A 502459-nucleotide genomic window follows, 5' to 3' on the forward strand; every position below is an offset into this window, starting at 1 on the left:
AGGCTGGAGTATCTGTACATAGGACGCCAATAAGCTGTACGCTCCATAGAGTTGGGCTTTATGGCAGAGTGGCCAGAAAAAAGCCATTACTTTCAGCTAAAAACAAAAAGGCATGTTGTGAGTTTGCGAAAAGGCATGTGGGAGACTCCCAAAATGTATGGGGGAAGGTGCTGTGGTCTGATGAGACTAAAATTTTTGGCCATTAAAGAAAATGCTATGTCTGGCGCAAACCCAACACATCACATAAAAGGTTTAAGGGGAAACATGTAAATGTGTTTGAATGGCCTAGTCAAAGCCCAGATCTCAATCCAATCGAAAATCTGTGGTCAGACTGAAAGATTGCTGTTCACAAGCGCAAACCATCCAACTTGAAGGAGCTGGAGCAGTTTGGCAAGGAGGAATGGGCAAAAATCCCAGTGGTAAGAAGCACTTAGAGTCTGATCAAAATCCTCAAACAATCTATGTTAATTCCAGCTTGTGAAGCACCAAAATACGGAAAAAGTCAAGGGGGATGAATACTTTTGCAAGGCACTGTATTTTTTTTATTTTTTTAATGGGAAAAGGGGGTGATTCAAACTTTTATTCAGGAAGGGGTTAAATCACATTTATTCACTTTTTATACATTTTTTAAGTTTTATTTTTAGCCCTCATGGTGGACTATTACATGCAATCCTTTGATTGCATGCACTCAACAATGCTATGTCATAGCATAGCATTGATCAGTGTAATCTGTGCTCGATTGCTCCAGCCTGGATCTCAGGCTAGGAACAATGGAGCAATGGTCAGACAGCAAGTAGCAAGGTAAGACACTTCCCACTGTCCTCTCAACTGTTCAGGATGCCGCAATTTCACCGTGGCGGTCGCAAACAACTCTGCTGAGCTAACTGGCAACTTATTGCGGTGTCTAAAGGGTTCATACTGGACATCAGCCCGATTGGGCAACCGGGATCCAGCAGGTACAAGGTGCGCAGCTCCTGACCATGCTTAACATAATGGGAACCGGCCACGGTCCATGGTCCTTAAGTGGTTAAAGATATAGAAATAGTCATAACCTGTACATTCTATTTCACTTCTCCTAAGAAAGTTCCTCATTTTGACAACATGTTTGTCATGAACTTACTTATTTGCAGTAAATATGAAGATACTGAGAAGTCAATGTCTAACCTTAAAGTGTACCTGTTCTTTGCAAAAACCTTTTATATAACATAGATAATACCATTATTTGTATATCTATAATATACATTGGTTAAAAAAACTTTGTATATTATATGGGTGAAAAAATGCTGTCTCTGCAGCTATTGCTCGAGGAGACCAAATACAGGAAGTGTGGACAGGACAAGCAGGGCTCTGTGCAGTGAGGACAAGCAGGGCTTTGTGCAGTGAGGACAAGCAGGGCTCTGTGTACCGAGGACAAGCAGGGCTCTATACACAGAGGACAAGCAGGACTCTGTACACAGAGGACAAGCAGGGCTCTGTACTCTGAGGACAAGCAGGGCTCTGTGCACTGAGGACAAGCAGGGCTCTGTGCATTGAGGACAAGCAGGGCTTTGTGCACTGAGGACAATCAGGGCTCTGTGCACTGAGGACAAGCAGGGCTCTGTGCACTGAGGACAAGCAGGTCTCTGTGCACTGAGGACAAGCAGGGCTCTGTGCACTGAGGACAAGCAGGGCTCTGTGCACTGAGGACAAGCAGGGCTCTGTGCACTGAGGACAAGCAGGGCTCTGTGGATTGAGGACAAGAAGGGCTCTGTGCATTGAGGACAACCAGGGCTCTGTGCAGTGAGGACAACCAGGGCTCTGTGCACTGAGGACAAGCAGGGATCTGTGCACTGAGGACAAGCAGGGCTCTGTGTGCTGAGGACAAGCAGGGCTCTGTACACTGAGGACAAGCAGGGCTCTGTGTACCGAGGACAAGCAGGGCTCTATACACAGAGGACAAGCAGGACTCTATACACAGAGGACAAGCAGGGCTCTGTACTCTGAGGACAAGCAGGGCTCTGTGCACTGAGGACAAGCAGGGCTCTGTGGATTGAGGACAAGCAGGGCTTTGTGCACTGAGGACAAGCAGGGCTCTGTACACTGAGGACAAGCAGGGCTCTGTGCATTGAGGACAAGCAGGGCTCTGTGCAGTGAGGACCAGCAGGGCTCTGTGCACTGAGGACAAGCAGGGCTCTGTGCACTGAGGACAAGCAGGACTCTCTGCATTGAGGACAAGCAGGGCTCTGTGCACTGAGGACAAGCAGGGCTCTGTGCACTGAGGACAAGCAGGGCTCTGTACACTGAGGACAAGCAGGGCTCTGTGCACTGAGGGCAAGCAGGGCTCTGTGCACTGAGGACAAGCAGGGCTCTGTGCACTGAGGACAAGCAGGGCTCTGTACACTGAGGACAAGCAGGGCTCTGTGCATTGAGGACAACTAGGGCTCTGTGCAGTGAGGACCAGCAGGGCTCTGTGCACTGAGGACAAGCAGGGCTCTGTGCACTGAGGACAAGCAGGGCTCTGTGCACTGAGGACAAGCAGTGCTCTGTACACTGAGGACAAGCAGGGCTATGTGCAGTGAGGACAACCAGGGCTCTGTGCAGTGAGGACCAGCAGGGCTCTGTGCACTGAGGACAAGCAGGGCTCTGTGCACTGAGGACAAGCAGGGCTCTGTGAACTGAGGACAACCAGGGCTCTGTGCACTGAGGACAACCAGGGCTCTGTGCACTGAGGACAAGCAGGGCTCTGTGCACTGAGGACAAGCAGGGCTCTGTGCACTGAGGACAAGCAGGGCTCTGTACACTGAAGACAAGCAGGGCTCTGTGCAGTGAGGACCAGCAGGGCTCTGTGCACTGAGGACAAGCAGGGCTCTGTGCACTGAGGACAAGCAGGGCTCTGTGAACTGAGGACAACCAGGGCTCTGTGCACTGAGGACAACCAGGGCTCTGTGCACTGAGGACAAGCAGGGCTCTGTGCACTGAGGACAAGCAGGGCTCTGTGCACTGAGGACAAGCAGGGCTCTGTGCACTGAGGACAAGCAGGGCTCTGTGAACTGAGGACAACCAGGGCTCTGTGCACTGAGGACCAGCAGGGCTCTGTGCACTGAGAACAAGCAGGGCTCTGTGCACTGAGGACAAGCAGGGCTCTGTGCACTGAGGACAAGCAGTGCTCTTTACACTGAGGACAAGCAGGGCTCTGTGCACTGAGGACAAGCAGGGCTCTGTGCACTGAGGACAAGCAGGGCTCTGTGCATTGTGGACAACCAGGGCTCTGAGCAGTGAGGACCAGCAGGGCTCTGTGCACTGAGGACAAGCAGGGATCTGTGCACTGAGGACAAGCAGGGCTCTGTGCACTGAGGACCAGCAGGGCTCTGTGCACTGAGGACAAGCAGGGCTCTGTGCACTGAGGACAAGCAGGGCTCTGTGAACTGAGGACAACCAGGGCTCTGTGCACTGAGGACAACCAGGGCTCTGTGCACTGAGGACAAGCAGGGCTCTGTGCACTGAGGACAAGCAGGGCTCTGTGCACTGAGGACAAGCAGGGCTCTGTACACTGAAGACAAGCAGGGCTCTGTGCATTGAGGACAACCAGGGCTCTGTGCAGTGAGGACCAGCAGGGCTCTGTGCACTAAGAACAAGTAGGGCTCTGTGCACTGAGGACAAGCAGGGCTCTGTGCACTGAGGACAAGCAGTGCTCTTTACACTGAGGACAAGCAGGGCTCTGTGCACTGAGGTCAAGCAGGGCTCTGTGCACTGAGGACAAGCAGGGCTCTGTGCATTGTGGACAACCAGGGCTCTGAGCAGTGAGGACCAGCAGGGCTCTGTGCACTGAGGACAAGCAGGGCTCTGTGCACTGAGGACAAGCAGGGCTCTGTGCACTGAGGACAAGCAGTGCTCTGTACACTCAGTACAAGCAGGGCTCTGTGCACTGAGGACAAGCTGGGCTCTGTGCACTGAGGACAAGCAGGGCTCTGTGCATTGAGGACAACCAGGGCTCTGTGCATTGAGGACAACCAGGGCTCTGTGCAGTGAGGACAACCGGGGCTCTGTGCACTGAGGACAAGCAGGGCTCTGTGCAGTGAGGACAACCAGGGCTCTGTGCAGTGAGGACCAGCAGGGCTCTGTGCACTGAGGACAAGCAGGGCTCTGTGCACTGAGGACAAGCAGGGCTCTGTGAACTGAGGACAACTAGGGCTCTGTGCACTGAGGACAACCAGGGCTCTGTGCACTGAGGACAAGCAGGGCTCTGTGAACTGAGGACAAGCAGGGCTCTGTGCACTGAGGACAAGCAGGGCTCTGTACACTGAAGACAAGCATGGCTCTGTGCATTGAGGACAACCAGGGCTCTGTGCAGTGAGGACCAGCAGGGCTCTGAGCAGTGAGGACCAGCAGGGCTCTGTGCACTGAGGACAAGCAGGGCTCTGTGCACTGAGGACAAGCAGGGCTCTGTGCACTGAGGACAAGCAGTGCTCTGTACACTCAGGACAAGCAGGGCTCTGTGCACTGAGGACAAGCTAGGCTCTGTGCACTGAGGACAAGCAGGGTTCTGTGCACTGAGGACAAGCAGGGCTCTGTGCATTGAGGACAACCAGGGCTCTGTGCATTGAGGACAACCAGGGCTCTGTGCAGTGAGGACAACCGGGGCTCTGTGCACTGAGGACAAGCAGGGCTCTGTGCACTGAGGACAAGCAGGGCTCTGTGCACTGAGGACAAGCAGGGCTCTGTACACTGAGGACAAGCAGGGCTCTGTGCATTGAGGACAACCAGGGCTCTGTGCAGTGAGGACCAGCAGGGCTCTGTGCACTGAGGACAAGCAGGGCTCTGTGCACTGAGGACAAGCAGGGCTCTGTGCACTGAGGACAAGCAGGGCTCTGTGCATTGAGGACAAGCAGGGCTCTGTGCACTGAGGACAAGCAGGGCTCTGTGCACTGAGGACAAGCAGGGCTCTGTGCACTGAGGACAAGCAGGGCTCTGTGCACTGATGACCAGCAGGGCTCTGTGCACTGAGGACAAGCAGGGCTCTGTGCACTGAGGACAAGCAGGGCTCTGTGCACTGAGGACAAGCAGGGCTCTGTGCATTGAGGACAAGCAGGGCTCTGTGCACTGAGGACAAGCAGGGCTCTGTGCACTGAGGACAAGCAGGGCTCTGTGCACTGAGGACAAGCAGGGCTCTGTGCATTGAGGACAACCAGGGCTCTGTGTATTGAGGCCAATCAGGGCTCTGTGCACTGAGGAAAAGCAGGGCTCTGTGAACTGAGGACAAGCAGGGCTCTGTGCACTGAGGACAAGCAGGGCTCTGTACACTGAGGACAAGCAGGGCTCTGTGCAGTGAGGACCAGCAGGGCTCTGTGCACTGAGGACCAGCAGGGCTCTGTGCACTGAGGACAAGCAGGGCTCTGTGCACTGAGGACAAGCAGTGCTCTGTGCACTGAGGACAAGCAGCGCTATGTGCAGTGAGGACAAGCAGGGCTCTGTACACTGAGGACAAGCAGGGCTCTGTACACTGAGGACAAGCAGGGCTCTGTACACTGAGGACAAGCAGGGCTCTGTACACTGAGGACAAACAGGGCTCTGTATACTAAGGACAAGCAGGGCTCTGTACACTGAGGACAAACAGGGCTCTGTATACTGAGGACAAGCAGGGCTCTGTGCAGTGAGGATCTGTGAAACTCTCCCAACTCACACGCCAGGAGCCTACACAGAACCCTGCTTGTCCCGCCCACACTTCCTGTATTTTGTCTCCACACAGAGACAAACGTACAATAGCTGCAGAGACAGCATATTTTCACCCAAAAAATTACACATTTTTTAACGAACTTATATTATAAATGTACATATAATGGTACACTATCAACATTAGATAAAACATTTTTGCAAATGACAGGTATACTTAAATCACTATAAGCCTTTTTTTTTCTTTTTATGTTTTCCACCTTAAAAATGGAAGAAAAATCGCCAGAAATACATGCTCCTGCTTTTTGCTATGTCTTTTTGTTATTTTCTGGTGTTTTTTTTTTTTTTTTTTTTGTGGAAACAACAATTTTGTACCTTGTTGCAGTTTTTTTTTACTGCCTTCAGGGTTCCACTCTGTGGCTTCAAAGCCCTGTCTGTCCCTCCTTAAACTCCGTGGGTGCCTGGCCACTCTTTTGTCAATGTACAGTACAGCAGCGATCTCTATAGTAACCACTTGCTATGCTCTCTGTGCTAGTCATACAGGAAAAGGGTTGACTAGCACTAGTAGGGCTTGTCCAGTGTATACAATTTTTTTTTAACAGTAATGTTCCCAGTGATGTTCCTTCGCTCCTTCGTAGCCTCCAACATGAGGACTCCCTGTCTCCAGCTGGTCTCTGCTGACAGTCTGCTTCACGGAGTGGGCTGGAGCTGAAGATGCGACACAACAGCGCCATTGATTGACAAGTGACATTACCAGTTTTACACTGTTTATGCTGCATGCCCTACACTGTGCAGCTTCTAGGGAACCAGTGTCACCGGCTGCGGACAGAACCCCCTGTTACTGGAGGGAGTGAGGGAAGGTGAGATACTGGACAACCCCCCTTTAACTGCTTAGGGCTATACAGTATACGGCAATCCATATAGAGAGCGATCAGCTCAGCAAGGGATTACAGTAAACCAATGATTTATAGAGACAATGATTTTTTTCCAGATACAAGTCATCTGAATCAATGTTTAACCCCTTAAGGACCAGGGGCTTTTCCGTTTTAGCACTTTCGTTTTTTCCTCCTTACCTTTAAAAAATCATAACCCTTTCAATTGTGCATCTAAAAATCCACATGATGGCTTATTTTTTGCGACACCAATTCTACTTTGTAATGACATCAGTCATTTTACCCCAAAATCTACGGCGAAACGGAAAAAAAAATCATTGTGAGACAAAATTGGAAAAAAAACACGCCATTTTGTAACTTTTGGGGGCTTCTGTTTCTACGCATTAAATTTTTTGGTAACAATGACACCTTATCTTTATTCTGTAGGTCCATACGATTAAAATGATACCCTACTTATATAAGTTTGATTTTGTCGTACTTCTGAAAAAAATCATAACTACATGCAGGAAAATTTATACATTTAAAATTGTCATCTTCTGACCCTATACCTTTTTTATTTTTCCGTGTATGGGGCGGTATGAGGGCTCATTTTTTGCGCCGTGATCTGAAGTTTTTAGCGGCACCCTTTTTGTATTGATCGGACTTGTTGATCACTTTTTATTCATTTTTTCATGATATAAAAAGTGAAAAAAAATACACTATTTTGGACTTTGGAATTTTTTTGCGCGTACGCCATTGACCGTGCGGCTTAATTAACTATATCTTTTTATAATTCTGACATTTCCACACGCGGCGATACCACATATCTTTATTTTTATTTACACAGTTTTTTTTTAAATGGGAAAAGGGGGGTGATTCAAACTTTTATTAGGGGAGGTGTTAAATGATCTTTATTCACTTTTTCTTTCCACTTTTTTTTTGCAGTGTTATAGCTCCCATAGGGACATATAACACTGCACACACTGATCTTTCACATTGATCACTGGTTTCTCATAGGAAAGCATTGATCAATGATTCTGCCGCTTGACTGCTCATGCCTGGATCTCAGGCACTGAGCAGTCATTCGGCGATCGGACACCCGGAGGCAAGGTAGGAGACCCTCCTCGTGCCTAACAGCTGTTCGGGACGCCGCGATTTCGCTGCGGCGATCCCGAACAGCTCCCTGAGCTAACCGGCATGGTTTCAATTTCACTTTAGATGCAGCGTTCAACTTTGAACGCAGTGTCTAAAGGGTTAATAGCGTGCGGCACCGCGATCACTGCCGTTGTTAGAGGCCGGGCCCGACCTGCGTCGTGGCCCCGCGTTATAGAAAGGGAAAGGACTCAGGACGTACCGGTATGTCCTTGGTCCTTAAGGGGTTAACATGTTATGTTTTTTTTTTTCTTTTCTGCAGGAAGAGATTGGAGGTCTATGGAGTAAAATTACACAAACTGTAAAAAGAAGACACACATGCTGTGTTTTTGAAAAACTGTCACTGACCCAGAAAAGAATGGCACAAGTAAAAAGCGCTGTAGGTATAATGCTTTATTTTTCCCTGTTGACTTCCAGCTAACATGTTTTTTCACCAAAATTTGCCCTGTGTTTTTGTATTTGGTTTGGCAAATAGTACTGTAAATATTAATGCAATTATTAACATAAAATACAGTGCTATATACTATATTTGCCATTTTTGGGTTTACCTCAGTCAGTTGACACTAATGTCTATTAATAGACTTGATGATATTGGATTGGTGGAAATAACTTCTTAACTCCGCACAAATTCCATCTTGCTAAATGGAAACCTTAGATAAAGCAGTCACAAGTGGAATAATGGGATCATTTTCTTTCTGCAAAATCCCCATGAGCCAGAACTCATCTTCTCAATAATATTTTCTTCAATTTGACATTAAAGTCTCCAAGGACCCACTAGTAAAATTCTATGAAAATAAGCGACTTGGACATGCAATAAAACACAGTCAACTCATGTTTTTAAGCAACTCATTCCTCTTTCACATTTTCCTAACGTCTCTAGCATTTTTTATGTTTTGTTCTTGAAAGACAATTCAGCTAGTGTCTACATGGAGGCCTATGCAGCTTTAGAGATTATCCTGATAATTGTAAGTAATGGCTATGCTTATTACTAGGTAATGGCTATGATTATTAGACTGCTATTAGCAATTTCTCTACCCTAATCCTAATTCCTCTAATGCTACATTCACCTGCTGCAAAAAAAAACAAAAAAAAAAGTCCTAGGTCTTTATTAGTGTTGCTCGCGAATATTCGCAATACGAATTTTATTCGCGAATATCGCATATTCGCGAATTCGCGAATATTCGCGAATATAGCGCTATATATTCGTAATTACGAATATTCGTTTTTTTTTTTTTTTTCTTTTTTTCTTCACAGTACACATCACAGTGATCATCCCTCTCTGCTTCCAGCTTGTGTGGTGTAAGAAGGCTCTAATACTACTGTGTGAGACTGGGGTGCGAATTTTCGCATATGCAAAAATTAGCATATGCGAATTTTCGCATATGTAAAAATTAGTATATGCGAATGTTCGCATATGCGAAATTAGCATATACTAATGTTCGCATATGCGAATTTGTACATATGCTAATTTTGAATATGTTAATTTTCGCATATGCGAATGTTCGCTTATACGAAAATAAACTGCAAATATTACGAATATGCAAATATTCGCGAATATATGACGGATATTCGTCCATATATTCGCGAATATTCGCGAATTCGAATATAGCCTATGCCGCTCAACACTAGTCTTTATGTTTTAGCCTGCAATTTCAAATGTGAATTTCACCATTTGAGATCTACGAAGAGTCCCTTAAAACAAATTTGGTACCGAAAAACTACAGATCACAGCGCAAAACTAAGGAGATTACTTTCATACTACCTGTCCTCGTATAATCTTCTATAGAGCAATCCTTCACAGAAGAAGAGCTAAATTTGGCATCTCCCTCCTTCCTGCAGGGAAAAGTCCAGGATCGGACAGTTATTCCACTAAACCATTCTCCATACTTCTCGTTCTCCTAGGACCCAGGTTCCACAAAATATTTGGGCATTCATGTTTTCTCTAAATTATCGGAAAGATTGCACTAATCTTTCCACACGATTAGTTCTGACTTATTCAAAGTGGGAAAAAAAAGATTTCTCATGGATGGGATAAATTAATATTGTCAAAGTTAATATATTTTCTTGACTTTATTTTATCTCTTTCAAACTTTTCCTATCTTTATACTTTTCTTTACTACACTGAAGGTTTCTTTTTCCTTATTTGTTTGGTCCCAAGGGCCGCTTCAAATAGATAGGTCTACCAAACTGCTTTTCATACTACCTTGCATTTATGTTATCATGTGTGTTAGATGGCTTCCATGCAGCCAACCCAAAAGCTTGGATCCTATTGGAATCTCAGGTTCTAAAGTTTTCTTTTACGGCCTTCCCCTGTTTGCCTTTGTCAGCATTGCCTGTCACCATGCCTACCCTTTCACCTGTCTTAAGCTCTTTGAAGGCAGATTTGTAAAACATATCTTCCTAAGTCCTGCCTCTTTACCAAAGATGGCCCTCTGACACCGATTGTTGGTAATTGAATGTTCTCATGGGGTTTGGGAACGTCATTGTTCCTGTCTCACTCTACTCTTTTTCATTTGTTATCTATCATGACATGTCGGACTCTTCTCTTAAGTCTTTAGGGAAACTAGTACCCGCAGAATCAAGTACAAGTAGGAGTGTACTGGAATACATCTAACTGCAAAATCTTGTGGCTTCTCAGAAGAACAAACTGTCCATCACTAGGAATTTGACCCATATTGAGTCACTCTGTATGTTATTCTAACCTCCTGTTAAAAGAGTACTCCGCCCATAGAAATCTTATGCCCTATCATAGCGGACAGACACCCCGGTATTCTGAACATTTATGTTCAGAACGCCAGCTTCAAGAGGCCGTGGTCGTACCATCATACCAATGTCCCCTACATTCTTGTCTATGGGAGGGGGCATGACGGCTGTGGTCAAGTGGGTGTCGGCCCGGAGATCATGGCAGGTCAGACGCAATCAGACTTTTTATCACCTATACTTAAGATAGGGGATAAAATGTCTATGGTCGGAGTACCCCTTTAAGTCAATTTCATTAATCTATAACCTCCTCCTTGGTTCGTATATGGTCCAAAAACTCCCTTTTATGGTAGGGTGTGAAAGAGAATTGGATCAAGATTTCATGGGAAAAAACTGGTCCGAGTCCTTTTCTCTAAGCCACAAAATCTCGCTTTCAGGGAAGATACAGGAGACTAATCATAAAATTGCATCCTCATAGTATAGGGTCCCAGCTCTGTTACATTGGATATACCCCCAAACCTCTGACCAGGGCCGTTTGAAGGAATTTGGGGGCCCCAAGCAAAATGGACATGGAGGGCCCCCCCCCTTGATGTTCACGCACGTCACGCTCTAGGGCCGGCGTCAGGACGTAGTAACGCCGGCCCTTGAATGCTGGGAGCGCGACGTGAGCGAACGTCTATACGAGGCCCCCACATTAGGTGCAGCACAGTTCCCCCACGTTAGGTGCGGCACAGTCCCCCCCCCCACGTTAGGTGCGGCACAGTTCCCCCCACGTTAGGTGTGGCACAGTTCCCCCACGTTAGGTGTGGCACAGTTACCCCCACGTTAGGTGCGGCAGAGTTCCCCCCACGTTAGGTGCAGCAGAGTTCCCCCTACATTAGGTGCAGCAGAGTTCTCCCCACATTAGGCTAGCAGTGTTCCCCCACATTAGGCAGTATAGTTCCCCACATTAGGTGCAGTATAGTTCTCCCCACATTAGGTGCAGTATAGTTCCCCCACATTACATGCAGTATAGGTCCCCACATTAGGTGCAGTATAGTTCCCCACATTAGATGCAGTATAGTTCTCCACATTAGTATAGTCCCCCACATTAGGTGCAGTATAATTCTCCACATTAGGTGCAGTATAGTTCTCCACATTAGGTTGGCAGTATAGTTTACCCCACATTAGGTGCAGTATAGTTATCCACATTAGGTTGGCAGTATAGTTTACCCCACATTAGGTGCAGTATAGTCCCCCCACATTAGGTGTAGTATGTTCCCCCACAGACATACAGCCTCCAGCCATACAGTGTATGGCTGGAGGCTGTATGCCTGCTTACTGCCCTACTTCAGTGTTCTGACCACTGCTCCTTTTCTCCACCATAGCAGTAGGTCCCGAGACTGGAGGAGCGGTGGTCGGAGCACTGAAGCTGATGTGCCGCTGGTCACTTACCATGCTGGCCAGCGCATGTCCTGTTCGCTGCTCCGCTCCACCGTGTTGCTTTCCAATGGGCGCACGCATGGGATGGGGCAATTGCCCCCCCCCAGGTCTGCCACTGCATGCATTATATACACACACACAACACACTGTATACATTACATACTGTACATGCACCATACACACACATACTGTACACATTACATACTGTACATGCATCATACACACAGATACTGTACACATTACATACTGTACATGCATCATACACACACACACTGTACACATTACATACTGTACATGCATCATACACACACATACACACACACACTGTGCACATTATATACTGTACATGCATCATACACACACAGATAGAATAGATCAGTGTTTCCCAACCAGGATGCCTACAGAGGTTGCAAAACTACAACTCCCAGCATGCCCAGACAGCCTTTGGCTGTCTGGGCATGCTGGGAGTTGTAGTTTTGCAACAACTTCAGGCACCCTGGTTGGGAAACACTGGTGTAGATACACATATGCACTTTACATATAGTCATCCACAGTAGTAGCACACACACAGGCGCAGTACATAGACATGCACATATGTACACATATATATATATATATATATATATATATATATATACACACACACACACGCTTATACACAAATACATGCAGGGACACCTACATTTGTCAGGCCCCATGTTGAACAGCCTCTGCGGTCTCCTTTCCTCACAGCTCTGTGCTCTCTTCTCCCCCCTCCCCTCCCTCCTGCTCAGACGGCTGAAGGCTGAGAGAAGAGTCCGGGCTGAGGGAAGATACCAAGTGCAGCGGGGGTGGGGGGAGCATGATTGTGGTGAGGTGAGAAGAACTCCAAAGCTGCAAATTAGTTTATTTTAACCCCTTAAGGACAATGGACGTACTCCTACGCCCCCGTTTCCGAGTCCTTAAGGACCGAGGACGTAGGAGTACGTCCTGTCCATTCCTGGCCCCCCGCCGCTAGCCGGAGGGGAGCCGGTGCCCGATGCCTGCTGAAATCGTTCAGCAAGCATCGCGGCATATCGCCCAGGGGGGTCATGATGACCCCCCATGCCGGCGATGGCCGCAGATCGCTGGACAATTCAGCCCAGCGATCTGCGGCGATTCCGGGTCAATCGGGTCTCCAGTGACCCGGTGACCCGGAATTACTGGCTGATCGGGGCCTTCTCTGACGGCCCCGAACAGCCATAGCCAGCAGGGGTGAGGTGGCACTGGTGCCACCTCACGATCGCCCTGATTCGTTGGCCGATTTACCGGCCGACCAATCAGGGCACCTGCTGCGTGTGTCACTCCCGCAACCCGCTCTGCCCCTCTTCCGGAGGACGTGAGCGGGTGCCGGAAGAAGACCCCGGGAGCTGGGGACCCTGATCCCCGACATCCCTGTTGGGATCGGGCCCCAGGAGCGACGGCGGCGAGGGACTGACCTGTGTCCCGGAGCAGCAGTAGGAGGTGAGTGACAGCCTCCTGCTGTTGCTTAGCAACAGCTCCCAGCATGCAAAAGGGCATGCTGGGAGCTGTAGTTATGCAACAGCAGGAGGCAGACCACCACAACTCCCAGCATTCCCTTATGGGCATGCTGGGACTTATAGTTTTGCAACAGCTGGGGGTACATTTTTTCTATGGAAAAGTGTACCTTCAGCTGTTGTATAACTACAACTCCCAGCTTGCACAATCAGCTAAAGTGCATGCTGTGAGTTGTAGTGATGCATCTGCTGGTTGCATAACTACAACTCCCAGCATGCCTGTTGGCTGTCGGTGACTGCTGAGAGTTGTAGTTTTGCAACAGCTGAAGGCACACTGGTTGTGAAACACTGAGTTAAGTAGAAAACCAGTGTTTCTCCAGCTGTTGCATAACTACAATCCCCAGCATCCCCAGCCAAAGTAGTAAGCCTCCAGCTGTTGCATAACTACAAGACCCAGCATGCCCTTCCGCTGTCTGTATATGCTGGGGGTTGTAGCTTTTGCAACAGCTGAAGGCACACTGGTTGCAAAACACTGAGTTTGTTACCAAACTCGGTGTTTCACAACCAGTGTGCCTCCAGCTGTTGCAAAATTACAACTCCCATTATGCACTGATAGACCGTACATGCTGGGAGTTGTAGTTTTGCAACAGCTGGATGTTTCTCCCCCCCAATGTGAATGTACAGGGTACACTCACATGGGCGGAGGTTTACAGTAAGTATCCGGCTGCAAGTTTGAGCTGCGGCAAATTTTCTGCCAGCGAGAAACTACTGTGAACCCCCGCCCGTGCGACTGTACCCTAAAAACACTACACTACACTAACACAAAATAAAAATAAAAAAACATTACATATACACATACCCCTACCCAGCCCCCCTACCCTCCGCAATAAAAATGAAAAACGTCTGGTACGCCACTGTTTCCAAAACGGAGCCTCCAACTGTTGCAAAACAACTACTACCAGTATTGCCAGATAGCCACTGACTGTCCAGGCATGCTGGGAGTTTTACAACAGCTGGAAGCACCCTGTTTGGGAATCACTGTATGTCCACCCCTATGCAAGTCCCTAATTTAGGCCTCAAATGCGCATGGCGCTCTTTCGCTTTGGAGCACTGTCGTATTTCAAGGCAACAGTTTATGGTTACATATGGGGTATCGCCGTACTCGGGAGAAATTGTGTTACAAATTTTGGGGGGTATTTTCTGCTATTACCCTTTTTAAAAATGTAAAGTTTTTGGGAAACCAAGCATTTTAGGTGAAAAAAAAATATTTTTTTTACATGTGCAAAAGTCGTGAAACACCTGTGGGGTATAAAGGTTCACATTACCCCTTGTTACGTTCCCCGAGGGGTCTAGTTTCCAAAATGGTATGCCATGTGTTTTTTTTTTTTGCTGTACTGGCACCATAGGGGCTTCCTAAATGCAGCATGCCACCAGAGCAAAATTTGCTTTCAAAAAGCCAAATGTGACTCCTTCTCTTCTGAGACCTGTAGTGCGCCAGCACAGCACTTTTCACCCCTACATAGGGTGTTTTCTGAATTGGGAGAAATTGGGCTTCACATTTTGGGGGGTATTTTCTGCTATTACCCTTTTTAAAAATGTAAAAATTTTGGGAAACCAAGCATTTTAGGTAAAAAAATTTTTTTTTTACATATGCAAAAGTCGTGAAACACCTGTAGGGTATTAAGGTTCACATTACCCCTTGTTATGTTCCCCGAGGGGTCTAGTTTCCAAAATGGTATGCCATGTGTTTTCTTTTCTTTTTGCTGTCCTGGCACCATAGGGGCTTCCTAAAGGTGACATGCCCCCCAAAAACCATTTGTCGCTCCTTCCCTTCTGAGCCCTCTACTGCGCCCGCTGAACAATTAACATAGAGAGAAATTGAGTTTCAAATACAAGTAAAAATTTTCTCCATTTTACCCCTTGCAAAAATTAAAAAATTGGGTCTACAAGAACATGCTAGTGTAAAAAATGAAGATTTTGAATTTTCTCCTTCACTTTGCTGCTATTCCTGTGAAACACCTAAAGGGTTAAAACACTTACTGAATGTCATTTTGAATACTTTGGGGGTGCAGTTTTTATAATGGGGTAATTTGTGGGCTATTTCTAAGATGAAGACCCTTCAAATCCACTTCAAAACTGAACTGGTCACTGAAAAATAGTGAGTTTGAAAATTTTGTGAAAAATTTCAAAATTGCTGCTGAACTTTGAAGCCCTCTGGGCTTTCAAGCAGAGAGCTTCAAAGTTAGAAAAATGCAAAATGTTAATTTTTTTCATCAAATTTGGAGATTTTACACCAAGAAAGGATGCAAGTTACCATAAAATTTTACCACTATGTTAAAGTAGAATATGTCACGAAAAACAATCTCGGAATCAGAATGATAAGTAAAAGCATTCCAGAGTTATTAATGTTTAAATGGTCAGTGGTCAGATTTGCAAAAAACACTCTGGTCCTTAAGGTGTAAAATGGCCTGGTCCTTAAGGGGTTAAAAACATGTCAGACATTCGGGGGCCCTCTTGTTTGGGTGCCTGGGGCCCGGAGCACAATCTCCAAGAGCAGGATTGTTAATCGCTACAGGACGGGCAAGCACTGGCTGTGCTCGGGGGCCCCCAGCCAGCTCGGGGCCCCAAGCAATTGCTTGGTTTGCCTGTCCTGTAGCGACAGGCCTGCCTCTGACCAATGCTGGCAGTGCAACCAAATGGTGGGCTTAATGGCCTTGGACCTTTATTCCGCATAAAATTACTGGAATAGCTTTTTGGAGCGATCCAGCCCCTTTGCTACTATAAATATTTTCTAGTGAATAAAATGGCAGAGCTTCTAGTTGCAGACACTTTAAAATCAGTCGGGCAACTTTGGGGCTTCTCTGCTCTATATACTTTGGCATATATTTCGGATGAGGGAGATTAGCACCTTTTTTCCACAATTTATTGTTGCTGTTGTGAAATCTAGACCTGGGAACTCTCCAGGGTTACTTTCCATGTTTTTTTTTGTTTGTTTTTTGCACTTTTGTTTTTCTCTCTTGGTCTTCTAAAAGCCATGATGCTTTCAATTTTCCACTAACAGAACCATATAACGGCTTGTTTTTTGTAATGACATCACTAATTTTACCACCAAATCTACAACGAAAAATATTTGTGTGAAGAAATTGAAAGTAACAAAAAAGCAATTTTTGGGGGCTTCCGTTTCTACACAGTGCAATTTTTGGTACAAATGATTCTATTCTGTAGATCCATATGATTAGAACGATACCCAACTTATATAGATTTTGTTTTATTTTACTACTTTAAAAAAATTATAAAATTTTGTATGAAAATTAGTATGCTTAACCCCTTAACGACGCAGGACGTATATTTACGTCCTGCGCCGGCTCCCGCGATATGAAGCGGGATCGCACCGCGATCCTGCATCATATCGTGTCGGTCCCGGCGCTCATCAACGGCCGGGACCCGCGGCTAATACCACACATCGCCGATCGCGGCGATGTGCGGTATTAACCCTTTAGAAGCGGCGGTCAAAGCTGACCGCCGCTTCTAAAGTGAAACTGAAAGTGACCCGGCTGCTCAGTTGGGCTGTTCGGGACCGCCGCGGTGAAATCGCGGCGTCCCGAACAGCTGATCGGACACCAGAAGGGCCCTTACCTGCCTCCTCGGTGTCCGATCGACGAATGACTGCTCCGTGCCTGAGATCCAGGCAGGAGCAGTCAAGCGCCGATAATGCTGATCACAGGCGTGTTAACACACGCCAGTGATCAGCATAGGAGATCGGTGTGTGCAGTGTTATAGGTCCCTATGGGACCTATAACACTGCAAAAAAAAATGTAAAAAAAAGTGTTAATAAAGGTCATTTAACCCCTTCCCTAATAAAAGTTTGAATCACCCCCCTTTTCCCATAAAAAAAATAAAACAGTGTAAAAAAAAAAAAAATAAACATATGTGGTATCGCCGCGTGCGTAAATGTCCGAACTATAAAAATATATCATTAATTAAACCGCACGGTCAATGGCGTACGCGCAAAAAAATTCCAAAGTCCAAAAAAGCGTATTTTGGTCACTTTTTATACCATTAAAAAAATTTATAAAAAGTGATCAAAAAGTCCGATCAAAACAAAAATCATACCAATAAAAACTTCAGATCACGGCGCAAAAAATGAGTCCTCATATCGCCCTGTAAATGGAAAAATAAAAAAGTTATAGGGGTCAGAAGATGACAATTTTAAACGTATACATTTTCCTGCATGTAGTTATGATTTTTTCCAGAAGTGCGACAAAATCAAACCTATATAGGTAGGGTATCATTTTAACCGTATGGACCTACAGAATAATGATAAGGTGTAATTTTTACCGAAATATGCACTGCGTAGAAACGGAAGCCCCCAAAAGTTACAAAATTGCGTTTTTTTTTCGATTTTGTCGCACAATGATTTTTTTTTCCTTTTCGTTGTGCATTTTTGGGTAAAATGACTAATGTCACTGCAAAGTAGAATTGGCGACGCAAAAAATAAGCCATAATATGGATTTTTAGGTGGAAAATTGAAAGGGTTATGATTTTTAAAAGGTAAGGAGGAAAAAACGAAAGTGCAAAAACGGAAAAACCCTGAGTCCTTAAGGGGTTAAAATTGTCCTCTTCTAACTCCTATAACTTTTTTATTTTTGAGTATACAGGGACTTATGAGGGCTAATTTTTTGTACCATGGTCTTAAATTTTTATCAATACCATTTTTGTTTTGATGTGACTTTTTGATCGCTTTTTATAATTTTTTTTCTGGTATAAGAACCAACCAAAAATATGCAATTCTTGACTTTGGTAATTTTTTTTATGTTTATGCCATTGACCGTGTGGTTAAAAAAACATTATATTTTAATAGTTCAGACATTTACGCATGCGACGATACCATATATGTTTATATTCATTTTTATTTACATAATTTTATTTTATAAATGGCAAAATGGGGTGCTTCAAACTTTTATTAGAGAAGGGGTTAAAGGGGTATTCCAGGATTTTTTTTATTTGACTATGCTACAGGGACTGTAAAGTTAGTGTAATTCATAATATAGTGTCTGTACCTGTGTGTGACAGTGGTCTTCCTATTCTTCTGTGATTATCGCCCCAATATTTATTTTTAACACCATACAAAATGACTAGGGTCTTGGGTTTTCCCAGGTTGTAGTGCGTCGAGATGTGACATCACTAGTCACTTGTGCAAAAGGAGCCAGTCCTGCTTCAATGGGTGGAGCGACCGCTGGGTTGGAGGGAAATCATTTTGCAACAGCTGTAGGCACCCTGGTTAGAAAACACTGGATGCCGCTCATATGTGCTGCAGTGGGTGGGTGGCTGATGTGTGAGAGGGAGGAATGTAACTTCACACTTACAAACATGGAACTATGGGGTGTGTAGTTTAACCCCTTCCCGCAGAATGTCATATATAAACGCCGGGTTGTGCAGTGCGTTCGCGCATCCCGGCGTTTATAAATGACATGCAGTTAACCCGGCGATGCGCAGCATCGCACGGGTTAACTGGCAGAAGTCCCGCTGTTTACAGCAGGGGACAACTTCTGCTTCACCCCCAGGACCGTCAATTGATGGTCCTGGTCAGCGATCACTGTGATTGGTCCCTGTGGACCAATCACAGTGATCGGGGGTGAAAGTTCAGATCCCCCGCACTGCCCGCCCCTGGAAGTCGGGCAGAACGGGGGACGAAGGCTGCAGGGGCTCGCGGGGACCTGCGGCACACGGGGGGAACACGTGGGGACCGGCGGACTTACCTGGAGCAGCGGCGGGACCGAGGAGCAGCGGCAGGACCGGCCACGTGGACGAGCAGCGACGGGACCAGCAGGTAAGTATGTAGTCCTCAGAGGCAGCAGTGAAGATCTTCACTGCTGCTTCTAGGAGTCTGAAAACTACAACTCCCAGCATGCCTAGACAGCCTTTGGCTGTCTGGGCATGCTGGGAGTTGTAGTTTTGCAACATCTGGAGGGCCCCAGTTTGGCGACCATTGTATAATGGTCTCCAATCTGTGCTCTTCCAGCTGTTGCAAAACTACAACTCCCAGCATGCACTGACTGTCCAGGCATGCTGGGAGTTTTAGTTAAGCAACATCTGGCCCTTCAGATGTTGCCGAACTACAACTCCCAGCATGCCCTTCAGCTGTCTGGGCATGCTGGGAGTTGTAGTTTTGCAACAGCTGGAGACACACTGGTTGGGAAACATTGTTTCTAACTCAGTGTTTCCTAACCTGTGTGCCTCCAGCTGTTGAAAAACTATAACTCCCAGCATGCACTAAAAGACCATGCATGCTGGGAGTTGTAGTTTTGCAACATCTGGAGGGCCCCAGTTTGGAGACCATTGTATAATGGTCTCCAATCTGTGCTCTTCCAGCTGTTGCAAAACTACAACTCCCAGTATGCACTGACTGTCCAGGCATGCTGGGAGTTTTAGTTCAGCAACATCTGGCCCTTCAGATGTTGCCGAACTACAACTCCCAGCATGCCCTTCAGCTGTCTGGGCATGCTGGGAGTTGTAGTTTTGCAACAACTGGAGGCACACTGGTTGGGAAACATTGTCTGTTTCTAACTCAGTGTTTCCTAACCTGTGTGCCTCCAGCTGTTGCAAAACTATGACTCCCAGCATGCACTAACAGACCATGCATGCTGGGAGTTGTGGTTTTGCAACAGCTGATGCAAGCCCCCCCCCGCCCCGCCACCCCCGTGAATGTACATTCACATGGGCGAGGCTTTTACAGTGGGTTTCTCGCATCTTGAGATGCAGCAAATTTTGCGCTGGGAAACTCGCTGTAATCCCCCGTCCATGTGACTGTACCCTAAAAACACTACACTACACTAACACAAAATAAAATAAAAAGTTAAAAACACTACATATACACATACCCTTACACAGCCCCCCTCCCCCACTAAGAACGTCCGGTACACCACTGTTTCCAAAGCAGAGCCTCCAGCTGTTGAAAAACAACAACTCCCAGTATTGTCGGACAGCCGTTGACTGTCCAGGCATTCTGGGAGTTTTGCAACAGCTGGAGGCACCCTGTTTGGGAATCACTGGCGTAGAATACCCCTATGTCCACCCCTATGCAAATCCCTAATTTAGGCCTCAAATGCACATGGCGCTCTCACTTTGGAGCCCTGTCATATTTCAGGGCAACAGGTTAGGGCGACATATGGGGTATCGCTGTACTCGGGAGAAATTGCGTTACAAGGTTTGGGGGGCTTTTTCTTCTTTAACCCTTCATCAAAAGGAAATGTTGGGGTCTACACCAGAATGTTAGTGTAAAAATGTTTTATTTTTTACACTAACATGCTGATATTGCCCTATACTTTACATTTTCACAAGAGGTAAAAGGGAAAAAAGCCCCCCAAAATTTGTAACGCAATTTCTCCCGACTACAGAGATACCCCATATGTGAGCGCAAAGTGCTCTGGGGGCGCACAACAAAGCCCAGAAGGGAGAGCGCACCATGTACATTTGAGGTGATTTGCACAGGGGTGGCTGATTGTTACAGCGGTTTTGACAAACGCAAAAAAAACAAAACCCCACATGTGACCCCATTTCGGAAACGACACCCCTCACGGAATGTAATGAGGGGTGCAGTGAGAATTTACCCCCCACAGGTGTCTGACGGATCTTTGGAACAGTGGTCCATGAAAATGAAAACTTGTACAGCCCACTGTTCCAAAGATCTGTCAGACACCAGTGGGGGGCAAATGCTTACTGTACCCCTTGTTATGTTCCTCAAGGGGTCTAGTTTCCAAAATGGTATGCCATGTGTGTTTTTTTTTGCTGTTCTGGCACCTTAGGGGCTTCCTAAATGCAACATGCTCCCCGAGCAAAATTTGCTCTCAAAAAGCCAAATATGACTCCTTCTCTTCTGAGCATTGTAGTTCGCCCATAGTGCACTTCAGGTCAACTTATGGGGTACCTCCATACTCAGAAGAGAAGGGGTTACAAATTTTGGGGGGTATTTTCTGCTATTAACCCTTGCAAAAAGGTGAAATTAGGGGGGAAACACACATTTTAGTGGACATTTTTTTTTTTTTTTTACATATGCAAAAGTCGTGAAACACCTGTGGGGTAATAAGGCTCACTTTATTCCTTATTACATTCCTCAAGGGGTCTAGTTTCCAAAATGGTATGCCATGTGTTTTTTTTTTTGCTGTTCTGGCACCATAGGGGCTTCCTAAATGTGACATGCCCCCCGAGCAAAATTTGCTCTCAAAAAGCCAAATATGACTCCTTCTCTTCGCAGCATTGTAGTTTGCCCATAGTGCACTTCAGGTCAACTTATGGGGTACCTCCATACTCAGAAGAGAAGGGGTTACAAATATTGGGGGGTATTTCCTGCTATTAACCCTTGGAAAAATGTGAAATTTGGGGGGAAACACACATTTTAGTGAAAAAAAAAATTTTTTTTACATATGCAAAAGTCGTGAAACACCTGTGGGGTATTAAGGCTCACTTTATTCCTTGTTATGTTCCTCAAGGGGTCTAGTTTCCAAAATGGTATGCCATGTGAGGGTTTTTTGCTGTTCTGGCACCATAAGGGCTTCCTAAATGCAACATGCCCCCCAAAAACCATTTCAGAAAAACGTACTCTCCAAAATCCCCTCATCGCTCTTTCCCTTCTGAGCCCTCTACTGCGCCCGCCGAACACTTTACATAGACATATGAGGTATGTGCTTACTCAAGAGAAATCAGGCTACAAATATAAGTATACATTTTCTCCTTTTACCCCTTGTAAAAATTTAAAAATTGGGTCTACAAGAACATGCGAGTGTAAAAAATGAAGATTGTGAATTTTCTCCTTCACTTTGCTTCTATTCCTGTGAAACACCTAAAGGGTTAAAATCATGACTGAATGTCATTTTGAATACTTTGGGGGGTGCAGTTTTTATAATGGGGTCTTTTGTGGGGTATTTCTAATAAGAAGACCCTTCAAATCCACTTCAAACCTGAACTGGTCCCTGAAAAATAGTGAGTTTGAAAATTTTGTGAAAAATTGGAAAATTGCTGCTGAACTTTGAAGCCCTCTGGTGTCTTCCAAAAGTAAAAACTCGTCACTTTTATGATGCAGACATAAAGTAGACATATTGTATATGTGAATAAAAATTTTTTTTATTTGTAATATACATTTTCCTTACAAGCAGAGAGCTTCAAAGTTAGAAAAATGCAAAATTTTCAAATTTTTCATCAAATTTTAGGATTTTTCACAAGGAAAGGATGCAAGTTACCACAAAAATTTACCACCATGTTAAAGTAGAATATGTCACGAAAAAACAGTCTCGGAATCAGAATGATAACTAAAAGCATTCCAGAGTTATAAATTTTTAAAGTGTCAGTGGTCAGATGTGCAAAAAACGCTCTGGTCCTTAAGGCCAAAATGGGCTTGGTCCTGAAGGGGTTAAGAGACCAAACTCAAACAGGAAATACCCAGTTCACAAAAGGATAGGCTGGCAGGTGTGACGGATCCATCTGCTGGTTAACCTCTTGGCCCATATTAGAACGTTGTGGTTAACAGCAGACACCTCTCCATTCCATTCGTACGCGTGGTCGTCGTTTGCCGACCACAAGGCGGCGGCCATTTTTGGGACCCGAGGAAAAATTAGCAGTGTTCGGTACAAATCCTATGAAACTAAAAACGGACCCTTTATCTACCAAACACTGCTGGAAGCTGCCGCCCGTCTTCTATTTCATCATTTATATGTTTCAATGTGTTTTCTTGTTGTGTTCTGGGTTGGCGATTGTCTCTGTCCTGGGAGATAATTTGATTTCTTCGTCCTGGGAGATAATTGGATTTCTTCCCAGTTGTCTGGGGGATAGAGAGGAGGGAGGTATGGGTAAAGTGGGAAGGGCTTATGTTGAAGCCATTGCGATTGGCTACTGTCCACTATGTTTTACAGTCTTCCATCAGGTCCATTAGGGGAGTGTCCACCTGGTGGAGACCTGCATAAATACCGGGCAAGTAGCCCCATTAAAGTCATTCCTGTTTGACCCTCAAGACGGAGCTGGTCTCGTTTGTGGGGGGAATTACTATTGGGACAGCTCTTTTGTTATTTCTAGCTATGGAAGGAGTTCAACTGATTTGCTGATCGGGAGCGGCCGCGTTCGTATCCTCCGGTCGGGAGTTGGACGGTCGGCTGGAACCCACTTGCGTTCCTGGAGAAGGGGATCATTCCAAGCAGCGGCTTCCTCTACCTGTCGGGGAGTGTCATAACAGCAGGTATGTACCAAAATCACCTTATGGTGGATAACTCCTTTAATTCATATCTATTCATATCATGTCCTCGGTGTACATAGCTCTGCTTGTCCTCAGTGTACAGAGCCCTGCTTGTCCTCAGTGCACAGAGCCCTGCTTGTCCTCAGTGTACAGAGCCCTGCTTGTCCTCAGTGCACAGAGCCCTGCTTGTCCTCAGTGCACAGAGCCCTGCTTGTCCTCACTACACAGAGCCCTGCTTGTCCTCAGTGCACAGAGCCCTGCTTGTCCTCGGTGTACAGAGCCCTGCTTGTCCTCGGTGTACACAGCCCTGCTTGTCCTCAGTGTACAGAGCCCTGCTTGTCCTCACTGCACAGAGCCCTTCTTGTCCTCACTGCACAGAGCCCTGCTTGTCCTCACTGCACAGAGCCCTGCTTGTCCACTCACACTTCCTGTATTTACTCTCCTCACAAAGACACACAGGCAATACCTGCAGAGAAAAAATATACGTACACATTTTGAACCAATGGGTATTACAAATATACATATAATGTAATTTTCTTTAAGGACTCATTTACACTTGTATCTTATACTTGCTGTACTAGACCAATTGTCTATCTCCGATCAACACAGAGTGCCCAATTGTTACCTTTCGTGTTTATTTAGTTTTTCTTATAATCATAAATGACATATTGTCATTTGTTAGACAACACTAGTAGCATGTGTTATCAAGATTGCTTGTCATTTTTATTCGGATTTCTCCCCCTTACTGTTTTTTTGTTTCAGTTCCCTTTTCTTATTTTGAAAATCAATAAAACGTTTTTATTAGAAAAATCTAAATTTCTGTTTTCATTTTCACTGAGGTTTTGAGTGCAGATTGATGAGGAAAACTTATTTTTCTCAACATAACAAAATGTGAAAAAAGTGAAAGGGTCTGAAGACTTTCCTAATGCATTGTATATGTACCCTGCTTTATTACTGAGATATAAGTGCAAGCAAGCATTCTTAGATAGAGCAAGCTCTTACTCGTGTCAGTTATTTCTTATACAATTGAATATCTCTCTTTGAGTGCCTATAGTGAGTATACAACATGGTGCTTTAGCATATATCAGCATAGATTAAGTATTGATCCTAATATATATAAATGCCCAATACATAAGTGTAAACAAGCATTTTACGATGGAGCTAGCTCTCACATGTATCAGCCACAGCTCTTAGTTTGTTTTTCTGCTGCCTAGTGACAAAATAAACTGTAACATAGATCATACTTTACAAGTGAGTGCCAGACACGCATTTATTATTGAAAATATAGAGGTAATAAAAACAAATAATTACAAAGACAGCACAGTTTATTTTAACCACAAAGCAATGTTTTACCTATCTAAATATTAACACACTTCCTTTTCTCTTCTTGTCCTGTTTCCCAAGGTCATTGTAAAAGAGTAAAAAGGCAAAGGTTGCAACAAGTTTATGATTATGTAAATTCGGGTAGAAAAAGTTTATGATAATGCATGTGAACAATAAAGAGAACAATAAAGTTAGTGCATCTAACTTAATATGTTAGTTCTGAAAGGCACCTGTACATAAACTGCAGGGGATCAGTTTGTTAGTAGTAGGGGTTTGCCCCCTCCTCCTTTCCAAGTTTTTTTTTCTATTACATTGGCTGGGTCCATGATCTTTAATTTGTAACAGTACTGAACAGAGCCCTGCTTGTCCTCACTGCACATATCCCTGCTTTTCCTCAGTGCACAGAGCCCTGCTTGTCCTCACTGTACAGAGCCCTGCTTGTCCTCAGTGTACCTAGCCCTTCTTGTCCTCACTGCACAGAGCCCTGCTTGTCCTCAGTGCACAGAGCCCTGCTTGTCCTCAGTGCACAGAGCCCTGCTTGTCCTCAGTGCACAGAGCCCTGCTTGTCCTCAGTGCACAGAGCCCTGCTTGTCCTCGGTGTACATAGCCCTGCTTGTCCTCAGTGTACAGGGCTCTGCTTGTCCTCACTGCTCAGAGCCCTGCTTGTTCTCACTGCTCAGAGCCCTGCTTGTCCTCACTGCTCAGAGCCCTGCTTGTCCTCAGTGCACAGAGCCCAGCTTGTCCTCAGTGTACAGAGTCCAGATTGTCCTCAGTGTACAGAGCCCAGCTTGTCCTCAGTGTACAGAGCCCTGCTTGTCCTCACTGCACAAGGCCTGCTTGTCCTCACTGCGCAGAACCCTGCTTGTCCTCATTGCACAGAGCCCTGCTTGTCCCCACTGCACAGAGCCCTGCCTGTTCACACTGCACAGAGCCCTGCTTGTCCTCACTGCACAGAGCCCTGCTTGTCCTCAGTGCACAGAGCCCTGGTTATCCTCAGTGTACAGAGCCCTGCCTGTCCTCAGTGCAGAGAGGCCTGCTTGTCCTCAGTACACAGAGGCCTGCTTGTCCTCAGTGCACAGAGCCGTGCTTGTCCTCTCTGCACAGAGCCCTGCTTGTCCTCAGTGCACATAGCCGTGCTTGTCCTCTCTGCACAGAGCCCTGCTTGTCCTCAGTGCTCAGAGCCCTGCTTGTCCTCAGTGCACAGAGCCCTGCTTGTCCTCAGTGCACAGAGCCCTGCTTGTCCTCACTGTACAGAGCCCTGCTTGTCCTCGTTGTACATAGCCCTGCTTGTCCTCACTGCACAGAGCCCTGCTTGTCCTCAGTGCACAGAGCCCTGCTTGTCCTCAGTGCACAGAGCCCTGCTTGTCCTCAGTGCACAGAGCCCTGCTTGTCCTCAGCGCACAGAGCCTTGCTTGTCCTCAGTGCACAGAGCCCTGCTTGTCCTCAGTGCACAGAGCCCTGGTTGTCCTCAGTGCACAGAGCCCTGCTTGTCCTCAGTGTACAGAGCCCTGCTTGTCCTCAGTGCACAGAGCCCTGCTTGTCCTCACTATACAGAGCCCTGCTTGTCCTCAGTGCACAGAGCCCTGCTTGTCCTCAGTGTACAAAGCCCTGCTTGTCCTCACTGCAAAGAGCCCTGCGTGTTCTCAGTGTACAGAGCCCTGCTTGTCCTCAGTGCATCGATCCCTGCTGGTCCTCAGTGCACAGAGCCCTGCTTTTCCTCAGTACACAGAGCCCTGCTTGTCCTCAGTGCACAGAGCCCTGCTTGTCCTCCGTGCACAGAGTCCTGCTTGTCCTCAGTGCACAGAGCTCTGCTTGTCCTCACTGCACAGAGCCCTGCTTGTCCTCAGTGCACAGAGCCCTGCTTGTCCTCAGTGCACAGAGCCCTGCTTGTCCTCAGTGTACAAAGCCCTGCTTGTCCTCACTGCAACGAGCCCTGCTTGTCCTCAGTGTACAGAGCCCTGCTTGTCCTCAGTGCACAGATCCCTGCTTGTCCTCAGTGCACAGAGCCCTGCTTGTCCTCAGTACACAGAGCCCTGCTTGTCCTCAGTGCACAGAGCCCTGCTTGTCCTCAGTGCACAGAGCCCTGCTTGTCCTCAGTGCACAGAGCTCTGCTTGTCCTCACTGCACATAGCCCTGCTTGTCCTCAGTGCACAGAGCCCAGCTTGTCTTCGGTGTACAGAGCTCTGCTTGTCCTCGGTGTACAGAGCCATGCTTATCCTCGGTGCACAGAGTCCTGCTTGTCCTCACTGCACAGAGCCCTGCTTGGCCTCACTGCACAGAGCCCTGCTTGTCCACTCACTCTTCCTGTATTTACTCTCCTCACAAAGACACACAGGCAATACCTGCAGAGACAAAATATACGTTCACATTTTTAACCAATGGGTATTACAAATATACATATCATGTAATTTTCTTTAAGGACTCATTTACACTTGTATCTTATACTTGCTGTACTAGACCAATTGTCTATCTCCGATCTACACAGAGTGCCCAATTGTTACTTTTCGTGTTTATTTAGTTTTTCTTATAATCATAAATGACATATTGTCATTTGTTAGACAACACTAGTAGCATGTGTTATCAAGATTGCTTGTCATTTTTATTCGGATTTCTCCCCCTTACTGTTTTTTTTTTCAGTTCCCTGTTCTTATTATGAAAATCAATAAAACGTTTTTATTAGAAAAATCTAAATTTCTGTTTTCATTTACACTGAGGTTTTGAGTGCAGATTGATGAGGAAAACTTATTTTTCTCAACATAACAAAATGTGAAAAAAGTGAAAGGGTCTGAAGACTTTCCTAATGCATTGTATATGTACCCTGCTTTATTACTGAGCTATAACTGCAAGCAAGCATTCTAAGATAGAGCAAGCTCTTACTCGTGTCAGTTATTTCTTATACAATTGAATATCTCTCTTTGAGTGCCTATAGTGAGTATACAACATGGTGCTTTAGCATATATCAGCATAGATTAAGTATTGATCCTAATATATATAAAATGCCCAAGACATAAGTGTAAACTAGCATTTTACGATGGAGCTAGCTCTCACATGTATCAGCCACAGCTCTTAGTTTGTTTTTCTGCTGCCTAGTGACAAAATAAACTGTAACATAGATCATACTTTACAAGTGAGTGCCAGACACGGTTTTATTATTGAAAATATAGAGGTAATAACAACAAATAATTACAAAGACAGCACAGTTTATTTTAACCACAAAGCAATGTTTTACATATCTAAATATTAACACACTTCCTTTTCTCTTCTTGTCCTGTTTCCCAAGGTCATTGTAAAAGAGTAAAAAGGCAAAGGTTGCAACAAGTTTATGATAATGCATGTGAACAATAAAGAGAACAATAAAGTTAGTGCATCTAACTAAATATGTTAGTTCTGAAAGGCACCTGTACATAATCTGCAGGGGATCAGTTTGTTAGTAGTAGGGGTTTGCCCCCTCCTCCCTTCCAAGTTTTTTTTTCTATTACATTGGCTGGGTCCATGATCTTTAATTTGTAACAGTACAATTTTTGTTTTGATGGGACTTTTTAATCCCTTTTTTTAAATTATTTTTCTGCTATATGAAGTGACCAAAAATGTGCAATTCTGGACTTTTGTATTTTTTCACATTTACGCCATTGACCATCACGCTCCCCTCCCATAGGCTTGCTTTGAGGGGGCAGGACATGACGTCACAAGGGGGCAGAATCATGACGTCATCTTACTCCGGCCCCGTGGTCGTGATGCTTCAGACACACAGCGGTCATCGCTTTGTGCAGCTGAGACAGGTGGGTGCTGCATGAGAGATTGCGGGCATCCTTTGGATAGGGGATAAGACGTCTTACGGCCAGAGAAATTCTCTTTTAGCTGGTTTATGTCTGGATAGCTTTTTTTTTTTTTTTTTTTTTGATAGTTGATAAAGTGCGCTGTGCTGAAAGTAAATAAATAGATAAATAAATATTGAGTTGTAAACATTAATAATGTATAGTGCATTCATCTGCAATGGTGAGTAGTGGGTGAGTAGTGGGTATAGAGTTATCGGTGAACTGCAAATGCTGCATTCTGGATAAGGGGCACTGTGCTGTAATTGGAAGAAAGTATAGTTAAATATGTGCAACGTTCTGCTGAGAATATATATGAATATATGTATCTCTCTGTGCACCTTTTTGTCTCTGGCTGGTTGCACTGTTAAGTAGACAATGTACATTCTCTCCAAGTGGAGAAATATGGTTATATCTGAGTATATCTGAGTTTGAGCAGAAAGAAAAGTCAATTGGATTAGAATATCCTAGGGAGCAATGTTCTGCATGCGTTACTGCAAGGTACCTGTAAATCCTTTTCGCGTTATTTCCGATACGTATGCTGGTGTGTCGGGGGTCCCCAGTCCAACAAAAGAAGTATGAAAGTGTAGATTATGGGATAAGAACGAGAGACAGCCCCGGCCGGTGGCGTCTCAATCGTTCCGAAATCCTCCATATCAGTAAAAGATACTCAAATGGAACATAGGGAGATTAGAGTACCCACACAAAATAGATTTAGTGCCTTGAACGAAAATTCCCCCTATATTCATATTAAGGATCGAGGTGAAAAAGATCAAGGGTTTTTTCAGGAATAGAACGAATAAAGCCAAAACACACCAACAAAACACACAAAGAAGAGACCGAGGTGCTATACCTAAAAAGACAGTGAAACATAATTTTTTTTCGGAGGAGAGAAAACATAGCCACAAACGAGGCTGTAGGGGTGGGAAACGCACCCAAAAAAAAGAGAAGAGAAAAGGAAAAACAAAAATCGCTAATGAATAATCCCAAGACAGAACAACAACAAAAAAAAAGAAAAGAAAATGAGGAAAAACTCTTACAAAAAGGTTTGAAATTTGCACCTACCAGTATCTTGAATAGGTTTGACGTTTATAGGGGTAAAAACGTTTATGAGAAATCTAAGTTTGAAAAAATATTTCTTGAAAAATCCTTTAAGTATACAAACACAAAATTAATCCCCAGATTCGGGTTTTAATCATACCACCCTCAAAAAACGCTCCTCCTTTTTTCCCCAAAATGAATATCCGGATGCATTCTATGCATTCAAAAAGATGGTGACTAGAGGCATACGGAATTTAGATACTCTAGTCATCAAATCATTACAAACTAATAACAATATAATAATAAGGCCCGCAGACAAAGGGGGCAGTATTGTTATACAAAACCTCGAGGAGTACCATGCAGAATCATTATGCCTCCTAGGGAATGCTTGTACAAACAAAAAACTAAAGAGCAAACCCAGAGAGGTATATAGAAAAAAATTAAACCCACTAATTCAAAAAGGGGTAGCACTCTGGATTTTAAATAAATAAAAATTAGAAAGAATTTGTTATGGTCAGGAATCCAAAAACACAGTTTTTTTTAATCATATTCCCAAGGTGCACAAGACACTTAATAACCCTCCAGTCAGGCCTATAGTGTCGGGCATTGACTGCCTGACAGCTAATTTGTCTAGGTACATAGATTTACAACTACAAAAATGTGTGGTTCGCTTGCCGGCGTATTTGAAAGATACCACACACACTCTACAGTTACTACAGGAGATTAAGTGGAAACAGGGATACATTATCGGTACTCTAGATGTCACCTCCCTATATACAATTATAGAACACAACAAGGGGAGGATAGCATCAGAACACTTTTTACAGCAATATACCGATACCCCTCAGGAACAGATAGATTTTATAGGAGAATGTATTTTATTCATTTTAAATCATAATTATTTTAAATATGATGACAGTTTTTTTGTGCAGAGGTGGGGGACTGCGATGGGGACCAAATTCGCACCCACTTATTCAAACCTATATGTGGGACATTGGGAAGAAAACAACATCTATAAGGAAGGTAAACTGGCTGCGGGTCTGGTCCTATGGAAAAGATTTATTGATGCTGTCATTTTTATATGGGAGGGAAGTGAATCCAGTTTGCAGCAATTTTAAACGAATATTAATAAAAAAGATTTTTACTTAGATTTTACAGCCACGTACAGTGAGATTGGAATTCACTTTTTAGATCTAAATATTCAAATAAATCACAATGAACTCATTACTACCACATATACAAAACCTACTGATAGTAATAGTTATATTGAAAGAGCCAGTTGTCATTTACCACAGTGGCTGGACAATATTCCTAAGAGTCAGTTTTTACGCCTAAGAAGAAATTGCACTATGTTGGAAGATTATGAAAATGAAGCAAACACCTTGAAATCCAAATTTCTGAGCAAAGGATATAGGGAGGAATTACTGGTTAATGCAATGGATAAAGTAAGTGCAATGGAACGTAGCACTTTACTAACAGGAAAAAATACACTTATACAAACGGAAGGAGACATAGAAAATGGAGAAATACAAAATCTTAATATACCAATCATAACAATTTCTCCTCACAAAGTTTCCTGGTAAAAAAGATTATTAAAAAACATTGGAATTTTTACACAATGATAAAATCATTGGGGAACTATTGCCAAAAGAACCATCCTTCGTGTTCAGGAAGAATAAAAATATAGGAAATAATATAGCCCCAACTGTAAAAAAAAAAAACAATGGAAAACAAACAGTGAAAAATAAAAAGAACCCCATCAGTTCCATTTGTACCCCCAAACATTGCTTTTTTTCCCGTGCCGGAGTTGCCAACCCTGTTTGGTAATGAAAAATAAAACCCCTGTGTTCTCAGTCCGTGATAGAGAAAATAAAATACAAAAAAGTATTAATAGCCACATAGATTGTAAAGCACAAGGAATAATCTATGGACTGCGCTGCCCATGTAATAAAATCTACATTTGCCGGACTAAAAGAACACTTTCTAAAAGAATAAAAGAACATGTATATAATATCAATATGGGTTTTGAGGGACATCCCCTATCTAAACATTATAAAGATAAACATCACTCATCCAGGGAGGGATCTACATTTTTTGTATTAGAAAAAATCCTTCCTCATTGGAGAGGGCGGGATTATATAGTGCATATGTCGCGAGCTGAAAGCCGATGGATTTTTTTAAATGAACGCACTGGTTCCACACGGCCTGAACATGGATATGGAAATATTCGGCTTTTACTAAACAGTCCCACATTAGAAAAATCTAATTATAATATCTGTACCTTTCGGAGAATCAGTCAGGACATCACAGGTTTTTTCTGCAAAACATCGTGATCCGAACCCATATAACGGCAAGAGGAGACAGAATGCACCATCCCAGACGAAGGAAGACGTTTACTTCCGAAACGTGTTGGATTTTTGATCTCTCTTGCCATCCGTAGTGACATATATTTTAGTTTTTATACAATTTGTATGCTTTCTGAATTTGAATGTTTTATGAAATACCTTATGTTGTAAGTACTGCATCCAGATATATAATGATGGACTATCATTTAGACAAAAAAAATTTTTGTAAACAAAATGCAGAAATACTAATGAAATATGTATGCAATACGGCTAAAATATGAATCCCTTTCATAGACTTTAATGGGTGTATTCCATAGTTTTTAAAATATCTGCATATTTTCTATGGTCTTGTGGAGTCAGGTGAATAGTCCCAAAGATTGCTATTAGCTCCGTTTAGCAATCTGCAGAAAAAGTCTAATAAGTCAAGATGAAGGTCAAAGGTCTCCATACCTGCCTTCTGCAGCTCTGCTGCAATATTTTCCTCTCGTCTGCCTTCTGGCAGACCAGAGAAGTAGATCGCTGATAGTATGATCATTTCTATGCCTATGCATAGCACTGAACAGTATTAGCAATCAAGTGATAGCAATTGTGACACTCATGCAGGTTTGTTTGTGGAAGGCAGGTATATTTCTCCCAGGTTCCTTTCCTATGTGAGGTAACTCCAGAGCCTCTCACCTGCCAGGTGATTGATTAAGGTGAATGAGAGGGTGGATATAAAAGAGAAGCCAGGAGGTCAGATCTCTCTCTCTGGCTGAGGACACAGAACGCCTGTCTGTGGAGAGACTCATGTGAGTAAGGTTGCTGAAAGTATTTTTGTTAGCTGGCAGAGAGAAGCTCTCCAGCTGGTAGTGAGGGTCATCACTTGTGTAGTTAATGCCGGACAGGCAAGGTTTTTCTTTTGTTCCTGTATTGTTATTTTTATTTGGCTTGCAACCTTTCTAATAAACCTGACCAAGAGTCAGATTGCATGAACTTGCTGCTGTTTGCCTGATTTGGATAAAGATAGACACGTGTCCCTTTCCTCATCAAAGGGCGATCCCTGACACTTCTCACACAATAAATAGTCTCCTTTGGGGACATAAAATGAAAAAAAAGTGTTTTTCAATAGGAAAAAGGCTTTTCCCCCAAAAAATGCAAAAGAAGTGTAAAAAAAATTAAAACAAACATATATTAGGCACTGCCGCGTCTGTAAATATCTGAACTATAAAAATATATAGTGTTAATGATCCCGTACACATGACATCCCTAAATAATAGACTAAAAATCTATCAAAAAGTCACATATGTGCAAGTGGCACCAATAAAAACTACAGATCACAGCTCAAAAAATGAGCCCTCATACAGCCCCCTATACAAACACATTAGAAAGTTATAGGGATCAGTATAGGGTGAGTATAGTACAATAATAGTAAAGCATGCAACCATGGGTGTCATTTTAATCATATTGACCCACAGAATAAAGAAAACATGTCAGTTTTACTGTAAAGTGCACGTAAAAACAAAACCCTGCAAAATTAGCTAATTATTTTTTTTCTCTGCCCCATACATTTTATGGTAAAATTAAACATGTCAATACAAAGCACAATTAGTCATGCAAACAAAACAAGCCCTTATATGGGTCTGTGGATGGAAAAAGAATTATGGTTGTAAGAACGGGAGGAGAAAAAAACGGAAAAGGAGTTAAGAATGAAAAAGTACAATACATTTGTATCTACGGTAGATTGCTACAAAAGATTCATATCTATGTTGCAGATCTCTTTTGTATTGTAAATTCTTCAGTACTGCACAATGGGTAGCATTTGTCATGCTATGTCAACAGACTGACGTTTTGCTTATACAAACTTCAAACTGTCACGTCATTTTGTGACCTGCACTAAATTTATTAAACTAAAGTAATGGGTCAGAGCGCTATTGTATCACTAAGTTGAAGTACAGAAATGGGTATTGCTCAATATAATACATTATTAAGTGGGATTGGAAAAGAACTGAAATATTCCCTACAGTCGCAAAACAGGGCCTCTTAACTATAAAATATTATTTATAGTACTGGTTCCAATCTTCTCAAATAGGACAGGCTCCACATCCACTGCATTCACTATGGTTTTACCCCTGACTGTGCTCTTTTAGTACTATTAACCCTTAAAGGAACTGCCTATTGCTGACTTTAAAGGGGTTCTCCCTTGTTTATACAGTTTTTTGTTATTATGTTTGTGTGTTATGTGTGTATAGGTATGTGTTTTTTTTATGTGTGTTGTGATTATGTATATGTATTTTCTTACCTTTTGTGAAGATCCGGAAGCTGGCCCCTTTTTCTTCCAGCGGCTTGCTGTGTAACCTCGGCCTCCGCCATGTTGTGTTCGGTAAGTGGGATGTCGGGGGGTGTGTTCTTGCTTCTGTCCTTCCTATCTTCTGACGTCCGAGGCAAATCTTTTCTTCCTGTTTCTTCCGTGGCTCAGCGACGAATCTGCGACCTCTTCCGGCGCATGCGCAGGTATTTTTTTCTTTTCTTTTACCAATAAAGTTTTTTTTGTCTAATTGACAAACTGTCTGCGCTTGCACGAAGCTACGCTATTAACGTAGACCTAACGTATGCTACGCTGTTAGCGTAGCACTTGCGTACTCGCGCATGCGCAGGCAGTTTGTCAGTTAGACAAAAAAAAACATTATTGGTAAAAAAAAATAAAAAAATACCTGTGCATGCGCCGGAAGAGGACGCAGATTCGTCGCTGAGCCACGGAAGATACAGGAAGAAAAGATTTGCCTCGGACATCAGAAGATAGGAAGGACAGAAGCAAGAACACACCCCCCAACATCCCACTTACCGAACACAACATGGCGGAGGCCGAGGTTACACAGCAAGCCGCTGGAAGAAAAAGGGGCCAGCTTCCGGATCTTCACAATAGGTAAGAAAATACATATATACATAATCACAACACACATAAAAAAACACATACTTATACACACATAACACACAAACATAATAACAAAAAACAGTATAAACAAGGGAGAACCCTTTAAAGACAAAGCAATGTTCGGCTCATTCCATGAGCGAAAATCTTAAAATTTTTGGATTGATATAAATGGACTATGATGTGGCAACAAGCATACTGTTCAGTAGTCTATGATATATTGTCCGTGTACAACCAGATTCTAAAAGCACCTCCCAGTTTTAATACCCCTAGGGCATATACTGAATTTAGATCAGTAGTATAGATGCATAGCTTTACATTTATTCAATCTAAGCCTCTGGGTTTGTACAATAAAATTACTTGAGTTTGTACATTTAATAATAACACTTTGGTTTTAATACACATGTCACTGTATGTCACTGATCATCTAAGCATAGGCCGAGTTAAGGCTTGAAACGGCTGTTGCCCTGCTCTGTCTCTTCACCAACCCCCCCCCCCCCCTCCAAACAAAACAAAAAAATTACTCACAGAACATACTTACTGGTTACTGATAAAAGGGCAGGTTAGACACCCATTTACCACCATCATATGCAGATCAGCCACAATGCTATATAAGGGGAGATCGCACAGTTGCAAAATACTGATGAACAACCACTCACATGCCTACTATTAATGAGGGGAGCTGTGTGGCATTATAGTTGCACACAGATAAGGCATACACAAGATGCCAGTAACATGATAATGTGTAGTGCACCATGTTGGCTTACAACCTATTATTGACACTCATACTATTCGATTAGGCAGGCTTTCCAGCATCTTATGTGTGCACCCTTAGGATAACGTGTAAGTTTGACCACACAGTGAACAGAGTAAATAATATCTATATAGTTGTGGTTGGTTTAGAGAGAAAAAAAAAATTCCAAATTGTGTTTATTTATTTATTTGTTTTCAATTTCTCTTCACAATTTTTTTTTGTTTCGGAGTATTATGTTATGTTTGAATGGTGTAATTACAAAGTACAATTGATCCCTCAAAAAACAAGCCCTTATATGGGTGTATAGATAAAACATTTATGGCTAATAAAGTAGAGTTAAAAATGTGCAAAAACAAAAATTGGCCCTGTCCTTGGGGGGGTTAATATTAATAAATATGTTAAATGATAGCCTCCTGCTCAAGAGTACATTAGGTTAAAACCAACTACAACTATTTGGATATGATCATTGAGGCTGTTTTTCATTTAATTCAATATAATAATAATAATTATTATTAAAACTCTTTATTTATATAGCACACACAGATTCCGCAGCGCTGTACACTCAAATTGGTCCCTGTCCCCACTGGGGCTCACTATCTAAACCTATCAGTATGTTTTGTACTTTAAATTTCAACCGATAAAGCATATTTTACCTAAAGGGTGTCAACTAGGGACAATGTCAAACACATTTGCACAATTTCAAAAATATATCCACAGACAACCCTCTGTTTAGGCTTTTACCCACTTCATAAAAACATATTAGAAGTAGAAATGGATAGGGGGACCTATAAAGGTGCTGCCTGAGACCTAAATATACCTAGCAGGTTAACTATTGTAGGCATGGGTCAAATGGAGTTAACCCAGTGCTTCTCAAATAGTGAGGCTCCGTAAAGGGGGGCTCGTTTGACCTCGGCAAATACTCACTCGCAAACGGCGTCCCACACGGCGTCGGTTGCCTAGCAAGTCTACGGCTGGAGAGAAGGAGCAGCGCGGCGCGGTCACTGGAGATTGTCCCAGCGCAGCCCCAGTTGCAGCCCAACGCGGAGGATCACATGACCGCCAACGCACGTGACACATGCAGAAGACCCGTGGAGACATACAGAAATCAATACGCCGGTTCCTAGTGCCACTCACAGAGGGGAAAGAGCAGGACGTCGGCAAGGCAGAGTCGCATAGATACATCCGCAGCATCACCAGGTGGGAAAACAAGAGCTGAAGCACAGAAAGAACATAAAGAGCAGGGGTCAAGGAGAGGAGGTAGGACGAACACAAAATCTGATAATAAAACTGAAAAGGGGAAAATAAATAGTAACCAGGGGATGGAGGAGGAAAAAGTATACGAACTAGAATACAGTACCCTGGATCAAAAGGAGGAGGGGGAAGGTGCAAAAAGACGCTCTACAGGTAAAGTTACTAAGCCCTGAAGGTAAGTTAGATAAAAAAAAGGGCATAATAGCAGGAATGCAGAAGTGGAAGGGGTACAAAGCACACCGCAGGAGGATACCAATAATAAGGGTCAATATCCATTACAGAAGCCGCAAGTAGATACGACCCCCCCCCCCCCATACAATAGACCACCCCCAGGTTAAGCTAAGCTGCCTGTTCTCAAGATCAAGGTAGGTCCCAACATTCAGACCCAAGGCAATCAGACACTTATCCACTATCGTGAGAGTTCTATGGAGACGAAAGGAAAAAGAAAAAAAAAAACAGTTGACCGGCACAAAGCAGCATAGTTAGGAAACAGCTAGTCACATTCTTGTTGCTAAAGCATAAAACATAATGCATTTCAGGGATAAAACCCCTTCCTTAGATGTGGTGTGGAAATAGTATCTGTCCTGGGGGTTGGAATACTCCATTAAAAATAACAAAAGGATTAAAGCACAGAGGTTCAGTGGTTATCACTATTTCCTTGCACATTTATTTGGTCTACAGTAGGATCAAATCCAGTTGAGGACAAAACTAGCGAGAAGTTGAGATTTTTTTCCTTGAGTTTACCTGACTTTTCCTCAGACTGAAAAATCTGGGCCAGAAAGATAACAGTTACAAAACAGCACATAAGAGGTATTACCACTTTATTACCCTAATCAACTGAGACACAAGTTCAGATTAACCCAACAGAATAAAGGTCGACCCTACAGCCATTCATCTTAGGTTAACTCAGCGCTTCTCAATTATTTTCTGTCATGCCCCCCCCCCCCCCAGGAAGAAGAAAAAATGTTGCGCCCCCCGCGCGACTGTAAATAGTATCATTTGTCTATAAAATTGTTATAAGTACACCTCTGCATAACACTGTATCCTTATTAACGTAAATGAGAATAAAAAAAGAAAGAAATGTGGATCAATTTACAACAAAGAATAGCTTTATTAGTCTTACCTCGGAATGTCAGCAAGTTGAACATATATATATATATATATATATATATATATATATATATATATAGTATTTTCCTGGATAACCCCTTTAAGCATTAATGACTACAGGATGCTTTTACTTATGAATGTGACTCTGAGATAGTTTTTTTTTTGTGACATATACTTTAACATAATGGTAAATTTTTGTTGATACTTGCATCATTTGTTGGCTAAAAATTCAAAAATTTCATGAACATTTTTAACATTTTGCATTTTTCTAACATTGAAGCTCTCTGCTTGTAAGGAAAATAAACATTCCAAATAAATTATATATTGATTCGCATATACAATATGTCTACTTTATATTTGCATCATAAAGTTGACATGTTTTTACTTTTGGAAGACATCAGAGGGCTTCAAATTTCAGCAGCAATTTTCACATTTTTCAGGAAGTTTTCAAAATCGGAACTTTTTCAGGGACCAGTTAAGTATTGAAGTGGATTAGAAGGGCCTTCATATTAGAAATACCCCATAAATTACCACATTATAGAAATTGCACCCCCCAAAGTATTCAAAATGACATTCAGAAAGTTTGTTAACCCTTTAGGTGTTTCACAAGAATTGCAGCAAAATGAAGTAGAAAATTCAAAATCTTCTTTTTAGACTCGCATGTTCTTGTAGACCCAGTTTTTTTTACATTTTTTACAAGGGGTAATAGGAGAAAAAGCCCCCAAAATTTGTAACCCCATTTTTCTTGAGTAAGGAAATACCTATGCGTATGTAAAATGTTCAGCGGGCGCAGTAGAGGGCTCAGAAGGGAAGGAGTGACAATGGGATTTTGGAGAGTGAATTTTGCTGAAATGGTTGTTTGGGGGCATGGTGCCATAACAGCATGAGCCTTAACACCCCACAGGTGTTTGACGACTTTTTGTTAAAGTCGGATGTGTAAATTACATTTTTTTTTCACTAAAGTGCAGTTTTTTTCCCCAAATTTACAATTTTTACAAAGGGTAATGGGGGAAACTGCTACCCAAAATTTGTAACCCCATCTCTTCTGAGTATGGAAATACCCCATGTTAAGATGTAAAATGCTCTGAGGGCATACTACAATGCTCAGAAGAGAAGGAGTCACATTTGGCTTTTGGAAAGCAAGTTTTGCTGAAATGGTTTTTGGAGGGCATGTCACATTTATGAAGCCCCTATGGTGCCAGAACAGCAAAAAAAATAAAAAAAATAAAAAAAAACACGTGGCATACTATTTTGGAAACTACACCCCTCAAGGAATGTAACAAGGGGTAAAGTGAGCCTTAACACCCCACAGGTGTTTGACGACTTTTTTGTTCAAGTTGGATGTTTAATTGAAAATATTATTTTGTCACTAAAATGCAGTTTTTCCCCCAAATTTTTCATTTTTACAAGGAGTAATAGGAGAGAATGCCTCCCCCCCAATATTTGTAACCCCATTTCTTCTGAGTATGGAAATACCCCACATGTGGATGTAAAGTGCTCTGCAGGCGAACCACAATGCTCAGAAGAGGAGGAGCTCCATTGGGCTTTTGGAGAGAGAATTTGTTTGGAATGGAAGTCAGGGGCCATGTGGTGCCAGAACAGTGGACCCTCCCCCACATGTGACTCCATTTTGGAAACTACACCCCTCATAGAATTTATATATTAATATGGGGTGCAGTGAGCATTTACACCCCACTGGCGTTTGACAGATATTTGGAACAGTGGGCTGTGCAAATGAAACATTTTATTTTTCATTTTCACGGACCACTGTTCCAAAATCTGTCAGACACCTGTGGGGTGTAAATGCTCACTGCACCCCTTATTACATTCCGTGAGGGGTGTGGTTTCCAAAATGGGGTCACATGTGGGGGGGGGGTGCAATGTTCTGGCACTATGGGGGCTTTGTAAACACACATGGCCTTCAATTCTCTCTCCAAAAGTCCAATGGTGCTCCTCCTCTTCTGAGCATTGTAGTTTGCCCGCAGAGCACTTTATGTCCACATATGGGGTATGTTCTTACTCAGAAGAAATGGGGCTACAAATTTTGAGGGGCTATTTCTTATTTTCCCTTGTGAAAATGAAAAATTTTGTGTAACACCAGCATTTTAGTAAAACATATTTTTTTTTCATTTTCCCATCCAACTTTAACAAAAATTCGTCAATCGCCTGTGGGGTGTTAAGGCTCACTATACCCCTTATTACGTTCCATGAGGGGTGTAGTTTCCAAAATGGGGTCACTTGTGGGTATTTATTTATTTGCATTTATTTCAGAACCACTGTAAAATCAGCCCCCACTGTGCAAATCACCAATTTTGGCCTCAAATGTACATAGTGCGCTCTCACTCCTGAGCCATGTTTTTGCGCATGCAGAGCATTTTACAGTCCGTACTCAGGAGAAATTGTGTTACAAATTTTTTTTTTCTCCTTTTACCACTTGTGAAAATAAAAAGTATGGGGCAACACCAGCATGTTAGTGTAAACATTTTTTTTTTTTTTACACTAACAGGCTGGTGTAGACCCCAAATTTTCCTTTTCATAAGGGGTAAAAGGAGAAAAAGCCCCCCAAAATTTGTAGTGCTCCGAAGTGAGAGAGCACCATGCGCATTTGAGGACTAAATTAGGGATTGCATAGGGGTGGAAATAGGGGTATTCTACATTAGTGATTCCCAAACAGGGTGCCTCCAGCTGTTGCTAAACTCCCTGCATGCCCGGACACTCAGTGGCTGTCTGGAAATACTGGGAGTTGTTGTTTTGCTGGAGGCTAAGTTTTGGAAACCCTGCTGTACGATCGTTTTTTAATTTTTATTGGGGGGGGGGGGGGGGGGCAATGTAAGGGGGTATATGTGTAGTGTTTTACCCTTTATTTTATGTTCGTGTAGTGTAATGCTTTTAGCGTACATTTGCACTGGCGGGGGTTTATGGTGAGTTTCCCGCTAGGAATTTTTTGCTGGAAATTTGCCGCAGCTCAAATTGAAGCAGGAAACTCACCCTGTACATTCAAATGGGGGGGGGGGGGGGGGGGGAACCTCCAGCTGTTTCAAGACTACAACTGACAGACCCTGCATGCTGGTAGTTGTACTTTTACAACAGCTGGAGGTACGATGGTTTGAAAACCTTCTAACGTTTGCACGGGGTGCCTGCTGAATTATTTCAGCAGGCATCCTGGTCCGGTCCCCGCCCGGTGAGTGACAGGGACTGGAATTCCCAGGGAGCCAGGGCATATCCTGGTCCATAAGTGGTTAAAGGAGTACTCCGGTGGAAAACTTTTTTTTTTTTTTTTTTTATCAATTGATAAGAAAGTTAAACAGATTTGTAAATTACTACTATTAAAAAATCTTAATCCTTCCAGTACTTATTAGCGGCTGTATACTACAGAGGAAATTCTTTTCTTTTTGGATTTCTTTTCTGTCACGACCACAGTGCTCTCTGTTGACACCTATGTCCATGTCAGGTACTGTCCAGAGCAGGAGAAAATCCCCATAGCAAACATATGCTGCTCTGGACAGTTCCTAAAATGGACAGAGGTGTCAGCAGAGAACATTGTGGTCGTGACAGAAAAGAAATCAAAAAAGAAAAGAACTTCCTCTGTAGTATACAGACTCTAATAAATACAAATAAGAGAAATTTGCTTTTTAAAATGAAATGTTTCTGCCCTTCCTAAATGTCTTTGTTTTATACTTTTTACGCCGACAGTAACTATATTGTGGTCACTATTACTTGGGTTTTCACTGACAGTTACATTCCTAACCAGCTCTGCATTGTTAGAAAAGACATTAGGAAACAAATGGAGTCATTTGTGAAAAAATATTAGATATACTTTATTAGAAAATCCTAATGTCTGAAAAGACAAAAATACAGGTATATGATGTATATAGAGGAATATAGCAGGTGAACCCCGATAACATGTATGATAATAAATGATTACTGATAGCAACAGAGTAGTATTACACATGTAATAATAATTATAATAGTGCAGTATATCCCCAGAAGTCCAATATTATACTGTGTATATCCATAATAGGATGGCTGGCAACACTACACCCTATACAGACCAATGAATAAATAAGTTACCTACAGCAGTAAAAAGTGGGGGCACCCTCACTCCAACGTCCATTTTGGCACAAACGCCTTCTTCTGGGAGTGGCATAAACTTTGTTTAAAACTTCCTTTATATATACCACTGTCCAATAAGGATACATCGCATAATGAACATTGAATGTCCCACCTGTTTCCTTAAATATACATGTGGCCGAATGTAATGGCACATGTACGTCGACTTCAACTACTGCCGCGGTCCCCGCTGGGGATGCCGGGGCAGAGGGGAGTCTGTTTTTGACAATTTTCCTTCATACACATTTTTTACAAACAATCTATCACAACCAAGGGAAAGGTTATTCTATTTAATACTTTTGGTGGCGCCACAAGTTAATAGAATTCATGTTTATTATGAAAGAAGAACCATTCGGAAGAATAAGAACTAGCTCATGCTTCAATGGTAGCTCAAGTGTAGATTGTGTATGTTTAAATACAGTGTCATATTAGAAAGTTAGGAAGAAGTAGTGTCCTTCTCAATGGACTTAAAGGGGTACTCCTGTGGGAACCTTTTTGTTTAAGTCAACTGGTGCAAGAAAGTTAAACAGATTTGTAAATCACTTGTAAATCTTAATCCTTTCAGTACTTTTTAGGGGCTGTATACTAAAAAGAAATCCAAAAAAGAAATGCATTTCCTGTGATGCCCTGACCACAGTGCTGTCTACTGACCTCTGCTGTCCATTTTAGGAACTGTCCAGAGCAGTAGAAAATCCCCATAGCAAACATATGCTGCGCTGAACAGTTCCTAAAATGGACAGCAGAGGTCAGCAGAGAGCACTGTGGTCAGGACATCACAGGAAATGCATTTCTTTTTTGTATTTCTCTTTAGTATACAGCCCCTAAAAAGTACTGGAAGGATTAAGATTTTTTAATAGAAGTGATTTACAAATCTGTTTAACTTTCTGGCACCAGTTGATTTAAAAAAAAAAAAATAAGTTCTCCATGGGAATATCCCTTTAATTATCAATAGTCCTGTGTTAAAAGAACAGGGTATCATGACCGTATGTAAAACAATGTGATCATAATCATTAGTAAGAGTTCTATGACAGGTTATAGTGTTGACCAGTGACTGAAGCCAGGCCAAAACAGGAGACAAGTTTTCAATCTTATTAACCCCCTGGCGACCGAGCCCATTATTTGCATCCTTTTTTGGTGAAAAGTCCCGAAATTTCATGAAAATCTTGAAAATTGTGCCATTTTCTAACTTTTAAACTCTCTGCTTGTAAGGAAAATACATATTCAAAATAAATTATTTATTGATTCACAAATACGATATGTCTACTTTATGTTAACATGTTTTTACTTTTTGAAGACATTATAGGGCTATAATTTCAAAATCTGAATTTTTCAGGGACCAGTTAAGTTTGAAGTGGATTTGAGGGGCCTTTCTGTGAGAAATACCACATAAATGACCCCATTATAGAAACTACACCCCTCAAAGTATTCAAAATAACATTCAGAAAGTTTGTTAACCCTTTAGGTGTTTCAAAAGAATAGCAGCAAAATGGAGGAGAAAAATCAAAATCTGCCTTTTTTACACTAACATGTTCTTGTAGACCCATATTTTTCATTTTCACAAGGGGTAATAGGTGAAAATGTCCCCCAAAATTTGAAACCCCATTTCTCTTGAGTAAGGAAATACCTAATATGTGAATGTAAAGTGATCTGCGGGCGCAGTAGAGCGATCAGAAGGGAAGGAGCGACAATGGGCTTTTGGAAAGCGAATTTTGCTGAAATGGTTTTTGCGGAGCATGTCTAATTTAGGAAGCCCCCATAGTGCCAGAATAGCAAAAAACACTCCACATGGCCTACTATTTTGAAAACTACAACCCTCAAGGAACATAACAAGGGGTACAGTGAGCATTTACACTCCACTAGCATTTGACAGATCTTTCTAACAGTGAGCTGTGCAAATGAAAAATTAGATTCTTCATTTTCACGGATCACTGTTCCAAAAATCTGTCAGACACCTGTGGGGTGTAAATGCTCACTGTACCCCTTGTTACATTCTGTGATGGGGGCATTTTCCGAAATGGGGTCACATGTGGGTGTTTTCTTTTTTTGCGTTTATGTCAGAACCGCTTTAACCAGCAGCCACCCCTGTGCAAATCAGCAGTTTAGGCCACAAATGTACATAGTGCACTCTCACTCCTGAGTCTTGTTATGCATCCGCAGATCATTCTACGTCCACATATGGGGTATTTCCGTACTTAGGAGAAAGTGTGTTACAAATTTTGGGGGTCTTTTTTTCCATTTACCTCTTATGAAAAGGAAAAGTATGGGGCAACACCAGCATGTTGGTGTAAAAAATGAAACATTTTTACACTAACATGCTGGTGTAGACCCCAACTTTACATTTTCATAAGGGGTAAATGGAGAAAAAGCCACTAAAAATTTGTAGCGCAATTTCTCCCGAGTACGGCGATACCCTGTATGTGACCCTAAACTGTTTCCTTGAAATACGACAGGGCTCCGAAGTGAGAGAGTGCCATGTGCATTTGAAGCCTAAATTGGGGATTTTCATTGGGGTGTAACCGGATGCAAGTGTTACACTTGCCTCCACCACCAAAAATACTGTACGTCAGTTTTCCCCAAACAGGGTGCCTCCAGCTGTTGCAAAACTCCTAACATTCCTGGACAATCAATGGCTGTCCGGCAATACTGGGAGTTGTTATTTTGCAACAGCTGGAGGCTCCGTTTTGGAAAAACTGACGTACAAGACATTTTTTATTTATTGGGGGGGGGGGGGGGGGCCACAGTGTAAGGGTGTAGTGTATATGTAGTGTTTTACTCTTTATTTAGGGTTAGTGTAGTGTAGTGTAGTGTTTTTAGGGTACATTCACACGGGCGGAGGTTAACAGCGTGTTTTTCCGCTGCAGCAGAAAATTTGCCGCATCTCAAACTTGAAGCAGAAAACTTGCTGTAAACCCCCACCCATGTGAATGTATCCTGTACATTCACGTGGGGGGGGGGGGGGGGGCAAACTACAACTCCCAGCATGCACTGACAGACAGTGCATGCTGGGAGTTGAAGTTATGCAACAGCATACAATGGAGGTAAAGTGTTGCCGATACTTGCATCATTTGTTGGTCAAAAATTCCAAAATGTAATTAATTTTATTTTTTTACTTTGAAGCTCTCTGCTTATAAGGAAAATTAATATCCCAAACAAATTATATATTGATTCACATATGCAATATGTCTACTTTATGTTTCCATCATAAAGTTGACATGTTTTTACTTTTGGAAGACATCAGAGGGCTTCAAAGTATAGCAGCAATTTTCAAATTTTTCACAAAATTTTCAAAATCGAAATTTTTCAGGGACCAGTTCTGGTTTGAAGTGGATTTGAAGGGCCTTCTTATTAGAAATACCCCACAAATGACCCCATTATAAAAACTGCACCCCTCAAAGTATTCAAAATGACATTCAAAAGGTTTGTTAAACCTTTAGGTGTTTCACAGGAATAGCAGCAAATTGAAGGAGAAAATTCTAAATCTTCATTTTTACACTGGCATGTTCTTTTAGACCCAGTTATTTTTACAAGGGGTAAAAGGAGAGAAATCTTACTAAAATGTGTAACCCAATTCCTCTCGAGTAAGAAAATACCTCATATGTGTATGTCAAGTGTTCGGCGGGCACAGTAGAGGGCTCAAAAGGGACAGTGGGATTTTGGAGAGTGAGTTTTTCTGAAATGGTTTTTGGGGGGCATGTCACATTTCGGAAGCCCCTATGGTGCCAAAACAGCAAATAAAAAAACCACATGGCATACTATTTTGGAAACTACACCCCTCAAGGCACGTAACAAGGGGTCCAGTGAGCCTTAACACCCCACAGGTGTTTAACGACTTTTCGTTAAAGTTGGACGTGAAAATTATTTTTTTTTCACTAAAACGCTAATTTTCCCTCAAATTAAATTTTTTTTTTTACAAGGGATAATAGGACAAAATGACCCCCAAAATTTGTAACCCCATCTCTTCTGAGTATGGAAATACCCCATGTTAGGACGTAAAATGCTTTGCGGGCAAACTACAATGCTCAGAAGAGAAGGAGTCACATTTAGCTTTTGAAAAGCAAAATTTGCTGAAATGGTTTTTTGGGGGCTATGTCCCATTTAGGAAGCCACTATGGTTCCAGGACAGCAAAAAAAAAACACATGGCAAACTATTTTGGAAACTACACCCCTCAAAGCACGTAACAAGGGGTCCAGTGAGCCTTAACACCCCACAGGTGTTTGACGACTTAACGTGAAAGTTGGATGTGACAGAGGAATGGCTGTGGATATAGTGTTTCTGGATTTTGCTAAAGCATTTGATACTGTCCCTCATAGACGTCTGACAGGTAAGTTAAGGTCTTTGGGTTTGGAAATTTTAGTTTGTAACTGTATTGAACACTGGCTCATGGATCGTACCCAGAGAGTGGTGGTCAATGATTCGTACTCTGATTGGTCCCCGGTAATTAGTGGTGTACCCCAAGGTTCAGTACTGGGCCGCTGTTGTTTAATTTATTTATCAATGATATAGAGGATGGTATTAACAGCTCTGTTTCTATCTTTGCAGATGACACCAAGCTTTGTAGCACGGTACAGTCTATAGAGGATGTGCATAAGTTACAAGATGACTTGGATAGACTAAGTGTCTGGGCATCCACTTGGCAAATGAGGTTCAATGTGGATAAATGTAAAGTTATGCATCTGGGTACTAATAACCTTCATGCGTCGTATGTCTTAGGGGGGATTAAACTGGCAGAGTCACTGGTAGAGAAGGATCTGGGTGTACTTGTAGATCAGACTACAGAATAGCATGCAATGTCAGGCTGCTGCTTCCAAAGCCGGCAGGATATTGTCATGTATCAAAAGAGGCATGGACTCAAGGGACAGGGACATAATACTCCCCCTTTATAAAGCATTGGTACGGCCTCACCTGGAATATGCTGTTCAGTTTTGGTCGCCTGTACATAAAAGGGACACTGCGGAGCTGGAAAGGGTGCAGAGACGCGCGACTAAACTAATATGGGGCATGGAACATCTTAGCTATGAGGAGCGATTAAAGGAGTTACAATTGTTTAGTCTTGAGAAGAGACATTTAAGGGGGGATATGATAAACGTATATAAGTATATTAATGGCCCATACAAAAAATATGGAGAAAAACTGTTCCAGGTTAAACCCCCCCAAAGGACGAGGGGGCACTCCCTCCGTCTGGAGAAGAAAAAGTTTAGTCTCAAGGGGCGACACGCCTTCTTTACCATGAGAACTGTGAACTTATGGAACAGTCTACCTCAGGAACTGGTCACAGGAGGAAAAAATTAACAGCTTTAAAACAGGATTAGATACATTCCGGGAACAAAATAACATTAATGCTTATGAAGAAATATAAAATCCCATCCCTTCCCCAATATCTCGCCACACCCCTACCCCTTAATTCCCTGGTTGAACTTGATGGACATATGTCTTTTTTCGACCGTACTAACTATGTAACTATGTAACTATGTAAATAATTATTTTTGTTTTTCACTAAAATGCTAGTTTTCCCTCAAATGTAAAATTTTTACAAGGGGTAATAGGACAAAATGCCCCCCAAAATTTGAAACCCCATCTCTTCTGAGTATGGAAATACCCCATGTGTGGACGTCAAGGGCTGTGCTGGCGCACTACAATGCTCAGAAGAGAAGGAGCGGCATTGAGCTTTTGGGGAAAAAATTGTTTGGAATGGAAGTCAGGGGCGATGTGTGTTTACAAAGCCCCCTGTGGTGCCAGAACAGTGGACCCCCCCCCCCCACATGTGACCCTATTTTGGAAACTACACCCTTCACAGAATTTAATAAGGGGTGCAGTGAGTATTTACACCCCACTGGCGTTTGACAGATCTTTGGAACAGTGGGCTATGCAAATTAAAAATTACATTTTTCATTTTCACGGACCACTGTTCCAAAAATCTGCCAGACACCTGTGGGGTGTAAATGCTCACTGTACCCCTTATTACATTACATGAGGGGTGTAGTTTCCAAAATGGGGTCACATATCGGTATTTATTTTTTTGCGTTTATGTCAGAACCGCTGTAAAATCGGCCACCCCTGTGCAAATCACCAATTTAGGCCTCAAATGTACATGGTGCGCTCTCACTCCTAAGCCATGTTGTGTGCCCGCAGAGCATTTTACGCACACATATGGGGTAGTTCCGTACTCAGGAGAAATTGCGTTACAAATGTTGGGGGTCTTTTTTTCCTTTTAATGCTTGTGAAAATAAAAAGCATGGGGCAACACCAGCATTTTAGTGTAAAATTTTTTATTTTTTTACACTAACAAGCTGGTGTAGCCCCCAACTTTTCCTTTTCATAAGAGGTAAAGAGAAAAAGCCCCCCAAAATTTGTAGTGCAATTTCTCCTGAGTACGGAGATACCCCATATGTGGCCCTAAACTGTTTCCTTGAAATACGACAGGGCTCTGAAGTGAGAGAGCTCCATGCGCATTTGAGGACTAAATTAGGGATCGCATAGGTGGGGACATAGGGGTATTCTACGCCAGTGATTCCCGAACAGGGTGCCTCCAGCTGTTGCTAAATTTCCAGCATGCCTGGAAAGTCAGTGGCTGTCCGGAAATGCTGGGAGTTTTTGTTTTGCAACAGCTGGAGGCTCCGTTTTGGAAACACTGCCATACAATACGTTTTTCATTTTTATTGGGAGGGGGGGGCAGTGTTAGGGGGTGTATATGCAGTGTTTCTTTATTATGTGTTAGTGTAGTGTTTTTATGGTACATTCGCACTGGCGTGTTACGGTGAGTTTCCCGCTGGGAGTTTGCGCTGCGTTGAGAAATTTGCCGCAGCCCAAACTTGAAGCAGGAAACTTACTGTAAACCTGCCCGTGTGAATGTACCCTGTACGTTCACATGGGGGAGGGGGGGCAAACTTCCAGCTGTTTAAAAACTACAACTCCTAGCATGTACTGACAGACCTTGCATGCTGGGAGTTGTACTTTTGCAACAGCTGGAGGCACACTGGGTGGAAAACCTTCAGTTAGGTTCTGTTACCTAACTCAGTATTTTCCAACCTGTCTGCCTCCAGCTGTTGCAAAACTGCAACTCCCAGCATGCACTGATCGCCGAAGGGCATGCTGGGAGATGTAGTTATGCAATAGCTGGAGGTACACAACTACAACTCCCAGCATGCCGAGACAGCTGTTTGCAGTTTTGCAACATCTGGAGGGCTTCAGTTTTAGAGAACACTGTTAAGTGATCTCCAAACTGTGGTCCTCCAGTTGTTGCAAAACTACAAATCCCAGCTTGCCCAGACAGCAAACAGTTGTTTGGGCATGCTAGGAGTTGTAGTTTTGCAAGATCTGGAGGGCTACAGTTTAGGGACCACTATATAGTGGTCTCAAACTGTAGCCCTCCAGCTGTTGCAAAACTACATATTCCAGCATGCCCAACCAGCTGTCTGGGCATGCTGGGAGTTGTAGTTTTGAAACATCTGGAGGGCTACAGGTTAGAGACCAATGTATAATGGTCTCAAACTGTACCCTCCAGAGGCTACTCACCGGCAACTCACCGGCTTCTGTCGGATTGTGCCGCACGTCATCGCCGCCCGCCGATCTCCGTCGCCCGCAGCCTCCGTCTCCCGCCCGGATCGGTAAGTGGATCTTCGACGCCGGTCTCCTTTCGTTCCCCGTTCTGCCCCGCCTAATGTGGGTGGGCAGGACGTGGAAAACGAAAGTTAACCCCCCGCCCCCGATCTGCTATTGGTGGTTGCCTCTAGATCACCAATAGCAGGGATAGGAAGGGTGGCACCCCTGCCACCTCACTCCTATGCCTTCAGGGGGATCGTGGGTGTCTTAGACAACCGCGATCCCCCTTATATCATGGGTCACCGGGTCACTATAGACCCGTAATGACCCGGAATCGCGCAAATCACAAGTGTGAATTCACTTGCGATTTGCTGCGATCGCCGACATGGGGGGGCATTTGCACGGGATGCCTGCTGAACGATTTCAGCAGGCATCCCGGTCCAATCCCCGCCCGGTGCGCGGCAGGGGCCGGAATTCTCCATGAAGAACCAGGTTGTCATGACGTACGCGTACGTCAAGGGTCCTTAAGGTGTTAAGGACCAGGCCCATTTTGGCCTTAAAGGGGTATTTTTTTTTATATCAACTGGCTCGGTAACTGCACAGAATAGAAGAGGTTTGCTATGGGGATTTGATTCTAAACTGGGCAGTTCCTGTGTCATCAGAGAGCACTTAGACAGAAAAGAACAACTCAACTTCATCAGCTCATAAGTACTGAAAGGATTAAGAATTTACAAATCTGTTTAACTTTCTGGAGCCAGTTGATATATAAAAAAAAAAATTTTCATGGATAACCCCTTTGAGGACCAGACCAATTTTATTTTTGCATTTTCGTTCGTGCGCCGGGTCTCTCAGATTTAAAGGGCCAGTGCACCATTAATTGGTGCCTGGTCCAATCAGTTCCAATCACTCCTTACACATATAAATCCACTTCCCCTTCCTGTCCTTGCCGGTGCAGTGCCGTAGATTGTGATTTGCCATAGATTGTGATGGAGTGACTCAGCAGTTTTCCCTGCTCGAGCGCTCCGCCTCCATTACATTCTATAGGCTGACACTCGCACACCACCCCCCAACCATTGGTTACTGTGGGGGCTGGGGGGGGGTGCGAATGTCACGTGACATATTTAATCATCAGGCATCGCAGCTCACGGCAGTCTCACTTGGGCTATCACAGGGAGAGGATCTCTCCCTGTGATAGCCCGAAGCTGCACGGAGCTCTCATGGCCTCTGTGGTACGATTCCAAGAGCGGAATGGACCCACAGAAGTCCATCGATTTACTGTGTCCTCCCCGCTGCGCCTGTCAGCTTGTGTGCCCCTCGCACAAGCTGACAGTCAGTGTCACCCGCCAGCGCGATCACTATTCACCGCTAACGGGACCCCTGTGCCCGATAGCAGTGTTATGTGTGTCCCCACCAGCCAGGGCCGGATTAACGTAGGGGCGGATGGAGCGGCAGCTCCAGGCCCCTGCGTTAAAATAGGCCCGGCGGCCCGCACAAACGGCCCGCACAGACCGACCGGCGTATAACTTGTATTGCCCGACGCCCAGACATGCAGGCATTTAGCGCTTCAGGCGAGTAGCGCTAAATGCTGGAAGACGTCACTTACCCCGCCCTCCTCCGCGTCTCCGGTTGGCCGGCCTGAGTCTGATGAGGGACGTTGCGCATGTTACGTCCCTCCGCAGACCCGCGCAGGACGTCAGTGACGTCACTCGTCAGGCCGCCGCTGTAGAGGAGAAGCACAGCGCAGGACAGGTAATGTGTCTATGTGTGTGTGTCTGTCAGAGGCGGCCACCGCCTAAGGCCTCGCACTGGTGGGGGCCTCGCTCTGGCCCCCACCCTTTCACTGATGGTGATTGTCCAGGAGTAAGGAGGAAGAAGAACTGGGGGAGTAGATGGCCTCTGTGTGAGGTAACTAGGAGAGTGAATGGGGGGCATGTAGTGGCACTGCCTACATTGTCAGTGCTTTTTGGCTGCCCAGCCTGGCACATAGATTGTAGGAATCACAGCAGTACTTATCTTATTATGCTGCACATGCTCTACAAGCGCCGTCCTGCTGACGGGTCCTAAAGCAGGGGAAGGATCCTCAGAGCACAGCCTGCTAGCATGAAACATGAGAGCAAAGTAGGAGGAGAACTGTCTGTGCCCCTCCTCCACATGACGTAATCCTGAGGTCAGGGGTCTTGACTCCTGACCCCCCCCCCCCCCCCCCCCCAGCACTGGAAGCCATATATGAGGATCCTGTCAGCATCTCAGAAAGTTATGGTATGTGCACTTATAGTTAGTGTATGTACACTTATAGTTAGTGTATGTACATTTATAGTTATGGTATGTGCACTTATAGTTAGTGTATGTACATTTATAGTTAGGGTATGTGCACTTATAGTTAGTGTATGTACATTTATATTTATGGTATGTGCACTTATAGTTAGTGTATGTACATTTATAGTTAGGGTATGTGCACTTATAGTTAGTGTATGTACATTTATATTTATGGTATGTGCACTTATAGTTAGTGTATGTACATTTATAGTTAGGTTATATGCACTTATAGTTAGGGTATGTGCACTTATAGTTATGGTATGTGCACTTATAGTTAGGGTATGTGCACTTACAGTTAGGGTATGTGCACTTATAGTTAGGGTATGTGCACTTATAGTTAGGGTATGTACATTTATAGTTATGGTATGTGCACTTATAGTTAGTGTATGTACATTTATAGTTAGGGTATGTGCACTTATAGTTAGTGTATGTACATTTATAGTTATGATATGTGCACTTATAGTTAGTGTATGTGCATTTATAGTTAGGGTATGTGCACTTATAGTTAGGGTATGTGCACTTATAGTTATGGTATGTGCACTTATTGTTAGGGTATGTGCACTTATGGTTAGGGTATGTGCACTTATAGTTAGGGTATGTACACTTGTGTATAGGTGTGTGTATCTATATACATATGGATGGATGTGTGTGTGTGTGTATTTGTCTTTTTAGGCATCCATGGTACTGTAATTACCAGGCTGGGTATACTCTTGCATTGCGGCCTCCATCACAGCACACAGAGCTATTTTGTCTAGTAATATTCCAGGCACCTTGCCAGAAACCTGCAGAGCCTGTGTAGACCTGGGGGTCACCATTATATGGACCAGTGTTTTCCAACCAGGGTGCCTCAAGCTGGTGCAAAACTACAAATTGCTGTCTGGGCATGCTGGGAGTTGTAGTTTTGCAACAGCTGTAGGCACACTGCTTGGGAAACACCAATATGGGATCTAAATGTGGGATATTGGTCTGTATTTAGTATTATCCTGTCACTATATAGTGGTAATGGGAGTGGTCATAGTGTGGCTGAAATATTTGTAATAGTGGTGATATTGGTGATCCTAATCTGTGTACAGTGGTTATTGTTATTTTTTTAATGATGTAGTAATATGTCATCCTGATATGGAGGTGTTAATTTGCTAGTAAACCCCAATCCTTGAGAAAATCCCTCTGCATCCTCCCTTGTGAGTGGCGATACATACACTGAGGGAGATTTATCAAAACCTGTCCAGAGGAAAATTTGCCCAGTTGCCCATAGCAACCAATCAGCTCGCTTCTTTCATTTTTAACAAGACCTCTGGAAAATGAAAGAAGCCATCTGATTGGTTGCTATGGGCAACTGGGCAACTTTTCCGCTACACAGGTTTTGATAAATCTCCCCCACTGTGCGTATCACTGTTGTCTTACATTCACCTTGGGGGTGGGGGTGGACTGGGTGCTGCCCACCCATGCAACGCCATAACAGTTCATCAGCAAGGGCCTCATGTTTAAGCCACCTCGGATTTGGATTTAACTAAAATACAAAAACTTGTGAATGCTATGCCCTATTATCCCCCATATACACACCTTGTACTGTGACATCACTGTGTATATTATCCCTGTACTGTGACACTACTGTGTATATTATCCCTGTACTGTGACATCACTGTGTATATTATCCCTGTACTGTGATATCACTGTGTATATTATCCCTGTACTGTGACATCACTGTGTATTATCCCTGTACTGTGACATCACTATGTATTATCCCTGTACTGTGACATCACTGTGTATTATCCCTGTACTGTGACATCACTGTGTATTATCCCTGTACTGTGACATCACTATGTATTATCCCTGTACTGTGACATCACTGTGTATTATCCCTGTACTGTGACATCACTGTGTATTATCCCTGTACTGTGACATCACTATGTATATTATCCCTGTACTGTGACATCACTGTGTATTATCCCTGTACTGTGACATCACTGTGTATATTATCCCTTTACTGTGACATCACTATGTATTATCCCTGTACTGTGACATCACTGTGTATATTATCCCTGTACTGTGACATCACTATGTATTATCCCTGTACTGTGACATCACTATGTATATTATCCCTGTACTGTGACATCACTGTGTATTATCCCTGTACTGTGACATCACTGTGTATATTATCCCTGTACTGTGACATCACTATGTATTATCCCTGTACTGTGACATCACTGTGTATATTATCCCTGTACTGTGACATCACTATGTATTATCCCTGTACTGTGACATCACTGTGTATATTATCCCTGTACTGTGACAGCACTGTGTATATTATGCCTGTACTGTGACATCACTATGTATTATCCCTGTACTGTGACATCACTGTGTATATTATCCCTGTACTGTGACATCACTGTGTATATTATCCCTGTACTGTGATATCACTGTGTATATTATCCCTGTACTGTGACATCACTGTGTATTATCCCTGTACTGTGACATCACTATGTATTATCCCTGTACTGTGACATCACTGTGTATTATCCCTGTACTGTGACATCACTGTGTATTATCCCTGTACTGTGACATCACTATGTATTATCCCTGTACTGTGACATCACTGTGTATTATCCCTGTACTGTGACATCACTGTGTATTATCCCTGTACTGTGACATCACTATGTATATTATCCCTGTACTGTGACATCACTGTGTATTATCCCTGTACTGTGACATCACTGTGTATATTATCCCTTTACTGTGACATCACTATGTATTATCCCTGTACTGTGACATCACTGTGTATATTATCCCTGTACTGTGACATCACTATGTATTATCCCTGTACTGTGACATCACTATGTATATTATCCCTGTACTGTGACATCACTGTGTATTATCCCTGTACTGTGACATCACTGTGTATATTATCCCTGTACTGTGACATCACTATGTATTATCCCTGTACTGTGACATCACTGTGTATATTATCCCTGTACTGTGACATCACTATGTATTATCCCTGTACTGTGACATCACTGTGTATATTATCCCTGTACTGTGACAGCACTGTGTATATTATCCCTGTACTGTGACATCACTATGTATTATCCCTGTACTGTGACATCACTGTGTATATTATCCCTGTACTGTGACATCACTGTGTATATTATCCCTGTACTGTGACATTACTGTGTATATTATCCCTGTACTGTGACATCACTGTGTATATTATCCCTGTACTGTGATATCACTGTGTATATTATCCCTGTACTGTGACATCACTGTGTATTATCCCTGTACTGTGACATCACTATGTATTATCCCTGTACTGTGACATCACTGTGTATTATCCCTGTACTGTGACATCACTGTGTATTATCCCTGTACTGTGACATCACTATGTATTATCCCTGTACTGTGACATCACTGTGTATTATCCCTGTACTGTGACATCACTGTGTATTATCCCTGTACTGTGACATCACTATGTATATTATCCCTGTACTGTGACATCACTGTGTATTATCCCTGTACTGTGACATCACTGTGTATATTATCCCTGTACTGTGACATCACTATGTATTATCCCTGTACTGTGACATCACTGTGTATATTATCCCTGTACTGTGACATCACTATGTATTATCCCTGTACTGTGACATCACTGTGTATATTATCCCTGTACTGTGACATCACTGTGTATTATCCCTGTACTGTGACATCACTGTGTATTATCCATGTACTGTGACATCACTATGTATTATCCCTGTACTGTGACATCACTGTGTATATTATCCCTGTACTGTGACAGCACTGTGTATATTATCCCTGTACTGTGACATGACTATGTATTATCCCTGTACTGTGACATCACTGTGTATATTATCCCTGTACTGTGACATCACTGTGTATATTATCCCTGTACTGTGACATCTCTATGTATTATCCCTGTACTGTGACATCACTGTGTATATTATCCCTGTACTGTGACATCACTATGTATTATCCCTGTACTGTGACATTACTGTGTATATTATCCCTGTACTGTGACATCACTGTGTATATTATCCCTGTACTGTGACATCACTGTGTATATTATCCCTGTACTGTGATATCACTGTGTATATTATCCCTGTACTGTGACATCACTGTGTATTATCCCTGTACTGTGACATCACTATGTATTATCCCTGTACTGTGACATCACTGTGTATTATCCCTGTACTGTGACATCACTGTGTATTATCCCTGTACTGTGACATCACTATGTATTATCCCTGTACTGTGACATCACTGTGTATTATCCCTGTACTGTGACATCACTGTGTATTATCCCTGTACTGTGACATGACTATGTATATTATCCCTGTACTGTGACATCACTGTGTATTATACCTGTACTGTGACATCACTGCGTGTATTATCCCTGTACTGTGACATCACTGTGTATTATCCCTGTACTGTGACATCACTGTGTATATTATCCCTTTACTGTGACATCACTATGTATTATCCCTGTACTGTGACATCACTGTGTATATTATCCCTGTACTGTGACATCACTATGTATTATCCCTGTACTGTGACATCACTATGTATATTATCCCTGTACTGTGACATCACTGTGTATTATCCCTGTACTGTGACATCACTGTGTATATTATCCCTTTACTGTGACATCACTATGTATTATCCCTGTACTGTGACATCACTATGTATATTATCCCTGTACTGTGACATCACTGTGTATTATCCCTGTACTGTGACATCACTGTGTATATTATCCCTGTACTGTGACATCACTATGTATTATCCCTGTACTGTGACATCACTGTGTATATTATCCCTGTACTGTGACATGACTATGTATTATCCCTGTACTGTGACATCACTGTGTATATTATCCCTGTACTGTGACATCACTGTGTATATTATCCCTGTACTGTGACATCTCTATGTATTATCCCTGTACTGTGACATCACTGTGTATATTATCCCTGTACTGTGACATCACTATGTATTATCCCTGTACTGTGACATTACTGTGTATATTATCCCTGTACTGTGACATCACTGTGTATATTATCCCTGTACTGTGACATCACTGTGTATATTATCCCTGTACTGTGATATCACTGTGTATATTATCCCTGTACTGTGACATCACTGTGTATTATCCCTGTACTGTGACATCACTATGTATTATCCCTGTACTGTGACATCACTGTGTATTATCCCTGTACTGTGACATCACTGTGTATTATCCCTGTACTGTGACATCACTATGTATTATCCCTGTACTGTGACATCACTGTGTATTATCCCTGTACTGTGACATCACTGTGTATTATCCCTGTACTGTGACATCACTATGTATATTATCCCTGTACTGTGACATCACTGTGTATTATCCCTGTACTATGACATCACTGTGTATATTATCCCTGTACTGTGACATCACTATGTATTATCCCTGTACTGTGACATCACTGTGTATATTATCCCTGTACTGTGACATCACTATGTATTATCCCTGTACTGTGACATCACTGTGTATATTATCCCTGTACTGTGACATCACTGTGTATTATCCCTGTACTGTGACATCACTGTGTATTATCCATGTACTGTGACATCACTATGTATTATCCCTGTACTGTGACATCACTGTGTATATTATCCCTGTACTGTGACAGCACTGTGTATATTATCCCTGTACTGTGACATCACTATGTATTATCCCTGTACTGTGACATCACTGTGTATATTATCCCTGTACTGTGACATCACTGTGTATATTATCCCTGTACTGTGACATCTCTATGTATTATCCCTGTACTGTGACATCACTGTGTATATTATCCCTGTACTGTGACATCACTATGTATTATCCCTGTACTGTGACATCACTGTGTATATTATCCCTGTACTGTGACTTCACTGTGTATTATCCCTGTACTGTGACATCACTGTGTATTATCCCTGTACTGTGACATCACGATGTATTATCCCTGTACTGTGACATCACTGTGTATATTATCCCTGTACTGTGACATCACTGTGTATTATCCCTGTACTGTGACATCACTGTGTATATTATCCCTGTACTGTGACATCACTGTGTGTATTATCCCTGTACTGTGACATCACTATGTATTATCCCTGTACTGTGACATCACTGTGTATATTATCCCTGTACTGTGACATCACTGTGTATATTATCCCTGTACTGTGACATCACTGTGTATATTATCCCTGTACTGTGACATCACTGTGTATATTATCCCTGTACTGTGACATCACTGTGTATTATACCTGTACTGTGACATCACTGTGTGTATTATCCCTGTACTTTGACATCACTGTGTATATTATCCCTGTACTGTGACATCACTGTTTGTATTATCCCTGTACTGTGACATCACTGTGTATTATCCCTGTACTGTGACACCACTGTGTGTATTATCCCTGTACTGTGACATCACTGTGTGTATTATCCCTGTACTGTGACATCACTGTGTGTATTATCCCTGTACTGTGACATCACTGTATATTATCCCTGTACTGTGACATCACTGTGTATATTATCCCTGTACTGTGACATCACTGTGTATATTATCCCTGTACTGTGACATCACTGTGTGTATTATCACTGTACTGTGACATCACTGTGTGTATTATCACTGTACTGTGACATCACTGTGTGTATTATCCCTGTACTGTGACATCACTGTGTATATTATCCCTGTACTGTGACATCACTGTGTGTATTATCCCTGTACTGTGACATCACTGTGTATTATCCCTGTACTGTGACATCACTGTGTGTATTATCACTGTACCCTGACAGCACTGTGTGCACATTAACCCTCTAGTGTGACATCACTGTTCATATGCATATTAAACCTGTACTGTGATGTCACTTTGAATAATAACCCTGTTCTTTGAGTGAGTACAGGGTTGATGCACAATGATGTCACAGTACAGGGATAATACACAGTGATGTCACAGTACAGGGATAATATACACAGTGATGTCACAGTACAGGGATAATATACACAGTGATGTCACAGTACAGGGATAATATACACAGTGATGTCACAGTACAGGGATAATACACAGTGATGTCACAGTACAGGGATAATACACACAGTGATGTCACAGTACAGGGATAATACACACAGTGATGTCACAGTACAGGGATAATACACACAGTGATGTCACAGTACAGGGATAATATACACAGTGATGTCACAGTACAGGGATAATATACACAGTGATGTCACAGTACAGGGATAATATACACAGTGATGTCACAGTACAGGGATAATATACACAGTGATGTCACAGTACAGGGATGATATACACAGTGATGTAACAGTACAGGGATAATACACAGTGATGTCACAGTACAGGGATAATATACACAGTGATGTCACAGTACAGAGATAATACACACAGTGATGTCACAGTACAGGGATAATACACGCAGTGATGTCACAGTACAGGTATAATACACAGTGAAGTCACAGTACAGAGATAATACACGCAGTGATGTCACAGTACAGAGATAATACACACAGTGATGTGGGGAACCTGCTACTACCTAATGTGGGGAACCTGCTACTACCTAATATGGCGAGCCTGCTACTGCCTAATGTGGGGAGCCTGCTACTACCTAATGTGGGGAGCCTGCTACTGCCTAATGTGGGGAGCCTGCTACTGCCTAATGTGGGGAGCCTGCTACTGCCTAATGTGGGGAGCCTGCTACTTACCTAATGTGGGGAACCTGCTACTACCTAATGTGGGGAACCTGCTACTACCTAATGTGGGGTACCTGCTACTGCCTAATGTGGGCAGCCTGCTACTGCCTAATGTGGGGAGCCTGCTACTGCCTAATGTGGGGAGCCTGCTACTGCCTAATGTGGGGAGCCTGCTACTGCCTAATGTGGGGAGCCTGCTATTTACCTAATGTGGGGAACCTGCTACTACCTAATGTGGGGAACCTGCTACTGCCTAATGTGGGGAGCCTGCTACTGCCTAATGTGGGGAGCCTGCTACTGCCTAATATGGTGAGCCTGCTACTGCCTAATGTGGGGAGCCTGCTACTGCCTAATGTGGGGAACCTGCTTCTACCTAATGTGGGGAAACTGCTACCTACCTAATGTGGGGAACATGCTACCTACCTAATGTGGGGAACATGCTACCTACCTAATGTGGTGAACATGCTACCTACCTAATGTGGTGAACATGCTACCTACCTAATGTGGGGAACATGCTACCTATCCTGGTAATTTAATGTGCATAAAACGTGACAAAATTGCTTTGTGTTGCGTTTTCATTTTATATACTTTGATAAAAAGGCCCATCACAATTTTCAGCACCAGGCCCATGATGCTCTTAATCTGGCCCTGCCACCAGCGCAATGTTCACTGCTAACGGGACCCCTGTGCCCGCTAGCAGTGTAATGTGTCCCCACCAGCGCAATGTTCACTGCTAACGGGACCCCTGTGCCCGCTAGCAGTGTTATGTGTCCCCACCTGCGCAATGTTCACTGCTAACTGGACCCCTGTGCCCGCTAGCAGTGTTATGTGTCCCTGCCTGCGCGAGCCATCCACCCTGCTAACGGGACCCCTGTGCCCGCTAGCAGTGTTATGTGTCCCTGCTTGCGCGAGCCATCCACCCCGCCCGTGGCTCTGTTCCCCGCTCCCTGTTAGCTCAGGGAATGGGAAACAGATTTAAAGGGCTTCGGGCGCAGCGAGTACTGCGCATGCCTAGGTAGGTAGCATAGATTTACTTTTAGTGTAGCGTAGTTTAGGATAAGTTTGAAAGAGACTACAACTCTCAGCATGCCCGGGCATGCTGGGAGTTGTAGTGCAGGGAAGGGCCCACAACTCGCAGCATGCCCAGACAGCTGAAGGCTGCCTGGGCATGCTGGAAGTTGTAGTTTAGCTGATGGGACCACAACTCCCAGCATGCCCAGGCAGCTGAAGGCATCCCGAGCATGCTGGGAGTTGTAGTACAGTGAAGGGCCCACAACTCCCAGCATGCCCAGACAGCTGAAGGCTGCGCGGTGAAGCTGGGAGTTGTAGTGCAGTGAAGGCACCACAACTCCCAGCATGCCCAGACAGCCGACGGCTGCCCGGGCATGCTGGGAGTTGTAGTGTAGGGGAGGGCCCACAACTCCCAGCATGCCCAGACAGCTGAAGGCTGCCCGGGCATGCTGGGAGTTGTAGTGCAGGGAAGGGCCCACAACTCCCAGCATGCCCAGACAGCTGAAGGCTGCCCGGGCATGCTGGGAGTTGTAGTGCAGGGAAGAGCCCACAACTCCCAGCATGCCCAGACAGCTGAAGGCTGCGCGGTGATGCTGGTAGTTGTAGTTTAGCTGATGGGACCATAACTCCCAGCATGCCCAGACAGCTGAAGGCTGCGCGGTGATGCTGGGAGTTGTAGTGCAGTGAAAGGACCACAACTCCCAGCATGCCTAGACAGCTAAAGGCTGCCCAGGCATGCTGGGAGTTGTAGTTTTACACAGGTATAAAGTAGTGTTAGCACGATTTAAGCGTAGTTAGCATAGCGTAGTGTTCAATTTTAGCATAGCTTTAGTTTAGTGTTAGCGCAGTTTTACATTTTTAGCGTAGCGTACATTTAGCGTAGTGTAGTGTTAGTGCACTTTTAGTGTAATGTAGTGTTAGTGTATTTTTTGTGTATTTAGCGTAGTGTGGTGTTAGCATAGTTTTAGTGTAGCTTAGTGTTAGCGCAGTTTTAGCGTATTTAGTGTAGTGTAATGTTAGCGCAGTTTTAGCGTTTTTAGCGTACCTTAGTTTTACCGCAGTTTTAGTGTATTTAGCGTAGTTTAGTGTTGGCGTAGTTTTAGTGTATTTAGCGTAGTGTTGTGTTAGCGCAATTTTAGCGTATTTAGCGTAGCTTAGTTTAAGTGCAGTTTTAGTGTATTTAGCGTAGTGTAGTGTTAGCGTAGTTTTAGCGTAGCTTAGTGTTAGCGCAGTTTTAGTGTATTTAGCGTAGCTTAGTTTTAGAAAAGACGGGGAACCCCATCTTTTCATTTTCAGCCAGATACCAACCAAACAGCAACAGCCTGACGTTACCAGGGTGGGCGAGGACCATCGTTAATAGCGCCAGCCTGTTACCGCCTAAGCCATATTTGGCACTCTGGGCCTGTTGGTATCGGCTCTTCCCGGTACCCCTGTGGCGGTGGGTACCGGGGTTATAATTGGGGGTTAGAGCTAGCTGTATTTGGGGCTAACGCTAAGCCCCGACTTAGTAATGGACTCCGTCTACAAGACGGCTTCCACTACGAAGCCTGCAAAGTAATTTAAAAAAAAGCAAACGCAAGTTAAAACATTTTTGTTAGTAAAAACACTCCCCCACAGCCCTCGTTAACCATTTTATTAAAAGAAAAGAAAAAATGTAGGTCATCGTCGTAGTCCACCGATTCCGATGTAGTCCTCCGCATTCACGTATCTGAAATGAAAAGAAAACACATGGATTAGTACCTGGAGAGCGTAACGTACCACCCCCGTTCCAGCTCCGTCATCTTCCTGCGTTGCTACACGTCCAGTGACGGAGCAGGAACGGAGGTGGGTAAGTGGCCTTGTGATCACCATATACAGCCATCTATACAGATGGCTGTATACTGCATTAACGTAGCAGAGCGCAACTGCCTCTGCTACTTTAGCAAAACTACAACTTCCCTCCTGCCTGGATGGCCTTTGACTGTCTGGGCATGCTGGGAGTTGTAGCCACTTTACTTTATTACTAAGCTAAGCTACACCCCACGCTAAACTATCTAAACTACGCTTTATCTGCCTGTAAAACTAAGTTAGCTACACTACACCCGTGTACAACTACGGCAACTATGCTAGAACTGAACTAACACTACTCTGCGCTAACTACTCTAAGACTACGCTGCGCTCACTACTATAAGACTATGCTAACATTACGCTATGCTAAATACGCTAAAACTGTGCTAACGCTACACTACACTAAATACATTAACCCCTTCCCGCTATTGGACGTATGCATACGTCCAGGCGAATTACACGTTCGCGCAAATGGACTTATGCATACGTCCAAGCGATCTCCTGCTCTGCCACGGGCAGCGCAGGAGATCGCGGGTGGGACTCAGCTGTCAATCACAGCCGGAGTCCCACCGCAGCTGCCGGGGCCGCGATCGCGCCCGTCCCGGCAGCATTAACCCCATAGATGCCGTGATCGGTTCTGATCACGGCATCTACGGTGTTTGCAGGGGGAGCGCTCTCCCCCTGCCCATCAATCGCGGCGCCGCGATAAAATAAGGGGGATCGGGGGGGTCCAAGACACCCTCGATCCCCCTTGAAGAGATAGGAGTGAGGTGGCAGGGATGCCACCCCTCCTATCCCTGCTATTGATCGGCGGAGCGGCCGACCAATAGCAGACTGGGGGCGGGGGGGTTAAAGTTCGGTTCCCCCCGCTATGCCCACCCATCGGTGTCCGGGCACAGCGGGGGGAACCGTGTAATAGCGGCGGCGGCGGCAGCGGCGGTCACTTACCCGGCGGCGGCGGCTGTGATTACGGCGGCGGTGGAGGTAAGTATGACGCCGCGTGTCCAGAGTCTGTTGCCTAGCAACATCTGCAGGGCGACAGTTTAGAGAGTGGTCTCTAAACTGTCGCCCTCCAGATGTTGCAAAACTACAACTCCCACCATGCCTTGACAGCTGTTTGCTGTGTTGGCATGCTGGGAGTTGTAGTTTTGCAAGATTTAGAGGGATTCAGGCTGGAGATCACTGACAGTGGTCTCTAAACTGTAGCCCTCCAGATATTACAAAACTACAACTTCCAGCATGCCCAGACAGCAGTTTGCTGTCTTAGCATGCTGAGATTTGTAGTTTTGCAACATCTGGAGGGCCACAGTTTAGAGACCACTGTCAGTGATCTCCAGTCTGAACCCCTCTAAATCTTGCAAAACTACAACTCCCAGCATTCAGGAACAGCAAATGGCTGTCTCGGCATGCTGGGAGTTGTACTTGCGTGCCTCCAGCTGTTGCATAACTACATCTCCCAGCATTCCCTTTGGCAATCAGTACATGCTGAGAGTTGTAGTTCTGCAACAGCTGGAGGCACACTGGTTGGGAAATACCGAGTTAGGTAATAGGTTCTATTACCTAACTCAGTATTTTCCAACCAGTGTGCCTCCAGCTGTTGCAAAACTACAACTCCCAGCATGCACGTTCTGTCAGTGTATGCTGGGAGTTGTAGTTCCCCCCCCCTCCCATGTGAATGTACAGGTTACATTCACACTGGCGACGGATTACAGTGAGTTCCCTGCTTCAAGTTTGAGCTGCAGCCGCAGCTCAAACTCCTAGCGGGAGACTCAGTGTAATCCGCCGTCAGTGTGAATGTAACCTAAAAACACTACACTACACTAACATAAAATAAAGAGTAAAACACTACATATACACACGTACACTGCCCCCCCCCCCCACCACCACCCCTTCCACCCCAATAAAAATGAAAACGTATCCTACAGCAGTGTTTCCAAAACGGAGCCTCCAGCTGTTGCAAAACAAAAACTCCCAGCATTTCCGGACAGCCATTGACTGTCCAAGCATGCTGGGAGTTTAGCAACAGCTGGAGGCACCCTGTTTGAGAATCACTGGTGTAGAATACCCCTATGTCCACCCCTATGCAAATCCCTAATTTAGGCCTCAAATGCACATGGCGCTCTCACTTCGGAGCCCTGGCGTATTTCAAGGCAACAGTTTAGGGCCACATATGGGGTATTTCCATACTCGGGAGAAATTGCCTAACAAATTTTGGGGGGCTTTTTCTCCTTTTACCCCTTATGAAAAGGTAAAGTTGGGGTCTACACCAGCATGTTAGTGTAAAAAAAAAACATTTTTGTACACTAACATACTGGTGTTGCCCCATACTTTAAAATTTCACAAGCGGTAAAAGAAAAAAAGCCTCCAAAATTTGTAACACAATTTCTCCTGAGGACGGAGATACCCCATATGTGGGCGCAAAGTGTTCTGGGGGCGCACAACAAGACTCAGAAGGGAGAGTGCACCATGTAAATTTGAGGTCTAAATTGGTGATTTGCACAGGGGTGGCTGATTTTACAGCGGTTCTGACATAAGTGCAAAACAATAAATACCCACATGTGACCCCATTTTTAAAACTACACCCCTCACGGAATGTAACAAGGGGTACAGTGAGCATTTACACCCCACAGGTGTCTGACAGATCTTTGAAACAGGGGTCTGTGAAAATGAAAAATAAAAGTTCCGTCAAATGCCAGTGGGGTGTAAATTCTCCCTGCACCCCTTATTACCTTCCGTGAGGGGTGTAGTTTTAAAAATGGGGTCACATGTGGGGGGTCCACTGTTCTGGCACCATGGGGGGGCTTTGGAAATGCACATGGCCAAATTCTCTCTCCAAAAGCTCAATGATGCTCCTTCTCTTCTGAGCATTGTAGTTCGCCCCCAGTGCACTTCACGTCCACTTATTGGGTATTTCCATACTCAGAAGAGATGGGGTTACAAATTTTGGGGGGTATTTTCTGCTATTATCCCTTGTAAAAATGTAAAATTTGGGGGAAAACAAGCATTTTAGTGTAAAAAAAATTTTTTTTTTTTACATATGCAAAAGTCGTAAAACACCTGTGGGGTATTAAGGTTCACTTTACCCCTTGTTACGTTCCCCAAGGGGTCTAGTTTCCAAAATGGTATGCCATGTGGTTTTTTTTTCTGTCCTGGCACCATAGGTGCTTCCTAAATGCGGCATGCCCCCAGAGCAAAATTTGCTTCCAAAAAGCCAAATGTGACTCCTTCTCTTCTGAGACCTGTAGTGCGCCAGCAGAGCACTTTTCATCCCCATATTGGGTGTTTTCTGAATCGGGAGAAATTGGGCTTCAAATTTTGGTGGGTATTTTCTGCTATTACCTTTTTTAAAAATGTAAAATTTTTGCTAAACCAAGCATTTTTGGTAAAAAAAAAATTTTTTTTTTACATATGCAAAAGTCGTGAAACACCTGTGGGGTATTAAGGTTCACTTTATCCCTTGTTACGTTCCTCAAGGAGTCTAGTTTCCAAAATGGTATGCCATGTCGTTTTTTTTTTGCTGTCCTGGCACCATAGGGGCTTCCTAAATGCGACATGCCCCCCGAGCAAAATTTGCTCTCAAAAAGCCAAATATGACTCCTTCTCTTCTGAGCATTGTAGTTCGCCCGTAATGCACTTCAGGTCAACTTATGGGGTACCTCCATACTCAGAAGAGATGGGGTTACAAATTTTGGGGGGTATTTTCTGCTATTAACCCTTGCAAAAATGTGAAATTTTGGGGGAAACACACATTTTAGTGAAATTTTTTTTTTTTTTTTACATATGCAAAAGTCATGAAACACCTGTGGGGTATTAAGGCTCACTTAATTCCTTGTTACGTTCCTCAAGGGGTCTAGTTTCCAAAATGGTATGCCATGTTTTTTTGTTTTTTGCTGTTTTGGCACCATAGGGGCTTCCTAAATGCCACATGCCCCCAAAAAACCATTTCAGAAAAACGTACTCTCCAAAATCCCCTTGTCGCTCCTTCGCTTCTGAGCCCTCTACTGCGCCCGCCGAACAATTTACATAGACATATGAGGTATGTGCTTACTCGAGAGAAATTGGGCTACAAATTCAAGTATAAATTTTATACTTTTACCCCTTGTAAAAATTCAAAAATTGGGTCTACAAGAACATGCAAGTGTAAAAAATGAAGATTTTGAATTTCTCCTTCACTTTGCTGCTTTTCCTGTGAAACACCTAAAGGGTTAAAACGCTTACTGAATGTCATTTTGAATACTTTGTGGGGTGTAGTTTTTATAATGGGGTCTTTTATGGGGTATTTCTAATATGAAGACCCTTCAAATCCACTTCAAACCTGAACTGGTCCATGAAAAATAGCGAGTTAGAAAATTTTGTGAAAAATTGTAAAATTGCTGCTGAACTTTGAAGCCCTCTGGTGTCTTCCAAAAGTAAAAACTCATAAATTTTATGATGAAAATATAAAGTAGACATATTGTATATGTGAATCCAAAAAAAAAATATTTGGAATATCCATTTTCCTTACAAACAGAGAGCTTCAAAGTTAGAAAAATGCAAAATTTTCAATTTTTTCATCAAATTTGGGGATTTTTCACCAAGAAAGGATGCAAGTTACCACAAAAATTTACCACTATGTTAAAGTAGAATATGTCACGAAAAAACAATCTCGGAATCAGATTGATAAGTAAAAGCATTCCAGAGTTATTAATGTTTAAAGTGACAGTGGTCAGATGTGCAAAAAAGGGCTGCGTCCTAGAGGTGAAAATGGGCTGTGTCCTTAAGGGGTTAAAACTGCGCTAACACTACACTAAATACACTAAAGCTGTGCTAAAACTAAGCTGCGCTAAATACACTAAAACTGTGCGAACACTAAACTACGCTAACACTACACTACGCTAAATACACAAAAACTGCGCTTAAACTAAGCTACGCTAAATACGCTAAAACTGCGCTAACACTACATTACGCTAAATATACTAAAACTGCACTAACACTACACTACGCTAAATACACTAAAACTGCGGTAATACTAAGGTACGCTAAATACGCTAAAACTAAGGTACGCTAAATATGCTAAAACTGCGCTAACACTACACTACACTAAATACGCTAAAACTGCACTAACACTAAGCTACACTAAAACTACGCTAAAACTACACTACGCTAAATACACTAAAACTACGCTAACACTACATTACACTAAAAGTGCGCTAAAACTACACTACGCTAAATGTACGCTACGCTAAAAATTTTAAACTGCGGTAACACTAAACTAAAGCTACGCTAAAATTGAGCTAACACTACGCTACGCTAACTACGCTTAAATCGCGCTAACACTACTTTATACCTGTGTAAAACTACAACTCCCAGCATACCTGGGCAGCCTTTAGCTGTCTAGGCATGCTGGGAGTTGTGATCCTTTCACTGCACTACAACTCCCAGCATCACCGCGCAGCCTTCAGCTGTCTGGGCATGCTGGGAGTTGTGGTCCCATCAGCTAAACTACAACTCCCAGCATGCCCGGACAGGCTTCAGCTGTCTGGGCATGCTGGGAGTTGTTGTGCCTTCACTGCACTACAACTCCCAGCATCACTGCGTAGTCTTCAGCTTTCTGGGCATGCTGGGAGTTGTGGGCCCTTCCCTACACGACAACTCCCAGCATGCCCGGGCAGCCTTCAGCTGTCTGGGTATGCTGGGAGTTGTGGGCCCTTCACTGCACTACAACTCCCAGCATGCTCGGGCAGCCTTCAGCTTCAGACTAAAATACAGGTATATGATGTATATAGAGGAATATAGCAGCAAGATAAAGAAGTAGGGTGAACCCCAATAACATGTATGATAATAAATGATTACTGATAGCAACAGAGTAGTATTGCACATGTAATAATAATTATAATAGTGCAGTATATCCCCAGAAGGCCTATATTATACTGTGTATATCCATAATAGGATGGCTGGCAACACCACACCCTATACAGACCAATGAATAAATAAGTTACCTACAGCAGTAAAAAGCGGGGGGCACCCTCACTCCAACGTCCATTTCGGCACAAACGCCTTCTTCTGGGAGTGGCCTAACCCCAAACTTCCTATCTATCTATCTACAAACAAAGAATAAGTTGGCCAGCACTTTTGATTCCAAACTATTATATGGACCTGGCTTACAGGTGCAGTCTGCTGGGCTAAATATACAGCAACAGGAGAATACAGCAGCACACTGCTGGCACAAAGATATAGATAAAACATGAGTATATAGATACAACATGAGAAGCTATTCAGCTATGGTGCAGTAATGAAATAGTGAGATACTTAGCTTGCAATTTTACAGCCAAATAGCTTGGACCGTCCCACCACGGTAAGGTGATCTCATTGGGACGGACCCTACACTATGAATATGCCTCTGTGTGAATAGATCAGCAGGCATTGCATGATCTGGAACATACAAATCACCTTATATACACCTGATAGAGGTGGGTGGGGTGCAAGAACCAACATGGAGGTAGCCACTCCCCCATATGTGTAATACAAACAAAGAATAAGTTGGCCAGCACTATTGATTCCAAACTATTATACGGACCTGGCTTACAGGTGCAGGCTGCTGGGCTAAATATACAGCAACGGTCCAAGCTATTTGGCCGCCAAATTGCAAGCTAAGTATCTCACTATTTAATTACTGCACCCTAGCTGAATAGCTTCTCATGTTGTATCTATATATTCATGTTTTATCTATATCTTTGTGCTAGCAGTGTGCTGCTGTATTCTCCTGTTGCTGCTATCTATCTATCTATCTATCTATCTATATATATATATATATATATATATATATATATATACCACTGTCCAATAAGGATACATTGCATAATGAACATTGAATGTCCATCCTGTCTCCTTGTGGCCGAATGTAATGGGCGGGCGCATGTAAGTCGACTCCAACTACTGCCGCGGTCCCCAGAAGATATCGCGTACTGTACGCTTCAAAAATTATTTGAGTAAAGCACGTGGCCGCGGGGGATGTCGGGCCAGAGGGAGTCAGCGCATGCGCACATAGTGACATGGTCAGTGAAGGAAAATCTCCTGCACTAAATGAGACAGTGACACCTAGTGGTTGGTAAGAATAAAAACCTACATTACAATTGTGAATAGGATCCTATAATAGAGCATATCAATAAAATACAGCAACTGGCCATATATATACAATCATACCTACAATGACAATTAAAAAGGCATACACATATACAAGTGCCATAAAGATACTACATATAATATGACAGATGGGACCAAATTTTTAGGTGCCATCTAACAACACTATCTATAATAGGATGCACAGAAATGAGGAAAACTCACAAGTATAATACATTTAAAGCAAAAAACAGTGCATGTATATATACATGTATATTGAAGACAATAATATAGGATCCCACAAAGTAATATATACTAAATGTGTGACAGATCAGTAATAATAATAAAGGTAGTAAATAATACCACCAATATGCACATTCATGTTATGTGAAGAAGTGTATGTACTAATTTAACAAATTTTTCATTTTATATCGTTTTATGTGTACAAGAAAATATATACAATACAATAAAGTGCCAGTGTGTGTGTGTGTATATATATATATAGAAAAAACTATAATGATCCAAAGGATGTAGGTCTCCCAACTCGTATATGTCACGATGCCGGCTGGCAGGTAGTGGATCCTCTGTGCCAGAGAGGGATTGGCGTGGACCGTGCTAGTGGATCGGTTCTAAGTCACTACTGGTTTTCACCAGAGCCCGCCGCAAAGCGGGATGGTCTTGCTGCGGCGGTAGTGACCAGGTCGTATCCACTAGCAACGGCTCAACCTCTCTGGCTGCTGAAGATAGGCGCGGTACAAGGGAGTAGACAGAAGCAAGGTCGGACGTAGCAGAAGGTCGAGGCAGGCAGCAAGGATCGTAGTCAGGGGCAACGGCAGGAGGTCTGGAACACAGGCTAGGAACACACAAGGAAACGCTTTCACTGGCACGATGGCAACAAGATCCGGCAAGGAAGTGCAGGGGAAGTGAGGTGATATAGGGAAGTGCACAGGTGATAACACTAATTGGAACCACTGCGCCAATCAGCGGCGCAGTGGCCCTTTAAATCGCAAAGACCCGGCGCGCGCGCGCCCTAGGGAGCGGGGCCGCGCGCGCCGGGACAGGACTGACGGAGAGCGAGTCAGGTACGGGAGCCGGGGTGCGCATCGCGAGCGGGCGCTACCCGCATCGCGAATCGCATCCCGGCTGGAGGCGGTATCGCAGCGCCCCGGGTCAGTGGATCTGACCGGAGCGCTGCAGTGAGGAGAGTGTAGCGAGCGCTCCGGGGAGGAGCGGGGACCCGGAGCGCTCGGCGTAACAGTACTCCCCCCCTTGGGTCTCCCCCTCTTCTTAGAGCCTGAGAACCTGAGGAGCAGACTTTTGTCTAGGATATTGTCCTCAGGTTCCCAGGATCTCTCTTCTGGACCACAACCCTCCCAATCCACTAAAAAAAAGGTTTTCCCTCTGACCTTTTTGGATGCCAGAATCTCTTTGACGGAGAAGATGTCCGAGGAGCCGGAAACAGGAGTGGGAGGAACAGATTTGGGAGAGAAACGGTTAATGATAAGTGGTTTAAGAAGAGAAACGTGAAAGGCATTAGGAATACGAAGAGAAGGAGGAAGAAGAAGTTTGTAAGAGACAGGATTAATCTGGCACAAAATTTTGAAAGGACCAAGATAGCGTGGTCCCAACTTATAGCTAGGGACACGGAAGCGGACATATTTAGCGGAGAGCCATACCTTGTCTCCAGGGGAAAAAATGGGAGGAGCTCTTCTTTTCTTATCCGCGAACTTCTTCATGCGTGATGAAGCCTGTAAGAGAGAATTTTGGGTCTCTCTCCATATGATGGAAAGATCACGAGAAATTTCATCCACAGCGGGCAGACCAGAGGGCAAGGGGGTAGGGAGGGGGGGAAGAGGGTGACGGCCGTACACCACGAAAAATGGGGATTTGGAGGAAGATTCAGAGACTCTGAAGTTATACGAGAATTCGGCCCATGGTAGAAGATCTGCCCAGTCATCCTGGCGGGAGGAATGATGTGTTGCGGAGAGAGTTCAACTTCAGAAGCATCCGAGGAACGAGAGAGAGCATCGGCCCTAATGTTCTTATCGGCAGGCCGAAAGTGAATTTCAAAATTAAATCGGGCAAAGAACAGAGACCACCTGGCCTGGCGAGGATTCAGCCGTTGGGCAGACTGGAGGTAGGAGAGGTTCTTGTGATCGGTGTAAATAATAACTGGAAATCTTGATCCCTCCAGCAGATGCCTCCATTCCTCAAGTGCTAATTTAATGGCTAGAAGCTCTCGATCCCCGATGGAGTAGTTCCTCTCCGCCGGAGAGAAGGTCCTAGAAAAAAAACCACAAGTAACAGCATGCCCGGAAGAATTTTTTTGTAGAAGGACAGCTCCAGCTCCCACAGAGGAGGCATCAACCTCCAATAGGAAGGGTTTAGATGGGTCAGGTCTGGAGAGCACGGGAGCCGAAGAAAAGGCAGACTTGAGCCGTTTAAAGGCGTCTTCCGCTTGAGGAGGCCAAGACTTGGGATCGGCATTTTTTTTGGTTAAAGCCACAATAGGAGCCACAACGGTAGAAAAATGTGGAATAAATTGCCTGTAATAATTGGCGAACCCCAAAAAACGTTGGATAGCACGGAGTCCGGAGGGGCGTGGCCAATCTAAGACGGCAGAGAGTTTGTCTGGATCCATTTGTAGTCCCTGGCCAGAGACCAAGTATCCTAGGAAAGGAAGAGATTGGCATTCAAACAGACATTTCTCTATTTTGGCATAGAGTTGATTGTCACGAAGTCTCTGAAGAACCATACGGACATGCTGGCGGTGTTCTTCTAGATTGGCAGAAAAAATCAGGATATCGTCCAGATATACAACAACACAGGAGTATAAGAGATCACGAAAAATTTCATTAACAATGTCTTGGAAGACGGCAGGGGCGTTGCACAGGCCAAAGGGCATGACCAGATACTCAAAGTGTCCATCTCTGGTGTTAAATGCCGTTTTCCATTCATCCCCCTCTCTGATGCGGATGAGATTATAAGCACCTCTTAAGTCCAGTTTGGTAAAGATGTGGGCACCTTGGAGGCGATCAAAGAGTTCAGAGATGAGGGGTAGGGGGTAGCGGTTCTTAACCGTGATTTTATTAAGACCGCGGTAGTCAATGCAAGGACGTAGAGAGCCATCTTTTTTGGACACAAAGAAAAATCCGGCTCCGGCAGGAGAGGAGGATTTACGGATAAAGCCCTTTTTTAAATTTTCCTGGACGTATTCAGACATGGCAAGAGTCTCTGGGGCGGACAGAGGATAAATTCTGCCCCGGGGTGGAGTAGTGCCCGGGAGGAGGTCGATAGGACAATCATAAGGCCTGTGAGGAGGTAGAGTCTCAGCTTGTTTTTTGCAAAAAACATCCGCAAAGTCCATATAGGCCTTAGGGAGACCGGTTACAGGAGGAACCACAGAGTCACGGCAAGGGTTACTGGGAACCGGTTTTAGGCAGTCCTTGGAACAAGAGGGCCCCCAACTCTTGATCTCCCCAGTGGACCAATCCAGGGTTGGGGAATGAAGTTGAAGCCAGGGAAGTCCAAGGAGAATTTCAGAAGTGCAATTGGGGAGGACCAAAAGTTCAATCCTCTCGTGATGAGGTCCGATGCACATTAGAAGGGGCTCCGTGCGGAAACGTATGGTACAGTCCAATCTTTCATTGTTTACACAATTGATGTAGAGGGGTCTGGCGAGACTGGTCACCGGGATGTTGAACCTGTTGACGAGAGAGGCCAAAATAAAATTTCCTGCAGATCCGGAGTCCAAGAAGGCCACAGCAGAGAAGGAGAAGGCAGAGGCAGACATCCGCACAGGCACAGTAAGACGTGGAGAAGCAGAGTAGACATCAAGGACTGTCTCACCTTTGTGCGGAGTCAGCGTACGTCTTTCCAGGCGGGGAGGACGGATAGGACAATCCTTCAGGAAGTGTTCGGTACTAGCACAGTACAGGCAGAGATTCTCCATGCGGCGTCGTGTCCTCTCTTGAGGTGTCAGGCGAGACCGGTCGACCTGCATAGCCTCCACGGCGGGAGGCACAGGAACAGATTGCAGGGGACCAGAGGAGAGAGGAGCCGGGGAGAAGAAACGCCTCGTGCGAACAAAGTCCATATCCTGGCGGAGCTCCTGACACCTTTCGGAAAAACGCATGTCAATGCGAGTGGCTAGGTGAATGAGTTCATGTAGATTAGCAGGGATTTCTCGTGCGGCCAGAACATCTTTAATGTTGCTGGATAGGCCTTTTTTAAAGGTCGCGCAGAGGGCCTCATTATTCCAGGATAATTCTGAAGCAAGAGTACGGAATTGTACGGCATACTCGCCAACGGAAGAATTACCCTGGACCAGGTTCAACAGGGCAGTCTCAGCAGAAGAGGCTCGGGCAGGTTCCTCAAAGACACTTCGAATTTCCGAGAAGAAGGAGTGTACAGAGGCAGTGACGGGGTCATTGCGGTCCCAGAGCGGTGTGGCCCAAGACAGGGCTTTTCCAGACAGAAGGCTGACTACGAAAGCCACCTTAGACCTTTCAGTGGGAAACTGGTCCGACATCATCTCCAAGTGCAGGGAACATTGGGAAAGAAAGCCACGGCAAAACTTAGAGTCCCCATCAAATTTATCCGGCAAGGATAGTCGTAGACCAGAAGCGGCCACTCGCTGCGGAGGAGGTGCAGGAGCTGGCGGAGGAGATGATTGCTGAAGCTGTGGTAGTAACTGCTGAAGCATAACGGTCAGTTGAGACAGCTGTTGGCCTTGTTGCGCTATCTGTTGTGACTGCTGGGCGACCACCGTGGTGAGGTCAGCGACAACTGGCAGAGGAACTTCAGCGGGATCCATGGCCGGATCTACTGTCACGATGCCGGCTGGCAGGTAGTGGATCCTCTGTGCCAGAGAGGGATTGGCGTGGACCGTGCTAGTGGATCGGTTCTAAGTCACTACTGGTTTTCACCAGAGCCCGCCGCAAAGCGGGATGGTCTTGCTGCGTCGGTAGTGACCAGGTCGTATCCACTAGCAATGGCTCAACCTCTCTGGCTGCTGAAGATAGGCGCGGTACAAGGGAGTAGACAGAAGCAAGATCGGACGTAGCAGAAGGTCGAGGCAGGCAGCAAGGATCGTAGTCAGGGGCAACGGCAGGAGGTCTGGAACACAGGCTAGGAACACACAAGGAAACGCTTTCACTGGCACGATGGCAACAAGATCCGGCAAGGAAGTGCAGGGGAAGTGAGGTGATATAGGCAAGTGCACAGGTGATAACACTAATTGGAACCACTGCGCCAATCAGCGGCGCAGTGGCCCTTTAAATCGCAAAGACCCGGCGCGCGCGCGCCCTAGGGAGCGGGGCCGCGCGCGCCGGGACAGGACTGACGGAGAGCGAGTCAGGTACGGGAGCCGGGGTGCGCATCGCGAGCGGGCGCTACCCGCATCGCGAATCGCATCCCGGCTGGAGGCGGTATCGCAGCGCCCCGGGTCAGTGGATCTGACCGGAGCGCTGCAGTGAGGAGAGTGTAGCGAGCGCTCCGGGGAGGAGCGGGGACCCGGAGCGCTCGGCGTAACAGTATAAATATATCAAAAATGAAAAAATAGGGAACCTTTAAAATGTTAATATTTATTGTATCCATTAAAATATGAAAAAACTTTTTGGAAAAAATCACACCACGTGAAAAAACTAAGAATGTATTGCCACCGCCATATGTTGGTATCTTTCTTGGTGCTGACCTCTCCACATTAATTCATACAGATGAGAGCCCCAACATTGTATTCTTATATTCTTATATTAACGCCACAGTCTTTTGATCACTGTTCACACTTCTAGTAACGACACAGTCTTTTGATCACTATTCACACTTGGTTTTTAGAGCCAAGCGAAAATAATCATGCAAATTTCGCAATTGGAATCCATAAAACTGTTAGTAATTTACTGCATCCAGTGCCATATACTTTAGATCACTGTTCACACTTCTAGTAACGACACAGTCTTTTAGTAACTACACAGTCTTTTGATCACTGTTCACACTTGGTTTGTAGAGCCAAGAACAAATATTCATGCAAATTCCGCAATTTGAATCCGTAAAGCTGTTAGTGATTTACTGCATCCAGTGCCATATGTTTGAAATGGATGATTTACTACATGCACTGTTCCTTTTGATGTTATGGGAACACGCTTCAGTGATTGTCCGTAATATTTATTATATATGAATGTCTGCGTTTTTACAGATATTTAGCACCAAGCTCAATCCTCCGCACACAACAAATTGGTACAGACTGGAAATGTCTAATATAGATGTTGCACCAGACTATTCATCCATAAAAATCGCATCAATGTGAACAAGGTGAAGGCGTTTTATATAACTTTTTGTGCAAAAAGCTTCCTTGTCCCATGGGTATTTGTACAAAGTCCAATAGGTCCACTATCTGCATGTGTATCAGCGCCTTATTGGATATTGCACAGTTCCTCTTAAATGAACTTCACTTAATCCCAGATATATTTAAATCAGTATTTTTACATTTGCAAACGTGTTACTAGTTTAGTTATTTTTGTTAATAGACATGTTTAAGCTTCATATATTATTGCACTATCCCTTTAGAATACTAAGATGATTTCATTTCATATATTCACACACATGGTGGCAAATAGAAAGAGGACGTGAGAAAAAAACCTGATGTCTTCTCCTTGTGTTCGTTCACACTGCTCCTCTGTAAGATTTCGGTTCAACGCGTTTCCTTCAGCCTTTAATTCATCAGGAACCGTACTTAGGCTTTGTTATTCCAGCATCTCCTTTCTTTTTGTTGTTTGTTTGTGGAGTGAGCTTGTGCATAACTCTGATGGCGGTCGCACCTTATATATATATATATTATATATATTATATATATATATATATATATATAATGAGATATATAATGTGCAATCAAGTGCCAGTAACCACAAACTATACTCATAGATATGCATAGGAGTAGACGGAAGAATTGCACTCACCACCTCTGGATGTAGTAGTCTTTTTCTTTATTGCTGGTGCTTTACAAAGTGATGGAGTGCAGCGTATAGCATGATTTGCAGCGGGCAAAGACGCCGGGATGCTCCGAGGACTGATATCAGTGCCGGGTGCGTCCCGGGGTATTTGCACGCTGCAGACCATGCTATCATTCACCTGCTGGACAAAATCGAGTACAGTGCCAGACATACTGACTTTTCCTGCTACACGGCTTATTGCATACTCATATATATGCCACAGTACTGTGGACTGTGTGATGTAATATAATATAAGGAACATGGCAAATATAATTGGCAGGTAAGTGGAAAAGTGACCAAACGTGCTCATATATGCCACAATAATGTGGACTATATGATATAATAAACGTGCCAAATATAATTGGCAAGTAGATAGAAAATTGACCAAACGTGTTCATGACCCAAGAATATATGGCCATGTATAATCTGAACAAGATCCACTACAAAGCAAAATATAATAGAAATGTGCAGAACCAACAATTTCGTTTTTTTTGTTTTGTTCGTTTTTGTTTTTTAAAAATTTTCAGTTCTGTGAATATTCGGAATGCTGTGCATTCGTCATATTCGGTTTTCGGATGCATCCACAAATTTTTTGTTTTTGTTTTCGGATGCATTCGTTAATAACATCGAATGCATTCGTTAATTCGAATCTTTCGTTATATCTGTAAAATTCGTTAAATTTAGCATTCTTTACTAACCGAAATGCACACTAGTTTCACTTGCTGATCCTCTTTTGTTATAAATAGCAGGTGTTACCTTAGGATTCCTGTTGTTTTCACCTTTTTTTGCAGTTTTCTCTGTGTAGGAAGGCAAGTTTTCCTCAGGTAAACCCAATGAAAAAAATCGAATTCATTCCTTGCATTCGGTTTACTGATAACGAATGCATTCTTTATTCATTAACATGCATTATTCGTTATGCGTTACTTAACGAATGCATTCGTTAACTGTATATTCGTATTCTTTTTCGGAAATATTCGATCTTTTTTTCGTTCATTCGGATTGTAACGAACACCCGAAAACGGGAAAATTCGTTAAGTTTAGTATTCGTTCCGAAACGAATTGCACATGTCTAAAATATAATAATAATCATTGTATTAAAATGATCATCATACTATATGTACTAAACTATCCATACCACAAAAGGGAAATGTGCAACCAAAAGTAAGAATGCATCCAGTTATCCAGTAAGGATGTAAAATAGGCAGTTGCATCCTAATGTATATAATATAATGTAAATAATAACATCCCCAAATTAACAAGACCAATAATTAGTGCACCACCATTCCCCAACCCAGACATGTTGAGACCATACAACCAACTCGAGAATATAACCAAGAACAGAACACGGCTAAGAATTAGATGGTACTATATTTCTGCAACAAAGTATGTCACATATACCAAAATTGTTCTATAAAGGACAGAGGCGGAGCAGACAAAGGTGTAGAAAAGGGACAAGGGAATGGAATGAGAGAGCTGGACAGATCACTATGGCCAGATGCTAATGTCTTCACTCATTTTGAATATGATGAATGTCCAAGCAAAGAAGATACACACCAGGCAAGAAGGTATCCTATGTAAGAGACATATACGAAAATAAAATTAGTTAAGATATATAAAAATACTAAAAACAGAACCTCAAAGAAAGGAATTACACACTAGGTTCAATGATCAGAGAAATGGTGCAAAGCTAAGTACCTTGTTCATGCCCCAGGGTTGAGTGGACTTCAACCGCCAAATTCATTGTCACTGAGCCAACCGTTTTCCAAGGTCCCCACCACGTATTCTGGGACAGATGCAATCAATACCTCGAATCATCACTACCCTTGGATCACATCCATGTTGTAGTTTAAAGTGGCGTGGTATCGGTTTTAGATCACCCATCTCAACTGCCATATTGACTAATTTTATGTCCCGAACATGCTCACAAACCCGTATTTTTAATGGGCATGTGGTAAGTCCCATGAAGATCTTAGAACAGAGACATGTGGCATAATATACTACATATCAAGCTATTCCTGTCAGATCGTGGGGATGTCGCGACTGACCGTGTCCTTTTTTGGCACGGTACATTGATGACATCCTCATGATCTGGCAGGGTGATTCTGTTCAGTTGTCCCAATTTATTTCTTCCCTCAATCACAACAATTACAATATTAAGGTAACTTATACTCACCATGTGAATCAAATAGAATTTTTGGTTGTTATTTTACAGCGGGACCAATATGGTTACATTCAAATGGATGTCTTCAGAAAATCAACCTCAGTTAATTCCTATCTACATGCTACATCTTCACACACACCATCAAGGCCATTCCCTATGGTCAATATCTCCAGATGAGACGTATTTGTTCCTCTGAGGATACGTTTAAACAACAGGCAGATGATCTGCGATTGAGATTTTGTAAGAGGGGATACAGCAATCGTATTTTAAAACGGGCCTATAACAAAGCTAGAAGAATCAGCTAGAAGAGTCAGACGGACAATGACAAAGTACGGCTTGTGACGACATATCATTCACATTGGAATCTTTTGAGATCATGCTTTGAGAAATATTGGCCAATTCTCACCACTGATCCTATTTTAAAACATTATGTGCCATCATGACTATCTCTTACTGCCAGATGAGCCAAAACTAGGGTGATCTTTTGGTAAAAAGGGAATACCATACCTCAAGTCCTACCAGAAATTATTTTGGATCAAGCAGTTTAAAAAATGGTTGTGTACCTTGTGGACAATGTGTAGCATGCCCTAACATACAGAGAGCAAAGGATTTTGTAGACTCACAGGGGTTGACAACTTACCTGATCAAACATCACATCTCCTGCTCTACTCAATATGTAGTATATTATGCCACATGTCCCTGTCCTAAGATCTACATGAGACTTACTACACACCCGTTGAAAATACGGGTTCGTGAGCATGGAAAATTAACCAATATGGCAGTTGAGATGGGTGATCTAAAACCAATACCACGCCACTTTAAACTACAACATGGATGTGATCCAAGGGTACTGATGATTCAAGGAATTGATTGCATTTGTCCCAGAATACGTGGTGGGGACCTTGGAAAAGGGTTGGCTCAGCGAGAATGCCAATGGATTTGGCGGTTGTAGTCCACTGAACCCTGGGGCCTGAACGAGGTACTTAGCTTTGCACCATTTCTCTGATCATTGAACCTAGTGTGTAATTCCTTTCTTCCGGGTTCTGTTTTTAGTATTTTTATATATTTTAACTAATTTTATTTCCATTTATGTCTCTTCCTTAGGATATCATCTTGCCTGGTGTGTATCTACTTTGCTTGGACATTCATCATATTCAAAATGAGTGAAGACATCAGCATCTGGCCATAGTGATCTGTCCAGCTCTCTCATTCCATTCCCTTGTCCCTTTTCTACACCTTTGTTCGCTCCGGCTCCATCCTGTATAGAACAATTTTGGTATATGCGACATACTTTGCTACAAAAATATAGTACCATCTAATTCTTAGCTGTTTTCTGTTCTTGGTTATATTCTCGAGTTGGTTGTATGGTCTCGACATGTCTGGGTTGGGTAGTGGTGGTGCACTAATTATTGGTCTTCTTAATTTGGGGATGGGGTGTTTGAGCCCTTCTGTTATTATTTACATTATATTATACACATTAGGATGCAATTGCCTATTCTACATGCTTATTGGATAACTGGATGCATTCTTTCTTTTGGTTGCACATTTCCCTTTTGTGGTATGGATAGTTTAGTACACATAGTATGATGATCATTTTAATACAATGATTATTATTATATTTTGGTTTGTAGTGGATCTTGTTCACATTATACATGGCCATATATTCTTGGGTCATGAACACGTATGGTCACTTTTCTACCTCCTGGAGGAGGTAGGAGATTTTGCCCCCCGTAATTCCACAGGTACAATTGATGAGTTTTCTTCTGATAATGTCGCTAGCTCGATAATACCTTTAAATTATGCTAATGTTATAAATTTGACACCTATATCTTTATTTGAGGACTGTATGTCAGTTCTAGCAAAGGGTTTAAACTATTGCATGGTATCTGTGTTTGATTTCCCTAAATTTGCTATTGATATGCAAAGGGTTGCCCGTAAAATGAATTTACATTGTTTTTTCTCTGGAAAAAATATCAATACAGACCTAAAAACGAAGGAAGGTGAACAACCGATTAAGATAGGACCTTTGGGTTTTTGTCTTAATGTTGAGTATACTGAGACTGATAAACAGATATTACAACTGCTATTAGATTGTCCTGTGGATGAAAATGTTTGCATTGAGGGTGAAGCTGTTCCTTTTATGGGGGGGTACCTTCTACTTTTAACCCTCCCTTACTGGCAGGATCTAGTATAGGCACCTTCATGGAATGTGTACAGAGGGATGTTAAATCTCTCTTGTATCCGAAAGGATGTCAAAATTGAACCATGAAAGAAAAATCAGCCTTGAATTTGCTGACTAAACAGAAGGATATAATCATGCGTCCTGCTGATAAGGGAGGGAATATAGTTTTATTGACAAAGGAATATTATTTAAAGGAGGCCGAAAGACAGTTAAGTAGAGCTGATACGTACAGAAGATTACACAAAGATCCTACCAGTCACCTTCAGGAACAAGTGAGGTCCATGTTATGCAAAGGCGTTCAATTAGGCATTTTTTCTACAAGGTTTGCCGAGAAATTATTATTACTAGCCCTCTTAAACCACATTGGCATTGGATCCCGAAGATCCATAAAAATGAACAATTGCCCCCAGGCCGACCAATTGTTGCAGGGAGGAGTTCTGTCACCGAACCCCACTCGCAATGCTTGGATTGGATCTTAAGACCATTACTAGAAATGATTCCATCTTATTTACAGGACACACAACATCTGTTAAAAATTTTACATGAATTTGGTTGGCAGAAAGAGTTTTGTTTGAGGAGTATTGACGTTGAGAGCCTGCGAAAGTCGAGGCAAAAGTACTCACCTGCTGCTGTTCTCGAAAAATACTGTTTTACGCGTAGTGAAGCGTACAGTACTCCCCTCACTGCACTAAGTATGTCAGGCAGAGAAGTGCCAGGACTTGCACAGAGGATTTGCAGAGGCCTAAATTCATCAGGCAGAGGTTGCAGCAGACTAGGGGCAAGTGGCAGCAGGAGTTACAGCGAGAGGCCTGAGCACCCGGTATCAGCTAGCGCTCGTGTTTCGACCAGCAACCCATCTGCCGTCATCGATTGGTTAACACGGTCATCCACTTCATCACAAGTGACATCTTATACCCCCGTCAACAGTCAGGGGGTTCCTCAGACACAACCCTCAGTTGGCATGGCCCGGGAGCAATCCCTGTCCTCCTATTGCCTCTGTCCTATGCTGTTCCCTCCCCTAAAGAAGCATCTTGTGCTGTGGGTTCAGCTCCACTATTCACTGAGGATGATCTAATAGATGACAGTCAGCAGCTACTGCCCAGCCAACAAGTGGAGGAGACATCCACCGCTTCCTCCACTAGACGGACAAGTAGTGATGAGGAGAGTGACGTGGGAGGCAGTGTTGCCAGAGTTCAGGGTGCTGAAGCAGACACTGTTGTGGAACCTGAGGAGGACATCAGTGATGTGCAGACACTTGTTGAATATGATGAAGCTGATTGCAATTGGGAGCCGGGTGCAGAAGGAGCTTCATCATCATCAGGAGAAGAGAGTTGCAGGTTGCCCGTGAGGCAGCAGCTGAACCAACAAGGTGGTAGCATGGTTGCCAGTCAGCATGGTTTGGCAATTCTGGAGCCAAACGTGCCGGGAGGAGACCACTTGCTTCGCAGCAACCTACCTTCCCGGGAGGTAGTGGAACAGGTTTTCCTGGAGAGGGCGGCAGTAGCAGTCAAGTGGTGCAGACTGTTGGTGGGAAAATCAGCTACTCGGCAGTGTGGCAGTTTTTTTTTATCAAGCATCCGGAGGAGGTTCACATAGCCACATGCAAGATATGTCTGCAGAAGGTGAAGCGTGGCCAGGGTCCCAATGTTGGCACCACAGCCCTGCCTTAACATATGCTTCACTACAACACAAAAAATGATGGGCACTGCCAATATGTATATTGTGGGTGCAAACACAGTTGTCAAAATTCGTCAATATAAACACAAAAGAAAAAAGCTGACAACCTAAGTGGATGCACACCAACTACTGTATATATATATATATATATATATATATATATATATATATATATATATAAAATGAATAAAACATTTTTTTATTGAAAAACACACATAAGCGGTGTCATGCTGTTCTTCACATGGCTTGCCTTAGCTAATGGAGTCACACAGGGGAGGAACTGCTAAAAGTAATTTGTAAAGAAATCGGAGCATGGCTTACTCCACGAAAACTGGAACTGGGAACCATGGTGACTGACAACGGGAAGAACATCTTGTCTACGCTGCGAATGGGAAGGCTAAGCCATGCGCCCTGCATGGCACACATGTTCAATCTGGTTGTGAAGCCGTTCCTTAAGTGTTCCCCCCGTTTGCAAGACATCCTAACAATGGGAAGGAAACTTTGCATGCACTTCAGCCACTTGTACACTGCAAAGCACCCCCTCCTTTAGCTGCAGCGTCAGAACTGTATCCCCCAACATTGTCTGATTTGTGACGTTGCTACACGTTGGAATTCCACCCTCCATATGTTGGACCAACTGTCCAAACAGAGAAAAGCCATCACCGATTTCTTGATGATCCAAGAGGACAGGGTACTCCCCCATGTAACTTTAATGTGAACCAGTGGCAGCTCATACGTGAAACCTGACGTTTGCTCAGGCCCTTTGAGGAAGCCACATTATTAGTAAGTCATTAGGATTGTGGGATGAACAACATCTTTCCACTGCTTCATTTATTACAACACGTGTGGAAACGATGGCTGGTCAGGGCACTGGAGACTTGGCGCCTACATCTCACAGCCACATGAGCCCTTTGGGGGCTGAACTGAAGGAGGGGGAGGGGCACAGTGGAGCACAGTTTAGGTTTCGCCAAATGGGCAGATTTTCTAGCAATCTGACAGGAGAGGAGGAGCAGGAGCAGCCAGAGGAGCTAGAGGGTTATGAGGAAGGCAAGACAGAGGACCCAGACACACCGTGGCAGTATGCAGTGGAGATGGAGGCAGGGAGTCCCCCTGAGTGACTTGCACAAATGGCACGATGCATGCTCACTTGCTTGCATAGTGACAGCCGAATTGTCACCATTCGGCAGCAGGATGACTTCTTGATCTCCTCCTTATTGGACCTTCGCTACCGCCACAAAATAGGGGCCTTTTTTACACCCACTGAGAGGGACGATAAAGTGAGCTACTACAGAGGCATCCTATGTAGTCAGTTGGCTGATGCCTATCGGCACCATCGTCCATCCTCTCGCAGGTCTGAATAGGGGGGCCCTCTGCGCTCACCTTCCACTGCCATGGCTGCTGGGGAGGGGTGGGGTTGCAAGAGCAATACCAGCTCCATCAGCAGAAGCCTGAGTTGCTGATGAGTAGCTTTCTTCACCCACATAGTAAAGCAACTCATCAGCAGCAGGTACACCTGGAGCAGTACCTGAACCAGCAGGTGGTGACATACCTTGACATGCCTATGCCAACACACCTTGAAGATCCGCTGGACTTCTGGGCAGCCAAACTTGATTTGTGGCTGCAACTAGCAGAGTTTGCCCTGGAAAAGCTGTCCTGCCCGGCCAGTAGTGTGCCATCAGAGCAGGTGTTTAGTGCGGCGGGGGCCATAGTCACCCCAAGGAGAACTCGTCTGTCCACGAGAGGCTGTGGAGAGGCTGACTTTTGTGAAGATGAATCAGGCATGGATCAGCCAGGATTTCCACCCACCAATGCCTGATGCATGAGAGTAGATTGACCATGGTGCCACACCAACACTTCACATATATGGATAGTGCCAAACAGATTTAAGGCACTGCTCCCCAGTTACAAACATTTCTCCGCATTAGACCATTTTTCACCCACCTTCGTCACCGGGTACTGGTATTGCCACCTATCGCACCACTCTGTCACTTTCAGGACTCCTGATGCTGCTGCCTCCAGGCTGTCTCATTCAGCCACTATATGGTCTCTTCTCATGCTTCAGCCACCTCCGTGCTGTGCCATTCATCCAATATATGGTTTACTGATGCTTCAGCCAGCTCCAGTCTATGTCATTCAGCAACTACATGCTTTAATGATGCTGCTGGGCCTAGGACATTACCTATATATGTTTATGGTAGCACTAGGTACCATACATCTTCAATGGAAATTTCAAAATTCATCTTTTATTCTTAGAGATTGTGAGGCCCTATTATCTTCTCATCTGCCGCCAACTCCAGGCTATGCCATTCAGACACTATATGGTCTCTTCACACTGCCACAAACTCCAGGCTGTGCCATTCAGCCACTATATGGTCTCCTTATGTTTCAGCCACCTCCAGGCTGTGCCATTAAGACACTATATGGTCTCCCCATGCTGTCAGAAACTCCTGGCAGCCATTCAGCCACTATATGGTCTCCTCATACTGATTTCACCTCCAGGCTGTCTCATTCAGCCACTATATGGTCTCTTCTCATGCTTCAGCCAACTCCAGGCTGTACTGTTCAGCCAGTATATGTTCTCCTCATACTGATGCCACCTCAAGGCTCTGTCATTGTGCTGCCATGTGACATGTGACTCCTTGTTAGATTTGGTCCTTCGTACCCACACGCCGGGGCACGGGACCCTAAATTTCATAATCCTCAATTTCAAATTTTTATTTAAAAATCTTACATTTCAATGGTCTCCTCATGATTCTGCCAACTCCATGCTGTGCCATTCAGCCACTATGGGGTCTCCTCATGCTTCAGTCAACTCCAGGCTATGCCATTCAGACACTGTATTGTCTCCTCATGCTTCAGCCAACTCCAGGCTGTGTCATTCAGCCAATATATGGTTTACTGATGCTGCTGGGCCGAGGCCTAAAAAAAAAAAAATGTTTAAATTGTGAAGCCCTAGTATCTCCTCATGCTGCTGCCAACTACAGGCTGTGCCATTCAGACACTATATGGTCTCCTCATGCTTCAGCCACATCCAAGCTGTGTCATTCAGCCACTAAATGGTCTCCTCATGCTGCCAACACCTCCACACTGTGTCATTCAGCCACTACATGGTCTCCTCATGCTGCCAACATCTCCGTGCTATGACATTCAACCACTATATGGTCTCCTCATGCTTCAGCCACATCCAAGCTTTTTCATTCAGCCACTATATGGTCTCCTTATGCTCAAGCCACCTCCAGGCTGTGCCATTCAGCCACTATATGGTCTCCCCATGCTGCCAGAAACTCCAGGCAGTCATTCATCCACTATATGGTCTCCTCATACTGATACCACCTCCAGGCTGTCTCATTCAGCCACTATATGGTCTCCTCATGCTGCCAACACCTCCACGCTTTGTCATTCAACCACTATATGGTCTCCCCATGCTCCAGAAACTCCAGGCAGTCCTTCAGCCACTATATGGTCTCCTCATACTGATGCCACCTCCACGCTGTCTCATTCAGCCACTATATGGTCTCCTCATGCTGCCAACACCTCCACGCTGTGTCATTCAACCACTATATGGTCTCCTCATGCTTCAGCCACATCCAAGCTTTTTCATTCAGCCACTATATGGTCTCCTCATGCTGCAAACACCTCCACACTGTGTCATTTAGCCACTGCATGGTCTCCTCATGCTGCCAACACCTCCAGGCTTTTTCATTCAGCCACTATATGGTTAATCGGCCAAATCGAATATTTCAAAAGTTCGCTCATCTCTATTACATCCACAGTGGTTGGTTTTTTATATACATATACCCTTTCTTTTTTGCTTGTTGGCTTCATTGGTGGAAATGACCAGACCCAACAGAGCTTCTTGTGGGGGCCTCCACAAACTGGCCTATAAAGATATCCTGCAATAAATTTAGAAATGTGTTTTCTCTATTTGTCTATGCAGCTGACCATCTTCTCAGTGATGTTATGGTGTTCTATAGAGTACACCAAAAATATTTTTTTCAGAAGTTTACATATCTTTGTAATTCTACCCGTATACAAGAGTGTGACGTATACATGTGAGTGTAAGTATAAGAGTGAGAGGGACTTAAAATTTAAGCAAATTTAAATTCATGGAGTTTAATTGAAATATTTGATTTTTTTTTTTTTTACTGTTAATACTTGCAATCCCCAAATCTAGTATGACCTCCATGTTGGAAAATGCAGTCCAGTGCACAACTTGCGCAATGTATGCAATCCTTGAACAGCAGTTTGAGGGTGCATATTGTTGTGCGAGTTTTTCATTTGGAAGCCCAGATCCTGAATCTAGAAGAGCGACTGGCAACACTGGGAAGCATTGACAACTTAGAGAGGAGTCTCCTGCTCACTGATCAAGTACTCTTCGGGGTAGAGGTGGGGGAGGATAGTGGGACGGAGGGGCAGGACAGTCAGGCAGCTAGCTGGGTAACAGTTAGAAAATGGGGTAGAGGGAAAAGTTTGCTTGGCTGGCCGATGAAGGGGATGCCATTTCAGGGCTAGCAGTACTGCAGCAGGACTCTGCCTCTGACCGCCAGGGGGGTGTCTGCTCCAGTAAGGAGGGATGGAGGAGTGCAGGGCAGGCCAGACAGGTACTGGTAGTGGGGGACTCTATTATTAGGCAGCCAGACAGGGCGATCTGTCACAAAGACTGGGATGGCCGAACAGTTTGTTTTCTTCCTGGCGCTCGAGTTCGGCACATCGCGGATCGGGTTGAGAGGTTGCTGGGTGGGGCTGGAGAGGACCGAGCAGTCATGGTACATATTGGCACCAATGACAAAGTAAGAGGTAGGTGGAGTGTCCTTAACCCCTCAAGGACCCAGCCCAAATATACCTTAAGGACCCGGCAATTTAAGGACCCAGCCCAAATATACCTTAAGGACCCGGCAATTTTTTGAACATCTGACCACTGTCACTTCAAGCATTAATAACTCTGGGATGCTTTTACCTTTCATTCTGATTCCAAGATTGTTTTTTCGTGACATATTCTACTTTATGTTAGTGGTAAAATTTTGTCGATACTTGCATCATTTCTTGGTGAAAAATTCCAAAATTTGATGAAAAAATTGAAAATTTTGCATTTTTTTTTAACTTTGAAGCTCACTGCTTGTAAGGAAAATGGATATTCCAAATAAATTATACATTGATTCACATATACAATATGTCTACTTTATGTTTGCATCATAAAGTTGACATGTTTTTACTTTTGGAAGACATCAGAGGGCTTCAAAGTTCAGCAGCAATTTTCCAATTTTTCCCAAAATTTTCAAAATCAGAATTTTTCAGGGACCAGTTCAGGTTTGAAGTGGATTTGAAGGGCCTTCATATTAGAAATACCCCACAAATGACCCCATTATAAAAACTGCACCCCTCAAAGCATTCAAAATGACATTCAGTAAGTGTGTTAACCCTTTAGGTGTTTCACAGGAATAGCAGCAAAGTGAAGGAGAAAATTCAAAATCTTAATTTTTTTACACTCGCATGTTCTTGTAGACCCAGTTTTTAAATTTTTACAAGGGGTAATAGATGTAACCCAATTTCTATCGAGTAAGGAAATACCTCATATGTGTATGTCAAGTGTTCGGCGGGTGCACTAGAGGGCTCAGAAGGGAAGGAGCGACAATGGGATTTTGGAGAGGGAATTTTGCTGAAATGGTTTTTGGGGGGCATGTCACATTTAGGAAGCCCCTATGGTGCCAGAACAGCAGAAAACCCCAACATGGCATACCATTTTGGAAACTAGACCCCTCAAGGCACGTAACAAGGGGTCCAGTGAGCCTTAACACCCCACAGGTGTTTGACGACTTTTCGTTAAAGTCGGATGTGTAAATTAAAAAAAAAATTTCACTAAAGTTTTTCTCCCAAATTTACCATTTTCACAAAGGGTAATGGGAGAAAATGCCCCCCCAAATTTGTAACCCCATCTCTTCTGAGTATGGAAATACGCCATGTTAGGACGTAAAATGCTTTGCGGGCGAACTACAATGCTCAGAAGAGAAGGAGTCACATTTGGCTTTTTGAAAGCAACTTTTGCTGAAATGGTTTTTTGGGGGCATGTCGCATTTAGGAAGCCCCTGTGGTACCAGAACAGCAAAAAATACCCACATGGCATACTATTTTGGAAACTACACCCCTCAAGGAACGTAACAAGGGGTCCGCTGAGCCTTATCACCCCACAGGTGTTTGACGACTTTTCGTTAAAGTTTGATGTGTAAATGAATTTTTTTTTTTTTTTTTACTAAAATGCAGTTTTTCTCCAAAATTTTAAATTTTTACAAGGGGTTATAGGAGAAAATGACCCCCACAATTTGTAACCCCATTTCTTCTGAGTATGGAAATACCCCATGTTAGGATGTAAAATGCTCTGCTGGCGAACTACAATGCTCAGAAGAGGAGGAGCGCCATTGAGCTTTTGGAAAAATAATTAGTTTGGAATGGTAGTCAGGGGCCATGTGCGTTTACAAAGCCCCCCGTGGTGCCAGAACAGTGGACCCCCCCCACATGTGACCCCATTTTGGAAACTACACCCCTCACAGAATTTAATAAGGGGTGCAGTGAGTATTTATACCCCACAGATCTTTGGAACAGTGGGCTGTGCAAATGAAAAATTTAATTTTTCGTTTTTACGGACCACTGTTCCAAAAATCTTTGGACCCCTTATTACATTATGTGAGGGGTGTAGTTTCCAAAATGGGGTCACATGTGTCGGGGGTCCATTGTTCTGGCACTATGGGGGCTTTGTAAACACATGTGACCTTCAATTCCGGACAAATTTTCTCTACAAAATCCCAATGGCACTCCTTCTCTTCTGAGCATTGTAGTTTGCCCGCAGAGCACTTTAAATTCACATATGGGGTATGTTCTTACTCAGAAAAGATGGGGTTATAAATTTGGGGGGCTTTTTCCTATTTTCCCTTGTGAAAATGAAAAATTTAGGGTAACACCAGCATTTTAGTGAAAAAATATAATTTTTTTAATTTTCCCATCCAACTTTAATGAAAATTCGTCAAACACCTGTGGGGTGTTCAGGCTCAGTATACCCCTTGTCACGTTCGGTGAGGGGTGTAGTTTCCAAAATGGGGTCACATGTGTTTTTTTTTTTTTTTTTTTTGCGTTTGTCAGAACCGCTGTAAAATCAGCCACCCCTGTGCAAATCACCAATTTAGGCCTCAAATGTACATGGTGCGCTCTCACTCCTGAGCCTTGTTGTGCGCCCGCAGAGCATTTTACGCCCACATCTGGGGTATTTCCGTACTCAGGAGAAATTGCGTTACAAATTTTGGGGGACTTTTTTTCCTTTTACCGCTTGTGGAAATAAAAAGTATGGGGCAACACCAGCATGTTAGTGTAAATTTTTTTTATTTTTTTACACTAACAGGCTGGTGTAGCCCCCAACTTTTCCTTTTCACAAGTGGTAAAAGGAAAAAAAGACCCCCAAAATTTGTAGAGCAATTTCTCCCGAGTACAGCGATACCCCATATATGGCCCTAAACTGTTTCCTTGAAATACGACAGGGCTCCGAAGTAAGAGAGCACCATGCGCATTTGAGGACTAAATTAGGGATTGCATAGGGGTGGACATAGGGGTATTCTACGCCAGTGATTCCAAAACAGGGTGCCTCCAGCTGTTGCTAAACTCCCAGCATGCCTGGACAGTCCGTGGCTGTCCAGAAATGCTGGGAGTTGTTGTTTTGCAACAGCTGGAGGCTCCGTTTTGGAAACCCTGCCGTACAAGACGTTTTAAATTGTTTATTGGGGGGGGGCAGTGTAAGGGGGTATATATGTAGTGTTTTACCCCTTATTAGGTGTTAGTGTAGTGTTTTTAGGGTACATTCACACTGGCGGGTGACGGTGAATTTCCCGCTAGGAGTTTGCGCTGCGGCGAAAAATTTGCCGCAGCCCAAACTTGGAGCAGGAAATTACTGTAAACCCGCCTATGTGAATGTACCCTGTACGTTCACATGGGGGGGCAAACCTCCAGCTGTTTCAAAACTACAACTCCCAGCATGTACTGACAGATCGTGCATGCTGGGAGTTGTACTTTTGCAACAGCTGGAGGCACACTGGTTGGAAAACCTTCAGTTAGGTTCTGTTACCTAACTCAATATTTTCCAACCAGTGTGCCTCCAGCTGTTGCAAAACTACAACTCCCAGCATGTACTAATCACCGAAGGGCATGCTGGGAGATGTAGTCATGCAACAGCTGGAGGTACCCAACTACAACTCCCAGCATGCCGAGACAGCTGTTTGCTTTCTGGGCATGCTGGGAATTGCAGTTTTGCAACATCTGGAGAGCTACAGTTTTTAGACCACTGCACAGTGATCTCCAAACTGTGGACCTCCAGATGTTGCAAAACTACAACTCCCAGCATGCCCAGACAACAAACAGCTATGTGGGCATGCTAGGAGTTGTAGTTTTGCAACATCTGGAGGGATATAGTTTAGAGACCACTGTATAGTGGTCTCAAACTGCAGCCCTCCAGCTGTTGCAAAACTACATATTCCAGCATGCCCAAACAGCTGTCTGGGCATGCTGGGAGTTGTAGTTTTGCAACATCTGGAGGGCTACAGTTAGAGACCCCGGTCTCAGACTGTAGCCCTCCAGATCTACTTACCGGCTTCCGTAGGATCCCGGCAGCCGTCCTCTTCAGACGCACGTGACGCCGCCCGACGATCAACGTCGCCGCAGCCTCCGGACGGGTATGTGGACGTTGGCGCCTGGTCCCCTTCGGTTCCCCTGTTCTGCCCCACCTATTGTTGGTGGGCAGGACGGGGAAAACGAAAGTTAACCCCCCCGCCCCCGGTCTGCTATTGGTCGTCACCTCTGACGATCAATAGCAGACCAATAGCAGGGATAGGAGGGATGGCAACCCTGCCACCTCACTCCTATGCCTACAGGGGGATCGTGGGTGTCTTAGACAACCGCGATCCCCCTTCTATTCCGGGTCACCGGGTCACAATAGACCCGTATGACCCGGAATCAGCGCATATCGCAAGTGTGAACTCACTTGCGATTTGCGCCGATCGCCGATGGGGGGGGGGCGTAGTCTGATGACCCCCCTGGGCATTTGCACGGGGTGCCTGCTGATCGATATCAGCAGTCACCCCTGCCCGGTCCCCGCCCGGCGCGGGGACCGAAATTCCCACGGGCGTATGGAGTATCCATACGCCCTTGGTCCTTAAGTTTCAGGGACTTGGGCTGCAAGCTTAAGGCAAGGACCTCCAAGGTAATATTTTCTGAAATATTACCTGTACCATGAGCCACACCAGAGAGGCAGCGGGAGATCAGGGAGATAAACGCGGTTTTTGTTGTTGTTTAAAAATTTATACTTGGAGATGTGTAGTCCGTTGCTAGGGGCGATCCCCAGCATAAAAATGCATACAATGGAGGATGCCTGCAGCGGACTACAAGTGCCACAATAGAATCCTACACCAGATAAACAGTGTGGATGTGTAACAATTAGAATAATACAATACAGAAATTTAGGGGCACTACTGTGGTAGATGTATACAATGACATTGGCTATCCCTCAATTCATTAAACCATGTCTCAGTAACAGCCACTAAATCTACATTCTCAGATGCCATTATTGACCCAAGTTCATTGATTTTTATTACCTAGAATGCGGGCATTTGTAGACAGGACTCTGAGCTTGTCATTTCTTAACCTCTGGGCTACTGACATGTTCTGGCATTGTTTCGGGGGGCAATTGGACTCATGGATTTTCACTCTTTTGCCCCCCCCCCCTTCCTAGTTTAAATACTCCTTAGCAAATTCTTGGAATTGTTCACTGAGTGTATTTGTTCCTTTGAGAGAAAGATGCAAACCATCTTTTTTGTACAGTTCCTTTCTATTCCAAGTAGAGCTATCATGAGACACAAAGCCAAATCCTTGCTCTTGACACCATTTACTAAGCCATAAGTTGAACTCTTTAATGTGCCTCTGCCTATCATGCTGAACGTTATGCACAGGCAGAACTTCAGAAAATGAAACAGTGGATGCTAAATCCTGTACATCATTACCAAGTGTGATAAAAGATTCCTTCACCTCTGAAACTTCATTGCAAGCCAGGTCATTTGTCCCTAGATGGACAGTGTCGGGCGGCTGCTGCCAAGGCAAATAAAATCATGGGGTGCATCACTAGGGGCATAGATGCCCACAACAAGGAAGTAATTCTACCACTGTACAAATCATTAGTCAGACCACACAAAGAATACTATGTACAGTACTGGGCATCAGTGTACAGGCCAGATATAGTGGAGCTGGAGAGGGTTCAAAGACGGGCAACCAGAGTAATACGGGAAATGGGAGGACTACAGTACCCAGAAAGATTATCAGAATTGGGGTTAATAGTTTAGAAAAAAGGAGGCTTAGGGGAGACCTAATAACTATGTATAAAAATAACAGGGGGCTGTACAGAGATCCCTCCCATAATCTATTTATACCAAGGACTGTATCTATAACAAGGTGGCATCCTCTACGTTTAGAGGAAAGAAGGTTTCTACACCAGCACAGACGGGGGTTCTGTACTGTAAGAGCAGTGAGACTGTATAATTCTCTCTCATGGTGAACTCTGTAAAAGAATTTAAAAGGGGTCTGGATGCATTTTTGGAGTATAATAACATTGATGGTTTCTGTCTCTACCTGGGGAAGTAAGGTGTTAATTAGGGGCATATGGACCATTTATAGTTACATTTAGAACTGGACTTGAAAGGTTTTTGCCCAAATCAAAAGTTGTATATCTATGGTATATGCTTGTGTTGTGACTTTAAAAAAAAATAAAAAATTTAAGTATAATCTATGGAACCATTGAGATCAGGGGTTCTACTATAAGTTGTTTCTTGTTAATAAGAACTAAAACCACTGTGAATATATATGTTATAAGGATATTTCAGGATTGGTTGGGGGCAAGAAATATAAATTGGATATTGCCCTAAGGAAAGGGTAACAATTATAGGTGCGTGCATAATTTATTTAAATTAAGGAGTAAGAATTTAACTACAGATTAAGGTATTATTACTAACTGATAAAACACTGGTAAAGCAACGATGGGGCGAAGGTATGTTGGGAAAGATGGAAAGGAGGACAGTGCTAGGAGATCAGGTGTAGGAATTAAAACCAAGGTAAAGGAGAAGGGGGAGGGAGCGGTTGGAGGAAGTATGGAGAATTTTCTGTCTCCAGCAGGGAAAAAGAAGCAACAGGAGGATAAGGTAGAGATAGAAGAGGAGGGAGATTATGTGAGCCCAAGGAGGGAATCCTCAGAAATATTGAATAAGATATGAGAAGGAGTACAAAGGTCTAATGAATCCCTAACCGAGGTGCAGGAGAACCTAGGAGAAGTAAAGGTGGATATATCCTTTATTAGAGAAGATATGAAAAAAATGAGAGAGAGAGTGGGAGAAGTAGAACAGAAGATAGGCAAAGTTGAGGAGGTGGTAAGGAAATCAGAAGAGGAGATTATAGTGCTTAAAAAAACCTGCCAACAGATGCTATCATCTGTTGGCAGGTTTTTTTAAGCCATATAATCTCCTCTTCTGATTTCCTTACCACCTCCTCAACTTTGCCTATCTTCTGTTCTACTTCTCCCACTCTCTCTCTCATTTTTTTCACTCTAATTTTTTTCACTCTTTCTCTTAACCATTTCTCCATAAATTTCCCACAGTCCTCCCCTTCCATTTTTTCTGGGATTCCAACCACTCTAATGTTTGCCCGTCTACTCCTGTCCTCTAAATCCCTCACCTTATCTATATAAGGGAGATTATTGGAGACAATGGTGATAGAGAAAGCACATAGAGTTCCTTTTCATCCCCGGGCCCCGGGCTATGCTGATAAAATGTTTGTCTTCTGCAGATAGGGACTATATAATAAGAATGGTGGGAAGAAATGTAGAGACAGTGATGGAAGGTAGTAAGGTGGGAATATTTCCAGATTTTTCAAAAGAAACACAGATAGCAAGGATAGCAAGTAAAAAAAAGATTAAGGGCGGCAGAAATAAAATATTCTTTGATATTTCCAGCCAAACTGAGAATAGAATATAAAAATCAGACTCTTTTTTTCATGACTCCAGTAGAAGCATCAGAATGGCTGGACAGTGAAGCGATTAAATAAACGTTCCTCTACTGTAGGTTATTATTGTAGTAAATTTTAAATGGTGTGGTTAGGCGGAAGTTAGGCTTAGTATAGAGGAACGCAACCCGAGAGGGAAGAGCATACTAAGAGGGGGAGGGGAAATAGCACTGGTGGAGGGTTATGTTTTTTATTTATTTATTTGTTTACATTTTTTTTGTTTTGTTTTGTTTATAGATGGTGAATATATTAGTTTGGAACGTTAGGGGACTATCCGAAAGAATAAAGAGAGCTGCAGTGTTCAAAGTAATAGTTAAACATCTACCTGGGGTGGTCTGCCTTCTGGAAACTCATTTAAACAAGGAAAAGATAGGGATGTTGAATCGTAAGTGGATATCTATGTCATATCACTCAATCTACTCGAATTATGCAAGAGGAGTAAGCGTAGTGATACATAAGGGTGTACAACTGGAAATATTGGAAAATAGAATTGATAGAGAAGGAAGGTATATATTTTTGTTGGTAGAATGGGAAGGGAAAAAGATGATCTGGGCCTTCGTGTATATTCCACCCCCCTTTAATTTTGAAGTTTTGCTGAAATTGTGTAAATTTACGAATGATATGGGGAATGTCCCCATGTTAATCATGGGAGATTACAATGCAGTTATTTAGGAGGAGGTAGATAGATGGAGAAAGAATGAAAATAAGGGAAGAATACACAATTTGGGATTGGGGAAATTTTTGGATGAAATGGGGTGGTGGGATATATGGAGGGCCCAGAATCCAGCCAAAAAGATGTATTCATGTTTTAATAAATGTAAACAAACTTTATCTAGAATAGATATGGTGATTGGATCACAAGATATGATCAAGGAGGTGAAAGAAGTTAGGTATGAGCCAAGAAGAATCTCAGACCATTCACCAATGCTGATAAAGATGTATGGTAATAGAAGAAAACAGCAAAGAAGGCTTTGTGTTAGCCCATACTGGTTGGAGATATGGGGGGAGGAAAGATGGTGGGAAGGATTTCAGAATTTTTTCGGATAAATGAAGGAACGGCCTCAGTTAACATGGTCTGGGATGCAGCGAAGGCCTATATAAGGGGACTGATGATAGAAAGAATGGCAAGAGTAAGAAAGAAAGGAAAGGAAGAAGAGGAGGATATGAAAAGGCGGATAGAACTAGCGGAAATCCAATATAGGAATACAAGATCAATAGAGGACAAAGATAAGTGGGTAAAGGAGGTGAAGGAATATCAAAATAGGATTGAGAACCAGGCTATTAAAACAATGAATAGTGTATATAGACAGAGATATTTTGAAGGAGGTAGACCAGGAAAGTTTCTGGCTAAAATGGTCGAGGACAATGCATCAAAAACAGAAATAAAGGCAATAAGAGATAAGCAAGGGAGAATAAAGAATTAACAAAAGGAAATTATAGAGGTTTTTCTAGAGTATTAGAGCAAATTATATAAAACACAAGGAGAAATAGATTGTTCAGAAGTGGGGGGATATATATCGGAGTGGGATCTCCCAAAAATAACAAATACAATGAGGGAAGGATTAGGAGTAGAAATTAGTGAAGAAGAGATAAAAACAGTAATAAAACAAGCCCCAAAAGCCAAAGCAGTAGTCCCAGATGGGCTTCCATATGAGCTTTATAAAATATTTGGAAAGGTATTAATTCCGATATTAGTGGTGCTATTTAATGAAGTTTTTAGAAGTGGGCAATTGCCTGAGTCCATGAATAAAGCAATAATTATTCTGATCTTAAAACCAGGAAAAGACGCAGCGGATCCGGTGTCATACAGGCCAATTTCTTTGTTGAATGCAGATACAAAAATTTTGGCCAAAGTGCTGGCTTATAGATTGGACGGTGTGACCTCGGATCTGATAGGAAAAGATCAGTGTAGATTCAGGCAAGGGTTTAGTACGGCAGATAACATAAGGAGGCTGTTTGCAAATATACAAGAGGTAAAGGAGGGCCACTCCATCCTGTCCCTTGACGCAGTCAAGGCTTTCGACAGAGTGAAGTGGCCCTATTTATGGAAGGTATTAGAAGACTTTGGATTAGGAGAGAAATTTATAAGATGGATACAAATTTTATATAAAAATCCAATGGCGGGGGTGGTGGTAAATGGTGAAGAGACAGAGGGATTTCCTCTTACTAGAGGAACGAGGCAGGGTTGTCCTCTCTCCCCTACATTTTCTCCCTGTATATAGAACCACTTGCAATCAAGATCAGGAAAATGAAGGAGATGGAGGGGTTTGGGTGTCGGGGGAGAGAGGACAAGATCTCATTGTTTGCGGATGAAATTCTGATGTATGTCTCCAACACAAATGATACAATAGACAAAATAATAACAACAGTGGAAAGTTTTGGTAACCTATCAGGTCTTCAGGTAAATTGGGAAAAAACAGTGCTGCCTCTGTTGGAAGGCAGAATAGAGTACAGTAAGGTTAGGGTTCTAAAAGAACAGGAATCCTTTCGATATTTGGGTATTATGATCTCGAAAGATGTCAAAGATTATATAAAATTAAACATAGATCCAGTGCTGCAAAAAATAAGGGCTACATTTAAGATTTGGTGTGGACTCCCACTGAATATGGCGGACAGAATTAGTCTAATAAAAATGATAACCTTACCACAATTGCAATATGTTCTATTAAAGGGGTACTCCGCCCCTAGACATCTTATCCCCTATCCAAAGGATAGGGCATAAGATGTCAGATCGCCGGGGTCCCGCTGCTGGGGACCCCGGGGATCACTGTTGCAGCACCCCGCTATCATTACTGCGCAGAGCGAGATCGTTCTGCACGTAATGACGGGCAATACAAGGGCCGGAGCATCGTTACCTCACGGCTCCGCCCCTCGTGACGTCACGGCCCGCCCCCGTCAATACAATGGAGGGGAGGTTTTTTTTTCTTTTTTATATATATATATTTTTTCCCTACTTCTTCCTTCTCTCCTTTGTTGTTAAATTGGGAGAAAGCAGTGTGAAATGAAGAAATAAATAACCTCATAAACCTCAACACCTGAAATGCCTCGCTACCCCGGCAGACCATGGTGAGTAAAATACCACCTTGGGAGGTTGGGGGATAGTCGTCCAGAGAATGCGACCCAAAAAGTTGCAGCCTAGGGGCGGCAAGTCGGGGGAGAGAAGGGGAAAAATAAAAAGAGGTAAGGTAAGAGGAAAGGAAAAGAGAAAGAAAAGATAACAAAAGAGGAAGGTTGTATGCTGTGGTGTGTGGTTTTTTTTCCCTTTCTTTCTTTCTTTCTCTCCCCCTTCTCTCTCTCTTCTCTTTTGCGTTCTCCCCTCCCCCCCCCCCCCCCCCCTTGATCGGGTACCCCTTGGGAGGAGATGGTGTTGTTAAAATCCGCTTGTTGTTGAATTAATTAAGTTTCCTCTACTGATGTTAACATTTAGAAATAAGGGAGGGAGGGGTTAATGAAAAGGTACATATAGAAGTCACGAATGGGAGTGAGGAGGGGGGGTGGGTGGAGGAGAGGGAGGTGATGGGAGGGACTGCAGGCCTCAAGTAGTAAGGAAAAAGGAAGATGATGTAATGGGAAGGAGTAAAAAGATAACTAATGGATATGATTTGATGAATTGTCGAACGAAACTCTCGGTGGAGAGTTGGTTTTATGCAAAATTGTAAAATGAAATGTTAATAAAAGTGTTTAAAAATAAAAAAAAAAATAACATTGATGGTTATAGATACTAGATATTTAGGGACAGCATGTTGATCCAGAGATTTATTCTGACTGCCATATTTGGAGTCGGGAAGGAATTTCTACCTCTAGTATGAGTTTTTTTTTTGCCTTCCCCTGGATCAACTCAGTAGGGATATAGGTTTAACTAGATGGACTCTGGTCAACCTTACAGTATGAACTATGTTACTATGTTACCCACAAGGTTTCCATAATCTCACAATCATCACCTACTGTTGCATCTTCCAAACTCACTTTCATAGCACTTTCTAACATAAAGACATACTTCTCTACTTTTCCTGTTCACTTTATCCTTCAAAATAGTGTTAGAATGACAGCCCAGTCACATGAGTAGTCTTGCCATGTCTCTGTGCAACCAACTACACCTTCCATTCTTCTCATTAATAAGATTGAAAACTTGTCTCCTGTTTTGGCCTGGCTTCAGTCACTGGTCAACACTATAACCTGTCATAGAACTCTTACTAATAATTACACATTGTTTTACATACGGTCATGATACCCTGTTCTTTTTACACTGGACTATTGATAATTAAGTCCATTAGAAGGACACTACTTCTTCCTAATTCTCTAATATGATACTGTATTTAAACATACACAATCTACACTTGACCTAAAATTGAAGCATGAGCTAGTTCTTATTCTTCCGAATGGTTCTTCTTTCATAATAAACATGAATTCCATTAACTTGCGGCGCCACCAAAAGTATTAAATAGAATAACCTTTCCCTTGGTTGCGATAGATTGTTTGTAAAGAATGTGTATGAAGGAAAATTGTCAAAAACTGCAAACCACAGCTCAGCTTTCATTAGAACAGGGCTCAATAAGATATGAAAACTGAGCTGTGTGTTACGTTATGTGCTCTGGCTGCACACCCTGGCCGTGAGCTCATGATCCCGTTATCTGCTGCTGCTGGCGGGGCTGGGACTCGCATTCGCATGCGAGCCCTTGTCCGTCACTCACCTGAGGCTTCTCCTGCCCCTGCCTTTGCCTCTTTGCTCCGACATATGTGTCTCTGTCCCCTAGGGCGTGTGCGTGCTGGAACTTTAAGTTTTAAAGGGCCAGTGCGCTTATTAATGTAATTCACCTGTGGCTCAATGATAAATTCCTCCACCCTCCTCATTTCCCTGCCGGATCTTTGTTGCCTTGTGCCTGTGAGAAAGCATTCCTGAGAGTTACCTTGCCGTGTATCTGATCATTTGCTCTGTGACTTGACCTTGCTTCTTGCTCCTCCTGCTGTGCCGCCTGCCTTGACCTTCTGCTATCCTGACTACAAGCTGCCTTCTCCCTCCTGTGCCTCCCATCTCCTCAGCCTCCTGTGTTGTCCAGCCATGCTAGGGGTAGCGACCTGGGTGCCGCCTGCAGCAAGTCCATCCCGCTTTGCGGTGGGCTCTGGTGAAAACCAGTGGCACCTTAGACTCTGCTCTCTGGTACAGTCTGAGTCATCTGCCACACCGGTCCAGCCGATCCAAATCCACCTGAGTTTCTGTCTTCTGAAACATGAGTGTTACACTGTGATTGGTTGTTATGGGCAAATTGGACAGTTTTTGTCTACGTTTTCAGTTATTTTATTACATAATTAAAATTTTAAGCATGCCCTAAGATTTGTAATGATTTATGTTTTCTATATTGTATCAATGAGGTTTTGTAATACATAATTCTAATTACCAGTTTGATACTGAAGTTATTTTACAGTGGAACCTACAGTTTTTCCCTTACAAAAAATAAAAGGGTTATTCTTACCTATATATTTATGCTATATCCACATAATATGCCATAAATATCTTGAAGATACAGCTACCACCTCTTGGAGCTGCACCTATCTTAAGATCAAGGTCCCCCTTTGGCTTGCTTGCAGTGACTGGTTATGGTCAGGAAGCCAAAAACAGCCAAGCTGGCTGTTTTACACATTTTGTTTTGAATTAAATGGGAGTTGCATAAACAGTAAAGCACCACAAGATAATCTGTTTACATAACTAGGGCTTATATTTTATTGTTTTATTGTTTTCCTTCCTATTGTTATTATCTTGCTCTCAAATTTCAATTAAGGTCCCTTTGGACCTAATAGATCCTTTGTGAATATGCGTAAAACTGTTTGGATGAACGATTATGCTCCACCAGTCAAGGTTATTATGCATGTTCATATGTACACTCTGACACATCTGATGTCATAATATGTTATAGGTTACATTTCTTATGTTTATAAAATTCAATAAAAACATTGTGAAACAAAACTTGGGCTTATACACTGTTTATGCAATTCCCATTAAAAGTCTTTTTCCAGTACTTTTTTTTTTTATTGATGGCTTATCCTCAGGATAGGCTACCAATATGTCATTGTGGGGTCCAACACCTATCACCCATAACAATCAACTGTTTGCCCGAGCCATACAGACAACAGAACTAAAAGCACTTTGTACATTGTGTAGGGGCCATGCAGCATACCAGCATGGCCACCATATAATGTCTGCTTCCGGCTCTATTCTCTGTATCTGTGGATGCAACATCACTGGCAACAGCTGATCAGCAATGGAGCTAGGTATTAGATCTCCACCGATCATATATTCATGGTCTATACTGAGAATAGCCCATCAATTACATAACGTTCTGGAAAACCTCTTAATAGCCAGCTGGATGTACACAAATACATAAAAACAGCATGCTGTTTTGGCTTTCCGACAGCAATAAGCAGTCTAGAGGAGACAAGGGAACCTTTGATCTTGGGATAGGCATCTATCAAACATTTATGGCATATCCTGTGGATATACTATAAACATTAAAATGGGATTACCCTTTTAAAAATATTATGAATTTTAGTGCCTTCAGTAAACATATTAAAAACAAAGAAGAATTGCTGTCTGCCTCTCTACCACCCCCTTCAAATTAATTTAGAGTAAAATTGATTTAATAAGACTAGCAAAGTGTTAGCACAAAACTTTTTTTTTTACAAAACAGATTATTTCAAAATTATTTTAGAAAAAGTTTTCTTTGTGAAAAATTGTCCATAGGTAGTATTTATCACTGACACCAACCATAATTATGGCAATATTATGGTTGGTAGGTTAATTATACTCCAATGCCTGTAAGTGCATTATGTCTGCCCCTGGTGGATACAGTGTAATTTAATTCACAATGACTTAACTTTACAGTGACTGATAGGGGGGAATTTATCAAGGGTGGAGTAGGTGAACCATTTTTTCTACCTTTAATTTGTGTGGTGGCAATGTGTACATGCACCAAATGTATTAAAAGTTTACATTCCACATAATATATATGATGCTAGTACATTTTTTTTAAATGCTCTGCACAGCCAGTTTTGTAAGCAAGGTCTAGGCTGGTGCAAATTTGCAACAAATTAAGGCCTTTGCGATAAATTCCTGATCACTGCAAAAAGTTAACCAGACTGACATAACTACACAGTTATAGAAAAAGCATCTATAGTAAAAGTCGTAATGAAAAGTCTCTAAACAGGAACTGAGCCAAATTGTGGGACAAAACAATAATACCACAAAACAGGGTTAAACAATGATACATTTCTTCCATAGTTATTTATCAAAGCCCTGGTATGGCTTTCTTTAGACCAAGAGAATATTGATAAATACATAAGAGCATTCTTATTCTATGACCTTACTGTAGAACAATTGTAGTAAAATTTTCATCCTGTCAACAAACCATATACAAATAGTGATGATTTACATGGAAGTAGTTAAAGCATAACGTCAGGAAATGCAGGTCCAGAGAGTATAGTTACATAATGGGAGATATGGAGGGCACCATAATCTTGTGGCAAGCGAAGGGGATTCATTCGATCAAGGCACAAAGTGGGGCACAATGGGCATTTACCTTTTGCATGGGCACAAAGAGGGCATTATCACTTTATGGTGGGAACAGTGGAGGGATCATTTCTGTGGGAAGGGCACAAACAGGTACACTACTACTTTGTGGGAGAAACCTAAATAGTCAATGTTTTTAAACTTTAGCACAGAGTATTCTTACGCATTATTGTCCATGCATCTGGTATACGTATGACCCTTGAGTGTGTGCACCAGCCCAGATTCTTCTATATCTTACACTTTAATTTAGAACTTTTTCATTTAGAATTAATTTTATTATACTATATTAAGAAGAGTTAGGTTTCATTTTCAAAACCACACCCAAAGCCTAGATGTTTGTAATAATAATGACTTTCAGGAAATCTTTTGTCATACTCTTCTCACAGTGTTGTATTACACTAAGTGTATGCATGTTACCAATATGTTTCTCACCTTGTTAGTATCTGACTTGCCACTTATATTTCCTTATCTTAAAGGTCTTTTGGTTGAAAAAAAAAAAGTAAGAACACATCAGATACTCCACCACAAAGCCAACAAGACAAGTTAATTCCAATTAAATAACATAATAAATAGGAGACAACCTGATATATATTGTCCCAAAGGACCTGGTTCTGAGATAAACACTCATTACGAGTGTTGTAATTCATGCTGACCACTGAAGGCTTTAAGGGTAAATAGAGGTTTATTATTTACTGTTGAATCTATTAGGCAGGGATAGACAGCAGAGGGTTGTAGTCAATAAAGCATATTCAGAGCAAGGTCTTGTTACCAGTGGGGTACCTAAAGGACCTTTTTTACTTTTAATATTGATTTTCAAATAATTTTCAATAAAACAACAATGATCACAATATAACAGTTATCATTGACAAACAGAAAGGGACATTTGAAAAGAAAGTGCATTCCGCATGAGCAGTAGGCACAAAGACAGATCGAGAAAATTAAGCATCTAGAATAAAGCCCAGCTAACACCATCTAACCTGCATCAAATCAGCCTGGAAATGTAGTGGTCCAAATGTGTTACTGAGCACTACCAAATATTACCACTCAGTGTGGCGGAATGGCAACACAATAGCTTAAATTTGTGTTTTAGAATAGTGAGCAACCAAGAAGGACGCCACTTAGCAAAAAATGTTTTTACATTTTGCTCCCTGTGCCCGTATCCAGTCTGCCCACTTCCAAAAGGGTCTTAATTTTTTCCATCATATCCACTAAGGCTGGCATGGTAGGCTTAATGCACTCTGTCAGCAAGGCACGTGAACCAATAAGACAACGTGAATGAAGTGAGGTACGCCTTGCAAGCTAACTTTGCCTGCAATGGATAGGTCGACAGACTGGAACAGAAGAACACATCAAGGGAACACTTACTGCACCCTATCCCTAAACTCCTGGGTCTTCAGATAACTCTAAATCCTATGACAAAAATTCATACCTGTTCTGTTACATTTTGGGCAAAAGGTTATCCTATCAGGGTAAATCGGAAGAGGTCGCGTCCTGGCCCTGGGGGAATTCAGGGTGGGACCCAGAACAGCAGTTGAGGCTTCCGAACAGCAGAAATGAAAAGCCCATTTACCCTAAAAACTGCTTTTCTGGTCAAAATAGTATCTCTAATCACCAGGGAGTGCTTCATATGGGGATGAAGTCAAGGAATGCGAGAGTGGAGGCAGGAAGAGAGCCTCCAAGGGAAGACTAAATCAGCCTCCATCCTAAAATTAGAGTGGTTGCTGGACTCATGCAGCCAGTCCAAGATGCGACGGAATATGCAGGAAAGGTTATATCCTTGAATGTTGGGGAACCTTACCCGCCATCAGCTCTGTGAAGCATTAGTCTTTGTGGAGTAATTCGCGTCCCCTTCCCGGCCAACATAAAGCATGTCAATGCAGTGTTGAGTGCATTTACACATTTATGTTGGGGTAAAGAGGGATAGTTTGAAGGTGCTGCAAAAGCCTAAGAAAGATGAACATTTTAATGAAATGGCATTTTCAAGAAAGGAGATAGGTAGATAAAAACCAGTGATGGAGCTTCTCGTGGATTTGCCAAAACAGAGACAGGAAATTCAATGTTTGAATAATTCCTAAGTAAGTAATGTACGGCTTAATCGAATCGGTGTGCACGGCAATAGACTACAAAAAGCTTGCCGATTTGTTGTGGCCAAGGGATAAGGTCTTGCACGTTAGCTGGTTAACCTTATACACTGAAAAGGGGCCAAAATGAGAAAGGGTGGGCATTAAGGAAGAATAGTGATTGCAGGGGTCTTCCACAAAAATCAGGATGTCATCCGTAAATAAGGTCAATTTGGCATTTGTTCACTAGATAGCAATCATCCCTACACAAATCTGAGTCTTCTAAAAAAAAAAAAATCGAGCCAGATTTACATCTTCATCATTTAGAATTCATTGTAATATACTATATAAAGAAGAGTTAAGTTTAGTTTTCAAAAACCACACCCAAAACTGTTTGTAATAATAATAATAATTCAGGAAATCTTTCATCATATTCTTCTCACAGTGTTGTGTTACACTAAGTGTATGTTAACTATACGTTTCTCACCTTGTTAGTATCTGACTCATCCCACCGCTTATATTTCCCTGAAAATAGGTCTTTTAAAAAATAAAAAATAAATAGGGTATGTGAAAAGAGAGCACACTCCAACATTATGTAGGTTAATTAGGTAAAATTTTGCTGTAAAAACATGACATATTCCACAACAAAGCCAACAAGACAAGTTAAAACCAATAAAAAAAAAAAAAATAATTGTTCCAAAGGATCTGGCTCTGAAATAAATAGCTCTTTACTAGGGTTGTAATTTTTGGTAACCGCTGAAGGCTTTAAAGGGGTATTCCGGGATTTTTTTTTATTTGACTATGCTACAGGGGCTGTAAAGTTAGTGTAGTTCATAATATAGTGTTTGTACCTGTGTGTGACTGTTTTCTCACAATTCTTCTGTGATTTCACCCCACTATTTATTTTATTATCAGCATACAAAATGACCGTTGTCTCAGATTTTTCCCAGCTTGCAATGCGGCTGAGACCTGACTCACTAGTCAGCTGATGACAGGGAGCCTGTCTGCTTCAATGGGTGGAGGGATCAATCTGCAACTAATGCAACAGCTGGAGGCACCCTGATTGAAAACCACAGGTCTGCAGCTCATTTATGTTTCAATAGGTGGGGTGGCTGATGTGTGGGAGGGAGGAAAATGGAATTGTGGTATTTGTAGTAAAAAAAAAGAAAACTCAAAACAGGAAATACCAGTTCACAAAAAGCTAGCCACAGTATTATGGTAATCTCACAACATAGCCATTTAGCCCCAAGACAAACGCAGATCCTTCCTAAGCATATCCGTTACTGTCTGCCAGGTATGTACTAAAATTACCTTATGGTGGAAAACCCCTTTAAAGGGCAACTAGAGGTTTATTTATTGTTGAATGGATTAGGTATTGGCAGTGACAGACAATAGAGGGTTGTAGTCAATGGAGTATATTCAGAGCAAGATCTTGTTACCAGTGGGGTACCTCAGAGATCTGTACTTGGACCCATTTTATTTTATATATGTATTTATAATATTGCAGAAGGTCTTAATGGTAAGGTATGTCTTATTTGCTGATGACTAGAGTTGAGCAGGGCTATGACATCACAAGCTGGCGGCTCCAGCGTTCGGAACAGTTTGTTCCAAACGCTGAGCAGCGGAGTACCCCTTTAAGCCTCAAAATACAAGTATAACATAATCCAAGAGCTCTAAAGCCCTGAATAAAACTGTTAATGTCACCTAGGAACGCTAAGTTAATGTCAAAGTTATAGCGATATGCGGTGACCCATGGTAACTAACAGCTTGTTTAAAAATTCACTGTGCTAGCAGATTTTGTATGCTTATTAACACTAAAAAAGATACATGAAGTATCTCTTTTTGTTGGAAGATGCCTGTTTTTTTTTAAATGCACACTGAGATATCAGAATGTGCAATGGCTTTTTCCATGCATTCCAAAAATTCCCTTTTGGGAGTTGCAACAGGATTGGTGTTCCAAGATAGTGAAAAATAAATAGGTTTTGTATGAAAAGCCCCAAAAAATTATCCCTTTTTTGGGAGCCAGGGATTGTGTATGTGTACGCCTGGCTGGTGGTCAAGGGTGTTTGTGGACTGGTAGTAGTTGTAGCCAGCATACAGCAGGCAGTGGTCGACTGGTGGGAGTTGTAGTAGTCATTGGACAGCAGGCAGTGGTGGACTGGTGGTATTTGTAATAGCTAGCAGACAGCATGCAGTGGTGGGCTGGTACAAGGTGTAGTAGCCAGTGGACAGAACAACAGGCAGTGGTGGAACAACAGCCAGCAGACAGCAGGGGTGGTGCAAGTACTGTCTAATCATTGGCATCTGGCACTGGAGTTTGAAATTCCTTACTGATCCATGCATGATTTCTTTTAACAAACATGACTTTTTCAACGTTGCTTGCAAACAATCATGTTTGATCAGGCATGTTGATGATGCCTGCCACGCTGAACACTCTTTTTGATGTTAGAATGGAGGGTGGACAAGTCAAGTGCCCTTCTTGTGAGGTGATCAAAATCCCCCCATTCTGGCTTTACACAGAGAGTCTAAGAGTGCAGTTATCCAGTCCAGTACTCATCTCTTTTCTTTATGTGGCAATATACCTGTCACTGCTGAAGCTAGAAAGAATACAGCTCACCATTCTTGCCAGCTTTTTTGAGGTCCTGTCTTTTTCTGCCTCTATCCCATACTGCAAAGGTTGATCACCATCACTGTCCCCTTTGTAGTTTCCCTGTTCCCTATCCCTTCGACAGATTCCATCTCCAAATCTTCCTACTCAGGTCCCACTTTTTCATCCCCCTCATCCAACTCATGAAAAACATCCAAACTGCTGCCAGACAAATGTGAACCCTCTTCCATCCCTCCTTCCTTTCCTCTAATCATCACCATGAGCATTTGGTCCAGATGGAATATCAGCCCCATAACATCACTAATTCTACTGTTGTCCTTGCTGACAAATGTTGTTGCCTCTTCAAAAGGCCTGAGCGAGCAACAATTGTCTCTGATTAACTGCCAATGCCTGAGCTGAAAGCTACATTGGCTCCAAAAATTATCAGTCTGTTGCATTAGGAAGTCTATCACTGCTTTGTGCTACTGGTTCAGGCAGTGAAACATGTAATTTTGAGTTCCGTCGGGTTCGAACATTGGCAAATGAGGCAAATATTGTTGTCTGTATGACAGATTCCCCAATAGATAACTCTCACGCCCCCTCCCATAGGCTTGCATTGAGGAGCGAAGCGTGACGTCACACGGGGGCGGAGGAGTGACATCACACGCCGTCGGCCCTGTGGTCGCCGGTAATCAGACCCGGAGTGAACACGCTCCGGGGACTGATTACAAACGGGGTGCTGCGTGCAAGATCACGGGGGTCCCCAGCGGCGGGACTCCCGCGATCAGGCATCTTATCCCCTATCCTTTGGATAGTGGATAAGATGTCTAAGCACCGGAGAATCCCTTTAACATGTATGGCTTGGAAGAAAGAAGAGACAGAGGGGATATGATAGGGACTTTTAAATACATAAAGGGAATCAACACGGTAAAGGAGGAGAGTATATTTAAAAGAAGAACAACTACCACAAAATTACATTTTTATATTAGAGGGCGAATTCACACATGAGAGATGGTCCGGCACCGCACACCTGACCTTACATCCTACTCACTGGAGAGGCAGAGACACATGTGTAGGATCCTGCATGGGGTGCTATTCAAAAATGCAGACAAAGTCACTCAAAATGTGGCAGTACGTGAGAAAGTAAAATGAATGCACTCACCCGTATAGAAAACTTGCTTGAAGAACTCTATTCTTAAAAAGCAGTGGTAGTACAGCAGGTAGAATCAGAGGAGCAACCAAGCGCACTTCCTCGTGCCGCTGATCTACGTCACTGGTACCAGGTGTGTATTAAATAGGTATTCATAGATCACTATGGAAACATATAAACAAATATGTCATAGGAAGTGCGTTTGGGCACAGGAACAGTCTGTTGCAGTGAGGTTGCTCCTCTGATTCTACCTGCTGTACTACCACTGCTTTTTAAGAAAAAAGTTCTTCAAGCAAGTTTTCTATACTGGTAAGTGCATTCATTTCACTTTCTCACGTACTGCCAGTGACTTTATATTAGAGGGGCAAAGATTTATGCAGTAATATGAAGTAGTTTTTCTTTACTGAGAGAGTAGTGGATGCATGGAATAGCCTTCCTGTAGAAGTGGTCCCTGCAAATGTAGTAAAGTACTTAACCCCTTAAGGACTCAGCCCATTTTGGCCTTAAGGACTCAGACAATTTAATTTTTACGTTTTCATTTTTTCCTCCTCGCCTTCTAAAAATCATAACTCTTTTATATTTTCATCCACAGACTAGTGTGAGGGCTTATTTTTTGCGTGACCAGTTGTCCTTTGTAATGACATAACTCATTATATCATAAAATGTATGGCGCAACCAAAAAACACTATTTTTGTGGGGAAATTAAAACGAAAAACGCAATTTTGCTAATTTTGGAAGATTTTGTTTTCACGCCGTAAAATTTATGGTAAAAATGACGTGTGTTCTTTATTCTTAGGGTCAATACGATTAAAATGATACCCATTATTATATACTTTTATATTATTGTTGCGCTTAAAAAAAATCACAAACTTTTTAACCAAATTAATACGTTTATAATCCCTTTATTTTGATGACCTCTAACTTTTTTATTTTTCCGTATAAGCGGCGGTATGGGGGCTCATTTTTTGCGCCATGATCTGTACTTTTTTTTTATACAACATTTGCATATAAAAAACTTTTAATACACTTTTTATAATTTTTTTTTAAATAAAATGTATAAAAAAAGTAGGAATTTTGGACTTTTTTTATTTTTTTTCGTTCACGCCGTTCACCGTACGGGATCATTAACATTTTATTTTAATAGTTCGGACATTAACGCACGTGGCGATACCAAATATGTCTATAAAAAATGTTTTTTACGCTTTTTGGGGGTAAAATAGGAAAAAACGGACGTTTTACTTTTTTATTGGGGGAGGGGATTTTTCACTTTTTTTTTACTTTTACTTTTACATTTTTTTAAATTTTTTTTTACACTTGAATAGCCCCCATAGGGGACTATTCATAGCAATACCATGATTGCTAATACTGATCTGTTCTATGTATAGGACATAGAACAGATCAGTATTATCGGTCATCTCCTGCTCTGGTCTGCTCGATCACAGACCAGAGCAGGAGATGCCGGGAGCCGCACGGAGGAAGGAGAGGGGACCTCCGTGCGGCGTTATGAATGATCAGATCCCCGCAGCAGCGCTGCGGGCGATCCGATCGTTCATTTAAATCGCGAACTCCCGCAGATGCCGGGATCTGTATTGATCCCGGCACCTGAGGGGTTAATGGCGGACGCCCGCGAGATCGCGGGCGTCGGCCATTGCCGGCGGGTCCCTGGCTGCGATCAGCAGCCGGGATCAGCCGCGCATGACACGGGCATCGCTCCGATGCCCGCGGTTATGCTTAGGACGTAAATGTACGTCCTGGTGCGGTAAGTACCACCTCACCAGGACGTACATTTACGTCCTGCGTCCTTAAGGGGTTAAAGCATGCTTGGGATAGGCATAAGACTATCCTTTATACACTGCTCAAAAAAATTAAGGGAACACTAAGATAACACATCCTAGATCTGAATGAATGAAGTAATTGTATGAAATACTTTTGTCTTTATATAGCTGAATGTGCTGAAAACAAAATCACACAAAAATTATCAATGGAAATCAAATTTATCAACCCATGGAGGTCTGGATATGGAGTCACACTCAAAATCAAAGTGGAAAACCACACTACAGGCTGATCCAACTTTGATGTAATGTCCATAAAACAAGTCAAAATGAGGCTCATTAGTGTGTGTGGCCTCCACATGCCCTTATGACCTCCCTACAATGCCTGGGCATGCTCCTGATGAGTTGGCAGATGGTCTCCTGAGGGATGTCCTCCCAGAACTGGACTAAAGCATCCGCCAACTCCTGGACAGTCTATGGTGCAACGTGGCATTTGTGGATGGAGCGAGACATGATGTCCCAGATGTGCTCAATCAGATTCAGGTCTGGGGCCAGTCCATAGCATTAATGCCTTCCTCTTGCATTAGGAGGAAACAAGGCCAACCGCACCAGCATATGGTCTCACAAGGGGTCTGAGGACTACATCTCGGTACCTAATGACAGTCAGGCTACCTCTGGCAAACACATGGAGGGCTGTGCGCCCAAAGAAATGCCACCCTACACCATAACTGACCTACCGCCAAACCGTTCATACTGGAGGATGTTGCAAGCAGCAGAACATTCTCCACGGTGTCTCCAGACTCTGTCACATCTGTCACATGTGCTCGGTGTGAGCCTGGTTTGATCTGTGAAGAGCACAGGGCGCCAGTGGCGAATTTGCATCTTGGTGTTCTCTGGCATATGCCAAACGTCCTGCACGGTGTTGGGCTGTAAGTACAACCCCCGCCTGTGAAAGTTGGGCCCTCATACCACCCTCATGGAGTCTGTATCTGACCGTTTAAGTGAACACATGCACATTTGTGGCCTGCTGGAGGTCATATTGCAAGGCTCTGGCAGTGCTCCTCCTGCTCCTCCTTGCACAAAGGTGGAGGTAGCGGTCCTGCTGCTGCATTGTTGCCCTCCTACGGCCTCCTCCACATCTCCTGATGTACTGGCCTGTCTCCTGGTAGCGCCTCCCTGCCAGGACACTGTGCTAACAGACACAGCAAACCATCTTGCCACAGCTCACATTGATGTGCCATCCTGGATGAGCTGCACTACCTGAGCCACTTCCGTGGGTTGTAGACTCCGTCTCATGCTACCACTAGAGTGAAAGCACCGCCAGCATTCAAAAGTGACCAAAACATCAGCTAGGAAGCATATGAACTGAGAAGTGGTCTGTGGCCACCACTTGCAGAACCACTCCTTTATTGGGGGTGTCTTGCTAATTGCCTATAATTTCCACCTGTTGTCTGTTCCATTTGCACAACAGCATGTGAAATTGATTGTCAATGAGTGTTGCTTCCTGAGTGGACAGTGGGATTTCACAGAGGTGTGGTTGACTTGGAGGTACATTGTGTTGTTTAAGTGTTCCCTATATTTTTTGAGCAGTGTATAAGATAGGGCCAGGGTCTATTCATAGTACTCAGAGTATTGGCGCGACTAAATGGGCCAAATGGCTCTTATCTGCTGACACATCTTATGTTTCTATTGTTTTAATTTTAGTTTAAAGAGTAAGTAATCATACAGGTTTCTGATATACCGTACATGCATTTAAACTGCTGCTTATATATCTTTTTTTTATTTCAGTGCAGTTGACCCCTGTCTGCCTATGGATCAATCATGTATAATACCTGCACAGGCTAACTGAATAGGATGACATATATTGTCAATCAGACTATGGGTATGTTTGCATGAAATATATTTTATGTATATTTTCCTTTCAGCACCGGCCTCCCCTAGGATTTACGGCCACAATTCCGGCTAAACATTGTGTTCATGTGAACCCAGCTTAGCATTAAACAGGTCTGCAAAATGATCATCCTTCTATCAAGAGACAAAACATTTTAAAATTGATATGTCATTGGCTTGTTTATTGCGGAGCAACTTATCTATGACCCAGACACTGCAAGCTTCATAACACAGCTGGCAATTATTTCCAATGGTGAGAGCTCATATTGCCATATTATTCCGGAACATACATCAAGGAGTTAGTGATATGATGCTGAAAAACTGCTGTGCATAGACTGACTGGCATAGTGCGGGGAGGATGACGTATATAGACTGACTGGCATAGTGCGGGGAGGATGACGTATATAGACTGACTGGCATAGTGCGGGGAGGATGACGTATATAGGCTGACTGGCATAGTGCAGGGATGATGCATATAGACTGACTGGCATAGTGCAGGGATGATGATGTATATAGACTGACTGGCAAAGTGCAGGGATGATGATGTATATAGACTGACTGTCATAGAAAAGACATGATGCTGAATTGCTGCAGTATACAGATTTACAAACATGATCCTAAGATCTAGCAGAATGTAAGGAAGGTAGCCACATATAATGCTGGTGTATGGTAATGCAGTGCCGCTGTACAGGTGGCTAGGGAACCAGTGCTGGATCCAGAAATGGTTACTGAACCCTAGCAAGCTTCCATATCATTATATTTGTGCCCACAGAATAAGTTTCAATGATGATACTTTTGTCCTCATGAGTGATCACTTTGTCGGCGCCATCTTGCTGCAGTAGACAGATGCTATAGTAAGTGTATGGACCCCGTCTCATGCAGTGAGCAGTTACACAGGGAGGACAGCAAGATGGAGAAATATGCAATTGGCCCTGTGTTTCTTCCAGCTCCTTCTAGGAATTGGTGGGGGAGCCGACCTATCAAGACGTTTTACATGTGTCTATGACAAGTCAAAATCTTTTGTGACAGGGACACTTTAAATATATCAAAGCAGGCATACGATTCTACCAAATATGAAATAAGACACTAAACCATGTTTTTTTTCTCAAGGACATCTCTTTAATAAAACATTGACAAGGAATTACTCAGCATTGATACCATAGGAAAGCACCTACAACCATAACATGACACTAAGGTGATGAGCACATGTGGCATGTTATGAACACTGGTTACACTCATACTGAGAATTAGAAACAGTATTTTATATTCTACTATGGAAAGGTAAGGAGTCACAGCCGTCAGCACTCCAGCCCTGCGCAGCAGTCTTCCTTTCCACATGCGCATCAACAGTGGTAAGTATACAATACGTTGAATGATCCGGGGTGCGTACCGGCAATAAATAGCACAGTTCCATAATGTAATAAATAGCAAGAAAGCAGGATCTGAGGAAGTGTGTTAAGTGCACGCACAACAGCTTTTTTGAGAGCCACGTCTATATCTGTGTGAAGCACCATGCACCTTATATTTTGCATCATCACGCTTATATGGTGAGTGCGATCCAGCATTCTTGCTATTTATTTTATATTCTACTATGTTGACCACTTTTTTTGTGATATGGTACTACTGCAACATATAATTCATAATGGAAACAAAATATTTAAAGGGGTACTCTGCCCCTAGACATCTTATCCCCTATCCAAAGGATAGGGGATAAGATGTCTGATCGCCGGGGTCCTGCTGCTGGGGACCCCCGGGATCTCGGCTGCAGCACCCCGCTATCATTACTGCACAGCGCTAACTTGCTCCGTGCCTAATGACGGGCGATACAGGGGTCAGAGCATCGTGACATCACGGCTCCGCCCCTCATGATGTCACGGTCCACCCCCTTAATGCAATTCTATGGGAGGGGGCGTGACGTCACAAAGCTCCGGCCCCTGTATTGCCCATCATTACGCACAGAGCAAGTTTGTTCTGTGCAGTGATGACAGTGGGGTGCTGCAGCCGAGATCCCAGTGATCCCCAGCGGTGACCCCCCGCGATCAGACATCTTATCCCCTATACTTTGTATAGGGGATAAGTTGTCTAGGGGCCTAGGTACCCCGTTTACTTGGATTAATGAGACTAAATAAAAAAAAACAGTTTTTTAAAATGCAAGCCTGGAGCTGCTCTTCCACACCTTTCTACCGAGGCAACTGTACAACGCCCAGCGTTGAGCTTTAGTCATGTGTATTGTCGTCAGTATTCTGCATCAATATTTGAAAGCCAAAGTCAAGAGTGGCGCTCCAAGGTCAAGAGTGGAGCGTGGAGTGGAGTGGAGTGTATTTTAGAAATCTCTATATAGCCTCTAGCTTTGGCTTAAAAATACTGAAGCAAAATAGCAACGTGTGATTGATTGCCTGAGCCTTTATACACACAGTGTAGCCATTTGCACGTATCTGGATGGCAGTACCCTCCCTATGGTTCGCCATTACAGATCATTAGGCCCACAGTGTGCCGCCACATGGTGTAATATAGATATTCAACCCTAGAAGTGACTACTCTAGGGGAATGGCAACAAAAAAAAATTCTATACAAATTCAGAGGCATACAGACACTGTAGGTCCATAGAGTTCTGTGGGTGCCATATGAGGGCTATGTACAACCTAAAAAGTTGTAATGAACTGTGATACACTTGTGTACATGAGCCCCGCATGTGACTTTAACATTATTTTAAATAATGTATAGTTATGTTGCTGACTCTGTAGTAAAAGCTGCAAAGATTCCAGGGATCTGAGCCCACGCCTCCAGTGCTAAATATCCACTCCAAAGTAAAATGGCCCCACTGAGAAACTGAACACTGGGTAAATAAGGAAACAAAGGGTGGAAATTTTTCAAAGTTTATGCATGGTAGAGAGCTGCAAAAATGTAGCCACTTATTTGCATGCTGAATTTATTATAATTTACATATGCTAACAGGCTACATGCCAGCGCCTTGCTGGATTTCTAAAGCTTCCGCATGAGCAGTCACAGATGCACCAGAGGTGTACACTATACAATACAGTGGTCCCTCAACATGCGATGGTATTCCGTTCCAAACGGACCATCGTTTGTGGAAACCATCGTATGTTGAGGGATCCGTGCAATGTAAAGTATAGGACAGTGGTCTACAACCTGCGGACCTCCAGATGTTGCAAAACTACAACAACCAGCATGCCCGGACAGCCAACGGCTGTCCGGGCATGCTGGGAGTTGTAGTTTTGCCACATCTGGAGGTCCGCAGGTTGAAGACCACTGGTAGAGGAAGTTGTACTCACCTGTCCCCACTGCTCTGGACCGTCACCGCTCGTCACCGGATGTCGCCTTCCATCGCTGATGCCGCGTCCCCGTGGTGTCCCCAACGCTCTGGCAAGGCCTCTGCTTTCCCGGCATCCTCGCTCTGCGTCGCTGCTCTCCGTTGCCACCATCACGTCGCTACGCACGCCGCTCCTATTGGATGATGGGACGGCGTGCGCAGCAACATGATGACGAGGATGAAGAGCGCCGACGATGCAGGGGATCCTGAAGAGGATGCGCCGGAGCCAAGAGGACAGGTAAGTGATCGTCAGCGGACCACACAGGACACCGTAAACGGCTATCCGGTGGCAGCTGAAGAAGTCTGCGCTGTCGGATAGCTGATTATGCGATGTTCCCGTCATTTTCCCAAAAGCCCAACATATTTACTAAGGTTTCCACAGAAAATGTGGTGGATTTCAGCTGAGGAAAAAGCCTACAGATCAGAACATGTGTAAAAAAGCAAAGTGTAGGGAAAGTGGAAAATGTAAGGAAACCTTAGTAAATACCGTGGAAAAAAAAATTGTAGGGAATTAAAATGCACAAAGAAACCTACACAACACTCTTAGTAAATCAGGGCAATTGGCTCAGATTTACTAAGATTGGAGTGTAGTTTTCTTTGTGTTTTTTTTCCCCCAAAAGATATTTTTTCCCCATAATATTTATTAAGGTTTTCCTACATTTTGCACTAAGTTTTGCTTTTTTTTTTACACAACATATGGCTTGACAGATGTATCAACTACATGAAACCAATCAATATATTCTATTTTATTTTTATTTTATACTTTTAACAGAAAATCACATGTTTATGGTATTAGGTCAGCTCAGACTTTAATTCCGTTTTAATACAATATATTGTTATATGTCACTTTTAATATTGTTAAATATTACATAGCATTGCACATAATGGCCCAGATTTTCTAAGGTGAAAAGCAACACTTTTTGTACTTTTTTTGTTTTGTTTTGTTTTTTGCATTTTTAGGGTTTTCAGAACTTTCTAGATTCATCAAAAAACAACCAGATACACTAAACAGCAAGCAGGCTGTTAGTAAATCTGCTTAATATGAAAACAAATCTTAGTAAATCTGTGTCTGTATTTTTATATGCAGTACAATTTTTTGGGGACAAAAAGTCTATAATAGAAAAAATAAACTCTACATTCTTATTAATACTAAATATGAATATTGTTAAACACTGTAGACGAAATTAAGAATAATTATATAATTAGAACATAGGATAGTTTTTTTGCCACATTTACTGCACTTTTATTCTTTAGATTTTTAGTAAGAGGTAGGTGGAATGTCCTTAAAAATGATTTCAGGGACTTAGGCCGCAAGGACCTCCAAGGTAATATTTTCTGAAATATTACCTGTACCACGAGCCACACCAGAGAGGCAGCGGGAGATTAGGGAGATAAACAAGTGGCTCAGAAGCTGGTGTAGGAAGGAGGGGTTTGGGTTCATGGAGAACTGGGCCGGCTCCGCTGTCGGATAATGGCTCTACCGTATGGATGGGCTGCACCTCAATGGGGAGGGTGCAGCTGTGCTTGGGGAGAAGATGGCTAGAAGGGTGGAGGAGTGTTTAAAATAGCGACTGGGGGGGGAGGGAACCTACAACGTAGAGGGGAAAGATACTGTAGATAGAGAGGGGGGACTTATTAATGTACCTGGGGGTGGAGCAGAGGGAGGGGTTTGAGCAGAGGGAGGGGTTAGAATAGATAATAGGGATAGGCTTAATAGGGATAGGATACATATTTGAATTGCATGTTGACTAATGCCAGAAGTCTGTCCAATAAAACAGAGGAACTAGAGTGGTTGATGTCTGAGGAGGATTATGACATAGTGGGTATAACAGAGACTTGGTTGGACGATAGCTGTGACTGGGCGGTCAACATACAGGGTTATAGTCTATTCAGGAAGGATCAGACAAAACAGAAAGGGGGAGGAGTTTGTCTTTATGTGAAATCGAGTCTGAAGGCCGCACTGCGGGAGAATATAACGGAGAGAAAAGATAATGTGGAGTCCTTATGGGTAGAAATATATGGAGATAAAAAGAAAAAAATTCTGATAGGGGTTTGCTATAAGCCACCAAACATAATGGAAGAGCCAGAAGATCAATTATTGAGGCAAATAAACAAGGCAGCAAATCAAAATGACCTGATAATAATGGGGGACTTTAACTATCCTGATATAAACTGGGAGACTGAGTCCTGTGAATCTCATAAAGGAAACAGGTTTCTGACTATAACTAAAGACAATTATCTGTCCAAAATGGTGCAGGGTCCGACCAGAGGGGGCGCCCTACTTGACTTAATATTAAACAACAGACCTGACAGAGTAACTAATGTGCAAGTAGAAGGACACCTAGGAAATAGTGATCATAATATAATACATTATAACTTGTTCTTCAACAAGGGAATCTCTCGAGGGGCCACAAAAACAATGAACTTTAGGAAGGCAAAGTTTGATCAATTCACTCCCCTGGTGCCTCCAGTAACCCGCTCTGGTCTCCGCTGCAATCCTCTTCTTGGTTGCCGGTATTCGGCGAGTCATACTGCGCTCAGCCAATCACCGGCCGCAGCGAAGTCCCGACTCGGCCGGCGATAGGCTGAGTGGCAGTGGCTGAGTTGACGTTTTCGGCCCGGGCAGCAGGTGCCATCGAGGAAACTGTCACACTGCTGCTCGGCCTATCGCTGGCCGAGTTGGGACTTCGCTGCGGCTGGTGGTTGGCTGAGTGCAGTATGACTCGCCGACCACCTGCAACCAGGAAGAGGATCGCGGCGGAAACCGGAGCGGGTTACTGGAGGCACCGAGGGAGCGAAGGAAGGTATGTACATCTTTATTTTTTTATTGCTGGCAGTATGGAGTACAATTTTCCTACTCTGGAGTACTCCTTTAACAATATAAATTGGGATAATGTCCTCAAAAACAAGAATACTGACACTACATGGGAGACTTTTAAAAATATCATGAATTTTCACTGTAAGATGTATACCTTAAGGGAATAAAATGATCAGAAATAAAAGAAAACCAATGTGGATGAATAAAAATGTTAAGGTGGTTAAGCATTTAAACTACTAAAACAGGCCGCAGTGAAGAAGCATTAAAAAGCTATAGGGAAAAATTTAAAATATTGAAAAAAAAAAAAAAACAGATAAAAGCCACAAAAAATAGAGACAGAAAGACTCATTGCTAAAGAGAGTAAAACTAACCCCAAAATGTTCTTTAATTATATAAATAGCAAAAAGGTTAAAAATGAAAGTGTAGGCACTTTAAAAAAAATGATGAGGAAGAAATTATAAACGGGGATCAGGAAAAAGCTAATATATTAAACAAATTCTTCTCCACTGTATTCACCAAGGAAAATGACATGCCAGGTAAAATACAGCGAGATAAGGTAAACTCCCCAGTACAGGTCACCTGTCTAACCCAGGAAGAAGTACAGTGCCGCCTACAAAAAAATCTAAATAGATAAATTGCCAGGCCCAGATGGCATTCACCCCCATGTTCTAAAGGAATTAAGTAATGTAATAGACAGACCCCTATTTTTAATATTCAGGGACTCTATAGTAACAGGGACTTTTCCCCAGGACTGGCGCTTGGCAAATGTGGTGCCACTATGCAAAAAGGGGTCAAAAGGTGACCCCAGGAATTATAAGCCTGTTAGTTTAACCTCTGTTATATGTAAGTTTTCTAAGGGATGCTATTTTGAAATATCTTGATAAAAATAAATGTATGACCCCATATCAGCATGGCTTTATGAGGGATCGGTCCTGTCAAACTAACCTGATCAGCTTTTATGAGGAGGTGAGCTGCAGACTGGACCAGGGGCAATCGCCAGATGTCGTATCTGTTGATTTTTCCATAACATTTGATACAGTGCCGCATTAAAGGTTAGTACATAAAATGAGACGATTGGGCTGGGGGAAAATGTGTGCAAGTTGGTAAGTAACTGGCTCAGTGATAGGAAACAGAGGGTGGTTATTAATGGTACTTATTCTGATTGGGTAACTGTTACTAGTGGGGTACCACAGAGGTCCGTCTTGGGTCTTGTTCTATTTAATATATTTATTAATAACCTTGTAGAGGGGTTGAATAGTAAAGTAACAATCTTTGCAGATGATACTAAACTCTGTAAAGCGGTAAACACTTTAGAGGACAGTGCACTGTTACAAATGGATCTGGATAGGTTGGAGGTTTGGGCTGAGAAGTGGCAGATGAGGTTCATCACTGATAAATGTAAGGTAATGCACATGGGGAAGAATAATCCGGGCTGGGAATATGTATTAAATGGGAGACCACTTAGGACGACTGACGTGAAAAAGGACTTGGGAGTCTTAGTTAACAGTAAATTTAGCTGTAGTGACCAATGTCAGGCAGCTGCTGCCAAGGCAAATAAAATCATGGGGTGCATCAATAGGGGCATAGATGCCAACGACAAGGAAATAATTCTACCCCTGTACAAATCACTAGTCAGACCACACATGGAATACTGTGTACAGTACTGGGCACCAGTGTACAAGAAAGATATAGTGAAGCTGGAGGGGGTTCAAAGATGGGCAACCAGAGTAATATGGGGAATGGGAGGACAACAGTACCCAGAAAGATTATCAGAATTGGGTTTATTTAGTTTAGAAAAAAGAAGGCTTAGGGGTGACCTAATAACTATGTTTTAATATATCAGGGGACAGTACAGAGATCTCTCCCATAATCTATTTATACCCAGGACTGTATCTATAACAAGGGGGAATCCTCTATGTCTAGAGGAAAGAAGGTTTCTACACCAGCACAGACGGGGCTTCTTTACTGTAAGAGCAGTGAGACTGTGGAATTCTCTGCCTGAGGAGGTGGTCATGGTGAACTCTGGAAAATAATTTAAAATGGGTCTGGATGCATTTTTGGAAAATAATAACATTACAGGTTATGGATTCTAGATCTATAGGGACAGAAGGTTGATCTAGGGATCTATTCTCATTGCCATATTTGAAGTCGGGAAGGAATTTTTACCTCGAGTATAAGAGTTCTTTTGCCTTCCTTTGATAGGTTTATAGGTTGAACTTGATGGACTCTGGTCTTTTTTTCAACCTTATGAACTATGTTACTATATATCTTTTATAGATTTTTACCAGAATTTAACATTCAACCTAGCAAAATTAAAAATGGTAATATAAGAAGAACACAACTGCCTTCTTCCAAATATTGTGCCTCTCATCTAAATGTTACTTAGCTGAGTTCACACATTGTAAGCAGTTTCTGCCTTAAAGGGGTACTCCGGTGAAAACCTTTTTTCTTTTAAATCAACTGGTGGCAGAAAGTTAAACATATTTGTAAATTACTTCTATTAAAAAATCGTAATCCTTCCTGTACTTATTAGCTGCTGAATACTACAGAGGAAATTCTTTTCTTTTTGGAATGCTCTCTGATGACATCACGAGCACAGTTCTCTCTGCTGACGTTATTATAATAATAATTATTGTTGTCCTTAGTGGGATTTGAACCCAAGTCCCCAGCACTGCAAGGCAGCAGTGCTAACCACTGAGCCACCATGCTGCCCTTACCATACATCTGCTATGCATACATCTGCTATGCATACATCTGCTATGCATCTGCTAGGCATGGTTGCTAAAATGGACAGAGATGTCAGCAGAGAGCACTGTGCTCGTGATGTCATCAGTGTTCCAAAAAGAAAGGAATTTCCTCTGTAGCATTCAGCAGCTAATAAGTACTGGAAGGATTAAGATTTTTTTATAGAAGTAATTTACAAATATGTTTAACTTTCTGCCACCAGTTGATTAAAAAGAAAAAAGGTTTTCACCAGAGTAGCCCTTTAAGTTTACATTGTCTCAGACATTTACAATGCATTCAGAATGTTTTCAGGCCCTGTAACAGTTTTCACATTCTGTTATGTTGCGGCCTTGTGCTAAACTAAATTAAAAATATCCGCCCCTACTCAATCTGCACTCAACACCCCAGAATGAGAATGTGAACAAATAATTTAGAACTTTTTGCAAATTTATTAAAAATAAAAACCTAAGATTTTGCATGGACATAAATATTCAGACTCTTTGCTACGATGACAGTTGAATTTTAGCTTTGGGTCGTCCTATTTCGTTTTATCATCTCTGAGATGTTTCCACACCTTGATTAGAGTCACCTGATAGGACTTAGCTGATTGGACAAGATTTGGAAAGACAGAGCCATGGTGGAGTCAACACCATTTTTTTTTAGGCAGCTGGGACAGGGAGACTAGTCAAGATTGGGAGACAGCTGAATAGAGTAAAGTACAGAGATATTCTTTTAAAAAAAAACTGATCCAGAGTGCTCTGGACCTCGGACTGGGCTGGACATCCACCTTCCAACAAGAAAATTACCTTAAAACACACAACCAACACGGCAGTAGCTTAGGATGCCTCTCTGAATGTCCTTGAGTAGTCCAGTCAGAGCCCTGACTTGAACCCAATCTGTTATTTGGGATTAGAAAAACAGGTGATTTCTTCCAAAAACAGCACCACACATGTCCATGGGTTATATGTGGTATTTCATTGAGGTAAATGAAGCCAAATATTGTTATCACACACATTCTGAGGACAATTGTGATGCATTTATTTACAAGAAATCAGCTCTGTTTTTCTATTCCTTAACCCCTTAACGACGCAGGACGTATACTTACGTCCTGCGTCTGCTCCCGCGATATGAAGCGGGATCGCGCCGCGATCCCGCATCATATCGCGTCGGTCCTGGCACTCATCAACAGCCGGGACCCGCAGCTAATACCACACATCGCCGATCACGGCAATGTGCGGTATTAACCCTTTAGAAGCGGCGGTCAAAGCTGACTGCCGCTTCTAAAGTGAAAGTGACCCGGCTGCTCAGTCTGGGGCTGTTCGGGACCGCCGCGGTGAAATCGCGGCGTCCCGAACAGCTTACAGGACACCCGGAGGGCCCTTACCTGCCTCCTCGGTGTCCGATCGACGAATGACTGCTCCATGCCTGAGATCCAGGCAGGAGCAATCAAGCGCCGATAACACTGATCACAGGCATGTTAATACACGCCAGTGATCTGTGCAAGAGATCAGTGTGTGCAGTGTTTTACACTGCAAAAAAAAAGTGTAAATAAAGGTCATTTAACCCCTTCCCTAATAAAAGTTTGAATCACCCCCCCCCTTTTCCCATAAAAAAAATAAAACAGTGTAAAAAAAATAAAAATAAACATATGTGGTATCGCCGCGTGCGTAAATGTCCGAACTATAAAAATATATCATTAATTAAACTGCACGGTCAATGGCGTAAAAAATTCCAAAGTCAAAAAACGCGTACATCTTTATTTTTTTATTGCTGGCAGTATGGAGTACAATTTTCCTACTCTGGAGTACTCCTTTAACAATATAAATTGGGATAATGTCCTCAAAAACAAGAATACTGACACTACATGGGAGACTTTTAAAAATATCATGAATTTTCACTGTAAGATGTATACCTTAAGGGAATAAAATGATCAGAAATAAAAGAAAACCAATGTGGATGAATAAAAATGTTAAGGTGGTTAAGCATTTAAACTACTAAAACAGGCCGCAGTGAAGAAGCATTAAAAAGCTATAGGGAAAAATTTAAAATATGTAAAAAAAAAAAAAAAACAGATAAAAGCCACAAAAAATAGAGACAGAAAGACTCATTGCTAAAGAGAGTAAAACTAACCCCAAAATGTTCTTTAATTATATAAATAGCAAAAAGGTTAAAAATGAAAGTGTAGGCACTTTAAAAAAAATGATGAGGAAGAAATTATAAACGGGGATCAGGAAAAAGCTAATATATTAAACAAATTCTTCTCCACTGTATTCACCAAGGAAAATGACATGCCAGGTAAAATACAGCGAGATAAGGTAAACTCCCCAGTACAGGTCACCTGTCTAACCCAGGAAGAAGTACAGTGCCGCCTACAAAAAAATCTAAATAGATAAATTGCCAGGCCCAGATGGCATTCACCCCCATGTTCTAAAGGAATTAAGTAATGTAATAGACAGACCCCTATTTTTAATATTCAGGGACTCTATAGTAACAGGGACTGTTCCCCAGGACTGGCGCTTGGCAAATGTGGTGCCACTATGCAAAAAGGGGTCAAAAGGTGACCCCAGGAATTATAAGCCTGTTAGTTTAACCTCTGTTATATGTAAGTTTTCTAAGGGATGCTATTTTGAAATATCTTGATAAAAATAAATGTATGACCCCATATCAGCATGGCTTTATGTGGGATCGGTCCTGTCAAACTAACCTGATCAGCTTTTATGAGGAGGTGAGCTGCAGACTGGACCAGGGGCAATCGCCAGATGTCGTATCTGTTGATTTTTCCATAACATTTGATACAGTGCCGCATTAAAGGTTAGTACATAAAATGAGACGATTGGGCTGGGGGAAAATGTGTGCAAGTTGGTAAGTAACTGGCTCAGTGATAGGAAACAGAGGGTGGTTATTAATGGTACTTATTCTGATTGGGTAACTGTTACTAGTGGGGTACCACAGAGGTCCGTCTTGGGTCTTGTTCTATTTAATATATTTATTAATAACCTTGTAGAGGGGTTGAATAGTAAAGTAACAATCTTTGCAGATGATACTAAACTCTGTAAAGCGGTAAACACTTTAGAGGACAGTGCACTGTTACAAATGGATCTGGATAGGTTGGAGGTTTGGGCTGAGAAGTGGCAGATGAGGTTCATCACTGATAAATGTAAGGTAATGCACATGGGGAAGAATAATCCGGGCTGGGAATATGTATTAAATGGGAGACCACTTAGGACGACTGACGTGAAAAAGGACTTGGGAGTCTTAGTTAACAGTAAATTTAGCTGTAGTGACCAATGTCAGGCAGCTGCTGCCAAGGCAAATAAAATCATGGGGTGCATCAATAGGGGCATAGATGCCAACGACAAGGAAATAATTCTACCCCTGTACAAATCACTAGTCAGACCACACATGGAATACTGTGTACAGTACTGGGCACCAGTGTACAAGAAAGATATAGTGAAGCTGGAGGGGGTTCAAAGATGGGCAACCAGAGTAATATGGGGAATGGGAGGACAACAGTACCCAGAAAGATTATCAGAATTGGGTTTATTTAGTTTAGAAAAAAGAAGGCTTAGGGGTGACCTAATAACTATGTTTTAATATATCAGGGGACAGTACAGAGATCTCTCCCATAATCTATTTATACCCAGGACTGTATCTATAACAAGGGGGAATCCTCTATGTCTAGAGGAAAGAAGGTTTCTACACCAGCACAGACGGGGCTTCTTTACTGTAAGAGCAGTGAGACTGTGGAATTCTCTGCCTGAGGAGGTGGTCATGGTGAACTCTGGAAAATAATTTAAAATGGGTCTGGATGCATTTTTGGAAAATAATAACATTACAGGTTATGGATTCTAGATCTATAGGGACAGAAGGTTGATCTAGGGATCTATTCTCATTGCCATATTTGAAGTCGGGAAGGAATTTTTACCTCGAGTATAAGAGTTCTTTTGCCTTCCTTTGATAGGTTTATAGGTTGAACTTGATGGACTCTGGTCTTTTTTTCAACCTTATGAACTATGTTACTATATATCTTTTATAGATTTTTACCAGAATTTAACATTCAACCTAGCAAAATTAAAAATGGTAATATAAGAAGAACACAACTGCCTTCTTCCAAATATTGTGCCTCTCATCTAAATGTTACTTAGCTGAGTTCACACATTGTAAGCAGTTTCTGCCTTAAAGGGGTACTCCGGTGAAAACCTTTTTTCTTTTAAATCAACTGGTGGCAGAAAGTTAAACATATTTGTAAATTACTTCTATTAAAAAATCGTAATCCTTCCTGTACTTATTAGCTGCTGAATACTACAGAGGAAATTCTTTTCTTTTTGGAATGCTCTCTGATGACATCACGAGCACAGTTCTCTCTGCTGACGTTATTATAATAATAATTATTGTTGTCCTTAGTGGGATTTGAACCCAAGTCCCCAGCACTGCAAGGCAGCAGTGCTAACCACTGAGCCACCATGCTGCCCTTACCATACATCTGCTATGCATACATCTGCTATGCATACATCTGCTATGCATCTGCTAGGCATGGTTGCTAAAATGGACAGAGATGTCAGCAGAGAGCACTGTGCTCGTGATGTCATCAGTGTTCCAAAAAGAAAGGAATTTCCTCTGTAGCATTCAGCAGCTAATAAGTACTGGAAGGATTAAGATTTTTTAATAGAAGTAATTTACAAATATGTTTAACTTTCTGCCACCAGTTGATTAAAAAGAAAAAAGGTTTTCACCAGAGTAGTCCTTTAAGTTTACATTGTCTCAGACATTTACAATGCATTCAGAATGTTTTCAGGCCCTGTAACAGTTTTCACATTCTGTTATGTTGCGGCCTTGTGCTAAACTAAATTAAAAATATCCGCCCCTACTCAATCTGCACTCAACACCCCAGAATGAGAATGTGAAAAAATAATTTAGAACTTTTTGCAAATTTATTAAAAATAAAAACCTAAGATTTTGCATGGACATAAATATTCAGACTCTTTGCTACGATGACAGTTGAATTTTAGCTTTGGGTCCTCCTATTTCTTTTTATCATCTCTGAGATGTTTCCACACCTTGATTAGAGTCACCTGATAGGACTTAGCTGATTGGACAAGATTTGGAAAGACAGAGCCATGGTGGAGTCAACACCATTTTTTTTTAGGCAGCTGGGACAGGGAGACTAGTCAAGATTGGGAGACAGCTGAATAGAGTAAAGTACAGAGATATTCTTTTAAAAAAAACTGATCCAGAGTGCTCTGGACCTCGGACTGGGCTGGACATCCACCTTCCAACAAGAAAATTACCTTAAAACACACAACCAACACGGCAGTAGCTTAGGATGCCTCTCTGAATGTCCTTGAGTAGTCCAGTCAGAGCCCTGACTTGAACCCAATCTGTTATTTGGGATTAGAAAAACAGGTGATTTCTTCCAAAAACAGCACCACACATGTCCATGGGTTATATGTGGTATTTCATTGAGGTAAATGAAGCCAAATATTGTTATCACACACATTCTGAGGACAATTGTGATGCATTTATTTACAAGAAATCAGCTCTGTTTTTCTATTCCTTAACCCCTTAACGACGCAGGACGTATACTTACGTCCTGCGTCTGCTCCCGCGATATGAAGCGGGATCGCGCCGCGATCCCGCATCATATCGCGTCGGTCCTGGCACTCATCAACAGCCGGGACCCGCAGCTAATACCACACATCGCCGATCACGGCGATGTGCGGTATTAACCCTTTAGAAGCGGCGGTCAAAGCTGACTGCCGCTTCTAAAGTGAAAGTGACCCGGCTGCTCAGTCTGGGGCTGTTCGGGACCGCCGCGGTGAAATCGCGGCGTCCCGAACAGCTTACAGGACACCCGGAGGGCCCTTACCTGCCTCCTCGGTGTCCGATCGACGAATGACTGCTCCATGCCTGAGATCCAGGCAGGAGCAGTCAAGCGCCGATAACACTGATCACAGGCATGTTAATACACGCCAGTGATCTGTGCAAGAGATCAGTGTGTGCAGTGTTTTACACTGCAAAAAAAAAGTGTAAATAAAGGTCATTTAACCCCTTCCCTAATAAAAGTTTGAATCACCCCCCCCCCTTTTCCCATAAAAAAAATAAAACAGTGTAAAAAAAATAAAAATAAACATATGTGGTATCGCCGCGTGCGTAAATGTCCGAACTATAAAAATATATCATTAATTAAACTGCACGGTCAATGGCGTAAAAAATTCCAAAGTCAAAAAACGCGTACATCTTTATTTTTTTATTGCTGGCAGTATGGAGTACAATTTTCCTACTCTGGAGTACTCCTTTAACAATATAAATTGGGATAATGTCCTCAAAAACAAGAATACTGACACTACATGGGAGACTTTTAAAAATATCATGAATTTTCACTGTAAGATGTATACCTTAAGGGAATAAAATGATCAGAAATAAAAGAAAACCAATGTGGATGAATAAAAATGTTAAGGTGGTTAAGCATTTAAACTACTAAAACAGGCCGCAGTGAAGAAGCATTAAAAAGCTATAGGGAAAAATTTAAAATATGTAAAAAAAAAAAAAAAAAGATAAAAGCCACAAAAAATAGAGACAGAAAGACTCATTGCTAAAGAGAGTAAAACTAACCCCAAAATGTTCTTTAATTATATAAATAGCAAAAAGGTTAAAAATGAAAGTGTAGGCACTTTAAAAAAAATGATGAGGAAGAAATTATAAACGGGGATCAGGAAAAAGCTAATATATTAAACAAATTCTTCTCCACTGTATTCACCAAGGAAAATGACATGCCAGGTAAAATACAGCGAGATAAGGTAAACTCCCCAGTACAGGTCACCTGTCTAACCCAGGAAGAAGTACAGTGCCGCCTACAAAAAAATCTAAATAGATAAATTGCCAGGCCCAGATGGCATTCACCCCCATGTTCTAAAGGAATTAAGTAATGTAATAGACAGACCCCTATTTTTAATATTCAGGGACTCTATAGTAACAGGGACTGTTCCCCAGGACTGGCGCTTGGCAAATGTGGTGCCACTATGCAAAAAGGGGTCAAAAGGTGACCCCAGGAATTATAAGCCTGTTAGTTTAACCTCTGTTATATGTAAGTTTTCTAAGGGATGCTATTTTGAAATATCTTGATAAAAATAAATGTATGACCCCATATCAGCATGGCTTTATGTGGGATCGGTCCTGTCAAACTAACCTGATCAGCTTTTATGAGGAGGTGAGCTGCAGACTGGACCAGGGGCAATCGCCAGATGTCGTATCTGTTGATTTTTCCATAACATTTGATACAGTGCCGCATTAAAGGTTAGTACATAAAATGAGACGATTGGGCTGGGGGAAAATGTGTGCAAGTTGGTAAGTAACTGGCTCAGTGATAGGAAACAGAGGGTGGTTATTAATGGTACTTATTCTGATTGGGTAACTGTTACTAGTGGGGTACCACAGAGGTCCGTCTTGGGTCTTGTTCTATTTAATATATTTATTAATAACCTTGTAGAGGGGTTGAATAGTAAAGTAACAATCTTTGCAGATGATACTAAACTCTGTAAAGCGGTAAACACTTTAGAGGACAGTGCACTGTTACAAATGGATCTGGATAGGTTGGAGGTTTGGGCTGAGAAGTGGCAGATGAGGTTCATCACTGATAAATGTAAGGTAATGCACATGGGGAAGAATAATCCGGGCTGGGAATATGTATTAAATGGGAGACCACTTAGGACGACTGACGTGAAAAAGGACTTGGGAGTCTTAGTTAACAGTAAATTTAGCTGTAGTGACCAATGTCAGGCAGCTGCTGCCAAGGCAAATAAAATCATGGGGTGCATCAATAGGGGCATAGATGCCAACGACAAGGAAATAATTCTACCCCTGTACAAATCACTAGTCAGACCACACATGGAATACTGTGTACAGTACTGGGCACCAGTGTACAAGAAAGATATAGTGAAGCTGGAGGGGGTTCAAAGATGGGCAACCAGAGTAATATGGGGAATGGGAGGACAACAGTACCCAGAAAGATTATCAGAATTGGGTTTATTTAGTTTAGAAAAAAGAAGGCTTAGGGGTGACCTAATAACTATGTTTTAATATATCAGGGGACAGTACAGAGATCTCTCCCATAATCTATTTATACCCAGGACTGTATCTATAACAAGGGGGAATCCTCTATGTCTAGAGGAAAGAAGGTTTCTACACCAGCACAGACGGGGCTTCTTTACTGTAAGAGCAGTGAGACTGTGGAATTCTCTGCCTGAGGAGGTGGTCATGGTGAACTCTGGAAAATAATTTAAAATGGGTCTGGATGCATTTTTGGAAAATAATAACATTACAGGTTATGGATTCTAGATCTATAGGGACAGAAGGTTGATCTAGGGATCTATTCTCATTGCCATATTTGAAGTCGGGAAGGAATTTTTACCTCGAGTATAAGAGTTCTTTTGCCTTCCTTTGATAGGTTTATAGGTTGAACTTGATGGACTCTGGTCTTTTTTTCAACCTTATGAACTATGTTACTATATATCTTTTATAGATTTTTACCAGAATTTAACATTCAACCTAGCAAAATTAAAAATGGTAATATAAGAAGAACACAACTGCCTTCTTCCAAATATTGTGCCTCTCATCTAAATGTTACTTAGCTGAGTTCACACATTGTAAGCAGTTTCTGCCTTAAAGGGGTACTCCGGTGAAAACCTTTTTTCTTTTAAATCAACTGGTGGCAGAAAGTTAAACATATTTGTAAATTACTTCTATTAAAAAATCGTAATCCTTCCTGTACTTATTAGCTGCTGAATACTACAGAGGAAATTCTTTTCTTTTTGGAATGCTCTCTGATGACATCACGAGCACAGTTCTCTCTGCTGACGTTATTATAATAATAATTATTGTTGTCCTTAGTGGGATTTGAACCCAAGTCCCCAGCACTGCAAGGCAGCAGTGCTAACCACTGAGCCACCATGCTGCCCTTACCATACATCTGCTATGCATACATCTGCTATGCATACATCTGCTATGCATCTGCTAGGCATGGTTGCTAAAATGGACAGAGATGTCAGCAGAGAGCACTGTGCTCGTGATGTCATCAGTGTTCCAAAAAGAAAGGAATTTCCTCTGTAGCATTCAGCAGCTAATAAGTACTGGAAGGATTAAGATTTTTTAATAGAAGTAATTTACAAATATGTTTAACTTTCTGCCACCAGTTGATTAAAAAGAAAAAAGGTTTTCACCAGAGTAGTCCTTTAAGTTTACATTGTCTCAGACATTTACAATGCATTCAGAATGTTTTCAGGCCCTGTAACAGTTTTCACATTCTGTTATGTTGCGGCCTTGTGCTAAACTAAATTAAAAATATCCGCCCCTACTCAATCTGCACTCAACACCCCAGAATGAGAATGTGAAAAAATAATTTAGAACTTTTTGCAAATTTATTAAAAATAAAAACCTAAGATTTTGCATGGACATAAATATTCAGACTCTTTGCTACGATGACAGTTGAATTTTAGCTTTGGGTCCTCCTATTTCTTTTTATCATCTCTGAGATGTTTCCACACCTTGATTAGAGTCACCTGATAGGACTTAGCTGATTGGACAAGATTTGGAAAGACAGAGCCATGGTGGAGTCAACACCATTTTTTTTTAGGCAGCTGGGACAGGGAGACTAGTCAAGATTGGGAGACAGCTGAATAGAGTAAAGTACAGAGATATTCTTTTAAAAAAAAACTGATCCAGAGTGCTCTGGACCTCGGACTGGGCTGGACATCCACCTTCCAACAAGAAAATTACCTTAAAACACACAACCAACACGGCAGTAGCTTAGGATGCCTCTCTGAATGTCCTTGAGTAGTCCAGTCAGAGCCCTGACTTGAACCCAATCTGTTATTTGGGATTAGAAAAACAGGTGATTTCTTCCAAAAACAGCACCACACATGTCCATGGGTTATATGTGGTATTTCATTGAGGTAAATGAAGCCAAATATTGTTATCACACACATTCTGAGGACAATTGTGATGCATTTATTTACAAGAAATCAGCTCTGTTTTTCTATTCCTTAACCCCTTAACGACGCAGGACGTATACTTACGTCCTGCGTCTGCTCCCGCGATATGAAGCGGGATCGCGCCGCGATCCCGCATCATATCGCGTCGGTCCTGGCACTCATCAACAGCCGGGACCCGCAGCTAATACCACACATCGCCGATCACGGCGATGTGCGGTATTAACCCTTTAGAAGCGGCGGTCAAAGCTGACTGCCGCTTCTAAAGTGAAAGTGACCCGGCTGCTCAGTCTGGGGCTGTTCGGGACCGCCGCGGTGAAATCGCGGCGTCCCGAACAGCTTACAGGACACCCGGAGGGCCCTTACCTGCCTCCTCGGTGTCCGATCGACGAATGACTGCTCCATGCCTGAGATCCAGGCAGGAGCAGTCAAGCGCCGATAACACTGATCACAGGCATGTTAATACACGCCAGTGATCTGTGCAAGAGATCAGTGTGTGCAGTGTTTTACACTGCAAAAAAAAAGTGTAAATAAAGGTCATTTAACCCCTTCCCTAATAAAAGTTTGAATCACCCCCCCCCCCTTTTCCCATAAAAAAAATAAAACAGTGTAAAAAAAATAAAAATAAACATATGTGGTATCGCCGCGTGCGTAAATGTCCGAACTATAAAAATATATCATTAATTAAACTGCACGGTCAATGGCGTAAAAAATTCCAAAGTCAAAAAACGCGTTTTTTTGGTCACTTTTTATACCATTAAAATTAAAATGAATAAAAAGTGATCAAAAAGTCCGATCAAAACAAAAATCATACCAATAAAAACTTCAAATCACGGCGCAAAAAATGAGTCCTCATACCGCCCTGTACATGGAAAAATAAAAAAGTTATAGGGGTCAGAAGATGACATTTTTAAACGTATAAATTTTCCTGCATGTAGTTATGATTTTTTCCAGAAGTGCGACAAAATCAAACCTATATAAGTAGGGTATCATTTTAACCGTATGGACCTACAGAATTATGATAAGGTGTAATTTTTACCGAAATATGCACTGCGTAGAAACGGAAGCCCCTAAAATTACAAAATGGCGTTTTTTCTTCGATTTTGTTGCACAATGATTTTTTTTTCTGTTTCGCCGTGAATTTTTGGGTAAAATGACTAATTTTACTGCAAATTAGAATTTGTGACGCATAAAATAAGCAATAATATGGATTTTTATGTGGAAAATTGAAAGGGTTATGATTTTTAAAAGGTAAGGAGGAAAAAACGAAAGTGCAAAAACTGAAAAACCCTGAGTCCTTAAGGGGTTAATACCCCTTTAAGGCTTAGCTGCAATTCTGCAAATAGCCCATGATCTAGAGTGGCACTGTTTCTGGACGAAAGCAGTAATGTGTCTAGCATTGCACATCTGACCACTGTCATTTTAAGCATTAATAACTCTGGGATACTTTTACCTTTCATTCTGATTCCGAGATTGTTTTTTTGTGACATATTCTACTTTATGTTTGTGGTAAAATTTCATCGATACTTGCATCATTTCTTGGTGAAAAATTCCAAAATTTGATGAAAAATTTTTTAATTTTGGATTTTTTTTAACTTTGAAGTAGTCTGCTTGTAAGGAAAATGGATATTCAAAATAAATTATATATTTATTCACATATACAATATATCTACTTTATGTTTGCATCATAGAATTGACATGTTTTTACTTTTGGAAGACATCAGAGGGCTTCAAAGTTCAGCAGCAATTTTCCAATTTTTCACAAATTTTCTAAATCAAAATTTTTCAGGGACAAGTTCAGTTTTGAAGTGTATTTGAAGGGTCTTCATATTAGAAATGCCCCATAAATTACCCCATTATAAAAACTACACCCCTCAAAGTATTCAAAATGGCATTCAGTAAGTGTGTTAACCCTTTAGGTGTTTCACAGGAATAGCAGCAAATTTAAGGAGAAAATTCAAAATCTTCATTTTTTACACTGGCATGTTCTGGTAGACCCAGTTTAGGGGTAAAAGGAGAGAAATCTTCCTAAAATGTGTAACCCAATTTCTCTCGAGTAAGGAAATACTTCATATGTATATGTCAAGTGTTCTGTGGGTGCACTAGGGGGCTCAGAAGGGAAAGAGCGACAGTGGGATTTTGGAGAGTGAGTTTTTCTGAAATGGTTTTTGGGGGGCATGTCACATTTAAGAAGCCCCTATGGTGCTAGAACAGCAAAAAAAAAAAAAAAACACATGGCATACTATTTTGGAAACTACAACCCTCAAGGCACGTAACAAGGGGTTCAGTGAGCCTTAATACCCCACAGGTGTTTGAAGACTTTTCGTTAAAGTTGGATGTTTTCACCCAAATTTAAAATTTTTACAAGTGGTAATAGAATTAAAATAAGTGGTAATAGAATTAAAATAAAATTTCTAACCCCATCTCTTCTTAGTATGGAAATACCCCATGTGTTGACGTCAAGTGCTCTGCTGGCGCACTACAATGCTCAGAAGAGGAGTCACATTTGGCTTTTGGAAAGCAAATTTAGCTGAAATGGTTTTTGGGGGGCATGTCGCATTTAGGAAGCCCCCATGGTGCCAGAACAGCAAAAAAAAAAAAAACACATGGCATACTATTTTGGAAACTACACCCCTCAAGAAACATAGCAAGGGGTAGAGTGAGCCTTAACACCCCACAGGTGTTTGACAAATTTCCTCTAAATCTGGACGTGAAAATGAAAAATTAGATTTTTTTTCACTAAAATGCTGGTGTTACCCCAAATTTTTCATTTTCACAAGGCCTATTTCGTGGATTTGCATCCGCCACAAAAATACCCTACGGCAGTGTTTCCTAAACAGGGTGTCTCTAGCTGTTGCAAAACTCCCAGCATGCCTTGACAGTCAGTGGCTGTCCAGCAATACTGGGAGTTGTTGTTTTTCAACAGCTGGAGGCACCGAAAGGGCGCAAACCTCCAGCTTTTGCAAAACTACAACTCCCAGAATGCACAGACAGACCATACATACTGGGAGTTGTAGTTATGCAACAACTGGAGGCACATTGTTGCATTGTCACTTAACTCAGTGTTTTGCAACCAGTGTGCCTCCAGCTGTTGCTAAACTGGAACTCCCAGCATGTACAGTCTCTCAGTGCATGCTGGGAGTTGTATTTTTGACACAGCTGGAGGCACACTGGTACAACTCCCAGCATGCCCTTTGGTAGTCTGTGCATGTTGGGAGTTGTAGTTATGCAACAGCTGGATGCACATTTTTTCATAGAAAAAATGTGCCTCCAGCTGTTGCATAACTACAACCCCCACCATGCACAGACTACCAAAGGGCATGCTGGGAGTTGTAGTTGGAACTCCAGCTGTTGCAAAACTACAACTCCAGCATGCCCTTTGGCTGTGCATGCTGAGAATTGTTGCTAAGCAACATGAGAAGGTGAACAGGCCTCACCTCCTGCTGTATCCTGCACCGCCGGGATCACTGCCGCTGCTGCCACCGCTCCTGCCGCTGGGATCGCTGCCGCCGCTCCTGGGGGGAGCCCCGCAGGACCAGGGAAAGGTAGGAGACCCACGCCGTCCCCGATTTCCTCCACCTCCATCGCCGCCCCGATCCCCGCCCAGCAGGACAGTGATTGATCGGTGATTAATAATATTAATAGTAATTAATTAATAGTGATTACTCCTGCTGGGTTAGGGTGAATGGGGCTGTCTTGGACCCGGAATCGCCGCAAATCGCCGGTCTGAATTGACCCCCCCTGTGCATTTGCACGGGATGCCTGCTGATAGATATAGTACAGGTATGCCCTGGATCCTTATGTACCAGGAAGCCAGGGTGTACTCATATGCCCTAGATATATTACATACATAAATTGATCCTAAGATCCTACCACACAAATTCTGATAAAGGTTTACTCCTCTGGCATACAGAGTTTGTTCACTTTGTTCACTTTGATGTAGAGCATATTGAGAGCAAGAGGAACCTCTAAGTATGAGGGATATGTACATAATGCTCGTTCTATCATATCTTATGTACACAGCCTTCGGCTCCTGTAATCACCTTTTATTGGCTATATTACATGATAAGAACACCTGTCCTATACTCTATTTAAGAACTTTTATTTTTGCACGCCAAGGAAATGTCTTCAACCCCTTAAAGGGGTACTCCACTGGAAAACATTTTTTTTAATCAACTGGTGCCAGAAAGTTAAACAGATTTGTAAATTACTTCTATTAAAAATTCTTAACCCTTCCAGTACTTATAAGCTTCTGTATGCTCCACAGGAAGTTCTTTTATTTTTGAATTTCCTTTCTGTCTGACCACAGTGCTATCTGTTGACACTTCTGTCCATTTTAAGAACAGTACAGAGTAGGAGCAAATCCCCACAGCAAACCTCTCCTGCTCTGGACAGTTCCTGACAGGGACAGAGGTGTCAGCAGAGAGCACTCTGGTCAGACAGAAAGGAAATTAAAAAAGAAAAGAACTTCCTGTGAAGCATATAGCAGCTGATATACTGGAAGGATTAAGATTTTTAAATAGAAGTAATTTACAAATCTATTTAACTTCCTATGATCAGTTGCAGTGGAGTACCCCTTTAACTACTCTCCTAGCTTAAGCTTTAAGATTTTTTTTTTTCTTTCTCTCATTTTTTTTATCCTCCCTTTCCAAGAGCCATGACATTTTTATTTGTCTATTGATATAGCTGTATGAGGGCTTAATTATTATTATTATTTTTAACGGGACCAATCATATTTTTTCAATTGCGCCATTTTACCTATAATTTGATGATTATCTTCAATTATTGGAGACGGTTGGGAGGGAACAAAAAAAAAAAAACAATTCCACAGTTTTTGGGATTTTCTGTATTTTGTATTTTCATTATTTACCGCTCATAATAAATAACATGTCAATGTTATTATGTAGGTCAGTATAATCATGGTGAAATTAAGTTTACATTTTCTTTTATATTTTACTATTTTTGCAAAAATCCCTTAAAAATAGCATTTTTGTCATCATATACCAAGAGTCATACCTTTTTTTTTCTTCAAATTTAGCTATAAAAGGGATTGTCTTTTACAGGAGGTAATTTTCATTAGTACCATTGAAGGTTACTTACTTTTCTATTTTTTATTGGGGGTAAAAAAAAAAAAAAAAGCATTTTACCGTATTTTTTTTAGTTTGTTTTGTTATGGTTCACCACGATGATGTCAATTATGTATAGATTGTTTACAGTGTCTACATTTTAAAAAAATAAATTAAAGGATATGGTAAGAGAAAAGATCATTTTTGTTTGTTAAAACCTTTTTTTTTTTTTTTTTTTATCCCACTAGGAGACTATCTCCTGATTACCAGTATAATATACTGCAAACAGAGGCATAACTTGTAGCTTCTGGGCCCCAATGCAAAATATGCAACAGGCCCCATGTGCCAATTATATTGCTGGTCTCTTAATGGGCAGATGTGCTTTGGGGCCCCCTTAGACACCAGGGTCCCAATGCGACTGCCACCTCTGCACCCCTATAGCTATGCCCCTGACTGCAAGTGTAAAACTGATAGACCTATTAGGCCTAATAGGGTAAGATGGCAGGTTGCGGGGCCATTGTTATTGGAGGTCATGGGTTGGAACCCCTCTATGAACCATGGCATCAAAGGGACTAAAAAAAATAAACAATATAGCAACTCTCTGGCCACTGATATCATTGGCGAATTGACAGCACTTTCAGAATCTATATGATAAAAATGTCATGGAGCATGAACAGACATGAACAGCAAGGACATTTTTGTCAGAGGTTAATTAATGGTAATAAAAATGACTGATTCTTTAATGTCAGCAGTGAAAAAAGTGTTGACATAAATCCTTTAGCTTGTAATGTTTAAACAGGGCCATTCAACTGTTAACATAAACCATTATAGCACAAAGGTCCAAAGATTATTAATATGTTGGAGGCAGATATATGATGTCCATAAGATTATTTGATGTGCCAACATACTGAAAATTCAGTCTGGTGTAAGTCCTAAGAATTAATAGGTTTGCAGCTTAGCACCAGACCTCATTTTTGAATTATACAGCTGGATAGAATTGATGCTCCAAAAGGTTGTAAACAGTGGTTTGTCTGAGGTAATGGATAAAAGAGTTGGCCCATCGGTCATAGATTTGTCATAAACTTAAACATAAACAACTCATCTTACTCACCCACATATGTAAATGTCATATTTTGTTATTGGAGAAAATTTATTTTTAAAAAAGTATTCACAAAAAAATCCAGCGAGACAGATGTTTACTTACTCATGTGCAGCTGGTAACATTTGACAACGTAGATCTGGCAGTAAAGATCCATGCACGCAGGACTATTTTTTTTTTACTAGTCTGTAATATATATAATAATATATATAACAGTAGGCACTCCATGAAATGCTACATTGTACAGGGTGTCCCACTCGCGGGAAGCCCAGAAAATGAGCTAATTCCAAGACAATGACTCCAATGAAATTTGGTTAAAATATACCTTACTCAATGAGAATAAGGATTAGGGAACAACTGGTCTTAGTGGCTAGCCTAGCTGCATCACTTGGCACACCATGACACCCCAACCGACCAGTTTTGCTTCAGTCATATAGTAAATAGGGGTAGGTGCTGCCCATGTATCACACTATATATGCAAGACTGTGTGTTTATTGTGGGCACCTATTGTTTACTTAGGGATTTGATTCCTGATTCTTATCCAGAAAAGTATGCTTTGAAAAATTTCGTTCAAATTATTTTTTCATGCCTTCGGCGAGTGGGAAATTGCACATTTCTCTAAAAGCAAGACGTCCAAAAAATACTGCTGTAATATGAAATGTGCTAAGATATGCCCAACCAAAACATTCTTCCAGGTTTAAGAGGCGTGCACCTCTCTTCATCCCAAATATTTAATCCCAAAATCTTAATATTGCCTATGTCACATTATTTCCTTATCTGTACTGACTCAGGAGCACTTAATAATAGGTTGGTTCCAGTTTTATAGAAATGGGCCACTGTTAGTACCTTATACTCAAAAGTGTGCATAAGAAAAGTTCTTAATGCTTTGTGGCTTACAGGTGAAAAAAAAAAAAGCCAGATATCAAGGCTTTTTAAAAATGTCTTTATTTGGACCACACATTTCAAGAGCATAACACTTTATTTCTCAGGTCCACATTATAAGATCAACGTTATAAATAGATAGATAAAAATGTATGTGTCTCTTTATACTCAATACAGCTACTGAGAGATACAATCATAGCTTTTGTGTAGTGTAAAAGTGTTCTGGGAACATTTGTTTAAGAAGATTATTATGACTCTTAAAAACACGTGAGTGCTCAGTAGGCACAGGCGCTAACATGACCAGTGACAACAAATATTCAAATTCAGCTGGCAGGCCCACCTCCTGCATGCAATTTAGTGCCACTTTTTACTTTTATTATTTCTTCTTTGGACTATGTGCTGTTCCCTGGCATTGAACACCACAAAAGTATAAGTTAATATTTCGTCTATCACCTGTCTCTTTGGTGTTGCAAGCCTCCGTATATGTGTGCATCGTTGGTCTGTAAAAAAATTTCTCATTTGCTATTGGTGTATATCCAACAAAAATGCATTATATGTTACAGCTACCAGAGGAAAAAAATAGTTTTTACTAGCTCAATATCAAAGTCTCCTTCTAGATTTATACATTTTAGTGCCTTATTCTCAAATCTAGATCTCTTCATTGACCATACTTCAAGCCTTTTTGAGACTCATCCCTAGGTACAGATCATCTAGGTAACAGTGGCACCATATCACAACACACAACCATCAATATTTCCAATTACACAATCTTTTTTTACATTCCTCAATTATTGCTACTTTTTGGGACCTTCTATTTTCCATTGACATGGACCACCAAGGCAATAGTAATACTATTTTGTACCTTGCTCAAAGATAAAATATTTTCTCTTTAAGGGTCTCTTTATATGTGTAGACCCATGCCTGATACTTGTTTACTTAGTCTTTTACTTGTCTCAATCATTCTGTGGCAATAAGCCAATGGCATTATTATCGTCCGTACACCCCCTGTTTATGCAGCAGGCCAACAATGATTTTTAGGCAAACACAATCCCAGTGATCAGCCAATGAAGGGGCAATAATTGGCCTATTGAGCAAAAAGTCATACACTGTAAAAGGCTCTTTCCCTGTTAAGCGGTTTGTCTTTACACTTACTTGGTAAGCTCAGAATACACAATAGCTAGGAATTTTACTGTATCACTCAGGAATTGTATTGTCTATAAACTTGATATTGATTTTGTTAATGAAATACTTTCATGTATCCACAAATAGTTTTTCTTATAAATGTATGTGAATATATCTATTTGTTTACTAACTTTGATCAATTTTTTATTAATTTTCTTTTTCAAAGAAAAATGATGTGATTGGTTAGTATTCATTTTCTACCTATGATCTCTTGCTTTGGAGTTTGATGATTCCTGTTTTTTTATCGTTTGTATGTGGATTTGTATGTGGATGTGGAAATGTTATAATGTGGACTTGAGGAAAAAAGATTTGCACTTGGTATCTGGCATCTTCTTTCCTTGTCAAAATAGGTTTTGCCCATATCATTGCTAGGCCAAGTAGAACTAAAATTCACTTAACCAGAAAGGAAAAGCCCATGGACCTGTTGCAAAAGCCTTCCAATATGTGGTGCCTATAGTTCCGCATCACCAAAAGGTGAAGCTTTGTCTACTAAGTCCAAGTAGACTATAAACAATAAACATACCCTATGCTGCCATAACTAAATGACTAACATAAAAATGGAAGGTGACAGTTTCTCTTTTAACATTTTCCTGACAAACTGCTCATGTTTACAGTGTTGCACGTCTCCAGCAAATGTTTCTCAGTATAGTGAATAAAATAATTATTGAGCAATTATAAACAAAGCAATGCAATGTATACATTTATTCTTTATGCATATATGATAATCTGAGACTATTAGCATGCAGAGTGTGCTTTATGGTTTTGTATGTGCACAAGCATACAACATGTTACAGGTAAAGTGTCACTAGCTTGTTACAAAACAAAGAGCTATATGTATGTATTTTGCACTGCTTACAGGTTTCTTTAAGTACATGTTTAGAAAGATTCAATAGTTACTATGGTGCATAGGGCTGGATATACAGGTATACGCTTGTGTGATTGCACATGATGCATTTACTGCCCCAGCTGAAGGGGGCACCACTAATGGCTTGACATCGGAAGCTTGCAACACCCACAAATCTTAATATTCTTTGAAATACAGAATAATTTACACATCATATCACACTGCCATTAAATTATGTGTGCAGCTGTTAACTGCTCTGTGTATGCATATAAGCAGTATGTGATGGTAGCTTTTGTTAAGGCATTGTGTGGCACTGCTACTTAGGCACAGTAGAGTATATTATCTCTGTAGTGTATAGTGTTGGCTGCACTGTATTGCATTATTATTTAGACAACTGTAGGTAATGTTAGTGACTGTTTATGTTTGGCCAAGGCATGGCACTGTTATTTGGGCATATAGGCCCACATTTATCATTGTAGGTGTAAGTGAAGCATTTTTTTACACCCTTTTTTTGTGTGCTGCTAATGTGTAGGAGCACTAAATTTATTAAATGGTCAAAGAGCATTTGATACATTTTATGCAGGTCACATTTTCTGAAATTTCTCTCTTCACATACACCAAAAAGCTACACCATGTCTGGGCTGGTGTCGTTTTAGAGACTTTTCAGTGGCTTTGCGCCTTTTTTTGCTCCTTTTCACAAAAAGGCGCAGTTGTTAAAACCCTTCTATATCATGTGTATTGCCAAAATCAGTGGATTACAACAAAAAATCTGCAGAAATGTGTAAACAAAAAGGCTCAAAAAACCCTGCTTGCTCCCTTTTTTGCCCCTTTTTAGACTCTAAAAACTGTCTAAAGACAATGATAAATGTGGGCCATAGTGTGGTGTATGACATCTAGTGTAAAGACGGTCCTGATGGTGCATACAAGTTTTGGTGGCTAGAGAGGTCGTGAATTTTTGTGTATGTTGAAATCTGTTCATTGCTTGGTAAACTTTCTTTGTTGATTCTTTCTACTTTAGTTTTACTAAAAATATAGTACAAGGGTCTAATGTTGCTTCACAAATCCCCTACCAGAAAAACAAAACAGGATATTTTACCACCAAAAGTAAGTGTTTCACCATAGCAAATATTGAATCAGACATTTTGTTTTTTTTCTGAGCTGCAAGTCTCATGAAATACAACACATTCCTTCTAAGCAGAATGACTCAACTGGTCATTTTAGATTAAAGAGACTAAGGATACTTTGTTCTATTATTAAATTACACTTTGAAAAAATAAAGTACATAAGATATCTTGGCATATACATCCACAAAATAAAACAAGAATTCTCCATGATGATTCTCAGCTCTTGTGTTCCAAAGTGTTATACATTGTCTTCACTCTTCTTCTCGAATCTTAAAGAAAACAAAAAATGCCATTGTGAAGAGTACTATCTCACGTGTATAATATATACATGTAATACAATACACCAATGCATGCAAGGTCATGGTGGTTACACGGACAACAACATGCATACAGGTGCAGAAAAGCCGGGCTTGTCATTTGCCACAAATAGTTGTATTATTGGACTATGTTATCTGTGGTTGTCCATTTGAGTGTACTGAATAAGGATAAGTGAGTTCTGCTGCTTCTTCATGTGAAAGGTAAATATATTTATCTATTACTTTATGTGCTGTTCATGGTAGGGAAGTCATCTTATTCATATCTGGGTATTAGGTAATCCTTGAACAGTATTCCTGTGCACCTTAGGTGGTCACATTGGGGGAGATTTATCAAAACCTGTCCAGAGGAAAAGTTGCTGAGTTGCCCATAGCAACCAATCAAATTGTTTCTTTCATTTTTTTTAAAGGCCTCTGAAAAAGGAAAGAAACGATATGATTGGTTGCTATGGGCAACTCAGCAACTTTTCCTCTGGACAGGTTGTGATAAATAAATATAATAGCAAAAAACAGTCCTATAGATATATAAATTCTAAAAAATGTACAAGATATGACCAGTAAATCAGTGGATTAATTAATTTCTAACGATAAAATGACATAACATAGGTGTACCGACAGGGCCCTTGCCGGAAACACAACATAAAGATAGTATAAAATATATTACATATATATTTTTACATATATTTTATACTATCTTTATGTTGTGTTTCCGGCAAGGGCCCTGTCGGTACACCTATGTTATGTCATTTTATCGTTTGAAATAAATTAATTTACTGATTTACTAGTCATATCTTGTACATGTTTTAGAATTTATATACCTAGAGGACTGTTTTTTGCTATTATATTTATACATTTTTGGCATGACGGGTTCATGCACCACAGGCTACCTCAGTATATAATTATTAGTGGTGTGAGTCTCTCAATATCTTTTCTTTTCTACTGCAGGTTTTGATAAATCTCCCCCATTGTGTGTATCACAATTGGAACCTAATAAAGTCAGTACACTTTTATGTTCTACTGTTAAGTGTGGCTGGAGTCATTGGCAGACATGGCTGAATAATCATGTAGTCTGACCCTTAGTTAAAAAGCCTATTACAAGGCTCAATTACCATGCAGGGAGGACTGTATGGAAGATCCCTGGATCGTTCATGCAGCCCTTTGCTTTATTGTTTAGTCGACCGCACATCCCCTATCACATGGGGAGATGTTCAGACCACAAACAATGATCAGAAGCAAGTCAGGATTAAGCAATCAGCCACAAAATGAGTGTTTGCTCGTTTGTCAGATGTTCACTGGCCCTTTGACACAGGGTGATATTGTCCTTAATTCCCATCCTCCTTATAGGGGACCCTGTCAAATTTCTTCTTGCCTTGAGGAATTCCTAAACTATCCCATGCCTTGTGTAAAAAGTGAGAAATCTTACTGCTAAAGTCCTGTGGGAAACTGGGTACCATAAAAATACATCCCTAAACAATACTTGACAGCAAATGCTGCAATAGGCAGCTTAAGACATTGCAGCACCTCCTCCTCATCTTACTCTAAGGCCTCGTTCATACTACTTACCAATGGAGGAGGGTAATTGTTGCAGGCTTCCAGGCACTCTGACCCAGCATCTACCCTCGTGCAGTGAACAGCTACAGAGGCTGCCCGATCCAGATGTGGAATTCAAATCTCTTGCTGCTTGACATTGCCGCAGGATTCAGCATACAATGGTGGTGGTAGTGCATGCTGAGGGCAGCTCCTGGCATGGATCGGAACTGCCCCACAGAGGATCAGTGGCTCTGATTGGCATGGGGGCAGTCTCTGTAGCTGTTCCCCAGATGGTACTCTTCAATTCCGCATTGGGAGGTCCACTACAAAACTCCCATAGTGTGATTTTTGCAGCAGAATCCCACTGAGCTCAATAGGAGTCTGTCTGCTGCAAGCTGCAGAATTTCCATGGCAAAACCCAGTAGTGTGAACAGGGCTAAACATTCTCACAAGGCTCAAGATTTCATCTATGTCTATTATTACACTATTTGTGCTGATTTATAAGGTACTAGAGAAGAAGTCGGCACGACATGTGCTGCTTCTCTAAAGCCTGTAGAACACTAATGTAATTATAATGACAGTATTGTTTGTATATTTAAAAATAACGAATTTAGAAAGAATACAGTTATAGTAGTAGTTCATACTTTTCCCTAGCAGCTTTTTCCAACCATTTATATAAGGTAATACGTCTTTCCTGTGCCTGTACCCAAAGCATCCTATTCAACATCTACCTGAAATAATAGTCTTTGTTTATATGTCATGCCTCTCATGTTATATGGACTTTGCTGCATTCATTTAGACTATCTTATATTGAGAGATGGGGTGTCTGCAGTAGAATAATGCATTTCTCTGCATTGAAAGACATGTATGACTAGACCTGAAAAGAATCTTACTCCTGATCCAGAGAAGACATTTCCGGCTCCATGGGCAAACATCCAGCTCTGGTTGCAATAAAACAGAATAGGTGGCAAGGTATGTCATTCACTTGAAATAGGTATTTATGGAAATTATATTTATGCATTCTTTTTTGTAAGAAAAAAAAAAAAGCACACAACCCGCCACAGCAGAGAGGAAACATAAGGTGGTGGTGAATGATCTAGTACATGACATTTATACTGATATAATATGCCAGGATAAGCATGTAGAAGAGATAGGAAACACCTAGTTATACTGTAATTATACTGTAATACAGAAAGAAACTGTACAGTTATGAGATACATAAAGCAGTTGTTTACAGGCAGGATGTGAAGGGTGAACACATATCATATGGTTTAATGATCTTTTCGGCCAAGTTATGTTTGTCTTGTAATAGGATAATTGGTTTAAAATCCTACATATGCTACAGAGCACTGAAAAGTACCCATATGAGTCACATTAGAACTACTAACCAAAATATTGACACTGTTAGATAGCTGATAATACAAGGAGACTCGTGATATCTTCATATATCTGTTTGTGCTTCCATAATGTAGGGAAATGCTTTTATTCTCTGGTGCCAAGTGTCAAAGAGGCGTTCCCAAGCCCCTAAAGTGCTGAGGGCTGGAGCACCTATTCCCTTCCCCTTCCATCCATATCCCTGTGTAACCCTATTTCCAAATTTAATTCATGCGCTGTGCATACAAATTGTGCGCAGGTACGAAATTTGGAAGTAGGGCTCGGCTTCCAGCTGTCAATCAATCAATAACAGGAATGGCAGAAGAAGTGAGGAGGCTTTCCAGCCCTCAGCTGTCCTAACAGCGATCAGTGCAAGCCGTTTGGAACATGAATTGAAGCTGACAGATTCAAAACATAAGACAAAGGAACTTGTGTTAACACAACTGAGTGTTTGGATTTTAGTTATTACCGATTAATTGAACATAACTATATAAAGAGAACCCGTCAGGTCCCTAGTACCCCACAAACTCTGTACAGTGCACAACTGTACCCCATAGCTGTAGTAAACAACGTTCTGTTGCATGATGTGTGATGCTCTTAGGCCAAGTTCACATGGAAAAAAAATGCACCCAAAAAATTACGGTTTCCAGCTTCTACTGACTTCAACAGGGAACGTATAAGAAAATATGTGGTTTTCAAAAAAAATTATGCTGAAAGAAGATGCGACAAGTCGCTTTTTCAAGTTCCACTTGGAAGCTTACATTGAGGGTTTTAATTACCCCAGTGGGGGAAAAAAAATGTCGTAGCAACTGGCTCCCTATAGAGATTTGTAAATTACTTCTATTAAAAGTCTTAATCCTTCCAGTACTTATCAGCTGCTGTATACTACAGAGGAAGTTGAGTGTTTTTTTCCAGTCTGACCACAGTGCTCTCTGCTGAAACCTCTGTGTCAGGAACTATCTAGAGTAGGAGAAGTTTGCTATGGGGATTTGCTTCTACTTTGGACAGTTCCTGACATGGACAGCAGAGAGCACTGTGGCCAAACAGAAAAGAACAACTTCCTCTGGAGCATATAGTAGCTGATAAGTACTTGAAGGAATAGGATTTTTTAATAGAAGGAATTTTAAAATCTGTTTGACTTTCTGGGGCCAGTTGATATGAAAAAAAATATTTTTAAATAGTTTTCCACCGGAGTACCCTTTTAAGGCTATGTTCACACACTGTTTTTTGAGCCTCATTTTTAACCTTATTTCAGTCTTTGTGCTTAAACACAGTTTATTTTCTTTTGGTCCTTTTCTTTAAGCTATTTACGGCTCAAAATGAGAATCAACACAAGTATGTTAACACAGCCTAAAAGCCACATGAAAAACTATATCATAAGCAGCATCAATAACAGCATAGAAAATTCCATGATGACTTTGGCGTTTTTCTTTTTTATTATTTTATGTCTCTATTGTGAAATGTAAACACTTTCAGCCAACTATAATGGAATCTATGTAGTCATTACCACAGACAGCTAGGCAATCTCCCAGTTATTTTATTTATGCCACTTTTGAAAAGCAATGGTTTCCGCCTCAATATTTTCCCATGAACATTGTTATCCAGCTCTTTTATGTGAAGTTATGAATGCTTATTTTAGCTGAAGCTAGATGTTTTGTTTTTTTTAGTTATCTGGACATCAGTTGGGGATTTCTGTGATTTCTTGGATGAGTTGTTACTGTCAGGCTGACCACAATGAAAGATTCTACACTATTTCAGTATATTCAGTTATTACGGTATATTCAGTATATTCAGTTATTATAGAATAAGGCCTCAATATAACAAAATGTGAAAACGTGAAAGGGACTTTCCAAATGCAGTGTGTATATAGGTGCATTAGTTTCACTAAGTATATTCTAAAATAAAATGTTACTATTATTACAAATATGGTTGAAAACAAATCAACAAAAATAATGATCAAAACACTGCAACACAAAGACAACAGTGTTGGCAATATATCCTAACCAATTCTACAGTACAGGGGAGTGTATTATCCAATGTGTCCTCAAGGTATATATAGAGGATTATACGGATTATCTGTAGATAATGGTACAAAACAAGGCATAACAGTGAGAACACAATAATGCCGACAACGCCCATGAAATTGCTGTGGGGATTCAGAGTTTCTTAAAAAAGCTAAATCATTGCAAGATTTGAGGATAGGGGATACCTGGGTAAGGACTTTAATCAAGCCTTTAGGGTTGCATACAAAACCCCCCCAGAAATAGTTTATTAATACCCAAAATATGGGAGACGAGTGATGGTAAAGCCAGGATCATTGCTACATATAATTCCACTGCAACTAAAATCAAAGGCATTATTGCCTAACATTGGGATATCTTTGAACTTGATCTGGACCTCACCAACATCATTGCACTGATTTCCCTTATAACATATCGCAGAGGACGAAATTAGTAGACAGCCATTATTGACCACCGCAAACAATGCTGTCTCCCTAGAATGAGTAGGGGCACCTTGAAATGCAGAAGGTGCTATTGTCAATTTATAGCATCAGGGTCAGAATATCATCATTTAGTTTTGAGTAAAACTTTGGTGTCACAATAGGTGTTGTATATATCTGTGTCTGCTCCTGTGGTACCCATTGTGTAGGTAAGACCATACAGGAATTCAAAAAGAGAATTTTGGAATGTGTTGGTGACATCACTAACGCAAGATATAAACCTATATCTCTTCATGTCACACACATATATAATGGTGACCCCAAAGTGCTAAAGTTTAGAGTGTTAGTAGTGGTTAAAACGGAAATATAGAGGGGAGATGTGAACAAAGTATTCACTCAAAAAGAGACCCGATGGATTTTCTGTTTGAACACGGTCTATCCAAACAGGTTCAACAAACAGCTCAACTTCTCCAGCTTTTTCTCATTTTATAACTTTAAAAGTATTATTTATGGAGACGCCATGTTAATATCTGGCTACATGACATCTCGTGTATTACAAGCTTGGAGAGGGAGATCCTTTCCTTTTGTCTTGAGCCTACATGCATTATCTCATTTACATATGTGTTCTACCATACCTAATCATTGTTCTATATATTGTATATATTATCAGCATTTTTTAACAATATTCTGTTACAAACATAAAGGGTTAAACTTTCTACATATTTCCCTTCCACCATTCTATTTTGTTGACGGCCCAAGGTGTATCATGGATGCTGGAAGGCGTGCTGAATTCCTGTGTATGACGCATGCTTGTATGCGCTTTATCTGGGAGCTTAACCAGCTCCTTGTATGACGGGCACTAAGTCCTGTGTACCTCTGAGGTGCATGTGCCAATGTGCTCCATTTTGAAACGTAGCTGCCCCTTCTCATGGCACACTTACAGTTTAGGTCGGCGAGCGGAAGTGCCTCTTGATGGGACACACACTTAATGGACATTGTGGAGAAGACTCTTAATTGCTAAGAACACATATTAATAACATGCTTTTCACTCCTTTACTTTGCACTAGACTGGATACACCACTATCAGTGTGCTACCAGTATTACTGACGGTGATGCAATGTATTATGGGAGCTCTAGATCCTATACTCGAGACATGCATATATCCTCGTTGGGGAACATGGTCAAAGGACAGTGACTTCTATTTCTTACATGCAATTGTTGTTGAGGGTGGCAAAATTGTGCATAGGGTTTTACTTGTTTTATAACTTGCCACATGGGGCCATTCTCCCCTGTCTCTCTAAAAGTAGAGTATGACATCTGTACATTGTACATGTATTACATCCATTGATACATCGCCGAAACAACCCCCCCCCCCCAACCCCATATGAGACTGGGCTGGGTGCTGTATATATTATTATATAGCACCTATTTACAGTTCGTATATTTTGATTGCTTAATATATTGTAGCTTCTTCATCCTCTAAACTACAATTATCCGACTTCTGTACTGCATTGTCTGGTATATATGAATTAGATATATATTTTGACATTGGTATTATTTTTTTATCATGTTTTTAATTGATCATAACTTCGTTCTGGTGTGCAACGCCACAGATTACACTTGGCATACTTTCTGTGCTAAGGATGTAGGGTGGAACATCTGTTTTAGTTTCACTTTCTGAAAGCCCGCTAGTGTAGTTGTTGCCTTAACAGATAGTAGAGGAACTTTGTGACATTTCAGTACACACTAGCATGTGGCTCAATGACTATAATCTTATGTGTAGCTTTGCATATATGCCATTGGTGTATTGCTTTTTTTTTGTTAATACTTTTTTGTTGCTTTATTTTGTGTTACTTTGGTGTGCTTATCATCCAATTACCAGAGTTTCCACAATTTAGGGTAACCGATGAGGTACGAATGCGGGATTGCTCGTTAGGGAGTGGTAGGCAGGGTATTAGTAAATTAGGAAGTGTGAAACAGGGCCAGCCAACATTGAGTTAATTTCCTCCCATCTTTCCACGTCATTATGTGGCAACATTTGAGATAATAACCTTCCCCGTACTGTAGAATTAGTTAGGATTTATTGCTAACACTAATGTCTGCTATACTGACTGTGGAGCCTATTTTTTAGGAAAGACCCTCTATTTAATACATCTTTGTGTTGCAGTGTTTTGATCATTATTTTTGCTGATTTGGGCTGTTTTTTTTTTAAACTATATTTGTAATAAAAGTCAATTTTTATTTTAGACATTGAGGTGCTCTCAAAATTTTCTAGAAATGTTTCCCAAATCTATATATTATCAAACCTAGTTACTGGTATATCAGTTGCATCAATTTTGGAGTTCAATATGTATGTTCAACAGTAAAGTGTTTTCTCTAACTGGAATTACCCTTTAGGGTCTATTCAAACGTACAGTATTCTGTGCAGATTTGACGCGCAGATTTGACGCGCAGATTTGACGCGCAGGATTTTCTGCTGCAGATTTTAATGTAAACTGAACACATCCTGCACATCAAATCTGCACAGAATACTGTGAATAGACCCTTAGGGTACATTCACACGTAAGCAGATTTGATGCACAGGATTTGATGCACAGGATTTTCTCCTGCAGAATTCAATGTAAACTAAATGAGCACAGCTTCCAATCTGTAGTTACAAATCTTGCACATTAAATCTGCACAGGATCCTGTATGTGTGAACGTACCATTAAAGTGTATCTATCGATTCAGATGATTAGTTTTCCCATCTGCAGGAAATTTTCAGTTTTGTATGAGATCAGCTCCACAGTGGGTGGACACTAGCTGCTATGGTGTCACCCAGACACAATAATCACTTAAAGTGAATTAACTGAGGCATTTAGGAAGACACACTGAAAAGTTTTCCTATAAAGGATATATTTTCTTACTGAATTTGTGGTGTGGATTTCCAATTCTGCAGCATGTCATTTATTTTGCAGATTTTACCAATTGAAATTAATAGAGAATTAAAAGGTGTACTTCGGGGAACTTAACTTAGCCCCTAGTATCCACAGGTTAGGGGATCAGTGTATGATCACAGGGGAGGGGGTCTGACTGCTGGGAGCTTACTAAATATATACTATAAATATTTTCCTTCCCTATACTAAAGAACAATATCACATGAAAAGCATAAGCTTAACAAACATATGAATGGTCATTCCGATAATTTAAAACTAGTGGAAAACGTGTGTCTAACTGCAGGATCCAAAATGCTTACCATGTACATAGAGCCGGTGTGAGGTGCAGAACTGTGCCCCATGCAATTTTGCATTGGCCCCTCCCCTCAGCTCTCCGGAGATTTCCAAACATACAGCGAGGGGAGCGGCAAGGCAGAGCATGGCAGGAAGCAGTTCTGCTCCTGGACGTAGATTTTGACAGCTGTGAAAATCTACGTCCAGAGGTCTGTGCAAGCGACGCTGTGGGAATCCCTCTCCTCCTGAGGGAGTTGCATGAAATTTACATCCAGGAGCGGGGCTGTGAGAATCCCTCTCCTCCTGAGGGAGGTGCACAGCCCCGCTCACCCAGCCCCCTGGACGTAGATTTTCACAATGGCTCTGTAAGTCACACAACCACAAGTAGATTTTTACTGCCCCCTGGGCGTAGATTTTCCCAGCTCTGAAAGTCTACGTCCAGGAGCAGGGCTGTGAAAATCTACGTCCAGGAGCAGGTCTGTGAAAATCTACGTACAGGAGCAGGTCTGTGAAAATCTACGTCCAGGAGCAGGGCTGTGAAAATCTACGTACAGGAGCAGGTCTGTGAAAATCTACGTCCAGGAGCAGGGCTGTGAAAATCTACGTCCAGGAGCAGGTCTGTGAAAATCTACGTACAGGAGCAGGTCTGTGAAAATCTACGTCCAGGAGCAGGGCTGTGAAAATCTACGTCCAGGAGCAGGGCTGTGAAAATCTACGTACTCCTGAGGGAGGTGCAGAGTTGCATCCTGCACAGCTCTGCCTTCCCCCTCCCCTCGCACTATGTTTGGAAATCTCCGGACAGCTGAGGGGAGGGGCGGATGCAAACTTGCATAGGACGCAAGTCTGCGCCTCACACCGGCAATCTGGTAAGACTAGACACATCGCCTGCATGCTTTTAAAAAAAAAAAGGTTTTGTGAGACTCCACATGGATCTAAAAGATATTGTATCATGTGGCATATTAAAATTTTCTAGAATGTGGGTTTTAAGTTTCCTTGTGGTGCAACCAATGTATTGTAAATTACACGTCTTGCTTAATGCTGAGTAAACAATAATTGTTGAATACCGTGGGTCGAGATGGAAGACATTGAGTGTCATATTGAAAACTCTTCACATCAAAAATTTTGCACACTTTACCAGTTTTGCAAAAGTGGGCGTGGCTATGTAAACTTCACGTTTTACATGATATTTTCAACGGGGTGAGAGTCCATTTTACATAAAAAAAAATTAACACCAGCTTTTTGCTAGTGTACAAATCACAGAAATGGTTGTAGTTTTTTTTCCTTTAGTTTTTTGGGGGGAAATGTGATATTTAATCAATTATTGAAAAATAAATTATTATTATTATTATTAGAAAATGTTATTAACAAAAGTTTTTTTTCTTTTCATGGTCACTGCACCTGAATTCACATTTAAGCCCTAGAAATAAAAGTTTTTGATGCTGAGAGTGCATATTAAAAAATTGCATTCTAGAGCATTTATATGTGCAACATGATTATAAAATATCTTCTAGAGCCAAGTCGGGTCTCACAAAACCTTTATCTTAAAAGCATGCAGCCGATGTCTATTTCCAGGGTTGAACAGGTACGCCCTCCATATTGTTGGGGAGACTGGACTAAGGCTGTAATCACACGAGAGGCATTTATTGTAATCACCTTTCATATATTTATTAAAGGAGTACTCCGGTGGAAAACTTTTTTTTTTTTTTTTTTAAATAAACTGGTGCCAGAATGTTAAACAGATTTTGTAAATTACTTCGATTTAAAAATCGTAATCCTTTCAGTACTCATTAGCAACTGTATGCTACAGAGGACATTTTTTTATCTTTTAATTTCTTTTTTTGTCTTTTCCACAGTGCTCTCTGCTGACACCTCTGTCTGTGTCCGGAGCTGTTCAGAGCAGCATAGGTTTGCTATGGGGATTTTCCTTCTCTGGACAGTTCCTGATATGGGCATCAGGTGTCAGCAGAGAACACTGTGGACAAGACAAAAAAGAAATAAAAAAAGAATTGCCTCTGTAGCATACAGCTGCTAAAAAATACTGGAAGGGTAAAGATTTTTTAATAGAAGTAATTTACAAATCTGTTTAACTTTCTGGCACGAGTTGATTTAAAAAAAAAATGTTTTCCACCAGAGTTCCCCTTTAAGCTTATGCTATTTCTGTGATATTGGTCTTTAGTATAGGGTCCCTATATTGGTAAACATTTAAAGGGGTACTCCGCCCCTAGACATCTTATCCCCTATCCAAAGGATAGGGGATAAGATGTCAGATCGCCGCGGTGCCGCTGCTGGGGATCCCCGGGATCCCCGCTGTGGCACTGCGCTATTATTACAGCACAGAGCGAGTTCGCTCTACACGTAATGACGCGCAATACAGGGGCCGGAGCATCGTTACATCACGGCTCCGCCCCTCATGACGTCATGGCCCGCCCCTTTCAATACAAGTCTATGGGAGGGGGCGCGGCGGTCGTCACTCCCCCTGCCATAGACTTGCATTAAGGGGACGGGCCGTAATGTCACGAGGGGCGAAGCCATGACGTCACGCGGCTCCGTCCCCTGTATCGCCCGTCATTACGCACAGAGCGAACTCGCTCTGTGCTGTAATGATAGCGCAGTGCCGCAGCGGGGATCCCGGGGATCCCCAGCAGAGGGACCGCGGCGATCTGACATCTTATCCCCTATCCTTTGGATAGGGGATAAGATGTCTAGGGGCGGAGTACCCCTTTAATTCTTTAGCCATTGTACCTTTAACATTGGTGTTTGTTCCCTGACGCCAGTCTGCCTTTTGCTCTATAGGTAGGGTTAAAATATAAACACTTTCATGTCCACAGTGAAAATAATATATTGAGGGAAAACATTACTTTCAATGGAAAACGGTTATCCTGTTCACCCACACTAAACCAAATAAACTGGGTTACAGTGTGGGTGATCAGGAGACCGATGAGGGGTCAATGAGTTAAATACGTACCTTTAGACTGGAGCTGTGTCCCTCCGAAGATCCTCTTCTATTCCCGCTGATTTGCACACAGAAGGCGGGCTCACCGCATGAATTCTAATATTCACTGGCGCTGGTCATGCGAGTGCTCAGTAGGCTCAAGCGCTCATTTAACCAGCACCAATGAATATTCAAATTCACCCGGTGGACCGCCTCCTGTGTGCAAATCAGCGGGGATAGAGAAGGATCTTCAGAGGGACACAGCTCCGGTCTACAGGTACGTATTTAACTCATTGACCCCTCATCGGTCTCCTGATCACCCACACTGTAACCTAGTGTATTGGGTTTAGTGTAGGTGAACATGATGACCGCTTTCCTTTTAAGCTTTATGTCCAAGAAATGTCTAGTTCTCCATGTATAAAAAATAGCAATGAAGCAGCCCTGGCTGGGTTTCCTCTGTCTTGTGTCGGTTTGTCTGGTCTTCCTCTCTTGTGCTTCCCACCCATTCCCCTTTCTCTCTATTTGTCTCCCCCTTGTTCTTTTCGTGTTTTGTCTTGTCTTTCTCTGTTCTATTTTACTAGGTATTTCAGGTCTATTATATTTAGCCTAAGTACCTCCCTTTCTCTCATTCTTTGCTGCCTAGTCCATTCTTGCCCTTGCTTGCTCTGATCCCTTTTCTCCACTATTTTTTAACTTTGGTCTAGGCACTGGAAGTTTCTCTCTTGTATATTTATCCCAACCTGATTGCTCTTATGGTATATTGGTTATTGTTTTGTACCTTAGTGTTCTATTTTCCATATTTTACCCTTTTATTGCGGCCTACCAGGCCAATGCCTTTTGTGATGTTCTTTTATCCTTGTACTTGTAAACTTTTGCTTTACTCAATAAGACCATTCTTGAATTTGAAAAAAAAAAATAGCAGTGAATTTATCATAAGTAAATACTGTGATGTATGCATCATTAGAAAAATACATGTTACCTAAATCAGGTTTTATTGTTCATTTTTGTTAGTTATTGTTACTTGGCTATCAATATTAAATTATTCCTTTTCTTAATCAGACACAATAGGCTAACATTTACTTTTCTATGATGCTCACTTGTCAGCATTGCTGTGTAGACTTAAAGGTGTACTCTGTTTAAACATCTTATCCCCTATCTGCTGGGGACCCCCATGATCTCCTGGCTGGCAGTGGCACCATCCGGAACATGGAAGCTTGCAGCTTCCGTGTTCGTGAGGTCATGCCAGCCCCCTCCATTCATGTCTATGGAGGAGGCATGGAGGCTGGTACATTGCCATCACACCTCCTCTCATAGATGTGAATGGAGGGCCAGTCATCGGGCAAGGAATGGAGTTTGTTCCATGCACCGAATTACAGGGGTGCTGCGCCGGAGATCATGGGGGTCCCTAGCGGTGGTCCTTTGGATAGGGGATAACATGTTTCCAGTGGAGTGCCCCTTTAACCCCTTAAGGACTGAGCCCTTTTTCACCTTAAGGACTCAGCCCTTTTTTGCAATTCTGACCACTGTCACTTTAACCCCTTAAGGACGCAGGACGTAAATGTACGTCCTGGTGCGGTGGTACTTAACGCACCAGGACGTACATTTACGTCCTGTGCATAACCTGCTGCGGGGATCCGATCATTCAGAATGCCGCATGGAGGTCCCTCACCTTCCTCCTTCCGCCTCCCGGCTTCTTCTGCTCTGGTCTGAGATCGAGCAGACCAGAGCAGAAGATCACCGATAATACTGATCTGTTCTATGTCCTATACATAGAACAGATCAGTATTAGCAATCATGGTATTGCTATGAATAGTCCCCTATGGGGACTATTCAAGTGTAAAAAAAAAATGTAAAAAAAAATGTAAAAGTAGAAGTAAAAAAAAAAGTGAAAAATCCCCTCCCCCAATAAAAAAGTAAAACGTCAGTTTTTTCCTATTTTACCCCCAAAAAGCGTAAAAAAACATTTTATAGACATATTTGGTATCGCCACGTGCGTAAATGTCCAAACTATTAAAATAAAATGTTAATGATCCCGTATGGTGAACGGCGTGAACGAGAAAAAAAAAGTCCAAAATTGCTATTTTTTTTATACATTTTATTAAAAAAAATTATAAAAAATGTATTAAAAGTGTTTTATATGCAAATGTGGTATCAAAAAAAAGTACAGATCATGGTGCAAAAAATGAGCCCTCATACCGCCGCTTATACGGAAAAATAAAATAGTTAGAGGTCATCAAAATAAAGGGATTATAAACGTACTAACTTGGTTAAAAAGTTTGTGATTTTTTTTAAGCACAACAGTAATAGAAAAGTATGTAATAATGGGTATCATTTTAATAGTATTGACCCTCAGAATAAAGAGTTAAGTCATTTTTACCATAAATGGTACGGCGTGAAAACGAAACCTTCCAAAATTAGCAAAATTGCGTTTTTCTTTTTAATTTCCCCACAAAAATAGTGTTTTTTGGTTGCGCCATACATTTTATGATACAATGAGTGATGTCATTACAAAGGACAACTGGTCGCGCAAAAAACAAGCCCTCATACTAGTCTGTGGATGAAAATATAAGAGTTATGATTTTTAGAAGGCGAGGAGGAAAAAATGAAAACGTTAAAATTTTATTGTCTGAGTCCTTAAGGCCAAAATGAGTCCTTAAGGGGTTAAGCATTAATAACTCTGGGATGCTTTTACCGATTATTCTGATTCCGAGATTGTTTTTTCATGACATATTCTACTTTATGGTAGTGGTAAATTTTCATCGTTACTTGCATCCTTTCTTGGTGAAAAATCCCCAGATTTCATGAAAATGTAGAAAATTTTGCATTTTTCTAACTTTGAAACTCTCTGCTTGTAAGGAAAATGGATATTGCAAATAACTTATATATTGATTTACATATACAACATGTCTACTTTATATTTTCATCATAAAGTTGACATGTTTTTACTTTTGGAAGACATCAGAGGGCTTCAAAGTTCAGCAGCAATTTTCCAATTTTCCACAAAATTTTTCGGAATTTTTCAGGGACCAGTTCAGTTTTGAAGTGGATTTGAGGGGTCTTCTTATTAGATATACCCCATAAATTACCCCATTATAAAAACTGCAGCCCTCAAAATGACATTCAGAAAGTGTGTTAACCCTTTAGGCGTTTCACAGAAATAGCAGCAAGGTAAAGGAGAAAATTAAAATTTTTCATTTTTTACACTCGCATGTTCTTGTAGACCCAGTTTTTGAAATTTTAAAAGGGGTAAAAGGTAAAAAAGCCCCCCAAAATTTGTAACCCAATTTCTCTCGAGTAAGGAAATACCTCATATGTGGATGTCAAGTGCTCTGTGGGTGCACTACAAGGCTCAGAAGGGAAGGAGCGACAATGGGATTTTGGAGAGTGAGTTTTTCTGAAATAGTTTTTGGGGGGCATGTCACATTTAGGAAGCCTCTATGGTGCCAGAACAGCAGAAACCCCCCCACATGGCATTCCATTTTGGAAACTACACCCCCCAAGGAACGTAACAAGGGGTCCGCTGAGCCTTAACACCCCACAAGTGTTTGACAACTTTTCGTTAAAGTCGGATGTGTAAATTAATTTTTTTTTCACTAAAATGCTGGTTTTCCCCCAAATTTTACATTTTTACAAGGTGTTATAGGAGAAAATGCCCCCCAAAATGTGTAACACCATCTCTTCTGTGTAGTTTCCAAAATGGGGTCACATGGGGGGGTCCATTGTTCTGGCACTATGGGGGCTTTGTAAACACGCATGGCCTTCAATTTCAGACATCTTCTCTTGCCAAAGTCCCAATTGCGCTCCTTCTGTTCTGAGCATTGTAGTGCACCAGCAGAGCACTTTACATCCACATATGGGATATGTTCTTACTCAGAAGAAATGGGGTTACAAATTTTGGGGGGGGGCTTTTTTCCTATTTTCCCTTGTGAAAATGAAAAATGTAGGGTAACACCAGCATTTTAGTGAATTTTTTTTTTTCACATCCAACTTTAACGAAAATTTGTCAAACACCTGTGAGGTGTTAAGGCTCACTATACCCCTTGTTACATTCCGTGAGGGGTGTAGTTTCCAAAATTGGGTCACATGTGGGTATTTATTGCTTTGTGTTTATGTCAGAACCGCTGTAAAATCAGCCACCCCTGTGCAAATCACCAATTTAGGCCTCAAATGTTCATAGTGCGCTCTCACTTCTGAGCCTTGTTGTGCACCCACAGAGCACTTTACACCCACATATGGGGTATTTCCATACTCAGGAGAAATTGCGTTACAATTTTTGTTTCCCTTTTACCGCTTGTGAAAATTAAAAGTATGGGGCAACGCCAGCATGTTAGTGTAAATTTTTTTTTTACACTAACATGCTGGTGTAGACCCCAACTTTTCCTTTTCATAAGGGGTAAAAGGAGAAAAAGCCCCCCAAAATTTGTAACGCAATTTCTCCTGAGTACGAAGATACCCCATATGTGGCCCTAAACTGTTTCCTTGAAATACGACACGGCTCTAAAGTGAGAGAGTGCCATGCGCATTTGAGGACTAAATTGGGGATTTGAATCCACCACAAAAATACCCTACGGCAGTGTTTCCCAAACAGGGTGTCTCCAGCTGTTGCAAAACTCCCAGCATGCCTTGACAGTCAGCGGCTGTCCGGCAATACTGTGAGTTGTTGTTTTTCAACAGCTGGCGGCTCCGTTTTGGAAACAGTGCAGAACAAGATTTTATTTTTTTTATTGGGGGGGGGGGGGGGACTGTGTAGGGGTATGTTTATATGTAGTGTTTTACTTTTTATTTTGTATAGTGTAGTGTTTTTGGGATACATTCACACGGGCGGAGGTTTACAGTGAGTTTCTTTGTTGGGAGTTTGAGCTGCGGCGGAAAATTTGCTGCATCTCAAACTTGCAGCAGAACTGCTGTTAATCCGCCCGTGTGTATGATATTGGGGACAACATGTCTAAGTATTCAGTGAAAATCAATGTGTAACCTACCCATGTGGGATAGCGAACTCTGCGACCGACCCCTACGATCGTTTCGGTTTCCCTTTTTCAAGAGGTACTTTTTGAGTACCTCTTGAAAAAGGGAAACCGAAACGATCGTAGGGGTCGGTCGCAGAGTTCGCTATCCCACATGGGTAGGTTACACATTGATTTTCACTGAATACTTAGACATGTTGTCCCCAATATCATTGTATTTCACTATGCACTCTCAGACCTGGCTATATACCAGTTCTGGGCTATATTACTAGCTAATCTTGATACATTATTATGCAGCATTTGTATGGATAGCCCACAGTGGCTAAACTGTATTATTCCATAGATTGCTATATATAGGGTGTGGACAATTTCTATGTACTCATTTGCATGTATTATTCTTACTCTGCGCCAGATATCTTTGTGTTGGATTTCCATTGCAATACTTCACTTTTTTGCATCTATATGTTTTTTATGTAAAACATTTTCAATAAAGATTTATATGTTTATACTTAAGGTGGTGTTATAACTCCAATTTCTCTGTATACATTCATTTATGGAGTTCCCCTGTCCTTGACAGGATTAGTACACACTCCCCTATGGGTGCCATTGGGGCACATGGGAGTGTATGGTGTATTTTTTTAGGACTTTGGTATTCAAAACTGCAACAAGCAGCATGCATTGACAGCCGAAGAGCATGCTGAGAGTTGTAGTTTTGCAACAGCTGGAGGCACACTGCTACAACTCCCAGCATACCCTTTGGTAGTCTGTGCATGCTGGGAGTTGTAGTTATGCAACAGCTGGCTGCACACTTTTTCATAGAAAAAAAGTGCCTCAAGCTGTTGCATAACTACAACCCCCAGCATGCACAGACTAGCAAAGGGCATGCTGGGAGTTGTAGTTGGAACTAAACTACAACTCCCAGCATGCTCTTTGGCTTTTGCATGCCAAGAATTGTTGCTAAGCAACAGCAGGAAGTAAAGAGGTCTTACCTCCTGCTGTGTATCCTGCCCCGGGATGCCGCCACTGCTGCAGCCGTTCCTGCTGCTCCTGTCGCCGCCACCGCACCAGAAGGGACCCCCACCGGACCAGGGTAAGGTAGGAGACCCCCTCCGGCGCCGATCTCCGCTCCGATCGCCGTCTCCAGCAGGTCCATGACTGATTGGTCGTTCCGACTGATCAATCACGTGATCGCAAGGCGGCACCCGTGCCACCTCACTCCTGCTGAGTAAGGGTGAATGGGGCTGTCTCGGACAGCCCCATTCACCCTTTTTTTACGGGTCACCGGGTCCCCAGAGACCCGTTTGACCTGGAATAACCGCAAATCGCACGTCTGAATTGCCGATATGGGGGGGGGGGCCTCAGGACCCCCCTGGGCAATATGCTGGGATGCCTGCTGAATGACATCAGTAGGCATCCCAGTCCGGTCACTGCCCGGTGAGCGGCGGGGATCGGAAGAATGCAGGGCGTATCCATATGCCCTGAGTCCTTAAGGACTTGGAAACGGGGGCGTATGCATATGCCCTGCATCCTTAAGGGGTTAAACATAGTTATCATAGTACTGTAATGCCATTGGGTTAGGGGATCTAATAAAAGATGATATTTCTCTTGTACTGATATGAGGGAGATTCATCAAAACCTGTCAGAATAAATCCCTGGACCAACAACCCTTGTCCAGTGACATTGGAGGATATTTATTAAAATCTGTGCGGAGAAAAAGTTGACCAGTTGCCTATAGCAACCAATCAGATTGCTTCTATCATTTTTAAAGATGCCTCTAAAAATTGAAAGACACAATCCGATTGGTTGCTATGGGCAAGTGGTCCACTTTTTCCCTGCACAGGTTTTAATAAATCTTCCCCTATAACCTGTAATATTATTTCAGTCTAGAAACATGTCTAGACCCCTTTTGAGCTCTTTTATTGAGTTCCCCATGACCACTTCCTCTGGCAGAGAATTCCACAGTCTCACTGCTCTCACAGTAAAGAACCCCCGTCTGTGCTGGTGCAGAAACCACATAGCAACTCTAGACGTAGAGGATGCCCCCTTTTTACAGATACAGTTCTAGGTATAAATAGATCATGGGAGAGATTTCTGTAAGGTCCCCTGATAAATTTATACATAGTTATAAGGTCCCCCCTAGGCCGTCTAGGAATAACACTAATTTTGATCATCTTTTTGTAACTGTAGTCCTCTCATTCCATTTTTTTACTCTGATTGCCCTTCTTTGAACCCTCTTTAGTTCCACTATGACATTCTTGTACACTGGTGTCCAAACCATTACACAGCATTCCATGTGTAGTCTGACTAGTGATTTGTACAGTGGTAGAATGATTTCTTGTGCCTCTATGCACTTTTTGATGCACTACACAATTTTATTTGCCTTTGAAGCACCTGCCTGACACTTGTTGCTACTGTTAAAGTTAACTAAACTAAACTAAAATGTCTTCAAACATGAAGAGGTTAGTTTCATCTGCAAAAATCTATACTTTACTGTGCAATCCCTCTACAAAGTCATTGATAAATATATAAAGGAGAATACGGCCCAAAACTGACCCCTGTGGTAGCCCACTAGTAACAGTCACTAAATCATAGTATGTACCTTTAATAACCACCCTCTGTTATTTACCTACTGTAACATCTGCGCTCCAGCCAGACACTCTGGCCGCGAGCGCTCTCTTGTCATGTCCCAGATGCGCCCGCATGCGAATCCCAGCCCATCACTCAACTCCCTGGTCTTCCTATACTCGCTGCCCTGGCGTGCATGCCCCCGCCTCCTAGGGCGCAGGTGCGCTGGAGCTCTTACATTTAAAGGGCCAGTACTCATTTAATTAAGTGTCTACACCTGCACCCTGTCTTTAAGTATGAGCTCCTCCCTTTGTTCCCTGCCAGATCTTTGTTGCCTTGTGCCCTAGTGAAAGCATGCTGTGTTCCTGTGTTCCTGATATCCGTGTTCCTGATCTTTGTTCTGTTACCTGACCCTGCACCTGTGCCACCTGCCCTGACCTACTGCTACCTTGACTTCGTCTTGCCAGTTTCCTTTTGTACCATGCCACATCCCAGCAACCTATGTGGATGAGTCGTGCCAGTGGTAGCGACATGGGTGCCGCCTGCCGCAGCAAGACCATCCTGCTTTGCAGTGGGCTTTGGTGAAAACCAGCGGCACCTGACCTGACCTACTGCTACCTTGACTTCGTCTTGCCGGTTTTCTTTTGTACCATGCCACATCCCAGCAACCTGTGTGGATGAGTCGTTGAGGGGCAACGGGGCAATTCCCCCCCCCCAGATTAATTTCCTCCATCAGTATTAAGGACATCCCTGTGTCCTGAAAGATCTTTTCGGGACAGAAGGATGCCCCGGTTAACTCTCTGCGGCCCCGCGTTAACTTTAAAAACACAGGGGCCTCCCCGTGCATGTGCCCATAGGAGCGGAGGAACAGAGCATCGATCAGGAAGGAGGACGCGCACTGGCCAGCATGGTAAGTTACCAGCATCGGTGCTCTGTCCGACGCTCCTCCGGTCCCGGCATCGGCTGGAGGAGCAGTGGTCGGAGTAGTGGGGATGGGCAGTACACAGACATATAGCCTCCAGCCATACACTGTATACTATATGTCTGTGGGGGCCACTGCCTACTGGGGGAACTATACTGCCAACCTAATGTGGGGGGAACTATACTGCCAAACTAATGTGGGGGGAACTATACTGCCAAACGAATGTGGGGGGAACTATACTGCCAAATGAATGTGGGGGGAACTATACTGCCAAACTAATGTGGGTGGGGGGGAACTATACTGCCAACCTAATGTGGGGGGAACTATACTGCCAACCTAATGTGGGGGAAATATACTGCCAACCTAATGTGGGGGGGGGGGGGAACTATACTGCCCCTCTATTGTTGAGGGAACTATACTGCCAAACTAATGTCGGGGGAACTATACTGCCAAACTAATGTGGGGGGAACTATACTGCCAACCTAATGTGGGGGGAACTATACTGCCAAACTAATGTGGGGGAACTATACTGCCAACCTAATGTGGGGGAGCTATACTTCCAACCTAATGTGGGGGGAACTATACTGCCAACCTAATGTGGGGGGAACTATACTGCCAACCTAATGTGGAGGGAACTATACTGCCAACCTAATGTGGGGGGAACTACACTGCCAACCTGATGCACCACCAAAAAAATTGCAAAAAAATTGCAAAAAGAATTATGCACAGATAAATAACTAAACAATAGATAAGAGAAAATTGACAAAATCTTTATTAGAGTATATCATTAATTAAAAGACAATAGCATAAATACAACATAAAAACAAGGCACCAGAGAATACTGCAGATGGGTAGGTAAGGACTGGAGCTAGGTATAGAGATGTATTAATGATGGATATAAATACTAGGTCATAGGGCAAAAAGAGTATGAGTCAAACAGGGAACGCACCAGATGGCTGCTAAACGCAAGCACAGGGGCAGGGAAAGAGTAGACACAAAGGATCAAACCCAGGGACCAGAGAGAACAAGTATGCCAGACCTTACCTACCAACCCCAACCTGATGTGGAGGGGGGGACTATACTGCCAACCTAATGTGGGGGAACTATACTGCCAACCTAATGTGGGAGGAACTATACTGCCAACCTAATGTGGGGGGAACTATACTGTCAACCTAATGTGGAGGGAACTATACTGTCAACCTAATGTGGGGGGAACTATGCTGCCGACCTAATGTGGGGGGGGACTATGCTGCCAACCCTAATGTGGGGGGGACTATGCTGCCAACCTAATGTAGGGGAACTATGCTGCCAACCTAATGTGGGAGGGAAGAACTATGCTGCCAACCTAATGTGGGGGGAGAACTATGCTGCCAACCTAATGTGGGGGGGGGGGAACTATGCTGCCAACCTAATGTGGGGGGGGGGGAACTATGCTGCCAACCTAATGTGGGGGAAAACTATGCTGCCAACCTAATGTGGGATGGAACTATGCTGCCAACCTAATGTGGGGGGGGGGGGGACTATGCTGCCAACCTAATGTGGGGGGAACTAAGCTGCCAACCTAATGTGGGGGAGGAAACTATGCTGCCAACCTAATGTGGGGGGGGGGGGGGAACTATGCCACATACTTAAAGGGCCTGCCTCAGCGTTCTGAAAATTTTGTTCCGTATGCTGGGTGCGGGCTGCGGGGGTCGACACACCCCCTCCCATAGATTTGCATTGAGAAGGTGTGGTGTGACATCAAGAGGGGCATGAATGTGATGTCACACCATGCCCCCTCAATGCAAGTCTATGGGAGTGGGACTGTCAACCACCTCACGATACTCTGATTGTGCCCCTCCCGAGACTAGACTCTGGATCCGCCCCTGGTTCTACTGTACCTCTTTCTGTGTTAGACAGGTGACATGTAAAGGAGAGTTTATCCTGCTGTATTTCACCTGTAAATACATTGGAGAATAATATGTTCACTATACTCGCCCTCTATGGTTTCTCCCTCATTACTTTTAGTGACCATATAGTCTACGCCCTTTGTCTTATTTTTCATCATAAACATCGCTGGACACATTATACAGTATTTAAAGGCTATGGGGAACTTTGCACTAATTTTCTTCTCTTTTTGTTTCCTGAATGCAAATTTTCCTAAAGCATTTCTACATAGTCTTCAACAAAATGTCCTACCAATTAGCTGCTACTCAGAGAATTATAAGATAAATCCATCAGACAGACTTTCTGCTCCCTCAGAGTTTGAGATAGCAGCAGGAAGAGTGCTGCACGCCAGTTCAAAGAGAGTACAGTTGGGGGAGAAACTTTGGAAGACAGCTTAAACAGACTGGAGAAAAAGAGAAGAGCAGACAAAAGGCAGTTTTCAAGGAAGACTCATATATATATATATATATATATATATATATATATATCAGACTAGACATGTCTTTGGCATAAAGTTAACTAATGCTGAGGTATGATTTTCTCTCAACATAAATATTTCACTGTGGACATTAAAGTATTTATATTTTTATCATTTCTATTACTTCTGTCTGTTTAAACATATTTTAAAAGGACCTGTGACCAAACGCCGTAAAGTGTGTGTGTGTGTGTGGGGGGGGGGGGGGGGGGGGGGCTGTTTGGGTTATCTCATAATTCAGGGAATCGCATGGGCATTAACTTTATTTTCTTAATGGGGGTAAAAATCAGGGCAAGATTATACAGTTAGGGGGTGTGTATTAGGCATACACATCCTTCAATGTAAAATATGCACACATTACTGACTGTATAATCCCGCCTATCACCTGTTTGTCACTCCCATTATTAAAATTAAAATTATGCCCATCTGACTGATTCCCTGAATTGTCATACAAACTATAAGCCCACAATTCTTGGGAATAGAAGGGTGTAAAAAGGTGTGTGATCAGGGCACCCGAGCTATTCAGTGACAGTACCACAGGTAATCATTAATATCTCACCACCAAATTATTTTTTTCTTGCTATTTATGAAAAGTCCTCCAGTTATAGCCACTTTAAGTTTTACTCTGTCACAACATAATGGGAGAGAGTGGTCTAGCAAACTGCTATTCACTTGGGTGGTCTTTTCCTATAACAGGAATGGTATAATCAATGGCTATACGGAAGGCATGATAAATGGGGCCAGAATAAGGAAAGCTATGTATAATATTCTCTTGCTCTGACTAAACCATTGCACAGAATAATGAAGCTATTGTTACTGGCAATGGTGACTATTTTTTAGTTTCCTACTTAACACATATGACATAATTCTGGAAAAATAGAGTACAGTATAGAGCATGTGTAGTGTCTGAATACAGACTATGTGGATTACTGACAATTAAATGGCTTGGAACGAGCACCAGCAGGGTGGAGAAGGGACTAGTCATCCACTAGACAGGGAGTGTTACTGTACAATGTGTTAGTGGCTTCAGTTACAAATGCCAAATGACTTGCCCATGGTGGTTAAGAGGTTAGTTTCTGGCACTGAGAAGTGTTATGAAAGCCAAAGAGTTTCTCATGCTGTTGTGAATAAAGTTTTTTTTTATTATTAATTTTTTTTACCTTTTTCTTCAACATATAATTCTATATGCATAAGCTTTTTAAGGAAAAAAGAAAATACAACAGGTACAGACAGACAGATATTACTAACTATATTAGATACAGAATAATGATTACAAGATATTCAGCCATTTGTGACTAACGGTAAAAATAGAAAGAAGTAGCACTCAAAGGGCTATTCACATATAATGTATTTATACTGAATCAGGCCTCTAATATGCAGCTACATGCTGGTTCCTCTCTTATGACCTCCAATATAGACAGCCTACTAGAATACACACATGTGTAAACTATGTCTACAGCTCCCTCAAGAGTGATCATAAAGAATTACTGTTTTCTGTGCCACAGGGGCTACTGTAATAAATTCTGGTCACTGCAGTCAAGAGGCCTCAGGGAACATGGCCTCTGGTTAACATAACCTATTTACAGACAAATGTTAGCTTAACGTTCAATGACACAAGAAACATTGTTTTATTTTACAAAAAAAACTTTCTATCCATTGTTAACACTGCTTATTGCTGATGCGAATGGAGAATAATGACATAAGATGCGTATAAACCCTTCGATAAACAATTAGAATAATATTAAAATCCACGGAAAACAGATGACTTAAAGAAATTTTTAATAATGCATAGTAACGCTGGTAGTTGCAAGCCGGTGACTTACTATACCTCCACCTGTACACACATAAGGTTATTTACAAGTATGCAAAAATGTGCTTTATGTACTGTAGTACTTCATTTACCTTCAGTGACAGCATAGTACTGCCGGTAAAAGGCACATAGCTTAAGATAATGTTAATATTTAATGATTTACTTAAAGGGGTACTCCGGTGGAAATCTTTTTATTTTATTTTATTTTTTTAAATGAACTGGTGCCAAAAAGTGAAACAGATTTGTAAATTACTTCTATTAAAAAATCTTTATCCTTCCAGTACTTTTTAGCAGCTGTATGCTACAGAGGAAATTCTTTGCTTTTTGAATTTATTTTTTTGTCTTGTCCACAGTGCCCTCTACTGACACCTCTGTCCATGTCAGGAACTGTTCAGAGCAGCATAGGTTTGCTATGAGGATTTTTTTCTTGCTCTGGACAGTTCCTGATACCGGCATCAGGTGTCAGCAGAGAGCACTGTGGACAAGACAAAAAGAAATTCAAAAAGAAAAGAATTTCCTCTGTGGCATAAAGCTGCTAAAAAGTACTGGAAGGACAACGATTTTTTAATAGAAGTAATTTACAAATCTGTTTAACTTTCTGACACCAGTTAATTTAAAAAAAAATGTTTTCCACCGGAGTACCCCTTTAAGGGTGATTTTGTATACATTAGCGCACATTAAGCATTTAATGTATATATAGAGCATATGTCATTACAGTTTTGGACCAACTATTTTAAAATAATGTAATACATATGTTTTGCATTAGGAGACTGTGATTTTCATTTGAGATCTTAAATAGTGATTGCTATAATTTTGTAATCAAAACAGCTACTCATAGTGGTCCCACCTATGTCTAGCCCTCGGAGAACACATATTTAAAGGGAATTAAACCCAAATGTGATGTTCATATATAAAGATCATATTGGTGGAGTAAGTGATGACTAGTCTCCATTCTGGAAGTTAGTGATTATAGATCTTTTGATCACTGCTGAACTAGGATGAATGTGATTGGTCAATGAACAAGTTTACTCCCAATGACATTCACCATCTTTTACACTTGCTCACATCTCAAAATAGCATAATGTAACATAAAAAAGTCAAGGCAACTGTGAAATGTTACTATTATGAGAAGGTTTTACTCTAATATTGGTAAATGCTCTTTAAAGATGGTTTCAATTACTAAAAAACTGTTTTAGGCATTCTATTTTATACTTAACCATTTTATGGGTTTCTACATATATGTATGCGTTAAAATTGCCATTTTTGCCTCTTGCAAATGACCTTTCATTACATGCCAGCACCAATAAGAAAACACAAATGCATACTGTTCCTGAAATAACCCCATTGTCATGAAGGCAAGCAATATCTTACTTTGCTGCTTCAGATTCCTTCAGTTCTTCATCCAGTCTGCATCAGTTATTTATGAGGTAATATAAGAAAAAACAAAAGAAAAGAAAAAAGGGAAGAAGCAAGCATAACATAAGCAAAGCAAAGCCAGATTTTTGGGCAGTCATAACTATTTTTCCAGTTGCACAGTTCAGTTCAGATTGTACTGTGCTGTAGGGAATTAAGATACATAATCTAGGTACTGTTACATCCAGTACAGTCTTAACATGCATCTTCTGAGTTCTTCACTTATCTATGGAAAAAGGCTTATCACTCCAGACAATTATAAACATAACTTGTTTATTTTATTTCTTGAACACATCTTATTGGGGGCCATTATAAATCAATTCATGATCTAGCATTCTAAGATTGAGTTAAATTAAACCACATAACCCTTTTTATTTCATTTAGAACTCTAAAAGGTTAATTCAGCCAACAGTTATATGTCCTCTTTATTTCATGCACATAACATTTGGCTTTGCCAAACATTCATGTGTTGTGAATGAGGAGAGATACGGTAAGGCATGACAGCAATGGCAGCAGCTTATCCTCCAGAAACAATAATCAGAGTCAGGCAGTTAAAATTCAATATGCCGTACCCTCTCTTTCCCAACATCATCTGTCAGGGGAGGGTTGAGAGGCTCCCATTCACATTAGAGTTTCGGCCGGTAGAATGAAACTGGCAGGGCTGGACAACTTCCACTAAAGTGTATGGTCACCTTAAATTTAAACATACAATGTAGCTCATTCCTAATAACTAATGGAAACAAAAATCAACTAATCACATTAAGACAACAAAAACAAAGCCCTCAGCGTTTTCCTATAAAATCTGAATGCTTTATGAAGGATGGATAAAATACAGGCAGATAGTAACTTCAGGTCAGAAGGTAAACTGATGCATTTCCAGCATAAGATATTCTCACTTATAGTCTGGACCATGAGTAACAGCATCTAACGCTGGAAACGCGTCTGAGGACCTTGCTTTTGCTATCCGTGTTATATGTGTTTGAGCCAACACCCTGACACAGCAATCCCAGACACCAGTGAAGTAATAGAAGATCTAGGTGAGCTATGTTTTTACTTGTTCTTTATTAAATTAAGCTCTAGTCTTAATTCCCAGTGTTTTGACAACAAGAACAGCCCAATATACAGCACTCCAAGAGAGACCTGGTGAATCCTAGTAAGTCAATGATATCTGTTAGTAGGGGCGGATTGATAGGTCCTGAGTGGGGGCCCGCGGGCCCGGTCCTAAGAGGGTTTTTTAATCCTAAATCCCCCCCTGCATTATGCAGGTCCTGGTTGGGCAGTCACTGAGAAGCAGCGATCTCCACACACAACATAGCAGCAGTGACTGCCCGACCAGAACCTGCTCTGTACCTTCTGAATGCTGGAAAAAGTTAAGGACCTGTGATCATGTGACAATCATGTGACCTGTGGGGGCGGAGTTGAAGGTCCAGTCGAGCGGAGCAGCCCGGTGCCTGGGTGAGTTCTTCCTGCAGTCTGCTGATGTAAAGTCACTGTATACAGAAGTGTTTCCAAATCAGGGTGCCTCCAGCTGTTGCAATACTACAACTCCCAGTTGTGCTGGAGGCACCCTTGTTGGAAAACACTGATATACAGTACATACATTACTTATACTGTACTGATCCTGAGTTATATCCTGTATTATATTATACTCCAGAGCTGCATTCACTATTTTGCTGGTGGTGTCATTGTGTCACAGTGAGGATCAACAGTGGGGATCAAAAGTTTGGGCACCCCTGGTAAAAATGTGCATTAATGTGCATAAAGAAGCCAAGGAAAGATGGAAAAATCTCCAAAAGGCATCAAATTACAGATTAGACATTCTTATAATATGTCAACAAAAGTTAGATTTTATTTCCATCATTTACACTTTCAAAATAACAGAAAACAAAAAAATGGCGTCTGCAAAAGTTTGGGCACCCTGCAGAGTTAATATCTTGTACTGCTCCCTTTGGCAAGTATAACATCTTTTAAACGCTTTTTGTAGCCAGGCAAGAGTCTTTCAATTCTTGTTTGAGGCATCTTTGCCCATTCTTCCTTACAAAAGTCTTCCAGTTCTTTGAGATTTCTGGGCTTTCTGTCACGCACTGCTCTTTTAAGGTCTATCCATAGATTTTCAATTATGTTGAGGTCAGGAGATTGTGAAGGCCATGGAAAAACCTTCAGTTTACTCCTCTTAATGTAATCCCCCGTGGATTTCGAGGTGTGTTTAGGATCATTATCCATTTGTAGAAGCCATCCTCTCTTTAACTTCAGCTTTTTCACAGATGGCATCAAGTTAGAATTCAAAGTTTGCAGAAATTTTATTGAATTAATTTTTCCTTCTACTCGTGAGATGTTCCTTGTGCCACTGGCTGCAATACAACCCCAAAGCATGATTGATCCACCCCCATGCTTAACAGTTGGACAGAGGTTCTTTTCATTAAATTCTGTTCCCCTTCTTCTCCAAACGTACCTTTGCTCATTCCGGCCAAAGAGTTCAATTTTAACCACATCGGTCCACAAAACTTATTTCCAAAATGCATCAGGCTTGTCTATATGTTCATTTGCAAAGTTCAAACGCTGATTTTTGTGGTGAGGACGTAGAAGAGGTTTTCTTCTGATGACTCTTCCATAATGACCATATTTGTACAAGTATCTCTTTATAGTGGAATAGTGCACCACAACTCCAGTGTCTGCCAGATCTTTCTGGAGGGATTGTGCAGTCAAACGTGGGTTTGGAATAGTTTTTCTCACAATCCTGCGAGCTGTTCTGTCTGATATTTTTCTTGGTCTTCCAAATCTTGCTTTAACTTCCACTGTTCCTGATGACTGCCCTTTCTTAATTATATTGCGAACAGAGGATATTGACACCTGAAAACGTTTTGCTATCTTCTTATAGCCTTCTCCAGCTTTGTGAGCGTCAACTATTTTCAGTTTCAGATTTCTAGACAACTGCTTAGAAGAACCCATGGTGCTGATTGTTGGGGCAAGGTCAGATGAGTCTGGGCATTTAAAACCTTTGAGACTGACATCACCTGGTCTTTCCAGATGATGATTGAGAACAATCCATGACACTGGCAGGTCTCAGCTTTGCAAAGGGGGCAGTGCATGCTATAAATTCTGCAGGGTGCCCAAACGTTTGCAGATGACATTTTTGTGTAAATGATGGAAATAAAATCTAACTTTTGTTGACATATTATAATAATGTCTAATCTGTAATTTGAATCCTTTTGGAGATTTTTTCCATCTTTCCTTGGCTTCTTTATGCACATTAATACAAATTTTTACCTGGGGTGCCCAAACTTTTGATCCCCACTGTACATTACATTACTTATCCTATACTGATCCTGAGTTGTATCATGTATTATACTCCAGAGCTGTAATCAATATTCTGCTGGTGGGGTCACTGTGTACATACATTACATTACTTATCCTGTACTAATCCTGAGTTATATCCTGTATTGTACTCCAGAGCTGTACTCACTATTCTGCTGGTGGGGTCACTGTGTACATATATTAATTGTTGGGAGGGTTGATGTCAGCAGTGATGTCAGGGAGCACTCAGTGGTGAGTAAAAAAAAAAATACTAAAGTCCAGAATTACTGATTTTTTGTCACATTTTACTAATTATATAAAAATTAAATTAAAAATTAAAAAGCGATCAAAAAGTTCCATCTAAACAAAAATGGTACTGATAAAATCTACAGATCATGGTACAGAAAAGGACCCTCCTACAGCCCCGTATATGTAAAAATAAAAGTGTTATAGGGATAGGACCATTTTATGCATGTAAATTTTCTTACAAAAACTTTTTAAAAAAGTAGTAAAATAAAACAAAACTTACATAAATTGGGCATTGTTGTAATCATATTGACCAACAGAATAAACATGTGTAAGTTTAACCATAAAATATACTACGTAGAAACAAACACCCCAGACAATTGCAAAATTTTACAAACATTTTTTTCTATATTTTCTTTATGTATTGAAATACACTGCTCGAAAAAATAAATGGAACACTAAGATAACACATCCTGGATCTGAATGAATGAACTAATCATATGAAATACTTTTCTGTTTACATAGTTGAATGTCCTGACAACAAAATCACACAAAAATTATTAATGGAATCAAATTTATCAAACCATGGAGGTCTGGATATGGAATCACACAGAAAGTCAAAATGAAAAACCACACTACAGGCTGATCCAACTTTGATGTAATGTCCTTAAAACAAGTCAAAATGAGGCTCAGTAGTGTGTGTGGTCTCCACGTGACCATATGATCTCCCTACAATGCCTGGGCATGCTCTTGATGAGGTGGTGGATGGTCTCCTGAGGGATGTCCTCCCAGACCTGGACTAAAGTATCCACCAACTCCTGGACAGTCTGTGGTGCAACGTGGCGTTGGTGGATGGAGCGAGACATGATGTCCCAGATGTGCTCAATCGGATTCAGGTCTGGGGAACGGCCGGGCCAGTCCATAGCACAAGTGCCTTCCTCTTGCAGGAACTGCTGACACACTCCAACCACATTAGGTCTAGCACTGTCTTGCATTAGGAGGAACCCAGGGCCAACAGCACCAGCATATTGTCTCACAAGGGGTCTGAGGATCTCATCTTGGTACCTAATGACAGTCAGGCTACCTCTGGCAAGCACATGGAGGGCTGTGCTCCCCCCCCAAAGAAATGCCACCCCACACCATTACTGACCCACTGCCAAATCGGCTATGCTGGAGGATGTTGTAGGCAGCAGAACGTTCTCCACGGCATGTGAACCTGCTTTCATCTGTGAAGAGCACAGGGTGCCAGTGGCGAATTTTCCAATCTTGGTGTTCTCTGGCAAATGTCAAACGTCCTGCAAGGTGTTGGGCTGTAAACACAACCCCCACCTGTGGATGTTGGGCCCTCATACCACCCTCATGGAGTCTGTTTCTGACCATTTGAGTGGACACATGCACATTTGTGGTCTGCTGGAGGTCATTATGCAGAGCTCTGGCAGTGCTCCTCCTGCTTCTCCTTGCACAAAGGCGGAGGTAGCGGTCCTGCTGCTGGGTTGTTGCCCTCCTACGACCTCCTCCACATCTCCTGATGTACTGGCCTGTCTCCTGGTAGTGCCTCCATGCTCTGGACACTACGCTGACAGACACAGCAAACCTTGCCACAGCTCACATTGATGTGCCATCCTGGATGAGCTGCACTACTTGAGCCACTTGTGTGGGTTGTAGACTCTGTCTCATGCTACCACTAGAGTGAAATCACCGCCAGCATTCAAAAGTGACCAAAAAATCTACAGGAAGCATAGGAAATGAGAATTGGTCTGTGGTCACCACCTACAGAACAACTCCTTTATTTTGGGTGTCTTGCTAATTGCCTATAATTTCCACCTGTTTTCTGTTCCATGTGCACAACAGCATGTAAAATTGATTGTCAATCAGTGTTGCTTGACTTGGAGTTACATTGTGTTGTTTAAGTGTTCCCTTTATTTTTTGAGCAGTGTATTTATTGTATGTGAGTGGGGCATCTAAATGGGTGTGGCTTACACATGGTTGGGCGCATTGGGGGACCCCATGATCCTCTATTGCCCGGGGGCCCCATTAGGTCACAGTCCACCCGTTTGTTAGCATTCATTTGGAATCCATTTTAAGTCATGGTTAAATAAAGAATGGAACTAGTGTTCAAAGACAGGTTTTGTGGTTGCCTTTTAGTTAGTACTTGTAAAAACAGGATAATTATTAGTTAATATGGACAATCCCTTGAATTTTCTTTGATAGATATTTGAACCCTGAGTCACTGAATGAACGAGAGCAGGTGGAGAGATCAGTGAACATTGCAAAATTACGAGTTTGAGATTGAGCAACTAACATTTCCCAGATTGTTTTCATGCCCAATTTCAGAGGCCTTTCTGGATGGTGCATAAAGGAGACAGCACATGACTATTCGCCATATGTTGTACTTTGAATTATAATACTTTTAGCAAGTAGCATCTTTTACGAAACAATGGCAAAGCAAATATGACAAGAACCTGTACATTAGGGGTAGAGTCTTTTTTAGTGAACTATCATTAGTAGTATGAAATAGCACAGACAACAACTTCATTGTGTACTCTTACTGTAAGAAATATTAGGCAGGGAAACTGCAGGGTATTTTAATTTATATAAATCTTTCTGGGAAGTACCAGATATAAAATGGTCCACAAAAGCCTGTGTCTACATAAAAGGGATGTATTTGCAAAGACCTTGATCTGAAATGTGCAATAAGATCTTCACTCCCCAAGCCTGGATAAGGAGGAGGGACCAAGCACACACGCAGCAGAGGAATAGAAAACATGCTAACTGCATAGAATGCAACATATCATGCTATCATAAAGCAAGCTGCAGCCAAAAAGGAGTACGTTCGTTGAGGTTGTTTTAGTTATTATCACCGAATGCAAACCTTAGAATGTGTACCTTGCAGTGCCTACGTACACATGCAGGCATACTGTAGGTAGGCATACTTACTGCAGTGAGCACAAGCAAAAAAAGCAATGCACATTCTTGACTTTGTTAGTATTAGGAGTATGGGCTGTTTGATAAATTTACCTCACATTCCTTGGAAAACACCTTGTTTCTTCATACCTTCCAAGAGAAAAGTCATTGAGTTGGGTGTATTAAGGAATGGGATTTGGAGACAGTGGGTGAAAAGAAAATGCTGGTCTTCAGCTTGATATATTCAGATATGCTGCAGGACAGTGGACTCCAAACTGTGGACCTTCAGGTGGTGCAAAACAGTTTGGAGACCACTACTGTAGGATATCTATAGATTTCAACATTTCACTCACCTACTTGTTGGCACAGGGGTTCCAGTGTGGGTGAAACTGATGAAAATCATACTTACCGACTTGTCAGTGGCTCCGTTCTTCTTTAATCCCTGGTCTTATTGATATGGTAATGAGAGGTTTGGGAACACCCTCCATGCATAGTGATGTCTGATGTTCTTAAAATCTGTTCTTGCTTGCTTCTTCATTGTCATGCCTCCTCTCCCTGGATGAGCCTGCTATGTTGCACAATGGAGTTCCACTCTGCAGCATAAAAACTTTCCTCCATATACACAATAGCAGCGGCCACAGCCGTGATGCTGCAGAATGGAGCTCCATTCTGCAACATAGCATGCTCATCACGGGGGGAGGAAGCATGACAATGAAGAAGCCAGCTAACACAGATCTTAAGAACACCGGACGTCACCATGCATGGGGGGGCATTGCCAAGACCCTCATTACCATATCCAGAAGACCAGGGATTGGGGAAGAATGGAGCCACAGATAGGATGGTAAGTATGATTTTCATCACCTGCACTATAACCCTGTACCAACAGGTTAAAGGGGTTCTCCGGTGCTTACACATCTTTTCCCCTATCCAAAGGATAGGGGAAAAGATGCCTGATCGCGGGAGTCCCGCAGCTGGGGACCCCCGGGATCATGCACGCGTCACTCCGTTTGTAATCAGTCCCCGGAGCGTGTTCACAGCTATCACGCCCCCTCCCGTAGGCTTGCATTGAGGGGCGGAGCGTGACGTCACACGGGGGCGGAGGCGTGACGTCACACGCCGCCGGCACGGTGGTCGCCTGTAATCAGTCCCGGAGCGAACACGCTCCAGGGACTGATTACAAACGGGGTGCCGCGTGCATGATCCCGGGAGTCCCCAGTGGCGGGACTCCCGCGATCAGGCACCTTATCCCCTATGCTTTGGATAGGGGAAAAGATGTGTAAGCACCGGAGAACCCCTTTAAAGTGGGTGATACTGAAGACATGCATGAATCAGTAGCTATGGCTACGGTAAAAATGCAGGTGCGGTGACGCGCTCTCCTCAGGATGGCTGAGGTCAGCTGCTTGATCAGATTAAATGGAGGAAAGCACCTCACCACACCTGCATTTCTACCATAGCCACGGCTACTGATTCCTGCATGTTATGAGACCATCCAGGAGGCTTCCAGGATGGGGAAGTGCCGGTAGCACTCTTGGAACTTCTACTACAGCTTTGGCCATGAGCGCTACATGGTGTTGTGCTCAAAGTACAACACCCAAAGGTGAGCAAGACCATTCTCTGAGACCAGTCACATTGTTGCTAGGAGTAACGGCACAATGCTGCACTTTATATTTACGTTTCCTTTTTTTCATGTTCTGCATATATGATACTGATGACAGATTTTCTTTAAGTAATAAGCTGGACAGACTATGAAGATACATATGCAGTAGACGGTAACTTAAAGGGGTTTTCCAGAGATCGAAAAAATTTGCAAATTTCTTAAAAAAACAGCACCATGCCTGTCCCTATTTGTGTGTGGTATTACAACTTGGCTTCATTCACTTCAATGGAACTGAGCTGCAGAACCACCCCCAGACAGGAGACAGACAGAAAGCATTTTTTGGAAGAAATTAGCTCTGTTTTTCTATTCCTAGATAACCCTTTAACTTTTTCAGCAGCCTCTTTCACACTACTGTTTAAGGCCCCTTTCACACTACTGTTATGCTCCTGTAAAAACCCCAATCAAAAAGTCCATAAAACGGCCGTAAAAAAAAACCCATTCATGTCAATGGGATTTTTTGACCATCCTTTAGCATCAGTTATGTCCTGTTGTGACATCCGTTATTACGGTTGAATAACAGACGTTAACATTTTAACATTGAAGTCTATGGCTGACAGATGTTCACAAAGAACATCCATTAGTGCCTATTATTTTCACCTTACCATATGATCCGTTATTGCTACTGAGCATGCTCAGTACAGCATCACAACCAGAAGGGGTTAAAACGGACATAAAATAATGGACTATAAGGGTACATGACAGATGAAATAACGGGTGATAACGAATGGAACATGTCCATTATTTTGACAGCATGACTGTTAAAATAACAGACATTGGTTATCCATTAGCATTCATTTTTAGAGATGAGCAAATTTTAGAAAAATACGATTTGGCCAATTCGCAGAATTTTCCAAAAAATTTGGTTCAGTCCGAATTTATTCTGCGCAAATTGCTATTAAAAACAGCTATTTCTGGCCTCAATAGGAAAGCCTCAATATGAGTGTGGAACACTTTGCCTTGCTGTAACACGCATAGGATGTATGCTGGGTTAGTGAAATAATACTGTTATTCAGCTTGACATGCCGATTACTGGCATGTCTATTAGATTTACTGCCGCAGAGGGTCTGGATGTGGCAGCAGGGAGGCCATATGGCATCAAAATTGAATCGAATAAAGAGATTTTTTATGTAATTTTTCTTTAATTTTAATTTATTTTAATTTTTTGAGTACCCATTCTGGTGAGCATCGAGCTGGCTGTCCTCTGCCAGGCAAGATACCACCTGTTCCAGCCCCTGCCTCTCAGCACTGACTGTGAAAGTGTGAATGGTTATTTAATCAGTTATGGTTCATTGTTATCGCTCCAAGCTGTCCCATTGGATTCATATGATAATTCCACAGGTAATATGACGGCGACGACCATAGGGCCTCAGTCTTGAAAAGATTACATTCATTTTTTATATTTAAGATTTATATTAGATTCCCAAGTTTAATGCCCTGTCATTTACTTTGAACTAATACTGTATGACCACAAAACCCAATCAAACAAGGAGTCACATGGCGGCACAATGACAGAACCTAGAGATGGCAGCAGCCTGACGAGGCCATATGGCCTCACAATAGAAAAGAATAAAGATATTTAGTAAAATTTAAATTGAAGATTTTAGATACATGAACATTTTTAAAATTTAATCTAAGGTGCCAACAGCATGAGAAGAACATATGGTGGAACAATGACACAGCCTGGGGGTGGCAGCAGCATGAGGAGACCATAGGGCCTCACAATTCCAAAGATTAAAAGATACATTTTCAAATTTTAATTGAAGATTTTTGGTAGCTAGTGTTACCATAACATTTTTTAGGTAATGTCCTAGCAGCATGATGAGACCATAGGGCCTCACAATCCCAAAGATTAAAAGATAATTTTTCAAATTTCAATTGAAGATTTATGGTAGCTAGTGCTGCCATAAAATTTTTTAGGTAATGTCCCAGCAGCATGAGGAGACCATATTGTGGCTGAATGAAACAGCAAGGAGGTGGCGGCAGCATGAGGAGACCATATAGTGCCTGAATAACATAGCGTGGAGTTGGTGGAAGCGTATCTTGGCTGAATGACACAGCCTGGAGGTGGCGGCAGCATGAGGAGACCATATAATGCCTGAATGACACAGTGTGAAGTTGGTGGCAGCATGAGGAGAACATATAGTGCCTGAATGACACAGCATGGAGGTAGCAGCAGCATGAGGAGACCATATAGCACCTGAATCACACAGAGTGGAGTTGGCGGCAGCATATAGTGGCTGAATGACACAGCCTGGAATTGGCTGCAGCATGAGGAGAACATATAGTGGCTGAATGACACAGCCTGGAGGTGGCGGAAGCATGAGGAGACCATATAGTGGCTGAATGACACAGACTGGAGTTGGCAGCAGCATGAGGAGACCATATAGTGGATTAATGACACAGCCTGGAGTTGGCGGCAGCATGAGGAGGACATTTGGTGGCATAATGAGACAGCCTGGAGCTGGCATCAGCATGAGGAGAACATATGGTGGCAGAATGAGACAGCCTGGAGGTGGCATCAGCATGAGGAGAACATATGGTGGCAGAATGAGACTGCCTGGAGGTGGCAGCAGTAGCATCATGAGTCCCGAAAGTGACCCGGTGAGTGGTGCGGTGGGTGGCAATACCAGTACCCGGTGATAAAGGTGGGCATAAAAAGGAGAACTTGGCAATAGATGTGTTGCATCATGCAGGTGGCAGGATCAGAATAGTAGCTGAGGCAGGTGAGCAGAAGAAAATGATCTCTTTTGTAATAGTGTTAGTGTGCACAAGTAAGTATTGAGGATATGCATTACATAAAACTTAACTTTTAATAATATGCTTAGGTTAAAATATATGGGCCCAAATTTTTTTTTTAAATCAAACAAAAGGAAAGGTGTGCAAAAAACAACATGTGCCACCTACAGACAAGAAGTTCTTCCCATTGTTGGTCACCATGGTTCCCATTTCCAGTTTTCGTGGACTAAGCCATAATTCAATGTCTTTATGATTTCTTTATGAATGACTTTTAGCAGTTTCTCCCCTGTGTGACTCCGTTCGCCAAGGCAAACCATGTGAAGAACAGCGTGACACCGCTATGCCCTGCACACATGGTATGCTGGTGTGGCACTGAGACTTGTCCGTGCAGTGGAGGCTGAGGAGACAGTGGAGGATGAGGAGGCAGAGTCGCACACTGTCACAGGGCCAATGGCCTGAGAGCAGGAACCACATTCACCTAGTGGGCCGTAAAGGACATGTATTGTCCCTGACCATAGTTACAGCTCCACACATCGGCGCTGCCGTGCACTTTGGTACACACCGACAGGCTCAAGGACTGACCCACCTTCTGTTCCACAAACTGCCTTCTTCGCAAAGAAATGAAGGCTTGGCACTCTCCACCTCGGCTGGGCACAAGCCATCAGTTCTCGGAAAGGTCAACAACTTGGACAGGAGCACATTCAGCTTCTGCGCTGTTGGATGAGTGGGCACATACTTTTGTCTCTTGTACATGGCTTGGCCAATGGATTGCTGGCGGAATGACTGACTCGAAGTAGGAGGAGCAAGAGCATCTGGAGCGACAGAAGATGGGTATGACACACAGCTCTCTTCGGCTGAGGTGGTGAAGCCTTGGCTGGCTGAAACAGGGAGCGGCATGCTACTTTAGGGTGATGCAGCAGGCTCGACCACCACATTGGAGCCACGGTTCTCCCAGGCCGCTTTATGGTGGCGCTGCACATGTTGACGCAGGGCCGTGATGCCAAAATTGGGACCCTGGCCACGCTTCCCCTTCTGCCGACAGATCTTGCATGTGGCCATGTTAACCTCCTCCGGATGCTTGATGAAAAACTGCCACACCGCTGAGTAGCTGATTTTCCCACCAACAGTCCACACTGATTGACTGCTACTGCCACCGACTCCAGGAACCTCTATCCCACTACTCTCAGAAAGGTAGGCTGCCGTGAAGCAGATGGTCTACCCTGGGTACCTTTGGCTCCAGACTTTCCACTTTTGCCACTATGCTGACTGCCAACCATGCTACCACCTTGCTTGCTCAGCTGCTGCCTCACGTGCAACCTGCAACCCTCTTCTCCTGATGATGATGAAGCCCCTACTGCACCCAACTCCCAAGTGCAATCGTCTTCATCATAATCAAGTTGTGTCTGCACATCACTGATGTCCTCCTCAGGTTCCTCAACAGTGTCTGCTTCAGGAGCCTGAACGCTCACAACACCACCTCCCACGCTACTCTCCTCATCACTACTTGCCCGCCTAGCAGAGGAAGTGGCAGATGTGTCCTCCACTTCTTGGATGGGCAGTAGCTGCTGACTGTCCTCTATTAGATCTTCCTCAGTAAGTAGTGGAGCTGAACCCACAGCATAAGATACTTCTGTGAGAGAGGGAACAGCTTAGGACAGAGGCAATGGGAGGACAGGGACCGCTCCCGGGCCATGCCAACTGAGGGTTGTGTCTGAGGAAGCCACCGACTGTGCACTGGGGGTATCAGATGTCACTTGTGATGAAGTGGCTGACCGTGTTAACCAATCGATGATGGCAGATGGGTTGCTGGTCGAGACACGTCCACTAGCTGATACCGAGAGCTCAGGCCTCTTGCTGTGACTCCTGCTGCCACTCGCCCCAAGTCTGCTGCGACCTCTGCCTGATGAATTTAGGCCTCTGCCACTCCTCTGTGCATGTCCTGGCACTTCTCTGCCTGACATACTTAGTGCGTATATAAGGGGAGTAAAATGCACTCAATTACGCTTAAAACAGTATTTGTCTACAACACCAGCAGCTGTGTGCTTTTGCCTGGCCTTTCACAGTATCTACATGAAAAAGAAGTGGTCGGCACTGTAGGGAGTCCGGTGCTCGTGGATAAAGTAATGTATAGAAAATGAAGAAATCCCGGCACTCGTAGATGAATGAAGAAAATCTTGTCTTTTTATTTATGCATACGGCAAATATACACCAGTGCAGCACGAGTTCCGGCTTATGCCTTTATCAACTGCATATCAAAACTGAACAAAAGGACTTATTATATACACGTCAGAGGTACCTAATTAATACGTCATTAGTAACCATGACAATCTAATAAACAAAAACAACAATACACGTGGTTGTCTTGCAGCAGGAAAACAAGGGTATATCTGAGCATCAGGTTGGTCTCTAAAATGGAAAGATATAAAACAAAAACATTTTTTCGATGTTATATAACATAAAAAGTTTTTTGCAACATCCCATAAAATTATAACAACTGGTTAATCTCATATTCGCGATTCAAACCCCTAGGTTCTAGAGTATCTAAGGTATGAATCCAGAAGGCTTCCTTTTTTTTAAAATAATTTTTTCAAATCACCTCCTCGTCTCGGGGGAAACACCTGGTCAATCACCTGATAAAGTAATTGGGAAATGTTATGACCTTTATTCTTAAAATGGTGCGGTATGGGGAACAATAGATTGTTACAACGAATGGAGGACTTATGTCTGTTAATGCGGTCTCCTACACGCTGGGAAGTCTCTCCAACGTATAGGAGACCGCAAGGACACTTGATAAGATAAACCACATTTTTCGATTGACATGTAAAATACCCTCTGATCGTTATGGATCACCCTGTATGGGGGTGTGTAATTTGATCACCCCGAATAGAAATCCTGTATACCCTTTGTGAGAATGTATCATCGCTTGAGTTATAAAGTGGATGACATTGTTCATCGTCATTGGTTTATTTTGGGACAAGCATATCCACAGGCAGAATTTCAGGATCCACCGTTAATCTGTAATAAAAGTTTGCCCAACTTAAGGGATCATTTAGTGAGGGCGGATTTAGGCTCTAATAAGAAGACACGTCAAGCACTATTGAGTACTAAAAAGTGTGGAACATTCCCTTGTTTAAGCTGTTCTCAATGTACTAACATTATTCGGGGTGATCAAATTACACACCCCCATACAGGGAGATCCATACCGATCAGAGGGTATTTTACATGTCAAACGAAAAATGTGGTTTATCTTATCAAGTGTCCTTGCGGTCTCCTATACGTTGGAGAGACTTCCCAGCGTGTAGGAGACCGCATTAACAGACATACGTCCTCCATTCGTTGTAACAATCTATTGTTCCCCATACCACACCATTTTAAGAATAAAGGTCATAACATTTCCCAATTATGTTATCAGGTGATTGACCAGGTGTTTCCCCCGAGACGAGGAGGTGATATGAAAAAATTATTATTAAAAAAGGAAGCCTTCTGGATTCATACCTTAGATACTCTACAACCTAGGGGTTTGAATCGCGAAAATGAGATTAACCAGTTGTTATAATTTTATGTTGCAAAAAACTTTTTATGTTAAATAACATTGAAAAATGTTTTTGTTTTATATCTTTCCATTTTAGAGACCAACCTGATGCTCAGATATACCCTTGCTTTCCTGCTGCAAGACAACCACGTGTATTGTTGTTTTGGTTTATTAGATTGTCATGGTTACTAATGACGTATTAATTGGGTACATGTATATAATGAGTTATTTTGTTCAGTTTTGATGTGCAGTTGATAAAGACATAAGCCGGAACGCGTTCTGCGCTGGTGTATATTTGCCATATGCATAAATAAAAAGACAAGATTTTCTTCATTCATCTACGAGTGCCGGGATTTCTTCATTTTCTTTCACAGTATCTAGACCCTTGAGACTTTAACAGGAACAAAATAGTACACCACTTAGATGTACGTATGTGGTATGCACTTATGAGGGGAGGACAATGCGCTACAGTAAGCTTAAAAAGTATTTGTGTACAACACCAGCCGGTGAGTACTTTTGCCTGGCCTTTCACAGTATCTAGGCCCTTAAGACTTTAACAAGAACAAAAAAGTACACCACTTAGATGTACACATGTGGTATGCAGTACTTATGAGGGGAGGACAATGCGCTCCAGTACACTTAAAAAAGTGATAAAAATAGGATATTAGTCCTCAGCTCAATACCAAAAAAGATTAATGGGGGATGTCTGGTATCAATGATAGAGAAAAAGAGAAACACAATTGGTATATAAATGATATTAAATAGATATTAAATCATGCGTTCCCGCAGGGCCCTACGGTGGCGCACAATTGGTTAAAAGGTAATAAATATAAAAAATGCAACAAGTTATTACACTACAGAGCGAAAGGTATTCCTAATAACAAATGTATCTATTATGGCTGACAGCCGTATAATGATACACTGGGTGATGATGTGACATACAGTGTTACTCTGATCAGAATGGTAGTAAATTCAATGTGCACAAAAAATAAAAATAAAAGTAAATATAAAACGTTCCTCCTGGAAAGAAAATGACTTGATAGAAAAAATAATAATAAAAAATGCAAAAAGTCCTGTAAATGAAAAGGGACAGTCCTATAGATGATGGAGTTATGTCCTGTAGGGTAGATCCTACAATTGGCCTGAAACAATGTCCTGCAAAAAGATCGTATGCTGTATATGATTATAACATATGAATTTTTTGTATAGTGGGTATTAGAATCGGATCGCTGTTGCCGGTTTCTCCACTCCACAGCCAAATGGCCTGCAAATAGAAATAAAATCACTGGCACGATTGTGCCACTCACCGCACCGCTGGTGGACAGATGGACGATGGACAAATGCGCTCTAGCCGGGGCGGTGTGATGGTCACAGGATATACAGCCGTTCTCACCGGCGAGCTGTCCCTTGGCGAGCTATCCCTCTGCAGAGCCCTCCATCATTGGATTAATATTTCCATCTGCATGCTTCATTGTTATCCAACGTCATCTAGTATCAACTAACCTCCCGCACAAGGTCAGCTGACCTGCCATCAGCTGACCTGCTACGTCAGACGCCAAGAGTTAACTCGCCGGTGAGAGCGGCTGGATATTCTGCGACCAACATTCCGCCCCGGCTAGAGTACACCTGACGCCAAGGGACAGCTCGCCGGTGAGAACGGCTGTATATCCTGTGACCATCACGCCGCCCCGGCTAGAGCGCATTTGTCCATCGTCCATCTGTCCACCAGCGGTGCGGTGAGTGGCACAATCGTGCCAGTGATTTTATTTCTATTTGCAGGCCATTTGGCTGTGGAGTGGAGAAACCGGCAACAGCGATCCGATTCTAATACCCACTATACAAAAAATTCATATGTTATAATCATATACAGCATACGATCTTTTTGCAGGACATTGTTTCAGGCCAATTGTAGGATCTACCCTACAGGACATAACTCCATCATCTATAGGACTGTCACTTTTCATTTACAGGACTTTTTGCATTTTTTATTATTATTTTTTCTATCAAGTCATTTTCTTTCCAGGAGGAACGTTTTATATTTACTTTTATTTTTATTTTTTGTGCACATTGAATTTACTACCATTCTGATCAGAGTAACACTGTATGTCACATCATCACCCAGTGTATCATTATACGGCTGTCAGCCATAATAGATACATTTGTTATTAGGAGTACCTTTCGCTCTGTAGTGTAATAACTTGTTGCATTTTTTATATTTATTACTTTTTAACCAATTGTGCGCCACCGTAGGGCCCTGCGGGAACGCATGATTTAATATCTATTAAATATCATTTATATACCAATTGTGTTTCTCTTTTTCTCTATCATTGATACCAGACATCCCCCATTAATCTTTTTTGGTATTGAGCTGAGGACTAATATCCTATTTTTATCATTTTTCTATATCTCTCGGTGGGGGAGAGCTTTTAGTTAACCTCGCCCATTTTTTGTGGTTGAGCTACACATATCTACATTTCCCTACACTTAAAAAAGTATTTGTGTACAGCACCAGCAGTACACACCTGTGCTGCAGCACACAGTAACTGTGTGCTACACTAAAGATTGTACTCTCTCTCAATCTCACTCCCTTCCCTATCAGTACTTCTAGGCAGGATTTGTGCTTGAGCTGAATCGCTGCTGTTCTGTGCAACACACTGAGCAACACACTGCTCTCTGTCCCTCTGTGTAATAGAACGCTGTAGTGACTGGGAGGTGAATCGCTGCAGTAAGAATGCTTTTCTGTGTAACACACACTGCTCTCTGTCTCTCTGTGCAACAGAACACTGATGTGACTAGGAGGTGAATCGCTGCTGGAAAAAATCTTTTCTGGCCAACACACAGCGCTGTCTGTCCCTATCTATCTTTCTGCAATGAAAGGCTGAAGTGACTGGCCGCAATATGGCTGCTGATTATATAGGGCTGTGACATCATGGGGGTGACTGGCTGCTGATAGGCTGCATGCGATTCAGGGTCATCCTACCTACCCTTGTTTCCGAATTCCCAGTATTCCTTGCCCCATGTCCTCACATGTGGATCCGCCATTTTAGATGCCCTGAAGCCTGGACCGTACTAAATGGAGTTGAATGAAGCGATTTGTGCAATCAAATCATGCCGATATTAGCATTTCTTGTGAATCGAATCTTTCCTGAAATTCGTAACGAATTTGGATTGGTCAGATTCAGTTAGCTCATCCCTATTCATTATGTTCAGTTATTTTGTCTACTTTTTCATGACCTCTTTCAGCAAAAAGACCACTGTCAAAATGCAGGAACATGACGGACTAGTGAAAGAAGCCTAAAGTTTGCTAGATTTGTATGACAAAGGAGGATTAGATTTAAAAAAAATAACACTGAGAAGTGCTGGGGCACTGAACTGAATGTACAGAACATTTTGTACATTTTAAGTAGAGTTACAATGTCTGTATATTTTACCAGAAACAATTCTACAGGCTAAATCTGTTCTTACAACCATGTCCGATTCAACTGAAAGGAGTTGAGCTATAATGCCAGACATAAGAGTGGTGCTTTTCATTTTTTTTTTTTTGGTGAAAAACTTATCTCCAACAGCCCCTTTAAGCTTTAAAGGGTAGCTCCCACCATCCTATTTTTTTTTCTGTCCCTGTCTATTGCACATCTATCCCTAACCCCCTCCCTGCTTTAAATTTTTATTTTTACTATATTAAAAATGCTTTTTGTCTGCCTGGCAGTGTGCTCACTACCAGGCAGGTTTCCCCAGCAGGCACCACGTCACTGATGCCTGCTGGGGGGGACTTCCGCCCTTAGTTCATCTACACAGGGTGCCTCCAGCTGTTTCATCACTACAACTCCCAGCTTGCCCTGACATCTATTGGCTGTCAGGGCACGCTGGGAGTTGTAGTATTGAAACAGCTGGAGGCACCCTGTGTAGATAAACTATTAGTTACATGCGGCGCTAGCCCGTCCCCTCCGTCTCCCCCCCCCCCCCCCGCCATGCCCCGTTCCCTCCATCACAACACCACCCCCAATTACACTTACTGCAGAGTCCGGCAGCGGGAGCGGGCGTACAGGGACAGCGGCGGCGGTGACGAGGCGGCGGTGAGGGAGGGGACCTGCCATGGAGATTTACGTCCTCAGGGAGGGGAGATGAGGGAGGGGACCTGCCGTGGCGATCTATGTCCTCAGGGAGGGGACGTGCTGTAAAGCTCCAGCCGAGCTCAGGGAGGGGAGATGAGGGAGCGGGCGTAAACCTCCTCCCTCCCCTTGCTCTGCCCTCCCCCAGCTCTAGCTTCGGAAATCTTCGGAGAGCTGGGGGAGGAGCGGACGCATGGATCTACGGGGGCGCAAAAAACCACCTCACAGCGGCGGCGGCGATGAGCGGGAGGAGTGGCCTCCCAGCCAGTGGCCGGGGAGCCAATGCGCTCGCTCCCTGCCTGTCTGATTGACAGGCAGGGAGCAAGTGCAGGCTGAATGAAGAAGGACCGATGCCCGGCCGCATCGGTCCTTTTTCAGGCATGACGTCACGCCAGGCTGCAGCCGGCCACTAGGAGGGAGACCCCTAGTGGCCGGTTTTCAAATGTAAATTAAATTATTTTAATTTAAAAAAAAATTATAAAAGTATATTAGAGATATGTTGTAGTACATAAGTACTACAACATATCAAAAAATAAAGTTGGTGACAGTGCCCATTTAACATAATATCATGAATCCATACTGGAAGCTAAGCAATTAAAATCCAATTAGTCCCATTTGCATAGATTGCATCATATACATCTGTAGTCAGATGATTTAGGCTTCCTGCTGCCTGAGGCTGAGATAGAACATAGGGCTGGGTACATGTGTCTCAGCAGGTTTTTTCACAGGTTAGTCAGCTTATGTTGATCCTTCATGTCACTAAGCTATAGTCATGGCCGGAAATGTTGGCACCCCTGACATTTTTCAAGAAAATGAAGTATATCTCACAGAAAAGGATTGCAGTAACACATGTTTTGCTATACACATGTTTACTCCCTTTATGTGTATTGGGACTAAACCACAAAAGGGAGGAAAAAAAGCTAATTGGACATGATGTCACACCAAATTCCAAAAATGGGTTGGACAAAATTATTGGCACCCTTTCAAAATTGTGGAAAAATAAGATAGTTTCAAGCATGTGATGCTCCTTTAAACTCACCTGGGGTAAGTAACAGGTGTGGGCAATATAAAAATCATACCTGAAAGGAGATAAAAAGGAGAGAAGTTCACTTATTCTTTGAATTGTGTGCCACACTAAGCATGGACCACAGAAAGAGAAGAGAACTGTCTGAGGACTTGAGAACCATAATTGTGGAAAAATATCAGCAATCTCAAGGTTACAAGTCCATCTCCAGAGATCTACATTTGCCTTTGTCCACAGTGTGCAACATTATCAAGAAGTTTGCAACCCATGGCACTGTAGCTAATCTCCCTGGGCGTGGACGGAAGAGAAAAATTTATGAAAGGTGTTTACGCAGGATAGTTCGGATGGTGCATAAGCAGCCCCAAACAAGTTCCAAAGATATTCAAGCTGTCCTGCAGGCTCAGGGAGCATCAGTGTCAGCACGAACTATCGACATTTAAATGAAATGAAACACTATGGCAGGAGACCCAGGAGGGTCCCAATGCTGACACAGAGAAATAAAAAAGCAAGACTACATTTTGCCAAAATAAACTTGAGTAAGCCAAAATCCTTCTGGGAAAACATCTTGTGGACATATGAGACCAAGATAGAGCATTTTGGAAAAGCACATCATTCTACTGTTTACCGAAAATGGAATGAGGCCTATGAAGAAAAGAACACAGTACCTACAGTAAAATATGGTGGAGGTTCAATGATGTTTTGGGGTTGTTTTGCTGCCTCTGGCACTGGGTGCCTTGAATTTGTGCAAGGCATCATGAAATCTGAGGATTGCCAATGGACTTTGGGTCGCACTATACAGCCCAGTGTCAGAAAGCTGGGTTTGCGTCTGAGATCCAGCAGGACAATGACTGCAAACATACGCAAAAAGCACCCCCGCACCATAGCGGGTCGGGCCCGGCCTCTAACAACGGCCGAGACCCGTGGCTAATAGCGGCATCCCGAACAGCTGAGGACACGAGGAGGGTGCCCTACCTTACTCCTGTATGTCCGATCACTGAATGACTGCTCTGTGCCTGAGATCCAGGCATGAGGAGTCAAACGGCAGAATCATTGATCAATGTTATCCTATGGGATAACTATTGTCAATATAAGAGATCAGTGTGTACAGTGTTATAGCCCCCTATAAAAAGTAATCAAAAACTCCAATCAATACAAACTTCAGATCACAGCGCAAAAAATGAGCCCTCATACCACCCCGTATGCGAAAAAATAAAAAAGTTATAGGGGTCAGAAGATGACAATTTTAAACGTAAAAATTTTCCTGCATGTAGTTATGATTTTTTCCAGAAGTCCGACAAAATCAAACCAATATAAGTAGGGTATAATTTTAATCGTATGGACCTACAAAATAAAGAGAAGGTGTCACTTTTACTGAAAAATGTACTGCGTAGAAACGGAAGCCCCCAAAATTTACAAAAAGGTGTTTTTTCTTCAATTTTGTCGCACAATGATTTTCTTTTCCATTTCGCCGTAGACTTTTGGGTAAAATGACTAATGTCATTACAAAGTAGATTTGGTTGGACAAAAAATAAGCCCTTAAATGGATTTTTAGGTGCAAATTGAAAGAATTGATTTTTTATGATTAAAAGTTAGGATTTTTTAAAGGTAAGGGGAAAAAACGAAGGTGCAAAATGGAAAAACTACAGGTCCTTAAGGGGTTAAAGGGGTACTCCGGCGCTAAGACATCTTATCCCCTATCAAAATGCCGAAAAAAAAGAGGTTCAGCTGATTCTACTTGAAAAACTACGTACAATGGCCATATTAAAATTTTTTAGCATGCGATGTGACCAAACAGCAGCAATTTAACACAGTGCTCTCTGCTGCCATCTCTGTCCGTATCAGGAACTGTCCAGAGCAGGAGAGGTATGCTATGAAGATATGCTTCTACTTTGACACAGAGGTGTCAGCAGAGAGCACTGTATTCAGACTGAAAAGAACAACTGAACTTCCTCTGTAGCATACAGCAGCTGTTAAGTACTGGAAGGTTTAAGATTTTAGTAGAAGCTTTTTAACTTTCTGGCTCCAGTTGATTTGAAAAAAAGATAATTTCTCTGGATTACCCCTTTGAAGAAACTGGTTTGCCTGGAAAAGTGTATAGGTATGTATCACTTATTTCTGAATATTTCTGTATGCATGCACCCAAGATCAAGTGCTTAAGATTGGCTGGTGACACTTTTTTAATCACTGTTTGTAAATCTTTATATTTAGTAACATTGCTCTACATTTTAACCCTAAAACTAATAGTAAAGAAATTGGGGCTCAGGGTCATGAATACTGGATCAAAACAATTTTATTTGGATACAATGATAGAATAAAATTACATAAATTAGTCTTCCGTGACTCACAGGGCCCTTGTGGGTCTGTAGGGACACAAGATAAAACAGTGATATAATATAATAGATAATATGGCAATAAAACCTCTTAAAAATTATATGGTTTAAAGGAAAAAATACAATAATGCATAAAAGTAGCCACACTTCTCTGGGTAATCCAGCCTAAAAAAGGTGTATATAAATCCAGGTGAGTGATGTACCAATAATGTATAATAAACAGGGTACAGTGGTTGGTTATAAAGTGAGCTGTGCTGGGATAGTTTGTGTCAGTTAGTTACGATAAGTATCTTTGTATACTCCCGATATTGTAGTTAAAGTCCCGGCTCTCTCTAGCATAAGCTAAGCTGCTGAGGAAAAGTCCTATGGAGGACTTGAAACGCGTCCAGCTATAATCCAAGTGCCACACCATCCAGCCCAACACCTTGGCACCAACAGGTCTTGTCTTGCCCATGTTGTTACAGAAAAAAAAAGTTTTATTTCAGATTTGAAAATCGCCAATATTATATTTTGTTATGGCTGACACCCAACAGTATAACCTTAAAAAACTTTGATCAGTGTTGATTTATTAAACAATTGTCCTGACACAATGACTTACTTGATAATACTTTCTGGAATCTGTACATATTCCATTGGAATCATCTCTTTGAGCTCAGCTAAACTGGAGACATACTTTATCTTGCTGCTGAACTTGGAGCTGAGAGACAAAATACATTTGTTTAGGTTTCACAATATGAGTCAATGTAATCTTATCCTAATGTGAAAGAAAGAAATAACAATAAGTAATACTAAAGGAAATTAAATAGATAGATAGACAAACAATCATGAAGAGAACTCAACTGTCTACAAGTACTGTTTTCAATGGAATCTTATGTCTGTTAACAGACTGCTTTAGTCAATGTACAGAACTCGTAGGGGGGATTTATCAAAACCTGTCTAGAGGAAAACTAGCAACCAATCAGATTGTTTCTTTCATTTTGCACAGGCCATTTATTTTTATTTTTTTTTAATGAAAGAAGAGATCTGATTGGTTGCTATGGGCAACTCAGCCACTTTTCCTTTGGACAGATTTTGATAAATCTCCCCATAGTGCAGCCAATGTGGCTTCTATTCTGCTAATAACTTGTGCAAACACCATATTCTAGTTCTCCCAGTCCTTTTCGCCTGTTATAGCAATATTTCATTAAACTAGATGTATAATGCTACAATTGTCCTATAGCTTGGACACCTCAGAATCTCCCATAGAATGTCATAGGAATAATAGGGCATGCACTTTACTTTTTTACACCCGGGACACCTATACATTAGGTTAGTGGTGGCATGAAAGGATAGGATATCACACAAGCTGTGATCAGTTCAAAAGATTATAATTATATACGTATTTACCTTATGAAAGGACGTGTCACGGCTAATATAGTTCTGATAAACCAAGATGGATGAACGATTATGAATGACTTCAGGTTCTTCCTTAGCCTGTGATAAGACATGAAGCAGTTAATGTATGTGTTAACCATCCAATATTTACACAATTTGCTAACATAGAAATATTGTTGTCAGTTAGCCCTTGCAGCTATGTAACCTGGAAAAAATCAGCTACAAATTGTAACACCTTGCAAAGAGCATATTGATAACAAAAAAAGAGTATGGACAAAATAGTCTACTGGTCCTCACCGTCTATCTATCATTTGGTAACACTTCTTCATCCAGCCGAGTCCTGGCATTTTTCTTCTTGGTGTGGCTCCATTCAAATAGACAATCATATAGTCCTCTGCTACCATGAGTTCCAAAGTGCTTATTACATATCTAAAATAAAAAAGGATATAAATATACTATATTTGAACATACCTCATAGAGTTGCAGTACATCTGACTTCTGAAACCCACATTAATAACAGATGTTTGGAAGTTAAGACCAGCCAACAATTTCCCATAGACAAGATGGGTTCACCAGAAGGAAAGCTTATTTTTTTTAAGTGCTCCCTTCCCTGTATATTAGAAGGGGCCTATTTTCATGATGTTCATGTGCCTTTTAGAGCATTTGGAAAGGGGTTGGTATTGTGAGACAACCCCTTAAGGCCATTGTTCACAGGTTTTTGTATTAAATATTTTTTAATGAAATATCGGTTATACAGTTATAAATGTAAGATAGCAGTAACATGTTATCAATCATAAAAAATGTCAGTTTTACGCAATCAACAACTTAAAGTAAAAAAAGAACACTCAAATGATTCAAATTGAAGCTAAATTGTATTGTCCTTCTGTATTTCACACAACATAAAATAGGCAAACATGGCATGAAAATGTGATGTGCCATAAAAGGGTCACAGGGAAGAACTGGAACTGGAAGGGGATAAGGTAGGAGAAACCCAAGAGAGGACAAGTATGTCTAAGATTGACCTGTCAATCGAAACGTATCACTCTGTTACCTGTGCCATATGAATCAGTGTCTATGTGTCAATAAAGCAAGACATCCGACCGAGAGCTGCTGTTTTGGACATTTTATTCACTTACATTGCTTAATACTTCACTTGTGGTCTGCACGGGTCCGGAACACAGCACGACGAGGGGTGAGCTGGATGCTACACTTCTATTTGCATTATTTTGCTTATTAGGCAGGATAAACCTAGGAACAGAGCCTCTTTAAAGGAACAACAAAAATAAATTCTGTGAACCAGTGCTGGGATGATGTGGTTGTCCTATAGGACCACCTTATTGGGATACCACTGTTATTAGGATGAAATGTTGCTGTGGCCATCTTTTTATATTTGGTAGCCCCATTAAGGTGGCAATAGTGTTGCCCCTGATCAGAGATTAATGCAAAACAATATTGCTCTGGCAGTAATATTCAGTGATCAATTTTGCTGCAAACTGATAAAAGGTTTTTAAACCAAACAACTATTAACATTTCTGCTCCTAGGAAACAAAATATAATAGGTAAATAATAGTATAGGCACAATAGAGAATTATAGATGCTTAGTACATCATAGTATGTTATTTTTCCTACAAACAAGCAAACAAAACAAAAAATGCACCATGCAAATTATTATCTATTACAATGTGCCTAGCTAAATGGATACCTAAGTTTCCTTACACTGGAAAATTGTCCTTTTAGTCATGTGAAGCTCTGGTTCACTACACTAGAGGCATGCAACCTTGTAACAAATAAGAAGTAAATTGCTACTGCAGTATGCTGCACTTTGTCCTCTACAGAAACTGATCCTTACTATCTGTTAATTTCACATCTATTCCTCCTACACATGTGGCTCTGGCCTTTCATGCCACCTGAGTATGCCAGAATAGAAAGGGCAGCTTTGTATGTCTATGAATCCTAAGAAGAGTTATTTTCAGTGTTTTTCCAGGTGACTGAGCTAATCTGGAAACTGCATTGTGATTTTTTTTTCTTATATTAGACAATAGATATGCAGCGGTAAGATTGCTGTATCCACAGTCCTGTGGATTTAAGATGTGTGTGCGCGAGAATAGAGCCCCCCTGCCATGTCCTTTGCCAGTAAGCATGTTGGTGTCTGGTGGTAGTAGTAGCAGCAGCAGACAAAAGTTGTCCATGTCTTCCAGGGGGTTGTGTTGTTTCGGAGGATAAATTGATTCCTTATTGTGTACAGTTATAAGGTGCACAGCAAGTGGCCTTTCTAGACCATCTGTTCCATCATCTCTGTCTTTGCTTCCCTCCACTAGTGCTAAGCAAAAGGATAGCTACAAGGAGGAGTTGTGTGAGGACAGTCAGTCAGAAGTGTGTCATAGAGATGGTGGAGGTGGAAGCAGCGGCCGAGCACAGCACTAGTGGGACTGGTGGTGCTAGGTGTGGTGGGGGATACTGTAAGGCATCATGGGGGATATGCTGAGGGGGAGACAGGAGGAGTGAAGGGGATGATTCAGAGGAGTTTGAGAATGACAATGTAGTGTTGGACAGGACATGAAACATGAGGGGGGTAGTGGTACTGTCAGCGAAGAAGGGTGGAGCCAAGGTAGGGCTAGAATATCTGTGAAAGTACTAGTGATGAGCGGCGTTGCCCATATTCAAATTCACAATATTTCATGAATATATAGATGAATATTTGTCCTATATTCGCATATTCGCGTATTTGAGGAAGAAAACAGTGAGGGGGTGGGCAACTTTACTATTGGTTGCTAAGGATGTTGTTGATAACCTCTGACAAGTGTATTTGCATCATTCTAATTGGCCCACAAGTGAAAAGAAGGAATATGAGAATATTCACATATGCGAATCTGTGCATATGCAGAAAAAAGTGAATATTCGTAATTTTGAATTCGCGAATTTGCGATATTCACGATAAAATTCTAAATACGAATATTCTCGCCCAACACTAGAAAGTACCACACATAGGCCTGTTGATCTGATCAACACAGGGATGGAGAAAAGCTCTGCAAGCTGAACTTTTGAAAAGCTCACTTAACTCCACTAAGCAGTTACTATATACTAATATATATATATATATATATATATATATATATATTTGTTAAAGTATTGCAGTCAGACATAATAAAGGTTTATAGGTATAAATAAACTTAGACCTGTGCATATAAACTTTCCTCCAGGATAACTTTATTTTGCAACAAAGATATCTTACAACTTCTTCATCAACCATTTGTATATTCAGGGTCATTTGTATTAATACAAGCATAGAAATAGTGATGTTATGAAACAAGAATATCCATTCTCTTTGGTTTGTCCCTCCAGTAACTCTTACATTTAAACACAATGGCCCAGACTTATCAATCTGCGTGAAATGAAAAACCTGTTTTGTTTTTTCACTAACCACCAATCACTGCTCAGGTTTCACTTCACCAGAGCTGGTTAAGATATGAAAGCTGAGCTGTTATTGGTTGTTATGGAGAAAATCAGACAGTTTTGGTGTCAAGCTGATTGAAAAATCTGTATCTATTCGACAAAAAATAAAAAGGAAAAAAGTATAAGGCATACAAGATAGTCTTTTTTTCCAGCTGACAACCTTCTAAGTTTTTATGTCCTGATAGGTAAGTCTTATTGGCCACCTCTTCACTGCCCACTTTATCCATCGCTGTGCGTTTATAGAAAAATGGGCAGGAGGGACATACATTTCCATTACGGATTGCCAGCTGTCACAATTTGTACCTTACCCACATGTCTGTAACCTTGAATTACTCTCAAAATCCACAGCCAAAACTGGTCTTGGCAATTCTTTCACATGTCATAAATTAACACTAGATGATACTAAGATGTTGACATATTCTTTGAAATTTAGGAGTCTAGTATGTTTTTTGTAGAAGAAATATTTAAAGTATAAAATTCCTGTTTTCTATGCACATGTGATTATTCTCCTTCTACCCTTTAGCAAAAACTGATCTGTTCTTTGTCCAAACAAACTGAAACCATATGTTTTGATATGAACGATGCCAAAATGTTGCAGACTGTGTCACAATATAGAGTATGGCCATGTTTATGCAAAGTACTCACAGGAAAAGATTTTCCATTACATAACTGTAGTCAGCACGACTGCTGTCGGGAAGAAAACAGGCAGCAAACACAATGATGGCATTTACACCCTCACCATAGTAACCTGAGAAGAAAACAACGATTTATTACTAAAGCATCATCTACAGACAAAACATTAAAATAATGATAAGAAAACTATTCTGAGCCATTTCAAATGATATTGTACATAGGCAGTGAATATGATAGGTAGTGTTGCTCTCGAATATTCACAATGCAAATTTTATTCGCGAATATCGCACTATATATTCGTAACTATGCATATTCGTTTTTTTATTTTATTTTTTATTTTATTTTTTTTTTCACAGTACACATCGCAGTGATCACCCCTCTCTGCTTCCAGCTTGTGTTGTGTAAAGAAGGCTCTAATACTACTGTACATGCTAATTTTTGTATATGCTAATTTTCGCATCTGCTAATTTTCGCATACGCGAATTTTCGCATATGCGAAAATAAAATGCAAATATTACAAATATGCGAATTTAGCGAATATATGACGAATATTCGTCCATATATTCGCGAAATATCGCGAATTCGAATATGGCCTATGCCGCTCAACACTAATGAAAGGCAGTGTTATTACGGTATAGTACATGTCCCCACACATTATGAGCTAGTGCGGCTCATAATACTATTCCCTCTCTCAGACATGCATTTGTTATGTAATGTTCAGACGTGACAGATTTTTTTTATAACAGAGCAATGCTAGTAAGATGGGGTTTTCAAATCCCTACTTACATGGATTTTGCCAAATACAGTGAATTTTTACATCCACAATATACCTATTAGTTTTTTTTATAGTAAAATCCCCATCTGATACTATTTTAAGGGACAATTTTATAGCATGATCAATTAATTGGCTTAATTTGAAGACGTGTAAATAAAATGTCCCTACTATGCTTTTATCATAACAATCTCTCTTGGTATAAGTGAGAGAATTTTGTTAATAAAGTTATTCAGGCAATGGATTTTTACATATTGTGAACTGGAGTTTTTGGGTAGAATTCTTTATTAGGCAATGTCTTCTCTTTTTTTAATCTTTAATCAGATCAAATTATATTGAATAAAGCCGGAGGCAGGTAACTGTGGGATCTCGCTATAATCCCCATGAGCCTTGAGCTTTGAACAGCGGTTATAATTATGATTCACTCTATCCCCTCTTGAGCACACTTAATCTCTCTTGCTCCACAAGTAACCATTAAATACTCTTCACCTTTAAAGGTTCTGCCATGTCATCTGGTATTACCCAGTAAACTTTATGCTTGCAATTCTAGCAGTTACATCTTTGAAAAAAAGTATTATAATACTTCACATGAAAATTCCCAAGTCCTGCTGTGAAAACCTTGTGGCATCATACCCAAGAAGACTGAAGACTGTAATCGCTTTAAAGATGCTTTAACTAAGTACTGAGTAAAGGGTCTGAATACTTATGTCAATGCAATATGTTAGTTTTTAATTTTCAATAAATTAGCAAAAAAATTCTATCGTTCTGTTTTCACTTTTTCATTATGGGGTATTAAGAAGAATGATAGGTTGTGGGAAAAAAGGTTCAGAAAACTTTCCAAATGCACTGTATATATAATTTTGTTTAGCTACTGAAATGAAAGAAGAAGCAGATTAGTGTAAGATAGCTGTCAAACTTGTTTTAACAAATACTCATTTCTGGATTTAACTGACAAAGGCAAATTTAGGGGCACAGTGGGGGCATAATTAATGAATGGGAGCACAGTTGTGGCATTATTAGTGAGGAAATGTATTACCATATGGTATTCTAATGGAGGCATCATCTCTTATATGAGCTGCAGGGCCTGTGCCATACTAGTTATCTACAATTGTATGGTCAGTGTATGGGGAAATATTGATTATATTGATCGTTTGCAGTAAATACAATGGCCCTTGTAAAGTGTTGCTAGTAGGTGCAGGACTGTTTTATACTATGATAAGGTAAAGTGTTTCATAGTGATTTTATACTCAAAAAAATATAACACGCTTGCACACACACACACACACACATATATATATATATATATATATATATATATGTATATATACATATATATATACATATATATATATATATATATATATATATATGTGTACTTTTTTTGTGTGTGTGTGTGGGGGGGGGGGGGGGGGGGGGTTAGGCTCCAGCTTTCAGATGCACTAATGTATGATTTTTTAAATATTCTGATCTCTGTAAAACATTGATGTTAAACTGTCAGCACAATAATGAAAGTAGTGTGAACACAATTTAGAGAGTGAACAAAATTCAAATACAATGCGATAGAATAGAGCCTATGGACTCAGAGAGTGTTTTTAATCATTTATTTGTGGTGAATTTGCACAGGCAATATATGTATTTCTTTAAAAAGATAAGGAAATAAAGTTTACTGTTGTTTCAATGGTGTTGAGTAGTCAGTATATGCCCTTAGATTGTGTATTTAAACCCCTCCATAGACCCCATTGTTATATTCTGGTGGATGAAGCCTGTAACTGTCTAGTGTAAATATAAACTGTCCAAGAATTAGGGTACATTCACATGTCCAGCATCAGATGTGGGTATATGCATGTATATACAAGTAGGATGTGCATGCGTGTATTCCCAGTACCATCTGACCGGATAATTCAGTCAGATGTGTATAGTAATGGCATTAATATACATATATGAACGAATATGATGATGTGACAAAGATTGGCTTGTGGCATACTAAAAAGAAATGGTGACATGATGTGATTTATGTTGTGGTTAGCGGCGTTTACCATTCCGTAATGGAGACTACTACTTACCAGTTCTAGGATATGTGAAATACAGTCGCAAATAACTATATTGTATGATTAAACTAAATACTACGGACGTATTTCGTGTGCTGGGATTATAATACGTTGCCACTGTGCTGTAAAATGGAATTAGTAAACAGCGGAGAGCAGTCCACCATAGGCGTCATAAAAGGGGGCATGCTCAGGTGGTGATGTGGCCCAGTCAGCGAATATGACGCCAGACGCCGGCATCTCTGGCAGTGCTGCTGGCTCCTAGACACTGGGATCATCTCTATACGAGTACTGCAAATGAGCAGACACTTTTTCTCTTTATAGGGTGATATTAATCTAGTGGACTAAGTGGAACTATTATCTTCCTTTGTAGGTGCTCTGGCTGGGGGTCATGTAAATTTGGACTAATACATAACACGGTATTTAAGCATAATGCACACAGGCTGGGAGCTATAATGTTTCTCTTTTTCTGTTGCATTTTATTTTATGTGGGATATATTTGCATATACAGTATATAGACTACATATAGTGGACAATAAGGGAGATCTATCAAAACCTGTCCAGAGGAAAAGTTGCCCAGTTGCCCATAACAACCAATCAGATTGCTTCTTTCATTTTTCACAGGTCTCTTTAAAAATGAAATACATTTGATAGGTGTCCATGGGCCACTGCACCACTCTTCCTCTGCACAGTTTTTGATAAATATCCCCCACTGTGTATATGGTTGTGCCCTCTGGGCAGATTGTTGTCGCCCATGCTAATAATCTCCCCTGATGACATCACTCCTACTTATCCTCATAGCAAACCTCTTCTAAACTGGGCGTTTCCCGAGACAGGTGTCATCAGAGAGCACTTAGACAGAAAAGAACAACCTTAACTTCAGAAGCTCATAAGTACTGAAAGGATTAAGATTTTTTAATAGAAGTAATTTACAAATCTGTTTAACTTTCTGGAGCCAGTTGATATATATATATAAAAAAGTTTTTTCCTGGAATACCCCATTAAGTGTCTGTATTTTAGCACATATACATACCTCCGTGTGATATCACTTTCTGGTATGGTTCAATGACTCTCATGTCAATTCGTTGCTCTTGATCACCGATGATGACAGTCCTCCATAGCTTATTATCAGCTCTTTCTTCTTCTACTGTGTATTCTTGTATAGATTCAAAATTTCCTTGCAGCGAGTGACCAAGAGCAGGACGATCATCTAAGATGAATTATACATGAATTATTTAACCAATCAATGAGATTCATATTGTACATTTGAGAACTATAGAGCATTTTAATCTCGGTCATCCTACCTAAACCATGTGGGAGAGGAAAAGCAACAATGATGTTCTCGTCCTCATTTCCCGTTCTCATATCCCGACCTCATATCCCATGGTTATGCCGTCGCCTGCACAAACTATGCTCTGCATCTGCCTACTGGACAGTCAGCAGGGTGTGTAAAATTCCTGAGCAATCTCTGTGGTCGGACAGTAATGTTATCAGGAGATGTATCGGAAGTCCAATAGACTTGCATGGGACTTCAGATTAAAAAAAAACACCCTTTGCAAATGGGGGTAGGTTATTGTTAATTTAACTCTATTATATATTTATTGTTGACATATAAATAATATGTGTACCAAGTTTCATCAAAATATCTCCAGCCATTTAGAAGTTATGCTGAAACATACACACACACACATTGGGGGAGCTTTATCGAAACCTGTGGACAGGAACAGTTGCGCATAGCAACCAATCAGATTGCTTCTTTTATTTTTAAAAAGGCCTCTAAAAAATAAAAGAAGTGATCTGATTGGTTGCTATGGAAAACCGGTCAGCTTTTACTCTGCAAAAGTTTTGATAAATCTCCTCTATTGAGTTTAAAATATATTAATTACAGCTGTCTGTAAATGTGTAAAGTTATTAGCATTAACAACCAAAGAATGTTATATGCTTGAAATCACATGGGGGGACATTTATCAAGCATTAAGTAGTTTTTTTTTTGCTTAAAATTGTCACAAAATTGTCGCATGTGCACCTACGCTCTTTTTTTCTGCGACTTTTTGCTTGTGCAGTGCCCTAAGCAAAAAATAAAAATCTTGCTTACCAAAGCAAAAAGTGATTTTTGACTTGCAGTGGTCAGAGATTTATCAAGTGTGAAAGTCGCAAAAAAAAGTCGCATCGCATGAAGAAAACTACTAAATTTACTCCAGCTCAGACATGGAGCAGAAAAAGCCACTACCAAAGCAAAAAAAAAGAAAAATTGCTTACGTGAAAGAAATTTTTCAACAGGCTGAAAGCAGTTGATAAATAAGTCGCAGATAAGCAAAAACATTTTAAGAAAAAAATTACTAAAAAAAGGAATACATAAGCAAACATTGATAAATGTCCCCCATGGTGCTTGTGTGAAAGTTGCGCAGAAAAACCATCTTGGAGCACAGGTAGGTGCAGAGAGGCTACTGCTCTATTTCCATGTGGTTTTTCCTTTCAAGGATCTATAACTTGTAAAGTTTAAAAAGACAGAAAGGGATAAAAAGACTATGGCCCAGATTTATCAAACTGTGTGAGAGAAAATATAGAGAGATTTTCCCACAGCAGCCAATCACAGCTCAGGTTTCACTTTACCTCAGCTTGTTAGCTGAGCTGTGATTGGCTGCTGTGGGAAAATCTCTCTATATTTTCTCTCACACAGTTTGATAAATCTGGGCCTGTGAGTTTCTCATTTGTCTAAGCTAACCTTGACTTTTAGTCTTATCACGTTACCCTATGTGTGTTACAAAAGACTGTTAGTTGGAGCCAAATGAAGCTCTAAAAAATAGTGTGCGGATTATATTGTGGCAATTACCTATGACAGGAATCATGACCGAAGAATCCCATTAACACCCACCCATAGAAATCTATTGGCAGCTTACTGTATAATCACTACATCTCCATTTTTTGTGGATTTAATCCTGTGTGAGCAAACATCCTTAAGTCCAAATTGGTACATTTTACCTTAAACATTGATGCATCTTTAGATTATGTAGTCTAAGTTTGCATCACTCATTTTATGACTTACTTTACACCATCATTGCGTGCCAACATCTTGGCACAGTTTTTAGCAGTCTGAGTTGTACACAAGCCATGCCTCCTAGACCAAGGACCAATCAGCTTGCTTCTTTCATTTTTAAAGAGGCCTGTGAAAAATGAAAGAGGCGATCTGATTGGTTGCTATGGGCAACTGGAGAACTTTTCCTCTAGACAGGCTTTGATAAATCTTCCCCCAAGTGTATAAAAAGTGTCCAAAACACATAAGAAATGGAGAGCAGGCCGTATGAGCTAGTCTTTTGGTGAAAATTTGCAATAGTAAATATACCCTATCATATAATGGACAATTGCAGAGTTTTGCTTTAAACAGCAATTAAAGGGGTATTCTGATATATAAAACTTGTCAAAAGTATGTGATACCAAGAAAAAAAATCCTTAACATATCAGTAAGTAAATCTTTTCACTAGTTTTCTGTATAATGACTCCCAATTTACTGGCCCAAAATCCTAGTTACCGTAGGGTTACGATGACATGGAGTTCTGCTTTGCTTTCTGGTCAAGAATGTTAGTTTTAGTGATAGGTGTTATAGGAATGGGGAACTAATCTGAGAGGCTCAGGATTATACTGATCTGTGGGTAATGGCCATGAAGCTTTTTTCATGTTTTTTTCTTTTTTAATCCAAACTATGTAAGGCTAAGTTTCCACTTGGTTTTTTTCTGGCAGTTTTTGGTATACTGCCACTGCAGTTTTTGAGCCAAAGTCAGAAGTGTATTCAAAAGGAATAGGACATATAAAGGAAGGACTTACACTTCTCCTTTAGGCTAGGTTTCCACTTGTTTTTTTTCCTGGCAGTTTTTGGAAAACTGCCACTGCAGTTTTTGAGCCAAAGTGAGAAGTGGATCCATAAGGGAGGAGAAGTGTAAGTCCTTCCTTTATATTTCCCATTCCTTTTGAATACACTTCCGGCTTTGGCTCAAAAACTGCAGTGGCAGTATACCAAAAACTGCCAGAAAAAAAACAAGTGGAAACCTAGCCTTATGGATCCACTTCTGACTTTGGCTCAAGAACTGCAGTGGGAGTATTCCAAAAACTGCCAGAAAAAAACAAGTGGAAACTTAGCCTACTATTGCTTAAGCTTTATTTACATAAACATGTAATGCCCATTAAGGGTCAATTCACACATACAGTATCTTGCACATATTTCATGTGAAAAATTTGAAGCTGCTGATTTGATGCTGTATTTAGTCATTTAGTTTACATTGAACTATAAAATCTGCAGCTTCAAATCTAGCACATAAAATATGGATACTCTACGTGTGAATACACCCTTAATGTTTATGAACAGCTTTTGTTAAAAAGGGATTGAGATCCATCACTATAATAAGTAAGGCATTGTCTTTCTGGTTATAGTTATTTCTTTTCACATCCTTAAAGGGGTACTCCAGTGGAAAACATATATTTTTTTTTTCAAATCAACTGGTGCCAGAAAGTTAAACAGATTTTAAATTGCTTCTATTTAAAACTCTTAATCCTTCCAGTACTTATCAGCTACTGTATACTACAGCGGAAGTTGTATTTGTTTCTGAGTACTTTTTTGTCTGACCACAGTGCTCTCTGCTGACACCTCTGTCCTTATCAGAAACTGTCCGGAGCAGTAAAGGTTTGCTATGGGGATTTGCTTGTACTCTGGACAGTTTCTGATACGGACAGAGAAGTCAGCAGAGAGTACTGAGGTCAGACTGAAAAAAACTCCAGAAAGAAATACAACTTCCTCTGTAATATACAGCAGCTGATAAGTATTGGAAGGATTAAGATTTTTAAATAGAAGTAATTTACAAATCTGCTTAACTTTCTGGAACCAGGTGATTAAAAAAAATTCCCACCGGAGTACCCCTTTAATGTTGTTTTGTACCAGTTAAATCACAAAGATTGAAATCTGGGAACTATGACATTCACTGACACCCATATCAAAATCCATTGTTACTGCTAAGTGTGAACAAATAAAACAAAGTTTCTGTTGACCAATTCCATTTCTAAAGCTGCCATGTCACAATCGCTCCATGTTCTGTATTTACATGTCTGGTGACCCAGGGTTGTGGGGTAACCATGGGGCGTGAAGGGTGTAGGTGGATGGGGCAGATGTTGTTAACCCAAGGTGCAAGATATTACTAACCCCTAATGTTCGTGATGCCAGAGTGGTTTTTGGGAACCGGTAACCTCCCAAACGATATCTCCGCTATCCGAAGGTAAGGCAGGGCAAGAAGAGTACACGAACAGGTTATGGTTAACGGAGGCTTTACTGAGGTCAGACAGTTGTTAAAGTCTTTACAGCTAGGCCAGATTCCCAGACAGTTGGCCAGTAACATGGAAAGGGCCCTGCAGCTTGCTTGGGGTTGCAAAACTTTTGGATCAGACTTCCATGCAGCCATTCTGACTATAATTGACTTGACTGGTAACTTGACTTGGTTGTAGGTAGAGACAGTAGACATAGCTGGCTGGACTTACTGACATATGTAGGCTGGATTTGACGTCTGTGCTTGCTGTGCCTCAGCAAAGGTCTAGTGTAAAAGCAAAAGAGGCAGATTGCAGCACCTTCCTTCCTTATAAAGGGGGGCTGAACTAGAAGCCCATTAGTGTTGAGCGGCATAGGCCATATTCGAATTCGCAATATTTCCCGAATATATGGACGAATATTTGCCATATATATTCGCTAAATTCGCATATTCGTAATATTCGCTTTTAATTTTCGCATATGTGAAAATTCGCATATGCTAAAATTAGCATATGTGAAAACTAGCATATGCAACAATTTGCATATACAAAAATTTGCATAAGCGAAAATTTGCATATGCGAAAACTAGCACGCCAGTCTCACACAGTAGTATTAGAGCCTTCTTTACACCACACAAGCTGGAAGCAGAGAGGGATGATCACTGTGATGTGTACTGTGGAAAAAAATGAATATTCGTAATTGCGAATATATAGTGCTATATTCGCGAATATTCGTGAGCAACACTGAAGCCCATAGGTCAAGCTGCAGGTCATGTGTTTTACTGGTGCTCTCTAGGTAACATGTGATAGCATAACATGTGATAACTCCAAAGGTCCTTTAGACATTTACATTGGTCCTCCAAAGGTCCTTTACACTTTATATACCGTATATTCCAGTGCATAAGACAACTTTTTAACCCCGACTTTTTTTGGGAAAAGTCGGGGGTCATCTTATACGCCGGGTATTGGGGTCGAGATAGGAAAACTTATGACTATCTGCCCGGGCCGGCTCCCGTGTGCGGGGGCCGGCCAGAGCAGATAAAAATGAATTACTGATACTAAAAACCAGGGTGTCTCCAGCTGTTGTGAAACTACAACTCCCAGCATGCCCGGACAGCCTTTGCCGGTCCGGGCATGCTGGTAGTTGCAGTTACACAACAGCTGGAGGCACCTTGGTTTTTAGTATCACTTGAGCAGATAATCATAGCTTTTCCTATGCCGGACATCCCTGTGTCCCGAAAGATCTTTTCGGGACATAGGATGTCTGCCGGTCACTCACCATTCCCCAACCGGTACGCGGCCTCCTGCGGTTCTCCTCCACTTTTCCGCCTCTATGGTTGTACGCACGGGACGTCAGTGACGTCCTCCTGCGACCATAGAGACGCAGGAGGACCGCAGGACAATGGCAGGAGGACGCACGTCATCTTCTTCAGTGATCCGGTCACCGCTCCTACAGGCCCGGGACTGCTGCTATGGTCCATAGCAGTAGATGGTGACCCCGGGCCGGAGGAGCGGTAATCAGAACACTGTGGGGGCAGTACAGACATACAGCCTCCAGCCATACATTGTATATGGCTGGAGGCTGTAGGTCTGTGAGGGGAGGGGGGGGGGACTGTCTACTAATGTAAGGGAGCTGCCTACTAATGTGGTGTAACTCCCGACCTAATGTGGGGTAACTCCCGACCTAATGTGGGGGAAGCTGCCTACTATTGTGGGGGAACTGTCGACCTAATGTGGGGGAACTGCTGACCTAATGTGGGGGGAGCTGCCTACTATTGTGGGGGAACTGCTGACCTAATGTGGGGGGGGAACTGCTGACCTAATGTGGGGGGAACTGCCTAATATTGTTGGGGAACTGCTGACCTAAAGTGGGGGAGCTGCCTACTATTGTGGGGGAACTGCCGACCTAATGTGGGGAAACTACAACCTAATGTGGGGGAAATGCAACCTAATGTGGGGGAACTGCCTACTAATGTGAGGGAGTTGGCAACCTAATGTGGGGGAACTGCCAACCTAATGTGGGGGAACTGTCAACCTAATATGGGGGAACTGCAACCTAATGTGGGGGAACATGCTGCCTACCTAATGTGGGGGGAACTATACTGCCTACCTGATGTGGGGGGAACTACAAGGTACTGTACATCACGGTAGAAGGGGTAGTCTTATACGGCGAGTATATCCCAAACTCTATATTTTAACTGTAAAAGTTGGGGGTCGTCTTATACGCCCAGTCATCGTATACGCCGGCATATATGGTACACATAATACATAATCTTGTATTGGCTAGACATAGTAACACTAGCTTTATTATGTGGGAGACAATGCAGGAGAGCCCCAAGGACACTGAGGGACTCAACCTGACAGGGCCTAAGTGTAGCACAGAATCATGTTCTGTACTGGGACATTACACATGTAAAATTAGCAACCTTCTCCTAGTTACCATACGCTTATTAAAGCTAATGTGCTCGACTGCTTCTTAGAAAGAGGTCAAATAATAGCAAACAAAGGAGTAATTGTAAGCACAGAAGGAGAGGAATTGGCCAATTAGAAGGCTCTCTGTTTTATCTGTGCTTCATAGTTAGTCTTCCAAATATTGAAATAGGCCTTTGTTCTCAACTTCAGCATTCCTTGGCATGCTTCATAATCTAGTTGACAAGCGCTAGCAGGTTATATTGCTATGTTTTATACAAGAGATGCAAGACAGACAGGATTAAAAACTTCTCAATCCTTCAATTCCAAAATGAACTTTTAACCCATGAGTAACCCACATATCCTAGAGATACCTAAACAAATTTTACTGCCTGCATATGTGATAAACTGTCTTCAATCATAATCCTTGTTATTGTGATTCTGTGTACTGGACAGACATCTCAGCATGCTATTAAAATATCTTTGATGTGTCCCAGACAACGGTCCTTTATTTCTCCTCTTCTGAGAATAGGCCATCATAGTTTACGAGTACTGAGTTGTCTTTAGAGTCTCTTTTTAGAAGAGAAAATATCATTTACTTCATGACTAAGCTGACCTGACATTCCCAAGAACTGTTAAAAATGATAAAGAAACATTTCTTAAAAAGTCCTCAGTAGTTGGCACCTTTTAATGACATTCAAGACCTCCTAGGTTTCTTCAAACCTATAAGAATTGTGATAGAAAGGATAATGGTTGTCACTTACTTTTGATATTTTACTGAAATAGTTGGACAGAGGCTTTAACAACTTGATAGAATAGGACAACACAAAGTCTTTTATTCACTGGTTATTCTTTTATAATTTTCAAAGATGAATGGAGTAAATGCATGTCAAGACAAGTTTACCCAAATGAGTCCTTAAAGGGGTACTCCGCCCCTAGACATCTTATCCCCTATCCAAAGGATAGGGGATAAGATGTCAGATCGCCGCGGTCCCGCTGCTGGGGAGCCCTGGTATCCCCATTGCGGCACCCCGCTCTCATTACAGCACAGCGCAAGTTCGCTCTTTGCGTAATGACGGGCAATACAGGGGATGGAGCAGGTTGACGTCATGGTTCCGCCCCTTAATGCAAGTCTATGGGAGGGGGCGTGGTGACCGCCGTGCCCCCTCCCATAGACTTGTATTGAAAGGGGCGGGCTGTGATGTCACGAGGGGCGGTGCCATGACATAACGATGCTCCGGCCCCTGTACTGCCCGTCTTTACGTGCAGAGGGAACTCGCTCTGTGCTTTAATGAGAGCGCGGTGTCACAGCGGGGATCCCAGGGCTCCCCAGCAGCGGGACCGCAGCGATCTGACATCTTATCCCCTATCCTTTGTAGTTACATCCAGTGACTCTTCTGGTTATGTCTTCTGCTATAGAACTAGAAACCCCCTAGGGGATTTTTTGCACACGTCTTCTGTAATAGGACTTGCTCACTTGTCCCAAACATTATTAGTGGACAATTTGTGTGGCTGGCAAAGCAGCAATTGAGCTGAGAAACGCAATGCATTGTGGTAATTAAAAAAAGTCTCCTTAATTTTCCCTTGGGGTAGTTCAGTCAGCACCAATATCATGCTGCCATTTCCTAAGAAGTATCCTTTTCCATCTGCTATTATTGTTCCAGGCTAGGAATATACAGTGTGCGCAATTCTAAGAGTGCTCTCTTTTTACATTTTAACCAATATAGTTTTAGGCCACTTCTGTAGGCCCTTTACACTTTCCTCATATAGTAGTAGGTCCCCATACTGTCCCATACAATATTAAGCCCTTTCTGTGTCCTCATATAGTATTATGCCCCCTCTGTCCCCATAAAGTAGTAGGCCCCTCACACTTGCCCCATACTATAGGACAAAAAATAAAATGACTCTCCTCTTCATCATTCTCCTGCAGAACTCTGCTCCCTGTGGCTGCTCCTCTCTAAGCTCTTGATCAGACAGAATCATACGTATATATGGTGCCTGCATTAGAAGCTCCAGCTCAGGTGATATGATATGCACACATAGTTCAAACCCATGCTCATCTGCTGATCTGGGACATGTTTCCTGAGTTCCCAGACAGGTCCCCTTTCCCCTGTGGGCCTGGACAGATTTGCACCCCGTGTGACCATGATCCCTACAGCCCTGTTGGTAGACAAAACAGAGTATGCTGGAGAAATTAGATCATCAAGATAATTTCTTGGCAGATTTATACAGCTGGCACCATTTATACATTTATCATATTATTTATTTTTCTATGCCAGCTTCTAATATGAAAGTTATGTTTCTCACTGGTGATTCTCTAGCCAGTCTAGCATCAGATGCTGCTTAGTTTGGTTTGCGGAGTCTTAAAAAAAAAAGTTCCCGTTGTTTTATCCTTCAAGTGTATCTGTCATTTGCAAAAACTTAATATAATGTAGATAACAACATTAAATGTATATTTGTAATATACATTGGTTAAAAAATATGTATGTTTTTGGGAGACAAAATGCTGTATTGTCCCTGCAGCTATTGCCTGTATGTCTCTGTGCAGAGACAAAATACAGGAAGAGTGGGAAGAACAAGCAAGGCTCTGTGCACCGATTCTCTGTGACATGCCCCCGGCTCACACAGCAGGCTAAGTGACAAGCCAGGAACATGAACAGAGCCCTGATTGTCCCGCCCACACTTCCTGTATTTTGTCTCCGCACAGAGACACATAGGCAATAGCTGCAGGGACAGCATTTTTTTCACTGAGAAATATACATTTTTTGTAACCAATGTATATTACAAATATAAATAAAAAGTTATTTTCTACATTATGTAAAAAGGTTTTGCAAATGACAAGTACACTTTAAAGAGGTTATGCCATCTTTTTAGTTAAGATGATAACTAGCTGATCTTGTGGCATCTAACCACTGGGTAACCCATGACATTTCCTATTATTTCTTAAACAAACTAGAAGTATGCAAGAATATAAGCACAGACAATGATTAATATTTGCATATTATCCGAATTGTAAAAAATAATTCTGAAAATCAGGGTATATTATAGGGGTTACTCCATGAACAACACGTATCGCCTATTTACAGTCAAATAATCAATGATTAGCCCCATATACTATTGCATGTACATTCTAGCGTACAACTCCCATCAGTACAATACAGGTGTGTAGCAACGATAAGTACTGTAATCATTATCACAAGGGGGAAAAACATGCTTAAAGGGGTTGTCCCAAGATTAAATGTTGTCACTTATCCACAGGGTGACTGAAAACTAGCTGACAAGGGAAGGCCCCCATCAATTCTGTGGATAGGTGATAACCACTATAAGTAGTCCCTTACTACCTCCTGTATTAATGTATACCCAAAATTCTCCTGAGGGAAAAATAGATTGCTTCCACCAGAGGTTTCATGAAGGGGTTTGAATTAAATGAACTGTCCAGCACCAATGATGCAGCTAGATCATTTTTTTTACTATTAAACAACCCCTTTCATTTTGCCTGTTGTGATTCAAGATCCTTATGATGATCTCTTTATGAGGAGGCAAAGTCAAGCACAGCAAATCACAAATGTGCACAGCCAACCCATATATACTCAATAGTAATAATTGCTTTCCTTTTTCCTTAAAGGGGTACTCCGCCCCTAGACATCTTATCCCCTATGCAAAGGACAGGAGATAAGATGTCTGATCGCGGGGGTCCAGCCGCTGCGGACCCCCGCAATCTCTCCTGCAGCCCTCCCCCTATCATCCGGCGGTCATCACGCCCCCTCCTATAGGCTTGCTTAGAGGGGGTGGGGCGTGATGTCACGAGGGGCGGGGCAGTGACGTAACCATCCTCTGGCCCCTGTATTGTGAGTCATCAGGCACGAGCGAACTTCTCACCAGGCATCTGGATGACACGGGGGCTGCAGGAGAGATTGCAGGGGTCCCCAGCGGCGGGACCCCCGCAATCAGACATCTTATCCCCTATCCTTTGGATAGGGGATAAGATGTCTAGGGGCAGAGTACCCCTTTAACTCCAATAGTTTATAACACTCCTTTAACATGCATCCTGTCAGACTATGGTCTTACCATTTCCAGTATAGTCAAAGGAATCAGCTTCATCTGGAGTATCAAGATCATCTACATTAATATCAAGTTCATCTGGAGTATCAAGATTGTCATCAGAAAGAATAGAACCTTCACTGTGGTCCAAGGAAAGGTTAATGTTGGGAGCTGTGAGCTTTATTTTCCTGGCATGGGAACCATTTAGATCCAATGAATTTGGAGGTTCTAGGATAAACAAATTGAAAATGTTTACTTTTCACAATGAATGCTTGGTGCTATGACCATGAAATAACCATAACCATAACCATATAATGTCAGAAGTACAATGAATATAAAATGATTATACAGTAACGCTGGAGCCAGAAGAAGCGAGACAAGTGCAAAACAAATGTTGCATCGAGATAGCTACTGCTGCTCTGTATGTTCCTCATAAGCCCTACCTATTAAAAGCAGAAGAATAATCCTGGTGAGTTGACGCTTGTTTCGTTCTTGAGTACCATATTTTTTAAATCAACTTTGCCAATTTACTCATCTTGTAATAACACAGAGTTATAGAATTTCCTGTTTTTCATTTGCATAGATAAAGTTATTTAGAATTTGGTTGGTTTCCTGTTGTCAGAGAACAGTGTATTTTGAAAGCTCAGATGACTGTCACATATTATGTCTGTGACATCTGGTTACATCTAACACTATACTTTAAAATAACTTTTTAACTTTTTGTATTACTTACCCTTCCTCGTTCTCGGCAGTATTCAGGGGGTGGGATGGGCAGATATGTCAGCGGGACACATAATTTAAATAGGCATTGCCATTTGAACAAACTTTGCATAGATCAATAGTGCAAACTAGTTTGAGAAACAGTGTAATATATCTTATTAGATAAAAATGCAAATATATTTCAGAGACAACGCTCACGCTGGGCGGTCAGGTTGCCTAGGCAACTGTATGACACCCAGCGAGTTCTGTCAATGAGCTCAATTCATTGGGTGTCGGTGAATTGATCTGTGTTTCTCTATGTTGAACTTTGGACAGCATGTAGAGCCGAAAAGTTCAGGAGTAACATTGTTGCAGCAAGACACTGCCTTTGACAGCCAGGGGGTGTCTGCTTCAGTAAAGAAAGGAGTAGAAGTGCAGGGCAGGCAAAAGAGGGCAATCTGTCACAAAGACCAGGATCGTCAAACAGTATGTTGTCTTCGGGTTGGGTTGACAGGTTACTTGGAGGGGCTGCACATTGGCACCAATGACAAACTTAGAGGTAGGTGAGAGGTCCTTAAAAATGATTTCAGGGACTTAGGTAGCAAGCCTAAATAGCCAATGTCATTTGAACAAACTTTGCATAGATCAATAAGGTAAGATGCTTTCGAAAGTAGAAAAAGGGGAAACAACATGCAATGTGTGCATATTACATTTATAATAAATTTTGCAACAGTGATAAAAAATGTACATACTTATTGATAACTGGATAACCCATTTAGGGCAAATCTCTCTAAGGTAATATTAGGGGGAGATTAGAGAGGTAAACAAGTGGCTATAGAACTGGTGTAGGAAGGAGGGGTTTGGGTTTATGGAGAAAAACTGGGCCAACTTCTCTATTGGCTACAGGCTCTATGGTAGGGACGGGCTGCACCTGAATAGGGAGAGTGCATCTGTGCTTTGGGAGAAGATTGAGGGGCGGAGCCATGACGTCACGCTGCTCCGGCCCCTGTATCGCCCGTCATTACGCACAGAGCGAACTCGCTCTGTGCAGTAATGATGGCGGGGTGCCGCAGCGGCGATCCCCGGGGTCCCCAGCAGCCGGACTGCGGCAATCTAACATCTTATCCCCTATCCTTTGGATAGGGGATAAGATGCCAGGGGCCGAGTACCCCTTTAAAAATGTGCACTGTAAGCTAAGCTTACCAAGAGGTTTAGAGTGTGCAGCTTAATACAGCATTTTTAAGCCTGTCCCAATGCATCTGCCATTACTCTCCCTTTTGCTTACATCAGTTACAGACCCAAATAAATCTAATTGGCACTAATTGGGAAGTCAATAAACTATATCCTAAACCCACTAGTGTATATGTTGTGGTTTTGATTTTGAGTATTTTATGCTAAATTACATTTTACTTTACTGTAATAAGTAAAAATATTTGATACTCTTCTGAAAACATTATGTAAGCACAAGGGCTTGGACAGAAATAACAACCTAGTACTTTTTCTGTACGTGTAAGTCCACTTCTACTTATTGTGCAATTTTGCAGGTTTTCATGGTATTTTTAGGGTCTGTTCACACGTACAGTATCCTGCGCAGATTTTCATGCTTTACATGCAGCTTTTCTTTGGATCATACCCCGATATACAGAAAAGGGTAAAATCAATCACAAATCCACAGGTGCCTAATAGCAAATACAGTCCTATATGTCTGGTTATTTTTGTTTGCTAAAGCAGAGGAAACAGATGTTTGGTAACAGCCAGTAAAAAGAATAAGGCTAAGTTCACATCAGCTTTGTGCTACATTCCGGTTAATGTTGATACCGTCGGGTCCAGAGGGGTCCTATTGACTTTAAATGGGGTCTGTTGGGTTTCCGTCAGGTGTCAGTTGTTTTAGGGGAGAAAAATTACTGCTCAAGTCCAGTAATTTAGACAGACTTAGTGACGGAACATTTTGATCTGAGCACTATAATATAACCTATAAGTTATAAGCAATTAAATAACTACTTAGTTTTGTTAAATCAACACATTGGCCCAGATTTACTAAAACAGTTTAATTGTCAGACAGTGTAAATTTAGGCTAGACAGTTTAAGAATGCACCAGTTTTATCAGGCTATTGAATCAATCTGGTTTATATTTAGACTGTCTAGTATGAGTTTATACCAACCATTAGTGGGCTTAAACTGCACCAGAATCTTGCTCCAGAATTCTGGCACATTCTCGGCACTAAATTTGCTTTGCCTCATGCACCAGAATTTTGGCTCCACATGCACCAAAATTACGTCACACAGCAATTGAGGCACATTTACTATGTATGCTGTGTGTGCTAAAAAGAACAGGAACATGTGTCTTGCCTGACAAAAGGGCGTGACCTATAGGGAAAGGGAAGTGTCATGTGAAAGGAACGTGGCCTAATATTCTGTGCTATGTGCCAAAATCTTAAGACTATTAATAGTTGGTATAACCAAAACTGGACAGTGCAAACTTTGACTAGACAGTCCACAAATGTGACAAATGTATCAATCATTTTAAGCCACTGTGATAAACCTGATACATTTGAAGTCTGTCCATCTACGTTTGTCATAGAATTAGTCACACTCCATTTTAGAGTCCAAAAAAAATGTCTGAGACTCAAAAATAATGTGGCAAATGTCATGTAAAACATCTAATGGCACAAACTGCACCAGAATTTAGGAGTTCCAATGGTAAAACTGGGCAAATAACTGGAATAGCAAAGCATCAGGCCTCTTCTCTGCAAGCTAATTAAAAATCTGGATTTTTTTTAACCCCTTAAGGACTCAGAGTTTTTCAGTTTTTGTACTTTCGTTTTTTCCTCCTTACCTTTTAAAAATCATAACCCTTTCAATTTTCCACCTAAAAATCCATATTATGGCTTATTTTTTGTGTCACCAATTCTACTTTGCAGTGACATTAGTCATTTTACCCAAAAATTCACGACGAAACGGAAAAAAAAATCATTGTGCGACAAAATCGAAGAAAAAACGCCATTTTGTAACTTTTGGGGGCTTCCGTTTCTACACAGTGCATATTTCGGTAAAAATGACACCTTATCATTATTCTGTAGGTCCATTCGGTTAAAATGATACCCTACTTATATAGGTTTGATTTTGTCGTACTTCTGGAAAAAATCATAACTGCATGCAGGAAAATTTATACGTTTAAAAATGTCATCTTCTGACTCCTATAACTTTTTTATTTTTCCACGTACAGGACAGTATGAGGACTCATTTTTTGCACCGTTATCTGAAGATTTTATTGGTAAGATTTTTGTTTTGATCGGACTTTTTGATCGCTTATTATAAATTTTTTAATGATATAAAAAGTGACCAAAAAGACGCTTTTTTGGACTTTGGAATTTTTTTGCGTGTACGCCATTGACCGTGCGGTTTGATAAATGATATATTTTTATAGTTCAGACATTTACGCACGTGGCGATGCCACATATGTTTATTTTATTTTTTTATGGGAAAAGGGGGGTGATTCAAACTTATTAGGGAAGGGGTTAATTGACCTTTATTAACACTTTTTAAACTTTTTTTTGCAGTGTTATAGGACCCATAGGGACCTATAACACTGCACACACTGATCTCCTATGCTGATCACTGGCGTGTATTAACACGCCTGTGATCAGTGTTATCGGTGCTTGACTGCTCCTGCCTGGATCTCAGGCACGGAGCAGTCATTCGTCGATCGGACACCGAGGAGGCAGGTAAGGGCCCTCCCGGTGTCCTGTAAGCTGTTCGGGACGCCGCGATTTCACCGCGGCGGTCCCCAACAGCCCTACTGACTAGCCGGGATAGTTTCACTTTCACTTTAGAAGTGGCGGCTTCTAAAGGGTTAATACCGCACATTGCCGCAATCGGCGATGTGTGGTATTAGCCGCGGGTCCCGGCCGTTGATGAGCGCCGGGACTGACGCGGTGTGATGCGGGGTCGCAGCGCGACCCCGCTTCATATCGCGGGAGTCGGCGCAGGACGTAAATATACGTCCTGCGTCATTAAGGGGTTAAACAAGTAAAGTTGAGTAGATTCACTCGCTAAGTCTATAAATAACTAGACCACTTGTTACCAATCTAGGTGTGACTTTACCCATGACTTACTGAATAATTTAACACCAGAAGAGATATTCACAAGAAAAACAAATGCTGTAAGATTTTCCTACCCGGCCTGATTTCTGCTGCATCAAATGGGATGTCCATTCCCACATCATCCAATACAATTGATCTGAAAGAGAAGAACTGTATAAGTTGATCTGTTTTGGCCTTAATGATTTAACAATAAACTGATGGAAATATGTAATGTATATTAAAAACATTGCAGCAATCAGAATTGTGTACTATCATTACCAAGCAAATTTTCTGAATTAACCAATCTCTAATCATATACTGAAATGTGCTTGGTAAAATTTGTCATAATTTGAAACTTGAAAAAACTGTTATATATAGCCAACAGAGCAAAGTGGGGGAGAGTGAGAGTGTAGACAGTGTGACGGTATGTAGAGGGTAAAGCAATCAAGCTTAGAAATCATAGGTGTGGAAGGTCCCTGGTATGTGTAAAACACCGCTATACTGAATGTGGATAGTGTTCCCAGATGGAGGAAATAGTACCTGATATCAATGTGTCATCAGTTGAAGTAATTGTATCCAACGTTGATGCAGCAGTCCTCAGTCCTCCATTCGGGCAGCATGCTTTGTGTGGCAGACAGCCCTTGCCGGTGGAGTCTCAACAAAGCAGTGCTGTTAAAAAATCGTTCTCCGGTTTGTGATGCCAATGTTGAAGCATACGAGGGTAAAAATTAATCCAATGGGTTTCAGAAACAAAACAGTTTCCTTGATCAGGGAGGTAGAAGTCCATTTCAGGCCTGAATCCAATGAGCCTGAATTGGACTTCTACCTCCCTGATGAAGAAAATTGGCTTGCTTCTAAAACGCATTGAAATTATTTTGACCCTTGTATGCTTCTACAATGACATAAAAAATCGGAGTGCAATTCTGTAGTAGCACTGCTTGGTTGTGATGCCACCGGCCGAGGCTGTCTCCCACACAAGGCATGCTGCCCGAATGGAGGACTTAGGACTGATGTATCAATGTTGGATCCCATTTCTTCAACTAAAGAAACATTGATAGAAGGTACTATTTCCTCCATCTGGGAACACAATCCACAAGAGACCTGAGTGTCCCTCCTCTTTGCTCCAGTCTTTGCTCTGGTATATGAGTAACGTCATCATCCACTGGAGCAGAGATCAGAGGAGAGAAGAGCAGAAGAGAAGACATGCTAAGTGGGATCCTGGTGAGGGGGCCACTGCTATTACTATCTAATGAGGGTCACTAAGGAGACTGCTATTACTACCTAAAGAGGGCTACTAAAGTGGCTTGCTTTTACTACTTAATGTGAGGGGGGCCTCTACTACAGCTACCTAAAGGGGTCTGTCACCTAAATGTGACTGCTATTACTACCTAAAGAGGTGAATACAAGGGACTGCTATTATTACCTGAAGGGCGTCACTAAAAAGGAACTGCTATTACTACTTAAAGTGGTCACTAAAGGGGGTTACTAAGGGGACTATTATTACCTTAAAGATTTACTTAAGGGTACTGCTGTTACTACCTAAAGGGGGGTCACTAAAGGGACTGCTATTACTACCAAAATGAGGTCCCTAAAGGGGACTAATATTACTACATAAAGGGGGTCACTAAAGGGGAGTGCTATTATTATATAAAGGGGCTGCAGTTGCTATCTAAAGGGCTTTATTAGAAAGGACCTTAAAGGGGTGCTCGGGCCCTAATACATCTTATCCCCTATGGAAAGGATAGAGGATAAGATGTATGATCACGGGGGTCCTGCCGCTGGGGACCCCCGCAGTTTGTCATTCTGCACCCACCTTTGTGAGCTCTCCGCAGTGCTGGAGGCTCCGTCACGCCCCCTCCCATAGACTTGCTTTTTTTTTAAGGCTGGATAAGACATTAAATACACCTTTTTGCAACAGTTATTAAGGAGAGGTGTCTACATACAGCGTTTTACTGGCCATAAAATATACCTACTTTAATAGTACCCGTGAATATAATGTGTATAGTGCGGTAAAAATTCCATACATAGCCCTATAAATCCATATTCCTTTCATATTCTGGAATACTGGGACACATTTTGGCAGGGACTATTCTGTACAATCAGTATTCCCATAAAAAAAAAAAATAACATTGTTTTACCGTAACATTATCTTGGTGCCTACAACCCTACAGGATAGAAAATGATCTATAAGTCAATAAAGGGATTTCACAATGTGCAAATAATGTTTGAAAGAAACTAGCTTAACAGCCAGCTGGTTCCTATGAATAGAACCTCAGCAATATAATTAGTCACTTCCTGGCAAATGGATATGCTCAATACCTGATGTTAGTATTGTATAGATAAGAAAGGTCAACTCTGAAATCGGACCTGCATTTGTAACATGATTACTTTCCATTGCTGAAAGTACATTTATGAGTGGTTTCTCTCATTCATGTACCATGTTACTTTACTTTCATATGTATAAAATTGCAAGTTAACTGCGACATGTGAATAAACCTATAAAGTAACAGCGCATCGCATAGCACTGTACACAGATAATGTATTTCTCAGTATCTTACTTACCAAAATCTAAGACAACCAAAACATACGGGTGGGATTTGCATAAACCAGAACTGGTCAGACTTGCTGGATTATCTTTATTAAATCATAACGGTTTTCAACTATAAGATTATTATGATTTGGCTGCCTACAAAAGTGGTTACAATCTCATCTACCTATTGTGGTTTGTTATCTTTAAAAGGAATCTGTCAGATCTATTTGTTGCTATGATCTGCAGACACTGTTGAATAGCTGTTCAGGTATAAAAACAAACTGTACCTTTCCTGGAGGTAATGGTCATTGTCACCTTTTTATTCATCAGCCAAGTGTCAAGAAGGCGGAACCTAGCTGCTCTAGGATGCTTACTAATTTGCCCTCACTTCGCAGACCCACCCTGACTAATGTACAGGGCTCTGTATGTCAATCAAGGAGGGGCTAGGAAATTAGGGCAAGACCATCAACAGCTCATATTGACAGTCTACAGAACAACTGTGATCAATCTGATGCATTGAAAGTTTCTCCTCTAAAGAGGAGTATAGGAGCATAGTCGGACCTGCCGTGCTGCGCTTCTGCCGAGACCCGGGACCAATCAATAAAAAAAAATGGTGGGTTTTTGTAAAAATAATAAGTAATTTAGGAAAATGCCCCAGTGTTCCCCAGAGTGCCCCAGTATACCCCAGTGTTCCCCAGTATACTCCAGTGTTCCCCATTATGTCTGATTGATAGGCAGAGAGTGGAGCTGTGCTTATTAGTGTCCTGGCTGCACTGTCAGAGTTCAGACTCATGCCAAGCCAGCATGAATCTGAACTCTATGGGAGGCCAGTGGCCTGGACATCTAGGGAGACCCCTAGTGGTCATTTCAAAGAAAGCTAAAAAAACATTTTTTAACAGCACTGCTATTTTAAAGTTGTTTATTATAATTTAATGAACAACATATGAAAAATTTTTTGGGTGACAGGTACTCTTTAATTTATGTCATTCAGTAAACTCTCAATGTGTTACTCCGTGATAGGGAAATAGTTTTTAGTTTATTATTATGGGGAAAGAGTTATATATATATATATATATATATATATATATATATATATATATATATGAACAAAGTGGTGAATTTCAGCACAGGATGGCTTCAGTGCGGCGCAGAGTATCCACCAGTGTGCCACACTGGATCCACATAAGGACTTCCTCCTCAAGGAAACAGCACTCGACACGAAGTCCAGGTATAGTGCAAGCTATATGGGCTTTATTGGCATCAGAGCATAAAATGAGACGTTTCGGCTAGCAAGCCTTTTTCAAGCATAGTAAGAACATACAAACAACCATCTTAAATAGGTAACAAAGTGACATGATTGGGGGAAATACAAGTGCAAGTGATATAGTAATCAACATTTAGCCAACCTCTTATCTCTCATTGGTTGGAAAAGTGGCCATGTGCTGTATCAGCTGTCATACATGTAAACATATATCAGATGACATAGATCCCTCAAAAAAGTGTTAAACAAAACAGGATGGCACAATGTGGGGGAATCTGTGTCACTAATAGTCACATCTGATGCTTTATCACTCACCGCCGATGCCATGATCACCGGGAGGTCCCTGTTCCTTGTCAGTGTTTGTAAACACTGTTACTATGGCTGCGTGGTCCAACCCCGCGTGGACACGTGCGTCTCGCTGCTAATAGGTTTGTAAGCGCACACCCTACAACTCTGTGCGCTGTGCGGCCCGTTCACAGCATGATCTTGTAGTGACAGGACCTCCTGCACATGCGCATCATTGACGCGCAAAGCGCAGCTGTTCCGTTCTGAATGCAAGGGGACGGCTGATTAAATTATCCGCAGAGACCTATAACGCTTCTATCGGGATACAGAAAACTGGATCCTATGATCACCATAATGTGAACAGGCATCAAAAAATAAGGGAAAAAAAGAAGAAAAAAAGATGGTGAAAATTTTCTGATATAGTGATCTTCTATGGAGTGCCCCCATCCTGTGTTCATCTGGGTGGTTTCAAATAGTGTATACACAAAGTGATCTAGAAAAATATAAAAAATACAATTCAAATCAACATCCCACGTCAATATTGAAGGTGATACCTCCATGTTATCTATGTATTCTGAACTCAAGGAAAAGGAAAGAAGGGACTAAGAAAAGAACAGAAGAAAAAGGAAAGAAAAAAAAAGAGTAAAAAATGATAAATAGTTAAAAATAAATTATAAATAAATAAAAAATAAATAGTAAAAAATGTAAAAAATATATATAAATAAATATAAAAAAATATAAAAAAATTATAAGAAAAACAAATAAAAAAATAATAATAATATAATAAAATAATAAATAAATATAAATTGAAAAAATACACACAAAGGAAAAAAAGAGAAAAAAGAAGGGGAAAAAAGGAAAGATAGGGAGAGAAAAAGAGGAGGAAGGGAAAGGAAAACAATGGAGTGGGGGGAAGGGGGGGGGGAAGAGATGTAGATATAGAAATGAAAGTACTGGAAAAGGGACTGTCATACTGCCAAACTACTGATGTGGACTGGTTTACTCTTGACATTGATTTAGAATTTTTCTTTCGTAGATTACGGTTAAAAAATTATTTTACTGTACATGATGTGGAACACTCAAGTGAATCCGATGCTGTAGGTAAACAGGCGGACCTCACTTTAAAAGAGGTGGGCCTGTTTAACAAGAGTAACTTCAAACCCCCAAAGGATCATAATGGTATTGAAGCCATCAAGGGTTTGGAACAAAATAGGGCCATCACCATCAAATCGGCAGATAAAGGGGGGGCATCGTTATCATGGACACCCCCCTTTATCTAGCCGAAATCAATAGAAAACTAGAGGATGGGGACGTTTATACTAAGGTTAATTCAGACCCACTACATAATATTCAGGAGAGGATTGACAATATTCTAGTCCATGCCAGAAAAAATGGAGTTATTGATGAGGATTTACATAAATTCCTCATCAAGGAACACCCTCGGACACCAGTATTTTATACACTGCCAAAGATTCATAAAAATCTGCGGAATCCCCCCGGAAGACCTATTGTCTCCGGGTGGGATTCCGTATTTTCTCCCATAGCGATATATATCTTGATTGGATCCTCTGTAACTTTGCAAAACAGGCAGTCTCTTATGTACAGGACACGACACACTTTCTCCAGAAGATCATGGCCCTTGAGTGCCCTAACCACACTATACTTGTCTCTTTTGACGGGGTAAATCTATATACCTCAATAGATCATGATTGCGATATACAGGCAGTAGCCAACTGCTTAAGCAAATCTGACATGACAGAAGGCGCCCGTTCCCTTGTTCTGGGGTGTTCTGGGGGTCATCCTCAAACAGAACTATTTTCTGTTTGGGGATGACCTCTATGTGCAGAACAGGGGAACGGCCATGGGCTATAACGTGGTGTCAAGTTACACGAACATTTATATGCCGGATGTGGAAGTCACATATATCTATTCTTCGCCCCTGTTCAGACATGTACAAATGTGGCTACGTTATATAAATGACACGTTCGTGGTCTGGACGGGTACGGAGAATGAATTAAAACACTTTTTGGATGAACTCAACAACATCTATCCTGAATAAAAATTCACCATGGTATATTCACTTGATTCCTTACAGTTTTTGGATACTATCGTTTTCCTTCGGGATGGTAGACTTTCTACCAACTTGTTCACAAAGGAAACCGACAGAAATAACCTCCTGGCCTATGATAGCTTTCACCCCAGGTAAATGAGCCAATCCTTGCCCTGGAGTCAGCTATTGAGGGTCAAGCAAATTGTTTCACCCTCTGAGAATGTAGAAGGCAGACTAAATGAGATGTGTAATAAATACAGCCAAAGAGGATATCCACAAAAATTGTTAAAACAACATAGGTCTAACTTAGGGAAGAAAAAACGAACTGAGTTATTAAAGGCTACCACTAGGGACAAGAATGAAAAGATCCCTTTTGTGTCCACCTACACCACACTTAGTGGTTAAATTGCTAAAATAATCAAACAAAATTGGAGTATAATATAGTGTACTACGAGATTAACAGGTAATCCAGTCCTTGCTTATCGCAGAGGCCAGAATTACAAGGACCTTTTGGCAAAATCGGATATAGGAAGCAAGAGACCAATTATGACAGATAAAAACATGTGGCTGGGCCCCAGGAAAGGGAATTTTCACTGCCTGGGGTGCAGCCACTGTAATAGCATCATTAAAGGTGATTCCTTTTTGCATCACCAAACAGGGCAAATTTACAAAATATGAGAAAGATATGCGTGCAGGTTGTCATAATTTGTATATTTATTATAATGTCCTTGCAGACTATATTATGTGGGCGAGACAATTAATGAGTGTCGTATACGTCTGAACGGGCACAAGTCATCAATTAGGACAGGGAAGATCGAACACCCCATTCCCAAACATTTTTTGGAGATGGGACATAACATCAGTCAACTTCATTTTAGGATTATCGATCATGTCCCTCCTCTAAGAGTGCATTAACACCACGTTTTGGACATACGGGTGCCGGATCCGGCGGGGGGAGGGGCAAACCGGGCGCTCCCGTACCCTGGCCGGATCAGCCCATGACTCCGTTTACTTTCATGACCCGACGGGAGTCAAACGGTGACTCCGGTCTGCTCAGTTTTGACCCGTCTGCGGTTTCCTGACCGGACCTAAAACCGTAGTTTACTACGGTTTTAGTTCCGGTCCAAAACCGCATACGGGTCAAAACTGAGCCGACCGGAGTCACCGTTGGACTCCGGTTGGGTCATTAAAGTAAATGGATCTGGGCTGATCCGTATGTACAAAACGGGGTGTGAATGCACCCTTAGACGAGGAAGTGACAGAGAGAGGATCCTAAAACAGAAGGAACTTCGTTGGATACACAAATTAAATATGCTATATCCATTTGGACTGAACATTGATTACAACCTTAAACCTTATATGTAACTATATTTTTATTACTCAGTCAACTTGTTGCATCACATGATTCTTCTTAATTCTCTCTTTTTCCCCTTATTTCTTGCTTTTCCCTTTCTTGCCCCTGCCCCCTTTTCTTTTTCCCCTTCCCCCTTCTCCCCCCCCTTCCCCCACTCCATTGTTTTCCTTTCCCTTCCTCCCCTTTTTCTCTTCCTTTCTTTCTTTTTTCCCCCTTCTTTTTTTCCCTTTTTTTCCTTTGTGTGTATTTTTTCAATTTAGATTTATTTATTATTTTATTATATTATTTTATTATAATTTTTTTATTTCTTTGTTTTTCTTATTTTATATATATTGTGACAAGGTGGCAAGGAAAAGGTGTATTTCCTTGACTCACCCTGCAGAAGCTCTCACCTGCTTCTTAACTAATGAGGCAGCAGGGAAGGGAGGTGTATATGAGATGGAGACTCAGTCTAATGTGTGCTCTCCCTGGTAAACAGTATGCTGGCTGTTAGAGGGGGAGACACACGGACCCTGTTTAGGTAACACGCAGAAGGCGCTGCGAGTGGTCCAAGAATGGTGTGAACTGTGAGTAACAGGTTGCAGGAGACACATGTTTAACTGGCTGAGGGTAGCTCACCAGTTCGTAGTCAGGGCATGCTGATAGGTGTAGTCAGTGACCTGACGGTCTAGGACTTTATTTTGTTCTTATTTATGTTTTGTTTTACCTGCAACCTGTGGAAATAAAGCTGGCGAGGAGCCAGACTTGTATGCGGAACTGTGGTCAGTGGTGTTATTGTGAGGAACGTGTCCGATGGCAAGTGACCAGGACGATCCCAGAGCTAATCCCCAAGACGGTTCGTTACATTTTGGTGGAGGATGCGGGCACGCCGTTGCTAAGGGCAACCCATTGCCAAGGGCAACCAATGGGCAAGTTGGAGAGGAGCCGTTGCTAGATTGCAAGTCGGAGGAGCCCAGCAGAGGAGTTCAAGCACAGGATGGTGTCTGTGAAGGAGCGTTGCTAGGGGCAACGGATTGAGATTTTTTTCCTGGAAAAAGGACATCGGCAGGCCGTTGCTGGGGGCAACCGACGTGGGCCACAACCGGTGGTCGCCAGGATGAAGCCGAGGTCCCGTGAGTTGTTGGTGGGCGGAATTCCAATGTGGGTGGACTTGGATTGTTGCCAGACTGTATCTCGGATTATGCCAGAAATAATTCCATTTGTGAAGTCCCGCCCGGAGCCCGGTAAGACTGTTCAAATTACCTTTGATACATGTTTTGGGACAGTAAGCCATATGATGGAGGTATGTGCGGAACTTACAGTTGAAATTGTACTGGGCTGAGACTTTCCATATTTCTGGCAGCTGTGGGATGCTGAGAGTGCACCTGAGAGTTCGCATCCAAAGGTAGTAGTGAGGACTGGGGGGTCTCTACTGGACTGTGTGAATGGTGCTGTATATTGTGAACCAATACAGGCTGATAATGTTTTTCTTGAAACACTTATGTTAATGTGTTCTGATGTAAAGAGTACTGTTGCCACCTCTCGCAGGACAAAAGAAAACCTGTGTGAGCTGGAAATGGAAGGTAAAAAGATGATGGTTTTGTTAGATCCAAAATGTTTAATAAGTCTGGTAAAGACCAGATGCAGAAAGCCAGACCCTGCTGTAATGTCTATACAAGCCGGTATTTGGGGTTATAAAACAGTTAATGTGTGTATTTCTACTCCCTATGGTACCATAAGTCACAAGGTTGCAATGGAGCCGACCTTAGAGTATGAAGTAGTACTTGGGAAGGATTTTCCATTTTTTCAACAGTTGTGGGAAGATAGTCAGGTGACTAGAGCAGGAACACCTGATAGGCTCACAACATTTGAATTACACCACATAGCAGGGGACAGTAACTCAGCAGAGGATGAGGACGGGGAGTGTCAGCAGACCCTAGGTATATCTGAGGTGGGAGTGTGCCAGACCACTAGGGGAGCTGAAGAACAGTCCGCGAGTCAAGTTAAAGAGGGGACTGGAAAAGAAGCTACAGAGATGGCTGTGGAAAAACCAAAACTCTGGAAAAGAGTACCAGTGGAGCTGGGGGCTGCCCTTACGGTCACAGACAGAGTCCTAAGTGAAGGAGATGTGGCGTCTGGACCCGAGAGGGGTTGTAACCAGGAAGGTCGAACCACTGGACCAGATATTGTTGCAGACCCAGGAGCCTTAGTCGTTTTTGCCAGGCCGTGGAGAGACTGTGACAAGACAAAACAAAAGTCTGTCAAGGAACTGAGAGACAGTTCAGAGGAACTGTTCGGGAATCACCCTGACTTGCTGGTGCCAAGAGCCATTGAAGTTGTTGCTAGGGGCAACGAACTTACCGCCAAGGCATTGCCGGTCCGACGGCAGTGTTTAGCAAGAGTCTCCAGAGTTGCCAACGTGGTGGGAGACGAAGAGTGCCAGGTGTCAGTGGCACCTGTTGTTGATGATAATAATAAGGCACAAGTAGCCGCAACCCCGAAAAAGGGGGAGACTTCATTTAGAGATGGAGAAGAGCTGGGTCGAGTGTCTGACAGAGGACCAGAGGATGTCTCAAGGTCTAACAGCGAGAGTGAGGAGACCGCTGTGAGTAAAAGGTCTCGGAAAAGACGAGCTAGCCTTGGAAAAAAACTGGAGCAGATCCAGAATCTGGAAGAAACCCTGCAGATGGTCTCTGTGAAGTTGATGGAGAAAGAAAAAGAGGTACATCGCTTGACAGAGGAGAGGGACAAATCGCTTGCTGACTTTAAGAAAGAGTAAGAAGCGAGTGAGTTCGTGGCTCTGCAGGATGAACTGCCCCGCTCCCAGGGTCTTGTGACCAGCAAGGAGAGTGAAGTGGAGAGCCTGGCCAAGCGGATGTCATTCCAAGAGGAAGAAGTGAGTCTTCTACATGGTGCACATCAGGCTCTGTGGAGAGATCACACGGCTAGGCTGGTAGCCATGGAAAAAATTGAAAAAGAGAAGAATGAAATGAAGATGAAAGTTGATGATCTTGCCAGCAATCTGGAGAGTGTCTCTAAAGCTAAGAGGAGGAAGTCAAGGCGAAGAATGCCCTTGCACATGCTCTTCAATCTGCTCGTCATGACAATGACTTGCTCCGTAAGCAGTATGAGGAGGCCCTGGAACAAGTTGAGACTCTGTAACATGAAAACAAGAATTTGCAACAGGAGATCTCAGATCTATCTGAACAGATTGGTGAGAGTGGAAAATCTATCAATGAGTTAGAGAAGACCAAGAAACCGTTGCTGGACAGTGAGAAGATCTCCGCAAAGCTCAAGAGTGAGCAGCTGAGATATATAAAGCTGGAAGATGATCTTAAAAGAGAGCCTGGAAGCGCAGAACGAAATGTGCAGAAAGTCCCACGTAGCTGCCTTGGTTTTGCTGGGAGCGCAACTCTACGAGCAGATGGCTGTGCTGGTGGACAATGAACAGTTGAGGAAACAATTGCTGTCTTCAGAAGATACTGTCAGGGACTTGACAGAGTTACTTGACAGTGAGAGGATGAGGTCAGCTAAGCTCCAGTATAAGCAGCGGAAATATGAAAAAAAGAAAGAGGACCAGGAAGTCCTAAAAGAGAGCAGAGACCAAGATATGGTGGAATTGGCTCAAGAAAGGCTTCTGGGGCCAAAGTTACAGGATACAGGGATGCTTTCTCTGAATATCAAAAAGTCCTCTAAAGCTAAGATTGAGGTGAAGCCCTGTAAGAAGTCCCCTGAAGCTAGGACTGAGCTGAAACCTGGTGGGAAATCCTCTGAAGTGGAGACTAAGGAGAAGTCAGGCGGGAAATCCTCTGAACCTGAGCGGACCAAAAATTCTGAAGGTAATGCTAAGGCAGAGAAATCCTCTGAAGCAGAAGCTAAACCAGAGTCAACCTTAAAAGCTATGAATAAAAAAAATGGCACAACTGAAGCTACAGGTGAACAGAAGAGGAAGCCTGAAGAAGCTGCAGAGAAGAGCCAAACAGTAGTAGAAGCTGATTCTACACAAGAATCTGAAGGAGCCAAAGACTCTGAAGCCAAACCTGAGGAAGCTGGTGCCCCTGAAGAGAAAGCTGGAAGGGATGAGGTGAAACCATGCGTGAAATCCACTGAAGTCAAGACTGAGGTGAAACCAGGTGGGAAGTTCTCTAAAGTTGAAACTGAGATAGACCCGTGTCGGAGGTCCTCTGAAGCTACAGAGAACAAGACAGTGGGTGGTGAAGCCACTGAGGCCGAAAGATTCTCTGAAGCAGAGGCAGAGGTCCGGCAAGCCAGAAGAAGACAAAGGTTAGAAGCATCGGTCCTCTCGGTCCTTAATTTCAAGAACCCTGTCCACACCAGGGTGAAGAACCTGGTACTGGAGAGGTGTGACCGAGAGACTTGCCATTAGTGGCTGGTAAAAGTCCGGAAGAAAAAAGTCAAGGAATTCAGAGACTGTGGGAAAAAAGTTGTCCAAGAGAAAGGAAAGGCAGATGGTTTCTGCCTTTCAAACATATGTGCTCCTTCCTGGTGGTCTGAGCAAAGGGGGGGGGGGGATATGTGACAAGGTGGCATGGAAAGGGTGTATTTCCTTGGCTCACCTTGCAGAAGCTCTCATCTGCTTCTTAAGTAATGAGGCAGCAGGGAAGGGAGGTTTATATGAGATGGAGACTCAGTCTAATGTGTGCTCTCCCTGGGAAACAGTATGCTGGCTGTTAGAGGGGGAGACACACGGGCCCTGTTTAGTTAACACGCAGAAGGCGCTGCGAGTGGTCCAAGAAGTGGTGTGAACTGTGAGTAACAGGTTGCAGGAGACACATGTTTAACTGGCTGAGGGAAGCTCACCAGTTCGTAGTCAGGGCATGCTGATATGTGTAGTCAGTGACCAGACAGTCTAGGACTTTATTTTGTTCCTGTTTATGTTTTGTTTTACCTGCAACCTGTGGAAATAAAGCTGGTGAGGAACGTGTCCCGTGGCAAGTGACCAGGACGATCCCAGAGCTAATCCCCAAGACGGTTCGTTACAATATATATATATATATATATATATATATATATATATATATATATATATATATTTTTTTTTTTTTTTTTTTTACTATTATTTTATTATTTATTATTATTTTTTCTTTTATCCTTTATCTTCTGTTCTTTTCTTCTTCTTTTTCTCCTTCTTTTTCTTTTCTTATTCTTTTCTTAGTCCCTTCTTTCCTTTTTCTTGAGTTCAGAATACATAGATAACATGGAGGTATCAACTTCATTATTGACGTGGGATGTTGATTTGAATTGTATTTTTTATATTTTTCTAGATCACTTTGTGTATACACTATTTGAAACCAACCGGATGAACACAGGATTGGGGACTCCATAGAAGATCACTATATCAGAACATTGTCACCGTCTTTTTTTCCCTTTTTTTTTTTTGATGCCTGTTCACATTATGGTGATCATAGGATCTGGTTTTCTGTATCCCGATAGAAGCATTATAGGTCTTGGCGGATAATTTAATCAGCCATTCCCTTGTATTCAGAGCGGGACAGCTGCGCTGTGCATATCAATGTTGCGCATGCGCAGGAGGTCCTGTCACTACGAGATGATGCTGTGAACGGGCCGCACAGCACACAGAGTTGTAGCGCATGCGCATACAAACCTATTAGTAGTGAGACGCACGTGACCACGCGGGGTTGGACCACTCAGCCATACTAACAGTGTTTACAAACACTGACAAGGACATGGCGTCGGCGGTAAGTGATAAAGCATAAGATGTGACTATTAGTGACACAGAGTCCCCCACATTGTGCCATCCTGTTTTGTTTAACACTTTTTTGAGGGATCTATGTCATCTGATATATGTTTACATGTTTGGCAGCTGATACAGCACATGGCCACTTTTCCAACCAATGAGAGATAAGAGGTTGGCTAAATGTTGATTACTATATCACTTGCAATTGTATTTCCCCCAATCATGTCACTTTGTTACCTATTTAAGATGGTTGTTTGTATGTTCTTACTATGCTTGAAAAAGGCTTGCTAGCCGAAACGTCGCATTTTATGCTCTGATGCCAATAAAGACCATATAGCTTGCACTATACCTGGACTTCGTGTCGAGTGCTGTTTCCTTGAGGAGGAAGTTATATATATATATATATATATATATATATATATATATATATATATATACAGTACAGACCAAAAGTTTGGACACACCTCATTCAAAGAGTTTTCTTTATTTTCATGACTATGAATATTATAGATTCACACTGAAGGCATCAAAACTATAAATTAACACATGTGGAGCTATAGACATAACAAAAAAGTGTGAAACAACTGAAAATATGTCATATTCTAGGTGGAAAGTGTCCCCAAGTGCAGTCACAAAAACCATCAAGAGCTACAAAGAAACTGGCTCACATGCGGACCGCCCCAGGAAAGGAAGACCAAGAGTCACCTCTGCTGCGGAGGATAAGTTCATCCGAGTCACCAGCCTCAGAAATCGCAGGTTAACAGCAGCTCAGATTAGAGACCAGGTCAATGCCACACGGAGTTCTAGCCTCAGACACATCTCTAGAACAACTGTTAAGAGGAGACTGTGTGAATCAGGCCTTCATGGTAGAATATCTGCTAGGAAACCACTGCTAAGGACAGGCAACAAGCAGAAGAGACTTTTTTTGTGATAAAGAACAAGGAATGGACATTAGACTAGTGGAAATCTGTGCTTTGGTCTAATGAGTTCAAATTTGAGATCTTTGGTTCCAACCACCATGTCTTCGTGCGACGCAGAAAAGGTGAACGGATGGATAGTGTTGAGCGGCATAGGCCATATTCGAATTCGCGAATATTCGCGAATATATGACCGAATATTTGTCATATATTCGCGAATATTCGCATATTCGTAATATTCTCGTCTTATTTTCGCATACGCGAACATTCGCGTATGCCAAAATGAACATATGCGAAAATTTGCATATACAAAAATTAGCATAGGCGGAAATTCGCCTATGCGAAAATTAGCATATGCTAATTTTCGCATATGCGAAAGTGCGCACACCGGTCTCACACAGTAGTATTAGAGCCTTCTTTACACCACACAAACTGGAAGCAGAAAGGGATGATCACTGTGATGTGTACTGTGAAAAAAAAAAAAAAAAGAATATTCATCATTACGAATATATAGTGCTATATTCGCGAATATTCGCGAATTCGCGAATAAAATTCGCATTGCGAATATTCTTGAGCAACACTACGGATGGACTCTACATGCCTGGTTCCCACCGTGAAGCATGGAGGAGGATGTGTGATGGTGTGGGGTTGCTTTGCTGGTGACACTGTTGGGGATTTATTCAAAATTGAAGGCATACTGAACCAGCATGGTTACCACAGCATCTTGCAGTGGCATGCTATTCCATCCAGTTTGCATTTAGTTGGACCATCATTTATTTTTCAACAGGACAATTACCCCAAACACACCTCCAGGCTGTGTAAGTGCAATTTGACCAAGAAGGAGAGTAATGGGGTGCTGCACCAGATGACCTGGCCTCCACAGTCACCAGACCTGAACCCAATGAAGGCAAAAGGGCCAACAAATGCTAAGCATCTCTGGGAACTCCTTCAAGACTGTTGGAAGACCATTTCAGGTGACTACCTCTTGAAGCTAATCAAGAGAATGCCAAGAGTGTGCAAAGCAGTAATCAAAGCAAAAGGTGGCTTATTCCCTCCCCTTTTTTTCAATTCCCTTCTTTATTCTTACAAAAGTTTTTCGTTTTGTATGCCCAATAGCGGTGCCAGTTAGAAGCTCCTGATCTTTTCCTCAACACCATTTCCCAATATTCCCCTTTTATCCTTGTCGGATTTTCCATTGCATCAGGGTGACCTCTTGGAGTTTTATGTATCTTCAAATATATAATAGGTTGGAATAGTACCTCCATTATATACACTAAAATATGCTTTTAGCTAATTACAGTTCTAATCCTGTATAACCAGGGTTATGAATTGCCGTTGTATATATCCTTTCTAAGTTATACGTTGTTCCTGCACACTCTTCCCATATGAGCCAGCCTTTAGTAATTTGATAATGGTTGTAACCAGCGCTCCCCGTCAGTAATCGGTAATGTCCGGAGCCTCTCGGCTCCGGGAACAGAGCCACGCCCATGTACAGCGTCACATGGGTGGTGCTCATGTGACGGGTCCCGGAAGCGCTGGTCTACAAAAGGACGCCGGCGCGCATACAGGGCGCGTGTATCCCGGCAGACGGTCGGGTCCCCTGCCACTGCAGGACGTGCGCGATTGTTCGCCTTCTTCACTGTAAGTACAAGTCCTCCTTGGGATGCCTTACTTATCTAAATGTATGAGGACTCGGTGTATGTATGTTTTTCTTAACTAAGATGTACCCTGGTCTGTTTCTAGGCAGCTCAGGTCTGGTCTCCTATAGTTCATTGTGAGTACAACCATCATTAACTGTCTTGATGAAGATAGGGTAAGCCCTCTTCTCTTTTTTATTATATATATTTAGTATCTGTATTTGATCTTTTTTCAGGTTATCTGGTACATCTATTTACAGTACAGTGGACCTGGAATTATTCATATAGGAGGCATTTTTGAGACATTCCCGCACTATCATTGGTATCATTCCAGAGTGGGTTTATCGTTACCTAGAGGGGAGGTGTCTTGCATTGGATGAACAAATCCTTAATATAATCTAATGTTTGCTCCACCTGGAGCGGTCTAGAGCTGCAGTGTTGCACTTTAATAAATGTGGTCATTAAAGGCTGTGACCAGTCATATTACTCTCTATATAGGATTATTAACCCTTTTGAGTGTTTAATTAACCCTTTGTGTGTTGTGTTACCCCTGAGGAAGCCTGGTTATATATGTGATAATGAGTAAACTTAACCAGGCAGAAACGCGTCGGGTGTACTTGGGGTTATCTTTACGCATACTTAATGCAATCAGATATGTATTGTGAATGGTTCGCTTAAACATACCAGGCGATCATCATAAATAGGATACATACATTAATTATCTATAATTATTATTTGGTGATAGTATTATTACATTGCACTAATATTTTGGTGAATTTTATCTAGCTATACAATTAAATGCTAAGTTTTACGGCACCTTTATAAATATTTTTCTTTAGTTTTTGATCCGCAAGGTGTAGTCGCTAAGGCAGACGTGAGGCCCTACTACTTACGTACTATAATTGTTATTTAAGCTGGCATGGCAGGATTCATTGCAGGAACTGTTAACTTGGACGAATGGCTTTCAGAAGCAAGGGATATTTTCTCTGAAAAAACTCTTGCACAAACTAAACCGACTCCATCTCTAAAATCAGCATTTAGAGAACTAACTAACTGTCATAAACAGTTCACAGCATCCTTTTGGGAGGTGCAATCTTTTGAAAATTATCTTAAACACAAAATAGTGCCTAGGGGACTAAGGGTACCTACCCTACCAGCACTCAGACTGCGTACATCCCCAGTACTTAAAAAGTGGGAGGAAACTGCTACAGACTGCTCAATAAAATTTATTAACATATTGCTGGAGGAGGAGAAAGTCAATCTTGAGCTCCTGGGTAATAGACTCAAAGAACAAAAAGAGCTTGTGCTGCGGTTCAAGACTGACCCTGAATTTACATCTAAGGAAACTCAACTAAAGGTCTCCATAGAGCGCTTCCAATATAATTTAAAAGAGAGGAAGCATTCTCAATTTGTGCGGGACCTCCAAGAATTCCGAGAAAGTCGAGCTTATTCAGTCTTGACCCGCAATACAACACAGAGAGAACCTGATACGGACCTGTCAACCTCTGACACTGACCTGTCGGACGTGGACAGATCTACACGTACCAACAATAGGGGTAGAGGCTATTCCAGACCCAGGAGACCAAGGGGACCAAGGAATTATTCAAACAGACACCCTCCCCCTCCTTCTCAACAACATTACTATCCATCTAACCCTCAACCATGGGGCAATCGTGGGGATACAAGTGCTCCCCAAAACTATACGTCCACATCTTCCTCTTCATCTCAGTCTTTTTTAGACAGCCAACAGGGCCAATATCAACTGCGATATCGCCCAGAAAGAGGTCGATATCCGGCCTAAATCCTGAGGATAAGGGTCAAGTTATTAATCTCTCGTCACATAATCTTACACTATCCCAGTTAGAACTTCTAAAGAAAGGGCTCTCATTTATTCCTACCATGCAATTTGATCTTTTCACCTGGACTAAGGATATACATCTTTATGCTAGAAAATTAAGGTGGCACAAGTTCCACAAGTTGCGTGAAAGGAGAGAAGCTAGAGAGAATGGTATGACTGTACAAGATTTGCAGACTACACGACAACTTATGTCTCTCTTGGAGGATAACGAGAGGATAGTTGGCGAGGGCCCTTACACTAACTGTAAATTACCTAATCGCTCTTTTCCACCTGTTGGCGATATTTCATGTATCGATGTTTTTGTGGACTTGGTGACAAGGGAATTTATGTCTATATCTGGCTCGATTCCCTTTAGGGAGAATAATCTTAGTCGCCAAGAAAAGGCGGCCCTAAGGGAGCTAGAGATGAGGGATAATCTTGTCATCAAGTCCTCAGATAAAGGAGGAAATGTGGTTCTTCTGGATAGAAGTCTGTATGTCAGCATGTGTAGACGACTCTTAGATGATGAACACACTTATGAAAAACTATCTAATAACCCTACGCAGGGCTACCTTTGTGAATTGAAAGAACTACTTGGTCAAGCAAAATCCAATAGGCTCATCTCTGATGAAGAATATGAATTTTTGTTGCCCGAGACTCCCGTTACGCCCACCTTTTATGCACTCCCCAAAATACATAAAGGTATTTCACCATTGAAGGGTCGTCCCATTGTGGCAGGTATTGGGAGTCTCGGGCAAAATATAGGTATCTACGTGGATAAAGTTCTTAGAGAATTTGTTCACTCATTACCGTCCTATACACGGGACACTTTGGACCTCCTGAACAAACTAGAGGGTCTCACCATTGAAGAAGGTACCTGGTTGGCCTCGATAGACGTGGAGGCCCTGTATTCCTCGATTCCGCATGAAGTTGGCATTCATGCGGTCTCTCACTTTCTCACATCTAGGGGTATCTATCATCATGCCCACAATAAGTTTGTACTGGATCTTTTGTCATTTATTTTGACCCATAATTTTTTTCTCTTCGAGGGGCGGTACTTCCACCAGCTCAGGGGGACGGCGATGGGGAGCCCATGCGCCCCATCGTATGCCAACCTCACCCTGGGCTGGTGGGAGGCCACCACCGCCTTCTCAGACGAGCGGGAACATCTTTCTATTAGCGCGACCTTTTGGTCGCGCTATATAGATGACATTTTCATTTTATGGACTGGCTCCAGGCCAGAATTTGAGGAGTACCTTCGGGTACTGAACAACAACGACTTGGGGCTCTCCTTTACATTTGAGATTCAGCAAGAGGGGCTGGCATTCCTGGATGTCTATGTCTGTAAAGACAGTGCTGGTGGACTGCAGACATCGGTATATAGGAAGGACACTGCAACCAATTGTCTCCTGAGATGGGAGAGCTGCCACCCGGTCCCCCTTAAACGGGGGATACCGAGGGGGCAGTATCTCCGTCTCAGGAGGAACTGCTCAGATAGGGCTGAATTTAAGAGACAGGCAAAGGATCTCCGCACCAGATTTTTGACAAGAGGTTATCCAGACTATACCTTAAGATCGGCTTATCGTTTTGCCCTTGAACAAGACAGAGCACAATTGCTCGTACCGAGGGCAAAAACTGACACTAAACAACCGCTCAGAATTATTGGTACCTTTGATGTTCAATCCAAACGTGTGAGAGAAGTAATTGGTCAGTACTGGAACATCCTACAGTTAGACCCAGATTTATCTGAGGTAGTGGGTGAACGCCCTGAGATAACCTTCCGGAGAGGGAAAAGCCTAGGGGACAATCTGGTGCATTCCCATCTACCAGTACAATCCAACCAGACTTGGCTAGACAGATATTCCTCTCCCAGGTGTTATCGCTGTGGGCATTGTAAAGCCTGCCCGAGTATACAAAAAACTAAGGTTGTATTGTATGGTGATACTGGTTTGAGGTATGAGATCAGGAGCTTTATAAATTGCAGTACTAAGGCAATAGTGTATGTAGCCCTCTGTCAATGTGGGGCCAAATATGTCGGCAAGACCCTGCGGGAATTTAGACGCAGGGTCCTGGAACACTTGGGTGATATACGGCACAAGAGGGACACCCCAATTTCCACCCATATTAACATAATACACCAAGGGGATTATAAATGTTTATCCTTCGTGGGTCTGGAACAAATTAAACCATCACCAAGAGGGGGGAATTTGGACAAAGTCCTCTTGCAAAGGGAAACAAGGTGGATTTTTAAGTTCAAATCTATGTCCCCAGGAGGATTGAATGAGCAGTTGTCTTTTGCTCCATTTTTATAACCTATATCTTTACTTATTACATCCTCGACTTCTTTAGATATTTTACTTTATGACATTACGGACCTCTTCCCTTGATTGGGTGGAATGATAGGTAGACAGGGACGGTTGTAGCTGACCGATATGTCTAGTACCACCCATACCTAGGGCATAATAGGTATCTGTAGGAGGTTCCAGAATACGGTACCGCCCTTATTAGGGCGTCCATGCCGTCTAGGTTTAGGGACGTTTTCTAGGGACTCTTAGGGTTTGGTAGACCCATAGGGCCCAGCTATCTTTCCCCTCCCTTCCCCCTTCCCCCCGTTATCTTATTTTCATGTCAGGTAGAGGTCCGTGTGCATATAGGATTAATAGTGTGTTCATATCATATGCAAGTTACCTACGGTTGGCTAATGGTTTAATATGGCTACGTATTAAACTTGTCTAGATTGATAAATGGAGTATTTCTGCCAGGTCTAATAGAGAGAGGAGACCTACAAATATATTTTTATTCCCTCCCCTTTTTTTCAATTCCCTTCTTTATTCTTACAAAAGTTTTTCATTTTGTATGCCCAATAGCGGTGCCAGTTAGAAGCTCCTGATCTTTTCCTCAACACCATTTCCCAATATTCCCCTTTTATCCTTGTCGGATTTTCCATTGCATCAGGGTGACCTCTTGGAGTCTTATGTATCTTCAAATATATAATAGGTTGGAATAGTACCTCCATTATATACACTAAAATATGCTTTTAGCTAATTACAGTTCTAATCCTGTATAACCAGGGTTATGAATTGCCGTTGTATATATCCTTTCTAAGTTATACGTTGTTCCTGCACACTCTTCCCATATGAGCCAGCCTTTAGTAATTTGATAATGGTTGTAACCAGCGCTCCCCGTCAGTAATCGGTAATGTCCGGAGCCTCTCGGCTCCGGGAACAGAGCCACGCCCATGTACAGCGTCACATGGGTGGTGCTCATGTGACGGGTCCCGGAAGTGCTGGTCTACAAAAGGACGCCGGCGCGCATACAGGGCGCGTGTATCCCGGCAGACGGTCGGGTCCCCTGCCACTGCAGGACGTGCGCGATTGTTCGCCTTCTTCACTGTAAGTACAAGTCCTCCTTGGGATGCCTTACTTATCTAAATGTATGAGGACTCGGTGTATGTATGTTTTTCTTAACTAAGATGTACCCTGGTCTGTTTCTAGGCAGCTCAGGTCTGGTCTCCTATAGTTCATTGTGAGTACAACCATCATTAACTGTCTTGATGAAGATAGGGTAAGCCCTCTTCTCTTTTTTATTATATATATTTAGTATCAGTATTTGATCTTTTTTCAGGTTATCTGGTACATCTATTTACAGTACAGTGGACCTGGAATTATTCATATAGGAGGCATTTTTGAGACATTCCCGCACTATCATTGGTATCATTCCAGAGTGGGTTTATCGTTACCTAGAGGGGAGGTGTCTTGCATTGGATGAACAAATCCTTAATATAATCTAATGTTTGCTCCACCTGGAGCGGTCTAGAGCTGCAGTGTTGCACTTTAATAAATGTGGTCATTAAAGGCTGTGACCATTCATATTACTCTCTATATAGGATTATTAACCCTTTTGAGTGTTTAATTAACCCTTTGTGTGTTGTGTTACCCCTGAGGAAGCCTGGTTATATATGTGATAATGAGTAAACTTAACCAGGCAGAAACGCGTCGGGTGTACTTGGGGTTATCTTTACGCATACTTAATGCAATCAGATATGTATTGTGAATGGTTCGCTTAAACATACCAGGCGATCATCATAAATAGGATACATACATTAATTATCTATAATTATTATTTGGTGATAGTATTATTACATTGCACTAATATTTTGGTGAATTTTATCTAGCTATACAATTAAATGCTAAGTTTTACGGCACCTTTATAAATATTTTTCTTTAGTTTTTGATCCGCAAGGTGTAGTCGCTAAGGCAGACGTGAGGCCCTACTACTTACGTACTATAACTACTTTGAAGAACCTAGAATATGTTAGACATAACAATTTTTGTTATGTCTATAGTTCCACATAGTCATAGTCATGAAAATAAAGAAAACCCCTTTAATGAGACGGTGTTTCCAAACTTTTGGTCTGTACTATATATATATATATATATATATATATATATATATATATATACAGTGCTCAAATAAATAAAGGGAACACTAAGATAACACATCCTAGAGCTGTATGAATGAACTAATCATTGAAATACTTTTGTCTTTACATAATTGCATGTGCTGACAACAAAATCACACAAAAATTATCAATGGAAATCAAATTTATCAACCCATGGAGGTCTGGATATGGAGTCACACTCACAATCAAAGTGGAAAACCACACTACAGGCTGATCCAACTTTGATGTAACGTCCTTAAAACAAGTCAAAATGAGGCTCAGTAGTGTGTGTGGCCTCCACATGCCTGTATGACCTCCCTACAACACCTGGGCATGCTCCTGATGAGGTGGTGGATGGTCTCCTGAGGGATGTCCTCCCAGACCTGGACTAAAGCATCTGCCAACTCCTGGACAGTCTGTGGTCGAACGTGGCGTTGGTGGATGGAACGAGACATGATGTCCCAGATGTGCTCAATCGGATTCCGGTCTGTGGAAAGGCTGGCCAGTACATAGCATCAATGCCTTCCTCTTGCAGGAACTGCTGACACACTCCAGCCACATGAGGTTTAGCATTGTCTTGCATTAAGAGGAACCCAGGGCAAACCGCACCAGCATATGGTCTCACAAGGGGTCTGAGGATCTCATCTTGGTACCTAATGGCAGTCAGGCTACCTCTGGTAAGCACATGGAGGGCTGTGCGGCCCCCAAAGAAATTCCACTCCACACCATCACTGACCCACTGCCAAATTTGTCATGGTGGAGGATGTTGTAGGCAGCAGAACGTTCTCCACGGTGTCTCCAGACTCTGTTACATCTGTCACATGTGCTCAGTGGGAACCTGCTTTTATCTGTGAAGAGCACAGGTTGCCAGTGGCAAATTTTCCAATCTTGGTGTTCTCTGGCAAATGCCAAATGTCCTGCACGGTGTTGGGCAGTAACCACAACCCCCACCTGTGGATGTCAAGCCCTCAAACCACCCTCATGGAGTCTGTTTCTGACCGTTTGAGTAGAAACATGCACATTTGTGGCCTGCTGGAGGTCATTTTGCAGGGCTCTGGCAGTGTTTCTCCTGTTCCTCCTTGCACAAAGGTGGAGGTAGCGGTCACGCTGCTCAGTTGTTGCCCTCCTATGGCCTCCTCCACATCTCCTGATGTACTGGCCTGTCTCCTGATAGCGCCTTCATGCTCTGGACACTATGCTGACAGACAAAGCAAACCTTCTTGCCACAGCTCACACTGATGTGCCATCCTGGATGAGCTACACTGCCTGAGCCACTTGTTTGGGTTGCAGACTCTGTCTCATGCTACCACTAGAGTGAAAGCACCGCCAGCATTCAAAAGTGACCAAAACATCAGCCAGGAAGCATAGGAACTGATAAGTGGTCTGTGGTCACCACCTGCAGAACCACTCCTTTATTGGGGGTGTCTTGCTAATTGCCTATAATTTCCAACTGTTGTCTGTTCCATTTGCACAACAGCATGTAACATTGATTGTCAATCAGTGTTGCTTCCTGAGTGGACAGTGTGATTTCACAGAAGTGTGATTGACTTGGAGTTACATTGTGTTCTTTGTGTTCCCTTAATTTTTTTGAGCAGTGTACTAAGCTTCCCAGGAATGCTCAATTTATTATAGGCAAATGTAAAGTACAGCCCTTCCTTTTTGAAGAACTATCTAAACACCAAGGCACCACACCTGCACAATAAAAATGAGTCAGACATTCCGTACATCATACATCAATACACAAAATGTACCATGTACCCAGCTAAATCAACAGTCATGAAATTCTTGGAGTTAGCTAAATGTATAGTTGTAGGATGTTGAGATTTGGTATTGGATGTGCATCAGTAGATGTACAGCATTAACATATGTGCCACATAATATATTTGGGATCTAACACCCACACATGGCTATTTAAAGGAGAACTTACCACCACCACCCCTCCCGTGCAGGAGATCTCGGGGGGTTTGGATAGGGGATAAGTTGTTCTGCACAATAATTGTCCTTTAGCTCCTTGGGGACGGAGGGCGTATGCATACGCCCTCGCGTCCCGTGACTTAAGGACGGAGGGAGTATCCATACGCCCTCCGTATTTCCGATCACTGCCGCTCGCCGGGCGGTGATCGTACTGGGATGCCTGCTGATATCTATCAGCAGGCATCCCGTGGCAATGCCTAGGGGGGTCCTGAGACCCCCCCCATATCGGCGATCGCAGCAAATCGCATGTCAATTCAGACCTGCGATTTGCCGCGATCCGGGCAAATCGGGTCACTGGTGACCCGATCTCCCGGAAAATAAGACTGATCGGAGCTGTCAGAGACAGCTCCGACCAGCCTAAAGCATAGGAGCGAGGTGGCAATGTTGCCACCCCCTTCTAATCCCTGCCATTGGTCGGTCAGGCTGACCACCAATGGCAGGAGGGGGCGGGGGGTTACAGTTAATTTCCCCCCGCTCTGCGCACCGATCGAAGTCGGTACAGAGCGGGGGGAACATGGCCCGGCTTACCCGGAAAGCATCGGCGGCGGCATCCCGGAGCAGCGGCGGCAGGAACAAGCGGCGGCAGGAGGAAGAGCGGCAGCCGGAAAGTGCGGCTGAGAAGGGTGCAGTGAAGATCGCGATAAGTGATCTTCACTGTGGCCTTCTAAATGCTGCAAAACTACAACTCCCAGCATGCCCACACAGCCAAAGGCTGTCTGGGCATGCTGGGAGTTGTAGTTTTGCAACATCTGTAGAGTCACAGTTTGGAGACCACTGTGTAGTGGTCTCTAAACTGTGGTCCTCCAGATGTTGCAAAACTACAACTTCCAGCATGCACTGACTGTCTGGGCATGCTGGGAGTTGTAGTTTTGCAACATCTGAAGTGGCACAGTTTGGAGACCACTTTATGGTGGTCTCCAAACTGTAGCCCTCCGGATGTTGCAAAACTACAACTCCCAGCATGCCCAGACAGTCAGGGATGCTGGGTGTGTAGTTCTGCAATATCTGGCCCTTCAGATGTTGCAGAACTACAACTCCCAGCATGCCTGGACAGTCTGGGCATGCTTGGAGTTGTAGTTTTGCAACATCTGGAGGGCTACAGTTTGGAGGCCACTGTTCTTCCCCAGTTGTTGCATAATTACAACTCCTAGCATGCCCAGACTGCCCAGGCATGCTGGGAGTTGTAGTTCTGCAACATCTGAAGGGCCAGATATTGCAGAACTACACGCCCAGCATCCCTGATTGTCTGGCCGTGCAGGGAATTGTAGTTTTGCAACAGCTGTAGGCACACTGGTTGGGAAACACTGAGCTAGAGTCTGTTTCCTAACTCAGTGATTCCAACCCGTGTGCCTCCAGCTGTTGCAAAACTACAACTCCCAGAGTGCACTGACAGACCGTACATGCTGGGAATTGTAGTTTTGCAACAGCTGGAGGCACATGGGTTGGAATCACTGAGCTAGAGTCTGTTTTCTAACTCAGTGGTTCCCCACCAGTGTACCTACAGCTGTTGTAAAACTACGACTCCCAGCATGTACGGTCTGTCAGTGCATTCTGGGAGTTGTCATTCTGGGAATTGCGTTACAAAGTTTGGGGGGATTTTTCTCCCATTACCCTTTGTACAAATGTTAAATTTGGGGAAAAAACCTGCACTTTAGTGAAAAAATTTTTTTTTCATTTACACATTCGAATATAACGAAAAGTCGTCTAACACCTGTGGGGTGTTAAGGCTCACCGGACCCCTTATTACGTGCCTTGAGGGGTGTAGTTTCCAAAATAGTATGACATGTGTTGTTTTTTTGCTGTTCTGGCACCATAGGGGCTTCCTAAATGCGACATGCCCCCAAAAACCATTTCAGCAAAACTCACTCTCCAAAATCCCATTGTCGCTCCTTCCCTTCTGAGCCCTCTACTGTGCCCACCGAACACTTGACATACACACATGAGGTATTTCCATACTCGAGAAAAATTGGGTTACAAATTTTGGGGGGCTTTTTCTCCTTTTACCCCTTGTAAAATTTCAATGTTTATCTTCCTTACAATCAGAGAGCTTCAAAGTTAGAAAAATGCAACATTTTCAATTTTTTCATCAAATTTTGGAATTTTTCACCAAGAAACGATGCAAGTATCGACAAAAATTTACCACTAACATAAAGTAGTATATGTCATGAAAAAACAGTCTCGGAATCAGAATGAAAGGTAAAAGCATCCCAGAGTTATTAATGCTTAAAGTGACAGTGATCAGAATTGCAAAAAATGCTCCCATCCTTAGGGTTATAATGGTCTCCGTCCCCAAGGAGTTAAAGGGGTACTCCAGTGGAGTTTTTTTTTTTTTTTAAAATTAATCAACTGGTGCCAGAAAGTTAAAAAGATTAATAAATTACTTCTATTAAAAAATCTTAATCTGTCCAGTACTTATTAGCTGCTGTATACCTCTGTCCATTTTAGGAACTGTCCAGAGTATGTATACTATGGGGATTTTCTCCAGCTCTGGACAGTTCCTGACATGGACAGAGGTGTCAGCAGAGAGCACTGTGGGTCGTGACAGAAAAGAAATCCAAAAAGAAAACAATTTCCTCTGTAGTATACAGCCGCTAATAAGTAATGGAAGGATTAAGATTTTTTTTATAGAAGTAATTTACAAATCCGTTTAACTTTCTGGCATCAGTTGATTTTTCCACCGGAGTACCCCTTTAATTAATTAAGCTTTGTGTTTATTCACATGCTGCTATCATATTGCTGGGTCGGCGAAAAATGCAAATGACTGCTCAGTTGTGTGAAACGGAAGTTTACTTCCCCCTTGCTATAAGTGTCGCCTTTTTATGTTTATTATTTTATTTACAAACCTAACATGACTTTTTTCTAGACGTATAAGCCCTTTATCAGAGCGATGCAGCTAATAAAGAAAACAAAGGTGCGCTCCTAGTGTAGAGGTCTCAGATAAGCGGGTGCCCCCAAACAATATGTAGTAAGCTTACCAGAGTGTCACGATGCCGGCTGGCAGGTAGTGGATCCTCTGTGCCAGAGAGGGATTGGCGTGGACCGTGCTAGAGGATCGGTTCTAAGTCACTACTGGTTTTCACCAGAGCCCGCCGCAAAGCGGGATGGTCTTGCTGCGGCGGTAGTGACCAGGTCGTATCCCCTAGCAACGGCTCAACCTCTCTGGCTGCTGAAGATAGGCGCGGTACAAGGGAGTAGACAGAAGCAAGGTCGGACGTAGCAGAAGGTCGGGGCAGGCAGCAAGGATCGTAGTCAGGGGCAACGGCAGGAGGTCTGGAACACAGGCTAGGAACACACAAGGAAACGCTTTCACTGGCACTAAGGCAACAAGATCCGGCGAGGGAGTGAAGGGGAAGTGAGGTAATATAGGGAAGTGCACAGGTGTAAACACTAATTGGAACCACTGCGCCAATCAGCGGCGCAGTGGCCCTTTAAATCGCAAAGACCCGGCGCGCGCGCGCCCTAGGGAGCGGGGCCGCGCGCGCCGGGACAGAACTGACGGAGAGCGAGTCAGGTACGGGAGCCGGGGTGCGCATCGCGAGCGGGCGCTACCCGCATCGCGAATCGCATCCCGGCCAGAGGCGGTATCGCAGCGCCCCGGGTCCGTGGAACCGACCGGAGCGCTGCAGTGAGAGGAGTGTAGCGAGCGCTCCGGGGAGGAGCGGGGACCCGGAGCGCTCGGCGTAACAGTACCCCCCCCCTTGGGTCTCCCCCTCTTCTTGGAGCCTGAGAACCTGAGGACCAGACTTTTGTCCAGGATATTGTCCTCAGGTTCCCAGGACCTCTCTTCAGGACCACAACCCTCCCAATCCACTAGAAAGAAGGTTTTCCCTCTGACCTTTTTAGATGCTAAAATTTCTTTGACGGAGAAGATGTCCGAGGAGCCGGAGACAGGAGTGGGGGGAACAGATTTGGGAGAGAAACGGTTAATGATAAGTGGTTTAAGAAGAGAAACATGAAAGGCATTAGGAATACGAAGAGAAGGAGGAAGAAGAAGTTTGTAAGAGACAGGATTAATCTGGCGCAAAATCTTGAAAGGACCAAGATAGCGTGGTCCCAACTTATAGCTAGGGACACGGAAGCGGACATATTTGGCGGAGAGCCATACCTTGTCTCCAGGGGAAAAAATGGGAGGAGCTCTTCTTTTCTTATCCGCGAATCTCTTCATGCGTGAAGAAGCCTGTAAGAGAGAATTTTGGGTCTCTCTCCATATGATGGAAAGATCACGAGAAATTTCATCCACAGCGGGCAGACCAGAGGGCAAGGGGGTAGGGAGGGGGGGAAGAGGGTGACGGCCGTACACCACGAAAAACGGGGATTTGGAGGAAGATTCAGAGATTCTGAAATTATACGAGAATTCGGCCCAAGGTAGAAGATCTGCCCAGTCATCCTGGCGGGAGGAAACAAAATGTCGTAAATAGTCACCCAAGATCTGGTTAATTCTTTCTACTTGTCCATTGGATTGAGGATGGTATGCAGAAGAAAAATTTAATTTAATCTTGAGTTGTTTACAGAGAGCCCTCCAGAATTTAGACACAAATTGGACGCCTCTATCCGAGACGATCTGCGTAGGCAACCCGTGAAGACGAAAAATGTGTACAAAAAATTGTTTAGCCAACTGAGGCGCTGAAGGAAGACCAGGAAGAGGGATGAAATGTGCCATTTTGGAGAATCGATCAACGACCACCCAAATAACAGTGTTGCCATGGGATGGGGGTAAGTCAGTAATAAAATCCATACCAATCAGAGACCAAGGTTGTTCGGGAACAGGCAGAGGAAGAAGAAAACCAGCGGGCTTCTGGCGAGGAGTCTTATCCCGGGCACAGATAGTGCAGGCTCGCACAAAGTCCACCACATCAGTCTCTAGAGTCGGCCACCAATAGAAGCGAGAGATGAGTTGCACAGATTTCTTGATGCCCGCATGACCTGCGAGATGGGAGGAGTGACCCCATTTGAGGATTCCGAGGCGTTGGCGTGGAGAAACAAAGGTCTTTCCTGGAGGAGTTTGCCTGATGGAGGCTGGAGAAGTGGAAATCAGGCAGTCAGGAGGAATGATGTGTTGAGGGGAGAGTTCAATTTCAGAAGCATCTGAGGAACGAGAGAGAGCATCGGCCCTAATGTTCTTATCAGCAGGCCGAAAGTGAATTTCAAAATTAAATCGGGCAAAGAACAGAGACCACCTGGCCTGACGAGGATTCAGCCGTTGGGCAGACTCGAGGTATGAGAGGTTCTTGTGATCGGTGTAAATAATAACTGGAAATCTTGATCCCTCCAGCAGATGCCTCCATTCCTCAAGTGCTAATTTAATGGCTAGAAGCTCTCGATCCCCGATGGAGTAGTTCCTCTCCGCCGGAGAGAAGGTCCTAGAAAAAAACCCACAAGTAACAGCATGCCCGGAAGAGTTTTTTTGTAGAAGGACAGCTCCAGCTCCCACTGAGGAGGCATCAACCTCCAATAGGAAGGGTTTAGATGGGTCAGGTCTGGAGAGCACGGGAGCCGAAGAGAAGGCAGACTTGAGTCGTTTAAAGGCGTCTTCCGCTTGAGGAGGCCAAGACTTGGGATCGGCATTTTTTTTGGTTAAAGCCACAATAGGAGCCACAATGGTAGAAAACTGTGGAATAAATTGCCTGTAATAATTGGCGAACCCCAAAAAACGTTGGATGGCACGGAGTCCGGAGGGGCGTGGCCAATCTAAGACGGCAGAGAGTTTATCTGGATCCATTTGTAGTCCCTGGCCAGAGACCAAGTATCCTAGAAAAGGAAGAGATTGGCATTCAAACAGACATTTCTCAATTTTAGCATAGAGTTGATTGTCACGAAGTCTCTGAAGAACCATACGGACATGCTGGCGGTGTTCTTCTAGATTGGCCGAAAAAATTAGGATATCATCAAGATATACAACAACACAGGAGTATAACAGATCACGAAAAATTTCATTAACAAAGTCTTGGAAGACAGCAGGGGCGTTGCACAGGCCAAAGGGCATGACCAGATACTCAAAGTGTCCATCTCTGGTGTTAAATGCTGTTTTCCACTCATCCCCCTCTCTGATGCGGATGAGGTTATAGGCGCCTCTTAAGTCCAATTTAGTAAAGATGTGGGCACCTTGGAGGCGATCAAAGAGTTCAGAGATGAGGGGTAAGGGGTAGCGGTTCTTAACCGTGATTTTATTAAGTCCGCGGTAGTCAATGCAAGGACGTAGAGAGCCATCTTTTTTGGACACAAAGAAAAATCCGGCTCCGGCAGGAGAGGAGGATTTACGGATAAAGCCCTTTTTTAGATTCTCCTGGACGTATTCAGACATGGCAAGAGTCTCTGGGGCAGAGAGAGGATAAATTCTGCCCCGGGGTGGAGTAGTGCCCGGGAGGAGGTCGATAGGACAATCATAAGGCCTGTGAGGAGGTAGAGTCTCCGCTTGTTTTTTGCAGAAAACATCCGCGAAGTCCATATAGGCCTTAGGGAGACCGGTTACTGGAGGAAGCAGAGAGTTACGGCAAGGGTTACTGGGAACCGGTTTTAGACAGTCCTTGGAACAAGAGGGCCCCCAACTCTTGATCTCCCCAGTGGACCAATCCAGGGTTGGGGAATGAAGTTGAAGCCAGGGAAGTCCAAGGAGAATTTCCGAGGTGCAATTGGGGAGGACCAAAAGTTCAATCCTCTCGTGATGAGATCCGATGCTCATTAGAAGGGGCTCCGTGCGGAAACGTATGGAACAGTCCAATCTTTCATTGTTTATACAATTGATGTAAAGGGGTCTGGTGAGACTGGTCACTGGGATGTTGAACCTGTTGACGAGAGAGGCCAAAATAAAATTTCCTGCAGATCCAGAGTCCAAGAAGGCCACAGAAGAGAAGGAGAAGGCAGAGGCAGACATCTGCACAGGCACAGTAAGACGTGGAGAAGCAGAGTGGACATCAAGGATTGTCTCACCTTTGTGCGGAGTCAGGGTACGTCTTTCCAGGCGGGGAGGGCGGATAGGACAATCCCTCAGGAAGTGTTCGGTACTAGCACAGTACAGGCAGAGGTTCTCCATGCGGCGTCGTGTCCTCTCTTGAGATGTCAGGCGAGACCGGTCGACCTGCATAGCCTCCACGGCGGGAGGCACAGGAACAGATTGCAGGGAACCAGAGGAGAGAGGAGCCGAGGAGAAGAAACGCCTCGTGCGAACAGAGTCCATATCTTGGCGGAGCTCCTGACGCCTTTCGGAAAAACGCATGTCAATGCGAGTGGCTAGGTGAATAAGTTCATGAAGATTAGCAGGCATTTCTCGTGCGGCCAGAACATCTTTAATGTTGCTGGATAGGCCTTTTTTAAAGGTCGCGCAGAGGGCCTCATTGTTCCAGGATAATTCAGAAGCAAGAGTACGGAATTGTACGGCATACTCGCCAACGGAAGAATTACCCTGGACCAGGTTCAACAGGGCAGTCTCAGCAGAAGAGGCTCGGGCAGGTTCCTCAAAGACACTTCGAATTTCCGAGAAGAAGGAGTGTACAGAGGCAGTGACGGGGTCATTGCGGTCCCAGAGCGGTGTGGCCCAAGCCAGGGCTTTTCCAGACAGCAGGCTGACTACGAAAGCCACCTTAGACCTTTCAGTGGGGAACTGGTCCGACATCATCTCCAAGTGTAATGAACATTGGGAAAGGAAGCCACGGCAAAACTTAGAGTCCCCATCAAATTTATCCGGCAAGGATAGTCGTAGTCCAGAAGCGGCCACTCGCTGCGGGGGAGGTACAGGAGCTGGCGGAGGAGATGGTTGCTGGAGCTGTGGTAGTAACTGTTGTAGCATAACAGTCAGTTGAGACAGCTGTTGGCCTTGTTGCGCAATCTGTTGTGACTGCTGGGCGACCACCGTGGTGAGGTCAGCGACAACTGGCAGAGGAACTTCAGCGGGATCCATGGCCGGATCTACTGTCACGATGCCGGCTGGCAGGTAGTGGATCCTCTGTGCCAGAGAGGGATTGGCGTGGACCGTGCTAGAGGATCGGTTCTAAGTCACTACTGGTTTTCACCAGAGCCCGCCGCAAAGCGGGATGGTCTTGCTGCGGCGGTAGTGACCAGGTCGTATCCCCTAGCAACGGCTCAACCTCTCTGGCTGCTGAAGATAGGCGCGGTACAAGGGAGTAGACAGAAGCAAGGTCGGACGTAGCAGAAGGTCGGGGCAGGCAGCAAGGATCGTAGTCAGGGGCAACGGCAGGAGGTCTGGAACACAGGCTAGGAACACACAAGGAAACGCTTTCACTGGCACTAAGGCAACAAGATCCGGCGAGGGAGTGAAGGGGAAGTGAGGTAATATAGGGAAGTGCACAGGTGTAAACACTAATTGGAACCACTGCGCCAATCAGCGGCGCAGTGGCCCTTTAAATCGCAAAGACCCGGCGCGCGCGCGCCCTAGGGAGCGGGGCCGCGCGCGCCGGGACAGAACTGACGGAGAGCGAGTCAGGTACGGGAGCCGGGGTGCGCATCGCGAGCGGGCGCTACCCGCATCGCGAATCGCATCCCGGCCAGAGGCGGTATCGCAGCGCCCCGGGTCCGTGGAACCGACCGGAGCGCTGCAGTGAGAGGAGTGTAGCGAGCGCTCCGGGGAGGAGCGGGGACCCGGAGCGCTCGGCGTAACACAGAGGTTGTTGTGCTACGGGCACAACGCTGTGGATTGCATGTAGAATCGCAATGAAGACAGAGGTCAGCTAGCCGTAGCGTCCTTCTCAAGTGGCTCTGGGTCACTTCAGTGTTGGATAGGCATCAAGTGGATATAGATCCGGAAAACAGGACTTTATCGGGCGCTTCTCCTCAAAGGAATGACACCCCTAACCCCACTTGCTGGATTCAGGGGCAGTCAAATTTATTAGGTGCAACAAAGTTTCGAGTCCGAGCAGGACTCTTCGTCAGGCATAATGATTTCAGACATGGACAATGTTTATATAAGCCCCTGAGGTAATCACTACCGGGTCAAAGGGTCATGACATTACATAACAGTAAAAAACAGCAGGGCTAGGCAAACTTAAAATAATCACATAAAAACTGTGATAAAAATGCCTAAAAGATAGGCATCTATCTATAAAACAATAAAATACAGTACAGTAACATTGTATGCAATATGTGTGACTTTTCAACATAGTAGTGGTTTATGAATGAAACCCAGAATGAGGCTGGTGAGTAACTGTCAGGCTGATGTGTGTGGATATCAGCGCTGTGCAAAGCAGACGTCAGAGCTCTGCTAACCAGAACGCCCGTGTCTCTACAGCGCACGAAACAGGAGAGCTGTCAAACTTTACAGCTCGCTCCTGTAATGAAAGTGGGGAGCGCTGATGCAATCAGTGAGTCCGCTGGCAAGGGAGGGATGACGTGTGGTTATAAGGTAAACAGTGTGCAGAACCGATGCGCACACACGGGGGCAGAGTATAGTAACATGTGGCCACAATGTAAACAATGCGCAGAAGTCATGCGCACGCGGAGTGCAGATCGGGGCTGGAGTGGTCAGTGTTTTAATGTGTCTCCAGCGCTGCAAAGTGCCCTATAATGTATATCTAGCACTGCAGAATGACATGTATCTCTCAGGGGTTAATTAATAACCCAAACTAAAGGGACTGTGTTCATGTAAATATAGAAATACTTGTAAAAATAATTATAAATATAAAAATGGCTAAAAGGGTAATATTTAGCTGTGTGGAAGATAATGCAGCCCTATAGGTGAGTGTAGGTACTGCAGCCATGTGGCTCTATTGGATTGGGCACCGTTGTTACACAGAGAGAGTGACCAGAATATTAGAAGCAATATGAGGTACATATACATAATATATAATATACTTAAAAAAAAACATGAGTAAAACATGAATACTTATAAATAGCCATACAAAAGGTGAGGGGGTGAATTATGGGAAGTATAGAGGGAATATTATCCGAATCTTACAAGGAAAAAAAAAGGATTGTGCGCCCAACATATTTTAGTTCACAGATACATTTCAATAGATAAATTGCATAGGATGACTGGCAAGTGAGTCTAAATTTCATATGAAATTTTTCGCCGGTGCTATTAGACTGATACTTCGTTACTCCATTTTTTATTTCATTGCAGCATAGGCATTGTGTATTCTTACATCTATATCATCCGGCTGGAAGGCCGCAATGTTTGTTTTGCGTATTATGTTTGATAATACTGGGGACCAAGATGTTCTTGAGAGAGGGGGTCCGGCGGTAGGTGATCCTTGGTTGGTGTGGCAATTCTTCTTTTAGGAGATTGTCATTCTGGAGGATATGCCAATGCTTATGTAGGATTTGCTTTATTTCCTTTGCATGGTCACAGAAAGTGGTGATGAAATTAATGTTTTGGGTGCTCCCTTTCTCTATATCTGATGGAGCCCCTACCTTGATGGTATCTGATTGAAGGCATTCCTGTTGGGTTCTTGTTTTGACTTTATTATAAGCATAATTAATGATAGATTTCGGATAGTTCTTTTCATGGAACCTGGTTGCCAAAATTCTGGCCTGTATTTTGAAGGTGTCATCATTCGTACAGTTTTTATGTACACGTTTATACTGCCCACAGGGCACATTTCTTAGCCAGGGTTTTTAATTGGCGCTGCAAGAGAAATGCAAGAGAAATGTATTTCTTATATTCTGTCTATGTTTATTTAGACGATTTCGTAAGGGTTGGATTGTGCGCCCAACATATTGTAGTTCACAGATACATTCCAATAGATAAATTACATAGGATGACTGGCAAGTGAGTCTAAATTTCATATGAAATTTTTTGCCGGTGCTATTAGACTGATACTCCGTTATGCCATTTTTTATTTCATTGCAGCATGGGCATCGTGTATTCTTACATCTATATCATCCGGCTGGAAGGCCGCAATTTTTGTTTTGCTTATTATGTTTGATAATACTGGGGACCAAGATGTTCTTGAGAGAGGGGGCCCGGCGGTAGGTGATCCTTGGTTGGTGTGGCAATTCTTCTTTTAGGAGATCGTCATTCTGGAGGATATGCCAATGCTTATGTAGGATTTGCTTTATTTCCTTTGCATGGTCACAGAAAGTGGTGATGAAATTAATGTTTTGGGTGCTCCCTTTCTCTATATCTGATGGAGGTGTCTTTTGAAGGTGTCATCATTCGTACAGTTTTCACGTACACGTTTATACTGCCCATAGGGCACATTTCTTAGCCAGGGATTATAATGGGCGCTGTTGTATTCTAAATAGCTATTTACATCCACTATTTTAAAGAAAGTGGATGTAATAAACTTGAAGCCATCATGTGAGATGTTAAGATCTAAAAAATTGACCTGTTCTTCGTTCATATCTAGAGTGAACCCCAATTATTTGCGTTGAGCTTCTCGTTAAATAGGATAATGGATTCCTTTGACCCCCTTCAGAGGAAGAACAGGTCATCAATATATCGAAAGGATGATGTGTGCTGTAGAATTGGGGTCGTTGTCTATGTGATCTCGTTCGAAGATCCCCATGAACAGGTTTGCATAAGATGGTGCCACTTTGCACCCCATAGCGGTCCCTTTTTGTTGGTGGTAGATGTTCTTATAATATGTGAAATAATTGTTTTCCAATATGAATCTAAGACCTTTAAGCAAAAAATCTCTCTGGGATTCTGCAAGATTGGCATCCTTCGTCAGAAAATCCTTAACACATTTGATCCCAATTTCATGCTTGATGTTTGTATATAATGCGGTCAAATCGCATGTAATCAAATACAGACCTTTTTCGAATTTGCATGTGAGTAGCTGTTCTATGAGCTGTGTGGAGTCCCTACAGTTACTTGGTAGACCTATGACATATTCCTGCAAGTATAGGTCGATGTAATGGGGCAAGTTGCTTGTTAAGCAGTTGGTGTTGGAAATGATGGGGCGGTCAGGTGGGTGACTGATGGATTTATGTATTTTGGGAAGAAAATAAAAGTACGGTTTATTGCTGTGGTTGATAAGTAAGAACTTCTCCTCATTTTTATCCAGTATCCCATCTGTTGATCATGCTGTGACCAGGGCTTGATATTTTTCATGAATCATCTTAAGCGGGTCTTCCAGAATTCGTTTATAGAATTCTTTGTTTGACAGGATATGGTCTGCCTCTTCCTCATAGTATTCGTGGTCCAGTATCACGACTCGCCCATCTTTGTCTGCAGGTCGAATAACTATGTTCTGGCTGTCCTTTAGACTCTTAAGGGTGGTTTTCTCTTTTTGAGTTATATTGTTCACCTGTTTTCCTCGTTTGATCTTATTCAATTGTTTGAATTCTTAATTTACCAGTTCATAGAAGACCTGTATGTGTGGTCCTTGTGTATGAATAGGGTAGAATGTGGATACCGGTTTAACAGGTTGGTGCCTCATATTATCCGTAACATGCTCCAAGGTACATGTGCTGTTGCTACCAGTTCTAGTGTGAAAGAACCTCTTAAGAGTAAGCTTACGTATGAACTTGTTAAAGTCAAGAAATAGTTGAAACTCGTCTCCTTGAGATGGGCAGAAGGATAGGCCCTTTTGGAGTAGTGATATTTCGTATGGATTTAGGTCCTGTTTGGAGAGGTTGAATATTTTCATACCTGGTGTACTATTGGTTTCAGTCAGATCTGGTCCATATGGGGACACATTAGTCTTTCTCTTTTTAATTTTTCCTCCTCTTTTCCCTCGACCTCTCCAATATTTCTTTTGCTCCTTTGTGGGAGGAACATTTCCGGGATCCTGGAGGGTTTCCTGGGGACAGACCCCCAAAAATCCCTCTGCGATAGGCTAGCTGCAGTGGCTGCGGTGTCATTTAGAGTGGTTATCTCGGTGTCCTGGCCCGGATGTTCAAAAAGATTGACACAGTTGATGTTCGAATGGATCCGATGGAATTTCTTCACCCTGTATGGTCCGGGAGTCTTCATGGTCTTGGGTACCATGTCCACTGTGACTCAGGAAAGGGACAAGACAACCTGTGTTTTTAGTGTTATCAATGATAACTAAGTTTTCCTGGATGGTACTTCAGTCTTGGTGGTCCCTGGGTGGTGTTATGGCCTCATGGATTGAGAGATTCAGATCTATAAGTTGGGTAAGAGGTCCCTTTTCTAGTGTACATGGGATCACATCAGATAGTGGTTTTCTTCCCTCGAATCCTCCCCTACATTTTTGGTTTAAGGCTCTGTAAGCCCCCGACTTGCCTGAAGGAATAGGGAGTTGGGAGTATTCCTAAATTTTGTGTTGTCCAGTTTCTTTGTAGTTTTCTCTGGAGTTTTGGGAGTGTTTCTCATTATGGTGTTACCAGGTTCATTTGCTGTTTGTTTGTAACCACACGTCATCCCTCCCTTGCCAGCGGACTCACTGATCGCGTCAGCACTCCCCGCTTTCATTACAGGAGCGAGCTGTAAAGTTTCTCCTGTTTCATGTGCTGTAGAGACACGGGCGTTCTGGTTAGCAGAGCTCTGACGTCTGCAGTGCACAGAGCTGATATCCACACACATCAGCCTGACAGTTACTCACTAGCCTCATTTCGGGTTTCATTCATAAACCACTACTACGTTGACAAGTCACACATATTGCATAAAATGTTGCTGTGCTGTATTCTATTGTATTATAGATAGATGCCTATCTTTTAGGCATTTTTATCACAGTTTTTATGTGATTATTTTAAGTTTGCCTAGCCCTGCTGTTTTTTACTGTCATGTAATGTCATGACCCTTTGACCCGGTAGTGATTACCTCAGGGCCTTATATAAACATTGTCTATGTCTGAAATCATTATGCCTGACTAAGAGTCCTGCTCAGACTCGAAACTCTGTTGCACCTAATAAATTTGACTGTCCCTGAATCCAGCAAGTGTGGTTTGGGGTGTCATTCCTTTGAGGAGAAGCGCCTGGTAAAGTCCTGTTTTCTGGATCTATATCCACTTGATTCCTATGCAGCTGATAAAGGGGGTGTCATGAATGGTTTATGAATAAAGCACAGTCAAAAGTGTCCCTTTGGGTCCAGACACAAAAGTTTGTGACTCAGACACAGGGTTATTTTTCACTTTGCTGCATCTTCTGACCATGTTGATTTTCTATGGACACCTGTGGTGGCTGCGCTCTGAGATACCAAATTCACAGTTCACAGTTATGGCTTTCACATTACTGACCAAGGTGAGCAGTACTCTAAAAGGGCCTTATATGCCAATGTAAACTACCTGTACTTATTCCTAAAAATATCACCCTAGGAGGGGCTCTGCTTTACATTTTTTATATAGCTGTATTGCATTAACATTGTTGCAGACCAAGTACAACCCTTCATAGCATTGGTTTTCTTTAATGGCAGTGGACACCTTCAGGCAGCCACTTGGGTAAAAGGGGTTGTCCAGGAATAGAATACAAGAGCTAATTTCTTCTCAAAACAGCCCCACCCCTGTTCTTAGTTTGTTTGTGGTAACTTGGCTCCAGCCACTTCAATGGAACTGAGTTGCAATACTACGCACAACCTGAGGACATGGGTTGTGCTGTTTTTGGAAGAAATTAGCTGTGAGTATCTATTCCTGGACATCCCCTTTAGGGAACAAAAAGAGGGAGATTGGTCAAAACCTTGCAGAGGAAAACTTGCCCAGTTGCCCATAGCAACAAGATCGCTTCTTTAATTTTCGAAAGGGGCCTCTGAGAACTGAAAGAAGCAATCAGATTGGTTGCTATGAGCAACTGGTAAACTTTTCCTCTGCACAGGTTTTGATAAATCTCCCCCAAAGAGTTTAAGGTGTTCACTTGACCACCAAATTCTACAGATATCAATCTAATTGAGGATCTGTGGGATGTGCTGGATAAACCAGACTAATGCATGGAGACCCTACCTCACAACTACAGGGAAAGGATCTGCAGCTAAAATCTTTTCCATCACTATATAAGATACAAATAACCCTTTACAGGGGGTAATCTCATAAACCAGTGAAGTGACCAGCTAATCATCAGGGGTCCTGCTTCTGTCATCTCCAGCAGTCAGCTATTATCACCAGATTCCTGGTGGAAGCCATGTGCAGTCAGATGTTTCCCATAAAGCTGTGGTAAAGCATATACTGGTATGCAAGAGCGAAACTTCCCTCATTATTATTTTCATATTTTCTTATATGACCTTTGGACAGGTACAGATGTTTTAAATAGCAGTTCCCTAATATGTATATCTCTGCCCCCCACTAATGATAGCAGAAGGCAGCCTGAAAAGTAATACAATTTATGGTTGTATGAAGAATGAGTATTTAAGGCTCTGTGTAACAATTGCCTCAACCATTATGAAGGTATCTTTTAAAATAATTTGTACAGAATGTCTTTAATACCTTTCATCAATTTTTTTAAATATTTTATAGATTAAAGTTATTCTGAACAATTTTCCAATTGCATGTGTTTAAAAAATATCTTGCTTTCTATTTCTATTTGTACATTGAAAAGATGACCACTAGGGGTCCTGGCAGCAAGGGGTCCTAGCAGCAAAAGATGACCACTAGCTGTCCTGGCAGCAAGTCTTTTATAGATTTCGGACTCATGCCAGTCTGGCATGAGTCTGAAATCTCCTAGTGCAGCCAGGACACGTGACGAGCACAGAAGGGAGGGAGCACTGTGCTCGTAGCACAGCAAGGCAAGCTCCCGACTTGTAAGGCCAGTTGTATCATCAGTCCCGGCCCCCTTAGGAGAGCCCCTTAGGAGAGCCTACGCGTGCTGGCCAAGTCAGTGTAGCACTACGCTCTGCATAGAGGAAGAATGGCAGATATGAGCCCAGGAAGGCTTCACATGACGTTGTGCCTGCCGGGTCCCTCCCCCTTCCTCCCTCACTCTTGGCTGGCAGAATGAGCAATAAGGAAGATATGAAAATAGGTAGAAGTAGGGTTTTTTAAAACACAATAAGCGCAGGGATAGTGTCAGTGAAACTCAGGGACAGGTGGAGGGGCGATTAGAGACAGTTTAGTTTGTGATAGGCATTCTTTTAGAAGGACCTATCAAATCCCTATCACCTTTCGGGAAACCTGATAAATTAACAGAAGACTAAAATGTAAAAATTATCTGAAATATATAATTAAAAAAACTACAGCATTTCCTTTCCAAATTACCAATAAAGTGCTGGCCCATTTAGTGAGCCTCCACATGACTTGAATGATCGATTGCAGGCTGAGCTGCGTGCTCCTAAACATTGTTGGTTACACATCACAGGGCAATGTTAGCCAATGGATTAGCATATTCTTATTTGTTGGTTAACTGCTGGTCCTTTTACATGGGCCAATTATAAATAATAAATGTTCCTATGAATGCATATTTGCCTGATAATCAGCCTGTGTAAAATGGCCTTAAGTTCAAAGAGTCCATGATGGGGAGGTGGTAGATTTTAAACACAGGAGACAACTATTCTGCTATTTTACTTCATGCTGGATGGTATTATATTAGCAGCAAAATAAAAAAGGATTCATGTGAAAGGAGCAGAAGGAGAAGGCTACAAGCAGCAAGGACAGAGGGAAAACCTCAAAATCACAGCTTTCAGTATGGTGTGGCTACTGTAGGTGGGCTATGCTTATGTAGTAAGATACTCAGGTCAACTCTTTACAAGCAGCTAAGGCCCTCTCTAGCATTTTAACTCTTTATGAGCAGCTGTGTCTTCCTCTTCCCCTTACAAACAGCTGAACTGAGTAGCACACTTGGAAATTTCATATAAAGTAAAGTTTAAGCCCATGGCAGGAAGTGAGGAAAATTATCACCTTATTTGAATTTCACTAATTTGCTGCCCATTGGGATCCGCAGCAAAATAATTCACCAAGTTTGTATCTTGCTTCTGGTATTCGTATTAGAAAAATAGATGCAAAAAGAAAGGAGAAGCTGGATGGCTCTCTGATCCTGACAAAACAATGTGGAGACCGAGCAGCTAGTGAGACACTAAACTGTAAGTGTAAAAGTAAAATGGTAAGAAACTAGCACTCAAAGTCTATAAATATAAGGCACACGTAATAATTAAACAAGATGAAATTTATTAGTATATGTATAAAAATGCATATGCTATCTCAACTGACAGGACCCTTGTCAGAGAGTGAAATAAAAATGCAGTGATCAAATATTCAAAAAATTTCCATGTGTAAAATAAAATAAAATCTGAACTTCCTCAGTAAAATTATAAAAAAAATAATAATAACAGTAATAAGTCACTACAGCACGTAGTATAGTAAGATGATATCGGTCACCCGATCCTACGCAGGTCCCCTGGTTCTTGCTGCCGGCTGTGTTGAGAACAGCGCGCTGGAGCAGACCTAATACTCACAGTGACACGGAGCACTGCAGCGCTGGTAACACTGTTCTTCTCCTGTGTTTCTGCAAACCTCCTGGTTCTTGTACGTGGATCCTAGGTGCGGTGCAGACCGACCTAGATGTTTTTGGAGGTAGCAGTGGTGATGGATAACAGTGATGAATAGCAGAGGTGGTGGTAGTGGTGATGAATAGCGGGGTTCCTGCTGACCTTGCATCCGGGTGGCTTGTGGAAAATGTGGGTAAAATGAAAAGGAATTTGGCTGGCGTCCTTGTGGTATTATGGCTGATAGCAAACGCGTTTAAGTCCCGCCTTAGGGACCTTCCTCAGGGAAGTTAAAGAATAGTATATGTCATTAATCCATCTCAGTGTATTTATCAGCTCCAAACCTTAGCAGGTTCTAAACATTAGCAATTACCTTTCGAAGAGTGATGTCACAGAGAGCAGGTAGCAACAAAAAGGTGGATAACGAATTCAAAACTGGAAAGTTTGAGAATATGGGTTGTATTGGGCTATATAAAGACAAATAAATATAGTAGACTAAAATAAGGAATATAAGAATGTTGGAATAAATAGGATATGTATGTTGGCTGTGAATGTTGGCACCCTTGACATTTCTCAAAAAAATGAAGTATTTCACACAGAATAGGATTTCAGTAACACATGTTTTGCTATACACATGTTTATTCCCTTTGTGTGTATTGGAACTAAACCAAAAAAGGGAGGAAAAAAAGCTAATTGAACATAATGTCACACCAAACTCCAAAAATGGCGTGGACAAAATTATTGATACCCTTTGCGAAATTGTGGAAAAATAATATTGTTTCAAGAATGTGATGCTCCTTTAAACTCACCTGGGGCAAGTAACAGGTGTGGGCAATATAAAAATCACACCTGAAAGCAGATAGAAAGGAGAGCAGTTCACTTAGTCTTTGCAGTGTGTGTCTGTGTGTGCCACACTAAGCATGGACAACAGAAAGAGGAGAAGAGAACTGTCTGACGAATTAAGAACCAAAATTGTGGAAAAATATCAACAATCTCAAGGTTACAAGTCCATCTCCAGAGATCTAGATTTGCCTTTGTCCACAGTGCGCTACATTATAAAGAAGTTTGCAACCCATGGCACTGTAGCTAATCTCCCTGGGCATGGACGGAAGAGAAAAATTGATGAAAGGTGTCAACACAGGATAGTCCGGATGGTGGATAAGCAGCCCCAAACAAGTTCCAAAGATATTCAAGCTGTCCAGCAGGCTCAGGGAGCATCGGTGTCAGCGCGAACTATTCGTCAAAATTTTAATGAAATGAAGCATTATGGCAGGAGACCCAGGAGGATCCTACTGCTGACACAGAAACATAAAAAAGCAAGACTACATTTTGCCAAAATGAACTTGAGTAAGCCAAAATCCTTCTGGGAAAATGTCTTGTGGATAGATGAGACCAAGATTGAGCTTTTTGGTAAAGCACATCATTCTACTGTTTACCGAAAACGGAATGAGGAAAGAACACAATACCTACAGTGAAATATGGTGGAGGTTCAATGATGTTTTGGGATTGTTTTGCTACCTCTGGCACTGGGTGCCTTGAATGTGTGCAAGGCATCATGAAATCTGAGGATTACCAATGGATTTTGGGTCGCACTGTAAAGCCCTGTGTCAGAAAGCTGGGTTTGCATCCGTGATCTTGGGTCTTCCAGAAGGATAATGACCCCAAAGAAATGTCGAAAAGCACCCAGAAATGGATGGCAACAAAGTGCTGGAGAGTTCTGAAGTGGCCAGCAATGAGTCCAGATCTAAATCCCATTGAACACCTGTGGAGAGATCTTAAAATTGCTGTTGGGAAAAGGCGCCCTTCCAATAAGAGAGACCTGGAGCAGTTTGCAAAGGAAGAGTGGTCCAACATTCTGGCTGAAATTCTCCCACTATGTTCCATAGATCAATGACTGGATTAAATGCAAAACAGGGGATTTGATTTGCTAACCCTGAATCCTGGCCGGAACCTGAGCACAAGGCTTTACTTTGCCATTGAGATACAATAAAGAATCATCTCTCTTTCCAGAGAAGAAGAATATCCCCAGATTTTTACCTTTCTCTGCTAAAATGAACATAAACTTATTTCTCCTCTGTAAAGCAGAATACCTTTGGTTCTCTCCATTTGATTTTTGAGCTTTGTCTTTGTTTTAGGAAGTTATTTGTCCGCTCTTATCTCCCTGTCGAGATCTTTTTACCTATCTCTACCTTGCGCTGGGACTGGCTGCATTGTTTTATTCTTCCTCTTCTCATTCCATGGATATCACACATTTGTTACCTACTGTGTATGTCTTACCCTTGCCCCATCCCTCCCTGCTTTTTTTTTCTGTACCCCTTCCCGTTATATTTTGTACGCTAATAAAGTTTGAAATATGAAAAAAACACATATTTTTTCGTAATACTAAATGAAATATTTGATTTACAAATTAAATTTACAAATTAAATGGATTAAATGCAAAACAGGGGATTTGATTTGCTAACCCTGAATCCTGGCCGGAACCTGAGCACAAGGCTTTACTTTGCCATTGAGATACAGAAGATAAAGAAGTGGGGAATTTATCATTGGTTTTACAGTTTTGTTGGTGGTAAATTTTAGCATTTTGCATAATGGGTAAAAAAGTCGCAAACTTTTTGTGTAACTCATTTAGACTCATTTAAGTAAACAACTTGAATGTAGTGTGGTATGGTAAGCTTTTGCAGTGGTTGGTGATTTATCAAATGCAGTTTTTTTTAAATTTAGCTACATTTTTGCGCAATCTCACGTCAGCCTGTACCACAATTAAAAATTTGTCTACATCTAAGATACTTTGCTATATATATATATATATATATATAGAACGCGCACCTCTTTGAAACTTCTGGGAAGTACAGATGATTTATGCCCAGACAAGGGATAAAAAATAACTTGATTTACGCATGATAAACACTCCCCATCAACTCTTACCATTTAAAATCCATTTTGATCTGCCCTTCCACAATTCACCAAACAAGTTTCAAACGCTGCTTCCTGTGTGCTATAGCACTAGTCACCCAATTTCTCTGGTAATGTATTCTGATATATCTGGGCAGGATTTTGTAACCGGAGAGAAAATGTAAGCAGATTGTTTAATCCTTACCCCCCTGGCAACATGTGACATGCACAGCACTGCCGACTGGTATTTGGTGCCCAGCTGCGTACATGTACGTTTCATTGTGCGGTAAGTCTATGAAGCGAGCACATGAGCTTGATAGACCATGAGTGACTCACAGCTGAAGACTGACATCAGCGATCACACTAATGAGAGCCATTAACACCTTAAATGCTGCAACATTTCTCTGTGACATGTCAAAATTTTTTTTATTTTCAGTAACAGAAACACTTTACATTTATTCTGCAGGAAAGTACAGTAACAATTTATATAATTTTTACTATGTTTTACATTACAAAAAAAAATATACTTGCTTTGGAGGAAATTGCTTTGCATTGCCACATTCTGACCTACATAACTTTTTATCTTTCTGTTTACAAATGGGTCTTTTTTGTGGGGTGAGCTGTAGATTTTATTGGTAGAATTTTGAGGTGCATGTGATTTTTTTAATTACTTTTAATCCATGATTTTTGATAGGCAGAGTGAGCAAAAAAATCCACAATAATATTAATACATTTTCAGTCCTCTTAGGGAACCTGACTAAGCAATTACTAGTTCCCTTTACAAATTTCAATGTATTATAGTGAACTATAATTTTTAAGATCTCCTCTCACACGCCACCTACAGCAGGGTAGAATCCCATAATGGCAACTGGATTCTATGACAACCGTTCAGAACACCGTGTTTGCGTTGCTTGAGTACTGATTGGGGATGAGACCAGCATCTGGCATCTAATCACCTCGATGGCATCTTTGCTATTGATTGAGAATCTAGGGAGTAATACTTTTAGGATCAGAGCGGCCTCTGCTAACAGCAGCCAGGGCAAATGTCTGCCGTAATGTGCAGCTCAGCTCCCGAGCCCACTCCATGTTACCCACCACACCTCTGATGTAACTGTATGATGGAACATGGGAAGGAATTAAACAAATGACACATTTCCAAATCTGTGTCCACATCCTTGAAGCAAGTACGCACAACAATACTTACATCCTGGCTGTCGTGGCAGTGTTTCAATGAAAGGTTTAAGACTACTTTTGCCAACTAGATAAATTACAACACACAAAAGCAATCTTCTTTAAGTATAGGTGAATCACTGATAACCTCCAGTTTTATCTTCCTACGTTATAGAACATTCATTGCAGGTAAAGTACATTTGGCAGAAATATTCCAGCTGCTAGTGTACACAAACCTTGACATCAGAAGCCCATTTACTAAGGTACAAGACAAATACTTGCATTACTTAGTGCCTGTTCCGTATTTACCAGGTTAATGGTCTACATCTTTATTAAACCCTTGGTGACCAAACCAATTTGGGCCTTATTGCCCAAACAGTTTTCGCCATATTTCTATTGTTGTATTCTAAGAGTTATAGTTTTTTTTTTACTTTTTTTGTCAACATAGCTAGATTTTTGCAAAACAAGTTGTACTTTTTAATGGCGCCAGTTAATAGCAAAATTACAGCAAAATTTACAGTATCTCACATAAGTGAGTACACCTCTCACATTTCTGTGAATATTTTATCTTTTCATGTGGCGACCCTAAAGAAATGACACACTGCTAAAAGGCTAAATATTGAGTGTGCAGCCTGTACAACAGTGTTTAATGTTGTGTCCTATCAAAATAACTCAATACACAGCCATTAATGTCTAAATCTTGGTAACAAAAGTGAATACACCCCTAAGTAGAAGTGTCCAAATTGAGCCCAATTAGCCATTTTCCCTCCCCAGTGTCATGAGGTTTGCTAGTGTTAAAAGTCTCAGGTGTGAGGCGTACCTGGGGGGGGGGGGGCGCGGGGGGCGGCCCGTCCCAGGTGCCACTCTCAAGGGGGGTTCCAGGGGCGGACTGACCCGCCACCGCAAAATAAATTTTTTTTTTAACACTTTGCCGCCGCCCGTGCTCTGTGTCCGCCCGCAAACCCCCCCCCTCCCCCCCTTTCCTTACCTCCCAGGCAGCCTGCGGCCCTACAGAGCCGCTGTGGCTGCCTAGGAGAAGCGTCATCACGTCAGTGATGACGCGTGAGACGCGGTGCCGGCAGAGAGGAGCGCGCTGGAGATGAGCGTGCGCCCTCCAGCAGAATGTTGCAGCGCCAGGCCTCCCTCTACTGTGGCCGTACAGGTAACCAGCTCCCCACCTGCATGGCCTCCCTTCCATCACCCACCACCATATAGGTAACCCCCCCACCTGCCTGCCCCCCTTCTACCTCCCCCCTTCAACCCCTTTGGCTGTCCGGGCATGCTGTGAGTTGTAGTTTTGCAACAGCTGGAGGCACCCAGATTGGCAAACACTGCCTTAGGGCCTAAGCCAGTGTTTCCCAACCAGGGTACCTCCAGCTGTTGAAAAACTACAACTGCCAGCATGCCCGGACAGCCGAAGGCTCTCCGTGCATGCTGGCAGTTGTAGTTTTGCAACAGCTGGAGGCGCCGGGGTTGGCAAACACTGCCTTAAGGCCTAACCCAGTGTTTCCCAACCAGGGAGCCTCCAGCTGTTGCAAAAGTACAACTGCCAGCATGCCCGGAGAGCCTTTGGCTGTCTAGGCATGCTGGGAGTTGTAGTTTTAAATAGCTGGAGGCGCCTGGGTTGGCAAACACTGCCTTAGGACCCAGAGTATTGTATTATACTCTAGAGCTGTACTCACTATTCTGCTGGTGAGATCACTGTGAAACAGAACCACTTTTTTTTACATTTATTATTTTATTATTATATAGATGTATAGAGGATGGGGTGTAGCTCTGTATAGGTATATGCAGAGCTACACCCCCCCCCCCCTCTTTCCCATATGTATATGCAGAGCTACACTCCCCCTTCCCCATATAGTGTAACTCTGCATATACCTATAGTAAAGAGGGGGGAGGGTAGCTCTGCATATACCTATAGGAAAGAGGGGGGGGAGTGTAACTCTGCATATATCTATGGGAAAGAGGGGGGGGGTGTAACTTTGCATTTACCTATGGGAAAGAGGGGGTTTCCTGGCTACCTACCTGCCCTTTTACTGTGCAGGACACCAAGGAGGGCATATTATAGTTTGTGGGCCTATAGATGGGAAGATTGTAGAGGATGGGAGGGCACTGAATATATGCAGAGTCTGACATGTTTTCCCTGCAGATGTCTTATCCGGACAGAGAAGAAAAGGAAAGAGGACGCCACTGATCAGAAAAGACGTAATTGTGAGTCCCAAAATGTAACTGTAATCACTTATATGGTATACACATCCTGTGTACAGCTGATATCTACCGCCATATGGTCCTGTATATAATCACTTATATTGTATACAGATTCCTTATAGTATACTGGTCTGTATATAGTGGTTTTATTCAGTACATTATGGCGGTATTATCCAGTTATTGAGTGGTGGTATATATTTACTCCTTGTATACCAGTATTATTGGTCATGGAAATTTACCTACGTTAAAGTGTTTCTTACATATGTACATTTTTATTTATTGTGTGTGGGATTTGGGTGGAATAGGAGCGTGGCAGGAGATTGACGAGCTGCAGAGCCAAGCAGGGGCCCTTGCCTTTATTTTTGGTCCGTTGTCCAGTGTTGTCAGTCCGCACCTGGGGGGAGGGGAGGGAGGGGGTGTAATTAAGGGGGGTGCGTGTGTGTGGTGGGCGGGGGGTGCCAAACAAAGGGTCCGCCCCGGGTGCCAAATTCTCTAGGTATGCCCCTGGGTGTGAATGGGGTTCAGGTGTCTTGAATGGGGTGTTATCGCTCTCATCCTCTCTAATAATGATCACTGGAAGTTCAACATGCACCTCATGGCAAAGAACTGAGGATCTAAAAAAATTATTTTTGCTTTACATAAAGATGCTATAAGGCTATAAGAGGATTGCCAAGATCCTGAAACTGAGCTGCAGAACAGTGGGAAAGACCATACAGAGGTTTCACAGGACAGGCTCCACTCACAAAAAAATGAATGCACAAATAAACAGACATATGAGTGCTGACAGCATTGCTACAGAAGTTAAAGTTGTGGGAGGGATTAGGCCTGTCAGTGCTCAGACCATACGCCTCACACTGCATGAAATTGGTCTACATGCCTGTTCTAAAGATGAAGAACAAGAAAGCCTGCAAACCGTTTGCCGAAGACAAGCAGACTAAGGACATGGATTACTGAAACCATGTCCTGTGGTGCAATAAGACCAAAATAAACTTATTTGACTCAGATGGTGTCAAGCTTGTGTGGGGGGCAACCAGGTGAGGAGTACAAAGACAAGTTTGTCTTGCCTACAGTTAACCATCATAGATGGAATGCCATGAGTGCTGCTGCCACTGGGGAGCTACAATTCATTGAGGGAACCATGAATGCCAACATGTACTGTGACATATTGAAGAAGATTTATGGAGACTGGGCTGCAGGGCAGTTTTCTAACATAATAAAAACTCTAAACACACCTCCAAGACCACCACAGCCTGGCTAAAAAAGCTGAGGGTAAAGGTGGTGGACTGACCAAGCATGTCTCCAGACCTGAATCCTATTGAAAATCCAATGATTTTTAATTTAATGTAGATATTTGGGTAAAATGACTGATGTCATTACAAAGTAGAATTGGTGGCTCAAAAAATAATCCATCATATGGATTTTTAGGTGCAAAATGTAAAGGGTTATGGTTTTTAAAAGGTAAAGCAGAAACAACGAAAGTGCAAAATCGGAAAAAAAGCTCGGTCCTTAAGGGATTAAAAGGGTACTCCACTTGGTAACAACACAGGACGTAAATGTACATGCTGGTGCGGAAGTACTTCGCGCACCAGGATGTACATTTATGTCCTGTGCATGACCGCGAGCATTGTAGTGGTGCTCACATCATACACGACAGGGCCTGGCTGCTATCAGCAGCCGGGGACCCACCGGTAATGGCGGACATTAATTATCGCGCTGATGTCTGCCATTAACCCCTCAGATGCTGTGATGAATACAGATCATAACATCTGCGGCAGTGAGGCACTTGAAATCTCTGAATTGATCGCCCGCGGCGCTGCCACAGGGATCAGATCATCTAAGGTGGCGGATGGTGGTTCCTTCACATGCCTCCACCGCCTTCCCGGGGTCTTCTGCACTGATCTGCCTTCCAGCAGTGCTCAGGGCCTGTGCAAGGATTTCTGCCTACACAAGTGAAGCTCCATTTTGATGCCACCCCTCCCCCCAACAGCCTCAGTATTCTGTATACTGACCAATATTACCAATAATACCAGTATACAAGGAGAAATGTTATAACCATATATACAGTATTACCATCATACTGTTACTGGACAAATCCTGTATACTGAGACCAATATAACCAATAATACCAGTATACAAGGAGGAACACTATCACCATATATATTACCATCATACTGTTTAGTCAGTGCCGTCAATGTATAGCAGCAATGTCCTGAGCGTCACACTATTCTACAACAAAGTTACAGTTCTAACAGATCTAATAGTGGTACCTCTAAATCTTTGCTCGTGGCAGTCTCTATCACCTTCCTTGTTATGTCAGTGGCAGCTCTGCCAGCCAAAGTTCAGTGGAGCAGATTGTAACAGCACAGCAGACCACAGTTTAGCACATGTACCCAGTGGCTTCTCCAGCAGAATAGCGAGTGCAGCTCTGGAGTATAATACATGATATACCTCTGAATCAGTACAAGATATGTAATGTAATGTACACAATGATCCCACCAGCAGAATAGTGAGTACAGCTCTGGAGTATAATATAGGATATAACTCAGGATCAGTACGGGATAAGTAATGTAATGTATGTACACAGAGACCTCACCAGCAGAATAGTGAGTACAGCTCTGGAGTAAAACACATGATATAACTCTGGGTCAGTACAGGATAAGTAATGTAATGTATATACACAGTGACCTCACCAGCAGAATAGTGAGTACAGATCTGGAGTATAACACATGATATAACTCTGGGCCAGTACAGGATAAGTAATGTAATGTATGTACACAGTGACCTCACCAGCAGAATAGTGAGTACATCTCTGGAGTATAACACATGATATACCTCTGGGTCAGTACAGGATAAGTAATGTAATATATGTACACAGTGACCTCATTTTCCCATGTGAACATACCCTCACTGTGTACTTACATTACATTATCTATCCTGTACTGATCCGGAGTTATATTATGTATTATACTCCAGAACTGTACTCACTATTCTGCTGGTGAGATCACTGTGAACATACATTACATTACTTATCCTGCCATTATCTATGTAGAGACCAGCCAGACTCATATTAATGTAAGGGTTTAGCAAGGGAGGCTTAATATTGGCAATCCTGGAGATTTTGCTCAAGGCCCCGTACGACCAAATGAACAAGGCCCAGCCCCTCTCACATTAGGGCTGCAGCCACCAGCAGTCACTTTTAGACAGCTCTGCCACTTTATGAGCATGTGGTACGTCCTCTGACATGCCCCAGAGCGGGAGAGAGTGTGCACTGGGCCGCCATTCATTTTAAGTGATCCACCATCTACAGTATCAGTCGGCCGCCCACTTGCCAGAGCTACCCGGCCGACCGCCACTTATGGGGAAATAGATGCCTGGGGGTCAGGTAAAAAATTTCTGTGGCCACATGCAGGGAGCATTAAATTTAGAGACATATATTATATACCTATGCACACCATGCATGTGGCCAGGCCAGCTTTAGCTTGATTTTTCCTGTCTGCTGAACACATATGGAGAGAGCAGGTACGCTGCAGCCTGTATATAGTGCAGTATATAACTGTTTACCAAACGGGGAGCCTCCAGCTGTTGCAAAACTAAAACTCCCAGCATGTCCAGACAGTCAAAGGCTGTAAAAGCATGCTGTGATTTGTATTTTTCCAACAGCTAAAGACTCCCTTAATGGGAAACACTGGTATATACTATATACAGCCTGTAGCCAACCTGTTCCCTCCATATGTGTTCTACAGACAGGAAAAATGTAATAAATAAACCTTCCTGATAAGAACAGAGCAGCCAGAAATGAAATCTTGTCCTGGGCCATGATGATTTTACCTCACAGCTCTGTGGATTACAAGAGCCTCCTCCTCCATGAAGAGAAAAATATAAGATTAGGAAAGGAGATAGTAACTCACATCCCTGCTCTGCGGCCTCCTCAGCGGCTGTGTCTTCCCTCTGTCTATGTGTTAACTGTCCATGTGTCCGCTGGGGCCCCCGTGATCTCCTGTACGGGGCCACGGCTCGCTGGCCAGATAGCGCTCCGGCTCTGCCACAGAGTTGTATTGAGGGGTGTGTCAGCCGCCGCTTCATGTGGTGGTCAACACGCCCCCTTTCTGCAGGCTGCCGGGGCCCTGTACAGGAGGTCGCGAGGGGCCCCACTGGTTGGGCCCCCCGGGATATGAAACTTATCCCCTATACTTAGGATAGGGGATACGTTTTTCAGCATTGGATATCTCCTTTAAGGCAGCAGCCTCAGGCTGTGGCTCCAGAGTATTTTAGTAAGGCAGGGAGACAGCCTGGTCTACTGACGGCCTGGCCCTGCTTGCTGTGCAGTCCTCCAGAGTTCAGGCAGAGCGGCATCGGCAGGTAATTTAATTGACTTGTGTCCTCTCCAGCTTCACTCCCACAGTCTTCTCCCACTGTCAAAGGCATCTTATGATGTGCAGTGCTGCCGCCCGGCCCCCTGACACATCTGTGTTGCCTACCATGTCCTCTGTGGTGTCCCGCCTCCTGCTTATGATGCGCAGCGCTGCCGCCCGCCACCACGGCACCAGCAGTCTTCCAGCCTTCACTAGAGACAGAATTCTCTATGAGGGTGCTTAAACACTGAGGAATTCAAGAGGAATAATTTTGGTCAGAAAATTGTTACCTTCTGTCATTATATCCATCAAGTGGAATTCAAGCAGAATTTCAATGCAAAAATGAAGAGGAATGAAGGAGGAGGCTATTTAATTCTACTTTTTTTTTATTCCGTTTGAATTACGCTTGGGAATCATGTTGGGCAGAATTTTTTTTTTACCATTAACTTCTATTGGATTCTGCTTGCGCATTCCACTTGAAGAATGAACATGCTCTTTCTTCAAGCAGAAAGGAATTCAGTGTCGGAATTCCGCCAGCAGAATTTCCGCAGTGTGAACAGGACAGTTAATTACTCAGTGTGAACAGACCCTAAGAGAGCGAAGCAGTACCCATTTTTCCACCCCCCTCGACTGAGCAGTCTGTGCACCCTAAAGTGGCCACTTGTCCTGCCTTATCATGGCGCCAGGCCTGTCAGTGCTATGCATATGCATAGCACTGAACAATATTGGTAATCTGATATCTGATGATTGCCATGAATAGTCTTCTGTGGGGACATAATAAGTAAAAAAAAAAAAAGGAAAAAAAGGAAAAAAAAATTTGAAAAATCTTCCCCCAATAAAAATTTTAATTATCTCTTTTCCCATTTTTCCCCTAAAAAGTGTAAAAACAATAATTAAACATATTTGATATCGCCACATGCGTAAATGTCTTATATATCAAAATATAATGTTAATGATCCCATAGAGTGAACGGCGTAAACATTAAAAAAAAGTACAAAATTGCAGCTTTTTAGTCACATCACATTCACAAAAAAATTTATAAAAAGCGATCAAAAGGTCACATATACACAATGATGTACTAAAAAAAACTACAGGTCATGGCGCAAATCCCCATTTACCGAAAAATGGAAAAAGTTATAAGTGGTAAAAATAGGGCGTTTTTAAACATACTGATTTTGTAAAAAAAAAGTTTGATATTTTTTAAAAAGCTGTACAATAATAGAAAAGTATGTAAAGATGGGTATCATTTTAATTGTATTGACCCACAGAATAAAGAAAACATGCAATTTTTACCGTAAAGTGCACAGTGTAAAAACAAAACCCTCCAAAATTAGCAAAATTTTTATTTTCATTTAAATTTCCTCACTGAAAAAAGAATTTTTTGGGTTCGTCATACATTTTATGGTAAAATGAGAGGTGTCATTACAAAGTATAATTGGTCATGCAAAAAAAAGCCCTCACATGGGCCTGTTGATGGAAATACAAAAGCGTGTAGGAAGGAGGGGTTTGGGTTCAAGGAGAACTGGGCCGACTTCGCTGTCGGATACCGGCTCTACCGTATGGATGGGCTGCACCTCAATGGGGAGGGTGCAGCTGTGCTTGGGGAGAAGATGGCTAGAAGGGTGGAGGAGTGTTTAAACAAGGGACTGGGGGGGGAGGGAACCTGCAATATAGAGTGGGAAGATAGTGTAGACAGAGGGGAGGGGACTTAATAATGTACCTGGGGGTGGAGCGGAGGGAGGGGTTAGAATAGTTAATAGGGATAGGCATCATAGGAAAAAAAAAAAACATACACCATCGAATTGCATGTTGACTAATGCCAGAAGTCTGTCCAATAAAACTGACGAACTGGAGTTGAACATTTCTGAGGAGGATTATGACATAGTGGGTAGAACAGAGACTTGGTTGGACGATAGCTGTGACTGGGTGGTCCACATACAGGGTTATAGTCTATTCAGGAAGAATCGGACAAAACAGAAAGGGGGAGGAGTTTGTCTGTATGTAAAGTCCAGTCTGAAAGTTGCCGTGCGGAAGGATATACGGGAGGGAAACGATAATGTGGAGTCACTATTGGTAGAAATAATGATGCTGATAGGGGTTTGCTATTAGCCACCAAACATAATGGAAGAGGCAGAAGATCAATTATTGAGGCAAATAAACAAGGTAGCAAATCAAAATGATGTGATAATAATGGGGCACTTTAACTATCTTGATATAAACTGGGAAACTGAGATCTGTGAATCTCATAAAGGAAACAGGTTTCTGACTATAGCTAAAGACAATTATCTGTCCCAAATGGTGCAGGGCTCGACCAGAGGGGGTGCCCTACTAGACTTAATATTAACCAACGTACCTGAGAGAGTAATTAATGTTCAAGTAGAAGGACACCTAGGAAATAGTGATCATAATAAACATTATAAATTGTTCTTCAATAAGGGAATCTCTCGAGGGGCCAAAAAAACAATCAACTTTAGGAAGGCAAAGTTTGATCAACTCAGATAAGCCCTTAACAATATAAAATGGGATAATGTCCTCAAAAAGAAAAATACTGACACTAAATGGGAGACTTTTAAAAATATCTTAAATTCTCACTGTAAGATGTATATACCTTATGGGAATAAAAGGGTCAGAAATAAAAGAAAACCAATATGGATGAATAGAAATGTTAGGGGGGCAATAAATGACAAAAATAAAGCATTTCAACTTCTAAAACAGGACAACAGTGAAGAAGCATTAAAAAGCTATAGAGAAAAATTTAAAATATATAAAAAAAAACTGATAAAAACCGCAAAAATAGAGACAGAAAGACTTATTGCCAAAGAAAGTAAAACTAACTCCAATATGTTCTTTAACTATATAAATAGCAAAAAAAAGTCAAAAATTAAAGTAAAAAAATGATGAGGAAGAAATTATAAACGGGTATCAGGAAAAAGCAAATATATTAAACAAATTCTTCTCCACTGTATTCACAGAGGAAAATGAAATGCCAGGTGAAATACAGCGAGATAAGGTAAACACCCCAGTACAGGTCACCTGTCTAACCCAGGAAGAAGTACTGTGCCGCCAACAAAAAATCAAAATAGACAAATCACCTGGTCCAGATGGCATTCACCCCCGTGTTCTAAAGGAATTACGTAATGTAATAGACAGACCCCTATTTTTAATATTCAGGGACTCTATAGTGACAGCGACTGTTCCCCAGGACTGGCGCATGGCAAATGTGGTGCCAATATTTAAAAAGGGGTTAAAAGGTGACCCCGGGAATTATAGACCTTTTAGTTTAACCTCCGTTGTATGTAAACTTTTCGAGGGTTTTCTAAGAGATGCTATTTTGGAGTATCTTGATAAAAATATATGTATGATCCCATATCAGCATGGCTTTATGAGGGATCGGTCCTGTCAAACTAACCTGATCAGCTTTTATGAGGAGGTGAGCTCCAGACAGGACCTGGGACAATCGCTGGATGTGGTATATCTGGATTTTTCCAAAGCATTTGCTACGGTTCCACATAAAAGGTTGGTGCAGAAAATTAGAGGGATTGGGCTGGGGGAAAATGTGCAAGTGGGTAAGTAACTGGCTCAGTCATAGGAAACAGAGGGTGGTTATTGATGGTACTTATTCTGATTGGGTGACTCTTACTAGTGGGGGTACCACAGGGGTCAGTCTTGGGTCCTGTTCTATTTAATATATTTATTAATGGCCTTGTAGAGGAGTTGAATAGTAAAGTAGCAATCTTTGCAGAAGATACTAAACTCTGTAAAGCGGTAAACACTATAGAGAACAGTGCACTGTTACAAATGGATCTGGATAGTTGGAAGTTTGGGCTGGGAAGTGGCAGATGAGGTTCAACACTGATAAATGTAAGGTAATGCATATGGGGAAGAAAAATTCGGGCTGGGACTATGTATTAAATGGGAGAACACTTGGGACGACTGACATGGAAAACGACTTAGGAGTCTTAGTTAACAGTAAATTTAGCTGTAGTGTCAGTGTCAGGCAGCTGCTGCCAAGGCAAATAAAATCATGGGGTGCATCAATAGGGGCATAGATGCCCACGACAAGGAAATAATTCTACCTCTGTACAATTCACTAGTCAGACCACACATGGAATACTGGTTGCAGCACTGGGCACCAGTGTACAAGAAAGATATAGTGGAGCTGGAGAGGGTTCAAAGAAAGGCTACCAGAGGACTACAGTAATCGGCTAATCGGAGGACTACAGTACCCAGAAAGATTATCAGAATTAGGGTTATTAACCCCTTAAGGACCGGAGGTTTTTCCGTTTTTGCATTTTCGTTTTTTGCTCCTTGCCTTTAAAAAATCATAACTCTTTCAAATTTACACCTAAAAATCCATATGATGGCTTATTTTTTGCGCCACCAATTCTACTTTGTAATGACGTCAGTCATTTTGCCCAAAAATCTATGGTGAAGCGGGAAAAAAAATCATTGTGCGACAAAATTGAAAAAAAAACGCTGTTTTGTAACTTTTGGGGGCTTCCGTTTCTACGTAGTACATTTTTCGGTAAAAATGACACCTGATATGTATTCTGTAGGTCCATACGATTAAAATGATACCCTACTTATATAGGTTTGATTTTGTCGGACTTCTGGAAAAAATCATAACTACATGCAGGAAAATTAATACGTTTAAAATTGTCATCTTCTGACCCCTATAACTTTTTTATTTTTCCGTGTATGGGGCGGTATGAGGGCTCATTTTTTGCGCCGTGATCTGAAGTTTTTAACGGTACCATTTTTGCATTGATAGGACTTATTGATCACTTTTTATTCATTTTTAAATGATATAAAAAGTGACCAAAAATGCACTATTTTGGACTTTGGAATTTTTTTGCGCGCACGCCATTGACCGAGCGGTTTAATTAATGATATATTTTTATAATTCGGACATTTCCGCACGCGGTGATACCACATATGTTTATTTTTATTTTTATTTACACTGTGTTTTTTTTTTTATTGGAAAAGGGGGGTGATTCAAACTTTTAATAGGGGAGGAGTTAAATGATCTTTATTCACTTTTTTTTTCACTTTTTTTTTGCAGTGTTATAGGTCCCATAGGGACCTATAACACTGCACACACTGATCTTCTATGTTGATCACTGGTTTCTCATAAGAAACCAGTGATCAACGATTCTGCCGCATGACTGCTCATGCCTGGATCTCAGGCACTGAGCAGTCATTCGGCGATCGGACAGCGAGGAGGCAGGAAGGGGCCCTCCCGCTGTCCTGTCAGCTGTTCGGGATGCCGCGATTAGCCGCGGCTATCCCGAACAGCCCGACTGAGCTAGCCGGGAACTTTCACTTTCACTTTTAGCCGCGCGGCTCAGCTTTGAGCGCGCGGCTAAAGGGTTAATATCGCGCGGCGCCGCGATCGGCGCTGCGCGCTATTAGAGGCGGGTCCCGGCTTCACTATGACGCCGGGCCCGCCATGATATGACGCGGGGTTACTGTGTAACCCCGCGTTATATCGGAAGAGCAGGACCAAGGACGTACCGGTACGTCCTTGGTCCTTAAGGGGTTAAGTTTAGAAAAAATAATGTTTGGGGCGACCTAATATCTATGTATAAATATATCAGGGGACAGTACAGAGATCTCTCCCATGATCTATTGATGCCCAGGACTGTATCTATAACAAAGGGGCATCCTCTACGTCTTGAGGAAAGAAGGTTTCTACACCAGCACAGACAGGGGTTCTTTACTGTAAGAGCAGTGAGACTGTGGAATTCTCTGCCAGAGGAGGTGGTCATGGTGAACTCTGTAAAAGGGTTGAAAAAGGGTCTGGATGCATATTTGGAGAATAATAACATCTCTGGTTATGTATACTAGATTTATAGGGACAGAACGTTGATCCAGGGATTTATTCTGACTGCCATATTTGTAGTCAGGAAGGAATTTTTACCTCTAGTATGAGGGTTTTTTGCCTTTCTCTGGATCAACTCAACTCAGTAGGGACCTATTAGGGATATAGGTTGAACTTGATGGACTCTGGTCATTTTTCAACCTTATGAACTATGTTACTATGTTATGGATTTTTAGAAGGCAAGAAGGAAAAAAAACAAAAACACACAAAAAAAATTGTCCTGGTCCTTAAATGACATCTGTACTGCATGAATTTGTCAGCGTATCGCCGCAGCTATGTCCTGCCTTGGCTGGTGATAGGCTGAGCACACTGTCATGTAAGGAGCTCTGGCCGGCTATCACCGGCCGAGGTGGGACATCACTGCAGCCGATGATACGCTGACGGCTCTGTGACGTTCCCGTCCCCAGGAAGCAGCAAGAGGATCGCAGAGGAGGACTGTGAGGCCGATACCAGAGCAACGGGGTAACGTAGGAAGGTGAGTTAAAGTTTGTTTTGTTTATTTTTACTGCCCAGGCACAGGAATATGTAAAATTCATGCAGTACAGATGTCCTTTCAGGTCAAAATGGGCTTGGTCCTAAGGGGTTAAACACTGTTATACAGTCTGTGCACTGACTACTTTACATTGTAGCAGAGTGTCATTTCTTCAGTGTTGTCATATGAAAATATATACCGTATTTATCGACGTAGAACACGCACTTTTTAGGCTAAAATTTTTAGCCTAAAGTCTATGTGCGTGTTATACGCCGATACACCCCCAGGAAAGGCAGGGGGAGAGATGCCGTCACTGCCCGCTTCTCTCCCCCTGCCTTTCCTGGGGTCTAGAGCCCTGCTGCCGGCCCTTCTCTCCCCCTGGATATCGGCGCCGCTGCCCGTTCTGTCCCCCTGACTATCGGTACCGGCGTCCCATTGCCGGCGCCGATAGCCAGGGGGAGAGAAGCGGCGCCGACAGCCAGGGGGAGAGAAGGGGCAGCGGCACCCATTGCCGGCGCCGCTGCCCCGTTGCTTCCCCCCATCCCCGGTGGCATAATTACCTGGGTCTGGTATGCGCTGCTGCAGGCCTCCGGCGTGCGTCCCCTTCGTCGTTGCTATGTGCTGCATGGCGCATGACGTCAGTGCGCCGTGCATAGCAACGACGCAGGGGACGCACACCGGAGGCCTGCAGCAGCGCGGACCCGACCCAGGTAATTATGCCACAGGGGATGGGGGGAGGCAACGGGGCAGCGGCACTAGCAATGGGTGCCGCTGCCCCTTCTCTCCCCCTGGCTGTCGGCGCCGCTTCTCTCCCCCTGGCTATCGGCGCCGGCAATGGGGTGCCGGTACCGATAGTCAGGGGGACAGAACGGGCAGCGGCGCCGATATCCAGGGGGAGAGAAGGGCCGGCAGCAGGGCTCTAGATCCCAGGAAAGGCAGGGGGAGAGAAGCGGGCAGCGACGGCCTCTCTCCCCCTGCCTTTCCTGGGGATGTATCTGGGTATACACGCGCACACACGCACCCGCATTTTACCATGGATATTTGGGTAAAAAACTTTTTTTACCCAAATATCCTTGGTAAAATGAGGGTGCGTGTTATAGGCTGGTGCGTGGTATACCCCGATAAATACGGTAATAAAATATTTGCAAAAATGTGAAAAGTGTACTAAATTATGTGAGATACTGTATATAGGGTTTGTTTTTTGTTTTTTGAGTTTTAGTAGTTTGGCACAAAAAAACACTTTTTTTTTCTTTACTCTTTAACTAGTCCCATATGAGGGCATTCACTAGCGATCATCTAATCACTCTTATACACTGCGCTACTAGTGCAGTGCAGTGTATTATGCCTTGTCAGTATCATATGCCGGTCAGCTGTATACCAGCTCATACATGGCAGGCCTGAGGGCCTTCAGAAGACCCCATGCTGCAAAGAAAACCCATCAGCACCTAGCGATAATGTAGAGAAACTGTCAGTAGAGAAGCTATCAACAGAGAAGCTGTGTGAAGAGAAGTGGTCAGTAGAGAAGCTATCAACAGAGAAGCTGTGTGCAGAGAAGTGGTGGGCAGAGGAGCCATCAGGAGATAAGCTATGTGCAGAGAAGTGGTCAGTAAAGAAGCTATCAGCAAAGGAGTTATGTGCAGAGAAGTGGTCAGTAGAGAAGCTATCAGCAGAGGTGCTATATGCAGAGAACCTTCAGTAGAGAAGCTATCAGCAGAGGAGTTATGTGCAGAGAAGCTATCAGCAGAGGAGTTATGTGCAGAGAAGCTATCAGCAGAGGAGTTATGTGCAGAGAACCTGTCAGTATAGAAAATACCAGCAGAGAAGCTGTGTGCAGAGAAGCTTTTAGTAGAGAAGCTATCAGCAGAGAAGTTGTTTACAAAGAAGACATAAGCAGAGAAGCTGTGTGCATAGAAGCCAGCCAGAGACCCCTGAATAGAACTAGAGCCAGAGCTGAAGAGTTGACGTTCACCAGACCGCACCACGATGATGTTTCAAGCAAAGCAGTGGCTGCATCACAGAAGGTTCAAAAACAGACACTGATACACACAGATCACCTAGTGTCCAGAGTATAGAGCAGCCCTCCGCCTATATTGGGGGCCCAAAGGCTTCCTTTTGGGCTATTCTGATGTTATCTTCATTTCAATTGAAGGAAACTGTTCTTAAATTCCGCTCAGATGTTTAATTGCCGACATTCCGCCACGGAAAATATGGATACGAGACTACTTTGAAAGAATGAATATGTTTATTCTTTTAGCGGAACCTGCTCTAAAATCATTGCCTTCTATTGAGATGTCACATTTCCAAGCTGTCCTAGTACCGGCTTGTTTTCCCAGTGCCCACAACAGATGCAATCTTCCCCTGGAATAAATCCAGGCGGAGATTTTGTACCTTGAAAGAGCCCTAATTCACTAAATCTTGTACCTATGCAAGATCTTTCCTTTGTTAACTTACCCTAACTGTCATAATAAAGTGTTACTCTTACAAATGACTCTTTTAATATTCATTTTGCTGCACTCTCCCTAGTGGAATATGGAGAAATTGATGACTCTCATCCTTGAATAAAACTTATGTACTGGTGGGATGATGCAGCCTTAGCAGAAGGCTCATGACTGCCTGGACACAATCTAGTAAAGTGTATGAAAGGAAGAAAGAAAAGCTAACAACTATATAACAATGATGCACACCAAATAAACTGTATTGTGAATAGGAAAAATGCGTTTTATTTGACACAAAAAGAAACGCACAAACATTCAAAATCGCTTAAAAATGTTTATGAAAACAAATGGAGAAGTGTAGTCCTCAAACACTAGACCTGTACCATGGCTACAATAGCCCGAAAGGAGGGTCCCAACAAGGTAATATATGAATAATAGCTGCCTATTCAACCTGCAGACAAAAAATCTATAAGGTAATATATCAACAAATGTCAAGTGCAATACAATAAAGTGCACAGTGCACAATTTGTTACTCTATACACACAATCACAAAGTGCATCGTACCATAGATATCCCCTATAGATGCCATATCAAACCCTCAATATGTGGGATGTGAGCTGGATGTCTGTGAGGTATGGGAAACTAGCTGTATATCCTACATATAGTGGAACCGGGACACCATCACCTGGGTATGTGGAAAAAGCAGACTCCACGCGTTCTGCCACCGGCTTCCTCAGAAGTGAAATCATGTTCCCAGTGTTATGGACACTGGGACCATACATTCACTCCTGAGGAAGCCACCTTTGCTGGTGGCGGAAAGCGTGGAGTCTTTTTTCCCCCCATACCCAGGTGATGGTGTCCCGGTTCCACTATATGTAGGATATACAGCTAGTTTCCCATACCTCACAGACATCCAGCTCACATCCCACATATTGAGGGTTTGATATGGCATCTATAGGGGATATCTATGGTACGATGCACTTTGTGATTGTGTGTATAGAGTAACAAATTGTGCACTGTGCACTTTATTGTATTGCACTTGACATTTGTTGATATATTACCTTATTGATTTTTTGTCTGGAGGTTGAATAGGCAGCTATTATTCATATATTACCTTGTTGGGAACCTCCCTTTAGGCCATGGTAGCCATGGTACGGGACTAGTGTTTGAGGACTACATGCCTCCATTTGTTTTCATATACATTTTTAAGTGATTTTAAATGTTTGTGCATTTCTGTTTGTGTCCAATAAAACGCATTTTTCTTATTCACAATACAGTTTATTTGGTGTGCATCATTGTTATATAGTTGTTAGCTTTTCTTTCTTCCTGTCATACATGTTCAAAATGATTGACAACTTGTTGCACCCAGTTTGAGTGATTTATGTATGCTGTGCCCATCATTTGTCTTTCTGTCTTTTCTTTGTAATACCATCTATTATTTCACCACAAAATATACAGCAAAACAAAACAAATATATATATATATATATATATATATATATATATATATATATATATATATATTTGTGGGGTGAAATTGAAAAAGAAAAATGTCATTTTGTAACTTTTGGGGGCTTTCGTTTCTACTTAGTGCACTTTTTTGGTAAAAATTACACCTTCGTCCATACAGTTACAAACCCAAGTAATGGGACCAGGGCGTACAGGTATGCCCTCGGTCCTTAAGTACCAGGACTCAGGGGCATACCCATATGCCCTTTGTCCTGGGACAACATAATTCAAAAACATCATCTACGGCTAATTTTACACTGCCATTGTGCCCGGTCCTTAAACGGCCATTAGGCTCTTTTGTTTTAGTTTTTTTGTTTCTTTTCAGCCTTTAACAGCCGTTTTTGGAACAGGGCACAATGGGCAATAACGGGTCCTGATGGATCCCATTTACTATAATGGGGTCCTTCGGGCGCTGTTATTTTGTAGCGGGACTAGAAGGAGAAAAAGGGGCACAAGCAGTCATTTTTCTCCTGCTATTCCTCCGAGCTCCCCCGATGACCGGTACACTGCCGTATGCTAATGGCAGTGTGAAAGAAGCATATGCAGTATATAAATAATAATATCCACATTTTAAGATGGCACAAAGAAATAAAATAATGAGTGTTACTAAGTTACTGTAGCAAAAACATCAACAAGGTTGCAGAAAAAGATGAGAAATGATCCAAACTGCTTAAGGGAGAAACATTTTCCAAAACTCTGTTCAAGGATTGAAGTGCCAAGTAAATAACAGTATGGTCTCTCAAATGAAAACAAGTCATTTTTTTTCCAGGCGATTGTACAATGCCAAAAGCTGTAATAGCAGACTAGAAAATATTGTGCATTTGGGGTCTCTGCAGCATTTTCACAATGTATCACATATCATTACATTGTCTGTTAAATTGGCAACATAGAAACATCAATTGTTTTGAAGAGAAACAATGTAAGAAAGCTAAGGAACAAAATCATATGTTGTATGTGCAGAATGGACATTGAGAGGAGGGAGGACAGAGTATTGGTAGACATCTTTATATTCTGGTTAGTATTGTGCATTACAAACACTACACCGACAGGATAATTACCGTATTTATCGGCGTATAACACGCACTTTTTAGGCAAAAATTTTTAGCCTAAAGTCTGTGTGCGTGTTATACGCCGATACACCCCCAGGAAAGGCAGGGGGAGAGAGGCCATCGCTGCCCGCTTCTCTCCCCCTGCCTTTCCTGGGGTCTAGAGCGCTGCTGCCGGCCCTTCTCACCCCCTGGGGGAGAGAAGGGGCAGCGGCATCCATTGCCGGCGCCGCTGCCCCGTTGCCTCCCCCCATCCCCGGTGGCATAATTACCTGAGTCGGGTCCGCGCTGCTCCAGGCCTCCGTCGTGCGTCCCCAGCGTCGTTGCTATGCACGGCGCGGTGCTCTGACGTCATGCACCGCGCCGTTCAGCGCATAGCAACGACGCTGGGGACGCACGACGGAGGCCTGCAGCAGTGCGGACCCGACTCAGGTAATTATGCCACCGGGGATGGGGGGAGGCAACGGGGCAGCGGCGCCGGCAATGGGTGCCGCTGCCCCTTCTCTCCCCCTGGCTGTCGGCGCCGCTTCTCTCCCCCTGGCCAGGGGGTGAAAAGGGCCGGCAGCAGGGCTCTAGACCCCAGGAAAGGCAGGGGGAGAGAAGCGGGCAGCGACGGCCTCTCTCCCCCTGCCTTTCCTGGGGGTATATCGGGGTATACACGCGCACACACGCATCCTCATTTTACCATGGATATTTGGGTAAAAAACTTTTTTTACCGAAATATCCTTGGTAAAATGAGGGTGCGTGTTATAGGCCGGTGCGTGGTATACCCCGATAAATACGGTACATCTATTGTAACTCATCTTTTCTAAATTAAACTATATTTAGTATTTATTACAGGAATGTATTATAACAAAACAATTAAGCCTAGTTTTAATGCAAAAAATGTCTTTTCTATATGTATATAGGGGGTATTTATCAACGGATTTATGTGTCTTTTATTGCGTATGTTTGCAAATTTTTTGGGCGCAGTGTCTTTCTGCGCCAAAGTTTGGTGCATTCTCTCCACTGTCATTTTGTAAACTTGATAGGATGTTGATGGTCCTGTGTATGTTTTTTGAAGTGGTCAGTAATTTATCATTTGTACCAATTGTATTTTGGTGCTAATTTGCCTCTTTTGACGCATGTTTAGCTCAAATCACCTCCAACAATATTCTGACATAGAAAATGGTAGAATATGGTATATGCTTAAGTTACTAAAGGACAGGCGCCAAATTATAAATTTGGCGCACGTCCGTAAAAACCAAAGTAAAATAAAAAACGGGTAAAAAGAAGCTGACAACAGGTTAAAATGATAAATATCCCCTATAGTGATTATTTCATTGTATTCTATAAATGCTGACAAACATTTTCAATCTTTTCATAAGTAAAACTTGTACTCAAGACAAGCACTTATCTCAAGAAAACATAGGAGCCCCGGCAGTAGCATCCTCAGATGTTTCAGTGACTTCCATAAACTACAATGGAGAGTGTCAACATATGCACAGCCAGCTCTCCACTTTATCTATTCCTCTATGAAGTTCTTGATGGTCACTTTGGATTGGATTGTCAAACGGTAGTCAAATCAATATACTATAGATGCCTGTGGTCAGGCTATCTCTTTAAGAAGCAAGGGGTACTCTGCCCCATGACATCTTATCCCCTGGGGAACCATGCGATCTCCATGCTGCACCCGGCGTTTGTTTAGAGAGTTGGGTGCAGTGCCAGAGGCCCTGCATTGCCAGTCATCCGGCATAGAACAAAGTTCGCTCAGTGCACGGGATGTCTGAGGTGCCGCAGCCAAGATCCCGGGGGTCCTTTGGATAGGAGATAAGATGTCTAGGGGCGGAGTATTCCTTTAAATGGGCACTCTCATTAAAACTAATTTTTACTATTGCACTCCTTACGGTAAATGAAAAATATTTCTAATTTACTTTGTTTAAAAAAAATGAAGTGTTCTATGTTTTATTTGTGCTTAAAAAAGCTCAAGAGCACATTTTCCCCCCACACATTTTGTGTGAGAGGAGCTATGATTGGATGAAGCTGGACCCCCCCCCCCCCCCCCCCTTAGCTAGCACTCCAGGCGGCACTTCCTGTTTGGACTTTGGTCCAAAGTCTGGGTATGAGTTGGGGGAAAATGTGCTCTTGAGTTTTTTTAAGCACAAATAAAACATAGAAAACTTCATTTTTTTTAAACAAAGTATAGTAGAAATATTTTCCATTTACCATAAGGAGTGCAATAGCAAAAATTAGTTTTAATGAGAGTGACCCTTTAAGGCCAAAGGCACAAGTGGATCCAAACTGCAGAATATCAAGGTGACTGCCATAACAAATAATTTTCCTGTACAGCCATCCATCACTGCTTCAACACAACTAGGTACTACACCCTCTCTTTTGATACCCTCCCCTTCTTATTTTATGTCTTGTCTTGTCCTGTCTTATGTTCTCAAGCTAGGTCCGCTCTGCTTGTGATTTCTTGTACTGTCTGAAGGGTCTGGCTTTCGGCTCCTTCCAGTGGATGTGTCATCCCTCTCATGGGTTGGAGGAAATTCAACAAGGATTTTATCTCCTTACTCAGGGTTGAATTAGGTCAGTACTGCTGTCTTGCAGTGCTGCTAAGATCCTGGGCTCAAATCCCACCAAAAACACAATGATATGTCAAGTTGGAGTTGAAATTGTGAGCCTCAGTATAGCATTGCAGAATAAGTTGGTGCTGTATGAATAAAGGAATTATTATTATTTTAGTGAATATATTTACAGTAACATGGCAGTACATGTAGTGTACTGCAAATTATCACTCTATCTACTGCTATCAGGGACCTAACTATAGGGAGTTCATAGGTAGCAATCACTAAGGGGGCCCCAAGGCCCATCTGCCCCATAAGAGACCAGTATTATAAATAGTACATGGGGCCCTGTTACAGATTTTGCACTGGGGCCCAGAAGCTACAAGTTGTGCCGCTGAATGCTTTCAATTTACTGCTAAGGTAAACTTGCGATAGAATCTCAGGTCATTTCAGCCCCTCTTGGGGCAGCTGATATCGTGCCCACTTGTGGGATGCCCCTGCCCCTTTTACAACTTTGGCTGAGGTCAGTAATGCTTGGCTGTACAGTGATCTCAATTGTGTGCATCAGAATTACATGTTACCTATCATCTATAGTGTATATGTATTCCTGGAGTACAACTTCTAGCATGAACACGGTGAGGGCATGTAGTTCTACAACAGCTATAAGATGCAGTATTTAGTACTACAGTGCATAGTGAAAGTATTCGTCCCCCTTGAACTTTTCGACCTTTTGCCACATTTCAGACTTCAAACATAAAGATTTAAAACTGTAATTTTTTTTTGTGAAGAATCAACAACAAGTGGGACAGAATCATGAAGGGGAATGAAATTTATTGGATATTTCAAACTTTTTTTAACAAATGAATAACTGAAAAATTGGGCGTGCAAAATTATTCAGCCCCCTTAAGTTAATACTTTGTAGCGCCAACTTTTGCTGCGATTACAGCTGTAAGTCGCTTGAGGTATGTCTCTATCAGTTTTGCACATCGAGAGACTGAAATTTTTGTCCATTCCTCCTTATAAAACAGCTGGAGCTCAGTGAGGTTGGATGGAGAGCGTTTGTGAATAGCAGTTTTCAGTTCTTTCCACAGATTCTCGATTGGATTCAGGTCTGGACTTTGACTTGGCCATTCTAACAACTGGATATGTTTATTTGTGAACCATTCCATTGTCGATTTTGCTTTATGTTTTGGATCATTGTCTTGTTGGAAGACAAATCTCCGTCCCAGTCTCAGGTCTTTTGCAGACTCCATCAGGTTTTCTTCCAGAATGGTCCTGTATTTGGCTCCATCCCTCTACCCATCAATTTTAACCATCTTCCCTGTCCCTGCTGAAGAAAAGCAGGCCCAAACCATGATGCTGCCACCACCATGTTTGACAGTGGGGATGGTGTGTTCAGGGTGATGAGCTGTGTTGCTTTTACGCCAAACATAAAGTTTTCCATTGTTGCCAAAAAGTTCGATTTTGGTTTCATCTGACCAGAGCACCTTCTTCCACATGTTTGGTGTGTCTCCCAGGTGGCTTGTGGCAAACTTTAAACAACACTTTTTATGGATATTTTTAAGAAATGGCTTTCTTCTTGCCTCTCTTCCATAAAGGCCAGATTTGTGCAGTATACGACTGATTGTTGTCCTATGGACAGAGTCTCCCACCTCAGCTGTAGATCTCTGCAGTTCATCCAGAGTGGTCATGGGCCTCTTGGCTGCATCTCTGATCAGTCTTCTCCTTGTATGAGCTGAAAGTTTAGAGGGACGGCAAGGTCTTCGTAGATTTGCAGTGGTCTGATACTCCTTCCATTTCAATATCATCGCTTGCACAGTGCTCCTTGGGATGTTTAAAGCTTGGGAAATCTTTTTGTATTCAAATTTGGCTTTAAACTTCTCCACAACAGTATCTCGGACCTGCCTGGTGTGTTCCTTGTTCTTCATGATGCTCTTTGCGCTTTTAATGGACCTCTGAGACTATCACAGTGCAGGTGCATGTATACGGAGACTTGATTACACACAGGTGGATTCCATTTATCATCATTAGTCATTTAGGTCAACATTGGATCATTCAGAGATCCTCACTGAACTTCTGGAGAGAGTTTGCTGCACTGAAAGTAAAGGGGCTGAATAATTTTGCTCTCCCAATTTTTCAGTTTTTTATTTGTTAAAAAAGTTTAAAATTTCCAATTAATTTCGTTCCACTTCATGATTGTGTCCCACTTGTTGTTGATTCTTCACAAAAAATTACAGTTTTTTATCTTTATGTTTGAAGCCTGGAATGTGGCAAAAGGTCGAAAAGTTCAAGGGGGCCGAATACTTTCACTATGCACTGTATATATAAATATATAAACATACAAACATCTTGTTGCCCTTGATATGATTTGAGCTCAGAACCCCAGTGCTGCAAGGCAACAGTGATAGCTGATAACAGTGATAACAGTGAGCTGGTGTGAGAGTTGCCAGGCAGAGGTCTCTATAGGTTATGAAAGGTATACTGGGGGGTCTAGGACAAGGAGAGTGACAGGCCAGTACTTGGAGGATCTCAGAGTGGACACTCGAGCCTAGCCTTTAGGCATGCTGGGTATGATGGGAAAGAAGGCAGGAAAAGGAAGTGACACATGTAAGCATACAGGGCAGAGCTGCACATACCAAGTGACACAAATCAATGATATCATTGCAGTGTTTATTTTCTTGGAAATTTACAGGGCAGTTTATAATGTGTACTGTAAATTGTGTTCCTTTTTTCACAGTGCTGCCAAGCTGTACCACATTCTGTTTTTAAAAGTGTAATGCCATGTTCACACGGAGTAAAATGTGTGGAATGTTTATATGGAAAACACATACGGACGTTCTGCATATTTGTCAGATCCGGCAGGTGCTAGGTCCGCTGGGAAATGCGCAGAATCATAGACGACAATGCATTTCTGAGCAAAATCCGCAGAAAGAATAGAATATTCTTTCTGCGGACACTGGAATCAGGATTTCTACGGCAAAAACATTTGTGTGGAAATTCCGCCGTGTGCACAGTGCAGCAGAATCTCATTGAAATCAACAGAATTCTGCTGCAGTGGAATGTCCATGAGGAATTTTCTGGAGGAATTCTGCATAGACATTCTGTCATGTGAACATACCGTAAAGGTAAAGGACTAAATATACCATACAAACACCATTACATCCCCCAATGTCTAAGTTTAGGTTCACATATATCCGGCGTCCAGCTCAGTGAACCCAGCCTAAACTCACTGAAACTGGTGCTACAACTGGTGACAAAAGTGCATAAGTTGTTTAGGATCCAGTGTTCATTACTTGTGCATTCCGGACAGGGGAACGCAGCAAGATTCGTTCTCCGCCGGACAACACACATGTGTGAAGGGGGCTAAACATCAATATAGAAGGGTATTCTTTACTGTAAGAGCAGGGAGAATATGGAACTTTCTGCCACAGAGGCAACCTATTTTTGTAACAAATAGGGATCTTCTTCTAGAGGAAAGAAAGTTTTTACAACAACATAGAAAGGGATTCTTTACTGTAACAGCAGAGATAACAAGGAACTCTCTGCCTGAGTGACATCCTGACATCCTGCTTTTATAACAAGGAGGCATAATCTATGTCTAGTAAAAAGAAGGTTTCTACACCAACAGAAAATGGGATTTTTTTTTTTTTTTTGCTGTATGGTCACTTGAGGAAGAAAGCTGGACTCTTGAAATGCATTGTATTGTTGTATTAATTTTATTTTGATTTATTTTGTTATTAATAAAAGCTTTGAGCCTCAAAATATGATCCACTGTCACCTTAAGATACTTCTAATTGCGGTCATCTGACCAGTAAGGCCTCCTTTACATATTTGTTTGGTGTCTGGCATCTTTTCCCTCCGGCACTGTAGAAAATGTGCAGGAGGGAAACTGATGCTAGAACTGATCCCATTCATTTGAATGGGGCACCTGATGATTGGACACGCCGGATTGGCACCAAACAGGGGAACACATCTTGCTGCGTTCTCCTGTCAGGCGTACAGAATCACCGGATGCCAGATGCTAAACATTTAGGTTGGGCTTACGTATGCCGGACACTGAACATATGTAATCCTAGCCTTACAGTCAGCACCGGTCAAAAGCCTCCATATTACGAACCCTGAGCGAGGAAAGGTCATTTAACTTTCCCAGGCTCTTAAAAGCAATGGCAGGGCATTGCATGGACAGGAGGGTTGGACCAGATTATTTTATAACATAGAAACATAAAAGATTGAAATGATCTATCCAGTCTGCACTTGTATTATTTCATTTTTATTTTAGGATGGATAGATTAGATAGATAGATAGATAGACAGATAGGAGATGGGTGGATGGATGGATAGATAGATAGATAGATAGATAGAGTTAGCTCTTTATGTCTTTCCTGATAAGTTTTAAGCTTGAGGCCTTTCATCATTTTTATAGACAATCTATAGACCTATTTTTTGAAGGTTAGGTCTCCAGAACTGAACACAGTATTCCAGATTTGTTCTCACTAGAGCTCCATACAGTTGGATCACAATCTTTTCCTTGTTATACCTTTACCTGTGCAGGGAGGCACTCAATTTGCTTTCCCTATAGCCTGGTTGCACTATTACTTGTTTTGAAGGACTTAGAAATCACTAAGCCTTAGCACATGAATTAAAAACAGAATAAACAAGTATACACAGCAGCAGTATTGTTTGTACAAGTAATGGTTAATTATTTTAAGACAGCAAGTGATATTTACCAACCCCCTCCCTCCTTGAATCTGCCTGTTTCCATTTTGGGACTATTTGGTCATATTATATAAAAAAAAAATAAAAAAAAAAAAAAATATATATATATATATATATATATATATATATATCCATGTTTTAGTTCTGTTATTTAAATGTGGTACTAATATGATTGATTTTCACATACAAATAATAGACAACAAAGTGCAAAAAAGGTGTAAATAGCTATAGGTAGAAATCCCTAGGCCCGGTGAAATGCTACATATATAGGCTATGCATATGCCTTTAGCCACTGTAAACTACACGGTACATAGTAGATTATGTCAGTGGAATACAAAATATTGAACTCATTTTGATGCAGGTGAAAAACAACATCTACACAGAGTAAAAGGGAATATATGAGATTAAACATGCTTCATTACTAAGATTCATTTATCGCATGAAGTATAAAGAGATGATATATCTGCAGAAGTAAACAGCCGCCTCGATGCGAGAGGAAGCAAAGCCTGGGAGCATCTTATTCAGCCAGCCCTGTTCCATTCTCCGGGCTGCTTCTTTTGTGTAAAGGAAACAAAGGCCTGTATAAGCATGGGTTAACAATTGCAGTCATTCTCCGTAAACACAAATTTACCTTGCAAAGGCTTCAGATGAGTCCCCTCCGGCTGAGACTTGGAGAACGGGATTATTGTATTTTCAGCATCCCTCTTTGTTTTGTATGGAATACAGCGTTCCACCATGTTCTGATCACATGATCGCTGGAACATCTAAATGGAGATGATCACCTGCTCTCTGGCAGCCGGCAAGATGCAGTGGAAAGCATAAGCAGACGCAGCTGTCTGAAGGGCAGCTCGAGCGGGGAGGACTCCATAAAACTGACATTGCAGAGTCACAGAGGCTGTCAATGATCCCAGTCCATTCAATAATGTATGCATTATTTACAGAGTGAGGTCTGGCTCTCGTCCTTTATCTCACTCTGCTCTATTGATAGTATATATATATATATTTCTCTATGCAGCAGATCTTACATTCTAATATCCCGACATAATTAAATGAATGCGGTTATGGTGATGCCATTATACCATTACATAGGCCCAGATTTATCAAACTGTGAAAGAAAAAAAATTAGTGATTTCCTCACAGCAACCAATCACAGTTCAGGTATTACTTTACCAGAGCTTGTTACCTGAGCTGTGATTGGTTGCTGTGGCAAAATCCCTCCATTTTCCCTTGTATACGGTTTGATAAATCTCCCACATAGAGATTTCACATTAGAGAATTTTTGATGAGCAATGCAAGTCTGGTGTACATAGTTTATATATATATATATATATATATATATATATATATACACACAGTATATATACTAGTACCCATGGAGGGGCAATGGGGAGCACTTGGGTTAGCTCTTGCCCTCCACATGCAGCTTGCCTCCTTTAAAAATTCTATCTTTGGTATCAAGACAGCCTATAGGGTATGGCACTGATGGCAGTATGTAATGTTGGCACTGGGCATGGGCAGTGGCAGATGAGAAAGAAAACTGCAGCATCAACATTACACACACCGTCTGTGGTCACCACTGCAAATCTGCTTGCAGCCAGCTGCCGCTGCCAGTAACTGTAGAGTAGCTAAGCAGTCAGGCCTGCAGGTATGTTAATGCACTCAGACTAAAAAAGTCAAAAGTAACTAAATGGACTCAGACTTAAAAGTGCAGAACTGGATGCACTCAGATTTAAATGTAGATAAATGGATACACTCAGACTTAAAAGTACATGTCAATATGCGCTCAGACTCAAGCATACATAATTGGATGCATTCATACTCAAACATACATAACTGGATGCACTCATACTCAAACATACATAACTGGATGCACTCAGACTCAAACATACATAACTGGATGCACTCAGACTCAAACAAACATAATTAGATGCACTCAGACTCAAACATACATAACTGGATGCACTCGGACTCAAACCAACATAATTAGATGCACTCGGACTCAAACATACATAACTGGATGCACTCAGACTCAAACATACATAACTGGATGCACTCAGACTCAAACATACATAACTGGATGCACTCAGACTCAAACATACATAACTGGATGCACTCATACTCAAACAAACATAATTAGATGCACTCGGACTCAAACATACATAACTGGATGCACTCGGACTCAAACAAACATAATTAGATGCACTCAGACTCAAACATACATAACTGGATGCACTCAGACTCAAACATACATAACTGGATGCACTCAGACTCAAACATACATAACTGGATGCACTCAGACTCAAACATACATAACTAGATGCACTCAGACTCAAACATACATAACTGGATGCACTCAGACTCAAACATACATAACTGGATGCACTCAGACTCAAACATACATAACTAGATGCACTCAGACTCAAACATACATAACTGGATGCACTCAGACTCAAACATACATAACTAGATGCACTCAGACTCAAACATACATAACTAGATGCACTCAGACTCAAACATACATAACTGGATGGATTATTATAATGGATCATTGTGTCAAAATTATGCCAGCTGAAACCCAGATATGTTTATGTGCTCAGTCTTACAATTAGTCTCATACATCATCTCTATCTTCATGTTGTGGGAGTTCGGTAAGCTCCTCTGAGCTACCACAGATTTTTACTTTTATTTAGACGCCGTGATCAGCATTGATCATGGTATCTAAAGGGTTAAATGATGGGCAGCAGCGGGATCGCTGCTGCCTGCCGTAAGCAGTGAGTCGCTTCAAAGCCACTTCAGGCATCCTTAACCTCTTGGGGACCAAGGTCGTACCTGTACGCCCTTGTCCCACTCCCCTTCTATGATGCAGGGTCAGGAGCTATAAGCCGCCAGTACCTGTGTCTAATGCTGGACATCACTGATTGCGGTGATGCCCAGCATTAACCACTTAGTCGCCGGATTCAAAGTTGATTGCGGCGTCTAAAATTTAAAAATAACTGTCCGGGCAACCGATCTGTGCCTCGATGTTCCAGGAAGCCTCAGTAGCCTGGAGCAATCGAGCACAGATAACACTGATCAATGCTATGCTATGGAATAGCATTGAACAGTGTATGCAATCAAAGGATTTGCATGTTTTAGTTCCCCATGGGAAATAAAAATGGTGTAAAAAGTTAATAAATGTAATTTAACCCCTTCCCCCAATAAAAGTTTGAATCCCCACCCCTTTCCCATGTAAAAAAAATATGTAAACAAAAATAAACATAAAGATATGTGGCATCGCTGTGTGTGTAAATGTCCGAACTATAAACATAAAATGTTAATTAAGCCGCACAGTCAATGGTGTACACGTAAAAATATGTCCAAAATTGCGGATTTTTGGTCACTTTGTATACCCTAATTTTTTTTTATAAAAAGCAATCAAAAAGTACCATCAAACCAAAAAATGGTACCGATAAAAACTTCAGATCACAGTGCAAAAAATAAGCCCTAATATAGTCCTGTATGTGGAAAAATTAAAAAAGTTATAAGGGCCAGAAGAGGACATTTTTAAACATGCTAATTTTAATACATATAGTTATAATTTTTTTAAAGAAGTAAAACTAAATATAACTTTATGGCAGAGCCGGAGCACTGCCTTTGGCAATCTCCGTCTCTGCCATAGCACTGTATTAAGGGGGCGTGGGGGGGGGGGGGCGGGGGCGTTTCCTTGGCTGATTTAGGCTAGCGTCGGCCCTGCACCACTGCTGGGGGCCCCCTTACCCAGACGGGGCCCCCCGCACCTTAGGACCTGGATTGGTGTCTGGAAGATAGATGTTGAAAATGTTTTCGAAAATTATAAAAACTGCTTAATTTATAAGCCTTCTACCAATAATAAAAAAAAATGTTAAAAGCTAACACCACTGTAAATATGACATATGGGCCAGTTTTATCAAAACTGTCTGAGGCAAAAACTGTTTGTCCATAACAACCAATCACAGCTCACCTTATATTTTACCAAAGCAATTAGAGAGAGGAAAAAACCTGAGCAAACTGGGCAAATCAGTTTGATAACTCTGACAGATGACATACGTTTAAGAGGTTTGCTCACCTCAATATTTCAGCATCCTGCATCCCTCCATCCCCCTCCACTTCCTGGTTTGGGCGGGGGGCTGGACATTCAATTTACATGCACAGTTCACTAAGCAGTGTTGAAGCAATGCAGTGAGCTATGTCGGGCGTGCACTCCCCGTCTGACCACCTTCTAGGTGTGACACTCCAGCTTAGTACACTCAGAAGGTGGCCAGGCAGGGGAGCGCAATCTCGAGATCCTGCTATGCAGAGTGGGCGTGATGTCAGCATCTCTGATCGGTAACCTAGGCAACAAGCCGTAAACAATGGGAACAGAGTATGTGCATAACATAAAAAGTAGACAATTTTCTAGTAACATCTATTTGCAGAAATTGCTTACTTTTGCATTATCAAAATGGACGTTGATGTAAGAGATGGTAAAACCCCCTCTAATTATATACTCTTTGGTGTGATATATGTTTCAACAGCAGAAAGTTGAAACTGTTAAAAACATCCCATTTTTTGATGTTTTGGCATTCTTTCACAAACATGCAGAAATCCTACCTTTGATCAGAAACATTAGAAGTGGAGTCAATTGCCACCTCCTTAGCAAGTGTGCCACCTTCAGAAGGAAGCTTTAACGGTAGCCCCGTTTCTTGTGATTTTAACAGATGATCTATTTCTGTCTGTGCTTTGGTGCTGCTCTCATCTAGTTTGCACAGTTCAAAGCTTTCCTCAAGGTCTATATAATCCCCTTCTCTTATTGATGTCCGATATCCACCCTGTCTTTCAGATTCCATATATAAAAACTCTCCCAAGTCTTTATCACAGTCTGCAGTTTCTGCTCTGCTAAATATGTCCTCAGGTGAAGTATCAGAGGCCTCTGTCTGGCTTAGTATTATACTCCAGCTGTGCTCATGTTCTGAGATTTCTTCAGATTTCTTTTTACTCTCTCTTCTTTGAGGTAGAGTAGAAGAATTTTTTTCTTCTAAATAAAAGGATTGGAATCCAGATCCGGGGGTCATTTGGTTTTCACTTCCATTTGTCATGGAGATTGACTGAAATGTATCTGGAGAAGCCACTGAATAAGCTGTATCGGACTCTGTTTGAAGAGGCTCCACACTGATGTCTCTGAATGGGAAAATGTTTAATTTACTTTTAGATGCTAACACAAAAGGAGAGCTGGTTTCCAAGCTGCTGCTATTTGTTACATCTGGTTTAGCGGTATCTTTATCATCCGGCACATTGTTGTCTTCTGCTGCCACATTTACATCTATGTCATGTTTCCACACTTGTATTGGTCCACTGGATTCTAAAAATAAAAATAAAATTCATAGTCAAATGCAATGCCATTTCTGTACAAAGACCTACTCCTGGAAGGTCTTTGTACTGAAACAGTGTTAGAGTGTTATCATCCTAGTTCTAAAAGTATTTTATTCTCGCTTACCTAAGTGCTCTTCCATGTACTTTGCATTAGAGGTACTTGGCACTATATATGTGGTCTAATTACTATGCACTCAGCCTCAGAACCCTTGACAAAGCTGGTACGCAGGTGAAACGCCGGGGAAGCTGTCAGTGATAATAATGCAGTTATCACTCGTGGTTGTAAAGAAACTCTTAACACACATAATAACACAAGTGCTGGAGACTGATTTTAGTCCCAATCCATACTAGGAACAGGGGGACCAGTATTAAATGTGAGAGCTCCATTAATGGGGGTCATTAACTCCACCTAGTGGTGAGAGAGACCCTTTTTTTTTTTTTTTTTTTAAAGGGACTAGGAGTGAGCCGCTGGAATTTTAGCATTTCATTTGGTATATACTGGGGAAAATCACCCTTTAAAGAATTACAATTAAAGTATTTTTAATGGGTGTGGTTTTCTGTAGGCTTTCCCTGCAGAGGGGAGACCCCTTAAAGGCGTACTCCGCTGGAAACATCTTATCTCTATCCAAAGGAGGTTAGATCTCCAGTGCGGCACCCTTGTCATTTGGTACACGAAGCAAACTTCACTCCGTGCCAGATGACTGACGATTCGGGCTGCCACACCCCCTCCATTCACGTCTAAGGGAGAAGGCGTGACGGCTATGTACCAGCCATCACACCCTCTCCCATTGACATGAATGGAGGGGGCGTGACATGATGTCACTAACGCGGAAGCTACAAGCTTATGTGTTCCAGATGCTGCCGGCCCAGATCGCAGGAGTCCCCAACGGCGGATAGAGCATAAGATGTTTCAAACGGAGTACTCCTTTAAGGTTGTGGTTTGTTGACTATGCACATTGCATTTGCACTTACATGCATGATTTTTGTATACATGTGATGTTGTTATTGTCACGATGCCGGCTGGCAGGTAGTGGATCCTCTGTGCCAGAGAGGGATTGGCGTGGACCGTGCTAGTGGATCGGTTCTAAGTCACTACTGGTTTTCACCAGAGCCCGCCGCAAAGCGGGATGGTCTTGCTGCGGCGGTAGTGACCAGGTCGTATCCACTAGCAACGGCTCAACCTCTCTGGCTGCTGAAGATAGGCGTGGTACAAGGGAGTAGACAGAAGCAAAGTCGGACGTAGCAGAAGGTCGGGGCAGGCAGCAAGGATCGTAGTCAGGGGCAACGGCAGGAGGTCTGGAACACAGGCTAGGAACACACAAGGAAACGCTTTCACTGGCACGATGGCAACAAGATCCGGCAAGGAAGTGCAGGGGAAGTGAGGTGATATAGGGAAGTGCACAGGTGATCAGACTAATTGGAACCACTGCGCCAATCAGCGGCGCAGTGGCCCTTTAAATCGCAAAGACCCGGCGCGCGCGCGCCCTAGGGAGCGGGGCCGCGCGCGCCGGGACAGGACCGACGGAGAGCGAGTCAGGTACGGGAGCCGGGGTGCGCATCGCGAGCGGGCGCTACCCGCATCGCGAATCGCATCCCGGCTGGAGGCGGTATCGCAGCGCCCCGGGTCAGAGGATCTGACCGGAGCGCTGCAGTGAGGAGAGTGTAGCGAGCGCTCCGGGGAGGAGCGGGGACCCGGAGCGCTCGGCGTAACAGTACCCCCCCCCTTGGGTCTCCCCCTCTTCTTAGAGCCTGAGAACCTGAGGAGCAGACTTTTGTCTAGGATATTGTCCTCAGGTTCCCAGGATCTCTCTTCTGGACCACAACCCTCCCAATCCACTAAAAAAAAGGTTTTCCCTCTGACCTTTTTGGATGCCAGAATCTCTTTGACGGAGAAGATGTCCGAGGAGCCGGAAACAGGAGTGGGAGGAACAGATTTGGGAGAGAAACGGTTGATGATAAGTGGTTTAAGAAGAGAAACGTGAAAGGCATTAGGAATACGAAGAGAAGGAGGAAGAAGAAGTTTGTAAGAGACAGGATTAATCTGGCACAAAATTTTGAAAGGACCAAGATAGCGTGGTCCCAACTTGTAGCTAGGGACACGGAAGCGGACATATTTAGCGGAGAGCCATACCTTGTCTCCAGGGGAAAAAATGGGAGGAGCTCTTCTTTTCTTATCCGCAAACTTCTTCATGCGTGATGAAGCCTGTAAGAGAGAATTTTGGGTCTCTCTCCATATGATGGAAAGGTCACGAGAAATTTCATCCACAGCGGGCAGACCAGAGGGCAAGGGGGTAGGGAGGGGGGGAAGAGGGTGACGGCCGTACACCACGAAAAATGGGGATTTGGAGGAAGATTCAGAGACTCTGAAGTTATACGAGAATTCGGCCCATGGTAGAAGATCTGTCCAGTCATCCTGGCGGGAGGAAACAAAATGTCGTAAATAATCACCCAAGACCTGGTTAATTCTTTCTACTTGTCCATTGGATTGAGGATGATATGCAGAAGAAAAATTTAATTTAATCTTGAGTTGTTTACAGAGAGCCCTCCAGAATTTAGACACGAATTGGACGCCTCTATCCGAGACGATCTGCGTAGGCAACCCGTGAAGACGAAAAATGTGTACAAAAAATTGTTTAGCCAACTGAGGCGCTGAAGGAAGACCAGGAAGAGGAATGAAATGTGCCATTTTGGAGAATCGATCAACGACCACCCAAATAACAGTGTTGCCACGGGAAGGGGGTAAGTCAGTAATAAAATCCATACCAATCAGAGACCAAGGCTGTTCGGGGACAGGCAGAGGATGAAGAAAACCAGCGGGCTTCTGGCGAGGAGTCTTATCCCGGGCACAGATAGTGCAGGCTCGCACAAAGTCCACAACATCCGTCTCCAGAGTCGGCCACCAATAGAAGCGAGAGATGAGTTGCACAGATTTCTTGATGCCCGCATGACCTGCGAGATGGGAGGAGTGACCCCATTTGAGGATTCCGAGGCGTTGGCGTGGAGAAACAAAGGTCTTTCCTGGAGGAGTTTGCCTGATGGAGGCTGGAGAAGTGGAAATCAGGCAGTCAGGAGGAATGATGTGTTGCGGAGAGAGTTCAATTTCAGAAGCATCCGAGGAACGAGAGAGAGCATCGGCCCTAATGTTCTTATCAGCAGGCCGAAAGTGAATTTCAAAATTAAATCGGGCAAAGAACAGAGACCACCTGGCCTGGCGAGGATTCAGCCGTTGGGCAGACTGGAGGTAGGAGAGGTTCTTGTGATCGGTGTAAATAATAACTGGAAACCTTGAACCCTCCAGCAGATGCCTCCATTCCTCAAGTGCTAATTTAATGGCTAGAAGCTCTCGATCCCCGATGGAGTAGTTCCTCTCCGCCGGAGAGAAGGTCCTAGAAAAAAAACCACAAGTAACAGCATGCCCGGAAGAATTTTTTTGTAGAAGGACAGCTCCAGCTCCCACTGAAGAGGCATCAACCTCCAATAGGAAGGGTTTGGATGGGTCAGGTCTGGAGAGCACGGGAGCCGAAGAAAAGGCAGACTTGAGTCGTTTAAAGGCATCTTCCGCTTGAGGAGGCCAAGACTTGGGATCGGCATTTTTTTTGGTTAAAGCCACGATAGGAGCCACAACGGTAGAAAAATGTGGAATAAATTGCCTGTAATAATTGGCGAACCCCAAAAAACGTTGGATAGCACGGAGTCCGGAGGGGCGTGGCCAATCTAAGACGGCAGAGAGTTTGTCTGGATCCATTTGTAGTCCCTGGCCAGAGACCTAGTATCCTAGGAAAGGAAGAGATTGGCATTCAAACAGACATTTCTCTATTTTGGCATAGAGTTGATTGTCACGAAGTCTCTGAAGAACCATACGGACATGCTGGCGGTGTTCTTCTAGATTGGCAGAAAAAATCAGGATATCGTCCAGATATACAACAACACAGGAGTATAAGAGATCACGAAAAATTTCATTAACAAAGTCTTGGAAGACGGCAGGGGCGTTGCACAGGCCAAAGGGCATGACCAGATACTCAAAGTGTCCATCTCTGGTGTTAAATGCCGTTTTCCATTCATCCCCCTCTCTGATGCGGATGAGATTATAAGCACCTCTTAAGTCCAGTTTGGTAAAGATGTGGGCACCTTGGAGGCGATCAAAGAGTTCAGAGATGAGGGGTAGGGGGTAGCGGTTCTTAACCGTGATTTTATTAAGACCGCGGTAGTCAATACAAGGACGTAGGGAGCCATCTTTTTTGGAGACAAAGAAAAATCCGGCTCCGGCAGGAGAGGAGGATTTACGGATAAAGCCCTTTTTTAAATTTTCCTGGACGTATTCCGACATGGCAAGAGTCTCTGGGGCGGACAGAGGATAAATTCTGCCCTGGGGTGGAGTAGTGCCCGGGAGGAGGTCGATAGGACAATCATAAGGCCTGTGAGGAGGTAGAGTCTCAGCTTGTTTTTTGCAAAAAACATCCGCAAAGTCCATATAGGCCTTAGGGAGGCCGGTTACAGGTGGAACCACAGAGTCACGGCAAGGGTTACTGGGAACCGGTTTTAGGCAGTCCTTGGAACAAGAGGGCCCCCAACTCTTGATTTCCCCAGTGGACCAATCCAGGGTAGGGGAATGAAGTTGAAGCCAAGGAAGTCCAAGGAGAATTTCAGAAGTGCAATTGGGGAGGACCAAAAGTTCAATCCTCTCTTGATGAGATCCGATGCACATTAGAAGGGGCTCCGTGCGGAAACGTATGGTACAGTCCAATCTTTCATTGTTTACACAATTGATGTAGAGGGGTCTGGCGAGACTGGTCACTGGGATGTTGAACCTGTTGACGAGAGAGGCCAAAATAAAATTTCCTGCAGATCCGGAGTCCACGAAGGCCATAAGTAGAGAAGGAGAAGGCAGAGGCAGATATCCGCACAGGCACAGTAAGACGAGGAGAAGCAGAGTAGACATCAAGGACTGTCTCACCTTTGTGCGGAGTCAGCGTACGTCTTTCCAGGCGGGGAGGACGGATAGGACAATCCTTCAGGAAGTGTTCGGTACTAGCACAGTACAGGCAGAGATTCTCCATGCGGCGTCGTGTCCTCTCTTGAGGTGTCAGGCGAGACCGGTCGACCTGCATAGCCTCCACGGCGGGAGGCACAGGAACAGATTGCAGGGGACCAGAGGAGAGAGGAGCCGGGGAGAAGAAACGCCTCGTGCGAACAGAGTCCATATCCTGGCGGAGCTCCTGACGCCTTTCGGAAAAACGCATGTCAATGCGAGTGGCTAGGTGAATGAGTTCATGTAGATTAGCAGGGATTTCTCGTGCGGCCAGAACATCTTTAATGTTGCTGGATAGGCCTTTTTTAAAGGTCGCGCAGAGGGCCTCATTATTCCAGGATAATTCTGAAGCAAGAGTACGGAATTGTACGGCATACTCGCCAACGGAAGAATTACCCTGGACCAGGTTCAACAGGGCAGTCTCAGCAGAAGAGGCTCGGGCAGGTTCCTCAAAGACACTTCGGATTTCCGAGAAGAAGGAGTGTACAGAGGCAGTGACGGGGTCATTGCGGTCCCAGAGCGGTGTGGCCCAAGACAGGGCTTTTCCAGACAGAAGGCTGACTACCAAAGCCACCTTAGACCTTTCAGTGGGAAAGTGGTCTGACATCAACTCCAAGTGCAGGGAACATTGGGTAAGAAAGCCACGGCAAAACTTAGAGTCCCCATCAAATTTATCCGGCAAGGATAGGCGTAGACCAGAAGCGGCCACTCGCTGCGGAGGAGGTGCAGGAGCTGGCGGAGGAGATGATTGCTGAAGCTGTGGTAGTAACTGCTGTAGCATGACGGTCAGTTGAGACAGCTGTTGGCCTTGTTGCGCTATCTGTTGTGACTGCTGGGCGACCACCGTGGTGAGGTCAGCGACAACTGGCAGAGGAACTTCAGCGGGATCCATGGCCGGATCTACTGTCACGATGCCGGCTGGCAGGTAGTGGATCCTCTGTGCCAGAGAGGGATTGGCGTGGACCGTGCTAGTGGATCGGTTCTAAGTCACTACTGGTTTTCACCAGAGCCCGCCGCAAAGCGGGATGGTCTTGCTGCGGCGGTAGTGACCAGGTCGTATCCACTAGCAACGGCTCAACCTCTCTGGCTGCTGAAGATAGGCGCGGTACAAGGGAGTAGACAGAAGCAAAGTCGGACGTAGCAGAAGGTCGGGGCAGGCAGCAAGGATCGTAGTTAGGGGCAACGGCAGGAGGTCTGGAACACAGGCTAGGAACACACAAGGAAACGCTTTCACTGGCACGATGGCAACAAGATCCGGCAAGGAAGTGCAGGGGAAGTGAGGTGATATAGGGAAGTGCACAGGTGATCAGACTAATTGGAACCACTGCGCCAATCAGCGGCGCAGTGGCCCTTTAAATCGCAAAGACCCGGCGCGCGCGCGCCCTAGGGAGCGGGGCCGCGCGCGCCGGGACAGGACCGACGGAGAGCGAGTCAGGTACGGGAGCCGGGGTGCGCATCGCGAGCGGGCGCTACCCGCATCGCGAATCGCATCCCGGCTGGAGGCGGTATCGCAGCGCCCCGGGTCAGAGGATCTGACCGGAGCGCTGCAGTGAGGAGAGTGTAGCGAGCGCTCCGGGGAGGAGCGGGGACCCGGAGCGCTCGGCGTAACAGTTATTTCTTATATCCTTCTTTGAGATCGTGGTAATGCCAATTTTTCATGTTTTGATTTCTCTTTTTAATAATTTTATTATGTATCTTATCATGTCTTGTCTATTTAATGTAATGAAATATCTAAAAATTTATCTTAAGCTACTTTCTTTTCTCTTGTTTGTTAGTTCTTGGTTTTGGAGCCAATTTACACTGTGCTCTTTTACAGCAGGGACCACAGTGTGTTTCATTTATTTTTCCAGTTTTTTTGCTGCTTTAGGTTTAGTTTTTTTATGTAGGCTTCATGTAGAGTAAAATGAACTGAGTAGATTACTATTCAGTTATGTAGAAAATTATTCAGCATGGTGTGTTATGTTATTCATTTACATCAGACAGGATAGAGCACAGAGTAGTGCTAGCCCACCCTCACTTATTGGACTTTGTCCATGCCTGTGCTTCAGCTTGGACAAAGCCATGATTTTATAAGCCTTAATTTCTATATTAACCCCTTAAAGGGGTATTCCAGGAAAAAACTTTTTTTATGTATATATCAACTGGCTCCAGAAAGTTAAACAGATTTGTAAATTACTTCTATTAAAAAAATCTTAATCCTTTCAGTACGTGACCTTCTGAATTAAGGTTGTTCTTTTCTGTCTAAGTCCTCTCTGATGACACCTGTCTTGGGAAACGCCCAGTTTAGAAGAGGTTTGCTATGGGGATTTGCTTCTAAACTGGGTGTTTACGGAGACATGTGTCATAAGAGAGGACTTAGACAGAAAAGAACAACCTTAACTTCAGAAGGTCATAAGTACTGAAAAGATTAAGATTTTTTAATAGAAGTAATTTACAAATCTGTTTAACTTTCTGGAGCCAGTTGATATATAAAAAAAAGATTTTTTCCTGGAATACCCCTTTAAGGACCAAGCATATTTTGTCCTTGAAGGGGTACTCCGGCCCTAAGACATCTTATCCCCTATTCTAAGGATAGGGGATAAGATGTCTGATCACGGGGGTCCCGCCGCTCGTGACCCCCGCAATCTCTCATGCAGACACCCATCGTCACTCTCCCTCCCATAGACTTTCATTGAGGATGTGACGTCACAAGGGGCGGAGTTGTGATGTCATGATTTGCAGTTGAGTTGGGACTCCAGCCCTGTAGTTGTGACCCTTCAGACACTGAGCGAACATCGCTCTGTGCAGCTGCCACAGGTGGGTGTCTGCATGAGAGATTGCGGGGGTCCCCAGCGACGGGACCCCTGCAATCAGACATCTTATCCCCTATCCAAAGGACCGGAGTACCACTTAAAGGACCAGGCCAATTACATTTTTGCATGAGGGCTTATTTTTTGCGTCGTGATCTGTACTTTTTATTGATACCACATTTGCGTATATAAAACATTTAATACATTTTTTATAAACATTTTTTCAAATATGATGTGACAAAAAAAGCAGCAATTTTGGAATTTTTTCTTTTTTTTTGCGCCGTTCACCATACAGGATAATTAACATTATATTTTGATAGGATTCGGACATTTGAGCATGTGGTGATACCAAATATGTTTATACATTTTTTTCTGCTTTTTGGGGGTAAATGGGAAAAACTGGCATTTTACCTTTATATTGGGGGAGGGAATTTTTCACTTTTTTCACATTTTTTGACTTATTAAGCTTATTGTCACCATTATTACAGACTTATTATTTTCGGAATGTTGAAGGCGTTCTTACCGGTAGAAAGTTGTAATGGACTAGTGTTGCCATCTGCTGGAAAAATGTGTTTGTGCCACCCTCCTTTGTCTGTAAACTGTGTTTCTGTCTCTGCCGGTGTCTTTCCAAGTAGAGATTCCAATTCCTCTTCTATAGAATTATCAGCTGTTTTCTGAGAAATATCTTGCTCGAGTCTTTGCTTATGATCGCTGCCCATGATAGAAACTGAGCATCCTGAGAGTATTATGTTGGATGTTTTTGACTGTATAAAATATTCATGTTCCTTGATTAATGTGTTTTGGCCTTTGTGGATGCTACAGATCAAGTCATTATTTAAAGAAAGAGGTGAATTAACAGAACTATCACTATTAAGTTCACACTCCATGTCACCTGCCTCACCAGTATCTGTAGGGTAGGCTGCTGGATCAAATTTTTCCACAATGTTTAAAGACTGTAATGTATGGCTATCACATGCAAGTAAAGGTAGAGAATTAGATATTTTTGTGTCTTCAACATAAGTAATATCTTGTTTTTCTTTTGTACTTTCAGATAGAGCTCTTATTCTAGGAATATTGCTTGTGCTCACATGGTGCTGGTATATTTGACTGTATTCATATTCTCGACACAGATCTGGGCTATCAGAAGCCTGAGAACTGTTTTCACAGCTGTATAGTACAGCAGGACTGTCACTCAGTGACATTTTTGTATATGCTTTCTCTGACATATTCCATTGGTCTGGTTCTACAAAAAAGAATGGAGAGGATTGTTGAGTGTAGTCATCTAGAAAGTCTGGAATATAGTCACTTTGGTTAGGACTTTCTATGGTTAATGCTTCACAGCATTCAAAGCTTCTTTCCATATCATTGTGTTGATCCAGATCATCGCAAGAAAAATCAACCTCATTGACTAGATGGGATTCTTTATTAGTGCCCAGAATGTCTGATGTTTTTTTTTTAGAATCCACATTACCAGAATCAATGCATGTGCTTTCTCGGTTAGTGTCCTCACTATTTCCTGAAAACTCTGGTTTGCATGACAGACCAAGTTTTACATTGCTTGGGCTATAAATATTAGCATGTGAGCCACTAAATTGATGAGGTTCAATGTTTGACTGGAAGTATGTTTGGGTTGGTGTATCTTGTTCCAAGCAATCTAATATGTACAATGTTTTTTCATCTTTATTTTGACCTCTAGTTTCAGTTGGGTCTACAAGTTGGTTATCTTCCTTACACCCAACATCAATCAGGTGCAAATTGTTTGGAACCTGTGAGAATTGTTCCTGTTCATCTGAAAAAGTATTCAGACTTCCTGTCTTGGAATTTATTCTATTATACGCCACTGAAGGATGATCATGAAAACAATCAAGCTGATCCTCCAAACTTTCTTCTTCTGTGCCGGGAGTAGTGGAACTGGAAAGAGTATCATTAAAAAATAAAGATGTTGTTTCCAGATCCAGCACCTTTTCCTGGAAACAGTTTTTAACATTTCTATCCACAGGGCTGGGATGATCTAGAACATTGTTTGACTCCGGACTTGACGAAGATTCAGAATCCACACAAATTTGTGTGTTCCAAATATCCAGATTCATAGGAACTTTACTGATCATACTTGATGATGTGTTTGCAGGGTTAATTCTGTCGGGATCCTTTGTAACAGTTTGATAGGCGCTATTCTTTGACACTGATGGATGTTCTATATTATTTCTATACAAAATGCCATCATGTAGCGCACCCAAACTTTCAGCTAACTCTGGGCTTGGTGAACTGGAATAGGAAGAGTCACTTAGGACATTTAACTTATGACAAGGGTCTATTTTCCTAACATTTGATATATCTAAATCAACAGAGGTATTTAAGGCACTTCCACATACAACAGCATCATTGGCATCAATATTTGTAGGGTTTATGTGAGGTCTGCCATTGATATTTTTGTATAATATATTTTCTTTTATTTCAATGTTCCTATTAGGAGATTGCTGAGTAGTATAGAATTTTTTTTCATAAATATGGGGCTCATGGGTGTTGTTTACCTCTAGACTCAATGAACCTGAGTTATTTGATAAACATTTCCTGTTTTCATTGTTGACCTGATATTGGGAGTCATTGACTGGAGACAAGTTGATGACAGAGTTTATATTTTTGTCACAGTCATCACATGCTTCCCTTAAATCCAACACTGGAGATTTATTTGATAAATTGACATTCTGTAAAGTATCTAAATCATCAGGAGTATTCAAAGAGGAGGATTCTGTATCATACTGCAGATCTGTTTCCCAAATGGCTTCTTCCGTTTCATGTGTCACTTCTTCATGGCGTTTGCTATTTGCTTCAAACTGATGTTCGTTGCAAACATTTACTACCTTATTCAGAATATCGGGAGATTGAGGTTGGATTTTTGGTAACTTAACATAGGAATGATCATCAGAAGAATTTGATCTGACTTTTACATCTGAATTGGCTTTTACATATGGCTCATGATTTTTAAGGAGAACATCATCTGGTAATTTACTCGGTGAAGAACTTTGATGATCACGCTGAAAAAAATGACTTTCATTGTTTGCTAAGGGGAACTGAAGCATGTTATCAGCAAATGGACTGAGTAAATTTTCATCACTGGGTAAATCTCTGCTACTTTCAGGCAAATTTTCCTCTTCTGTGCTCTTATGGCTAAAGTCTTGCCATGAAAAGGGTCTTAGATTGTTCATATCGTCACTTTTTTCTATCATGAAGTTTACTTCATTGTCAGATGTTCTAGATTGCAATTCAGAAGGATTATTAATGCTCTCTATATTGGATGTGCTAGTGTCATCCAATGTCAACTCACTATTTTTACTATTAACAACCACTGGCTGATCATGAACTAATTCAGTTTTTGGTTCTTCCCATGTCTTTTTAGGTTCCTTCATATCATCTTCATACAGAGGAGAAGATATTGAGTCTGACGTTGAGTAATTTGTATCTGGAGGAGAAACAATACACTCATTGCTGGTGCCAGGGTTTGTAAAGTCCAGACATCTATAAGACAAAAAGGGGTCTTCCCAATCAATTTCTGATTTAAGAATATTTGACTCTTTATTACTTTGACCAAAATCCCAAACACAGAGATTTCTTTGTATGTGTCTTAAATCATTTGATGACTCTTGATCAGAATCAAAGCATTGTAATCGTCCATTTGGAGAGTCATGTTTTCTTTTTATATGCTGCTCTTCTTCCAGTATTTCTTGGTCCAGTTTGTCACTACCATTATTCATATCATGAGTATATTCTGAAGAATGGTCACTTGATACGTCACCTATTTCATTTGATTTGGAAAAGTATTTCTTATAGTTAGAATGATGAGACATATCCCACGTATCGAAGGGCTGATTTGCAGATTGTCCAAAGCTATCTGGGGAGCCACACCAAGGATCTGAGGTTGATTGAATAGGATGGTTTGATCTCCATAAATCTGAAAATGTTCTGTTTTCCTGCCTGGTGTTATTATCATGATTATCCCTGTTATGACAGTTAGGTACTTTCATATCAAATGAGCCAGCCATGTGCGCAGCTTCATGATTGTCTTTTTGGTTTTGGCCTTTCCATGAATCAGGGCTATTGCATACCTGCTCACTTGAACTCCACATGTCAGCATTCAACAAGGCCTCTTGTGTTAAGTTTGGTTCACCTCCATTCCACCAATAGGAATATTTAACCTGAGGTATGTCAGCAGCTTCTATTTCATTAATTTTATCTATTACGTCCTCTGGAAAAAAAGTTGGGGGTCCATTATCTAGAGGTGAACTTTCCACAAGACTATTCATTGGTGTAGGAGGAATTGTTACCTCTGCATGACCATTAGCATCAGAAGATAAAGGAGAGCTGAATTCAACAAGATCACTTACACTGGGATGTTTATCACAAAGATCCTCATGATTTTCAGGACTATGCATGAAATTGTCATCAAACTCTACTAAACTAACATTTTCTACTTCTAACAATGTAGCCTTTCCAGATTTGGAATTTAGCAGTTTTGATGAATGGTTAACTATATCATCTCTGTAGAAATGGTGCTGGATGTGTTCTTTTTGAGCAGTAGCTTGCTGTCCCTCTGAGGAATCACTCTGAAAAAAGAAGTCATCAGCCATAGAGTAGTCTGCAGAATGTGATGAAGATTCAGAGTGAATATTAGGGGTCAGATGAAAGCTGAAGAGATCAAGATTATCACTGTTATTCCTTGTTGACGGGGTTTCCTCCTCAACAATGACAGATTCTGGGATAGGACTATAAGAATCAATTCCAGGAACAAAACTGTGATGAGGACCAGCAACTTCTGCAACTGGGCTGTCATCACTGAGAAAAACAGAACTCTCTTTAGAAGACCTGCTACTTCTTATTGTTGCAAGGCCACTATCTGGGCTCACAAGATCGACATTGACATCCACTTGGGCCTGAACTGATCCATTAATATCTTGCTGATTATCTGAGAAGTTCGATGGATTTGGCTGTGGGTCTACATCAGAACCATATAGCTCCATGATACCAGATGATCCCTGTGAGAGAGGTGCGCTACCAGCAACAGCTTCTGTTGAGGAGGTCCGGCTGTTGGGTACCATACCGATACGTCTTCTGTTGATGGCTTCTTTGATGATTGCTGCCACTTGCTCACAAGTTACCAAAGGACTATCTTGCTGATAAACAAAAAAACGATCACACCCATAATCTGATGGCTCAAGATCGAGGAAAGGATTTGGGCATTCTTCCAATTCACAGCACACCTATGAAATGGAAAGACATAATTAAATTGAAGTGCTATTGGACATGTATTTTATAGCTGTGTAAAGGAATATGTAATTATTGTAACTGTATGTCATTATTAAAAAGGTGAAGTACAGTATTATTAAAAAAAAAAAAAAAATACAACACATATGGACTTGTCTAGAGGCCAGAACTTCTTAAGTCCAGATCATTAAAATTTACCAGTAAATATTAAAATCAACAGCTTCCTACAGATGACATGTCAACTATCTGTCTACGTATTGACTGGTATATGTCTAGGTTATGACTGGTATTTGTAACCATGTATATCACACATCATATACTATATCATATTAAGACACAAGTATTTTAAATCCCATATTTAGATCTCAAACTATGCTAACTACAGTACACTCCAATAAGGCAATGATATATGATAAAATCCAAATTACTTTATTGATATTCCAATAGCAAAAGAAAATACCACTAAAGAATATATCAACATAAAATGCAAAGGCTAAAAAAAAGGGGCTAAATAAAAAAGAGGTCCCATGTACACAATTAAAAAGTACAGAAAAAGAACCTGCTGTAAAATTACATTGATGGCATAAAAATCAAGTTTTCAAGTCTATGCATAAAAATACCGTATGCAGTACCACCTAAGCGGTTGTCTATGGCACATCTATATGCTTCGTGAACAACACATATGGCATGGCAAAAATGCATGCTGTAAATATCAAGTATATTTTATCTGTGAAAACTATGCAGTCAATAGCCATATGACAAAATCCTTGCAATTCACAGTATGACACTTGCTATTTTGCTATTCAGTATGGAGATGAATTAGGCAATACCCTCTAAGTCAATATGCCCTCATGTGGCATACAGAAAGGGGTTATTGTTGTAAAAAAATTATACTTAAACTATGAAATAATGCAGAAAATTGTAACAAAAATATAAATACACCAATATAAAATCAAAATAATTACATTGGGAATTAAATCAGTTCTTACTTGATTACACAATTCTGGGTTCTCCGAATAGACAGCTATTTGTTGTCTTGTTGCCTGATCCCCTGATGTGTAGCTGGCCATAATAATAAGTATGTCAAACTCGTATTTATCAAGAAATATTTTCAGATCACCAATGATGTTCCTGTAGCTCATTAAGTCCTGGTAGCAATGGAAAGAAAATAATACACTGAGATGTATGTAACACATGAACAGAAGAATGCTCTATAACCAGGATATATGATGATCTTCTAATACATGAATAGGTATTAGCAGGAGGGTGACAATTCCGTAATCTATTAGCATTTACTCTATTTATCATTGTTTTGAAAGAAAGGTAAAAAAAATTATTCACAAATGCCAATGGTGCACCACCTTCACAGCATCAGTGTCAGAGGGTCCTGTAAACTGTTTAAATAATGTAAATAACCATTAATTCAGTGTTGAAAAAATTATAACATGTTTATCCATTTACTCTTGTACTATGCTAGTGCCTTGTAAGCACAGAGCATTACTAATGTTGTTCTATGGACAGGCTTTCATGAACATTACAAAAAAGCTAGAAATATACACTGAAGGGAAGACTTAAACAACACAATGTAACTCCAAGTCAATCACACTTCTGTGAAATCACACTGTCCACTCAGGAAGCAACACTGATTGACAATCAATTTCCCATGCTGTTGTGCAAATGGAACAGACAACAGGTGGAAATTATAGGCAATTAGCAAGACACCCCCAATAAAAGAGGGGTTCTGCAGGTGGTGACCATAGACCACTTCGCAGTTCCTATGCTTCCTGGCTGATGTTTTGGTCACTTTTTAATGCTGGTGGTGTTTTCATTCTAGTGGTAGCATGAGACGGACTCTAAAGATGAGCAATCTTTTGAAAAATTCAATTTGGGTGAATTGCCAAATTTTTCAAAAAAATTAGGTTTGATCCAAATTTATTTGTGGCGAATCTGTATTAAAAACGGCTATTTCTGGACTACACAGAGCCTCAATAGGGGTGTAAAACACTTTGCTTTGTTCTAACACGCAACTGGAGTATGCTAGGGTTGTGAAATAATACTGTTATTCAGAATGACATGCAGACATGCTTTTAGAATCACTGCAGCAGAGCGACACAATGAAAGAGCCTGGAGGTGGCATCAGTATGAGGAGACCATATGGTGGCTGAATGACACAGCATGGAGGTGTTGGCAGCATGAGGAGACCATACAGTGGCTAAATGACACAGCATGGAGGTGTTGGCAGCATGAGGAGACCATATAGTGGCTGAATGACACAGCTTGGCTGTGGCTGAAGCATAAAGAGACCATATAGTTGCTGAATGTCATAGTGGAACTTGAAAAGATTTGGACGAGTTTGATGGCGCCAGATCCCAGAAAACCAATGTGCCAAAGGAAAAAACAATTTGGTTTTATTGGTAAATGGTAAAAGGGTGCAACACATAGGTTTCGAACCCGGGCCGGGATCTTCGTCAGGCAAGGGGTATTACAGGTACACGTTTACACTGATTTAAAAACATACAGGTACATGCCCGGTTACAAATCACTTCCGGGTCAAAAGGTCATCAGTACACTGGAACACTTCATTAGCATAATGATACTAACATTTATTTCTGTGGGTCAAAACTGAATGGTAAAATGACAATGTGATGCATGTTGTGTAAAAAGGATATTGCGGCGGAGATGGTTACGTTTTGAATCCTTACTATTGCGCCAACATGATTGTGGTTATGGGTTATAACAGTGCAGTCGTACACTGTGATAGACGCTGTAGGATTATGAGAAGCACCGGTGCTCTAGTTATTCAACATAATTGTTGCTATGGGTTATCACAGGGTAATCGTATGCTGTGATAGATGATGGACTATGAGCAGCACCGGTGTGCTAGTTTTTCAATAGTCCCGATTCCGGATTACTAGACGGTGACCTGAATGTTGTGCTGCAGGTCCCGTTTGATCAGCGGCCGATGTCGGCACCATAAGTTGGGGGGGGGGCCCTGGTTATCTGGGTATTTGTAGCACTGTAGACCTCTGTGTAGCGCCCACTATGAGATCCTTGGTGTGTGGCAGTAAGCGATCGTGCATTGTACTCTGTAGTAATTGCTACTCATCCAGATGCCGAATAACTAGATGGTGGTCTGGGGTTCCGTGTGTTACATACGGGCCCGGTAAGTGCCTGGGTAGATGTGTGGCCGTTGTCGGCACTGTTGGTCACACAGCGCAGGTGGGAGTGCCCTGGTGTTGCGGGCACTTACAGCGCTGAAGACCTCCGTCCAGCGCCCACAGTGAGGTCCTCTGTAAGTATCGGGGAGTGAACAAGCACTAATCCTTGTGACTTGTAGCTGAGATGCAGAGGTATTGAGTGGCATAAGGGAGACTGTAGTGGATGAGTTACCTCTGCGCTATTGCCTAGATGTTCAAAGGGGTGGTTGTAACCAAGTTGCTTTATTGTGGTCTGGTGCGGTGTCAATTGTAGTAGCTGGGATCGCTACATATGGAGACTTTATTATAGCGCTATAGGTCCCTTTGCATAAGACCACTGGGAGTGTGTTGTGGGTATAAACATTTTAGGGGCGGCAATAGAATCCCAGTGAGCTGGTGCCGGATTAGCAGGTGGCGATGCCGAATTAACAGGTAGTGATTTTTATTATATATCTATTGACATTAAATAATGGTTTCTACCATTTCATTTAAACCTCGGGGATTGACAGTGCCAAGTTTGAATATCCAGTAGACCTCCCGCTTCTTTAGGAGTTCACATCTATTGGAGTTATGATCCAGAATGTGATCAATTGGAGTAATCCTGATCTGATGATGTAGTTGCTGAATGACACAGCGTGGAGGTGTTGGCAGCATGAGGAGACCATATAGTGGCTGAATGACACAGCGTCGATGTGGCTGAAGCATGAGGAGACCATTGAAATTTAAGATTTTTAAATAGAAATTTAAGATTTTCCAATTGAAATTGAGGATTTTCCAATTGAAATTGAGGATTTTGAAATTGAAATTGAGGATTTTGAAATTGAAATTGAGGATTTTGAAATTGAAATTGAGGATTTTGAAATTGAAATTGAGGATTTTGAAATTGAAATTTTAACTCCCAAGTTTTAGTGTCCCGAGCCGCGGCGTGTGGGTACAACGGACCAATGATAGAGCCTGGAGGTGGCATCAGTATGAGGAGACCATATAGTGGCTTAATAGCACAGCCCGTGTTGACTGAAGCATGAGAAGAGACCATATAGTGGCTGAATGAGACAGCCTGAAGGTGGCATCAGTATGAGGAGACCATATAGGGCCTGAATGACTGCCTGGAGTTTGTGGCAGCATGGGGAGACCATATAGTGTCTGAATGGCTCAGCCTAGAAGTGGCTGAAGCATGAGGAGACCATATAGTGGCTGAATGGCACAGCCTGGAGTTTGTGGCAGCATGAAGAGACCATATAGTGTCTGAATGGCACAGCCTGGAGTTGGCAGCAGATGAGGAGGCAATAAGGCCTCTCAATCTCTAAGAATAAGAGATGAATTTTGAAATTTCCATTGAAAATGTATGGTACCTAGTTCTACCATAAACATTTATAGGTAATGTCCTAGGCCCAGCAGCATCACTAAACCATGTAGTTGCTGAATGACACAAAATGGAGCTGGCTGAAGCATCAGTAAACCATATATTGGATGAATGGCATACCTGGAGGTGGCTGAAGCATGAGGAGACCATATAGTGGCTGAATGACGCAGACTGGAGTTGGCTGAAGCATGAGAAGAGACCATATAGTGGCTGAATGAGTCAGCCTGGAGGTGGCAGCAGCAGCATCATCAGGAGTCCTGAAAGTGACCCGGTGACAGAGTGGTGCGGTGGGTGGCAATACCAGTACCCAGTGGTGAAGGTGGGTGAAAAAAGGTCTGATGCGGAGAAATGTTTGTAACTGGAGAGCAGCGCCTTAAATCTGTTTGGCACTATCCATATTTGTGAAGTTGGTGTGGCACCATAGTCAATCTACTGTCATGCATCAGGCATTGGTGGTTGGAAATCCTGGCTGATCCATGCCTGATTCATCTTCACAAAGGTCATTCTCTGCAAATTTTTTGTGGACAGACAAGTTCTCCTTGGGGTAACTATGGTTCCCGCCGCACTAAAGACCCGCTCTGATGGCACACTACTGTCAGGGCATGACAGCTTTTCCAGGGCAAACTCTGCTAGTTGTGGCTACAAATCAAGATTGGCTGCCCAGAAGTCCAGCGGATCTTCAAGGTGTGTTGGCATTGGCATGTCAAGGTATGCCACCACCTGCTGGTTTAGGTCCTGCTTCAGGTGTACCTGCTGCTGATGAGTTGCTTCACTATGCGGGTGAAGAAAGCTACTCATCAGCCACTGTAGACTCAGGCTGCTGCTCATGGAGCTGGTACTGCTCCTCCCCAGCAGTGATGGCAGTTGAAGCTGAGCACAGGTGCCCCCCCCCCCCGATTCAGACCTGTGAGAGGATGGACCATGGCACCTATAGGCATCGGCCAACTGACTACATAGGATGCCTCTGTAGTAGGTCACTTTGTCCTCCCTCTCAGTGGGTGTAAAAAAGGCCCTATTTTGTGGCGGTAGCGAGGGTCCAATAAGGTGGAGATCCAGAAGTCATACCACTGCCGGATGGTGACAATTCGGCTGTCAATACGCAAGCTAGTGAGCATGCATCATGCGATTTGTGCAAGTGACTTGGAGGAACTCCCTGCCTCCATCTCTACTGCATACTGCCACGGTGTGTCTGGGACCTCTGTCTCGCCTTCCTCATAACCCTCTAGCTCCTCTGGCTGCTCCTGCTCCTGTCAAATTACTAGAAAAACCGCCCATTTGGCGAAACCTAAACTGTGCTCCACTGTGCCCCTCTCCTCCTCCTCCTCCAGTTCAGCCCACCACAGGGCTCATGTGGCCTTGAAATGTAGGCGCCAAGTCTCCAGTGCCCTAACCAGCCATCGTTTCCAACACGTGTTGAAAGTAATGAAGCAGTGGAAGGATGTTGTTCATCCTGTAATCCTGGTGACTTACTAATAATGTGGCTTTCTCAAAGGGCTTGAGCAAACGGAAGGTGTCACGTATGAGCATCCACTGGTTCACACTGAAGTTACACAGGGGAGTACCCCTATCCGCTTGGATCATCAAGAAATCGTGATGGCTTTTCTCTGTTCGTACAGTCAGCCAACATATGGAAGGTGGAATTTCAATGTAAACAACATCACAAATCAGACTATGTTGGGGGATACCGTTCTGACCCTGCAGCTCAAGGAGGGTGTGCTTTGCGGTGTACGAGTGGCTGAAGTGCATGCAAAGTTTCCTTCCCATTGCTAGGATGTCTTGCAAATGGGGGGAACACTTCAGGAACTGCTTCACAATCAGATTGAACACGTGTTCCATGCAGGGCACATGGCTCAGCCTTTCCAGCTGCAGCAAATGCAAGATGTTCTTCCTGTTGTCAGTCACCATGGTTCCCATTTCCAGTAAGTAAGCCATGCTCCGATTTCTTTACAAATGGCTTTTAGCAGTTCCTCTCCTGTGTGACTCTTTTCGCCAAGGCAAACCATGTGAAGAACAGCGAGACACCGTTGTGCCAGCACACATGGTATGCTGAAGGGCCACTGAGACTTGTCTGGGCAGTGGAGGATGAGGAGTCGAAGTCTCACACTGTCACAGGACCAACAGCCTGAGAGCATGGAGGAGGAAGTGGTGTGATCTGTCCAAGTTGGTGTTGTTGCTGTGCAGGAACCACATTCACCCAGTGAGCCGTAAAGGACATGTATTGTCCCTGACCATATTACAGCTCCAGACATCAGTGCTGCCGTGCACTTTGGTACACACCGACAGGCTCAAGGACTGGACTACCTTCTCTTCCACAAAATTGTGCAGGGCTGGTACGGCCTTCTTTGCAAAAAAAATTACGGCTTGGCCCTCTCCACCCCGGCTCGGCACAAGCCATCAGTTCTCTGAAAGGTGCAGAGTCCACCACTTGAAAAGGGAGGGACTGCAGCACCAGCAACTTGGACAGGAGCACATTCAGCTTCTTCACCATTGAATGAGTGGGTGCATACTGTTGTCTCTTGGACATGGCTTCGCCGATGGATTGTTGGTGGAATGGCTGACTAAAAGTAGGAGGAGCAGGAGCATCTGGATTGACAGAAGGAGGGTATGACACACAGCTCCCTTTGGCTGAGGCGGTGGAGCATTGGCTGGCTGTAACAGGGAGCGGCATGCCACCGGGTGATGCAGCAGGCTGGACCACTACATCGGAGCCACGGTTCTCCCAGGCCGCTTTATGGTGGTGAAGCATATGTTGACATAGGGCTGTGGTGCCAACATTGGGACCCTGGATACGCTTCACCTTCTGCCGACATATCTTGCATGTGGCTATGTAAACCTCCAGATGCTTGATGAAAAGCTGCCACACCGCTGAGTAGTTGATTTTCCCACCAACAGTCCGCACTACTTGACTGCTACTGCTGCCATTTCCAGTAACCCCTGTTACACTACCTCTGGGGAAGGTAGGCTGCCACGAAGCAGGCGGTCTCCCCTCCCGGCATGTTTGCTTCCAGAATTTCCACTTCTGCCACCATGCTGACTGCCAACCATGCTATCACCTTGGTGGCCCAGCTGCTGCCTCACGGCCAACCTGCAGCTCTCTTCTCCTGATGATGATGAAGCCCCTTCTGTACCCGGCTCCCAATTGTGATCGGCTTCATCATCATCAACAAGTGTCTGCACGTCACTGATGTCCTCCTCAGGTTCCTCAACAGTGTCTGCTTCAGGACCCTGAACCCTGGCAACACCGCCTCCCACGTCACTCTCCTCATCAATACTTGCCCGCCAAGCGGAGGAAGCGGCAGATGTCTCCTCCACTTCTTGGCTGGGCAGTTGCTGCTGACTGTCCTCTATTAGATCGTCCTCAGTGAATAGTGGAGCTGAACCCACAGCATAGGATATTTCTGTAGAGGAGGGAACAGCATAGGACCGAGGCAATGGGAGGACAGGGACTGCAACCGGGCCATGCTAACTGAGGGTTGTGTCTGAGGAACCCTACGACTGTTGACTGGGCGTATCAGTTGTCACTTGTGATGTCAAGTGGATGACCGTGTTAACCAATCGATGATGGCAGATGGGTTGCTGGTCGAGACATGACCACTAGCTGATACCGGGAGCTAAGGCCTCTTGCGGCGACTCCTGCTGCCACTCTCGCCCCTAGTCTGCTGCGACCTCTGGCTGATGAATTTGAGCCTCTGCCACTCCTCTGTGTACATCCTGGCACTTCTCTGCCTGACATACTTAGTGACATCACAGGGGTGACTGGCTGCTGATAGGCTGCATCCTGCATGTGATTCAGAGTTATCCCACCTACTTCCCTTCCTGCCTTGCCTTCCCGTCTTCCCAGCGTGCCTTGCCCCATGTACTGACATGTGAACCCGCCATTTTAGATGCCCTGGAGCCTGGACCGCAGTAAATGGAGTTTAATGAAGCAAGTTGCGCAATGATTTCGCGTTGATAATCGCATTCCTTGCAAATCAAATATTTCATGAAATTCCTAACGAATTTGGGTTTGACAGCTTCGATTCGCTCATCTCTAACGGAGTCTACAACCCACACAAGTGGCTCAGGTAGGGCAGCTCATCCAGGATGGCACATCAATGAGAGCTGTGTCAAGAAGATTTGCTATGTCTGTCAGCGTAGTGTCCAGAGCATTGAGGCGCTACCAGGAGACAGGCCAGTGTCTGACTCCATGAGGGTGGCATGAGGGCCCAACATCCACAGGTTGGGGATGTGCTTACAGCCCAACACCGCGCAGGACGTTTGGCATTTGCCAGAGAACACCAAGATTGGCAAATTCGCCTCTGGCGCCCTGTGCTCTTCACAGATGAAAGCAGGTTCACACTGAGCATATGTGACAGGCGTGACAGAGTCTGGAGACGCTGTGGAGAACATTCTGCTGCCTGCAACATCCTCCAGCATGACCGGTTTGGCGGTGGGTCAGTAATGGTATGCGGTGGCATTTCTTTGGTGGGCCGCACAGCCCTCCATGTGCTTGCCAGAGGTAGAATGACTGCCATTAGGTACCGAGATGAGATCCTCAGACCCCTTGTGAGACAATATGCTGGTGCGGTTGGCCCTGGGTTCCTCCTAATGCAAGATCAATGCTAGACCTCATGTTCCTGGAGTGTGTCAGCAGTTCTTGCAAGAGGAAGGCATTGGTGGACTGGCCCGCCCGTTCCCCAGACCTGAATCCGATTGAGCACATCTAGGACATCATGTCTCGCTCCATCCACCAACGCCACGTTTCACCAAAGACTGTCCAGGAGTTGGCGGATGCTTTAGTCCAGGTCTGGGAGGACATCCCTCAGGAGACCATCTGCCACCTACGGGCACGTGGAGGCCACACACACTACTGAGCCTCATTTTGACTTGTTTTAAGGACATTTCATCAAAGTTGGATCAGCCTGTAGTGTGGTTTTCCACTTTGATTTTGAGTGTGACTCCATATCCAGACCTCCATGGGTTAATAAATTTGATTCCTTGGATACTTTTTGTGTGATTTTGTTGTCAGCACATTCAGCTATGTAAAGATGAAAGTATTTCATACGATTAGTTCATTCATTCAGATCTAGGATGTGTTATCTTAGTGTTCCCTTTATTTTTTTGAGCAGTGTATATAGTGTTCACCACGCCTGGCTTGACCTAAGGTCTTGTCTGATTGTTTGTTTTTTACATGCATTGCCTTTCAGTTGGTGATGCTTTTTTTTACTAATGTTCTCAACCAGTGTGCCTCCTTCTGTTGCAAAACTACAACTCCCAGCATGACCATAAAGTGCAGCCCAGGCATACTGGAATATGTAGTTTTGCAACAGCTGGAGGCATACTGGTTTGTTATAGACTAAATAAATAATTCCAGTGCACTTTTAGTTTTGACCACTAGAGGTCGGAAAATCATTGTTGTATCTTAGGTTGCCTACAGTTACTGATTTAGTATGTGGATATATGGTATATGCAAGTATTTCTTATATTTACATGAATGAAAGGTATGCTTTAATGAACTGATACTGATGCTCATAAAATATACATTTTACTTAACAATAACAATCATACCACATAGAACTATTATTTTATTTCCAATTTAATGGTTGTATCTGAGTAATTCACACAAAAAAAAATTGATAAATGAATTAACATTTCAATTTAGGCTATATATACATTGTAATAAAATATATTGAAGGGCAGGGTCACACGTGAAGTATTTGCTGCTGCGGATTTGCTGCTGAATATTTTCCTACCCATTAAAGTTAATGGTTAGCAAAATACAGCACACGTGACCCTACCCTAAGGCTAGGTTCCCCTCCAAAAACTGCTGTGCAGTGGGAAATATGCTGCATATTTTTCTATGAGTAGACACACAGGGCTAGCTAGCAGCATCCCTGTGTGTGCAGCATGGTTTATAAGCGAGGTCAGCACACGCGGGCCCGCCTCCAAGCCTCTCAGCACACACAGGGCTGCTGTGGGAAGATACACAGCGTATTTCCCGTAGCGCAGCAGATTTTGCACAACGTAAAATATGCTGCGAATACACTATGTGGGCTCATACCCTTAAGGTACATTCTATTGCCCTATTGTTTAACAACACTACTGTACTGCCATATTAATAAGAACAAATCTTAACACTGGGGGAGATTTCTCAATAACTGTCCAGAGGAAAAGTTGTTGAGTTGGCCATAGCAACCAATCAGATCGCTTCTTTCATTTTTGAAAAGCCTTTGGAAAATAAATGGAAGCGATCTGATTATGCTATGTTGCTATGAGCAACTTTTCCTCTGGACAGGTTTTCGCAGTATGGAACCGTATACATGTGCGTTTCCCATTGACTTCCATGTTAAAAAAAAAGGTATGCGGTTGCAATACGGTTTTTAACCCAGAGTCAAAACCGTGGTTGAACACGGTTTGGAGTACTGTTAAAAACTGTATTGCAAGCAAACCGTACGCGACCGTATGCATCAGGGTGTATACGGTTTGCAATGCTTTGCCTATGTATACCGTTTTCAATACCGTTCCATACGTTTTCACTAATGAAAATGTATGCGGGAATTGTAGTTGAAAAACATGACGTGAACCCAGCCTTACTGTACTATTAAACCTTAATATACTGTATAACTTTATGCCTTGTAAATGGACTATTTGCTGCTTATGCACTATAGCACTTTTTGTGTGCCTTGCTGACCCCTAGTGGTCACTGCCATTTCTGCATGTAGTTCCTTCATTCTATGAATTTTTATTTAATTATCAATATCATGAATTTTTCTCATAAAATGAACTGTGACCCATCTAAACCCCTTATGTACACCGGGAATTTCCATTTTTTACGCTTTAGTTTTTTTCTCTTCCCAATAGCCAATTTGTGGTCACTTTCAGTACCCTAAAAAAATTATAGAAAGTGATCAGAAAGTTCCATCAAAACAAAAATGGTACCGTTAAAAACTTCAGATCACAGCACAAAAAATGAGCCCTCATACATCCCCGTATGCATAAAAATAAAAAAGTAATAGGGGTCAGAAGTGGACAATTTTATACATACTGACTTTGGTGCATGTAGTTATAATTTTTTTAAAGTAGTAAAATAAAATAAAACCTATATAAATAAGGTATCCTTGTAACCGTATGGACCTACAGAATAAAGATATGGTGTAATTTTTACAGAAAATGCACTGCTTAGAAACAGAAGCCCCCAAAAGTAATAAAATGTCATTTTTTTCCAATTTTGCCCCACAAATATTTTTTTCTGGTTTCGCCGTAAATTTTGTGGTGAAATGATTGATGAAAGTACAATTGGTGGCACAATAAATAAGCCCTCATATGGGTCTGTAGGTGCAAAATTGGAAGCGTTCTGATTTTTAGAAGGTGAGGTGGAAAATACGAAAGTGCAAAAATGAAAAAACCTGTGGTCCTTAAAGGAAATCTGTCACCAGTGCCACCTGCACTAACCTGTCGGTACTGACAGATAGTGCAGGTGACACTGATGACAACGGTACTCACCTTGTCCTGTTCCGTGGCAGGGATCTTAGGTAATCTCATCCATTAGCTCCGCTCCGGGCACCAGGCTTGGGGCACGGGTGGAGCTTACATCGCTGTTGTTCTCTCACAGCGGGACCCAGCAGGGAGCAGCGGTGACGTCACTGAGCTCTGCCCATGTCCCAAGCCTCTGCTGCACTCTGTATCGTATTGTTGCAGCAGTGACGTCAGCAAGCTCCGCCTATGCCCCAAGCCGGCTGCCGAGACTGGAGCTAATGGAGGAAATTACCGAAGATCCCCGCCACGGAACGGGACAAGGTGAATACCGTTGTCATCAGAGTCACCTGCACTATCTGTTGGTACCGACAGGTTAGTGCAGGTCACACTGGTGACAGATTTCCTTTAACCCCTTGGGGACGGAGCCCATTATGACCCTAAGGACGGGAGCATTTTTTGCAAATCTGACCACTGTCACTTTAAGCATTAATAACTCTGGGATGCTTTTACTTATAAATTTGATTCCGAGATTGTCTTTTCATGACATATTCTACTTTATGGTTGTGGTAAATTTTCGTCGATACTTGCATCATTTCTTGGTGAAAAATTCAAAAATTTGATAAAAAATTAGAAAATTTAGCATTTTTCTAACTTTGAAACTCTCTGCTTGTAAGGAAAATAGACATTACAAATAAATTATATATTGATTCACATATACAATATGTCTACTTTATATTTGCATCATAAAGTTGACATGTTTTTACTTTTGGAAGACATCAGAGGGCTTCAAAGTTCAGTACCAATTTTCAAATTTTTCACAAAATTTTAAAAATCAGAATTTTTCAGGGACCAGTTAAATTTTGAAGTGGATTTGAAGGGCCTTCACATTAGAAATACCCCATATATGACCCAATTATAAAAACTGCACCCCTCAAAGTATGCAAAATGGCATTCAGTAAGTTTGTTAACCCTTTAGGTGTTTCACAGGAATAGCAGCAAAGTGAAGGAGAAAATTCAAAACCTTCATTTTTTTACACTCGCATGTACTTGTAGACCCAGTTTTTGAATTTTTACAAGTAGTAATAGGAGAAAAAGCCCTCCAAAATTTGTAACCCAATTTCTCTCGATTAAGGAAATACCTCATATGTGTATGTCAAGTGTTCGGCGGGCGCAGTAGAGGGCTCAGAAGGGAAGGAGCAACAATGGGATTTTGGAGAGTGAATTTTGCTGAAATGGTTTTCGGGGGGCATGTCAAATTTAGAAAGCCCCTGTGGTGCCAGAACAGCAGAAAACCCCACATGGCATACCATTTTGGAAACTATACCCCTCAAGGCACGTAACAAGGGGTCCAGTGAGGCTTCACACTCCGCAGGTGTTTGACGACTTTTCGTTAAAATCGGATGTGTAAATGAAAAAAAAAATTTTTTAGCTAAAGTGCAGTTTCCCCCCAAAATTTTATATTTTTACAAAGGGTAATGGGAGAAAATGCCCTCCAAAATTTGTAACCCCATCACTTCTGAGTATGGAAATACCCCATGTTAGGACGTAAAATCCTCTTCGTTCAAACTACAATGCTCAGAAGAGAAGGAGCGCCATTGAGCTTTGGAATAAGAATTCGTTTGGAATGGTAGTCAGGGGCCATGTGCGTTTACAAAGCCCCCCGTGGTGCCAGAACAGTGGACCCCCCACATGTGACCCCATTTTGGAAACTACACCCCTCACAGAATTGAATAAGGGGTGCAGTGAGTATTTACACCCCACTGGCGTTTGACAGATCTTTGGAACCATGGGCTGTGCAAATGAAAAATTATATTTTTCATTTTCACGGACCACTGTTCCAAAAATCTTTCAGACCCTTGTGGGGTGTAAATGCTCACTGCACCCCTTAATACATTACATGAGGGGTGTAGTTTCCAAAATGGTGTCACATGTGGGGGGTCCATTGTTCTGGCACTATGGGGGCTTTGTAAACACACGTGGCCTTCAATTCTGGACAAATTTTCTCAAAATCCCAATGGCACTCCTTCTCTTCTGAGCATTGTAGTGCGCCAGCAGAGCACTTTACATTCACATATGGTGTATGTTCTTACTCAGAAGAAATGGGGTTACACATTTTGGGGGGCTTTTTTCTTATTTTCCCTTGTGAAAATGAAACATTTTGGGTAACACAAGCATTTTTGTGAAAATATTTTTTTTTTCATTTTTCCATCCAAATTTAATGAAAATTTGTCAAACAACTGTGGGGTGTTAAGGCTCACTATACCCCTTGTCATGTTCCGTGAGGGGTGTAGGTTCCAAAATGGGGTCACATGTGGGTATTTATGTTTTTGCGTTTATGTCAGAACCGCTGTAAAATCAGCCACCCCTGTGCAAATCACCAATTTAGGCCTCAAATGTACATGGTGCGCTCTCACTCTTGAGCCTTGTTGTGCGCCCGCAGAGCATTTTACGCCCACATATGGGGTATTTCCGTACTTAGGAGAAATTGCGTTCCAAATTTAGATTTGACCTTTTACTGCTTGAGAAAATAAAAAGTATGGGGCAACACCAGCATTTTAGCATTAATTTTTTTATTTTTTTACACTAACAGGCTGGTGTAACCCCCAACTTTTATTTTTCATAAGGGGTAAAAGGAGAAAAAGCCCCCTAAAATTTGTAGTGCAATTTCGCCTACATATGGGGTACGGAAATACCCCATATGTGTCCCTAAACTGTTTCCTTGAAATACGACAGGGCTCCAAAATGAGAGAGCGCCATGCGCATTTGAGGACTAAATTAGGGATTGCATAGGGGTGGACATAGGGGTATTCTACACCAGTGATTCCCAAACAGGGTGCCTCCAGCTGTTGCTAAACTCTCAGCATGCCTGGACAGTCAGTGGCTGTCCAAAAATGCTGGGAGTTGTTGTTTTGCAACAGCTGAAGGCTCCGTTTTGGAAACACTGCCGTACAATATGTTATTCATTTTTATTGGGGGGGGGGAGGGACAGTGTAAGGGGGTGTATATGTAGTGCTTTACCCTTTATTATGTGTTAGTGTTAGTGTAGTGTAGTGTTTTTAGGGTACATTCGCACTGGCGTGTTACGGTGAGTTTTTCCGCTAGGAGTTTGCGCTGTGGCGAAAAATTTGCTGCACCCCAAACTTGAAGCAGGAAACTTACTGTAAACCCGCCAGTGTGAATGTACCCTGTACATTCACATGGGGGGGGGCAAACCTCCAGCTGTTTCAAAACTGCAATTCCCAGCATGTACTGACGGACCGTGCATCCTGGGAGTTGTACTTTTTCAACAGCTGGAGGCACACTGGTTGGAAAACCTTCAGTTAGGTTCTGTTACCTAACTCAGTATTTTCAAACCAGTGTGCCTCCAGCTGTTGCAAAACTACAACTCCCAGCATGTACTGATCGCCGAAGGGCATGCTGGGAGATGTAGTTATGCAACAGCTGGAGGTACGCAACTACAACTCCCAGCATGCTGAGACAGCTGTTTGCTGTTTGGGTATGCTGGGATTTTCAGTTTTGCAACATCTGAAGGGTTACAGTTTATAGACCACTGCACAGTGATCTCCAAACTGTGACCCTTCAGATGTTGCAAAGCTACAAATCCCAGCATGCCCAGACAGTAAAGTGATGTTTGGGCATGCTAGGAGTTGTAGTTTTGCAAGATCTGAAGGGATACAGTTTAGAGACCACTGTATAGTGGTCTCAAACTGTAACCCTCCAGCTGTTGCAAAACTTCATATTCCAGCATGCATGTAAATGCACGTAAATGTACGTCCTGATGCCCTGGTACTTAATGCACCAGGACGTATATTTACGTCCTATACATGACGGAACGGTGCCCGCATTGCCGCAGGGGTTAATGGTGGACATCAGCGCGATCGCTGATGTCCGCCATTACCAGCGGGTCCCTGGCTGCTGATAGCAGCCAGGACCTGCCATGCATGATGCGAGCACCGCTGCTCGCGTCATGTATAGGACCGCTGCTCGCATCATGTATAGGACGTAAATGTACGTCCTGGTGCATTAAGTACCAGGGCACCAGGACGTACATTTACGTCATGTGTTGTTAAGGGGTTAATCCCTTTAATTTTTAACAACTATTTTGCATATTTTGTATGTCTATTTCTGTAATTCTTCTGTAATGAAGTACTGTAACCTTTGTACATTAAAGTCAAAAGGGGAGATGTATTAAAATCTGCTTAGAGGAGAAGTTGACAAGTTGCCTATAGCAACTTGGTGAAATGTGGTGCAGATGCCCATAGAACCAATCAGATTGCTTCAATTTTTAAATTAAAGAGGTAATTTGGTTGCTATGGGCAACTGCACCCATTTTCCTCTGCACGGGTTTTCATTCAAAGACCCCTTCCCTCTAGGTCTTTTACAATGACAGAATTTGCTATGCTAACTGCTTTTGTTAAGATCCTGATCAAAGGTCAATTATTTATAAAGTTTAAATCATAAATTGGTGGGCACAATTTGCCCAGGAATTAGCCCAATTCAATGTGGAGTATATATATAAGATTTTATTATATATTTTTATATATTTTTTATAGTTAGGGTATGTACACTTGTGTATAGGTGTGTGTATCTATATACATATGGATGGATGTGTGTGTGTGTATTTGTCTTTTTAGGCATCCATGGTACTGTAATTACCAGGCTGGGTATACTCTTGCATTGCGGCCTCCATCACAGCACACAGAGCTATTTTGTCTAGTAATATTCCAGGCATTTTGCCAGGAACCTGCAGAGCCTGTGTAGACCTGGGGGTCACCATTATATGGACCATTGTTTTCCAAACAGGGTGCCTCAAGCTGGTGCAAAACTACAACTTGCTGTCCGGGCATGCTGGGAGTTGTAGTTTTGCAACAGCTGGAGGCACCCTGCTTGGGAAACACCAATATGGGATCTAAATGTGGGATATTGGTCTGTATTTAGTATTATCTTGTCACTATATAGTGGTAATTGTAGTGGTCATAGTGTGGCTCAAATATTTGTAATAGTGGTGATATTGGTGATCCTAATCTGTGTACAGTGGTTATTGTTATTTTTTTAATGATGTAGTAATATGTCATCCTGATATGGAGGTGTTAATTTGCTAGTAAATCCTTGAGAAAATCCCTCTGCATCCTCCCTGGTGAGTGGCGATACATACACTGTGCGTATCACTGTTGTCTTACATTCACCTTGGGGGTGGGGTGGGGGTGGACTGGGTTCTGCCCACCCATGCAACGCCATAGCAGTTCATCAGCAAGGGCCTCATGTTTAAGGCACCTCAGATTTGGATTTCACTAAAATACAAAAGCTTGCGAATGCTATACCCTATTATACCCCATATGCACAGTGGCATCACAGTACTAGTACACGCTGTACTGTGACATCACTTTGCACGTTATCCATGTACTATGAAATCACTGTGTGTATTATCCCTGTACTGTGACATCACTGTGTGTATTATCCCTGTACTGTGATATCACTGTGTATATTAACCCTGTTCTGTGACATCACTATATCTATTATGCCTGTACTGTGACATCACTGTGTATATTATCCCTCTACTGTGACATCACTGTGTGTATTATCCCTGTACTGTGAGTTCACTGTGTGTATTATCCCTGTACTGTGAGATCACTGTGTGTATTATCCCTGTACTGTGACATCACTGTGTGTATTATCCCTGTACTGTGACATCACTGTGTGTATTATCCCTGTACTGTGACATAACTGTGTATTATCCCTGTAATGTGACATCACTGTGTGTATCCCGGTACTGTGACATCACTGTGTGTATTATTCCTGTACTGTGACATCACTGTGTGTATTATCCCTGTACTGTGAGTTCACTGTGTGTATTATCCCTGTACTGTGAGATCACTGTGTGTATTATCCCTGTACTGTGACATCACTGTGTATATTATTCCTGTACTGTGACATCAATGTATTATCCTATACTGTGACATGACATCACTGTGTGTATTATCCCTGTACTGTGACATCACTGTGTGTATTATCCCTGTACTGTGACATCACTGTGTGTATTATCCCTGTAATGTGACATCAATGTATTATCCTATACTGTGACATGACATCACTGTGTGTATTATCCCTGTACTGTGACATCACTGTGTGTATTATCCCTGTACTGTGACATTACTGTGTGTATTATCACTGTACCGTGACATCACTGTGTATATTATCCCTGTACTGTGACATCACTGTGTACATTATCTGTGTACTGTGACATCACTGTGTATTATCCCTATACTGTAACATCACTGTGTATATTATCTCTGTACTGTGACATCACTGTGTATATTATGCCTGTACTGTGACTTCACTGTGTATTATCCCTATACTATGACATCACTGTGTATATTATCCCTGTACTGTGACATCCCTGTGTATATTATCTCTGTACTGTGACATCACTGTGTATTATCCCTATACTGTGACATCACTGTGTGTATTATCCCTGTACTGTGAAATCACTGGATATTACCCCTGTACTGTGACATCACTGTATATTATCCCTGTACGATGTCACTGTGCACATTAACACTACTATGAAATAACTGTGTGTATTATCCCTGTACTTTGAGGCCACTGTGTATATTAACCCTGTTCTGTGACATCACTATATCTATTATCTCCGTACTAAGACATCACTGTATTATTCCTGTACTGTGACATCACTGTGTGTATTTTCCCTGTACTGTGACATCACTGTGTGTATTATCACTGTACCGTGACGGCACAGTAAAGGGATAATACACACAGTGATGTCACAGTGCAGGGATAATACACACAGTGATGTCACAATACAGGGATAATACACACAGTGATGTCACAGTACAGGGATAATACACACAGTCATGTTACAGTGCAGGGATAATACACACAGTGATTTCACAATACAGGGATAATACACACAGTGATGTCCCAGTACAGGGATAATACACACAGTGATGTCCCAGTACAGAGATAATACACACAGTGATGTCACAGTACAGAGATAATACACAGTGTCACTGTACAGGGATAATACATATAGTGATGTCACAGTACACAGATAATACATACAGTGATGTCACAGTACAGAGATAACACTGTAATGTCACAGTACAGAGATAATATACACAGTGATGTCACAGTACAGGGATAATACACACAGTGATGTCACAGTACAGGGATAATATACACAGTGTTGTCACAGTACAGATATGATATACACAGTCATGTCGCAGTACAGAGATAATACACAGAGTTATGTCACAGTACAGGGATGTCACCGTACAGGGATAATGCACACAGTGATGTCACAGTACATGAATAATACACACAGGGATGTCACAGTACATGAATAATACACAGTAATGTCATAGTACAAGGGTAATGTGCACAGTGACATCACAGTGCTAAGGATACTATATGAATTGTGTTTTGTATATAATTCATTTTATTATCGCGTGCTTATGTTGTGTTCGTGGGGGCCTCATGCTCAAGTTTCGCCTAAGGCCTCACAAAGTCTAGAACCGCCTCTGGGGAACTGTACTGCACCTAATGTGGGGAGAACTATACTGCACCTAATGTGGGGAGAACTATACTGCACCTAATGGGGGGAACTATACTGCACTTAATGGGGCTAACTATACTGCACATTATGTGGGGGAACTGTACTGCATCTTATGTGGGGGAACTGTACTGCACCTTTTGTGTGGGAACTATACTGCCAACCTAATGTGGGGGAACTATACTGCCAACCTAATGTGGGGGAACTGTACTGCACCTAATGTTGGGGAACTGTACTGCACCTAATGTGGGGGAACTGTACTGCACCTCATGTGGGGGAACTATACTGAAACCTAATGTGGGGGAACTGTCGGGGGGGGGGCTGGGGGGCCCCAACATAATGAAGTGCTCTGTCTTCCAGGCAGCCTTAATCTGGCCCTGATTCTTATTGTTTATTAAGATTGACATTTAGGGGAAAGTATTTTTAGATTGGTTAGAATAGAGCATATATCTTTATCAGCTAAGCTCTCTTCAGTGTGGAATATATGAAGCTCTGTCATTGTTAAAAATGGCAGAACAATTTTGTTTGGAAGAAGAGATGTTTCTGGCCTCTCTATACCCTTGCCTGACTTGCACCCCTGTGTAATATATATAACTATATAACTGTGGTGACCCACGGGTGTATGGCGGGACCACGGGTGTAGCGGTGTGAGTGGTGGGATCAGATGGTATTAACCCCAGGGGCAAGATGTTGTTAACCCCTAGTGTTCGTGACGCCAGTGTGGTTTTAGGGTTTCCGAAACACCACACACCCGGTTCCTCCGCTATCCCAGTTGCTAGCAGTGAAATGAGAATCCACAACCAGTTATGGTCAAATGGAGGCATTACTGAGTATAAGACAGATGGAATTATCTTCACAGCTAAGGCCAGATTCCCCAGAGAGGTGGCCAGGACCCAGAAGGACCTTGCAGCTTGCTGGACAAATATACTTGTAATTAACCTGACTCGAGATTGGACTTGACTTGACTATATGCAGGACTTGACTAGTTTCAGTGACAGTAGACATAGACTTGAGACTTACTGGAATGACTGTAGCTTTGGGGTCTTCCAGATGCTGATCACTTGCACTGAGATCGTTGGTAGTTGCTGTGCTCAGTCAGGTAGCAGGTGGTAAGAGCTAAGAGAGAGCATTGTAATGTCCGCCGCTTTATATAATGGGGGGCTGGCCTAAAGCCCATTGGTCAAGGTGCGGGTCATAGGTTAAGCTGGTGCTCTCTGGGAGAACATGTGACAACAAATCATGTGACTGCATAACATAACATGTGGCAGATTTACACAAGTCCTTTAGACCTCCCACAGGTCCTTTGTACTCAGTCCAAAAAAGTATAGGTAAAGGTTCAGCTCACCATAAGCAGCATGCAGACCCAGATCACAATGAACTCAGCACACCTTCCAGCGGAAGCTACGGAATGAGCAAGGGCCGTGTTCCCAGGTACAAAGGATGAAGCAAAAATGAGGAAAAATCCGGCTCCCAGGACTGGATAAAAATAATAGCTTTAATGAATCATATTAAAATCCAAAATAGAAAAAAAGAATAGGGTAAAAGCACAAACGAAACGCGTTTCGTTTGTGCTTTTACCCTATTCTTTTTTTCTATTTTGGATTTTAATATGATTCATTAAAGCTATTATTTTTATCCAGTCCTGGGAGCCGGATTTTTCCTCATTTTTGCTAGGTCCTTTGTACTACCTATACATTAGGAGACTGTCTAGGCATTAAAGCAATACACACAACACTTTTGATACAACAGGGGGAGACCTTGCAGGGCCCCAGGTCACTGAGGGTCTCAACCTGACAGGGCCTAAGGGTAGTAAAGGACCATGTCCTGTACTCGGACATAACATAAGAAAATAATAATACATTATGAAGGAATAATATATGTATGGAATAGGGGATACAGCTGGCCTCTCTATGTATCTGTCCGCCCTAATGGGCTGAAACACAGCTAGACCCAATTCACAGTAACTCTATCCACAGCAGTCAAGTTGTTCTATTCACTGACAGTTTTCTTTTCCACAGGTTGACATTGAATAGAACAACTAATGATCGGGACTAACAGCAAAAATTCTCTCACTCCCGCCAGTGTAGAGGCCAGTATAGGCTTTTCTCAGGCGTGTAATACATCACTATGGGGGAGATTTATATTTATCAAAACCTGTGCAAAGGAAAAGTTGCCCAGTTGCCCTTAGTAACCAATCAGCGTGCTTTTTTAATTTTGCAGAGGCCTTGTTAAAAATGAAATAAGCGATCTGATTGGTTGCTATGGGCAACTGAGCAACTTTTCCCCTGCATTGGTTTTGATAAATCTCCCCTTATAAGGCTAGGATTCCACTGAGGTTTTTTGCCCACCAGCAAAAACGCCAGGAAAAACTTCCAGAAAAACTGCCACAGCTTTTTCCTGCATTTTGTCAGTTTTTCTAGCATTTTTATGCTACAAATAGCATTTTTACCTCTTTTGGAAGTTTCCCTGCAGGCGTTCTTTCGTTGGATACCACAAAAACAAAAAAAGATGCAGGAATGATGCAGTAGGGATGTCTGAATGTGTACGGAATTATTTTATATGTTTTAAAACAAAATTCTTTCTTTTAAAAAAAATTTTATTTAATTTTGCTATTTGTAATGTTCGATCTTCCTTTTTTTTTTTTTTTTTGGTGGCTTTATAATTTTTTAAACACCTAATAATGGAGTCTACATTTTATTCTATTCTGCCAGAGCACAGAAAATCATTAACTAGACCACAGTAGCTGCAAAGGTCACAGGTTAAATTTGTGGTTAACCACAATTAATTTGCATAATAATTAGGTCAATTGACTGTGCTCTTGTGATTTACCACATATTTAACTTGTGACCTTTGTTTAATGATAATAATTATTTCTAGAGATGAGCGAACTTTTGAAAAATTGGATTCGGCTGATTCGCAGAATTATCAGAAAAAATTTGGTTTGATCCGAATTTATCTGCGGCAAATCTATATTAAAAACGTCTATTTCTGGCCAACAGAGAGCCTCAATAGGGGTGTAGAATACTTTGATTTGTTCTATCAAGCATATGGAGTGTGCTGGGGTAGTGAAATAATACTGTTCTTCAGTATGACATGCAAATTACAGGCATCGCTTTTAGAATCACTGCCGCAGAGTGTAACAATGACAGAGACTGGAGGTTAGAATATAGAAAAAAACAGGAGCGCTTCCATGTGAAGGTTCTCAAGATGAGTGTTAGAAAGTGACCAATACGGACCGTGCTCACCTGGTGGGGTTGTGCGGTCTGCAGGCACAACACTGACAAATCGCAAGAGGAATGAACCAGACAGCTGCAGCGGCTTCCCACGCTGGATGACCGGCGTGCACAACAGGATACAGGAAACAGAAGAAAGTGGAAGCTTGATGTCGCGCTGCTGTCGAAATTGAGGATACGTTTAGGTGAGTTTAAACATTTATTGGTATATTGGCGTGTATACCAATAAATGTTTAAACTCACCTAAACGTATCCTCATTTTCTACAGCAGCGCGACATCAAGCTTCCACTTTCTTCTGTTTCCTAGAGCCTGGAGGTGGCATCAGTATGAGGAGACCATATAGTGGCTAAATGACACAGTGTGGAGGCGTTGTCAGCATGAGGAGACCATATAGTAGCTGAATGACACAGCCCAGAGCTGGAAGCAGCATGGGTAGACACTAAGGCTTCACAATCCCTAAGATTAAAAGATTAATTTTGAAATTTAAATTGAAGATTTATGGTAGCTAGAGCTTTTTAGGCCCAGCAGCATCAGTAAACCATATATTGGCTGAATGGCAAAGCCTGGAGGTGGCTGAAGCATGAGGAGGCCACATAGTGGCTGAATGGCACAGCCTGGAGTTGGCAGAAGCATGAGAAGAACATATACCGGCTGAATGACACAGCCTGGAGTTGGCTGAAGCATGAGGAGACCATATAGTGGCTGAATGACACAGTGTGGAGGTGTTGGCAACATGAGGAGACCATATAGTAGCTGAATGACACAGCCCGGAGCTGGAAGCAGCATGGGTAGACACTAAGGCTTCACAATCCCTAAAATTAAAAGATTAATTTTGAAATTTAAAGTGAAGATTTATGGTAGCTAGAGCTTTTTAGGCCCAGCAGCATCAGTAAACCATATATTGGCTGAATGACAAAGCCTGGAGGTGGCTGAAGCATGAGGAGGCCACATAGTGGCTGAATGGCACAGCCTGGAGTTGGCAGAAGCATGAGGAGACCATTTAAATTTAAGATTTTTAAATAGAAATGTAAGAGTTTTAAATAGAAACTTAAGATTTTTAAATTTTAACTCTCAAGTTTTAGTGTCCCAGGCCCCAGCGTGTGGGTACAAAGGACCAAATCAAAAAAGGAGTCACATGTCACATGGCAGCACAATGACAGAGCCTGGAGGTGGCATCAGTATGAGGAGACCATATAGTGGCTGAATGACTGCCTGGAGTTTGTGGCAGCATGGGGAGACAATATAGTGTCTGAATGGCACAGCCTTGAGTTGGCTGAAGCATGAGGAGACCATATAGTGGCTGAACGGCACAGCCTGGAGTTTGTGGCAGCATGAAGAGAGCATATAGTGGCTGAATTGCACAGCTTGGAGTTTGTGGCAGCAGGGAAAGACCATATAGTGGCTGAAGTGCACAGCCTGGAGGTGGCTGAAGCATGAGCAGATCATATAGTGGCTGAATGAGACAGCCTGGAGTTGGCAGCAGCAGCATCAGGAGTCCTGAAAGTGACCCTAATGCAGAGGAATTTCTGAAACTGGGGTCCAGCACCTTTATTATGTTTTGCAGTATCCAAGACAGCACAATGAGAGATCCTGGAGGTGGTAGCATCAGCATGAGGAGACCATATGGCGGCACAATGACAGAGCCTGGAGGTGGTAGCATTAGCATGAGGAGACCATAGAGCAGCACAATGAGAGAGCCTGAAGGTGGCAGCATCAGCATGAGGAGACCATATGGCAGCACAATGACAGAGCCTGGAGGTGGTAGCATTAGAATGAGGAGACCATAGAGTAGTACAATGACAGAGCCTGGAGGTAGCAGCAGCAGCATGAGGGCCATGCTGAACCCATCGAGTGTTGACTGGGGGTGTTGGATGTAACTTGGGATGAAGTGGATGGCAGAGTGAACCGTTCAATCACGGCTGCTGGGTTTCTGGTCGAGACACGACTGCTAGCCGATACCGGGAGCTCAGACCTCTCACTGCGACTCTGGCTGCCACACTCCCCTACTCTGCTGCAACCTCTGCTTGCGCCTGATGAATACATACTTATTGCGTATATGAGGGGAGTACAATCTGCTTCAGTACGCTTAAAACAGTATTTGTTTAGTACAGCAGCAGGTGTGTACTATTGGCTGTCCATTCACAGTATATAGGCCCTTGACAGATTAACAGGTACAAAATAGTACACTACTCAGATGTAGGTATGTGGTATGCACTTATGAGGGTAAAAAAAATGGGCTACAGTATACTTAAAAAGGTGTCTGAGTAAAAACACCAGCCAGTGAGTACTTTTGCCTGGACTTTAAAAGTATCTAGGCCCTTGACAGATTAACAGGTACAAAATAGTACACTACTTAGCTGTAGGTATGTGGTATGCACTTATGAGGGCAGAAAAATGCGCTACAGTATGCTTAATAAAGGTATTGGTGTAAAACACCAGCCGGTGAGTACTTTTGCCTGGACTTTCACAGTATCTAGGCCCTTGACAGATTAACAGGTACAAAATAGTACTCTACTTTGATGAAGATGTGTGGTATGCACTTATGAGGGCAGAAAAATGCGCTACAGTACACTTAACCCCTTAAGGACCACAGGTTTTTCCGTTTTTGCACTTTCGTTTTTTCCTCCTCACCTTTTAAAAATCATAACCCTTTCAATTTTGCGCCTAAAAATCCATATGATGGCTTATTTTTTTGCGCCACCAATTCTACTTTGCAGTGACATCAGTCATTTTACCCAAAAATCTACGTCGAAATGGAAAAAAATCTTTGTGTGATGAAATTGAAGAAAAAACGCCATTTTGTAACTTTTGGGGGCTTCCGTTTCTACGCAGTACATTTTTCGGTAAAAATGACACCTTATCTTTATTCTGTAGGTCCATAGATTTAAATGGTACCCAACTTATATAGGTTTGATTTTATCGTACTTCTGTAAAAAAAATGTATACGTTTAAAATTGTCATCTTCTGACCCCTATAAGTTTTTTATTTTTCCACACATGGGGTGGTATGAGTGCTCATTTTTTGCGCTGTGATCTGAAGTTTTTAGCGGTACCATTTTTGTATTGATCGGACTTTTTGATCGCTTTTTATTCATTTTTTTCATGATATAAAAAGCGACCAAAAATACGTTATTTTGGACTTTGGAATTTCTTTGCGCGTACGCCATTGACCGTGCGGTTTGATTAATGATATATTTTTATAGTTCGGACATTTACGCACGCAGTGATACCACATATGTTTATATTTATGAGGTAGCCCTTGGGGGGGGGGTGTATGGTGATGGTGGTATGGTATCGGTACATGAGGGGTTAATATTAACCCTGTCACTCGTGATGCCAGGGTGAGGGCTGGTATTACTGAGGTATAGCTTCGGCCTATCGCAGCCCTTCCCAGAAACGACAGGCGTATACAGGTAATGACTGAAGGTCCACATTGAAGTTAAACTTGAACTGAAGTAAACTTTACTCTTGAACTTGCAGTACATTCAGAATACAGTTACAGTCTCCGCAATACACTTCTATAGACTTCAATGACTGACAGTTGCTGCGGACCTTCCGTCTTTTGCAGGTTAATAGAATCAAGGTAATTGGTGCGTGTATCCTTCCGGATTTAGGGGTAGATTAGGTCCGGTGGTCCCTTAGAGTGAGTGGGGATTGATACACTCTATATTTGCTAAGGATCGGCCGTTGCTGCGAGGCTTGGGCCTAACTAACGGTTTTTAGCAGCGCAGGTTCTATAGAGAGATGTTGCTCGCTTGGCAACCCAGGAACAAAAAGAACTAAAATGGCTGCCGTGTCCCTTATATGGACAGGGGGCGGAGCCTAATTTGATAGGTCCAAGGTCAGCTGTCGCTCACCGTCACACAGGCTTCTGGGTGATCATCTGACTTCCTATACAGGTCCTATACACATAATAAAACCAAAACGAGGCTAGAAATTCCAAAGTGAGGCCTGGAACGCATCCAGAGTGAGGCTTGAAACGCATCACATGACCCGAAGGCCCTGCGACGCCATGGAAACAAGTAATTAACCATTTATTTACATATACTATCCCATGTACATTAACCTATGGATAAATTAGAGATTTATACACTAGAATAGAGGCGACTAGGGGTAGACTGGTTAAGAGAGATCCCTAAGTCCTAGGGACTCTGGCTATGGGGACCCATAGATAAATAAGTACCATATGAAATGCGGTACTGGGACACCACATTTATTTTTATTTACATGGTGTTTTTTTATGGGAAAAGGGGGGTGATTTGAACTTTTAATAAGGGTTAAATCACATTTATTAACTTTTTTTTCACTTTTTTTTGCAGTGTTATAGCTCCCATAGGGACATATAACACTGCACACACTGATCTTATACCCTGTTCACTGCAAAGCCATAGCTTTGCAGTGATCAGGGTTATCGGCGGTCGATTGCTCAAGCCTGAATCTCAGGCTTAGAGCAATCGCAGAGGGGACACGCCGGAGGCAGGTAAGAGGACCTCTGCTCGTGTCCCAGCTGATAGGGACACCGCATTTTCACTGCAGTAGTCCCGATCAGCCCCGCTGAGCAGCCGGGCAGCTTTCACTTTCGGTTTAGACGTGGCGTTCAACTTTGAACGCAGCGTCTAAAGGGTTAAAAGCGCGGCACCGCGATCGCTGCGTGCGCTATTAGCCCCGGGTCCCGGCATCAGATACATGCCGGGACCGACCCCGTGTTATATTGCGGCAGCCGGCCAAGGACGTAAATAAACGTCCTTGGTCGTTAAGGGGTTAATAAATGTATTGGAGTAAAACGCCAGCCGGTGATTGCTTTTGGCTGTCCTTTCACAGTATGTAAGCCCTTGACAGATTAACAGGTACAAAATAGTACACCACTTAGATGTAGGTATGTGGTATGCACTTATGAGGGCCGAAAATTGCGGTACAGTGCGCAAATTTTTTTTTTTATTTTGCCCACAGCACCAGTAGTACACAACAATGCTTGAGCACACAGTCACTGTGTATTAAACCAAAATTGCATAAAGACTCTCTCTCAAATACTATTAGGAATGGACTGCTGGGTATGGATTATACCTTCTACAGACTAGTATAACAAGCAGACCAGTTGTTGTGGAAGAAAGACACAGATTTGCACTAAAAAATAATTTCTCCCTCCTGTGAAAACGTTTCTGCAGCTGAGGCAACACATAGGTCTCTGCCCCTCTCTGTAATACAATGCTGTTCACAGTGACTGAGGGGTTAATCACTGCAGTTCGAATACATTTCTGATGTTGACTGGGGCTGTTGGATGTCACTTGGGATGAAGTGGATGACCAAGTGAACCGATCAATCACGGCTGCTGGGTTTCTGGTCGAGACACAACTGCTAGCTGATACCGGGAGCTCAGACCTCTCTCTGTGACTCCAGCTGCCACACTCCCATACTCTGCTGCGACCTCTGCCTGCACCTGATGAACTTAGGCCTATGCCACTCCATTGTGCACGTCCAATATGCTTCACTGCGCTTATAACAGTATTAGAACAGCAGCAGGTGTGTACTATTGGCTGTCCTTTCACAGTATATATGCCCTTGACAGATTAACAGGTACAAAATAGTACACTACTTAGATGTAGGTATGCGGTATGCACTTATGAGGGCAGAAAAATGTGCTACTGTAACACTCACGTTTCTGAAGACAGGAACTCTGGTGTATGTGGATCCGCTGGACCTGTGTGGCAGATGACTCGGACCGTACCAGAGAGCGGAGTCTAAGGTGCCGCTGGTTTTCACAAGAGCCCGCCGCAAAGTGGGATGGACTTGCAGCTGCAGCACGCAAGTCGCTACCGCTGACACGGCTCGACCACAAAGGCGGCTGAGGATATGCGAGGGACAGGAGGGATAAGGCAGCTCGTAGTCTGGATAGCAGAAGGTCAGGACAGGCAGCACAGTAGCGTAGTCAGGATGTAGCAGGAGGTCAATAGGCAGGCGGCTGAGGAGCAAGGTCAAGTCACAAGAAGAGCAAGAGATCTGGTACATGGCAAGGCAATACAGTGGAACGCTTTTTCAAAGGCACAAGGCAACAAAGATCCCGCAGAGAACTGAGGAGGGTGGAGGAATTTATAAATAAGCAACAGGTGGATTACACTAATGAGAGTACTGGCCCTTTAAATTTTAAAGCTCCTATGCGCGCACGCCCTAAGGGACGGGACACGCGCGCCGGTGCAGAGAGGCAGAGGTAGGAGAAACCCCCGGAGAGTGACGGACTTGGGCTCGCATGCGGGTGCATCCCGTGATGCGAGTCACAGCCCTGTCAGCAGCAGAAGGTAAGGGGACCATGCACTCACGGCCAGCGTGTGTGGCCGGAGCGCAGAACGTAACAGCTACAGTACACTTAAAAAAGTATCTGAGTGCAAAACCAGCTGGTGAGTACTTTTGCCTGGACTTTAACAGTATCTAGGCCCTTGACAGATTAACAGTTACAAAATAGTACACTATTTAGATGTAGGTATGTGCTATGTACTTATGAGGGCAGAAAATGGGCTACAGTACACTTAAAAAGGTGTCTGAGTAAACAGTATCTAGGTCGGTAACAGATTAACAGGTACAAAATAGTACATGTATAGTAGATGTAGGTATGTTGTATGCACTTATGAGGGCAGAAAAATACGCTAAAGTACACTTAATAAACGTACCGGTGTAAAACACCAGCAGGTGATTACTTTTGGCTGTCCATCCAAAGCTTTTAGGCCCTTGACAGATTAACAGGTGCAAAATAGTACACTACTTAGATGTAGTTATGTTGTATGCACTTATGAGGGCAGAAAAATGCCCTACAATATTCTTAAAAAGGTGCCTGAGGAAAAACACCAGCCAGTAACTACTTTTGTCTGGACTTTCACAGTATCTAGGCCCTTGACAGATTAACAGGTACAAAATAGTACACTACTTAGCTGTAAGTATGTGGTATGCACTTATGAGGGCATAAAAATGCGGTAAAGTACGCAAAAAAATAAAAAAAAATTGCCCACAGCACCAGTAGTACACAACAATGCTGGAGCTCACAGTCTCTGTGTACTAAACCCAAAATTGCAAAAAGACTCTCTCTCAAATATTAGTAGGAATTGACTGCTGGGCATGGATTATACCTTCTACAGACTAGTACAACCAGCAGACCAGTTGTTGTGGAACAAAGACACAGATTTGCCCTAAAAAAAAAAATTCTCCCTCCTGTGAAAACGTTTCTGCAGCTGAGGTAACACATAAGTCTCTGCTTCTCTCTGTAATACAAAGCTGTTCACAGTGTCTGAGGGGTTAATCGCTGCAGTTAGAATACATTTCTGTGCAAATACGCTGTGCTCTTTGTCCTACAGGAGGCTGAGGTGACTAAGAGGTGAAATGCTGCTGCAACAAGCTTTTCAGTGTAACACATACACAGCGATGTCCGTCCTATCTCTATGAAAGATATGACAAGCCGCAAAATGTCTGCCGAATATATAGGGCTGTGACATCACAGGGGTTACTGGCTGTTGATAGGCTGCATCCTTCATGTGATTCAGGGTCATTCCGCCTACTTCCCTTCCCGCCTTGCCATCCCAGCGTTCCTTGTCCCATGTACTGACATGTGGATCTGTCATTTTAGATGCCCTGGAGCCTGGACCGCAGTAAATGGAGTTTAATGAAGCAATTTGCGCAATAGAATCGCGGGGATATTCGCATTTGTTGCAAATCGAATATGTCATGAAATTCGTAAGGAATTCGGGTTTGTCAGCTTCAATTCGCTCATCTCTAATTATTTCAGCTCTGCACTGAAAAGAAAAAAGTCTGCTATGCGGATTTTCATAATTTCCTTATATGTCACAAAAGTAAAGAAGTAAAACATGTTAAACTGATACTGTGGCCATGCCTGAATTTGTAGGCAACAAAATTTCAATGTTTTAAAACAAAATGATTTTTTATTAAAAAGCAGTGAACAATTTTAGTGAGAGGGGCAGGGAACTGATAGCCCCGGCCAGCCGATATTAACATGCAAAGCAGTCTGTGAAAATGAATAGAATACTGTAATATAGTATTACAGTAAAGGCTAGAATAGACAAATAATATTGTTAGACTGGTGCTTTATATATATATATAGCATTCAATATTTCTAGCTGCGATGTTCTGCAGAAATAGTTTACACTGCAGTGTGCAGAAGATTGAATCAGCCTGTTGTACTGTTCTGCCGGGTTGGATTTATCCTGCTAAAAAATTTTAATAAGGGGGTATAGTGACTAAAAGTACCACTATTAAATATACTAGATTTATATACAAAATACACCCGTACAGCATATGTACCATTGCGCCCGGAGCAGCTTTCTTTATGCCGTACGGGTGTATTTTGTATATAAACCTAGCATATTTAATAGTGGTACTTTTAGTCACTATACCCTCTTACTAAAAAATGTGAGCAAAATAAATCCATCCCGGCAGAACTGTACAACAGGCTGATTCAATCTTATGTATACTGCAGTTTAAACTATTTCTGCAGAACATCACAGCTAGAAATATTATCATTTTGTTATATAACTTTTATCTATATTACCCCCTTGTATGGTGCACCACAAGCACCGTTCTTGTACACAGCAACACATGAATAAAGTTATTTTGTTAGGGGGGAGTACACTTTCACTAGTGGCAATAGTAAGCACACACCCGAATCCTGTTCGTGACGCCAAAAAGGCTTTGTGGTAGCCCTTGGGGGGTGTTTGGTAGTGGTGGTATGGTATCGGTATATGAGGGGTTAATATTAACCCTGTCACTCGTGACGCCAGGGTGAGGGTTGGTATTACTGAGGTATAGCTTCGGCCTATCGCCGCCCTTCCCAGAAACGACAGGCGTATGCAGGTAATGACTGAAGGTCCACACTGAAGTTAAACTTGAACTGAAGTAAACTTTACTCTTGAGCTTGCAGTACATTCAGAATACAGTTACAGTCTCTGCAATACACTTCTATAGACTTCAATGACTGACAGTTGCTGCGGACCTTGCGTATTTTGCAGGTTAATAGAATCAAGATAATTGGTGCGTGGATCCGTCCGGATTTAGGGGTAGATTAGGTCCGGTGGTCCCGCAGAGTGTTTGGGGATTGATACACTCTATATTTGCTAAGGATCAGCCGTTGCTGCGAGGCTTGGGCCTAGCTCACAGTTTTTAGCAGCGCAGGTTCTATAGAGAGATGTTGCTCGCTTGGCAACCCAGGAACAAAGAGAGCTAAAATGGCTGCAGCATCCCTTATATGGATTGGGGGCGGAGCCTAATTTGATAGGTCCAAGGTCAGCTGTCACTCACCTTCACACAGGCTTCTGGGTGATCATCTGACTTCCTATACAGGTCCTGAACACATAATAAAACCAAAATGAGGCTAGAAATACCAAAGTGTGGCCTGGAACGCACCACATGACCCGAAGGCCCTGCGACGCCATGGAAACAAGTAATTAACCATTTATTTACATATTCTATCCTATTTACATTAACCTATGGATAAATTAGAGATTTATACACTAGAATAGAGGCAACTAGGGGTAGGCTGGCTAAGAGGGATCCCTAAGTCCTAGGGATTCTGGCTATGGGGACCCATAAACAAACAAGTACCGTATAGAATGCAGTACTGGGACACCACATTTGCTTGTTGAACCATTAAAACCCCACATGACCTGGGTTCAGATCGGAGGAATTCAGGTAATTTTGCTATCTATATGGAAATTTTTCTAATAGACAAGGACCGAAAAATTGCATACACACACATACACACACACAAACACACATATACACACACACAAATACACTCTTGCTTGAATGCACACATACATAAACAGACCTGCACAATTTGCTCATAATCTCTATGTGAATTGCACTCAATAAACCAGCCCGGATCAGTTGCTTAGTGTGAACAATATGTAGTATCATGCAAGTTTAAAACAATAAATCAGAACAATCTGTATTTGAATCTAAAATATCAGTAGGTAGCCATTTGCCCCTTTAATATGTGACACAGATGGGTCTGACTGAGGATGAAAGAATGAGTAAATGAAATAAAAATGCAGCATGAAGGAAGAAGAAATAAACTCAGTGTACATGGCTGAGGAAAAAACAAAATCTGAAAAATAGAGAGTGGGAGAGTGGGATACCGAGAGTAATGCTGCTGGTATTGCGCAGTAACCACCTGGCCGTGCCGCCCTCATCCTTGCGTTGCCGTGACTCCGTCTCCGCATGACGTCACGGAACGCGCTGCGCATGCTACAGGGGAGATCTGGAGGAGGAGCATGTCCGTCCTACACTATGAGGCGATATCACTCTCATCAGGGCTGGTTTTAGGCTTAGTGTGGCCCTGGGCAAAATCAAAAGTGGGGCCCCAAAAATCGTAATAGTGCACTAACCAGATTTGCACATTTTTGGTCAATTCAAATACCATAAACAAATATCTAAAAAGCTATTGAAAAGTCCCATCAAAACAAAAAATGGTACCGATAAATACTACAAATCACAGCGCAAAAAATGACCCTCATACATCCCCATATACAGAAAAATAAAAGAGTTATAGGTATCAGAATAGTAAAATTTTATATTTTTGTATAGTTCCCCCACATTAGGTTGGCAGCATAGTTCCCCCACATTAGGATGGCAGCATAGTTCCCCCACATTAGGTTGCAGTTCCCCCACATTAGGTTTGCAATATAGGTCCCCCCACTTTAGGTTGGCAGCATAGTTCCCCCACATTAGGTTAACAGTAGAGTTCCCCCACATTAGGTAGGCAGTATAGTTCCCCCACATTAGGTTGTAGTTCCCCCACATTAGGTTGGCAGTATAGGTCCCCCCACATTAGGTTGGCAGTATAGTTCCCCCCACATTAGGTTGGCAGTATAGTTCCCCCACATTAGGTTGGCAGTATAGTTCCCCCACATTAGGTTGTAGTTCCCTCACATTAGGCTGGCAGTATAGTTCCCCCACATTAGGTTGTAGTTCCCCCACATTAGGTCGGCTGTATAGTTCCCCCACATTAGATGCAGTATTGTTTCCCCACATTAGGTGCAGTATAGCTCCCCCACATTAGGTGCAGTATAGTTCCCCCTCATTAGGTTGTCAATATAGTTCCCCCACATTTGGTGCAGTATAGTTCCCCCACATTAGGCTGGCAGTATAGTTCCCCCACATTAGATTGGCAGTATAGTTCCCCTACATTAGGTGCAGTATAGTTACCCCCCACATTAGGTGCAGTATAGTTCCCCACATTAGGTGCAGTATAGCTCTCCCACATTAGGTGGAGTAGAGTTCCCCCACATTAGGTTGTCAGTATAGTTCTCCCACATTAGGTGCAGTATAGTTCCCCCTCATTAGGCTGGCAGTATAGTTCCCCCATATTACATTGTAGATCCCCCACATTAGGTTGGCAATATAGTTTCCCCACATTAGGTGCAGTATAGTTCCCCCACATTAGGTTGGCAGTGTAGTTCCCCCACATTAGGTGCAATATAGTTTCCCCCACATTAGGTGCAGTATAGTTCCCCACATTAGGTGCAGTATAGCTCCCCCACATTAGGTGCAGTATAGTTCCCCCACATTAGGTTGTCAGTATAGTTCCCCCTCATTAGGTGGAGTATAGTTCCCCCACATTAGGTGCAGTATAGTTCCCCCACATTAGGTGCAGTATAGCTCCTCCACAGACATACAGCCTTCAGCCATATACAGTGTGTGGCTGGAGGATGTATGCTTCTGTACTGCCCCACTTCAGTGCTCCGACCACCGCTCCTCCGGTCAGGGGTCACAATCTACTGCTATGGCCTATGGGCCATAGCAGTAGTTCCTGGGACCGGAGGAGCAGTGGTCGGAGCACTGAAGATGACGTGCAGGTAACTCACCATGTGCGCGCGTGTCCTCCTCCTTTATGCTCCGCTCCTCCGTTCCTATGGGCGCACGCACAGGACGTCAGTGATGTCCCTGTGTGCGCTACCTCCCGGTGGCTCCTGCATTTTTTAATTTAACGCAGGGCATCAGAAAGGTATTCAAGACATCCTGGTGTCCCGAAAAGATCTTTCGGGACACAGGGATGTCCCAAATGCGGCGGGACCCCATTTGGGCTGCTCAGTGGCGGATCCCCCCCCCCCCTGATCCACCACTGAGCAGCCCTGGGGGATGGGGCAAGGAGGTGATAGAGCCTTAAGTTTGAGTCTTGATTAGTGTGTGCCCAGGCACTCCAGGCACACCCCGTACACATGCTGTGGGCTGGTCCATGACACTGAAGTTAGTTCTTCTTCTACTGTCTCTCTCTTTCCTAGCTACAAGTATTAGAATGCTGCATTTTCAGAAACTTGTACAATAAACCAAATCGGTTGTCTACTCAACATTAATCGAACTGGAGCTCATGGTTGTGGCAATCAACCTAAATATACCACATATAGCATTGTATTCACATCGGTGCCCATGGCTTCTTCAAAGACATATTATTAAAACATTTTCATTTTATTTATTTATTTTTTAACATTTATATTTTATTGAATTTTATGTAGATAAGATATAAACAACAAATAAACTGGTCATATTATAAAGGGCATTTGTCCAGTTACAGTACAAATATTCAGGTATCAAATATTCAGTTGAAGAGAATAAAATCAACCTGTAGCTACATTATCAATGGATACTGCTAGAATGGCAGTATAGCTGTAGCTAGCATCCTCAATACTTTACTAATCTTGTGTCACCATATTAGCACCCAGCGATCCTGAAGAGAAGGAAGCTCCATCATGCCCGAAAAAATAAAACAAAACAAATGGGGCTAAAAAACGTAAAGTGAAAAAAAAAAAATTATGATTTAGAATGAAAACTAGAAAAAAAAAACATGAAATACACTCCTTATTCATTTTTAATATTGATATTCTGGTTACTGCCCACTCCCGAAAATTGAAAGACAAAAAAAAAAAAATGTTAATGTTAACTTTTAAAAAGGGATCAATTTATGTGGGTGGGCAGGGACCTAAAAATGTAGAAAGGGGTCATTTTAAATGTAAACTTATATATTTTTTATAATTATTTTTTTAAATTAGTAATGTATTTTATATTGTGTTTAATAAAGTGTGTGTGTGTGTGTATGTGTGTTTCACTTTTTTCTCTCTCTGTACATTTTTGAGGTAGTACTACTACTCCCAGCATGGAACAGACTGTTCCATGATGGGATCTGAAGTACCTGTACTAATAGGCAGATCACAGCAGGTGTCACTCCTGACACCTAATGCGATTGTCCTTTCTATTACAGAGATAGAGTGGCTTTCTCCTGCGCTCGCATCTATGCACTATACTCCGGCCGGCCAGTGATGTGAATAGAATTCACATCACTTATTCATATTTCCCGCAGAGAGCTGTGATTGGCCAGATGGTTCCAGCCCATCACAGCTCTCTGTGGGAAATATGAATAATATGAAGAAAGAAATTAATCCAGCACCAAAGGCTTGCAGGTAAAATCAAAGCTTGCTTTATTATAATCTTCGAACAAAAGTCACATACAGAGAGAATGTCTGAGGCGTTTCGCACCGAGGTGCTTAATCGTAGAATATGAACAATAGGTATATATATGCGGCATATACCCATATTACAGTATGACCAGAGAAGAGCGGCCGGCTGGCTGTATCTATACATTATACAGGGCAATCTCATGGGGTGTCAGAAGTGACACCCGCTGCGATCTGTCTATTAATGCAGGCACTACAGCTCCCAGCATGGAGCAGAGTGTGCTCCATGTTGGGAGCAGTAGTACCTGCAGTTGAGGACAGATCACAGCAGGTGTCACTCCTGACACCCGCTGCGATCCTCCTATCTATTGCAGTGATACGAGCGCAGAAGAAAGCCACTCGCATCTATACATTATACAGGACAATCGCAGAGGTGTCGCTAATGAAGAAATTCGTCAAAGTTTGGATTCGGTCCAAATTAAATTTTTCATGAAACTTTGATTCAATTCGCTCATCTCAAATAGCAATAACTTAGATTGCTTCTTTCGCTTTTAAAAAAGGCCTCTGAAAATTGAAAGAAGTGATCTGATTGGTTGCTAGGGGCAAATGGTCAACTTTTCCTCTGCACAGGTTTTGATAAATCTCCCTAAATAACTTTATTGCTTTTTTAGTGCTCCTGGGGAGATTCATTAAGACCTGAGCTGAGGAAATGTTGACCAGTTTCCCAGAGCCACCAAATTGCTTCCTTTGTTTTTAGAGATCTTTTCAAAAATTAAAGGGTACCTTTATACAATAATCTATAATATATCAAAAGTTTTTTTGATGAGAGGTACCCTTTAAAGAAGCAATCTGATTGGTTGCTTTGGGAAACTGGTCAGCTTTTCTTCTGCAGTTTTGATCTATCTCCCCCATAGAGCGCAGAGCGTGAGAACCTATATGTGAACATTGGTGCCCTGTCTGCTGTGGTGGCAGGTTGTGGCAGCATTTGGTGTGTGGATGTGTTGACTGGTTTTAAGGTGTGCATAGCTCATTTAGGGCCTGTTGCAATAGGTCTATGTGAAAGTAAGTGTGGAATCAGAGTACCCCTTGACAGTAACAACCCAAGATCACGTGTGCAGGGAAGACACAGGAATGAGCAAACAATGTGTGTTTTGAGGTGTGTCACTGGCTCAGAAATGAGCCGAATGTGAACGTGCCAAAGTGCCAGCATAGTGATAGCATATTAGTGTCTGGATAATAAGAGGTCCATTTACCATAAAACCTCATTCTGTATTTTGTTTCTTCTCGTATTGGTATTGAAGAAAGGGTTCAAGGATTCCCTAAAACACATCTTGCTTATTAAAGTATACCATTATGTAGTTTTATAAAGGATTTCCCCCAAAAGTATCGCCATCGTCATTTTATTTCTGACTTCTTCTAACCCATGTAAACCCAATGCCGTCCCATAATGGAGAGTGCTCACTCAAGATTCCATATCCTCCACAAGATCGCCAGCAAAAGTGCTGCTATTACAAGACTTCATTCTCCGGCTCTTTCGTGCAGTAGGCCTGCCATCCAGCAGCGGCCATGCACAGCTCACTGAACCACCAGTTCACAAAAGTGAGTGAATGGGTTATGCCTTTTAAAAGGCAAGAAAGAAAACAACAACACAACCATTAAAATTGGCTGTATCCAAAAGACCAAAATGGGCTGTGTCTTTAAAGGGTTAAGCAACTCCCTGTTTGTGTTTGGAAAGATTGAGCTGCACTTATGACTAATGTACTATTTTAGCCAGAAAACATTTACTGGACTCTCCACCTTATATTGGCGTGGAAGTAGAAGCTCAGCTTCCAGTTATATTCTAAAAAGCACTCCACACTTTGAAATGTCTATTTGTGATTTAATCAAACAATGCCCAAGAGCTCTAAGTGTATATAACAAGGCTATGGTCACCTAGAAATATTTCAAGTAGTTTTGAAGTGGTTTTACAACTAAGCGTATTTCATCATGCTCCGCCCCTCAATGCAAGCCTACAGGAGGGGGCGTGATAGCTATCACGCTCCCTCTCATAGGCTTGCATTGAGGGGCGGAGCGTGAGGTCACACGGGGGCGCAGGCGTGAGGTCACACGCCGCCGGCCTTGTAGTCGCCCGTAATCAGACCCGGAGCGAACACGCTACAGGGACTGATTACAAACGGGGTGCTGCGTGCAAGATCCCGGGCGTCCCCAGCTGCGGGACTCCCGCAATCAGGCATCTTATCCCCTATCCTTTGGATAGGGGATAAGATGTGTAAGCACCGGAGAACCCCTTTAACACTAAAGTAAAGCTGCATAAAAAATCCCTTTTTTTTTTTGGTTGATGCCTGCCGGTGTTAAAATGCACATGGAGGCTATTGAAGACTCAATAGCTTTTTTCCAAGCATTCAAAAAATTCTCCCTTTTTGTGAGTTCAACAGGATTAAAGGGGTACTCCGGTGGAAAACTAATTTTTTTTATTTTATTCACCTGGTGTCAGAAAGTTAAACAGCTTTGTAAATTACTTCTATTAAAAAATCTTAACCCTTCCAGTACTAATAAGCTGCTGTATACTACAAAGGAAGTTGTGCAGTACTCTCCAGTCTGACCACAGTGCTCTCTGCTGACACCTCTGTCCATGTCAGGAACTGTCCAGAGCAGTAGCAAATCTCTATAGCAAACCTTTCCTGCTCTTTGTGTTTGGTTAGATTTATATCTACTAACCCAGGGCTGCAAACTACACTTCTAACCACTGAGCCACTGTATTAATAATATTAATAATAACCTTATTATTATTATTATTATTATATATTAGAATGATATATTATTCCCTTAGCATCTTTTTATTTCCCATGATCTTTATTTCAGAAACTTTCTAAAATAAATTGTTGTCTGCCATCTACCCCAGTGATTTCAAGAAAAAAAAGAGCTTAAAAAACGCAATCCGGGAGACTCTGGAACTAACTGTGTCAATATTAACCTGACCAAATTAAGAACAAACTGTCTTCCTTGTTCTTCCCTCTCCTCTCATGGAGAGCACAATATGGCTTTTGTCAGAGGTGCTTTATCATTTTGGCTCAAGGAAACTGTCAGTACAGTTTGGGAATCGTTATTCATGGGCCGATATCCTGATGGGTCTAATGAAGCCTTTCTGCTGACAAGTCATTTGCTAAAAATACCCAGCAATATAAAGCATTAATGGGAAGGGAAATTCATTGACATTCTAGAAGTAAAAATATTATTACAGTGAAATGAAGTTGATAAATCTTGTCTTCTGCAGCATTTATGATATATATTTTGCTAAATGATTTCATTCTCTCCTGTTGATAAACTTTGGAGTATATGCTTAAATTGCAACATAATAGGGTAAATACCAATTGTGCTGCACACATGCAGAGCCAACAGTCTGTGTGCCATTTGTTGCAAATCTAAGCTAATTACCAAAAGACCCCACTTGAAGATCAGACCATTTTTATTTTTTGCTAAAGTTTTGAGGTTAGATCATCCATGTTTAACATCATTTTTATGTGCAAGAGTTTGGCTGGGTTTATTCTAGAATTGGTTTTAAAGTTACATACATTTGTGATAAGAACACAAAGGATAAGAGCCTTTTATTTATTCATGGTGGATGCAAACTGATAAAAAAAAAAAGACATTAAATAAGCCACCAAACTTTTACAAAGTGTATGTTGGTTTACATATGAAAGAAAAAACTTCCACTGTTTTACTAATCAACCCATGCAAGCCAACCTGGCAACCAACCGATTGCCACTGGTCCAGCTGCTGAAGCCCCCATATAAAAAGCTAATCTTGCTAAGAGAGCGGGTAAGAGGAGTGGGCACACTGAGTCTGCAGGTAGCAAGCCCCTTTTATTTTATTTTGAGATATACATACATTAAGTGATACTTGTTTCCCTTTTGGCAAAATAACATTTTGTGGGGGAAAAAAACACAAAAATGTGTATTGTTCGTTGTATTAACTCTCCTCAGTATGTATTCTTAACAAAGTTCTTTTTTTTCTGAATTTTTAACTGATTTTTTTTTTTTTACATTCTCTTTTGTATCCATAAGGTTTAATGTTTTGATTTTATTGTCTTTTGATGACTTTTGTTAGTAGGCAATAAGAATATGAATGTGAAAGACAATACAATTCATGTATGAAACCACAGTGGCAATGCCAGTAGGATTTCTTCTGCAAATGTAAAAAGCTGGACCCCACTGATGCATATCGGAGTCAATATTACATATAAAATAAAATTGGTGTCATTTCTACGATTGAAGCAATTACATAAAATAAGGAAAACAGTCACATTTCTTGCTCCATGCATTTAAAATGTATACATGTACATTCAGAGACTATATATAAAAGCAGTTTAGTCATTCTTAGTTTGTTTGGTTTATAAATTTTATATTATAAATGTTATGTTATATAGATTTAGGCCAACCCTGGAAAATTTCCATTCATTCCCAGCAGTCTGGTCTTTCAGTTGCAGGGTTTGTTTTGTAAGAATTGTCAACTACTCTTCAGCGTATTAACTAAGATATCAGAAGAGTGATTTGGTACCTTGTCAAATTAAAGAATGATCTTGGAATTCTACTGATACAATAAAAGTCAAACTTTAAAAGTAAAAAAACATTTTCTTTAATCAAATTATGAATAGAGAATGTGAAAAAAACACATGTATCCTTACAGACGATGCTTTTGCAAAGAAAAATATAAAACACCAGCCTGAGGGTCTGAGCAATGTCAATTACATATAAAAGAGAGAAGTACTAAATCTGGAAGGGAGTTACAATTATTTTAGAAAGTGAAATTGTAGGACATTTTTTGAATTACTACATGTTATATTATATAATCTGCATGATTGAAAACGGCTGTCATGGCCGCTTTCAGTCATGTACAAATTAAGCCTGAATTTAGCTCCAGCACAGTAACCGGGGATGACAAGTATAAATATTAGGAAACGACCTGAAGGCTTTAGTGCGCGTTATTAAATGTACTGAACATTACATGGAGGATGCCGGTTAATCTGACCAAGAGCTGTGGATTTCGGCAGCTTACCCCCAGGTGTACATTTATAAGCCATCATTCATATCTTACAGAATAACTCCCATGCAAACACTGTAATGCAGAAACACATTTCCTGCTGTCGAGAACATTTCTGGCAAAATTAATCAACCATTCATCCATTCAAGCTCTTTGCATACCCTTTTGTCAAAGTGGGAATACTGAGAGATTTCTCCCCTCTTCCAAGCATTCATTTCAATGAGTTGTAGAATCCATCAAGCGCGCCTTGATTTATTGAACTGTCTCTTGTCTCAGCAGTTTCACGACAGCAAATGAACTGGTAACTTCTCCAAAAACAGCAGAGATAAAACAATTTAACACTTTCTGTGTCTTGCCACATGTCACTCATTTAACCTTGTCGCTACTAGTCAGAGAAAAGCTGCTCACTAGAAAATCTCATTTCATGTATATGAAAATCATTCTTTCAAAAAATTTTGCTTGGTTCAGTTTCCATTTAAAAGTTTCATTTTAAAAATTGATTTCCCTAAAAATCTTAAAACACTTGTAAAAAAAAAGACCTTAAGTCGTCCTTTTTATGTCAAGGTATTAAACATTCTATATTCTATTAAGCCATCTCTTATATTTGCTTTAGGAAAGTTTGTATGTCTTTCATTGTGGGCGCTACTATAGCTTGTCACTCCTAAATGGTAATTATAAAATGGTGTTCTTAAGGGGGCTATAATGGTTGTCTGCCCCTAGGCATCTTATACCCTTTCCAAAGGATAGATGATAAGATGTATGATTGTGGGGGACCGGCCTCTGGGCCCCCCCATGATCTCTGGCCTGGCACAACCATCACGCCCCCCTCCTATAGACATCAATGGAGGGGGCATGACATCACAACCATGGCATAGTGAACATAAATGTTTAGAACACAGGGGTACCGTGCCAGAGATCATGGGGGTCCCAGCGGCCGGACCCAGTGATCAGACATCTTATCCCCATACTTTGGATAGGGGATAAGATGTCTAGGGATAGAGTACCCCTTTAACAAACAGAATACTTCCCATGATATTGGGTCGGCTAGTAGGCCAGTTCAATTTAACCTCTTCTTCCCCCTTGCCCAAAGGTAATGTGTAGCTTCTATGGGTTCTGTCTCCATATAAGTCTCATAATATTTGGCAAAATGGGAATCAGAGGCAACATATATTGCAGCAGTAAAAAAAAAATAGTGGCTTTAGATGTGGAAGTTTAATAGGATAAGCATGTATCACAACTGGGGAGTAATTTTGACCCCTCCTATGAAGACTCCTAATTTCTATCCCTTCACCCAATGGTCTTGCTATATTTTTAGTATGTACATGCATTACATCCCATGGACGCTTTTACGTTATGTGTATTTATGATACACATATCAGAATTTATGTGAATTACAATACACAAGATGTAACCAGAGATGTGTTTTTAACTCATGAGCTTAAAAATGCTTTTGATCTGAAAAAGGAAGGACTCCGAAAAGCTTGTCTCTACAAAATACTGTTAGTACAAGATTCTGCAACATTCTCTGATTTTGCATCTGCATCAACTGACATCTGCATCAACTGGCTAAAATACAGCTACTGCAATATACACCCTGTTCCAAATTTTTATGCATTTGATATTTAAGTGTCACAAAGATTAAATGTTTTATTTTTCAGTTTAACTCATGGATGGCATTGTGTCTCAGGGCTCTTTTGATCACTGAAAACAATCTCGGACACCTGTGATAAATAGATTGCCAGGTGAGGAAATTTAAGGAAAAACTACTAAAGGTGGGTGTTCCACATTATTAAGCAAAGCGCCATTTTCAAGAAATATGGGGAAGAAAATTGATCTCTGTGCTGTCGAAAAGAATAAAACAGTTCAATGCCTTGGGCAAGGTATGAAAACATTAGATATTTCACAAAAACTTAAGTGTGATCATCCCACTATTAAGATATTTTTTATTTTATTTTGTTATAATATATATTTTTTTATTTTCATATTTATTTTAATACAGATTAACAAAACCAAAAATTCCAATATTTTCTAATTTCAGTGCACCGCCATCACATATGGTATAAATCGGCATCCTGCTCCCCACACCTTGGACAGCTGGAGTCCAGTTGTTTCCCCTTTCGTGTAATATCTTAGGGCAATAATAGATTCCATGTAGAATCCATATTTGCGTTAACATATGATTACTATTAAATGAGCACCTATTTACATTCCTGTATATCCTCCCCATTCCTCTTCTCCAATCTCCCCTAAGTATCTGTTCCACTTGTCTTTACTTTCTATTAAGAGATTTGTCCCTGAGTCAGAGCACTGATAGGTTTGTGCAGATAAAGGCACATTGAGGAAGATTTCTGCCAGATCCCATCGGGTTAAAAGAGTAGCTGCTAAAATACCATTACATAGCAGCAAACAGATATTTGAAGTTGCTGGTGCCTCTGGAGTCCCACGGACATCAAGATGTAGAGTCCTCCAGAGTCTTGCAACTGTGCATAATCCTTCTATTCAGCCACCACTAACCAATGCTCACAAGCAGAAACGGCTGCATTGGGCAAAAAAAATACATGAAGACTAATTTTCAAACAGTCCTGTTCACTGATGAGTACCGCACAACCCAGGATGGTCCAGATGGATGGAGTAGTGGATGGTTGGTGAAGGGCCACCCTGTTCCAACAAGGCTGCAACGTCAACAAAGAGGTGGTGGAGTCATGTTTTGGGCCAGAATCATGGGAAGAGAGCTGGTTGGCCCCTTTAGGGTCCCCAAAGGTGTAAAGATGACCTCTGCAATGTATGTGGAGTTTCTGACAAACCACTTTCTTCCCTTATACAGAAGGATGAACTATGCTTTCCGTAATAAAATCATCTTCACGCATGACAATGCACCATCTCATGCTGCAAAGAATTCCTCTGCATCAATGTCTGCTTTGGGGATAAAAGGAGAGAAAGTCATGGTGTGGCCTCCATCCTCCCCTGACCTCAATACTATTGAGAAACTTTGAAGCATCCTCAAGCAAAAGATCTATGAGGGTGGGAGGGAGTTTTCATCTTGCAAACAAATTCAAGCAGAAACTGTCCAAAATCTCACAAGTTCAATTGATGCAAGACTTGTGAAGCTGATAGGAAATAAGGGGTCCTATGTTAAAATGTAATGAGACCTGTTAAAATGTTTAAAAAGTTAAAATGTTAAAAGTTTGAATGTTAAAAATGTTTCAGTAAATATGCTGCAAACACAACAAATGACAATTTTCAGTTCTTTACAACCTATAAAGTGTTTTGAAACTTACTGTGTGCAATAATTTGGAACAGTGCATTGTAAGTTTTCTATGTTTAAAAAAAATACTGTTATTTGTATTGTACTCTTAATAGTTGATAACATGAGAATTATGCTGACTGTTATTTACATCAATTATTTAGTTTAATGAGAAAAATATCATTTGCATAATAATTAATGTTGCTCGCGAATATTTGCAATGCGAATTTTGTTCGCGAATATTGCATATTCGCGAATTTGCGAATATTCACGAATATAGCACTATATATTCGCAATTACCAATATTCATATATTTTTTTCTTCACAGTACACATCACAGTGATCATCCCTCACTGCTTCCAGCTTAGGTGGTGTAAAGAAGGCTCTAATACTACTGTGTGAGACTGGCGTACGAATTTTTGTATATGCGAAAATTTGCATATGATAATTTGAGCATATGCGAATTTCCGCATATGCTAATTTTCTCATATGCGAATTTCCCTTTATGCTAATTTCCGCATATGCAAATTTTTGTATGCGAAAATAAGCGCGAATATTACGAATATGCAAATTTAGCGAATATATGACAAATATTCATCCATATATTCACAAAATATCGCGAATTCGAATATAGCCTATGCCGCTCAACACTAATAATAATTTGGAACAGGGTGTATGTATCTAAATTTTGTGTAATCTAATAAACAAATATTGTTATAAAATGTATCTTTCCGGTCTATTTATAGTTACAAAAGCCAATATTTTGCACAGCCAATTCTCTTAATGGATTCATGTATCCATTTTGCGTTCTGTAAGTAATGATGTTAGTTTTCACTTACACAAAGGTCACTTTTGAGAGTGTGTCCATTTGTCATGTAAAGAGTGTGAATGAATTACCACCAAATAGGTAAAATACACAAGGAGAACTCAGCAGTAGAAGCAGCATGTGGCACTGTTCAAACATGACTTGTTTTCCATGCCGCCAGTGTCCATTGAGTGCTTGAAGAAGCATTTATCATGCCACCGAGATGCATTTCTCTTCATAAAGATATACGACCTTTGCCTGTTAGTATTCATTAAGAGGGCACCACACAAGGATATTCTACACATGTTAGGAAAGATCACTAAACATCTTTGCCTTGAGGATTTATGTGAAAAAGCCCATCTTCAATCTCTGTCCCTAGGAGGCACTTTAAACACCTGCCAACCACAGCACTATCATCAGAAAAACATTTAGAGATTTATCTTCAGGCTGGTAATTATAAAAGATAATTTGTTTGGAGTATGGATAAAGTTGGTCTAGCATAAACAAACTAGAAGCTTGATTTACATGACAAATGCCATTAGCTAGCTACTTAATCACATACATTTGCAGAAGACAAGAGAGGACTCGAGTAATATCATCCCCATCTAGACCTACGTAATCTATGTGATGCTGAGAAAGAGCCCTTTGGTGTCATAAAGTTGCGGAGTACTTTCAGAACTTGTTCCAAAAAATTGTAACATTTCATTATAATTGTGAAAGGCCAAGAGTCCTAAAACTGAGCTTGGACTTTTCTTGGCTAGGACATTGGGAAATCTGGATCAATGCATCATGGTGATCAAGAGCGAGCATGCGCTCGAAATGCGTCCATTTTGCTGTGAATCACTGGCCAGGTGGTGTGTGGTGAATGCTATCCATGTTGGATATTTTGTGCTGCTGAATAACCAATAAAGCGATGTTTTAGTGGAATTGCTGGATCGACTTTCCTCTTTCTTTGCATCAATGCATCATGCACCAAAGGACAATATATTAAAAATCATCTTCTGACATTGTCTTAAAAGGAATTTGTGAGCTCGGTTTGCTACTTATAGCAGACACTATTGGATAGCTGTCATAGTATAAAAGCACAATATAACTTCCCTGGAACTGATGGTGGTTGCCAAACATATAAAATTGCCTTTTTATTTCTCGGTCAAGTGTCAAGAAGGTGGGAAATGAGTTGCTTAAAGGGGTACTACCATGGAAAACTTTTTTTTTTATCAACTGGTGCCAGAAAGTTAAACAGATTTGTAAATTAATTCTATTAAAAAATCTTAATCCTTCCAGTACTTTTTAGGGGCTGTGTACTACAGAGGAAATGTTTACCTTTTTGGATTTCTCTTATGTCACGACCACAGTGATCTCTGCTGACCTCTGCTGTTCATTTTAGGAACTGTCCAGAGCAGGAGAAAATCCCCATAGCAAACATATGCTGCTCTGGACAGTTCCTAAAATGGACAGCAGAGGTCAGCAGAGAGCACTGCGGTCGTGAGAAATACAAAAAGATAAACATTTCCTCTGTAGTATACAGCCTCTAAAAAGTACTGGAAGGATTAAGATTTTTTAATAGAAGTAATTTACAAATCTGTTTAACTTTCTAGAACCAGTTTATAAAAGAAAACGCCCCTAGTCCCGCTCCCGTGATATAACGCGCCTGAGATCCAGGCTTGAGCATTCAATCGCCGAAAACACTGATTGATCCATTCCTATGGAGATGGATCAATCAGTGTAAAAGATCAGTTAATGCAATGTTATAGCCCCCTATAGGAGCTATAATATTGCATAATAAAAGTGAAAAAAAATCATTAACCCTTTCAATGATCCCTTCCCCTAATAAAAGTTTGAATCACCCGGCATTTCCAAGAATAAAAAAAAAACTGTGTAAATAAAAATAAACATATGTGGTATCACCGCATGCGGAAATGTCTGAATGATAAAAATATACTGCTTTTTAAACCTCACATTCAATGGCGTACACGCGAAAAAAGTCCAAAATAGCGTATTTTTGGTCACTTTTTATATCATGAAAAGATGAATAAAAAGCGATCAAAAAATCAGATCAATGCAAAAATGGTACCAACAAAAATTTCAGATCACAGCGCAAAAAATGAGCTCTCATAGCGCCCTGAACATGGAAAAATAAAAAAAGTTATAGGTCTCAGAAAATGACAATTTTAAACGTATACATTTTCCTGCATGTATTTATGATTTTTTTTCAGTAGTAATACAAAATCAAACCTATACAAGTAGGGTATCATTTTAGCCGTATGGACCTAGAGAATAAAGAAAAGGTGTCATTTGTAACGAAAAATGTACTACGTAGAAACGGAAGCCCCCAAAAGTTACAAAATGGCATTCTTTTTTTCAATTTTGTCGCACAATGATTTTTTTTTCCCGTTTCGCTGTAGATTTTTATGTACAATGACTGATATCATTACAAAGTAGAATTGGTGGCGCAAAAAATACGCCATAATACAGATTTTTAGGTGCAAAATTTTAAGTTATGATTTTTTAAAGGTAAGGAGGAAAAAACGAAAGTGCAAAAAACGAAAAACGCCTGGTCCTTAAGGGGTTAAGGCTAGGATTCTACTTGGGTTTTTTCTCCTGTGTTTTTTTCACAGAAAAAATCTGACATTTTCTCTGGCGTTTTTGCATTTGAGTGGAAATTGCATTTTTGACCCCTTTGGCTTTTTTTCAAATTTTTTTGGGTACCAATAATAAAAAAAAGAATGCAGTAGGGATGGGAAAAAATGTATTTAACTCAATTTTTTTTATAACTACATTTTAAGGGTGTGCGCATGTTTCACTTATTTTCTTTATTTTTTAAATGTTTTAGATAGTACTACTACTCCCAGCATGGAACAGACTTTTCCATGATGGGAGAAGTAGTACCTGTACTAACAGACATATCCCCCCAGGTGTCACTCCTGACACCCGATGCGATCATTCATAATATAGCAGAGATGCGGAGCGGCTCTATACAGCACTCGCATCTCTGCTGTATACTCCAGCGAGTGATGTGAATAGCACATCGCTCATTCATTTTTTCTGCCCAGAGTGGGGATTGGCCGGAGTGGAAGACAATCCCCGCTCTCAGAGGGAAATATGAATAAGTGATGTTCTATTCACATCACTAGCTGGCTGGAGTATAGTGCAGAGATACGGAGCGCAGAAGAAAGCCGCTCCACATCTCTGCGATAGGACGATCACATTAAAGGGGTACTCCGGTGGAAATTTTTTTTTTTAATCAACCGGTGCCAGAAAGTTAAACAGATTTGTAAATTACTTCTATTAAATAATCTTAATCCTTCCAGTACTTATTAGCTGCTAAATACTACAGAGGAAATTATTTTCTTTTTGGAACACAGTGCTCTCTGCTGACATCACGAGCACAGTGCTCTCTGCTGACATCTCTGTCCATTTTAGGAACTGTCTAGGGCAGCATATGTTTTCTATGGGTATTTTCTCCTACTTTCTAGGACCAGTTGATTTAAAAATAAAAAGTTTTCCACCGGAGTACCCCTTTAATAGACAGATTGCAACAGGTGTCAGAAGTTACACTCGCTGCAATCTGTCTATTAATTCAGGTACTACAGCTCCCAGCATGTGGAAGAGTGTGCTCCATGTTGGGAGCAGTAGTACCTGCAGTTAAGGAAAGATCACAGCGGATGTCACTCCTGACACCCATTGTGATCCTCCTGTATAATGTATAGATGCGGCCGCTCTTCTATGGTCCCCTGCACTGCCGTGTATATACAACTATTCATATTTCCCACAGAGTTGTGATTGGCTGGAACCATCTGGCCAATCACAGCTCTCTGCGGGAAATATGAATAGCTGTATATATACGTCAGTGCAGGGGACTATAGAAGAGGGGCCGCATCTATACATTATACAGAAGGATCACAATGGACCCGGGGCGATCTGTCAATTAGTTCAGGTACTACTACTCCCATCATGGAACAGTGTGTTCCATTAGTAGTACTACCTAAAAAAATTAAAAAATTAAGAATAAAAAGTGAAAAACACACACACTACATTTTTATTATTGACGGCTACATATATTTTATTATTGCCCGTACATATAAATTGATCCCTGTTTAAAAATTTATAAAAGTTTTGTTATAAAAAAAGATAAATTTCATTTAATACAATTTTTTCTATCACTACTGTATCTTTTTTTATAATTTTTTTTTAATGGTACCCTACAAATGTTTATTAAAAAATGTATCTCCATCACTTTTTTGGATCGCTAAAGTCCAAATAAGAATAAAAACCGCCTGCAAAAATGCCAAAGTTAAAACCCATATGGTGACTTCTATGGGAGAAAAACACCATGACTTCAGGGGGAAAAAACGCCATAGGCTCAACATGCTGCGATTTTGCAAAACCACTAAGGAGCTGAAAAAGAGTGAAAAAAACGCCAAAAGGATTTAAAAAAAACCTCCAAACTAAAAAACGCAAAGTGGAAAAAGAATTTAGCTTTTTTTCAATGATTTACAGCTAACATCTGGCCGCAGCGTTTTTGGGCTGAAAAAACACCATGCGGCAGAATTTGTGTTTTTCTTGGCGTTTTTCCCCCCAAAGAAACAAGTGGAATTCCAACCTCAGTGCCACAGCCTGGCATGCCTCTTCATTTACCTTCACCTCCCAGCCCCTCCTTGATAAATGTGCAGAGCTCAGTATATTAAAGCATGGAGTAGTGGTGTCCCACAAACAGACATACAAAATTCAGTGTGTGGACATAGCCTGAAAATGCACAGGGACATACAAGATTACTCCCTGAGCAACGTCTACAATTGGGGTACCTCGTTTGTGAACATTAAATGCAACAAAAGAATGAGGAATATGCCAAGCAGTGGAAAGGCGATGAGATCGTAAGTCTGTGAATACTAATGACAGTTTGCGAAATGCTGTTGTTTTAGATCTACGGAACCCAAACGAAAAAATCTAGGAGGGGAGGAAAGAAATACAGGAGATGGCATAGTAAAAACAAAGAACCGATGAACCCCACAGAACCCTGTGTGTAAAAACAAACAGCATCTTGCAAATTGTCATTAATATTCACAGGCTCTCCTGATCTCATCGCCTCTCCACTGCTTGCCATATTCCTAATTCTTTTGTTGCATTTAATGTTCACAAACCAGGTAGCCCAATTGTATACCTTGCCTTGGAGTTATTTGTATATCCCTGGGCCATTTGCGTTTTCAATTTCCTCCAACTCCTCCAACTCCTTCCTATCTTTAACCAGGAATTCATTGTGTTTTGACAGTATGCTATCCTTTCACTTCTCTGTCAAAAATCTTGTGAGGAGCATCTGGTCGAATTTATGGTGAAATGATTGTCTTTTCACTTCCATATTATGGCTTTAACAGTGATCACAGGAACATTCAGAAGCTTAGAAATGCAACTGTAATCAACGCCATTGTTTTGTTTTGCAACAATTAGGTTGCAAAGGTCTTGAGAAGGCTCTTTGCTTTTACATATCATGAGATGTGTCTTGTGTGACACCTTGGCAATGAGACTTTTTGTAGGCCATCAGTTGGGACTGAACCAGCTGATATTAATTTGCACTGACAAGGGGCTGGATGGCTTCCAACAAAACTGGTCTATGGCAGGCAGACCGCCGCGGTGACGCATGCCAGTGTCTTTCACCACCCGAGACTTGCGGACCTCACTACCTATCCTCAGGTGACGACACAGTGGGCTTTTATCAGGCTGGTAATTATAATTTACCCATCTCTCATAATATATCAGGATCCCCTATTATTTACGGGACTTTAGTATATTTCTGGACTATCAGTTGCCGGATTACCAAAAGTGATACCAACTTTTTATTTTTTATTTTATTTTATCATCTTTTCTATTAATGCTAAATATCGGTGTTTGTTTTTAATATATCTGTATGTTCAAGCACGTATATTTATTTTCCTCGGCACAAGGGCCCTGTGCCATGAGGTCAAGTTGCAACAATTGATATTATGTACATTTTAATAAAATTGTATCCTATAATTGAAGCACGATCCAGCTTTTTACTATTATTTACACTAATTTTCATCTATGTATCAGGTAACTGATACTAGTCTTGAGGGGTTGGTTACTGTTTGAAAATATTATTTACAAATCTGTTTACATTCTGGCACCAGATGACTTATAAAGACCTAAAAAAAAATGTTTTCCACCGGAGAACCCCTTTAAGTGATATATCAAGGTGAAGACAATATTAACGTAATTTACAGTAAGATTAGAAAAAAATCCTGGTTTAGGCAGAGAAGGGAAAACAAATGTCATTGTTATATTCTAAATAGGAAACACATAGTAAAACTAATATGTGACTTTTGAATTTATGCCATGGATTTTAAGTACAGTTCAGTGTGATTATGAAAGCAGTTGGGGTTAAACCTCATACTGGGTATCAGACACAATTTCTGGGCTAAATGTGGAATATCTGCAGAAATATGGCAATAAGTGACATATCACATATTTTTTTCACACACAGATATTTGAATCCACATTGGAAAAATAGAAGTCATGTAGACTACAGCACAGATTCCTGTTAAAGATAATACAATGCTTTTTAAGAGCAAAATTTGTTTCAAATGTCTTCATGTGAATGAGGCTTTAGTAGAAGAAAAGTAAGTTTAGTAGAACAGTAGTTGCTCATCATTTATGAATTCAAAAATACATAAATGCCTTCATTTCTTTTACACTAGTAATTGATTAAGAGAGATGTAACAGAAAAAAAAGTTATCACCCTAAAATTAAGAAATTGGTGATATATATATATATATTTTGTGATTCCACCGTCGGGCACCAAAAGAGCTTTTCTTGTCCCTTAGTATTGAGTTCTGGCTACATGACTGCACTGGCAGATGAAATTGCATCTTGTTGCAAATTTAATTGTCATTTCTGAGGATTTACTTGGGTCAAGGCACTGTTTTGTATTAGATGGCCGAAAGAATAAAAAAAAAAATGTACACCATGGATGCTGCCAGGGATGCGAAGCATCCTATTATATTTAGGGACACCAAGCTACTTTTTGTTTCCAAACTGATGGCTATAACAAGCAGTAATTCAGCACAAATAGATGTCTGTGGGCCCACCTAGGGTGGTGGCACCACCTACCCAGCACCTTTAACTGTAAGCAGTTTCTTTAATTGGCCTGTGGTCTACAGAAGACCAATACTGTATGGGGCCTTCAGCTGAGAGTAAATGTAGAAGGTCCAGCACAGCTCTGGGCATCCTTGAGACCCAAACCTGGAAAAGTCCCTGTTGGCATGGTAGCACAGAGGAAGTGAGTATATAGAGTTGATCTTTTAGAGGGAACCCTTCTACATTAAGGGGCACCTATCCACACTGGAAGCACCTATTTACCTACTGGGGGGGAGGCATCTACTTACTCTAGTCTTGAGGCACCTATCCACAGGAGGACTAGTATCTACCTACAGGGGAACCTGTTTACACTGGGGGGCACCTATTGTATGTATCTATCTACTGGGAACCTGTTTACACTGGGTGATACCTATCTACATTGGAAACAACTATCTACCTAGTAGAAGACCTGACTACGCTGGTGGCACATTTTTACAGTGGGGGGGGGGAACCTATCTACACTGAAAGCAACTATTTAACCCTGGGAGGGGTACAAATTTACAGTGGGGAAAACTATCTAATGACTGGGTAGCAGCTATCTACCTACTGCCAGGCATCTGGGAAAACTATCTACCTATGGAGGGGCACCTACCTAGCTACCTAGGGGACCTACCTACCAAGGTGGGACATTATTGACAGTCAGGGCTCTATTGGTGGGGAAAAGGTGAGGATGGTGTTAGAAACGTGTAAAGCCTTAAAGGGATATTTCATGATTGTTTTTTTATTTGACTATGCTACAGGGGCTGTAAAGTTAATGTCGTTCATAATATAGTGTCTGTACCTGTGTCTGATAGTGGTCTCACAATTCTTATGTGATTTTCACCCCAATATTTAATTTTAACAGCATACAAAATTACCGTTATCTCAGATTTTTCCCAGGTTGTAATATGGCCAACACCTGACATCACTAGTCAGCTGATGACAGGGAGCCTGTCTGCTTCAATGGGTGGAGTGATCGCTTGGTGGGAGAGAGATCAATCTGCAACTAATTGTATTTTTGCAACAGCTGTAGGCATCCTGATTGAAAAACACAGGTCTTTTGAATGGAAGCAGCTAATTTAGGTTTCAATGGGTGGCTGATGTGTGGGAGGGAGGAAAATGGAATTATAGGATTTGTAGGCAAAGAAGGAAACTCAAACAGGAAATACCAGTTCACAAAAATCTAGCCACAGTGTTATGGTAATCTCACAACATAGCCATTTAGCTTCAAGACAAGCGCAGATCCTTTCTAAGCATGTCCATCACTGTCTGGCAGGTACGTGCTAAAATCACCTTATGGTGGATAACCCCTTTAAAACCTGAGACAGCTCCGTACCAAATATAGAGTTGCAGATGTTGACAGATAGGTGTTCTGAGGATAAACTTAACAATAGTTTTAGTCTTGCTGATCACTGTTTGGAAAGTAATAAAGGCTTTTTTTTTAGCAGTTAGAGTCTTGTGGTGCTGAGCTGCCGCAGCATGCTTCCTCCCTCCCTGCTTTGACGGAATTACTAGAAGCCAAACCCTGTACAACAATCATTCAGGGTGGAAGGAGGAGGGTGGGGGTGTATTGCTGCAACTCTGCTCCACTTTGACTCTTCAGCTGCTAACTCTTTAGCTGCTCCCAGGACCTGCAGCTCCATACCTGGTATGGCTGAAAAAAACTTCCTGGCAGTTACTTTAGAAAGTATGAATATAAAATTAAACAGTGTGGTAACTAAGACATTTATACCTGAAATTCAGCAGAACTGAGTGTAAGAAAAAAAAAGTCAGTTTTTGGTGTAAAATTACTGTTTTGGGGTCATTTTACATTTTAAAAATGGATCAAAACAATGTATAAACATACCCTTAGTAAATTACACTTGAGCTAATAAGACCAATAAGAAAATGCAAAATAGATCCACAGGATTTTCCAAAAGTTTTTCTCAATGTAAGTTTTTGAACCAACAAATATTTTGCAAGTAAAATTAAGATTAATTGATATATTGAAGGGCTTTACAAACAAAGACAATCTTAGAGAAATATTCTCATAGCTACTCATGGTTATGCATGACGCCCTCAGCGACTCATTTGTTAAACAGTCAGGATCGTTGATGAACTGTGAGAGAAAAAAAGTCAGTTTTTGGTGTAAAATTACTGTTTTGGGGTCATTTTACATTTTAAAAATGGATCAAAACAATGTATAAACATACCCTTAGTAAATTACACTTGAGCTAATAAGACCAATAAGAAAATGCAAAATAGATCCACAGGATTTTCCAAAAGTTTTTCTCAATGTAAGTTTTTGAACCAACAAATATTTTGCAAGTAAAATTAAGATTAATTGATATATTGAAGGGCTTTACAAACAAAGACAATCTTAGAGAAATATTCTCATAGCTACTCATGGTTATGCATGACGCCCTCAGCGACTCATTTGTTAAACAGTCAGGATCGTTGATGAACTGTGAGAGATACGATAAGGAAATTAAGTACCTTATATAAACATTCTCTATTTATTCTACTTTGATAAAATCTAATCTCTTACATTTCATTTTTTTTTCCACTTAATTTACATCATTTAAAGATTTGTACAGATAATGTCTGAATTAATTTATTTGTTATGATAATTAAAAGTAAATAAGGGTAATCCAGCTTAATTGTAGCAATGCCTAAATTATGTAAGAAGAATTTCAATAATTTTGTGAAAATATGATTTAAAAAGAGAAATAGAACAATTTCAAGTGTTTAGGAGGTATATAGTCATTAAAATGAAATGATTACAGATGTGCTAAAATGTGGTGAGTGCTATATTTTCTATACAACACACACTAAAGTTGCATAGAATATGTATTACTTGCAGAAAAAAGGTGACCCACCCTAAGAATAGGATCCCATATAAGGAAAACCATGTGGACATGCTAATTGTATGGTTTCCAAAATAATTGTTAATGGCCCCCCAGTCTTGCTTGTAAAATTGCAGTTTATCTAAAATATTGTGTCGCTGTTAACTTTTACCACTGCAGTAATTTAAATTTATTGTTTTCTTGTTTTGGCTTCTAAGATACATAATACTTTTATTTTTCCATCAGCTGAATTGTATGAGAGCTTTTTTAATGGGAAGGGGGAGGGGCAAGTTGAACATGGGACGCTTAACTTTTTTGTATATTTGCTTGTTTATTAAAGGGGTTGTTCAACCTGGTTACTTCCGGCATTTCCATCTCTTTCAGGCTGTCTGCAGCAGCCGGAGGTGGTCGTGAAAAGCCAAAAGCATCTAAAACAGGTAAGTTACACAATTTTTGTAACTTCCATTGACTTTAAAGGGGTACTACGGTGGAAAATAATTTTTTTCTAAAAAAAAAACCTGGTGTCAGAAAGTTACATAGAGGTTCCCGGCGTCCTAGCCAGCTCACCTGTCTGACACCGTACCTCTGCCTTTTATGTCTCATGAATAAAGGATAAGAAATTACGACTTCAGTGAGTGCCATCTCATTATTCCTTTATTGCACTATTGAAGATTTGTAAATTATTTCTATTTAATAATCTTAATCCTTCCAGTACACCACTTGCACAACTCCTAAAGTCAACTGTAGTTACGCAAATTGTGCAACTTCCCTGCTTCAGCTGTTATTGGCTTTTTTCCCTACCTTTAGCAAACAGGCTGGAGGAGCAGGAAAAGGAGGAAGTAACCAGGTAAGGCAACCCCTTTATTTATTTTTTGTTAAATAGGGAAAAGAGAAATAAACATTTTTAACAGGGAGGATTTGGGGCTAAAACTACAGATTATCAGGTGGCAGTTTTTTTTTTTCAGTATCGGGTTATAAATATTCGGGTGATACAGATTCCTAATAGGATCACTTATGAGGGGGTTTCACTGTTAGGGTTTCTGCAAATGCAGCATGTTGCCCAAAAATTATTCTAGCAAAATCTGCAAAAAAAAAAAAAATGTTGAATCAAAATGGCTTTCCTTCCGTTTTACGACCTGCTGTAGTTATCACCTTGGGTAACAGATTTTGGGGTTCTTATTCTCCTGTATTCATTGACAATACAAGGCCCATGTGCATAAAGGCCTATGAAAACCTGATATGGTGCTTGAAAAACATCCTGATAAATAAGAGTTCACAAAATCCACTATATGCCTTTATGTCTATGCCTATGGTTGAGTCAGGCAATGCACCAGGGCCACATTTGGAATATTTTTTTAAACTGCAGAATCAGTGCAATAAATATTAAGTTGCAGTTCTCTGTTGTAACATGCTGTGTTCCCCCTTTTACAGTGAACACACGCCACAATCTAAGACAATTGAGTCATTTGATCAAGGCATCCATTTATTCTTAGGCCGGGTTCACACTGAGGCCGGGTAAGCCCGTGATCCTGCAGGCGGAGCTAGGACTGCATGCATTGCATTGCAGTTCCCATAGACAGCAATGCATTTCTGATCCACTCAGAAATGCTATGCCATCTATGGGGACGGCAATGCAGTTTACGCAGTCCTAGCGCCACCTGCTGGACCTCCAGCGTAAATTACATTTGGAGATTCCGCAGTGTGAATCTGTGCTTACCATTACAACCTTTTTATTACTCTGTCTACAGAGATGTGAGAGCTTGTTTTTGCACAGTTATTTGTTTTTATTAATACCATTTGGGGGTACATGTAACTTTTTGTAACTATTATTCCACGTTTTGTTGGATGTGCAGTGATCTAAAAAAAACATACTATTCTGGCATAAGATATTTTTTTCATTTAAGGATAAATGCAGAATATATATATACATATATTTATATTAGGTTTTGATTTATTTATTTATTTAAAAAAAATGAGGAGATGATTTAAGGGGGATTAATTTTTTTTTACACTTTTTGTGTAATAAGATTGACTGTACGGTATACTGTCATTTCTGCAATCTGCTAGCACAGCCTGTACTAAAAGATCTAACATGGCAGCCACAGATGTGTTTAGAAGGTCCCTGGCTGTCATAACAATAAATATGGACCATACTATGATGTGAGGAGCTGGAAGATTAGCGCCTGTCAGATGCAAATGGGGGTGTCAGCGTGAATTGCGAGTGCTGTGCTAGATTTCGGTCAGCTGTCTATAGTGGCGGGTGCGCGCCGGTCAGAGACACTACCCGGAACCCGCTATGCGCCATTGGATGACATATACTATTTAAAGGGGTACTCCACTGGAAAACTTTTTTTTTAATCAACTGGTGCCAGAAAGTTAAACAGATTTGTAAATTAGCAAAAGTAGTGGATAGTCAGCTCACCCGGTCACCGCATGGCAGAGTAGTCCGCCAAGTTTAGAAGAAAGCAGGTAGATGCCAGTGGATAAGAAACTTCACCTTTATTTTCATCACATTAAAAGCATGGACATGGAGAGACTTCAGTAGGACAAACAATTAAAATCCTAGGAGTAAGCGCCAAGCATGACGCGTTTCAGGTCATGTGACATTTCATCAGATGCATGATGACCTTTCATCAGATACATTTGATGAAAGGTCACATGACCTGAAACGTGTCATGCTTGGCATTTACTCCTAGAATTTTAATCGTTTGTCCTACTGACGTCTCTCCATGTCCATGCTTTTAATGTGATGAAAATAAAGGTGAAGTTTCTTATCCGCTGGCATCTACCTGCTTTCTTTTAGATTTGTAAATTACTTCTATTAAAAAATCTTAATCCTTCCAGTACTTATTAGCTGCTGAGTACTACAGAGGAAATTATTTTCTTTTTGAAACTGTTACGCCTAGCGCTCCGGGCCCCCGCTCCTCCCCGGAGCGCTCACGGCGTCTTTCTCCCTGCAGCTCCCCGGTCAGTCCCGCTGACCGGGAGCGCTGCTCTGTCATGGCCGTTGGGGATGCGATTCGCACAGCGGGACGCGCCCGCTCGCGAATCGCATCCCAGGTCACTTACCCGTTCCCGTCCCCTGCTGTCATGTGCTGGCGCGCGCGGCTCCGCTCTCTAGGGCGTGCGCGCGCCAGCTCCCTAAGACTTAAAGGGCCAGTGCACCAATGATTGGTGCCTGGCCCAATTAGCTTAATTGGCTCCCACCTGGTCCCTGACTATATCTAACCTCCTCCCATGCACTTCCTTGCCGGATCTTGTTGCCCTTGTGCCTAGTGAAAGCGTTTTGTGTGTTTAATAAACCTGTGTACCAGAACTTCTGCTATCTCCCCTGACTACGAACCTTGCCGCCTGCCCCCGACCTTCTGCTACGTCCGACTTTGCTTCTGCCTACTCCCTTGTACCTCGCCTATCTTCAGCAGCCAGAGAGGTGAGCCGTTGCTAGTGGATACGACCTGGTCACTACCGCCGCAGCAAGACCATCCCGCTTTGCGGCGGGCTCTGGTGAAAACCAGTAGTGTCTTAGAACCGGTCCACTAGCACGGTCCTCGCTATCCCTCTCTGGCACAGAGGATCCACCTCCTGCCAGCCGGCATCGTGACAGTAGATCCGGCCATGGATCCCGCTGAAGTTCCTCTGCCAGTTGTCGCTGACCTCCCTACGCTGGTCGCCCAGCAAGCTCGTCAGATCGCCCAGCAGTCGCAACAGATAGCGCAACAAGATCACCAGCTGTCGTACTTGACCACCATGACACAGCAACTCCAGTCACAACTACAGCAAGTACAGTCACAGCTACAGCAGCAACAACCATCTCCTCCGCCAGCTCCTGCACCCCTTCCGCGGCGAGTGGCCGCTCCTAGCCTCCGCCTGTCCTTGCCGGACAAATTTAATGGGGACTCTAAGTTTTGCCGTGGCTTTCTTTCGCAATGTTCCCTGCACTTGGAGATGATGTCGGACCAGTTTCCTACTGAAAGGTCTAAGGTGGCTTTCGTAGTCAGCCTTCTGTCTGGAAAAGCCCTGTCATGGGCCACACCGCTCTGGGACCGCAATGACCCCGTCACTGCCTCTGTACACTCCTTCTTCTCGGAAATTCGAAGTGTCTTTGAGGAACCTGCCCGAGCCTCTTCTGCTGAGACTGCCCTGCTGAACCTGGTCCAGGGTAATTCCTCCGTTGGCGAGTACGCCATACAATTCCGTACTCTTGCTTCTGAACTATCCTGGAATAATGAGGCTCTCTGCGCGACCTTTAAAAAAGGCCTATCCAGCAACATTAAAGATGTTCTGGCCGCACGAGAGACTCCTGCTAACCTGCATGAACTCATTCATCTAGCCACTCGCATTGACATGCGTTTTTCTGAGAGGCATCAAGAGCTCCGCCAGGAAAAAGACTTAGATCTCTGGACACCTCTCCCACAGTCTCCACTGCAATCTGCGCCTAGGCCTCCCGCCGAGGAGGCCATGCAAGTGGATCGGTCTCGCCTGACCCTGGAAGAGAGGAATCGCCGTAAGGAAGAGAATCTTTGTCTGTACTGTGCCAGTACTGAACATTTTTTGGTGGATTGCCCAATCCGTCCTCCACGTCTGGGAAACGCACGCTCGCACCCAGCTCTCGTGGGTGTGGCGTCTCTTGATGCCAAGTCGGCTTCTCCACGTCTCACGGTGCCTGTTCGGATTTCTACTTCAGCCAGCTCTCCCCTCTCAGCCGTGGCCTGCCTGGACTCTGGAGCTTCTGGGAATTTTATTCGGGAGTCCTTTGTGAATAAATTCCGCATTCCGGTGACCCGTCTTGTCAAGCCACTCCACATTTCCGCGGTCAACGGAGCCAGGTTGGATTGCACCGTGCGTTACCGCACGGAGCCCCTCCTAATGTGCATCGGACCTCATCACGAGGAAATTGTATTTTTTGTCCTTCCTAATTGCACTTCTGAAGTTCTCCTTGGACTACCCTGGCTTCAACACCATTCCCCAACCCTGGATTGGTCCACTGGGGAGATCAAGAGTTGGGGTCCCTCTTGTTCCAAGGACTGCCTTCAACCGGTTCCCAGTACTCCCTGCCGTGACCCTGTGGTTCCTCCTGTATCCGGTCCCCCTAAGGTCATTAAGGACTCTGCCTGCCACAGGAAATGCCCCTCCCCCCTCCCAGTCCCATCAGGCAAGCCTCTGTGTCCCCTCATGGCCCTCGTCCTGGTGTCACACTGCCCCGTGCCAGGTCTCGCCCTCTGCCCTCTCTCCCCATTCCTACTCCTGCGGTTCTGCCTGCCGTTGAGGAATCCCTCCATCCTTTCCCGGTGTCCTCATCCCAGGGGAGGCAGTTACCGGACAAAGAGAAGGGGAGACCTAAGGGGGGGGGTACTGTTACGCCTAGCGCTCCGGGCCCCCGCTCCTCCCCGGAGCGCTCACGGCGTCTTTCTCCCTGCAGCTCCCCGGTCAGTCCCGCTGACCGGGAGCGCTGCTCTGTCATGGCCGTTGGGGATGCGATTCGCACAGCGGGACGCGCCCGCTCGCGAATCGCATCCCAGGTCACTTACCCGTTCCCGTCCCCTGCTGTCATGTGCTGGCGCGCGCGGCTCCGCTCTCTAGGGCGCGCGCGCGCCAGCTCCCTGAGACTTAAAGGGCCAGTGCACCAATGATTGGTGCCTGGCCCAATTAGCTTAATTGGCTCCCACCTGGTCCCTGACTATATCTAACCTCCTCCCATGCACTTCCTTGCCGGATCTTGTTGCCCTTGTGCCTAGTGAAAGCGTTTTGTGTGTTTAATAAACCTGTGTACCAGAACTTCTGCTATCTCCCCTGACTACGAACCTTGCCGCCTGCCCCCGACCTTCTGCTACGTCCGACTTTGCTTCTGCCTACTCCCTTGTACCTCGCCTATCTTCAGCAGCCAGAGAGGTGAGCCGTTGCTAGTGGATACGACCTGGTCACTACCGCCGCAGCAAGACCATCCCGCTTTGCGGCGGGCTCTGGTGAAAACCAGTAGTGTCTTAGAACCGGTCCACTAGCACGGTCCTCGCTATCCCTCTCTGGCACAGAGGATCCACCTCCTGCCAGCCGGCATCGTGACAGAAACACAGAGCTCTCTACTGACATCATGACCACAGTTATCTCTGCTGACACCTCTGTCCATTTTAAGAACTGGCAAAAGAACAGTAGAAAATTCCCCCTCTAGGCGCAAACTTCTCCGGATGGAATCAGGCAAAAAGGATGTTTCAAGATAAGTTATTTTTATTTTATTTATATATATATATATATATATATTTTTTTTTTATTTTTTATTTTTTATTTTATTATATACATATATATACTTAATCTTGAAACATCCTTTTGCCTGATTCGATCCGGAGAAGTTTGGGCCTAGAGGGGGAATTTTCGACTGTTATTTTTGCCATATAATCTGTGGACGGACTATGGCCCATATCCACATCCCCACGGCTTTGCAGCATCTTTGTGAACACACAGGACATCTGTACCCAATACGATGGGTTATATGTGCTTTGATTTTGCACTCCAGGTGAGCACACTACAACTTGTTGATCTGGGATAATGCACTAGGTGCCCCGTGTTGTCCTGTTTTTTTTTTTATTTCCTTGTTCTATTCATTTTAAGAACTATCCAGAGTAGGAGAAAATCCCCATAGAAAACATATGCTGCTCAGGACAGTTCCTAAAATGGACAGAGATGTCAGCAGAGAGCACTGTGGTCATGATGTCAGCAGAGAGCACTGTGTTCCAAAAAGAAAATAATTTCCTTTGTAGTATTCAGCAGCTAATAAGTACTGGAAGGATTAAGATTTTTTAATAGAAGTAGTTTACAAATCTAATTAACTTTCTGGCACCAGTTGATTTAAAAAGATTGAAAAAAAAAAAAAGTTTTCCTCCGGAGTACCCCTTTAAGACAAGCAGTAGCATACTCCCTGTACCTCTTGAGAAAGGGACTTTCCCGAAACATGTGTGGAGGTGGTAGAGTGGTTTCCCGGGGATACAAACATGTCACATCTAGGTACAGTATTGACAATCACACTTTCACAATCTGTTTGATATTTATTATTATTGCTGATGTGATATTTATTTGTGATTGGGCCTTTGCATTTTTGGTGCTTGGTACATCCTGTTGGACTCCCTTTGTCGTTCTGCTTTTCTGGGGGGGGGTTTAAGGGTGGGTTATTTTACGGGAGGTCTATCCGAATCTGTATTGTTGTATTTAAATAAATATTTTGCGCTTGATTTTGTAGTGACCAATCATTTATAGGAGATGAATACTAGAGACTGATGGGTCTCAGCAGTAAGACCCTCACTTATCAGATAAATAATTCCTATCCTGTAGATAGGTGATAAGTATTCTTGGGAAAACCCAAGAGTATAGAGGCTATGGGACCCTCTGGCTTTGCTCTAAATCCTCAATGGCCAGTTTACCCCTAGACAGATATATTTTAGTCTTTATACTAAGAGCCCCATCTATCTATCTTTCCATTCTGTGAATAGAAAAATAGAAAATGGCTTTAAGATACAAGTGTAACATGTTTTATTAATCTTTTTCTAAAATCTTACAGTGCTGAATAAATGATGCATCAAATTCCAGCAAGTCATAGAGATTGCTAATGGATTTTAATGGCAGCTATTACAAGATTTTCCTAACAGCTGTTTGTTTATGAAATTTACAGTTTGCTAGACCTTTGTGTCCAATTGCAAAATATGTCCCCAATTTACTTGTAATAAACTAACAAAATTTTAAAGTAGAAGCAAAGATAACAAATATAGAGAACTCTATAAAAGAGTAAAAGACGCAGAGCAATAAAATGTTTCATAAATAACCATAAGAGTATATAGGGAAAGTTATACAAAAAAAAAAAAAGATAGAGACTTTTTTTTAAGGTATTTGTAAATAGAAAAAATATCAGCAGGTGGTATTCAATGGTACGAAACATTGCCTTAAAAATCTAATTTTTTTTTTAGGGTCTATTTACACCTACAGTATCCTGCGCATATTTGAAGCTGAAGGTTTAATGCTTCAGTTCGCATTGAGATCTGCAGCTCTAAATCCTGCACATCAAATATGAGTAGGACATTGTATGTGTGAATGCACCCTTAACCCCTTGTGGACGGAGGCCATTATGACCTTATCCCTTTATGCATTAATAACTCTGGCATGCTTTTACTTATAAATTTGATTCCGAAACTGTTTTTTCATAACATATTCTACTTTGTTAGTGGTAAATTTATGTCGATACTTGCATAATTTTTTGGTGAAAAATTTGAACATTTCAGGAAAAATTTGAAAATTTAGCATTTTTCTAACTTTGAAACTCTCTGCTTGTAAGGAAAAGGGACATGTCAAATAATTTATATTTACATGTTGCATGTTTGCATCATAAAGTTGACATGTTTTTACTTCTTGAAGACATCAGAGGGCCCCATTTTTTTTTCATTTTTACAAGGAATATAAGGTAAAAGGCCCCCCAAAACTTGTAATTCATTTTCTCTAGAGTACGGAAATACCTCATATGTGGATGTAAAGTGATCTGCGGGTGCACTAGAGGGCTCAGAAGGGAAGGAGCGGCAATGGCATTTTGGAGAGCGAATTTTGCTGAAATGGTTTTTGGGGGGCATGTTGCATTTAGGAAGGCGCCATAATGCCAGAACAGTAAACAAGGGATAAATTGAGTCATTATTTTGAAATGGATGGCAACAAAGCGCTGGAGAGTTCTGAAGTGGCCAACAATGAGTCCAGATCTAAATCCCATTGAACACCTTTGGAGAGATCTTGAAATTGCTGTTGGGAGAAGGTGCCCTTCCAATAAGAGAGACTTGGAGCAGTTTGCAAAGGAAGGGTGGTCCAACATTCCGGCTGAGAGGTGTAAGAAACTTATTGATGGTTATAGGAAGCGACTGATTTCAGTTATTTTTTTCAAAAGGGTGTACAACCAAATATTAAGTTAAGGGTGCTAATCATTTTTTCCAGCCCATTTTTGGAGCTTGGTGTGACATTATGCCCAATTTGCTTTTTCTCCTGACTTTTTTGGTTTAGTTCCAATACACACAAAGGTAATAAATATGTGTATAGCAAAACATGTGTTACTGCAATCCTTTTTTGTGAGAAATACTTCATTTTCTTAAATAAATTTGCGGGTGCCCACATTTATGGCCATGACTGTGGGTATGCTACTGCCCTACTCTAGTATTACAATCATTTCAGCTCTTCAATCATTCACAAAGTCCCAGTTCCCATGCCCCTGTTTACTTTCCCACACCAATTAACACAGATATGCCAATCTCAATTGACCTAGATCACCATTGACCAGATCGTTGACCCAGTGACCTACTTTAGTGTAAACCAGCTAAAGTTTAATCTTATACATATACACCAGCCCTCAAACTCAGGGTCTCCAATACACCTTCCAGCTTTGCACACTCCTGCGTAGCATCAGCACATCACCTTCCCTTATCATAGGCTACACAGAGCCTATTATTATTAATGGGCAAAATACTTTGATGTTAAAGTTAGCATGTTAAGAATGCAATGGCAGGGTGCGAGCCACGGGGCAGGACAAAGCCCCACCTGACCTTGTGACCCACATTCCTGCCAAAATTTGAATTTATTATGCTGTATAAATACAGTTGTTGAACGGTACCCCTGTAATGGGCCTGAGAAAGGAGGACATACCTCTGAAACGCGTTGTCCTACACTGTAATGACTTTATGCTCTCTAATAAAGACAATACTGAAAAATATAACTAGACTCCATTGGTTTGCGCCGGCAAGCATTCAAGTTGGATTTTCCACCTGCCAGGCTACCCTCCTGCCAAGTACTTCTTCTTTGTTAAAACTTTACCTAGGCACTTTTTAATGCCATCTTTTTAATGCCATCTTTTAATGTCTTGTCTTACTTTTTTTAGTTTTTAATATCAATTTCATAATGATGAGATATATTTTTCTGACAGCAATCCTACTGTATGAACTACATCCTCCAAAAGAACAAAATATGAAGATATATGTACAAAAAATACTGATTACATATTTCTATCTTGTAATCTTCCCCTACTTTCCCCCTCTGTAAATGCATGGGGCCAGGGGATACATAAATACAGATCAGGTATAGATGGATACTGATCCTTGAGAAACAAAACATACGTTGGGGCTGGTGGTGGCAGTAGCAACAACATGGTCAAGCTATGAGTGATATGATATACATTGGTAGATTGATAGTGTTAGAGCATGATTAGCATTAGATGAATCTGTAGGTAGTTCCAGGAGGTTACTCTCTCACATTTACCTAATTCATTAGCAACACCACTGAATTTAACCCCTTAAGACAGCGGAGGTAATTGTGCATCATGATGCACTGGGATTTAGCGCATCAGGACATACAGTTATGCCCTGTACATGACACTAGCACTAGCACAGCATCCAGGGACCCGCTGGTAAAGGTGGACATCAACAGTGACACTGATGTGTGCCATTAACCCCTCAGATGCTGTGATCAATACAGTTCACCGCATCTGCGGCAATGCAGCACTTTGAATGGATGATTGGATCGCCAGCAGTAGTGCCGCAGATCCGATCATCCAACATGGCAGCCGGAGGTCCATCATCCTGAGGTCTTCTTCTCTGGTCTGACATCGAGCAGACCAGAGAAGAAGATCGCCGATAATACTGATCAGTGCTATGCCTATGCATAGCACTGAACAGTATTAACAATCTTATGATTGCTATAAATATTCCCCTATGGGGACATAAAAAGTGTAAAAAATAAAAAAAGTTAACAAATTGTGAAAAAGCCCCTCCCCCAATAAAAATTTTACGCGCCCCTTTTTCCCATTTTTTCCCTAAAAAGCATAAAAAAATTGCGGAGGTAATTGTACATCATGATGCACTGGGATTTAGCACATCAGGACATGCAGTTATGCCCTGTACATGACACAAGCACTAGCACTGCATCCAGGGACCCGCTGGTAAAGGTGGACATCAATGGTGGCACTGATGTGTGCCGCGTCTGCGACAATGCAGCGCTTTGAATGGATGATCGGATCGCCAGCAGTAGTGCCGCAGATCCGATCATCCAACATGGCGGCTGGAGGTTCCCTTACCTGCTTCGGCCATCATCCCGAGGTCTTCTTCTCTGGTCTGACATCGAGCAGACCAGAGAAGAACACCGCAGATAATACTGATATGTGCTATGCCTATGCATAGCACTGAACAGTATTGGAAATCTAATGATTGCTATAAATAGTCTCCTATGGGGACATAAAAAGTGTAAAAAAAAAATAAATAAAAGGAAACGAAATGTGGAAAAGCCCCTCCCCCAATAATAATGTAACTCACCCCTTTTTCCCATTTTACCCCCAAAAAGCATTAAAAAATATTAAGAATCATATTTGGTATCACTGCGTGCATAAATGTCTGAGCTATCAAAATATATTGTAAATGATTCCACATGATGAATGGTGTAAATGTAAAAAAAATAAAAAAAGAAAGTCACAAAATTGCTGTGTTTTGGTCACATTATATTCCAGAAAAAAAGTAATAAACTGTGATGAAATACTCACATATACGCAAAAGTGGTACCAAAAAAACTACAGATCACGGCACAAGACATGAGCCCTCATAACTCACATATACGCAAAAGTGGTACCAAAAAACTACAGATCACGTCACAAGACATGAGCCCTCATACAGCCTCATATATGTAAGAATGAGAAAATCGCCCTATTTTGACCACCTATAACTTTTAAATTTTTCCGTATATAGGGCGGTATGAGGGCTCATTTTTTTCACCATGATCTGTACTTTTTATCAATACCACATTTGTATATATAAATCTTTTAGATAATTTTTTATTAATTTTTTTTAAATAAAATATGACACAAAAGCAGCATTTTTGGACTTTTTTTTATTTTTTATGTTTACGCCATTCACCGTATGGGATCATTAACATTGCATTTTGATGGTTCGGACATTTCTGCTCGCGGTGATACCAAAAATGTTTATTAACAAAATTACGCTTTTTGGGGGGTAAAATGGGAAAAACAGACAATTTTAATTTTTATTGGGGGAGGGGATTTTTCACTTTTTTTTAACTTTTTATTTTTAAATTTTTCAACTTTTTTTTACACTTTTTATGTCCCCATAGGGGACTATGTATAGCAATCATTTGATTTCTAATACTGTTCAGTGCTATGCATAAGACATAGCACCGATCAGTATTATCGGTGATCTTCTGCTCTGGTCTGCTCGATCTCAGACCAGAGCAGAAGACCCCGAGAGACGGCCGGAACCAGATGAGGGGACCTCTGGCCGCCATGCTGGATGATCGGATCGCCGCGGCAGCGCTGCGGGCGATCTGATCATCCATTCAAAGTACCGATCTGTATTGATCACGGCATCTGAGGGGTTAATGGCGGACATCCGCACGATCGCGGATGTCGGCCATTACCAGCGGGTCCCTGACGCGAGCACCGTTCCGATGCTCGCGGTCATACACAGGACGTAAATGTACGCCCTGGTGTGGGAAGTACTGCCAAACCAGGACGTACATTTACGTCCGTGGTCGTTAAGGGGTTAAACATACTTATTTTGGGAAGAAAGTTTTTTTTTTTTTTTTAAAGCAGTTCAATAATAGAAATGTACATAATCATAGTTATCATTTTATTCGTATTGACCCACAAAATAAAGAAAAGAGCTCAAAAACAAAACCCATACATTTTAGGGTAAAATGAGTGACATAGTTACAAAGTACAGAAAACAAGCCCTAACATGGGTCTGGATTTTTAGAAGACGAGGTGGAAAAAATGAAAACGCAAATAAAAGAAGTTTAAGAAGTTAAACATTGCATTGATTGAGACATTGATTATGGACATCCATAGTTAATTATTGATTGAAATTATGTATAGAGCCAGTGTCCCATATTTTGTGAGGGTTATTTACCTATATACCTTGCAGGATAATTGCTGGATTAAAAAAAAATAATATATATATATATATATATATATATATATATAAATAATAAAGTGATAAGTTTTATGCAGTAGGTATGTTGGTATTTACTCTTGTTTGTATATAAGGAAGAAGTCTGTGGTATAAAAGGCAGGTGACTGTAAGCATTTCAAACATCTGGAAAATTCTCTGTAGAGTCAGCAGAATTTCTTACCGGCAGGAGCCTTGCTCAGTCACTTATTTTGCAAGTTCAAGAACATCCCTAGGAAGTAAGGCAGACATAGGTATTTTGAAATTAAAAAGTGGTAATACGGTAAGGCTGGAATCACACTACAGAATCTCCTGCCGGAAATCATCCAGGAAGAAATTCTGAGAGTGGCCAGCGTTGATTGAATCAGTCACTGCTAGGAACACGCAAACATTGCCTGTCCCCATAGATGAAAATGTATTCCTCGTTGTATTCCTTCAAAAGTATGAGCGCTGCAGAAATTTTGTAGTATCCAATGTGCAGCAGGATCTACATGACAGCAATGGGACTCTGCTGCACTGGAATTTCCAAGCTAAAGATCCTTTTGCTGCTGACTAGAATGAGGTGTGGTGTTTAAGGGATCTCCTGGTCTTCACCCCTTACCCGGTTAAGAAGGTGTGGACTTTGCTACCGGAAGCTCCACAGGTAAACATCCCTAGAATAGTCACAGATTAGAGACAGTAGCACTGAAATAGTAGGACCATAGTCAGGTACAGAGCCAAGGGTCATCAGGAGAATGGTCATGAATGTGACAGGCCAGAGGACAAGATAGGGATGGACTGACCTGAGGATTAACTATTGCTGATGCCTGTCGGTCTCAACTAGTCATTTTATAAAATGTTCTTGTGCTGTTTTGCCAGCACAAACAGTGCCAGTACTTAACATGTACTGTAAATACATAGTATGTATAGCAATGTGCACATCCACCAGACATACATGCTTATTCGCCCCACAGCTAGTTCTTTGCATAGTAATGCAACAGTTGTCTATCCTGCTTGTCAACCCATGTAGCCCTACAGTAGAATAGCAGCTTTGGAAATAAGAACCATGTTGCCAGATGGAGAAGGAGACTGATTTAGTCCAGATCCTGCTAACAGCCACACAGATTAACAACAGCACTTCGGGAGCACAAATGAAGGCAAAAAAAAAAAGGGGGTATTTTCACTTAGAACCATACTTTACATTCAGCTTTTCAGGATTTCTTCTTTCAAAATGAATTTCTAAGACAACCCTTTTATGGGCTCAAGCACACAGCTGTGTCACGGCTCTATTTAAAAAAAAAAAAAAAAGCCATAATGGAACTCCTATTCTAGTGCATGCGGACTTTACTCTTCCTCTCTATTGGGGAAGCATACGGAGAACATTTCTGTTCTTTACATATCTGAAAAAGTGGCACTAAATGCTGTATGTATAGACTTTTCTGTTAAAGGGGTACTCCGGCACTTAGACATCTTATCCCCCTATCCAAGATGCCTGATCGTGGGAGTCCCGCCGCTGGGGACCCCCATGATATTGCACGCAGCACCCCAGTTAAAATCAGTCTCCCCTCCCATAGGCTTGCATTGAGTGGCGGAGCGTGACGTCTCCCCTCCCCTCTCATAGGCTTGCATTGAGGGGCAGAGCATGATGTCACACGGGGGAGGAGGCATGACGTCACACCCCGCCGGCCCCATGGTCGCCGGTAATCAGACCCAGAGTGAACATGCTCCGGGGACTGATTTTAACTGGGGTGCTGCGTGCAATATCACGGGGGTCCCCAGATGTCTAAGGGCTGGAGTACCCCTTTAAGAAGGCAGCACATGAAGGCTGAATGACTCTGTACATGGGAACTATACTGTCTCCTTGGGCTATTGTTCAGACTCTAAGTGGAGCTTTGTGTTTTTTAATCCAAACCTTCTTGGCATGGATGAAGATAGTAGAATTTCATAATGTTATTACATGCTAGATGAATATCCCCTTTATAGTTTCCATACTTAGTCTAAGTTTACACATCATAAAATGTACTGGCGTATTTTATTTTATGTGTGCAAATTAGTCTATAATCATCAAAAAATCAGCTGTAAAAAAATGTGTCTGGTTGTTTTCCGAATACAGACAAAACTGTGCGTATAACATAAGATATGTCAGTACATTTTTCGATGTGTGAACTTAGCCATATGTTGGAGTGAAGAGTATAGAAAACTATTCTGACGAGTTGTGAACTATACTGCCGGAAATGCTTTATCTCAGTAGTGACTACGTGCTCAGACTTATTGCACAGTTCATCAACTTCTCAGCATGTAAGATAATGAATGTTGCATTTAAATCCCTAATTGAGAAACCATGGTATCTTTAACCTATAACCTATAAAGTGTGTCAGTTTTGCAGTATCTATTTTCTTTAGTTTTAGCTCAGTCTGTGCCAAAGGCTCAAGGACAAAATGTACAATTTCTGGAATATTATATTTAACAATGAGCTTTCCAACAAAGAAATGTTTATGCCAATATATTTTAATATTTTTGCTGCACAAACACAGTTGTCACATGCTATGTTTGTCTGCATCACATTCCTGTCACATTAAAATGCAGTCCAATCTGACATCATGTCATAGAGCAGGAGGAGCCGAGCAAACTAATATATATTTTTGTAGGAAAAGTTCCAGCACATACAGTATTACATTTATTCATGTTAATCGCTGCTCATTCTGGGCTAAGTGGTCATACAGGTGGCACTACTCTAAATTACACCTATCTGTGTATAACTATAGAGCTGTCAAATACCACGTAGTATCATCCACAAACTAGAATGAGCAGGGATTTACATAAATAAATGAAAAGTTTTTCCTGCAACTTTCCCCACAAAACTATATAGCAGTCTACTCAGCTCCTCCTGCTCTATTATATCATGCCTGCGGACTGAATTCCTTTCTCAGGTACGGTTTAATCCAATGAGCTCTGAACAATGGATTTCCATTCAACCAATTTCTTTCCAAACCCCTTCCCAAAGGTTTTGACAAAATTGTGCAAGTTTAGGCACTAACACTAAATGCACCTTAATTAAAATATCATATTTAACATATTACGAATTGTAGTCTTCATATATAGCCAGGTGGATGGCTGATTGCTGTTCAGGACATTAAAGTATATTACTGCTAATATTTCAGATGTAAGCCCCATGCTTAATTTACTTAAATGGGTACTCTCAAAAAAAAAAAATATTAAATACAGAAAAATATTTGTGATATATTTTATAAAAAAAAAAAATCATGTTTTACATGTTTTTTTTTACATTGGTAAACCTGGCCACTAGGTGTCACCCTATATGGCTCAGGATTACTTCCCCCCCCCCCCCCCTCCCGACGTTAAGCACGTTCGGACCAACGCTGGCCGGGCAGCATGGCACAGCATGGTCCGGAATGTGCGTTCACATGAATGAGGAGAGAGGGAGATTCAGGGGGGGGGGGATCTTAAAATGTCCTCACCCCCCCTGGCAGAGAGTGAGCACAGCACTCGTGCGCGTGTGGCGCGTGAAATTTAAATATCCCCGCCCCCTGCACCTTCCTCTTCTCATTCATTGCAGCGCGCGAGCTGCAGGAGTGAGAGGAGATGGGCGGAAGCGAGCCCCGGCCAGGCTTCAGATGACGTCGCGCCTGCCAGAGCCGCCCATTTTGCTATACTGAGCTTGGGCTATATGCAAAATCCATTTATGCCTAAATGTCCTGATCTCCAAATGGAAAGACCTAAAATATTGTGCCGGATACAGCAATGTACATAAAATTATTGGAAGCACATTACAGTGCACAGTAATTACTGCTACAACCTTGTGCTATACATGTGGAAGTCATATTACTATATACACAAACATGTACTTTTCCCGAATATTTATTTTATGGTCATACACAGTTTTATACTTCTCTAAGAGGCTCCTACCTTGGAGCAAGAAATTAAGCACCACTTAAATGTAGTCATTTCTTTCTCTGCTATTCTCTATCGTCAAAGATCATCATTGGAGAGGTAAAGTAAAGCAGAGACCATCACATATGCCAATCTGTTCTTACTGAAACCTTGGACTCTGTTCTGGCATGGGTTTGCCTTTTCAGAAGCTACAAGTAAGAGGAATGACAGCTTTTATCCACGATGTGGCCCCTTCGGGTATAAAGCTGTTCATAACCATTAGATAAAATATGGCCACATGTGCCAATTTGGGTAAAAACATCCAACAATCAAAGGTGGATGGGGGCAGTCCCCCAATGGTAGACATCATTAAAAATTGGCAAGGGAAAGAGGGAGAGGGCAGGTTAAAACTTTTTTGGTCATTTCTGATAAGAAGCAGGAAGCTTTTATATTGGCTTTTAAGAGTGATATCAGTGAGGGAACAAGTTCAACAGCTGCAATAAATTTCTACAAAGAGGGCATCCCACTAGGTGGCATCTTACATAAAGGCTACAAGTACCAAGAGTGGGCAGAGTAGTTGACCAGTAAGGTATACCAAGCCATGGTTGCATCTTGGTCTCATCTTAGTAGGAGGGATCTTAGTAGGGGGATCAAAAGACTCCAGCCAGCAAATCTAGATTGTGCAGATGTGGAGATAAGTTAGAAGGAAATTCCAGTGATATGACACAAATGGTTTGTAGATCTGATAGCCAAGTCAGAAGGCAATTTTGAGTCAAAGCTATTGGTTGACTATTGTCAGCGATGAGGTTTAAAGGCCAGGAGCATGTTTGTCCATCAGGCTCTTGCCTAGATTTGGAATGCAAGAAGGATGGGTGGGCTGTTGCCAGGGGTCTGTTGTGGTTGGAGACTGTCTCCCTTTTATTGCCTATATTTTACATTTACATTTTTTATTTACATATGCTTTTAGTTCCCCTAGGGTAACTGACCAAGTAAATGTTTGTACAATACAATAAACTGTAATACTACTTTATTGCAGCCTAATGCTTTTTAACAGCCCTTATAATAATTATAATAATTTGGCTATTCCAGGTGTACTCAGAGTACTGAAATAGCAGACATTAGGGGAACATGTATCATTGTTGCTTTGGTGAGCAAGTTCCATTTTTTTTTTTTTTTTGCTTTAGTTTTTCTTGATGAAAGAAATTACATTTTTTAATTAAACAGCTGTGATCAGAGTTATCTCTAATTTTGACCACAAACACAGTTGTATTACACAGCTGGCACCTGCCCACCATTTTCACTTTCTTAATTCATAACATACGTGTATGTGATATGTCAGGAAGGGTATTACAGGAAAAAACTTTTACATATATATATATCAACTGGCTCCAGAAAGTTAAACAAATTTGTAAATTACTTCTATTAAAAAATCTTAATAATTTCAATAATTATCAGCTGCTGACGTTGAGTTGTTCTTTTCTGTCTGGCTCTCTGCTGACATCTCTGCTTGTCTCGGGAATTGCACAGAGTAGAAAAGTTTTGCTATGGGGATTTGCTTCTACTCTAGACAGTTCCCGAGACACGTGTCATCAGCGAGCACTTAGACAGAAAAGAACAACTCAGCTTCTGCATGTCATAAGTACTGAAAGGATTAAGATTTTTTATAGAAGTAATTTACAAATCTGTTTAAAGGGGTACTCCGGTGAAAACCTTTTTTCTTTTAAATCAACTGGTGGCAGAAAGTTAAACATATTTGTAAATTACTTCTATTAAAAAATCTTAATCCTTCCAGTACTTATTAGCTGCTGAATGCTACAGAGGAAATTCCTTTCTTTTTGGAACACTGATGACATCACGAGCACGGTGCTCTCTGCTGACATCTCTGTCCATTTTAGCAACCATGCATAGCAGATGCATGCTAAGGGCAACATGGTGGCTCAGTGGTTAGCACTGCTGCCTTGCAGTGCTGGGGACTTGGGTTCAAATCCCACTAAGGACAACAATAAATAAAGTGTTATTATTATTATAATAACGTCAGCAGAGAGAACTGTGCTCGTGATGTCATCAGAGAGCATTCCAAAAAGAAAGAATTTCCTCTGTAGTATTCAGCAGCTAATAAGTACAGGAAGGATTAAGATTTTTTAATAGAAGTAATTTACAAATATGTTTAACTTTCTGCCACCAGTTGATTTAAAAGAAAAAAGGTTTTCACCGGAGTACCCCTTTAACTTTAAGTTTTTTTCCTGGATAACCCCTTTAATAGTATACATACTAGTATGAAAACACATAACAATAATTAAAACACAGAAAATTGCCATGCTTTCCAAACCAATTAATACAAACCAATTAGCAAAAACAGCTGCATAAAATAAAAAAAATTGTCAAAAATATATAGTTTTTTAACCTCTGCATGCGTTTTTTTAAACACACTAAAACTGCATATGTGAAAATACCCAAACACTACATCATTACAAGCAATTATATACTGTACATGGCAAAATATATTTCCTTGTCACAGCTTACTGGAGTTTCTCTGAAGTAGCACGTAGATTCAAATGATTTTTCTTTTTTTTTTTTTTTTTACATTAATTGAAGTTGATTTATATGTGTATTTTAAATTTTAAACAATATAAAGTTACATATTTAATGTTTTGTTTTTAAACACAATTAGAAAATAATATATAAATATATACATATTTCAAATGCAACACAGACAACACATTCATTTAAGCCCATTTATGCACATTAGTAACACACCATGTGGCAGAAAGACTAGGACTACAAGAAGCCCCCTTGGCGATATATTTTATGTTAAATCCCTAATGGCCTCTCAATATCTGCAGAATATGCACAAAAGTCCAGGGTCTGAAGCTATAGACATGAATGGTTATTTATTTGCTAAACGAGAGCCCTATGTTTAATGTTCCTTAGATATAAGGTAGCCAAGTACATTCCAACAGCTCCATACATCATTTATTTTATATACCCTAACTTCTCACAATAGGAAGCTCCTTCTGAAGAGCGATGCGAGAGGCACCAAATCCTATTTTCAGTCATACAAAATTACTTAAACATTCAATGATATGACATTTGTGAAAAGAAACAATTTATTTGACAAACTTTTAGCTTTTTCCAAGTGGAGAAAGTTTGTTGTTTAGCTGTATTAAATCAGTGTGATGGCTTTATTGTTACATATTAACATTACACAATCTTTCTCAGTTGTTCAGCGCTAACAGTATTCAGAATTGTCATACATTTTCGAGATGTGATAAATTGTATAAAAGGAACTTGACCCCCAAAAAAGTGAAGCACCTCCAAAGAAAATAACTAAGGTTACTTAACCACTTGGGGATAAAGCCCATTTTGACCCTAAGGACGAGAGCATGTTTTGCAAATTTGACCACTATCACTTTAAGCATTAATAACTCTGGGATGCTTTTATTTATAAATTTGATTCCTAGATAGTTTTTTCGTGATATATTCTACTTTATGTTAGTGGTAAATTTTAATCGATACTTGCATAATTTCTTGGTGAAAAATTCCAAAATTTCAGGAAAAATTTGTAAGGAAAATGGACACTTCAAATAAATTACATATTGATTCATATATACAATATGTCTACTTTATGTTGGCATCATAAAGTTGACATCTTTTAACTTTTTGAAGACATTAGAGAGCTTCAAAGTTCAGCAGCAATTTTAAAATTTTTCACAGAAATTTCAAAATCAGAATTTTTCAGGGGTCAGTTAAGATTTGAAGTGAATTTTAGGGTCTTTATGTTGGAAATCCCCTATAATAGACCCCATTAGGAAAACTGCACCCTTCAAAGTATTCCAAATGACATTCAAAAAGTTTGTTAACCCTTTAGGTGTTTCACAGGAATAGCAGCAAAATGCAGGAGAAAAATGTAATTCTCAATTTTTTACACTAACATGGTATTGTTGCCCCATTTTTTTTTTTTTACATGGGGTAAAAGGTAAAAAGGCCCCCCAAAACTTGTAATTCAATTTCTCTCAAGTAAGGAAATACCTCATATGTGGATGTAAAGTGCTCTGTGAGTGCACTAGAGGGCTCAGAAGGGAAGGAGCGACACTGGGCTTTTGGAGGGCAAATTTTGCTGAAATAGTTTTTGGGGGCATGTCGCATTTAGGAAGCCCCCACGATGCCAGAACAGTAAAGAAAAAAAAAACACATGGCACCCTATTTTGGAAACTACACCCCTCAAGGAACATAACAAGGGTGCAAAGTGAGCCTTTATACCCCACAGGTGATTGACAAACTTTTGTTAAAATGGGACGTGAAAATAAAAAATTAGATTTTTAACACTAAAATGCTGGTGTTACCCCAAACTTTTCATTTTCACAAGGAGTAATAGGAGAAAAAGCCCCCAAAAATTTCTGAGTATGGAAATACCTCATAAGTGGATATAAAGTGCTCTGCGGGCAAACTACAATGCTCAGAAGAGAAGGAGCGCTACTGAGCTTTTGGAGAGAGAATTTGGTTGGAATGGAAGTCGGGGGCCATGTGCGCTTACAAAGCCCCCATGTGCCCCCATTTTGGAAACTAAACCCCTCACGGAATGTAATAAGGGGTGCAGTGAGCATTTACACCCCACTGGCATTTGACAGAACTTTGGAACAGTGGGCTTTCCAAATGAAAAATTTACGGACTCAAGAGAAATTGCGTTATACATTTTGGGAGTCTTTTTCTCCTTTTACCTCTTGTGAAAATGAAAAGTATGGGGCAACACCAGCATGTTAGTTTAATTTTTTTTTACACTAACAGCCTGGTGTAGCCCCTAACTTTATCTTTCTATCTATCTATCATAAGAGGGAAAAATGAGAAAAAAAAAATTTGTTAGGCAATTTCTTCCGAGTACGGAAATACCTCATATGTGGCACTAAACTGTTGCCTTGAAATACGACAGGGCAAGTGAGAGAGTGCCATGCGCATTTGAGGCCTTAATTAGGGATTTGCATAGGGGCTGACCCAGAAACAAGCATGGCGCTTGCCTCCACTAAAATTACCCTACGGCAGTGTTTCTCAAACAGGGTTCCTCCAGCTGTTGGAAAACTCCCAGAATGCCAGGACAGTCAATGACTGTCCAGCAATGCTGGTAATTGTTGTCTTGCAACAGCTGGAGGCTCCGTTTAGGAATCCGTGCCGTGTTTTTATTGGGAGGGGGTGTAACTGTGTAGGGGAGTGTGTTTGTAGTGTTTTACTTTTTATTTTGTGCTGGTGTAGTGTAGTGTTTTTAGGGTACATTCACACGGGCGGGGATTCACAGTGGGTTTCCCGCTTCGAGTTTGAGCTGCAGCGGTAAATTTGCTGCAGCTCAAACTTGTAGAAGGAAACTCACTGTAAACCCCCACAATGTGATTGTACCCTGTACATTCACATGGGGGGGGGGGAGGGGGGGAACATCCAGCTATTGCAACACTACAACTCCCAGAATGACTGACTGTACATGCTGGGAGTTGTAGTTTTGCCACAGCTGTAGGCACACTGGGGGAGGGGGAACCACTGAGTTAGGAAACAGACTCTAGCTCAGTGTTTCCCAACCCGTGTACCTCCAGCTGTTGCAAAACTACAACTCCCAGCATGCACGGTCTGTAAGTGCATTCTGGGAGTTGTAGTTTTGCAACAGCTGGAGGCTATGGGTTGGGAGACACTGAGTTAGGAAACACTCTAGCTCAGTGTTTCCCAACCAGTGTACCTAAAGCTGTTGCTAAACTACAACTCCATGCATGCACTGACAGCCAAAAGGCATGCTAGAAGTTGTTGCTATGCAACAACTGAAGAAGAACAGTTTGGAGACCATTCGGCTCCACCATTCACTAACCTTACACACACGCTGTGAGTACACAGCGTGTGAGCTGTGGGGACGAGATCCACTAAAGGCCGGCGCGATGACGTCACATCATCGCGCCGGCGCCTGGAGGACCCGTCACCGCGGCCTGCATACTGTAAGTAAGGGTATGCTCAGGGCCCAGGGGATTAGGGAAACAGGATATGCGCCACTGTTAGGAGGAGGGGGGTCAGAGAAAAGGGAATATTTAATGGGGGTCTGCAGAGCAAAGCACAGGGGGCATTATATGTGAAGAGCACATGACAGGGGGGGCCCCCTGTCCTGTGTCCTTCACATATAATGTTCCATGTGCTGTGCCCCTCACATAATGCCCCCTGTGCTGTGTCACACATATAAATTATATGTCTGGGGCACACAGCACAGGGGGCATTATATGTGTGGGGCACAGCACAGGGGGGGCATTATATGATATAATTCCCCCCTGTCCTGTGCCCCTCACATATAATGCCCCCTGTGCTGTGCCCCTCACATATAATGCCCCCTGTGCTGTGCCACACATATAAATTATATGTGTGGGGCACAGCACAGGGGGCATTATATGTGTGGGGCACAGCACAGGGGGGCATTATATGATACAATGCCCCCTGTTCTGTGCCCCACACTTATAATGCCCCCTGTGCTGTGCCCCTCACATATATTGCCCCCTGTGCTGTTCCCCTCACATATATTGCCCCCTGTGCTGTGTCCCACACATATAATGCCCCCTGTGCTGTGCCCCTCACATATAATTCCCCATCATGCGCCCCTCATATATAATGCCCCCATCATGCGCCCCTCACATATAATGCCCTCTGTGCTGTGCCCCTCACATATAATGCTCCTGTCATGTGCCCCTCACATATAATGCCCCCATTCTTTGCCCCTCACATATAATGCCCCCATCATGCGCCCCTCATATATAATGCCCCCTGTGCTGTGCCCTTCACATATAATGCCCCCATCATGTGCCCCTCACATATAATGCCCCCTGTGCTGTGCCCCTCACATATAATTCCCCCATCATGCGCCCCTCACATATAATGCCCCCTGTGCTGTGCCCCTCACATATAATGTTCCTGTCATGTGCTCCAAACATATAATGCCCCCTGTGCTGTGCCCCTCACATATAATGCCTCCTGAGGGGACAGGACATGGGGCTTTATATGTGAAGGGCACAGTACAGGGGGCATTATATGTGAGGGGCGCATGATAGGGGCATTATATGTGAGGGGCACAGCACAGGGGGCATTATATGTGCGGGACGCATGATGGGGGCATTATATGTGCGGGACGCGTGATGGGGGCTTTATATATGAGGGGCGCATGATGGAGGCATTATATGTGAGGGGCAAAGAATGGGGGCATTATATGTGAAGGGCACAGCACAGGGGGCATTAAATGTGTGGGGCACATGACAGGAGCATTATATGTGAGGGGCACAGCACAGAGGGCATTATTATGTGGGGGGAACAGGACGGGTCATAATTATTATATGTAGGGGCACAAGATGGGGCATTATTACTATATGTGAAGGCACAGAGTGTTTTGCCTTTCAGAAGTATAGTGTATATTATGAGGAATTTCTGGGGTGGTACGTTTTTTAGGGGCCACAATACATTATGGTATTTTACTCAGAGGGTGCACTGCACAGCAAGTTATATTCAGAAAATGCACTGTGTGGTAATATTAGATTTAGAGGGCACAGTGTGTGTTAGTATTATATTCAGTGGGTACAGTGTGTGATAGTATTATATTTAGAGGGTGCAGTGTGTGATATTATTATATTTAGAGGGTGCAGTGTGTGATAGTATTATATTCAAAGGGTGCAGTGTTTGGTAGTATTAAATTTAGAGGGCGCAGTGTGTGGTAGTATTATATTCAGAGGGTGCAGTGTGCGGTAGTATTATATTCAGAGAGTGCAGTGTGTGGTAGTATTATATTTAGAGGGCACAGTGTGTGATAGTATTATATTCAGAGGGTGCAGTGTGTGATGGTATTATATTCAGAGGGTACAGTGTATGGCCGTATTATATTCAGAGGGTACAGTGTGTTGTATATTCAGGGGGTACAGTGTGTCAGAATTATATTCAGAGGGTGTGTGCCAGTATTATATTCAAAGAATACAGTGTTTGGCAGTATTATAATAATTATTGTTTTCATATAGAGGATCAGAATGCGCTGACATAGTGAGGAGACGTCTGGGCATAAAGTTCTGCAGAGAGAAGATTTAGCTCGAACAAATCCTGGTGGTATGTACCAGCTGAATTAGATAAGGAAAGACTATAGAGAAGACGTCACCTGTAATCACTGATATCATTGTGTATTCTCCTCACTATAGAGAAGACGTCACCTGTAGTCACTGATATCATTGTGTATTATCCTCACTATAGAGAAGACGTCATCTGTAATCACTGATATCATTGTGTATTCTCCTCACTATAGAGAAGACGTCACCCATAGTCACTGATATCATTGTGTATTCTCCTCACTATAGAGAAGACGTCACCTGTAATCACTGATCTCTATAGTGAGGAGAATACACAATGATATCAGTGATTACAGGTGACGTCTTCTCTATAGTGAGGAGAATACACAATGATATCAGTGATTACAGGTGACTTCTTCTCTATAGTGAGGAGAATACACAATGGTATCAGTGATTACAGGGGACGTCTTCTCTATAGTGAGGAGAATACACAATGATATCAGTGATTACAGGTGACGTCTTCTCTATAGTGAGGAGAATGCACAATGATAAGACGTCACCTGTAGTCACTGATATCACTGTGTATTCTCCTCACTATAGAGGAGACTTCACCTGTAATCACTGATATCATTGTGTATTCTCCTCACTATGTCCCATCAGAGCTGGAGTTACTTGTAAGTTCTGCAGTTATGATGGGTGAAACAACAACTCCCAGCATCCCCTTACCACTGCTTAGGTCATACTGGGAGCTGTAGTTTTAAATGGTAAAAATTGCCCATTCTGTGGCAATTGGTATATTTGATTATTATTCTGACATATGAGCACGGCCTAAGAGTCTTAAACAAGGTTAGGACTGTATGATACATTTAATAATATTGTAAGTTCCGTAATCTTATTTTCTGTCCGCCAACACAAAATACTCTAATAGTGCCCCTCCCGAGACTCGACTCTGGATCCGCCCCTGCTCCAGATGTTGCAAAACTACAACTACAAGCATGCCCAGACTGTCTAGGCATTCTGGGAGTTGTAGTTCGGCAACATCTGAAGGGCTAAATGTTACAGTATCTGAATTAGTTATCAATGTGGTTTTACTGGTCCTTTTCAAGCTTACTTATATTCTCTAAGGGCTCATCCACACTATTCACTGAAGATTTCCAAAGACATTGGAGGAGAATTATCAATGTTGGTGTAAGGTAGTATAGATTTTACCCATGTTTGCTTAGTGAATTTTTTGCACAGTTTCTCCCATTTTACCAAAATGGCACAGAAGACTTGATCAATTTTGCAGAAACCAATGAGCTGCAGAGATTGATTGAAGTTTAGTGCTCTGGCAACTGACACATTTGTACGTGTCTTATTAGGTGCTGTAGGTTTGCACAAAAAAGTAAGCTATGTGCAATAGTTGCATGCAAAAAACTATTTACCCCAAACAATACACTGGTTTGAAAAATGCTTCATAAAAAGAATGCACAAAAAAACAATGGCAACTGTGCCAAATTTGGTGCATAATAAACACCAGAAAAATGGTGTACTTCATAATTGTCCTCCATTAAATGCAGATTGTGGAGGTGGCTGCTGTAAGTAGGCACTGCCTCCTTCTCATTGACAACCTTCTCTGCAGGCATGTGCCACCAGAAGCTTTGATGCTACCCCTTAGAGTCTCTCGCTCTCTGATCCCCCTTACAGACTTGACTTATCTGATCATGCAACCAGCACGCAGCATGCAAGGCTGCACTGCTCTGTAATACACAACACACAGACCAAAAGACTGACGCTGTTCTCTCAATAGTCAAACTATTTCCACATATTTTGCCACTTCTCTTCATTGCTATGAATCCCACCGTTATATGCTTTCTGGCATGACATAAAGAGTGCACACAGGATGAAGCCAACTCTACCCATTCCATTTTCTCTCAAGCTACATCTAGATGGGTGAAAGAATGCTAGCCCCTTAATGTTTGGGTGGGTAACAGAGTATTTGACTGTGGTTGCCTGAATAAGTGAAAGAAACATTATTCTTTGCACCTTTAAAGGGTACCTCTCATCAAATAAACTTTTGATATATTTTAGATTAATGAATGTTGAATAACTTTCCAATAGCATGTTAATGAAAAATATGCTTCTTTCTATTGTATTTTTCCCGATCAGTCCTGTCAGCAAGCATTTCTGACTCATGCTGGAGTCCTAAACACTCAGAGCTGCCAGCCTGCTTTGTTCACAGCCAAGCAGGCTGTGAACAAAGCAGGCTGGCAGCTCTGAGTGTTCTCCTTTGTGAACAAAGCAGACTGGCAGCTCGTAGTGTTTAGGACTCCAGCATGAGTCTGAAATGCTTGCTGCCAGGACTGGTAGGGAGACCCCTAGTGGTAATTTCTTCAAAGTGGAAAATTAAATAGAAAGAAGCATATTTTTTAATAACATGCAATTGTGAAGTTATTCTGTATACATTAATCTATAATATATCAAAAGTTTTTTTGATGAGAGGTACCCTTTAACATCTCAAAAACACAATTAAGTCTGATATAAAAAAAACAATAATTATATTTTTTTATTTGAGCAGAGGATTCCAACCTATTTCATCCATATTCCCTAATAAGGACTGTGAATATAGGTTTTATAATGAAGATGACTATTTTAGCCCCTTCACTACACACCAGGAATATTGGAATTTAACCCTTTAGCACCTTACTCCCTCCTGTTTGTTGACATTAAATCCTGCAAACCCACACTCAGCTACTGCCTTTGTAAATGCTACACTATTAGTGTAGGAAGGGACACTTTTACAATTTAACCTATTCGCTAATCTATTAACCCTTTTACGGCCCTAGGTCACTAAGGCTGCAACCCCTTTAAAACTCTATTTCATCAGAAATGTTTTCATTAACCACATCACTACCATAGAGCAACAAGTAAATAGAAGTTCATCTTAGTATACGAGTAAATGGTTTAAAAAGTAAAATTTGTTCTTACCTCCAATGACATGTGCATTGTTGTAATGGCTACTTTTATGTCACCATCAGACAATTCTTTGAATTCTTTGAGTAAGATATCTTCAACACTTGAACCTGTCCATGATATATTTCATTAGTAAAATATTAAATAACTGTGAGAAAGCAAATAAAGAACTTTTAAATTATTACGTTATTAAAGAAACTCTGAATAAAATAAATTCAGCTATGCTTCAGTCTTAAAAGTATATATATATATATATATATATATATATATATATATATATATCTTCAAACAGATCTATGCTATAAAAAAATATTGCTAACCATAAAAAAAACTGTAAATATACCAAATCAGTTGTGTATGGTGGATGTGGTAACCCTGTATTTTTTTTTTGTATGATATAATTTAGGTTTTCCATTAATTATTATTATTTTCTTTATTAAGTAACATAGTGAAGCATAAAATATCTACTAATTGTTTATTTGTTGTAAAGCATAATCAAACAGAAATAACTATAAACTTGCATGATAATTATTCTCTTGGAAGGAAAGCAATCGCATCCTTATCTGCTAATTATTTCTATGTAGATATTTATTTGTATTTGATCTATTAAGTCAATCAAGCAACGCTATTTAATTGTTATTCTTGATACAAAAGACATTTAGTGAGTCAATCGGCAGAAGATGATAAACATGCATGGCAAGTGCTTAAAGCAATAAAAAGTATTGTAAAAATAGAGTAAAACATTAAAATATAGGCGCACTGGGCTACTTACTCAATGTGTTCACAATAGATAAACAAAATAAATAAATATATAAATAAAACAGTTGGTCTAGTTGCTAATAATATTTCAAAGTCCCCAAACCATACAAAATCTATGACTACATATATTACCTACTTTCACCTAAAAACTGCAGGAAAACCTTTTGTATGAGTACTCACATTATCAGTTCACTGACAATGAAAAACTATTAACAAATCACGAAATATTTAAAGCATATAGGGATGAAAGGCATATGTGGAGAACTATTTATTTAACAACAAAACATTTACAGACAGTATGTAGTACTATGGACTTAAAGTACTATGGAATTTATAGTCCTGTAAATACATGTTCCTGCTGTATCCTTTAGTATGTAAATCCTATCCTCGAGAACGTTTATATACTATATGATATTGTCGCTAGTAGCAATCAAAAGTCAACTACAAATCTAGAGCAAATATATTTACAAAGCAAAAAGCCCTACATAGCCCTAGTAAGACGACTAAAATGTGTCAATTACAAAAAGGCAACCTCAACAGAGGCGTTACTCATTAGCCCCCACAGTGAAGATAGGAATATCACTTGTTTGTATTCTGACAGTAAATTGAACTGGAGTAATGCAAACGGCAGAATAAAATACTTCTACTTGAACAACTAATAGAAAATTAATATATCTCATGCCCAAAGAAGACCGAAAAATAATTTAGAGAAATCCACATCAATCTAAATACCTGGCTAGGCCCCAAAAGCCTCTAGGCCCCAGGGCAGCTGTTGTGGTTGCTATGGCTGTAATTAAACCCACGAACATGTTCAACACTCAAAGTTATCATACTATATTTTGTATCCCAAAACTTTATTGAAAGCAGTGGTGACGGTAGCATTTGGCATCCATTGTGCATGTCCTGAATTGCTTGAAAAAAAGAAAAGAAAAAGCTGGCAACTATAAAGTGATGCACTCAAAAAGCAAATAATTGCATAAATAATTCATCTTTATTCATCAATTAAACATACAAAAAAAGAGAGCGTACAAACAATTTAAACCATTTAAAAACAATAAGTCTGGCGGAGGAGTGTAGTCCTTCAACGCCCACCCCGTACTGGAAAGGAGATAGGACTCCTGAGGAAGCCTCTGTTGCTGGAGGTGGAACGCGTGGGGTCAGCTTTCCCCTGTACTGAGATGCAGGAAGTTCTGGCCTTGATTTAGATACAGCCCCCCACTGGTGATATCCTCCTACATATACCTGACTGACTTGCTATGCATGACACTCTATATCTACTTTTATCTATTTTTCATGCATTGGTGATTTTTGCTGCTACTGTCAGTAGATATTGTAATAACTTATAAAGTGTATACTTTGGAATGTTTCTGGTTTACATACTTTCAGCACCAGGTTATTATTATTTTTTATTGGATTACATTGGATTATATAGATGTAGTTTGTATAGGGGTATTCTATGGGATACTTATGGTACATGGTCCTAGGTATTAGTTCATGTTCAGGACAGTCTGTAATTTCTTGTTGGGCTATTTCTCCTTTCCAGTACGGGGTGGGCGTTGATAGACTACACTCCTCTGCCAGACTTATTGTTTTTAAATGGTTTTAATTGTTTGTACGCTCTCTTTTTATTTGCATGTTTAATTGATGAATAAAGATAAATTGTGTATATGATTATTTGCTTTTGGAGTGCATCACTTTATAGTTGCTACCTTTTTATTTTTTCATGCTACATGTGGCAGCTGATTGCACCCAGCTTGTGGTCAATATTATAGGTGGTGTCCATCGTTTTTTGCTATTACATGTCCTGAATGGCTGACTTAATATCTAATATTCCCAGGCAATTCCCACATACAACTGTATCTGTATCCATAGGATCCAGATATAGTTGAATATTATGGTGAAGCAGGGAGCTGTCGGCTCTGTGCCCCATCATTCACTGATTCCACTGCCAGAAATCTGAGGCACTCAGTACTTAACAATGGAATGCATTTAGGTGAGTGTTCGGTATATACAGTCATGGTTGTAAATGTTGGCTTTTCTCACAGAAAAGGATTGCAGTAACACATGTTTTGCTATACACATGTTTATTCCCTTTGTGTGTATTGGAACTAAACCAAAAAAGGGAGGGAAAAAATCAAATTGGACATAATGTCACACCAAACTCCAAAAAGGGTCTGGACAAAATAATTGGTACCCTTATCTTAATATTTGGTTGCTCACCCTTTGGAAAAAATAACTGAAATCAGTAGCTTACTATAACCATCAGCAAGCTTCTTACACCTCTCAGCCGGAATGTTGGACAACCCTTCCTTTGCAAACTGCTCCAGGTCTCTCTTGTTGGAAGGGAGCCTTTTCCCAACAGCAATTTTAAGATCTCTCCACAGGTGTTCAAGGGGATTTAGTTCTGGACTCATTGCTGGCCACTTCAGAACTCTCCAGCGCTTTGTTGCCATCCATTTCTGGGTGCTTTTTGACGTATGTTTGGGGTCATTGTCCTGCTGGAAGACCCAAGATGAAAACCCGGCTTTCTGACATTGGGCTGTACAATCTGACCCAAAACCTGCTGGTAATCCTCAGATTTCATGATGCCTTGCACACAGTCAAGGCACCCAGTGCCAGAGGTAGCAAGACAACCCCAAAACATCATTGAACCTCCACCATATTTCACTGTAGGCACTGGGTTCTTTTCTTTGTAGGCCTCATTCCTCATTCCTGCAGGACAGCTTGAATATCTTTGGAACTTGTTTGGGGCTGCTTATCCACCATCCGGACTATCCTGCATTGACACCTTGCATCAATTTTTCTCTTCCGTCCACGCCCAGGGAGATTAGCTACAGTTCCATGGGTTGCAAACTTCTTGATAATGTTGTGCACTGTGGACAAAGGCAAATCTAGATCTCTGGAGATGAACTTGTAACCTTGAGATTATTGATATTTTTCCACAATTTTGGTTCTCAAGTCCTCAGACAGTTCTCTTCTCTTCTTTCTGATGCCCATGCTTAGTGTGGCAACACAGACACACAATGCAAAGATTAAGTGAACTTCTCTCCTTTTTATTTGCTTTCAAGTGTGATATTTATATTGCCCACACCTGTTACTTGCACCAGGGGAGTTTAAAGGAGCATCACATGCTTGAAACAATCTTATTTTTCCACAATTTTGAAAGGATGCCAATAATTTTGTCCAGCCCATTTTTGGAGTTTGGTGTGACATTGTTACGCCTAGCGCTCCGGGTCCCCGCTCCTCCCCGGAGCGCTTACGGCGTCTCTCTCTCCGCAGCGCCCCGGTCGGTCCCGCTGACCGGGAGCGCTGCACTGTCATGGCCGTCGGGGATGCGATTCGCACAGCGGGACGCACCCGCTCGCGAATCGCATCCCAGGTCACTTACCCGTTCCCGTCCCCTGCTGTCATGTGCTGGCGCGCGCGGCTCCGCTCTCTAGGGCGCGCGCGCGCCAGCTCCCTGAGACTTAAAGGGCCAGTGCACCAATGATTGGTGTCTGGCCCAATTAGCTTAATTGGCTTCCACCTGCTCCCAGACTATATCTGATCTCTGCCCCTGCACTCCCCTGCCGGATCTTGTTGCCTTAGAGCCTAGTGAAAGCGTTACTGTGTTTGTCCATACTGTGTACTTGACCTCCTGCTATTACCTTATTGACTACGATCCTTGCTGCCTGCCCCGACCTTCTGCTACGTCCGACCTTGCTTCTGTCTACTCCCTTGTACCGTGCCTATCTTCAGCAGTCAGAGAGGTTGAGCCGTTGCTATTGGATACGACCTGGTCACTACCGCCGCAGCAAGACCATCCCGCTTTGCGGCGGGCTCTGGTGAACACCAGTAGTGACTTAGAACCGGTCCACTAGCACGGTCCACGCCAATCCCTCTCTGGCACAGAGGATCCACCTCCTGCCAGCCGGCATCGTGACAGTAGATCCGGCCATGGATCCCGCTGAGGTTCCCCTGCCAGCTATCTCTGATCTCACCACGGTGGTCGCCCAGCAATCCCGACAGATCGCCCATCTAACCCACCAGCTGTCGGAAGTGTCCACCATGGTGCAGCAACTTCAGTCGCAACTTCTGCCTCTGCTACAGCAGCAACCATCTCCTCCGCCAGCTCCTGCACCCCTTCCGCAGCGAGTGGCCACTCCTAGCCTCCGCTTGTCCCTGCCGGACAAATTTGATGGGGACTCTAAGTTTTGCCGTGGCTTTCTTTCGCAATGTTCCCTGCACTTGGAGATGATGTCGGACCAGTTTCCTACTGAAAGGTCTAAGGTGGCTTTCGTAGTCAGCCTTCTGTCTGGAAAAGCCCTGTCATGGGCCACACCGCTCTGGGACCGCGATGACCCCGCCACTGCCTCTGTACACTCCTTCTTCTCGGAAATTCGAAGTGTCTTTGAGGAACCTGCCCGAGCCTCTTCTGCTGAGACTGCCCTGCTGAACCTGGTCCAGGGTAATTCTTCCGTTGGCGAGTACGCCATACAATTCCGTACTCTTGCTTCTGAACTATCCTGGAATAATGAGGCCCTCTGCGCGACCTTTAAAAAAGGCCTATCCAGCAACATTAAAGATGTTCTGGCCGCACGAGAAATTCCTGCTAACCTGCATGAACTCATTCATCTAGCCACTCGCATTGACATGCGTTTTTCTGAGAGACATCAAGAGCTCCGCCAGGAAAAAGACTTAGATCTTTGGGCACCTCTCCCACAGTCTCCGTTGCAATCTACGCCTAGGCCTCCCGCCGAGGAGGCCATGCAAGTGGATCGGTCTCGCCTGACCCAGGAGGAGAGGAATCGCCGTAGGGAAGAAAATCTTTGTCTGTACTGTGCCAGTACCGAACATTTCTTGGTGGATTGCCCTATCCGTCCTCCACGTCTGGGAAACGCACGCTCGCACCCAGCTCTCGTGGGTGTGGCGTCTCTTGATTCAAAGTCGGCTTCTCCACGTCTCACGGTGCCCGTGCGGATTTCTCCTTCAGCCAACTCCTCCCTCTCAGCCGTGGCCTGCCTGGACTCTGGTGCCTCTGGGAATTTTATTCGGGAGTCCTTGGTGAATAAATTCCGCATCCCGGTGACCCGTCTCGTCAAGCCACTCTACATTTCCGCGGTCAACGGAGTCAGGTTGGATTGCACCGTGCGTTACCGCACGGAGCCCCTCCTAATGTGCATCGGACCTCATCACGAAAAAATTGCGTTTTTGGTCCTCTCCAATTGCACTTCCGAAATTCTCCTTGGACTACCCTGGCTTCAACACCATTCCCCAACCCTGGATTGGTCCACAGGGGAGATCAAGAGCTGGGGTACCTCTTGTTTCAAGGACTGCCTTAAACCGGTTCCCAGTACTCCCTGCCGTGACCCTGTGGTTCCCCCTGTATCCGGTCTCCCTAAGGTCTTTATGGACTCTGCCTGCCATAAGAAGTGCCTCTCCCCCCCTCCCAGTCCAGTCAGGCAAGCCTCGGTGCCTCCTCATGGCCCCCGTCCTGGTGTCACACTGCCCCGTGCCAGGCCTCGCCCTCTGCCCTCCCTCCCCATTCCCACTCCTGCTGTACTGCCTGCCGTTGAGGAATCCCTCCATTCTTTCCCGGTGTCCTCATCCCAGGGGAGGCAGTTACCGGACAAAGAGAAGGGGAGACCTAAGGGGGGGGGGGTACTGTTACGCCTAGCGCTCCGGGTCCCCGCTCCTCCCTGGAGCGCTTACGGCGTCTCTCTCTCCGCAGCGCCCCGGTCGGTCCCGCTGACCGGGAGCGCTGCACTGTCATGGCCGTCGGGGATGCGATTCGCACAGCGGGACGCGCCCGCTCGCGAATCGCATCCCAGGTCACTTACCCGTTCCCGTCCCCTGCTGTCATGTGCTGGCGCGCGCGCGCCAGCTCCCTGAGACTTAAAGGGCCAGTGCACCAATGATTGGTGCCTGGCCCAATTAGCTTAATTGGCTTCCACCTGCTCCCAGACTATATCTGATCTCTGCCCCTGCACTCCCCTGCCGGATCTTGTTGCCTTAGAGCCTAGTGAAAGCGTTACTGTGTTTGTCCATACTGTGTACTTGACCTCCTGCTATTACCTTATTGACTACGATCCTTGCTGCCTGCCCCGACCTTCTGCTATGTCCGACCTTGCTTCTGTCTACTCCCTTGTACCGTGCCTATCTTCAGCAGTCAGAGAGGTTGAGCCGTTGCTAGTGGATACGACCTGGTCACTACCGCCGCAGCAAGACCATCCCGCTTTGCGGCGGGCTCTGGTGAACACCAGTAGTGACTTAGAACCGGTCCACTAGCACGGTCCACGCCAATCCCTCTCTGGCACAGAGGATCCACCTCCTGCCAGCCGGCATCGTGACAGACATTATGTCCAATTAGCTTTTTTTCCTCCTTTTTTTTAGTTTAGTTCCAATAGACACCACAGGAATAAACATGTGTATAGCAAAACATGTGTTGCAATCCTTTTCTGTGAGAAATACTTAATTTTCTTGAAAAATGTTAGGGGTGCCAACATTTACAGCCATGACTGTACATATAGATTGTGACAGGTAAAATATGTCATAAGTAAAAGATCACACCTTGTGTATGAAGTTTTGTTTCCTGCAGACTGTTGATAATATCCTGTCTTGGCGGAAGCTCTGGAAATCTCTCCTCAAGAATGCATACAATTTCTTCTTGTTGCTCGGGTACCTTCTCATGGTCAGCAGATAAGCAGTTAAACAGAATGCTTCCTGAAAAAAAAACAATAACAATGCCTGATCATCTAGATGAGGAAATCTATTCATTCATCTATTTTGAGATCTATCATTCTCCATACCGTATAAAGAGTTTTGCTACAGATAAAAGATGTAATTTATATAGTCTGAATACATATATTACAATGACACAACATTAAGAAAAGACAATATTCACATTTATGACTCTATTTTGATCCCCACTGCTCGCTATTGGAATGGTTACATTGGCCATTCCGAGGGAAAAGAATGCTCATAATGGAGTTTTGATTATAGCTGTTTCAGATAATGGAAGGATAATGAAAGTTACATATTTCACCATCAAAATTGAATTATATAAACATTTTTTTTTGACCAGAGAACTCTTAAGTATGCAATCATAGGACACTGATCCATATTCATTGTCCACTGTAGGGCATGCGTGTCATTATCACCAACGCCATACCGCCCCAGGACACAAAGTTAAAACAACCATCAGAGCTGTTCCAGCCACCCAACTGATGTGCAGATAGCATCACTTAATATTCCTGTTTAGTTCTACAGTACAGCTAGCTCCTGCCTCTTTTTACATGTTCTTTTTTTAATATTCAATATAATGCTACTCTTTAACAAACGCATTGCTCCCTGCTTCCTTTATGAAGCCTCCTGTGGTCTTTTAAGGGATTGTTAACCAAAGAATAGATCATGGTCTTTCAGCATGAGGAGACTTAGCAACACTCCATTAAACTTTTCCCTGTAATATCAGGAGTAATCACTCACCTCTGAGTAGATAAGCAAGCTGAGGAGTAAGTAGCTCTGGTGCCTCCTTGAGAATCTCTTTTGTTACTAAGACAGAAGACGACTCAAGAGACTCCCGATCCCCATTACACTGTTTCTCTGGATTTATGACTTTTATGACCGATGGTGCCAAACCTTCATCTTCACTATGTAGGAAAGAGATGAAAATCTTCAGCAAATTTGAATAATTTGTAAAAAAAAAATTCATGAGCAATACAAAATAAATTATACAATTTTATTTAGATGACTATATAATGTAAGTCAAGTTACTTATCTTTTTATATAAATAATGTGGGGACAGTAAAGAGTCACAAAATGTTTTGGCAAACCCCTGTTTTGTGACTTTTTACAATCTTCTCTACTTACACAAAGAGGGCAGGAAGGGGGCACAGCCATGGCCTCTTCTCCCAACACACTTAGTACAATTTACACCTGTACACAGGCATAAATAGATGCACAAATTTAAGCCAGCGGTGAGCTGGCTAAGGTTTCTGTGCTTGGTACATGGGCAGCTTTAGAGATGCACATGCTCCTCAGTAAATCCAGCACAGTAAACAAAGTCAAAGGTTTACATAAGACGGGCGTGTGAACATTATTGTTGAGCGGCATAGGCCATATTCAAATTCGCGATATTTCACGAATATATGGACAAATATTCGTCATATATTCGCTAAATTCACATATTCGTGTTTTATTTTCGCATATGCAAACATTCGCATATGTGAAAATTTGCATATAAAAAAATTTGCAAATGCGAAAATTGACATGAGCGAAAATTTGCATATGTACATTTTCACATGTGCGAAAATTAGCATATGCACATTTTCACATATGCAAATGTTCCCATATGCGAAAATTCGCATGCCAGTCTCACACAATAGTATTAGAGCCTTCTTTACATCACACAAGCTGGAAGCAGAGAGGTATGATCACTGTGATGTGTATTGTGAATTCGCATTGCGAATATTCGCGAGCAACACTAGTGAACATATCTACAGTACAATGCAACAGTTTTAGTCAGGTTTGGGGGGTAAAAGGCTTTAAAGTAAGAATAATTTTAACAATAAAAGTATTGGTAGTTTATTTTTAATTATAAACAAAATGCAAAGTGAATGGGTAAAAAGAGAAACCTAAATCACCCTTTGCCTTTAAAACAGCATCAATTCTTCTAGGTAAACTTATACAAAGGCTGGTAGGATTATAGTCAGATATTTGATGATCCAATTATATAAAACAGGTGATAATGACTCATATTTTAATATGTAGCTTAAAACACAGGCATTAACTGACACTGAAACATTTATGTAGGAGGCTTAAAACTGGGTGAGGAACAGCCAGATTATGTCTTAAATGTAAGGTTATGAAAGACAGTAGAGATGAGCGAACTTTTGAAAAAATCAATTCGGCCTTTTTGCAGAATTTTCCAGAAAAATGTTGTTGGATATGACTTTATTCGCGGAAAATTTATATTAAAAATGTCTATTTCTGGCCAAAAGAGAGCCTCAATAGGGGTGTAGAACACTTTGCTTTGTTTTAACACGCATATGGAGTGTGCTGGGGTTGTGAAATAATACTGTTATTCAGAATAACATGCAGATTTCAGGCATCACTTTTATAATCACTGCCGAGGAGCGGCACAATGACAGAGCCTGGCATCAGTATGAGGAGACCATATAGTGGCTGAATGACACAGCATGGTGGTGTTGGCAGCATGAGGAGACCGTATAGTGGCTGAATGACACAGCCTGGAGTTGGCTGAAGCGTGAGGAGACCATATAGTGGCTGAAGCATGAGGAGACCATATAGTGGCTAAATTACACAGCGTGGAGGTGTTGGCAGCATGAGGAGACCATATAGTTGCTGAATGACGCAGCCTGGAGCTGGCAGCAGCATGAGTAGACACTAGAGCTTCACAATCCCTAAGATTAAAAGATGAATTTTTTTAATTTAAATTGAAGATTTCTGGTAGCTAGTGCTACCATAAAAATGTTTAGGCCCAGGCCCAGCAGCATCACTAAACCATATATTGGCTGAATGACACAGCCTGGAGGTGGCTGAAGCATGAGGAGACCATATGGTGGCTGAATGACACAGCCTGGAGTTGGCTGAAGCATAAGAAGACCATATAAAGGCTGAATGACACAGCCTGGAGTTGGCTGAAGCATGAGGAGACCATATAGTGTCTGAATGGTACAGTTTGGAGTTGGCAAAAGCATGAGGAGACCATTGAAATTTAAGATTTTGGGCTGTGCCATTCAGACATTGAAAATTAAAATTGAGGATTTTGAAAATGAAATTTTAACTCCCAAGTTTTAGTGTCCAGGGCCCCGGTGTGTGGGTACAAAGGACCAAATGTTACAAGGTGTCACATGTCACATGGCTGCAGAATGACAGAGCCTGGAGGTGGTATCAGTATGAGGATAATATCTAGTTGCTGAATAACACAGCCTGGAGCTGGCAGCAGTAGACACTAAGGCTTCACAATCCCTAAGATTAAAAGATGAATTTTGAAATTTAAATTGAAGATTTATGGTATCTAGTGCCACTATAAAAAATGTTTAGGCCCAGCCCCAGCAGCATCAGTAAACCATACATTGGCTAAATGACAAAGTCGGGAGGTGACTGAATCATGAGGAGACCCTATAGTGGCTGAATGGCACAGCCTAGAGGTGGCTGAAGCATGAGGATACCATATAGTGTCTGAATGGCACCGCCTGGAGTTGGCAGAAGCATGAGGAGACCATTGAAATTTAAGATATTTAAATTTAATATATTTAAATTTAAGATTTTAACATTTAAATTGAGGATTTTGAAATTGAAATTTTAACTCACAAGTTTTAGTGGACCGGGCCACAGCGTATGGGTACAAAGGACCAAATTTAACAAGGAGTTACATGTCCCATGGCAGCACAATGGCACAGCCTGGAGTTGGCTGAAGCATGAGGAGACCATATAGTGTCTGAATGGCACAGCCTGGAGCTGGCAACAGCATGAGTAGACATTAGGGCTTCACAATCCCTAAGATTAAAAGATGAATTTTGAAATTTAAATTGAATATTTATGCTAGCTAGTGCTACCATACATTTTTTTTAGGCCCAAGCCCAGCAACATCAATAAACCATATATTGGCTGAATGACACAGCCTTGACGTGGCTGAAGCATGAGGAGACCATATAGTGTCTGAATGGCACAGGCTGGAGCTGGCAACAGCATGAGTAGACATTAGAGCTTCACAATCCCTAAGATTAAAAGATGAATTTTGAAATTTAAATTGAATATTTATGCTAGCTAGTGCTACCATAAAAAAATTTTAAGCCCAAGCCCAGCAACATCAATTACCATATATTGGCTGAATGACACAGCCTTGAGGTGGCTGAATCATGAGACCATATAGTGGCTGAATTGCACAGCCTGGAGGTGGCTGAAACATGAGGAGACCATATAGTGGCTGAATGACTGCCTGGAGTTTGTGGTTGCATGAGGAGACCATGTAGTGTCTCAAAGGCACAGACTGGAGTTGGCTGAAGAATGAGGAGACCATATAGTGTCTGAATAGCAAAGCCTGGAGCTGGTAGTAGCATGAATAGACACTAGGGCCTCACAATCCCTAAGATTAAAAGATTAATTTTGAAATTTAAATTGAATATTTATGCTAGCTAGTGCTACAATAAAAAGGTGTTAGGCCCAGGCCACGCAGCTTCAGTAAACCATACATTGGCTGAATGACACAGCCTGGAGGTGGGTGAATAATGAGACCATATACTGGCTGAATTGCACAGCATGGAGATGGCTGAAGCACGAGGAGACCATTGAAATTTAAGATTTTGAAATTTAAGTTTTAACTCCAAAGTTTTAGTGTCCCAGGCCCCGGCGTGTGACATGTCACATGGCAGCACAATGACAGAGCCTGGAGGTGGCATCAGTATGAGGAGAACATATAGTGGCTTAATGACTGCCTGGAGTTTGTGGCAGCATGGGGAGACCATATGGTGTCTGAATGGCACAGCCTTGAGTTGGCTGAAGCATGAGGAGACCATACAGTGGCTGAATGGCACAGCCTGGAGTTTGTGGCAGCATGAAGAGACCATATAGTGGCTGAATTGCACAGCCTAGAGTTGGCTGAAGCATGAGGAGACAATATAGTGGCTGGAGGTGGCAAAAGCAGTATCTGGAGTCCTGAAAGTGACCCTAATGCAGAGGAATTTCTAAAACTGGGGACCAGCACCTTAATTATGTTTTGCAGTATCCATGGCAGCACAATGAGAGAACCTGGAGGTGGTAGCATCAGCATGAGGAGACCATAGAGCAATACAATTAGAGAGCCTGCAGTTGGCAGCATCAGCATGAAGAGACCATAGAGCAGCACAATTAGAGAGCCTAGAGGTGGTACCATCAGCATGAAAAGACCATATGGTGGCACAATGACAGAGCATGGAGGTGGTATCATTAGCATGAAGAGACCATAGAACAGCACAATGAGAGAGCCTGGAGGTGGCAGCATCAGCATGAAGAGACCATATGGTGGCACAATGACAGAGCCTGGATGTGGTAGCATTAGCATGAGGAGACCATATGGCAGCACAATGACAGAGCCTGGAGGTGGTTGCATCAGCATGAGGAGACAATATGGTGGCACAATGACAGAGCCTGGAGGTGGTAGCATTAGCATGAGGAGACCATAGAGCAGCACAATGAGAGGGCCTGGAGGTGGCAGCATCAGCATGAGGAGACCATATGGCGGCACAATGACAGAGCCTGGAGGTGTTAGCATTAGCATGAGGAGACCATAGAGCAGCACAATGACAGAGCCTTGAGGTGGCAGCAGCATGAGGGCCATGCCAACTGAGGGTTGAGTCTGAAGAACCCACGGACTGTTGACTGGGGGTGTCGGATGTCACTTGGGATGAAGTGGATGACCGAGTGAACCGATCAATCATGGCTGCTGGGTTGCTGGTCGAGACACGACTTCTAGCTGACACCGGGAGCTCAGACCTCTCGCTATGACTCCAGCTGCCACATGCCCCTACTCTGCTGCGACCTCTGCCTGCACCTTATGAATTTAGGCCTCTGCCACTCCACTGTGCACGTCCTGGCACTACTCTGCCTGACATACTTATTGCGTATATGAGTGGAGTACAATACGCTTCACTATGCTTAAAACAGTATTTGTCTAGAACAGCAGCAGGTGTGTACTATTGGCTTTTTTCTTTCACAGTATATAGGCCCTTGGCAGATTAACAAGTACAAAATAGTACACTACTTAGATCTAGGTATGGCTGTCCTTTCACAGTATGTAGGCCCCTGATAGATTAACAGGTACAAAATAGTACACCACATAGATGTAGGTATGTGGTATGCACTTATGAGGGCAGAAAAATGCGCTACAGATCGCAAAAAAAGAATTTTGCCCACAGCACCAGCAGTACACAACAATGCTGGAGCACACAGTCACTGTGTACTAAACCCAAAATTTCAAAAATACTCTCTCTCAAATACTATTAGGAATGGACTGCTGGGTATGGATTATGCCGTCTACAGACTAGTATAACCAGCAGACCAGTCGTTGTGGAACAAAGACACAGATTTGCCCTAAAAAATAATTTCTCCCTCCTGTGAAAACGTTTCTGTAGCTGAGGCAACACACAGCTCTCTGCCCCTCTGCCCCTGTAATACAATACTGTTCACAGTGACTGAGGGGTTAATCACTGCAGTAAGAATTAATTTCTGTGTGAGTACGCTGTGCTCTGTGTCCTACAGAAGGCTGAGGTGACTAAGAGGTGAAACGCTGCTGCAACAAGTTTTTCTGTGTAACACACACAGCGATGTCCGTCCTATCTCTATGCAGCATAATGAATGAAATGACGAGCCGCAAAATGGCTGCCAAACATATAAGGCTGTGACATCACAGGGGTGACTGGCTGCTGATAGGGTGCATCCTGCATGTGATTTAGGATCATCCTGCCTACTTCCCTTCCAGCCCTGCCTTCCCACCGTCCCAGCGTTCCTTGCCCCATGTACTGACATGTGGATCTGCCATTTTTGATGCCCTGGAGCCTGGACCGCAGTAAATGGAGTTTAATGAAGTGATTCGCGAAATAGAATCGCGGCGATATTCGCAAGACTGAGCACAACAACAAGATACAAGGTAGTTATACTCATTAGCAAGGTCTCTCTCATGTAAAGATTTAAAAACAGACTGGGCTTTAAGATGTGCTGCTAAATCTCATTTGAAGAATCAAGAAGAAAAACTGATTTAAGACAAATAAAAGACACATCTTAAACCCTTTAAAATATGAAGAAATCCAGCAATGTCATCAGCTCAAAACTGGCAAAAACCAGTGGGACCTAGGTATACACATTTAATGTTTGGAGAGGTCTGGTTAGAAATAGCCTTCATGGCAGAAGGTGCTCTTGATGTCCAAATTTGAAGTATTTGGCTCAAGAGCTCTACAATAATGAGTATCTGCAGGCAACAGAAAAGCAGTGAAGCTTGGTGGAGGTTCTTGCAAATTTGGGGCTACATTTCAGCAAGTAGATTTGGGGATTTGTTCAGTATTAATAGTGTCCTCAATGCTGAGATATACAGGCATCATGCAATATTAACAGGGAGGTGTCTAATTGGCTCCAAATTTATTCTGCAGCAGTGCAATGATCCCAAAAATACAGGCAATGCTATTAAGAACTATCTTCCGATTAAAGAAGAGCGCATGTTTAAAATACAATTACAACCATTTGTTTCTCAGACTGTGGATCTGCCCCTAATAAGCCCTATGTGAGATGATTCTAGAAATTCTGATTTAGGCTTACCAGGAAGATCATTTCTACAGATAGGTGCATATCTGTGCCCATAGATCAGGGCAATAATGGTCACTTACATGTATTCCATATCCAATTTGATATGGTCTTTCAAGATATATAATACCTTGTAAAAGTACTGACGTTCACAGGTGTCACATATAATACCTTGTAAAAGCATTGAAGTTCACAAGTGTCACTGATAACCTGTCTTCATCATTCAGCCTCTGAAGATTAATTTCATCCTTGAAAATGAGATATGACTCAGGGATATCCAGCTCCTCTAGTATAAACCTTGTCTCGCTGTAGAAGTCAAATTCAAGCCTTGTAACATTTAGAACAGGCACACAGAGAACACTTGGTGTTGTCATCTAAAGAGATTGAGTTAAATGTCAGTGTTTCTAACTATATCAGCCATACAGACTGAAAAATTTAAACCAAGCGTTACATTGTTACCATAAAATACTGAAATTGCATTGAGTAGAACATTAATCTTTAAACCAACAATGAAAATACACATATACTACATGCTTATAGTCTGTCAACTGCAAAAAAGGTCTACAAGTGCATCATAGAAGCATGTCTAGCAGGCAATGATCTCTCAACAACAGGTGCACTACCCAAAAGTAGCCTCTGAGAGCCTTATTACAGTCATGGCCATAATGTTGGCACCCTGAAATTTTTCAAGAAAATGAAGAATTTCTCACAGAAAAGGATTGCAGTAACACATGTTTGCTATCCACATGTTTATTCCCTTTGTGGGTATTGGAACTAAATAAAAAAAAGGGAGGAAAAAAGCTAATTGGACATAATCTCCCTGGGCATGGACGGAAGAGAAAAATTGATCAAAGGTGTCAACACAGGATAGTCGGGATGGTGGATAAGCAGCCCCAAACAAGTTCCAAAGATATTCAAGCTGTCCTGCAGGTCTGGGAGCCTCAGTGTCAGCACGAACTATCCGTTGACATTTAAATAAAATAAAACACTATGGCAGGAGACCCAGGAGGACCCCACTGCTGACACAGAGACATAAAAAAGCAAGACTACACTTTGCCAAAATAAACTGTGAGTAAGCCAAAATCCTTCTGGGAAAACGTCTTGTGGACAGGTGAGACCAAGATAGAGCTTTTTGGTAAACCACATCATTCTACTGTTTACCGAAAATGGAATGAGGCCTAAAAAGAAAAGAACACAGTACCTACAGTGAAATATGGTGGAGGTTCAATGATGTTTTGGGGTTGATTTGCTGCCTCTGGCACTGGGTGCCTTGAATGTGTGCAAGGCATCATGAAATCTGAGGATTACCAACGGATTTTGGGTCGCACTGTACAGCCCAGTGTCAGAAAAATAGGTTTGCGTCCGAGATCTTAAGTTCTCCACAAGGACAATGACCCCAAACATATGTCAAAAAGCACCCAGAAATGGATGGCAACAAAGCGCTGGAGAGTTCTGAAGTGGCCAGCAATAAGTCCAGACCTAAATCCCATTGAACACCTGTGGAGAGATCTTAAATTTGCTGTTGGGAAAAGGCGCCTTCCAATCAGAGAGACCTGGAGCAGTTTGCAAAGGAAGAGTGGTCCAAAATTCCGGCTGAGAGTTGTAAGAAGCTTATTGATGGTTATAGGAAGCAACTGATTTCAGTAATTTTTCCCAAAGGGTGTGCGATCAAATATTAAATTAAATGTGCCAATAATTTTGTCCAGCCCATTTTTGGAGTTTGCTGTGACATTATGCCCAATTTGCTTTTTCTCTTCCCTTTTTTTGGTTTAGTTCCAATACACAAAAAGGGAATAAACATGTGTATAGCAAAACATGTGTTACTGCAATCCTTTTCTGTGAGAAATAATTCATTTTCTAGAAAAATTTCAGGGGTGCCAACATTTACAGCCATGACTGTATGCCATTAGAAAAGAAATGTAAAGCAAATAACTGTGCAATAACTGACCAATATACAACACACATATGAGTTGTGGTATTGTCATTTACCTAATACATATGTATGCTACCGCATTGTATGGACCTGATGCCATTGTTACTATCTTTTCACAGTGAAAAGTTTTACAGATTGTAAAGGTTATGGACACCTTTGAATGCTTATTTTATAATTCCTGTCTTGTACTTATGGTAATAAAACACTTTCTCCATGGGTCTTCATAAAAATTTAATTTACTTTCATATCTACAGCCCCTGTAGTGTCCTGTTATTAATGAAGAGTATAGCTTTTCTGTTTAACTGGAAAAAGGACACTGCAGGAGGCTGTAGAAAAGTAAACACGTTTTTAATACTGACATACGAAGAAAGTGTTTTTCTTACTGATGTCATGACAAAGCAAGAATAAATAGGTGTTTAATGCCTTTAGGCCTCTAGATAAAAACAAGAATTTTCACTGACAGAGAACACCAAAAAAAATTTCTATAGAATTATTTATTTCAGTTTGACAAAATCAGCTTAATGTTTCTTCTATTAAAATAAGTAAAGGAAAGTCATGGCTTGTAAGACTTTTTACTCTCAAGGAGACACATTACTCCCTTAGTCCCACAATGCATGTATGGAAATACTCTATAAATGCTTGAGGGTTAACATTTTGTGATTGTTTTTTTAAAACAAACTGACATATAGGCTGATTTGTGTGCAATAGTAATACTGAGCAGCCACTCCTCTTCTAAATGGTAGGTGTGTGAATGACTGTTTTTCAGTATTTTTGTACCTGTCATCTTTACCATATAAGATTGTCTGCATTCTACAAGGAACTGATATTTTTGAAACAGTAAGTACAGTGTGGCAAAAAAGTATTTAGTCAGCCACCAATTGTGCAAGTTCTCCCACTTAAAAAGATGAGAGAGACCTGTAATTTTCATTATAGGTATACCTCAACTATGAGAGACATAATGAGAAAAAAAATCCATAAAATCACATTGTCTTATTTTTAAAGAGTTTATTTGCAAATTATGGTGGAAAAGAAGTATTTGGTCAATAACAAAAGTTCATCTCAATACTTTGTTATATACCCTTTGTTGGCAATGACAGAGATCAAACGTTTTCTGTAAATCTTCACAAGGTTTTCACACATTGTTGCTGGTATTTTGGCCCATTCCTCCATGCAGATCTCCTCTAGAGCAGTGATGTTTTGGGGCTGTCGCTGTGCAACACGGACTTTCAACTCCCTCCAAAGGTTTTCTATGGGGTTGAGATGTGGAGACTGGCTAGGCCACTCAAAGACCTTGAAATGCTTCTTATGAAGCCACTCCTTCGTTGCCCGGGCGGTGTGTTTGGGATCATTGTCATGCTTAAAGATGTTTCATCTTCAATGCCCTTGCTGATGGAAGGAGGTTTTCACTCAAAATCTCACGATACATGGCTCCATTCATTCTTTCCTTTACACGGATCAGTCGTTCTTGTCCCTTAGCAGAAAAACAGCCCCAAAGCATGATGTTTCCACCCCCATGCTTCACAGTAGGTATGGTGTTCTTTGGATGCAACTCAGCATTCTTTCTCCTCCAAACAAGACAAGTTGAGTTTTTACCAAAAAGTTCTACTTTGGTTTCATCTGACCATATGACATTCTCCTAACTTCAGATGGACCCGGACATGTACTGGCTTAAGCAGGGGACATGTCTGGCACTGCATGATTTGAGTCCCAGGTGGCTTAGTGTGTCACTGATGATAACCTTTGTTACTAAGGTCCCAGCTCTCTGCAGATCATTCCCGAGGTCCCCCCCCCCCCCCCCCCCCCACCGTGTGGTTCTGGGATTTTGGCTCACCGTTCTTGTGATCATTGTGATCTTGCGTGGAGGCCCATATCGAGGGAGATTATCAGTGGTCATGTATGTCTTCCATTTACTAATAATTGCTCCCACAGATTTCTTCACACCAAGCTGCTTGCCTATTGCAGATTCAGTCTTCCCAGCCTGGTGCAGGTCTACAATTTTGTTTCTGGTGTGATTTTTATGGATTTTCTTCTCATTCTGTCTCTCATAGTTGAGGTGAAGCTATGATGAAAATTACAGGCCTCTCTCATCTTTTTAAGTGGATGACTAAATACTTTTTGCCCCACTGTATATCTGAAATTCGAAATGATGGACGAGACAGATCCTACCATTCATAACTTCAGCATGGTACATTATCTACACTGCACACACTTAGTAAAATCCATGGTAAGATAAAAGACTATATGTCATCACTTTTTGTATGTTTTTATATGTATTTATATAAAGGTGCAATATAAAATCTGTACTTACTTTATCCAAATAGTAAGCATACGCTAATGTGGAAATTATAGAGTCCAAATCGCAAATTTTATGTCCGATGACGGTATGAACCTTCTCTAAATGTTTACCACGTTCCTGAAAAAAACAGTTAAAAAGCCATTAGCAAATATAATCTGAAAATGTAGAAGGTCTGTCCAATAAACTGGACTTTATAGTATCCATATTCACATCTATAGAGATCCATTAGACAGCATAGTTCAGAATTAAAATACCTACAATGTATGTATATCTAAATTACACGCTTCACAGTCAGCCAGAGGATTCATGGGAAATGTAGGATGCATTACAAATGCCATACCATTGTGCATTTGTAAATCAAAAAGGAGCATTTCCCATGCATGCCACACCAGCAAAGAGAGGTAAGCAAAATGTGCTAATGGTAAGAAATAATACCACTATTGGCTTTGTATGGGTCTATGTAGCAAAGTATGGCACTCTGGATTGTTTAATACTATGCAGACAATATATAAATCTAAGTTGGCATATTTTAGCACTATAAAGGGCAACAAACAGTACTCTCTGAGACCTTTTTGGTATTATGGAGTACAGAGTGGCTTTTTGTGGGAAAAGCATTCCCTTTCATTGATATTGTTTGGCTTTCTGTGCCACTGTATAACATTATTTAGATAAGTTGTTAAATTCATACAAGTACAGTAAAACCGAAATATGTAAAGAAATCCTTCTTTATTGTAATAAATAATTTTACTGAACAGTACTGTAAATCAAATCTTCTATTGCACCTTTGGAGCCTGTATCTAAGGCCGGGTTCTCATCAGCATTTTTCGTCTCCGTCTTTGTTTTTTTTAAACTCCGCTGTACTCTTTTATTGTCTGTTGTGTTCAATTTGCTTTATTTTTGAGAAAAGACCGGCAAGCAGCAGGATTTTGATGCCCTTCATAAATAACATATGTAATAACGGATGTAATCATTCATATTGAAGTCTACAGTGACACAAGTATCTCTGTTATACTTCATTATTTTGATCCATAATTTTATCCATGCTTAGAAGAAAAAAATGGTCATAAAAAAAACAGACATTAACAGAAATAAACTGATGTTTTTAACAGAAAATAACTGATGTTAACAGTCCATTATTTTATATGGAAGATTTACAAAATCTTTTACCATTTTACTTTAAAGGGGTACTCCGGCGGTAAGACATCTTATCCCCTATCCAAAGGATAGGGGATAGGATGCCTGATCACGGGGATCGTGCCGCTGGGGACCCCCGTGATCTTTCATGCAGCACCCCTTTACCATCAGCCCCCGGAGCGTTTTCGCTCTGGGTCTGATGACTGCCAATCACGGGGCCAGAGTATTGTGACATCACGGCTTCGCCCCCTCAATGCAAGCCTATGGGAGGGGGGGTGACAGCTCTGTTATACTGCCTGCTCTGTCAGGTACATGTTGCCTCAGATGTCTGATCCGGCCTACATCTCCAGGAAAGATTTTTTGTTAGATTGTATTAGGGATCTGCTGCCCTGGGTTTAGTTGTTCTGTATAGACAGGGAGGGGTAGGTTCAGTTGAGGGAGTTATGGAGTTAAGTGCAGAGAGAGGAGAGTAGTCGTAGGGGAGTGTAAGAAAAAGTCAAAGTTCTGCAAAGGAGTAACAGCACAACCTACAGTCATTCCGCCATCCATGTCAAGTCAAAGTTCAAGTTGCGGGGAGAAGTAGCTAAAGTGCCAACAGGTAGCGCAAGTCCAAGAACGAGAGTAGAAAGCCTCAGGCAGCTCTGGTCCAAAAGTCTAAGTCCAAGCCTGGCGAGAACTAATTCCTTGGATGCACTGTAAAGGTCTCAAGTTTGTGCCAGTTGTCTCTAAAGTCTCAAATATCAAGTAACTAAATCAAGTCAAGTTATATGAAAGGGGAAAATACTACAAGTCTCAGTGTGCCCAGACATGTCTGGCCCAGAAGAACCACTTCACACTTATGGCACCAGAACAGTCACTGCACCCAAAAGTACACCATTACACATTGTTAGTCAGCCCATCACATTACATATTTGACAAGTCCAGACCATTCTAGCCATTTTGGTTCTGGGATTAAGAGTCCAGTAGGTGGGCCTACTCACTGATTGTATGTACACTTAAATAGGGGAAGAGTTAGTCCACGCACTGGACTCCTAAGCCCAGAATGTGCAGAAATGTAAATAAGTATAATACAGCTTTTACCAAAAGATTGTAAATTACTTCTATTTAAAAATCTTAATCCTTCCAGTACTTATCAGCTGCTGTATGCTCCACACGAAGTTCTTTTCTTTTTAAATGTCTTTTCTGTCTGACCTCAGTGTTCTCTGCTGACACCTCTGTCTCTCTCAGGAACTGTCCAGCAAAGAAGCAAATCCCCATAGCAAACCTGTACTGCTCTGGACAGTTCCTGTCATAGACAGAGGTCTCAGCAGAGAGCACTGTGGTCAGACAGAAAAGAAATTTAATAAGAAAATAACTTCCTCTGTAGTATACAGTAGCTGATAAGTACTGGAAGAATTCATTTTTAAATACAAGTAATTTACAAATCTGTTTCACATTCTGTCACCAGCTGATTTAAAAAAAAAAAAAAATTCACCGGAGTACCCCTTTAACCTCTTAAGGACCAAGGGCGTACCTGTACACCCTGAGTCAGCTCCCTTTCTATAACACTGGGTAACGGCGTGGCCCCGCGTCATAGCGGGTCAAGCCATGTCTCTAACAACGGCCGGGACCCGTGGCTAATAGTGCGCGGCACTGATCGCGGTGTCGCACGCTATTAACCCTTTAGACGTGGCGTTTAAAGTTGATCGCCGCATCTAAAGTGAAATTGAACAAACCCCGGCTAGCTCAGTGGGCTGTTCGGGACCGCCGCTGTGAAATCGCTGTGTCCCGAACAGCTGTAGGACACAAGGAGGGTCCCCCTACCTGCCTCCTCGCTGTCCAATCGCCGAATGACTGCTCAGTGCCTTAGATCCAGGCATGAGCAGTCAAGCAGCAGAATCATTGATCTATGATATCCTATGGGATAACAAAGATCAATGTAAAAGATCAGAGTGTGCAGTGTTATAGCCCCCTATGGGGGCTATAACATTGCAAAACAATAGTGAAAAAAAAGTTAATAAAGATCATTTAACCCCTTATAAAAGTATGAATCACCCCCCTTTTCCCATTTAAAAAAATCAGTGTAAATAAAAATAATAAAAAATTTGGTATGTGGCATATGTGTGGAAATGTCCTAATTATAAAAAAATATACCATTAATTAAACCGCACGGTCAATGGTGTACGCGCCAAAAATTTCCAGAGTTCAAAATAGCGTATTTTTGGTCACTTTTTAGATCATGAAAAAATGAATAAAAAGTGATCAAAAATCAATACAAAAATCAATACAAAAATGGTACCGCTAAAAACTTCAGGTCACTGCACAAAAAATTTGCCCTTATACCGCCCTGTACATTGAAAAATGAAAAAGTTAAAGGGAACAGAAGATGAAAATGTTAAACGAATACATTTTCCTGCATGTAGTTATGATTTTTTCCAGAAGTGCGACAAAATCAAACCTATATATATAGGGTATCATTTTAATTGTATGGACCTACAGAATAAAGATAAGGTGTCATTTTTACCACAAAATGTACTGCCTAGAAAACAAAATTGTGTTTTTCTTCAATTTTGGCGCACTTTAATTTTTTTTCCGTTTTGTAGTAGATTTTGTAAAATGACTGATGTCATTACAAAATAGAATTGGTGGTGCAAAAAATAAGCAACATGTGGATTTTTAGGTGCAAAATTGAAAGAGTTATGATTTTTTTTAAAGGTAAGGAGGAAAAAAATGAAAGTGCAAAAACGGAAAAACCTGTGGTCCTTAAGGGGTTTTCACTATTAATTCTCCCTAGCATGTGTCTGAGCTAGGTAATATAACATTGAAAGCTTCACTGGGGACAGGGACTGATGTGTGTCCCTTGACTAGACCCCGTTATTTGAAAAAAATTATGCCAGTAAAAATAAAATTCAGACCCGAGACTAGACACCAAAATACCCTTCAATTCTAGTTGCCACCTTGGTGAATCTCTTGGTGCTGGCCAATGTCAGGAAATTGTATACACTGCTCTACACAATATTCTGAGGTTAGCTAGCCTGTCCGGTCATGCTCTGTAGACAGTACACACAATGTCCTGCTTCTGGCTTGCTCCTGCTGCAGGCTATGAATGTTGTTGTAGTATGGTAGTCAAAATACGTCACTGTACCACATGATTAATTTAACATCTTGTTCATTAGTACACTAAGGGGGAGATTTATCATTGTCTGTCTGTGTGCAGTCATTTTTTTTTTGCATAGTTTTTAGCTTACTTGCGTCAAATTTATCAAAAGCAGTCAGATGGGTGTGAACTTTATTTTAACAATATAAGTATCTTTCAGGTGATGGGTGGGATTATACAGTCAAGGGGTGTGAATGTGTTATATTGAGGGAAGTACATGCCAAATACACACACCCTGACTGTATAACTTCACCCATCAGCTGCTAACTACTCCTATTATTAAAATTGAGTCGACGTCCATCTGATTTCCAGAATTGTCAGACAAACTATAAACTCCCATATCTCAGGAATGGAAGGGCATATCAAGAAACCATAAAAAAGTGTGTGGTCAGGATGCCCTATTAAATGCAATCTCGCTTGTTTGGGGTTGTCCACAGGTCCCCTTTAATACTAGGAAATATTATAACAAAGGCATGTTGTGGCTTTTCTTTGTCATTTAGAGCAGTTGCAAAAAACATAGAAACCCCAGAGCCACATCCACATTGACATATAACTGTATATAGGGAACAATGACTGGAATTTTGATGCACTGCTTAACCCCTGAAAGATCTTTGACATAAATGTACAATATGGTGCCCTTAGTGCACCATGCTGTATACATACATCATGAACATGAAGCAAGTGCAGGAGCTGTGCTTGATTCATGCACGGCAGGTCCTGGCTTTCACATATCGCTACATCTAGAAATGTCCAAACTATTGAAATAAAGTGTTGATGATCCTGTACGGTGAATGACAAAGTCCAAAAGTGCAGATTTTTTTGTCACATCCCATCCCAGAAAAAAAATAAAAAAAGATCAAAAAGTCACATATATGCCAATATGGTACTGGTAAAAACTACAGATGACGGTATTGCGAACTACCAACTTGTGCAGGTTTTATAAATTATTGGCGCAAGCACACTGTTAACCTGCAGGAAGTTGTGATGAGGTTTTCCTGAGATTCCTGAGGTTTTCCTGAGATTGGCTGCAGGTTTAGGTTTGCTTCCTTAGGTATCCTCTGACTTCTTCATACACTTCTCCACACCGACTCAGTGGATTAGGACTAGCCTAGAACGTCTCCACTCCTCAACTCCAACTGAGACTAGGCCCAGACTGAGGCTAAACTGACCAACTCCTCCCCCTACACTATATAAGGGCTAATGTTGGGGGACTCCCATTGGGACTCCAGGGTCACCTGGGTCACTCTGCAGCAACCCCTTTAAAAGACAGCCCATCATTAAGGCATAACATAACACAAAAATACATCGTAGCCTCAAAAATTAAACTATGGCGCAGTGGGCCCAACACAGAGACAACAGGAATGCCTTAGGCAATCATCAGCCCACAGGACGACATTCTGTTCTGGGACACCACAACGGCACAAAAAATATACCTAATACAGTAGTGAATGCAGAATGCAGAAAAATAAGACATTTATAGAGATCACAATAGGGCAATTTTAACCCCTTTTCAGTAAAGGACGTACAGGTACATCCTGAGAAGAGGTGACCGGCATCAGAGCAAGATTAGGGCTGGTTCACATCACGTTTTCTTCCATACGGGAGCACCTACGGCAGGGGGAGCTAAAACCTTGCGCTCCCGTATGCCTTTCTATGCGCTCCCATATGTAATTCATTTCAATGAGCCGGCCAGAGTGAAACGTTCGGTCCGGTCGGCTCATTTTTGCGCTGTATGCGTTTTTTCCCCGGACCTAAAACTGTGGTCAACTACGGTTTTAGGTCCAGTTGGAAAAGCGCATACAGCTCAAAAATGAGCCGACCGGACCGAACGTTTTACTGCTGTCGGCTCATTGAAATGAATTACATACGGGAGCGCATAGAAAGGCATACGGGAGCGTGAGGTTTTAGCTTTCCCTGCCGTATGCGCTCCTGTATGGGAGAAAACGTGATGTGAACCCAGCCTTATGACGTCATCCTGCTCCATGCCATGCAGCCCTCCATCCAGGGTCCGCAGCTAATAGCCTGCAGCGACAATCAGTGCTGCTATTAAGTTTGTTACTGTGTGGGAGCAGGTTGTTTTGTAAGCTGATGGGGACCAATGCAAGGTAGTCGGAGGGTCCTGAACAGCTTACATGACAGCTTACCTGCCTTCTTGCCATCTGATCTTCTCTCTGTGCCTCTTGCCTGCGTTGGCAGAGTAGAGCAGCACAGTACAGATAACACTGCACAGCATTGAACAATGTAGGCAATTGAAACGTTACATGTTATAGTCCCCTATGGTGACCAAAAAAAAAATAGCATAAATGTGTATATTCCCCCGCCCCCCCATAGAAGTTTCAAAAACATTTTTCAAATGAAATACTGTAAATAAATATAAACATATGTGGTATCGCCGCATGCATAAATGTTTGTAATGGTAAAATATAACATAAATTAAACCCCACGGTGAATGGTGTAGATGTAAAAAAAAATAATGGTAAAAAGTGACCAAGAATTTATAGGGGTCAGAATAGAATACTTTTAAGAATACAAATTTTCTTACAAAAAGTAAAAAAAATTTTATGTAGTAAAATAAAACAAAACCTATATAAATTGTTGTAGTGCGCTAAGAGCCTCCATTTTTTTACCAAGTGCTGCTGCAATTTTTTTTTTATTTTTGTATACTCAGTATTTGCCACAGCAGCGTGCACCCGTGTATTAGGTATAGTGCTGGGCGGTATACCAGTTCATACTGAATACCGAAATTTTTTTCCTGCACAATATGCAATACCGCAATACCGGTTGGGTCCCACCCCCCCCCCCCCCTCGAATTAATGAATTATCAGCCGCAGCGGGCAACTAATCATGTATCACCCGCGGGCGCTGTTCTGCTTCTCTACCCCCCCCCCCCGGATTATCAACCCAGCGCTGCGCTGTCCCCCTAATCATATGTCACCCGCGAGCGCTTCTCTCCCCCCCCCCCCCCAAATAATTAGCAGCTGCTGCGCTCTACTATACTATACTGAGCATGGGCTTGAGAAATAAACAAAATAAACTTTAACCTTCTTCCTACGGTCTCCCGTGGCTCCAGAATCGGCCTCACGGTCCTCTTGCTGCTTCCTGGGGATGGGAACGTCACAGAGCTGTGATGTTCCCATCCCCAGAAAGCAGCAAAAGCAGCAAGAGCAGCGGAGGACCGTGAGGCCAGTTTCAGAGCAACAGGGGAACATAGGAAGAAGGTTAAAGTTTGTTTTTTAAATATTTGCAGGTGGGGAGAAAAGCAGCGCTCGCGGATGACAAATGATTAGTCCCCCGATGTGGGAGACAGCGCTGGGCTGATAAACCGGGTGGGGGGGAGCTGCACCCATCACATGATGATTGGGGGGGTAAATACTGTTAAATACCGTGGAACCGCCATAATTTACAAAAATACCGTGATACACATTTTTGGTCATACCGCCCAGCTCTAATTAGGTAGTTGTGCTGGCCATTTTTATTTTTTACAGGAGGTGTTAAATTGGTAGTGGATCCTGCATGTCACCCAGTCAGAGGCCATATGCCCAGCAGAAGGTGAATTGATTTAGCATGTTAGGGTCCAATCCGAAATGAGGCCAACTCCGTGTGGTGGATGGGGAAAACGTTTTGATCAAAAAGTGTGCTGAGAGCCTCTATTTTTTAACCAAGAGTGCTGCTGCAAACTTTCTTTCTTTTTTGTATAAGTTGTTGTAATCATATGGACCTACAAAATAAGTATAATGTGTCATTGTTTGTGAAACGTGTACCACGTAGAAACTAAACCTCATTTGGGACAGACCCTACACTACAGATATGACTCCATCTTGGTTTGTGCACTCCACCCATTCCACTAGGTGTTTTTAAAGGGGTACTCCAGTGGAATTTTTTTTTAATGATCTGGTGCCAGAAAGTTAAACAGATTTGTAAATAACTTCGATTAAAAAAATCTTTACCCTTCCAGTACATTTTAGCGGCTGTATGCTACAGAGGAAATTCTTTTCTTTTTTAATTTATTTTTTGTCTTGTCCACAGTACTCTGTGCTGACACCTTTGTCAGTGTCAGGAACTGTCCAGAGCACATAGGTTTGCAATGGGGATTTTCTCCTGCTCTGGACAGTTCCTGATACGGGCATCAGGTGTCAGCAGAGAGCACTGTGGACAAGACAAAAAATAAATTAAAAAATAAAAGAATTTCCTCTGTAGCATACAGCTACAAAAAAGTACTGGAAGGGTAAAGATTTTTTAATAGAAGTCATTTACAAAACTGTTTAACTTTCTGGCACCAGTTCATTTAAAAAAAAGTTTTCCACCGGAGTACCCCTTTAAGTAGGAAATAGCTGAATCGTACATGCCTAGAAATTGTAGGCTTAGTGCCATGAGAGGCATATCTATAGTATAGAGTCCTTCCCAAATGAGGTCACCTTATCGTGGTGGGATGGTACACACTATTTGGCCAAATTGTAAGCTAAGAACCTCTATTTTTCACCATAGCGGTATTGCAATGAAAAAAGTGTTATATTACACATATATCTTAGCGCTAGCAGTGTGCTGCTGTAATTCTTTTGTTTGCACTTCTGAAGCAAGAAACATTTAAAGGGTCACTGTTGTTTCTGCGAATATTGCATATATAAATAGTACAAGAAAATGTAGCAAACATTGACGTATATCTTATCATAAAATTAAAGAATTAGCAATTCAAAATTGAAAAGTTATCTGTAACAACAAGTAGGCGTTAACCCCTTAACGACACAGGACGGCTCCCGCATCATATCGGGTCGGTCCTGGAGGTTAACGGTAGCTGGGACCCGTGGCTAATACCACACATCACCGATCACGGTGATGTGCGGTATTAACCCTTTAGATGCGGCGATCAAAGTTGATCGCCACATCTAAAGTGAAAGTAAAAGCCTTCCAGGCAGCTCAGTCGGGCTGATCGGGACCACCATGGTGAAACCGTTGTGTCTCGGTCAGCTGTACAGACACAAGGAGGGTCCCTACCTGCCTACTCATTGTCCGATTGCCAAATGACTTCTCCGTGCCTGAGATCCAAGCAGGAGAAGTCGAGAACCAAAAAACACTGATCAATGCTATTCTATGGCATAGCATTGATCAGTGTGGGCAATCAGTGTAATACATGTTATAGTCCCATATGGGGGCTATAACATTGCAAAAATAAAGTAAAAAAAAAAAGTTTATAAAGATGATTTAATACATTCCCTAATAAAAGTTTGAATCACCCCCCTTTTAACATTTAAAAAAAAATTAAAAAGTGTGTAAATAAAAATAAATATAAACATATGTGGTATCGCCGCGTGCATAAATGTCTAAACTAAAAATATATCATTAAATAAACTGCACGTTCAATGGCGTACACGTAACTAAATTCCAAAGTCCCAACATATCGTATTTTTGGTCACTTTTTATACCATAAAAAAATTAATAAAAAGCGATCAAAAACTCTGATAAAAAAAAATGATATGATAAAAACTTCAGATCACAGAATTGGTGGCGCAAAAAAAAAAAAAAAAGCCATCATATGAGTCTGTAGGTAAAAATTTGGAAGGGTTATGATTTTTAAAAGGTGAGGAGGAAAAAACGAGTCCTTAAGGAGTTAAAGGGGGTTATACAGGACTCTGTATATTGGTTTTGCCTCGTATTACTGCTTAGACCCACGCACTTGTAGGAATTTGGTCTGCAATGCCAGACACAATCTGTGGACAGGTGCGGTGATGTTTTGGAATATTTTTCTAAACCTGTACAACCCCTTTCCTACTACTATTACCATACAGTGAGGCTATGTTCACATCAGAGGTTCTGTTGGGGGACCTCGGTCACAGATTCCGTTTACATAAGTTGTAAAAAAAAAAACATTCAGAACATTACTGTTGGTCTGGCAAAATGATGTACAAAATGCCGGAAACCAGACAGACCTCATTAAAGTCAATGTGGTCAGTCAGGCTCCATTGGTGTCCATCTTGCAGTGCATCCGCCTACTCTGTGTTTTCCATTCTTCTGCTCGCAGACGGAGCAGCTCAATGGAAAACATAATGGTTCATCTGGCACATATGTGACTAGCCTATACAGTCAAAATGGTCTGTTTTTGTATAAAACCACAATTTCAGCCTATTTTGTTTATTTGATATTATATTTACTATTTAAGTGTAGACCCCGTTAAACTAATTCTCGTTGTTCATCATATTTGGATGAATTTCTTAAGGTTAGGCCTCAACATGAATGATGAAGTTGACACATTTCCTGTTGCATCAGTTTTACAACTGATACATCTTTTGTACCAATGAACTCAGGATTATGTACAATTTATTTGCACTTTGTTATGATTATTTATTCCGATGCTTAACAGCTATTGTGTATTACAGATGAATAAAAATGAATTTCTAAAGTACTTTTGTTTTTACAATTGTATCCTGGATAAAAGCTTGAATAAATAACTACAAACAGAAAGTAATCACAGCATGTATCAAAGTAATTGAAAACAAAAAAGCCTACCCAATAATGAATCGTTGCCTTCAGTGGTGGAAAGGTGTGCTGCATTGTTAACATGTAGATTTGCTTTTTTACCTTATTTACCATTACCTTGATCTTAGTAAATGAACAGGTCTATGTCATCATTATTTTCTTTCATGTGATGAAAGGATAAAGCCATAGAAAATCAAGTGGGAAGATAAAATGGAGTACTGACACCTACTATGCATGTTGGGAGAGCATTACAATATGAAAATATAGTTGACTCACACATTAACAGAATTATTATACATACACAACTTCTTTATTCATACTGTTAATCCAAGAGATAAAATATGTTCCTAGAAAGACTAGAAAAGTCCCAATATACTTTAAGGCAAAACTACTGCAGGAAAATAGGTAAAACGTGGAAGCTTTTTTTTTTTATTTAATAATGTTTTCTATTAAAGTCTATGGGACGGCACTCCCATAGACTTAATGTCGGAATTTTTCCAAACAATGTGTGCACTACCGCTGCTTTTCCATAGATAATGGAACACTTTAGTAAATGAATTAAACTGCTGTTTCTTATATCTATTTTACTGCAGTGTTTTTGTCGTTATTTTACAATGAATGAGTGAACTTAGCCTAAGGGTACGGTCTCACGTAGCGTATACGCAGTGTATTTGACGTTGTGCATTGGAAAATACGCAGCATATTTCCTGCTGTGCAGCAGATTTTGCACAGCGTGAAATACGCTGCATATACACTTGGTTGGACCGTACCCTAAAGGAACAAGTACAATTAATATATTTTAATATAATTGTAATGCAGTCCTGGCTTGCTAGATACAGAGGTAACTGGCACATGTGCAGAGAAAGTTTTATATATTTGGTTGCTGGATATATTGCTCCCTTTGCTTTTTGGATTACATTCACCTGTATCTGCCTCAGGTTGTGTTTGTGCACCAAGTCTCCTAGTTGAGTTGGTGCGTTATACTCTATGGTGGAAGTGGCTGTTCTTATTGTGTTTTTTTCTTTTCAGAACAATGCCCATACTAGAGTATATATATAAAAAATAAAAAACTGAACTTACCTCCAGCGCTCCCGCGGTCACTCCGGTGTCCTACTCTGGTCTCCGGATGCAATCCTCTTCCTGTCAGCCATAGTCACCCTTGGGCCCAGGGTGACTATGGGGCCCAGTGTGTCATACTGTTGCTCAGCCAATTACTGGCCACAGCAATGTCCCCTCTCAGCCAGTGCTTCACTGAGCAGCAGTATCAAACACTGGGCCCAAGCATCACGATTCAGCTTAAGAAGAGGATCACAACCGGGGACCATAGCAGGACAATGGAGGCACTGCTGGAGCTCTAGAGATGACATTTTTTTTTATATATTGTAGTATGGGCATTGTTCTTAAAAAAAAAATTTAAAAAAATAAAAATAAACCTTGGGTACCCATTGAGAGTCCAAAGTTGGCCAGCCCACTTCCTCCTATTCCCCCATATCTCTCAGTGCCAGAAAGGACTGTAGAAATTTAAAAAAAAAAAAAAAGTACGCAAAAAGTCTTGATTAGAAGCCCTATTAATAAAAACTTATTTGTACCCCTGTTTAGCTGCCTACAGGTTGCCTTACTTTTTTATTCCATGGAAACCTCACACCATAATTTCTCAATTGAAAATAATACATATGATTTCTAATCAAGAAATAATTGGTATTTTTAGTGTTTTATCTAATATTGTAGATAAAACTTTTATCAAATATTGCTAAACTACTTCTAAGAAAAAAATATATATATATTTTCATAAAGAAATGTTGTTTTAATGATAAAATAATTGTCATCAAGATATCCTTTTACTTTCGAATAGATTTTCCAATATGGTGATTTGGCATTACACCACCAAAAGACGCTGAGCACCCCTCATAAATCCTCTGCAATCATGCTTTCTTGTTGTACAGAGCTTAGTGCCACCTAAAGTACTGGCTAACATAAGCATATTCAGCATTCTACAGACCATATGCTTATAAATGTTATTCTGCAGGGAACCAATTAAAATGTAGAGAACTTGGGACTCCAGCATATGGAAGACGACAGCACAACTTGTCTTGTCACCAGAGTGCTATCTCAGTACATTGGTTAGGGAACCATTAGATTTGTATACAAACAAATAGTATTTACAAGGTTGTGTGAATTATTGAGAGGATAGCTTCTCCGTTCTTGCAATAACTATAGTATAAGCTATGTGCTTGTGCCAACTCTCAAAGGACGTCAGATGAAAAAAACATTACTCAAAGATGAGCTTCAAGCTTTAAATTCGGATGATCCAGCCTTAACAACAGAAGAACTTCAAATTGTGTAGTATACAAGAAGCTTTAATTTTGTCATTCAAGATATTTTGGTCTTTAAAGGGGTTATCCAGGAAAAAACTTTATATATATATATATATATATATATATATATATATATACCAACTGTCTCCAGAAAGTTAAAAAGATTTGTAAATTACTTCTATTAAAAAATCTTAATCCTTTCAGTACTTATGAGCTGCTGAAGTTGAGTTGTTCTTTTTCTGTCTAAGTGCTCTCTGATGACACGTGTCTTGGAAACTGCCCAGTTTAGAAGCAAATCCCTATAGCAAACCTATCCTACTCTGTGCAGTTCCCGAGACAAGCAGAGATGTCAGCAGAGAGCACTGTTGCCAGACAGAAAAAAACAACTCAACTTCAGCAGCTGATAATTATTGAAAGGATTAAGATTTTTTAATAGAAGTAATTTACAAATCTTTTAAACTTTCTGGATCCAATTGATATATAAAAAACAAAGTTTTTCCTGGAATACCCCTTTAATTGTATGGTGGGGTTTCCAAATACAAAAACTGTCTTACATAGCATGAGTTACAAACATGACCAAATGCAACCATTGAGGTGCTGTCTGGTAAGCTCCTATAGAAGTGGAATTCTATTTTTCTCTAAAAGCTTAAACCCCTTGAAGATGTGGTCTATTTTGGACTTCATGAGGCAGCCCCATTTTCAAACTTATTATAAGTCTCTTTATGTGGAATTTCTTTTCCAATGCTTTTACTTATTCAAGAAATGTGTGGTTTTTGTCGTCAGTGATAGACAACAGCATGGAGTAGCAACTTTTCTGTGCAAGTCCCACAAAAAAAATGTTGGGCAAAATCCCACAAACATTTTTAGACACTTTTGCCCCTACACGCTGCTACCATTGTGTCAAAAAGTCTCAGAATTTCCTAAATAAATAAAAGCATTGGAAAGTTATTCTCAGGTAAAGTGATTGGTAGTACATGTACCTTGATATGTTTAGTGATTTTTGTTTTTAAATGAATTCATAGAAGATTAGGAAAAAAATAACAGTTTTAAACTGCAATGCTCTGCTTTTTAAAGTGAAACTGACACTGAACCCAATAAACTGGGTTATAGGGTGGGTGAACAGCATTAAAATACAAGGTCACTTACTGGAATTAATAAAATAGCAGCAGAGTTATGTCCCTTTATGCTTTTAGCCGCATTGGGCAGCTTTGCGCAATGGAGGTGGGGAGCCGTTCGCATGCTCCCCTGCCTCCTCCATATTTCCCACTCTGGCCCACCCCTGTGAAGAATATGCAAAATATTCACTCTCACGTCACTAGGACGTGAAAGCCTGCTGGCTCCCCACCTCCATTGTGCAGAGCTGCACAATTCAGCTAAAAGATTAAAATGACATATCTCTGCATTATAATGCTGTTCACCCACACTATAACCCAGTATATTGGGTTTAGTATGTCAGTTTCCCATTTAAATGGATCTTGATAGCACAAAAATGAGTAAATCAGTGAGATTCATAATAATGTTTTTTTATGTAGTGGTTTATGTTTTTATTTAGGCGTTTTCTTCATTTATTTTATTTTTCTAGAATGTAGTACAAATTACAGGTTTAAAATCAATTTTAAAAATTTCCCATAAAAAATGCAGAATCTTTTTAGGCACCAGTTCAGTTATAAAGTGGCTTTGAGAGATCTACAGGGTGGGCCATTTATATGGATACACCTTACACAAAATGGGAATGGTTGGTGATATTAACTTCCTGTTTGTGGCACATTAATATATGTGAGGGGGGAAACTTTTCAAGATGGGTGGTGACCATGGCGGCCATCATCTGAAGGCAATTGTCTATGCTGTGAAGATACGAGATGTGCAGCATCTGAAACTACAGATACTATCAGTGTGTGAAGAGTGGGAGAAGAGGGTTGCATTGACAATCCAACACAATGGGCAGCACATTGAACACATTTTATAAGTGGTCAGAAACTTGTAAATAACTCATGAAAGAATAAAGTTATGTTAAAACCAAATCTTTGTTTTTCTTGTGAAATTCCCAATACGTTTGTGTCACATGACCATCTTCCTATTGAAAAAACAAAAGTTGGATTCAAAATGGCCAACTTCAAAATGGCCACCATGGTCACCACCCATCTTGAAAAGTTTCCCCCCTCACATATACTAATGTGCCACAAACAGGAAGTTAATACCAACCATTCCCATTTTATTAAGGTGTATATATATAAATGGCCCACCCTGTATATACCAGACCCCCCATGAATCTCTCTATGTAAAAAAGAAATGCAACTCTCAAAGAATTCTTAACAACATTTAGAAAGTTTGTTAACCCTTTATGTAAAATTTTAACCTTTATTTATTTATTTATTTTGCAGATACAACATTTTTAAACATTTCATGTAAAGTGTTAACAGAGAAACACTGCACAATATTTATAGCCCTGATTTTCTGGTCTTCAGAAATATTGTATTTGGGGCCCTAATGTGGTACTTGTCTCCAACTTCAGAAGTCACCTTTTGGGGTTTCCTTTTTGAGGATGTTTTCAGGCACCATTTTAGGTTCGCAGAGGCCTGGAGGTAATCCACTAAAAAAGGACCCTCTTTTGGTGACTACACAATTCAAGGCACTAATATAGTGGTGCTGCAACATTTTGACAGGTGTGTTATAGAATTTATTAGGATTTAGTCACATAAAAAAATATACATACATTTTTCTCCAAAGTACATTGTAAACTGCTGTTTGGGTACAGAACAGAGGGAAAGAATGCCATTTGGTCATGGAATGCAACCAGCACTGTACCAGTTCAATGCAAACCACCAAAAGGTGACCCCATTTTGGAAACTACACCCTTCAAGACATTCATCTAGAGATGGTGAGCAATTTGTTGGAATATTTAAACAGATATTTCCCAATATATATCTTGGGCCACTGTAATATAAAACGTATTATATATGCTGCGTATCCCAGCATTAGAAATAACTTTCACATGGCCATAGTATTTTGGCTGGACTTTCCTGGACTGAGAGAGCTCAGGAGTGGAAGAACATACTTTGAGATTGAGATCTAATTTGGTGATCTATGTAGCATTGTCCAACAACTGAAGAGATTCTGAAGTGAAATAATAAAAAAAAATTCTGAGAAATACCATTTTGGAAACTTCAATTGTTTTTTATTTTTTATTATTAAGATGTGTAATGCCCCACAGGTGTGGACCCACTAGGCCACAGGTGACAACCGACCAGGCAGGCAGAACGGGGCAAAGAGACACTAAAGATAACAGAGCTGAACAGGCAGGATCAGGAACACAGGTACAGTAGACAGAGAGAATCAGGACAGCCTCTATAAGATTCCGTCAGTGCTCGCGTGCGGACCCTAGAAGACAGAGCAGGAACTGCAGGAGAAGACACTCCAGAGCAGCAAAATCAGGAAGCACGGCAGGTAAATGGCACAAAAGATGTCACATAACGCTGGTAAATACAAGGACACATGGAACGCTCATGTCTGCCAACCAGCAGCTTTACAAGATGCAGCCAATTGCAAAACAAAAAATAGTATCACAGTTATGTTATTCCAGTGCCCAATAGGCTGTGCCCAGTTTGTACCACTGTTCATCAGGTTCAGGCTTAGGTATGGCAATGTCATATATGTGAATAAAAATTGCTGTCTGGACACATTGCAAGGCTCAGAATTGAAAGACCATGACTGGCTTTTAGAGTGCAGATCTTTATAATAGTTTAGATTGAGTTTTTTTTTTTGTATTTCAGTTTATAATTATGTAATATTGGTATAAATATATGTTAGGAATTCATAAGGCACAGACCAGGATTTTTGGGCTAAGTGCTTTATTGATAAACAGTGTCATTCCTTGTGAATCATTTGAAACTCTCTGTTTTTGGGACCTTCCCTTTCTTGTTGAAAACTTGTGAAAACTTCCCTTTCTTGTTGAAAAGTGTTTTTTTTGTTTTTTTAAGCAGCAGATGTGCATAGGCCTTTGCCTTACTAGTTCCCAAAACTTAAGGCGTTGAAACCACCTTTTGTGAATAAATTTTTCATTGGGCCTGCACATTACACAATATTATCTTTGCATGATGCATAGGAAGCTTTTTGTACCACACTTTTTTTTACCACATGGCATGCTTGTGGATAGTGATGAGCCAAGGAGGCCACTTATTGGTGAAATGTATTGGTCTAAAGCAAGATACAATACACATATGTCTTTGCAACGCAAAACCTATAATCACGATAAGACATGTTAAATCTTTCACTAAGACAACAATACAATTCTCTCTTTTAATAAATAAAACAATAATTGGGTATTTTTCATTAAGACCCAGTACATCCAATGCTGTACTTATTTTCCTGCATCTTAGCTGAAATTACTTAAGAACGACTGATATATGTCCCATTCTTATCTATTCAGAATGCCAATATGTGCATCTGCTACAAATAAAGAATGCAGAAAAATTTGGAAAAAGACAAATGCAGTAGATGAATTATTTATCAGAACTCTATAGTGCTGCCTCAGAGCACGATATTGACAAATACTTGGTGCCTGTAAGAATAAAGGAACAATTCTGTGGTTTATCATTGGCCTTCAAATCAATACTGGAGTGTTCAGCAAAGTATACAATCGATAAAGAGAAGGCATGTTTCCATAGTCTCCTTCCAGTAGCAAAAATGGATTATGCCTTGCAACTGTTTGAATTTATATACAGAAAAAAGAGAAAGTCTGTATGGCTCTTTTTTTATGTCACTCAGCTCATGCACAGGGATAAGAAAAATTATATCCATCTATCTCATATCTATCTACCGTATTTATCGGCGTATAACACGCACTTTTTAGGCTAAAATGTTTAGCCTAAAGTCTACCTGCGTGTTATACGCTGATAAGCCGCTGCAGTTCAATTATTTAAAGCGGGCACTTTAAATCAATGAACTGCAGCGGCTTTGCAGGTGCAGAGACCGCCACCACTGCCGGCTTCCCTGCCCCTGCCTGTCCTGGGGTCTAGAGCCCTGCTGCCGGCCCTTCTCTGCCCCTGGTTATCGGTGCCGCTGCCCGATCTCTCCCCCTGACTGTTGGTGCCGGCGCCCCATTGCCGGCACCGATAGCCAGGGGGAGAGAAGCGGCGCCGGCAATGGGGCAGCGGCGCCGACAGACAGGGGGAGAGAAGGGGCAGCGGCACCCATTGCCGGCGCCGCTGCCCCGTTGCCTCCCCCATCCCCGGTTGTATAATTACCTGTTGCCGGGGTCGGGTCCGCGCTGCTTCAGGCCTCCGGTGTGCATCCCCTGCGTCGTTGCTATGCGCTGCGAGACACAATGACGTCACTCGTCATTGCGCCGCGCCGTGCAGCGCATAGCAACGACGCAGGGGACGTACACCGGAGGCCTGAAGCAGCGCAGACCCGACCCCGGCAACAGGTAATTATACAACCGGGGATGGGGGAGGCAACGGGGCAGCGGCGCCGGCAATGGGTGCCGCTGCCCCTTCTCTCCCAATGGCTATCGGCGCCGCTGCCCCATTGTCGGCGCCGCTTCTCTCCCCCTGGCTATCAGCACTGGCAATGGGGCGCCGGCACAGATAGTCAGGGGGAGAGAACGGGCAGCGGCGCAGACAGCCAGCGGGAGAGAAGCGGCGGCAGCAGGGCACTAGACCCCAGGAAAGGCAGGGGGAGAGAAGCGGGCAGCGACGGCCCCTCTCCCCCTGCCTTTCCTAGGGGTGTATCGGGGTATACGCATGCACACACACACATGCACCCTCATTTTACCAAGGATATTTGGGTAAAAAACTTTTTTTTACCCAAATATCCTTGGTAAAATGAGGGTGCATGTTATAGGCCGGTGCATGTTATACCCCGATAAATACGGTATTTATCAAAGGAAAGGATCGTAGCACACACGGATATTCAGATAAAGTGCAGAGTTTATTGCATCTTCACATGAGGATGCAATAAACTCTGCACTTTATCTGAATATCCGTGTGTGCTGCAATCCTTTCCTCGGATTGATGCTGGATTCCCTGACCAGGAACCTGATGATGGCGTGCACCTAATGTGTCTATACTCCAGCGGATGTGCTGCTTATTTGGACTTTTGTATCTATCTATCGTTATATCCATTCTATATCTGCTTTTCATATATCTTAAAATTATCTAATTTATCTATCTATTCCATATCTATTATCTATCTAATATTTTTCTTATCGTATCTATCTACCTATTTCATATTTATCTATCTCTCATATCTATTTAATTTTTTTTTCTTATCTACCTCATATTTATAATCTTACTTCTCTGTCATAACTATCTATCTCCTAGCTATCATTATGTAAGTGCAGGAGATACCAGTGTACAGTGCTTGTGTGTCTTCAGCTCTTCCATAGAGAATGCATAAAGCAAGTGCCGACACGGACCCCATTTGGAAAAATTTCTGCCCATGCCCAGTTACTGCACATAATGATTCAGAACTAGTTTGAGGTACCCTACAATATAACTATACAGTTTTGAAGGGGTCTCCCTTTTAATAATGTTATATATGACCTTAGAAGTTAGAAAATAGTGGGAAAGTGATGATAACTTCTTCCTACTATGTATAATCGTTTTTTATTGACATCAGCAAAATAAAATACGTGTCCCAATTACAGAGAAAACAGAAATAGCGAATGAGAAAAAGACATGAATAAACAAATATACATTTGCAAAAAAAAAGTAATTGGGGGAGATTTATCAAAACCTGTCCAGAGGAAAAGTTGCCCAGTTGCCCATAGCAACCAATCAGATCGCTTCTTTCATTTTTAACAAGGCCTCTGCAAAATGAAAGAAGCGATTTGATTGGTTGCTATGGGCAACTTTTTCTTTTGCACAGGTTTTGATAAATCTCCCCCATTGTTTTTCATACATAGAAAATAAAACAAAATAAAATGTCAACAAAAGTGCTTGCCTAACAGAAGGTAGTAAGTACACTGCAGACAGCAGGCACCAAGGTGATCCCAACCTGCACTGGGCAAAGATCTGGGATCTAGGCATGTGTATATATATATATATATATGTCAAGGGTGTAGGCAAAAAGGAAAAAACAACAGAAAAACATAAATTAAAAAGGCGAAAGAAGAGAAAAAAAGGGGGTGGGGAAGAAAAGAGCAAAAAGTAAGAAAGAGAGTATATGGAAAAAGTTAAAGGAGTTCTCTAAGCTAAAACTTTAAACCCCCGCTGTGCCCGGGCTGTAAAACTATACATAATAATCTTTCACTTACCTGCGGCGATATCGGAACAACGGGGGATCGTAGGCAGGTAAGTGAAAGGTTATTATGTATAGTTTTACAGCCCGGGCACAGTGGGGGTTAAACGTTTTAGCTGAGAGAACTCCTTTAAAACATGGTAGAAGGGATGGGAAAGACACAAAATCAGCCCAAGAAACTTGGAATTCTTGAAAAGCTGCCAAAGAAGCCACACAGAAGTAAAACAGTCAAAGCGTTCACATTCCCCAGCAATTATCTCCCTTATTCTCCTTAAAGTGATATTCCAGGATTTTTTTTTATTTGACTATGCTACAGGGGCTGTAAAGTTAGTGTAGTTCATAATATAGTGTCTGTACCTGTGTGTGATGGTTTTCTCACAATTCTTATGTGATTTTCACCCCAATATTTATTTTTACCAGCATACAAAATTACTGTTGTCTCAGATCTTTCCCAGGTTGCAATGCCGCCGAGACCTGACTCACTAGTCAGCTGATGACAGGGAGCCTATCTGCTTCAATGGGTGGAGCGATCGCTTGATCAATCTGATCAATCTGCAACTAATGCAACAGCTGTAGGCACCCTGATTGAAAACCACAGTTCTTTTGAATGGATGCAGCTCATTTATTAGACATGTGCACAACCAAAAATGTTTTTTTTTTTTTTTCGGATAACATTTTTTTGGGTTCTGTTAAACCTTTGGGATACAGTAATTCGTTTTATTCTGTTTTCGGATGCATTCATATATTTTTTTTTTCGGTTCTATTCGGAAACTGTTCGGCTTTTGGATGAATTCATCATTTCGGATCTATTCATTATACATGTCGTTAGTTTTATTTTAGTTTTCGGCCAATTTTGTTATTCGTTTTTATGGTTATTGGAGATGGAGATTCCTTTTTTAATAAAATTTAGTAGGGCACCATTAAAAAACTAAAATAAAAAAGATTCAGTAGTGAAGGAAAAAATTGTATCTAACGAAATGTATCTTTTTTTATAACAAATGTTTTAATTAATTTTTAAACAGGGATCAATTTATGTGGGCGGGCAGGGCACTAAAAATGTAGCCGACAATAATAAAAATGTAATGTGTGTGTTTTTCACTTTTTTCTTTATTTTTTACATTTTTTTAGGTACTGTTTAAACACTGTTCCATGATGGGAGTAGTAGTACCTGTACTAATTGACAGATCGCCGGGGTTCGTTGCGATCCCCCTGCATAATGTACAGATGCAGCCGATTGCTCTTCTATGGTCGCCTGCACTGCCGTATATATACACCTATTCATACTTCCCACAGAGAGCTGTGATTGGACAGATAGTTCCAGCCAATAACAACTCTCTGTGGGATATATGAATATGTGTATATATACGTCAGTGCTGGGGACCATAGAAGAGCGGCCGGCCTCATCTATACATTATACAGGAGAATCACAGCGGGTGTCAGGAGTTGTAGTACCTGTATTAATAGACAGATCGCAACAGGTGTCAGAAGTTACACTCGCTGAGATCTGTCTATTAATGCAGGTACTACAGCTCCCAGGATGGAGAAGAGTGTGCTCCATGTTGGGAGTAGTAGTACCTGCAGGTAAGAACAGATCACAGCGGGTATCACTACTGACACCCAATGTGATCGTCCTGTCTATTGCAGAGATGGAGCGGCTTTCTCATGCACTCGCATCTCTGCACTATACTCTGGCCGGCCACTCACTCATTTATATTTCCCACAGAGCGGTGATTGGCTGCAACCATCCAGCCAATCCCCATCAGTCAAATATGAATGAATGATTTTCTATTCACATCACTGGCCGGAGTACAGAGCAGAGATACGAGTGCTGTATAGAGCCGCTCCACATCTCTACAATATTATGGACGATCGCATCGGGTGTCAGACTGATACCCAGGGTGATGTGTCTATTAGTACAGGGACTACTACTCCCAGCATGGGAAAGTCTATTCCATGCTGGGAGTAGTAGTACTACCTAAAAAAATTAAAAAAATAGAGAAAAAATAAGTGAAACACACACACTTTATTAAATGGTCCCTTGCTTCTAAATGAAAACAAATTTTGTTTTAACAAAAATTAAATAAATTTTTCACAATTTCATATGCATGTACAATTCGTTTTATTACAATTTCGGATTAATATGAACAATTCGGGCAAAAACTAATTACGTCCGAAACTAATTGCACAAGCCTATCATTTATGTTTCAATGGGTGGGGTGGCTGATGTGTGGGAGGGAGGAAAATGGAATTATGGGATTTGTAGGCAAAAGAAGAAAACTCAAATAGAAAATACCAGTTTCCAAAAAGCTAGCCATAGTATAGCTATTTAGCCCCAAGACAAGCACAGATCCTTCCTAAACATGTCCATTACTGTCTGCCAGATATGTACTAAAATCACCTTATGGTGGATAACCCCTTTAAGTTCCACCAGCAACAAAACTGTGGGTGACTTCCAGTGGAGAGGGATAACCATGCGACCAGTCGTCAAGAAGTGCCACAAAAGACCCTTTTTGACCTGCACCAATGAACCCGGAATCAGGGACTTTAAAAGGGGTACTTCACTGGCCAGCGTCCAGAAGTAAATGTTCCGAACACTGTTTTTGCGCTGCGGCTGTCGCCCACGCCTCTCTTGACATCACAGCCACACCCCCTCAATGCAAGTCCTATTGACTTGCATTGAGGGGGCGTGACCATGATGTCACGGGGGGGCATGGTCAACCCCCGCAGCGTGAAAGCAGCGTTTCGAACATTTACTTCTGGACTCTGGGCAGGGGAACATGTCCATTGTAGGTGGGAAGGATAGGGTTCCCCATGAATACTGATGCAGACGTGGAGACACCAGGACTGTTGTTGCTTGCTGGAAGCTGGAGAGGCAGGCCCCTGGCTTCTGGGACAGGTGATGACCTCGCCGCTGGAGATGAAGGGGCCGGTTGATCTGTGGTGCTGGGTTCCGACATCTTGTTGCTTTTTGAGTGCGCTGTCGCTTTAAGAAGAATGGGGTGTGTTCTCCTTTAAGAGAGCTGATGAGGTGCTGCAGGGCTCCGGTTTGAATGATGGGGGTACTACAGCAGACACTCCCCTCTATTTTGCAGGCACCCGGAGATAAAAAGCCTTGTGACCGGACTTAACGGGACAGCAATGACAGATTCAGGTACCGGAGACTTGGCTTTGATGATTGGTGGTGTATTCAGAGCTTGTACAACAGCGCTGACTTTGCAGGTAACAGCCGGAGCTGAGCATAGTAACCGGAACCTCCAAGATGGCTGCGCCTAGGGAACTTCCTGTTTAGGTCTGATCAGAAAAATCTTCCCCTGTGCAACACAAGGAGGCTCCTTGGCTCCTCTTCGCTGGATTGAAGAGGCATCACTGCTGGGGACTGACAGGGGCGGAGCTGCAACCGCTCACCCGTGTGGGAAACACCGGACCAGGTTAACGCTTTCAGGTACAGACTTTATGCAGTTCACAATGGCGGACTTTTATTCACCTCCCCTCAATTTCACAATAATAATTTATTTTGGAATAAACACTTTTCACTGATAAAGTCCCGTACACTTTCTGGCACAATTTTTGTCGCACACTCGTGTGTTTTACTCTGCAATACTGGACACAGTTCAGACTTTTGCATAAGGCACACACCCGTATTCAGTTCGTGATGACAAAAGTTGTGGTGAGGGTATGATGAGTGCAGATGGCATTAACCCCTTTTATTCATGACGCCAGGCCGTGGTTTAACCTCTGCACAACCCAAATGTCCTGGGCTAGGCACAGGGCAAATATTTACTCTGACGCCAAGTTACGGAACAACGGCAGCTTTACTGAGGTAGACAGGTTTAATAGTCTTGACAGCTCAGTTAGGCCCAAGGAGGTGACCAGTGACTTCAGAGAGTCTAGGGCTCGCTGGGACTTGTAGTGGATTTGGACATTTTGCTGCAGGCCCACGCCGACTGTATACAGACTGATCGTGACTGACTTGACTAGACTGACTTCACCCCGTATGTAGCTTACCAGGTTTTGATGTTCATCTGTGGGGCACTGGATTAGTTGAAGCTTGGCTGCGTGGTAGGCTTTAGGCCTCCTCAGGACACCAGACCCTCTCTCAGGACTTGACCTCACTGTTCCTCAGCAGCAACAACACAAGAGAGTGAACTAGCTTCACCCAAGGTTTATATGGGGGAGACTCGGGAGGAGTCCCATAGGTCACCCTGTAGGTCACATGGTCACTGGTACCTTCCTTGGTTACAACACATCACAACAGTATTTAAAGGTATATGACAAGTTATATACACATTACTTTGAATAACATAGGCACTTAGTACTATTTATGGAACATAGGTGAAGGAATGGAGTCTGCCTGACAGGGCAGCAAGGGTACAGGGGTGCAACTCCTGTACTGGGCCACCACATTTTCTTTAGCAGCGGAACCAGCTGACATACCATGGGCTAAGACACAGATCTTACCAACCAAAGAAGAATCCAAGGTGGTACCCAAGTCCCTCTCCCATTTATCAAAAAAGGAAGCTGTCCCTGATCATTCAAATCCAAAGGCAAACCACACAAAGTGGAAAGACTCCAAGAGAGGGCTTGAGAGGAACAGAACAGTTTATTAAAACGCAGAAAGCTTGGGATCATAAGGACAAGCCAGAAGAGCAGACCGCAAAAAAGACAACCAACTAAGCATGGTATAACTTCTTTTTATTATAAGAAGTTTTGTTTTGTTTGTTCTTAATGGAAAGTGCAAATTGCAGTTATTAAAGGAGAACTCCAGCCAAAACTAACTTATAAGTAGCTGATTGCAGTGGGAACTGAACCCTGTTCTCAGTGAGGAGCGCATGCTACAGGTGGCACGCGCTTCATTTATTTCTTTGGGAGCACCGAAGAAACCAAGAACAGTAATCGGCTTCTCCAGCACTTCCATGGAAATAAATGAAGCATGTGCCATCTAACGGTAGACAACACATGCTCCTCACTGACAGCTGGGGTCCTGTTCCGGAGATCGCAGGGGTCCCACCGGTCACAAGCCCCCCCGCCATCAGCTAACTTAAGTTAGTTTTGCCTGAAGTTTTCTTTCTTATGTTTAGATATAAAGTACACAGTTTACATCCTTTAGACCACATTCATTCTTCTCTTACCCCTAAATGACAAAAACAAAAAACATAGACCCTGTCTGAAAATGGAGGGGGACATACAGACATGCTGAGTACCATCTGGTTACACGTTCTCTATCACGGGTTCAAAAATTTTTGCATTGTGTTACTATCTTTTAAGAACCAATTAACCCCACACTGCAAGTGGCATGCAGAGTTACAGATGTCTGTATATCATATATACAAGAGACCACCAATTACAATGATTCACTACTTCTGTCCCAAGGCCTACAATATGTTTTCCAGCAGGGTGTTCCTGTCACATGAAAGAATAAATGAGTCCTCATGATGTGTGCTGGCAGGATAACAAAAAAGCTGAGAAAGTGTTTCAATGCAAGTTAAAGTTTTCTGTACATAAGCATGGGGAAATGTTTGTTTTGATAAGTATATTAAAGTGCTTCTCTCTGCTAAATAATAAATCTTTGTAAGTGTTAAAATGTTCTTATTTCCCCAGCAGTTTATGGGAACAGGAAAAGTCAGCAACTTTGGAGGCTATTAAAAGCCATGTTTGGTCACCAGGTCACAGACCAGTATAAAAGTATACACAACAGTTTGAAAAACATAAGAAAATTATTAGCAAACATTTAATCAGATGATAAAGTGATCAGTTGAGACATATGAATGTTTTGAGTGGGGTACACAACTGGGAACCCCCTTCTGATGGCTACACTGTCCAACAGCCTGGCAGACCTGTCAAAGCTTTGTTCCTTGTGCTACTGTCACTAATTTGCAAGTATTCTAGGGACTGTGACCTCCCTACAAAAAAGTCAATATTTATATGCAGGGGTTAAAAGGGATCTATCAGGTTAGATCATTCTAACCTGCCTGGGTAGGCTAATAGTACCCAGGGTTCTATCGACTGTGGTCACAGGGGGTGCAGTTGAACTGCACCACTGAACGCTGCTGGGACATCCAGAGGAAAGAACCAGCAGGGAAGCAGAGGATTGGGAGGATCCAGGAGAAGCAATTTGACAGGTGAGTAGTTTGACAGGTGAGAGCAGTTTGACAGTTGCAGTTTGACAGGTGAGTATTGTTTTTTTTTTTTTTATAGAAGGGTCATAACTACTATATGGGGGCAGCACAATGGGACCTAACTACAAGAGTATATGGAGCAGTGTGGAGGCTTAATTACTGTATTGGGCAGTATGAGGGGCCTAAATACTATTTGGGGCAGTATGAGAGGCCTGACTACTATATGGGGGAAGTATGAGGTGTCTAACTACTATATGGGGCAGTGTGGGGTCTAACTACTACATAGGGATACACTCTTTTCCTTGCTCCTTTTCCTGTGAATTTTCTGTTAAATGCAGTTTGAATCTGATCCTGATCTCGGTGACTTTGTTACTGTCCTTTCTTTCTGCCTTGTCCTTTAGATTGCCTGCTTTCTGGTTGTCACGATGCCGGCTGGCAGGAGGTGGATCCTCTGTGCCAGAGAGGGATAGCGAGGACCGTGCTAGTGGACCGGTTCTAAGACACTACTGGTTTTCACCAGAGCCCGCCGCAAAGCGGGATGGTCTTGCTGCGGCGGTAGTGACCAGGTCGTATCCACTAGCAACGGCTCACCTCTCTGGCTGCTGAAGATAGGCGCGGTACAAGGGAGTAGACAGAAGCAAGGTCGGACGTAGCAGAAGGTCGGGGGCAGGCGGCAAGGTTCGTAGTCAGGGGAGATAGCAGAAGTTCTGGTACACAGGTATTAAACACACAAAACGCTTTCACTAGGCACAAGGGCAACAAGATCCGGCAAGGAAGTGCAAGGGAGGAGGCTAGATATAGTCAGGGACCAGGTGGGAGCCAATTAAGCTAATTGGGCCAGGCACCAATCATTGGTGCACTGGCCCTTTAAGTCTCAGGGAGCTGGCGCGCGCGCGCCCTAGAGAGCGGAGCCGCGCGCGCCAGCACATGACAGCAGGGGACGGGAACGGGTAAGTGACCTGGGATGCGATTCGCGAGCGGGCGCGTCCCGCTGTGCGAATCGCATCCCCAACGGCCATGACAGAGCAGCGCTCCCGGTCAGCGGGACTGACCGGGGAGCTGCAGGGAGAAAGACGCCGTGAGCGCTCCGGGGAGGAGCGGGGACCCGGAGCGCTAGGCGTAACAGTACCCCCCCCCTTAGGTCTCCCCTTCTCTTTATCGGTTAACTGCCTCCCCTGGGATGAGGACACCGGGAAAGGATGGAGGGATTCCTCAACGGCAGGCAGAACCGCAGGAGTGGGAATGGGGAGAGAGGGCAGAGGGCGAGACCTGGCACGGGGCAGTGTGACACCAGGACGAGGGCCATGAGGGGACACAGAAGCTTGCCTGATGGAACTGGGAGGGGGGGAGGGGCATTTCCTGTGGCAGGCAGAGTCCTTAATGACCTTAGGGGGACCGGATACTGAGGGAACCACAGAGTCACGGCAAGGGTTACTGGGAACCGGTCTTAGACAGTCCTTGGAACAAGAGGGCCCCCAACTCTTGATCTCCCCAGTGGACCAATCCAGGGTTGGGGAATGAAGTTGAAGCCAGGGAAGTCCAAGGAGAATTTCCGAGGTGCAATTGGGGAGGACCAAAAGTTCAATCCTCTCGTGATGAGATCCGATGCTCATTAGAAGGGGCTCCGTGCGGAAGCGTATGGTACAATCCAACCTGGCTCCGTTGACCGCGGAAACGTGGAGTGGCTTGACAAGACGGGTCACCGGAATGCGGAATTTATTCACTAAGGATTCCCGAATAAAATTCCCAGAAGCTCCAGAGTCCAGGCAGGCCACGGCTGAGAGGGGAGAGCTGGCTGAAGTGGAAATCCGAACAGGTACCGTGAGACGTGGAGAAGCCGACTTGGCATCAAGAGACGCCACACCCACGAGAGCTGGGTGCGAGCGTGCGTTTCCCAGACGTGGAGGACGGATTGGGCAATCCACCAAGAAATGTTCAGTACTGGCACAGTATAGACAAAGATTCTCTTCCTTACGGCGATTCCTCTCTTCCAGGGTCAGGCGAGACCGATCCACTTGCATGGCCTCCTCGGCGGGAGGCCTAGGCGCAGATTGCAGTGGAGACTGTGGGAGAGGTGTCCAGAGATCTAAGTCTTTTTCCTGGCGGAGCTCTTGATGCCTCTCAGAAAAACGCATGTCAATGCGAGTGGCTAGATGAATGAGTTCATGCAGGTTAGCAGGAGTCTCTCGTGCGGCCAGAACATCTTTAATGTTGCTGGATAGGCCTTTTTTAAAGGTCGCGCAGAGAGCCTCATTATTCCAGGATAGTTCAGAAGCAAGAGTACGGAATTGTATGGCGTACTCGCCAACGGAGGAATTACCCTGGACCAGGTTCAGCAGGGCAGTCTCAGCAGAAGAGGCTCGGGCAGGTTCTTCAAAGACGCTTCGAATTTCCGAGAAGAAGGAGTGTACAGAGGCAGTGACGGGGTCATCGCGGTCCCAGAGCGGTGTGGCCCATGACAGGGCTTTTCCAGACAGAAGGCTGACTACGAAAGCCACCTTAGACCTTTCAGTAGGAAACTGATCCGACATCATCTCCAAGTGCAAGGAACATTGCGAAAGAAAGCCACGGCAAAACTTAGAGTCCCCATTAAATTTGTCCGGCAAGGACAGGCGGAGGCTAGGAGCGGCCACTCGCCGCGGAAGGGGTGCTGGAGCTGGCGGAGGAGATGGTTGTTGCTGCTGTAGCTGCGACTGTACTTGCTGTAGTTGTGACTGGAGTTGCTGTGTCATGGTGGTCAAGTACGACAGCTGGTGATCTTGTTGCGCTATCTGTTGCGACTGCTGGGCGATCTGACGAGCTTGCTGGGCGACCAGCGTAGGGAGGTCAGCGACAACTGGCAGAGGAACTTCAGCGGGATCCATGGCCGGATCTACTGTCACGATGCCGGCTGGCAGGAGGTGGATCCTCTGTGCCAGAGAGGGATAGCGAGGACCGTGCTAGTGGACCGGTTCTAAGACACTACTGGTTTTCACCAGAGCCCGCCGCAAAGCGGGATGGTCTTGCTGCGGCGGTAGTGACCAGGTCGTATCCACTAGCAACGGCTCACCTCTCTGGCTGCTGAAGATAGGCGCGGTACAAGGGAGTAGACAGAAGCAAGGTCGGACGTAGCAGAAGGTCGGGGGCAGGCGGCAAGGTTCGTAGTCAGGGGAGATAGCAGAAGTTCTGGTACACAGGTATTAAACACACAAAACGCTTTCACTAGGCACAAGGGCAACAAGATCCGGCAAGGAAGTGCAAGGGAGGAGGCTAGATATAGTCAGGGACCAGGTGGGAGCCAATTAAGCTAATTGGGCCAGGCACCAATCATTGGTGCACTGGCCCTTTAAGTCTCAGGGAGCTGGCGCGCGCGCGCCCTAGAGAGCGGAGCCGCGCGCGCCAGCACATGACAGCAGGGGACGGGAACGGGTAAGTGACCTGGGATGCGATTCGCGAGCGGGCGCGTCCCGCTGTGCGAATCGCATCCCCAACGGCCATGACAGAGCAGCGCTCCCGGTCAGCGGGACTGACCGGGGAGCTGCAGGGAGAAAGACGCCGTGAGCGCTCCGGGGAGGAGCGGGGACCCGGAGCGCTAGGCGTAACACTGGTGTTCTATTCCTGGTACTGACCTTTGTCTTCATCCCATACTACTCTCTCATCTTGTCCTTTTGGTATGTAGCATTACTGACAAATCTCCTGAGGACCCCTGGCTTTGTTCCTTTGTTACTGCCACTAATTAGCAGGTATTCTAGGGACTGTCATCTTCCTGCAGAAAAGTCAATACCTCCTTGTGGGGGTTAAAATAATCTATCAGGTTAGACCATACTGATCTGCTGGAATAAGCTTATAGTGCCCAGGGGTGTATCAAGTGTGGTCATAGGGGTAGCAATTGGACTGCACCACTGAATGCTGCTGGGACATCATCAGGAAGAACAGTCAGGAAAGCTCAGAATAGGGAGCGGTATGACAGTAATGTTTTTTTTTATGTTGCTACATATGGGGCAGTGTGGGGATCCTCACTGCCATATGGGGGCAGCACAGTGGAGCCTAACTATTATATGGGGCAGTGTGGGAGCCTAATTACCATATGGGGCAATGTGGGGGGCCTAATTATAATATGGGAGAGTATGAGGGGCCTAACTACTATATGGGGGCAGTATGAGGTACTGCTACTGGGCAGTGTGAGGTCCTAACTACTACATGGGGCATAGAGGGGTTTAACTACTATATGAGAGCATAGAGGGGGCCTTTACTAAAGGAAAAAGGAACAGTGTGGGGGGCCTGATGACTATAAAGGGGGCAGTGTGGGGGGCCAAATACTATATGGGGGCAGAATAAGGGGCCTAACTACTATGGGGGGGTATGAGAGTTTTTAACCTATTATATGGGGCAGTGTGGGGCCTAACTACTATATAGGGTAGTGTGGGGGCCTAATTACTACATGGGGCACAGAGGGGCCTAACTGCTATATGAGAGCACAGAGGGGGCCTTTACTGTATAGGGGCAGTGTGGGAGCTGTGGGAGCCGCCTAACAACTATACAGGGGCAGTGGGGGTGGATAATACTAAATTGAGGCAGTGTAAGTGCTTAATTACTATATGAGGCAGTGTGGCGTAACAACTATATGGGGGCAATGTTAGGGGTTAAACTACTTTATATAGGTGCAGTATAGGGCCTAACTTCTATATAAGGGGCAGTGTGGAGGCCTAACTACTATATGGGGGCAATGTGGGGAGAGGGGGGGATAACTACTACATGGGGGCACATATGTGCCAAACTACTACCATGTTGGGGCACTATTACTATATAGCACAATAGTTTGTATACAGGGGAGGAGGGTACCAGAGCAGGGAGCCTTAAATGTTTGTTTGGCAGATTCTGCAGAGATGAGTTATGGCTCAGGTTAGATGTAGAAGAAAAGGCAAAGTGAACAAAATTAAATGTACTAAAAATTAACTGATGAAAATTAGACATTGCTTTGGCATTTTGAAAAACATAATAATGAAATTAGTCTAGACAAAAATGATGATCCCCTGAACTAAATATTTAGTTGAACAACCTTTATTACCCTGTTGGAAGACCCATGACCTAAGACTAAGACCAAGCTTCCCGACAATGGGCAGCACATTTCGCTCCTGAATGCCTTGATTTTATTGTATTCTGTACAGATTTAAGACATCCTGCCAGATACAGCAAAGCAGCCCCAAAACATAACCGACCCTCATCCATGCATCACAGTAGGTACTGTGTGTGAGTTTCCAGAAAGCGTCAGTTTTGCCTCATCTGTCATGCAGTTAAAAGGAATACTTTATTGCTTCATTCAACAAATAACGAACATAACAGGACACTAAACACTGACACGTTTTGGGTCATCAAAATCCTTAGTCATGGTAATTGCGGCACCAGAGGTTACAATCTGATAAATTACCTGACTTCTTCCAACTGGCCAAAGGCCAAAAAATCAGTTTCTCAGGTAAATGACCGTAGCACATGCATGACACGAACAGCATGTAAAGGACTACACTTTATTATGCAATAATGTTATTTCCACAGCAACTACACCACGTTATTGCTAATCTGTGCAAAATTAAAGAAAGATTAAAAAATGTTAGGTTAGCAATAAACAGTTCAGCCTTCCTGAAACTTTCTCTGTGTTTTTTCCTGTCAGCCTTGAAGCTACTTTCGGACAAGTATACCAACTGACATACACAAGAAATCTGTATTAGGGCTCCCAAACTTTACATTTAGTTAATAGTACCAGCGTCCACTGGCAAAGGGACTATTGGGTCACCTTAGGTAACACTGACATCACTAAAAACGCACACAGTAATGTCATTACACTGGAATAATTCTTACACTTATGTTACATATGATGTCCTGCCACATTCTAATATATTAAACACAGAGAAGCTGCAGTACCACAATTATAAATACAATGATACAACAATACAGAAAAATAAAAGCAGTAATGTCACAATGAGGTCTTTGCACGTAGATAATATATAAACATGTGGGTTAACAGCACATGAGCAATGACCAAACTGATGTAACAGCACGGAAATAATCATTACAGTGATGTCACAATGAAGGAATGATATAAACAGTCATTGTGACTAAAGTCCATCACTCCACAAGGCTAACAGACATAGTAATGTCACAGTACATGGATAATACAGACTGTGAAGTCATAAGAAACTTTCATTGCATATATCAGTGTCACACCACTATGTCACAGAACAAGGGTAAATATAGTGATGCCATTGCTAAATGTTAAGTGCATCATAATACATTGTTAATGCACACAGTGATGGCACAGAACAAAGGATAATCATTGGGGGAGATTTATCAAAACCTGCCCAGAGGAAAAGTTTCCCAGTTGCCCATAGCAACCAATCAGATTGCTTCTTTCATTTTTAACAAGGCCTCTGTAAAATGAAAGACGTGATCTGATTGGTTGTTATGGGCAACTGGGCAACTTTTCCTTTGCACAGGTTTTGATAAATCTCCCCCATAATCACTATTAACAATATTGTAGATCAGGTTGGCAAACAAAACATTTTTTCTTCTTGTTCATCTGAAAAAAAGAAAGTCAAACAGGATGGGGAAAATATTCCCCAAAAAACTGATCAGTCAGGATCATGTTGTTTAACATTGCAAAAAATGATCTGTCCTGGTAAATACAATCAGATTCTGACTGAAACATATAGAAACGATATGAAGGCCAGAATATTTTGCATTCATAAAAACAACACAATCCATGCAGAGTAAATTCCAGAACAATTCATGGAAGAATGTGTTTTGGGTCCCATGGCCCTTATTCGTCACATAACCCTGAGTATGAATAACTCAGAACTTGTCTTTCCATGTGTTTCTCTGTAAGTTGTCCTGGTTTTAAGATACAAGGATTGTGCCACTATATGGTGTTTTATGGATGCAAAATAAAGAAGAAGCCTTTATTTAGTGCTGGCCATTGTTTCTCTTTCCTTTGAAGTGCAGGTTATGAACTATGCTGGGTAAGCTGACTACTGCTGGATCTATATCCGACAATCATGTCAAATGAAGACAGACATTTTTAACCAGGTTAGAAGCCCCACCGAAAGATTTACGTAGACACTAAGCTAGGTGATTTCAGAAAGGTGTTCAGGGTTGAGGCTACTCACAAGTTTGTTTTATAAAGGATGTTACAAAGAGAGCTTTTAAACCAAGTTAGGCTTCTCCTTCTGGAATGGAATGACAGTATATCTGCAGAAACAATTACATTAACGTGGTCTAAGGTGATACAAGGTGCTCAACCCCAAAGGCAGTTGTGCACCTATGTTGGAGTGGAGGACCTGCACTTGTGGACCACAATATGGGTTCACTCCTGTGGTAAATATATAATTATATCTGCAGAAACATTCCCAAGTAAATTATTAGTCTAGGTTCAGACCACAGAATTTCCGCCTGCATTTCCGCTTTGAAATTGCAGGCGGAAATTCCGCTTGCTAAAATGTATAGTGTAGCGAATGGGTTTCCGTTCACAAATTCACACTTCGAAATTTGTGAAGCGGAATTTGTGAACGGAAAATCCGCTTGTAAATTTCCGCCTGAAGAATGGCGGTGCTCTTTCTTCAGGCGGAAATCCGCAGGGAACACATTGCAGTCTATTGATTCAGTCAGCGCTGGCCGCACTCGGAGTCTCCGGGCGGAGATTTTCTGCCCAGAGATTCCGTAGTCTGAACCTAGCCTTAGTGCAAGGCTGGGTTCACACCACGTTTTTCAAATACGGTTACCGTATAAGGTTTTCCACTAAAAAACGTATGGCAAAAACCGTATGCAACCGTATACAACCGTGTGACTCCAAATTAAAACGTATATGGCTTTTCCCCGTATACGGTTCCAAAACGTATGTACGGTTCTATCTGTTTGCATCCGTTTTTGCCAACGGTTTTGCTATTTTGTTGGAATTAGTTTTCCAGCAATTTAATAAAGTTACTATTGTTCTATTGAAATTCCAAAGGATGTGGTAGTGGGATGTCTGGGATGAATTCTAGAAAGATATGCGCATGTGTCAACTCCAAAAACGGATTAGAAAAACCGTGTGCAACCGTCTTCTGAAATTCTGTGTACGGTTCTCATAGACAACAATGTTAAAAGAACCGCATATGGTTCGCATACGGTTTTCCATCCAGAGGCAAAAACGTGGTCGACAGCGTTTTTGCCTATGGTTGAAAAATCTGCAAAACCGTATCCGAGGCAAAACAGATGCAACCGTACACAACATTTGGAATACGGTTTAAAATGCATTCTCTATGCATACAGTTTCGGATATGGTCGTATACGTTTTTTTGCGGAAAACCGTAAATGGTTACCGTATTTGAAAAACGTGGTGTGAACCCAGCCTTAGACTGAGATTCCACTTAGCTTTTTAGGACAAAAAACAATTACCACAGAACGTCATACACAGCGTATAGCCTTTTTTCTCTCAAAAATGTAGTGGCCAGATGTTTGCTGGGAGTCAATATGGAAATATAAAACCGGTGTTTTTCCATACTTTTATAGTGTTTTTAGGCTCAAGGCTTGATTGGGGTATGGCATTGAGGGTATGGCGTTTTGTTTTTTTTCCAGGAAATCTTGGCCTTTCCAAAAAGTGCAAGGTGGAATTGAAATGACCAAGTCCTTAAAAAGTCACTTAAATGAATCAAATGACTTGTAATGAAAAAAAAAATTGGAACAAAAAGAAAATGCTTTCACTACCCTACCTATATATATTTTTTTAATTATCTTTTTTAACTCCACATAAACTGCATTGTCAGAGAGCAAAATGAGGGGGCAGTTTTTTGTGGCATATTTATTAAGTCCAAAAAACGCTACACAAAGCTAAAGTGGAATGGTAGACTAAAAGAAGTTTTCCTTCACATTTTCCTTCATGTTTTCCTTCCTGAAGCTAAATCACTAGTTACCTACATGTTTGCAGAAGTGTAACTTGTAACTTCGGGCCCAATGTCTACCATGTGCCATTTATAATACATTTTTTTCTGGGTCCCCTTGAACACCAGGGCCCCGATGCAACTGATTCCACTGCATCCTATAAAGTTACACCCCTGCATGTTTGTGAGATACTGGTTATGAAGTACTGGTCAGTTACTCTACTCTACCTTCAGGTTGTGTTCACACAGGGTGTTTCATTTGTGGCACTACATCATGGTGCTGGCAACATTTTACTGCTATTTTCTGAAATTACAGTAAAAACTGTGCAAATTTACTATAATTTGCATTATGACTGTGTGATTATACAAATAGTAGTAAAATTTTGCTATTTTTACTGTAATTTCAGAAAAATTGCGGTGGTACCCCGGTACTGCCACGTTTGAACACAGCTTCACATACAGGAGTGTTCCCATATAATAAGCTCAATGACCCATTAATGGACTTTCAGCTCAATCAAAGCTAAAGGAAAAACTGGCATTCTTTTTACATATCTGAAGTTTGCTAAGAAACTGAAGATCTTTCTGGCTTCTTCCTGCAGACCAAATGGAGCATTAAAACCAAGGGCCCTGCATTCTTTTCAGCCTTTTGTCCTGGTACCTACAGTATAGAGTTAACCAGTTGCAGCAATGGTGCCCAGGTTAAGTTAAACCAGGCTTTAGAACACTGGAGAATTCCACATCATTCAGTTTTACAAGAAGAGAATATAAGAAATGTAAAAAAAACAGTCAATGAAAATCACTCCTTTCAGTGCATTATTGTTCAGTGCATCAATTTAGTGTTGCCTCTTAAATTGGTTTTAAGTTTAGCCAACTCTAACTTGTGGAACTATGTAAGTGCCAAAAACAGATTTCTACCCATCCCACCTTCTGCTTCTTCTAAAAGATAGTACTCACCTACTAAAAGACCTGTATGTCCACCAAATATTCCCTGTCTGATGTTGACAGTAAAGGGTTCACTTTTCAAACATCTGTGCAGATAAAATTATCTATCTACTGAACTAATAATGTGACACACAGCTTCTATTTCAGAGATGTATTAAAAAGCTTAACATCAGGTCTAGAGTGAAATATTTTCCCATGGTTTCATCTGCCAGGAAGACTTCAGCCATAATAATAATACCACAATAAAAACGGTTCACAGAACTATGTCCAATCATGAGCAACGATTAATATTAGCTGTGCTACATTGGAAAATACACTACCTTCTGTTGGCTTTCCAATGTATACTAAGGGCCAGCTCTGCCTATAGGCAAAATAGGCAGCTGCCTAGAGTGCCCTCTTGAAAGCCACAAGAAAGTTAGACAGCCAGCATCCGGACCACTAGCTTAACCAGCTCAGCCAGCAGCACCACCATAACTCCCCCCCACCCCCGATGTGTGTCACCACAGTAGTAAGGTAATTATATAGAGAGGGGGTTTGTTACAATGTGTCACCCCAGTAGTAAGGAGATTACATAGGGAGGAGGTTTGTTACACTGTGTCTCCTCAGCAGTAAGGAGGGGCGTGTCAAAAGGCGGGTCAAGGGGAGGAGTCAAGGGGGCATCAAAATTAGCTTTTGCCTAGGGTGTCAAAAATCCTTGTACCAGCCCTGTGTATACTGTCATACATTGTAAATGACAACATATGACTTTGATAAGCCAAAAAATATTGCCTCTCGTACTTACCGTATTTATCGGCGTATAACACGCACTTTTTAGGCTAAAATTTTTAGCCTAAAGTCTGTGTGCGTGTTATACGCCGATACCACCCCAGGAAAGGCAGGGGGAGAGAGGCCGTCACTGACCGCTTCTCTCCCCCTGCCTTCCCTGGGGTCTAGAGCGCTGCTGTCGGCCCTTCTCACCCCCTGGCTACCGGCGCCGCTGCCCGTTCTGTCCCCCTGACCATCGGTGCCGGCGCCCCATTGCCGGCACCGATAGCCAGGGGGAGAGAAGCGGCGCCGACAGCCAGGGGGAGAGAAGGGGCAGCGGCACCCATTGCCGGCGCCGCTGCCCCGTTGCCTCCCCCCATCCCCGGTGGCATAATTACCTGAGTCGGGTCCGCGCTGCTGCAGGCCTCCAGCGTGCGTCCCCGGCGTCGTTGCTATGCGCTGAACGGCGCAGCGCATTACGTCAGTGCGCCGCGCCGTGCATAGCAACGTCGCAGGGGACGCACGCCGGAGGCCTGGAGCAGCGCGGACCCGACTCAGGTAATTATGCCACCGGGGATGGGGGGAGGCAACGGGGCAGCGGCGCCGGCAATCGGTGCTGCTGCCCCTTCTCTCCCCCTGGCTGTCGGCGCCGCTTCTCTCCCCCTGGCTATCGGCGCCGGCACCGACAGTCAGGGAGACAGAACGGGCAGCGGCGCCGATAGCCAGGGGGTGAGAAGGGCCGACAGCAGCGCTCTAGACCCCAGGAAAGGCAGGGGGAGAGAAGCGGGCAGTGACGGCCTCTCTCCCTCTGCCTTTCCTGGGGGTATATCGGGGTATACACGCGCACACACGCACCCTCATTTTACCATGGATATTTGGGTAAAAAACTTTTTTTACCCAAATATCCTTGGTAAAATGAGGGTGCGTGTTATAGGCCGGTGCGTGGTATACCCCGATAAATACGGTACTTTTTAACGATCCTAATGTTTTTATCATAAAAACCAAAAATCTTACTTTCTACAGATGTAGATTGCTTGTTGCAAGAGTTATATATCCATAGAGAATAATGTATAGATAATGACTGTTGAAAATATGGAAGTGATCAATAAATTGAAACACTACACGGATTATAGCTCGAATGACGTATTTGCTGCAGTTGTGTTATAAATTGAACACAATGGCCCTCATTTACTTAGAAAATCGGGTTGTAAGTCTATCTTGCTTTCTTACCCGACTGCTTTTTTCCCCTGGTATTTATTATTATGTCGCATCCTGTTTGTCGCACGTGGGTTTTGTTGGTTTTGGTTTCCAACTCCTCTGAGTTGTCGGGAAAAAATCCACAACAATTCAACAAATTCGGGTTGGAAACCTTTATAAATACGTGGGAAAGCTCAGAAATGTTGGGTTACGCCCCTTTTTCGGGTTTGGGAGAATCCACATCGGGTCCGTCGGGAAAAAATGTTGCACCGTGTCGCAGACTGGCGCACAATGTCTGCGACATGTCGCAGACAAAGATGCGCCAGAAAAACCTGACAAAACAAGTCGGGTTTAGAATAGTAAATGAGGGCCAATATGTATTGTATAGGGATAATTTTGTTACAGATTTTAAACTGAGGCCTAAATAGCTTCAAATTGCAACTTCAAATGATTCATGGGTTTCGTTTAAATCTTTGCTAATATTTAGAGGGTAAAGGGTTATCCCAGCTATTGCTTTTACTAATATTAATAAGGATTAGTCCCTGAACCACTGTAGTTTGGGCTGACCAACCTGGGCACCATATTTCTGTTGTTTCACTATTTTGTGTTATTTGGTTTATTTACGTTCACAAGCACAACCTTTCACATACCAGATGTACTATTTTTTTTAGGATTACAGATCAGAGGATCAGGGCTTGATACTGTATTGACGTAATATGTGTTTGGACATTGAATCTGTGTTTGTGTTTTTTTTTCCCCCATTAATCTTACTATTCCAATAGTTGGCCGTACTAAGGGTTTTTTCTTATTTTGTATATGGAAAAAGTATATTAACCCCTTAAGGACCAGGGGTTTTTCCGTTTTTGCATTTTCGTTTTTTGCTCCTTGCCTTTAAAAAATCATAACTCTTTCAATTTTGCACCTAAAGATCCATATTATGGCTTATTTTTTGCGCCACCAATTCTACTTTGTAATGACCTCAGTCATTTTGCCCAAAAATCTATGGTGAAACGGAAAAAAAAATCATTGTGAGACAAAATTGAAACAAAAACGCCATTTTGTAAATTTTGGGGGCTTCCGTTTCTACGTAGTACATTTTTCGGTAAAAATGAAACCTGATATTTATTCTGTAGGTCCATACGATTAAAATGATACCCTACTTATATAGGTTTGATTTTGTCGTACTTCTGGAAAAAATCATAACTTCATGCAGGAAAATTTATACGTTTAAAATTGTCATCTTGTGACCCCTATAACTTTTTTATTTTTCCGTGTATGGGGCGGTATGGGGCTCATTTTTTGCACTGTGATCTGAAGTTTTTAGCGGTACCATTTTTGCATTGATAGGACTTATTGATCGCTTTTTATTCATTTTTTCATGATATAAAAAGTGACCAAAAATGCACTATTTTGGACTTTGGAATTTTTTTGCGCCATTGACCGTGCGGTTTAATTAACGTTATATTTTTAGCATTCGGACATTTCCACATGCGGTGATACCATTTATGTTTATTTTTATCTTTATTTACACTGTGTTTTTTTTTTATGGGAAAAGGGGGGTCATTCAAACTTTTAATAGGGGAGGAGTTAAATGATCTTTATTCACTTTTTTTTTCACTTTTTTTTGCAGTGTTCCAGCTCCCATAGGGACCTATAACACTGCACACACTGATCTTTATCATTGATCACTGGTTTCTCATAAGAAACCAGTGATCGATGATTCTGCCGCTTGACTGCTCATGCCTGGATCTCAGGCACTGAGCAGTCATTCGGCGATCGGACAGCGAGGAGGCAGGTAGGGGCCCTCCCGCTGTCCTGTAAGCTGTTCGGGATGCCGCGAACAGCCCACTGAGCTAGCCGGCATGCTTTCGGTTTCACTTTATACGCGGCGTTCAACTTTGAACGCCGCGTCTCTATGGTTAATAGTGCGCGGCACAGCGATCAATGCCGCGCGCTATTAGCCACGGGTCCCGTGGCCCCGCGTTATAGATTGGGAGTGTACGTCAGTGTCGTCATGTGTCCTTATAGATTGGGAGTGTACGTCAGTGTCGTCATGTGTCCTACGTCAGTACGTCATGTGTCCTTAACCCCTTAAGGACGCAGGACATAAATGTACGTCCTGGTGCGGTGGTACTTAACGCACCAGGACGTACATTTACGTCCTAAGCATAACCGCGGGCATCGGAGCGATGCCCGTGTCATGCGCGGCTGATCCCGGCTGCTGATCGCAGCCAGGGACCTGCCGGCAATGGCCGACGCCCGCGATCTCGCGGGCGTCCGCCATTAACCCCTCAGGTGCCGGGATCAATACAGATCCCGGCATCTGCGGCAGTGCGCGATTTGAATGAATGATCGGATCGCCCGCAGCGCTGCTGCGGGGATCCGATCATTCATAACGCCGCAAGGAGGTCCCCTCTCCTTCCTCCGTGCGGCTCCCGTCGTCTCCTGCTCTGGTCTGTGATCGAGCAGACCAGAGCAGAAGATCACCGAAAACACTGATCTGTTCTATGTCCTATACATAGAACAGATCAGTATTAGCAATCATGGTATTGCTATGAATAGTCCCCTATGGGGACTATTCAAGTGTAAAAAAAAATGTAAAAAAATGTAAAAGTAAAAGTAAAAAAAAAGTGAAAAATCCCCTCCCCCAATAAAAAAGTAAAACGTCTGTTTTTTCCTATTTTACCCCCAAAAAGCGTAAAATTTTTTTTATAGACATATTTGGTATCGCCGCGTGCGTAAATGTCCGAACTATTAAAATAAAATGTTAATGATCCCGTACGGTTAACGGCGTGAACGAAAAAAAAAAAAAGTCCAAAATTCCTACTTTTTTAATACATTTTATTAAAAAAAAATTATAAAAAATGTATTAAAAGTTTTTTATATGCAAATGTGGTATCAAAAAAAAGTACAGATCATGGCGCAAAAAATGAGCCCCCATACCTCCGCTTATACGGAAAAATAAAAAAGTTATAGGTCATCAAAATAAAGGGATTATAAACGTACTAATTTGGTTAAAAAGTTTGTGATTTTTTTTAAGCGCAACAATAATATAAAAGTATGTAATAATGGGTATCATTTTAATCGTATTGACCCTCAGAATAAAGAACACACGTCATTTTTACCATAAATTGTACGGCGTGAAAACGAAACCTTCCAAAATTAGCAAAATTGCGTTTTTCGTTTTAATTTCCCCACAAAAATAGTGTTTTTTGGTTGCGCCATACATTTTATGATATAATGAGTTATGTCATTACAAAGGACAACTGGTCGCGCAAAAAACAAGCCCTCATACTAGTCTGTGGATGAAAATATAAAAGAGTTATGATTTTTAGAAGGCGAGGAGGAAAAAATGAAAACGTAAAAATTAAATTGTCTGCGTCCTTAAGGCCAAAATGGGCTGAGTCCTTAAGGGGTTAAGGGGTTAAAGGGGTATTCCAGGAAAAAACTATTTTTTATATATATCAACTGGCTTGAGAAAGTTAAACAGATTTGTAAATGACTTCTATTAAAAAAACGTAATCCTTTCAGTACTTATAAGCTTTTGAAGTTAAGGTTGTACTTCTGCCTAAGTGCTCTATGATGACACGTGTCTCGGGAACAGCCCAGTTTAGCAGAGGTTTGCTATGGGGATTTGCTTCTAAACTGGTCGGTTCCCGAGATACGTGTCATCAGAGAGCACTTAGACAGAAAAGAACAACCTTAACTTCAGAAGCTCATAAGTACTGAAAGGATTAGGATTTTTTATTAGAAATAATTTACAAATCTGTTTAACTTTCTGGAGCCAGTTGATATATATAAAAAAGTTTTTTCCTGGATAACCCCTTTAAGTATAGATCAAACAGATACGTTTGTAATTTCCAGCTCACCAGCTAAATGCTTGCTATGCACATCCAAGAAAAGGCAAAGATGATTCAGTGCTCGAAGTAAAACTCTGAAGGCTTTTATTCATTTTGTTTAAAAGTTACAAGACTGCACACCTCCGTGTTCTCTACTGTCTCACGCATTCAGTGCATGCACACTCATCATAGACGTGATCAAACGCAGGAGACAGCTATTGATTTAGTGTGCATTTCCTGTGGGGACAACACAGCACAGGAAACAGCAATGAGCATTAGGAAACATGAGCCATTGGAAGAGCAGCTGCACTGGATCTGGGCAGGTAAGTATGTTTTTTTTTTTTTTTTTTATAGAACCCACAGTCAAATATATGTTAATGGATTATAATTAACTGAATCAAGATAATGCAACAGATGTTTACCTGAGCTTCTATATGTCAGTGTTTCTCAAACTGTGACGTGAGGCTCACTGGTAACATCCACCAGCTGTTGGTGAAGCACAGCTCAGAAAGGGAATTTTAAGGTTATCATATAAAGACCATGTACCAGTCTTTGGCTTTGCAATTTTCTGTTCTTCCTACTGAGGCCCAAGTAGAAAAAAATTTAACCTTTGCTATACTTTATAAAAGAAAATTATAATAATAAAAAAAACTATAGTTAGCTATAACAAGTACACTAAAAACAAGGCCCTGTTGCACCATTTAACAATTATATAGATAAGTTTTCATGAGTTTTTATGCCCTTTTAATGCCAATAAAGGAAAACAAATGGTTCAGTTTCCATCAGTTTCCATTCCCATTGTTTAATTTTTTTCCCCACTAAAGCAAATGGTAATTGATCCAATTGATTTCATGTTTTTTCATTCAAACTGTTAACTGCTGATCTTAGTAATAGATAATGGATAAACTGTTTTAGAGCTTTTATAGGGTCTAAAGTTACAGCATTAAAAGAAAAAAAAGTTCACTTCTGTTATGTACAGAAAGGTTTTCCTTATGTGCAAAAATTAAAAATCAAGCTTACAAAAAGATCAGTAGACTAAAAGTTTAACACCTTCTCTCCCACTTCACTGCCACTTACTGTATAGCATATTATTATACAGCATGAAATCTTAAAGGGGTACTCCGGTGGAAAACTTTTTTCTTTTTTTATCAACTGGTGCCAGAAAGTTAAACAGATTTGTAAATTACTTCTATTAAAAAATCTTAATCCTTCCAGTACTTATTAGCTGCTGAATACTACAGAGAAAATGTTTTTCTTTTTGGAAAATAGAGCCCTCTGCTGACATCACGAGCACAGTGCTCTCTGCTGACATATCTGTCCATTTTAGGAATTGACCACAGCAGCGTATGTGTGCTATGGGGATTTTCTCCTCCTACTCTGGACAGTTCCTAAAATGGACAGATATGTCAGCAGAGAGCACTGTGCTCGTGTTGTCAGCAGAGAGCACTGTGTTCCAAAAAGAAAATAATTTCCTCTGTAGTATTCAGCAGCTAATATGTACTGGAAGGATTAAGATTTTTACAAGTAATTTACAAATCTGTTTAACTTTCTGGCACCAGTTGATTTAAAACAAAAAAGTTTTCCGCCGGAGTACCCCTTTAATCTCCACACCAAACTACCAACATTACAGTGAATAACCGACTGGTACTTTCTGCCATCTTGTAATGTGGAGTTACCCGGCTTTGAACATTTGTATTTTCTGACAGGCCACACTTTGTTTATACACACATTTAACAGGGACAGTACACATTTATCCGTAATGGAAAGCTTGGACTTTTTGGAGCTGTTTTAAAGGAATCATTTGTATCCTATTTAAAGTCTAGCTTCCTGTTTATGAAATGTGATCCTGTTGGATGGGCTTTTTTCTTCGTATACTTATGCTATGCTATTATTCTATATGCAATTACTGTAACCAATTCATGTCCTGAAGAATGAAAGGAAGCAGCTTACTCTTATCATCCTTATTTAGAAGGCAATGTTTGCTTTTTCTGCTTGCTACACTCTTATTATTGGTGTAAACAACTATTTCTACCTGGAGCTGAAAATTTGGGAGACGAAAATTATGTAAAATAGTGCAGATGGAGGGGTTGAACTTAACAAGTACAGAAAACACAGGGTTAATTGCTAAATGCTTATTGCTCAATGTATTAAACTAGTCCTGTTGAGGATTTAAAAATATACAGTAGCGTTTCCCAACCAGGGTGCCTGCAGCTGTTGCAAAACTACAACTCCCAGCATGCCCGGACAGCCGAAGGCTGTCCGGGCATGCTGGGAGTTGTAGTTTTGCAACAGCTGGAGGCACCCTGGTTGGGAAACATTGATATACAGTTATGTTCATAGCTTAAAAACCTAATATCTCTTCAGTACTTTGCATGTACAGTAAGAGTTACATTGTCATAGAAGAGTAACTGCATATGAAGGATTCTGTAGCGTTCTTGTGACACAAGGGGAATGTATATACACATGTGGTATACCATTGGCATATAGATAAATGGATATTATGGATTACATACAACTTTAAGTCTGCCTTATATGAAGTGCGATCAGCAACTCGTGCTGGTGCCCATACAGCACTGATCTGGGTGGGGCTGATGTCCACACAAAACTATACAAGAACAAGAACTCCCCTATATACTCTGCGCCCCAATACCTGCGGCTACAGCTGCATCACTATCCTAGCACTACATCTCCTGGATCTGAGACCTGAGTGCACGGAACTCACCAGCCTGGATTTGGTGCGCTGCAGGAATTCCTCCATAGTTAACGGCAGAATAGTCCCTGGGGTCCCCGTCCGGTGGGCACTGGAGATGCCCACACCTGATGCTGGTACTCTCCCAGCTGTGGAAGCTCCCCCAAAGCGCCCCGATAAGGAGTCAGTGAGAGCTGAGCAGATGGAGCTCCCCTACCGCTCTCCCTGGGAGAAAGCAGCTGTCGGGAGCGCGCACGGAACCTCTCCAAGGTGCTGAAATGTGACACCGAGCAGTGCAGGCGCACAGCTGTAACCCCTTCACTACCGGCAGCCTGGTGGGGGTTCAGACGGGGGCTGGACAGCAGAAAGGACGTTATAAAGAGCCTGCTATACCCTAGAAGACAGAATGACCAAATAATATCAGTACACCTGGGGGTGCATAGAAACTATGTATCATTGTATAAAGTTGCTTCTTTCTCCCAAATGTCTCATAAGGTTAAGGCTGCGTTCACATGACGATTTCTCCATCCGACTTGAGTAAACGATTTTATAACTTAAAATCGTATGAAATCGTATATAAAGTCGGATCCATTGACCTCCATTAAAAAATCGGATCCATTACACACATCCGATTTGATCCGCATCCAATTTCACACGATTTTTGTTCGGGTCTGAAATGGGGTTTGACCACGATTTCAGACCTCGACAAAAATCGTGTGAAATCGGATGCGGATCAAATCGGATGTGTGTAATGGATCCGATTTTTTTATGGAGGTCAATGGATCTGACTTTATATACGATTTCATACGATTTTAAGTTATAAAAATCGTGTACTCAAGTCGGATGGAGAAATCGTCATGTGAACGCAGCCTAAGTTTCCACTTGTTTTTTTTTTCTGGTAGTTTTTAGAATACTTACACTGCAGTTTTTGAGTCAATGTCAGAAGTGGATCCATAAGGGAGGAGAAGTGTAAGTCCTTCCTTTATATGTCCTATTCCTTATAAATCCACTTCTGGCTTTGGCTCAAAAACTGCCGTGGCATTTTTCCAAAAACTGCCAGAAAAAAAACCAAGTGGAAACTTAGCCTGACTATAGAATTGGATGCACCCTATGATGCTTTTTCACATAATTATGATGATGTCATTTTACCTGGAAGCACTTAGTCAATGATTAATCAGGTGATGTAAAGAGAAACACGTGTTCCAGAGAATGGCACAATTAAAAGTGCGTTAGCTACATGGCTAGTGTGCAAGGATCACATGCTTAGGTTGACAGGTTGCATATTTGACATGCAATAGTCCGCGGCCTCCATGTGATGAAAATCAGTGCAATAACATTCTCCACCCTTCATCTCAAAGCAATAGATGACTTGTTACTAGCGGGGGGGGGGGGGAGAATCTGCAGCAACTATGCAAGAAACTTTGCACGGATGTTGCTCCGGATTTTTATTACAGTAGATTTTTCTGTGAAAACGATGTGGGCTTTGCTGTGGATTTGGGGCAGATTTAGCATTTTTCCATTTATTTCAAAAGGGAAAATCTTTGACAAATCCACAATATAAATGAACTCGTGCTGCAGATTTTTGAAACTGAACAGTCAGGAAAAAATCAGTTGAGTGTAAGGCTGCATTCACACCACGTTTTTGCAATACAGTTCCTGTATCAGGTTTTTGATGAAAAACGGATTCCTCAAAACCAGACTAAACTGTATCAAAACATGTACGGTTAAAAACCGTATGTGGTTTGAAAAATGGTGTCTGGTTGCATCTGTTTTTTTTTTGTTTAGTTTTTTTTAATATACATTTTTAACTTTTCACTCCATTATGAATAAAGTTTCACTTGTTTGATTGAAATTCCAAGAAAAAAAAAGTGCAAAGTCAAAAACCGGATGGTGCAAACCGGATGGAACCGTACGCACATACAGTTCTGTACAGTTCCCATTGACTCCCATGTTAAAAAAAACTTAGACGGTTTAATGCGGTTTTTCACTTGGACCAAAAACCGTGGTACGGGAAAAAAATTGACAAAACTGTACAAGACGCAAAACGGATGCAACCGGATGCATCGTTTGGCATACGGTTTTTAATGGAGAGTCAATGCAAATGGTTTTCAAGACGGTTCCGTACAGTTTTCACATTGAAAACGTATACGGGAACTGTATTGCAAAAACGTGGTGTGAATGCACCCTAATGGTCTGTTCAGTACAGTATTCTGCGCAGATTTGATGTGCAGGATTTTCTGCTGCAGATTTCAATGTAAACGTAATGACTGAGCACAGCTTCAAATCCTGCGCATGAAATCTGCGCAGAATACTGTACGTGTGAATAGACCCTAAATGAGATTTCAAAAATGATATCTGCTCTGTGTGTACTGATTCCGTGTGAATGGTCCCAAACAATAGTTTTTAACCAAAGTTGTGATAAAATATCATGTGCTTATTGTTTAGAAGAATTATCACACTCGTATCTTAATCCATGAATACAGACATATATTAACCTCTTAAGGACGCAGGGCGTACCTGTACGCCCTGCACCCGGTCCCGTTATTTAAAATAGGGTCACGCCGTGACCCCGCATCAGACCGAGTCAGTCCCGGCGGCTTATGATAGCCGGGACCCTGGGCTAATAGCGTGCAGCACCGATCATTGTGTAGGGTATCATTTTAATCGTATGCACCTACAGAATAATGATAAGGTGTCATTTTTACCGAAAAATACACTGCGTAGAAACGGAAGCCCCCAAAATTTACAAAATTGCATTTTTTTCTTCAATTTTGTCGCACAATTAATTTTTTTCCCGTTTCGCCGTGGATTTTTTGGTAAAATGACTAATGTCACTGCAAAGTAGAATTGGTGACGCAAAAAATAAGCCATCATATAGAATTTTAGGTGCAAAATTTAAAGCGTTATGATTTTTAGAAGGTGATGAGGAAAAAATGAAAATGCAAAAATGGAAAAATGCTGAGTCCTTAAAGGAGAACTCCAGACCATAAAAATTGTCCTCCATAGTGCCGGCAGTAAAAAAAATAAAGATGTACATACCTTCCTCCGCTCCCCCGGCGCCTCCGGTAACCGGCTCCGGTCTCCGCCGCAATCCACTTCCTGGATGCCGGTGGTCGGATGAATCAGCCAATCACCAGCCGCAGCGCAGTCAGACTCGGCCGGCTGAGTGGCAGTGTGATGTTTTCGGCCCCGTCCGCAGGTGCCGGTGTAGTGAAGAATTTTGTGTCCTGAAGCGTTTTCACACTGCCGCTCAGCCTATCGCCGGCCGAGTCGGACTGCGCTGTGGCTGGTGATTGGCTGCTTCATCCGACCACCGGCAACCAGGAAGTGGTTACGGCGGAGACCGGAGACGGTTACCGGAGGCCCTGGGGGAGCGGAGGAAGGTAGGTACATCTTAATTTTTTTACTGCCGGCAGTATGGGGGACAATTTTCATGGTCTGGAGTTCTCCTTTAAGGGGTTAAAAACACAGCATTACCTCAACATGTAGTAACAACTATAGCTAAACTGGCAACAACAAATTGCTGTATGTATGGAATGTCCCACATATGTGCAGTGTTTTCCAACCAGGGTGCCTCCAGCTGTTGCAAAACTACAACTCCCAGCATGCCTGGACAGCCGAAGGCTGTCCAGGCATGCTGGGAGTTGTAGTTTTGCAACAGCTGGAGGCACCCTGGTTGGAAAACACTGCACATGTGCATGGGAACACAACAGAAATAACGTTTTATGCGCAATCCATCGGTCTGTGCAGCTAAAGGCAGTTTATTTTACTATGGCACTTGATTATTGCAGTATGAATATTCCTCACACACATACACGGCCTGTAATGTGTTGCTGTTAGTTATGGTTTCTCCAGCAGTATATATGCAGCTTTGGTTCAGTCCAGTGATCTAAGCACTGCTGTGAATGAGGTAATGTTACTGCGTTTCCTGCTTTCTTCCAAGATGTTACGCCACATCTCAAGACGTTGGAAGCGCGCCAAGCGCGCCCCCGCAAGAAGCCAGAGCCGGCAGACGAGCCAATCAGTGAGGAGGACAGAGCGTCACCGGGGGATCAGCACTGCAATAGTGGACAGCGCCCAAAGGGGTGGAGGCTGGAGCGGCGCCCACATTTACTCTTTCCACCCCGTGCACCACCCTGGACGTCAGGACAACGCGCTCATTGCAGTCATGTCTGTTCCCTTCACTTCATCCAAATGTAAACAACACGTGTGAAACGATAAGACACTAAGCAGATACATTATAATATCATTAATTTATATGTCATCATAACAGCATGTACAAGCGATTTGGATAAGGTAAGGTGATGTACACAGTATATGGTTCACACTACGTTTTGTCCCATAAGGGAGCGCATACGGCAGGGGGGAGCTAAAAACTTGCGCTTCCATATGCCTGCGTATGCGCTCCCATATGTAATTCATTTCAATGTGCCGACCTGAGTGAAACGTTCGGTCCGGTCAGTTCATTTTTGCACCGTATGCGCTTTTACAACCGGACCTAAAACCGTGGTCGACCACGGTTTTAGGTGCGGGGGAAAAGCGTATACAGGGCAAAAATTAGCCGACCGGACCGAACGTTTCACTCCCATCAGCACATTGAAATGAATTACATACGGGAGCGCATACGCAGGCATATGGGAGCGCAAGTTTTTAGCTCCCCCCTGCCGTATGCGCTCCCGTATGGGGAAAAACGTAATGGGAACCCAGCCTTAACCGTATGCGTTTTAAACTGTATACTGTTTTTAAAAGTACATACGGTTCCGTCCGTTTTTATTTAAAAAAAACTAATTTTAGAAAATGTTGTCCATTTTTAATGGGAGGGGTGTTGGGTGGGGACTTTAGGATGCAAATGCGCATGTGCAAAGTTAAAACCGTATACTGTTTCCCGTGTGGAACCGTATACATGTGCGTTTTCCATTGACGTCCATGTTAAAAAAAAAAACGTATGCAGTTGCAGTACAGTTTTTAAACCGGAAACAAAAACGTGATCAACCACAGTTTTGACTCCGGTTTAAAAACCGTACTGCAACTGTATACGTTTTTTTTTTAACATCGACGTCAATGGAAATGCACATATACACAGTTCCATACGGGAAACCGTATACGTTTTTTTTACTTTGCACATGCGCATATGCATCTTAAGGTCCCCACCCAACACCCCTCCCATTAAAAATGGACAAAACTTATCAAAAACGTATGTTTTTTTTTTTTTTTTTTTTTTATAAAAACGGACGGAACTGTATGCACTTTTATAAACAGTATACAGTTTAAAAATGCATACGGTTTGCTTTTTCCCATACTGTTCCATCAGTTTAGTTTTTTTGCCATACGGTTTTCTTTAGAAAAAGGGATTGAAAACAGTATGGCAAAAACGTGATGTGAACCCAGCCTAACTTATAGGAGGAGGGGGGTTCATGGGCGATTGCCACCCCCGGGCCACTATCTCCAAAAGGGCCCCCTGAACACATATAGAACCACAGGCACATTACTGTATTTTGCTGCAGTTTTCACAAAATCGTGGCGTAATAGTCGGGAATTTGCGCAAATTGTGTCAGACTACAGTAATTTGCGAGTGAATCAAAAGGTGCCAGGCCTTAGAAATACCAAAAATGAAAAGCAAAGGTGCTCCTTATGGAGTATCGCCTGCACCAAGAATACCGGGGAGGGTAAATCGCTGCTTACCAATATGGGTGGTGTACCGACATACACAACAATGGTATACGTGTGTAAAGACTGTATGCCCGTCTGCAGCCTTCCTGGATTATTGTCGCAAAGTAGAGTAGGAGGTCGTAAGTACAGGAATCACGACGCTGACCAGGCAAGGATCCACAAGTAGGAAAGTATCCACCAACAGGTTTATTAACATCAATGCAACGTGTTGTGCAGCGAAACACGTTGCATTGATATTAAAGGAAAACTGTCAGATATTTTCTCCCGCACTATCCACAGGTACTAATGGATAGTGCGGGAGACTCTGATTAAAACGAGCCCTACCTTGCCCAGATCCGCCTTGCCATTCGCCCGCAATTGTAGTTTTATTCTGTGTGTATATCTTGCTGTAATTGGCATGGGCGGGGCTTCTGCAGGTTAACTGGCACTGACGTCAGCGCCGCTTATGAATATTCATCCCCCCTCCCTCCAGTTCTCCCTCTCTTCGCAGCTCCTAAGTGGAGGGAGGGGGGGATGAATATTCATAAGCGGCGCTGACGTCAGTGCCAGTTAACCTGCAGAAGCCCCGCCCATGCCAGTTACAGCGAAATATACACATAGAATAAAACTACAATTACGGGCAAACAGTCGGGCGGATCTGGGTAAGGTAGGGCTCGCTGGAATCAGCATCTCCTGCATTATCCATCAGTACCTGTGGATAGTGCGGGAGAAAATATCTGACAGTTTTCCTTTAAATAAACCTGTTGGTGGATACTTTCCTGCTTGCGGATCCTTGCTGGTCAGCGCCGTGATTCTTGTACTTATGAAGTCCTACTCTACCTAAAAACAACACAGACACTCACCCTGTATGGAAAAGGACCTTCCTTTTGATGATGTCATTGCAGGTCCTTCAGTGTACAGTGCAAGAAAGAGGAGGCGAAGGATAGGGAAAAGCATAGGGGGAGAGGGCTGTGAGGAAGGTGGGAGACCAGTTAATATGATGGGGGGCATAGGAACAGTATATAGGGGTATAGGAAGTAGTATATGGGGGGCATAGGAACAGTAAATAGGGAGTATATGTAGCTGTATATAATGTGAGATCCCCTGGGTATGCTGTAAGCATGGTAATGGGGCAGCAGCTAGCACAGCATTAGCAGATCATCAGGATGGTAGTATAAAGGATGGGGGTTGTGTTATCATAGAGTTTGGTGTAGACTAAGTGAGGGGCCACAGAAGTCTTAGTATAGTCTGCATTCATCAGTCATCATACTTGCTGGGAGCAGATGGAGAAGAGAACATCAACAATTGGAGAAGATGCCCCCTGTGGTCACTGGATGCAATAGTCCTGTGTTCTGTCGCTTGGGAGATGAATCTGCGAGTAGTGCTGGGTTGGAGAAGAGAGGCTTGGTGGCTCCAGGGCATTGCTGATCCCTGGCCACGCCACTCTCTAACTGTTGGCAACTGTGGATAAAAGTCGTTTGTACAGCATACAATACACGGAGTGCCAAAACAATGATATGGCTGCAGTATACCAGTGATCGGATTGTGCTGTGCTGACAGGTCATTGACCTATCTTTCTGTGACAGTTGTGCTTTAAACAAAAAGTATTCACTATGGGGAGATTTATGAAAACCTGTGAAGAGGAAATGTGGAGCAGTCAATCGGATTGCTTCTTTTATTTTTTTAAATGGCTCTGAAAGAATGGATAACTGCTCCCCTTTTCCTCTGAATACATTTTAATAAATCTTCCCCTATATATCTTAGATTTGCACTCTATAATTTGTGTTATGGCCTTTAGCCATGCAGCACAATTCAACATGGTGATCTTTGGTCATGTGACCGGTGGGCCCCAATAGTTTTTTTTTTGTTGTTGTTTTTTTTTGACCAGGGCAACATTTAGTCAAAAACAAGCCTTGCTTATACAGCAACAATTTAAGATGATATACCAGTGGTCTCCAAATCATGGACCTTCAGATTTTGCAAAACTACAACTTCCAGTATGCCAGCTTTCTGTGAATACTGTGAGTTGTAGTTTTGCAACAGAGGTTGATGTGTCAGGCACTTTGGGGGAGATGTATCAAAATGTGTGCAAAGGAAAAGTTGCTCAGTTGCCCATAGCAACCAATCAGATTGCTTCTTTCATTTTGCAGAGGCTTTGTTAAAAATGAAAGAAGCGATCTGATTGGTTGCTATGGTCAACTGGATAACTTTTCCTCTGAAGAGATTTTGATAAATCTCCCCCTTTGTGTTATCTCACAAAAAGTTATTGACCATTACCCTACAGCTTATCCATGATTTTAACAGGAATATTACATTTCTCTTTGAAGGGATACACTTTTTGACAAAACAATTGCGATAAAAGGTTGTAAAAGTGCTTCCCCACCTTGCTATAAAATGCTATTAATGGTGTTAGTGTTGACTGCTAGACATGCCTCTATGATGCACTTAAAAACATCACCTAGTTGACAGAAAGGGGGCTCATCATTGGACTGAGAGAAGATGTTTGACCAAGCTGTAAGAAGGGGTTTGGAGCAGTGGTTATGTGTGGGACACATACATGATGAATAGGCTTCTGGATGGCCCAGACAGACCACATGTAGAGGGGATCATTTGGTCAGCCAACAAGCAAGAGCAGCTTCCACGGTTTCCTTGTCCACCATTCAGTAGTGTTGAGCGGCATAGGCCATATTTGAATTCGCGATATTTCGCAAATATATGGACGAATATTCGTCATATATTCGCTAAATTCGCATATTCGTAATATTTGCTTTTTTTTTCGCATATGCGAAAATTAGCATATGTGAAAATTTATGAACTTTATAGCAAGTATACCAGTGTTACTTGATAGAAGCAGCAGAAGGGAGTGATCAATATTCGCGAATATTCGCATATGTGAGTATTTGCCCGGCGGTCTCACACAGTAGTATTAGAGCCTTCTTTACACCACACAAGCTGGAAGCAGAGAGGGATGATCACTGTGATGTGTACTGTGAAAAAAAAAAAAAATAAGCAAATATTCGTAATTTCGAATATATAGTGCTATATTGGCGAATATTCGCAAATTCGCGAATATGCGATATTCACAAATAAAATTTGAATTGCGAATGTTCGCGAGCAACACTACCATTCAGACACAGATGGCACCTTCATTACACTTCCTTACATACCCTTGTCTCTGCCCGCTTGCTCTTTACTTGTCTTGCCATTAACAACCAGCCACCATTTGTTTGTAGATGTGTCATAAACGGGAGACCTGGATTGTTACAGACAGGAAGCATATAATCTCTAGCAACAAAGCCAGGTCCTGTTTGGGGTCTAGCATGAAGGCCTTATTGTGAGCCTTCCGTTCTGCCTTTGCTGTAGAGCAACACATAGCAAAGTGGTCTGAATGCTGATCACATAACTCAACTGCAATAATGAAATGTGTAGATGCGGCTAGAAATAGTGCTGGTAAGTGAGCATTATATGGTATATAAACAGGAGAGTTTCTTTCACTCGATCCTGGCAGCTACCAGCAAGTGTCGGCTGTAATATACAGCTTGCACCCACTGCATGTGAAGCAGTCTCTGCTCCAGAGCCCACTCGATGCCTTCTTACTTCGTACGGGACGAAACGAAGGTGAACGCGAAGTACATGTTGGGTATGGTGGTTCTTCCTTTACTGTTGGTTGCATCTGTCTCAGTCACTGTGATGGCATTTATGTAGTTATTTTACTGCATCCATCAATTGTTAATATTTCTTGGAGTTTGTTTGTTGAAAGTTTAGTTACTCCCCAAGACTTTCGGTTGCAAATACTAGTCCTACTGGGGTCTGTGTATGATTTCTTTTTCATTTAGGTTATTTATTCCATGTGCTTGTTACGTATGGTTGAATATTGTTTGCCACTATTCAATTTATCATCTTTTGCCACTTCTTTGCCATCATAGGATTGTATACTGTATCACAGATTTATCAACAGATTTATTATGTACTTCTGAACTACACCTACTCCAATATTATACTTATCCTAATCCAGGATTCCACAGTGTGTTTTTCATTCTGTCATTTATAAGTGGTTTCCTTGAAATGTTTCCTTCTGATATTAAAAGTTTTTTATGTTGGTATGTATTTACTATATGTTCTTTATTTAATAAAATTGATTGATTTTGTCCAATATATGGTTTATTTCTCTTTTTTTGGTTATATGTTACATGGACATGTCAAAGGTTTTGATCAGTCAGGTGTCTCAGTGCTGAGACCCCCTCCAAACTCTTGATATACCAGAAGAAGCATGTGACAGCAAGCGCCACTTCCCAACTCGATGATCAGTCCGTCTGACTGCAGGAGACAGGCTCCTGAGGCAGGAAGTGACACATGGTACACTTCACCTGGTTATATCTAGAGGTCGGAGGGGTCTCAGCACTGAGATTCCATCCAATCAAAACTTCTGATGTGTCTTCATAGCATGTCAAAAGCTTTTTTGTTTTTTTAAGTTGAATTAAAGAATAAATAGAAATTTCACATGTGGAAATACTTCATGCAAATTTGCCCCATATTGTTATATGATTATTAGACATGCACACAACCAAAAATGTTGTTTTGTTTCTGGGTTTTTTTCAGATTAAAACATTTTCGGTTCTGTTAAACCTTCAGGATACAGTAATTTGTTTTATTCTGTTTTCGGATGCATTCATATATTTTTTTTCGGTTCTATTCGGAAACTGGCTTTCCAATAAATTTGTTATATTGGATCTATTCGTTATACATGTCGTTAGTTTTATTTTAGTTTTCGGCTGATTTCGTTATTCGTTTTTATGGTTATTGGAGATGGAGATTCCTTTTTTAATAAAATTTTGTAGGGCACCATTAAAAAACCAAAATAAAAAAGATTCAGTAGTGAAGGAAAAAATTGTATCTAACAAAATGTATCTTTTTTTATAACAAATTTTTTATTAATTTTTAAACAGGGATCAATTTATGTGGGCGGGCAGGGCACTAAAAATGTAGCCGACAATAATAAAAATGTGATGTGTGTGTTTTTCCCTTTTTTTCTTTATTTTTTACATTTTCTTAGGTATTTTGGAAACTACACCCCTCAAAGAACATAACAAGGGGTACAGTGAGCCTTAACACCCCACAGGTGTTTCACGACTTTTCGTTAAAGTTGGATGTGTAAATTATTTTTATTTTATTTTTTCACTAAAATGCTGGTTTTCTCCTAAATTTTACATTTTTACAAGGGGTAATAGTAGAAAAAAAAATAAAAAATTGTAACCCCATCTCTTCTGAGTATGGAAATACCCCATGTGTGGACGTCAAGTACACTGCGGGCGCACTACAATGCTCAGAAGAGAAGGAGTCACATTTGGCTTTTGATAAGCAATTTTTGCTGAAATGGTTTTTGGGGGGCATGTCGCATTTAGGAAGCCCCTATGGTGCTAGAACAGCAAAAAAAAAAAAAACATGGCCTACCATTTTGGAAACTACACCCCTCAAGGAACATAACAAGGGGTACGGTGAGCCTTAACACCCCACAGGTGTTTCACTACTTTTCGTTAAAGTTGGATGTGTAAATTATTATTATTTTCACTAAAATGCTGGTTTTCCCCCAAATTTTACATTTTTACAAGGAGTAATAGGAAAAAATGACCCCCATCTCTTCTGAGTATGGAAATACCCCATGTATGGACGTCAAGTGCACTACGGGCACACTATAATGCTCAGAAGAGAAGGAGCGCCATTGAGCTTTTGGAGAGAGAATTTTGTTGGAATAGAAGTTGGGGGCCTTGTGCGTTTACAAAGCCCCCCATGGTGCCAGAACAGTGGACCCCCCCCACATGTGACCCCATTTTGGAAACTACACCTCTCACAGAATTTAATAAGGGGTGCAGTGAGAATTTAAACCCCACTAGCATTTGACAGATCTTTGGAACAGTGGGCTGTGCAAATGAGAAATAAAATTTTTCATTTTCACGGACCACTGTTCCAAAAATCTATCAGACACCTGTGGGGTGTAAATGCTCACTATACCCCTTATTACATTACTTGAGGGGTGCAGTTTCCAAAATGGGGTCACATGTTGGTATAAATTTTTTTTGCTTTTATGTCAGAACTGCTGTAAAATCAGCCACCCCTGTGCAAATCACCAATTTAGGCCTCAAATGTACATAGTGCGCTCTCACTCCTGAGCCTTGTTGTGCGCCCGCAGAGCATTTTACGCCCACATATGGGGTATTTCCGTACTCAGGAGAAATTGCCTTACAAATTTTTTCCTTTTACGTCTTGTGAAAATAACAAGCATGTTAGTGTAAAATTAGTTTGTTTTTTTTACACTAACAGGCTGGTGTAGACCCCAACTTTTCATTTTCATAAGGGGTAAAAGGAGAAAAAGCCCCCCAAAATTTGTAACGCAATTGCTCCCAAGTACGGAGATAACCCATATGTGGCCCTAAACTGTTTCCTTGAAATTAGACAGGGCTCCAAAATGAGAGAGCACCATGCACATTTGAGGACTAAATTAGGGATTGCATAGGGGTGGATATAGGGGTATTCTACGCCAGTGATTCCCAAACAGGGTGCCTCCAGCTGTTGCTAAACTCCCAGCATGCCTGGACAGTCAGTGGCTGTCCGGAAATGCTGGGAGTTGTTGTTTTGCAACAGCTTGAGGCTCTGTTTTGGAAACACTGCCGTATGATACGTTTTTAATTTTTATTGGGGGGACAGTTTAAAGAGGTGTATATGTACTGTTTTACCCTTTATTATGTGTTAGTGTAGTGTTTTTAGGGTACATTCACACAGGCGGGGGTTTTTCAGTAAGTTTCCCGCTAGGAGTTTGCGCTGCGGCGGAAAATTTGCCGCAGCTCAAACTTCAAGCAGGAAACTCACTGTAATCGCGCCTGTGTGTATGTACCCTGTACATTCACATGGTGGGGCAAACCTCCCAGCATGCACTGACAGACCATGCATGTTGTATTTTTGCAACAGCTGGAGGCACACTGGTTGGAAAACCTTCAGTTAGTTTCTGTTACGTTGCTGTTGCAAAACTACTACTCCCAGTATGTACTGATCGCCGAAGGGCATGCTGGGAGATATAGTTATGCAACAGCTGGAGGTACACAACTACAACTCTGGGAGACAATGCTGGGAGTTTAGAGATCACTGTATAGTGGTCTCCAAACTGTAGCCCTCCAGATGTTGCTAGACAACAACTCACCGGCTTCCGTAGTCTGAAGCACGCCGCACCAGGGAGAGGATCGATGCCCGCAGCCGCCGATCGCCACCGGTAAGGAACCTCCACCGCCTCCACCGGTCACACTACAGTTCCCCCGTTCTGCCCTGACTACCGTGGGTGGGCAGAACAGGGGAACTGAACTTTAAACCCCCCCACCCCTGATCTGCTATTGGTCATTCGCTTCTGACCAACCAATAGCAGGGATAGGAGGGGTGGCACCCCTGCCACCTCACTCCTATCCCTTCAGGGGGATTGGGGGTGTCTTCGACATGACCCAGAATCGCAGCAGATCGCCAGCCTGAATTGACCAGCGATTTGCGGCGACAAGGGGGGTCTCAGGACCCGACATGGGCATTGTCACGGGATACCTACTGAATGATTTCAGCAGGCATCCTGGTCCGGTTCCCGCCTGGCACGCAGCGGGGACCAAAATTCCCAAGGGCATATGGGTACGCCTTGGGTTCTTAAGTACCAAGGCGTCGGGGCATACCTGTATGCCCTAGGTCCCTAAGTGGTTAAGGAACGGCACTTTAGTTTTTTCCTCCTCCCCTTCTAAAAATCATAATGCTTTCAATTCTGCACCTACAGACTCATATAAGGACTCGTTGTTTGCATCACCAAATGTACTTTGTAATGACATCAATCATTTCATGACAAAATCTATACAGCCATTGACTGTCTGGGCATGCTTGGATGCCTGCAGCAAGATGCTGCAGGCTATTGGCTATGGCTGCACTGAGGGGGCGGGGCTTACACGGAGCTCACAGTGGAAGCCTGCGTGAGTTAGCAGGACAGCATGTGAGTAACAGGAGGCAGAACGGGGCACACAGGGCACATTAAACAACTATCTGTCAGTTGCTGAAGTTGTCAGCGCTGTCAGATAGCTGTTTGTACGATGGCCCCGACACACAGCAGCATTGTATGTCGATGCTGCCTTCAACATACGATGGGCTCTGAGAGGCCATCGTATGTTGAAATGATCATATGTCGGGGCCATTGTAAGTCGGGGGGTCACTGTATATTTGGGGGTTGAAGTTGAAAAAAAACTCAATTTTGTAATTTTTAGGGGCTTACGTTTCTACACACTGTACTCTTCGGTAAAAATGAAACCTTATCTTTATTCTGTAGGTCCATACGGTAACAAGGATACCCAATTCATGTAGGTTTTATTTTACTACTTTAAAAATATGATAGCTACATGCACCAAAATTGGTATGTTTAAAATTGTCATCTTTTGACCCCTATAACTTATTTATTTTTCTGTATATGGGGATGTGTGAGGGCTCATTTTTTGCACCGTGATCTGTAGTCTTTATCGGTTCATTTTTATTTTGATGGGACTTTTTGATCGCTTTTTATTAATGTTTTTATGGTATATGAAGTGACCAAAAATTAGCAATTTTGGACTTTGGTATTTTTTTACATGTACGTCATCGACCGTGCGGTTTAAATAACCTTATTAAACTAGTCCATGCAATAGCTACCCGGCACTGCCCGGCTCAAAGCACTCCAAATAGACTTTCGCCGATCCCACTAGTTGCAATTCCGTTCACACAATGATCCAGTGGTGCTCACAGTGTATAGTAGATGCAGTCCATTACAACAAAATCTTCACCAAAAGAAAGAAAAACACTGGGCACTCACGGTTAGATGCTTGTGTGGATTTAATATTCAAAATGGTACATCAGTGCGGCAGACGCTCATGCAGGGGTGTTTCACAGGCAATTGACAGGTAGGGAGCGAGCGCAGGATGAATGAATTAGCACTAATTTCCTGTCCGGCATCGGTCCGAATTCAAGCATGACGTCACGCCAGGCTGCAGCTGGCCACTAGGAGGGAGACCCCTAGTGGCCGATTTCAAACATAAAATAAACCATTTTAATAAAAAAAATAAAAATAAACTATGTTATAAATATGTTGTAATACATAAATACTACAACATATCAAAAAAACTTTTTTTGGGGGGAGGGGGGGAGAGCGGGGTTTGGTTAGCGCCGCGGCCATGGCCATAACAAAGTTATTATTTTCAACACAGGGTGCCTCCAGTATTTTCACCACTACAACTCCCAGCATGCCCTGACAGCCAATAGATGTCAGGGCAAGCTGGGAGTTGTAGTGGTGAAACAGCTGGAGGCACCCTGTATAGATGAGCTCAGGGCGGAAGTCAGCCCCCCCAGCAGGCATCAGTGATGTCGCGCCTGCTGGGGAAGTCTGCCTGTCTACCTGGTAAGTGAGCACACTACCAGGTAGACAAAAAGGCATTGCTCAGATAGTAAAAAAAATTTAAAGTCAGGGAGGGGGTTAGGGATAGATGGGCAATCGGCAGGGACAGAAACAAAAAAGAAGGATGGTGGGAGCTACTCTTTAATCAGTTATGCTGAGCTACCAGAATCGTTAACTCCGCATTTTAGACACCTCAATCAACTTTGATCGTGGCATCTAAAGATTAATGCCAGGCATCAGTCTGATCAGTGATGCCCAACATTAACCATGGGTCCTGGCTGCTGATAGCAACCGGGAACCACTGGGTATAAAGCGGGCTCTTGAGCATGCTTCAGACACTGTTAACGGGACTAGGGCGTACAGGTATGCCCTCGGTCCTTAAGCACCAAAGACCAATGGCGTACCGGTATGCCCTTGGTCCTTAGGGTATTAAATACTGCAGTAGATTTGGGCGAGCCATGCATTTAAGCAGGGGTCAAGTCCTGGGAAAAAAAGTGGTGAACTCACCCAAGATTTCCACTCAAATGCTGGTCCTGCAGGGCTCTTGCTAATGGGAATGGAGTTCCTACTGTGAAAAAAAGTGCAGGAACTCAGTTCCCACGCGTTCCTGTAAGACTTGAGCCCTGCTTTTAAGCCATTCTCATCCTGCTTCTGGGGCAAAACATGCAACATGCAGATGACCAACTGCAGCGATATCCTACCTCTGTTAGTGATTGGCAGAGCAAAAATATGACATATTGGAGAAGACAGACAGGAAGAAGACAGTTGCCCTACCCAACATGTCATATTGTAACTCAGCCAATCACTGGTCGAGGTGTGATATTGCTTTGTTGTCACGATTCGGCTTCCAGGTAGTGGATCCTCTGTGTCAGCGAGGGATTGGCGTGGACCGTGCTAGTGGACCGGTTCTAAGAGGCTACTGGTTTTCACCAGAGCCCGCCGCAAAGCGGGATGGTCTTGCTGCGGCAGTAGCAACCAGGTCGTATCCACTAGCAACGGCTCTACCTCGCTGACTGCTGAGAAGGCGTGGGACAGAAGGACTAGGCAGAGGCAAGGTCAGACGTAGCAGAAGGTCGGGGGCAGGCGGCAAGGTTCGTAGACAAGATGGGTAGCAGAAGTTCAGGTACACAGGCTTTGGACACACTAAACGCTTTCACTGGCACAAGGCAACAAGATCCGGCAAGGGAGTGCATGGGAGGAGGTCAGATATAGTCAGGGACCAGGTGGAAGCTAATTAAGCTAATTGGGCCAGGCACCAATCATTGGTGCACTGGCCCTTTAAGTCTCAGAGAGCTGGCGCGCGCGCGCCCTAGAGAGCGGAGCCGCGCGCGCCAGCACATGACAGCAGGGGACCGGGACGGGTAAGTGACCTGGGATGCGATTCGCGAGCGGGCGCGTCCCGCTGTGCGAATCGCATCCCCAACGGCCATGACAGTGCAGCGCTCCCGGTCAGCGGGACTGACCGGGGCGCTGCAGGGAGAAAGACGCCGTGAGCGCTCCGGGGAGGAGCGGGGACCCGGAGCGCTAGGCGTAACAGTACCCCCCCCCCTTAGGTCTCCCCTTCTCTTTGTCCGGTAACTGCCTCCCCTGGGATGAGGACACCGGGAAAGAATGGAGGGTTTCCTCAACGGCAGGCAGTACAGCAGGAGTGGGAATGGGGAGGGAGGGCAGTGTGACACCAGGACGGGGGCCATGGGGAGGCACAGAGGCTTGCCTGACGGGACTGGGAGGGGGGGAGAGGCACTTCCTGTGGCAGGCAGAGTCCCAGTTCTTGATCTCCCCGGTGGTCCAATCAAGGGTGGGGGAATGAAGCCGGAGCCATGGCAGACCGAGGAAGACCTCAGAGGTACAGCCTGGGAGAACGAAGAGCTCAATTCTCTCAAGGTGGGGTCCAATAGACATCAGGAGGGGTTCTGTGCGGTAACGCACGGTGCAGTCCAATCTGGCTCCGTTGACCGCGGAAATGTAGAGCGGCTTGACGAGACGGGTCACCGGGATGCTGAATTTATTAACAAACGACTCCAAAATAAAATTTCCAGAGGCACCAGAGTCCAAGCAGGCCACGGCTGAGAGGGAGGAGTTGGCTGTAGAAGAAATCCGCACGGGCACCGTGAGACGTGGAGAAGAAGACTTAGAACCAAAAGATGCAACACCCACGTGAGCTGGGTGCGTGCGTGCGTTTCCCAGGCGTGGAGGACGGATAGGGCAATCCACCAAGAAATGCTCAGTACTGGCACAGTACAGACAGAGATTTTCTTCTCTACGGCGATTCCTCTCTTCCTGGGTCAGGCGAGACCGATCCACTTGCATGGCCTCCTCGGCGGGAGGCCCAGGCGAAGACTGCAAAGGATGCTGTGGGAGAGGTGCCCAGAGATCTAAGTCTTTTTCCTGGCGGTGCTCTTGGTGTCGCTCAGAAAAACGCATGTCAATGCGGGTAGCCAAATGGATGAGTTCTTGGAGGTTGGCAGGAATCTCTCGTGCGGCCAGCACATCCTTGATGCGACTGGATAGGCCTTTTTTAAAGGTCGCGCAGAGAGCCTCATTATTCCAGGATAGTTCAGAAGCAAGAGTACGGAATTGTATGGCGTACTCGCCAACGGAAGAATTACCCTGGACCAGGTTCAGCAGGGCAGTCTCGGCAGAAGAGGCTCGGGCAGGTTCCTCGAAGACACTTCGGACTTCAGCGAAGAAAGACTGGACTGTGGCTGTGGCAGGATCATTGCGGTCCCAGAGCGGTGTGGCCCAAGACAAGGCCTTTCCTGAAAGAAGACTCACTACGAACGCCACCTTAGACCGTTCTGTAGGAAACAAGTCCGACAACATCTCCATATGCAGGGAACACTGAGACAAAAATCCACGGCAGAGTCTAGAGTCCCCATCAAATTTGTCCGGCAGGGACAAGCGTAGGTTAGGAGCGGCCACTCGCTGCGGAGGAGGTGCAGGAGCTGGCGGAGGAGATGGTTGCTGCTGTAGCAGAGGCAGAAGTTGCTGTAACATGGCGGTCAACTGCGACAGCTGCTGTCCTTGTTGGGCAATCTGCTGCGATTGCTGAGCGACCACCGTGGGAAGATCAGCGAGACTTGGCAACGGCACCTCAGCGGGATCCATGGCCGGATCTACTGTCACGATTCGGCTTCCAGGTAGTGGATCCTCTGTGTCAGCGAGGGATTGGCGTGGACCGTGCTAGTGGACCGGTTCTAAGAGGCTACTGGTTTTCACCAGAGCCCGCCGCAAAGCAGGATGGTCTTGCTGCGGCAGTAGCAACCAGGTCGTATCCACTAGCAACGGCTCTACCTCGCTGACTGCTGAGAAGGCGTGGGACAGAAGGACTAGGCAGAGGCAAGGTCAGACGTAGCAGAAGGTCGGGGGCAGGCGGCAAGGTTCGTAGTCAAGATGGGTAGCAGAAGTTCAGGTACACAGGCTTTGGACACACTAAACGCTTTCACTGGCACAAGGCAACAAGATCCGGCAAGGGAGTGCATGGGAGGAGGTCAGATATAGTCAGGGACCAGGTGGAAGCTAATTAAGCTAATTGGGCCAGGCACCAATCATTGGTGCACTGGCCCTTTAAGTCTCAGAGAGCTGGCGCGCGCGCGCCCTAGAGAGCGGAGCCGCGCGCGCCAGCACATGACAGCAGGGGACCGGGACGGGTAAGTGACCTGGGATGCGATTCGCGAGCGGGCGCGTCCCGCTGTGCGAATCGCATCCCCAACGGCCATGACAGAGCAGCGCTCCCGGTCAGCGGGACTGACCGGGGCGCTGCAGGGAGAAAGACGCCGTGAGCGCTCCGGGGAGGAGCGGGGACCCGGAGCGCTAGGCGTAACATTTGTGGTGTTGAGGACTAACTAATTGAAGGAGAGGTCACCAGATCCTCCTCTCACCCACCTTACCCTCTCCTAAACTGAACCACTTCCTCCCTCTAGGGGAAGCCAGCTGAGCTAAGGAGGCTCCTCCCACACACCAGAACATTTTGTAATGCTGTGTTTCTCAAGCCCAGTCCATAAGCACCCCCAACAGGTCATGTTTTCTGGATTTCCTTAGTCTTTCAAAGGTGATATAATTATGGTCAGTGAATCTGGAATCACCATAAGTTTTCTCTGTATAGGGTATCCTCAAATCATGACCTGTTCGGGGTACCTGAGGACTGTGCTTGTGAAACACTACTGTAATTAAATGCAATGTAATGTAGTGCTAGATTATAGGAACCTCACTCCTAACCGCATAAAAAGGTCCATTAGTATGCTGCAACTTAACACCAACTTACGCAGTATCAGCACTTAGTAATAAAACAATATTATGCACTGAAACATGGTAATGACATGTACCAGGAGACTGCACCTTTTTGTGAGAGGTGATTGTAGATTTTCTTGAAATGTGTTTCTACAGTCATGGCCATAAATGTTGGCACCCCTGAAATTTTTCAAGAAAATTTCTCACAGAAAAGGACTGCAGTAACACATGTTTTGCTATACACATGTTTATTCCCGTTGTGTGTATTGGAACTAAAAAACAAAAAAGGGAGGAAAAAAGCAAATTGGACAAAATGTCACACCAAACTCCAATGGGCTGGACAAAATTATTGGCACCATTTCTAAATTGTGGAAAAATACGATTTTTTCAAGCATGTGATGCTCATTTAAACTCACCTGGGGCAAATAACAAGTGTGGGCAATATAGAAATCAAACCTGAAATCAGATAAAAAGAAGAGAAGTTCACTTAGTCTTTGGATTGTGTGTCTGTGTGTGCCACACTAAGCATGGACAACAGAAAGAGGAGAAGAAAACTGTCTGAGGACTTGAGAACCAAAATTGTGGAAAAAATATAATCAATCTCAAGGTTACAAGTCCATCTCCAGAGATCTAGATTTGCCTTTTTCAACAGTGCGCAACATTATCAAGAAGTTTGCAACCCATGGCACTGTAGCTAATCTCCCTGGGCATGGATAATCTAGTCTGGATGCTGGATAAGCAGCCCCAAACAAGTTCCAAAGATATTCAAGCTGTCCTGCAGGCTCGGGGAGCATCAGTGTCAGCACAATCTATCCATCAACATTTAAAAGAAATGAAACGGTATGGCAGGAGACCCAGAAGGACCCCGCTGCTGACATAGAGATATAAAAAAAAGCAAGACTACATTTTGCCAAAATGAACTTGAGTAAGACAAAATCCTTCTGGGAAAATGTCTTGTGGACAGATGAGACCAAGATAGAGCTTTTTGGTAAAGCACATCATTCTACTGTTTACCAAAAAACAGAATGAGGCCTACAAAGAAAAGAACACAGTGCCTACAGTGAAATATGGTGGAGGTTCAGTGATGTTTTGGGATTGTTTTGCTGCCTCTGGCACTGGGTGCCTTGAATGTGTGCAAGGCATCATGGAATCTGAGGGTTACCAATGGAATTTGGGTCGCACTGTACAGCCCAGTGTCAGAAAGCTGGGTTTGCATCTGAGATCTTGGGTCTTCCAGCAGGACAATGACCCCAAACATATGTCAAAAAGCACCCAGAAATGGATGGTAACAAAGCGCTGGAGAGTTCTGAAGTGGCCAGCAATGAGTCCAGATCTGAATCCCATTGAACACCTGTGGAGAGATCTTAAAATTGCTGTTGGGAAAAGGCGCCTTCCAATAAGAGAGGCCTGGAGCAGTTTGCAAAGGAAGAGTGGTCCAACATTCCGGCTGAGAGGTGTAAGAAGCTTTTTGATGGTTATTGGAAGCAACAGATTTCCATTATTTTTCCAAAGGGTGTGCAACCAAATATTAAGTTAAGGGTGCCAATAATTTTGTCCAGCCCAATTTTGTCCAATTTGCTTTTTTCCTCCCTTTTTTGGATTAGTTCCAATATACACAAAGGGAATAAACTAGTGTTGCTCGCGAATAGTCGCAATTCGAATATTATTCGCGAATATCGCATATTCGCAAATTCGCAAATTTCGCGAATATAGCGCTATATATTCGTAATTACGAATATTCGTTTTTTTTTGTTTTTTTTTTCTTCACAGTACACATCACAGTGATCACCCCTCTCTGCTTCCAGCTTGTGTGGTGTAAAGAAGGCTCTAATACTACTGTGTGAGACTGGTGTGTGAAAATTCGCATATGCGAAAATTCGCATATGCTACTTTTCACATATGCGAATTTCCGTGTATGCTAATTTTGTATATGCTAATTTTCACATATGTTAATTTTCGCATATGCGAAAATAAAACGAGAATATAACGAATATGCGAATATTCGCGAATATATGACGAATATTCGTCCATATATTCGCGAATATTCGCGAATTCGAATATGGCCTATGCCGCTCAACACTAGAATAAACATGTGTATAGCAAAACAGGTGTTACTGCAATCCTTTTCTGTGAGAAATACTTCATTTTCTTTCAGGGGTGCCAACATTTACAGCCATGACTGTATAATAAAAAGTGCATCTGACTTCCCTTTTCCTGACAAATTCTAATATGTATGTTCTTTTCTCTAGTACATATAAGCCATTAAGGCTTTATTATACTAAATTGACAAACAACCCTTTATTAGTGTAGATAAATCTACATAGTTGCATAGTTTGTAAGGTTGAAAAAAAGACAACAGTTCATAAAGTTCAACCTAAAACCCTACTGTGTTGAACGAGAAGAAGGCAAAAAAAAAAAAAACATGCAGCTGATGCAGTTGCCCCATGATAGAGGAAAAATTCTTTCCCGACTCCAATAAGGCGATCAGAATAAGTCCCTGGATCAACGTTGTATCCACATAAATCTAGTATCTAGTATTCCAGAAAAATATCTCTGTAGATCATGGGTGTCAAATATGAATGTTTTTGCGGCCCGGCATCCCTGTGTCCCGAAAAATCTTTTTCGGACACAAGGATGCCCCGGTTACCTCTCTGCGGCCCCGCATTAACTTTAAAATCACAGGGGCCGACAGGAGGTAGCGCACGCAGGGACATCACTGACATCCCGTGCGTGTGCCCATAGAAGAGCGGAGTGGAGCAGCGAGGAGGACGCGCGCATGGTAAGTCACCAGCGGCACGTCATCTTCAGTGCTCCGACCACCGCTCCTCTCTGGTCCCAGGACCTACTGCTATGGCCCATAGGCCATAGCAGTAGATCGTGACCCCTGAAAGGAGGAGTGGTGGTCCGAATACTGAAGTAGGGCAGTAAACAGACATACAGCCTCCAGCCATACACTGTATATGGCTGAAGGCTGTATGTCTGTGGGGGAACTGTACTGCACCTAATGTGGGGAACTATACTGCACCTAATGTGGAGAACTATACTGCACCTAATGTGGGGACTATACTGCACATAATGTGGGGAACTATACTGAACCTAATGTGGAGAACTATACTGCACCTCATGTAGGGGACTATACTGCACCTACTGTGGGGAACTATACTGCACCTAATGTGGGGAACTATACTGCACCTAATGTGGGGGAACTATACTGCACCTAATGTGGGGGAACTATACTGCACCTAATGTGGGGGAACTATACTGCACCTAATGTGGGGAACTGTACTGCACCTAATGTGGGGGAACAATACTGCACCTAATGTGGAGGAACTATACTACACCTAATGTGGGGACCTATACTGCACCTAATGTGGGGAACTGTACTGCACCTAATGTGGGGGAACTATACTGCACCTAATGTGGGGGACCCCCGGACGAAGGTCAGCAGACTGTCACGATTCGGCTGGCAGGAGGTGGATCCTCTGTGCCAGAGAGGGATTGGCGTGGACCGTGCTAGTGGACCGGTTCTAAGTTACTACTGGTATTCACCAGAGCCCGCCGCAAAGCGGGATGGTCTTGCAGCGGCGGTAGTAACCAGGTCGTATCCACTAGCAACGGCTCAACCTCTCTGACTGCTGAAGATAGGCGCGGTACAAGGGAGTAGACAAGAGCAAGGTCGGACGTAGCAGAAGGTCGGGGCAGGCAGCAAGGATCGTAGTCAGGGGCAACGGCAGGAGGTCTGGAACACAGGCTAGGAACATACAAGGAAACGCTTTCACTGGCACAATGGCAACAAGATCCGGCGAGGGAGTGCAGGGGAAGTGAGGTATACATAGGGAGTGCACAGGTGAACACACTTATTAGGCCAACTGCGCCAATCAGTGGCGCAGTGGCCCTTTAAATCGCAGAGACCCGGCGCGCGCGCGCCCTAGGGAGCAGGGCCGCGCGCGCCGGGACAGGAGCGACGGAGAGCGAGTCAGGTACGGGAGCCGGGGTGCGCATCGCGAGCGGGCGCCACCCGCATCGCGAATCGCATCCCGGCTGGGGGCGGTATCGCAGCGCACCCGGTCAGTAGGTCTGACCGGGGCGCTGCAGTAGCGAGGATGTGGCGAGCGCTCCGGGGAGGAGCGGGGACCCGGAGCGCTCGGCGTAACAGTACCCCCCCCCCCTTGGGTCTCCCCCTCTTCTTGGAGCCTGAGAACCTGAGGACCAGACTTTTGTCTAGGATGTTGTCCTCAGGTTCCCAGGATCTCTCTTCAGGACCACAGCCCTCCCAATCGACCCAAAAATTTTTTTTCCCTCTGACCGTCTTGGAGGCCAGTATCTCCTTTACGGAGAAGATGTCAGAGGAACCGGAAACAGGAGTGGGAGAAACAAGTTTGGGAGAGAAACGGTTGATGATGAGTGGTTTAAGAAGAGAGACATGAAAGGCATTAGGAATACGAAGAGAAGGAGGAAGAAGAAGTTTGTAAGAGACAGGATTAATTTGGCACAAGATTTTAAAAGGACCAAGATAGCGTGGTCCCAGTTTGTAGCTGGGGACACGGAAGCGGACATATTTAGCGGAGAGCCATACCTTGTCTCCGGGAGAAAAAATGGGGGGAGCTCTTCTTTTCTTATCGGCAAACTTTTTCATGCGAGATGAAGCCTGTAAAAGAGAATTTTGGGTCTCTTTCCATATGGTGGAAAGATCACGAGTCACTTCATCCACAGCGGGCAAACCAGAGGGCAAGGGAGTAGGGAGGGGGGGAAGAGGGTGACGGCCGTACACCACGAAAAATGGGGATTTAGAAGAAGATTCAGAGACTCTGAAGTTGTACGAGAATTCGGCCCATGGTAGAAGATCTGCCCAGTCATCCTGGCGGAAGGAAACAAAATGCCGTAAATAGTCACCCAGGACCTGGTTAATTCTTTCTACTTGCCCATTGGATTGAGGATGATAAGCAGAAGAGAAGTTTAATTTAATCTTGAGTTGTTTACAGAGAGCCCTCCAGAATTTTGACACGAATTGGACGCCTCTATCCGAGACGATCTGCGTGGGCAAACCGTGAAGACGAAAAATGTGTACAAAAAATTGTTTTGCCAACTGAGGCGCTGAAGGAAGACCAGGAAGAGGAATAAAATGTGCCATCTTGGAAAATCGATCAACGACCACCCAAACAACAGTGTTGCCACGGGATGGGGGTAAGTCTGTAATAAAGTCCATACCAATCAGAGACCAAGGCTGTTCGGGGACAGGCAGAGGATGAAGGAGACCAGCAGGCTTCTGGCGAGGAGTCTTATCCTGGGCACAGACAGTACAGGCCCGCACAAAATCAACAACATCCGTCTCCAGAGTCGGCCACCAATAGAAGCGAGAGATGAGTTGCAAAGACTTTTTGATGCCCGCATGGCCAGCGAGGTGGGAGGAGTGACCCCATTTGAGAATCCCGAGACGTTGGCGTGGAGAAACGAAGGTCTTCCCTGGAGGGGTTTGCCTGATGGAGGCTGGAGAAGTGGAGATCAGACAGTCAGGAGGAATGATGTGTTGCGGAGAGACCTCTACTTCCGAAGCATCCGAGGAACGAGAGAGAGCATAAGCCCTAATGTTCTTGTCGGCAGGGCGAAAATGAATTTCAAAGTTAAAACGGGCAAAGAACAAAGACCACCTGGCCTGGCGAGGATTCAGCCGTTGGGCAGACTGGAGATAGGAGAGATTCTTGTGGTCGGTGTAAATGATAACTGGAAATTTTGATCCCTCCAGCAGATGCCTCCATTCCTCAAGTGCCAATTTAATGGCCAGTAGTTCTCGATCCCCGATGGAGTAGTTCCTCTCCGCCGGAGAGAAGGTCCTAGAAAAAAAACCACAAGTAACAGCATGCCCGGAAGATTTTTTTTGTAGAAGGACCGCTCCAGCTCCCACTGAGGAGGCATCAACCTCCAATAGGAAGGGTTTAGATGGGTCAGGTCTGGAGAGCACGGGAGCAGAAGAAAAGGCAGACTTGAGCCGTTTAAATGCGTCTTCCGCTTGAGGAGACCAGGACTTAGGATTGGCATTCTTCTTGGTTAAAGCCACGATAGGAGCCACAATAGTGGAAAAATGAGGAATAAATTGTCTGTAATAATTGGCGAACCCCAAAAAACGTTGGATAGCACGGAGTCCGGAGGGGCGTGGCCAATCTAAGACGGCAGAGAGTTTATCTGGGTCCATTTGTAGTCCCTGGCCAGAAACCAAGTATCCTAGGAAAGGAAGAGATTGACATTCAAACAGACATTTCTCCATTTTGACATAAAGTTGATTGTCTCGAAGTCTCTGAAGAACCATGCGGACATGCTGGCGGTGTTCCTCTAAGTTGGCAGAAAAAATCAGAATATCGTCCAGATACACAACAACACAGGAATATAAGAGATCACGAAAAATTTCATTAACAAAGTCTTGGAAGACGGCAGGGGCGTTGCACAGGCCAAAGGGCATGACCAGATACTCAAAGTGTCCATCTCTAGTGTTAAATGCAGTTTTCCATTCGTCCCCCTCCCTGATGCGGATGAGATTATAAGCACCTCTTAAGTCCAGTTTGGTAAAGATGTGGGCACCTTGAAGGCGATCAAAGAGTTCTGAGATAAGAGGTAGGGGGTAGCGGTTCTTTACCGTGATTTTATTAAGTCCGCGGTAATCAATGCAAGGACGTAGGGAGCCATCTTTTTTGGACACAAAGAAAAATCCAGCTCCGGCAGGAGAGGAGGATTTGCGGATAAACCCCTTTTTTAAATTTTCCTGGATGTATTCAGACATAGCAAGAGTCTCTGGGGCGGACAGAGGATAAATTCTGCCCCGGGGTGGAGTAGTGCCCGGGAGGAGGTCAATAGGACAGTCATAAGGCCTGTGAGGAGGTAAAGTCTCAGCTTGTTTTTTGCAAAATACGTCAGCATAGTCCATATAAGCCTTAGGAAGACCGGTTACAGGGGGAACCACAGGGTCACGGCAGGGAGTACTGGGAACCGGTTTAAGACAGTCCTTGAAACAAGAAGTACCCCAGCTCTTGATCTCTCCTGTGGACCAATCAAGGGTTGGGGAATGGCGTTGAAGCCACGGTAGTCCAAGGAGAATTTCGGAAGTGCAATTGGAGAGGACCAAAAACTCAATTTTTTCGTGATGAGGTCCGATGCACATTAGGAGGGGCTCCGTGCGGTAACGTACGGTACAGTCCAATCTTTCATTGTTAACACAATTGATGTAGAGGGGTCTGGCGAGACTGGTCACTGGGATGTTGAACCTGTTGATGAGAGAGGCCAAAATAAAATTTCCTGCAGATCCGGAATCCAAGAAGGCCATGGTAGAGAAGGAGAAGGTAGAGGCAGATATCCGCACAGTCACAGTAAGGCGTGGAGAAGCAGAGTTGACATCAAGAACTGTCTCACCTTTGTGCGGAGTCAGCGTACGTCTTTCCAGGCGGGGAGGACGGATAGGACAAACCTTCAGGAAGTGTTCGGTACCGGCACAGTACAGGCAAAGATTCTCCATGCGGCGTCGTGTCCTCTCTTGAGGTGTCAAGCGAGACCGGTCAACTTGCATAGCCTCCACGGCGGAAGGCACAGGAACGGATTGCAGAGGACCAGAGGAGAGAGGAGCCGGGGAGAAAAAACGCCTTGTGCGAACAAAGTCCATATCCTGGCGGAGCTCCTGACGCCTTTCGGAAAAACGCATGTCAATGCGAGTGGCTAGATGAATGAGTTCATGCAGGTTAGCAGGAATTTCTCGTGCGGCCAGAACATCTTTAATGTTGCTGGATAGGCCTTTTTTAAAGGTCGCGCAGAGGGCCTCATTATTCCAGGATAATTCGGAAGCAAGAGTACGGAATTGTATGGCGTACTCGCCAACGGAAGAATTACCCTGGACCAGGTTCAGCAGGGCAGTCTCAGCAGAAGAGGCTCGGGCAGGTTCCTCAAAGACACTTCGAATTTCCGAGAAGAAGGAGTGTACAGAGGCAGTGACGGGGTCATTGCGGTCCCAGAGCGGTGTGGCCCATGACAGAGCTTTCCCAGACAGAAGGCTGACTACGAAAGCCACCTTAGACCTTTCAGTAGGAAACTGGTCCGACATCATCTCCAAGTGCAGGGAACATTGTGAAAGAAAGCCACGGCAAAACTTAGAGTCCCCATCAAATTTATCCGGCAAGGATAGTCGTAGGCCGGAAGCGGCCACTCGCTGCGGAGGAGGTGCAGGAGCAGGCGGAGGAGATGATTGTTGAAGCTGTGGTAGTAGCTGCTGTAGCATCACGGTCAGTTGAGACAGCTGGTGGCCTTGTTGCGCTATCTGTTGCGACTGCTGGGCGACCACCGTGGTGAGGTCGGCGACAACTGGCAGTGGAACTTCAGCGGGATCCATGGCCGGATCTACTGTCACGATTCGGCTGGCAGGAGGTGGATCCTCTGTGCCAGAGAGGGATTGGCGTGGACCGTGCTAGTGGACCGGTTCTAAGTTACTACTGGTATTCACCAGAGCCCGCCGCAAAGCGGGATGGTCTTGCAGCGGCGGTAGTAACCAGGTCGTATCCACTAGCAACGGCTCAACCTCTCTGACTGCTGAAGATAGGCGCGGTACAAGGGAGTAGACAAGAGCAAGGTCGGACGTAGCAGAAGGTCGGGGCAGGCAGCAAGGATCGTAGTCAGGGGCAACGGCAGGAGGTCTGGAACACAGGCTAGGAACATACAAGGAATCGCTTTCACTGGCACAATGGCAACAAGATCCGGCGAGGGAGTGCAGGGGAAGTGAGGTATACATAGGGAGTGCACAGGTGAACACACTAATTAGGCCAACTGCGCCAATCAGTGGCGCAGTGGCCCTTTAAATCGCAGAGACCCGGCGCGCGCGCGCCCTAGGGAGCGGGGCCGCGCGCGCCGGGACAGGAGCGACGGAGAGCGAGTCAGGTACGGGAGCCGGGGTGCGCATCGCGAGCGGGCGCCACCCGCATCGCGAATCGCATCCCGGCTGGGGGCGGTATCGCAGCGCACCCGGTCAGTAGGTCTGACCGGGGCGCTGCAGTAGCGAGGATGTGGCGAGCGCTCCGGGGAGGAGCGGGGACCCGGAGCCCTCGGCGTAACACAGACCGAAACACGTGTAGGGGTGGCGGCATCCTGGGACTTGCAGTACTTCTTTCATATTACTGTGGTATGTATAAGTTATTTATCTGTTGCTATATGATCAATGCTTAGGCTTCATCTTGTTTGCACTTGCACTTTAGCCTGAATTGCCAGCATATGTACCCATTCAATGCACTTCCTTGCCTCAGTAATTGTATACACAAATTTAATGAGATCTAGCAGTATTTGCACATTTATTGACATTGTCCCAGGTATGCCGTCTGTCTGTGCGCATTCCTCCTTTTTTAATAAATTGCACTATGTTTTTAATATTATGAAATAAAGTTTATAATTTATATTTTGACCTACAATTTCTGAGTAGCACTTTTTTTCTTTGGGGTTATCATTATTTGGAGTCTAACAAAGAGGCTTTTCTGCACACGTGGTTAGGGGTTGATCTGTATATATATATTTATCATCATTCTTCATATGAATTCCCAATTTCGGGCAATCCTATATATTTCTAATACTTATTGATCTGTTATACCCCACACAGTAGTGCTTTTTTCATGTTTTTGTTGCATGACTAATGTGGGGGAACTATACTGCACCTAATGTGGGGGAACTATACTGCACCTAATGTGGGGGAACTATACTGCATGTAATGTGGGGGAACTATACTGCACCTAATGTGGGGAACTATACTGCCAACCTAATGTGGGGAACTGTACTGCACCTAATGTGGGGGAACTGTACTGCACCTAATGTGAGGAACTATACTGCCAACCTAATGTGGGGGAACTGTATTGCACCTAATGTGGGGGAACTATACTGCACCTAATGGGGGGAACTATACTGCACCTAATGTGGGGAACTATACTGCACCTAATGTGGGGAACTGTACCGCACATAATGTGGGGGAGCTATACTGCACCTAATGTGGGGAACTATACTGCACCTAATGTGGGGGGACAATACTGCACCTAATGTGGGGAACTGTACTGCACCTAATGTGGGGGAACTATACTGCACCTAATATGGGGGAACTATACTGCACCTAATGTGGGAAACTGTACTGCGCCTAATGTGGGAAACTATACTGCACCTAATGTGGGGAACTATACTGCACCTAATGTGGGGGAACTGTACTGCACCTAATGTGGGGGAACTATACTGCACCTAATGTGGGAAACTATACTGCACCTAATGTGGGAAACTATACTGCACCTAATGTGGGGGAACTGTACTGCACCTAATGTGGGGAACTATACTACACCTAATGTGGGGGAACTGTACTGCACCTAATGTGGGGGAACTGTAATGCACGTAATGTGGGGAACTATACTACACCTAATGTGGGGGAACTGTGTTGCACCTAATGTGGGGGAACTGTACTGCACCTAATGTGGGGGGAACTATACTGCACCTAATGTGGGAAACTATACTGCACCTAATATGGGGGAACTATACTGCACCTATACTGCACCTAATATGGGGGAACTATACTGCACCTAATGTGGGGAACTGTACTGCACCTAATGTGGGGGAACTATACTGCACCTAATATGGGGGAACTATACTGCACCTAATGTGGGAAACTATACTGCACCTAATGTGGGAAACTATACTGCACCTAATGTGGGGAACTATACTGCCAACCTAATGTGGGGAACTATACTGCACCTAATGTGGGGGAACTGTACTGCACCTAATGTGGGGAACTATACTACACCTAATGTGGGGGAACTGTACTGCACCTAATGTGGGGGAACTGTAATGCACGTAATGTGGGGAACTATACTACACCTAATGTGGGGGAACTGTGTTGCACCTAATGTGGGGGAACTGTACTGCACCTAATGTGGGGGGAACTATACTGCACCTAATGTGGGGGAACTATACTGCACCTAATGTGGGGGAACTGTACTGCACCTAATGTGGGGGAACTATACTGCACCTAATGTGGGAGAACTATACTGTACCTAATGTGGGGAACTATACTGCCAACCTAATTTGGGGAACTATACTGCCAACCTAATGTGGGGGAACTGTACTGCACCTAATGTGGGGGGACTATACTGCCAACCAAATGTGGGGAACTATACTGCACCTAATGTGGGGGGGGGGGCTATACTGCCAACCTAATGTGGGGAACTATACTGCACCTAATGTGGGGAACTATACTGCACCTAATGTGGGGAAACTATACTGCACCTAATGTTGGGGGAACTATACTGCACCTAATGTGGGTAAACTATACTGCACCTAATGTGGGTAACTATACTGTACCTAATGTGGGGAACTATACTGCATGTAATGTGGGGGAACTATACTGCACCTAATGTGGGGAACTATACTGCCAACCTAATGTGGGGGAACTGTACTGCACCTAATGTGGGGGATCTGTACTGCACCTAATGTGGGGGAACTGTTCTGCACCTAATGTGGGGGAACTGTACTGCACCTAATATTGGGAACTGTACTGCACCTAATGTGGGGGAACTGTACTGCACCTAATGTGGGGAAACTGTACTGTACCTAATGTGGGGGAACTGTACTGCACCTAATGTGGGTGAGCTATACTGCACCTAATGTCGGGGATCTATACTGCCCCTAATGTGGGGGAACTGTACTGCACAGTCTTGTGCATGGGGGCAGAGTCTTGTGCAGGGGGGCAGGGTCTTGTGCAGGGGGGCATGGGGTCTTGTGCAAAGGGGGCATGGGGTCTTGTGCAAAGGGGGCATGGAGTTTTGTAGAAAAGGGGCATGGGGTCTTGTGAAGGGGGTCATGGGGTCTTGTGAAGGGGGTCATGAGGTGTTGTGCAGGGGGGCATGGGGTCTTGTGCAGGGGGGCATGGGGTCTTGTGCAGGGGGCATGGGGTCTTGTGCAGGGGGGCATGAGATGTTGTGCAGGGGGGCATGAGTTGTTGTGCAAAGGGGACATGGGGTGTTGTGCAGGGAGGAAATGGGTTTTTTATTTGATGCGGCCCACATAAACTTAAACCTTGTTTTTTTGGCCCATGTTAGCCTTTGAGTTTGACATGCTTGCTGTAGATTATCTGTAGATTACAGCATAAGCTATGTAATTTTGTCCAAGTATGTCTTGTTTTCTCTTTAGTTGTATGTTATTTTCTTTGTTCCAAGTTCCTTGGGTATTTCTTGATTCCTGTTTGTGTTATCTTGATATTTCTATTTGGAAGATACAATCTTGCCTTGTTTGTCTACAAGTTTGGCTACAAGTTTCACTGTTTTAGTTTAACACAGTTTTGTGTCTCTGGGTCGTAGAGCCAATTTGCGAGGTACCGGAGGATGAGATAGAGGCGTAGTCAACGTAGCAGAAGGTCTAGGCAAGCGGCAAAGGTTCGGAGTCAAAAAATTTAGCAGGAAGGTCTGGAAACACGGGTAAGCAAAACAGGCAATGGGAACGCTTTCTCTTACGCAATGAGCTCTGAAGATCCGGCAGGGAAGTGTGGGAGGTGCAAACAACTTATAACATAGAGGCAGGTGCATTCACTAATTCTGGGCGCACTGGCCCTTTAAATTTCAAAGCCCCGGGGCGCGTGCGCCCTAAGGGCCCGTCCCTCGAAGATCCAATTTGGAGAAAATCCTGGCACCTCGCAGACGGTCAAACAACTCCGAGATTAACGGAAGGGGATAACGGTTTTTAACTGTAATTGTATTCAGTCCCCGGTAATCGATGCAAGGACCCATCTTTCTTTTCCACGAAGAAGAACCCAGCTCCGACAGGAAAAGAGGACTTCCTGATAAATCCTTTCTATAGGTTCTCCTGGATATAGGTTGACATGGCCACGGTTTCAGGAACAGACAAGGGGTAGATACGGCCCCTGGGAGGTGTGGTGCCGGGCAGCAAGTCTATTGGACAAGCGTATGGACGATGTGGAGGCAGAACTTCTGCTTGCTTTTCGCTGAAGACATCAGCAAATTCCTGAAGGAAGGAAGGTAACCCGGGTAGAGGTCTAGATGAAGGTTCCAACTTGGTCCACGTATGTGAATGCAGTGATTGTTGCAATGCGGACCCCAGCGAAGGACTTCTCCGGTTTTCCAATCCAGCTGTGGGGCATGTAGCTGCAACCAAGGTAGACCAAGCAAGAGATAAGTACAGTGTGGGAGTACGTAGAAGGACAAGTTCTCCCTATTGGAGACTCCCACCTGCATCAACAGGGGTTCAGTGCGATATAGCACGGTACAGTCCAGTTTTTCTCCATTGACCGTAGAGATGAACAGTGGTTTCAGAAGGCGTAAAACTGGCAGACGATACTTATGTGCTAGAGAGGCATCAATAAAGTTTCCCGCAGAGCCAGAGTCCAGGAAGGCAAGAACTGAGAGGTTCACTTTGGATGGAAGAAGAAGCTGAACCGTCATATTCAAGCAGGGAGAGGAAGAATTCACACCTAGGGAGGCCTCTCCAACAAACCCTAGGTGCGAGCGTTTCCCTGTGGCTGAGGACGCAGAGGACAGTTCTTAAGGAAGTGGTCTGCACTGGCGCAGTATAGACAAAGATTTTCGGTTCATCGGCGAGTCCTTTCTTGCAGGGTCAGACTAGACCAATCCACTAGCATAGCCTCCACTGCGGGGGCAATGTAGAAGATTGCGGTGGTTGCTGGAAGACTAGCGCCAACCGAGGGAAGCACCGAGGTCATGCAGATTCCCTTTCTTGACGTAGCTCCTCTCGTCGCTCGGAGAAACGGATATCGATCCGGGATGCCAATTGTATTAGTTCGTTCAGGTTAGATGGCAACTCCCGGGCAGCGAGGACATCCTTAATTTGACTCGATAATCCTCTCTTAAAGGTAGCGCAGAGAGCTTCATTATTCCAGGCCAACTCCGACGCCAGGGTTTTGAACCGGATGGCGTACTCGCCAACAGTGGAGTTGCCCTGAGAATGACTCAGCAGAACCGTCTCAGCGGAGGAAGTACGAGCAGGTTCCTCGAATACGGTGCGAAATTCCGACAGGAATGCCTGGAGATTGGGAGTGATGACATCAGTGCGATCCCACAGCGGAGTTGCCCAGGCCAAGGCCCTTCCAGAAAGGAGACTAATGACAAAAGCCACCTTTTCTCGTTCTGTGGAGAACTGGTCCGCCATGAGCTCAATGTGCATGGAGCACTGGGTCACGAAACCTCGGCAGGACTTGGAATCCCCCTCATACTTTTCAGGAAGTGACAGACGGAGCTTGGTTCCGGAGGAGACTGCAGCAGCGGGAGGCTGTACTGGAGCTGGAGAAGGAGGCTGTGGCTGTGGCGGGTGCTGCTGAGCAGATAGCAACTGCTGCATCATGGCGGATAGCTGGTTAAGCTGTTGTGCCTGCTGGGCCAACTGCTGGGACTGGAGCGCCACGATAGATGCAAGATCCGAGTTGTCTGGCAGAGGAACCCCAGTTGCATCCATTGCCCGATCTTACTGTCACGCACCTGAATCTGGGCTGTCACGGAGCTGGATGTGGATCCTCTACCTGTGTGGCTGATGACTCGGACCATATCGGGGAGCAGAGTCTAAGGTGCCGCTGGTCTTCACCAGAGCCCGCCGCAAAGCCGGATGGATTTGCAGCGGCAGGCGACACCCAGGTTGTTACCGCCAATGCGGCTCGACCACACAGGTAACTGGGCAAAGCGAGGTACTGGAGGATGAGATGGAGGCGTAGTCAACGTAGCAGAAGGTCTAGGCAGGCGGCAAAGGTTCGGAGTAAAAAAACTTAGCAGGAAGGTCTGGAAACACGGGTAGGCAAAAGAGGCAATGGGAATGCTTTCTCTTAGGCAATGAGCACTGAAGATCCGGCAGGGAAGTGTGGGAGGTGCAAACAACTTATAACATAGGGGCACGGGGACGCGCGCATCGGGGCTGAGAGGAAGGAGCAGGAGCGGAACGAGGTAATGGACGGGCCGGGATTCGCATGCGGGCGCGTCCCACGATGCGATTCCAAGCCCCGCCGGGAGTCGGGGACGCTGCGTTCACAGCCGGAGTCAGTGGCCGGAGCGCAGCATGTTACAGGCACTCTGACTCTGACACCCATCTGACGGAAAGCAGTGGCATTTATTATGTGAATACATACATACACAAAAGCAGCATCAAGGTAGCCGAGCAGGTAGGTGATAGCAATTTTACACGTTCTTGTTCTAACCACTTCCTGCTTCACGTCATTGCTGGTGTATATACTGGAGCTGACATGAACAGGTGCATGTTTTAACTCATTTAAGTGCAAGTGATTTAAAAACAATTGAAAACATACAAAAATGTGCAATGTAGAAACAGTATTCGCTTAGAGGAATGCACTAAAATCTAACTTGTCATTAAAGCCTGCATGTCCCTGCGCTTTTGTTTGCAGGATCCACTTAGCTTCTTTTTGAACTTTTTTCTATTCCAACTGTACACGTTCCAAGCCAAAAAATTCCTAACAGCAGTATTACAGAATTACGTGTTGTATTACAGTATTACCTGACAGAGTGTTGTTCTGAGACATGTTGGATTAATCTGGGAGAACCTTTCTGTGTTGCAATTGAATGTACATGTTCACGGAAGCGAGTGTGAACTGAGAGTATAGTGCTACCTACATAAAATCTGCCACATTCACACTCGATTCCGTAAACCTCAAACTTCGTGCGGCAGCAAATGAAGTCTTTTACTTCAAAAGATATCCCACCTAAAGAATAAGTCCTACCTTTCTTCATAAATCCACACCAATTGCAATCTCCACACTTCTAGTTGCCTTTTGGTGTGGTTGAAGAAAGCCAATTAATGCGACTCTGTTGTGAATGGTACCTACTACGAGTCAAAATGTCACCTAGATTTCTAGTTTTCCTGAAGGTAACCATTGGTTTATCCCTAACAAATTCTTCTAGCTGGGGATCTCTTTGTATCAGGTACCAATTTTTTCTGATGGATTCTCTGATGGGTTTGGCAAGTGGACCAATTTTAAAGGAGAAGGAGAAATGGTCGGGATCACTAGTTAAAGGAGACTCATTCCTGCCCTTCCTCCTTCTTCTATTTTAAAGCGTCATACGATCTTGAGTTGCTGCCCTCCTCAGTGCATTCTCAAACACTTTTTGGGGATAACCTCTTGGCTTTAGTCTCTCACGTAACTCTAATGCCTGGACCTGAGAGAAGTTACGTGGTTTACGGAATCGAGTGTGAATGTGGCAAATTTTATACAGGTAGCATTATATGCCCAGTTCACACTCGCTTCCGTGAACATGTACATTCAATTGCAACACAGAGAGTTTCGCCCAGATTAATCCAACAGGTCTCAGAACAACACTCAGGTAATAATGCTGTTTTGAAATTTTTTGGCTTGGAACGTGTACAGTTGGAAGGGGAGGAGATAGAAAAAAGCTCCTCCGTATTCCTCTAAGCCAATACTGTTTCTACATTGCACATTTTTGTATGTTTATAATTGTTTTTAATTCAGTTGAACTTGAAAGAGTTAAAACATATACCTGTTCACGTCAGAGCCAGTATATACACCGGCAATGGCGTGCAGCAGGGGCGCGAGGCGTGCAAAATAGCTATCACCTACCTGCTCGGCGTCCCTCTCCCTTGATGCCACTTTTGTGTATGTATTTATTCACATAATGTGCCATTCTTACATTTCGATGTTTTGGACTATTGACGGACTTGCATTCTTGGAATAGATCACCTGCACTGATATTGCTTGGTGTGAGTGTTCGGATATTTACCTGTTCAGTGGCTTAGACTTTCAGCTGTGCCGAGCGCTGTTTCTTCTCATGTATTGTTATGCTTAAAGTATTTTTGCCTTAAAATAGAGCACCATAGTCTCAGCATGCTGTTAATATTTGAAAACTGCAACTGAGAACCAAGATGAGAGAAAAAAAAACACCAAACTCAAGAACATCAAGTGTATTTGACTTTTTATGATTCCCTACTTGCTAACATCTGGCCACAGTGTTTTTGCCACGAAAAAATGCTGTGCCATAGTTTGGCATTTTTTGTAACTGTGCGGTAACTTTACCTAAGAGGTATTTCTAAGTCACAATAAGGCAGGGAACTTGCAAACCATAGCCCAAAAAATTATTTGGCAAAAAACATATTTATTAAAGGGGTACTCTGGTCCTAAGACATCTTATCCCCTATCCAAAGGATAGGGGATAAGATGTCTGACCGTCACGTCCCCTACCATAGCCTTGCATAGCGTGGGCGGGGCGTGCCGTCACACGGAGACGGAGTTGTGACGTCATGATACTCCGGCCCCGTGGTCTTCACATGGCAGATTCTGGGCTGGCAGCGCGGCGTGCAGCTCCCCGAGGTGGGTGCTGAATGCAAGATTGCGGGTGTCCCCAGTGGAGGGACCCCCGCGGTCAGACATCTTATCCCCTATCCTTTGGATAGGGGATAAGATGTCTTAGGGTTGGAGTATCCCTTTAACTCTAATCTAATCCAGTCCTAATGTCCAAGCAGGTTAGAGATATTCAGTGGCAGTCGTTATTACAGTAATGGAACTTACCAGCTGCTGTCATCACCCCTCCACTTGAAGGGAATCATGCATCAGATTTTACTATATCGCTTATATAACGCTTGGCAACATGTTATATATGGTAAAATGTCCATCCTCATCATCCCCGGGGGATGTTTTTGCTAACAGGGAGGGTGAGGATATGAACTTTGTAAGTGTTCCCCACCGCCCTGTAAGTAGTCCCCTGAGCACGGGATGCTACACTTACCTAATCCTATTTCTGCGGAGGGAGTGACGCTCTGGCTGTCAATCACGCCAAGGGGGCGTCACTACAGCCAGAGCTACGGGACTAGATAAGTATAGTTCCCTGCACAAGGGACTTCTTACAAGTGGCGAAGGAGACATACAAATTTCAAATCCTTCCCATCCCTGGCGGGAAAAATGTCCCCCAGGGATGGTGAGGATGAAGATTTCACCATATATAAAGTGTTGCCACATGTTATATATGGCAAAATCTACTGCATGGTTCCCTTTAAGTGGAGTGGTGATGACAGCAGCTCTCTGAAATAACTTTGTATTGCAGCCTACATTTCCCAGTCATCAAGCTGCTAGTGCTGGAGAGCACCCAGCCCAACTCATTAGGCTCATGGAGAAGTGGGTCGGGGTAGTTTACAGTGTTTTGTTCGGATGGATTTTCTTAGTTAAAATGTGTATTTTAGAGAAATATTGCCATGAGACAAAAATGATTTGACCTATTATCACAATTGAGACTTTGGGCTATGTTAGCTGTTTTCACTGTATTTCACACAATTGTGGTACAATATCTTCTTTTTTTTCCTTGATAACAGCAAAAGTACAAGAATGCAGCAAGCAATATATGTTTGTTATACACCTCATGCGAGGTGAATAATTACTATATATATTAATCCTATAAAGGAGATAGCAGATATACAGATACAGGGTGGGGAGGGATCTGGTAGGTGATGGGGTCATCCTGAGGTTCACGGGAAGCCAGACTCAGGAGGGACCTATGAGATAAGTTAACCACAGTAACTTTATGAGAGTTAAATTTGTGATCACATAAAATAAGAGTAATCAAACACATAGATGCAGCTGTGCTGGAATAAAACAAATTGGCCTGTACAACAAATGATAAGTGAGCATGATATGGGCAAATGAAAAACTGTAGTGCTCCAGCACATACAGAATTGATAGGGTAGGAAGCAGTTGGCTTCTTTCATTGTGTAGCGGTGGTGCTGGGTCACTGCAGCACAGCTTCTAATAAAGTGAAAGGGAGCTGTGCTGCTAACCCACTGACACCACTACACAATGAAATAAGCCAACTGCTTCTTGATACTCGTATATACCAGAGCCGTGGCTCTGCCAAATTGCTGATCAGTGAGGGTGCCAGTGTTTGGCACTCTGCTGACCAGACTTTAATGACCTATCCTGTGGAAAGTTACATGCCCAGAAAAACCCTATAAACAAGATAACAGATGTAGCCACCATATTGCCATTTCCATTACCCTCGATACATACAGCTCTGTCTGTAAGATGCATCTCTTATGTGCTCCTTTTGGCTCCTTTATGTTGATGTATAACTTATCTCTGAAGTCACAGCTTCATACACATTTGAGTTTTGTGGATGCTTTGTAATTATTCCTGGAGACCAGATTGTCATGAGAGACTCTTCCATTGGTGAGTGATTGTTATTTTGCCTCCTTGGTTCAGAATTGGATTAGTTGTTTATTGATTCTATTTTAGTTTACAGTTTTAAACAAATTATATCTTTACATACTTTTAGGGGCTACATGTCTTCATATTGTAACACTGTCCTATATAAAAAAAATAATATATCATGCACTATCATACATATATATATATTTGTATTTAAAGGAAATTTTCATCAGTGTCATCCACACTAACCTGTTGATAAAGACTTGCAGTGTGGCGAACAATGATAATGATACTTACCTATCCCTGATCCATGGCCTGTTCACCAGTTATCCTCCTTATTTAGGCATCAGGCCAAGTAAGGAAGCAGTGGGGAAATCAGCATACGCCTGAAGCACTGACTGTGCACAATGCCTGCTGCCTGAATCAGGAAGATAACTTTATAAAGCATTGGTACGGCCTCACCTGGAATATGCTGTTCAGCTTTGGGCACCAGTCCATAAAAGGGACACTGTGGAGCTGGAAAGGGTGCAGAGACGCGCGACTAAACTAATATGGGGCATGGGACATCTTAGTTATGAAGAGCGATTAAAGGAGTTACAATTGTTTAGTCTTGAGAAGAGACATTTAAGGGGGGTGTATATAAGTATATTAATGGCCCATACAAAACATATGGAGAAAAACCGTTCCAGGTTAAACCCCCCCCCAAAGGACGAGGGGGCACTCCTTCCATCTGGAGAAGAAAAGGTTTAGTCTCAAGGGGCGACACGCCTTCTTTACCATAAGAACTGTGAACTTATGGAACAGTCTACCTCAGGAACTGGTCACAGCAGGAAAATTTTACAGCTGTAAAACAGGATAGATACATTCCTGGAACAAAATAACATTAATGCTTATGAAGAAATATAAAATCCCATCCCTTCCCCAATATCGCGCCACACCCCTACCCTTCAATTCCCTGGTTGAACTTGATGGACGTATGTCTTTTTTCAACCGTACTAACTATGTAACTATGTAACAGTCAAACTGGGCCATGGACCAGGGATAGGTAAGTATTATTATCATCCAATTGACCCAACAGGTTAGTAAGGGTGATACTGATGGCCAATTCCCTTTAATGTATTACCGTAATTGCTTCTCATTAGAGTTTGAGAAATGCTTAAAAAGGGTGCCCATGAATTAGAAGCATGGAAATCTGTTACAGGAAATCTGGTTTGAATAGGGAGCTATTCTTCTCAAAGATGTAGTCTTCTGGAAAAACCTTTTGCAGACATAGGATTTATCATACTGTGTGAGAGAAAAAGTGGAGTGATTTTCCCATAACAACCAATCACAGCTCAGCTAACATGCTCTGGTAAAGTGAAAGCTGAGCTGTGATTGGTTGTTATGGGAAAAACACTCCACTTTTTCTCTCACATAGTTTGATAAAGCTGGGCCATAGTCTTTTAGATAGGTGTAGATATGGTATATGTGTATTTATGTGCGTAGTGTATGCACTGTGTCTTTGCACTTATGTACTGTGATACCACATACCTGCCATTTTCCATAGGGTAGAAAACTGGTTGTTAAACATTTTAATCACAGCATTGTAGGGGGGTATAATTTTCAACCTCTGGTGAAATGAATCCGAAATACAACTGTGTACAAGAGGCGTTAATGCTTTGTCTGAACATTTATAATTATTAATCAAAATGTTTGCCATTTTGTATTTGACACATATCTGATACACAATTGAACAAAATGAAATACTTGTACACCTAAAAAAACTTATATATCAATGCATAAATGTATAATATGTATACATGTATACATTAGATGTATAATGTATTGTTGAAGGTTATGGATATACTACACTATGTAGTAAGCAAAAACAAATTTAATGGATGATATGATTGTATTCTTTTTTAATTAAAGTCACTGCTAAAAATTCTAATCAATATACATTGTGTTCATTAGGAATGTTATATGATTAATTGTGTTAATAGTCAGCAGGGAAAGACTCTTTCACCATAACATTAGATCGAAAACTTTGGGGAAAAAAATTAAACCCGAGAGACATTGAGAAAACAAAAAGACACTCAACACATAAATGTATGCAAACAGAAATGTATGTCAATTTATTAATGGCATCAGTTAAAAAGATAATGGTTAATTAAGTAATTAACAACATAATTAACTCAGCACTTAATTTGCTTACTTGAGTTCAAATGAATTCCCTAGATTGGGTTTAATGAATTTTTAGTTATTCCCGATTAGCTATGTAAATTCTGCAGCATTTGTATCTTATGTATTTCATACAATAACTAAAACAAAATATTATTTTGCTTGACAATATTTTTTTTTTTAAACTCCAGCTTTATTTAAAACACCAGCTGATGCGCTCTCCATGAATATGGTGGGATGCTGGAGGTTTGTTTGCGAGAGTCTCAACACTAATCAAGGTCGCCAGCTGAAGAGTCGTCCCATAGGATGGCATGGTATTTGTAGATAATTCCCAGAGTAAGGAACAAAGGCATATGTGGCCACCTCACGCAAAGTAATATAAGCCCCGTGGAGGTATAACTCATATACACTGAGAATATAATTATTTTCCAAAGAAACACAAAATACTTTCAAAAAATAGCATTCTGCTAGTTGTCTATTACATGATCAAGTTCACAAAGAGTTTATAGGCATCTGCTAAATTAGCTGCATTTTTTTTTTTTTTTTAAGATCATATTTTGGAAGGCCTTACAGTCAGTGGGGAGTGACTGCCAGGTGGGCATTCGTATACATATGATGAATATTTATTGCCTGTAAAATCAGGCGCAGCTGATGACAATGGAATTAATTTAGGTATAATCATAATAAACGTGTGGAGTGAAGCCTAAACAACAGTCTGAAGTTTTTGAAATGCAGGTCTACCTAAAGAAAAAAGTCCACTCCAGCACTCCAGCCAGTTCAGCAACAATATGGTGGTATTATTAAGTCACTGTGTTATCGTGATGGTATCTACTGCTAAATGGCTACAAGGGCTGAAGCTGCTGCTAGGCAAACTAGGCAGCTGCCAGGCCCAGAGCTATGCAGGGCTACAAGGACAAATAATTTACTGTGCACACGGTAACACTGATAGAGCCCAGTAGGTCCTTTCAGTCTCAGCCACTCGCTTGAGATAAGCAAGCCTCCTCCTCCTGATGCACGGAGCTGGAAGATACCATAGCAATGCACAGAGGGATGGGTGGCTGCTGATTCTAGAGGCTGAAGCAGGAGGTGAGTACAAACACTAACTGCAGTTCAGTACCTTAGCTCCTCCTCAGCATCCACGCCCACACCCCCATGTCCTCCCTCCTCTTCAGCCTCCATTTCCTCACCTCATTAGCCTCTGTCCTTCATTCCTAACTTCCATGTCCTCATCTCCATGTGCCTTAAACCCCATTAGCCTCTGCATCCTCTATTCTCCTAAGCCTCCATTCCCTCAGACTCCATGTCCTTCTTCCTCAAATCCATGCCCTTACCCCCACTTAATCTCCATGTCCTCCATCCTTCTACTCAACTTTCATGTATCACCCCCTATAGAATTTGTGTTCTCCATCCTATTCCTCAGTCTCCATACCTATATCCCCCTTGGCCTACATTTCCTCCCTCCTTTGGGCTGGATTTATGAGCATTCAGAAACAAAAACTGGAGTGATTTGCCCATAACAACCAGTCTCAGCTCAGTTTTCTTATCCTAATGATCTTTGGTAAAGGGAAAGCTGAGCTGTGATTACTATGGGAAAATCCCACCAGTTTTTGTCTTGGAAAGAGTCTCCCAGTTTTACGTTGTACTGGACGGGTTGTAATGGGCACTTGTCACGTCTGGGCAGGTAAGGAGTGCACACTATTCTCCCCCACTCCCCTATCCCTGCATACTTACGTACCCGCCCTAGGCAACGGGTCCGTAACCACGGTGACAGTCCCTCCCTAGACAAATGAGGGGAGTAAACTGTCAAAATAATAAAATACAATAATACAGACACAGGTCAAGGTACAGTTGGGAGCAGACAGGCTAACAGATGCAAAACTAACAAACACACACACAGGAAGCCAAAGTCCACTATCCATGTCAAAACCAGGATTAGTCATAGTACGAAAACACTGATACCAGAAGAAGAGTAAGAGAGCGGAGGGATCAAAATGCCAGATATAACAGATACAGTATAAAGTTAGGTAGGTGTACAAACTGAGCTCTTTAGCAGGCAAAGACTGGGAGTAGACTGCCAGCTTAAATAGGTCCAGACCAGATGCTCACATCAAGGTCAGCTGACCAGTCTCAGCAGACAGGCGCAACCAAAGCAACAAGACCAAACAAAAACAAACAGTGCAAGTTAACTCTTTGGTTCCTTACAGTACCCCTCCCCCCTTTTAAGAGGGACCACTGGACCCTTAAGCACCTGAGAGTATAAAGGTCTTGACCTTGATACAGATGGACCATCAATGTCCTCATCTGTATCCTCATCCTCCAAATCACACCAATCTTTGGTTTCCTCACAGTCATCCTCCAGATCCTCATTACTACCCTCTGACTGCAAATCAACTAGAGTGCTCTCCACACTCTTATTGCCCATGATGTCACAAGACGCCGATTTAACCAGCGGCTGATGCAAAACAGGCTTCATAATACTCTTTGATGTAAAATTAGATTGTACACTAGTAGGAACAATGCCTCCCAGAAGAACTCTGCCAGGCAAAGCTCTTTGAGAGGCATGACATACCTGTGCGCCCAAGTGGCCTCCACGATTGCCACTTGGACACGGACGCTTGACACAGGAGACGATGAAATGAGTGTCCTCTCCACAGTAAAAACACAGGCCATAGAGTTGAAGAAACCTCCTGTATTCTTCTGGGGTAAGAATGGATCCTATCTACATAGGTTCCTCCTCAGGCACAGATTTAGAGACAGGAGAGGAATCAAGCAGGACAAGAGAGACAGAGGATGAAGAACACTCCCATTTGCGTTCTCGCAAACGTCTATCCAAACGCACAGCAAACACACACACACACAGGAAGCCCAAGTCCATTAGCCATGTCAAAACCAGGAGTTGTCAAAGTACAAAAACGCTAATACCAGAAGAAGAGTCAGAGAGTGGAGTCAAAGGGTCAAAATGCCAGATATAACAGATACAGTATAAAGCTAGGTAGGAGCACAAACTGAGCAGGCACAGACTGGGAGTAGACTGCCAGCTTAACCACTTAGAGACCAAGGGCGTACAGGTACGCCATGACGTCCTGTTACCTAAGGACCAAGGGCGTACCTGTACGCTCCTATGAAATTCGGTCTCTGACGTGCGCCGGGCGGGGACTGGACCAGGATGCCTGCTGAAATCATTCAGCAAGCACCCTGTGCAAACCCCATAGACCCCCCATGTTGGTGATTGCCGCAAATCGCCGATCTGATTTGTGGCAATTCCGGGCTGAATATGGATGATCGGAGCTGTCAGAGACAGCCCAGATCATCCTAAAGGATAGGAGTGAGGTGACAGAGGTGCAAAAGTTCAGATCCCCCGCTCTGTCTGCCCCTGGATGTCCAGCAGAGCGAGGGAAGGTGGCGGCAAAGGTGCGGGAGGTGTGGATGTGGGGGGGGACCGGCGGCAGTTACCTGCGATCACATGAGGACCGGGGACTGGCGGCAGAAAGGAGGTGCAGGCAAGTGGAGGCAGCCTTTGGCTGTCTGGGCATGTCGAGAGTTGTAGTTTTGCAACATCTGGAAGGGCACAGTTTGGAGACCACTGCACAGTGGTCTCCAAACTGTGGCCCTCCAGATGTTGCAAAACTACAACTCCCAGCATGCCCAAACAGCCAAAGGCTGTCTGGGCATGCTGGAAGTTGTAGTTTTGCAACTCCTAGAAGCAGCAATTTTGCAGCAAGAAGCAGCAGTTTAGCATTTTCTGTTTTTCCTTCTCGCATTTTAAAATCCATAACTTTAAATTTTCCATCGATTTTCCATGTACAGGGCTGGATGTTTGCTGGACTAATTGTACTTTGTAATGACATCACTAATTTTACTGCAAAATGTATGTTGAAACTCAAAAGAAATTAATTGTGGAGCCAAAATGAAAAAAAAAAACACTATGCAACTTTTAGGGGGTTAGTTTCTACGCAGTGCACATTATCTTTATTCGGTAGATGCATATATAGGTTTTGTTTTATTTTAATGGTTAAAAAAATTATAACTTTTTGTAAGAAAATTATTGCTTAAAATTCTGATCCCTTTAACTTTTTTATTTTTCTGTATACGGGTCTGTATGAAATCCGCAATTCTTGACTTTTTATCTTTACATTATTTACCTTAGGATTAAATTAACATTATATTTTACTAGTTCAGACATTTCCGCATGCAGCGATACCACATGTTTATTTTTATCTACATTATTTTGTTAGAAAAATGGGAAAAGGGAGGTTTCTTAAACTTATTGGGCAGGAATGTATTCACATTTATTACTATATTTTATTTATTTTTTAAATAATTTTTGACACATTTTTAGTCCCTTTAGGGGACTATAACATGCAATCCTCAGATTGCTCACAGTGATCGGTGGCTTTACGCGGCATGTGAGCAGACGCGCGGTCCGGAGCCCCGCGTAGCATCCTTCAATTAACCTGGACTTCTGGCCCGATTACTGATCCTTATTACTACCTGCTGGTGTGTGAAGGTGCCCGGAACATTATGGTGTTGGGATTGCCGTCCGTAGACGCAATCGGCAGACACAGGGAGCACAGGAGGACAGTGAGGCCGAGATGCGGGGGGAGCTGGCGCCATCTTGTGCTGAGGTGGCGGGAGTTGCGTAGTGGCTGCAGCGCTTCGCGTGGGTCACAAATCAGCCGGAGCGGGCTTTGGTGGACGACTGGAGTGAGGAGGAGCATGAAGGGGCTGACTGGCTGGCCAGGGCCCCCGGATTCTTAAGAAGTGGCGGACCCCTCTACTTTACCGAGTAGACCTGCATGCTCTGAAGCTGCAGGTCAGTCTGGAGTTAACCCCATACATACTGGAGTGTCATCTGCCTATCCTGGGGACTCCTCTACCATTGCTGCCTTATTCCCTGCTGATACTGCTGGGCCCAATAATGCTGTCTCCTCTGCTGGGACTATTACTGCTGTGGCTGCACGGCTCCCTGCCTCTATTAACCCCTCCACTGCCGGTGTGGTGCCTGCTGCATTAAAGGGGTAGTCCAGTGGTGAAAAACTTATCCCCTATCCTAAGGATAGGGGATAAGTTTGAGATCTCGGGGGGTCCGACCGCTGGGGCCCCCTGCGATCTCTCTGTACGGGGCCCCGGCTCTCCGCCGAGATAGCGGGTGTCGACCCCCGCACGAGGCGGCGGCCGACACGCCCCCTCAATACATCTCTATGGCAGAGCCGGAGATTGCCGAAGGCAGCGCTTCGGCTCTGCCATAGAGTTGTATTGAGGGGGCGTGTCGGCCGCCGCCTCGTGCGGAGGTCGACACGCCCCCTTCCAGCGGGCTGTCGGGGCTCCGTACAGGAGATCGCGGGGGGCCCCAGGGGTCGGAACCCTCGCGATCTGCAACTTATCCCCTATCCTTAGGATAGGGGATAGGTTGCTCACCACTGAATCACCACTGGACTACTCCTTTAAGTATCCCATTATCTCCACCTGCTACTGCTGAGCCTACATTGAAAATATCTCCAAGGGCAACACTGATGTTAAAATGCTACTAGGAAGTTTGCGTGAGGACATTAACCTTATCCGCCATGATATGCAAAAGGTTTCTGAGAGGATTAGTGCGGTTGAGGAAAGGGTGGGGGATCTGGAGGATCAAGTTCCTCTGCTCAAGAGGGATATGCATTGTGTGATTAATATCCTGACTGCATTTGCCGCAAAATCTGATGATATGGAAAACCGCTTGCAGTGGAATAATGTGCGCCTGGTGGGCGACCCGGAAAAAGTTGAGGGTCGCAACACTGGGGATTATTTTGAGAAATGGCTTCTTACTACATTTGGAAAAGAGACTTTGATGCCTCTGTTTGCTGTTCAGCGTGCTCACAGGGTGCCGACTCGTTCTCTCCCTCCTGGAGCCCCACCCCAAGCTGTTCTCATCCGTATTTTACACTATAAGGATAGAGATATCATTCTCCGTAAAGCTAGGGACTTGGACTCGCTCTCTATCAATGGTAGCCGTATTTCTATCTTTCCGGATTTTTCGGCCGAGGTTCAAAAAAGACGAGCCAAATACACAGATGTTAAGCAATGCCTATGTGCACTAAATGTGATTTACTCTATAATATACCCTGCCCGCCTCCGTGTGGTTGCCTTAGGAACTACCCATTGTTTGACACCTCTGTGGCGGCTGCGGAATGGCTGGATATTCATGAGGCGCAAATATGGCGCGCCCGTACCTGAAGTTCCTTTGCGGACTGTGTGTGCTGATGTTGGTCCTGCCCGCCTACTTGGGACTTTCTGTACCTTAATTCATATTAAGGCCCTATGGTTTTGACCATGCCCATGTGCCTATGTTCTTCCATTTTTGCTAGTTATTTTTTCATTTATTGCCTATATTCCTGATTATATGTTCTCTGGGTATTTGTACATTTTGCCAGATGTCTTCTATATCTTCCTCTGATTTCAACCCAATGCTTGATAGGTTTAGTAACAGAGGACCTTCTAAGACTCCTGGTTCTATGCGTTTGTCAAGGTTTGTGGAAGAGGTGGGGTGGGCAGATTTATGGAGGAGACGTAATCCTACTAGAGTGCAAAACTCCTGCTATTCCAGCTCTCATGGTATGCTCTCACGTATTGATATCGTGCTGAGCAACGAGTTGGTCTTCCCCTTGGTTCTGTTGGTGGGGTATCTCCCCCGTAGTCTTTCTGATCCTTCCCCTGTTTTTGTGCATCTTACTTTCAATTCTCATCCTAGGTTGTGGGGTTCTCTGTGGCGACTGAATCCCTTTTGGCTTCAAGTCCCCTCAGTAGGCATTATGCTCAAGTCTGATGTGGAAGCCTTTCTTGAGATCAATGCGGGGACTGCCGGTGGGTACCATATGGGATTCTTTGAAGGTGTATGTAAGGGGTATTTTCATAAGGGACTTTACTACCTGTAAATCTAAAAATAGAGAAATCCAGGCCTCATTGCAGCAACAAGTGCTCCAGGCGGAGCACCAGTTTTTAAGTGACCCTTCTGACCTGGCTAGAAATAATTGGCAGTCCTTACAGACCTTATTAGATTCACATTTGTTGCAGATGGCGGATAACAAGCGCTTTTTTCAATAGCAGCATTATTTTGAGAGTGGTGAAAGCACGGGTCGCCTGCTGGCCTGTACGATTAGGACCCAACAGGGTCCGCCTCTATTTCTTGTCTCTGTAATAGTGCCAGGATTATTGTCCAGGATGATGGAGACATTTTGAATATCTTGGTTTCCTTTTATGAGGAGACGTATTCCTCTAAATTGACACATGATCTGGTTGCTATTGACCAGTTTGTTTCTGGTATCTCGTTCTCGGCAGTGTCGCAGACTCAAAGAGACTTTCTAGATGAACCCATTACCCTTGAGGAATTAGATGCATTGGGGGACTTGCCTTTTGAGAAGCCACCGGGTGTTGATGGGCTCCCCCATTAGTATCTTAATCAATATGAGGAAGTTCTGTTGCCCCGACTGTTGGAGGTTTTGCAGGCTGCTGAGGAAGGGGAGGGTTTGCCTGGGTCTATGTTGAAAGCCATGATAGTGTTGCTGTTAAAGCCCGGTAAGGACTCACTCTCGGCGGGCTCATATAGACCAATCTCCCTGCTGTGCTCTGAAGTTAAATTAATAGCGAAGGTCTTGGCTAACTGTCTCCAGGAGGTCATTACTACTCTGGTGCATGGAGAACAGACGGGGTTCATGTCGGGGAAGTCGACGGCGGATAACATCAGGTGGCTCTTTCTGAACCTCCAGTTGCAGCCTGAGGGCACTGTTTGTAGGGTGGTGCTTTCACTCAATGCTGCCAAAGCTTTTGAGAGCGTTGAGTGGAATTTTCTGATGAGTGTCATACGTCACATGGGATTTAGGCCCAGGTTCTTGACATGGGTGCAATTATTGTATGCTGCCCCTCAGGCTAGACTTCGGGTTAATGGTTTGCTTTCCCATTTCTTTCCCCTGGGTTGTGGTACATGCCAGGGGTGTCTCCTTTCTATTTTCAATAGCAATAGAGCCCCTGGTGGTACTCATTAGGGCTTCCACAGAATTTCAAGGTTTCAGTTATGGGGATCTGGAGGAACGTATTGCTCTTTATGCAGATGATATGCTTCTCTTCCTGGGAGATGTTGCACACTCCTTGCCCCCTTGATGGCCCTTATAGAAATGTATGGTAGTTACTCCGGTTTATCTACCAATTGGGATAAGTCCACGATCCTTCCCCTTGATCCACTCCACTGTGTACCGGTTATTGCTAGGGTTGGCCTTCCCATGGTTATACAGTTTAAACATCTGGGTGTGCATGTTACTGCCTTCCCCTCGGACTATGTTACTCCGTAGCTCTGGTAAATTAGTTACTTGGCGTAAACGTCCTCTCTCCATGATCGGTGGATCCAATATAGTTAAAATGGTTCTTACGCCTCAGTTTTTATACATTCTACATAATACATCTGTTTGGATTCCTGAGAAATATTTTCTTAACATTCAGTCATTGTTTAAGGAGCTTATTTGGAATGACAAACCGTCTAGGATCCATCTGGAAACATTACAATGTGGCAAAGAGGCTGGTGGCTTGTCCATTCCAAATCCTTGGCTATACTTTTTAGCATCGCAGGTTCAGCAGTTGAAGGGGTGGGCGTAGTTTGCTACTATGGGGTGTACAGGTGATCTAGTCTCAAGGCATATTGGTAAAGTGACTCTTATATATCTGCTGGAAATGGCTGCACAGACACGGATGCCCCCCGATCTCCCTCATGCCGTATTACTTATTCGTAAAGTGTAAATGAAATTTAGGGCCCTTATGCATTATCCTATATTTGTTACATATTCTCCTCGTTGGCATAATCCTAGTTTACCTGAATTAAGTTCATTACCAGATATTTTACTTTGGGTTACCCATGGGGTTTTATATCTCTCATGGGAGGAATTTATTCCTCTGCACTCATTTTTTTTATCATTATCTACAACTGCGACATGCCCTTGATGCGCAGTCTTGAGCTTGTGATTTGACTGTCGGCTCATCTGTGGTGGTAAATGAGTTATTCACTCAAATTTCTACTAAAGGTGTGATATCTGTGTTGTATAGGGAACTGCTGTCTTCCTATCATGAGGCCTATTGAGTATTAAGGATAAATGGGGGCTGGATGTGGGTCCCATGTCGGATGAGCAATGGGCACAGATTATGTCTATGACCCCGTGGCTTGCAGTGTCGGAGGCCCACTACATCGGGTGTATCATACTCCCGCTTTCTTGAGCAGGATTGGGGCGCAGCGGGAGTCCTGCTGTCCCCGTGGTTTCTTGCCCGATGCTCACTTGCTTCATGTGATGAGGGACTGTACTCAACTTACACATTTTTTAAATTATGTGGGTCAACTGATTAGCCGGGTATATGGTTGTCTATTTAGTTTGTCCACTTTGACATGTGCGTCGGGATATCTGGATGGGTTGGATGAGGATGGTGGTTTATATATTGGTATTAGTAGGATTTTGTACCAAGTTCGTAAACTAATTGCACAGCATTGGTTGCAGGATTCCCCACCCACTATATCTGAAATGATTGCAAAATGAAACCATATCATTAGACTGAAAAAGGGTGCATATTTTAAGAGAAAAGCCATGCGTAAATTCAGTAAAGTCAGTATGGGGGCCATGGATTGATACCCCTGATCTGCCATTCACCAACTTGCGAAGAAATCCCATGGAGGTGCTTCTGGGTGGGGGGGGGGGGGGGGGGGGGGTCTCACCACTAATAATGTCTGGTTTTAGCATGTAGATTATCCTTGTCTTGTTAACACTTCTGTTTTGTACTTGCCTTGATGTGGTGTCTGCTGTTTAATTTCCTGCTTTGTGTTCGGGTTGCATATGCCACTTGCTTTTGCCCCCGTTTTTGTGCTATTTGATCTTGCACTTTCTCTCATGTGAAGTTCATACGGTATTTCAATGTGTTTTTGTTTTCCCTGCTGTGAAGGACGGACACGGGGGTTGGGAGGGAGGAGGGTGGTTTCTGTGTGGGTAGGATAGGTTTTCTGGGTTTATGTTTTTTTCTGTTTTGTATGCTGTTTGTTTTGTAAAAAAAAATGTCAATAAAAATTTCTGATAAAAAAAAAACAGAGATCAATGCTGTGCCATATCACAGCATTCATTAGTGTTATCAGCGCTTTGCTGCTCTGGCCTACCAATGCAGGTTGTGTTGTGGATGCGTTCCAAGTGACCGCTCTAGGTTGATGTCCTGCTCCAAATTGGATAATACATGCATGGAGAAAAACACATTGACACAGGACTGAATGAAAATGGTTATCTGGTTTATTGTATTGCGTACACACACGATATATCCTTCAATAGGGCGTAGCACATTCTAATTGGTTAGCAGACTACTTTATGTAAGCATTGCATCATATTTTTCTGTGCCAAAAGGGGATGGTCACACAGGGCCTAGTACAGGATGCAACCACCTCTTAGCAGAATGATCTTTATTTTGTATCTATTATCCATAACAGTTGGAGCAGCAGAGAAGACACCAGATGGCACACAGGCAAGAAGGGACCCTCTGGCCATCATGTAAGCTGATCAGGACCCCCCCCCCCCCCATTACCTCGCAGTGGTCCCAATCAACTTAAGCAACTAGCTGACCACACACAGCAATGTACTTTAGGTCCCGTAATCAACTTTGATTGCGGGATCTAAAGGGTTAATAGCCTAGCAGACGCAGTCGACACTGGCTGAGGCCCTTGGCTCTTTCCTGACAGCTGGGGGGTGCACAGAGCGGGATGACATCACAAACCCCATCGATGCTGGTCACCTCTTCCTAGAATGTACCCATATTTCCTGGGGAGGAAAGGGGTTGAAGAGAGTATAAAGTAAAGCAAAGAGAAGTGACTAAATGGTAAAGGGTTCAAACTATGCTGTGCCAAGGGGAATGCCCTGTGGGCTGCAAAGCCTAATTTGCCCTTAACTTATACCCTAAAAACCTGCTGACAGATCCACTTTAAGTCCTGTAAATATCAAGGTGATACCTGTAAGAAATGTACTTGTTTTTCCTGCACATCCCTCAAATGCTTGATTGGTTTGATATACAGGGAGTTGAGAGGCCAAGGTAACACGGTGTACGCTTTGTTATGTTCCTCAAACGATTCCTGAACAATTTGTGCAGTGTGGTAGGATGCATATTCTTGCTGAAGGAGGCTACTGTAGTTAGGGAACACCATTGCCATGCATTACTTGGCCTGCAACTATGTCACGACCCAAAGTTTCCAAGCAGAACATTGCACAGAGCATTACACTTCTTCCAACATGTCTTCTTCCCATAGTGCATCCTGGTGACATCTTCCCCCTGGTAAGTGATGTACACACACAGGGCAGTCCATATACTGAAAAAGAAAGGAGCTTTCAGTGGTGAACAGCTATACAACCTCATAAATAGCAAGCTTCTGGGCACTATTGAAGAGATTTATCAAAATCTATGTAGGGGAAAAGTGGAGCAGTTGCCCATAGCAACCAATAAGATTGCTTCTTTCATTTTTCAGAGTTTTTTTTTAATTAAATAAGCAATCTGGTTGCTATGGACAACTGCTTAACTTTTTCCTCTGCACAAGTTTTGATATATGTGTACTGACACCTTCCTTTCATGGCCACTTTACATTTCTTTTTGCAATCTGTGCAACATAATTGTTGCTCTTCTGCCAAAGAAGAAACCATTGCTCCCTACAGACACCAATGATTGGGGGCCTTTCTGCTCATCCTTTTACTTGTTCACCGGGTGTCCTTCCATGCACTACCTTTGTAGAAACTGTTGCATCCTATGAAAAACCCCAAAAAAACTGCCAATTTTAAGATGCCCTAGTGGTGTAAAGGTGTAAACATCTTATCCCCTATCCAAAGGATACGGGATAAGATGTCTGATCATGGGGGTTTCCGTGTTCGGGACATCACGCCACGCTCCTTGAATTCATGTCTATGGGAGGGGGCGTGACAGCTACGTAGTAGCCATCACTCCTCCTCCCATAGACATTAATGGAGGGGGCGTGGCGGCTGTGGTCGCCAATCATTCGGCACGCAGCGGAGTTCACTCTGTGCATCGGATGACTGGGGTGCCACAGCAGAAATCACGGGGTTCCCAACAGCGGGGATAGGGGATAAGATGTTTGGATAGGTGATAACATGTTTTTCGGCGGAGTACCCCTTTAACCATAACAATTTCCCCTTGTCAGTCAAGTTCTTATGCTTGCCATTTTTTTTCTTAAAAAACATGATTGTTCACTTCCTGCCTAATATATGCCACTCACTGACAGACACCGTTGTAGTAAGATAACCAATTTTATTATCTCCAGATTGGTTTTTAATGTTATGGCTGTAAAGTGGATATTTTCTTAGCGTCTAAGAACACTGCTTGAAATATTTTGACCATAGCACCCTAGTCTAGTGCTTGCTGTCCCAACATAACTATTTTTTTAAGACTTCTGTTTATAAAG

The 502459-nt window shown here is 42.6% G+C and overlaps 1 protein-coding gene and 1 long non-coding RNA gene across 7 annotated transcripts; one reads left to right on the plus strand and one right to left on the minus strand.

Annotated features, from left to right (window-relative positions):
* Positions 1 to 138193: 138193 nt before the first annotated feature.
* Positions 138194 to 453619, minus strand: PRUNE2 (prune homolog 2 with BCH domain). Of its 6 annotated transcripts, XM_056523436.1 has the most exons (21): positions 453187 to 453618; positions 449411 to 449771; positions 404680 to 404784; positions 400610 to 400812; positions 393629 to 393792; positions 392714 to 392866; positions 385421 to 385515; positions 303258 to 303416; positions 297533 to 302264; positions 288433 to 289180; positions 213451 to 213512; positions 208602 to 208802; positions 197872 to 198048; positions 194034 to 194136; positions 190233 to 190364; positions 189948 to 190034; positions 189160 to 189258; positions 173288 to 173323; positions 166688 to 166723; positions 143593 to 143640; positions 138194 to 141124 (listed from the first exon to the last, which is right to left on the minus strand). In XM_056523436.1, exons 2-21 carry the CDS (start codon positions 449444 to 449446, stop codon positions 141094 to 141096), a joined length of 7407 nt encoding a protein of 2468 aa, XP_056379411.1. In that variant the 5' UTR covers positions 449447 to 449771; positions 453187 to 453618; the 3' UTR covers positions 138194 to 141093. The 6 variants fall into 6 exon arrangements, with proteins under 6 accessions (XP_056379411.1, XP_056379419.1, XP_056379435.1 ...); XM_056523444.1 differs by lacking the exon at positions 143593 to 143640; XM_056523460.1 differs by lacking the exons at positions 143593 to 143640; positions 166688 to 166723 and having other exon boundaries at positions 453187 to 453619.
* LOC130275476 (uncharacterized) lies at positions 200116 to 213492 on the plus strand. The gene is made up of 3 exons (XR_008844795.1): positions 200116 to 200299; positions 212500 to 212547; positions 213366 to 213492. It is a non-coding gene; the product is annotated as an uncharacterized LOC130275476 (long non-coding RNA).
* Positions 453620 to 502459: the final 48840 nt, after the last annotated feature.

The sequence above is a fragment of the Hyla sarda genome, chromosome 1 (genome assembly GCF_029499605.1).
Source record: "Hyla sarda isolate aHylSar1 chromosome 1, aHylSar1.hap1, whole genome shotgun sequence".
NCBI lineage: Eukaryota > Metazoa > Chordata > Amphibia > Anura > Hylidae > Hyla > Hyla sarda.

Bases quoted from the DNA above. Each gene is read 5' to 3' on its own strand.
- PRUNE2 (XM_056523436.1), bottom strand. From the start codon at position 449,446: ATGGAGGAATTCCTGCAGCGCACCAAATCCAGGCTG. The intron at 208,803-213,450 runs GTAGGAAAATCT...TGTTTATCCTAG, and splicing joins TGCAGCAGAAATCAGGCCGG to AACCTCCAAATTCATTGGAT. The intron at 194,137-197,871 runs GTATGTATATGT...TTTTCTTCTCAG, and splicing joins GAAAGTGATATCACACGGAG to GTTACTATGGTGAGGGTGTA.